At 36.7% G+C, this 462,497-nt stretch overlaps 52 protein-coding genes, 3 long non-coding RNA genes and 1 other non-coding gene across 89 annotated transcripts; 30 read left to right on the top strand and 26 right to left on the bottom strand.

Moving 5' to 3' along the window:
- The first annotated feature begins 32,949 nt into the window (after window positions 1-32,949).
- LOC132197684 (uncharacterized) lies at window positions 32,950-34,460 on the top strand. Its single transcript, XR_009441892.1, has 3 exons — window positions 32,950-34,006; window positions 34,060-34,237; window positions 34,296-34,460. It is a non-coding gene; the product is annotated as an uncharacterized LOC132197684 (long non-coding RNA).
- Window positions 34,461-34,551: 91 nt separating this feature from the next.
- LOC132196688 (structural maintenance of chromosomes protein 5-like) lies at window positions 34,552-41,696 on the bottom strand. Its single transcript, XM_059619499.1, has 19 exons — window positions 39,691-41,696; window positions 39,034-39,357; window positions 38,781-38,973; window positions 38,426-38,724; window positions 38,122-38,348; window positions 37,965-38,073; window positions 37,707-37,905; window positions 37,519-37,653; window positions 37,298-37,461; window positions 37,041-37,246; window positions 36,811-36,974; window positions 36,622-36,754; window positions 36,320-36,566; window positions 36,089-36,265; window positions 35,808-36,032; window positions 35,513-35,740; window positions 35,246-35,428; window positions 35,097-35,192; window positions 34,552-35,040 (listed from the first exon to the last, which is right to left on the bottom strand). The coding sequence occupies exons 2-19, from the start codon at window positions 39,352-39,354 to the stop codon at window positions 34,855-34,857; spliced, it is 3,492 nt and encodes a 1,163-aa protein (XP_059475482.1). The 5' UTR covers window positions 39,355-39,357; window positions 39,691-41,696; the 3' UTR covers window positions 34,552-34,854.
- A 137-nt stretch (window positions 41,697-41,833) lies between these two features.
- LOC132196690 (uncharacterized) lies at window positions 41,834-44,551 on the bottom strand. Its single transcript, XM_059619503.1, has 10 exons — window positions 44,270-44,551; window positions 43,840-44,103; window positions 43,441-43,581; window positions 43,272-43,331; window positions 43,028-43,215; window positions 42,841-42,977; window positions 42,560-42,776; window positions 42,337-42,511; window positions 42,090-42,283; window positions 41,834-42,019 (listed from the first exon to the last, which is right to left on the bottom strand). The coding sequence occupies exons 1-10, from the start codon at window positions 44,277-44,279 to the stop codon at window positions 42,014-42,016; spliced, it is 1,392 nt and encodes a 463-aa protein (XP_059475486.1). The 5' UTR covers window positions 44,280-44,551; the 3' UTR covers window positions 41,834-42,013.
- Window positions 44,552-44,942: 391 nt separating this feature from the next.
- On the bottom strand, window positions 44,943-49,626 carry LOC132196689 (ankyrin-3-like). Of its 3 annotated transcripts, XM_059619500.1 has the most exons (7): window positions 49,490-49,626; window positions 49,199-49,317; window positions 48,384-48,477; window positions 48,114-48,322; window positions 47,864-48,051; window positions 46,747-47,808; window positions 44,944-46,229 (listed from the first exon to the last, which is right to left on the bottom strand). In XM_059619500.1, the coding sequence occupies exons 3-7, from the start codon at window positions 48,431-48,433 to the stop codon at window positions 45,456-45,458; spliced, it is 2,283 nt and encodes a 760-aa protein (XP_059475483.1). In that variant the 5' UTR covers window positions 48,434-48,477; window positions 49,199-49,317; window positions 49,490-49,626; the 3' UTR covers window positions 44,944-45,455. The 3 variants fall into 3 exon arrangements, with proteins under 3 accessions (XP_059475485.1, XP_059475483.1, XP_059475484.1); XM_059619502.1 differs by lacking the exon at window positions 49,490-49,626 and having other exon boundaries at window positions 44,943-46,229; window positions 48,114-48,338; window positions 49,199-49,479; XM_059619501.1 differs by lacking the exon at window positions 49,490-49,626 and having other exon boundaries at window positions 48,384-48,478; window positions 49,203-49,479.
- A 1,014-nt stretch (window positions 49,627-50,640) lies between these two features.
- LOC132196519 (bromodomain adjacent to zinc finger domain protein 2B-like) lies at window positions 50,641-74,963 on the bottom strand. 4 transcript variants are annotated; one of them, XM_059619238.1, is made up of 30 exons: window positions 74,711-74,963; window positions 67,139-67,189; window positions 64,869-64,991; window positions 62,298-62,663; window positions 62,049-62,232; window positions 61,878-61,901; window positions 61,005-61,275; window positions 60,713-60,941; window positions 60,302-60,471; window positions 59,905-60,235; window positions 59,662-59,843; window positions 59,397-59,605; window positions 59,164-59,337; window positions 59,030-59,111; window positions 58,743-58,808; window positions 58,343-58,388; window positions 57,854-57,915; window positions 57,413-57,620; window positions 57,233-57,352; window positions 56,920-57,177; window positions 56,562-56,835; window positions 56,205-56,445; window positions 55,111-56,089; window positions 54,904-55,049; window positions 54,391-54,761; window positions 54,095-54,302; window positions 53,480-53,601; window positions 53,235-53,379; window positions 52,771-53,174; window positions 50,641-51,881 (listed from the first exon to the last, which is right to left on the bottom strand). In XM_059619238.1, the coding sequence occupies exons 3-30, from the start codon at window positions 64,978-64,980 to the stop codon at window positions 51,722-51,724; spliced, it is 6,144 nt and encodes a 2,047-aa protein (XP_059475221.1). In that variant the 5' UTR covers window positions 64,981-64,991; window positions 67,139-67,189; window positions 74,711-74,963; the 3' UTR covers window positions 50,641-51,721. The 4 variants fall into 4 exon arrangements, with proteins under 4 accessions (XP_059475221.1, XP_059475218.1, XP_059475219.1 ...); XM_059619235.1 differs by having other exon boundaries at window positions 54,068-54,302; XM_059619236.1 differs by lacking the exon at window positions 57,854-57,915 and having other exon boundaries at window positions 54,068-54,302; window positions 58,344-58,388.
- A 1,058-nt stretch (window positions 74,964-76,021) lies between these two features.
- Window positions 76,022-77,415, bottom strand: LOC132197553 (large ribosomal subunit protein uL14). Its single transcript, XM_059620901.1, has 4 exons — window positions 77,340-77,415; window positions 76,559-76,642; window positions 76,373-76,501; window positions 76,022-76,258 (listed from the first exon to the last, which is right to left on the bottom strand). The coding sequence occupies exons 1-4, from the start codon at window positions 77,350-77,352 to the stop codon at window positions 76,062-76,064; spliced, it is 423 nt and encodes a 140-aa protein (XP_059476884.1). The 5' UTR covers window positions 77,353-77,415; the 3' UTR covers window positions 76,022-76,061.
- A 297-nt stretch (window positions 77,416-77,712) lies between these two features.
- LOC132197552 (RING finger and CHY zinc finger domain-containing protein 1) lies at window positions 77,713-80,998 on the top strand. Its single transcript, XM_059620900.1, has 7 exons — window positions 77,713-77,856; window positions 78,820-78,981; window positions 79,177-79,332; window positions 79,386-79,568; window positions 79,625-79,720; window positions 79,774-79,861; window positions 79,917-80,998. Exons 1-7 carry the CDS (start codon window positions 77,797-77,799, stop codon window positions 80,033-80,035), a joined length of 864 nt encoding a protein of 287 aa, XP_059476883.1. The 5' UTR covers window positions 77,713-77,796; the 3' UTR covers window positions 80,036-80,998.
- A 261-nt stretch (window positions 80,999-81,259) lies between these two features.
- Window positions 81,260-84,970, top strand: LOC132198322 (prolyl 4-hydroxylase subunit alpha-1). The gene is made up of 11 exons (XM_059622289.1): window positions 81,260-81,498; window positions 82,115-82,285; window positions 82,406-82,557; window positions 82,615-82,785; window positions 82,844-83,008; window positions 83,067-83,230; window positions 83,282-83,563; window positions 83,615-83,839; window positions 83,904-83,969; window positions 84,025-84,190; window positions 84,255-84,970. The coding sequence occupies exons 2-11, from the start codon at window positions 82,116-82,118 to the stop codon at window positions 84,323-84,325; spliced, it is 1,632 nt and encodes a 543-aa protein (XP_059478272.1). The 5' UTR covers window positions 81,260-81,498; window position 82,115; the 3' UTR covers window positions 84,326-84,970.
- Window positions 84,971-85,230: 260 nt separating this feature from the next.
- Window positions 85,231-87,381, top strand: LOC132196852 (N-acetylneuraminate lyase-like). The gene is made up of 7 exons (XM_059619774.1): window positions 85,231-85,509; window positions 85,623-85,699; window positions 85,932-86,074; window positions 86,129-86,297; window positions 86,356-86,519; window positions 86,639-86,810; window positions 86,914-87,381. The coding sequence occupies exons 1-7, from the start codon at window positions 85,448-85,450 to the stop codon at window positions 87,072-87,074; spliced, it is 948 nt and encodes a 315-aa protein (XP_059475757.1). The 5' UTR covers window positions 85,231-85,447; the 3' UTR covers window positions 87,075-87,381.
- Window positions 86,940-89,145, bottom strand: LOC132196853 (twist-related protein-like). The gene is made up of 3 exons (XM_059619775.1): window positions 88,843-89,145; window positions 88,114-88,496; window positions 86,940-87,196 (listed from the first exon to the last, which is right to left on the bottom strand). The coding sequence occupies exons 1-2, from the start codon at window positions 89,134-89,136 to the stop codon at window positions 88,125-88,127; spliced, it is 666 nt and encodes a 221-aa protein (XP_059475758.1). The 5' UTR covers window positions 89,137-89,145; the 3' UTR covers window positions 86,940-87,196; window positions 88,114-88,124.
- Window positions 89,146-91,021: 1,876 nt separating this feature from the next.
- Window positions 91,022-104,810, top strand: LOC132198323 (probable cytochrome P450 6a14). 4 transcript variants are annotated; one of them, XM_059622293.1, is made up of 9 exons: window positions 91,022-91,175; window positions 91,229-91,326; window positions 102,159-102,500; window positions 102,560-102,763; window positions 102,824-102,991; window positions 103,063-103,282; window positions 103,733-103,954; window positions 104,025-104,276; window positions 104,331-104,808. In XM_059622293.1, exons 3-9 carry the CDS (start codon window positions 102,168-102,170, stop codon window positions 104,504-104,506), a joined length of 1,575 nt encoding a protein of 524 aa, XP_059478276.1. In that variant the 5' UTR covers window positions 91,022-91,175; window positions 91,229-91,326; window positions 102,159-102,167; the 3' UTR covers window positions 104,507-104,808. The 4 variants fall into 4 exon arrangements, with proteins under 4 accessions (XP_059478276.1, XP_059478275.1, XP_059478273.1 ...); XM_059622290.1 differs by lacking the exons at window positions 102,159-102,500; window positions 102,560-102,763; window positions 102,824-102,991; ... (2 more) ...; window positions 104,025-104,276; window positions 104,331-104,808 and adding exons at window positions 92,010-92,360; window positions 92,422-92,625; window positions 92,684-92,851; ... (2 more) ...; window positions 93,492-93,743; window positions 93,794-94,062 and having other exon boundaries at window positions 91,127-91,175; XM_059622292.1 differs by having other exon boundaries at window positions 91,023-91,326.
- Window positions 94,204-97,535, top strand: LOC132198324 (retinol dehydrogenase 11-like). Its single transcript, XM_059622295.1, has 6 exons — window positions 94,204-94,777; window positions 96,076-96,208; window positions 96,257-96,448; window positions 96,506-96,664; window positions 96,721-97,033; window positions 97,089-97,535. The coding sequence occupies exons 2-6, from the start codon at window positions 96,088-96,090 to the stop codon at window positions 97,186-97,188; spliced, it is 885 nt and encodes a 294-aa protein (XP_059478278.1). The 5' UTR covers window positions 94,204-94,777; window positions 96,076-96,087; the 3' UTR covers window positions 97,189-97,535.
- LOC132198275 (probable cytochrome P450 6a13) lies at window positions 99,106-101,703 on the top strand. Its single transcript, XM_059622212.1, has 8 exons — window positions 99,106-99,109; window positions 99,510-99,946; window positions 100,003-100,206; window positions 100,262-100,429; window positions 100,484-100,712; window positions 100,778-100,999; window positions 101,048-101,299; window positions 101,356-101,703. The coding sequence occupies exons 1-8, from the start codon at window positions 99,106-99,108 to the stop codon at window positions 101,526-101,528; spliced, it is 1,689 nt and encodes a 562-aa protein (XP_059478195.1). The 3' UTR covers window positions 101,529-101,703.
- Window positions 104,811-106,040: 1,230 nt separating the features above from the next.
- Window positions 106,041-112,443, top strand: LOC132196365 (probable cytochrome P450 303a1). Its single transcript, XM_059618945.1, has 12 exons — window positions 106,041-106,140; window positions 106,542-106,784; window positions 106,838-107,095; window positions 107,148-107,311; window positions 107,808-108,183; window positions 108,254-108,434; window positions 108,486-108,603; window positions 108,662-108,803; window positions 110,517-110,631; window positions 111,115-111,268; window positions 112,080-112,205; window positions 112,435-112,443. Exons 2-12 carry the CDS (start codon window positions 106,700-106,702, stop codon window positions 112,441-112,443), a joined length of 1,728 nt encoding a protein of 575 aa, XP_059474928.1. The 5' UTR covers window positions 106,041-106,140; window positions 106,542-106,699.
- On the bottom strand, window positions 111,848-115,348 carry LOC132197765 (protein distal antenna-like). Its single transcript, XM_059621294.1, has 2 exons — window positions 114,572-115,348; window positions 111,848-113,133 (listed from the first exon to the last, which is right to left on the bottom strand). Exons 1-2 carry the CDS (start codon window positions 115,134-115,136, stop codon window positions 112,763-112,765), a joined length of 936 nt encoding a protein of 311 aa, XP_059477277.1. The 5' UTR covers window positions 115,137-115,348; the 3' UTR covers window positions 111,848-112,762.
- Window positions 115,349-133,821: 18,473 nt separating this feature from the next.
- LOC132196716 (dynein regulatory complex subunit 7) lies at window positions 133,822-136,287 on the top strand. The gene is made up of 9 exons (XM_059619544.1): window positions 133,822-133,856; window positions 134,105-134,275; window positions 134,436-134,757; window positions 134,813-135,070; window positions 135,126-135,322; window positions 135,378-135,566; window positions 135,621-135,743; window positions 135,810-135,920; window positions 135,971-136,287. The coding sequence occupies exons 2-9, from the start codon at window positions 134,225-134,227 to the stop codon at window positions 136,112-136,114; spliced, it is 1,395 nt and encodes a 464-aa protein (XP_059475527.1). The 5' UTR covers window positions 133,822-133,856; window positions 134,105-134,224; the 3' UTR covers window positions 136,115-136,287.
- Window positions 136,288-136,453: 166 nt separating this feature from the next.
- On the top strand, window positions 136,454-140,656 carry LOC132196714 (DNA replication licensing factor Mcm2). The gene is made up of 14 exons (XM_059619542.1): window positions 136,454-136,547; window positions 136,729-136,964; window positions 137,024-137,181; window positions 137,338-137,604; window positions 137,666-137,885; window positions 137,946-138,138; window positions 138,197-138,463; window positions 138,519-138,687; window positions 138,740-138,990; window positions 139,042-139,206; window positions 139,268-139,418; window positions 139,474-139,979; window positions 140,042-140,258; window positions 140,514-140,656. The coding sequence occupies exons 1-13, from the start codon at window positions 136,542-136,544 to the stop codon at window positions 140,159-140,161; spliced, it is 2,709 nt and encodes a 902-aa protein (XP_059475525.1). The 5' UTR covers window positions 136,454-136,541; the 3' UTR covers window positions 140,162-140,258; window positions 140,514-140,656.
- On the bottom strand, window positions 140,523-140,594 carry Trnaa-ugc (transfer RNA alanine (anticodon UGC)). Its single transcript has one exon. It is a non-coding gene; the product is annotated as a tRNA-Ala (tRNA).
- On the top strand, window positions 140,565-141,615 carry LOC132196717 (partner of Y14 and mago). The gene is made up of 4 exons (XM_059619545.1): window positions 140,565-140,743; window positions 140,798-140,894; window positions 140,965-141,116; window positions 141,176-141,615. The coding sequence occupies exons 1-4, from the start codon at window positions 140,710-140,712 to the stop codon at window positions 141,490-141,492; spliced, it is 600 nt and encodes a 199-aa protein (XP_059475528.1). The 5' UTR covers window positions 140,565-140,709; the 3' UTR covers window positions 141,493-141,615.
- On the bottom strand, window positions 141,583-143,453 carry LOC132196715 (26S proteasome regulatory subunit 8). Its single transcript, XM_059619543.1, has 7 exons — window positions 143,292-143,453; window positions 143,022-143,166; window positions 142,505-142,921; window positions 142,322-142,454; window positions 142,117-142,270; window positions 141,852-142,061; window positions 141,583-141,796 (listed from the first exon to the last, which is right to left on the bottom strand). Exons 1-7 carry the CDS (start codon window positions 143,307-143,309, stop codon window positions 141,656-141,658), a joined length of 1,218 nt encoding a protein of 405 aa, XP_059475526.1. The 5' UTR covers window positions 143,310-143,453; the 3' UTR covers window positions 141,583-141,655.
- Window positions 143,454-143,821: 368 nt separating this feature from the next.
- On the top strand, window positions 143,822-171,923 carry LOC132197604 (serine/threonine-protein kinase 17A-like). The gene is made up of 8 exons (XM_059620977.1): window positions 143,822-144,298; window positions 160,407-160,631; window positions 161,056-161,197; window positions 162,930-163,056; window positions 163,125-163,173; window positions 164,719-164,898; window positions 165,383-165,587; window positions 171,374-171,923. Exons 1-7 carry the CDS (start codon window positions 144,153-144,155, stop codon window positions 165,582-165,584), a joined length of 1,071 nt encoding a protein of 356 aa, XP_059476960.1. The 5' UTR covers window positions 143,822-144,152; the 3' UTR covers window positions 165,585-165,587; window positions 171,374-171,923.
- A 52-nt stretch (window positions 171,924-171,975) lies between these two features.
- Window positions 171,976-176,430, bottom strand: LOC132197601 (ralBP1-associated Eps domain-containing protein 1). 2 transcript variants are annotated; one of them, XM_059620973.1, is made up of 11 exons: window positions 176,062-176,430; window positions 175,740-176,003; window positions 175,475-175,679; window positions 175,124-175,379; window positions 174,162-174,724; window positions 173,866-173,932; window positions 173,656-173,792; window positions 173,400-173,452; window positions 173,166-173,340; window positions 173,051-173,108; window positions 171,976-172,956 (listed from the first exon to the last, which is right to left on the bottom strand). In XM_059620973.1, exons 1-11 carry the CDS (start codon window positions 176,209-176,211, stop codon window positions 172,806-172,808), a joined length of 2,079 nt encoding a protein of 692 aa, XP_059476956.1. In that variant the 5' UTR covers window positions 176,212-176,430; the 3' UTR covers window positions 171,976-172,805. The 2 variants fall into 2 exon arrangements, with proteins under 2 accessions (XP_059476956.1, XP_059476957.1); XM_059620974.1 differs by lacking the exons at window positions 173,656-173,792; window positions 173,866-173,932.
- Window positions 176,431-176,775: 345 nt separating this feature from the next.
- On the top strand, window positions 176,776-179,062 carry LOC132197603 (chromatin assembly factor 1 p55 subunit). Of its 2 annotated transcripts, XM_059620976.1 has the most exons (7): window positions 176,777-176,916; window positions 177,109-177,259; window positions 177,315-177,460; window positions 177,518-177,722; window positions 177,927-178,512; window positions 178,570-178,668; window positions 178,754-179,062. In XM_059620976.1, the coding sequence occupies exons 1-7, from the start codon at window positions 176,898-176,900 to the stop codon at window positions 178,832-178,834; spliced, it is 1,287 nt and encodes a 428-aa protein (XP_059476959.1). In that variant the 5' UTR covers window positions 176,777-176,897; the 3' UTR covers window positions 178,835-179,062. The 2 variants fall into 2 exon arrangements, with proteins under 2 accessions (XP_059476958.1, XP_059476959.1); XM_059620975.1 differs by having other exon boundaries at window positions 176,776-176,916; window positions 177,927-178,668.
- Window positions 179,063-179,292: 230 nt separating this feature from the next.
- On the top strand, window positions 179,293-180,344 carry LOC132197122 (signal recognition particle 14 kDa protein). The gene is made up of 4 exons (XM_059620203.1): window positions 179,293-179,417; window positions 179,594-179,666; window positions 179,742-179,854; window positions 179,923-180,344. Exons 1-4 carry the CDS (start codon window positions 179,394-179,396, stop codon window positions 180,037-180,039), a joined length of 327 nt encoding a protein of 108 aa, XP_059476186.1. The 5' UTR covers window positions 179,293-179,393; the 3' UTR covers window positions 180,040-180,344.
- On the bottom strand, window positions 180,318-181,935 carry LOC132197121 (uncharacterized). The gene is made up of 3 exons (XM_059620202.1): window positions 181,859-181,935; window positions 180,650-180,846; window positions 180,318-180,599 (listed from the first exon to the last, which is right to left on the bottom strand). Exons 1-3 carry the CDS (start codon window positions 181,860-181,862, stop codon window positions 180,456-180,458), a joined length of 345 nt encoding a protein of 114 aa, XP_059476185.1. The 5' UTR covers window positions 181,863-181,935; the 3' UTR covers window positions 180,318-180,455.
- A 1,340-nt stretch (window positions 181,936-183,275) lies between these two features.
- On the bottom strand, window positions 183,276-189,658 carry LOC132196462 (putative transmembrane protein INAFM2). 2 transcript variants are annotated; one of them, XM_059619135.1, is made up of 2 exons: window positions 187,353-187,926; window positions 183,276-185,246 (listed from the first exon to the last, which is right to left on the bottom strand). In XM_059619135.1, the coding sequence occupies exons 1-2, from the start codon at window positions 187,714-187,716 to the stop codon at window positions 185,086-185,088; spliced, it is 525 nt and encodes a 174-aa protein (XP_059475118.1). In that variant the 5' UTR covers window positions 187,717-187,926; the 3' UTR covers window positions 183,276-185,085. The 2 variants fall into 2 exon arrangements, 1 of the variants encoding a protein (XP_059475118.1); XR_009441763.1 differs by lacking the exon at window positions 187,353-187,926 and adding an exon at window positions 189,202-189,658 and having other exon boundaries at window positions 185,104-185,246.
- A 1,472-nt stretch (window positions 189,659-191,130) lies between these two features.
- Window positions 191,131-196,174, top strand: LOC132196366 (lactase/phlorizin hydrolase-like). Its single transcript, XM_059618946.1, has 22 exons — window positions 191,131-191,415; window positions 191,478-191,611; window positions 191,698-191,832; window positions 191,959-192,084; window positions 192,144-192,327; window positions 192,387-192,481; window positions 192,563-192,710; window positions 192,760-192,911; window positions 192,966-193,100; window positions 193,155-193,261; window positions 193,318-193,448; window positions 193,884-194,063; window positions 194,119-194,252; window positions 194,412-194,546; window positions 194,627-194,752; window positions 194,812-194,995; window positions 195,044-195,138; window positions 195,205-195,352; window positions 195,405-195,556; window positions 195,611-195,745; window positions 195,799-195,905; window positions 195,964-196,174. Exons 1-22 carry the CDS (start codon window positions 191,262-191,264, stop codon window positions 196,094-196,096), a joined length of 3,030 nt encoding a protein of 1,009 aa, XP_059474929.1. The 5' UTR covers window positions 191,131-191,261; the 3' UTR covers window positions 196,097-196,174.
- LOC132196770 (vacuolar protein sorting-associated protein 51 homolog) lies at window positions 196,101-199,143 on the bottom strand. The gene is made up of 11 exons (XM_059619633.1): window positions 198,963-199,143; window positions 198,718-198,852; window positions 198,561-198,662; window positions 198,235-198,495; window positions 197,729-198,183; window positions 197,424-197,664; window positions 197,165-197,374; window positions 196,787-197,106; window positions 196,573-196,723; window positions 196,407-196,519; window positions 196,101-196,353 (listed from the first exon to the last, which is right to left on the bottom strand). The coding sequence occupies exons 1-11, from the start codon at window positions 199,041-199,043 to the stop codon at window positions 196,245-196,247; spliced, it is 2,178 nt and encodes a 725-aa protein (XP_059475616.1). The 5' UTR covers window positions 199,044-199,143; the 3' UTR covers window positions 196,101-196,244.
- A 206-nt stretch (window positions 199,144-199,349) lies between these two features.
- On the bottom strand, window positions 199,350-202,035 carry LOC132196754 (nucleolar protein 58). The gene is made up of 11 exons (XM_059619606.1): window positions 201,867-202,035; window positions 201,618-201,694; window positions 201,239-201,553; window positions 200,986-201,185; window positions 200,783-200,928; window positions 200,345-200,635; window positions 200,088-200,287; window positions 199,934-200,019; window positions 199,817-199,879; window positions 199,683-199,760; window positions 199,350-199,629 (listed from the first exon to the last, which is right to left on the bottom strand). Exons 1-11 carry the CDS (start codon window positions 201,909-201,911, stop codon window positions 199,463-199,465), a joined length of 1,668 nt encoding a protein of 555 aa, XP_059475589.1. The 5' UTR covers window positions 201,912-202,035; the 3' UTR covers window positions 199,350-199,462.
- A 76-nt stretch (window positions 202,036-202,111) lies between these two features.
- Window positions 202,112-229,100, top strand: LOC132196755 (ubiquitin-conjugating enzyme E2 G2). Of its 2 annotated transcripts, XM_059619607.1 has the most exons (6): window positions 202,112-202,224; window positions 202,461-202,542; window positions 202,600-202,718; window positions 202,942-203,082; window positions 203,146-203,264; window positions 228,650-229,100. In XM_059619607.1, the coding sequence occupies exons 1-5, from the start codon at window positions 202,182-202,184 to the stop codon at window positions 203,262-203,264; spliced, it is 504 nt and encodes a 167-aa protein (XP_059475590.1). In that variant the 5' UTR covers window positions 202,112-202,181; the 3' UTR covers window positions 228,650-229,100. The 2 variants fall into 2 exon arrangements, with proteins under 2 accessions (XP_059475590.1, XP_059475591.1); XM_059619608.1 differs by lacking the exon at window positions 228,650-229,100 and having other exon boundaries at window positions 203,146-203,422.
- LOC132196753 (uncharacterized) lies at window positions 203,065-226,922 on the bottom strand. Its single transcript, XM_059619604.1, has 37 exons — window positions 226,738-226,922; window positions 225,614-225,652; window positions 225,378-225,553; window positions 224,833-225,066; window positions 224,447-224,613; window positions 224,239-224,396; window positions 223,898-224,177; window positions 223,655-223,844; window positions 223,325-223,597; window positions 223,055-223,274; window positions 222,787-222,997; window positions 221,354-222,719; window positions 221,008-221,301; window positions 220,739-220,951; window positions 220,060-220,683; window positions 219,804-220,003; window positions 219,420-219,753; window positions 219,066-219,363; window positions 216,928-218,831; window positions 208,928-216,801; window positions 208,732-208,873; window positions 208,375-208,622; window positions 208,143-208,325; window positions 207,862-208,086; window positions 207,624-207,811; window positions 207,414-207,567; window positions 207,201-207,360; window positions 206,655-207,142; window positions 206,427-206,595; window positions 205,588-205,839; window positions 205,225-205,498; window positions 204,594-204,915; window positions 204,287-204,539; window positions 204,101-204,232; window positions 203,833-203,982; window positions 203,690-203,776; window positions 203,065-203,640 (listed from the first exon to the last, which is right to left on the bottom strand). The coding sequence occupies exons 1-37, from the start codon at window positions 226,793-226,795 to the stop codon at window positions 203,464-203,466; spliced, it is 18,717 nt and encodes a 6,238-aa protein (XP_059475587.1). The 5' UTR covers window positions 226,796-226,922; the 3' UTR covers window positions 203,065-203,463.
- Window positions 229,101-230,367: 1,267 nt separating the features above from the next.
- Window positions 230,368-262,559, top strand: LOC132197605 (Kv channel-interacting protein 1). Its single transcript, XM_059620979.1, has 6 exons — window positions 230,368-230,633; window positions 252,662-252,731; window positions 254,974-255,044; window positions 255,695-255,859; window positions 255,923-256,033; window positions 258,276-262,559. The coding sequence occupies exons 1-6, from the start codon at window positions 230,475-230,477 to the stop codon at window positions 258,324-258,326; spliced, it is 627 nt and encodes a 208-aa protein (XP_059476962.1). The 5' UTR covers window positions 230,368-230,474; the 3' UTR covers window positions 258,327-262,559.
- A 291-nt stretch (window positions 262,560-262,850) lies between these two features.
- Window positions 262,851-264,001, top strand: LOC132197691 (uncharacterized). The gene is made up of 3 exons (XR_009441893.1): window positions 262,851-262,966; window positions 263,150-263,307; window positions 263,645-264,001. It is a non-coding gene; the product is annotated as an uncharacterized LOC132197691 (long non-coding RNA).
- Window positions 263,997-268,386, bottom strand: LOC132197690 (serine-rich adhesin for platelets-like). Of its 2 annotated transcripts, XM_059621150.1 has the most exons (9): window positions 268,230-268,386; window positions 266,278-267,606; window positions 266,019-266,219; window positions 265,928-265,963; window positions 265,658-265,775; window positions 265,470-265,561; window positions 265,395-265,410; window positions 264,900-265,330; window positions 263,997-264,854 (listed from the first exon to the last, which is right to left on the bottom strand). In XM_059621150.1, the coding sequence occupies exons 1-9, from the start codon at window positions 268,266-268,268 to the stop codon at window positions 264,192-264,194; spliced, it is 2,925 nt and encodes a 974-aa protein (XP_059477133.1). In that variant the 5' UTR covers window positions 268,269-268,386; the 3' UTR covers window positions 263,997-264,191. The 2 variants fall into 2 exon arrangements, with proteins under 2 accessions (XP_059477133.1, XP_059477132.1); XM_059621149.1 differs by having other exon boundaries at window positions 263,997-265,330.
- Window positions 268,387-270,906: 2,520 nt separating this feature from the next.
- Window positions 270,907-278,330, bottom strand: LOC132197600 (proteoglycan 4-like). Its single transcript, XM_059620972.1, has 5 exons — window positions 278,232-278,330; window positions 276,760-276,826; window positions 276,032-276,111; window positions 274,044-274,994; window positions 270,907-272,808 (listed from the first exon to the last, which is right to left on the bottom strand). The coding sequence occupies exons 2-5, from the start codon at window positions 276,794-276,796 to the stop codon at window positions 271,504-271,506; spliced, it is 2,373 nt and encodes a 790-aa protein (XP_059476955.1). The 5' UTR covers window positions 276,797-276,826; window positions 278,232-278,330; the 3' UTR covers window positions 270,907-271,503.
- A 3,732-nt stretch (window positions 278,331-282,062) lies between these two features.
- LOC132197098 (TM2 domain-containing protein CG10795) lies at window positions 282,063-284,316 on the bottom strand. The gene is made up of 3 exons (XM_059620167.1): window positions 284,024-284,316; window positions 283,375-283,456; window positions 282,063-282,940 (listed from the first exon to the last, which is right to left on the bottom strand). Exons 1-3 carry the CDS (start codon window positions 284,199-284,201, stop codon window positions 282,661-282,663), a joined length of 540 nt encoding a protein of 179 aa, XP_059476150.1. The 5' UTR covers window positions 284,202-284,316; the 3' UTR covers window positions 282,063-282,660.
- A 560-nt stretch (window positions 284,317-284,876) lies between these two features.
- On the top strand, window positions 284,877-330,200 carry LOC132197097 (protein C-ets-1). Of its 6 annotated transcripts, XM_059620160.1 has the most exons (11): window positions 284,877-285,045; window positions 289,303-289,419; window positions 297,262-297,412; window positions 315,963-316,079; window positions 319,480-319,680; window positions 320,034-320,306; window positions 326,932-327,075; window positions 328,116-328,385; window positions 328,993-329,202; window positions 329,365-329,671; window positions 329,901-330,200. In XM_059620160.1, exons 2-11 carry the CDS (start codon window positions 289,312-289,314, stop codon window positions 329,965-329,967), a joined length of 1,848 nt encoding a protein of 615 aa, XP_059476143.1. In that variant the 5' UTR covers window positions 284,877-285,045; window positions 289,303-289,311; the 3' UTR covers window positions 329,968-330,200. The 6 variants fall into 6 exon arrangements, with proteins under 6 accessions (XP_059476143.1, XP_059476144.1, XP_059476146.1 ...); XM_059620161.1 differs by lacking the exons at window positions 284,877-285,045; window positions 289,303-289,419 and adding an exon at window positions 292,139-292,384; XM_059620163.1 differs by lacking the exons at window positions 284,877-285,045; window positions 289,303-289,419; window positions 297,262-297,412 and adding an exon at window positions 309,104-309,240.
- A 465-nt stretch (window positions 330,201-330,665) lies between these two features.
- Window positions 330,666-334,066, top strand: LOC132196386 (uncharacterized). The gene is made up of 8 exons (XM_059618973.1): window positions 330,666-330,873; window positions 330,944-331,024; window positions 331,626-331,796; window positions 332,147-332,497; window positions 332,846-333,223; window positions 333,325-333,407; window positions 333,474-333,672; window positions 333,721-334,066. Exons 1-8 carry the CDS (start codon window positions 330,798-330,800, stop codon window positions 333,972-333,974), a joined length of 1,593 nt encoding a protein of 530 aa, XP_059474956.1. The 5' UTR covers window positions 330,666-330,797; the 3' UTR covers window positions 333,975-334,066.
- A 127-nt stretch (window positions 334,067-334,193) lies between these two features.
- On the bottom strand, window positions 334,194-338,009 carry LOC132196387 (probable actin-related protein 2/3 complex subunit 2). The gene is made up of 7 exons (XM_059618975.1): window positions 337,822-338,009; window positions 337,318-337,411; window positions 337,152-337,251; window positions 336,906-337,092; window positions 336,322-336,542; window positions 336,066-336,267; window positions 334,194-335,855 (listed from the first exon to the last, which is right to left on the bottom strand). The coding sequence occupies exons 1-7, from the start codon at window positions 337,893-337,895 to the stop codon at window positions 335,828-335,830; spliced, it is 906 nt and encodes a 301-aa protein (XP_059474958.1). The 5' UTR covers window positions 337,896-338,009; the 3' UTR covers window positions 334,194-335,827.
- A 350-nt stretch (window positions 338,010-338,359) lies between these two features.
- LOC132196385 (DNA-directed RNA polymerase, mitochondrial) lies at window positions 338,360-343,999 on the top strand. Its single transcript, XM_059618972.1, has 23 exons — window positions 338,360-338,654; window positions 338,719-338,835; window positions 339,390-339,615; window positions 339,675-339,798; window positions 339,855-339,992; window positions 340,044-340,208; window positions 340,264-340,428; window positions 340,483-340,632; window positions 340,691-340,858; window positions 340,920-341,008; window positions 341,077-341,239; window positions 341,294-341,415; window positions 341,471-341,686; window positions 341,745-341,865; window positions 341,927-342,157; window positions 342,210-342,485; window positions 342,550-342,795; window positions 342,852-343,011; window positions 343,063-343,169; window positions 343,222-343,400; window positions 343,459-343,630; window positions 343,690-343,787; window positions 343,839-343,999. Exons 1-23 carry the CDS (start codon window positions 338,522-338,524, stop codon window positions 343,945-343,947), a joined length of 3,675 nt encoding a protein of 1,224 aa, XP_059474955.1. The 5' UTR covers window positions 338,360-338,521; the 3' UTR covers window positions 343,948-343,999.
- Window positions 343,962-345,054, bottom strand: LOC132196388 (uncharacterized). Of its 2 annotated transcripts, none has more exons than XM_059618976.1 (3): window positions 344,945-345,054; window positions 344,369-344,835; window positions 343,962-344,309 (listed from the first exon to the last, which is right to left on the bottom strand). In XM_059618976.1, the coding sequence occupies exons 2-3, from the start codon at window positions 344,813-344,815 to the stop codon at window positions 344,007-344,009; spliced, it is 750 nt and encodes a 249-aa protein (XP_059474959.1). In that variant the 5' UTR covers window positions 344,816-344,835; window positions 344,945-345,054; the 3' UTR covers window positions 343,962-344,006. The 2 variants fall into 2 exon arrangements, with proteins under 2 accessions (XP_059474959.1, XP_059474960.1); XM_059618977.1 differs by having other exon boundaries at window positions 344,369-344,826; window positions 344,943-344,999.
- Window positions 345,055-345,109: 55 nt separating this feature from the next.
- On the top strand, window positions 345,110-349,497 carry LOC132196349 (uncharacterized). Its single transcript, XM_059618915.1, has 8 exons — window positions 345,110-345,224; window positions 345,452-345,682; window positions 345,741-346,167; window positions 346,234-346,586; window positions 346,911-347,083; window positions 347,143-347,202; window positions 348,472-348,699; window positions 348,882-349,497. Coding segments are annotated over exons 1-8 (1,794 nt in total). The 5' UTR covers window positions 345,110-345,222; the 3' UTR covers window positions 349,202-349,497.
- A 124-nt stretch (window positions 349,498-349,621) lies between these two features.
- On the bottom strand, window positions 349,622-350,419 carry LOC132196350 (ATP synthase subunit d, mitochondrial). The gene is made up of 3 exons (XM_059618916.1): window positions 350,215-350,419; window positions 349,986-350,154; window positions 349,622-349,922 (listed from the first exon to the last, which is right to left on the bottom strand). The coding sequence occupies exons 1-3, from the start codon at window positions 350,334-350,336 to the stop codon at window positions 349,704-349,706; spliced, it is 510 nt and encodes a 169-aa protein (XP_059474899.1). The 5' UTR covers window positions 350,337-350,419; the 3' UTR covers window positions 349,622-349,703.
- A 2,710-nt stretch (window positions 350,420-353,129) lies between these two features.
- On the top strand, window positions 353,130-361,610 carry LOC132196348 (uncharacterized). The gene is made up of 13 exons (XM_059618914.1): window positions 353,130-353,485; window positions 354,578-354,703; window positions 354,782-355,073; window positions 355,594-355,859; window positions 355,918-356,284; window positions 356,610-357,081; window positions 357,135-357,343; window positions 357,810-357,957; window positions 358,011-358,215; window positions 358,265-358,626; window positions 358,856-359,247; window positions 359,308-359,673; window positions 360,135-361,610. The coding sequence occupies exons 1-13, from the start codon at window positions 353,292-353,294 to the stop codon at window positions 360,636-360,638; spliced, it is 3,903 nt and encodes a 1,300-aa protein (XP_059474897.1). The 5' UTR covers window positions 353,130-353,291; the 3' UTR covers window positions 360,639-361,610.
- Window positions 361,611-362,310: 700 nt separating this feature from the next.
- Window positions 362,311-363,445, top strand: LOC132196547 (uncharacterized). The gene is made up of 4 exons (XR_009441783.1): window positions 362,311-362,440; window positions 362,659-362,747; window positions 363,247-363,314; window positions 363,380-363,445. It is a non-coding gene; the product is annotated as an uncharacterized LOC132196547 (long non-coding RNA).
- Window positions 363,446-363,755: 310 nt separating this feature from the next.
- Window positions 363,756-365,067, bottom strand: LOC132196546 (calcineurin B homologous protein 1). Its single transcript, XM_059619285.1, has 4 exons — window positions 364,883-365,067; window positions 364,493-364,756; window positions 364,331-364,424; window positions 363,756-364,209 (listed from the first exon to the last, which is right to left on the bottom strand). Exons 1-4 carry the CDS (start codon window positions 364,947-364,949, stop codon window positions 364,065-364,067), a joined length of 570 nt encoding a protein of 189 aa, XP_059475268.1. The 5' UTR covers window positions 364,950-365,067; the 3' UTR covers window positions 363,756-364,064.
- Window positions 365,068-365,112: 45 nt separating this feature from the next.
- Window positions 365,113-366,657, top strand: LOC132196545 (sugar transporter SWEET1). Its single transcript, XM_059619281.1, has 7 exons — window positions 365,113-365,263; window positions 365,525-365,674; window positions 365,737-365,814; window positions 365,874-365,997; window positions 366,050-366,208; window positions 366,275-366,394; window positions 366,453-366,657. The coding sequence occupies exons 2-7, from the start codon at window positions 365,598-365,600 to the stop codon at window positions 366,555-366,557; spliced, it is 663 nt and encodes a 220-aa protein (XP_059475264.1). The 5' UTR covers window positions 365,113-365,263; window positions 365,525-365,597; the 3' UTR covers window positions 366,558-366,657.
- A 524-nt stretch (window positions 366,658-367,181) lies between these two features.
- Window positions 367,182-370,720, top strand: LOC132196976 (uncharacterized). The gene is made up of 10 exons (XM_059619960.1): window positions 367,182-367,459; window positions 367,615-367,760; window positions 367,832-367,907; window positions 367,977-368,098; window positions 368,162-368,314; window positions 368,372-368,487; window positions 368,542-368,631; window positions 368,692-368,756; window positions 368,816-370,030; window positions 370,081-370,720. The coding sequence occupies exons 1-10, from the start codon at window positions 367,393-367,395 to the stop codon at window positions 370,221-370,223; spliced, it is 2,193 nt and encodes a 730-aa protein (XP_059475943.1). The 5' UTR covers window positions 367,182-367,392; the 3' UTR covers window positions 370,224-370,720.
- LOC132196978 (inactive peptidyl-prolyl cis-trans isomerase FKBP6) lies at window positions 370,244-373,823 on the bottom strand. Of its 3 annotated transcripts, XM_059619965.1 has the most exons (10): window positions 373,506-373,823; window positions 373,151-373,343; window positions 372,190-372,349; window positions 371,793-372,084; window positions 371,466-371,730; window positions 371,222-371,402; window positions 370,961-371,167; window positions 370,792-370,903; window positions 370,605-370,733; window positions 370,244-370,554 (listed from the first exon to the last, which is right to left on the bottom strand). In XM_059619965.1, the coding sequence occupies exons 3-10, from the start codon at window positions 372,342-372,344 to the stop codon at window positions 370,357-370,359; spliced, it is 1,539 nt and encodes a 512-aa protein (XP_059475948.1). In that variant the 5' UTR covers window positions 372,345-372,349; window positions 373,151-373,343; window positions 373,506-373,823; the 3' UTR covers window positions 370,244-370,356. The 3 variants fall into 3 exon arrangements, with proteins under 3 accessions (XP_059475948.1, XP_059475947.1, XP_059475946.1); XM_059619964.1 differs by lacking the exon at window positions 373,151-373,343 and having other exon boundaries at window positions 373,501-373,823; XM_059619963.1 differs by lacking the exon at window positions 373,151-373,343 and having other exon boundaries at window positions 373,506-373,822.
- Window positions 373,824-373,947: 124 nt separating this feature from the next.
- LOC132196984 (N-alpha-acetyltransferase 40) lies at window positions 373,948-375,348 on the top strand. Its single transcript, XM_059619978.1, has 6 exons — window positions 373,948-374,145; window positions 374,312-374,410; window positions 374,469-374,614; window positions 374,679-374,837; window positions 374,903-375,061; window positions 375,130-375,348. The coding sequence occupies exons 1-6, from the start codon at window positions 374,140-374,142 to the stop codon at window positions 375,224-375,226; spliced, it is 666 nt and encodes a 221-aa protein (XP_059475961.1). The 5' UTR covers window positions 373,948-374,139; the 3' UTR covers window positions 375,227-375,348.
- A 371-nt stretch (window positions 375,349-375,719) lies between these two features.
- LOC132196982 (uncharacterized) lies at window positions 375,720-377,152 on the top strand. 3 transcript variants are annotated; one of them, XM_059619976.1, is made up of 4 exons: window positions 375,720-375,865; window positions 376,038-376,420; window positions 376,475-376,753; window positions 376,833-377,150. In XM_059619976.1, the coding sequence occupies exons 2-4, from the start codon at window positions 376,055-376,057 to the stop codon at window positions 376,983-376,985; spliced, it is 798 nt and encodes a 265-aa protein (XP_059475959.1). In that variant the 5' UTR covers window positions 375,720-375,865; window positions 376,038-376,054; the 3' UTR covers window positions 376,986-377,150. The 3 variants fall into 3 exon arrangements, with proteins under 3 accessions (XP_059475959.1, XP_059475958.1, XP_059475960.1); XM_059619975.1 differs by having other exon boundaries at window positions 375,757-375,932; window positions 376,833-377,151; XM_059619977.1 differs by having other exon boundaries at window positions 375,759-375,887; window positions 376,833-377,152.
- A 123-nt stretch (window positions 377,153-377,275) lies between these two features.
- Window positions 377,276-380,550, bottom strand: LOC132196985 (ras-related protein Rab-1A). The gene is made up of 6 exons (XM_059619979.1): window positions 380,393-380,550; window positions 379,571-379,643; window positions 379,461-379,508; window positions 378,786-379,061; window positions 378,405-378,616; window positions 377,276-377,904 (listed from the first exon to the last, which is right to left on the bottom strand). The coding sequence occupies exons 1-5, from the start codon at window positions 380,404-380,406 to the stop codon at window positions 378,419-378,421; spliced, it is 609 nt and encodes a 202-aa protein (XP_059475962.1). The 5' UTR covers window positions 380,407-380,550; the 3' UTR covers window positions 377,276-377,904; window positions 378,405-378,418.
- A 481-nt stretch (window positions 380,551-381,031) lies between these two features.
- Window positions 381,032-382,922, top strand: LOC132196980 (NEDD8-activating enzyme E1 catalytic subunit). 4 transcript variants are annotated; one of them, XM_059619968.1, is made up of 7 exons: window positions 381,032-381,195; window positions 381,258-381,600; window positions 381,662-381,751; window positions 381,800-381,977; window positions 382,033-382,210; window positions 382,268-382,473; window positions 382,532-382,922. In XM_059619968.1, exons 1-7 carry the CDS (start codon window positions 381,165-381,167, stop codon window positions 382,835-382,837), a joined length of 1,332 nt encoding a protein of 443 aa, XP_059475951.1. In that variant the 5' UTR covers window positions 381,032-381,164; the 3' UTR covers window positions 382,838-382,922. The 4 variants fall into 4 exon arrangements, with proteins under 4 accessions (XP_059475951.1, XP_059475949.1, XP_059475953.1 ...); XM_059619966.1 differs by having other exon boundaries at window positions 381,033-381,201; XM_059619970.1 differs by having other exon boundaries at window positions 381,033-381,195; window positions 381,261-381,600.
- On the bottom strand, window positions 382,896-388,769 carry LOC132196975 (serine/threonine-protein kinase D1). Of its 2 annotated transcripts, none has more exons than XM_059619959.1 (16): window positions 388,559-388,769; window positions 388,046-388,165; window positions 387,857-387,976; window positions 387,659-387,797; window positions 387,247-387,524; window positions 386,514-386,769; window positions 386,339-386,460; window positions 386,231-386,286; window positions 386,044-386,170; window positions 385,844-385,976; window positions 385,562-385,747; window positions 385,034-385,419; window positions 384,799-384,982; window positions 384,561-384,743; window positions 384,305-384,390; window positions 382,896-384,196 (listed from the first exon to the last, which is right to left on the bottom strand). In XM_059619959.1, the coding sequence occupies exons 3-16, from the start codon at window positions 387,974-387,976 to the stop codon at window positions 384,068-384,070; spliced, it is 2,385 nt and encodes a 794-aa protein (XP_059475942.1). In that variant the 5' UTR covers window positions 388,046-388,165; window positions 388,559-388,769; the 3' UTR covers window positions 382,896-384,067. The 2 variants fall into 2 exon arrangements, with proteins under 2 accessions (XP_059475942.1, XP_059475941.1); XM_059619958.1 differs by having other exon boundaries at window positions 385,034-385,422.
- Window positions 388,770-389,166: 397 nt separating this feature from the next.
- Window positions 389,167-392,106, top strand: LOC132196977 (eukaryotic translation initiation factor 3 subunit D). Of its 2 annotated transcripts, none has more exons than XM_059619962.1 (12): window positions 389,167-389,423; window positions 389,478-389,523; window positions 389,594-389,813; window positions 389,867-390,061; window positions 390,116-390,248; window positions 390,305-390,452; window positions 390,507-390,646; window positions 390,703-390,915; window positions 390,971-391,113; window positions 391,200-391,392; window positions 391,446-391,521; window positions 391,965-392,106. In XM_059619962.1, the coding sequence occupies exons 1-12, from the start codon at window positions 389,277-389,279 to the stop codon at window positions 391,982-391,984; spliced, it is 1,674 nt and encodes a 557-aa protein (XP_059475945.1). In that variant the 5' UTR covers window positions 389,167-389,276; the 3' UTR covers window positions 391,985-392,106. The 2 variants fall into 2 exon arrangements, with proteins under 2 accessions (XP_059475945.1, XP_059475944.1); XM_059619961.1 differs by lacking the exon at window positions 391,965-392,106 and adding an exon at window positions 391,667-391,846.
- A 15-nt stretch (window positions 392,107-392,121) lies between these two features.
- On the bottom strand, window positions 392,122-453,979 carry LOC132196981 (protein vein). Of its 6 annotated transcripts, none has more exons than XM_059619971.1 (7): window positions 453,092-453,976; window positions 404,364-404,529; window positions 401,565-401,713; window positions 398,077-398,182; window positions 397,416-397,477; window positions 394,076-394,353; window positions 392,122-393,782 (listed from the first exon to the last, which is right to left on the bottom strand). In XM_059619971.1, exons 1-6 carry the CDS (start codon window positions 453,666-453,668, stop codon window positions 394,100-394,102), a joined length of 1,314 nt encoding a protein of 437 aa, XP_059475954.1. In that variant the 5' UTR covers window positions 453,669-453,976; the 3' UTR covers window positions 392,122-393,782; window positions 394,076-394,099. The 6 variants fall into 6 exon arrangements, 4 of the variants coding, with proteins under 4 accessions (XP_059475954.1, XP_059475955.1, XP_059475957.1 ...); XM_059619972.1 differs by lacking the exon at window positions 392,122-393,782 and adding an exon at window positions 396,022-396,194 and having other exon boundaries at window positions 394,215-395,385; window positions 453,092-453,979; XM_059619973.1 differs by lacking the exon at window positions 392,122-393,782 and adding an exon at window positions 396,022-396,194 and having other exon boundaries at window positions 394,226-394,353; window positions 453,092-453,979.
- Between the last annotated feature and the right edge of the window lie 8,518 nt (window positions 453,980-462,497).

The following is a 462,497-nucleotide window of genomic DNA, read 5'->3' on the forward strand; positions in this document are numbered from 1 at the left end:
AGAATTGATTTAAATTTTCAATATTTGCTAGTTTTATTTTTATAGCTAGCGCTAAAATATATTGACACACGAAAATCGGTGTATATTTTTTCCTAAAACTCCTAATTTTTTTCATAAATATTTCTAATCGGGAAGAGACCTAAAATCCAAGGATTAAAGCTGATTTTATTCCTGTTGCTTCATGGAATTGATTACAATTGTCAACCTTCGCTAGTTTTATTTTTATAGCAACCGCTGAAATATATTGACACATGAAAACCGGTGTATACTTTTTCCTTAAACACCTAATTTTTTTCATAAATATTTCTAATCGGGAAGAGACCTATTATCCAAGGATTAAAGCTGATTTTATTCCTGTTGCTTCATGGAATTGATTAAAATTGTCAACTTTCGCTAGTTTTATTTTTATAGCTAGCGCTAAAATATATTGACACACGAAAATCGGTGTATATTTTTTCCTTAAACACCTAATTTTTTTCATAAATATTTCTAATCGGGAAGAGACCTATAATCCAAGGATTAAAGCTGATTTTATTCCTGTTGCTTCATGGAATTGATTAAAATTGTCAACCTTCGCTAGTTTTATTTTTATAGCAACCGCTGAAATATATTGACACATGAAAACCGGTGTATACTTTTTCCTAAAACTCTTAATTTTAATTCATAAATATTTCTAATCGGGAAGAGACCTATTATCCAAGGATTAAAGCTGATTTTATTCCTGTTGCTTCATGGAATTGATTAAAATTGTCAACTTTCGCTAGTTTTATTTTTATAGCAACCGCTAAAATATATTGACACATAAAACCGGTGTATACTTTTTCCTAAAACTCTTAATTTTAATTCATAAATATTTTTAATCGGGAAGAGACCTATAATCCAAGGATTAAAGCTGATTTTATTCCTGTTGCTTCATGGAATTGATTAAAATTGTCAACCTTTGCTTGTTTTATTTTTATAGCAACCGCTAAAATATATTGACACATGAAAACCGGTGTATACTTTTTCCTAAAACTCTTAATTTTAATTCATAAATATTTCTAATCGGGAAGAGACCTATAATCCAAGGATTAAAGCTGATTTTATTCCTGTTGCTTCATGGAATTGATTAAAATTGTCAACCTTTGCTTGTTTTATTTTTATAGCAACCGCTAAAATATATTGACACATGAAAACCGGTGTATACTTTTTCCTAAAACTCTTAATTTTAAATCATAAATTTTTCTAATCGGGAAAAGACCTATAATCCAAGGATTAAAGCTGATTTTATTCCTGTTGCTTCATGGAATCGATTAAAATTTTCAATATTTGCTAGTTTTATTTTTATAGCTAGCGCTAAAATAAATTGACACATGAAAATCGGTGTATATTTTTTCCTAAAACTCAAAATTTTTTTCATAAATATTTCTAATCGGGTAGAGACCTATATTCCAAGGATTAAAGCTGATTTTATTCCTGTTGCTTCTTGGAATTGATTAAAATTTTCAATATTTGCTAGTTTTATTTTTATAACTAGCGCTAAAAAATATTGACACACGAAAATCGGTGTATATTTTTTCCTAAAACTCCTAATTTTTTTCATAAATATTTCTAATCGGGAAGAGACCTATAATCCAAGGATTAAAGCTGATTTTATTCCTGTTGCTTCATGGAATTGATTAAAATTGTCAACCTTCGCTAGTTTTATTTTTATAGCAACCCCTGAAATATATTGACACATGAAAATCGGTGTATATTTTTTCCTAAAACTCTTATTTTTTTCATAAATATTTCTAATCGGGAAGAGACCTATAATCCAAGGATTAAAGCTGATTTTATTCCTGTTGCTTCATGGAATTGATTAAAATTGTCAACCTTTGCTTGTTTTATTTTTATAGCAACCGCTAAAATATATTGACACATGAAAACCGGTGTATACTTTTTCCTAAAACTCTTAATTTTAATTCATAAATATTTCTAATCGGGAAGAGACCTATAATCCAAGGATTAAAGCTGATTTTATTCCTGTTGCTTCATGGAATTGATTAAAATTTTCAATATTTGCTAGTTTTTTTTTATATGTAGCGCTAAAATATATTGACACATGAAAATCGGTGTATATTTTTTCCTAAAACTCTTAATTTTTTTTCATAAATATTTCTAATCGGGAAGAGACCTATAATCCAACGATTAAAACCGATTTTATTCCTGTTGCTTCATGGAATTGATTAAAATTGTCAACCTTCGCTAGTTTTATTTTTATAGCAACCGCTGAAATATATTGACACATGAAAACCGGTGTATACTTTTTCCTAAAACTCTTAATTTTAATTCATAAATATTTCTAATCGGGAAGAGACCTATAATCCAAGGATTAAAGCTGATTTTATTCCTGTTGCTTCATGGAATTGGTTAAAATTGTCAACCTTTGCTTGTTTTATTTTTATAGCAACCGCTAAAATATATTGACACATGAAAACCGGTGTATACTTTTACCTAAAACTCTTAATTTTAATTCATAAATATTTCTAATCGGGAAGAGACCTATAATCCAAGGATTAAAGCTGATTTTATTCCTGTTGCTTCATGGAATTGATTATAATTTTCAATATTTGCTAGTTTTTTTTTATAGGTAGCGCTAAAATATATTGACACATGAAAATCGGTGTATATTTTTTCCTAAAACTCTTAATTTTTCTCATAAATATTTCTAATCGGGAAGAGACCTATAATCCAACGATTAAAACCGATTTTATTCCTGTTGCTTCATGGAATTGATTAAAATTGTCAACCTTCGCTAGTTTTATTTTTATAGCAACCGCTGAAATATATTGACACATGAAAACCGGTTTATACTTTTTCCTAAAACTCTTAATTTTAATTCTTAATTTTTTCTAATCGGGAAGAGACCTATAATCCAAGAATTAAAGCTGATTTTATTCCTGTTGCTTCTTGGAATTGATTAAAATTTTCAATATTTGCTAGTTTTTTTTTATAGGTAGCGCTAAAATATATTGACACATGAAAATCGGTGTATATTTTTTCCTAAAACTCAAAATTTTTTTCATAAATATTTCTAATCGGGTAGAGACCTATATTCCAAGGATTAAAGCTGATTTTATTCCTGTTGCTTCTTGGAATTGATTAAAATTTTCAATATTTGCTAGTTTTATTTTTATAACTAGCGCTAAAAAATATTGACACACGAAAATCGGTGTATATTTTTTCCTAAAACTCCTAATTTTTTTCATAAATATTTCTAATCGGGAAGAGACCTATAATCCAAGGATTAAAGCTGATTTTATTCCTGTTGCTTCATGGAATTGATTAAAATTGTCAACCTTCGCTAGTTTTATTTTTATAGCAACCCCTGAAATATATTGACACATGAAAATCGGTGTATATTTTTTCCTAAAACTCTTATTTTTTTCATAAATATTTCTAATCGGGAAGAGACCTATAATCCAAGGATTAAAGCTGATTTTATTCCTGTTGCTTCATGGAATTGATTAAAATTGTCAACCTTTGCTTGTTTTATTTTTATAGCAACCGCTAAAATATATTGACACATGAAAACCGGTGTATACTTTTTCCTAAAACTCTTAATTTTAATTCATAAATATTTCTAATCGGGAAGAGACCTATAATCCAAGGATTAAAGCTGATTTTATTCCTGTTGCTTCATGGAATTGATTAAAATTTTCAATATTTGCTAGTTTTTTTTTATAGGTAGCGCTAAAATATATTGACACATGAAAATCGGTGTATATTTTTTCCTAAAACTCTTAATTTTTTTTCATAAATATTTCTAATCGGGAAGAGACCTATAATCCAACGATTAAAACCGATTTTATTCCTGTTGCTTCATGGAATTGATTAAAATTGTCAACCTTCGCTAGTTTTATTTTTATAGCAACCGCTGAAATATATTGACACATGAAAACCGGTGTATACTTTTTCCTAAAACTCTTAATTTTAATTCATAAATATTTCTAATCGGGAAGAGACCTATAATCCAAGGATTAAAGCTGATTTTATTCCTGTTGCTTCATGGAATTGATTAAAATTGTCAACCTTTGCTTGTTTTATTTTTATAGCAACCGCTAAAATATATTGACACATGAAAACCGGTGTATACTTTTACCTAAAACTCTTAATTTTAATTCATAAATATTTCTAATCGGGAAGAGACCTATAATCCAAGGATTAAAGCTGATTTTATTCCTGTTGCTTCATGGAATTGATTATAATTTTCAATATTTGCTAGTTTTTTTTTATAGGTAGCGCTAAAATATATTGACACATGAAAATCGGTGTATATTTTTTCCTAAAACTCTTAATTTTTCTCATAAATATTTCTAATCGGGAAGAGACCTATAATCCAACGATTAAAACCGATTTTATTCCTGTTGCTTCATGGAATTGATTAAAATTGTCAACCTTCGCTAGTTTTATTTTTATAGCAACCGCTGAAATATATTGACACATGAAAACCGGTGTATACTTTTTCCTAAAACTCTTAATTTTAATTCTTAATTTTTTCTAATCGGGAAGAGACCTATAATCCAAGAATTAAAGCTGATTTTATTCCTGTTGCTTCTTGGAATTGATTAAAATTTTCAATATTTGCTAGTTTTTTTTTATAGGTAGCGCTAAAATATATTGACACATGAAAATCGGTGTATATTTTTTCCTAAAACTCCTAATTTTTTTCATAAATATTTCTAATCGGGAAAAGACCTATATTCCAAGGATTAAAGCTGATTTTATTCCTGTTGCTTCATAGAATTGATTAAAATTGTCAACCTTCGCTAGTTTTATTTTTATAGCAACCGCTGAAATATATTGACACATGAAAATCGGTGTATATTTTTTCCTAAAACTCTGATTTTTTTCATAAATATTTCTAATCGGGAAGAGACCTATAATCCAAGGATTAAAGCTGATTTTATTCCTGTTGCTTCATGGAATTGATTAAAATTGTCAACCTTTGCTTGTTTTATTTTTATAGCTAGCGCTAAAATATATTGACACATGAAAATCGGTGTATATTTTTTCCTAAAACTCCTAATTTTTTTCATAAATATTTCTTATCGGGATAAGACCTATATTCCAAGGATTAAAGCTGATTTTATTCCTGTTGCTTCATGGAATTGATTAAAATTTTCAATATTTGCTAGTTTTATTTTTATAGCTAGCGCTAAAATAAATTGACACATGAAAATCGGTGTATATTTTTTCCTAAAACTCAAAATTTTTTTCATAAATATTTCTAATCGGGTAGAGACCTATATTCCAAGGATTAAAGCTGATTTTATTCCTGTTGCTTCTTGGAATTGATTAAAATTTTCAATATTTGCTAGTTTTATTTTTATAGCTAGCGCTAAAATATATTGACACACGAAAATCGGTGTATATTTTTTCCTAAAACTCCTAATTTTTTTCATAAATATTTCTAATCGGGAAGAGACCTATAATCCAAGGATTAAAGCTGATTTTATTCCTGTTGCTTCATGGAATTGATTAAAATTGTCAACCTTCGCTAGTTTTATTTTTATAGCAACCGCTGAAATATATTGACACATGAAAATCGGCGTATATTGTTAACTAAAACTCTTAATTTTGATTCAATAATATTTCTTATTTAGAAGAGACCTATAATCCAAGGATTAAAGCTGATTTTATTCCTGTTGCTTCATGGAATTGATTAAAATTGTCAACCTTCGCTAGTTTTATTTTTATAGCAACCGCTGAAATATATTGACACATGAAAACCGGTGTATACTTTTTCCTAAAACTCTTAATTTTAATTCATAAATATTTCTAATCGGGAAGAGACCTATAATCCAAGGATTAAAGCTGATTTTATTCCTGTTGCTTCATGGAATTGGTTAAAATTGTCAACCTTTGCTTGTTTTATTTTTATAGCAACCGCTAAAATATATTGACACATGAAAACCGGTGTATACTTTTACCTAAAACTCTTAATTTTAATTCATAAATATTTCTAATCGGGAAGAGACCTATAATCCAAGGATTAAAGCTGATTTTATTCCTGTTGCTTCATGGAATTGATTATAATTTTCAATATTTGCTAGTTTTTTTTTATAGGTAGCGCTAAAATATATTGACACATGAAAATCGGTGTATATTTTTTCCTAAAACTCTTAATTTTTCTCATAAATATTTCTAATCGGGAAGAGACCTATAATCCAACGATTAAAACCGATTTTATTCCTGTTGCTTCATGGAATTGATTAAAATTGTCAACCTTCGCTAGTTTTATTTTTATAGCAACCACTGAAATATATTGACACATGAAAACCGGTGTATACTTTTTCCTAAAACTCTTAATTTTAATTCTTAAATTTTTCTAATCGGGAAGAGACCTATAATCCAAGGATTAAAGCTGATTTTATTCCTGTTGCTTCATAGAATTGATTAAAATTTTCAATATTTGCTAGTTTTATTTTTATAGCTAGCGCTAAAATATATTGACACACGAAAATCGGTGTATATTTTTTCCTAAAACTCCTAATTTTTTTCATAAATATTTCTAATCGGGAAGAGACCTATAATCCAAGGATTAAAGCTGATTTTATTCCTGTTGCTTCATGGAATTGATTAAAATTGTCAACCTTCGCTAGTTTTATTTTCATAGCAACCGCTGAAATATATTGACACATGAAAACCGGTGTATACTTTTTCCTAAAACTCTTAATTTTAATTCATAAATATTTCTAATCAGGAAGAGACCTATAATCCAAGGATTAAAGCTGATTTTATTCCTGTTGCTTCATGGAATTGATTAAAATTGCCAACCTTTGCTTGTTTTATTTTTATAGCAACCGCTAAAATATATTGACACATGAAAACCGGTGTATACTTTTTCCTAAAACTCTTAATTTTAATTCATAAATATTTTTAATCGGGAAGAGACCTATAATCCAAGGATTAAAGCTGATTTTATTCCTGTTGCTTCATGGAATTGATTAAAATTGTCAACCTTTGCTTGTTTTATTTTTATAGCAACCGCTAAAATATATTGACACATGAAAACCGGTGTATACTTTTTCCTAAAACTCTTAATTTTAAATTATAAATATTTCTAATCGGGAAAAGACCTATAATCCAAGGATTAAAGCTGATTTTATTCCTGTTGCTTCATGGAATTGATTAAAATTTTCAATATTTGCTAGTTTTTTTTTATAGGTAGCGCTAAAATATATTGACACATGAAAATCGGTGTATATTTTTTCCTAAAACTCTTAATTTTTTTTCATAAATATTTCTAATCGGGAAGAGACCTATAATCCAACGATTAAAACCGATTTTATTCCTGTTGCTTCATGGAATTGATTAAAATTGTCAACCTTCGCTAGTTTTATTTTTATAGCAACCACTGAAATATATTGACACATGAAAACCGGTGTATACTTTTTCCTAAAACTCTTAATTTTAATTCTTAAATTTTTCTAATCGGGAAGAGACCTATAATCCAAGGATTAAAGCTGATTTTATTCCTGTTGCTTCATAGAATTGATTAAAATTTTCAATATTTGCTAGTTTTATTTTTATAGCTAGCGCTAAAATATATTGACACCCGAAAATCGGTGTATATTTTTTCCTAAAACTCCTAATTTTTTTCATAAATATTTCTAATCGGGAAGAGACCTATAATCCAAGGATTAAAGCTGATTTTATTCCTGTTGCTTCATGGAATTGATTAAAATTGTCAACCTTCGCTAGTTTTATTTTCATAGCAACCGCTGAAATATATTGACACATGAAAACCGGTGTATACTTTTTCCTAAAACTCTTAATTTTAATTCATAAATATTTCTAATCAGGAAGAGACCTATAATCCAAGGATTAAAGCTGATTTTATTCCTGTTGCTTCATGGAATTGATTAAAATTGCCAACCTTTGCTTGTTTTATTTTTATAGCAACCGCTAAAATATATTGACACATGAAAACCGGTGTATACTTTTTCCTAAAACTCTTAATTTTAATTCATAAATATTTTTAATCGGGAAGAGACCTATAATCCAAGGATTAAAGCTGATTTTATTCCTGTTGCTTCATGGAATTGATTAAAATTGTCAACCTTTGCTTGTTTTATTTTTATAGCAACCGCTAAAATATATTGACACATGAAAACCGGTGTATACTTTTTCCTAAAACTCTTAATTTTAATTCATAAATATTTCTAATCGGGAAAAGACCTATAATCCAAGGATTAAAGCTGATTTTATTCCTGTTGCTTCATGGAATTGATTAAAATTTTCAATATTTGCTAGTTTTATTTTTATAGCTAGCGCTAAAATAAATTGACACATGAAAATCGGTGTAAATTTTTTCCTAAAACTCAAAATTTTTTCATAAATATTTCTAATCGGGTAGAGACCTATATTCCAAGGATTAAAGCTGATTTTATTCCTGTTGCTTCTTGGAATTGATTAAAATTTTCAATATTTGCTAGTTTTATTTTTATAGCTAGCGCTAAAATATATTGACACACGAAAATCGGTGTATATTTTTTCCTAAAACTCCTAATTTTTTTCATAAATATTTCTAATCGGGAAGAGACCTATAATCCAAGGATTAAAGCTTATTTTATTCCTGTTGCTTCATGGAATTGATTAAAATTTTCAATATTTGCTAGTTTTATTTTTATAGCTAGCGCTAAAATAAATTGATACATGAAAATCGGTGTATATTTTTTCCAAAAACTCTTTATTTTTATTCATAAATATTTCTAATCGGGAAGAGACCTATAATCCAAGGATTAAAGCTGATTTTATTCCTGTTGCTTCTTGGAATTGATTAAAATTTTCAATATTTGCTAGTTTTATTTTTATAGCTAGCGCTAAAATATATTGGCACATGAAAATCGGTGTATATTTTTTCCTAAAACTCTAAATTTTTTTCATAAATATTTCTAATTGGGAAGAGACCTATAATCCAAGGATTAAAGCTGATTTTATTCCTGTTGCTTCTTGGAATTGATTAAAATTTTCAATATTTGCTAGTTTTATTTTTATAGCTAGCGCTAAAATAAATTGATACATGAAAATCGGTGTATATTTTTTCCAAAAACTCTTTATTTTTATTCATAAATATTTCTAATCGGGAAGAGACCTATAATCCAAGGATTAAAGCTGATTTTATTCCTGTTGCTTCTTGGAATTGATTAAAATTTTCAATATTTGCTAGTTTTATTTTTATAGCTAGCGCTAAAATAAATTGACACACGAAAATCGGTGTATATTTTTTCCTAAAACTCCTAATTTTTTTCATAAATATTTCTAATCGGGAAGAGACCTATAATCCAAGGATTAAAGCTGATTTTATTCCTGTTGCTTCATGGAATTGATTAAAATTGTCAACCTTCGCTAGTTTTATTTTTATAGCAACCGCTGAAATATATTGACACATGAAAATCGGTGTATATTTTTTCCTAAAACTCTTATTTTTTTTCATAAAAGTGTCTAATCGGGAAGAGACCTATAATCCAAGGATTAAACCTGATTTTATTCCTGTTGCTTCTTGGAATTGATTAAAATTTTCAATATTTGCTAGTTTTATTTTTATAGGTAGCGCTAAAATATATTGAAACATGAAAACCGGTGTATACTTTTTCCTAAAACTCTTAATTTTAATTCATAAATATTTCTAATCGGGAAGAGACCTATAATCCGATTAAAGCTGATTTTATTCCTGTTGCTTCATGGAATTGATTAAAATTGTCAACTTTCGCTAGTTTTATTTTTATAGCAACCGCTAAAATATATTGACACATGAAAGCCGGTGTATACTTTTTCCTAAAACTCTTAATTTTAATTCATAAATATTTTTAATCGGGAAGAGACCTATAATCCAAGGATTAAAGCTGATTTTGTTCCTGTTGCTTCATGGAATTGATTAAAATTGTCAACCTTTGCTTGTTTTATTTTTATAGCTAGCGCTAAAATATATTGACACATGATAATCGGTGTATATTTTTTCCTAAAACTCTTAATTTTTTTCATATATATTTCTAATCGGGAAGAGACCTATAATCCAAGGATTAAACCTGATTTTATTCCTGTTACTTCTTGGAATTGATTAAAATTTTCAATCTTTCCTAGTTTTATTTTTATAGCAAACGCTAAAATATATTGACACATGAAAATCGGCGTATATTATTACCTAAAACTCTTAATTTTAATTCATAAATATTTCTAATGGGGATGAGACCTTTAACCCAAGAATTAAAGATGATTTTATTCCTGTTGTTAAATGGAACTGATTAAAATTTTCAATCATTGCTAGGTTTATTTTTATAGCTAGCGCTAAAATATATTGACACATGAAAATCGGTGTATATTTTTTCCTAAAACTCCTAATTTTTTTCATAAATATTTCTAATCGGGAAGGGACCTATAATCCAAGGATTAAAGCTGATTTTTTTCCTGTTGCTTCATGGAATTGATTAAAATTTTCAATATTTGCTAGTTTTATTTTTATAGCTAGCGCTAAAATAAATTGACGCATGAAAATCGGTGTATATTTTTTCCTAAAACTCAAAATTTTTTTCATAAATATTTCTAATCGGGTAGAGACCTATATTCCAAGGATTAAAGCTGATTTTATTCCTGTTGCTTCTTGGAATTGATTAAAATTTTCAATATTTGCTAGTTTTATTTTTATAGCTAGCGCTAAAATATATTGACACACGAAAATCGGTGTATATTTTTTCCTAAAACTCCTAATTTTTTTCATAAATATTTCTAATCGGGAAGAGACCTATAATCCAAGGATTAAAGCTGATTTTATTCCTGTTGCTTCATGGAATTGATTAAAATTGTCAACCTTCGCTAGTTTTATTTTTATAGCAACCGCTGAAATATATTGACACATGAAAATCGGTGTATATTTTTTCCCAAAACTCTTATTTTTTTCATAAAAGTTTCTAATCGGGAAGAGACCTATATTCCAAGGATTAAACCTGATTTAATTCCTGTTGCTTCTTGGAATTGATTAAAATTTTCAATATTTGCTAGTTTTATTTTTATAGCTAGCGCTAAAATATATTGACACACGAAAATCGGTGTATATTTTTTCCTAAAACTCCTAATTTTTTTCATAAATATTTCTAATCGGGAAAAGACCTATAATCCAAGGATTAAAGCTGTTTTTATTCCTGTTGCTTCTTGGAATTGATTTGAATTTTTAATATTTGCTAGTTTTATTTTTATAGCTAGCGCTAAAATATATTGACACACGAAAATCGGTGTATATTTTTTCCCAAAACTCCTAATTTTTTTCATAAATATTTCTTATCGGGAAGAGACCTATAATCCAAGGATTAAACCTGATTTTATTCCTGTTGCTTCTTAGAATTGATTTAAATTTTCAATATTTGCTAGTTTTATTTTTATAGCTAGCGCTAAAATATATTGACACACGAAAATCGGTGTATATTTTTTCCTAAAACTCCTAATTTTTTTCATAAATATTTCTAATCGGGAAGAGACCTAAAATCCAAGGATTAAAGCTGATTTTATTCCTGTTGCTTCATGGAATTGATTACAATTGTCAACCTTCGCTAGTTTTATTTTTATAGCAACCGCTGAAATATATTGACACATGAAAACCGGTGTATACTTTTTCCTTAAACACCTAATTTTTTTCATAAATATTTCTAATCGGGAAGAGACCTATTATCCAAGGATTAAAGCTGATTTTATTCCTGTTGCTTCATGGAATTGATTAAAATTGTCAACTTTCGCTAGTTTTATTTTTATAGCTAGCGCTAAAATATATTGACACACGAAAATCGGTGTATACTTTTTCCTTAAACACCTAATTTTTTTCATAAATATTTCTAATCGGGAAGAGACCTATAATCCAAGGATTAAAGCTGATTTTATTCCTGTTGCTTCATGGAATTGATTAAAATTGTCAACCTTCGCTAGTTTTATTTTTATAGCAACCGCTGAAATATATTGACACATGAAAACCGGTGTATACTTTTTCCTAAAACTCTTAATTTTAATTCATAAATATTTCTAATCGGGAAGAGACCTATTATCCAAGGATTAAAGCTGATTTTATTCCTGTTGCTTCATGGAATTGATTAAAATTGTCAACTTTCGCTAGTTTTATTTTTATAGCAACCGCTAAAATATATTGACACATAAAACCGGTGTATACTTTTTCCTAAAACTCTTAATTTTAATTCATAAATATTTTTAATCGGGAAGAGACCTATAATCCAAGGATTAAAGCTGATTTTATTCCTGTTGCTTCATGGAATTGATTAAAATTGTCAACCTTTGCTTGTTTTATTTTTATAGCAACCGCTAAAATATATTGACACATGAAAACCGGTGTATACTTTTTCCTAAAACTCTTAATTTTAAATCATAAATTTTTCTAATCGGGAAAAGACCTATAATCCAAGGATTAAAGCTGATTTTATTCCTGTTGCTTCATGGAATCGATTAAAATTTTCAATATTTGCTAGTTTTATTTTTATAGCTAGCGCTAAAATAAATTGACACATGAAAATCGGTGTATATTTTTTCCTAAAACTCAAAATTTTTTTCATAAATATTTCTAATCGGGTAGAGACCTATATTCCAAGGATTAAAGCTGATTTTATTCCTGTTGCTTCTTGGAATTGATTAAAATTTTCAATATTTGCTAGTTTTATTTTTATTACTAGCGCTAAAAAATATTGACACACGAAAATCGGTGTATATTTTTTCCTAAAACTCCTAATTTTTTTCATAAATATTTCTAATCGGGAAGAGACCTATAATCCAAGGATTAAAGCTGATTTTATTTCTGTTGCTTCATGGAATTGATTAAAATTGTCAACCTTCGCTAGTTTTATTTTTATAGCAACCCCTGAAATATATTGACACATGAAAATCGGTGTATATTTTTTCCTAAAACTCTTATTTTTTTCATAAATATTTCTAATCGGGAAGAGACCTATAATCCAAGGATTAAAGCTGATTTTATTCCTGTTGCTTCATGGAATTGATTAAAATTGTCAACCTTTGCTTGTTTTATTTTTATAGCAACCGCTAAAATATATTGACACATGAAAACCGGTGTATACTTTTTCCTAAAACTCTTAATTTTAATTCATAAATATTTCTAATCGGGAAGAGACCTATAATCCAAGGATTAAAGCTGATTTTATTCCTGTTGCTTCATGGAATTGATTAAAATTTTCAATATTTGCTAGTTTTTTTTTATATGTAGCGCTAAAATATATTGACACATGAAAATCGGTGTATATTTTTTCCTAAAACTCTTAATTTTTTTTCATAAATATTTCTAATCGGGAAGAGACCTATAATCCAACGATTAAAACCGATTTTATTCCTGTTGCTTCATGGAATTGATTAAAATTGTCAACCTTCGCTAGTTTTATTTTTATAGCAACCGCTGAAATATATTGACACATGAAAACCGGTGTATACTTTTTCCTAAAACTCTTAATTTTAATTCATAAATATTTCTAATCGGGAAGAGACCTATAATCCAAGGATTAAAGCTGATTTTATTCCTGTTGCTTCATGGAATTGGTTAAAATTGTCAACCTTTGCTTGTTTTATTTTTATAGCAACCGCTAAAATATATTGACACATGAAAACCGGTGTATACTTTTACCTAAAACTCTTAATTTTAATTCATAAATATTTCTAATCGGGAAGAGACCTATAATCCAAGGATTAAAGCTGATTTTATTCCTGTTGCTTCATGGAATTGATTATAATTTTCAATATTTGCTAGTTTTTTTTTATAGGTAGCGCTAAAATATATTGACACATGAAAATCGGTGTATATTTTTTCCTAAAACTCTTAATTTTTCTCATAAATATTTCTAATCGGGAAGAGACCTATAATCCAACGATTAAAACCGATTTTATTCCTGTTGCTTCATGGAATTGATTAAAATTGTCAACCTTCGCTAGTTTTATTTTTATAGCAACCGCTGAAATATATTGACACATGAAAACCGGTTTATACTTTTTCCTAAAACTCTTAATTTTAATTCTTAATTTTTTCTAATCGGGAAGAGACCTATAATCCAAGAATTAAAGCTGATTTTATTCCTGTTGCTTCTTGGAATTGATTAAAATTTTCAATATTTGCTAGTTTTTTTTTATAGGTAGCGCTAAAATATATTGACACATGAAAATCGGTGTATATTTTTTCCTAAAACTCAAAATTTTTTTCATAAATATTTCTAATCGGGTAGAGACCTATATTCCAAGGATTAAAGCTGATTTTATTCCTGTTGCTTCTTGGAATTGATTAAAATTTTCAATATTTGCTAGTTTTATTTTTATAACTAGCGCTAAAAAATATTGACACACGAAAATCGGTGTATATTTTTTCCTAAAACTCCTAATTTTTTTCATAAATATTTCTAATCGGGAAGAGACCTATAATCCAAGGATTAAAGCTGATTTTATTCCTGTTGCTTCATGGAATTGATTAAAATTGTCAACCTTCGCTAGTTTTATTTTTATAGCAACCCCTGAAATATATTGACACATGAAAATCGGTGTATATTTTTTCCTAAAACTCTTATTTTTTTCATAAATATTTCTAATCGGGAAGAGACCTATAATCCAAGGATTAAAGCTGATTTTATTCCTGTTGCTTCATGGAATTGATTAAAATTGTCAACCTTTGCTTGTTTTATTTTTATAGCAACCGCTAAAATATATTGACACATGAAAACCGGTGTATACTTTTTCCTAAAACTCTTAATTTTAATTCATAAATATTTCTAATCGGGAAGAGACCTATAATCCAAGGATTAAAGCTGATTTTATTCCTGTTGCTTCATGGAATTGATTAAAATTTTCAATATTTGCTAGTTTTTTTTTATAGGTAGCGCTAAAATATATTGACACATGAAAATCGGTGTATATTTTTTCCTAAAACTCTTAATTTTTTTTCATAAATATTTCTAATCGGGAAGAGACCTATAATCCAACGATTAAAACCGATTTTATTCCTGTTGCTTCATGGAATTGATTAAAATTGTCAACCTTCGCTAGTTTTATTTTTATAGCAACCGCTGAAATATATTGACACATGAAAACCGGTGTATACTTTTTCCTAAAACTCTTAATTTTAATTCATAAATATTTCTAATCGGGAAGAGACCTATAATCCAAGGATTAAAGCTGATTTTATTCCTGTTGCTTCATGGAATTGATTAAAATTGTCAACCTTTGCTTGTTTTATTTTTATAGCAACCGCTAAAATATATTGACACATGAAAACCGGTGTATACTTTTACCTAAAACTCTTAATTTTAATTCATAAATATTTCTAATCGGGAAGAGACCTATAATCCAAGGATTAAAGCTGATTTTATTCCTGTTGCTTCATGGAATTGATTATAATTTTCAATATTTGCTAGTTTTTTTTTATAGGTAGCGCTAAAATATATTGACACATGAAAATCGGTGTATATTTTTTCCTAAAACTCTTAATTTTTCTCATAAATATTTCTAATCGGGAAGAGACCTATAATCCAACGATTAAAACCGATTTTATTCCTGTTGCTTCATGGAATTGATTAAAATTGTCAACCTTCGCTAGTTTTATTTTTATAGCAACCGCTGAAATATATTGACACATGAAAACCGGTGTATACTTTTTCCTAAAACTCTTAATTTTAATTCTTAATTTTTTCTAATCGGGAAGAGACCTATAATCCAAGAATTAAAGCTGATTTTATTCCTGTTGCTTCTTGGAATTGATTAAAATTTTCAATATTTGCTAGTTTTTTTTTATAGGTAGCGCTAAAATATATTGACACATGAAAATCGGTGTATATTTTTTCCTAAAACTCCTAATTTTTTTCATAAATATTTCTAATCGGGAAAAGACCTATATTCCAAGGATTAAAGCTGATTTTATTCCTGTTGCTTCATAGAATTGATTAAAATTGTCAACCTTCGCTAGTTTTATTTTTATAGCAACCGCTGAAATATATTGACACATGAAAATCGGTGTATATTTTTTCCTAAAACTCTGATTTTTTTCATAAATATTTCTAATCGGGAAGAGACCTATAATCCAAGGATTAAAGCTGATTTTATTCCTGTTGCTTCATGGAATTGATTAAAATTGTCAACCTTTGCTTGTTTTATTTTTATAGCTAGCGCTAAAATATATTGACACATGAAAATCGGTGTATATTTTTTCCTAAAACTCCTAATTTTTTTCATAAATATTTCTTATCGGGATAAGACCTATATTCCAAGGATTAAAGCTGATTTTATTCCTGTTGCTTCATGGAATTGATTAAAATTTTCAATATTTGCTAGTTTTATTTTTATAGCTAGCGCTAAAATAAATTGACACATGAAAATCGGTGTATATTTTTTCCTAAAACTCAAAATTTTTTTCATAAATATTTCTAATCGGGTAGAGACCTATAATCCAAGGATTAAAGCTGATTTTATTCCTGTTGCTTCATGGAATTGATTAAAATTGTCAACCTTCGCTAGTTTTATTTTCATAGCAACCGCTGAAATATATTGACACATGAAAACCGGTGTATACTTTTTCCTAAAACTCTTAATTTTAATTCATAAATATTTCTAATCAGGAAGAGACCTATAATCCAAGGATTAAAGCTGATTTTATTCCTGTTGCTTCATGGAATTGATTAAAATTGCCAACCTTTGCTTGTTTTATTTTTATAGCAACCGCTAAAATATATTGACACATGAAAACCGGTGTATACTTTTTCCTAAAACTCTTAATTTTAATTCATAAATATTTTTAATCGGGAAGAGACCTATAATCCAAGGATTAAAGCTGATTTTATTCCTGTTGCTTCATGGAATTGATTAAAATTGTCAACCTTTGCTTGTTTTATTTTTATAGCAACCGCTAAAATATATTGACACATGAAAACCGGTGTATACTTTTTCCTAAAACTCTTAATTTTAAATTATAAATATTTCTAATCGGGAAAAGACCTATAATCCAAGGATTAAAGCTGATTTTATTCCTGTTGCTTCATGGAATTGATTAAAATTTTCAATATTTGCTAGTTTTTTTTTATAGGTAGCGCTAAAATATATTGACACATGAAAATCGGTGTATATTTTTTCCTAAAACTCTTAATTTTTTTTCATAAATATTTCTAATCGGGAAGAGACCTATAATCCAACGATTAAAACCGATTTTATTCCTGTTGCTTCATGGAATTGATTAAAATTGTCAACCTTCGCTAGTTTTATTTTTATAGCAACCACTGAAATATATTGACACATGAAAACCGGTGTATACTTTTTCCTAAAACTCTTAATTTTAATTCTTAAATTTTTCTAATCGGGAAGAGACCTATAATCCAAGGATTAAAGCTGATTTTATTCCTGTTGCTTCATAGAATTGATTAAAATTTTCAATATTTGCTAGTTTTATTTTTATAGCTAGCGCTAAAATATATTGACACATGAAAATCGGTGTATATTTTTTCCTAAAACTCCTAATTTTTTTCATAAATATTTCTAATCGGGAAGAGACCTATAATCCAAGGATTAAAGCTGATTTTATTCCTGTTGCTTCATGGAATTGATTAAAATTGTCAACCTTCGCTAGTTTTATTTTCATAGCAACCGCTGAAATATATTGACACATGAAAACCGGTGTATACTTTTTCCTAAAACTCTTAATTTTAATTCATAAATATTTCTAATCAGGAAGAGACCTATAATCCAAGGATTAAAGCTGATTTTATTCCTGTTGCTTCATGGAATTGATTAAAATTGCCAACCTTTGCTTGTTTTATTTTTATAGCAACCGCTAAAATATATTGACACATGAAAACCGGTGTATACTTTTTCCTAAAACTCTTAATTTTAATTCATAAATATTTTTAATCGGGAAGAGACCTATAATCCAAGGATTAAAGCTGATTTTATTCCTGTTGCTTCATGGAATTGATTAAAATTGTCAACCTTTGCTTGTTTTATTTTTATAGCAACCGCTAAAATATATTGACACATGAAAACCGGTGTATACTTTTTCCTAAAACTCTTAATTTTAATTCATAAATATTTCTAATCGGGAAAAGACCTATAATCCAAGGATTAAAGCTGATTTTATTCCTGTTGCTTCATGGAATTGATTAAAATTTTCAATATTTGCTAGTTTTATTTTTATAGCTAGCGCTAAAATAAATTGACACATGAAAATCGGTGTAAATTTTTTCCTAAAACTCAAAATTTTTTCATAAATATTTCTAATCGGGTAGAGACCTATATTCCAAGGATTAAAGCTGATTTTATTCCTGTTGCTTCTTGGAATTGATTAAAATTTTCAATATTTGCTAGTTTTATTTTTATAGCTAGCGCTAAAATATATTGACACACGAAAATCGGTGTATATTTTTTCCTAAAACTCCTAATTTTTTTCATAAATATTTCTAATCGGGAAGAGACCTATAATCCAAGGATTAAAGCTTATTTTATTCCTGTTGCTTCATGGAATTGATTAAAATTTTCAATATTTGCTAGTTTTATTTTTATAGCTAGCGCTAAAATAAATTGATACATGAAAATCGGTGTATATTTTTTCCAAAAACTCTTTATTTTTATTCATAAATATTTCTAATCGGGAAGAGACCTATAATCCAAGGATTAAAGCTGATTTTATTCCTGTTGCTTCTTGGAATTGATTAAAATTTTCAATATTTGCTAGTTTTATTTTTATAGCTAGCGCTAAAATATATTGGCACATGAAAATCGGTGTATATTTTTTCCTAAAACTCTAAATTTTTTTCATAAATATTTCTAATTGGGAAGAGACCTATAATCCAAGGATTAAAGCTGATTTTATTCCTGTTGCTTCTTGGAATTGATTAAAATTTTCAATATTTGCTAGTTTTATTTTTATAGCTAGCGCTAAAATAAATTGATACATGAAAATCGGTGTATATTTTTTCCAAAAACTCTTTATTTTTATTCATAAATATTTCTAATCGGGAAGAGACCTATAATCCAAGGATTAAAGCTGATTTTATTCCTGTTGCTTCATGGAATTGATTAAAATTTTCAATATTTGCTAGTTTTATTTTTATAGCTAGCGCTAAAATAAATTGATACATGAAAATCGGTGTATATTTTTTCCAAAAACTCTTTATTTTTATTCATAAATATTTCTAATCGGGAAGAGACCTATAATCCAAGGATTAAAGCTGATTTTATTCCTGTTGCTTCTTGGAATTGATTAAATTTTCAATATTTACTAGTTTTATTTTTATAGCTAGCGCTAAAATATATTGACACACGAAAATCGGTGTATATTTTTTCCTAAAACTCCTAATTTTTTTCATTAATATTTCTAATCGGGAAGAGACCTATAATCCAAGGATTAAAGCTGATTTTATTCCTGTTGCTTCATGGAATTGATTAAAATTGTCAACCTTCGCTAGTTTTATTTTTATAGCAACCGCTGAAATATATTGACACATGAAAATCGGTGTATATTTTTTCCTAAAACTCTTATTTTTTTCTTAAATATTTCTAATCGGGAAGAGACTTATAATCCAAGGATTAAAGCTGATTTTATTCCTGTTGCTTCATGGAATTGATTAAAATTGTCAACCTTTGCTTGTTTTATTTTTATAGCAACCGATAAATTTTTTGACACATGAAAACCGGTGTATATTTTTTCCTAAAACTCTTAATTTTAATTCATAAATATTTCTAATCGGGAAGAGACCTATAATCCGATTAAAGCTGATTTTATTCCTGTTGCTTCATGGAATTGATTAAAATTGTCAACTTTCGCTAGTTTTATTTTTATAGCAACCGCTAAAATATATTGACACATGAAAACCGGTGTATACTTTTTCCCAAAACTCTTAATTTTAATTCATAAATATTTTTAATCGGGAAGAGACCTATAATCCAAGGATTAAAGCTGATTTTATTCCTGTTGCTTCATGGAATTGATTAAAATTGTCAACCTTTGCTTGTTTTATTTATATAGCAACCGCTAAAATATATTGACACATGAAAACCGGTGTATACTTTTTCCTAAAACTCTTAATTTTAATTCATAAATATTTCTAATCGGGAAAAGACCTATAATCCAAGGATTAAAGCTGATTTTATTCCTGTTGCTTCTTGGAATTGATTAAAATTTTCAATATTTGCTAGTTTTATTTTTATAGCTAGCGCTAAAATATATTGACTTACGAAAATCGGTGTATATTTTTTCCTAAAACTCCTAATTTTTTTCATAAATATTTCTAATCGGGAAGAGACCTATAATCCAAGGATTAAAGCTGATTTTATTCCTGTTGCTTCATGGAATTGATTAAAATTGTCAACCTTTGCTTGTTTTATTTTTATAGCAACCGCTAAAATATATTGACACATGAAAACCGGTGTATACTTTTTCCTAAAACTCTTAATTTTAATTCATAAATATTTCTAATCGGTAAGAGACCTATAATCCAAGGATTAAAGCTGATTTTATTCCTGTTGCTTCATGGAATTGATTAAAATTGTCAACCTTTGCTTGTTTTATTTTTATAGCAACCGCTAAAATATATTGACACATGAAAACCGGTGTATACTATTTCCTAAAACTCTTAATTTTAATTCATACATATTTCTAATCGGGAAGAGACCTATAATCCAAGGATTAAAGCTGATTTTATTCCTGTTGCTTCATGGAATTGATTAAAATTGTCAACCTTTGCTTGTTTTATTTTTATAGCAACCGCTAAAATATATTGACACATGAAAACCGGTGTATACTATTTCCTAAAACTCTTAATTTTAATTCATATATATTTATAATCGGGAAGAGACCTATAATCCAAGGATTAAAGCTGATTTTATTCCTGTTGCTTCATGGAATTGATTAAAATTGTCAACCTTTGCTTGTTTTATTTTTATAGCAACCGCTTAAATATATTGACACATGAAAACCGGTGTATACTTTTTCCTAAAACTCTTAATTTTAATTCATAAATATTTCTAATCGGGAAAAGACCTATAATCCAAGGATTAAAGCTGATTTTATTCCTGTTGCTTCATGGAATTGATTAAAATTTTCAATATTTGCTAGTTTTATTTTTATAGCTAGCGCTAAAATAAATTGACACATGAAAATCGGTGTATATTTTGTCCTAAAACTCTTTTTTTTTATTCATAAATATTTCTAATCGGGAAGAGACCTATAATCCAAGGATAAAGCTGATTTTATTCCTGTTGCTTCTTGGAATTGATTATAATTTTCAAAATTTGCTAGTTTTATTTTTATAGCTAGCGCTTAAATATATTGACACAGGAAAATCGGTGTATATTTTTTCCTAAAACTCTTATTTTTTCCATAAATATTTCTAATCGGGAAGAGACCTATAATCCAAGGATTAAAGCTGATTTTATTCCTGTTGCTTCATGGAATTGATTAAAATTGTCAACCTTTGCTTGTTTTATTTTTATAGCAACCGCTAAAATATATTGACACATGAAAACCGGTGTATACTATTTCCCAAAACTCTTAATTTTAATTCATATATATTTATAATCGGGAAGAGACCTATAATCCAAGGATTAAAGCTGATTTTATTCCTGTTGCTTCATGGAATTGATTAAAATTGTCAACCTTTGCTTGTTTTATTTTTATTGCAACCGCTAAAATATATTGACACATGAAAACCGGTGTATACTTTTTCCTAAAACTCTTAATTTTAATTCATAAATATTTCTAATCGGGAAGAGACCTATTATCCAAGGATTAAAGCTGATTTTATTCCTGTTGCTTCATGGAATTGATTAAAATTGTCAACCTTTTCTTGTTTTATTTTTATAGCAACGGCTAAAATATATTGACAAATGAAAACCGGTGTATACTTTTTCCTAAAACTCTTAATTTTAATTCATAAATATTTCTAATCGGGAAAAGACCTATAATCCAAGGATTAAAGCTTATTTTATTCCTGTTGCTTCATTGAATTGATTAAAATTTTCAATATTTGCTAGTTTTATTTTTATAGGTAGCGCTTAAATATATTGACACAGGAAAATCGGTGTATATTTTTTCCTAAAACTCTTAATTTTAATTCATAAATATTTCAAATCGGGAAGAGACCTATAATCCAAGGATTAAAGCTGATTTTATTCCTGTTGCTTCTTGTAATTGATTAAAATTTTCAATATTTGCTAGTTTTATTTTTATAGCTAGCGCTAAAATATATTGACACACGAAAATCGGTGTATATTTTTTCCTAAAACTCCTAATTTTTTTCATAAATATTTCAAATCGGGAAGAGACCTATAATCCAAGGATTAAAGCTGATTTTATTCCTGTTGCTTCATGGAATTGATTAAAATTGTCAACCTTCGCTAGTTTTATTTTTATAGCAACCGCTGAAATATATTGACACATGAAAATCGGTGTATATTTTTTCCTAAAAATCTTAATTTTAATTCATAAATATTTCAAATCGGGAAGAGACCTATAATACAAGGATTAAAGCTGATTTTATTCCTGTTGCTTCATGGAATTGATTAAAATTTTCAATATTTGCTAGTTTTATTTTTATAGGTAGCGCTAAAATATATTGACACATGAAAATCGGTGTATATTTTTTCCTAAAACTCTTAATTTTTTTTCATAAATATTTCTAATCGGGAAGGGACCTATAATCCAACGATTAAAACCGATTTTATTCCTGTTGCTTCATGGAATTGATTAAAATTGTCAACCTTCGCTAGTTTTATTTTTATAGCAACCGCTGAAATATATTGACACATGAAAACCGGTGTATACTTTTTCCTAAAACTCTTAATTTTAATTCATAAATTTTTCTAATCGGGAAGAGACCTATAATCCAAGGATTAAAGCTGATTTTATTCCTGTTGCTTCTTGGAATTGATTTGAATTTTTAATATTTGCTAGTTTTATTTTTATAGCTAGCGCTAAAATATATTGACACACGAAAATCGGTGTATATTTTTTCCTAAAACTCCTAATTTTTTTCATAAATATTTCTTATCGGGAAGAGACCTATATTCCAAGGATTAAAGCTGATTTTATTCCTGTTGCTTCATGGAATTGATTAAAATTGTCAACCTTCGCTAGTTTTATTTTTATAGCAACCGCTGAAATATATTGACACATGAAAACCGGTGTATACTTTTTCCTAAAACTCTTAATTTTAATTCATAAATATTTCTAATCGGGAAGAGGCCTATTATCCAAGGATTAAAGCTGATTTTATTCCTGTTGCTTCATGGAATTGATTAAAATTGTCAACCTTCGCTATTTATATTTTTATAGCAACCGCTAAAAAATATTAACACATGAAAACCGGTGTATATTTTTTCCTAAAACTCTTAATTTTAATTCATAAATATTTCTAATCGGGAAGAGACCTATAATCCAAGGATTAAAGCTGATTTTATTCCTGTTGCTTCATGGAATTGATTAAAATTTCTATATTTGCTAGTTTTAATTTTATAGGTAGCGCTAAAATATATTGACACATGAAAATCGGTGTATATTTTTTCCTAAAACTCTTAATTTTTTTTCATAAATATTTCTAATCGGGAAGAGACCTATAATCCAATGATTAAAACTGATTTCATTCCTGTTGCTTCATGGAATTGATTAAAATTGTCAACCTTCGCTAGTTTTATTTTTATAGCAACGGCTAAAATATATTGACACATGAAAACCGGTGTATACTTTTTCCTAAAACTCTTAATTTTAATTCATAAATATTTCTAATCGGGAAGAGACCTATAATCCAAGGATTAATGCTGATCTTATTCCTGTTGCTTCATGGAATTGATTAAAATTGTCAACCTTCGCTAGTTTTATTTTTATAGCAACCGCTAAAATATATTGACACATGAAAACCGGTGTATACTTATTCCTAAAACTCTTAATTTTAATTCATAAATATTTCTAATCGGGAAGAGTCCTAAAATCCCATGATTAAAGCTGATTTTATTCCTGTTGCTTCATGGAATTGATTAAAATTGTCAACCTTCGCTAGTTTTATTTTTATAGCAACCGCTAAAATATATTGTGACACATGAAAATCGGTGTATATTTTTTCCTAAAACTCTTAATTTTTTTCATAAATATTTCTAATCGGGAAGAGACCTATAATCCAAGGATTAATGCTGATTTTATTCCTGTTGCTTCTTGGAATTGATTAAAATTTTCAATCTTTCCTTGTTTTATTTTTATAGCTAGCGCTAAAATATATTGTGACACATGAAAATCGGTGTATATTTTTTCCTAAAACTCTTAATTTTTTTCATAAATATTTCTAATCGGGAAGAGACCTATAAACCAAGGATTAATGCTGATTTTATTCCTGTTGCTTCTTGGAATTGATTAAAATTTTCAATATTTGCTAGTTTTATTTTTATAGCTAGCGCTAAAATAAATTGACACATTAAAATCGGTGCATATTTTTTCCTAAAACTCTTAATTTTTTTCATAAATATTTCTAATCGGGAAGAGACCTATAAACCAAGGATTAATGCTGATTTTATTCCTGTTACTTCTTGGAATTGATTAAAATTTTCAATCTTTCCTTGTTTTATTTTTATAGCTAGCGCTAAAATATATTGACACATGATAATCGGTGTATATTTTTTCCTAAAACTCTTAATTTTTTTTCATAAATATTTCTAATCGGGAAGGGACCTATAATCCAACGATTAAAACCGATTTTATTCCTGTTGCTTCATGGAATTGATTAAAATTGTCAACCTTTGCTTGTTTTATTTTTATAGCAACCGCTAAAATATATTGACACAGGAAAATCGGTGTATATTTTTTCCTAAAACTCTTAATTTTAATTCATAAATATTTCAAATCGGGAAGAGACCTATAATACAAGGATTAAAGCTGATTTTATTCCTGTTGCTTCATGGAATTGATTAAAATTTTCAATATTTGCTAGTTTCATTTTTATAGGTAGCGCTAAAATATATTGACACATGAAAATCGGTGTATATTTTTTCCTAAAACTCTTAATTTTTTTTCATAAATATTTCTAATCGGGAAGGGACCTATAATCCAACGATTAAAACCGATTTTATTCCTGTTGCTTCATGGAATTGATTAAAATTGTCAACCTTCGCTAGTTTTATTTTTATAGCAACGGCTAAAATATATTGACACATGAAAACCGGTGTATACTTTTTCCTAAAACTCTTAATTTTAATTCATAAATATTTCTAATCGGGAAGAGACCTATAATCCAAGGATTAATGCTGATCTTATCCCTGTTGCTTCATGGAATTGATTAAAATTGTCAACCTTCGCTAGTTTTATTTTTATAGCAACCGCTAAAATATATTGACACATGAAAACCGGTGTATACTTATTCCTAAAACTCTTAATTTTAATTCATAAATATTTCTAATCGGGAAGAGTCCTATAATCCAATGATTAAAGCTGATTTTATTCCTGTTGCTTCATGGAATTGATTAAAATTGTCAACCTTCGCTAGTTTTATTTTTATAGCAACCGCTAAAATATATTGTGACACATGAAAATCGGTGTATATTTTTTCCTAAAACTCTTAATTTTTTTCATAAATATTTCTAATCGGGAAGAGACCTATAAACCAAGGATTAATGCTGATTTTATTCCTGTTGCTTCTTGGAATTGATTAAAATTTTCAATATTTGCTAGTTTTATTTTTATAGCTAGCGCTAAAATAAATTGACACATTAAAATCGGTCCATATTTTTTCCTAAAACCCTTAATTTTTTTCATAAATATTTCTAATCGGGAAGAGACCTATAATCCAAGGATTAAAGCTGATTTTATTCCTGTTGCTTCTTGGAATTGATTAAAATTTTCAATATTTGCTAGTTTTATTTTTATAGCAAGCGCTAAAATATATTGACACATGAAAATCGGTGTATATTTTTTCCTAAAACTCTTAATTTTTTTCATAAATATTTCTAATCGGGAAGAGACCTATAATCCAAGGATTAATCCTGATTTTATTCCTGTTACTTCTTGGAATTGATTAAAATTTTCAATATTTGCTAGTTTTTTTTTTATAGCTAGCGCTAAAATATATTGACACATGAAGATCGGTGTATATTTTTTCCTAAAACTCTTAATTTTCTTCATAAATATTTCTAATCGGGAAGAGACCTATAATCCAAGGATTAAAGATGATTTTATTCCTGTTGCTTCTTGAAATTGATTAAAATTTTCAAAATTTGCTAGTTTTATTTTAATAGCTAGCGCTAAAATATATTGACACATGAAAATCGGTGTATATTTTTTCCTAAAACTCTTATTTTTTTTCATAAATATTTCTGATCGGGTAGTGACCTATAATCCAAGGATTAAAGCTGATTTTATTCCTGTTGCTTCTTGGAATTGATTAAAATGTTCAATATTTGCTAGTTTTATTTTTATAGCTAGCGCTAAAATAAATTGACACATGAAAATCGGTGTATATTTTATCCTAAAACTCTTAATTTTTTTCATAAATATTTCTAATCGGGAAGAAACCTAAAATCCAAGGATTAAACCTGATTATATTCCTGGTGCTTCATGGAATTGATTTAAATTTTCAAGCTTTGCTAGATTTATTTTTATAGCTAGCGCTAAAATATATTGACATATAAAAATCGGTGTGGCATTATTTTTTTTAATGGGACCCACTTTTGGCATGGGGTCGGCGGATCTTGTTGAAAATTGGTAGTTTGGTTGCCCTTAGGGTGTAGACAAATAGTTTAGAAGGATTTTTGAAAATTCTCAAAATTGCCTATTTTACAGGGGCTCAAAGTTGGGTATTTTTAAAAAAGGTGTTTTCGAAAATCAAAAATATCTCAGCTCCTGCTGCAGATAGCGCATGTGTGTATATAAACAAAGTTGTAGGAAATTAGACGCCCTACAACTTTGCCATAGTAACCAAGGTCATAGGTCAAAGTTCAGGGTCAACTTTTTAAGCTTGAATTTTTTGATGCGCCACCAAAGTACCTAGTACATAAAATTTTTGATTCCATTATAGCCAAAAGTTGCTCTAGTTGGTAGTCAACAACATATTAAAAATTGGCGAGACTGTTTTTTTCCGTTTTCGAGATATTTTAGGTCAAAAGCAGAAAAACGTGGTTTTCTGAGCATTTTCCTACACAAATCAACATTTAACCGCCCGTAACTTTTTTCCTGCTAAAGTTACGCAAAAATGTATAATGACAAAAAATGATTGCCTTGACCTGTTCTTTCAAACCATGTATCGCACATAGTGACCAGGTCACAAAAGGTCATTGACCTCGGTGACCTGGGACCTTTCCAAAAATATTTGCTGGAAATGTTTCACCTCAATGAAAAGAAACATTAGAGTATCTGAAATTCAGGTTTTCACTTGCAAGGTCACAGGTCACCGAGGTCAATGACCTTTTTTGACCTGGTCACTATGTGCGATACATTATTTGAAAGAACAGGTCAAGGCAATCATTTTTTGTCATTATACATTTTTGCGTAACTTTAGCAGGAAAAAAGTTACGGGCGGTTAAATGTTGATTTGTGTAGGAAAATGCTCGGAAAACCACGTTTTTCTGCTTTTGACCTAAAATATCTCGAAAACGGAAAAAAACAGTCTCGCCAAATTTTAATATGTTGTTGACTACCAACTAGAGCAACTTTTGGCTATAATGGAATCAAAAATTTTTATGTACTAGGTACTTTGGTGGCGCATCAAAAAATTCAAGCTTAAAAAGTTGACCCTGAACTTTGACCTATGACCTTGGTTACTATAGCAAAGTTGTAGGGCGTCTAATTTCCTACAACTTTGTTTATATACACACATGCGCTATCTGCAGCAGGAGCTGAGATATTTTTGATTTTTGAAAACACCTTTTTTAAAAATACCCAACTTTGAGCCCCTGTAAAATAGGCAATTTTGAGAATTTTCAAAAATCCTTCTAAACTATTTGTCTACACTCTAAGGGCAACCAAACTACCAATTTTCAACAAGATCCGCCGACCCCATGCCAAAAGTGGGTCCCATTAAAAAAAATAATGCCGTGTATATTTTGTCTTAAAACTCTTAATTTTTTTCATAAATATTTCTAATCGGGAAGAGACCTATAATCCAAGGATAAAAGCTGATTTTGTTCCTGTTGCTTCTTGGAATTGATTAAAATTTTCAATCTTTGCTAGTTTTTTTTTATAGCTACTGCTTATATATATTGACACATGAAAATCGGCGTATATTGTTAACTAAAACTCTTAATTTTGATTCAATAATATTTCTTATTTAGAAGAGACCTATTATCCAAGGATTAAAGCTGATTTTATTCCTGTTGCTTCATGGAATTGATTAAAATTTTCAACCTTTGCTAGATTTATTTTTATAGCTAGCGCTAAAATATATTGACACATGAAAATCGGTGTATATTTTTTCCTAAAACTCTTAATTTTTTTCATAAATATTTCTAATCGGGAAGAGACCTATAATCCAAGGAATAAAGATGATTTTATTCCTGTTGCTTCTTGAAATTGATTAAAATTTTCAATATTTGCTAGTTTTATTTTAATAGCTAGCGCTAAAATATATTGACACATGAAAATCGGTGTATATTTTTTCCTAAAACTCTTAATTTTTTTCATAAATATTTCTAATCGGGAAGAGACCTATAATCCAAGGATTAAAGCTGATTTTATTCCTTTTGCTTCTTGGAATTGATTAAAATTTTCAATATTTGCTAGTTTTATTTTTATAGCTAGCGCTAAAATATATTGACACATGAAAATCGGTGTATATTTTTTCCTAAAACTCTTAATTTTCTTCATTAATATTTCTAATCGGGAAGAGACCTATAATCCAAGGATTAAAGCTGATTTTATTCCTGTTGCTTCATGGAATTGATTAAAATTTTCAATATTTGCTAATTTTATTTTTATAGGTAGCGCTAAAATATATTGACACATGAAAATCGGTGTATATTTTTTCCTAAAACTCTTAATTTTTTTTCATAAATATTTCTAATCGGGAAGAGACCTATAATCCAAGGATTAAAGCTGATTTTATTCCTGTTACTTCATGGAATTGATTAAAATTTTCAATCTTTCCTTATTTTATTTTTATAGCTAGCGCTAAAATATATTGACACATGAAAATCGGTGTATATTTTTTCCTAAAACTCTTAATTTTCTTCATAAATATTTCTATTCGGGAAGAGACCTAAAATCCAATGATTAAAGCTGATTTTATTCCTGGTGCTTCATGGAATTGATTAAAATTTTCAAGCTTTGCTAGATTTATTTTTATAGCTAGCGCTAAAATATATTGACACATAAAAATCGGTGTATATTTTGTTTTAAAACACTTAATTTTTTTTCAATAATATTTCTAATCGGGAAGAGACCTATAGCCCAATGATTAATGCTGATTTTATTCCTGTTGCTTCATGGAATTGTTAAAAATTGTCAAACTTTGCTAGTTTTATTTTTATAGCTAGCGCTAAAATATATTGACACATGAAAATCGGCGTATATTATTACCTGAAACTCTTTATTTTTATTCATAAATATTTCTAATCGGGAAGAGACCTATAAACCAAGTATTAAAGCTGATTTTATTCCTGTTGCTTCTTGGAATTGATTAAAATTGTCAAACTTTGCTAGTTTTATTTTTATAGCTAGCGCTTAAATATTTTGACACATGAAAATCAGCGTATATTATTACCTGAAACTCTTAATTTTAATTCAAAAATATTTCAAATCGGGAAGAGACCTATAATCCATGGATTAAAGCTGATTTTATTCCTGTTGCTTCTTGGAATTGATTAAAATATTCAATATTTGCTAGTTTTATTTTTATAGTTAGTGCTAAAAAATATTGACACATGAAAATCGGTGTATATTTTTTCCTAAAACTCTTAATTTTTTTCATAAATATTTCTAATCGGGAAGAGACCTATAATCCAAGGATTAAACCTGATTTTATTCCTTTTACTTCTTGGAATTGATTAAAATTTTCAATCTTTCCTAGTTTTATTTTTATAGCTAGCGCTAAAATATATTGACACATGAAAATCGGTGTATATTTTTTCCTAAAACTCTTAATTTTTTTCATAAATATTTCTATTCGGGAAGAGACCTATAATCCAATGATTAAAGCTGATTTTATTCCTGGTGCTTCATGGAATTGATTAAAATTTTCAAGCTTTGCTAGATTTATTTTTATAGCTAGCGCTAAAATATATTGACACATATAAATCGGTGTTTATTTTGTCTTAAAACTCTTAATTTTTTTTCAATAATATTTCTAATCGGGAAGAGACTCATAGCCCAATGATTAATGCTGATTTTATTCCTGTTGCTTCTTGGAATTGATTAAAATTTTCAAAATTTGCTAGTTTTATTTTTATAGCTAGCGCTAAAATATATTGACACATGAAAATCGGTGTATATTTTTTCCTAAAACTCTTAATTTTAATTCAAAAATATTTCAAATCGGGAAGAGACCTATAATCCATGGATTAAAGCTGATTTTATTCCTGTTGCTTCTTGGAATTGATTAAAATTTTCAATATTTGCTAGTTTTATTTTTATAGCTAGTGCTAAAATATATTGACACATGAAAATCGGTGTATATTTTTTCCTAAAACTCTTATTTTTTTTTCATAAATATTTCTAATCGGGAAGAGACCTATAATCCAAGGATTAAACCTGATTTTATTCCTGTTACTTCTTGGAATTGATTAAAATTTTCAATCTTTCCTAGTTTTATTTTTATAGCAAACGCTAAAATATATTGACACATGAAAATCGGCGTATATTATTACCTAAAACTCTTAATTTTAATTCATAAATATTTCTAATGGGGATGAGACCTTTAACCCAAGAATTAAAGATGATTTTATTCCTGTTGTTAAATGGAACTGATTAAAATTTTCAATCATTGCTAGGTTTATTTTTATAGCTAGCGCTAAAATATATTGACACATGAAAATCGGTGTATATTTTTTCCTAAAACTCTTATTTTTTTTTTCAAAAATAATTCTAATCGGTAAGAGACCTATAGCCCAATGATTAAAGCCGATTTTATTCCTGTTGCTTCATGGAATTGATTAAAATTTCAAGCTTTGCTAGATTTATTTTTATAGCAACCGCTAAAATATATTGACACATGAAAAATGGCGTATATTGTTAACTAAAACTCTTGATTTTTATTCATAAATATTTCTAATCGGGAAGAGCCCTATTACCCAAGGATTAAAGCTGATTTTATTCCGGTTGCTTCGTGGAATTGTTTAAAACTTTCAAACTTTCCTAGTTTTATTTTTATAGCAAGCGCTAAAATATTTTGACACTAGAATATCTTTGAATATTTTTACCTGAAACTAGTAAAGTCCAATTCTTTCTGTTCTCACATACCCCGCCCCAAGTTGAAGATATCAATATGAGATTTACACCACTTGATCATCTTAGTTCCAAGGCAAGTTTCTTAAATTTTTATCAAAAAATTTTCAAAATTGCTTTTTTTATGAGACATTTTGCAAAAATCAAAAAACGCAATTATCTCGGCTTCTAGTGGTCGTAACACAATTTTCCGGGTATGGTAGAGCTCGTCTCAGCAAGTTCTACAGTTATTCTTTTAAAAGCAAAATTGTAGGTCAAAGGTGAAGGTCAATTTTTTGAACGTAAATTTTCAAACTCAAAATTGAAAACCAGCCGACCATTTTAAATTAATTTTGAGATAGCCAAACGATTCCTCGTGAAATTTTACGTAATATATGTCAAAACTGTGATGAGGTTGTTTTTTGTTAAATTTAAAAATAAATAGGAATATTAAAAAACATGGTTTTTTGCAACTCCGAAGGCAGGGTCAACATTATAATCGCATTTAACTTCGTCCCTGATGATTGTAGGTAAAAATTGAAAATGCCCAAAGTTGATCCCCACGTCAAGACCAATCGAATGATGTATAGGTCAATGACCTTTGGTGACCTTCAGGTCAAAGGTCACCCAGGTTGGCGACCTGAGGTCACCTGACCTAGATGTTTAATATGTTTTTGAAAAGGTCTTGTTAAGAAGATAATTTTGGTTACCATATTTTCGTCTGTACTTTGACTACAAACCAAATGATTGTACTTTTGTTTAATTAAATGCACAATTTTATGAGAAGTGTATTTGAAAAGTACAATTATTCGGCTTGTAGTCGATGAACAGACCAAAAATTGGTGACTAAAATTATCTTCTCAACAAGACCTTTTCAATGACATATCATACATCTAGGTCAGGTGACCTCAGGTCGCCGACCTGGGTGACCTTTGACCCGAAGGTCACCAAAGGTCATTGTCATATACATCATTCGATTGTTCTTGACGTGGGGATCAACTTTGGTCCTTATTACTTTTTACCTAAAATCATCAGGGACGAATTTAAATGCGATTATAATGTTGACCCTGCCTTCAGAGTTGCAAAAAACCATGTTTTTTAATATTCTTATTTATTTTTAAATTTAACAAAAAATAACCTCATCGCAGTTTTGACTTATATTACGTAAAATTTCACGAGGAATCGTTTGGCTATCTCAAAATTAATTTAAAATGGTCGGCTGGTTTTCAAATTTGAGTTTTAAAATTTGAAGGTCATTGACCTATACATCATTCGATTGGTCTTGACGTGGGGATCAACTTTGGGCATTATCAATTTTTACCTAAAATCATCAGGGACGAAGTTAAATGCGATTATAATATTGACCCTGCCTTCGGAGTTGCAAAAAATCATGTTTTTTAATATTCTTATTTATTTTTAAATTTAACAAAAAATAACCTCATCGCAGTTTTGACATATATTACGTAAAATTTCACGAGGAATCGTTTGGCTATCTCAAAATTAATTTAAAATGGTCGGCTGGTTTTCAATTTTGAGTTTGAAAATTTACGTTCACAAAAATTGACCTTGACCTTTGACCTACAATTTTGCTTTTAATAGAATAACTGTAGAACTTGCTGAGACGAGCTCAACCATACCCGGAAAATTGTGTTACGACCACTAGAAGCCGAGATAATTGCGTTTTTTGATTTTTTCAAAATGTCCCATAAAACCCGCAATTTTGAAAATTTTTTGATAAAAATTTAGGAAACTTGCCTTGGAACTAAGATGATCAAGTGGTGAAAATCTCATATTGATATCTTCAACTTGGGGCGGGGTATATGAGAACAGAAAGAATTGGACTAAATTTATATTCCTATTTGGGGACAGACCTATAAAAAATCCGGCGTATGGGCGCATGGGATGTCACTCTACTGACTCTACCCCTAGAGGTTGTTTTAAATTTCTTTGCCTAAATTTTGTTTTTATCAAGGCGCTCAATTATTTTTACGACCTGAGGCAAAACAAGTCAGGGTCAATGAAATGTTTATCAATCAAATTATAATTTTCTAGATGCATCTAGAAAGTTCTCAATGTAAATCAAATTGGTGGGTGGGCTTCAAATGACCCTCCCAGGGCTGCAACCCGCACTATAAAAAGCGCTCCGTCCGCTGGCCCAAGCAGAAAGGCTGACAGACCTCAGAGAAATCAGAGGACACCTGGACCTCCTGGACACCCATTGCAGTTTTAGACGCCCGTCTGATCCCTTCGCACCCGTCCGAGCCGTCCCATGGCTCCGACCGCTGTCCTGTCCCGACGCTGTCTCGTCCGAGAACAGCCGGAAGGCCGACCGCGTCCCGAGCCCCTCGAGCGACACACCTGTGTCCCTCGTACTGTCCAGGGTGCGGCTGAGCCGTCCGAAGCCGTTCAGAGCAGCTTTGCCAGCTCCTTATTCCTGTCCGAGGAATCGGGAGCCGACGTGGCACGCCGCCAGCGAGCGTTTGGACGAAGGCGTACGAATATCAGCCGCCAAAGACCAGCACGCCGTGGGCCCCGGCCGCGCCGAGAGCCGCCGCCGACCTGCAGGGAGCCGCCGGGTTCCCAGCAAGTGTTCACGGAGCCTGTGTTAGAATGTATGGACATTAGAAGGTTTGCAAGAAAGTATTGCAAAACATAATGTGACCAAAAAGATTTGTCTTTAGAAATTCAACCAATCAGCAGAAACAACTGATACGAGGATGACTCCAGACAGATGTGGACAGCTTTGTGCCATTGCAATTGCAAATGAGCTGTATGATGGGATGGATATATCCATATGGCATTATTTCCTGTGCTGCCAGTGGTTTACCTCGTTCTATATTTGCCAAACTTGGCTCGATTGTGAGCATATATATGGTAAAAATCAGATCAAATGAAAAACTAACGGAATATTTTTTAGGATATTTGGATTTCTGGGGCCTCGTCGGCTGCAGAAACTGAGAGACTCCAAAGAGACTGTTCCCAGTCCTAACAAGAATAGCACTTTTTCATAAGAAATTCTCATTTCATAATATTTTAATCAATCGCCATTATAATTTTAAGTATCTTGATATTAAGACAAGCAATGAGCCTTTATAGTTAATATTAATTAATTAATAATTTTAATTGGTTTTAAAATATTTGTTCTAAATTTAAAAACTAATAAAATATTTGGTTTCAAATATCGTTGTAGTTTTATTTGTGTTGTATTTGGTACAAAAATATTAAATTATAAACTTTTCCATTTTTTAATTATTTATGGTACTAAATTAGCCCTGCATAAATTAACTAGCTCAAATTTTCTTGTAACATAACTACATGCCAAGTTTTGTAAGAATTTCTTATTGAGAACAGGAGGCAAGGCTTGCGATTTTAAATATCATTGGTGCATTGCATTGCTTTCCTTTAACTAAAAAATTGACGTCAAAGATAAAAAAGGACTGTTCTTATACTTCAGATTAGAAGCTGCCAAGAATTGATTAATTGTCGTCTTCAGTTTCGTCATTGTCCTGTGCACGTCCATTGGTGCGGCTCCTCTTCTCGCCAACTTCCATTTGCTTCTTCAGGATGAACTTTGCCATTGTCCACTTGGTAGTGTCCATGCGCAATGGCTGTTGAACGCAGAGCACTCTGCACGTGTTCACATACACAAGGTTTGCCAAGAGCTGTGGAGAATAAATGATCAGTTAGAAGTAAAAATCATCTCTTACAATTCTTTTACCTTTGGAGAGACCAAAAAGTATTGGCAACTGTCTTCATTTCCAGACATTTTCATCATCAACTCCATGATTCGACGCTCGTTAGTTGCATCCATGCCCTTAAATATAACATAATTAAATTTTTTTTAGATGTCTCTTCAATATTGTGTACCTGGTTGATTTCATCAAGGCAGCGAAAAGGCACCTCTGTCAACTCCTGAAGGGCCAGCAAGTAAATGGCCGTTGAGACTGACCTTTCGCCTCCACTCTGTGTCCCTCCCAACTCCTGAAGGCTCTCACCGGCTCGGAAACTGACTTGGATGCTCAAACCATAATTCTCGTAGTCATCTTGTGTCTTAAAAGAAAAAAAATAATTGAAGGAAAAAATTATTTCAAATAAATCGTGTACTTGAGAGTAATGTAATACTAAAACACATACCTCTGCATTTCCTTTGAGCAGTTTGACTGTTCCTTCACAGCCCATGTAGTTGAACAGCCTTTCAAACTTAACACTGATTCGATCAGCCAATTCTTCAAGGGCAGGCAGCCATGTTTCTTTCAGCCGATCCATCTGGGTCTTTCGACCAGTAACTTGCTCCCTGATAAACGCCAACTGTCTCTCCATCTCGGATACCTTGGCTTTCTGCCTCTCCAGGAGCTCGGCAATCTTTGAGTTAGAGTGGAATGATAAAAATTAGTCGATGAATCAAAAATTAATTTAGCATTAATTTTACATTCTCATCAGCAGCACTGTCCATAAACTCCAGGCGGCTCTCAAGGTCAGTCTTCATATCATCAAGCTCTAGAAGAGTGGCAGGAAGCTTGGCAAAAATTTCCTGCATCTTCTTGAACTTGGGATCTTTTGGAGTGCAACCGATGGTCTTCTCGGCAACAGCTTTCAGCCTTGCAGCTTCAGATTTCAGTCTGTTCCAGGCCTCTACTACATTTTGGTAAGTCCTCTGGAGCAAAAAAGAATATGAGTTGGGTAATTAGAGATGAAGAAACATGTAATTACCAAGAAGTCTTTGTGAGTGCGCTTCTTTTCATCCAGCTTGTTTTGCTTGTTTAGGTGCTTTTTGGAAACAGCTCTCACTTCCATATTAGCAAAGCCACTTTCAACATCATATGAATAGCACTTCTTCAAGTGCTTCTTAAAGTCATCAAGTTTTACCACAGCATCTCTGAGCAGTCTCTAAAATTTGCAATATTTTATTAACATTTATTCATAATTTTTAGCTCATCTCACTTGATTTGCTATCAAAATCTTCTCCTTTTGTTTGTCAAAATCTCCTTGATTCTGCTTTTTGGTTTCCAAGCTGGATTCATTTCTTCTGATTTGGCTTTGAAGCTCATTCATTTGAGATTCCCTATTTCTCAATTCCTTCATCTTATTTCTCAAGGCATCTTGTTTTCTTTGCAATGGGTCAACCTCAGCATTCATTTCCTGCATTTCTCGCTGCAGAGCGTCTCTCTCCTCCACCTTTTTATCCTTCCTTAATTTTTAAATTAATAAGATAAAAATGGCTTTAAAATTTTAATTAATCTTACATAGCCTTTAGTTGAGCAACAGCATTTAGATCGATGGTGATGTCGAAAGGATTTTTCTTGTTTGTGATAGGAATGGTCCTAGAGGATTTCTCGTTTGTGTATTTAGAAGTGGAGATTCTGTACATAGTATCACCTGTTTTAAATATCTCGTTTAAGTTAAACCACCATTTGAGTTAAAAATATTCATACCAATGAAGAACTGGTTGAAAGTTTGAGAAGCATCTTGGCGATTCACTTGGCCATCTTTGAATGCAACTGGAATTTGATGCAGTCTGTAAGTCTTGCAAAGGTAGTTGTAGATTTCAGTAGGGCATGCAATGAGGTTGGATAGGTAGTCATCAAATCCCATTTTCCTGTAAGATTTCAAAATTCAAATATATAAAAACTGCATTTCCAATGAATAAAAATAAAGAATTCACCTCAATGCTTCCATTCCAATGGGCTGGTTTAAATCAATCACCTCTGGTCCCTGAGTGAGCATGTTAAGGCCATTACCAAACTTCTGCTTCAGGTGCATAAAGAGGAAGTTGAAATCTTCACTCTTCTCACACAAGAATGCAATCTTGTCCCTCCTACTGATGACAATGTTCAGATACCTACTGGCTCGTGGGTCTGTGGTGTTGATCTGCAAGCAAATTTATAAACTATTGCAAATATAATGAGAACAATATCTTACCTCAAGAACAATGGAGGAATAAACTTTGCCAGCAAACTGATGATTTTTCCTTAGATCATTATTTAGGTAGACGGTAGCATTGTAAGACAGCCTGTGCAGGCCGCTGAGCTCGGCCAGTCTCCTTTCAGCCAGATTTGACTGCTCTTTGATTTCATACTCAAAGTCTGCATATAAAAATAGGTAGTTAGTTTGTTCCAATATTTCTTAATTAAAATATTTACCCCTGATTTCCTGGATAAAGTCATTCAGCAAGCGTCGCTTTCCACTCTCTTTTTGGCGAATGGATTCAATGTCTTTAACGACCTCCCTAGCTTGTTGGTTTAGATCCTGCAGTCCTTGCTTGATAGCATCAAGATCTGAAAATTACACATTAAGTCACAAAAATCTCAAATAAAACGTAATCAGATACCTGTGGTGGACTCAAGTTCTTGCAGGCGCTCCTTGTTGCTTATGATCTTTTGCTCCAGCAAAGATAGGTCATTTTTGAACTTTTCCTTCTGCTTCTTCTCGTCAATATCACGCAATTCCGCTACATTATTCTGAATCTCCCTATAATGCTTGTCTTCTTCCTCAATGAACTTTTTCATCCCTCCAACTGGACCAGCAGTCTAAAAATAGTGATAAGAGTATAGAGTAAATTTCAAAGATCTTCAATCCTCGCAGCTACCTTTTTCTTTGCCTCTGCTCTTAAAAGTTTCAAGCGTTCAGTCAACTGTTGAACAGATTTTTCCAAAGGTTTCAATTCCTTCTCGTTGAGCCTTTGTTGAACTTGCAACCTAAAAGAAAAAGGCATAATTCAGTTTTACAAACAAAAATAGGCTTACTGGTCCAGACAGGCTCTCTTCTGCCTTGTCAATCCTTCTTCATATGAGTCTTTTAGGTCTTGACCATCTTGCAAGCTGCTATTAGACGAGGTACTGTTTGTTGACCCATTTTGGGAGGAAGAGTTGTTGGTCGAGGTGTCATCACTTTCGAATGAGGAATTTGTGTCCTTCTCAGTATCATCATCATCAGGGTCAAAATTTGATCTTGCATTTTCTTCCTCAGTTTCCTTTTTTGATGGTAAAAAGATATGCGCATGATTAATGAACAAGCAATAAAAATTCAAATGCCTCATTAGTCATTTACCTCCAAAATTGCCTTGTAGTGAATTAAAAACTCCGGATAAACCTGGTCCTTGTGGTAGACGACGTACTCCGGGTACCGAAGAAAATTTTTTAAAGGTGTTCCATACAGAGAGTCAAATCCTTCTGGTGGGGCATGTGGAGACGCTTTAGTTGCCGCAAACATTTTACCCAATGTAACTCGTCCTAAAATTAACGAACGGATGCACTCTTGACACATCCTTTCATTATGTTTTTCGCAAGGCTCCAGCCCATTCAGGGAATACTGGTTTGATTTGGAACTGATGTTCGCGAAATAGATTCCTGTAAAAAATAACTTTGGTAAAAATTATTTCATCAAAAGCAAGTAATTTGCGCACCTTTGCCAAACATGCCTGGTTTCTTTCCAACTAAGAATCCATTCTTCACAATATTCAATGCATTTTCATTACTTGTTCCGTGGAATAGATATTTTTCGTTTACGTCAATGGTCTCAATCAAGTGCGAGATAAGGATTTCCTCTCGTCTCTCGACATACCGGTCCCAAAGGATTTTGTTGTGAATTTTTAGGATCTAAAAAAATAATCAGTTTTTTTAAGCATTATATGGATAAAAAATTGGCTTTCTCCACACCTTCTCGATGCTGTAGTGCGAAATCTTGTCTTGATGGACGTGCTCCCTAATAGTATTATTCATAGCCTCTTGAATACTAAGGAAGTCTGGATCATCCTTATCAAGGGTTTCAGTTACGAAAATATTTTCTTGAGACTGCTCTTTTTCTCGTTCTCGCCGGTCATACGGAGTTGGCTTCTTGTTGAAAGAAGAGCACAAAGAAGCCTTTTCGTCTACATTTTGATCATCCTTGGCGGGCTGCGCACATCGCCGCCGTTTGATGGGTAGATCAAGACCAGATTCAACATCGTCCTCATCAACGCTGTCATACGCGTCTGCCATGTTCTTAAAAAGCCATCCATAAAAATTAAACATTAATTATTTCGGTAATGGTGGCAAAAAGTTTTGTAATAATTTAAAAAATCTCAATTCTTTAGGAAATTAATTTGCAAATAAAAAAAAAATGGAGACTGCCAGAGGGCGGCCAGGAAGCTTTGACACGAGGGGCAATGGGTCGATCGACACATCTCAAAAACAAAGACACAAGACCCTCTCTTAATTATTGAAGAATATCAAAATCGTAGCGATAACAATGTGTCAATTTGCAAATGAACGGCGCGCGGTGGTCGCCTGAGGAAAAGGTGACTCTTGGCAAAAAGGAGACTAGAGATTCCTTACCTTAACTGATACTTTGAGATCTTTGATGACGGACCAGCAGACCGCGAACTCGATGTCCGAAAGTGTCCCACAACCGTTTCGAGCAGTCGGCAGTTTTGTCAACACAGCAGCGCAGAGACGTATGAGACAGACGTTAAGACACTAGAGAGAGAGCATGGCACGGCAGTGTTGATGGCAGTCGTCGCTGCAGCCGGGTGAACGGGAGGGGCGAATTCACGAATTGGAATCGGGAGAAACGTACAGTGTGCAGCTCCAAACAAGTCACAACCGGCCCCAGCATAACATATTCGCCGGTGTTCCTTTCAAAGGGAATAAAAATTTGGTTGGTCACTAAGCAAAGGGAATAATTAAATGCTAAAAATCAAACTTTACAGGAGATGAAAAAAGCGTATCAGCAGATTGAAAAATGAAAATTTTTCACTTCTCTCAAGTGCAGCCCAATCCCATACTCTTCCCATCACTTTAAAAACTTTTTTTATCAGCTCTGCGCTACAATTGAAGACCCCACGCCCCATTTTTAAGAGAAATTGTGGGTCTGCGATTTAGATAGTCATGACCCAGACCGCGTTAGGTTGTCAAAGAACAATGAAAAATTAAGGAAAATGAATCAAATTTTAGAAAAGAAAAGTTTAAGAGTTGCTTGACACGAACCTTTTTTTATCAAAATTATTTAATTTTCCTCGGACACTTGAGATATAGAAGGGTTTGGTAGGAGTAATGCCATTTTAAGAGTGATTTTTTTAGAAACAAAAACCTTGAACCTCATAAGAAAGTTGTAGCCAAAGACATGTTCTTTCTATTTGTAATAGTACACATTATTGTAAAAAAAATTTAATTAGAGAAAAAATTAAAAAAAACCTTTAAATTTAATGTTTTGGACAAGAAAAAAATTTTAAGATTTTTTCTGACATTGCCAATCAGTTCAGCATGTCTTAATTATTCTGTGACGAAATTTTCGTATAAATTTTCTTAGCAGTTAAAAGTTATAGCAAAATGTTCAAATGCACCTTTTTCATCACAAAACTTGGACACGACCTTTTTTAAGGTTTTTGCTTTAACTTTTTAAAAGATACGAAATTATCAGCAAAAATTTAATAATAGACTAATGCAGACATGCTAAATTGATTGGCAATATCAATTTTACTTGAAATCCACCTCAAGTGTTAGCATTCTAGCTGCATTCAATAAAAATAATGTTTTAGAATGTGGTTCCGTTTTTATTCCCTATGCCTTATATGGTGACCAACCATGATTATGTAATAATTTAATTTTCAATTAATTATCTAGATGGCATCCTGTGGCCAAAAATAGTTTATTTTCACTGAGGCCATGCAGATGGGGTTAATAATGCTTAATATGGAAAAAAGTTGATTTTGGTCAGATATGTATTTATTCCCTTTGCCTATAGACCAACCAAATTTTTATTCCCTTTGAAAGGACCATCGGCGATATACGTCAAAATAAGGGCGCCTTATGTATGAGCGCAGAGAAAAAGTGGATAATTATTATGCTAATAAAAATTTAAAAACGATAAATTTGATAAATTTTATGGAACACACGCATTATTATCTTTCCTGGACGTAGGATATAAACGGCAAGTCAAAACATAAATTCGATCACTCATTTGTTGGTCTTGGTCATGATCATGTACGTCAGTGAGGTGAAATAAAATCTGGTGCTACAGGAATATGGAAATATATATATGTGTTTTTAAATAATTTCTCTGGACCAATTTTGGCGACGTTAATTTTTTTTTTTTGTAGACTCCAAGCATGAGTTGGAACATATAATAATTCCAGATTTTCAAGAGTATACTTTTTAAAGCTAAATTTTTTAACTCTTTTTAAGTTTTTTTTTTAAATTTTTTTAAACGTGGCCTGTCTTGTCTCCATAATGGTCAAGAATTGATTTGTTCAAATTTCAGATGTGCAAGATTTTTTAGGCCAAAACAAGGCTGCCATGGTTGTATATTTACGATATATAACTTAGATTTTGTTTTTCTGGTTTTCTCAAATAGAATTAAGTGCAAGGTCTTAATTTTTTCTTTCATTAATTTCTCATTTATTTTTTGTTGCTTTATTTTTCAATTTTCATCTAACTTAATTGGAATTTAAATCTTTTGATATTTATAGTTTGTTTTGCATTCCAGATTGTTTTCAATAAATTTCAAATATGTAACAGATCAGGGCAGGAGCCAAATGATAATATGAAACCAGTGTATTAATTAAGTCAATGAACAAAATTTTGGATACTCTCTCTTTGGATGATGGTGTACAGGGTGGGTGTGTCCGAAATTCTGCTCACCCGTGGCAACTCTTCCTTCTCATTCCTACCGTTCATCATGGTCATTTTTATAAAAATTAATAATTTAATTTCTAAAGCCAAAATAAATAAATTACCTTTCTTCTGTATAAAACCAGCTTGGTATACACTTTCTTATCTAATAAACCTAACTTGTAGTTTTTTTCTTCGACACTCCACTTTTCCAAGTCTTGGCAGTCACAGGTAACATCAAACCGACCGTTTTTTTTAGTTACCAATACGGAGTGGACAATATCTTCGTCTTTGGATTTCTCAATCCATAAGTTCATCACTGAAATAGCAAGGCCTATTGAGAATGTATTACTTAAGAACAGGAAGTCTTACTGGCTGAGCAGAAAAAGAAATCAACACCCCCAATCTGGACTTCTTCTTTGAACATATCCAAAGCATCTTTGAAGGACTTTTTAGGAGGCCTGGGATACTCAATGCTCTTAGGTTCAATAAGCAGGTAGTTGTGGCTTAGTATGAAAAGAAGTTGATGGTTTGTATCCTTTTTGCACTGAAAAAATAATGGAAGTAAATTTAAATATAACTTATATTATCTCACTTTTATGCAGGATGCGCTTTCGAGAAGTGCATCCTCCTTTTGAACAAAACTCCAATCTTGCAAGGTTAAGTTCGGAAAGCAGCTCATCAATTTTGTAGTTGAACACAAACAGCATCGTCCCAGCTTGGCACGGACGCTTTTGTACTGGAACTCCTTGATCCATAGATGTGATTCTTTGATCTTTTCTTCTTTGGCTTGTTTTCTAATTTTTTCTTTACTGAAATTTTGAAGTCATAAAAAAAGTTATAATTTTTCCTTTTCTAAGTAATTAATGTTTTTACCTCTCCACTAAGTGAAGGAATCTTTCGATTTCAGACTCCTCACTGACAAGCCCTCCAGATTTCTTGAGATGACCAAACATCTTGCTTAGATGTTGATTCCGAGCTTCTTTGGTGAGCTCCTTGTAGGCAGCAGGAGTCTGCAAAATTTTAGAGTTTAGTCTTAAAAAATTTATATTCTTTTAATTACCTTTGATTCTCTGAAACTCGAAACCGCCATATGAATTAGGGAGGACGTCAGACAGTTCATCTTCTGAGCAACCGATGTTTCGGCCTCTGCCGGCAGGTTTGCTTTGAGAACAACGCTTTCAGGAATGGTGTTGGGTTCCTTAACCAACTTTACTTGTAGATTTGTGTTTTTGTCAACGAAGCTGAGGTCTGGAAAGGTTAAATGAATTGTTAATTGCAAAAATTAGTTTCAAAACTCTAAAAACCTGTGTACTGTACGTTCGGCAAGTCTTTCCCTTTTTTCTTGTTTTTCGGAACAAACACAACTAAAAAAGAATATGACAAAAATTAGAAACTTTTTGAAGTTTAATAAAACTAGCACTATGTTATCTTTTAAGGAAGTAAATTAAAAAAAAAATGATGAAGTTTTTATACCCTGTTGCTCGACACTGCACTTTTGGCGCTTGGCATTCTTTGAACTGGAGATTCGGGCTGGGTGCCGCTGGTCGAAGAATTCAAGGCGAACATGTCCCTCAATCTCGTCCTCTTCTTTGCTTGCCTGCCTCTTGCTGACGGCTGAAAATATTTTTAAAGTAAATAAGAATTTTCTATTTTCTTTATAATAATTATAATTATTACACAATGCATGTGAAGTTTTAATCAAATGAAATGTATAATTAAATGCATGCATGATTTTTTTTACAAAAGCATCTGGACCAGTAAAATTAATAAAAGGAGCAGAGAGCAGATATTCTGATTTCGAATAACAACTAAAATACTGGTGCAATTATTTGGAGATGCTGGAAATCATAGATTTATTAATATTTTTCTTGCCAGTGCTCGTCATCTTATCAATCAATGCCTTGTGCTTTCTAAACCATTTCTGAATGTTCCGATCATGATTGTCGGACTTGACGCTTTTCTTGTGCTTGATGGACACCCAATTTCCTCGACACTTCTTGAGAAAGGTTTCTACATTTGCACTATTATTTTGAATCCACTCAATGGGATTCTCCGGCGCGTCTTGAACAGCTTGCAGACTCACGGCCAGGGCACTTTCAACCAGAACTTCGTCGTGCTCTCCAAGTTGCAGTTTAGCTGGAAAATTAAAAATGATTATTATGGTATTATAATAGATAATGCAGCATTTACTGCAATTAAATCTCGTCACTACAATTAGCTGTATTTCCAGCTAAAAGAGATTTGTAATAAAAATTATATTGGATATATTAATGTATGTTTAAATCGTAAAACATTCAAGTACCTGGCCACATAGTTGTTTACCGGGTCTCGCTTTTTGACGGTTGCAATAGGAAACAGAGGCTAGTGACCTCAAGACACTGATTATATTTAGCTCTGTCAAATCTGTAGCCGCGCAGTAATTCGATCCAAAAATACGTGTTTGTGCAAAAGTGACTATGCAAAAAGAAAAGATCAATATTATTCCATTATGTTTTTTTTCTGTTTGTTTGTAAGCAGAGCCAAATTGAGCCGGGCCGAGACAGCTGAATGCACCTGCACTCTGCACCTCCTTGGAGTGCACCAACGAAAATTGCACACTGCAGATTGTGCTGCGGTGCTGCCTCCAAACGATCTTGGCGGGAAACCAGTTTGCTTGTTTCTCATTATGTGCTTGTTGTTTTCTTTTTTATTAAACTCATTGCTATGATCGAGATCCAAAATTTTCTTAAGCCTTTTTCAATCATCTTCTAAAAATGAGAAGAATTTTTAATTTAATTTGTTTGTCAAACGACTTTGGTAAATTCCGGTTGATTCTGCTAAATAAAATCATCAACAACGATAATTAATGAATTAATAATATAATATTTGAATAAAAATTAATTTTATTTAATGGCCGCGGTGCACCATTTAAAAAAGTAATAATTATTAATAATTTCACATAAGGTATTTTCACCAAAAATTTAAGAATGACTAAAAAGGCGCAGTTATAAAAACAAGTTTATTTATTATAACACAAAAAGAGGACAAGAATAAAGAATAAATATACAAAAATACACTTGCCCGCTGAATGTGTAAAAGACATGTAGAGAGAATAAAACGCAGATTGCTCAGCGCCTCATAAGTTTATATCGGTTTATGTACATTACATTTTTCATAAATTCCTATCACACATCTGCTGACATTTATTACTCAAGAAAAATTTGTTTAAATAATAAGTAATAATTTAATTATTTCATAAAATATATAAGTTAGAGTTTTTTTATTACTTTTTAATTTTAAGAAGGAAAATTATTTTTATTCCATTAAATTTACTCTTCAAATTTTTTTAAAATTTTTAATTGATCAATTTTTAAAATAAAAACGTCTGTATTTTACAAATCCTAAGGAAAATTGATCACTGACCGACATAATATTTAAATAAAGAAAAATTAGTAAAAAATAAATGACTGCTTAAATTATAAGAATTTTATTTTTCAATTATTTAGGTTTTATAACCTTATTTTTCTTAAGTGGCAATGCATTTTGGTTTGTCTCAAAAGACTTGTTCTTAAGTCTTTTCTATTAGAGCGCTGCAAAATTTGGGGTTGTAGCTTCGTCCCAGCTTTATGGATCGCATCTTCTTCTAAGTCAAAGAAGTGGTCATCAATTTCCAACGCCGCAATTTTATTCTCAATTTGGTGCTCAGAATTTTCTCCAAAAAAGTATTTCCACTCCGACGGATCTTCCTTGGCGGCTGCTGAAACAAGTTCAAACCAATTTTGACCTTTCAAATTTCTCTTTTGCAAATCGAACAAATCCGAATCAAACAAAAATTTGGCCGTGTCAACGTTTTGCGCCGCAAAAGCTGCGATCAGGGCGTCGTTTGCAGATTCGTCCTCGGCAGTCACGTCGGCGCCCGCGTCCAGCAAGACGCGACAAGTGTCCGAGTCGCCACCTCTGGCCGCAGCCAACAACGGAGTCGCATAGGTTTTGTCTCGGCTATTGACGTCGGCACCTTCGTCGATCAGCAGTTTGGCCGCCTCCGCGTGTCCACCAGCCGCTGCTAGAAGGAGAGATGTGCTGCCCGTTGAGTCGCGAATGTCCACGTGAGGAAACAAGGGCATCAGACATCGCACGTTTTCCACTAAACCTCTGGCACTCGCCCAGTGAAGAAGGTTTCGTCCGTCTGAGTCGGTGAGTTGCACATCAGCACCAGGGCAAATAATCAAATATTGCAAATTCTCTAGTGATTTCGATCTAGCAGCCACGTGAAGAACAGTTTCCTAACGAGTAAAAAATTAAATTTGAATTTATTTTTACTGATATTGCTTTAAAAACTCCATGAATTTCTGTTCTATAAAAAAATAATTATAAAATATAATAATTATGATTTGATACCACGCATTTGTGAATTGGAATTATTAGCAATTAATGAAAAAATTTAAATAAATTTAAATTTTTTCAAAATAAGTTTAGAAAACCAACCAAAATCTGGTGCGAATAGGTTTTAAACATTTATTTTACGCCAAAAATATTGAAAATAATTTAAAAATTAAACTTGTCAAAAATTGGAGAACAAATAATTTTTATGAAAATAAAATATGAAAAAAATTATACAATTTTATATATATTTTAAAAATTGATTCAAATTACTGATAAGTGATAACTGCTGATAACTTTCAAATTTTAATTATTATTCTTATTCATTCATACATTTGACTTTTAAAAGATCTTATTTTTTAAACATCATTTTATTTTTGACGGTCAAAAAATTAATGTAATTATATTTGTTGTACATACCTTGTCTATTGTCTTGTGGTGCACAAGTGAGTTAGCACTTTCAACCAAATATTTGACAACGTCAAGTGGACCGTCCCAGCGCACAACGTGGTGCAAGGCAGTCCATCCTTGGCCATCAACGTGTTCAGGGCAGACCCCGTGAGCCAAAAGGAGTTCGATCAAGTGCCAGCGACGTTTCCTGCAGGCCAAAATTAGCGGCGTGTCTCCTGTCGCGCACGCAGCGTTGACATCGAGGACGTTCAGGTCCAGCAGCACTTTCGTCTTCTCAAGGCTCATCCCCATCTCACACGCGACGTGCAGAGCGTGTCTGTCCATTTCGTCGGTTTCACGAGGGTCGGCGCCGTTTTGGAGCAAAAATCTGAAATTGCTGGTTTTGAAATTGGCGGCCTTCTGCATAATTAACTCGACTGGCTTTTCCGATTCATCAATTTTGTGAATGAAAAATTGTAATATGGTGCGAGTTTCCCGTCCAATATTTGACGAGTTAATAAGTTTAGCGCCTTTTTCAATCAAGATTTTTGCAACTCGCACGTTGTCCCTTTTGCCTGCCAATGTCAACGGAGTCTCGCCAATTTTACTTTTGGCATTTACGTCCAATACTCCGAGGCTGAGTAGAAACTTGAGGCCTTCTTCGTTTCCTGACCACGATGCGAAGTGCAGAGCGTTCCAGCCGAGTTTGTTGACCTTTCGGAGGTCAGCGCCGCTTTCAACGAGAAATTCGCAAACGCCGGATCGGTTTTGGGCGGCCAGGTGAAGAGGCGTCGAATCTTTTTTGTCCCCAGCGTCCACGTCGGCGCCCCAGAGGACGAGAAATTTGGCGATTCTCCGATTGCCGCACTCTGCTGCCAGGTGCAAAAGGGTCTTTCCGTTCTTTTGATCAATTTCATGGTTGAACCGATGCAGACTAAATAAGAAACAAACCCTTCCAGGCCGATTGGACGCGATTTTGTCGTCTGGAAGAAAATTGCTAATAGGAAAATTGCAGAATCTCCAGGAATTGTTCAGCGACACGTCCGACTGGTTGTCCAGTCGAATCCAATCAACAATTTCTCCATGGCATGGCTAAATTTTTTTATAATTTATTTTTCTTAAATAACATTTAATTATTTTTTCTTACGGAGAAGAAAACCACTTTGTGACTTGACCGGAAGGCTGTTAATTTGTTCAATGCTTTCGTTACTTGTGCCTTTGTGAATTTCGTACAAATATTTTTCTGCGGGTTTTCTACTTCAATGTGATCTGTATAGAATGTGCCGTTTTTGTTGCCGTGAGACAAAACGTGGAGGACGAACATTGATGATGGATCTAAAAATTATTAAAAAAAAAAATAGCTTATATTATATATATATAAGATTTATATTACTCACGAGATGATTCGAACAATTCAAGAAGTTTTTGGTCGTTTGATATCAAGGAGAGCAAGTTCTCCTTTGAAGGTGAGCGCAGGTCGACAATTCGACATCGTCTCCAATCACTATAGGCCTTTTTTACAAACGGCAGGTCGTCTGTGTAGTCGCAATTTGGGTTTTTGAATGGGAATCTGTAGCTTATGATCAAGACGAATGCGTCGAATGCGCTACATCAAATAATAACTATGGTTAAAATTATTGAAAATGTGTGGATATTATGTGATTTACTATTGATCGTCGTAAACAATTGGTTTTTCAGTTGCGCTATTCAAATCCATTTCTATAAATTTTCTTGACAAATTAGCTTCTGGTTGGCCAGACACTGAAAAAAAATTGAATTTTTTTCCAGCAGGAAGAAGGAAAAAAATTTGCTAACAGGTATAATAATATTCCTATCAAATAGTAATACAAAAATTCCGGCACAAAAATTTGCGACTATAGTTCAATATAAGCAATATAATATAATAGAGGTGCAGGAAAAGTAAATAAAAACAGGTGTGTCGCATATTGTTGTGTCCCTCTTCTTTGTGCAAAATTATTTTTTGGTTTTATTTAAAAAGTCAAGTTTTCAATCTTAAATTTGATCCGAAATTGCTGAAAAATTAAAAAAACAATACTATTTTAAAAATCACCTACCAGAAATACAATTTTATAAGCTACATTTTTTTGCATTTACCTGGAATTTACAAAAAAATCCTGTTTGTTAGTGACCTACGCTAAAAAGGTCAGTTGAAAAGTTGTTCAGAATAAATAAAATAAAAAAAGCGCTGGAAAGTGTAGAACGCTCATAAAAAGTCCTGCTATATAGAAAAATAATTTGCAATTTTGACATTTTCTAAATAACCTGGGAAAACCAAATTAAAAAAAAGTACTCAAGAATTTGAATTCAAATATTGGTCAGACACACCAAAGTAAATTTTAATAGAAGAGTGGCACTAGGTACCAAAAATCAATCATTAGTGAACGCAGCCTCTATTATTATTACGTATAACATTTTAAAATTAAAAGAGGATTAAAGTGCGTGGGTGCGCGCTCTGCCTTACCTTATTTGACGGTGCTCAAATTCGGGACTGATGGATTAGTGAATCTGAATCTGCGTTTGTGTTGCCTATTTATTAGCAAGCGGCTGATTCGCGTCAGCAAGAGATACCGAATGATGTCACTTATTGGCAGCGTTGAGCAATTTCACGAAAGAGAATGAATCAATAATGAACGATAGCACGGTTTCAGGAAATATTTTGATTTAGTTTAAAATTAAAAATTAAAGCCAGGAATTGCAAGTAATTGCAGTACTTTGAAAAAGAAATCTGTAATAAAAATCAACACAAATTTACGGTTGCTCCAACTGCTCCAAGCCCAATACCTCGTTGCAACGTCGTCATGTGAATATGCGCAAATAGTTCTCTTGATTGCAACTTCCAAGCACACAACAACACCTGTTGCTTATATCCAATTTGATCAAACAGTTTTGCACCGGCGACTGACGCGACTGACTCGACTGACGCGACTGACTCGACTGACGCGACTGACGCGACTAACTCGACTGACTCGACTGACGCGACTGACTCGCCTGACGCGACTGACTCGACTGACTCGCCTGACGCGACTGACTCGACTGACGCGACTGACTCGACTGACTCGCCTGACGCGACTGACTCGACTGACGCGACTAACTCGACTGACGCGACTAACTCGACTGACGCGACTGACTCGACTGACGCGACTAACTCGACTGACGCGACTAACTCGACTGACGCGACTGACTCGACTGACGCGACTGACTCGACTGACGCGACTAACTCGACTAACGCGACTGATTCGACTGACTCGCCTGACGCGACTGACGCGACTGACTCGACTGACGCGACTAACTCGACTGACGCGACTGACGCGACTAACTCGACTGACTCGACTGACTCGACTGACGCGACTGACTCGACTGACGCGACTGACTCGACTGACGCGACTGACTCGACTGACTCGACTGACTCGCCTGACGCGACTGACGCGACTAACTCGACTAACTCGACTGACGCGACTAACTCGACTGACTCGACTGACGCGACTAACTCGACTGACTCGACTAACGCGACTGACTCGACTGACTCGCCTGACGCGACTGACTCGCCTGACGCGACTGACGCGACTAACTCGACTGACGCGACTAACTCGACTGACGCGACTGACTCGACTGACGCGACTAACTCGACTGACTCGACTGACTCGCCTGACGCGACTGACGCGACTAGCTCGACTGACGCGACTGAATCTTTTTTCATATGTAAATTTATCACATGAAAATTGGATGGCTTCAATTTTTACAAAGAAAAAAAAACTTGTTAAAAACTCGGTCAACTGGATTCATTTCTTGCAGGGTGTAGCGCACTCGATTGAATTTGTAATCTTCAAAACTGGCATTTTTTTTATTTTTTTTATTCAATATTCTGTGTAGATTTTATTTCCATCGTGAAATGAGACAATTAAATGTGGTAAATTTTGTTCTAGTTTAATAAATAATCATCAACTACAATTATTTTTCTTTATTTAATGGTGCACATAAATCCTTTAAAAAAATAATAGTAATAAATTACAAATAATCCTCGCAATTGCATAATTCCACATACGATCGTTCCCACCAAAAAATTGAAGAATGACTAAAGGCTCAAATATATAAAAACTGCACTTACGTCACTCTTGCGCGCAGAGTTATTAAAATGATATTAATTAAGAACTTGTGTCTAATACAGGCGTGTCTATTAAAACACAATAGAGGACAAGAAAAAATACAAAAATACACTCGCCCACTGAAGGTGTAAAAGACATGTAGAGAGAATAAAGCGCAGATTGCTCGGCGCCTCAAAAGTTAATCTGTTCATGTACATTATATTGTTCATAAATTCCTATCACACATCTGCTGTCACACTTGAAAGAGAGAATTTCCATGCTTTTATTTAAATGAAAGCAAAATTTGTCTGGCAACTGGACCTCCCAAGTTTATTTATTTTACAATCAAGCGCAGCAACGAAGTCGAGGAGCAAAATAATGTGCGTCTAAATTATCAAGTTTTGATTAACCAACAGGGAATTTGTTTTTATGTTAATAACGCACTTGATTTTGCTTTTCATCGAGACATTGCGCGTTTTATATTCACTCTAAAAGTGCAGAGCTGCCAATTTTCTCCTTTTGAAAAATACTTTTGACAGTGCACTCTTTCCACTGTTTCCTTCCGATTAAACAAAAGTTTTCACTTTCCCCACACTGTCCATCTAAGAATTCAGATTACAGCCATAGTACAACACTATTTTAATTATTTTTAACATTATTCTGTCCATGATGCGAAAACAAGTACGGGTGGAATTTACGGAAATGAAGTGCAAAAACACTTTTTACGAGTTCAAAATACTATTAATGCAATAATGTACCAGGAGCGGCAGCAGGGGAAAGTAACAAGAAGCAGTTTAAAAACGAGAGCACTCTGTGTGGCAAAAGGCAAGACCGATCGGTTCTCAACAAGTGCTCCTTTATCACTGCCCCGAGTCATCACTTGACACTCGGGGTCGCTTTCCTCAGAGTAGGTTGCCAGCGCATAATTCATTCCAGCGAGCCTCAAAGAACGAGCGCATGCTGTGTCCAGCTTTGCCCACTGGCGAATCGTCTTCGTTGAACGTCTCACAGTTATTGAAGATCACTCGGACGTCGGCGCAGAATTCTTCTCGCCCCTTGTATCTGCAAAAAATTAAGACGAATAATGTGAGATCGATCTGCTGCTGTTGGATGATCACAAATATAAATTTGTGATGAATTGATGACGTTCAAAAACATTTTATGTTTTCAAAGGGGAAAATTTGATTTCTTTACTTCCGAAGGTAATGCAGAGGTATATAAGAATAGGAAGCAGGACTCCAAGCTTGGTTAAAAGCCTTGCTTCTAGATTAAGCAAACAATAAAGCTCATGTTAAAAAGCGTGTTAAGCATTATTGTTGCGTTATTATTTCTAAAAAAAAGAGATGACTGCTTGATAAATTTTCAGAAAATTTCCAGAACTTTAAACAACATTGTCCTTACAAAATAAAAATTATCCCTTTTAGAATTAAAAATGTTTAGTTTCAAACTTAATGAGCACAATTGTTTCAATTTTTGGACCTTTTAAATTGTACTGCTTGAGCTGTTTATTTTTTATTTATGCAGTCAGGAATGATATTCTTCGGTGTAAAACAAAACCATGCATTGACACAACATGATTAGAATAAGCCAAGTAAAACTCCAGCATTTTTTAAAAAATGTTATGGCAAGTCCTTAAAACTTCTTGCGACTATGCCAATGCCGTCCTTTACTTGATCATAATAAAAATAAGGACCTGGGATTACTACACATCGAGGAAACAAAAATTGGGAAATTAATATTAAATTAAAATTAGGGCCGGGGTTAGGGAATTTCAGCATTTCAAATCACCCTCCTCAGCTTGCAAAAATGGCACAAGACAAGAAAAAAAAATTAAAATTGAATTAAAAAGTAGCACAACTCCGAAATTAAAAGGAAAACTTGACGAGAAAAAAAATTGAGCAGATCTATTCGACTAATAGAAACAACATTGATAAGACGATGCCACACTCACACTCCTTCTGTGAGTCGTTTTCTAATTGTGCTGAGATCCATGGGTGATCGGATTATTTTACGGTACGTTGGGAACTGTTTTGTGTTCACCGGCAAGAGGAAGGGCCATGCCTCATCGTGCGCCTCCAGCTCGTCCAGCAAGTTCTTGCACGACGAAAGCTCGCGGGCTAATTTTTTGTTGCGATCCTTCTTAGCTGGAGTGGAGGCGGAATTGGCGGAGGCAGACGAGGGAGGGCTCAAGGAGGTGGCGGTAGTGGAGGTAGTGGTAGGAGTAACAGTGGAAGCGCCCTCAGAGTCGCCTCCGACTACCGAGGTGCCCTCGGACTCACTCATTTTAGGTCGGCGTCCACGCTTTTTCGGATTCTTTGAGTTGCAGTTGGGGCAGAACCATTTTCCTCGAGGCATCTGCAAAACATTAAATTGTTCTATTGCAGAACTCGGAGAGTAAAAAGTACTGAAAAATACTTTAGCAACAGGGGGTATTAGGCATTCCAAGTGGTAGGCCCTTGGACACGAGTCACACAGAGCAAAGGTTTTGCCGACGCCGCGCTTCCCGCATACAATGCAGTTCCTCTCTCCAGTCGCCTTGTTGCGGCATTCAAAACAGTACCTGTGAAAATTAAATTTTGGAATATATTCCGATATTGTACATAATGAAGTTTATGTACTTTTTATAATAAAATTTAAAAAAAAAAAAATTAAATACTCACCAGTCTCCATCCGGAACGTTTTCAATCTTCGGCTTGAAGCAGTACATGTGGTAGCCTTTATCACACCCATCACACAAAAGCAGTTTGTCTTCGTTGTCTCCAGAGCTACAGAACTGGCAGTTCTGTAACAATAAGTTCATCGGTGCAAAAGTACATAACTAACTTAATAACAATAAAAAAAATTATAACACCGATCCATTAATTTAGTGCATGACAAAAAAAAAGCAGTTAATAATTAAATAATGATCAGCCTTTCTTTTATGTTTAGAAAATAAAGCAGGCGTGCTTTAAAAATCAAAACAGAAAGAGAAGTATTAGTATTGCTTCATTTGAGTCAAAGTATAAAATAAAAAGTAAACCGCATCACCCAAATTAGTTAATTTATTGTTATTCTCCTTAAAAATTTCATCCCCCCAAAAGGTTAAAAATTAAATTAAACGAAACAAGTGCGAAATGCAACTAGTTACTGTAAAAATTAAAAGAACCAAAAGTGAAAATTCCATTTAACAACATTGACTTTGGTATCGCTTTCTGGACATGCGAATCTGGTGTTTTGCAGTGTGCTAGGTTAAAAGCAGCGATACCCACACTCAGAATAGCAGACGAGGCACTCACTGCTTTCATGATACTCTTGTCCCAGGCGATTGAAGCCTCCAGCATGTAGAAGGCCATAGCAAGCTGTGCAGCTGTCTTCGCTTTTACGATGGCATCCCTCCAGGTTATCAGACCCTTGGGAAGAGTGTCTGGTTCACCAGAGGGTGAAGAGGGACTGGGTGCTGATTTGCTATCAGGCGTTTGCATATTGGTCAGCGACAGCTCAGAACTAAGAGAAATTTGATTAATTTTTCCACTTTGAAATTTAGGCTCTAATTAATAAAAAGATGTGCACTTAAAATGACACTGTAAATTACCTAGTGCCCAGGGGTGGCTTCAGATAACGTCTCTCTATGGCGGCTTCGAGGTCAGCCAGCCGCTCCTTTGCGATCAAAACTGGATCTTGCCGCTCATCATCCTCATCCTCTGGAGGCAAGCATGATGCTCGGAAGGAGACGCTGCTGTCGGTGGACACCCTCGGAGGCACCTTCCAGCCTTTGATTTGCATGCTGGCATTAGCGACGCGGTCTTCAAGGGCTTCTACCTGTTCCAGCATGAGCATGTCAACCCTGAGCGCCACTTTTTCGCTCCAGGCATCTGGTTCGTCTTGGGCAGGAGCGCGCTTAGGCTGTGGTTCATCATCATTTGTGCTGAGATCAGTGGAAGCTGTGTCTCCAGGAGCGCATAGCTGAAGAATGGATTTTTTTTAAATATTCCGTTAAATCAAAATAAATGGCAATAAAAAGACCTCAAAAACTAATTTCGAAATAATAAAATTAATGAAAAATCATTTTAAATATTATGCAATAAATGGGAAAAAAACAACTCACTTTACTGCCAGATTCAGCAACATACTCCATGTATCTGCTTACAGTCCGCTTAAGCTCTCGCTCTCGGACTCCTCTGTGGTGGCAACAGCTAATGAGTGACTGCATCTGCTCAGATTCAGATATGCGCCACCAACCACGTCGTTTATCTGTGAAAAAATTGCTTGGTAAATTAAAATTCTTTACATTATTGATTTTAATTGCTCCAACCTAATGGAATTCGCCTTGGAACGGCTTCAACTGTTTTTTCAAGTCGACGGAGTTGCTCTATGTGCATTGCTGTTTCCTCAGAAGAGAATGGTGGTGGAGAGTCACATAGACTGGGTCTGCTCGATGGTGCTGGTGAGGCGGCTGGAAGGGGCGAGGCACATGCCTGCGGACGAGGGAACCACGGAATGCGGATTTCAACCCCACCCTTGTTCAGAGGAACCCCAGCACCTGCATTGCGGCAGGGAGGCTTTGTCAGGGTGTCCTCGTCGCAAGCCTCCTTTGGAATGATGCTGAACCACTGCTTGTCCTGCAAATGGTTGCTAGGAGACGCTGTGCCGCTGAAGGCAGAACTTGCACTGGTGTCTAGTTTCAGATTGAAACTGCCATTGAGATCTTTGGTTCCGTTATACAGGCCTGGAGAACCCCACCTCATCAAGTGATTCAATGGGTTGAATTTCTCCTCATTGTCAAGGTCGTCATCGTCGATCTCTTCCGGTTCCTCCTTCTTGGGTGTTGCTTCCAAAGAGGCAATCGAAACACTCATATCAGCCTCTTCCAACTTGTCAACAATTCGTTCCTCTTTCATTTCGATGTCTTTAGTCTCCTCTTTGACGCCATTGATGTGAATTGGCTCCTGCTTTTCAGACTCGTCTGTCACCTTGCCTTTTACTCCCTCAGCCTCTTCTTGCTCCTCAGCAGGCTTGTCAGAGCTTACTGGTTCTGGCTCTTCTTCCTCCTCCTCTTCAGCTTCTCCGATGGTGCTGAACATGTTTGGCTCGGCTGATTCACTGGCTTCAACATAAATACCACCAGCTCGAGGAAGTGACCAATAACGACGCCAGTATCGATCTTGCCCAAAGCAAATGGCTCGCAACTGCTGGGCCGCGCTGCTAAGATCTTGCATCCACTGCTCACTCTGCTTTGAAACCTTTTCCAGCTTCTTTTGCAGCTCCTCAGCAGTCATTTTCTTGTCCTCATCCTATAAAAAATAGAGTTTTGTTAAGTAAGATTAAACAATTATTTATAGAGTAATTAGATTTTGCTTATCAATGTAGCAAAACCACTCAAAATCTGAGAGTTAAAAGACTAATTACCTCTTCTGGAACTTCAACTTCAGCTGTCGTTCCCTCGCTTTCGTTGCCGCTTTCATCATCATCGTCGTCATCAATGTCCGTCTTCTTTTCCAAATCACTTTTATCCAAATCTTTGGACCCATCTTTGCTTTCACCCCCATCCATGCCTTCTTTTTCAGGTGTCATCAGAGAGTTTTCATGTTGTTTTGTAACTGCGGCAATCTGCTCCATCCGAGACTTACGACTGTGCAAAATTCTGAGCCTATGGAAAAAGAAAAGAATTAATGGAATTAATAAAATTTATTAAGAGCAAGTTACAATCACTCCATGGTAATTTTGCATGAGATCATTCGCATCTCAAGATGCAAAGAGACTTACTTTCTCATTCTGCCATCGATGGCCCATCTGTCCTTTCTGAGCTGGGCAACATTTTCTATGGACGAGTCAATCTGCCGACACACAGCCTTGTTTTGCAAGAGTTCATTGCAAATAAATGCAAGTATGGCTGCTTTGCGTGTGGGACTGAGTGCTAGGAATGGTGTTGTGCGCAGCCACTCGGACATAATACATGTCGGGTTTTCTTTCATCTTTTCCAAAAATGCCTGGTTGCGGTTTGGTTCCTTCTTTTCTCTTTCCCTTTCAAAAGTTACACCTTTACAAAAAGTACATTCATTAATGAATAATATTATTATAATAACAAAGAGTAAAGAACTTGATAAGATAAAAAAAAACTCACCATGGAGAGCTTTCACTTCTCCAGTTGCGTTTGCGTAGAGGTAGATTCGTAGAATTTCTGACAAGTTGGTATGGGTTATGTCTGCTTGTCTCAGAGACTGGCCCAAAAGAGTAGTGTGCCTGGCAGGATTTGGTATTCCTGGATCCTCTATTGCACAGACTAACAAGTGAGTCATCACAGAGAGCAGCTCTTCCTCAGCTTCTTCGTCGTTCAAAAGAGCCATTTGGAGACTGTTCAAACTGGGCAGGCTTTCCATGTCTAATAGATTCACCAATGTTATCAGAAGAAATTTAACATTTTTATAATATTTTACCAAAACCAAGGGTTTCCCCAAAATTGTGCAAGAACTCAAACACCATGAGTGTGTCTGCGAAAGCTTCTCCAGCCAGTTTCAGACCAGTGATGCGGCTTAAAGCAGGGAGATCCTTGTGTTCTGTAATTTTGAAAATTATTTTAGATTTTTTAATTAGTAAGTAAGGCTGTTGATGCTAACCTGGTGTAGCAAACAAGGTCATGTCTTCCACGGGCTTTCGTAGCTCTCGAAGGAGGTCAAGCTCTGCGCGCCTCTGTTCTTCCCTGCGCTCCCTGCTGGCTTGCTTCTCCGCCTTTTGCTCGAGGCGCCTCTTCTCCCGATCTTCATGTCGCCGCCTGGCCTCCAAGGACTTCATCAGCATCATGTGTTGGCGTCTCCGTTCTCGTTCCTGTCAGATTTGCGACACTTAATGCAAAGCACATTTTTGCCACTCGCAAGTCACAAAATTTATTTAAGACTGAATATTTATAATGGCAAATCAGCGTAACGTCTCCAGGTTAGAAGCACGATTATATTACACTAATAACTAAATTAAACTCATTTAATTCGGTTGTACCAAAACTATATAAGGCATCAGACTTTTTAATTTAGTGGTTGAATGCGGCCATACTTAGAACATACCATTTCGACAGAGTAGAGCATCTCCCTTTGCTTAGTGAGCTCCTGCATGTACAGTTGCACAGCATGTGGAAAGAAGGAAGAAACGTGTTCACATCAATTTGATACAAATTACGACTATTTTACAGAGACCTTTACTCATTGCGGTGACTGATCAACATAAAGTATGATTCAAAGAAACAAAATTCTACTAGCTTATCAGCTATGAAGCTTTCAAACTAATAAAACTAGAGAAGTGCAAACTGGAGGAGACAACAAATATACTGGTGCAAATCAATGTAGCACGTCTAAAAAGGGAAGCAAAAATGTAAAGGTTCATGAGCAAGCAGTTCGCAGGCACAAGGCAAAGGGGATGATTGTGATTGATTAACCAACCAAATGTCTGAGCCTGAGTGTTATATTTTTTTAGCTCCTTTTTTATGCTATGTTAGACACTGGACACCTCTCACGGTGAGAGCATACCAGCATAATTCTTAACTTTAAGGACACTTACTTGCTCCTTCAACAAAACAGCCTGCTGTCTCTTAAGCTCCCGTTCCTAAAACAAAAAAACCATGAGCAATGTCTAAGTGCAATGATTTTGCAGGTTAACCTATAACTATTCCCTTTTGTAAATTTAATTTTATTAAATTACATCGAGAGAAGATATTAATGACCAAGAAATTATTTTAGGCACCTAAAACAATTTATTTTTAATTGGAATATACAAATGATAAGAAATTATTGTAAATTAAATTGCACCAGTACTTGATTAATTTTTAATCATTTCAAAGTGTCCAGTCAAAAACATATTTACACAACTATTCGTTAGTCTGTTTTCTTTTTAACTGTTAGTGAATGATGATGAAAGAGGTTGCAGATAACCAAGAGCATTAAAGCAAGCGTGCCATACCTTTGCTTTGCGCTGCTGCTCTTCCTGTCTCTGGTCTTCCAGTTCTTGGTGACGTTTCCGTCGCGCCTTAACCCATAAGACAGAACATGCAATTTTAATGTTAACCAGCCATGCAAACTTTTGTTAAATGTTTTCGCAGGTCAAGCCAAAGAAAATGAAGGAAAAGTTTAGAAAATGTGGTTCTCTGAGAGTTTGGTGCTTGTGAAACACATGCTACCACCAGAATTAGTAAACATCCAGTGACATGAATATGAAAAGTTTTTTTTTTATTCTCGTCCTGATTTTACCTCAAGCATTTGCTGCGCCTTGTATTCCCGTTCTCTCTTCAGTGCCTCCTGTCTTTCGTATTTCTCGTGCTCCTTCATCATCCTAAACAAAAATTTGTGTCACCTGCTTTTTCTATTTTATTTCCAACACAAACCTCAACTGTTCTTTGATTTTTTGCGCTTCCTCCTTAGCAATGCGCTTGGCTTCCCTGGCAGCCATGTGGCTCTTTTCCTTTTCCATTTGTTGTGCCATTTTATGTTCTTGTGCAAGTCTTGCTAAATGCTGAGCCTCTATTTGCCGTCTAAAGTATTCGTCTTCCCTCATTCTCCTGCGAAATCAAAACTTGCATTACATAACAATTCTTGGAAGAATGGAAGCAAATCCTACCTATTTTGTTTCGGCTTGCTAGTGGATGCAGCTTTGAGCAGACGCAGCTGTTCAACCCGCATCACTACTTCCTCCTCAGTAAGTCTAACACAGTCTTCAGGCAACGTTGCGCCCGCCATCAAAGGCTGCAAGAAATCACCCAGTACCAGCTTTGAGCTGAAGTTGAAATTGTCTTTGTTTAAATCTGTGATGCCTTGTGCGTCAAGGAACTAAAAATTTCCATAGTCAGTAAACAAATTTAATATACCAAATAAAAAAAACCAACTTTAAGAATGTCGGTGCAGTTCTTGAACCGCTGGCCACAGGGTGACATGTACGACACCTCTCCCTTCACAGAACCTGACTTTCCTACACCACAAATCAAAGTCTCTCTCTTCCATCCACGCACAAGAGGAATCCGCAGATCCCTCTCCATAGACACACTGCTTCTATGCCGTTTGGCTGAGCCTAACGTTGGCAAGTAAAATGAATATAAAAATGGTTTAAATTAATCAATCCTTTAGCTAACCTGAGCCATCTTCCACATCAGTCCCTTCCCTCTTCCGACCCCTCCTGCTGTCCTCATCTGCACTATCAGAGTCACTGGCCAGCATTCCAGAAGCATCGTCACTCTCACTACTACTAACGTCTGGCACCGAGCTATCATCATCGCTCAGAGCACCTGACTTTTCTCTATCCGAGTGCTTCTGCATGGAGGGTGGTTTGAGGAGAGACACTTGGTGGCGGCTAAGAGAAGCCACTGTTGGCTTGATTCCCAGAGCTCGACTCTGTGCTAAAAGGGAGGCAACCGTGTTCTTCTTTGGTTTGGAAACTCCCCGACCAAGGTTACGTGGGCGATCCTTGATAATAAAAATTACAACCACGAATTGAGGAATTTATAAAAACTCATTTATGATTAAAATTACCTTAGTCTGGGAGTCAGAGTCTTCGTTGCCAGAGTTAGCCGAGCTATATGCAGAACTGCTGGGTCTGGGTCCGTCAATGCTGGCAAATAATTGTGCCAAGGACGGACTGGCAGAGGGTCCAGGAGGATTTTGCAGCACTCGTCGCGGTCGGGGGCCTGGTTTGCGACGCGCTAATTAATTCAGTTTGTAAAATTTTAATAGCCTTTGCTCGAGAACTAACTACAAGAGACTCTAAATCGCTTAGAAAGACGAATTTTCAAAGAAGAAGATGAAAAAAAAGTTAGTTTTAAGTTTTAAATAAGAGCAAGAAAACTTTAAAAGGCTTAAACTATAACAAATATAAAAAAAATTGACTACGAAATTTTGAGCATGCTTTCAAAATAATATAATTAAATCCAAGTTTGAGCTCACTTTGCCGGTCGGAGTTGGTAAAGGGCGCACTCTGTGCTGGTTTCATAGACAGGTTGAGGGGCGCGTCTTCATTGCCTTCGTTGCCACCCCCAAAGGAAGGGATGTTCAGGGTGGCCAGGTGCGACGCATAAGAGCCTGAGCCACCATTAGTGGCCGCAGGCGAGGAGGCGGGTAACTTGATGACCTCTACTTGGTCAAGTGGAGAGCTGGCCCGAGCCGCACTCTCCTTCTGTAATTTCGTCAAAAATTTAAATAGTATTGAGGTACTAATTGTTTAAAAACGGGTTCTTACAGATTGGCGTGCTGATTTTGAGCCGGAAGAGCGGCCTCCCCTGCGGTGGTGGTCGGACATCATGATGCCGGCCGCGGTGGGCCCAGCAGCCTGCGACGGGTGCATCATGTTGGTGGGGAGCACGCTGACGGACGGCGGGTCCAGCGAAATGGTCTTCTTTCTGCCTCTGTTGGTTGTGCCGGGGATTTTAGGACCCACGATGGACGAGGTGTATTTGATGATTTCAGTGTCGGGAGGCAGACGCACCCCACCCAGAATACTGGCCGGATCACTGCCCACCATAACCAATACAAATCAACAACATGCGAGTAAGATGTCCCACAAATAGGCAGGATAATTTAATATAAGAGAAGAAATTATACTAAATTTGATGCAAAAAGTTTTTCTGAGAGCTCGTTAAATAAGGGCATCAGAAAATTATATAATAAGACTTTTTAAATCTAATGTCTACACAAATAAACTGGCAATTATTTCATGATAAGAAAGCAGAAATTTTTCACGCCACTAGCATTAATTTTAAATTTAAAAACTTTAATTTATTTAATAATTTAAATATTACATTATGCTTATTGTGATTTAAAAAAAGCAAGTTCTCTTTGCTAGGTCTAAAACAATTTAGCAAATGAAATAAATAAAATAGATAGATGCAAACTAAACAAAAGCAGGCAAAATTAAATCTGATGTTGCCAGGCTGGTAAAGTTATTGTGAGAGCGATTAAAAAAAACTTTCAGCTAGTCTTCGATAATTGGAGGTCTGGAAAATTTCCATCCTTACTTCCAATGCTATGCTAGTTGAGATTTTTTTAATCCCTCCAAATGCAGACTACTATTACTCTAACTGCTCTATCTACTAAACACTGACTACCAACTTACCCTGCTCCTTCAGAGGGGGCAGGACTGAACAAAAGACAGAGCAAATTTAGAACCCTCCCAAGTTAAATTTTGCTTAGAATAATTTTGGGGTGACACTGAACTCATCAAAAATATCGTTTTATATAAGAAAACTACGAAGTCTAACAGACTAGTTTGCAACGGTGACTCTACCTGATGATGCTGGCCGAGGAGGCCGAAATTCCAGCCGGCAGCGAGCTGGAGGTGGTGACAGAAGGGCTGCTCTTTGCACTTGTCGTCGAGGTCGAGGTGCGGTGACTGGCGGAGGAGTTGGCGTGACTGTTGCTCCGCTTTGAGGAATGTTTGCTACTGGACTTGATCGGCGCCGAAGCAGCTGCTGATCGTTTCAAACCGACACAGATAAAATAATAAATTTGAAAAAAATTAACTGAATTTACTCACCAAGAGCTTGTTGAGCCTGAAGAAGATCAAAGCCGCCGGACATCATACCTTCGCCGGTCAGACCTCCGAAGGGCAGTCCGCCGGCTGAAACAGACAGTCGGGCCAGGTAGTCCTGAGCGGCCAGCTGGGACGCCATGTTCCACCACGCGGCGCTGGCTGGGTTGATTCCGAGGGAGGCTGCTTGGCTGGCAGCCGCGCTCAGGGTGCCCAAACCTCCGTAGGCTCCAGCTTGCGAGCTCGGCGGCATTCCGTAGGCCGAGTTTTGCGCTGATGAAGGTGGCCGACCTAGCATGCTGTAGGCGCCTGGCAGGTGCGCCAGGTGGTCGCCGAAACCTCCGGGCGGAGTAGCACCGAAAAGAGAATGGGCTGCAAAGCACAAATTGCATAAATTAGCCACATTTAAACCATAATTTGAAGCAAATTGCCGTTGAAAAGTGTCAATTAAAAGGTAAATATTGAATATTTTGAATAATTCTATTTTATAACATTGATTAACCTCTGTATAATCGCAGAAGGCAAAAAATTATTACAATAAAAAAAGTTGGCGTGTTCAAAGTTTGACAAATGAAAAAGGTACTGCCTAGAGTAAGACTGACGTATTCACATTAGAAAGCAATTAGCTAAAGTTGGCAAGTCGCGTCTCTGGTTTACGGGGTCAAGAGGATTGAATGAGCGCTTGTGTGACCTCGTGACCCCCACGGAAGCAAACTCCGACCAAACACACACACACTCCTCGCCATGGGGGAGTGGATTGTAAGCACGGGCCTGGTCTCCCCCGACTCCCCCGCAGCGATTATGAATGCGAGTGCGTGGTGTGTGCACTATAAGACGACATTACTACAAAATGCACATTATGCAACTAATAATAATTCTCCTGCACACCCTTAGTAACAAGTTTTCTTAATTGAAAAGCATTCACAGTGCTCTTATGTGCAAACAGAAAAAAAGTTAATTATATTAGTTAAAAATTGGATAAAAAGTGATAAAATTTATAAGTTTTGTTTAAAGATTGGAAGTTATTGGCACAATTGTATGGAATGACTTTTGAATTTTTGCTCAGTTCCGCCTCTCCTGATCCTAAAGTAAGGATCTAACTCAATATCCGCAGTTTTGCTGAGCAAGCGGGATCAAGAGAGAGAAGAAACCCAAATGCGCCCCTGAAGATTTCTTTTATCCTCCCTTCAATTTTATTCGAGGCGAATCAATCAATTGCAGTTACATTCTCGAAACAACATAAAACGGATTTACTGTGAAAACCGCCTTGATGCATTAATTGGACTTGTACGTTGGCAGACAAAGGTTTGCGAATTTGCAGCGTTTAATGGCTTTGGCGAAATAAATGCGCGTCTCAGTCGAATGATACACGAACGGCAATAGTGATTATTTATAATCGGTGGCGGGTGGGCGGGTGAAATGAGGGGTGCCGGTGGTGGAGAGCACCACACAACGAGAGTGCCGCCGCGTGTTGAAAATCAATACAACATCCACTCGCTAAAAGTCCCCCACCTCGCACCACCCGTGAAATGGATTTTGTATTTCTTAGAACAACACACTATACACACTAAAACTGGTTGCCTGTGCCGGCGGTGCTGCGCCCCTTCGTATGCCTCCCGCTCGTCTCCATTTTTTGTGTATACACCCTATCTGTGCCCGGTTCGTTCTCCGCCCGGCCTGGAGAAAGAACTCTCCCGGCGTTGCACCCGCCGCCGCCGCCGCCACCCTCGCAGACGCCGGGCTGATGCAGATTAATCATATTGCCACACTCACGCAATGTAGCGTCCCCTCTTCTGCGCGTTTTAAAATATTGCTCGCCAACGGAGAACGAGCAGGAGATTTGCCAACAATTCGGAAAAGGGGTGCGCGCTTGATAATTAAAACTTCCGTCCAATTCTAAAGCCGCGTCTTTTCCTTTTCACCGCGCGTAGGTGTTGGACGTATGCCTTCGTTAACGACGTTATTTCGAAACCACGCGTGCTTTTGTGTCAACAGAGCCAGCGAGCGCCACGGCAGAATCGTTTTCTTGTACGATCCCTATCTGCATATTGATCGCGACTTGACTGGAGTGCTTTTCGCGAGATTGTGTTTTGCATGTGTTCTCTATCGGTTGAAATTGAATTGAATTTAATAATTATATAGGCGTGACGAATGAATTAATCTGCGACGTTTTTGCAAGTTCAGCAAAGTTTGTAAAGCATGGTATTTAAAAAAAAGCCTGAAAAAATAAACAAAAGCCGTGCTTAAGCAAACTGATATATTCTGAGAGCAAACTTTCTTGAAGTATGCAAATTTCATTGCAACGGAGTTGAAAAGAATAAAGTTTTATTTTAAAAGGACTTATAATGTTTTTTTAACCTCAATAGTGTAACTTTTATCAACAGGAATTGAGATGTATCGAATACTTATTCGAATAAATTTAATATTTTAATAGTTTGTCGGGTGGATATAACGCAACAGTTGATCTTTTTGTAAATAATTTTTTATGTAACTTGTAATATATCGATAAGATACGACGCAAATAATTATCAAACCATTAAAATAAATATTGACTAAGAGGTTATGAAAAGCACTCACCAAATAGGCTGTCAAGAAGATTAGGGGATGCCCCTGGGGGCATGTGAGACATGGATAAATGGTGGTCCTTTGAGGACCCACCTCTGGACTCTTTGCCCCCGTCCTTGTCCATCTCGCCGATCTCTGAAACAAAATAACAGCATTAAATTTAAAATTATCCAACACGCTGCTTTTTGTACGAAGTGTTAAAATCAATTATTGTTAATTAATCATCGGTAATATAAATTACAATTTACGAGCGTTGAAGTTGCGCCATAACTTGCATGTCTTCGGAACAAGTTCCTGAAACATGGGCAGCTCGAACAAAGGGAGAAAGAGGAGACGTTTCGCAACTCTCGCGAGCCACCACAGGCAGGCACGCACGGGTGTGCCGCCGCACGTTGATTATCTCTCGCTAATTGTTGAGGGGGCTTTTGCTGTTTCCCTTGTACCCCGTTTAGCACTTAATCAAATGCGGTTTCAAGCAATTTCGTCTTAATTAGCAAATCATGAAACAATTTTTAGAAAGCGTTAAAATTTTTGCAATTTTTAAACAGTCTCTTATTGATAATTTTGATAATAAACGTTTTATATTTTAAGATATTCAAGAAATAAGCTTCATGCAAAATTGCAGAAACTTGAGAAAATAATCAAAGGTGAAGTTGTTTTAAATATTCATAGGCCGACACCGATTCTGTCTCTCTATCTGCGCGTGTAATCGGCGACAATCAATAAAGCGCGCGGCAGATAGAGTTCGGCGTGGGATAATTGAGCGCAGGGTGTTGTGCCTTTGAGAAGAAGAAGCAGGAAGGGGTTGCCGGCATGCGATATTATGGACGCTTTTTAGTTTTTTAAGAGGAGCTTCCACAGTTGTACGGCAGAGGAGTTGACGCGGACAGGCGAATGGCGGCGGCGGAAAAGGCTTTGCCGCGGCGAGCGAGTGAACTGCGGAGCGAAAGAGGCAGCAAAACTCTAGGTGCGCTGTGTACTGCGACAATTAATCATCGGGAGAAGAGAACAGCGGGCCGCCGCGGTGGGGGGAGGGCTCGCAATCAATACGTAGAAAGCAGCGACTAACCCAGCCAACAACACTGCCAACTGGCGTCCTCCTCGACAAAATAAGAGAGGCCCTCTGATATCGTCCTGCGCTGCTGTGCAATCGTATAATTATGGAAAGATTACGGCGCGTCGCCAAAAAATTCACGCACCCAATCGAGCCTTCAATCCCCTTGGCTCTTCAAAACTTTCTTTCTGTCTTTCATTCATCCCAAAGTAATTCTTAAACCCGGTCTTAGCGGGAGCTGCAGTTGAACAAACACCAGGTCTAATTGATTTTCGCGGACCCTTTGAAGTGGAGCTCACAATACGTACAATAAGAACAAGTGCGACTGTTTAAACCGTTAAATTTCGCAATGTCACTTTAAAATGACATTGAGTACAATAATTGTCATAAAACAATGAGGAACGGAAATTTTATGAATTCAAATCGATCCGAATTTTTTGCTTATATGATAAGGAGGAAATTTCGAAGGCGGAAAAGAGCGCCGTGGAAATAGCTTTCAATGGCTTCTACTGGCCGTGGTTGACCGCACAGAATATTTAGTTCAAAAGGAAAAGAGTACATTTTAAGTCACTTATCACTTTGGACGCACGGGCGAGATTTCTTCAAGCACAGTACGGACCGGTAGTAGATAAATCGCAGGCTCAAATAAGCAAACCACAATCTACAATTTTTAAACTTTATGGAACTGATTGTGAGATTTGGTCGTCATAAAATAAAGAGCACCAAGCTCTGTTTTCCAGTTCGATTTGAAGTTATTCTTATTCATCCTCAATATGATTGTGTCAATTTAAAACTATTAAAATAATTCCGAATCCAAAATATCCAAATACTTTGAGTGTCAACTGAAAAAATATTATCAATTGGAGAATCCGGGAGAACCATTTAAAATTGTACAAAGCCTTTTCCTTTCATAAAAAGATTTGATTATAACAAGAGCAGAACAAGAGGAAAAATAACAAAATTTCAGATATTATAAAAATGTGTTAGCATTAGCACACCTAATGGTAGTAATTCGATCAAATTTTCAAACCTGAAAAATGATAAGATATATTTAAAAAGTTAAACAAAAACTTTGTCTGTATTAATCTTATAATACAATTTTTAATTATTTCAAACTGGTGCGCCCTATATTTTGAACATCCGGAATTGCAACAAGGCAAGAATTGAAAATTAAACCAAAAATATGGAATAAATGACAAAAATCTCATTTTTTAATTTTAATACTTACTAATAAATCACGCCAAGGTCCTCATATTATTTCCGTGCGTCACGGGCAAATCTGCAAACATAATAAAAAATGCAGACGTTAGCAAAACAGCAATGACGTTAATTTGTGTACAGATCTGACTATGAAATTAATTAAGACAAAAGCATCCGCGATAAAGTAACGAGCCCTCGTGCACGGTACTACTTATTGTTAGTCATGTGTGTGCTCATTTAGTTAGATAGCAACAGTTGTCATGCAGCTCGCAGCAGATTCGCGACTAAGCTCCCCAAAATCTCGATAATTAAACGCCCCTCCACGCTAAACGAACCATTCTTCCTGCGACGAAAACGTTAATTTCAAATTCGGGAATCAGTCAGATTGCGATCGAGCCCACTTTCAGCAGCTTAATTATCTGGCCGTTGATATCGTCAAAAGGGCCTGGCAAATGGTTCTTTGATCGCCGCGTGAGTTGTCCGTTTATTTTACTTGTAAATGTTTATCAAAACAACCAAATTAGTCAATACCACAAAACAGGTTTTATCATAATCTTGAATACTAAGCACTATAAAGTTGTTATTTCATTGAGCAGTGCTTAGTAATAATTGAATATAAATAAATTTTTTACATTCAAACATTAAACGATTAAAAAATCCATAGATGAAACCGAACTTTTAAATATATTAGCATAAATTAATAAGTTTATAATCATTACATTAAAATTTTGTGGTAATGTTTTGATAAGTTATTTTTGTATGCATAACTTTAAAAAGAGGCATAATTGAAGAAGCAAATTACTAAAAGAATAAAAAAATAATTTACATTGATAATTAGTAAGTAATTGGCAATAAAACATCTAAAATAATGACAATTTTAAATTTATTTTGTAAATAAAATAAAATTAAACTTCAATAATTTCATCCCCTTTTGTAATGTTATATCAAATATTACAAAAATAAAAAAATTGTAGGATAATATAAATAATTAATAAATAAATTAATTTAAAAATTCAAAATATGGTCGATGGAAGTTAAGGGACGCATCCCCTATCAGAGTTACTACATTTTGCAGATACAAAAAATGTGTGGAACTAGAAATTAATAGTTCATTAATAAAATAGATGAAAGGAAAATAAAAATTATAAATTAGCAAGAAATACTTCACAGTTCACTCAACACATAATTATACCGTATTTAAGTTTTATTAGCGTAGGTGTTGGGAAAAAATGTTATCAAGCCAAGTGATTAATTAATTTGTTTAATTGCCGTCAAAGCTACCTTGTTTGCATTAATCTGGCCGTTTTAGCCCTGCAGCAGTGCAAAAGTGAAGCTGTCGAGGCGAAAGGTGCGTGCCAATTGCGAGTGGCTGCGAATCATAAAATTATGGCCTTGGTATTGCGGAGCAGCAGCATCGCCGCCTTTGTGATTAAAAAAATGTGGCCGCAGCAGTCGCTTCTCGAGACGGTTTTCGAACAGTTGCTGCTGGGCTGGCTGGCACCGGCAGACGTGTGCGAGAGTGACGCGACGGCTCGCGATGCTTATGCGTACCTTTATATACGAAAATCTGCCTCGCTTCCTTTGGCGGGCGCCGAATCATATGCAGCTGTGGGAATAATTTCGAGCCGCCTGATCCCCCCTGCCTACGCTCACTCGGCCTACTGCATTATGACGAGGAAAGGAAAAAAAGAGACGCTCTCTCGCTGTGTTGCATCCCAAAAAATCATACAATCACACGGCGTGTGAGTGAAGGAGGAAAACGGTACATACATAACGCGCGGCGGTGGCAGCGGACGATGCGTGTAGCAACAATAACCAGGGCAAACCTCTTGCTCACTCAACCTTGGTGTCTAAAATTCGACTCGAGTGGAGAGAGAAGAATGTAAAATTTTACACCCAGATTCATTGCTGCAGCGAAATAGCTCAAGAAAATGTATAGAGATTAGATAATGTTGATTACTGAACATTTGAGAATGTAAAAAATAAGTATTTTGCTCCTATTTTTTTTAAAACTTCTCAAGATTCCGACTCATTTGCAGACCAATGTTCAATTTAAGGATGAACGTTATTATTCAAATGAGGAGACATCTGCAAGACCATGAATAATTGGTTTTCAATTCCAAGGCCCTCTAATATGAAATTCTAATTTTATTTTGTTGAAATAATGCCATTTTTAATTTAATTTGGTGTAGCTATAGGAACTTGTAATTTGTTTCAAATGAAATAATTTAATATCAATTTAATTGGAGCAGAACTGTAATAATATATAAGCAGTACTTTTATTTTATTACACAAATTTTTTCAGCCACTATATAAGGAATGTTCTTGCTGTACCTGTTGAGAGCCGGACCTGATTCTAAATACCTCCAATTAAACAATTAATTAATCACGACTACAATTTTTTTATCCAAATGTTAATTTCTATCTTACTGTTTTGAGATTGAAAAATACTCGTTTTTAAAGTATGATACATGTAAAATTTTTCAGCGAAAATTAATTTGTGACAAGTAACAAATCAAATTATGAAATCAAAAAGAAGAAAAAAGAATTTCACCCAAAATAACTCAATATATCAAGTGACTTGTTCTTATCATATTCAAATTCAGGAGTTGTTTGATTGTTACGGATTGTTGGACTCTTGAAGCAAAACAGCTTCTATAATTGGGTATTTTGTGGAGCAAAATATGAAGACTGGGAATAGAGGCTACCAGAATATTCTATAAGATCGATCGATTCTTTTACGCAAATACTCCCAAATTTAAATTATAAGGGCCAATTCAATAAAAATAATGTCAATGATTTCAAAAAAGATTGCGAGTTTTTCTATTCATCTCATAAAATTCATTGGGATTTTATAGGTCAAGCATTATATAATTCAATTATTTTATATTATGAACTGCACTTTTTAGCAAGAAAATTAAATCAACCCCTTAAAAAAAATTTGGACAAGACAATTGTGATTAATATAAATCTAGACTATTCTTTTAATTCCTCAGATTGGATCAATCCATCTACATTCTCTTGACAAAAGATTGGATCAGCTTCAGCTTGTTTCTGCTTCGTCTATTACGATTGCACAGTTTGGAATGTCATTCATGTCGGTCGGGTGCGTGTATAATTGCGAGTGCAGGGCTTGCAATTTGGCGATTGCGCATGGGTCTAATCTTGGCGGATTATGATATTGATGATACGCTGCTGGCTGGCGAGCGGCATCAAATCGAGTTTCAGACATCGCAGCGGCGGCGGCTCGGCAAGAGGAGAAGAGGAAAGAGAATAAAAAAGGAATATCGTCATGGCAACTCTCTTCTCTCTCTCTCGCGAGCGCGCGCTGTGCGTCCTTTCAAATAATACAGAAAAAACATATATTTCTCTCTCTCTCTCTCTCTCTCTGGCGAGCAGCTCGCCCGCCTGCTCTCCACGTCAGCTGCCCCTCCGCCTCCCCCGGCTTCACCTCAAAGTAGTGCTGTTCCATCATCTCGCCAAAAAAGCGCCTATTACTGTGTAGACAACGGCGGCGGCACCACTCGCAGCCCGACCGACCGACACAGAGATGCGGCACAAAAATTTCTATAAATATGAGCGTGGCCGTGCGAGTAATGGCTCTAATGGCGCATCTCGTCTCTCCGCTGCCCGCTGCTCGCGCGCACCATAAATTGATTGCGGAAAATTCATTTGCGTCTTCGTTCGGCGTGCGCACATGGAGTGCACCCAAATTACACCTCGCCACCCTCGCGTTCGACGGAAAAAATGGGAACTATTGCAAACTGATTATCCACCCTGCGCTGCTGCCGAGCCCAGATCACCAATTGATTTTGAATAATTCGCTCCGGAAAAAATAAAACATACGTCGGTCCGTGCCTTTGTTGTTTCCCACCAGCCCACTCGGCGTCCATTCATTCTCGCAAACTCCTCCACATTAGTCTCCCTTCATGCATCTCCTCATTATCAGATTTTTGCTTTGTTTGAATTTCATTATTTTTCCTCCTTTGAAACATCAAATTTATTTATAGGCATTTTCCCTCTTGTAAAGAATTGATTGAAAACAACCAAATAATATTGTTATTGTTTTAATCTGCTGGAAGTTACAATTGTTGTGTGCCCAGAGAAGTTTTCAGAGGGCTGGTGCAATATTTTTAGTGCTCGGATCAAATAAATATAGACCCGGAAAGGTACCAGGAAATTGCTATTTGCAATTTCCCTATATTATTTTTGGGGAATTCCAGAATTCTTTTTTATGAAAAAAGTAACACGAAAAATTAATCACTATTTTTTATGTAAAAGTTATTCAGGACTCAAACTGCCCTTTAACATTAATTGTATGCACATTATACTTTTGTACTTAAAAATAATGAGCATTTTTTTTTTATTTATTTCCTTTCATTCAAAAACAATAATTTGAACCTAACTAGCAAAATGGGAAAAGCTTACAAAGGTCTAGGCTTGCTACCAAATTTTCATAAAACAGCCTAATGATCTTTAACATTTTTTTCTCAAAAAATAAATTGGTTAAAATTTCTTGCTTCAACAAAAAAGAATATTTTGCTTACTACGTAAAAATCAGTCAGTAAGTTAATTTAAAAGTTAAGAATAAAGAATAATTAAGTTGATTTAGGCAATAAACCCAACTCTCCTGACAGCTGCTTTTAGCTCATAAAACTTGCAGCTTTTCAAGCAGACCGGTAATGCAATTCTTCCTCTTCGCTAATTTTGTTAAAAAAAAAAAAAAAAAAAAAAAAAAAAAATTGAATTGCAAATAAAAATCCCTTTCAGCTGTTGTAAGAACACCACCTTTTTGCAGTAATGAATACAATTATAATAAGTTTTGCCCTTTCCAGCATTCAACTTGATTAGTTTGACCATTTAATGAGAATTCAATAACTCAAACATCAGCCGTCACAATTTAATAGCGACTATATCTAAAAGCACCCCTGAGAGCAGCAGCCCGTCTCTCTGCGGCGGCCTATTTATTATTACAACTCGTTTTTCCCAAACTAACAATATAATAAAGTGGCGAGTGAATTCAAAAGGAAGGCCTTAAGATAATTAAATTTGCATGAGTGCGGTCGGTGGAAGGAGGAAAGGAATGAGATACGTCGTCGTTTTTATGAAGAGCCGGCTGAAAAACGCAGGGGAGTGTGAGTCAGTCGAAGGGGCGAACAATACAACATTGATCCCTCAGCGTTATGTATTTAGTATCCACCAGCACAGCAGCAGCAGCCAGCCCAGCAGTTGCACACACACACGCTCTTTGCAACCATTTTAGTTAGCGCGCGGCTACCTCCCGCCCGCCCTCTAATAAATGATAATTTTCTGCCGAAATTATTATTGCGCGCGCCGGCTCGCTCGCTCGCTCTCTCACCCGATCGCCCGCACGGTTTTCCCCTGGCCTGTGCTGCGCCGCCATGTCTCCGCGCGTCGCTTGACTAACAAAGAAAACCAATGTGCAAATAATATTACGAATATTACAATCGTGGTGTTGCAGAAGTGGCTGCAACCGCGATCAATGTTCCGCCGGACACACAGGATGCACTTTCGTCCTTGATTGCTGTGCCATTGCAAAATTTGCATGGTTGCGAATTTAGAAATAAAATCTAGTTCGATTCCTTATATATGCTAAATATAATTGTCGTTTCAACCACTCTGTTTCACCTTTAAATATTGTGGCTTATATTATGGCAATTGCAGCTGGGGCTCAAGGAGAGAATCAAGTTGGAATCGATTTAATTTTTAATCCTGAAATTTCTCAATCAAAGGGGCCACTCAAAACCTATCGAAATTGGACTGATAAGTAAGTAATCATTAAAAAAAATTTGTCAGACCTAATTATCATCTTCACCTATACTTCGCCTGTATTTCCGATCGACTAATCTCCCCCCTCATGATATGAACTCTCTGATGAAAATTTTTTAATTTCTGCTACTGCTCTTGCTTCAAAGGGTTGCCAGCTTTATTATTTATAAATTAATTTTGGTTTTCACCCCATCCCCAAATACGTTATTTAATCAATTATAAATTTCTTATTCGTTTAATTTTGGTAAATGATTTAATTAAAAAATTAGGGCTTGATTAATTAATGCAAACACTTTGTCAGAGTATTTGCTATGTGCACGTTTGAAGCGCTAGAAGTGTGTGAGATTGTGCTGGAGGGTGATGCGCCGTCTTGAGTGTTAGGACACGGATGGCGTCGTAAAATTGCACGTTTTTATGTAGAGAGGTTGTAGGCGAACACCTCAGGGTGCATTTTATGGTCTTGCAAATATTTTCCTCAAATATTAATTATCGGCGGTGACAAATGTGCAAAAAATGCATTCAGCTGCAAATTCCTTGTGGTTCAACATCAAGATCACCCTTCCTATTGGTATAAAGAGAATTATAAATAAATTAAATCAAGTTCTACTGCGTTTTGATGATTTTGCTTGAATTCATTAAATTTAAAAAAGAAAAAATATCCTTTATCAATTATAAGATAAATGCATTAGGCGTTAAGTTGATTTACTTTTTTTAACGGTGTACCTAATTTGTATAAGTGTGTCACCAGGTTATCTAAAAAGGAGCATAATTAGTTTGATAACAGGCAGCATTAACAATTTAGTGTTTATAAATGCAAAAGGAACGATAAACTTAAAATTTAATTTTTATTAAGACTGCAAATTCTAAAATAACCTTTCAATTGAGAAACATGGTTTGAATTATTGATTTTATTAAATTATTGTTAGAAAATCATTCTTTAAATTTTGAATTGACCAATTATATAATATGCAATCAATTAACTAGCGAGACAAAATTAAACCAAATTGTAATAAATCAATTGAATTTAACGATTTCACAGCTGTGAACCAACAACGGCAAGGTCAAGAAAAATTTTAGTCCAGTCTATAACGAACATTAAATTTTAAATACAATTATTTCGAAGAAATAAATAACGATTTAATTGTTTACATGAACAAATTGCATATTTGGGCAAAAATAATAAATCTCTGATTTGACCTGGCAGATTATTTACTCATTAGTTTTCATTATCAGTCTAAGACCGTTCTGACCAAAAACCCAAATTCCGCACTCAATGACGCAAAATGCAATGAACATTGTTTTATTACTCATCCAATTGATTTCGCAACGGCGATTGTCTTTCGCCTCCATCGCAGCGAACCGTGCGTCTGCAATTGTACCTCAACGCGGAAAAACAATATGCCGGGCTAATATTTGAACGCCCTTGAATTGCGGCGTTTCTCAGTCGAAAACAAAGTTACCAAGTTTAAGTCCAAGACTCGAAATAGGGCAAAACTCGCAAATCAGCCGAGACCTGAATCGCACAAGTCGATTACTTTCAATTTAAACACCCCTTGTTTACAAACAAGGCGATTAAAACCCAATCGTTTAAAATCCCGCCGTAAAAAAACATAATCGCGAAAACAAACGCGCAGTTCGAGACGAAACAAATTTAATAATATCATAATAATAATGAAATTCGGTAGCGGAGAGAGCAGCTTAGCATACGCATAGCTTAGCGAGTTACCCACGGGCGGCAGTCACGGAAGAAGGAAAAACGATAGGTCCGTCCGAGGAGAGCATACAAAAATCGAGAGCATCGGTTGCTCACCTTTGAGATCTGCGATCGGCGCCGTCCGGCTCTTCCGGCTCACTCACACACACTGACACACTCCACTCGGACACTCGTACGAGTCGTGGGCACGCGATTCGGGCCCCGGACGCGGGCTGGACAGCTGAAAATTCGATCACTTTGGCACTAAATCAACACCGCGCACAGTTCTTCTCCGGTCCTGCCTGCACTCGTTACTAATGAACGTTGTGAGAGTGAACGAATGGCGTTCCCTGTTACCTCTCCTTCGCCCGCCCGGCGCTCTCTCGCAGCTACAGCAGCAGAGTTGGCAACTTGGCGAGTAGAGAGAGAGGGGCAGGCAAGTCGCTCTTTCTGTGTGTGTCGTGCGTGCACTCTGCAAGATGTCCGTCCGCTCGCCAAGCAGTGGCCGTGCGATTTGGCGCGACACGCGACTCACCCATCTATGCGATACACACCACGCGCACGGGGTTGCTGCCGGTGCCACCCCGCCGGCGTGCACCTCCGCAATAATAATGATAATGCACGCCGATCCACCACCTGTCCCTTTAAATTATGCACGACCATCCGATATGCATAACAGCGACTTGGTCGATTTGTTAAAAAAAACTTAAACATACATTTATAAGCTGGACAAAGTCAATCCATTCTTTTTAAAATAAACATAAATATGAGCTGCCTCAGTTTATTTTTTCTCTTTTAATTATTTTCATTGATAAAAAAAACTACACTAATGAGTCTTTAAAAAGGTTTTTTTTTAAACTGATTATCAATGGATGAAAAATATTTAATTATAAATGGAATAAATATTAAAAAGTTACCCCTACAGTTCTATTGCGATAGATCATTTTTATAAATTGTTTTGTTCAAACCAAACATCATAATATCCCAAATATCGTAACTTTTGATGTTTGCGATTCACAACAAAATATGGTATTTTTGATTTGTTTGTACTATCTGATAAAGTACACACAAGTATAGTTGTGCTCAAACAGAACACTCGCTAAAAATTAAAATTTGCTTATTATTTTTATGAGGGTATAATTATAAAACTCGGCTCCTATGCAAACATCTATACTTGACATAAATTTAAACCTTTTCTGGGCATAATAATTTCCAAGCTTTATTTCTTAAGGAATATCCATTTTTATAAAACATGGCATTCCTCATTGGAATCTCAATCAATAGAAATGACTTAAAAAAATTATCTCTTCAATGCTTAGTTAGATTCATCACTTCTAATTTTTTTAATAATATCAAATTATTTTGATTGTGGCTTAGTTTTTTTTTTCAGTTTCACTTACTGGAACTAGAGATTAATCAAATCCAAGATTTGCAGGTTTTTGTTTAATTTTAAAGGAGACATACAGACTTAAGCAATAGAGTTTGCATTTGAAGCAATACGTGGCCAAAGGTCAGCGCACTCTTTCGCCACAGGTCCAGTGATCGCAGACCCTTTCATCTCCCCTTTGTTATTGACAATTACTCCTGCATTGTCTTCAAAATAGATAAATGAGCCGTCCTTCCTCCTAAACGGCTTCCTTTGCCGGATGACCACGGCAGGCATTACTGTAAAAATAAATTAATTTAAAATTATAGAGCAATGACAGAAATCAAGTAAACCACTATTATTAGTTGGATTTGATTTCAACTTCATTTTACGCAACAGATTTCCAAACCTACCCTTTTTCCTGAGCTCAGGCTTTCCCTTTTTCACTGTGGCAACGATCATGTCACCCACGGCGGCCGAAGGAAGTCTGTTCAGCCTGCCCTTCACTCCCTGAACGGCGATGACGAAAAGGTTCTTGGCCCCTGGAAATTTATGAAATTTGTAACTATTTACGATCATTTTATTGTAAAAAATTTTACCAGTGTTGTCAGCGCAATTGATGACAGCGCCCACTGGCAAGGCCAAGGAAATCCTAAATTTGGCTCCCGCCGATCCTCCTCTTCCTAAAAAAACAAAAGAGTTCACAATTTTGGTCAAATGAGATGTTTATAGTTCCGTGGGTGAATTTTAAGAGAAAATTCGACAAATGGAATCATAAATTAATAAGAAATAAAACTAGAAAAAGCCGCGTGTTTATATGTATAACCCATTGGCATTTCAATCAGAAACTCACAACAGTGAAAATTTTTATTGAGAATTTTATAGAATTAAATGATTGATCTTATAATTATAAACAAAATGATTTTTAAATAAGTCCATTAGTAGGCTTGCTTTTGTCAAATACGATAAAATAGGAATATAAGTTCCAAAAATTATTTGACACCATCAGGTAAACTGTATGTAAACAAAGCAGGTCTTGAGCTGGCATTTAACAAATTTTCATAAAGCAGACGCCAATTGCAATTTTGACAATTTTCAAGCTTGAAGATTTGAAAAGAATCTGAGAAATCCAAAAAAATCGTGGCGCACGGCCGCACGAATTCAAAATAACAACACATCTAATCCATGTGGCACGAGATATTGTGGGCGCCGGGACATTCTCCCTTTTGACCAATTTTACATTTAAATGCGTCCACGGTAAAAATATAAATGTAGGTTAGCAATCTTTTGATATTAAGGTATCCATATCTGTAATTACTTTTAAGATTCCGTTAAGTTTATCACCGATGAACGAAGATTAAAAATTAAATTCCAACTTACCTCTTTTCGACATGTTTGAGGACCTCGAAGTGGTGGTGGTGGTGGGGGGCGTAAAGGCACTTTTAAAAACCGCCAAAGAGGTTTGCTTGTTTCACAACGGGAGGAGAGGTGAGTGAGTCGCCCCACCCCAAAAAGCGATTTCGTGGTATAACAGTTTTTAAAGAGAGTACAATTTTTATTCAAAAATTTAAGATTTAAGCTTTTGAGTTATACTTTAGACAAAAAATTGCAGACGTTGCAAAATTCTATAAAGAAATACGATTCATCAATTCAAGAAACTAATAAAAATTATAGAGATTTTAAACGTGATTTGTGACTGTGACTATAGACACATTATTACAAGGTCATTATTACAAGTTTGCTTTTTCATCAGCGGTGTGACGATTGAACTGCCACCAAGGGAGAACTGAGGAACGAATGCAAATAAGCGAAAAGAGATCCGACGATCCGAGTAGAAATGTCGGACGAGACGGCAGTCGTGGGTTGTCCGCACTACAAAAGGAGATCAAAATTTGTGGTATGAAATTACTTTTTGACTTTTATGCACCCGTAAACCTCAATGTGTAATGTATCCGAATCAGAAGACAATTTTCGTTGCCAGGTCTGCAGGTTCTGAAGTCTCAGACACACGGTGCAACTTATGCTCCCACTATCAGGGTTTCCTTTTTTATTCTTCGGTCGTTGTGCAATGAAAAGGTGCAAATTTTTAATTATTTAATACGTGTTCAGCAAATTTGTCGAGAATGTTAGTTAATCAAACGAGGGTACTTAAGCTTAAAATCTCGAAAAGAAGCGCAAACATGACCTAAACATGCTTTGCTCGTTCTTTTTGTGCACGTCAAAATTGCCATCAAAACAAAATTAAGTGATCTCTCATTTTCCTTACGGGATTTCTAAATTTACATAAGTCTAGATTTTGTGATGAAATCTGCCATGATTTTTTAGGGATCATAGCCGATTGATTATATTTTTGATGGCCAAGCATTGATTTTGGGGTTCCAAATATGACGTGCAAAGTTAATTCATTCACTTTCTACAAGGATGCACGGCCGGGGAATGCCGTAAATGTACAACATGACAAAATAACGCAGCGACTGATAATTGCTGATAATGTAAGGAATGTCCTTGCTGAAGTTTCTGACAAGCTTTTAACTAAAATAAAAAAAATAATAAAAAATACAAAGTCGCAACACAAATATGCACTGATCTGGAAATTTACTGAAAAAATCTAGAAATATTTAGCTTTTCCTTATTTGGAATATTTTTTTTTTACAAAAATAAATTTCATGCGTCATACACATAATATGATGCATCATTTAATTGTCTTTTTTTAATATTAGAATAAAGCTGGTCTAACAAGGTTTTCGACTTGATTGCATTGAAAACTTGAGATGAATTACTTCATTATTACAATCTATTTCCCCCCACAGACATGAAGCAATTCTTTTTTGCTGACCTTCATTATAATGTAACGTTGCAGACGCCTTGCTGCGGCAAAGTTTACACCTGCCGATTTTGTCATGACGAGAACGAAACGCACCCTGTGAATCGGAAGGATGTGACAGAATTAGTTTGCACCAGTTGCAACACTCGTCAGCCAGTTCGAACCGAATGCATCAAGTGCTCGCTCAGGTTTGGCAAGGTGAGAATTTAAGTTTTACTTTTTTAATAAATTAAGATGAGGGTCGATCAAATAAAATTTCCGATAATTAATAACAAAAAAAAACTAAGAAGGAATTAAGTACGAAAGCCTCTTGAGCGACCCCTCAAAAACAAAAGAAAAATCTTTTTTGATTAAAATATGAAAGTAATAATTTATTATTGACTTAAATTTCAGTATACTTGCTTGGAGTGCAAATTGTTTGACGACGAAGACAAAAAGCAATACCACTGTGATGGTTGTGGCATATGTCGAATTGGAGGCAGGGACCAGTTTTTCCACTGCGAGCGCTGCAACATGTGCCTTCCCAACAAGCTTCTGAACAAACACAAGGTATTTATATAAAATTTCAAAGTGAAGAAAATTCTAATTTTTATTTTCAACAGTGCGTAGAGAACGTTTCTCGGGCCAATTGCCCTGTGTGTCTCGAAGACATCCACACTTCTAGGATTCCGTGCCACATTCCGGAGTGTGGACACCTCGTGCACAGAACTTGTTTTAAGGATCTCTTTCAATCGGGTCTCTACGCATGTCCTACGTGTCAGCAGTCAATGGTGGACATGACTGAAGTAAGTTGGATCTTGATAAAAAATCAATGGTAATATTCATTTTAAATTTTTTACAGCTGTGGAAGTATCTAGATCATGAGGTAGAATTGACACCCATGCCTTCAGATTACAACAAATGTTTTGTTGGGATTTTGTGCAAAGATTGTCACAAGGTAAGTTGAATTATGCTCTTTTCACTCATTAATTAACATCAAAATCATCACAGGAGAGTACAGTCAAATTTCACGTCGTTGGACTTAAATGCCAACACTGTGGATCTTACAATACTTGCCGCACACAAGGCACATCAGCTGGTAATTTTTAACTAGAGATTGGTTTGCATTTAATTAAACGAAACAAATTTTTTAGAAAATGCACCGCCCGATAGTAATGAAGTCTTAAATGAGTCGAATGCTCCAGTTCATAACAGAGCAGAGGCCGAGGAAGTCCTGTTAAACGGACAAAATTTGGAGCCGGCAGATGAATAGACAAGTGCCAGCCCATCAAATTGGTGGATATCCGAAGAAATCGCAAAGGATTAACTGCTGATACTCTAAAGTTTTTTTTAATAACTGCTAGACGAGCAGGTACAGAGGAGGGTTAAGAAGTGACATTTTATTATAGCCTGTGTTTGTAAATTTCCAACTATAGTTTGTGATCCAAGGTAACACTCGACAGTGCAAGAGGACCAGCTAATTTTATTCGGTTGCCACTCAACCATGATTTTAAAACAGCCGAGTGGAAATTTGATTTGAATAATGTTACTTTAAGTTGACGATCAAGAGATGATGTGAATCAAAAGAAGAACTGACCAATTCACTCATTTAAATGATATAAATATTTTATTGGTCTAAATATGGTTATATTTCATTAAGCGGTTTCAAAAAGTAAATTAGGATTTTAAATAATCACAAATGTAATGCAAAATTTTAAGAAATTGGGCAGTTTTTCACTCAGTGAATTTAAGTCTTATTGTGATTAATTTTTTAGTTTGATTGTGCTCTTGATTAAATCTTGAGGTACCAAATTGCATGCGCCTCTAATATAAACGTGCAAAACAATATGCTCTGGCACTTTTTAGTTTAAATAAGCTCCAATTTGGATTGTTCTTTTTAAGCGTTGAGGAATTCTGCACATTATAAAGTACATAAATTTCCCCACATATTATTGAAGCAGACACCCGATGAAATGCAGTTTTACCTTCCAAGTTGCAAGATCTGAAATTGTTTGCAGACTCTTTTTTTTGCAAGGAAAACAATTAATGGCTGCATTCAACTCTTGTTTGATCTGATCTTGGAGCAAAATTTCCCAGATAACCATTAAAACTTATTAGCCTTAACTATTAAAAAATGTTATGACGGCCCTGCTTGTAAATTAGTAGGGAAAGAAAATGTAATTGAATGTTTACTATGTTATGGATAATAATTAAAATGTAAAATTACTAAAGTAAATTACTCTTGTCAACGTTTTAATTACAAACCACATCTAATTTTGATTAAACTTCTAGAAAATTTTACTTTTAATGTTAGTACTTTTTTTTTAAATGTGCGCAAACACAGATCAGATGAACAATCTGCTGATGATCTGTCAGCGTGTCAAGACCGGTGTTAGCGTTTGTTTTTTTAATTGTTTTTTTTTCACCACTGCGTTGGGAGCTTCATGGTAAATGGCGTTTGGCGGCGCTAGCAACGCAGAGCAATATTCTCCAATCGCCATTCTCTATTTTCACTCCTTCACGTTGTTTCTCGCTGTACATCTCCTTGGTACATCTCTTGTGTACTTTTTTAAGAAGATTTAAAATTTTACAAATTGCCGGAGGATCACTTAGACGTCTGTCGTCTGAGCAACAACGTCGGGCCTGCAAGTGAAGACACCAAGTGTCCAACGAGCGTCAAAGTTTGAAGGTTGCGGAGAGCCTTGACCGGTTGTGCACCAAACACTTGGCATACGCGTATGTATCAAGAGGGGATGCTTTTATTTTTCTTAAATATATTTTATCTCCAACTCAGCACTTTTTAGTCAATTAAAAATTTGATATTTTCCCGTTGAAAGTTTTCCAAAACTCAAACTTTCTATAATTTTTCAATTTATCAAATAATACAGTTGTTTTTAGTATCTAAAGGTGAAATAAAATATATTGCCTTATATTTATGGCACAGAGTCCAATGAACGTGCCGCCCAAGGTTAAGGTGTGGGATAATCTCCTCATCAAGCATAAAACAGCCAAGCTTGGCTTAGCTTTTTTGCACCAAAACTTTACATATTTCATGATGGGACAGTCTGGAAAATTTCGAGAACTTTGGCAAATTAAAGAGAGCAGCAAAAATTAAAATTAATTTTTACAGTTTGGCGTAAAATAAAATCACTTTTATACGTATAATTTTTCATTAATAGATTTAACAGAATTAATAACTTAGTCAGTATTTAACTTCTGAATTTAACACTAGGAAAAATTATTCGGAAATATTTTTTTTAAAACAAATTTTATTTTGATAAAGATTATAATTATTATAAAACTATAAGTACAAGGATTAAGGATTTATTTATTTATTATTATTTTTTTTCAGAATGAAGCTTTCTGCAAGTATTTTAGTCCTTTCATGCCTGACCGTGGCCCATTGTGAAGTTTTCACCGCTTTGGTGGAGATGGAGGAGCTGTTGGACACTGAGGCCGTTCTGATGCGGACACTCAGTAATTACATCGACGTTCAGGAGAAAAGGGTCGACACACTAAAGAGGTGATTTTTTTAAAGAATTGTACATGATCATTTTGAGTTTGGTGAATTTTTTTTTTTCAAACTATATTCATTTAATAAACTTGTTTATATATATCTAAATTTATGTCTAAAAATCTATAGAAAAGCTGCTGAATATGCAAGAGAGCACGAAGAGGCAAGTGCGGACATCTCAAAATACCTAAACAATCCTATCAACGCTTACTTACTTGTCAAAAGACTTACTTCAGACTGGAGAGATGTAGAAAAGCTCATGGTGGACGACGTTGGCCAAGGTTTGAAATTTATGTCGAAAAAATAATAAAATCTCCAGCCATTTTTCTTCAACGAAGAATTCACAGATAGACTGACAGGATACAGGGAAACTTTAAAGTTCCCATCCGACGAAGATCTGAATGGAGCCGCAGTGGCTCTTATGAGACTGCAGGACACTTATCATCTTAACACAGCCTCTGTTGCTAGGGGCGAACTCAATGGCGTTCAGTACAGTACTGAAATGTCTGGTAAGAGTTGGGGAAAAAAAAGGAAAATTTCAAATATAGCAAAACAATTTTTTTTTAGCCGGCGACTGCTTTGAGCTGGGACGCCAGTCGTACAACAACGGTGACTACTACCACACAACTTTATGGATGAATGAAGCTCTGGACAGACTGTCCGAAGAAACCAACAAGACTACAACAAGAGAGGACATTCTTGAGTACTTGGCATTCTCTACTTACATGGAAGGTAGAGATATAACTACTCATTAGTTATTTGAAAATGGCTAATTAATAATTTTTTAAAGGAAACGTTCGAGCCGCTCTGCGTCTCACAGACGAGCTCTTGGAAATTGTTCCATCTCATCAACGAGCCCAAGGAAACAAGGTCTACTACCAGCAAGCGTTGAGCGCAACGCCTGCAAAGCAAAGAAAAGGAGAAGATGGATCTGATGATGAAAACGTTGATAAAGTGTGTCTTAGAATTAAATTTATTTCTTTAAATCTAAATAATTTTTTTTAGCAATATGCGTTCACTGAAAAGGCGTCGTCGAAACAAAAACGTTCCTCCGATGATGTTTTGCCTGAGCGGGAAATGTACGAAGCTTTGTGCCGAGGAGAAGGTGAAGTCCCTCCAGCAAAGATCGCCAAACTCAAGTGCCGCTACACTACTCGCAACAACCCTTACTTCATTTTGTCCCCCATCAAGGAGGAAGAGGCGTATCACAAGCCCAACATTTGGATTTTGCACGACGTGATGAATGACGCTGAAATTGCCACAATCAAGAAATTGGCCCAGCCTCGGGTAATTAAAATAAAATATCATTTACTTCAAAATTTCATTTTGATGTGTCAGTTCAAAAGAGCCACTGTCCAAAATTATAAAACGGGAGAGCTTGAAACTGCAAACTACCGCATCAGTAAATCTGCCTGGCTGAAGGGCGAGGAGCACCCCCACGTGGAAGCAGTAAATCAAAGGGTAGAAGCGATTACAGGACTGACAGTCACAACTGCGGAAGAGTTGCAAGTGGTTAACTACGGCATCGGGGGCCACTACGAGCCTCACTTTGATTTTGCCAGAGTATGGAAAATTATTGTTTGAATTAAATTATTATTGACGTTTAATATTATTTTTTTCCTTGTAGAAGGAAGAAACAAACGCATTCAAAAGTCTGGGTACTGGAAACAGAATTGCGACAGTCCTCTTCTACGTAAGTTAGACAATTTGCTATTTTTTTAAAAGCTCATGTGTATTTTATGTCATAGATGAGTGACGTTGCCCAAGGCGGAGCCACTGTTTTCCCACATTTAAATGTTGCTCTTTGGCCAACGAAAGGAAGTGCGGCCTTCTGGTACAATCTGCACGCAAATGGGGAAGGTGACTATATGACGAGACACGCAGCTTGCCCAGTTCTTGCAGGATCCAAATGGGGTAAGTGCTAAATTTTATTAATAGTTTGGCAGCAAAATTAAAACTGATGATTTTTCCGTTCCAGTATCAAACAAGTGGATCCATGAAAGAGGTCAGGAGTTCCGGAAACCTTGTGATTTGACATATGATTCATAAGAACACCATAGTTTATAATATATTATTAACTTTTGAAAGAGGCCATATTATGAGACCAGAATAGGAAATGAGGTTAAATAATTAATGCCATATTAACCACTTTGTTTTCAACGCCACAAAAATTTGACTATACTTTTATTCAACAAAAAAATTTTTTTTTTAATTTTGTAAGAGTATTTGTCCTCAAGCTTGCAGGTTAATTTCTATGATTGGCAGCCAAAACTTGGTTTAAGAAAAAAAAAATACAGTTTATAGGTGCCACAATTTAAAACCGAAGAAGCCATATATTATTTTTTAATCCTTTACAAGTCGATTTCAAGTAAACTTGATAGTAAATTTGTCTTGTAAAATGTCACAAAGATAGCTGATATCATTAAATATTTTTGTGTAATATTATTTTGATGGTGCAAAATTTTCCTTTCTTTCTGTGCCATGTTTAAAAAACTATTCCATAATAAATGACTGCATTTATTGTCTGTCGATCTGCTGAGCACTTTATCAGCTCAAAAAGTCAACTAACTTCTATGATGTGTAGCTTTTAGTCTCCAATTTCATGTGAACTCAAAATATATTATAATTTACCAATTTTATATAATGAGATGTAATATTCATGACAATTTTTAACAAGAAAATATATATCACATAATTTAATACCTTTTGTTTTTCATTGATTTTCCGGATTTTTCCTGATTTAAAATTTATCGTTATCAAGAATTAAGATATAAAAATGTTATCCCTAATTAATATAATTAAATTTAAGAAAATAATACTAAAGAATTAATTGAATTGTCTTTGTCAAAAGTTGAGAGCTATAGATAAAGTCTGTATAGCGCCAGTTGTGCCGGCAAGTGAAATGTGAACGCCACCTCTTCGAGCAGAGAAGCATCACTCTGTACCGTATGTTTGCCTCTGATAACCTTCACAGAATCATAACAAACACTGCAGTTTCTCGAGTTGGAAATTTTTTTTCGTTTTATCATTGCTGGCCGCTCGAGGTAATGACAACACAATAGCCCCACTGCACGGGACCTTTCTTTTGACAAATATTCGATTTTGCTAAAAAATAGTGCGCGCGGAGCTGTGAATTTTAAGAAATATTTAAATATTTTCTACTGCTCAATAATGATGGGTTCGAAATTAAACTTTGATGGTTACATGGCTCCGGTTTTCACACCATTTGATGAGTAAGTGCACGAACATAATTTTACTTTAAACATGTTCAATTCTTTCAATAACTATTTTCGAATTTAAAAACAAATAAATACAATGCGTTTATAAAATAATTAAATTTTGACAGTGCACATAAACTGAAGCTGGAAATTGTACCTGGCTACTCGAAATATCTGCATGCGTCAGGAATCAAGGGAATATTGGGTGAGAGTTCACTTTTTTTAGACAATTAACAATAAATATAACTCATGACATGATAGTGTGAATTAATTAATAAAATTTTTTGGCCAATTGAAGTGAAAATTTAGTACATTTTATACATTAATTTCAAATTAAATAAACTCAAAAATCAATATAATTTGGATTTTTTATTATTATTATTTACTTGATAATGATTCATTTTTGAGGCAGACCCAATATAATATCTGATTGTTAGTAAACGGCACCTCGGGCGAAGGATGCGCCCAAAGCCTGGAGGAGCGAAAAGCAGTGGCTGAGGCCTGGGCTAAATGTCGACCAGAGGGTCAAACAATTGTGGTGCAGGTGGGAGGTGGGCCACTTCCAGATGTGATTGCTCTGGTAAAGCAATAAAACAGTCAGTTTTCAAGCGAATAGTTTTACAATGATAAATAGGCGAAGCACGCAGAGGAACTAGGGGTGGACGGCATAATGTGTCTGCACGATTTGTTCTTCCGCCCAGCGGGGGTCGACCAGTTGGTGGACTACCTAGCGTTGGTGGCTGCCGCCGCTCCAAGGACACCGCTTTTTTATTACCACTTGCCAGGATTCACTGGTATCAATGGTAAAAAAAAAATTATTATTATAAAAAAGTAATAAAAATAAATATTTTATATATTTAGTAAGCATGAGCGCCTTACTAGAAAAGTGTGCGTCTGAAAACAAAGTTCCGACCTTTGGCGGCCTCAAATTCACAAGCTCTGATTTGCAAGAATTGGGAAAATGCGTTCAAGTTATCAAGAAATTCAGCAGCAACAACTACCGCGTCTTCCTCGGCTGCGATGACGTAAATAAATAATTATTAATAAAATCCAAATTGAAAAAAATGAACCTCCCTTTACACATTTTCATAATAATTTTAATTGCTCTCAGTCTGTTTTAACTTTAAATAAATTTTTGTTGTAGCTTTTACTACCAGCGTACACCCTGGGCTCAATTTCGGCCATCGGGACCACATTTAACATTTTCCCAGAAGCAGCGCTCAAGCTGGAAAAGCTGCTGCACCAAGGCGATTTTAAAAAAGCAGCCAAAGCGCAGGAAGCTATTTCAAAGGCGGTCAACTTCATCACGGACAATGGTATAAATTCCAGCGAAATTTCAAACTTTTAGAAGCGCGGCTCACATTTCCATAGCGCCTGCAACTTATTAAATGTTTAGGTTAAGTCTGTTTGTTATTTTAGGACTGCGCCCCTGGGTGCCTTCGATGAAGGCTGCCATGAATGCGTGTGCGACTATTGAAATGGGACCCACGCGGAATCCGCAGACCTCGGCGTTCACTCAGGAGCAGAAAAACACTATGGGCATCGAAGTAAAAAACATCCTGTCGGACATTTTTGTGTGAATTGAGAATCGAGATGCGTAAAAAATCGTACAAAATACTTTATTTACAAAATCACATTACTTCATTTTGAAGTGTTGGAAAAAAATCAGAGCACCATCCCTGGATGCTACCGCTTCTTGATCCTGCAAAATTTGATAAAATTAGATTTGTGGTGATGTATGTAATTCGCCCGATGCTTGATGAAATATATTTTAACTATTTCAGAGCGAAATTTTTGTAAATAAATTAATCGTTTTATAACAGAAAATTCTAGGTTTAAATTAATTTGTTTCCCTTCTTATTTTTTAATAAAAAAAATGCAATAATATTGACCTTATTTTTAATAAAAAAGACCATCCGTTCTAAAACGCGAACTTGAATTATATGATCAAAATTTATTTAAATAATTAGCATTATCTGCTAGATTATGCAATTTGATACATTTTGTATGCAAATATTTTAAAACAGTTTGTCTGAAAACAGATTAAAAGAACAATCCGTCTTCACATCCATCAAAATTTACCGCATTAAAAGAGACAATTTATTTCTTAACCAAATTCCGAGAGTAACAATTTAAAACGCAATTTTCGGAATTTCTTAATGTTAATTTTTTCCATCTAATCTTGATTATGCGCTTTTAATCTCATTGATCTGCAAAGTGACAACGCAAGCAGTGTGAGAACGGGCGAATATATTGCCTCTGTGTTTTTTATGATTTGTAAACGGCGATGAACACTTGCAGCTTCTTGACTGCAACTCAAAACATAACGAAATCTTCGTCACCCCCCAGGCCAATGCAGCTGCCGCGCGGCCACATGTGGCATCAAACTAGTCACTATGTGAGAGACAGGCGGATATGATTTTTTTTACTGCCCGCTTTGGCCCAAACAGCCAAAACTTTCCTCATGATGCTCCAATAATCCAATCAATAGTGACGTTTTCTTTTATTTACAAAACTTTCCAACCACAAAAAAATCCTTTTATTATTTTAATTTTTTCAAGGAAAATTTAATAAAACTCCTAAGTGTGTTTTTTTTACGTGTCCAATTGTAAGACTTGCCTGAAAATGTGTCACTGCGGGCTGTCAACTCCGTGGTACTCGGTTTGCATTCGCCACACCCTGAAGCAGTAGCCCAGCTCTTCCCTGATCTTGTACGGACTGGAGGGGCGCGAAATGGGCCCGCGAAAGGGCTGGTTGCACTGAACCACCTGACTCAGGAACTCGATGTACTGCGCTGCGAGCATCAGGATTTGCTTCTTGGACAGTTTGTCCGACGGCAGGCTCGGCACAATCCTGCGCAAATCCTCGAGCACCGTGTTCAGGTACTTGGTGCGTTGGCGCTCCCTGTGGTTGGCAACGGCCCTGCTGCTTTCCAGCTCGGGGCCTGTGCGGATGGCGCTCGATTTTCTGCGCGCTCGTTTTGATTTCAACGATAATGGGTCCTATCAAGGAAAAAATTCTTTGTCTTAAAATTTTTAAGAAAAATAAGTAATTTAAATAAAAATAAACAACTAAACACCTTATCATTTCAAAGTTCATATACATTATTTATTTAAATTTGAAAAATAAATATTAAATTTATGGCTGCATATATTTTGTATTTATCAATTATGGCATTGAATATTAATTTCGATTTATTTTTGTGTTAACATCGAAAAACAGTTTTTAATTATATCTTTTTAAACTTTTTTAACCAAAAATTATTCGTTTTTTTAATGAAGTTATTCTAGTTAATATATGTGCTAATTTTCATTTTTACAAATAAAAAACTTATTATTTCACACTCGCCTTTTGGTCATCCGCATCGCTGACAATGTCCACAGTTTCATCGTAACTCAAAGGTTGATAGTAGTCGGTGTGCGGCGGTGGATATTCGTAGAAGCAGTGCTGCGACTCGGGATGCGTAGCGGCGCCGTAAAAGAAATAGTTGTTGTTGTCCTGCTGCTGCTTTTTGGTGCTCAGGTCCATGAGTTGGGGCGAGTAGTTCTGGTCCTCGTCCTTTTCCTCCTCCCATCGCGGCGCCTCGTCGATGACCAGGGGCGACGTGTCGGGCTCTTGTTTGATTTCTGGGTAAAACTCCATGCTCGCGAGACAGCGATAGACTAATGAGACCCATAAACTCAGGCCAGATGACAAGTGGAAGATGAATCTTCTTTGGGGGTGGTTGCAGCCAATCGCGTGGGACGCTTTTGCATGGGAAGAGCCTCAGCCCCGCCTCGACAAAGCTTTTCCACCGCTCTAATTGCTTTGGTTTTAGCTACTAATATTGACTATTTGTTAGCCAGCAGCTTTCATAAAATTTTTTTAACTTTCATTTGTTTGGGGCAGTTCAGAGAAGGCACTTTGACAGACAAGCTTCAACGAAAAAATTAATGAAAATTATTTAATCAGAAATTTGACTAATTAATGGCTTTGTGAAACTTCAGATAACCAAGGAACAAAAAACAAAAACTTACTAATTTGCTTTATATTTTGCTTTGTAATTTGCTTTATATTTTCAAAAGAAAGCCAAACTTTTCTTTAAAACTTAAAAAACAGGGCAAAAAATTCTATGGAAGTAGATATAAATTTAAAATAATTGGCAGATAAATACGGTATTCGTCTTACAAAATTTTTGCTTACATTAGAAAATTATGAAAAATTTTAATCAGAAAAAAATTGTAAATGGTTTAAAACTTGAAAAATCACGTCTCAAAATCAGCCAGCTTTGTACTTTAATTAACATAATATATCTATTTTCTAATAAAAATAATCATCATCAGACACTTTCGTGTACAACATAAACATACAGTATATCCAGATATAATACAATATAAAATTACATATAATAATTTACTTTTTGTTTTTCTTTGCTATTTCAGACAAACTAAGATTATTTGCGCTACATTCAAATAAATGGTATAATCCCATTTTACATCCCACTTTTCACAATCACAGTCATTATTTATATCAGTATGGAAAGTTTTATTTTTGCAGAGTATAAAGTGGAAACCGTGTACTGCGTATCTCGTTTTTACATGTCTGTTCGCAAAGTGCGCTTGTTTCCAGCTCGGGTTTGTCATTGCGGGAGTATCGTAAAATTGTGGATTAATTTCATTATTTTTGTGGAATTGGTTTTCCATAAATTTTAAATAACTTGCTAATAAAAATAAGCGAACATATTTTTGTTTGGTACTTTGGCAAAACAAAAAGGAAATACTGAAGAGAGGTATTAATGCATGATGGTTGTTAAATTAACGGAGAGATTTTCATGGGACACGTAAATGGAGCACTGAAGCAAAATTTAAATTTAATAAATACCATTTTTTGTAGAAAATAAAAAAAAAATACCAAAATCTATATTATGCCGTTATTTAAAACGCAGACAGCGATTCAATTTGTAAGACATTTCTTATCAAATTCTTAATTTTGGCGGAAAACAATGTAGAGGGCAGGAAACTGCACAATGTAAGCCCGAAGTTGGTGTGAAGCATAAACACAGTTGGCGCCAACATAATGCAGATTTTGGCCACCAGATCCATTAGGCGCCAAGGCCGAGAACGACGTTGACGTAATTTGCAAGTGGCCTCTCGAGCTACACTGGAGAACAAAACTAAAGAAGAGAGCCGACGAATTCGTGAGCCACGGTCAGTGCGACATTATTTTTGGTGCTTCACTGAATAATTTTGCTCTGCGATTGTTTTTGATCCAGGTTGGATCAGGAAGAAACAAAATAAACACTCTCTTCGTTATATAATTATAAAATAATTAAAATATAAAACATTATCAAACCAATCGAGGTCAGTAATTTATTTAAAATAAATTTGATAAATTTAACGTTTGGCTAGAAATAAAAATTTTGCACCGAAACATCAGATAATATTATTTCATATAAAATTACAATTCATAACATTTAAATAAGCAAAAATGAAAGTCAGACTATCCTGCTTGATATGCGAAAAACACCCAACATGATGCAGTTTTTCGCCGCCAGATGCATTAGGCACCAAGGTCGAAAACAGTCGACGTTGGCGTAATTTAGATGTTCTCCATTTGGAGACGCTAGAGATCGCCAAAAAAAGAGAAAGAAGTGTGAATGAAAGATCTGGCAAACTCGCAGTGCAACTTATAGTTTAGGATTGGTGCTGTGGTGAATGAGTCGCGTTTTTGATCGTCTCTAATCTCATAGCTATAGGTGGCCCAACTCACAAGGAACAAACAAGAAAATCAGCGTCCCCTTGAGGACAGCAGTTGCTATTAGTTGAAGCAGCGTATTTTACAGATCAAGTTGAGGTTAGTCACTTGTAATTTGATTTTCAATTAATTAGAGCAATTAATATTTTAATTTAACTTTTGGTAGTAAATATAATTAATAAAATTAAAGAAAAAATTTATATTTGAAAAATATAGAATTTTATTAGCGACCTGCAAATTTTCATGCCGTATATTATATTATAATTGAATATGAAGCGCAAAAAGTTTTTGATAAGGGGGCAAGGTCAAAGTCATTAAACACTAACTATGTTATTTCATTACGTCGTTATTTTCAAAATTACATTAGTACCCAGATGAACCTAGCTGGATACATCAACAAGAAGATAAGATTAAAGAAATGAGTAATAAAATAGGATCATATAAGATTGGTGATCACTCAATAGGTTTGGCAGAAATTTATAAATAACTCTCTGAATCTGCTATATACATTTCTGTTCTTCAGCTTGCATATTAAGAAACGCTATTCCTTTATAGTTATTACAGTACTTAACGTTAATTTTAAAAAGATGGTAAAACAGGTTTTTAATTTGGCTGCTGTCAACAAATGATTATTGAAATCTTCAAGATTAATTATATTTAATTATTGTAGTGTAGTAAACCGTACAAATAGACCAAGGGGACGTGTTGAATCAAATGTATCAATGTCGCAGTAAAAAAATTCTACCGGTAATAATAATGTCGCCTCTCGTTCCTTCTTTCAGAAGATGATTTCTTTTCTGTCTGGCATCCCATTAGGGGTGAAAATCACCCTCAGTCTTATCACACTGTTGACGTACTTGGTCTACAAATTTTTCACAAAGCATTTTGGCTACTGGGAAAAAATGGGCGTGAAATGCGTCAAACCAGTGCCAATTTTTGGATCAGCTTCGTCCATGTTTCTCCTCAAAGAACATGCCATGGACTTTAACAATCGCCTGTACCAAAAGTACGAAGGGGAGCCATTTATTGGACTTTACGTAGGCAGAACTCCTACCCTGCTGGCTTTTGATCCTGAACTGCTCAAGCTGATTTACGTTAAAGACTTTTCCCATTTCGTCGACCACGGATTTAAAGTTATTAATTAATAATTTAATATCCTTTAATTTGTTTAATTACATTTGACTTTGGGATTAGTTTCACGAGGAAGCGGACCCTTTGCAGGCGCTCAGTTTATTTAACCTGACAGGCCAGAGATGGAAGGATATGAGGGCAAAACTTGTGCCCACATTCACATCTGGGAAAATTAAGGGAATGTTCCCTTTAATGCAGGAATGTACCTCACAATTTGAGCTTCATTTGGAAAAACTCGCAACGACTAAGGAAATTTTTGAAGTCAAAGTACAGTTCAAAAATGAGCGGTGCAATAAGAATATAATTAATTTGCAATTTTCATTAGGACCTGATGGGCTGCTTGTTCACAGACATCATTGGAACGTGTATTTTTGGCATCACTTGTAACACTCTAAAAGATCCAAAAAATCAGTTCAGGGTCATGGGAAAAAAATTAATTGAAGTGGATTTTGTGCAGGCGTTCAAAGGAATGCTCACGTTCTTTATGCCTGATGTACGGAATTGAAATTAATATATATACATATTAATTATATGAAATAAAATATGTATGTACAAATAGGTGGCAATGATGCTGAAAATTGCAACCATGCCAAAAGACGCTATGGAATTTTTCAAAAAACTATCCAAAAGTTTGGTTGAACAGAGGAAAACAAGCAAGATGCAGCGCAAAGATTTTTTGCAACTGTTGGTGGAGTTGCAAGAAAAGGGCAGCGTGGCAATTGATGCTGATGACGAAGATCAGCACCAAGCTGAACAGGAAATGCAAAATTCAAGCGCCAGCACATTCAGTGAGAAAAATTTAACTGCACAAAATAAAATTAATAACGATTGCGATCGCACCGAAAATTACAGAAATGTCAGACATTGAATTGGCAGCGCAGGCAACAGTATTTTTCCTCGCTGGTTTTGAGACTTCATCAACAGTGACAACGTTTGTCTTGATTGAACTCGCGGCAAATCCAGACGTACAGCGGAAAGCGCAGTTGGAAATTGATGAAGTACTTGAAAAATATAACGGAAAAGTCACATATGAAGCTTTGAAGGATATGAAATACTTGGAATGCGTTTTGAAAGGTTTTTTCACGGAACCTTTCTCTCAGTCCCATAATGTAAATTCAAAATTTTTCTGGCAGAGTCGATGCGAAAATATCCACCAGTACCATTTTTGAGCCGGGAGTGCACAAAAACGTACACAATTCCAAACACAAATGTGACCATTGACAAGGGGACTATGGTCCAAATTCCAATTTGCTCTCTGCAAAACGACCCCAAATACTTCCCCGACCCTGACAGGTTTGACCCTGAGAGATTCATCGATGACGAAAATTCGCACAAATACCAGTACATTTATTCACCTTTTGGAGAAGGCCCGAGGCAATGCATTGGTACAAGAATATTAATTTTATTATTTTATAAATTTTAATATTTTTCTTAGGTAATCGATTCGCTTTGATCCAGTCAAAGATTGCGCTGCTCACTTTCCTCCGCAATTACACTTTGGTATTTTCACCAAAGACGCAGTACCCCGTCGTTTTCGACAAGTTTCAGTTCATTCCGACAAGCAAGGATGGCGTGTGGCTTCAATTAGAGAAACGCAGCGAAGATTGAATAATTTTTAACTTGTAGCAATAAGTAGTTTGAAAAATCATACTTTCTGTAGATAATTCGTGAAATAAACAGATGTGCGCCATTTTTATTGCTAAATTACAATTAAATAATTCAGCTATAATATTCAGGAATAAATTTTGCTTAACACCCAAATTTCGGGTGAAGTCCAAAAAGGCACTTTCGGCCAAAAGGTGGTGGTCCGGCCACCTTAGAAAATGCCATTTATCAGGTTTGCGAGCCTAGGCAGGCTGAAAAAAGGCCGAAGTATACCTTAACATTGATTTCTTTATTGTAAAAAATAAATTACCGTAAATTACCGACAAAATTATTTTGTTAGACTTTTTTAATTGCTATAGAGCGTGTTTATTTTATTACTTTTACGTCGTTGTTTTTCAGCTTGTCATAATAAAAAGGCAGAAATGTAATAATTTTACGCTTTTTACTGAAATTTAGTCTTGTTTCGATTAAATGCGCATTTTACGCTTATTAATTAAGCAAGGTAGTGGCGTGAAGTTCAACACCAGAACGTCCGGACACCCAACATAATATAGTTTTTCGCCGCTGGATGCATTAGGCGCCAAGGCCGAAAATGACGCCGACGTAACTTGGATGTTCTCCGATTGGAGACGCTGCAGAACGTCAAACAAAACGAAAGAAGTGTGAAGCCTGAGTCAGTTTGACATTACATATTGGATGGTATTGATGCTGCGTTGAATGACTTCTATTTGACAGGTGCCAAGAAAATCGGAGGAAACTTAATTGCTGCCTTAATTGTTGATCTTCAAATTGAATACAGACCAAGCCACTTGAGGTTAGTGTCTTAAATAAGGCTCAAATTTAAATTTTAATACAAAAATATTGCTTGTGTCGCGGCATTATAAGACCGATCACTATAAAACGGCACCTCATAAAACAGCATGCGATTGGCGAGAGGGGCCCCACCTGAGATCAGACGAAATTATCACAACATGAGCGAAAAACAAAAGATAGTTCATAAAATTCTCATAAAGTTATTACTGCATTTCTACAAAAATATAAAATATATGAAAATCGCACTTTTAACTAGAATGTTAATAAAAATTTCAAATTTCAAACACAGTTATGCTCAGTTGCATAAGACAACTATTTAAAAAAATAGTAATAAAATTTAAAAAGAAAAAAACACCTAAAAAATCAATGTGGCGCCGCGCTGACAAAATCTGATAACCAGCGATAATGTTATCATGAATAGTGGCTCGGATAGAGGCTGAAAAGATTTAATTAATAAGGTCTTGGCTTGACTTAATATTTAGCATCAATATGACTTTGAAGAAAATTTATTAGGCAATAATACTTTATCTATATTTTTTTTTTAAATTTGCTTTAAAATTATAAATCCAACATCCAACCTTTTCATTTATGAGCCTTTTTTACCCCTCAATCCTCCTCAATAAGCCACCTGATTGCAGCGCCATAGCAGCGCCTTTGATATAAAAATACTCTCCGGACCCGTTAGTCTGTTTTGGGGAAGCAGATCACCTGCTGCAGGTGTTGGCAAGTGTGAAGAAAGTTTTGATAGTGTCTCTGAGAGCGTCTCGAGAGCTCATCGCATTCAATGGCATCCAGCAAATTATAGTAATATTAAGTTTCTATGGTTCAAAAATGATATATTTTCAATTCGGGTTTTTATCGATTTTTATTGATTTGCTCTAAGAATTATTAATTAATTTAATATGTTACGTAACATTAAAGAAGAAGTTCACGCTTTTTATTAATAGATAGATCAACTTTCTCAGTTATCAATTCACTATGCCCATTTCCCGTTCAATTTAATTAAACAAAACAACTTTTAATTATATAACAAGGCAAAAGTTAATATTTTGTGTTTCACTTCTACTTTGGCCAATGAGGCCTGTATAATCCAACATTCATACGCCCACCGCTGCAGGCACTTTTGTTAGCATTGACCTTCACCATGAGTGCGGCAAAATAATTATATTATTTTTATACGATTTAAATGTTCTCGCGCGTCTCACACTTGGACAAATAAACAATGATACTTTATGTGTTCTAAAATCATCATTAAAAATAATTTAAGCTATAAAAGAGTTATTTTAAATTTTTAAACAGAATTAAAGAGTGATGGGATTATTTGGGAGCGGAAAATGCACCTCAAAAGCCACTCTTGAAGGAAAAACTGTCCTCATAACAGGAGCAAACACAGGCATCGGATATGAGACGGCAAAAGACCTTCTAAAAAGAGGTATGCTTATTATTAAGAAAAAAATAATTTGTACAATTTGTACTACAGGAGCTCGAATAATCATGGCGTGCAGAAACGTTGACCGTGCCAAAAGTGCAGCTCGCGAACTGCAAAAGGAAGTGCTAGGCGGCGAAATTCGCGTTGTTGAACTCAACTTGGCGTCACTTAAATCAGTCAAAGAATGCGCCAATGACATTCTAGCATCCGAGCCGAAAATTCACCTCCTCATTAACAACGCTGGTGCTGAGAGTGGATTTTTCAAAACGAAAAATAAATAAAATTGATATGCTTTTTAAGGCGTCATGGCTTGTCCCTACACTAAAACCGAGGACGGATTGGAAATGCAGTTCCAAACAAATCATTTGGGACACTTTTTGCTCACAAATCTTTTGTTGCCCAAAATCAAAGAAAGTGCCCCAGCCAGAATAATTAATGTTTCTGCTCTTGCACATCGCGGTAAGTTATTGTCTAATTCATCTAACTGGCTGAATTTTGAAAATATTTTATCAAAGCGGGAAGAGTCAACTTTGACGACCTCCAGTCAACGCGTTCGTACAACTCGGTGATCGCATACAGCACGAGCAAACTATGCAACCTGCTGTTCACCCTGGAGTTGCAGGAGCGACTCAAGAACACCGGCGTCGTCACCTACGCCTTGCACCCTGGCGTGGTGGCCACCGAGCTAGGCAGGCACACGCCCTGCGGCTGCGGCTGGCTTTTCCAGAGACTCGGTTGTTTTATCAAAACACCGGTCCAAGGGGCTCAAACGACTCTGCACTGCGCGCTGGACGAGCAACTCGCAGAGCAAAATGAATTTTACTTCAGGTTTGACCTAACTTTTTCGTGTTGGCAAGAAACTGATCTTGCCTAAAAATTTCAGTGACTGCAAACCAGCACACGTCTCTGCAAGAGCGAGTAACAAAGACGATGCAAAAAAATTATGGGAAGTTAGCGAAGAACTTGTCAAAAGCTATCTTTAAAACAACCGCGACTGGCAATTATAAATTTAATTTAATAATAGGTCATACAAATTATGAGATTATCATTATTTTTTTTTTACATAAATGTACTACTTTTATAAAAATCTATTTTGAAACAGAACTTTTTATTTTATTACTTTCTATTTAATTATTTCATAGAACTTATACCTTCTCCAGCACAAGATGCACCTAATAGTTTGAGCTGTATCATAATTTCAACTTCTGAAAAAGTTTGATGCCATATTAATATTTTTACACGATTTAAAATCCCATTATTCAGCCACACATATTGCAGAGTAAAATCATCTTTTGCTATGAAAAAGACTCAATGAATTCATTTACATATTTGGTCTGTGGGCCCAGACAGGCTGAAAAAAGGCTAAAATATCTTTACTCTTTACTGTAAAATAAAAAATAAATGATGGAAGAAAATTAGATTGTTTGAACCCAGTTTAAAACATACTTTAATTATTTAGATGGAGCCCATTTATTCATTATTTTACTTAGGCAGTGCATAAAATTGTTTTCAGCTCATGATTAGAAGGAAGATAATAAGAAATACGTTTAATTAGGAATTTATAATGGGTTGTTGAGCGCATACTATGCTGTATATTTATTTATTTATGCTAAAGAGTATATATCGAATAGCCTGGCATGTAGTTAAACACGTGAACCCAACATAATGTAGTTTTTCGCCGCCAGATGCATTAGGCGCCAAGGCCGACGTTGACGTAATTTGGATGTTCTCCATTTGGAGACGCTGGAGAACGCCAAGCTAAGCGACGAAAGAATAAGTACGGAGCCTAAATCAGTGCGACATTATTGAATGGGATTTGCCTGATTAGATCATTGATGATACTTTGAATGACTCGCGTTTATTATAGTTTCGTATTTAATAGGTGACAGGGGGGACGGACCAAGAAAATAGAAATCACACTCGAGAAGAGTTGCTTAGTGAAGCAGCTCGCGCTGCTGTAATTTTACTGTTGCTCTTTAAATTATAAACCGATCAAGCTGCTTGAGGTTAGTGTCTTGAAGAATCTTGAAGAATTTAAGGCCCAAAATTAAATTATTCCACCAAAACATTCGGCATTATTTACAAAATCCTCAAAAAGTTATCATGACATTAAATTATTCCTGTTTCCGAATTCTTTAAACACTGTGAAATGTAAATACTGCTATTTTTGTTGGCGGTTTTCTTTTCCAGTACCCATACGTACCCGGGATAAAAGATAAGATTAAAAAAGTATTATAAGATTAAACGGCACACTCTCTACAGATGTTTTAGCTTCGGCTAAAATTTATATAAACAACAATTATTGTTTGATAATGTTATTGGCCACTCTGATCCTTTGCGTCGAGTAAAGTAAAATAATATGTAAAAAGGATATTTTGAAGAGAGGAGCAAATCATAGCAAAAATTTAATCATGAGGAGAAGCAATTTAAAATTTAAAGATTTTAAATGACAATTCATAGACCATTTTCACTTTAATTGGCCAGTTTTTGCGCAGATAATTCCATGCAACCCGTACAGCAAAGAAAAAAAACTAGAATGCAGTTTATAAATATTAACCGAGAAGAAGTTTAATTTTTAAACAAAAAAATATGGCACACAAATGTGTAATAAATTCTGAAGCGCAGAATGAGGAAAGCAAGCATCTAAATTTAAATTTCTCCTTAGTTATACAACTTTAATTTTTGTTAATCCTCAAGATTAAATTTTTTATTGAACTAATTAATGACAAATTTTGCAATATAAAAGTTTCTTTGAGGGTTGTCAATTGCACAAATGGGCAAAAAATATATTTAATGGAATTTAGTCTATGGTACAAAAAGCTGTTCATTTATTCTGTCGCCTTTTTCAGGACATGATTTCTTTTCTGATGGGCATCCCACTGGGAGTGAAAATCACATACATGGGTGCGCTCAACAATTTTGCGCTCGCGCTCGCGCTCGCGATCACTGGCAACAGTGCGCTCGCGCTCTGCGCTCGCGATCAAGATTTTGAAAATGTTGCGCTCGCGCTCTGCGCTCGCGCTCAAATTTTTAACAAGTCTTGCGCTCACGCGTTGCGCTCAAAAATATTTTTATCCGAGGAAAAAGTGCGACTTTTTAGACAATTTTTTAATATAACAAAAAATACATCGGCAATTGGAAATGATAAAGTTGAAGTTAAATCACCAAAATTGGGATCAGTTTTAAGTTTTTGGTATAAAAACACTGTTTTTCATTACAATTTTTGATCAAATTCGGGAATTTTTACTCTTGGTTTGAGCGCAAAATGAGCGCAATTGAGCGCTGCGCTCAGCGACCAATGCGCTCGCGCTCTGCGCTCGCGCTCACGATTTTGAAAATCGTGCGATCGCGCTCTGCGCTCGCGCTCATGAGCGCAGAGCGCGAGCGCAGATCGCAGAGCGCAAAGTGCGCTCTGCCCATGTATGGAAAAAAATCACCCTCAGCCTTATCACCCTGTTGACGTACTTGGTCTACAAATTTTTCACAAAGCATTTTGGCTACTGGGAGAAAATGGGCGTGAAATGCGTCAAACCAGTGCCATTTTTTGGATCCGCTACGTCTGTGTTCCTCATCAAAGAACACCCCATGACGTTTAACCAACGCTTGTACCAAAAGTACGAAGGAGAGCAATTTATTGGATTTTACATGGGAAGAACCCCTACCCTCTTGGCGTTTGATCCGGAACTGATAAAGCTGATTTTTGTTAAAGATTTCTCTCATTTTGTTGACCACGGATTTAAAGTAATTTTTTACTATCGTTATTTAATTTATTCAATTATATCCAACTTGATTATCAGTTCCACGAGGAAGCGGACCCCTTACAGGCGCTCAGTTTGTTTAACTTGACTGGTCAAAGATGGAAGGATATGAGAACAAAACTTGTGCCAACATTCACATCTGGGAAAATTAAGGGAATGTTCCCTTTAATGCAAGAATGTACCTCACAATTTGAGCTTCACTTGGAAAAACTCGCAACGACCAAAGAAGTTTTTGAAGTTAAAGTACAGTTCAAAAATGAGTAGGAGCAAATGAAGCTAATTTTAAATTTTATTTTAGGACCTGATGGGGTGCTTGTTCACGGACATGATTGGAACGTGTATTTTTGGTATCACTTGCAACAGTATCAAGGATCCAAAAAATCAGTTCAGGGTCATGGGAAAAAAGTTATTCGAGCTAGATTTTGTGCAGGCGCTCAAAGGAATGATAATATTCTTTATGCCAGATGTACACAATGATTTTTAAATTTAAATTACAAAATTTTATAACTATATCATGTAGATAGCGATGAAGCTGAAAATCGCATCAATGCAGAAAGATGCGATTGAATTTTTCAAGACTTTGTCAAAAACTTTGGTGGAGCAGAGAAAGAAAACCAAGGCTTACAGAAAGGATTTTTTGCAACTGTTAGTGGAGTTGCAAGAAAAAGGCAGCGTGGCAATTGATGCTGACGACGAGGATCAGCACCAAGCTGAACAGGAAATGCAAAATTCAAGTAGCAGCACATTCAGTGAGATAATTTCAACTGTGACAAAATTAAATAAATAGCGATTGCAATCGCACCGAAAATTACAGAAATGTCAGACATTGAATTGGCAGCACAGGCGACAGTATTTTTCTTTGCTGGTTTTGAAACATCCTCTACTTTGACATCGTTTTCCTTACTTGAACTTGCAGCCAATCCAGATGTACAGCAGAAAGCGCAGTTGGAAATTGATGAAGTCTTTGAAAAAAATAACGGAAAATTGACTTACGAAGCTTTGAGGGATATGAAATACTTGGACTGGATTATGAAAGGTTTCTTATTTGATGCACCTTTCAGTTTTAAATTTTTATTTATTACAGAGTCGCTCAGAAAGTATCCACCAATACCTATAATAATTCGAGAGTGCACAAAAACGTACACGATTCCAAACACAAATGTGACCATTGAAAAGGGGACTATGGTCCAAATTCCAATTTGCTCTCTGCAAAACGACCCCAAATACTTCCCTGACCCCGACAGGTTTGACCCTGAGAGATTCATTGATGACGAAAATTCGCACAAATACCAGTACATTTATTCACCTTTTGGAGAAGGTCCGAGGCAGTGCATTGGTACAAGAATATTAATTATATTATTATTATTTTGTTTTATAAATTTTTTGTCTAAGGTAATCGATTTGCTTTGATCCAGTCAAAGATTGCGCTGCTCACTTTCCTCCGCAAATACACATTGGTATTTTCACCAAAGACGCAGTACCCTGTCGTTTTCGACAAGGTTCAGTTCATTCCGACTAGCAAGGATGGAGTGTGGCTTCAGTTAGAGAAACGCAGCGAAGAATAATACTTTTAATTATTATTTTATGAATAGTCTTTAATATGTAACACCGCAATGATGTAAAATATTTTGATGTTCATAAAAATATTATTTCATAAAAGCAAAATTTGTGGAATTTCTTGCATATAATTATAATGAAAGGAATAAATAAACAGATATTATAAAATTATAACAGCTAAAATATTATGTTTCTATTTAAAGACTATGAAATCTTGAATATATTAACAGATTTTTCAATAAAACATCAAAAAATGTAAAAGATAATATCGAATTGCAAACGCCTTATTAAGTTGTAAATACTGTGCCGCCACACAAATGGCCAAAGCAGGCTGCCGCTCCACTTAGGGGTTGAATACAAGAACTTTTAAATCATTCATTAACAGTTCATTTTCTAAAAACTATAAAAAAGAGAGACCAAAAAACTAGTAATAAATAAGAAGTTTAAAAAAAAACATTTTCACTAATAGATTCATCACGAAAGAAATTGAACATGTCAAAACAACTTTATGCCTCGTCATAAATTGTTAGTAAGCTTGTTCAAAAAAGTCTTATCACATCATTTGATAAGAAAAATTTCATCACTTTGGTGTATACTACAAAACCTTATCAAATATAAAAAAAAATCTTTGTTTTCAGATCAGTGCCATGGACGTGCCCTTGGCCCTTCAAGTCACGGTGGCTTTAGCAGCCGTCACGCTTTACCTGATCTATCGCCACTTCACCGAGCACTTTGATTATTGGGAAAAGAAAGGCGTAGTGTTTGTCAAGCCATGGCCTGTTCTGGGATCAATGAAGGAAGTGTTGATGGTCAGGGAGCACCTGGCGGAGTTCTTCGAGCGGCTTTACATAGAAAACAAGCCGCACACCTACTTTGGCTACTTCATGGGCAAGAAGCCGGGACTAGTCATCACCGAGCCTGAGATGATCAAACACGTCTTGATCAAAGATTTCTCTCATTTCGTGGATCACGGATTTGACGTAAATATAAAAATAGAAATATTTTCAAAAATTTGGACTTGAATTTTAATATTTTTTAGATTCACGAGGAAGCAGATCCAATGCAGGCGAAAAACTTGTTCTTTCTTGAGGGCCAAAGATGGAGAAATATGAGGGCAAAACTTGTGCCCACTTTTACTTCCGGAAAAATGAAAGGAATGCTTCCTCTTATGCTGGACGTGGCAAAAGAATTTGAATCAAAACTAGAAGTATTGGCAAAAGAGACGGAAGAATTTGAACTCAGGGTATATTATGCAACTATTTAATTATTCTTAAAATAATTTACAATTTTTTTTTTAATTTAGAGGCTATTTGCTTGCTTTTTCACGGACATAGTTGGCACATGCATTTTCGGCATTCAGTGCAACTCGATAAAAGATCCAGATGTTGAATTTCGGCGAGTATCTCGAAGGCTGATTGAGCTTGACCTTAAAGGTGCAATGAAAGCAATGGTCACGTTTTTCGTACCTGAGGCAAGATATTCTATATATCTCTATTTTTTTTTTCATAGAATAACAATTAATAATTTGCAAAAAATCCATAGTTGGCATTCAAGCTTAAATTGGGCTTGATTGATAAAGAAGCCACAAACTTCTTCCGTAAGCTCGTCAAGGATGTCATGGACATGAGAAAAGCAAGTGGAAGTAGCCGCAAAGATTTCATGCAGCTCTTGATTGAGTTGAAAGAAAAAGGACAGGTCGCAACCGACGAGGCCGACTTGCATGAAATAAAAGGAGAAGTGACCTCATCGGACACAAATATTAGTATGCAAATAGTTTTAAAATGAATTAAATTATAATAATTGATTTTATTTTAAAAATATATAAATGTATATTGCGCTTTTCTAAGAACTAATTTTAAGAGCTCATATTAAACATAAATTTCAGGAGCTTTCAATTTCTTTGAAAAAGTTCCAAAATTGAATGAGTTGTATAGATCATCTCAAAATTAACTTCCAACCATCAATATTCTTAATTAATCTCACTAACAAAAAATATTAATTTTAAATAATTAAATAAAAATATTTTGAATTTGTGCCTATATCGCCAACTGTTTAATTGTTTATTTTTAAATAATGGATGTTTTCTCCTTTACAAAAACCTCAACATTTTGTAACCTAGATATTTAATCATTTAAATCTGACAAGTGTAAATAAATGTTTTATAAGTTTTCATAAACATAAAAATGCTCAATAGTTAATTTTAAATGTCTAGAGCTAACCCACGACGATTTGACTGCGCAAGCCACGGTGTTTTTCCTTGCGGGATTTGACACCTCGTCAAGCGTCTCCAGTTATGCGTGCATGGAACTGGCACTGAACCCTGACGTACAGAAAAAGTTGCAAGACCACATTGACGAGGTACTGGAAAAGCACCAAGGAAAAGTGACATACGAAGCGCTCAAGGAAATGAAATATTTGGAATGCGTTTTAAATGGTAAAAACAGCCAAGAATATCTCATTAAAATAAGTACTATTTTTTTTTAATTGAATAATAATTTTGGCAGAAACCATGCGGATACACCCCGTCGTTGCAAACCACATCCGGAAATGCAACACAAAATACACACTGCCTGGCACTGACCTGGAAATCGACCCTGGAGTGCTAATCAACGTCCCTGTCAGTGCCCTGAACAAAGACCCAAAGTATTTTCCGAATCCTTTGAAATTTGACCCGGATCGATTCTTAGACGAGCAAGTTGTCCAGCAGACGCAGTTCATCTTCACGCCGTTCGGAATCGGCCCCAGACAATGCATAGGTAATTAAATTTTTGAATGGTTATAATTCTTATGTGAAATCGAATAAATTGCAGGAAACAGATTCGCAAAGCTGCAAAGCAAGCTGGGCCTGGTGACCATTCTGAGGAAATTCACATTGAATTTAGGCTCAAAGACCCAACTACCATTGAAGCTTGATAAGCGACAATTTATTGCAGCAGTTCAGGGTGGATGCTGGGTCACGCTGACTCCAAGGAACGTCAATTATTAGTTCTTATTAGTTAAAAATTTAGCATGTAAATTAATGGTTTTTTTAAACACTTTTTTTTTATTTTATTAGATGCTGATATTTAATTTATTGGGGAGATGCTAGGTAGCACCAGAAAATTAATCAGCTAATTTAGGATTGAATATTCCCTGATTTTTAGAATATAAATTCATAAAAATACAAAGAAGTTGAAATGATTTTAATCTTTCTAATTTCAGATGGGTTCTAAATATTTGATTTTAAATGAAAGACTAAATCTTGATATTTAAATAGATAATTACGTAATTTATAATAAAAACATATTTAAGTTGCATAAAATGTCTTTAATTTGCTCCTGACCAGATTAAGACCTGATGAAATACGTAGGATATAGTCGAAAGAGAGCGAGTTCAGTGCGTGATTACAAGGAGGGCTGCTTATATTATGGAGTTATGATGTGTTGTCTACACGGTGCATGCAATTTTTTGAATTTGGTGCAATTTAAGGAGGCAATAAATTATGGCGTTTAACAAATTCACGACGCTGAAATCCCTAACAATGTTTTGTTTGCAATTATAAATTAATTATGCTCTATCTACATCTGATAATTAATTAAGAACTTGATAGTTTTAATTATTATTAACAAGATCACGTCAATCACACTTTAATTAAAAAAAGTGTATTTTTATAGCATAAAAAAAAGAACTTAAAATTTATTTGCACTTTTCAAAGATAGAGAAAGGAAGAGTCGTCGCATACACTCGCCCATTGAAATCTCTCTCCAACATTTGCGTCAACCTCACATTGTGAAGAAAATCCAGGATGAAATCGACAGAGTGGTTGGAAAAGGAAAATTAGTTACATCGGAAAATAAACCAAAGTAATTGAGATAACTAAAGTGGGTTAAAGAAATTTAAATTAAATTTCAAAGCATGCCGTTCACTGTAGCGGCGGTTAACAAATTTCATTATCTGAAACTTTTTAAATACAGATTAAATTATTACTTTTGAAACTAAAAGGCAAAGATTCTCATAAAGAAACAAACCCTGTAAAATTCCTCCGCTGTTATTGTTTTCAAATAATTTTCTTTTGAAATACATTTATCTCTCATTTTGTCCGAACATCATTATATTAAGCGGGTTGCTGGAAATTTGGCGCTTTTGTTGTTAACATTTGGCACGTTGACTTTTTTGACGCTGCTTGTTTGTTATAACCCAGAGCTAAACTATTTTTCTCAGCTTTTATTTTTACTTTTTTTTAATCGATTGAAAATATTATTTTATTCTTAACTGTGCATGCTTGTAAATAGATAATAAAGGGTTCATTTGGCATTTTTAGAGGATTAGATTACTAGATAGGGCAGTCATGATAGTTATAAGCAGCTATAGTTCATTGACTCTAACTTGCGAAGTAAGAAATAAATCATGTTGAGCAATAACCCAATGTGAGGATAATTTATTGATTGTGTGTTCCCGTTATAAGGTGGGGGCCTCAAGTAATTTGCACTGTTACAGGGGTCTGGATGAAAATTTTGCTCTAGAGATACATTATACTAAAATGATTTAAGGTAGTATAGTTTGACGACGTGGTTGGTTTAGTGATACTCTTCACTCTGAATATTATCCACAGGCGCGGTGCAAATAGCAACTTTTCAAAAAGTGAGTGTTGATTTGTTGAATATTTCGTGACCCGCTTGAGGAATTAAAAAATAATAAGCCAATGCAAAGTCGGAAGTCTATAAAAAAAATTGTCTCTTAAAATTTGGCTTTTTTCACCAATTTAATATGAATCTTTAAAAAACGCGGCCAGAAAATTTTCAAAAACATTTCAATTTGTAAACTACAGAATTGTGTGATATTTGATTTTACATCTAGAATTAAATTTTGGCGATAGCTGTAAAAATTACAAAAGTGCCAAAATTATTTGCAAATGATTTACGCCAAGGTGAAAATCCATTTAACTACATGCATGTGGCAATGGTTAGAGGGTTGACATTGTGACAGATTCACCCTTGACCAGATCTTAGGATTTTGGAGCCCCAATTCATTTTTTTTTTCAGCCTAAAACTAAAAATTAAACTGCAACCAAAAATTGATCCTCGAAGCAAAGGGACATCCAAGCATTGAGATTCATTGTAATCCTATACGCGAAAAGTATATAATTATAAGATAAAAAAAAATGTTGCAAAATTTAATTGAAACATAATTTTTTCAGGCCATGTTTCTGGCTCTATTGCTCTTCTTCTTCGTAGTTTGTCTCTACCTGTACCTTGATGCCCAGAAGCCTAAAAACTTCCCACCAGGTACAGTGATTAAACTATTTGACTTCTAAACTTTTCCTACAAAATTATCCAAGGTCCCGCCTGGTGGCCGGTGTTAGGGAGTCTTCCAGAAGTGTTGCGAATGAGAAGAAAATTTGGAAGCTTGAGCATGGCGGCAACCTTTTTGGCAAAGACACACTGCGATGGCAAATTGGTTGGTCTGCGCATCGGCAACGACGTCCAGGTGGTGCTCAACTGCGCCGAGGCAATGAAGGAAATGGCCACCAAACCCGAACTGGGTGGGCGTCCCGAGGGACCCTTCTACCGCTACCGCACCTGGAACCTCCGCAGAGGTTAAATTTCGACTAGAATGTAAATTAGGTGTTTAATTTTTGTTTAAAAAAGGTATTATATTGACGGACGGAGATTTCTGGCGCGAGCAGAGGCGCTTCCTCGTTCACCACCTCAAGAACTTTGGCCTGGGCAAATCTAGTCAGATGCAATCGATCATCATGAGGGAGGTGCACGCGATGACAAGTTACTTTAAAATGGCCATCAACAGTAAAGTTGTAAGTAGAATCAGTATGGGGGTAAAAAATATTTTATAAAATTAAATTTATTATTTTCGCGGACATCCTAATTTAATAAAGAATTAAAAATAGCTTAAATGAGCATTTTACTTATTTTGTGAAAGATAAACAAAATAACATTCTTTTTATTTCAAACTATCAAAATGTTTTTTTTCCTCAGCATAAGTACACCTATTTGAAAAAAAAAATGCGATTCCCATTAATACAACCATGACTAAGTCAAAAATTATTTATAATTTATGTAAAAAAAAATTCACCCATATTGGGATATATGATAAAAAAATCTCCGTAACCATTTAAATCATTTTTATTCCTTTCAATAATTTTTTTTATCAAAAGCAACCTCAAACATAGAACGCATTCATTATTTTAGACTTAAATTATTTATAAAAAATTGCATCTCTGGCCAAAGATAAAAATCTAAAGAAGCATAAATTTTGACTCTTCAAAATTTTAAATTTTTTAAATTTTCAAGGACGGAAAAGCAAATTTACCGCTTCATGACGCTTTTGGCGTTCCCACGTTGAACACAATATGGACAATGCTGGCCGGATCCAGGTATGAACATGACGACGTGGAGTCGCGAAAATTGCAGACAATCCTGGCCGATATGTTTGCCAGCATGGACATGACCGGATGCCTATTTAACCACTTCCCAGTGCTGCGCTACGTTATGCCCGAGGCTTCTGGCTATAATATGTATATGGCATGTCACAAGAAGTTTTGGGCATTTCTGCATGAAGAGATCCTCCGCCACGAGGCCTCTTACGTGGAAGGCTCCCCCAGAGACTTCATGGACGTTTACATCAAGGAGATCAAAAGTAGAGTTGATCAAAACTCCTACTATTCGGGTAAAACTTTTCAAAACATTTTTGTGTACTCGGTATTCTCCCTTTAAATTTTTAACGCTTTGAATTTCAGAGTTACAATTAATGGCAATTTGCATGGATTTGTTCCTGGCTGGTTCGGACACAACAAGCAAATCTCTGAGTTTTGCTTTTCTCCACTTTTTGCGTCAACCTCACGTTGTGAAGAAAATCCAGAATGAAATCGACAGAGTTGTTGGAAAAGGAAAATCAGTTACATTGGAACACAAACCAAAGTATTTGAGATAAATTAAGTGGGTTGAAGTAATTTAAATTATATTTCGAAGCATGCCGTACACTGCAGCGGCGGTTGACGAAGCACTCAGGGTATTCGTCGGACAAGTTATTGGAGTGCCGCACAGGGCAATGGCAGATTCAACATTGTTGGGTTACTTCATTCCGAAAGTAAAAAATTTCAAGGAAAAAATATCGTTTCTAATTATTTCTAAAAAATGTGTCCTAGGACACAATTTTGGTTGGAAATTTCAACGGTTGGTTCATGAACGAGGAATTTTACGAAGATCCATGGACTTTCAACCCTGAGAGATTCCTGAATGAAAAGAACGAGGTGATTGTGCCAGAGCATTTCATCCCATTTGGAGTTGGTATGTATAGCAAATTTTTTATCCCGTTTTGTTTCAATAGTCATTTTTTTTTTACAAACAAGCAATTTTTTTAGGACGTAGGAAGTGCATCGGAGAAACTCTGGCCAAAACAAGCATTTTCCTGTTCATTGCAAATCTCCTTCAGACTTTCAATTTTGAGAACCCCAAAGGACGGCCTCTGCCCGATCCCTTCCCTATCGAAGGAATCATCCCTTGCACTCAACCATACGAGGCACAGATTTCTCTCCGAGCTTAATATTAAAACGGAATTTTTATTTAATTTATTTTAAAAGAATAATGTGCAACCGGCGTGTCTAGCTGAGATTTTAATTAAATTTATACAGAATTTCCAATCTAATTATTTTTATTATTTTATTAATTATGTATTTAAGATCTACATTTTTCAAATGTAAGGATATGTTTGATGTGTCTGCGCTTATAAGCAAAACATATATATGTACATAACTTCGTATTACATCGTCAACTAGTAAATTGGAGCAGAAGTGATCAATTTGCAATTATAATCTTCAGAATTTTCCATTATTCATACCTGCCATAAAATTGAAAGTACCTGAATTTTGAAGAGAAAATAGGATTCGTTTTACGTTTTAATAATACAATCTTTTACTGGAGCTATTTAGTGTTTGGAAAATTAGGCATATAAATAATTTCTCTAGCAAGGAAAATTATTTTATCTCTCTGGATGGTACAGGAACAGTCGCGTGAAGAATAGAGTTTGATACGCGATTTTATCCTACCTTGGCCGGCACGACGGTGGTCAGGTCGTTTCGCAGGGTCCTCGGCAGGTCGTCAAAATCCTCCTTCATCTCGAAATTCAGCGAAATCCGGTCCTCTGATGCACTGCCAGGAGGCATCATTGTTATTGTTACGCACAACACACAAGACCATAATGTACAAACTGACTAACTGAGTAAAATATTTGTGGGCGCATAAATTTTCTCTAGTTACATTTCTCCCCCCCCCCCCTCCGCTGCGTTGCTGGCTCATTTTATGTGCTCGGCGCTTGAACGAGACGGCACAGAACAAGTCTGGACAGAATGAGACGAACATAGAACATAACAGTCTTGAGAGAAGTGACGAAGAAGAAGGAAGAAGAGTGAAAAACATCCGCTCTGTTGTTTAGAGAGGTCTTAATTTTTTACCAAATTTTAATAACGTGCTTGAATTTCATATTTTTTCAGCGTGCGTTGATAACATTATTATCAATAGAATTTTATTTTTTTTTATAAAAAAAAAAGAAATCTTCAGCGAGAAGTATGATTGCTGATTGGTAAATTGGATGCTTAAAAAATAGTTCAAAAAAACTTTTGAAATGCTTTCGATTTGATTTTTTTTCTCTGCTTTCATAATGCCAATCGACGCTGAAGACGTGAAATTTTTTTTAACTCTGGAGGACTCAAAAATTATACTTTCAATTAAAAGAAAGAAATACTCAATATTTAGCTAATTTTTGTGTAAATTGGTTTATACATTTAAGTAAATGGCATTAAAATCAAATAATAAATAAGGTTGCGCTGGTTGCGGTTTTTCAATATATTTTTATATACAGTAAGCGGTGCGGTCACCATGGAAACAAAATCTGTTTTTGCTATTTACTTATATTGAAGGTTGTGTGGTTGCTTTTGTTTAATTAAGTATAGTTTATATCTGCTTAAGGCAAAACACTGCATTGTAATTTTTGTGTGTCAATAGCCATGGAAGACATCGCTCCATCAATAGATGAATTACTTGACAGTGGAAAAGAAGAAACTCAATTTTGCACAGAGGCTAATGACGCTGACATCATCAAAGACGATGTTGACGAAAGGTAACAAAATTTGTGTGCAAAAATATCTCATTTATTTTCCTTATCTTATGAACAAAATTTTGCAAAAAAAATGTATTTTCTCAATACAAGTGCGATAACTCAAAACTTAAAATGGTACGTTATTATCAAAAGTGTTCCAATAACAAAAAAAATTGAACTTGGTTTATTGGAAAACAACATTGTCTAATTTTATTATTTCATATTTGCTCTATCATTCTCATATAATTAAATATTTTTGATGATTTGAAATGTTTTGATTAGATTAGATGAATTATTAATGGCCAAAGTGTGCCAAAGGAATTGTAGATTTATTTTTCGATACTATAATTATGCAACCTCCGCCACACTACTGTAAAGCGGGTTGTATAACTACCTACCATATAAGCAAGGTGGCTGGGAATATAGATGATCTGACATTGTTTGACACACTTTAATAATTTTTCCAAGTTCAAGCATTCATATCTCTGTATTGCAATTTTTCAGTGCGTTGCTTGCAATCCCAGAGTCTTATAGAAGCAACTCTGAAAAAGAAGAACAAGTTCTCATTGACGCAGAAAAATTTCTTTCTCAAATTGAATCTAAATTTCCACAAAGAAAGAAACCAGCCATGGTTGTGTACAACGAGTGCGGTGTTAAGGTGAGATTCAAATTCAAACATCACTTATCTAATAACTTTTGCTTTCTTTATTTTTACGATCATCCTGTACATTTTCATTGTGTACAAATTCAGTTTTCCATAAATGATTTTAACACGGACTATGGACTAAATCCTATTGCAAAACTACATCATTATTATTTATTCGGCTACCTGTGTACAGTATGTGAAAAGGACTGACTGACTAATTTTGTTTTTTGAAATCGTGGGAGAGATCTTCAGGTACAGTTCCAAAAATACGTTTTCATCTTTTCCGAAAAATTTCAAATTTTGTCGGCTTTGTCTTGCGTTACAAGGAAATCAATAGATTGTCGAAGGGTCATTCAAAAACAATAACCAGTGTTTTGAACAAGGAAGACAAAAACATTTGTTTATGTGTGACTGCTCAATATATATTTTTATATATACTTTTTTTTTAAATTTAAACGCTTATTCATCCGTGTAGTTTGCATTTTGGAAACATTAAAATCAGAGTAATTACCCTGTGACAGTGACTATTTTTCGGGTGCTGCCGTACAACTGGATTATCACAGGAGGCGCACCCAATTCGATTTTATTCCCTCTTCACAAATTCTCATCGAAACACAAATCGCAACTTCCCATCTAGATAATTATTTACACTTAAAGTGGCCATTTGAGTTATTTCTTTTTGTACATATTATACTCTCGTTTATATTTTTTTCTTCTTTATTTACACTGTGTGAATAACCGAGTAGGAAATTCGGCAATGAACTGAATCAAGGAACTCTTTTTTCATCACTGAGATCAGTTGGAATTATAAATTTTGTTGCAGAAGCTTCTTTGCACCTTCATTCGGCGCACAGCCCTGGCCTACCCCGAGCTAAGCACCTGGCAGGGAATCGCAAACTTCGTTTCAGACCACGGGGCCTTCCAACCAATGCCAGAACCCACAAAGCAGGTGAGTCTCCCTTCTTTTCACATACACATTGGAATGCAATCAGGAATGAATGGTTAAAAGACGCAGAGATAATTCTCGGATTTGAATACAGCAAGAAAATTACAGCTCGAACGTAAAACTCAAAGCTCATTTGCATAATATAGTTTATAAGTCAGTGAGAGACCGAAAAATCAACTTAACACGAGTATTGTCCAATTATTAAGAAGTATTTATGCTTATTCTAATCTAGGAGCACTAATCGTATGAAAAATATTTTTCTGAATAATTTTGACCGTCATCACACATCAGTAGGAAAAGCAGATATCTCATCTTTTTGTGACCAACTCAAACTTAACCTTCGGGCATTTGATACTTCTTAACCTATTAAAACTTGTTAACATTTGCGATTCCGACTTGGAGGAATGCGTTTGGTGCGCGTGATTGCAAACAAATTAAAAGAGTATAACTTGTTGAATTATAATAATAATAATAACTTCTTGCAGTCCTTTGGCTGTAATTTTCCAAAACTAAACTAAACAAACTGTTGCGTTGAGCAAAGGAAAAGACTGTCTCTCGGTTTACTTGTTGGCCTTCGCCCTGCGGGCTGCGCAGGCCCTGACGTTGTTCAGGAGATACCTGAACTGCAGGATCTGCAAGGCTGTGATGGAGGGGTCTGAGCAGCAGTCCAGCCAGCGCAGGAACTTTTCACCGTGGGCGACGGCGTCGGCCGCCGTCAGCGGTGGTTCGTCGTCTTCGTCGTCCGAGGGCTCATCGACGGTAGCCTCGGGCGTCGGGCTAACGGGGTGGTGTGTGGGGATGGAGCTGGAGGTGTGCGCAGGACCAGGAAGGGTGGCAGGCGTGAACGCGTGCAAGGTGGAGGTGTGCGCCGGGATCGGTGTCCGACTCATGGAACTCACGTGCGTCGCCATCACTGGGGCTGGAGTGGCAGCTGAAAAATATCAATCATTAGTTTTCCTTGTTTATCATGAAATTTGAAAGTAATATTATACTTTTCTAAAAATTATAAGTATGAAGAACAAATGAATTGAAAATTTAATAAAAAAAAAATCTTCCAAAACCTTCTTTATTAAAGAAAAAAGTAAATAAAACTTCAAACGCATCAATATTTTAAATATTTTTCTGAAAATTTATATTAAAAATTTAACCAAAGGAATTATTTTAAATGAACCATTTCAATTATTTTTATTTAAAAAAAAACTTTTTAAATTTTTTGCATTAAAATGCAAATGATTTTAAAATAATACAGTAACGAAAAATCTGCAAAAACTAAATGCATTTCTATCAATTATTTTAAAACAAAATGTGTAATTTGCACATTGTGAAATTTAAGTAAATTACAGTATTCTCGTTCTAATTACTTTTTCAACTTTAAATTTATTTTACTTTTCAAATTTAATTGTCTGATTAAATATAATATTTTATAAGTCGAAATTGATCATTTTCTAGCGTGCCTTATTATTTAATAAATTATTGCTTCTTGTGATATAATATATGTAATACTGTTCCTCCTCTGAACTTATTGCGTAAATGTTCTTTTAATAAGGAAAAAGGTTTAAAAAATTTTTTCCTTATAGCAAAAGCCCTTTTTTTACTATTAAAAAAATTGTCGTTAAACATAAATTATGGTAATTTTTTAATAACAATAATTAAAATGGTTCCTTTAAATTTATTGTCCAATAAAATAATTCCTATATAATTAAATTTTGAATCAAAATTTTCAAAATAATGAAAATATTAATGTGTTTGAAGCTTTTATTTACTTAGTTAACTTCTTCTTAAAGTATTAAATTTTTTCAATATTAAATTACAGAGTTTTGGAATTATTTAGAATTAATTTACTTGCAAAATTAATTACATAATAAATTCAAGAAATTCTATTATAAATTTTCCAATAATCCTTGAAATATTGAAAACAAATTGATGTCAAATGAAGAGTACGTTTTTTGTTGAAAAAAATTACCAAAAATTTGAATAAACTTCAGCCACTTCAAAAAAAAAAAAAAAAAAAAAAAAATAAGCGGTTGAGAAAAGAATGCGGGGAGAGGCGCCGGCCGCGGATAAACATTTCTGGGCACGCAGCATCTACTGCGCGGCGACGGCGGCACACACAGAGCAAAATGCCAAATAGGAAACAATTGCGCGAGCGAGCGCGGCACGTTATTCGCACTCTTCCCTCTCTCGCGATCTCCCCTCGCAGACATAAACTTCGAGTGGCGACAAGTCTGGAGCGAGGAAAAGCACGCGGCGGCCGCGCACAAATAACACATTCAGAGACACTCCGCCTGCAAGCCAGCAAAAATTCTTTCGCGAAAATTTATCCGCGAGACGAAAAGAATATAAAAAAAATAAATAAATAAAAGTCTCACCCAAGGCGTCGGGGATGTTGAGACCGTAGCGCTTGTACCAGCGCCAGAACCAGCCAGTCGTAGGATTCAGATCTGCCATGACCGTAGAGTTGGCGGCCACGGCCGCGGCGGCGGCCGCCGCTATAGCCGTGGAAGTCTTGGCCGCCTGCTGGCCTCCGAGCAGCTGCTCGCTGAGGCCGGTCATGTGCTGCTGTTGCTGGCGCAACCAGAACCACAGCGCCTCACTGTCCACGTCCGACTCCTTGGCCGGCGCCTCGGAGCAGAGTCGCGGCCGCTTGGCCGCCAGGTCGAGCGAGCCGTTGGCCGTGATGTTGTCAGCCAGGGCGGCCAGACTGACTGCCGTCGGGCTGTGGCCGCGGTTCTCGTTGTCGTTCGAGTTGCGCAGCTTCTCCTCGCTCTTGCACCAGCCCCGCAGCGTTGACTCCGGGACACCGATGTCTCGCGCCACCGACGCCTTCGACTCGCCCTCGTTGACGCGCTGGATCGCGTCCAGCTTGTCCTGCACCGAGAACTGCTGCAGCTGGCGCTTGATCGTGACGCGCTTGACCGCGCTCGAGGCCATCATTGTCCTCAGCTCCTCTTGAGAGACACACACGTGTGTGGGCGCACCGTGCTCGCGGTGTTGGTCGCGCCTCTGCCGCAGCTCGACTGATCTGATCGCCCTCCGCCGAGTGCGGAAAACGGCGTGGCGGGTACACTCGCGGCAGCCGGCGGTGGTGGTGGAGAAGATCGCGCTCTCCTCTCGCGACTTGTGCGTGGTCACTCTTCTCGTTCGCGGGCGGCAATGAACGAACGCGAACGGGGGGCCGCGCCTGCCCGCCCGCCGTGGATTATGCGTGTAGAGCGGGCGGCCGACGCCAAGGAAATGCAAACCAGAGCAGAGAGGGGGCTGCTTTTTCAATTACCTGACGCCACTGCGGCGCTATTTCTCGCGCCAGATAAAAATTCGCTCGATTTTCGCCTCTTCCACTTTTTCTTCGGCAAAACTTCAATCTCTGCAAAGATAAATAATTTCAACGTTTCTTTGTATTTCACTTTTAACTTTTATACTTACCAGAAGAAGAAAAAATGAAATTATTTAATTCGTTTCGTTTTGCCGGCGCATGGATCTTTCTGCTCGTCTAAGACTCCATGCGCGTGCTGTTTATGTGAATAAACCGACTGAAATGTTATTGCTGTGCTGCTGCTGCCGCCGCCGCTCTCTGTGTGCGGCATGAAAAACGTAAACAAACTTGCAGCATCAGCTGTCAGATATTGTATAATGCGCGCTTGTGTGTCAGTCGAGCGCTTTTACATTATGTACCGCACCAACTTTCTGCGCGGCTCTCGAAGAAAACTATGGTCTCCTTCTCAACGAAACTTTTGCGCAAAATTATATTATGTACCCACTCTTTATCCTCGTCTTCCGCTGTTTATTCACGGCGTTCTCGAATTAATTCACAAAGCAGTGAACTTGCGAATCGTTTAAATTGCTAACTTTTAACGAGATGTTTATTGCTTTTGATTTTATAAACTTAGCTATTGAATTTCTAACTAGTCTTCAATTCCCTGGATTAAAGTCAATAATAATTCATTTAATATTTTAAATTTATATTGACAAATGTGTACCTCGTTCATATTGTTAGAATTCATGAAATATTTCTAATATTTTATTTTGACGAGTCGTGCTGAGCAGGTTGCATAATCAACTGCTCCGATTTCCATTGAAAGATTCATTATCGGAGCACCACAAGGCCAAAACTTTGAAGGAAAAGAATATTGATTTAACATCAAATACAAAAATTTTAATTTCCTAAATGTAATTTTCATTAAAAATGCAGTAAAATATTTTTTTTCATTGATTTTTCATAAATATGAAATAAATTAAATATTCCTAAATTAAGTTTGGAAATTTTATATTCAATTAAGAATTCATATTGAATTTCCTCAGCTTTGGTTTGCAAATTCCATGATTAAATAAGTGAATTTATGAATTTATGAATCAAAACAATCTCTCTAATTATGATCGCATGAATTTTAAAACCTGCATGGACATTCGCATAACTTTCACTTAGAAATCTTTCTCCCTAGTCAATCAAAAATAAGGTGCTGGATCTTCTTTCAACTGGCTGCGGTAAATTTGTCTCTCGAACTTTATTCGTACCTCCTTTTTTTCGGTCGTCTTTCTCGCACACTCTGCAAAATACGTGCGATCAGAAATCAATCAAAGCAAGCATCAACATTATTTTACTACCTCCAGTAAGCACCGGAATGAATAGTATAAGATAAATTCTTATTGCGTTTTTATATAGAATTCATAATAATATTCCAAATATTTTGTTTTGACGCGTTGTGTTGAGCGGGTTGCATAATCAACTGCGCAAATTTTCTGTTAAAGATTCACAAAGCCAAAACCGAAGGAAAAGAAATTTTGAATTTAATATTAAACACAAACATTTTAGTTTCCTAAGCGTAATTTTCTTAAAATACGGTTAAATGTTATTTTTATTTATACAATTTATATTCCTGTTCAAATAAAATGTTGAAATTTTATATTTAAAATTAAAATTCATATTGATTTTCTTCAGCTCTGTTTTGCCGATGGCATTCACTAAGTTAATTTACTTAAAAATGAATAAATTAGAACGAGCTCTCTAATTATAATAATTTGAAAACCCGGACATTTGCATAATATTCTTATAAAAAATCTTGCTTCTCTTTCAATCAATAACTCCTCAAAAATAAGCTTCTGGATCTTCTTTTAACTTGCTGCGGTAATTTTGTCTCTCGAACTTTATTTGTTCCTCTTTTTTTCCGTCGTCTTTCTCGCACACAGCGCAAAATACGTGCAATCAGAAATCAATCAAAGCAAACGTGCGGCTTCTCTCACTTTAACACAACATTTACTACCGCCAGTAAGCGCCGGAATGAATATTTCTTTCCCGCCGCCGCCACCACACATCCGACGATATAAAATTTATTGCCAATGAAATCAACAAGTTACACACATATTCTTTCAATACATATATGTATGCCGCTCTCTCTACATAGAATCAAGTAGTCAGTCAGCGCCCATCAAAATACAACATAATGAGCAGAGAGTTGGTGGGATTTATACGCGGCGAGCGAACACCCCGAGTGCGCGATGATTTGTATAGCTGGAACAGATAAAGCGCGGCATAAATCACCCCCAGCCACCCCTTTAAGTTTTCGTCCTGATATCTCCCGGTGCCGGCGCGAGTGTGTGTGTGTCCGCCCCGCACACACATACACGTACGTGTGTATGTGTGCGTGTGTGTGTGTGTGTGTTTCTCTCTCTTTGTTAGATCAATAACCCCAGTCCTCCTCCCCCTGCCGTCCCCGTGTGCTTGGGTGGACACTGCCCGCGGCTACGCGATGAAGAGGTGGTGTGGGTGAAGCAGGCAAGGAAAGCAGCGGGCAGGGAGGTCGTGTTGCCACGGTAACGCGCGCGCGAAGAGGGCGACGGGGGGCTAAGAGCGAGGCAGAGAAACGCGCGCGGCGGCGGCGACTGATGGCTATGGTGGGTGGTTTGGGTCGGCTGTGTGATGGGCGGCAGCTGGGGCCTTCGCGTTGCTGCTGAGTAAGCTCCACGAAACTTCTTCTTCCCTTTATAACCGACCAGCCAGCCAACCAACCCTCCTCCCCCACTGTGTCCGTCCGTCACACAAATTCTGCCTAACGACCTCGCCGCCGCCTCCTCGCATGTAATGTGCCGCCGCGCTGCATCCAAAGTGGAAAATGCCGTCGTCGTCGCCGGCGACGTCGTCGAGTGGAGAAAATAGCCGCCGCCGCCGCTTAGCTAGCCAGGCGAGCACGCAAATTAGGCCCCGGCCAGCCACCGCGTCAGCAGCTGCGAGTGACACTGGCCGATGATGGCTCCCGATGGAACCGTTATTATATGCTCGCGATTGCAGACCACTCTCTCTGATTTGCAGTCGCGGTTTCGGCCAGCAGGCTTTCCACTTGCCTGCCGACGCTCTATGGCTTCTCTCTCTCTCGCATATTATTTGCGCAGAATTATTTTATATATCTTGGCCGGCAGCCTGACGCAGATGCTCTTAAATTCCGTGGTCTCTCTTTCTCGCTGCTGGCTATTCTTGAAGCAATTTGCATATGAAATTCTCCGTCCGGCCCAAATTCAAATCACTCCACATACGAAATATATGAAAAACTGGAACTAAATAAAAAGAAATAATTTATGGTCCAGAAAAAAAGAAAATTATTTCCCTGAATGTGCGTCTGGTGGAAGTTGATTATTTCGAAGTAAAGACACCACTTTGTTGAGACTTTATGACACGAGAATGCATCCTGGAAGACTATAATGAAAAAGGCCTGAGTCCACATGTGCGGCAGGCTGTGTAATAAAAGGACAAAAGATCCGTCGCGGGGCACAAGAAGCAGAATTAACAGGAGCCGCGGCGACGCGGTGTCGCGCCTACTGCAGCAAATCGCGCTCAAACACAACAGACACACACACATGCAGCGTGGCTTGTTTATTGGCAGTAGCGTTGAATACTCTTTTCATGCTTATTATTTTTCTAAAGTTAAAAGTTCTTATATTTTATTTAGGTTTATTACGACCAGCAGCAAAATACGCGTTGCATTCTTTTTCCTCTCTTACAAAAATTTATTTCACTAAAAAATATATCAGCTTCAAAGATCTTTATTTAATACAATAACATCAATTTTAATTCATTTTTGTTGATTTAATAAATACAAATAGTGCTATTTGTAATACTGATTTTTTAATAAAAACATAGGCCGCCTCATTGAAAACCATATTTAAGTAACTTTTTGGGTTTTTAATTATATTATTTTTATTTAAACGATTAAAGTCCAAAAAAATTACTAAAAAGATGTTATCTGTGCCTTCTATGATCCTTTTAATTGAATAATTAGATCATATCATAAAAAGTGGCCTATTAACACCCCTCCCCTCTTCAAAAAGAAAAAACAATTTGAAAATACATTAGTGTATATTAAATAATTTTAGTTTTTTTTTTATTTATTCCAGACACATTCTTTGTTCCGCACTGACCGGTCCGCTCCTCATGCTCTTTCCTTTCCCCTTGCTACTCGCCCATTGATAACAACCATACAGAAGAGAGCAGTTCTTTCCTTTTGGATCAACTATACAAAACTCTCTCTCTCTCTCTCACTCGCACAGAGCGCAGGGCAGGGCACTCGTTTTTAAAGCTGCCTGCAGTAATAATACATCAGTTTAATGTGGCGCCCTGCAAGAGTACAGCCACTTTAATATTAAGCCTTGAGTTTTTATTTTATTATGTTATTAGAGCAAAATGCTCTCACTCTAGCTGTTGACAATAGGGAGCGGGGGTGCATTATAATGTGCGCATTGATGCAGGATGATATAGTTGCGCAGCAGTTTATTAAATGACGATGGAATCCACATTATTGTGATCAGTCTAAAATGTTTCCTTCAAACAGATCATCTCGCTTTCTTATCACTGTGATCAATTAGGCTTATTTTGCCATACTCGCAACTCTAAAAATTATAATGACTGATTTGATACGCGCAATACACTTAAATAGGGGGATTCGTGTTTGCTAAATTGAAACTCGCATAAAGATTTTCAAATTTAACTAACGAATTTTACATAAATTTTAATTTTGTTTTTCCAAAATGAATGCGGGATTTAATTTAATTCAAAATAGTGGCGTTGGGAGCTCACAGAAGAGCATAATTACCTAGAAACTTTATATTTAAAATATAATGGTTAGATTACGTTGAAAAATCAAATTTTTTTAATTACTCATAACAGGGAGCGCTTTTTTATTGTACGGAATCTTTTCAAAACAAATAAGAGCACCATCACCATGCAAGAAACAATTAAATAAATAAAAAACACCTTTTTTACTGCAATTATTATATCATTCTCAAAAATTTAAATTTTTTATTTGATGAATGTAGAAATTGTAGAATCAATTAAGCTAAAGCTCAATTAAATACTAAGCACTTAAGTTCCAAGTTAGAAACTAAAATATTTTAGTTATTAACAATTCTATATCAAGTTCACTTTACTTTTTTTAATGAATTATATAGAAATTATAGCTTTTTAATCTCTTTGAATTATTAGAATTTTATTTTAGTTTTAAAATATCATCCATATATAGAATAAAAAACACTGCGGGTTCTTTCGCTAAATGCTCCATTTTTTGCAAACCAATTAATAAATTTGAATTCTTTTCATGACGAGAGCGCACTTCTGTTTGCTTTTTTTCTAAATTTGTCAACCCATTACCATGCCAATAATACAACGGAGTGCAAATAAAAATGCGCGTTTTCACCTCACATTGAATTTAACTTTTAAATCCATTAACCAAAAATACATTTCCGAGCGCATTTCCAAATTTATCGCATACTCAATTAGAATGAGAGGGCGCAGTGAGGACGAAAGCGAGCAAATTAGCAGTTGGCTGACTGACTGCCTCCAATTTGGCTTTGTCGACAACAGTTGTTTATGGAATGATGCTGTTTTAAAAATTGCAAAAACGCCGGCAGTTAGCGGAAAGGGGAGGCCAAAAAGTTGCACGCGAGTCATCAAGTGGAAAAAAAAACGTGCACGCGCGTGTTAAATGTGCAGATGGAAAAGTGCGCTTTGTACGAAAATGAATTGAGAGTTGCTGTGGGTCATCGTCAGCAGCACTGCAAATGATCGCAATAAAAATAGATATGCTGCTATGAAAGTCGTTTCGCTGCGCTTGATGGCATGGTTGGCGAAAGCACCCTCTTTTCACGGTCACACTAAGACTTCAGCAGCTCAGCTGCGAGTGGAGAGCAAATAGTTTTTATTTTATACCTATATGAATCAAAAGAGTTTTGCGAATTGTTTTATATAAAAAAGGAAATAAATATATTACTCAACCTTAAATAAAATCAATAAAAACATTTCATTTCAAAAAACAAACATTATTCGAAAATAAGCTATTACACACACATACACAATTTCAAAATTTATAGTTTATACAAAAATTATTCAAGCTTTTCTGCAAATTTTTTTAATTTAAAGGAAATTGCAGAAAAAATCAAGCTTTTTTATTATGTTAAATATGGTGCGGAAAAAGTGATAAACAGTCGTATTAATAAGGGAACATTTATTCAATAAAAAAAATGTCTTGTTGTTATTGTTTTAGAAGCTCTTTTTTCCATTTTTTTTAGTGAGCACATGTCTGACTATCAGATTTGCAAAGATTTGTCAAACGTTTTTACAAAATTTGAAAATTAAGCAATTAAAATAAATAAATAAATTAAATAAAATGGCAAATGCAATAAATGAGCACATTAAATTTAGTATAAGAAAAGTCAAATTTTTAATATTTCAATGAATTAAATTGAATTTAGTATAAAACTTGAATTAAAAATTTTTATAATAAATTCATTCTTCTTGTGTGTTTTTTTCAACAGGAGAGTCTAAACTTGACAACTTGTGCATTTTCATGTATTATCCAAGTCTTAATTCTATTTTAGATATCCGTCCTGCGGCAGATTGATTATGTAACTTGACGCGCAATAAAATTTTCGTCGCGCAAACCCAAATTGTACACGGAGCGCTTTCAGTCACAATAAGTATAACAGAGAGGCAAAAATGAATTTGATGAAAAGTTGCATTCGCGTCGAACGCATAATACACAAGAGAGCGCCGCTTGTGTATTCAATTGGCTAAACTTTCGTAGGGCCGCGCGCGCGGCACAAAAGAATAAATTATCGCAATAGCGAAAATCAATGGGCCTCTCGCTTTTTTCCGAGAGAGGCGACCTCCGCGACGGCGGCTGTGCCGACGGAGCACCAGGCGGCGTGACGTTTTTGTATTATTGAAAAGGGTTGATTTGCCGCTGCAGATGACTGCAGAGTGTTTTGTTGTACGGCGCGCGCGGTGCGAGCGAGGCATGCCAGCGACGAACGAACGAATGGACCGACGGGCTAAAAAAAAAGAGAGGCAAGCAGCAGAGAGAAAGAAGTTATTTTTTTTCCGCACTCGCCGAGCTAGCTGGGGATTCGTGCCTCTCTCTCGCAGGATGACGGTCGCGGGGTAGGATCGCGAGTTTTCCCATGGCAATAATGCCAACCAGAGAGGATAATGGCGCCGTCGCGTCTTGCCGTGAGCAGCACTCCGCCGCTAAAACTATTGCCTCCCAACACCCTCCCGTTTTGACCCTTCTCGCCGCCGCTCTCTCTCGCTCGCTCGCGTACATATACGTATATACTCTTGGTCGGTACATATACGTACACACACACACGTTCGATATATATATAAACGTATATGGGTCCGCGCACGTACTGTACACAGCAGCAGCGGCGGCGGCGGCAGCAGTCGCGCGAGCGAGCGACCATCGCAGAATTTTATGCACGGCGATGGGTGTTTTTAATGCGCGGCGCCGGACCGTGTGTGCGGTACCACTACTTTTAAATTTATTAAAACGGCGTCGGCGTTGCTTATACGGTGGAAGGAGGGCAGATCGCAGAAAATTTTTACACACAGCGCGGTGGTGCCGCGGTGGCGCGAGCAAGGAGGATAAAAAAAAAATGAATTCGCGGCGCAAAAAGCTGGAGGCCACCTGGGGCTCTGGGGCGATGTCACGTGATTGACCGCCTGCTTTTTCATCATCGCAGCCCCCGCGGGTTCGGCAAAACACATCAGCCTGCTCGCTGGCTGCTTTCTCGCTCGCACTCCCCCCTGCCTCGCGGTCCGCGCCTTAATAATAATGCAAGCACCAAGGAAAAAGCGGGCGGGCAGGCAGGGTGTGTGTGTGTGTGTGCTGGCGGCGAGCAGCGAGCGAGCCGCTCTGGCAATAAAGAAGGGGACAAACGCGCGGCGCGGCGCGGTTTGTTATATACGAGAGGGAGAGCAGAGGAGCCAGCCAGGCTCCTCTGCCGAAACTCCTTTTTGCCCGCAGCGTTAGCCAGCAATGCGTCGCCAATCTCAAGGGGGAAAATATTATCACTTTGCATCAGATGGCTTTAAATATGCATGCCTCCTAGCTAGACTTGTTTCACCTATCCTCTCAATATTTGATAACAGGCGCGCACGCGGCGCCTCTCAATCTTTAATTAGGCCCAGGCCGCAGACCCCTACCGGCCACATCGACGGCTAATCCGAAATTCTCCCTTCGCGAATTACTTCGGCCTGATTTTCTTTTGCATTGATTGTAATTTATTTTTAATTTCGCGTCAGGTCGTTCACCCCGCGGTACACGGCACCGAGCTTCGCCCGCCCGCGCGCACACTCTTTATTGACGGCGCCCAGGAGCAGCGTATTTTTTAATTCAATTAACGCCGCCTTTGTTTTATTAAACGGAGCTCTGTGTCAATAAATTACACACATTGTCTGTGAATGGTCCCGCTGCGCGACGACGACTATCCCACTCTGCTTTATAAATGTATTCTTTTCAAAAGCGCGCATTATAACATTTGACCTGCCTAACAAGTCCATCGTTAGATTTTTCTCCCGCTCCTTTCCATATAATCTCATACCATGATATACCTGCCCAGGTATATATAAACTCGCACAAGTAAAGAAAGACACGCCGCACATAAAAACGGGCATTATTCAAAGAGATTGACACACACACGGGGAACTTGTTCTTTTTGCTGCGCCAGTCAAGCAAGAGAGGCGGCCGATTGAAATGCCACCGGGGAGATATAATCATTCTGTACCGAGAGTGTGGCGCTCGCAGATAATATAATGCCGCGCCAGAAATGACCCTGCGTTTGTTTGCCGTAAAATGTGGCGATAAATTTCATTCCTCCCCCAATTTAAAACACCACAGGCGGAAAAGTGCCGGCAAACGACTTTTAAAATGATTAATCGTTTCGTCCACCTGTTCACCCGATGAGACGCACCGAAGTGGGTCAAATTCTGAAAGGGTCACAATTTTCACATGCATGATTTTCAAAATATTTTCAAAAACGGTCAAGTTTTCTTCGGCTCTGTGTTATTCGCGACCAGGTCCGTGAGCAGAGAAGAGGATAGCGCGCGCGGTGGCAAATAGGGGCGCGAACGTTTGGTACAGCAAAGGCAGTCCCTCGCGACACGAGAGAGAGAGAGAGAGAGAGACCCAAGCCTAGTTAGGGTCGAACAGCCTCGGTAACAGCAGCGGGGGGTGGGCGGGTGAAGAGCGGGTGGCATACAGTGTGGGTCGAAGGGGGAGTGCAAGCAACCAAGCAATACACGCAGGGATAGCCGCGGGTCGCGGCGAAAGGAGGGATCATGGGGGGACTACGACGACGATGAAGCAAGCAAAGCAGGATATCGCGGGCGCCGGGGAGTGGGCGCAGGCACGAAAGGCCTTATGGTCAGGCAATATCGTCCGCGCGCCGCTCGTGTGCAAAAACGAGGTATCTCCCATTCGAGCAGTGTACAAGGAGTTGGCCTGTTTTAGCCGGCGAGCAACCTTTTTGCTAACCTCGCTCTTGCCTCGTTCGCTCTCTTGCGCGTGTATATATATACAAAACCGTGGCTCGGAGCAGAGCAGCGCGGCAAGAAAAGGAATTTGGCCACACACTGGCTGTCGCCGCCGCCTCTGCCGCGCTGCATCGCCGCGGTGACGCCAGTAAACTATCATCAGCGGAATAGATCACATTTCAAAATGCCATGCAGCATCTCCGCAGCAGCTCTTCAGTTTCAAGATAAAATTTCCCCTGGCAGCATGCTGGGCTTATTAGATCGTGTTTCACCTTTGGCCAAGGATAAATACACAAGAACCAGTATATTGAATTTGATTTTGGAACACGCGGCGGACATATTATTCACGCTGCCCTCCTCTCGCTGATTGTTAAAGGGGTTCTTGATAATAAAAAAAATCAGTTCAGCTTTTGTCTCTCGGTAATATGATATTAAGCAAGACCCTGCTAAAGCAGTTTTCACCGAAAAGTTGCTAAATTTCTCTTTATCGCAATTACGTCAATAGCGGTGATTAATTTTAACTCCTTTTGCGTCAAACAAAGTAATAAAATTTATTATATTCTTTTAATCTCTGGAAAAAGAAATTCTGAATTGTTATACTTTTCTTTCTCCAACCACGTGTTTGTGTTATTGCCAGAAATTATAAGCTGCGAATGTCTTTTTATATGATTAAAAGATGCGGCGCGTTTTTACTGTATTGAGTGTCGGATAAGACAGCGGGGGCTGTAAAATAAAAGCACGGACGCAACGTAGCGCGCCGCCGCCACACACACACTGCACGTATATATGTGCGAGGAGCGAGTGCGGCGGTGCTCTACCCGTAATTAGACTTTTTATAGAGGCACCAGGAAAAAGCACGTAAATAAAATAACACATAGAGCCTCAAGTTGCTGCCGGGTTGGCGTGCTGTGTTATTGGGCTGCGAGAGATGACTCGGGTCTTGGGTTGGCTGCTGCGTGTGTGAAACGGCGGCGCTAAGAGAAGGGAAAGGGTCTTGTGCAAAATGATCAGCTCACAGCAGCGCCTGCAGACTCGAACTTTTGGAGTAAAAATTAATTCCGTCCCTCGAGTCAGTGGGGGTGGAAAAATCTGCATTAGCTTGATTTGCAGCATCGTCCGCCTTTTAAATAAACAGAAGAGAGGAGAGAGAGTTTGGTGAAGAAATAATAGTTTCTGAGAGCGCGTGGAGGAGAGCACAACTCAGCAAAGCTCTCTTTTATACTTTTTGCACAATACAAACGTCTCGATGTACACAAAACAACAAGTTCATTACAAGAGGTTTTCGAGAGAGTGGCGTTGTATGTGTATAGTATAATATTTTATATTTTGCTCACACTCAATCGCAAGCAAGGCAAGAGAGTGGGGGGATTACGTAGTCCAAAAGGGACCCTGCAACGTAAATAAAGAAGAAAAGTTAGGAGGAGTAAAAACATCTGAGTCGGCGCAAAATATTTCAGCGAGAGAAATGAATGAATACAAACGAGAATGAATGAATGAGTGGCGCAGAATACGATTGTAATATTATATTGACAAGTGGACTTTACTACGAGCTCTCAACGGCTATTTCCCCCTCTCTAGAACTATTACAATAACAGAGAATATTATTTACTCTCCTTTTCTATCTATTTTGGCTTTAACGAGTTTATAAAAAAGAAAGGGAAAGCTGCATAGCATCAATTTAATAAAACCAATTAATAATTGTTCCTCTGTGCACCTAAATAATAGAGAAGCAGATTAAGAAAAAAACTTCACTCGCTGATTAGGGCTACAACATAAGCGGGAATCATGAAATCCATTTGCGATCATGCTCTATTTTTTCTTCTTCTCTTGTTACATTATGAATTTCATTAATTGAAAAGGTAAAAATTTTATTCATTTAGTTATTTTCGTAATGTGTTGGTCTCAAGGAGACGGCATTCACAAGGTTTCAAACAGAACAATAATAATAGTGATTGGTGATGAACATTACTTGATGATGATAAAAGTTACAATAAAAACAAAATTAAAAAGATAATGTATAAAAACAGTAATAAGAGCTTTGCCTGGTGCAAGCTCATAAGAGTACTGATGCAAACAAGTCACTTTATCTTGAAGTGACATAAAAAAACTTGTTATTTTATTAATAAAGAGAAAAGAGTTTTAAAATTTTCAACAAGGAATATCTATTTTTTTTTTTCAAATACTTTTACATGTTTTTAATTCGGTGTATTGTTTCTAATTTTTTTAATTTGAAGAGGTTTCAATAATTTTTTTTCATGGAGAATTGGAGAAAATCTTTGTAAACCTTCACCTTTGAGAGAAAACTGATCAATTTTGATAATTTAAAAAAAAAGGAATTGTTGGACAAAACGGCACCCCCAATATGTACATACAAGAATTTTGCTAAAATTTCCGAGATAAAAAAGACCCCAACCGCAGCAGTGAGCTTCGTGATTTGTAAAATGGAAAAATAATTTAACTTAAATAACAACGCGAATAAAAATATTTTAAAATAAATAAACAATTCTCCTCAAGATTCACGCGCAAAGAATATTAAGAGCGTATTATATAAAGATAATTGTTCTTATTACGAGATTCAATTTTAGAGATCATGCCGAATTAGTGGGATTAAGTAAATTTTAATAATACAGCAGCACTTATTCAATTAAAAAAAAACACAACTAATTCCAACTAAATATCTTTCTGAATTGTACAATTGAATTAGCCGCGCTAAAGCATATATGAATTTTGAATTTTGCGTGGAGAATTTCATTTTCCCACTGATTTTCCAGTCTATTTAAAGGCAGGTGATTTTTTTTTTTACTTTTAAAATAAGCACAAATACAAAACGTGAATTGATGAGGTCTGATTTAATGTTAAATGTCTTGAAAAACATTTACAGTAAGCTCGGCAGCTATATACTAAAAAATGTATTTCTTTGTAATTTTTAAATTTTGAAATATGATTTTACGGAACGCAATTATCATATTAATAATTGATAAGCAAGCACATATTTAAATATTAAAATGAATCAAAACAATTAATTCAATTTAATAAATTGCAGTGAAAAGTGAATCTTAATTTAAATCAATAGAAATTTCAACGGACGCAGTGCGCAATTTTATTTCAGCTTTGGAAAAAATCTTAATTTGTTAATGTGCAAACCAAACAAGTTAAGAACTTCATAAAATCAAAACAAAATGCTTTTTGAAGCGTGAAATTCTAGAAGGAGCCTCTTTATTTATCGCTGGGCAATTTATTATTCACTTGGCGAGGGGAGGCCGTATTTGACCAAAATCTGGCCTCTTTTCTCTTGCAAGAGTGAGAAAAAGACCGTTGGTGAGCGCATCAAGCAAGTTGGAGAGCGTCGATTTTGACAGCGGTACTGGTCGGTCTAGGCGATATCATTTTTCAGCACCACGTGTTTGTGCGCGTTTTATATGGAAGGCGGCGGCGGCGGGCGTCTGATGCTAGAGAAGAGTAGCGCGACGGCGGCGGCGGCGGCCACCGCGCCGAGGAGAATTTGCAATGCAGCATAGGAGCTGATCAACCAAGGTGGAGCCGCCTTTGCCGTATTCGAAGCCAGTAACTACCGCTGGCTAGCATTAGGAAGAGGGCATGTAATATGGGATGATGGGGCGGGCAGTGCGGAAATTGCCCGGGGGACGCGGCTCCACGTTATAGAGCAGAGTGGTTGGTATAGTGTGACGTGCACACATCTAGGCAAACCAACAGCGAACCCCTAGGGTAGCAATAGACAAGGTCAGCTGGCTGTGCTGGTGCGGATCTACGTGACGGCGACTCTACCTCACCGCGGTCTCTCTCTCTCTCTCTCTCTCTCTCTCTCGCGTAGGCCGTAGAGAGAGAGAGAGAGAACGGCGGCGGCGGCGGGCGAGCTGCTCGCTCGGCACAGAGATAATGCCTTGCCTGTGCTCACCGCGGTATAAAGCAGCAGCAGCAGCAGCTTGGTTATATGGCGATCGTTCAGTTGCTTGCCCATATATACCGCTGCCGCCGCCGCGCTGCCGCTGCCGCCGCCGCCGACCCTTCTCTTTATATATACGGCGTTATAACACTCGCCAGCAAACTAAATGAGATCCCGCCCGCTCCTTCAGCCCCAGAACGTCAATATTGCACGCGAATTTCCTCTCTCCGGCCGCGCCGGGGCAAAAAAAAAAGCAGCGACGAGAGAGAAAAAAGAAAGCCGCCGCCGAGCTCGCCCGCTCCTACACGCCCGCCCGCCGTGGTGTGTGTTAATTAGAGTTTTATGCAACCCGCCGGCCAGCGCGCCCTGCCTGGTTGCATAGTTTCTTTTGTTGCAGGCGCTCTCTCCGGCACGGCCTCTCTCTCGCACGCCACCCGACCCGCCGCCACCCCCGTTCGTTCTGCGAATATTGAATTGTGGACGCACTTACTGAACTAGCGAGGGGCCGACGGACGCCACTCTCCGCCCGCACTTGCTTGGCGACCGGCCCCGTGGCTCAAATATTTATCACTCCAGGAATCCGCTGTAATTACGTTTCATGACCCCGGGAGTAGTGCCGAGAGAAGATTCCAACCGCCTGCGACTGCCGGTCCTTTTCTCAAAAAAAGTCACACGGAATCGTGAATTATAAATGCACGGTTTTGTTAGGAGAATTTATTTTATAAATTCGACTTAATTAACTGTACTTACCCCCGGAAACTTTGATTTGGCTTTGACTTCTCTCTTGATATGAAAACACTTTCGCTCGAGTTCACCGAGGGTATAAAAACTATGACGTTTAACTCTCGGTCTCGGAAAGGATAATGCCGTAGAAAGACTGCTTGCCGGCGTTCATTTACACAAGTGGGTCGGTGCAACAGTTAGGAGATGATAAAAGTTTGAAATTATATAAGCGGCGCAAATCTGTTATGGCAAACGATGTCGCTTTTTGCCATGCAGCGGCGTCCTAAAAGCTCTCCGGCGCGGCTTTGTTTAGTGCGCACGTAAATATAATCCGACCGGCATTGCTATATGTGTGTATCCAACACTACACTGTCGCTTTCACAAAAACACGAGCTTCAATCCTTTGTTGAATTAGATTCAAGTCAATCAACACTTACATGGCTAAAAATTAGTAAAATATTTTAATACTCTCTACTATATGCATATTTTATTTTTATTTCTATTCTATTCTTTTGTATACAATACAATTTTATATTATATTACATGATATTACAAATAAAATGGTCAATTTTGGATTAAATCTTGATTTTCTCTTACTTTAGATAATAATTTTGTCAAATACGGTTTTAAATTTCAATTCAGTAAATCAAAATCAATAAATTATTCTCGTCTGTAATGCGTAATTTATGGAAAGCAATGTGAAAATTTAAATAAAGAAGCGCTCTATCTATTGTAATCGCAGTTCACAGTTTTGTTTATCTATTCACGTTTTAATTTTTAATGCTGGAAATTCAGGGTTGCGTTAAATTATTTAATTAATTTTAAAACTTTCATATAAGCAGAAATTTTCACTTATTTTTATCTTTCCGAAAAAAAATTGACGTGGATTCAGATATTGATTGGAAAAAATGAAAACTGAAAACAAATTAAAATTTAAAATGTCAAAATGTCAACTTTTAATTGGAAATCTTAATTCTTTTCGAAACAGATTAGGATTTTTGTTTCCAAAACATTAATTTCTTCTGGAAAATTAAAATGGAGACTGAAACACAGTTAACAACGCAAACACGGCACAACTCGCATAAAAACCCTGGACACTTATAGCAAATTAACAACATACTTTTTTCTCTTAGCATCAAAACATTCCTTAAAATTGATGCAACAAAAGGCATTTTGTGAAATACTTCTCACCACTCAGTTGTCGATTGAGTGATTGCCCTGTTATAAAGCCGTCAAAAAGAGAGCCAGAGTAGAAAAGGAATATTGGTGCCGTAGAGCAATGTTCATTGCAAGGGGATGCAGTTTTTATGGCATAGGACTCTGTTTTCATCTTTCTAAAATCTTTTGGAGGATAAAATTTTAAAAACTGCGGCGGCGTCAAGCCTGACGATAAAAATTCTCCTTTCATCATAATTTTCAGAGGCAGAGTAAGAGGGCAGCATTAATTTTTATTTTCATTTAAAGCAAAGTCTTTAATATAAAGGAATAAAATTTAATAGATCACAATTATAGGGTCACTTGAAAAATAAAGCTTCATTATTTATTTTTTTACTGCGCAGCTTTCTTTGTATACAGCTACGGTATTTTTTAATTTCTAAGCTTAAAAAATAGATATTTTTTATTCAATATTGCGGTGTTATTTAAATATGAGATTACAATATACGCACAATCAATTGCAATTTTAGCAATCTGGGGAATTTCAACTAATTATTTTAATTAAACTATATCAATGTAAATCAATGTCCGATCAAATCTATTATGCGGATTAGCTGACAGCACTGCAGATGAACGATTTGTCTGTGAGGGACGTAGTATAGTATAGTGCCCGAACCATACAATTTGTCTACGACTATATTATTGCATTGACTTTATTAACAACTTCTGGAGTATGAATTGTGATGAAAAACTCTTTTTTGTGAACTATATTATACTTTCAACACACAAATTTTGAGTTAAAATATTTCCAAAGAATTGAAAAAAACCTGAAAAATCAAATTTTGTTCACAAAAGATTATTTTAATTTCCAAAGGAAAATTTCAATATTTCTGAGTAAAATTAAAAAATAATTTTTGAGTGTATTTCTCGGTCCTGTTAAAAAAGTAATCTTAAACAACGCGGCGAAAAAAATTCCAGCCGCGAGCGGCGATCCGCGCCTGTATAGCATAACACACTTCTGCGAATCTCAAGCGAGGGAATATTATAAGGAAAAAAAATACCCAGGCGAGAGATAGGCGGCCGAAGAACCGAGAGTTTAATTAACCAGTAGCGGCGAGCGAGCGCAGTCGCTGCTGATTATGCATGAACGCGAGTCTGTGTGCCGTGAATTTGCGTGTGTGTTTGTACGTGTGTGTGCTTGTATATAAAGCTGTATATATGTATTTAAAAGTGAGGAGGCGCCTCGCTTCTCTCGCGCTTGTTTTAATTGCAGTTGTCCACGGCGAGATCGGGCCAAGAGGTGCTGCGGCAAGTTGCAGTGGGAGGCGGAGGGCATAGCCTCGAGTTGTGTTGTGTGCTCGCATCATTTCTGCTGGGCGCGGGCTATAACGCCCTCGTGGTGTCAGGCTACGCCGGTCGGCCGCTCTGCCTACACGAACAAACGCGGTGCTGTCCTTATCTGCCGTCGCCGCCGCGGCTCCAGGCAGGTCCCTTCTCTCTCTCTCTCTTTCGCTCACTCGCGCGCGCTAGCCTCTCTCTCTTGCTTTAATCCGTCACGTCATCCGCCAGGCACAAAAACAGCACCGTAGTCCCTCGCGTTTTCATCAGCCGAGGTGCAAAATTGAGCGACCCTCGATCGAACATGTTCCGATGGGGCCCCCCGCCAGAGGACTGAATTTCAGACTGCTTGACCTCTAGCATTTTCCTTTGCCCGTTCCCAAATTCTGTCGGAAAGATTGTTTAAACTGCAAATTAATTTCAATACCTAGAAAGTAATGACTAAAATTAATTAATATACACATAAAATTTTGATTGGATATTTTGAAATTTAGTTAAATCTGCCAGAGCTCTCTTTCAAATCCTTGAAATTGAAACGGTAGGTCAGATTATATGAAAACCGAATTTTGAAATTAAAATGGAAAAATATATAATATAATATGTATATAAAAATATGATAATTGCAGTAAAATGTCAGACCAATTTTGGAAAAATTTTCTGTTGATCAATTCAACGAAAAACCTTAAAATAAATTGAAAATACAACTCAAGAGCACAGCCATAAAAAATTAGAAAACAATTACCAAATAATTTCAACTTCATTGCTCTGTGAATTCTTCAAATTATATAAATATTAGAATAATGTAATCTAATTATTGAGGGCGATCTTAAGGTATAATCTGGGACAGTCTTAAACCGTCATTCAAATTGCAGGAGCCAGTTTGTACGTTTGGATCGAACTCATTATTTTTGAACAAACCCGGGTCAAAATAATTTTGTTATTAGATTAGAAAAACTGAAATCGATGATAGTTTCACACCTTTTATTTTTAATTTTCAAAATTTCCTAATATTAGCATCATATTTTCTTACGTTTTGTGGTGGAAACCTTATTTTATTATACTCATTAGTTTTTAGTCCGTTAAGCAAAGTAAGTCTCTGCTTTGTTAGTGGTTTCTAATTAAAATTTAACCAAACCACTCAACTTGATCACCGTTTTATTTTATAGCGCAAGTTTCTCAACGAAGCCATCAAGAAATAATACAGGCGTATACGCATGTAGAGTCGTTCAGTGGTAGAAAGAAAGTTATACGCACGTGTGGAAAAAAATGCACAAGTTGAATGAAAAACGTTATGGAAGCAATGATATGAGAGACGAGCCTCCCTGACCAGGGGCAAGCCACTTTTTGTAGCCCCAGAGTTATAAATTCATAGAGTAGTTCTCTCTGCTCTTTCTCTCTCTCTCCCATTCAACGATTCAACTTGTTTCTTTCCTTTTTATTATGACTCGAATTGCTATTACTAAATTATTGCTTCATAAACCGGAGTCCTGTTTCGTCGTGCTTTGGGAGGCACGACTCGAACCTCGAGCAGTCTGTTGTTCATGTTAATGCGCGGGCCGTTGTCAGAATGCTTTATTTTACACCTTTGTGTCCCCTGCCTGCGCTTTGAAATCGTACAAAATGCGAAGTTGCACACTCTCACTTTCTTTTGCATCAATGTAGTTGCAATCGCGAGTGTACAGAGGCAGCACTGCCCTCGACCAGCATCGATCCTTTTGTTTGTCTCGCGTCCACTACAGGGGTGAGAAAATTTCCACCCCTTTCCCCTCTGCGTCGCGCGGACCTCAAGGCTGCTTAATTATTAGTGTTTTATTGCACCGCACTGGAGTCTATAAAAGAGCACCTTAAGTAAATGGAATTAATTTCGGCGCCTCCTCGACTTCTTTTTGGGTGGTGCGCACTCACAAACACCTGCACTGCGCTCTGAGATTTTAAAATTAATTAATATTTAAATTTAAATTTGAGTGATCAAATTAAATCTTTCAAAAGGAGGAGGTTGATAACTTAAAAAATGATGCCGGTAATGAAGATGTAAAATACAAAGTGAGGCCAAAGAAGCTGTTTCAAAGCAAGTACATCACGAGTGTCGCAGAGCAGCAACTTAATGAGATGAAAAAGTATGCGACGCTTCAATTAGAGGAAGAAAAGAGGAAAATTGAGGTGATGATATTTAAATGAATAATTAAAATAACTGGAGCAATTTGAATATTTTTTGATCAGATTTTGATTTACTCTAAAGAAAAAAAATATTTGATAAATTAAGCATAATTGTATTATTATTACAAACATTATTTTTTAATTTGAATAAATATATTGAAAGGAAGAAGAAAGGTTACCGGATGACCCATTGGAAGGGCGCAGAGTTCATTACTGGATTGTGATTCTTCCTGGAATCTGCCGGTCGGAAATTTGCAGTCCATTTTTTGTTGATGCGGCCTCTGGAAAGCCGTACTCGCTAGACGATCCTAATTTCTTAGGAATAGAATTTATTTGGAATGATGAAAATCTTTGGTTTTGCCATAATTCCCTCTCTCGAGATTTTGAATTAGAGGATTCGACAAAGTGGGTACCTTTCAAAAACAGAGAGAATAAAATTGAGATTCCTCTCTCTTGGATGGAACGACTGGATATATCCAACAAAGGTGGTTTACCTTAAATAGTTTTTAGAATTTTCTTCAAAAGAATTTGTGCTTTCAGATTATCAACGCAGATTTTACGGGGAGCGAAAAGAAATTTTATATTTGCGATGTAAATTGATAAAGTACTCTGAGTATTCGAGGAGCGATGGATTGGTGATGGAAATAATTGCGTACTCAGATTTAAACTGGCAAGATGTTTTGACAAAGACTCGCAGCTTTAAGCACAGAATGGACTTTCTCTATAAAACTGAATATGACGCGAAAAGTAAAATAACCAAACATTACTACTACAATGGAAGATGTGATTTTGTCAAAGGTAATCATTTTATTATAGTCATTAAAAAACCTAGAGTTAAAAAACTGCGTCGCAGAGCTTATATTCAATTCTGTGGACGAAGATAAGAGGGAAATATTATTTTATGGGAAATGTCATCCACTCAGCCTTCAAAAAATTTTGATTGCAAAGAACGAGATAACTGAACAGTTTCTGGAAAATTCACAGGAGTCTTGCTTGCTCAAACGGAATATGAAATATGTTATTCATAGCAATAGTGAGAAAATTATTCACGTGAGTAAAAAAATCGCAAAATTTTATTTTGTTTACATAGTCTGAATTTGGAAAGTGGACAGAAGAATATTTCAGCGCTGACGGTAAAAAGCCAAAAAGCAAACAAATTGCTCAAAGGAAATTTTTCCATTTGGAAGGCAAAATTTTTTTGACGTTCCATAAAAATTCAGATCAATTAACAGCTGGGTATTTTCACTTTGTAAAACCTGTTCAAGAAAAGGTAGAAACCTATCATCAGTACATGGTAAATTTACTCTACGATTGAAAAATTATAATTTAGTTTTTCTCACTTTTTAAGCCTCACCAAAGTACTGCTTCTAATAACGAACATAATATGGGAAGAGAGGACGAAAAATTGTTTAGTGAGCAGATCAATGACGAAGTAAAAATTATAGCCCACGCGCAGACTGCTTTCGTAGACGTAAATATGTATAATTTATTTTTTAATTTAATTTGTTGACACATTTAATTCCATTTTCAAATGCAGATTGATATTATGCTGAAAAAGCTTTTTAAAGAGCACCAAAATCCCTTGTTGAAGTCGTCAGTGTTTGACGAAGAGCGCAACTTGGACATAGTTGAAGATATGAACACAAAGGTAAAAGAAGTTTTAATGGGTACAGATTAAAAACTGTGGTATTTATACAGGAAAGAAAATTGCGAGAAAAATATCTGAGTGAATTGCTGGATCCTGTTGACGCTCCAGAAGAACTCGCGGAAAGAAAAGTCAAAAGAGCAGGATTGCCAGAGATTGTTAAGAAAGTAAAAATAAATTGTGAACAAGTTTTATAAAGTTGAATAATTATTAAAATGGAAATTAGGAAACTTTACTTAGAATGTATATTTTTAAATTATTTTAAATTAAGTACTTTTTGTTTGTAAAACATATTATTATAGAAAAGATGCAGTTATGCTTGAAGTTTTATTGTAATATTATACCAACCTTCATTGTAACTTCGAGGAAATGTAAAAAATAATGTTTCGCAATTGAGTCAGAAAATTGGGAAATTTATTATTACTTCCCAGCAGGCCGGCAGTAATAATATTAATATTAACCACGTGCCGTCAAATTACCGCCACAGGTCGTTCGATTGTCATTTTTTTAAATGCCGCTTTTTAAAAGGCGGTTCTTCTCTCGCTCCTCCAATGAGCGCCTTTCCCGCAAAAAGTGGCCGCCACAGCATGCAACAAGTAGACCTGCCATATTTTCTGTAAAACAATGTCGGTAAGTACACATTTCTTTCAAATTTTCATATAAATCACTTTCAATTTCACCACGAAACACTCGAAACCTGTTATTGAAACTGCCATTGACAGTAATTTCAATAAAAGTCGGACCCACGATTGTTGTCTCTGGCAATGTGTGGCATTTAAAATGAGCCCTTTAAATCACATTAATTTTGCAGAGCCCTGCTAGAGAAGATGGATCAGAACTGGCCGATTCGGCCAATTCTCCCACCTCCCCAGCCCGAGGCAGACGTCGATCCCTTGGGTCTGAGGCCGTCACATCCCCAGTTCGCGAACTTGATGAGTTTGAGGACGAATCCGACCTTATCGGAGGCAATGATGAAGTCGAGGACCAGGCGCCCGTGGAAGAGGAGGATGAGGAAGGCGAAGAGCTTTTTGGAGAGAACATGGAAGCGTGAGTTGAAAATTGCCATCAAATTTTACTTATGTAATATTAATTAATTTGGCGTGTAGAGATTATCGACCCATGCCCACTCTTGATCGTTACGATCCTAACATGTTGGACGACGAAGAAGACTATGATGCAATGTCACCAGCAACTAGGGCTGCTGTAGAGCAAGAGCTTCGTCGAAGGGACAAAGAGCTTGGAGGTCGAAGAGGATTAGAATATGGTGAATTTTAATTTTCTAATTAATTTTAAATTAAAATTTAATTTTTTAAAAGAGTATATGTTTATTTTTATTATTCAAATATTATACAAAAAATCTATCAGTTTACGTTTTTATTGATCAATATTGAAAATTTCTAATATTGTAATTTTACTTCAGAGGAGAGTGATGAAGAAGGTGATGGAGTTGCCCCTCGACGAAAACGACGTCAGGCTGACAAAGCTGCTGAAGGCGACATCGAGGATTCTGAGATGATTGAATCCATTGAGAATTTAGAGGACACCAAAGGGTACTCTACAAAGGAGTGGGTGTCGATGCTTGGACCAAGCACCGAAATCGCCAACAGGTTCAAGAGCTTCCTGAGAAACTACGTAAATGAGCAAGGACAGTTTGTCTTCCGTGAAAGAATGAGAAAGATGTGTGAAAGTATGTTAATTTGTAATTAATTTTACTGTGTTAATAATGTTTTTGTTTTTTTTTTTTAAAGGCAATATGTCCAGCTTTGTTGTGGAATTCCCTGTGCTTGTTGCTAAAGAGCAAATTCTGGCTTATTTCCTTCCTGAGGCTCCACTTGAAATGCTTCAGATTTTTGACAAAGTTGCCAAGGAGTTGGTTCTCAACATGTTCCCTCAGTATGAAAGAGTTGCCTCCGAGATCCATGTTAGGATTTCAGACCTGCCTCTTGTGGAAGAAATCAGAACCTTTAGGTATAATTGAGTTCGATCTTTAATATCATTATTAAATTAATGTTCATTTTAAAAATTAAGAAAACTGCATCTCAATCAGCTTGTGAGGACCAAGGGTATCGTAACTGCAACCACAGGCGTTTTGCCTCAGTTGTCTGCTATCAAGTTTGACTGTAACAAGTGCGGATTTGTTCTGGGTCCATTTATGCAGAGGCAGAACAACGAGGTTAAGCCTGGAAGCTGTCCAGAGTGTCAGTCCTCCGGACCTTTCATGGTAAATTTCATATGGCTATTTTTTTAATTCTATTATTAAATAATAAATTTATCACTAGGTCAACATGGAACAAACTTTGTACCGAAACTATCAAAAAATCGTGATCCAAGAGTCTCCATCCCGTATTCCACCTGGCCGTGTCCCTCGTTCCAAGGACTGCATCCTGTTAGGTGATTTGTGTGACAGGTGCAAGCCTGGAGACGAAGTTGACGTCACAGCCATCTACTCAAATCAGTATGACGGCTCTCTCAACACTAAGCAAGGCTTTCCAGTTTTCTCTACCATTCTGATTGCAAATTATGTGGCTGTTCAGGATTCTAAAGAAGTATTTTAATTTAAATTAAGACTTTGGGAAACATTTTAAGTTTTAAATCTTCTAGATTGTCCAAGCACTCACGGATGATGACATCACTCAAATCCGTAAGCTCAGCAAGGACAAGAAAATCTTAGACAGGATTGGCAAGTCCATTGCTCCATCAATTTACGGCCACCAGTTTATCAAAAGAGCACTCACTCTCTCCCTCTTTGGTGGAGAGTCCAAGAATCCTGGTAAGTGAATTGTTGCATAAATTAAAAACTTATTTATTGAAAAATCTTATAGGTGACAAGCACAAAGTTAGAGGTGACATCAATGTGCTCATGTGTGGTGACCCTGGTACAGCCAAATCGCAGCTGTTGAAAAGCTTGGAGCATGCTTGTCCAAGGGCAGTGTTTACCACAGGCCAAGGTGCCTCCGCAGTTGGTTTAACGGCCTACGTTCGAAGATCCCCCATGACCAGGGAGTGGACTCTGGAAGCTGGTGCGTTGGTCTTGGCTGATTCTGGAATTTGCCTGATTGACGAGTTTGACAAGGTAAATATTTTGACATAAATCAAGCTTCTTTACCTTAATTTGTACTTCCAGATGAACGACCAAGACAGGACCTCCATTCACGAAGCCATGGAGCAGCAAAGTATTTCCATCTCCAAAGCTGGTATTGTGACATCATTGCAAGCTCGATGCGCTGTTATTGCTGCTGCCAATCCCATCGGCGGACGCTACGATCCCACCCTTACATTCACGGAAAATGTAGGTTTTTTCATTGGAATTTGATTTTTGAGAGGCATACCAATTTTTAATTTTATTCAAGGTGAACTTGAGTGAGCCGATCTTGTCTCGTTTTGATGTCTTGTGTGTTGTGAAAGACGAGGTTGACCCAGTGAGAGATTCTCAACTGGCCAGATTTGTCGTAAACTCACACATTTCGCACCACCCTGCAAGTGCTGACAATGCAGATATTCGTAAGTTTTACTATTTTAATCATTTCATCCGGTTTTAATTTTCTCATCATTTAAGGACTTTTGCCTCAAGAATTTGATGCTGATGATGAACTAGAGGTCATTCCTCTGCATCTGTTGAAGAAGTATGTTGTGTTTTCAAAGCAGAGTGTCCGTCCAAAGTTGATGGGCATCGATCAGGATAGGGTGGCCAAAATGTACAGCAAGCTTCGACAAGAGTCTTTGGCCACTGGCAGCTTGCCGATTACTGTGCGCCATGTGGAGAGTTTGATTCGCTTGGCGGAGGCCAATGCGCGCCTCCACCTCAGAGATCAAGTGCAAGAGGCGGACGTTGATCTCGCCATCTCCATCACCCTTGAGAGCTTCATTAGCACACAGAAGTTCAGCGTCATGCGCTCAATGAGACAGACTTTCCAGAAGTTCCTTGGATTCCAGCAGGAGCGCTCGGAGCTTCTGTACTACATTTTGCGCCAGATGACTTTGGACCAACTGACCTTCCAGAGGTGTGTGCGAGGACAGCAATCTGATGCTGTTGAAATTGCAGAGAAGGACTTCCTTGCCAGGGTAAGCTTTTATTATTTAAATTTTGAAATATTGTATTATTTTTATATCCCTTTTCTCTTCAGGCTAATATGGTAACTCCCGATGAGGTGCAGTCATTCTACAAAAGCAACATCTTTAAGAAAAACCACTTCTCATATGAACCCTCAAGGAAGATGATCATCCAGCTCTTACCAGAAAATTGAACTTCTTGAGAGGCGCAAACTTTTATAATCTTTTAATAAATTATGCCAAATATTTTTCGACGGATCGTAAGACATCAGTTTCAACTGCATGTACCATGTAACTTAATATTATAGTTAATTAGTGAAATGGCATGTACTGGTGGCTTTGAAAACTTTTTCTGTGCACTATATTTTAAGCTTTCAATTCTCTTTCTATGCCTAACGCGGAGCTTGTATTTTTCATTCGCCTGCTCCATAGCCATCAAAATTAGCCTGTCAGAAGTTAGTATGTGCTCTGGAGAGTGCGAATTAAAAATATTTGCAAGCTTCTGTGTTCAGGCATCTTGTATGGACCTTTTGAAATGCATTTTAGACCAAAAAGTGGAGGTGCCGGGGATCGAACCCGGGGCCTTTCACATGCAAAGCGAACGCTCTACCACTGAGCTACACCCCCTGTTGTCAAAGTGCAGAACTAGAGGCCTATTTAATTCACAAGTCAGTGGTCTGTGACGTCATAACCAAGCTGTACACAACTACACACTTCATATACATACATGCCTCGATAAAGCATGGCGACTCGTTCTGATGTTGTTCAAGAAGATGGTTGTTTATTTTGAATTTTTGACCCTTAAAGTTAAATTTCCTTTTATTTTACAGCGGGATCATTTATTCCAGCGAGTCAAAGACCTGACGGGTCATGGAGGAAGCCCAGGCGCGTGAAGGAAGGGTACATACCACAGGAAGAAGTTCCTCTGTAAGTTTTTGTTTTCGAAAGTGCCAAATTTTGTTGATTTTTTTAAATCACATTATTTTTTAAATTTTAGCTATGAGAGCAAAGGCAAGCAGTTTGCAAAAAATAAACCGATTTACCCTGTTGGCATGAGTGCGTCAGTGGCCGAAGCGCTGAAAACTGAAAGAGCAGCAAGAGCTGCAAATAACCCTATCCCCGGCCTTACCATCGACCCTTCGGAAGAAGGTATTTTGGCTTTTTTCTTTTCAATTTTTTTTTTTTATTAATTTTCATTTTCAAAACAGCAAAGAAAAAGAAGAAGAAAAAGAAAGCAAGTACAAATGACGTCTCTGTGATCACGGAATCCTTAAACAAGACTCAAATTAATTGGCCAACGGGTAGCTCTAAAAAGCAAGAGACTCAAAATGAACCATCGGAAGCCGCAACGGATCCAGCAAAAAAATTGAAGAACATGAAGAAAAGGCTTCGTGAAATCGATGCTTTAGAGCAAAAAGTTAAATCTGGAGAAGTAAAACCAGACAAAGATCAGCTCGAAAAGTTGAAGAGGAAAGAAACCTTGCTAGAGCAAATCGCTGAGCTTGAATCGGAACTGGGCACGTGAAAATCGAAATGCTTTTAAATTATAACACTATGTATTTATAAATTAGGGATTTCTTTACAAGGTTAAACCTTTTAAACCAAATAATTAAAATTTTTGATAGAACCGACAAATTTAATTTTATTTTAAAGGAAAGAAAATACTAATTTAGACCACCCAACTTAAATTACTTCCAAAGCTTCTTAATTGACATGTTCTTCTCAGAGTCCTTCTGCATGACCTTGGCCACGGCCATTTCAAAGTCCTCTTGAGTAACATGCACACGGCGTTCCCTAAGAGCATACATTCCAGCCTCGGTACAGACACCCTAAAATGTTTTATAAATTTACCAAAATCCCTTAAATATATTTTCAAAGAAATACCTTGACTTCTGCTCCCGACGCACCGGGCATCAGTTCAGCAATTTTTCTCAGATTAATTCCACGGGTGAGGTTCATTTTTCTAGAGTGAATTTTCAAAATATCCAATCTGGCTTCTTCATTTGGAGGAGGGAACTCAATTTTCCTGTCAATGCGACCAGGCCTGAGCAGTGCAGGGTCAAGGATGTCAATTCTGTTTGTGGCCATGATGACCTATTTACAAAATTGTTTTTAAATCAATGTGCAGGAAAATTAACAAAATACCAACCTTGATGTTCTTGGTGGCCTCAAAACCATCAAGCTGATTCAGCAGCTCCAACATAGTCCTCTGCACTTCTGAATCACCACCACTACCAGACTCAATTCTCGATGAGCCGATGGAATCAATTTCATCCATGAAGATGATAGAGGGAGCATGTTCTCTGGGATCAAATATTAAAATAATTAAAATTTTGAGAGAAATTAGTGCTTACCGAGCCATGACGAAGAGTTCTCGAACCATCCTGGAACCTTCTCCAATGAACTTTTGGACAAGTTCCGAGCCAGAAACACGAATGAATGTGCACTCGGTGTGGTGGGCAACAGCACGAGCCAACAGTGTTTTGCCTTTAAAAACATTTCAAATAATTTTATCCAAGACGAAATTTGAAAATTACCAGTTCCAGGAGGTCCATAGAGAAGTACACCCTTGGGCTGGGCAATGCCAAGGGCATCGAACAACTCGGGATGCTTGACAGGGAGCTCGATGACCTCCTTGATTTCCTTTATTTGCTTGTCCAGTCCTCCAACCATCTCATAAGTGCTGTCTGGAACTTTCTCCACCATCATGAGTGAGACGAGGGGGTCGACTTTGTTGGGGAGGATTTTGTGCAGGGTGTAGCTTTCATTTCGAAGGGCCACTCGGCAGTTGGGCGTCACATCATTGATGTCAATGTTTTTGTCAAGGTCGACTACGAACTTGCCCTCCGGATGAACTTTGACAAGCACCTTTTTCTTGTCCATGGGCTTGACAACCTCGCCAACGTACGATCCCTGCTCTTGAAGCAGCTGGAGCTCTTCTCGCAGCATTCGGACTGGGAAAATGAAATTATTTTAAAATAAGCAAATTATCGCCTTACTTTAAGATAAATAATTAAGCATAATATGAAATTTAAAATAATTTAATGAAATCACCTTTGGCGTTCAATTCATTTCTCTGAGCTTGCAGACGCCGCAAATTTTGGCTCTTCTCAGCCACGATGAGCTGCAGTTCCTCAATTTTGGTGATGTAGTACTGTCGGAAGCCCTCGCCTTTGTGAACCTTTTCGTCCACCTCCATCTGAAACGAAAAATCATTCATTAATTGTAAAAAAGACCGATTTTGAGCGTGGCATCCATAGCGGCACAAGAGAAACTCAAATACATATTTTACAATAAAAAATCATCCCTAAATTCAGAACTTACTTCGTTTCCGTGCGTCATAATTCTAGCAGTTTCGTGAACCAATTTTCGCGTAGATTTTTGCTCAATTTATTTAAAAATTAGGTGAACAAAATTGACAAACACAAGCCACCTCAAATTCACAAATTTTCACGATGAGTTGCTTTTTGGAATGACAGATATTACCAATACAACAAAATACCTTAGTAGATTGTACATATTATGAGCAAACTTTGTGAACAGAAATTAAAAAAAACTTTATAATTAATTTTTGATTTATTATCAAAATTGTTATTTTTTTTATCAAATTGTAAAAATATTATTTAATTAACCTTGGTATCAATTTGGAAATTATTTACTTACGTTGGCTATAAACTTTTGTGTTTCTCTTTCGCTTGTGGTAAAGAAATAATCCGCTAGGTGGCTAAATCCATTCAAATCAGCGGCAAAAGAATGCGACTCAACAATGAATTTGAAGCATTTCGAGCGCCCTCCACAGGTTGTGTGATGGAGATTTGAACTTCATTGTCTACCGTAACGGTTTGGTCCGTCCAGTTGCCGAGAGGAAGGAAAGGAGGAGGAGAAAAGGTTTGTGTTTGGGCCCATAATAAGCAAGACGGTTCACTGAAAACTGAAATCAGTTGACTGGAGTACCATGAGCGACGGTTGAGGAGCGTTGGAATTGCGTGGACAGGGTCAGAGTGTGCTGTCAGTTGTGAGCGAATTTTTTTCTCTGCGAAAACCACTTGTCTTCAGACAGTCTGCATCGTGCCCGAGGAATGTGAGAGCAAAGTTTCGAGTTCCTCGGAAAGAAGTTTTGTTGCGGGTCGGACACGCGCGACCACCGAGTTGTACAGCCGCCTTGGACACGTTTATTGAAGGCGCATGAAAATGTCCAAACTGAACCACGAACTGTGTCTGAACCCCAAACACGAAGGACTGTTGAGTGTGAAGGAGGAGTTCATCGAGACCCTGATCAAAAAAGAGCCCATCACCAGCGTCTACAATGTCGAACACACTCCCTTCGCCAGGTAGACAAATTATTTTTTAATTAATTATTAACATCCCTGTGTAACAATCTGGTGTGAATGTGCATTGTTGAGAATGTTTTTTTCTGTCCCGTAATTCGCTACTGCACGCGATGATCATGAATGTCAAGCCATGACTCGGAAGGTCTGTCGATGGATTGGGTTTCTTTCCGACAATTCATGCGTGTTCGCTTGCAGTAGTACGTGCGAATTTACTTTCCAACAACTAGATATGATTGGCAACTCTGCAATATATATTTATAATAATTAAAAAAATTATACTGCAAAGATCAGTGCAGTCGATTTTATAATAAAATTAAAAAAATTTGCAAATTTTTTTATTGCAAAATAAACAACTTTTTTGATATCCAGATTAAAAAAAAAAAAAAAATTGTACGCAATAAATTATTTTTATTCTTTTTAACGAATTAGGATTTTTTTGCAATAGCTAAATAATTAATTTAATGTTTAAAAAATTTCAAAACATAAAATGAAACATTTTCATTTTCTTTTGGCTCTGCTTTAAACTCTCTTCGTTGATCCAGAAAGCAAACAATTTAATGATATCTAAGGTTAATATTTATTAAGGAGAAAAAGTCTTATTACATTAAAATTTCTTTTGTATTTTATTTGTTTTTTTTCTCAGACTAGGTGAAATTTGTGTTTATTATCGTTTTCCAGCTAATTAGAAATCATCCATAATGAGTCTCACTTCCTTTCTCACGATTCTTATTTTTATTGCTAATTTTACCCTTTTAAGTTTTTTTTTTAAACTACAGACTCTTTGAATAATGTTAATAAATTAAATAATATATATAGAGGAATGAAAACAAAATTAGCAATTTTTCCAGCAATTTCCACCCTTTCCAACTTATCAGTTTTCGCTTCCGCTTTCGTGCTGCAGTCACAGGTGCACGCGTTTTATCGTTTCAAAAAAATTAAAAACCCTGGGTTTCTCACGACCTGCAACACACCTGGTTTTCTCTCACCAGGGTGGAAACAAACACCGCAACTGTTTGGTGCTTGCATGTCTCTCAGTCTGTCTGAGGAATGCTGAGATAATTTTAAATCGTTGGGGGCTTTAATAGGGCAGGAAACGGGGCAGGTTTATACAATTTTACAGGAAAATGTATTCCACTTCCTGCCAAGTGCACGAATTTGTTATGTAAGATTTCCAGCAAGTTCTTAAATTTATTTCTCATAATTTAGTGCAAAATTATTATAGACAAAATGATACTAAAATCTAATGAATTGGCGTTAGGCGAACTAGTTGCCAAATATTTCTAATGGCGTGTCACGGGGGCGATGATGAATTGAGTGGCGGATGACTGGGCCGAGCGGAGACATTCCCTCAGGCCTAATTTCAATAATAACGGAGTGAAAAGAGATCGCAGCCTCCGCCTTTTTTTAAAAGCTACCTCTGCTTAAAGGAGACAAGCCTCGAGAATAATAGTAAAAAAATTAGGCATAGGAATTATCAACTTTTTAATTTAGCAAGAATAAATTTCGGCAAATATTTTAATATTTATTTCCTCCTAAAATTTATTAAGTGCAAAAAGGTTTTCCTCGAAAAATTGTCCTCACTGACTCATTTAAATTTCCTAACCTTGTAAATTTTTCCTACGTTAATTGTTAAATAAATTTTAATCCCAGAAGAAAATCCTAAAAATTAATAATTTAGATTTTAAAATTGAATGTGTCAGTTTTGAAAGCAATGAACTTACAATTAGCAGTAAAAAATTTATAATCTAATCAGTCTGTGCTCCGTCGTTGTGCATTATTTACATTATTATTCAGTGAGAAATCATACAATCAACGACCTTTTGAAAGCATTCTCATTGATTATGCAAGTGAATTTTTTTTCGTTTATGATATGTGCGCACGATTAAATCTCTAGTTGCGCTCGGTGCTTGCGAAGGAAAAATTAAAAGTATGAGAACAAAAGCGCAATTAGGCAGCTCATAATCATTCCTCTGAAATGTAGGTTAACGTATGTTGATGGTCGCTGAGAACTTTATCTCTTGAACGCTTCGACGGATCCTTGAAGGAAATTATCAACATCCTCGACGAGGGAAAAGGGGCATTACGTAGGAATTTTGTTGTGGCTGCCGTGTTTTCCCATTTAACATTCTCCGGCATTCAGAATAATTATAATGTAAATCAAAAGGTTGAATCGATTTTGCCACATTTTTGTCACAGTAATAAATTTTTACGTAATTTTATATTATTTCATATTTTGAGAGAAATTTTAAATTGGGAAATAATTACAGAGCTTGTAAATTATAGCCATTTCATCTAAATTCACACATTTATTGGATAAAGTAGATTATTTATTCTAAATTCCTTCAGTACAAAATATTTAATTACAAACTATAACAAAATCCATATCAAGGTTGAAAAACATTGAACTTCCACAGTAAAATCTCTGCAGTCATTATCAAATGTAAAGACGAGTATTTATTTGATTGTTGCATTTAAAAATATGAAGAAAAAAAATTGCGTTTAATGAAAACTGAATTCTAATTAAGTAGGATCACTTTTTAAAGTCATTTGTGGAGACTTGAACGCCTGAATCGCATTCTCTTAATTCTTAAAAATGGCAAGTCAAAGAAAAGTGAAAAGTTCATGCACCGAACATTTCTGGTTCGCACATGCCGCCACATCCTTTTTATTTGTATGTTTTTAGGGTCGTTATACTCGTCAAACTTTTATCATACAATAAACAGCTCACCACTTCCGCAGCGTGCGATTTTGTAAGCGGCATCTGGTTTTAAATCCAAGCACATGTAAATGTTTTACATCAAAATACTCCTGACAATCCCTTTTTAGTGTCAATGAGCTTTTGAAAGTATATTTTTTCAAAGTAACCCATTTCCTTCACATTCAAATGGACTTTGAAAAAAAAATAAGTGCGTAGTCTTATTTTACGATCTCATTTTACAATGCAGATGATATACGAGGTCATTTTTTACTTGGTGTAATATCTGGACACACTTGGATTAAAATCAACTGATATAATTAATCTGTAAAAAAATTAATTCGCTTGTTTTGAAAGGAATGAGTTAAAATTCTCTAATCTATACCAGAAATCCAAGAAGTGCTTCAGCAGCAGATAAAATCGTCATTTCCCAACTCCTAACTCGACTGATTAAAAAAAAACTTGAGCTGTTTTTTTTTCTTCTAAAACATGCTGACGCAACAGCGGTCATACCGTTTGAATTTTAAGTCATTCTTTCTTCGTCGCGGCCGACCTGCAAATTCATGAAATTGCACGCTCGCTGCTTTCCGGTCTTGCGTTTCAAAAACCCTGCCCATTAACGCTGAAACAGCGGCGATTCGTAATGTTTGCGAAACCGTATCTATAGTTATAGTGTGATGCACCTTTTCTGATAAGAAAGGCTTCATATCAAAGGAAAACAATTATAAAATTGCTTCGTTCTTGGCAAGTAAAAAAATTCAAACGCTTCTAAAACAAAACGCACCTTTTTTCTGTGGAATTTTTACAAATCTTGGCTATGTCATTCTATAAAACACTATGCAAATGAAATACGCAAAGTGATTTTGTTTAAGTTTTTTTTTTTGCACAGTCGTCGACTTTACTTGCAGAAGCACTGCACCTACAGTTGGAGTTTCGCAATAAACGTCAAGTCTCGGTGCCAAATTAGATTACGTCTCGGCGCTCTCTCGCCTTGAGCTTATCATAAATAACGCGGCATTTTGCCATTATGCAAAAGTAACATACTCATTACTGCGGCGGCGAGCACAGACACTATTTGTGCCCTCGTGCAAAACGCTGCCGCCTGTCACACAAACATACGTGAATGCGACTCTATGCAAGCAAATGAAATCAATTTTCTTGTTTGCAACGCGTTTCTCATTACGCCTTTTGAATAATAATGCTGCCGCGTGGGATCTCCATTAAAGCACAATAAATCATTACTGATATCAATTAAGCACTTAAGAACCTGCTCTTGATGGATATTAATGAAAGGGGTTTGACTTTGGGAAAAACACAAGTTTTTATTTCCTCATAAATTACACTTGTTGCGAAAAGAATCTGACCAATTTGTTATAATTATTTGGTGCTCATAGGATTTTGAGTAAAGAAATGCCAGATTCAATTTAAATAAAAATTGCAGGAGCCAAATAATTATAAAATAATAATTTTGTGCAATTTTTTAATTATTTTTCAACTTTCTGTAATGATAATTGGAATTACTTAAAAAGTTTTATTGTCAATTTCTACTCCATAATATAAAAGGTTGCAAAATTTTTAACAGAGCCTTTGTGTTGGTAAAAAAACTGTATTGTAAACGGTGTCAGTTTGATGGCGATTGTGTTGTAGATAATTTGTGCCGCTGAAACTAACGGGCGAAAGTATGAAGAGATTGGACGCCTTTTTATTTTTTAGCGTGGTCAGATTGACGACAGACGGTTGAGTGACACGACCGTGAATCACGTGGGAGATGTGCGTCCAGAACAAAATCTCAATTAATGAAATTGACGCGTCCTTGTGCTGCTCGGCAGCAAAATTACAAATGCGCTTTTTGTTCGCGTGGCGAAACAGCGTCTGCGCCTCCTTATCTTGCCGAGGCAGATAACGAATTATTTGTAATAATTAAATGCATCGAGGCAAAGGTCTCGAGGAGTGTGAGCGAGTGAGAGAGATAATTAAAAGTTTTTCCCTTATCGCTTTTGTGAGCGAGAAGTAGCAAGGCCTTTGCGAAACGGCGCGCGCGAAAAAGGAGCTGCGCCGTAGAAATCGCCTCGCCCTCTCATCAGACGCGCGACCCACACTGCATGCGCTTTGCCCACACGCGTGTCTCTCTTTCTTTCTTTTACCTTGACAACAAAATAAGGACCTGACAAACCCTCCTATCTGGCAGCTAGATTTGTAAATTAACCTTTTACAAATGTTTTCTGACCATTTTTATCAGATGCGGCCTCCACAGGTCCGAGAAAAATAATCGCCCGAGCAGTCACTTGCGGCTGCTGGTTCGTCGCTCGAGAGGGAAGAGCAATTTGTAATGTGACAAAAATAACTGGCCAGGAACCAGACGAGGAACTCCAATATTTCATGCTGCTCTCCGATGGATTCAAGCCGTGAATCACTCAAATTTCTTTGTGCGCAGCATTTTTTAATGAACTTATAAGGATTTAATTAAATATTTAAATTACAAACAATTTTCCATGATACCTTTGACCTATTCAATCAAGTTGATATGAATTTAAAGCTCTCAGTTACAAAATTTAAAAATCTTAATATTTGAAAAGATTATTGCAGAAGACAATAATCTGTAAAAGGTGGTACTTCAGTGCTGCACACTTAAAGTGTCATGAAAGTTAATTGGGCCGGTCCTGTCACCATAATCAAATGAGTCTTTATGCTGATATAACTGGAAATAAAAAGATGTTGAGAAATAATAGCGCAGCTTATAAAATTCGGAACACAATCATTTGTTTTTAGTTCTTATCGTGACACTTCAATGGTCGCAAATCAACTGCAACTTTCAAGTTTAAGCTCTCGAGAATGATAAGACGGTAAGATTAACTCAAAATTAATTGCATTTTACTTATGGATAATTTCAATCTATTTGCGGTTCCAGAGACGCAAGCAAGAATTTTCAAAGCTCAATTTTATTTTAAATCCGAGCTAGAAAAGAATATGAAAAATTGAATCTGTGCAAATCTCGTTGCGCAAATAAAAAGAAATCAAAAAAGAAAAGGACAACTTTGCGAGAAAAAAAACAAGCTTTGAAAATTTGAATACTCTTATTTATATTTCCTAATTTTCCCAAAGTAAATAAAATTATATTTTTATAATTGAAACTCTAAAATTAAGAGGAACAATATTTTCCATTCGATTCTGATCAGACTTAAGAGGACTTTGCTGTTGTTTTATTGTAAATGCTTGCCAATCAATGATCAAATCCAACTGCACCTAGCGTATAAACCTAATATACAATTGTAATTTAGTTTATTATTCACTCGATCTCAATGCGTTGAGCAAAAACGCTTCTGGGCTGATTAGTCATACAGCAAACAACGTAGCGCAGACGAAATGAAAAAAATGAGCACCGTCTGGCTTGATCAATCCGTTCTTTGTTAGCGGCGCAGTCAAGAATTTTCTTATAATGATTTCTGACTTGTTGGTTTATTACTTAACACAATGCGAGCGAGGCTGCTGTGCAGGGAAAATCGATCCACTTTTTGCGAGACGCAGAGAGAGATTGTGTGTATTGACTGCTGACTTTCCATTCCTCGGCTTGTTGCCGCCGCTGAAAAATAATTTCGTCTGCCTCCCCCGTCTGTGACTCACACTCGCAACCCTTTCCGCGCATAATTGTCACAGCACATGCGTGCGCTGCGTGCGTTAAACGTGTCTGTTTGTTTTTGCCGTGATGATCCCCTGTTGACACAGACCTAAACGCATCTCAGTCGTAAAGCAATAAAGAAGCGAACAATGGTGGTGTCGACGAACAATGCTGAATCATCACCTTAGCGCTCTTATCTCCGAATTAGCAGAGCAAAGCGCCTTTGCGAAAATGCACGCCATTGCCAAACAAAGATATAGGAGTAGTTTTGGATCCGGGTTCCTGTTTTGCATTTTTCGTTACAAGCAAACATCAAATTAATAGATAAAAATTGTAATTATTATATATCTAATCTAAAACCAAAATTAATTCTGGTTATTTAGGATTTGGATAAAAACTCCAATTATAAAATTAACACTTGCAATGAATTTTCACCACAAAAAGTTAGAAACTTCAAACTGTGGTCAAATTTTTTAATAATTGAAAGAATGAAAAAAAAATGTTTTCGACAGATTACAATTAAATTGCATTTTTATATAAGAAATATTTGTTTATTTTAATATTTATTTCAAAAAGTCATTGAAATTTTAATTTGTAAAATTGAATCTAACAAAATGAAAATATTAAAATTGTGTGGCAAGAAATTATGATTGAAAAGACCAGATCTATACAAATACCAGTTTTCCATATTCAATTGCCGAGCTCTATTTTCAGTACTTCTCACGTTTTGTTGCAATCCGGTTCAGTTTTTTTACTCGCGCTCCACCCCTTTAATGCCCGCCGCACTTCCTGTGTGCTGCCGTCTTTCAAGTATTTCATTATCTCATTTATTAATTTGGCTGACAGCAACTCTGCTTTATTTTTTCCTCCCCGCAGCAGCAGCGCATTGGAAATGATGGAAATATCAAAGTGGTTGTCACGCCGGCGTGTCGATTGTGTTGGTGCGCCGCTGCAGGGGTACTTCCTGGCCACCAAAACACACAAACTTGGGACATTTAAATTACTCGTCTCAGCACGCATCGTGTCTCGAGGGACGTGCGTTTTATTTATTTTGGAGGAGGCGTTGATCAGTGAGTGAGAGGCTCCCTCTCAGCACCAGCCAGAAATCAAATTTGAATAAATAAACGCACTCCTTGCGGCTCTTCACGTATATTTGTGTGCGCCGATGGTTTCGGAAACACCGTCTCTTCGGTTTTTGGGGCGTCGGGAGAGGAAAGGTGCAAGTTATATAAAATTCGGTCATCTCTCCCGATTAGGATCGCCGCCCTGGGCTCGAGTACAACAACGCGGCGATGAAATTTTCAAACCACTGCTGTAAAGAAAAGTGGAGGTCTATAAAATAATCTGTCCGTTTCCATCTTGGTTTATGTGAGCGTGTGTCGAGTAAAATGCACTTCTTGTATATTATGTGCAGTGCGGCCGCCGCTCCTTTCACTACGCTGCGTGTGAAATTTACGACTTTGGTTGCTATTATATCAGAATCATACACTCATGCCCGCAGCATTTAATTAAATAACTCGCGCGTATGTCCAAGTGAGCGAACCGCCCCTTTGCCAGAGAGAAAATCGACGTCCACTCTATTGACTAGCTGCGGGAAAGATAAGCAAAAAGAAAGAATGGTGCTACCGCCGCGGGACGTGATGGCGCATTGCTGCAGAGAAATGCTCATGTAAATATAGCGAGTGCATGCGGCGCAGATGCATAGCTTTTAATGGAATGTCCTCTGGTGGAAGTCGTAATTTTCCACCAGCATCTCCAATTTATGTCATTCCACTAGAAAAAAAGGAGTTAGTCACGGTTTGCTAATTTATTTTAGTACAAGTACTTCATGGCGAATTTCATTAAATTTGATCAGTTCAAAGAAATCAATTGGATAAAAATGTAGGTATTTTTTTATTTTATTTTAATTCAATAATATTTTATTCCATAATAATTCACAGAGAAAATCTGCAATATATGGATATTTGTTGTGTAAATTCACTTTTCGCATCCGAATTTCTCATTTCCCTATCGAATAAGTAAGGAGTGATTCTATAAATTTTTACGCAGAAATTGGAATTTAAATGATAATGGACTTTAGTAAGAACAAATTTTCAAAGAGTTATTTAATTTAATGAAGACAACAAACATCCCTCAGATCACATTCTATAACTCATTTTGCACCTTATTGTGTTATTTTTTTTCTTGGAAAAAAAAAATCACAATTGAGGTAGGACTCGCGCATGTTAAATTTAAACTATGAGATTTCCATGGAAACTGTACATAAGACTGTAAAAACAGTCACCATGACTATGATTTTTGCATGCATATGCTGCATCTATATGAAATTGAATATTGTTGCTCGACGCTGAAAATAAATAAACTCCATCTTGATAAACAGCAGTGGACAGTTAAATTTTATGTTTTGCAATTCGTGAGCACGAAAACTAAGTAATCACTCTTGATGACACTTCAAGGAAACTGCGGTTGTTCACCCTTGACCCGCGCTGCGATAGCAAAGAAATTGAAGAAAAAAAAATCATTTGCCGGCCGAGCCGGACTTGCAGCATCAAAAGGTTATGCAGAAGAATATCTTCGGAGAATGTACTTGCAGCTTTCCTCACGTGCATGCACATTCCCAGTGCATTACCACAAAGCACACAAGTACAGCTGGCAACACGACTGCCGCAGGGGTCACTGAATGACCCCATTGTGTGCACCCTCTCTGGCATCTTGGGCGACACAATGAATGTTCCCGCAGCCGCACACTGTGCCACATCTTTTAAATCCTCGATCCGCGTTGACTTTCCATAGTCGCTCTCCTCTATTTTTAATGCACGCCGCAGCCAGTTTGCAGCTGATGTCGGCGATAAAAGGCACTAAACATTTCCAGTCAGGGCCGCACGAAGCACATGCGAGAGTGCAAAGTAGTGAGCAAGAGAAAGAAAGAAAGACTCGCTGGATCTGGTTTTTATCAGGTGAACATCGCCAAAGCTCTATAAATTATGCGCCGATGGGAATTTGATACTGCCAGAAAAACGGAAATTTCTCTGGCACCAAAGCAAAATCCTCTGTGAGAAAAAAAATTTATGTTAAATAAAGAGGCAAAATTTATAATTTATAATTCGCAAAGATGGGAAAAAAATCCTATTCAGGAGATTTTTGTTCATAAATTAAAATAATTTTCACACTCCAGACAGATGTTCTTGATTTTTTTTCTTAAGAAATAAGTTTTAAATAGATTTGGAACGGCGAATGACTAATTATTTTCTTTCAATTTTTTTTTGTCAATACTTATTTCAAGCCTCACACATGCCGAACAGTTTTTGCTGCATTGCTCAAAGTGCGTCAGCCAGGCTGAAATTAATCTCGCGCTGACATCAGCAGCACCGAGTGCGCGCACACACAAATTACATTCAATGAATTTTTTATGGTGCCCCAGCAGCATCTCTCAGCAGTTGTCCTTTTTCTTCGCACTCAAGCAGGATATAAATGCAGCCCCTGAAAAGGATATCCTACGACTTTTGAGAGTGTAATTTGTTGAAATAAAGATTTGATTGTTTCATCCTCGGGCAAATATGCATTTCTAAAAATCGAACGGCTCTTTTCTGTAATGGAGAGGAACGGCTTGGGCGTTTTTATGGTAATATTGAGCAAGTTATATTTAGCGCAGAGGACACGCTACAAGCAATATTTTACATTGCTTATTTATTATCTCCGTATATTGCAACCTTGCGAAGTTTGTCGAAAAGGAGTTGTAAAACAACACGTCACAGTAGAGTGAGCTCATAATTGGCTCCGCAGAGACTTTTATGCCGATTTCGCCTCATTGCATACCTTCTTGGGTTTTTAAAAACCAGTAAAAAAATCAGGCATTCCTAAAGACCTTTCAGAACTTTGGATTGTAGGAAGTATTTTAAAAAAATTAACAATTTTCATTCATTTTCTCTCACGAGATGCCTCGGAAGGAAAATCGTGGGCGTGGGTGTGACCCTTGGTGCACGTGGCCTTGCGAGGGAGTCCTGCAAGAGAAGCACCCACATTCCCGCTACATCCATCGGTATCAATGAAAGCGACTTCTTCTCCGGAACGAATTCATCATCCAAGGCCTAAGGCGCCGTTGCCTCAAGGAAAACTCCTGCAATATATTACACTAATTGACTTCAAAAGTGTATTTGAATTAATTATATTTGCAACTGCATTACATTCATAACGTGTGATTCATTCTTTGCTAATTAGCGATAACTAGATTTTTGATTCATTGTTGATTATTTATTCATCACAGTTTAAGGAATTTGCATTTTTAAGTTCATATTCGCACAAAAAAGTATTATTCTATAAATTAATTGTTAAAAGCAAATATATTCACGCAAAAAGTTTTGTTCTCTATGATGTTTATGCAAATAGGAGGCTAAGTACTATCAATTGATCAACATTTTTAAAAAATTTCCCCTCTTTGATCTGAATGTAGGGCGGCAGGCAAATTTAATGGAAAGTAAACAAAAAGTAGGAGATTTTTTTTAACGAAATGTTGCTGGGTAATTTTGCGCTCCGGCACGCTTGATCAATACTGTAGTCAAAAAGCGTGACTCTTGATCCAAAATGCAAAAAGGTCGCACGAGAGTTGTGCTTTCCATTGTTTGAAAGCAGAGGCTGTTTAATAATGCAACATCTCTGGCCAGTTGATATTCAGTCTGGCCAAACAAACAAAGGCCCCTCGAAACACTAATTTAAAAAACACAATTGGCCGTTCGCGCCGAGCACGCCGGCCGGGATCAAGAGAGTCCAAGGCGAGGCTCCATTAATTAAAACAATACGGCCGCAATTTGTTCCTTTCATCTGGAGCAGAACCACTGCTTCTGTCCGTTCCCCCTGCGATCGAGGCGCCGGGAAAAGGATGTAAATTTTCCTACTTTCTAATCAATCGGCGCCAGTTTAGGAACTTGAATGAGCGGATTTGCAAGCTTTTGTGCTTCATTCCACTGCACGTTTAGAAAAAAAGAGCGAGATTTATGTGCGAGCTGATTGTAATTGTTATGCGCTTGGGAGAGAGACTGCCGGAACGCCGCAGCCGCTGCTGCGTTTTCCGCCCATTGTGCTGGTGTCACAATATATTATTCGCGAGATGCGCGGCAACTCCCCGTCGCTGCATCAAAGACCAAGGGTATCGAAGTCACTCACTTTTGGGCTGGAACTTTTTATTTTTTTTTATGGCCCTTGAACAAAATGATACGCCTTCAAATTTAGGAAATAATTTTATGTTTTTATGCATTTACCCCAAAAAAAAAAAAACAACCGCAAATTTGTGAATGCTCAAATTCTTTTGCAAGAGATTTGATGAAATAATGCTTAAATTTTGCAGATTGCTAAATTTGAGTCGGTTTTTTACTTAAGCAGTTTTTGCCAAACTTATAATAAATTTATTTTTATTTTATAATATCTGTGTACGTAATTTTTCGGTTTTTCTTTTATTTAGATACTAAAATTTAGTCTCTAGCGTAATTTGTACTTAATTTAAGATAATATTTACTTGTCCTTGATTCTGAAAAAAGATAAGTTTAATACCAAATAATATAATTATTAAAAAAAAAATTATGTACTTGAAACCTTTTTGAGAAAATTAAAGATCGTCCCATTAAGCCGCAAGATCAAAAAGGAAAATCTGGCCCAATATTGAATTTCTTTGCGACAATAGCTCCAAAATATTTTGATTTTTGCCATAAGAATAAAATCAGTACAAAATTTGTTCAATTATTAATAAAATATTAATAATTAATGCCTTTTACACTTCCCGAAATGCAAAACTTCCTGCCTGAAAATTAGTAAACTAAGAAATAAAAAAATTGAGCAATTCTGTTCCTGTTTATTCTCATTGTTATATTTTTTATTCACTTTTTCAAGAAAAATGCTGTAGTTTGCAATGACGAAACCAAGGTTACAATCCACCTTGAAACTCAATTGCTCGCCTTTATTCACATTTTAATCCGGCAATAAGTAATTGCATTTTTGCTTTCATAACTTCTGAGGTTTAGAGCGCGATAATCGGCCGTTCATGAAAACAACTCCCGTGTTTAAACGAGCCGCGCGCGCAGTGCAGCAATTACTGCCCCGCGCGTCGAGCAATTCCTCTTCCTGGTGTAAAAAAGCGTCTGCGAGCCCAAGCGCACATATATAATCTCGTTTGCCAGCACTTTCTCGTCAGCCTGTTTTGAAAATATTCGCTCGGTTTGAAAACTGAGATTGCTTCTTGCATTGGCAGACGCGTCGGATTCCTCATTTTCCTCCAAAAGCAGAGTTGATTGGCCTCGTCACCTTGCAAGGCCACTCTCGGCTGCTCGCTCAGCTTCTGGTTGTGAGGTCGGTGCCGCTGTTGCTTGCACCGTGCGTGAAGAAGTCCCTCGTGGATATTTGAATTTATAATCAGCGCCTTAGGAGGCTTGCGTGGATGGTTTATTAACACCGACTCTTTTTACATTCACGTCAAATCCAATTTATAACGCAGCCAACTCACCCTGCCCTATTATAGGAAAGTCGTTCACGCCAAATGCTTTGCATGTGTGAAAATTATAGGGATTTTCAATCTGGAATTTTCCTTTACCGAGAACCGTGCGAGTTGTGAGAGTTTGTTTTACTTTACATAAATGATGGTAGGAGATTCATAAGAAATATCCTTCTAGCAGGATGTTACAAGTAGGCTTTTTAAAGCTGCTTTTTATTTACTTAAATTATTCTGGTAAGGGATTCATAAGTGGATCTTATGATGGAAAAGTGAGCTTAAATTCTTCACACTAAACGTTGGCTTTGTAAATAACCCACCACTTTTAATTCATTCAAACGTAGTCAAATATTTTAAATGATAAATCTTTCATTGATCGGAAGAAGAAATAAATCATGCAGAAAAAAAACATGGAATTGACACATTTTTGTCTATAATCTGCATAAAAATATAGCTATGATCCCTTGGTCTTCTAATTAATTAATTATTTTTACATTCATTCATGTGAGGTTTCAGTGAGCCATAAATTTGTATTAATTTTGATAAAACTTATGATTTTTATAGCAGCAGAAATTGTTAAATAATTTAAAATTTAGAGTTTTCTTTGTCATACACAATCCTCCATTTTTATTTTAGTTATGAAAATTTTTAAAAATAAATTTATCTTGCAACGAAGACCGCATAAGTTTTTCTCATTGAATTTACTTACGTCTTTTTCCATAAAAATGATCAACCTCCAATAACAAGAAGCCATAATTTATAATTCTACCAAAATAAACTTAAGTAAATTCGAAGGAAAAGTGATTGCATAAAATGTTCGCTGCCACCGCGAGTTTTGTTATCGAATTAATCGGAATCGAGGAAGCCAATGAATATGCTTAGTTATGTCTCGACCGTCAAAACGACGTCACACACGTTTAACGCAGACACCGGTGACCCTTCCTTACCCAATATAGTCCGAAGGATGTGGGACTCAATTTGGATTTTCCTCGCTCCCCTGCTCGAATTCGCGCGTGCTGGCGGAAATGGATAATTTTGTAGGACAAAGAAAAAACCAAACCGAGAAGGAATTGTAATTTTTTTGGCATTGGCTGGACTTAACGTCTTTTTAAAACAATCGAGTTTTTGTGTGTGAAAATGTTTAAAAGAGCAAGCAGCACGTTTAAGCGACGTTTCCTGAAATAAAACGCCAACAAGTGCCTCTGACGCCAGTAAAAATTCCAAAGGATTCTTTCGGCCTGACCGAGAGAGCTGCAGCAGTCTCAGTCAGTACTTGCCATAAAACGAACCGGGTCGTCTTGTATTTTTATTGTCGTGGGAGACCCACAATAGATTCAAAAAGTCTCAAATGTCATTACGTCTCTCTTGAATTAGCGCCAAAGTGCGACTTTCCTCGCAAGGAAGAAGAAAATTAGCACTTTATATGAATTGAAAGGAGCCAATTCCGTTACGATTCCCAAAAAGTGCTGCACGCTCGAACTTATGGGAGCCGAGAGATTGAATTCCGCCGCGCACTAACCATTAAGAAAGACGTCTCTCGCAAATTGGCAACGTGATTCTGCCACCTGTTACGCTGTTCGGACACAGGAAAGTAATTCCGGGCTTGGAAGCAAAAAGACTTGTGAACCGAAATGTAATTTGATACACAGCACCGAGCGAACCGTTAGTGCGCGGTGCGGAAATACACACGCGGCGCCGCTAATGGAAAAAAAATACTGATACGGCTTATCGCTAATTAGTATGCTTTTTCTGGGATGCGCCTTTCTTGTCGGCCGGTGTTCGCTTAATGGGATTTTGACAAAGCCGCCGCTGACGATCTAGTGTTTCGGAATTAGGAGAACACGACTTTTCAATCGGCGAACACAAGGATTCGAATGTGACTTTTAACACGTTCAACTCTATTCATATCACATTTTCTTCAAATTTTTTGCTAATAGTTTGGGCTTTTGCATTAGTATTAGAGAAAATTCAAATTAAATATCAAATTGGGAAAGAAGCAAAGTAAAAACTAATTGTGAAATAACAATTTTTTTCCTTTAAAAGTTAAAATTGCAAAAATGAGTATATAATTTCTGCTATCTTTGAAACAAAATAATTAAAAATTCCAAATTGTTATAATGATGACTTAATTGGTTTCTGTTATTTATTGACGGGAAATTTCTCCAACATCCAAGTTCGCACTTAAATATTTACTGTTCTAAAAGTGTCCAGTTTATTGCACCATTCAGAGAGGCGTTTATGTTTATTTTTTATAACATTTGCATGTAGTTCTAGTACTCGTGTCTACGTTGTTTTCTAGTGGCATAGTTAAACCCCTTTTTCCACAAAGCCAGTTGCGAGTCCACCATAAAGCGGAGTGAGATAAGGACGAAAGCACAGTTACCACTGGCCAATTAGGTGCCACTTTTGTGGCGACCTTATTTCGTCCCATTGAGTAACAATGATTGTTATTGCAGTTTTCACGCTCAAACAGTTTATTGTTGTCACACCTTGGCGTTCACAAACCAGCGGCGCGCAGCAAATTAAAAATAAAAAACGAATAAAAAGCAAAAAGTGAAATCCGATCGATTCAAGGCTTTCATTGTTTTCTCTGCATGTGTAGAAAATCGGTCGCACTTTTGTCTCTCTTGTATTGCCGACTGAGATATATCTCGAACCGAAAAGGCGAGAGCTGCCGAGGCTGCCCAAATATAGCCATGCTTCATCTGCGATGGTGAAATACTCGAAAGAGTCGCCGAGGAATGTGGAAGCGGGCGGATGCTATTTTGAATCAATCTGTCTGTCGCCCGGCGGCCGCCACCGGAAGGCTTTTGTTTTTTTATGACCAAGAATTATCATTATTATTTACCGTTTATTGCTTTATGCTAGGTTTTTCTTTTTGCTTTAATTGCGCAGAGATGACTCACTCGCGTTTATTCGCGATATCGGCAGGAAATCGCACGGCTGCGGCTCACCGCGCCGTGACGGGAAACAAATAATGCAAATTTGACAGTTCCGACGCAGACAGACGAATTCAGATTAATTTTTGCCGGTGCTTTTTGTTTCCCGTCTTTTTTGCTATTAGAGCAAAATTCCAAATAATTTTAAGCATGCAAAGTGCAAAATTTGTCAATTTCAAAAAAGAAATCAATCAGATTTCGCAGAAATAATAATTGTTTAAAAAATGAGGATGCCAACCAATTTCCTTATTTTTATTGAAATCTATCTTCCTTCACAGTGTGATTGCTTTGTGAATTTACCCTGAATCACTTATTTATACTTCTCGCGTCTCTCATTTTCTCATGAAATAAAAATGACTAATACTCTCCCTTTTTTATTGCAGAGGAAAATTCGCAGCGGTGAGAAAATGCACACACCAGCAAACAGGAGTCGAGTATGCGGCAAAGTTCATCCGTAAAAGGCGAAGGGCCATGGACCAGCGCCAAGAAATTTTACATGAAGTCGCCGTTTTAAGGCTAGCGTCCCAACCTGAGCTCAATGGTGCTCGAATCGTCCGTCTCCATGAAGTTTACGAAACCCCCACGGAAATGGCTCTTGTTTTAGAGATGTAAGGCCATAAAAATACATTCAACGTAATCAGCACGTTAGTCACGAGTTGGTTTGTGTTTGTCGGCCAGCGTGCCTTGAGAATTGGTCCATCACCTCCGTGCTCACCTAGAGCATCGAAAAAGGGCTGCAAGCAAAGGCGCCGCCAATTTCCATCATTCTTTTTCGTAAATTAGACACGCAAATGTGCTCGAGAGAAATTCAAAGCAAACATGCAAAAGAGAATAACTGCGCGCCATCAATTTGAGGAAGTCTCTCGTAAATTAATCGAAAAGGGCACCGCTGCCCAAATATGCCATCTTGATTGACCTTCACTCGGGCAACTGAATCTCTTGAGCATGCAAGGCGAGCGCGGACAAACACACTCAAACTGACTCTTGATCAATCGATTTTAATGATCCACTAATGAAATCGATCTTTTCCAGGGCCGCCGGTGGAGAATTGCAATGGGTGCTGGACACCGATGAGGATGGACTGTCAGAGCACCACGTTGTTAGATTAATGAGACAAATATTAGAAGGTTTATGCTTTTTGCATGACCGAGACATAGCCCACCTTGATCTTAAGGTAAAATACTTTGCCCTTTCGGTTACTTAAAATTATTCCGCAAATCTATTTCCCATTTGGATCAATGAAAATAATTGTATGATAAAATAATGGTGATTGAACCAAGTTTATATAATAATTTTTTTGTGCAAAAACTTTTAAAAAGAAAAAATTATTTTCCCCATCAAACACTTCCTCTTGGAAATACGCAGCAAAAACGGCAACAGCCTCACAGTAGCTGCTGAAGAAGTTAAAGAACTAATTGTAAAGCATTTGTTATTGTGCTTATTTTGAAAAGAAGTATTTCCACATTGACCGATTCCCCTCACTTGCTTTGCATCGTAACAAGAGGAAACAAAGCTGCAGTGACTCAACATCTGGACCGATGTCCTTATTTAGCGGCGAATAATGTATGAGGATCCTTTATAGGCAGGCTGTTTTGTGCCTTCATTAATCATATGAAGCCAGTGATTAAATTAAATACTCAGAGGAGAGGATGCTATTTCTTATGTCATTAGCACCCAGTCATTTTGAAGAATGAGCCTTGTGTCGGTTTGAAATGACGCTGAAACAACGTCAATATCTGAAACTCCTTTCTCAAAAATCAGATAAGCTTCTCTATGCAATTCGCATTATGCAAAACCGAAGTCACACGAACAGGATATGTCAGTGCTGCTATTTTTGTATGTGTTTGCAAAATACGCAAGTGGGCGCCACAAGCCTTTCTTTTTTTTTTATTTCTGTGTGTCGCCCCCTTCATATAAACCGTGCCAGATCTTGTTAAAGTGATTCGTGCTTTCACAAAAAAATTATCAGACAGTGACATTTGCATACAGGCACTTACTTTGAAACACCACCCTGTTCAGCCACTTATCCCACAGGTTAAAATCCAATTAAAATGTTAAATTAACGCAGCCACTTAAATTCATGCATAAAACTTCTCGCTTAAAATGAAATATCTATATCGTCCAGGTTCTTGTTTAAAACAGAATTTCTTTGGCTGCAATTAAAGTCAATTGCCATGCTAATAACCTAATAAGTTTTGCCAATACTGAGATGAGAGATTTAAAAAGAAATTGTGTATATAATTACATAATAAAAGATGCTGACAGAATTCAAAGAATAATTTCAACAGGTTCAATATTTTATCTATAAATTAAAAAAAAAATCAACAGTCACATTTCAGTAAATTTATTTCACAAATTTTTTTAGCTGGAACATATTTTTGAAGATGGAAAAGTAATATCATTTTTACATTTTGCATCACTCGCGCGGAATTACACAAGCAATTTCCAATTTTTTTTATCGCCATTTTTATGTAGTTTTGAAACATAAAGTGACTCCACGCTTTTATAAAAGAAATAAATAAAACTAGAAGATCAGAATTTTCAATTTTCTGTCAAAGGTATGTTTAAAAAAAATGTAGACATTAAAAAATACAAAAAAGTAGTTTAATTGTTTCGAGTGATTAAAAAGTTTTACCCTCTCGACTATTTTTGACGAGCTCAAGAATGCCTGAAAGCAAATTATATAGCTCATTGACCAATATAGCAGCGTCTCAGTGTCTCGTGGACTTTTATGTAAATGTATGTGGGCACACGGCGCAGCCACACCTCTCTCTCGCATCTGTATTATTCATTCAGCAAGAATAAAATATTGCTATTACAGGGTCATTATCGTTATTGATAATCTCGTGCGTGTATGTGACATTTTCCAACTGTGCAATTAATCAATCGTGTTTTGCTGTTTGCAGCCCCAGAATCTGTTGCTGACTGGGAGCTATCCCGAGTGTGACATCAAGCTGTGTGATTTTGGTATCTCCAGGGTGATTCAGTCAGGTGTCGAGGTTAGAGAGATCCTCGGCACACCTGATTACGTAGGTGGGTTGGCCCTTCAGAAGTCGAATCCAATTAGCACTTTGTCTAATTTATTATCTGCTCTTTTTTAGCACCTGAAATTTTGAGTTACGAGCCCATCAGCCTTGCGACTGACATTTGGTAAGCCGACTTTCCTTTGTTTCCTGATTTAAATAATGATGGTTTATGAGATGAATGTGGGGGTTGTTTTAATTTTCAATAATCTCAACACATAATTGAATTAAATTTGTTGAGAATTTACATAATAATAATATCAATAATGGGCATAAACACTTGCTTTTTTCTTAAAAAAAAGGTTTTCTTCCATTTTTACAATAATTTTGGATGTAATTTTATTTGGGTTTGGTTTGACAATGCACTTCTTTTGCAAGTACAATCTTAAATGTTTGCAATAATAATTATTTTGTCAGCAAATTTAAATCTTTTAATCTCTAAATTTGTTCGTAATTTTATTTAAATTTATTAATTTTTGCTAAGAACATAATTATTATGAGTAATAAATTAAATTATTTAATATAATTTTATAGAAATCAGAGGTTAGAGAAAAGCAAGTCAAGTGGAATTTTGCACCGCATAAAGCAAATTCTAAGAATTGTTGAAAAGGATTCTGCGTATTTTATATAAATGATCTGATTAGTAAATTTATGTTCGCCGCCCTCAAATTTATATTTTACTATTGACAAAAGAAAGAGGGATAAAGATATTGAATTATTTTGCAATGAAATATAAATTAGTAATAAATATGATTTAATTGAACTTATTTTTAGTCATCATTATTATTGCATTTAATTTGTGCAAATTAATATATAAATATTGCAATATAATAATTTTTATGATTCATGCAGAATAAACTAGTCAGATTTTTTTTTTAAATGAAATAATATCCATGACTCATGAGCCATGATGCAACATCAATTAAAAATCCAATAATTTATTTCTGCATATTTTGCAACTTATTTAAGTCATGATTGTTTTTCTATGCAAAAAAAAGAGTATCAATGCTACAACAATTAATTTGTATTTTATGTGTCCAATTTATAATTAATTTTATTTTTAAAAATAAAATTTTGCATTTTTCCCCCCTTTTCTCAATATTATTAATACTGCTACAAAGCTCGAGTGTACTACGTGGACTTTCGATGCTCATTATAACCATTATTACCCACTGTCTGCGTTGCTTTTGCTTTTCCGCTCACTTCACCTCACTCCTCTCTAAATACCCCTGCCGGAAACACCCGATCGTTATTTGCTCGCCATTCGTGCAGCTCCGACTCTCCCGACTTTCAATTCTTTGCCAACACTGGTCGGAGACAGACGTAGACGTCCTCAAAATGGTAACATTTCAGCCAATTTTTTGCCCAATCGCGGTGCCAATAGCCTCGAAGGCTGTGCAATTTCAATCTCCCGCAACCCTTAACTGACCCACCCTCGCGAATTCCGCGTTTCCGCGACTTAAAAAAGAGTTAATCGCGTTCAAAGTGAGCTGCCCTACTTTCACAATTCTGTCGCTATGCAGTGGAAGGAGGAGCAGTCGTGGTAGCCATTATGGAACTGCGTCGCAACTTCGAGAACCCCACACCACCCCACCCTTAGCTTTTTAACTTATTACACAACATGCATGCGAAAAATGTACCGAGTATTGATTTGAAAATTGAATGTCCAAAGGTCGGTCGGCGTGCTCGCGTATGTCCTGCTCACGGGATATTCGCCCTTTGCGGGCGAGACCAAACAGGAGACGTTTTGCAACATTTCGCAGAACAACCTGTCGTTCCCGGATGAGCTCTTCGAGAATGTGTCGACTGCCGCCCAGGATTTCATCCGAGCCACGTTGGTTGTGGAACAGACGTACGTATTCCATTTTGATGATCGGCATAAAAAATTCTTTCGTGCAATTACAAAAATACTTTGGAAGCCATTTGAAAACTGCGCCGTTTGCTTTGTTTCAAGGTCTTTGCGGAACTCCATATAAATTCCTTTATTTAATTTACTTTGTCCTTTCGTGTTTTATATTTATTAAAATTGAGCTAAATAAGCCAAAGAAAAAATAAAACGAGATTAATCATTTTACGTTTTTGGAATTCCTTTCAAAAAGTATTTTTATAGTTTTTTAACGATTTTTTCCAAATTATTTTCCGTTTGTGTGGAAAAATCTTGATTCCGGAAGTGGTGTAAGAAATTTAGAAAAAAAATCAATCTTAAATCTGATAACGCAGCAAACCCTCATGTCCGTGTTTAATTTTAAATACATTCCCCTCTGGGACTGATAGGAAAACCATTGCTGATAAGTTGTATTCAACTTTTGTAGTGACGTGTTCTTTTTTGTTTGCAGTGGTCGTCTGACTGCCAGACAGTGCCTGGAGCACCCATGGCTGCATCAGCAGGCCTCGACCCCTGGCACGCCCCGCAAGTCGACCTTTCCGGCCGTAGTGTCGGTGGTCGGGTGCCTCCTGTGCTCGCAGTGCAGCAGTTCGCAGTGCCACTGCGACAAGCTGGGCTCGCCGCTGCTGCTGGAGCGGAGCATCATCTGTTGAAAGGTAGGGGCAGAGTCGAATGAATTCTTCGCAGCTTCGAGCGTGCCGCCCTTGACAGGGAGGGGCGCCGAAGGCCTGCGAAGGACTCACTTCGGCCCTGTTGCTACTAGAGGTTTTCGGAAGTTGTGAGGTGGCGCGTCGCAGGCTCGGCCGTAAAACAAATAACCTTCCAATTCTAAATGTTTTTGTTGTCTCGATCACTGTAAAGCCCTCCACAACATGGAGCCCTCCATTGAACACCATCAGTAAGCTGGCTGTGTATACCAGGCAGTGATGGTGCTGCCGTGCGTAGCACAGCAGTCAGCTTTCACAATAAGTACGTATATATATCTTTTATCTTATATATCTCTATCCTGGATGCTTTCCAGCCGCGAGTGTCGCGCGATACATATACTTTATAAATATATATATTTATATACAGTTTTTATATATATATAATATAAACCACTATATAGTTTTTGTGTGTCGGAAGACTACTGGGACCACCTGCCTCTCTTTATTGAGAAAACACGAGACTGCCGACCTGACTTGACTCAGGTCTCCAATGACTAAAACGAGTGCAAGCTACTCGGAAATCTTTGTTTCAAAAAGTTTCGCGAGCATCTTTTGGTTTGAGCAATAGTAGCCTTTGTGACAGACCTGAAAGAGAAAAGCAAGCCTTTTTCTTGCGCACGGGGCCTATGGCCTTGCCCAAAAGGTGCAATACCGTCGATGCAGCCTGAATTATTTGGACCCTCCTTCTCTCACTATTGGACTATTTTGCTACCTGTAGAGGACGAAGATTACTATATACGTATTTGTTTGAGAATCCGCTACTAATACATAGTCACTTATTAATTAATCACTCTCGAGATATGGTTATGATTTGATTTTAACTTGATTGCTATTTTATATTTATATATTTTAATTATCCCTCCTTCTCTCTCAGTACGCAAAGCAAAATAATTCGCATCCCCTGACCAGGTGGCCCCCGTTACGCCCCTCCGCGAGGCGGCGGCCTTCGGTCCCCACGAGGCCCCCTGCCACTCGGAGGCGCACACCGTCGATAGCATCTTCTACCACGGTGGGTAGTTCGAGGGGCGGGGCCTTCGGGGTCGGACGGGGGGTCTGCGCCGAGCGGAGCGTGGCTATCGCGGCCCAAGGGCTCCCCCTGAGTGTCGAAGCTTGGCAATTAACTGGGTTGGCATCTTCTACTGCAAGTCTCTACTAGCTCACGATGGCCATGCCACTAGGGTATACCAAGCGGCGACGGCCGTTGCATTTCTAATGCGCCCTAAGTGGCGTCATCAGTAGACGTCTGCACCAGACAGAGGCGGCTCAGCAAACAAATCGAAACAGTTCTCTCAACAGGTACTCAAACTCGGAGCGAGCCAGCCCTCCCGGCCTCAGACCCCACTCGGACCTATTAGCCCCCACGGGACGCTCTCTCTCTCACAACTTATCCCTTATTCTCACTGTCTCTCTCTTTTTCTCTGTCACACGTACTACTACTACACAGTTTTTTGAAACTATACTGACTTCAATTATTATCAATAATTATTATTATTATGCTTTTATGACTGATTGATTGAACCACGTACTGCTCCCTTTGCTTTATAGACTGAAATGAGATCCGAAACTCGAGTCTTCACTCTATCTCTCACTCACCGACTTTCGAGGAATATACATATCAGTAATACTACCAATCTGCATTATATAATTTTGCTACTTTGTAATGGTTCCTCTTCGAGTGTGCAGCTTTATACGAATAATATATTTATATATACATATACGTATACAATATTTATTTTGTTCCTTTGCATGTAGTACCATTAAACAGCTCACGTTATTGATGGATTTTATTGTTGCTTTGATATTATTTTTGCCTGGTGGCGGGGCTACTGTTATATATATATACCATTATATACTCTATATATATACATACTTTGTTGTTTTTAAACAAAACAAAAACCACGAGAGTTTAATTCATGCTAAACTTAAGCGCAAAACGAGCATGCAGAGACATGATAATTAATAAAAATAATCAAGTCTTTTTAAATATTTTGACATAATAATCACCACAGCAATATACAAAGTGTTGTTGTTGCAGTTGTTGTACCACTTATGATTAAGAGTCATTAAAAAAGGGCTTGTTTGGTATACCAAGTGGGCGGTGACACCACTGCGTTGTATCGACGCGCCACTCAAGTCCAGTTTTTTATTATTTCACGTGGAGGTTCATTATATTAATCATAAATCAGTACCTATTAAAACAAGTGTGTGAACTTCTCTCTTATTAATAATAATGCTGCCTTTAAATCTCATGTGATTGAGGTAGGAGGAGGATACTCTTTGTAGTTGTAGTAGGGAGAGCACTATACTTTTTTATTTGTTTTATATTAACAAACACTTAAAATTATTTGGAACGATCAGTGAGATATAGGAGGCTGATTTCGGTATACCAGGCAACACACCTTGTCGCGCTGTACTGCGCGCCGTGCAGCCTCTCAATTTATTTTGCACGTTGTCTGCTGCTACTTGCAAAGGGATTTTGATTACGTATTATTTTCACACCCATGCGTACATTTATTATTTTTCTGTTGTTCATGTGTAATTTGCTTGTGACAATACAGAATTACTAATCTTGCATGCTTTGCTCCATATTATATAAATATACATATACGATGGCGTATATATATTTCGCATTTTATGAATAATTATGAAAATCCAAATCGTTGATTCAGTGTGTTGTGATCGCGCGTTTGTATCACATGCGTCGCACAAACGAGACTGAAACTGATCAAGGTTGGTCATACGCCTTTCTGTAAATAAGTCCGTCTCTTTTTATATACGGAGGGAACGTACTATACAATTCTACCCACACGCTCTGACAATCGAAATAATATAATATACTTGCAAAACTACTCACAGATATTATATTATGCCGACTGCCCCCTAAAACGCATCAATCGTTGATATTGAATGACTGTAGACTCGATATTATACATATTTGTCTCTCTGTTTTATTTTACAAACCGCTACCACCACCACCGCTGCTGCTGTGCTGCTACATTAAATTAATATTCAAGCAAACAAGCAATCTATACTGAACGAGTAATGGTTCTTTCCATATTATACATTATATACAGAAGCGTCTTCTCTCTTTCTAATATATGGTTATTTTTCTCATTATTGAATTGCGTTGCTCATCTGCGTAGTATGTACTGATTGGTATACCAGGCTCCGGCCGACATGCGGCCTGGCCGCGTTGACTTAACGCGCCAGTCAGTGGCATAAAAACAGCGCCTAATCTCTCTTGTTGTTATCATTGATTTTTCAGTTGTTGGATTATTAATAATAATGTTGAGCGATAATTACAATTAATCAACGTTATTGTTTTTGCTCACCGCCTTCTCTATTACTACTACCTCTGGAACACGCAAACAGTATTTTATATATATCTCTATACGTTTTCCGTTGCATCACTGTTCTGTATTGATTAATTCATAATTACCCAAGTACGACAGACGACTTGCAGTTACAGTTGAGACGATTCGATTTGTTTATTTTTTACTCCTCTTCATCTTTCCTCTCTTTCTCTCTCTATCTCTCTAATAGTTTTTTTTTAATTCCCGCTTTGACGAACCAGCAACGTGTATTTTATATATATTAATTATTGGTTCTTTATGCATTTTATTGTTACCGTAATTGACCGTGTAGAGTGCAATAATTTTAATAATAACCACACGAGACACGCAAGTTTTGCATTTGCAAGTATTTTGTCGGCTCTTTTGTACTGTTGGTATGAGTTGTATGTGGTCCCACTCCTATCATTATGCGAATGGATGCGACTTACAATCGATTGATTTGTTCATTTTACTTATTTAGTTCTTTTGCTGTGTTATATATTTATATGGTTGGTGATGGAGCCGCCCTAAATCTCACAACACGCAAATACTCTCTTGATTGTGTACAAAGCTGCAAGCTAAATTAACTCTGGTAATTTTGCTCATACAATTAATTGCTCTCAAGTTCTGTTTAGCAAGCAAGCAAGCAAAACCTTTTCTACTCTAATCTCAATTATATTACATAGTCTTACTTACTTTAGTGTGCGAACCTTTTTTAAGTAGTAGGGGTTGCGATGAATGTATGCTCTCTTTCTTAAATGTTGTAATCTGCACCTTTACTACAAATCTTACAAACATATCACTGCTATTATATTATATATTTACCAAATGCGCTTGGCTGTCAATGACACTGTGGACAGGATTCTTGCCGTTTGCTGCATTGTGTGCAGGTCGAGTAGCGAAAAAGTCTCTCCCGAAATCTCTCTTTGCTGTCAATTAAGTGTTTGCTCGGGGTGGCAAGTGCGCCGACAATGACAAGGTAATAACCAAAAATCGTTTCACGAGTGCAGGAGTTCTTTATAAATGTGTTCGTCCAAATCCTCCCCTTTATTTACATATGAGTTTGGCTTTTATTTGTTGGATGGTTGCAATTGACTGTTTATTGCAAGAATGCTGGAAAGAGCGGAGCACAATCTCTCTATAATTAACACGAATGAAAGCAAAGCTAGCTGCTCAATGGTCCAATATTGGTAAACTGAGCGTTCCAAAAGCGTCTGGCTAAGTTTGACAAAAAAAATAATAATACATGGAAAGAGACGAGAAAGTAGTTGCGTGACTCTTGACGAAAACAAATACAAGGGCCCGCAATAAACTGACAAGGACAGCCGAGCTGACCAGGGACACGATCCCTTTGCATTGTGCATGCACTACTGAGCTAGTTTGTGTTGCTGCTTATGCCATGCCTTGCGGAACAAGTACCAAAATTGACCAACCTTTGCTGCCTTTGTACCAGTAACACGGAAGTGGAACAAAATCCTATCCATCATTATGAAAAAAAATCGTTCCCGACTTGCAAGATCGGAACATGCTCAAAAATCCTCCCTTCAAATTTGAACGTGTGAAGAAAATAATTATCATGCGGACAGGTCTGCTATGAAAGTGGACAGGATCCACGCTTAGAAAAACCAATAAAAAAATGAACCTCTTTAAAAAAAATAAAACAAAATAATTTAATAATAATTCACATCTAAACTAAATATGAAACTCTGCTTTTTAGAGGCTCCATGCTGCTTTACCGTTGAATGCAATTTTCAGTTTGTGATTTTATGATTATTATTATATACCTCTAGTCATTAACGCAAATTTATAATTATATATGCTCAAAACAAAGGCGATGAATTAACAATTTGTAAAGGGTCTGGCAGGCTGACTGACTGAGAAGAAAGAAACCAGAGTTATTTTCTTACTCTCGAATTAATTAATTAATTTTTCCTTTTTCTTAAAACCCAAGTTGGTGGCACCGCAACAAAATATACATTTTTTAATTAAAAGAACGAGTTAATAAAAACTGACCCTCCTTTAATCCTGATTCAATCATCGCCCTGCAATCCTGTCTCTCACTCACACACTGATCCTCTTGTAAATATCTTTTTGTAAAGGGCTGTTGTACGCACTGATTGGGAGATACGAGGAGGCGGACCACGCCTGCCGCGAGTAATCGCAACCATCAGTGTCCCTGTTGACGCAAAACAGTGTCTCTCTCACATTATCCACCTCACGTCCTCCCTAGCTCTTTTTTCAGAATGGTCCCGTTCTGTTGATTGCGTCAAACATAAAAATAATATTTATGTACTCATTCCACCACCGAGTCTGCGACGCGCATAACCACTTGCCGGACGCGCCGGACGTTCTGCGTCCGTCGTGTCCGACAGGTCTTCTAAGCCTCTACTCTTTTTTCCACAGGGCGCCTCCTAAGCCAGTGATGACTGTATAGATAGCCAGTGTGAGTGCCAGCGAGCCGAGAGCTGAAAAGATAGATGTCGTCTAGTGATTCCGCTGTCCCGTTTTGTCGCCGTCATCAACCCACTCAAGCTCAACTCAATGACTCTTAATCGAATTAATTATTCTCATCGATCACGGAGGTCACGTCCGCGCATGATGTCACAACTGCAACCCAATTCGACACTGTATTGATTGGCTGATTTTTTTGTTGGTTTTTTATTATTATTATTTACAATCTTCCATCAGTTTGCAAAGTACCAAAGAAAGAATTGCAAAATTTTTACTTCGATTCCATCGGTTTGATTGTAATTTATCATCATCTGCTTCTGCCAGCACCAATACCCTGGTTTTAGGGGCCAATCAAGAGAATCAAACTATGTAACTTTCCAAATGGTGCGCACATTGTGTGTGAAGCTAATATCAGTCTGCTACGATTAAGTTGAATGAATATTTTTATAGCGTAATATTCTGTGTAAAAATAAAGAGATTGACTACAGCTAAATATGAAAAAGACTCGTTTGATATTTCTTTCCGTAAGGTGCAGAAAATGAAATTCATTTTGATCGTATTCAGTATATTCTTTATATACCTTTTCCATAAATTACAAATATCCAGGCAATAGAACTAAAATAAATTCATGAAGCCTATGATGAAGAACAATAAACAATAAAGCTGGAAATTTACTTCTTAGCACCAGCAATGTTCTCACAAAAATATAATATTCATCATTTGATGTACACTAAATATTTACTTATTTTATTTTACAGGCCATGCACTTTAATTTCTGCTTTTTTCGCAAATCAAGGAATGCTAGAATCCGTAGAACGAAGGATATTCCATGGAACAATTATTCATGACTAGACTGAGAAATTACTTTTTTTCAAACCATTCGAGGGGAAAAGATTGCAAGCTCAGTTTGTGCAACATTTCGCATATGAATGTAGAGACGGTTTGTCAAGAGATAAAAAATATGAATAATGGGTTACTCCATTTTGGAAGCGATACAAACTCAAATAATGGTATGATGTACAACAATAAAATTTCGTATGACTTGCCGATATCAAATAATGACAAAATAGTGTAGTAAAAATCGAGTAGTAGCAATGGTAGTTTTAAAGTGGTCAAGATATTTGACATTGCGCTATCTCAACGCCATATTATTTGGTATATTTACAAGCAATAAGTAATTATCTCCATATCACATGCTACAATTTACATTTCACATACGGTATATTTTGCGGGCCGACGACCCTCTTTCCAATTGTATAGAAAATAAGTCAACAAGTAGCTGCTTTAAAATATGATGCTTGTGGCTTTCGAGATTTCAAACTCAACAAATGGCTGCCTGACGAGGGCGGATAAAATCATTCATTCAGGTAAGACACAACTGAGTCTAATCACCAGAGCTGCTGAGAGCTTCTATTTGAAGGCGCAGGCTCAGGTGCTCCTCCTGCAACGAGACCAGCTCACGACCCAATTGGACGCACAGACGTGAGAGGCACATGTTATGTTCTCTCAGCTCACTCGGCTTAACGCTGTAACCCCTGAAATAAAATTGGAAAAAATTAAAAATGATTTTCCTTTTTTAATTGGAACAAAATGAACAGCACAAAAATAAAAAAGGAGCTTTTTTCGCACCTTAACGTTTCTGTTGCTGGTTGTGCTTCGGCTGTTTCTTCTTCTTGCTTGGTTTGTTCTGCAGGAAAAAAATTAAACATATATAAATTCTCAAACTCTTATTTTTTTTTTTTACTTATTGGTTTTCTGTAGACTTCAAAAGCTCCGTGTTTTCTTGGTGCCTCTGCTTCTATTGCTTCTACACTTTCAGCGGCATCTCCAAAATGAGAAAAGTCTGCAAAACCTTGCTTGTTTTTTGGCATGATTACGTCACCCTCGCTTCGCTGGACGACCAACTTTTTGGGAGAAGTCTGAAAACAATGATTTCAAATTTAGTATCAACTTTGGTGGAACAGGCAAGTCAACTCACAGCAATAGGAGATACTCTGGGAGGCACAACTGGTGGAAGCAAATTTCCTTTTCCTGCAAAGAAAATAATTTTGTTTTTAGTTTTAACTTAAATTTTAATTAACTTGCAACGGTTGAAATGCCAGGTATTAGTATCTTTTGTTACTCACAGGTTATTTGAAATGGTCTATGAAAATGACTGACAAATTTGATGCAAACAAATACGATCAAAATACTAATTTCTAGCACACTGACTATTGGCAATAGGATGAAATTACCCAGCGTGTTGAGGTCTAGAGATGAGCTCCTGGTGTGAGTTCTGTACGGCCTAGGGGGCGGTGGAGGGGGCGGCTCTTTTTTAGGGCCCTGAGGGAGTGCAGCCATTGGAGGGAGACTAGTGGGTCCGGATACAGTCCTGCGACCATGACACCAAGAGTGAGCACACAACACTCAGTTTTGACAAAAGAAAATCACACTGCAAGCCTTACCCTTGTGCGTCAAAGTCACTGTTGTGCGGGTGATGAGGTGGAGGGGGTATTGCTCCTCTACCGGGGGCTGGACACAAAACAACATTTAGAATAAATAAGGACTCAAGTCACCTACTGTCAGTTCCGACTGATGTGATAAAAATTTGTTTCAGAAAACACATTCCATAAAAAGCAGAATCGTTTACAAAATGTACGATTTGAAAATAATAAAACGCACAAAGCTCGTTTAGGTTTAATCAGACAAATTTAAATCACATTCCACTACTGTTTTAATGTTTGAATGCTAAACCACTGACCTGCTGGTTTTTTAGGCTGAGGCCTTTGGATGGGTCTGATGTCGCCAGGGTCGAGACTATTCTGGCTGACGATGCCTTTCTTTGGGCTGCCCTGGTCCTCATTTTCGAACCGCCTGGGCGACTTCAGACCGTCCTCTTCTGTGTGCGGCCCCGAGTCGGGCGTGACCCTCAACGGCACAGGGTGCAGAATCTTCGGGTCCTGTTCAACGGCGGCTTTGTGGAAGTCAAAGTTTACTGGTTTGGGACCAGGTGAAGAAACTGAACTAGTGGGCGAGTCAACAAATTTGGTCCATTCTTTGCTGCGCTGTGGAGAGCTCGGTTCACCATTTGGCGGAGACAGACTGGGCGGACTGTCTTCCACCTGTGGTGCAGGAGGCGGCTCTGTCGTCGGGGGGCCCTTGATGGGGGGCGTCGGGGAAGAGAGATTGAGCAGTGGCGGTTGCAGCACTGACGGCAGCACGTCCGGAAGGGGAATGCTATTTCTGCGCAGCACCACTAAATGCATGGCTGTGTTGAACTCGTCCAGCGAAAGGGCGCCGTCCTTTGTCACATCAGAAAGTTGCCTGAAAATAGATTTATAATAATTAACAATACTAATAAAAAAGACATGAAATCTTTATAATTTTTTTAAGGATTTTTGTTAATTAGCTTAATAAATAAATAAATGAAACCATTGATTGTTTAGTATGTTTCTATAAATGTATATCAGTTATCAGATTTTGTATTTTGTAAAATAAATGTTATATTCATGATTTTTATAATTTAAAAAAAATTATCTTTTCCTCTTTTTTTTTAAATAAAAATCAATTATGTTCATATATTGGCAGGATATTTAAAAAAAAAAGATAAACTCTGAAAGCAACCATCAAGAAAAACCCAAATTTAGATTCAAACAACAAAATAAATAAATAAATAAATTTTCAGAGTCTTCGACAAAGTTATGATGTCGACAAAATATTTACCATATTTTCCTAAGTTCAGAAACTGGCAAGCGAGATTTCTCGAAAAACACCCTAGCTGTGTGTCCAGGAACAAGTCCTGAAGGATCGGGTTGCAAAGCGCGGAATTGGTTTGTGTAGTACTCTCTTTGTTCCTCGGTTATGCTCCAAACTTCGTCATCCTCCACCCCCTCTTCGTCGCTGCTGTGCCTGTCTGACGATTCCTCCTCGGTACCCAAGAGCTGTCTTTGTTCCTCGCTCAGTAAACTTGGATCTATATCTGAAATCACAGCAAAAATTTGAATTGCATACATGTAATTTTTTTAACACAAATTTTACATTTGCTCGTCTATAGCACAACAAATTGACTCGTACCTAGGCCTTGCCATGCATTTGCCCAATTTTCCTTCCTCTCCTTGACACTATTGGTAGGAGTGGGCGAATCGCTGGCGTTGCTGGAAACTTCAGGAGAACAAGTTCCATTGTTTGCGTTTCTGTTTAGGGGAATGTGAGAAGGTTCGTTGGACTCGCAATCGGCTTCGGAGTCGCTCGTCAAAATGACTGCACTTGACGTCAGCGTCTGGACCAATAAATTTGAATATTAACAAATTTATTCAAAAACATGAATTTAAACATTTACAAGAGGAATTGGCGTGGCGTCTGTGTCACTGAGCTGAATCAGATCAGGACTTGCTGATATGTGTTGCCGAGTGGGTTTCTGCTTTTCCGGGGTCTCCGTTGTCCATGCCGTAAACCTTGGAAGGGGCACGTCTGACCCAGAGGAGACCAAGTCGGCGTTTAGAGCCATTCCTGCCTGGGCAGCTGCGATCAGTTTCAGAGCTGTGTAAAATTGCCGACGACTGTAGTGGATCGTGCTACTGCCGACTCCGCAAAGCTCGAAAATCTGCAACAGATCGAATGTGTCACACACCGCCGGCGAATTTGCTAAATTGCCAAGTCACCTGCTTAAGACTGTCCGACGGCAAATTGGCGGTTCTGAATAGTTCTGTGGCTTTGCTCGCGGTGACTTTGCCACTGTTGTCAGCGTCGCAGCAGATAAATAAATCGCCGAAATAACGTTGTTCTGTGTCGGACAGCTGGAGACCTTCCATCGTCTGGGAAATAAAAACGCCCCAGTGTTCGGCAATCGAGACGAACTGGCGATCAGACTCGCGATTTTGCTGGCGATGTTAAATAACTGATAAATCTTATACTGCAGTCGAGCATGTCCCTTGGCGAATACTCGTTCCAGGTGACGTTTTAACTGCGGATTCTCCTCGGTGCTAAAGATTGGTGTCTGTAATTGAGACGGCCATGTTGAAAACTAGCCATTGCCATTCAATTTGCGCAGTGTTGCATTTTATGAATGAAATTTTTTTCTGATGTTGCAAAATGTTATTTGAATTTATTTTGCAGGCAAATTATCAAAATTATAATAATTTAAACTCGTGATTTAGCTTTTGGCTGTGATTGCCAAATGGAATTAAAATTTAAAAAATCCGAAAAAATCGAGAATTTTTCAAATATTTAATTGCAACGTTGTCAAGTCATTTTTCACCGCTGGAAATTTTACTTTTTTCTGGGATTAACTTTCGAAATTTTGAAAAAATTTCCATGATAATTTTTGAGATACAAATTAAGCTTAAAAATTTATAAAAATAATCGCCAAATCAAAATTTTTTTAATTTGTCAAAACATTTCAAAAACAATCTGCAGCGCCATTTTCTTCGACTTTGGCGGGAGCTGACGCCGGCATTGTCGATCTCTCGTGAATTTACAAGGATTTTCGATTGAAATTATGGGTGATAAGGACGGAGGCAAGTATTTTTTTATATTTTTCGTTTCTTCAAAGTACCATTTCATCATATTTAATCACAAATCACCGAGAACGGCTGAAATATTTGACTTAAACGCGTTTAAATACCCATGATAAAACGACGCCACGCTCCAAACAAAGTGTCGTCGTACACAAGAATATGTAATTAATAGTTTTTTTTAACCAATTTTAGCTGAAGCATTCGACGATGCCGTAGAGGAGCGCGTCATAAATGAGGAATATAAAATATGGAAGAAAAATACACCCTTCCTGTATGACTTGGTCATGACCCATGCCCTCGAATGGCCTTCGTTGACTGCCCAGTGGCTTCCGGATGTCACCAGGTAATAATAATTATTTTTTTGGAGCTCACTTGGTATTTATTAATTTCAAATTTAGGCCTGAGGGAAAGGATTACTCAATCCACCGGCTCATCCTTGGCACGCACACCTCGGACGAGCAGAACCACCTTTTGATTGCCAGCGTCCAGCTCCCGAACGAGGATGCCCAGTTCGACGCTTCTCATTATGATAATGAAAAAGGAGGTATTTAATCAAAATAAGTTCTGGATTATGAGGTATTAACAATTTATATTTTAACAGAGTTTGGTGGATTTGGTTCCGTTAGTGGAAAGATCGAGATCGAAATTAAGATCAATCACGAGGGAGAGGTGAACAGGGCGAGGTACATGCCTCAAAACCCCTGCGTCATTGCCACGAAAACACCGTCAAGCGACGTGCTTGTTTTTGATTACACCAAACATCCTTCGAAGCCTGACCCCAATGGAGAATGCCACCCAGACCTTAGGTGAGTCAAATTAAAATTATCATCCGATGTAGATTAAATATTTTTAAATTAATTTTAAAGGCTTTTCAATTCAGATTTTAAAACCCTCTGAGCTTAGATTGATTTTCAGGCTTTCACCATTGATTAATTTAATTTTTTTTGTCAATTAATATTCCTCAAATTTCTTCTTGTGTTAAAGTAAAAATTTTTTGTCAAAAATTTCAGATTGCGAGGTCACCAGAAGGAAGGCTATGGACTTTCATGGAACCCCAATTTGAATGGCTATCTGCTCAGTGCTTCGGACGACCACACCATCTGTCTGTGGGACATCAACGCCACCCCCAAGGAAAACCGCATCATTGACGCCAAGACCATTTTCACTGGCCACACGGCCGTCGTCGAGGACGTCGCTTGGCACCTTTTGCACGAGAGCCTTTTCGGCTCTGTGGCTGACGACCAGAAGTTGATGATCTGGGACACGAGGTGCAACAACACAAGCAAACCGTCTCACACTGTTGATGCCCACACAGCCGAGGTCAACTGCCTCTCCTTCAACCCGTATTCCGAGTACATCCTGGCCACTGGCAGTGCAGACAAAACCGTTGCCCTCTGGGATTTGCGAAACCTGAAGCTGAAGTTGCACTCGTTTGAGTCGCACAAGGATGAGATCTTCCAAGTACAGTGGTCTCCCCATAACGAGACCATCCTTGCCTCCAGTGGCACTGACAGACGTCTGCACGTCTGGGACCTGAGCAAAATTGGAGAGGAGCAGTCCAGTGAGGATGCTGAAGACGGCCCTCCTGAACTTCTGGTTTGTCTCTTTTCTAAATTAATTGTGCTGGAAACTCATTTCAATTTTCATATGCAGTTCATCCACGGTGGACACACAGCTAAAATATCCGACTTCTCCTGGAATCCAAATGAACCATGGGTCATTTGCTCTGTCTCTGAAGATAACATAATGCAGGTTGGTTGAATTATACATTATTGTCTCCTATTTTTTTTTTTTTAACAAAAGACAAAACATTTCATAACTTTTCTCATTTTTTAAGGTGTGGCAAATGGCCGAGAACATCTACAATGACGAAGAGCCAGAGGCAGCAGCTTCAGAGATGGACACTGCTGCTTCGTAAATGGGATTGATCACAAATTTTACCACTTTCCACATTTCTAGTGTAGTTATTACATGTGTCTTTTTTGTGGCGTTCTCCACGTTTTAACTGCATCTCACTGAACAGTACATACTCGATAAGTGAAGTAATTTATGTTTCATTTCATGAGGAAATTTAGTCTTAAAAATGGAGTTGTATCATGATGGAGATAATCCTAAGCATTAAACTTGGAGGAAGATAGAAAATTGACTTGCTTTTTTATATTATTAATTTTGATAATTATTAAAATTCACTCAAGCTTTTTTGTGCATTACTATATAAAATAATATAATATGATTTATTTCGTCTCACAATTTTGAAGCATAAATTTATATTGATTATAATGAATTAAGAAATTGAAACTACATAATGCAGCCTTATGATGTTGCTGCTTCTGACAACCTAAATTTTGACTCAGCTCATCTACCACCAGGTGGCAGCTGCGGTCAAGACAACCAGGTCTTCGCCCTCGCCCACAAAACACCACGACGTTGATTTTGGTATTTTACAGCAGCTGCTGACGGAAACAAAAGTCAAAATCATGGTTTTGCTCGACCACGAAGCGGTAAGCATGATCTCATTTTTTAATTAGAAGAACGACGCTTCAGGTCGCACTCAAGAAGGACGCCGATAACTTTCTGCGCGCCTGGAAATTGCAAAATTTAATTTTGTTGACCTGCGTCATTTTTTATAGAAACCCTCCAATTCCACGTTAAATATCTTTTTATTTGCGTTTTTCAGTTCTTTGCCGAGCTACAGAGATTATTCTTCAGCGCTAGAGCCACTGGAACCGTTCGAATGACCATAAAGAGATGTGAGCCACCTACAATTTCCCAAGAACTTTGATTTTCCATGAAGAATTCAACATTTTTAATTTATGCATTTTCAGACGACGGCAGAACCAAGCCAGAGCCCAGGGAAGGCAAAGAACCATTGCCAGCTCCCGTAGAAAATATGTGCCTAGTACGAGCCACTTGTCGAAGCAAGAAAATCAGCACCGTTGTACGTATAATCTTTGTGTGAAATAAATCAAGCGTATTTTGGTACTTACGAATGTGTTTTTTTCTCAGGTGCATGGTCAAGATGTGAAGAAGTTTCACCAGGTCTATGCTTCATTAATGAGAGGCAGCATGGACGCTCTAAAGAAGCAGAAGAAGCCGAAAACCAAGTCAAAAGCGGCGCACTAGAGAACTACCTGCAATTTGCTGAGCATCTAAAAGTGCCTCGCCACACAGACTATATGAAATTTGGCATGTGAGATGCTGTGTTCCAATGGTTCTCAGTGGAATTTATTGTTTTGCCCCTTCGCTTGGTCCAAGAAGACTCCCAAGTAAGTGGGTTCGGATGAATTAATTTCTGTTGCTGCTGCCCCATTTTTTTTACAAAAAAATAATCAGAATATTTTTTATTCTGCCTTTAAAGTGATTTATTAACGTTGAACCAACAGACAAAGGTTTTTATGCTGCGGAATAAAAGAAAAATTCTGAGGAAATCATCTTCTGATTATTGATCCAAACTAAAGAAATTTTATTCCGCTTATAGTGAGCACAGACAGTATAGTTTATTTAGCACACATTTTATTTTGTAAACAAAAACGGTTTGCCTAGCGAGTGTCGACGGGCTGGTAGTCAAAGTAAATTGGCATCAAAAATTGCGGACACGTCTGCAGCCACGCCTTGCCCATCGAAGGAGCCTCGCCAGCCTGGAGGATGCACTCGTTGGCACAGGCAATCAGGGCTTGTGGATGCTGTTAAAACAATTGATTTTAAGTTTTAACCAGAGATACTATTATATTACTTTGTAGCAGTGGTCGCAAGTGAAGAGACATTTGTCGATCGGATCAAGTTGTGGGGGCAGCGGGGGCAGAGCAGGTGGCAGGTTGACATGGTGCAGAGGTGGTGGGATGTTATTCGGCCGTGACGAGTGAAAGGGTGGCCAAGCGGGCACCGACGCAGCCTGTGCTACCAGCATGACTATCCAGGGCAGAACTGAAACTGTTGGGGAATATTCGAAATACATTGATGATTTTAATTGGGATTATAGAAATAATTTACTTTGTAAATAATTTGCATTTAAATTTAATGAAAAATCAAAAGACTCTTAAAGTCGAGAACAAGAATTATAGCACAAATTAATTGCTTTCCATATTTTAAAATAAACTCTTTAATTATTCTTTAATGCAATTTCCATCAATATTTCTATTTTTATTAATATTTATGAAAGTTTAAATATGAAATATAAAATAATGAAGTCAAAAGAATTAAGAAGAAAAGAGCCATTATAAAAAATCCGAAAAAATCTTCAATTTTTTAATAACCCTTTGTTAAAATCTTATAATTTATTAAGTTAATTACACTCATGATTTTAATATTATATTTAGAAAAGTTAAACTTTCACATTTTGAGTACAAATTAAATTAATTTTATTAGATTGTTAAAATTTTAAGGCTGGCAAAATAATTATTTAAACCTAAACGCAGTTTGTTGCATTGAAATTGTGTTAAGAACTGTAAAAATAAGTATGAATCTTTTTCATAATCTCAGTGACTTCTTCATACTACCATTTTTTTCTTTCCCATAAACTCCTGCTTCCTTCCAGTGCAGTGAATCTCCCTCGCATTATTCTATTATACTTCCCTTGGGTATTCTTTGCGGTAGTCAGGAGAGACGAAATGCTTTATGAGCTTTTTGGCAAATATTGTAAAGAACCTTTTAAGAACGCGCATTAGCTCTTTCTGGCTAGCTTGATGGAAGATATTATTAAAAAGAACATAATTTTTTCCATCACAAAGCCAATCTTATCTTGTATGGATTGTGCTTAAAAGTTAATTTCTGCGTTTTTTTTTGTTGTACTGATGTGAGCAGAACATAAATTAAATTATAAATTTTTGCAGGTAAAATAATAAATTAAAATATAAATTATTTATCGAAATTGATTTATAAATAATGTAATTTAAACGCAAGGACAAAAAATTCATTCCAAGAGATTAAAAATTTATATTCTTACCCATTTCGTTTCGGCAGGGGCGGTGTGAACAATTTTGAGAGCAGTCCCTCAGGTATGTGCTGCTGAGGTGGTGTGTGCCTTTTGTCCCCGCACTTCTGCACAAACCCTTTTTATAGCGCAGAGGCGGCGCTTGCGCCTCCAGCCACCCCCGCAACCCAAGCAAGAAGCACCCTTTTGCCTGAATAGAAAAGAGCACACACTTTTTTTGCAGTAGGGAAAACAATTTCTATGAATTTTTTTGATCTCAATTTGTACCAAAGAGAAAATAATATATAAAATATTTAATTCATACATAACGACGGCCAATTAACCTACTTATCTGCCTTTCAAAGTTTGTTTGAAATACAAAAAATCTTTTAATTTTCAATAATATTTCAACCATTAGGAGGATTATAGAGTAATGATGTGGGGGGGGGGGGGGGCTTAAATTCGTCTCTGATTTTGTTTGCATTTACCCAACGTGAAGTGCAACCTGCAATATATATTATTGTTTTATAATTAATTTAGGTTCATAATGTTATTTAAAAAGTTATTTAAACTTATTTTATTTTTTATTTGTTGATTTTAATATTATAAAACTTATTATTTAATTAAAATCATAAATAATCGTTAGTTTTTTTTATTGAAGATTAAAAAATGAACAAAAGCCACAAGAAAAAAATTGAGATACGTTTCTAAAAATTTGCATTAAAAATTATCAAATTTGTAGTCATTCTTTAACAAGATGGGAAAAAAGATTTTGAACTGGTTTTCTTCTACCCTTTTTGTCTATTTTCCTAGCATTGTCAAACTGAGCGAGAGGAGATAAGATCGTCAATCCATACATCAACAGGGTATATATTTCATTCTTAATGGGGTTTCTACCTAGTCCAACACAAACGTCATATCAAAAAATTGGAATCAGTCCTAACAAGGGAGAAAACACGACACGGGACGCGCCATCCATCAAAATTGGCGACCGCCTGTTGGAGGAAACCACGGTCATTGCTTACGGATAACGACGGCCCGCATTTTTTCAAAAGGGTCGAGCCATTAAAAAGTCGGCTTCCTTTTGATGCGCTTTGGAGCGGAGCTAGAGCTGCCGGGATAAAATTTTATCTCTGCAAACATATATATTCGCGTGTTTGCGAATCACCCTCGTTAAATTTGCTAGCGATGAATGAATGGGTCTCGAATTACGCACGAACACGCACAAAATATTGTAAACCGCGTCTGCTCTTTTTCGGAATGAAATCGGGCCCGAGATTATTATTTATTGTCGAGTGGTGTTTGCTCAATTAATATCGTGTGCGTCGGTCGTATATTTTATTGTTTTTATCGTGCGCATCTGCCGCCTCGGAGCAATTTATCACGCGGGCCTGTCAAAATTCGCAGCCCTGTTGTGGTACGTAGGCGGTTGAAATGAAAGACGTGTCACTTTTACGTATTAATTCGTCCATCTAAACAGTTTTATTCGAGGTCCAGCGTATAATTACAGAGCTTTCAACAACACACGTCAGGAAATTTGGTTGAAACAAAATCCGTTTGTATTTCAGTAAAAAAAAAGCAATTTCGCACCGCCGCCTGCTGATCAGATGGAAATATATATATAATTTTTTTCATAAATTGCACAGCTTGACACATTTTTCTGTTAAAATGAAAAACGCAGCAGCTTACACAATTTGTTATTCTGCCTTTTTGGAATTAATATTTGATTAAAACCAAAAATACAAGAGTTTTTTGTTGGTATTTTTATTAATTTGATTCGCATTTTTCTGATTGAAATTTTTCTTATTTCTTAAATATCTTTAAATGACACACATTTAAATATTTTTATTTTTTTATAATTTTTAATGACTTTTTGTGATTTATAAAAGCTTCATTTGGCATTGGAAGAAAATGGCTTGGACAAGAACAATCACTTGGATCTGTTACAACTTTCGCATTTTATTGAAAATTATCCATCCTGCTCAAACCAGTTTTATTTGAATCGTTTTGACAATAATTTCTAAAAATTATACCAACACTAGTGAGACAACACGGTTAAAAGCAGAAGTTAAAAACGATAAAAGTGTGGAGTGTAAAGAGATCAGTTTTTAAAATTAATTAAAAATTCCTTTTCCAGCCATCACGATATACAATAATTACTAAGCCAGAGTACATCAAACAAGCATGTATGTAAGCTAAATTTTGCGTCCCAAAACTTGTTAACATTTCATTGACCAACTCTTCACGTGACAATTTGCTAAATTTGATTTCAAAATTTACTTAAAATCGAAGAGGCTTAGATGAAAATTGACTCTAACTAATACGTGTGTTAAATATTTTATTTTTCATTAATCTTTTAATTATTGGCAATTCATTTCACATATTTTCAACTTGTTTAGGTTTCTCTAGTGAATTTTTTACACATCATATATAGAAACATGCTCTGCTCTGACTGAATATTTTATAATTTAATTTAATAATCATCATAATTTACAATGATATATAAATTACTTACCAGTTACTCTGTCAACAGCCAATTATTTTTCCGTAATAATTATCTCTTTTAAAATTTAAAACACAACAAGATAAATTTCTGTCAATTCAATCGTATTTAATATATATTATGTAATCATGTATCGTTCGTCATCACATTTAATGAGTAGTTTGTGTCTTCCCGCCCAAGCACCTATTACAAATTTTCAAGTAAGTTGCTAAAAAAAATCTGCAAGAAAATTAAAATCCTATTGCTTGTTATGACATCAAGAGGCAGAGAGGAGCCAATGAGTATTTTGCTATGAAAATTAATCTCATTCACTTTCATGCATTTTAAATTACGTTTCAACATTAATCTCAAAATTTCCTACACAAAATTCAAAGCAAACTATTTTCCATGCATTATTATTAGTGGAATAAATTGTTTAAATTCGTTTGGTATTTAGCTCAAATAATATAGTTGTATTTAGCACCATATGAGAATTTCCTTTCATGCATATTTTGGTGCCTCTCCACCTCACTGAGAATTTTTACAGCGTCCTCTTAAGAGTTGCGTTGATATATATTATAATTTTTTTTTGTATTAACTTTTTCTTCCATTCGCACCGCTCGCGGCATGTTATCCAAATTTGGTTTCAAAAAACGCTTCTGCTTTTTCGGTTCGCCTCCAGTCGGCCCAGCCGCAAACAAATTCTTCTTCCTACTGCCTGGTTTACCGGTGCTGATTATGTGGGGGCTGTTTCGTTGCCGGGCCCAGGCGAGGTTTGCTACGCGGAAGAGGGGGTGCTCTCGAGGTCGGGGGCGACGGACGGCACGGGCGGCTCGGGGGTCAAAGCGGCAGCTGAGGTCTTGGGCGGTGCACGGGGCAGAGCTCGAGGTGGCTCCAGAGGTCCATTTTCATCGTCCTCGTCGTCCAGATAGTTGCGTTCTGCAAACACACCGGTTAAATATTTAATTCTTTTGTTATTTAAAAAAAAAATGACTATAAATTCAAGAGTTATTATTCTTTAAAAACGTCATTTTTTATTCAAAATATACTATTATTGTTTGATTTCTTATTATTTCTCAATTAATTTTAAAAACAAAAAAAAAAACGCAGTAGTTAGTGTAAAACATAGGCATTTTTTAATAAAAATTAATTATTTTTTACATTGATTTAATTTTTTTTAATTTTGCTGAATTTTGCTATGTAATGGAATGAAATTGCATCCTTATGGCTAGTATCACATTTTACGTAGGAATTTTAACACATTAATTTTTAGTAATAAAAAGGTAACAGAAAAATAGCCTAAAAGGTAAATAATTTAATTTCTTAAATATCAAATTTAATTTAATAAATACAACAAAGCTATTTTTTTATATTTTATTTTTAAATGATTGATAAATTATTTTGCTCCTTTTATTTACACTATCGTTTCTATTTTATAAAAAAAGGAGAATCTAATGTAGGAGTTTTGCGACCATGATTTCAATTTATATAAAATTGACAGATTTTAATGTTTAAAATTGATTAAAACTTTTGCTTTGTGGAACTTCGGAAAATTAAGCTCTAGAGTCAAGAGGACAACACAGCACTCTCCCGGGCATCAAAACGCTGAGCTCTTATTAAAACCAACATGCACGAGATGGGTTAGCTTGATTAATAAAGCAAAATACCCTCGGGAGGTTGATCTCTTGATGGGATTAAAGAGGCAACTTGGAGCACGAACTATGCCGCGTGGGCGCGCGGCTTTCAGCAACAACGAGATGCCCGTTAATTTCAAACTCTTTTGAGCAAGCAAGTGTGACAAATCTGGTGAAAGCTGATCAGAAAAGTAGCTTTCCTCTGAGTTTGAATTTTTAAGCTAAAGAACAAGGGTCAGGTGCCAAACATCATCACGCAGAGATTCAGGCGTCTGGAGTGGGAAAGACGAAAATAGATTTTCACACTGAGCCCCATGGGTGGTATGGATTAAATTTCATTCTCGAATATTCCTTGAATTTTGACTAATTTGAGCGAGCTGAATCTTAAAATAGAATCAGTGATAAAAAGCTCCACTGGCCGCAAGAGTTCCACCGTCCGCGTTCAACTTATCAAAACCTCCAGTCAATTTTTTTTTTTAAATTAATTATTCTCTTCCTTATTTCTTATTTTTAGCTTCATGAATTACACATTATTATGTCAAACTTACATTGGAAAAGAAATATTTAGCTCTGTAAAAAATTATTAATTCAAAATTATCATCTACTTCTGAATAATTACAATGGTTTAAGTTGAAATAAGGCAAACCTGGGCTTACCCAGGGCGTACCTAATGTATATTAAAAAGAACCAGCCATTGTAATAAAAAATTGTTTTGATAGGAAATTAATAGAAATAGTCAAGAAATAGAAGTATAGTGTTTATATAATCAGTTCCCGCGCTCGCTGAGGTAGGCTTTTTGTTGGACACTCACGCCGTGCGGCACAGCATGCACGCACCAAACAAGGGGCAAGCGTCTGCGCGCTTTGCAAGAGGCGAGCAGCTAAACTGCATGAATGGATTTGTGTGTTTTAGGACACATTGGCTAATTTTGTTTTAGATTTTGATAATTAAATGGAAATTATTTACTTAAATTCACATCATTAACATATCATACTCATTTTAGCATTCAATAACTTTGCAGGCATAAAAAACCGTGGATAGTGAAAACGTCAAAGTCCACTGCTTGCGTGTTTTTAAATTGCATGAGGGTTATTTTTTTAACTCACTACATAATTGTAAGTGCGTGTTTGTGTATTTACATACAGTTTGGTCAACAATGTATGGATATAGATAAAAACTGCATTACTTTTAATTAATTTTAGTAATGAGATTAAATTTAAAAAAAAAAAAAAAATCAATAAATCTTCAGTTGAAATTAAATTTGAGTCCCAATTAGTTCTTAAGTGTCACTTTTTGCATCAACCACGGAGTTGTCAGTGTTTACACGGCCTTGGGGCAAACCAAAACAATAACATCCAGGCTAAAGAGGAGGAGGCGAATTATTTCAGATGGCTTCAATGCGAGTCTATACCTGAAGGGGTGGTGGGCGCCAGGCGGTCACCCTCGAGTCCGGGCGGCAGGGCGGCCCCGAGGTCGGCGATCGTGGGGCACCTGGTGGGTCTCGAGAGGGGCGCCGTCGCCCTCTGGGTGATATTGCGCGTCGAGCTGGGATCCCAGAGGAAGACGTAGTAGAGGGAGAGCATGATGGCGGCCATGGAGACGGAGAGGACGTAGGCGAACACGGTCAGCACCCGCACCACTTTTTTGTGGTGCTTGCTCTCGTACATCCGTTCTTTCGACTCTTCGCCGGCCAGCTTGATGTCGTTGTGCGGCGCCACGGTGGTCTGAGGCTGCGGCCCCTGCGGCTCGCCCATCGCCACCTTCTCGCCGTTCATCCTCTTTTCCTCTCCTCGTCCGCGACCGTTCGGTATCCCTCCGCGTCCGGCCTTGACAACACGGCAGATGCGTTTTATGTTTTCTTTCTCGCCGCGGCTGCACCACTTCCTCTTCGTCTTCTTTTACTTTCTTATGTTTTACGCACTCGCACACACACCGTGCATTTTATGTCCGCCACTTTGGGATACGGTTGGTGCGCAGTCGCCGCCCTGCTTCTTCTTCCAGTCGATATTCCTGCCCTGCTCGGTGCCGCGTATGACGCCTCGGACGATGCACAGGACCGACTCTTGTGCGTGGCCTTGTTTTTTTTTTAATGCTTTTCACCCCCTATGATGACATCTCTCATCTTGATCTTTTATTTTTTTACCTTTTTTTAATTATTTTTTCCCTTGCCAAAGGAAATGATGGTCTTTTGCAAATTCGCTCCTTGTGCCCTAGAATGCTTTTATTGATTTTTGCTCGAGAGGTCCCTCTTGTGTTGCGTATTTATGAATCGGAGCGAAAAGTATAATGGAAACGGAATGCTGCGCAGTTCAAGAGATGCCTCGGAATGCAGCTGCGGAAGGAAATAATGATTTTGCCTTTTTAGCCTTCACCAGCAAAGAGATTTCCAGGAAAATAAAATTTATAATTTTTTACACTCGGTTTTTTTTTAGTAAATAGGTCTGAAAAAAAATTGTTCACCCATATCTAAAACTTAAAAATGAAAATGAATATTTAAAATTAAATAAATCAAATTTTTCACTTATATATTTACTGCAACATGTATCATAATTTAAGTTTTTAATTTAAAATTTTTTTTAAATTTCTCCTCTATTATTTATAAAAAACCAATTTCTTGTTCTTGACTATGGTTGAACCAATTTTTAAATGAACACGAAAATTGCTTAAAATTGTAGGTATTTGCATATTTGCACACAAATTATTATTGTTATATATGATTCTGAGGATGTTAACTTTGGCGTTCACCCTTTTTGTATACCAAGTTATTATAGGCCATGTGCGATGTGCAAAAAGGGACAGCGAGTGGCAGCGCAAACACTTTTATCGGTCGCGCGCGCCTCTGTATATTATTGGATTATTGCGCGAGCACTTCTTGTCTTCAGTCTTTGACGGCGATTGGGTAACAGGCACGTTGATGCAAATTTAGACGCCGTATGGCTGCTTAACGATTTCAGAAGTGGATTGACCTGATATTTTATTTTTGAGATCATTCTGATTAATCGACAGCATATGAAAACGCCAAGAACATTTTCTGGTAATAAATCACAACCGTGTTTCTTTTATAAATTACCCAAATGCAACCTTTTAAGGTGAATTATCTAAAATAAATTTAATTCATTGGCAGCCTCGGTTAGGCTTATGGATTAAAAAGTCACAAAATTGAATTAAATTTAAAATTTCTTGTCGTTTTTTTTTTTTTTAATTAATCCAACAAAGGTCAAAACACAAATATTATAATTTTTCCCAAGATTAATACTCACTTAATGGTTAACAGTTGATTTTAAATTAGAGTCTCTTCTGGTTTTCGATTTTGGGATCCCAGAGGAAAATGTAGTAGAGGGAGAGGAGGAAGGCGCCGGTCGAGACAGAGCACAGGTAGGCCATTACGGTGAGAACTTTGACGATTTTGCTCTCTGCCTCAGCCTCCTTCTGTTGCTGCCTCAGTTCAGGCGTGCTTGGTCGGTTGTCTGCCATGGTCGGTGCTGTGTGCTGGACTGCTCGGTTGGTCAACAAGCGAATACCGGCACGGACCCCACAAACACTTTTGGGGTTTCTTTGCAGGCGGACGGGGAGAGAAACTGGGGCGAAGCACCAATCACGAGCAAAGTTCACAGGGCTCCTTTTGTGCACGAACAATTATTTTAATCGATCTTATTTATTTTTGCATCAGACTGTCCACTGTAATGCTTTAGATTGTGCGATGGAAATTTTTTAAATAAAATTTTTAAACCCATTCTTCCAAAATAAATAAAATAATGCATTTAAATTTGCACATTTCGCACAAATTGGATTACAAATAAAAATTTAGAAGAGGCAATTTTAAAATTTAAATATTCCTTTACAAATAAAATGTATCATTGTGTACTTTGCCCTCTACTGTTTATGGTTCAATGACAAAATTTCCACGTAGTTTTTGGTGAGCTTCACGCACCTCATATAATTAATCCAATCATAGTAACAACAGAACGATACGGTTTCCGTATTCCCAATTCTTTCTTTTTATAAATTAGATCTCATATTGCACGCCGAGTGAGCAAAGGTGGACGCGCACGTGATCGTATCGTACCACTGAGGAAACTAAAATCACTTTTATATCAATGAAAAATAGTTATCATCTCACTTGTGTTATTATTGAATCATTTCTTATCTTTGCCACACTTCTCTTATTATTTAAGGATAACAAAAAATTAAAAAGTCAGCCTGGCATTGCTTCATAGAAAAGTCCATCGCTTAATTAAATTTGAAGATATCCTGACTATCCTGTTGAAATAATGAAAGTCATTGTACGTGATTACCAAAAGTATGCAAAATTAGCATTCGGAAAATCGATCATGCGGAAACTGTCACGGGCAACACGCAACAGCCCAATCGTGCTCAACGGGAATCAAATATTGTGTGTGTATGTTTACCCTCTGCGTGTGGAGCAAATCGCCTTTGCAGAGGCTTCCCATTAAATCTGATTATTCGCTCTGTTGCGCGGTCCGTGAGTCTGCGTTGCTCGCCAAGGACACACAAAGGTGCACTAAAGGTCAAAGTCGCTTAACTTTTAATTTAACAATTTCATAATAAAGAAAATTGAGAAGAAAAAAACATAATAAAATTTGTTGAAAATTTTATGACGGAACTTCAGTCTACAGGTTGAAATAAACTGCAATTGAATAGATGGCAGAAGATAGCAATGCCGTAATAAGAATAAAATTCGAGGATTTAAAAAACTGCTTGATCACACTTTTGCAATTGTAAGGCGTCCTTTTTTTATCCTCCGCATTCCATCAAAAGCATTATTTTCATATATATCGCTGAGAAGGCTCACTTTTATTACAAAACTCCTCGTCAGCCTTTCAGAAAATATGAAACGGCATATACGAGAGAGAAATGTCAGAAAAGCAAATTTAACAGAGCGACTCCCACATGCGCCCGCATCCAGAGATTAAAAAGTTAATAAACCCGTTTAGCAGCAGCTCATAAAAAACGGCCTTGACTTTGAGCACACACATGAATTTAATTCGTCGAATCGTCAATAACAACCGCAGCAGCTCGGCGCTTTTACGCCGCATTAATTCCAACTGGATTTTTGGCAGTTTGCTTCCTTATCGTCATCACCGTAAATTATGCCTGTCAGCCTTGTAATCTGAAGCGTTTTGGACTTGAAACCACGTTCAAACAATCAACTGCGCCGGTGAGTGGCTCGAGTGCTTGTTAAACTCCATAAATATGTCTCAATTTGTTAATCTGGTCATTATCAAAATCTCGAAAGATAACTCGCGTTAATTATATAAGAAAGAGGAAAGTTTCATTTCACGTCTGTTTTCCGTACAAAATGACCTCAGGTAAGCCGCTCCTCTTCGTCTTGGTGAGTCTCCTGGGCCTGGCCATGGCCCAGGACGGCTTCCTCTACGGCACCTTCCCTGATGGTTTCATCTGGGGTGCATCTACGTCCGCCTACCAGATCGAAGGCGGTTGGAACGCAGACGGTACGGATTAATTGGTTTTGTTTTCGATACTTCAATTTATTTTCGATTTGGGGCTCACTCAGGTAAGGGAGAAAACGTCTGGGACGTCATGACGCACGCCTTTGATGGTGGTGTTCAGGACTATTCGACAGGAGATGTTGCCGCTGATTCTTATAACAAATACTTGGAAGATATCGCTGCACTAAAAGAGACTGGGGTATTTCCTTTCAAACTTTAAATTAAAATGATTTATTTTTGAATACTAACAAATAATTAAAAATATCTAATTTTGAACATTTTCAGGTTAATTTCTACCGTTTTTCCATTGCGTGGTCGAGAATTCTACCAACTGGCAAGATTGATCAAATCAACCAGGCCGGAATCGATTACTACAATAGACTAATTGACGCTCTTATTGCAAATGGAATCACTCCTCTGGTAGGTTTTCTTTCTTAATTAAGTGTTAAAAATTTATATGAGCAGAAACAACAATATTTAGTTGCAATATTTATGATTTAACGCCAAAATTGATAACTGATAATTTACCAAGCCTCTTTTATTTAGGTGACCCTTTACCACTGGGACCTGCCTCAACCTCTTCAAGATGAGTTTGGTGGCTGGTTAAGTGAGCAAATAGTGGATTTGTTTGGTGATTATGCCGACCTTGCCTTCAGAAGTTTCGGAGACAGGGTTTGTTCAACAATTTAATATTTTATTTTCAATGTATTATATAAGAAAATATATAACAGGTTAAGTCTTGGATCACCCTGAATGAGCCGTGGGTACAGTCGTGTCTGGGCTACGGTTACGGATCAAACGCACCCCGCATAGTGGGCAGTGGCCAGACGGACTACATTGCGGCGCACAACCAGATCAAGTCGCACGCCCGCGCCTGGCACATTTACAACGATAATTACAGGCCAACCCAAAATGGTATTATTTCAAAATTGTTTCCACATTTATCAAATTTATTATTATTCAAATTTTTCCAGGTGAGATTGGAATCACTTTGGACAGTGGCTGGCTTGAGCCAATTTCACAGAGCGCTGAGGACATTGAAGCAGCAGAGCGCGGTATGCAGTTTAAGGTGCGACTTTTTTTTATAAATATTTCTTTTGGAGGCGAAATTAACAAAGAATAAATTTTAATTGATTTGATGATATCACAGCTTGGATGGTTTGCCCACCCAATTTTTAGCGTTGACGGAGACTACCCTCCAGTTATGAAGGAATTCGTTGCTAGGCACAGTGCAGAGGAAGGCTACCCTGTCTCGAGGCTGCCAGAATTTGGTCAAACTTGGGTGGATTACATTAAAGGTTTCAATCAATATTTGTGAAATTTTCTTAATTTAAAAAGTTACTTAAGGAACTTCCGATTTCTTTGGCCTGAACCACTATACCACCTCGCTTGCCCAGTACGGTGTTTGGGATGGAAACTGGACAAGTTACGACAAGGATCAGGATTTGAACACAAGTCAAGACCCTTCGTGGCCTGCTTCTGCAGCTCCTTGGCTTAAGGTACAATCTTAGTTTTTAAAATCCGCCGAAAGCAAAAATGAATTTTTTTAACAGGTTGTGCCCTGGGGTTTCCGCAGTCTTCTGAACTGGATTAAGAATGAGTTCAACAACCCACGTTTGCTTGTGACTGAAAATGGATATGCAGACTTGGGTGAAATCAACGATGTTGACAGATCCAATTATTACACTGTAAAATTGTCCAGGATAACTAACAATCACCAAAAGTAATAAATGATTTAACAGAATTATATCAACGAGGTTCTGAAAGCTGTAAATCTGGACGGCTGCAATGTTTACGGCTACACTGCCTGGAGCATTCTTGATAACTTTGAGTGGGGAGCTGGCTACACGTTAGTTCAAAAAAATCTTTTCTACTGAGATGATTCTAATGGAGTTGTATTTTCAGGCAAAAGTTTGGACTTTACAGCGTGGATTTCAACGACCCTAACAGGCCCAGGACTCGCAAGTTGTCGGCCGCCACTTATGCTCAGATTATTGCTGACAATGGGTTCCCTGCTCCCCCACCAACTGACAAATAAAAACTTTTCCTGTGACATTCAAAAAGATATAATTTACAAAAGACCACATAAAAATTTTGTGCAACGAATGACATATACTGAGATATAAAAATAAGAAGAAAAAAAATACACCTTTGCCTTTTCAATTTTGATCGAAGAATATGTACCAGGGTTAACAATATCCTTGAAAACCATTATAATCTTGTACGATTCGGCTTTTAACTTTGAAATAGTAGCCTAAATTATAAGCTCTTTTCTCACTAATCGAGTTCAAGTTTAAAAAAAAATCTAGAGTGCAGATATTAATCATTTCTACAAAACAATTAATGGAGCTTTCGGAAAGGTTTTTTTTTTTTATTTTTGAAAGTCACAGAGATTAACACTCTATCTTGGTTTGGGCCACACGACTTATTCATTATCGAACTTTGATATCAGCCGTTAACGATATAAACGAATAAGAAAACTGCACACTTGTCCAAAATGACCTCAGGTAAACCGTTTTTACTTGTAATTGTGAGTCTCCTGGGCATGGCCACGGCCCAGGACGAATTTCTCAACGGCACCTTCCCCGACGGTTTCATCTGGGGTGCAGCCACGTCCGCATACCAAATCGAAGGCGGTTGGAACGCAGATGGTGCGGATTAATTGGCTTTGTTGAGTATTTAATTTATTTTCGATTCGCGACTCAGGCAAAGGAGAAAACATCTGGGACTTTATGACGCACTTCTATGACGGCAGCATTCTTGACAATTCGACTGGAGATGTTGCCGCTGATTCTTATAATAAATACTTGGACGATGTTGCAGCTCTCAAAGAGACAGGAGTAATTAAATACTTGTTAACTAAATTAAAATAAAATTTGATGATATAACAAAAGTTTAAAAAATATTTTGTTTAAAAAAAAGGAAATTTTAACACTTTTTTGTAAATTGAATCTTAATATTTAATTATTGTGCATATTTACTATTTTAAAATTCTACAGGTTAATTTTTACCGTTTCTCTCTTTCGTGGTCAAGAATTCTACCGACTGGAAGGGTGGATCAAATCAACCAGGCTGGAATTGATTACTACAATAATCTGATCGACGCTCTTCTCGCAAATGGAATCGCTCCTCTTGTAAGTCCGTTTTTTCAATTTACTTTGCGGGATGAAATTTCCAAGACGCCATAAAAATTAACGAGTCTTTTTATATCTAGGTGACCCTTTATCACTGGGATCTTCCTCAACCGTTGGAAGTAGAGATCGGTGGCTGGTTAAGTGAGGAAATCGTGGATTTGTTTGGCGATTATGCGGACTTTGCGTACCAAACGTTCGGAGATAGAGTTTGTTCATTTTGTTTTTAAAAATTTTTATTCACTTTTATAAAAAATTATTTATTTAGGTTAAGTCTTGGATTACCCTGAACGAGCCGTGGGTGCAAGCGGCCCAGGGTTACGGTTACGGATCAAACGCGCCCCGTATAGTGGGCAGTGGCAAGACCGACTACATCGCGGCGCACAACCAGCTCAAATCGCACGCCCGCGCCTGGCACATTTACAACGACAACTACAGGCCAATCCAAAATGGTAAACAAAAAATTTTAATGTTTTCCAGATTTTAAAAACTCTGATCAGGCGAGTGTGGAATCACATTGGACAGTGGCTGGCATGAGCCGAAATCGCAGAGTGCAGAGGACATTGAGGCCGCGGAGCGCGCAAGTCAGTTCAAGGTGCAGAAAAAATTTCGAGAAAAATAAATTAATAATAAAATTAATTTGAAAAAAATTTCGTTACAGCTTGGATGGTTTGCCCATCCGATTTTCAGCACTGACGGAGACTACCCTGCAGTTATGAAGGAATTTGTTGCAAGGCACAGTGCAGAGGAAGGCTACCCCGTTTCAAGGCTTCCAGAATTCAATCAAACTTGGTTGGATTATGTTAAAGGCATGCGCGAATCTTCTTAAAATACTTCTTATTTATTTAAAAAAATGTAAAGGTTCTTCCGATTTCTTTGGCTTTAACCACTACACCACCGAGCTTATCGAGTACGGCGTTTGGGACGGAAACTACACAAGCTGGGACAAGGACCAGGATCTGTACAAAAGTCAAGATCCTTCTTGGCCCCCCTCTTCAGTCGGTTGGCTGAGGGTATTTCATATCTCCATCTCCCAGAAAAATTAAAATAAAATATTTTTAATATAGGTTGTGCCCTGGGGCTTCCGAAGAATTCTGAATTGGATCAAGAATGAATACAACAACCCGCGTTTGATTGTGACCGAAAATGGATTTGCAGACTACGGTGAAATAAATGATATCGACAGATCAAATTATTACACTGTATAATTAAAATAAATTATTTTAACTGTTGAAAATAATCGATCACTTGACAGAACTATATCAACGAGCTAATGAAAGCTATTAATCTGGACGGATGCAACATTTACGGCTACACTGCCTGGAGCATTATTGACAACTTTGAGTGGACCGGCGGCTATACGTAAGTATCTCTCGAAAGGATTTTTCAATGATTATAATTTATAATATTATTCTTCTAGTGCCAAGTTTGGTCTTTACGGCATTGATTTTAATGACCCAACCAGGCCCAGGACCCGAAAGTTGTCGGCCGCCACTTATGCTCAGATTATAAGAGATAACGGGTTCCCTGCACCATCACCAACTGATAACTAACAAATTTGTTACAAGACAAATATATTTTTCACATGCTCTTCACAGTTAATGTCATTCTCATGATTGATAAATAACGACGCATACAAAACAACATAATTTGATAACAGTACCTTAAAAGGAATGAACTAGTGATGCTTTTGCTATTTTTCTAACCCCTCTCGCAAATCATCTCAACAACGCTTGGCTCCATCAGCACTGGATCCAGACATCTGTGGACGGTACTGCCCAAAATTTCATCTAGAAGAAAATGGACCAGACTGAAACAAAATAAGTTAGTCACTCTTTCATAAAGACAACGAGAAAATTTTACTTTTCATTTTCAACAAAGCGCCACAAGTACATCTGCAGGTAGTGTGTGTCAACTTGGATTTGTTGCAGACCAAACTTGCTAAACGTTCTAAGTCGGACGCACTCAAGCAGAGTCTGCAGAAAATTAAAGTTTATAATATATTTCAAAAGAAGGAGGAATTTTAAACCTTCAGACTAATTTTGATGATTCCAGTCATGATGGATACAGTGGATAGTTCCACTGATGAAAATATCTCTATTCTTTCAGAAAACAGTTTTTGCAAATTGCTGGCTAGTTTCGAGTCAATCTGGCTTGGAGCATACCAATTAGTTCTTTTCCTGCAAAATAATAAAAAAAAAAAAAAAATAATGAAAAATCAACATTTGTGAAATCTAGCAAACCTTTGCGTTCGTCTACTTGAATCAGAGCTCCTTTCTTGTTGTATGCCTTGTTCGTACAAAGACCCTACCAAAATTTCAATGGCAGCCACATCCTCGACCACCCTCTTCATCACAGCTCGCACCGTCCTGGGCTCTGGGGTGCTCAACCAGTCTCTCGTCTCAACAGACTTTCTCAGCATTTGGGACAAACTCAACCCCTGGGTTCGCACAAAGTAGTCGAGAAGCTTCTGTGCGGAATCGTGCAGCTGCTTGCATAGACTGCTTTTGGTCGTCAGTTTGGCTGCGTCTTCAATGCAGAATTCTTCATCAGTTTGACTCAGCTGGAAATAAAAGTTTAAAAATGCTTTTCAAAATATAGAATATAACCAGTTTATTTACCAAGTAGTTAACAGTGCTTGATTCCATTTCCAGACACATTTTTGAAAGGAGAAGCAGCAGTGTAGGTGGCGTTTGGGGAACACAAAATCCGGAGGCAGTTTCCATTAAGAATTTTATGAAGGCAACCAAGAAGTCTTCTCGCACACTAGAGCAGAATTTTGCTCTGAAAAGTTGTTTCAAGCTGAAGGTCAAGTCAGATTGGAGGAAAAGCTGAAAATTTTTGTTAGAACCACTGCAAATTTTTTAAAATCAAGCTAACTTTTAAATCTTGCAGGCTGATCTTGATCTTTTCCACAGAGCCGGCTACAAGGGTGTTCAACAACTCTGGCAGATTGCTACTGGAGAGGTTCTTTTTTTCTTCCTCTAGCGTCAGAGATAATTTGGGTGCTGCCAGCGTCTGCCGCACATTGCTGAGGAGCTCCTTAAAATGAGCCTGCATGTTTTTCAAATGCATCTGAGACTGTCTGCCTCCAGCTTGAACAACAACCTCCATACCATACCTAATTTCAAGAATCATAAAATAAATTAAAAAAACTTCTACAAAATTAATTCCGCAAACCATACTTTGCATAATTTGGACCGGGCAAAAGAGTGCAGGCTGCTTGAAGTCTGCGATAAAATCGGTCCAGGGCTCTGACGAGAACAGTCGCTTCCGTTCCAGGAGATTGTTCGTCCTCGACCTTCCTCTTGACCAAGTCTAGGTATTTGTCCATGGCATCTTGGATGAAATTTGCAAGCAGAACATTTGGATCTTCGCCTTCCTCAATTTGGCACTTCTTCGCAAAGAGCTCATTGTAAGTGGCAACGTTCAAGCATAAGTCGCTGAGGAAATCGTTGCTGCCGATGTCCAGAAACTCAATGACGTCTTGGTCCCGCAGCCTCAAGTGATCCTCCATCGATTGGAGCTGCTCACTTTGACGCTCACTGGCGTGCTCCAAGAATTTAACACACAAAACCGGCGCTGGCTCACCGAGAGATAAAAGAAGCTCCACGCACTCAGCCAATTCTTTTGGAGTGGCCTAAAGAAGCAAGAAAATAAGACAAAACTAACAAAATATAGTAAAAACTACCTGTTTGCTGGACAGCTGGCCAAAAAGCTGCTCCTTCACACTAAGCATGATTTCGTCACACTCCTTGTGTATGCTGCTGAATGATGGGTTCTGGTGATACATTTTTAGAGTTCCGAGAGCTCTTGAATAGTTTTGAACAGCCTCCGTGAGACTTCCATCTTCCAGGTTCTTTTTCAATGTGTGCGGCAGTCTGAAAAGAAACTGCACTTTCTGGAGGGTAGTGTGAACGGACGACAGTTGTGTAAGTTTCTGTCTTGTATCCTGAAAATAAATGCAAGGATTTCCATTATAAATTTTAATAATTATTTTGCCGAAATTTAAATTACATGCAATGTTGTGCTGATCTGATCTGAAAAGCTTGCAATAGAATTCATGTTGGCCGCCAGCAAATCCATCTCTGACTCCATCTCTTTGAAATCGTTTGTCATCTATTAACAAAATTAAATAAAATGGGAAAATAATTTATATTTAAAAATAAACAACCTTCTTGATGGTGTCACTGGCCGAGATGAATTTATTGTAGTTTTCGTAGACCAATGTCTGCATGTCGGAATGTAGCGTTTGAGTGTCTTTTATGATCGATGCTTCTCTTTCCATCACTTCTCTCAAGGAACATCTCTGAAAAATTAAATTTATTTATATTAAGGTACATGATTTAGGTGATAAAAGACGACAATATTTTGTTGTTGAAGAAAAAAATAAATTATAAGATTCCAAATTAAGGTTACCTTAAATACTGTCTGAATGTACAATTCTGGATTAAAATTAGGCTTATTGATATCGAGAGAAGCTGAATCTGGAGGCTCCATTTTTTTATAAATTTATTTTAGCCCTTCGAAAAAATATTTTTGATCCAAATTCTCCACGTCCTTTCCTTCCTGTGTGTTTGTTTTCATTAAAAGAAAAGGGGCGTGGAATGTGAACACTTTTACAGGGTTGTAGTTCTCCATCTAGAGCAAAGGGGTCGCTGTAATGTAGACTCCACACATCCTTATTTCCTTGTTGGATCTACTATTATTTTTAAAATATACTTTAATAGATTTTAGCGGAATTAATGAAAATTCAATTATAACTCGGAGGAGTAGGGACTTCAAAATAAAAATTACTCCTTTTTTTCTTTTAGTCGTGAACATAAAAATCTTGTCTTATTTATTCTTTTCACAATAGTAACTTGATACTATGTATTTAAAATGTAAGAAAATAGGAAAGATAATAAAAGACAACCCCATTATTCGTCAGCAACATTAGATTTCTTCTTCTTCTTCTTTTTCTTCTCGCTGCTTGGGGTTTCCGGCGCCTGTTCTACCTCCTCAGTTTCCATGGCTTCAGGTGCAACTGAGGATTTCTTCTTTTTCTTCTTCTTCTTTTCACCCTCCTCTGGTTCTGGTGCTTCTTCTACAGGGAAGAAAATAAATAACTACAAATTAGAAATAATTATTCCCAGTTACCTTCTGCCTTCACTGGTTCCTCGGCAGGAACATGGGATTTCTTCTTCTTTTTCTTTTTTTCAGACACTGGTTCAGTAACTGAAATAAAAATGTAAGAATTCACAACTATTAACTAAAAATAAAAAAAAAACTACCTTCTTCTCCATCTTGTGGCTCATCTTTCACTTCAACCTTAACTTTCTTTTTCGTAGGGGAGGCTGGAATAAAAATTTATGAATAAGAATTAAAAGAAAATTTGAAATAATAATTACAAGATTCTCCAACTTCTTCGACCAACTGTCGCTTCTTTTTAACTGGCATCGTGGAATCCATTTCAGGCTGATACTGGACAACCTCACTAAAAAATAGAAATAAAAATTAAGCAAAAATAATAATAATAAAAAAAAGAATGGATAAAAACCAAACCTCTTAAATTGGTATTTCTCCGTCTTCTTGCCAGATCCCTTTCCTCCACCAGAAATTCTCCTCTGATTGCCTTCCTCCAACATGCGAAGACGAGCTGTCAAATTAGCCCTGTGCTCCACACCCAAGTCCACGTTTCCGTCTTCACCAAGAGCATCGACTCTTATGGCCAAAGAAGCTTTAGCAGCAAGCATTCGAGAAATCTGAATTTAAAACATGATTAATACTCAATTTAAAACAAACGGAGAGGATTAATTTACCTTGCCCTTATTCTTGGTACTTGTTTGACCGACCATCTGGGCGTGATAAATAAGACCGTACTTAGGGGTGTCTCTCTTAGTTTTGAGCGCCCTGAAAAGAGCTTTCTCCGCACCAAGGATCTGCACTGTTGATGCAGGATATTTTGCCAAATTGAGGAGAGAACCGGCGTGAGCAATGAGGCGGGCACCAACGAGTTCACCAACAAGGACAGTGAGATTTGGTGCAATCGCCATCATGCGAGCCTTGAGGTAATCGTAGAGAGTGGCTCTGTATGAAGTAATTTCCAGCACCTGTTAACAATTTGCAGATTTTCATTAAAAAATAATGATCGTCTAGAAAAATTTTATTTATAAGCGCCGCATATATTTAAAATTGGAATAATTAGCAGAAATAAAATTAGATTATGAAGACAATCATTTAATTGCACAATTACAAACCTGGTCACAGAGCATCTGGATATTATCAATGTCTTCGTCAGAGATTTCGGTACCCATGGAAATTTCAGCGGCCTCCTTAACCTTGGCCTCAATGTCCTCGGGAATGATCTCCGACATGTCGGACTCAAGCATTTTCTCCCTTGTTCCTACACGAGAAATTTTCGTAAAAAATATTCTAAAAAAAAATTGCCCATCTTTCGTACCAACTTGTTTGACGATTTTCACAAATGCAGTATTGTCCGTAACAATCTTTCCCAGCTCAGGGAAATGCCAGCCGTACCACTCGCGGCATCTCATGACGTAGTTGTTGAGCTCCTTGTCAAGGTCATCGAGCAAGGAAATTGCCTGGACAATCATGGTGTCCACTTTGTCAGGACTGAACTTGAGCTTGTAACGTGACAAGCTGTGTGATAAAAGAGTTAGATTAAAATTTAAGTTTGCAAGGGCTTTGCTTGCCTGTGGGCCAAACCAAGAGCCATGGCCGTCATTTCCTTCTGAGGAAAATCGCCCAAGAGGCCGTCGATCTGCGATCTGATGCATCGCATCAGCTCCTGAACGGAGTTGTTGGTCATGCAGTTGATTTCGAATTTCTCCTTGATGACACCACCAAGTTTGGCATCGGCAACCAGAAGCTGCTCCTGAGCATCCTGGACCACTAACTTTTTTAGTAGCTTTTTTAGGTGTTTCGAAAGTTTTCCCTCAACGGCAGCCGTCGTTGCTGCAAGGGCGTCGGTTGTGTCCAAAAATTTGTGGAAATGCTTCAATTTAACCCTAAAAAAAGGAAAAATGATTATATAAGAAAGGCGCTTGAAAAACATTCTCTAAAATGTCTTACACTTTGCTTGCTTTTCCCGGCGTCTCAAAATCTTTGAATAAGTTGTCAGTCGCTTGAAGTTTCTTTTCGTCTAGGAGCTGCAATTTTTATGTGTATTATTTATTGTTTAAAAAATTAATTATAATTTATGTAGAACAAAAACTTGTGTTTTTGCTGGGTGCTTGTTTATTTTTATGATGGGCATCGGTGGTGTTGGCCCCCCGCACATTCAAAATTGGGCGAAATTTTGACAGCTTCAAAAACACTCACCTTGAAAACAGCATACCCAGCTGGTGTTTCAAAAAGCACCAGCATTTTAGCAGGAATTTAAATCAATTTCACTGATTAATTCCGCAGAAATTAACAAGTTTATTGCGAGTTGAGGATAACCACGCGGTGCAACTCAACAAGAGAGTTGGTGCAACTCGAAAGTCGGCATTGACGATCATCGAGTCATCAATCATCAAGGTCAAAGAAAAACAAACCGAGCCAATCGTTTACGAGATTTCATCGGCGCCATATTTAAAATTTTGCAACTTTGGCACTGCCAGGTGGACTTTGTTGTTGTGATAATTTGTTGTAAACATGGCAGGGTCTGCATTGCGACGATTGATGGCCGAATATAAACGTAAGATTTTAATTACTCTTTGTCTAATAGGAAGAATTTGTGGAGAGATTGGAGCGATATTTTTCTGATTTAACTGTTTTTCTAAAAATCTTCACTTGAAAGCTTCATTGCACTGCTCATAAAAAACAATTCTAATGTGAATCCAGTCAAAGTCAAACTTATGCTCTTGTATGACTTTTAATTTAAATAATTATTTCCAACCCAATAATTGCATATGATTGATCTTTATTTTCCAGAACTCACTTTGAACCCTCCTGAAGGAATCATTGCTGGTCCAATCAACGAAGAGAATTTCTTTGAATGGGAGGCTTTGATCACGTAAATAAATATTAAATTAATGTCTAATTAGAAAATTGAATTAATTAATTTTTTCAGTGGTCCAGAAGGCACCTGTTTTGAAGGCGGCGTTTTTCCAGCAAAATTGATTTTTCCTCCAGACTATCCTCTCAGCCCTCCAAAAATGCAATTCACTTGTGAAATGTTTCATCCCAATAGTAAGTTAATTATAAGTAAAAGTTTTTCAAATTGTTAAATTAAAGTATTATTTAATATTATAGTGCGATATAAATTTTTAAAGAATTCATTCTAGAAGGAATTAAATTTATTATTTCAATTGAAAATTATCATTATAAATGTTTGAAAATTGCCACTTGGTCTTGTAATTTTAGTTTTGTTTTAATTTAAAGATACTTTTACTTATATCAATTCTCTTTTCAGTCTATAGTGATGGCAGGGTTTGCATATCAATCCTCCATGCTCCTGGTGATGACCCTATGGGCTACGAGTCGAGTGCGGAGAGGTGGAGCCCGGTTCAAAGTGTCGAAAAAATATTGCTCTCAGTTGTTAGCATGTTAGCTGGCAAGGCTTCATATTTATTTATTGCTTCCCATTAAATTAAGACATATTTTCTTCTAAAACTAGAACCCAATGATGAAAGTGGTGCCAATGTGGATGCTGCGAAGATGTGGAGAGAGAATCGAGAAGAGTTCAACAAGATCGCCGAGCGACTGGTTCGACGCACTCTGGGCCTGCCACCTTAGGTACAGTGACTCAAATCGAGATTCTTGTTATAACATGTTGAAAATTTGAATTGTATGAATGCATGCGCTGGGTATTTGTGGTGAAAAGTCTCTTCTTGCTATGTCTTTTCCAAAATAAAAACTTCCATTGACTTTACAAACAAGCCTACATATTTCACATCTAATTAAAGTAGTTGTGTAGTTAGTTCTAGAGTAGAAATCACGCCGAGTCGGATCTAAATGCGTGGCCGGGAACTATCGCATCTCTGACCGCGTTGATGGCCTCCCTCTCGGACTCGAGGTCACTCAAAGTGCCCGACGCGTCTGGCATTTCAATCGAATCATAATCTTCGTCTAAATCCTCCTGCATCGCCTCCTCTAACGCGCGTTCCCATTCCTAATTTAAATGATTTAACTTTACATATAATTTCATTTTTTTTACTCACATCAAGGAAAATTTCTATCTCGGGAAGCAAACACGATTGACAGGATAGGCGGGAGCTTCCGTCGGGCAGTGGAATGCAATCGCAGCTCTAAAAACAAAGAATTTTTTTATTATTTCAAAATCAAAATGAAATTTAAAATTTACTTGGCAAGCCGTGGGTTTTGCAGAGCTGGCCACTCTCCTGGACCAAACGTCCAACCACTTTCGCTTGTCGTCGCTTGAACCTTTTCCGAACAGTCGAGAGGCAGAGAAAAGAGTGCCATTTGTTTCTAGTGCAAGCGGAGTGCATAAATCCTTAAAAATAAGATTAAAATTTAAATTAAAACAATTGCTTATCAAAATTTAAAAATTTCATAATTTTTATATTTTTTTTTTAATAAAATAAGTTTTAATTAAGTAATTCTTTTTGTACCTTGGGCAAGGAAAGTTGTCTCATTATAGCTTTACTTCCAAGTGGCCAAGATGTGCCTTTGTGTCTTCTGCCTGTGTAGGCGCCGTGCGTGTCAAAACCCATGACAGGATTCACTTTACCCTGCTTGGTTTTCTGTTGAGCATTTTTTTTAAAGTCCTATCTTGTGAGATTTTATTCAACCTTTACCTTCGTTATGGTCCTCTTAAACATCATCTCGTCTCGCTGGAGAACATGCAGTCGAATGTCAGCCAGCATGAGCACGCCAGAAGCCTCGGAAAACATGTCAACCGTTTGTTCTGATCGGTCGCATGAGGTGCAGGGAGCCAAAATCAAATTTTTCGACGCGCCAGGTCGGAAGTGAAGTTTTGAGGCTGTGGCCAGAAGAGCTTGATACAAATCTTGATTTGTGGCCACTTGCTCTGGTTTCGGAAGTTGCCACCTGAAAAAGGATCAACGCCATTATTATTTTACTTTGTAATATTCAAAGACAGACTTGTTGAGTGCGTTTTGGATTCCACGCCTGCCACTCCAAATGTTGCCGTCAAGGGTGTGGACGGTGAACGGTTTTCCAGCACCGAAGGTGACGAGTGCAAATTTGGTGCTGTTTATGCCCAAAGTTGACCTCAGTACCGAGTCGATTTTCGCGGGCAGGTCGAACAACTGCGGCCCTTGCAGACAATTCTCGTCGTATCCGTTTTCGATCAGAAAAACGAAATCTGCAACTTGGGCTGGCGGCGGAGAACGCGACTTGGGCGAGCTGTCAAAGACCACGATTTCGCCAGCTGGGATAACTTTTCCAGGAAGACGGCAGCGTGCTAATTTAAAAAAAAAAATTAAAATTCAGAGCCGAAAAATTTTAAAATTTGAATTTAAAAAGTTACAAAATAAATTTAAATTAATTTCAGAATTAAAAAATCTGATCTAAATTCAAATTGAATTTAAAAAAATATTTCACAGCAGCGTCTATAAAATTGGGTTAAGAATTTTTATTTTTGTTTTTATTTTATAGTTCACGTTTGAGCAACATTTCGCATTGATCAACGGGCGACCTGGCATGACTTAATTAACATGTATTAATTTTTTCTTAAATTCAATCATAAAAAAAATTTGCATTCAATTCTCACAGCAATATGCGGGCAGGGACATATCCATTCCTACAAATCGGCATTGCTCCACGTAGGCCTCGGCGGCTAAGCAATCCGGTCCTTTATCGCTGACCACTCCGTCTGTCACATCTTGTTCGCACATTATCCTGAAGGGCTCAGGATCGAGTCTCGAGAAACACGGCTGCAGCGCCGAGTAGGTTTTGGTGAAAAGTTGGTCACACGCAGCCTTGCTCGTATCTTTTGGCTTGGCCTTACTTTTCACCGGCATTTCGCACTCACTGGAACCGCTCACCTATTGTAAATTATTATATTTTAATTTAATTGAAAGTCAATCCATTTTTTATCAGCTAAAAATATGATAAAAAATATCAAATATCCCACCTTCCATTCGTCTAGGAATTCAACCACCGATTCACGAACTCGCCCGTCAGGCTGTGCAAAATCGTTTCCTTGTTCTTTGTCAAATGAACCAGCGATTCCCGCCACCTTTCCGTGGTACCACCCGCTGAGGTCCAGTGAGCAGAGGCCACTGACAATGTTGCAGTGCAAGCCGACACCCTTTTCGCTCACGGCAACCACTTTTGGACCCTGTCGAGTAAACTCGAAATCGTCCACCACCAGCGGAAGTTCAACCTAAAAATAAATAATCATACATGGGCAGAGCGCACTTTGCGCTCTGCGATCTGCGCTCGCGCTCTGCGCTCATGAGCGCGAGCGCAGAGCGCGATCGCACGATTTTCAAAATCGTGAGCGCGAGCGCAGAGCGCGAGCGCATTGGTCGCTGAGCGCAGCGCTCAATTGCGCTCATTTTGCGCTCAAACCAAAAGTAAAAATTCCCGAATTTGATCAAAAATTGTAACGAAAAACAGTGTTTTTATACCAAAAACTAAAAAACTGATCCCAATTTTGGTAATTTAACTTCAACTTTATCTTTTCCAATTGCCGATGTATTTTTTGTTATATTAAAAAATTGTCTAAAAAGTCGCACTTTTTCTTCGGATAAAAATATTTTTGAGCGCAACGCGTGAGCGCAAGACTTTTAAAAAATTTGAGCGCGAGCGCAGAGCGCGAGCGCAACATTTTCAAAATCTTGATCGCGAGCGCAGAGCGCGAGCGCACTGTTGCCAGTGATCGCGAGCGCGAGCGCGAGCGCAAAATTGTTGAGCGCACCCATGTATGTAAATAATGCATTTGTTGATCCCCAGTGCATATTTTTATACCTTTGTGCCATTAACATAAATCTTGCTCTGTCCATCGATGTCAGTCCGCGAAGAAGTCGGGGTCACTTCTATAGTGACCTTATTGCCTGTTTGTGTGTAGAGAGTCAAATAGGAAAGGTGACCGGCCAGTTTGCCCTCTTCGTGTCCGTAACTGGCGACAATTGCAAATCTAGAGATGAATACAAATTTATTATAAATTTTCTAGTTATATTTTAAATTTTTATTTACGAGTTTTCGACGTAGTCTGCAGCTAAAATGTAACTTCCGCAGAGCATATTTTTAATTTTATAGTGATTTCCATCAAAGGTGATGACATGTCCATTGACCGTAATCAATGCGTTCGTTCGGAAGGGTGGCATTAGTGTTCTCAGCACCACGTCCTTCCAGTTGAAACCACCGGTCGTGCCCATTTCATAGACTTTGTCCAAGGTTGAGTAGCGGAAATTCTGGAACTTTTCGTTCATGTCCTCGTTAAGGGTTGGCATTTGGTCGAACCGCTTCCAAGTAATAGGTAAAGTGACGCTGCCAGAGACTTCTCCGTTCATTGGGTCGTAATTGAAATTGTACTTTTCTTCATTTATTAAAATATTTTCCCTGTAATCCATTTCTGAGGATTCGGAAATTTTGCGAATGAACGTCACAATTTCGTCACTCATTTTGATTAAAAGCTCTTGAACAAACTGCTCCATGTTCCAGAGCTCCCAAAAATAGTTGGCCTAAAATTTCATTAATAATTTATGGAAGCGTGTTAACATATATTAAGTATTTAATCACCTTTGCATTTACTTTGCTGTAAACAATTTTCAAGTAAATTACAGACGGCATTTGCATAAATTCTTCGTACGAGCCCTGAATTGCGCTTATAGTCTTTGGAATGATAGCAGCGTACTCACCAATGCACCACCGCAAATCTTCCAAGAAATTATTATACCATCTAAAATCACAGATTGTTCATAAAAAGGTTTGCATGATAAATTATCTGCTTACATTTTCAACTCATTTTGAAGCTCATGAACGTAATAGGAGAACCTGAACTCTTCAAACCAAGAGGCATAGCTTTTGTAAATTTTAATTGCCTCCTGAACTTCATCAAGGGACATGAAATACAATTCAATCTGCCTCGGCAAACCGACGAAAAACTCTGTGTTTTTTATTTATTAATTATAATAATATATAAATTTATTAATATTAAATTACCATTTGTCTCCTTAAAAAACTTTTCCAAAGCATTTGCTATCTCAGTCAGTGTCTCTCTGCTCGGCTCAATATATTCATTCATGATCCACTCCTTGGTCTCGTTGGCCCAGTTTTTAGTCGAAGCGATATTATCACCTACATGCTTTGAGATTTTACCAACTCCCTCTTTAATGTATTTGACGGAGCCACTATTTGATAGAGAATATAAAGTGTGGTGAATTTTTTATTAATAATTTACCTTTGGAAATTAGAAAAGCGCAGTTGGATTTCGTTCCAAGTAGACGAGACGTCTCGAACGAATTTTTTCACAGTCGGGGAGAATTTTTGAAAAGCAGATACCAGTGGTTCAACCGAGTTTTTGTATATTGTACCCAAGAGTTTTGGCATAGTATCTGTGAAGAAATTCCATAATGTGTGGCAAACAATTTCCAAACCGTCAGACGCAACCCTTTGACCGTAGGCACTGTTGAAAAAATTTGCGTTTCAATTATTTTGAAACTTAAAGAAATTTCAAATTACAAGGCATTTTTTACAAAATCCGAGATTGTCCGTATAAAGAAATCGTCTCTGTTATAAGCCCGGAAGATAAGTTGTCTAAAACTGGCCCAGTCTTGGCGCAAGCTGTTGAACTCTGAGGTTGTGTGATCAACTATTTTTTGATATGCAGACCTAATTGTACTCGACTGGATGGCTGCCTCAAATCTAGAGATCATTTTTTAATTAAAAAAATTTAGACTTAACTCATTTTTACTTCTCAAAAATTTCTTCTTTGAAAACGTCTTTCATTCCGGCAAGTATTTCATTCGTAACGAGTTTTGCATGGTTGAACGGTGCTATCAGATCGTGAGTAAGATTTTTCCAAATAGACGCTTTGTATTTTGCGACAAATGAAATGGTATCTGTTGTGTTTAGAGTCAGAGCAGCTTGCAGGGCGGGTGTAGTTTCTTCATATTCTTGAGTGGCCAGCAAAGTGGAAATGTGGTACGGTGTGAATTTGGCCTTAAAAAACATAATTTATTTGAAAAGATTATAATTATAATACTTTATATTTACCTACTCGAAAATATCACAAAAAGTAAATTTTATTAAAATTTAATGCAATAGTCACCTCTGCTAAATAAGACCTCTCAGGCGCTACATTTATTTCGGCTGATAGAAGCCAGTGGCTTTTTTCTGGTATCTCCGTTAGCACAATTAGAGTGACCGGTGGCAACAGAATGTCAAATGATGCCGAAGCGTGAACGCCAAATCTTGAAATTGGAAATTTGAATAAGCAAAAATGCAATTTAATTTTTTTATTTTACTTGTTATTTGCGTGGTCCGTTATTAATTGGCCTAAAACTTCTGCAGTCAGTTCATTGTGAATTAGTCCCACTTCAACCCTTTTTGATGCTGTATCGTAGTTAATCATTGCTGAGCTGTAGCCTCGCGATTCTCCACGCAAAAGGGTGACCGTGGCGGCCAATCCGTTCTCATAGTTGATTTGCACTTCCCACTGCTGGTAAATTTCTGATCGCGGATTTTCAATGGTCAAGTGGTACTGACTCGAAGATGACTTTCTGGTCGCATTTATTTTCAACGTCAGTGCAGGTGACATTTTTCCATTCTCTACCTGTCCCATTTTTACAGCAAAAAAGTTGTCGTAGGCGTTGGGCTTTGTCATTTTGCCGTCGATCACGTAGCTGCTGTTAAATGAAGGGTGTGCTAGAACAGTATAATGGTACGCAACTTTCTGTTCGTGGTCAACTTTGACTGTCGTAACGAAAGTAAGCGGGAGTAGACGCATCTTTGAATTCCAATTAAATTGAACGCCAAATTCAAAGTCCATAACCTCTTCTGGTATTTCCATAAGTTTGTAGTGAGTTTTGAAATCTATCGCCCTGTTTGGAATTTCGATTGCAGTTTTCAGGTTTGTTTTGTATTGATCTTTGGTGATGTCAATCGTGTAGCCAACTCGCCGATACAGATTTTCCCAACAAATGTAAAACTGGCTGACGTTATGATTGTCACTTAAGTACTTTTCTAAATTGAAACCTACAGTTCTTTGTGGAGCCACAAATGTTGCGTTAATTTTGTAAGAATCAGGGCTTTCAGGAAAAGTGTCTGAATCATATTGGAATTTGATTGTTTTCGAATCATAAAAGACACTAGCAAGGAGCTCATATGCAGAATTGTGATGGTACTCGCTGAGCATTAATTTTACGTCTGTGGTATTGAGCAACAAGTACTTAGAGCGAACTTTTTCGCTGTTAAGCTCAACAATCAATAGTGGAGATTGGTCTTGGTCGAGCAAAATGTAGAGATTCGCAGGTTCGCTGTATTCAAAAGCGCCAGTGTATTGCTGAGTTTGCGGTGAATTTAAATGGAATTTCACAATGATAAATTCGTTTTCACTGTAGTTGTAGCTGCCTCCAATTTGATACAGATCCTTGTTCCAAGTGAGCTTCAAGTCAATGCCTTTACTTTTTTCTTCATTTACCAATTTTCCGCTGACCTCACTGTCAAAGTCATCGCAATGCACCGTTCCGGACAGCAAAGTAGCTGAATTTTGGTTGATTTTAGTAATTTTGATGATGTCTTTGTTGACTTGAGCAAAAGCAATGTAAAAATCGTCTTTCAAAACGTGTTTGATTTTTGCAATAAATGCTTCTTTCTTTGAGCTCTCGATCATCAATCCAATATCAAAGTCAGTTGTGCTCTCGATAAAATGGTTCAATATCACAGAATAGGACTCCTTTTCACCCAACTTGTAGTCAAGCTCTGTTCCAAATTTAATCTCGGTCTTTTTTGCCCCAACATAGAAAACTGTATCGGGCAATGTTTCGTAGATGGAATTCGTGCTCATCAAAACGTAAAAATCTGTCTGGTTATTGTACATGCCGAATAGTCCAGCTTTGAATAGTTGAACTTGTCCACTGTTAAATGTAACTTCGCTTTCTAATTGATGGCCGGATGATTTAGAATAAATTTTCATGCTGTAGTCGTCATATTTGGTTTTGTAGCCAAAGAAACCTTGATTTGACGTCAAGTACATATTAATGGACAATCCGGTGAATTTCAGCTCGAGATTGGTGTATCCAGGTTTTGATGAGAACATCATTTGACCATCAAAATGAGTACTTCCCCTTAATTCAAGGCTAGCTTGTAGGCTGTATCGTATTTCTGATGGAATGGTCAGTTTGAGAGACAACTTTTCAAAATTTTTAATTACTGATTCAGAGTCAACTTGCAATATGAAACCATTAGATAGATGGTGAAACGATATGTTTGTTTTGAGGGTTTCCGAGTCGTTTGTGAACAAATTAATGTTTATGCTTTTTTTATTTCCAACGTAGCTGTAGTCGGCTTCTAATAGTAGGGATTTCAATTCCTCGAATGACGTTGAAATCTCAACTTTAATGAGATCATTTGTCATTAGACCATCTAGATCAATATTTTCATTATCAAGTGATATGTTAGACAAAATGAAATAAGCATTGCCATCTTTTCCGGTTTTCAGATTCAAGCTAAGGAGCTTAAATGGGAACAAGTAGGGCAAACTCAAAAACAAATCAGCGTCTAATTTTGGGTTCTTATTTTGATCAGGGAGACTGTACTTGAACGCAGCTTTGTAAACTATTTCAAAAAGGGTCATCTCAGCAAGCAATTTGTTTCCATTAGGTACTTGCTCTAAATAAGCTGCGAAGTTTAGTATCTGTGCTTGTGAATTGCCTATCACAATTTTGATTCCCTTAGAGTTGTTTTTGTTAATGACGTCATAATCCAGTTTCAGTGATTCTGATCCAGAGACAAGTTTGATATTAACTCCCTTTAACGCACCAAGGTACGTTGCAGAGAACTTTGCTTTCTTTGACGTCAAAATTGGAGATTCGAGTGTAACTTCAAACGTAGGTGGTTTTGTTAGATCCCATTCGTAGGTTAATGAGTGATCCTGTTTCTTGGAAATTTGGCTTAGTGTGAGAACTAGCTGATTTAGGTTTTTCAGCCCCGTGATTTTTATTTCGTCGTTCATTGAGACGCTCAGAGTCCCTGAGCTCAAAATGAGTTCAAAGTTGTTGGTTCCTTTGAAGAAAGCACTATCCAGCTTGGCATTTAATGTCGTTCTGAAGGAAGTCTGCACCATGATCAATTCTAAACGGTGTTGGGCCATATAACTTGCAAATCCATTAAATTGAAGCCGAGGCTGAATATAGTTTGCAGTAAGTTGTACCTGGAGAGGGTATTTTAGTATTTGAGGCAAATTGAGATACATTATTGTTTCGAGTGTGCTGTTCTGGAACTTGTTTTTCACGAGAGCATTTCCAATGTATTTGCCATATGAGTAATCAATTTTTCCCTCAAAGTGGCTACTACGAACTATATGAAGAGCAAACTCCGTTTTTGGCAATGCAATGACAGACGAAAGGTGAACTTTTAATTTGATTTGTAAATCTTTTTCCAATTTATATTGCAGTCCAAGCAGAGCTTCATTGAAAAAAGTCTCCATTTCCAGGTCATCTAAAGAGTTCATCTCAAATTTACCACCAAAGTTGACGTTAATTGGGTTGTTTTTATTGGATGGCCCCTTCATAAACACGGAGCTGTTAAGTCTTCCATTCAAAACCGTGTAATTGTTTTCAATTTCGTACAGTTTTTCATCTAACTGCAATGTGATCTTGGTTGTTTGCCCATTTTTACCTATCAATTTATTTGAGCGAGCATCAACTACAAAGTACTTCACCTTGCTCACAAATGGGGCATTGATTTGCATAAACAAATACTTTGAATTTTTGCTTGTCAGCTTTGTGTGTATAGAAATGTTTTTGTACGTGGCCGTATCAAATGCAAATTGCATTTCAATAATTTCATCAGCTCGGTTAAAAATGAATTGGAGAATTGGCAATTTTTCAAAAGGTGTTTGTATTTTTCCGCTAATTCCTGTCACTGCATGGCGGTATTTCAGTGCTTCTAAATTGGCTGAGAAAATTGGCAAACCCTTGAAGGGCGTTTTCAGTTCAAAGTTGACAAACTTATTATCAATCACTCCGAAGTTAAGCTTAATTTCATTTGCATTGTCCCAAACTAAACTGCCATCCAAACCGTAATTATTGTGAGACTTTTTAATTACGCCTGTGAGCGAAATTAAATAATCATTCCACTTTGCATCTGCCTTGCTTGCCAACTGATAGTCGTTGTACGTTGAAACTTCTGAATATTTTCCATTGATTTGAATATTTGTAAAATGTATGTATGGCGTCTTTAACATAAGTGATATGTTACCAGGTTTTAAAACTACAGTGACTGCAATTCTTTGCTCTAGAGGCCAAACATAAACAACATGTATTTTGATATCCATTGGATCATAATATGAGACAAGCTCATAATTTTTACCATTAACTTCAAAAGTACCGTTGATTGAGGAAATTTCATTCAATGTGTAAGTCACGCCGGCTTTGTAAGTGTCACTTTGGTTTCTGAGAAATACGTTGACAAAATTGGTGCCAAATGACAAGTAAATTTCGCTATCTTGAACATTTGCTGTGTTGAGCATGCACTTGATTTCCGTGCTTACAGAATTTTTGTAAGAAAATGATATCCTCTCATTTTCGTCACCCCACGTGATAGAAGTGGAAATTTGCAATTTTTCATTTGTTATAGTGACAGTGCCCTCTGTTGTAAACTTGTAGTTGGGTGTAATGCAGTTCACCAAAATTTTCAGAGCCTCGTGATACTCTCCATCAAAGGCAACGTTTAGTTCCATTTTTTCCGTCTCGCCATCAAAAACCTTTATGTTGTATGTATTTTCAATAACTTCACTGGCCTTCATTGAATAAGCATCCTCGTCAATTTGAATTGCTCCTCCTAATTCATTTGTCTTGGAATTTAATATTGCAGAAACTTTTATGTATTTTAACGTGCTCATTTTCATGTGTGCGACCAAAATGTGCAAATTTTCTTGTGTTGTCAAACCTCCATTGAACTCTGCAATTTCTTTATTTTTCTGCATAGCAATTTCAATAGTCTTTTTCTCCTTAGTCCACGTCATTTTGTAATCAAGCTTGTGCACTTCATTCTGTGGTCCTGTAAATCTAATGTAAAGGATTTCTCTTGGCTTGAAATGCGTCTCAAACATCATCACATCTTTAGCGCCTCCCCATTTTACATTTCCTTCAACTTTGTGTGTGTCTTGAGTATATAAGTAGTTTGCAATTATTGACCATCTCATTTCGGGAGTGTTTACAGTGGCTCTGACATTGCGGCCATCAAAATTAATCTCAACGCTTTTCTTTTGATCCTCTCTCACTAATTGCAATTCTGCTCGTTGCGTTTTGCCAATCACTTTGTGGAATCCGCTCAACTCTACGTACGTGTATCCTTCTATGGGTGTTTTCAGTTTGATTGTGATTGATTGGTCATTTCCGGAGGGTATTATTGCACCTTGAAGTGAAACAATATCCACGAGTGAGTAGATAATTTCAAAAGTTTTTTCAATGCCGGAGAAGTCATATTGCGCGTTGAATGTAAAGTTTGAAGAGAAGGGAGATATAAACGAAAGAGATGCAGTTGACGCTAGGTCTCCCATTATCAGAGCTGCGTTGAACAAAGTAAAATCTTTTGGCCTCCACTTAAATTCTGCTTCCACTTCGATCCGATCCTTCGTCTTCAAAGTTAGGCTGAATTTCATATTCTTATGATTTCCCAAAAATGGCGACGTTAATTTTGTCCTTACTATTAAGAACTGATGGTCTGTCAGAAAATCGTGGAGGAAGTCAATCAATGTTTCACTATCCCAAACAATTTTCAATAAAATATTAGGCCAGCCAGTTGCCCTTGTTTGCCCAAATGCAAAAGAATATTCTTTTTCGGATTTTATAAATTTGAATTGAACGCTAGAATCCGTTGCTTCAAAGTTCAAATCCAAAGCGTTTCCTTGCGTGAGATTGAAATTAGTAATTGCGTCAGTAAATTTCCAACCAATTTGTATTGCGTGTTGAATTTTGTCAGAAGATATTTTTAAGTGGCCTATATTGCGCAATTCTGCATCAATAGCAAGATTGAAATCAATATCATTTGTTATGTGTATATCAAGTGATTTTTTTAGCCAACTAAGTGTACCACTTATTTTGTATACCGAATGATCCATAAGCTTCAATGTAGAAACGATTTTTCCTAACGCGTCAAGTTTGAATATCACACCAGCTATCAGCTCATTGTCTAACTGAGTGTTAAGCGAAAATTCAATATTTAACTCTTTAACAAAACGTGATTCAAGAAGGAACACTCTTTCGGGCTTTTTAAAAGTGAACTCATATTTTTTGCCATTGACGATTTCCTCCAATTTTGACACAATCTGTACAAGAGTGATGCCTTCGTGTTCTAGCATGATTTCCATTACACTTCCATTGTTAGAAGCTAAAGCTTGGCCATTCAAGAATGGAGTTCTTGTTTTTAGTTCAACTCTCTTGTTATTCGCTTCATTTAGAAATAGGGCTTTCACATAGAAAATACTTTTTTTCATGTTCTGAAATTGCACCCATAGCTCCTTTTGTGGCCCCTCTAATCTATGCACCGCCACTAAAGCAATATTTTCATACCCTGGCAACTGACTGCTAAATTTAACCACGGTCTCTGTCCAGCTGCTAGTAATGGCGAGTGACATGCTTTCGTAACCTTTGAAAGGGGTTGTCATGTTAGTCACAATATTGTAGATGTTGTAGTGGTCCGTGAAAGTCTTGTAATGAATTGCGAAATTGTTTTCCTCTTCTTCGTCAAACTTGTAACTCATTTTGAATTCTGCGTTTTTGTTTTCAATTTGAATTTGACCCTTTGCTAAAAGCTTTGTGTTAGGAGAAAGCGGGAGAAGAATTTCGGCCCTTCCAGAAGCTGAACTTTCATTGGTGACATTCAGGCTAAAATGCAAAATATCCCTAGAAACATTTCCAGCCTCGTGTTGCTTGAGGACAATGTACACAGGATTATCTACAGAAAACTGAGCATCATACACGAATTGCTGGTCACCTTGATAAATCGTAGCCATTATTCCGGTTCCTCCAATTATATCTCCTTGGTCAATTGGATACATGTGGGCTTTGAAAAGTACATCATTATTTTTGTGTATGATTAAATTTCTGTTCGGCAAGTTAGATCCATATCCAACATAAAGCGTCAAATTGTTATACTTTTCATGAGGCGTCATAATTGTTGTTAGCAGAGTTTCATTGGCCACGACAAATGTAGCATTAAACAATTGTCTGCTGTCACGGTAAAATTCGATTAAATTCACTCCATTTGCTTGACTTGCGTAGTTTAAAACATATACGTTATCATCAGTTGCCAATTTGAAACTGCAACTCTTTCCTTGTTTGTATTCAATTGATAAGATGTAGGTATTTGTTGGTAGTTCCAATTTCAAGACGCCAGAAAATTGATCGCTATTTTTAAACTCGCCTCTTACCTTCATTGTCTCGTAATCAGGAACTGATGATTTTGCGTCCATATTCAAATTAAAAGAGTAGGAACCGTCGACATGAACGTGGGAAATTAAATTGTAAAAGTCTTTTCCGTACTCAAAGTGAATTTCAATTATCCTCTTGTTATTCTCAAAATCATAGCTGACGTTTAATCGAGTTGATTCAAAGTACGGCGTGATCAGAGCAGCGTCAAGTTTTATATTTTCTTCGTTTTGTTGAAAAGTTCCTTCTAGCAAATATTTTATTAGCCTGTGTCTCATACTTAGGTGAAGAGTCCCTGAGCTAGGATCAATGTTGGCCTTGAAGTTTAAAGGTTCACTTTTTTCTGAATCATCTAGATTTTTGTTCAAGTACGCAGACATTTCGACGTTAATTTTGTCTTCAAAATCAAAATCCAACTGAATATCTGACGATACTTTGCTGTTTTTATGTGAAATGCTCATCATTCCGAGCATTGTATTTCCTTTTATCACACATTGCAGAACCTGTTCTTGATATTGCAAGTAGGCGATTGATATATTTTCGCTCTTTTCATATCGAAACTCTGATGTTAAACTTTGAGTTGCGATTTTAAAGCCTTGCTCGTAAGCAATTTCGCTGTCCACTGATGAGTATATTTCCATCTCAAAAACATTTTCCATGAACTCGCTCATGATTGCAAAAGATTTTAGTTGCTCTGTATTGTAAATCCTTGAACGCATTCTCTGTGTAGTTCCGTCTCTCGTTACCTATAAAAATATAATTTATAATTAATTCCTTATTCCAATTTAAATTGTAATTTTATTAAATTATGAATTTAATAACTATGATTTAAACTGTTTCCAATAATTTTTATGACTAGATTTTATTCTTACATTAGCAGTAATGTTGAGGTTTCCTAATTCATATTCCAAAAGTGCTCCTGCCTCTACTCTGTTAGCCTTGTTCAGCTCGATCGTCATGAAAACGTCCGTTGAAGCATCAGTTTCGATTTTTTCCACTACAGCTTCCACTTCAAATCCATTGTTTGCTTTGGCAATCGCAAGCATTTTACTTTTTCCTTTATTCTTGTTGAAGATCAAATCGGCTTCTAATTTGTAGTCGTTTTTTATGTACTCCAGAAACCGCTTTTCAACTGCCGAACGTTCCGCCACTCCAGCTTTTAAACTTAAATATTGATAATCCTCCACAGGCGTGAGAAGTTTTGCCTCAAACAACATTTCTGCGAGCATTATTTCTAGTTCCACTTTTTCATCGTTGAATTTGTACTGGGCCAAAAGGTACTGCTTGTCTAAACTCTGGTGAGCTAAGAGGACTTCATATTTGTTCTCATGGTAATCCTCCTCGTTTCCAGATGTAAAGAGAATTGAGCCATTTAGGTGTTTGTTGAATTCTTCGTAGTTGAGGTGCCCTTTCAAAAGTATTGTAGAATTTCTCCTAGATTTAACTAATATTCTGCCGCCGGTTTGGATCACCTCACTTTTTGGCAACTGCCACTCCGCTTCGATGTTAATTGGGCAAATATTTAAAAAGTCCCCGCTGAAATCAAACATTCCGGTGGCGTAAATCATCATTTCCTCGTCCATTGTGCCCTCTCCATCAATTCTCATTAGAAAGTTATCTGATTGTATATCAAGCCCAACAGCTGCAGATGGCAGTTCGTAATACACAAAAGTTTGCAATTTTATGGACGGTATATTATCCTGGTAGTATGAAAAGTCAATGGTGTTGTTGGCTGAGAGGACGTCAACGTCTAGGACGACCTTATGAATGTCGTAACTCAATGAAACCTTTGTCGTAACGCGCCGCCAAGCGTCGACGTTAACTTGCAACTTTGCGTTATTTCGGTTAGCATCAACATTCACATTTATAATGGCAGATTCAAGTCCGCCGTCATTTTCTTTGTACCTAAGGAAAGTGCTTGTAGCTGCTGTGGCGTAAAGTTTGTGATTGGCAAAGATTTTGGTGGCAGTCTGAATCTCATCCGCATCCGTGATCCGCGTATGGATTTGTAAAATTTTGTCCAGAAAGTTAAGGTGCACGAAACCTTGTTCAGCGTGTGAATTTATATCAATGACTTCCTTGCCCATTATATTGATAAAATGTTTGCAGAACAGCCAGTTGTAATGCTGCATTGAAACCTTAATTACGTCTCTATTGTCAGCAATTCCCTTCAGTTCGAATTTCCAACTCTCGTCATCTTTGTTGTACTCGAATTTATGGTCCAATGTAAACTTGTTTACTTCTAGATAGCTTGTGTGGTTTTGTTTGGTGCCTTCGTGCTTTACTTTCAGCTTCCACCTTGATGCCATGAGGAGATAACTGTAACCAGAAAAGTCCAAGTCGAATTTCACTGAGTCGTTTTGGTGTTCGCGCTGAAAATTGAGCCTAATGTCGTGCAGCAGCCTGTTCTGGTTGAAGAAATTTATTTTTCCGCTCCCTCCACGTTCCTTGATATCAACCAGAACCTCGCTTTTTACGTGTAAAATTTCCGGCACTTGCAGAATGATTTCCGCATCCAATCCTCGGTCAATGGGTATGCGCTTTGCTAATATTTCCAATTCCATCACCAACTTATCTGATGAGAAGATTAAAAGCTTTCCATTATGTTTTTGTGACTCAGCCAGCTGCCGATTTGCAAACTGAAAAGCAAAATTGCCAGTCAGAGGAGTTTCGAGTTGACCCGAACAATCGATTTCTTTTTTGTCCCAACGTAGCGCGGCGGCTAAAAAGTGGCGTTCAAGGGATTCCATTGGTGTTATGACATTAAATTCCAGCTCTGAAAAATAATTCGTAATATTAACTAACGTATTTTTTATTTTCTTTATTAGCATTATTAATTTCTTTTTTTAATAAAATTTATTTCAATTAAATTTAAAAAAAAATTAACATAATCAAGTATGATAAGATAATATAATCTAATCATTATTATTATTTTTTTTAATAAAATTGATTTTAATTAAATTAACATTATTTTAATGTAATTTTCAATCAGTTTTAAAATATTATGTACCGTAATCTCCAGCAAATAATGTTTTATTATTTTTTAAGATGACATTAGCGCTCCAAATACTCTCGGCGTTCTTTAACGTAATCCAATGCTTTAGTGCTCCAGACTTAGAACTATGAGGAATGTTATATTGCAGCTCTAGAGCAGCTGAAGAAATCCTTTCCAAATTGCTCTGAACCTCAAATTTGGCACCGTGGCTTAAATTCCAATCGCAAGCAAAATAAATCCTTTTTTCTCCATAATTAACGCTCACGTTTGCATTCAAATCGCTCCAATTATTAAATGTGCTTTTCACGCTTCCCTAATTGATAAAAAGCAGAGGTAAATTTATAGTTTTAGTAAGTTGTAATTACTTACTGTGATATTTTTTGGATTCCAAACTGTTGAATGCAAAAATACTTCCAATGATAAGTCGTTTCTGCGTTTCTCAATCAAAATTTTGGCCTCCAAATTCTCGAGCCTCTTCTCACCAATTCTCCACGCATGCTGGAAAACCAACTTTCCATTTTTCTCTCGAGGAGGAACGAACTCCACTTCAAAAACTCTGAATTGCGAGCCGACGACAGGAACGTTTTTAACTCCAATTTCAGCCAAAGTCTCGATTCCCAATTCAAAATTTCCTTTCAAATTTCCCGAGAAGAAAATTTCTCTTCCTGGATACCATTTCAGTTTTGCTCCAAGTGCATGACCGCTAAAATTTTCAATTAATTAATAAAATAATTAAAAACATTGTAAAATCACCTTAATTGGGTCGTGTCATCACTTTTGCTGGCTGAGCTGATTTGCCGGAGATGTCCAGAGACGGAGATGTTCTGTCCGGGAACCATTAAATTTGCGGCAAACTCATTCAATCTTGGATACTCAATGAGTAATGTGACATTTTTATTGGTATCGTTTGCTTTGTCCCAGAAAAGAGCTAGTTCGTCATTATCACTGCTCGTCTGAAACACGCATTAAAATAAATACAAGTGAAATTTAACGTTTGTGGTCAAATTACACTAATTTTGAATGAAAGATGTCGGCTCATAACCAAATCAACGGAAAGTGCCATTTCATTAAGCGATTTGTAGTACGAGCCAAATATTTCGTAGTCTTTTTTCGCCAAAGAAGTAGGAAAGACGCTCATTTTTGCTGCCATACTTTTCTTGCCAAGTTTATCCACCTCATAACTCGCTGTAAGTTCGCTCTTCTTTTCGCCACCAACGGCCACGCGGCCCTCAATTTTGGCCAACTGGTTTACAGCCTCGAAATTCCCCTGCACTCCTAATTCCTTGTTCTCCGCAAATCCAAATGCGCCGGTCATGGTGCCGTTCAGAAAGTGGCTTATTTTTTTATGGCTGCTTTTGTCTTTGTAAACTGCTTTAATTATGACGGGCTCACGAGTCTCCGTCCATTGCGTGGTCAAAAACGCGTCGTACTCGCCTGGCAAAACTTGCCGCACCCTGGATTTGAGATTTGGGCCAATGCCAGTGGAAAAGGTGATGCGCGGCCAAAGCAGTGCTGACTCGGCCGAAAAAGTGATTCCGTCACCCTGAATGTACTTGTAGTCCAGATGAAAATTTGCGCTCCTTGTTTGGTCCACATTTAGTTGAGACGTAGTTGAAAATACGTTAGGAATGTACTGAAAATTTTCAAAATTAAAAACAGGAAATTATATTAATTTTTCAAAAGTTTACTTTGTGCCTGTGCTCGAGGAGAAAGTTGATACTTCTTTTAGGGCATTCAATTGTTTGCTTTATCCACACGTCAGCACCTCCCGTTGCTTGGAAGCGCTGAGTGACGTTCCATTCCTCGTTCGTCAATGTTAGTCTCAAGTTTCCTTCATAGTATCCTTTGCTCAGCATCACGTCAGACTGCAGTTGACCACTGTACTGCGGCCATTGAGAAAGCTGTTCAAAATACAAATTAAATTAAATATAAATTAGATATTTTTCTGAATTTATACTTGAGATTTCAAATTTAAAAATCCTCTTTTTAGCGCGCCTTGTTGATTCCAGTTGTATTTAGCCATAATTTCGAGTGAGTGGTGCTCTTCGGATGTCAAATTGTAAACCCCATTCACTCGTAGACCAAGAGTACTTGGAGTAATTTTGGCGTTTGCTTTCACGTCCCACGTTATATACTGCGAATCGACGCTCACCCTGGCATTCACTGCACCTGAAGAGGCGTCCGCGTTGTAATCAATGGCGAACGCAAGAGGCTTTTGAGTCAAACCGGCTACATTAAGGTCAGCCGTGAACTGCAATAATTTTAAATTTAAATTAAACACACAAAAATAATCTTGATTTTACCTTAGATTTTCCTGAATAATTGATGATGCCTTTGAGATAAAACTCGGGAAAGTTTTGAACTTTGAATTTTATTTCTGGTTCAATTTTTCCAAATTGCTCCTTCGTGCCGGGCATAATTTTCTTTTGATGATCCAGTTTGGCCAAAACTTCAACGTAATTTACTCGATCGTAAGAAATTGATACTTCCGCTGCCGAGTAATCCTTTCCGTCCCACAGAACAGAAATTTCCGCTTGCTTTTCGGGAATATCCAGCGCGGCCACCGCCACTCCAGCCTCTCTGTCAAAAACAAGCGTGATTGATCTACGCTTTGCGGGCAATTCCGATCCCACTCGGTCAAAGGAAACGCTGTAGTCGTATTTGCGTCCCGGAATGTGCGCCCAAGACGAAGTAAATTCGTACGCCTTGAATGTGGGGTCAGTTTTTTCAACGGTCACGATGATGTGCGAGTCGCCGTTCAGAGGGTAAGATGGTGTTTTTTCCTCAAGGGTGGAATTAGGGTAGCTCATATCAGAGCAGAACTTGAGTCCCAGGAGGCCGTCGACCCATTCGCCGGTGCAAAAACTCGAGGTTTCTCTCTGCGCCACTAAATCGGGTAATTTTTTAACACGCTCGCCGTTGAAAATGAGCCTTTCAGTTTTCAAATCAATCAACGTTTGCTTTTCCTCAGGGACTTGTGATTTAAAGTTGATCTTGCCCTCATTTGAAATAATTAACTTGTTGTCCAAACTTGTTTGCGTGAATAAAGTGGTTTCAAATTTCACTCCCTGCTCAAAGTCATCCTGTCCGACTGACATTGTTCCCGTCAGAGCAACACTGGCGCTCGGTTTGAAATAGGCGCTTATTTCGAAGCCGGCGTTACTTTTCTCAAAGTGACCTTTGAGCGCAAGGTTGACACTGGACGTCCCGTTGAGTGCCAATTTCAGAGGCAAACCGATAACAGTGGGAAATTCCCTTTTTGTGTTCAAAATTTCCTCCGATCTGGCAAACTCGAACTCCCTACTGCTCAACAGACTCTTTATCAATTCTCTGGGGTGAATGTTGAACTGATAAGCATTTTGAAGGACGTCCTCGAGTTCGAGAAAGCTGACCTCTTGTCCGTTGAATCGAAGGTAGCCGCTCGCCCTCGGTTTGACTCCCTTTTGCATCACAGTGGTGATGTTCATTATGCTGTCGTATTGCTCGTCCTTGCGGGCGTTTTTCAAAAAGTTCTCCAAAGCTTCATTTTCAAAAACGCCTTTCTTGGAAAATAATCTCTCTATCATCGGTTCGAATCCCTGTGCTCTGCCTCCAATTTCAAGCAAATTAATCGACTCTCCAAAAATATCCACCGTCAAATTAAGCATGGCTGAACGTGGCAAGTAAGATCTAAAATATTGTTTTAAATAAATAAATTAACAAATTAATAATTTAATTAAATGATGAATAAACTAACTTTGTTGAGAAAATTATGTTCGAGTCAGCATTTGCACCAAGTCCAAGCGATTCAAAATGGTGCGAGCCTTCGAAGTTGCGAGAAAATTGGCGCACATCAGTTCTAAACTTGTTTTGCAGAAATTCGTTCGCTAATAGACTGCGTAAAACTTGTCTTCCCTTTCCAGTTGACTCCTGACTGTTCGTCAAATGAGTCCAAACGAAAGAACCAACTAAATTTAATTAATAATAATTATATTAAATTTTATGTGTAATATTTTAAGCCTTGCCTTGATTGACAGTTTCTGAGTATAAAGCTTTTTTGATTGCTCGAACAATTGCCGGCGATGGGCACTTGACCGTCGTCAAATATGCGGCTATGCGAATTTCCGTATCCTGATTGGTGTCTGCAAAAATTTCCAGAAACGTAGAAGCGTCTATTTTTGAGCACGGGACTCTCCTAAACGCATCCAGAGCAGCCAGCCGTTCGTCAATGCTCAATAATTCGTTCTATAAAAATTCAAATAATTTTTTGCGTCATTTAAATATAAAATACTTGCCGAAATAATTTCTTGCAAATGCGTTGATCCAGTGATAAAAACCCCGATGTTTCCAAGTCCCTTCATTGCAATTATCCTGATCTTTTCACTTGCATGGAATTCTGGCAGAAGCACCTGCTCGAGCGTTGAAATTATTTCGTAAATTCGCAACTCGCAAGTGGCCATTCCGCCAGTTTGCTCGCAATACGTTCGCGCCAATCCCGTTATTCCCAAAACGATGCTGGAAACGTCCGACTCCGGCGTGTGCCCCATAAACGTGTAAACCAGCAATTTCTGCAATTTAACAATTAACTTGTATTTTCCGTGGAAAAAAATCAGATCAATTTATACGTTGAGATTTCTAATAGAGATGTCATCGACTCTGTGAGAATAGGCCAGCGAGGCGAACCACTTGGCAGCTTTCGATTCGAGCCACAATTTCAATTTGGGAATTTGCTTTTCACGTTCCATGTACAGCGCACTTATTATTGTAATTCCTGCCTGGTTGTTCAGATTCTGCAATGCGTCCATTACGAAATCCCTAAATAATATAATTAAAAAAAAAAAAAATTCTGAGCACAGAGAAAAACAAACCTCTCCACGTTGTTCATTTCTAATTCGGCCACAAGCAACCTCAGGTGATTTTCATCAAGTTTATCCATTACTCTCACGAGCTCTCCAAATAATTTGCTTGATTCCGGCCTAATTTTCACATTTGCCGAATCTCCGGAAAGCTCTCTGATTAGAATCTCTGCCTCAAGTAGAGCCTCTGCTGATCGCTTTTCGTTTTCCAAAATATCCTCGTGATCGCCGTGCTCAAAAAGGAGGGACGAGCGAGTGAATGTTAAAGGGAGGCTTTCAATCGCTGATTCATCTTCAAGAAAAAAATATGCATATTTTAAAATTTTTTGTTTTATAAATATTTCATTTTTCACCTTCAGTAACTTTTTCCAAGACAAGAGTTTGGTGAACAGTTGTGGTCACACCGTCAGTGCCATTGTTGGTTGAAAAGGGTTGAAGAACGTGGGCCTCTTTGCAGTGCGAGAAAAGGAGCCGGCCTCCGGAAACAGTTTTTATGCAGTGTTGTTCTCCCCTTGATAAAAAAAATATAATCGCATGTTGCGAGTTTTAAATTATTAATACCTCAAGAGCTGCGCTGGACTGCTTTTAAAACCTGCCGAAGGCGTTTCCAGGTCGATATTTCCACTTCTTCCAGCACAGTGTGCTAAATTTTTGGTTTTCGTCACCAGCGTTGAATTCTCCGTTTGCAAACTCTGGTATTGCGTTCTACATACTCCTGATACGTCCGTCTACATTAAATCATCCAAAACAAATAACAAAATCACGAGTCGTTAAAATCATCAAATATCCCACAATCAATAAATTCGGTTTCAAATTTTGAGAGCAAAAAATTTTAATAAAAAATAATATGGGAGAAATAATGAAACTAAATTTCCCTTCACTCATCGCTTGTTATTCATAGCGCCTGCATAAATGAGGATATGCAACCTGCGCTGCATGCTTCATACCTCATGAAGGGTCGCGATCTCGGAGGAGTCAAGTGCCCTCAAGGGCAGCTGGAGGGCACTCAGGATGGCTTTTTTCACATTGAGCGCCCATCGATATCCGGCTGTGTCTGTGCCTTGCGGACTGCAGACGGTCTCAACGTTGCCTCCTTGAATCGATGCTCTCACGGTGTCGTGGGTTAAAAGGTCAGCATAAACGGCGCCCTTGCTTTCTCCAGAAAGCTGGACGTCTTTTAGCTAAAGGAAATCGTTCGATGAGGGAAAATTGGAGGTGTTATTATAATTATTTATTATTAAGATCCAAAATTAAATTTTATTGAGAGTAAAAATAAATCAATTTACACTGATTTACGCTAAAGCATTTTTTTTTTGCTGCTTCTAATTTTATTTAATCCTACAACCAGTTTTGGAAAATTATTATATTAAAAATGTTTTTTTTTATCATGATTTTAATTGCATAATTAATTTTTGTAGCATTGGATTTTTAGTAAAATTTCCGCGTTTGTGGCGTTTGCTCTGAATAAATGTCATCACATTCTTGAACTGACCTTAAGCGATATTTCACAAGGCGACACCACCCTAATGACCACGGTCGCGTTGAGCAGCAAACCCGAGGAGGGGTCGTGGTCTTCTTTAAGAGAGCTGTGCGGTCTCAGCGTGGTTTCCGCCCATCCTGAGTAGGAATACTCAAGGGTTGAGCCTTTTTCCAGGCTGAGTGAATTGTCTTCAGTGAAATTATTTGCAAAATTATATTAGCCGAAAATGCGATCAAAATTTTTCTCACCTGTGCAATACGTCGAGCATTGCGTCGGTGTCGTTCGACCTAAAAAAATAAATGATACAAAAAACATTAAAAATTGCAGCGCTCAATAAAAAAATAATATTTATTAACATTCTTTGTAAAAGAGAGCATCAGCAATTTTTTTTATCATTCAATAACGAAAAACAAGTACAGCACATTGACTGCTCGATTGCGACTGTATTTTAGTTTGAAGTGATCACGAGTGCATAATAATAGCGGGCGGCCGAATCGCGGCTCTTGAAAGGGCCCCTGCAGCCTTTTGTGCCTGACCATCCTCTCAAACGCGCGATCATAGCAGACCCATTAAATTGTTTGTTATTTGTTGCAACAGTTGAACGGAAATGACTAAGACAACGCCGTCTCAAAATAAATTTTGCATTCAGATCCAATAAATTTTAATTGATTTGTCAAGTATTTACAGTGAAATTATATAAATTTTAAATTAATTTTTAATTATTTTTATAAAGTTTTAAAATTAAATATATTATAAATTAGTTTTTGTTATTTTTTAAATTATTTTTCAATATTACGTAATTGTACAAAAAATTAAATGTTTTAAAACAGTAATTTTCCAGTTGTGAGAAAAATTATAAGAATTAAAGCTCCATCGCATGAACTAAAATCGTATATATTTTGAAGTAAACGAGGTCATCCTAATGTACAAAAAATTAAATTTCACTCACTGGAGGTTCATCGTTAATCCAGATTTACTTTTAAAATTTATGTTTATTCGTGCTATACATTTTATTTATACTCCCTTATGTAGAAGATTTAGGCCAAGAAAAATTCTTTTAGGTATATAATAAAATAAAAATTGAATCATTACTCGGGCTTTACGAATTTTCTGACGAGAGGAATTATTGCGAACCAAATTAAATAATTTCCACAGCTTGAAATATCATGAATAATTATTTACACATCGCTCAATTAATTGCCGCAATCGAGAATTTGCAGGGGAAAAATTATACAGAATTGCACACATTGCATTTTTATCTTTTTTCCAATAATTTACTATTTTACGATGGAAATAGTTTCATTTAATGAAATATTATTTTCCCCTTTTACATTGGCTTTTTTATAAAGGATTTAAAAAAATCACACCCTACCTGCTGATAGTAAACTGCCGTAGAGAAGCAGCAACAATGTTTTAATCATGTTTGCCATGATTCACGTAGAATTCATTGATCAAACTGTCCGCGTGTCGCAGGTGCCAAAAAATCCCAGTCTCAAATCACCACTAACTTGTCGTATCCAACGTCCGTCGATGGTGAAGCAACCAAACTGTGATAACGAACGAGTGCCGAGCTCTGCTGTCCCCGGCTCTGCAGACTCTCTGCGTCATTGAAATTTTATTTACTAACGATGGTCATCTTGAAATCAATTAATCAAATAAAGTCGCCTCCATTCACATCGCTCCGTGCTCGTTGCAGTCACATGTCTCAATGCCTTTATCCTGATAGAGAATTCAATTATCGTAATAAATCAAATTTTGGAAACATTCAGTAACATTTTTTTTTATTGAAAACTCTTGCTCTGTATGTAATAGACAAATAAAACTTTAATGATCCATAAATTATTTAAAACATTCTAGATCTAGAAAATATTTTCATCAATCATTTGCTTTTTTGAAAGAGAACTTTTCATGACGAGCAATAATTTTTTAAATTTATTGAATTCTATTTTCAATTATTGTTCTTTGTGAATAAATGCGCAGTTGGAATGATCTGGAGTTCACCAAACCATAGTTGTCTGGAAACGTGGCTTTCAACTAGATTAAAAAGCGATTCACTATTCTAGCAACGCAAGTAGTGTCGTTTTGCACTTTACTCTGCGACCTTTAATCGCGGTGAGAGTTTAATCGCCACTGCAAGTTTCCAACTTTACCATAAAAAAGGTTAATAAAAATCAAAATAATAATTTCTTTCCACGTAAACAATATTTGTACTTAATTGGAATAAAATGTTAAAATTAAATCCAAAATCAAAATAATTCAGTAAAAATATTATTTTCATAATGAAAGTTTTTTTTCACAAAACTAAAGGATCTAAGTAAATAAAATTGTATAGTAAAATTATATTTGTATAATTTAAATATCAGGAAAAAAGATTTGTTCTTAAGATGGATATTTACAGTAAATTTAATGAACATTTCAAGGATTATTTTATTTTCAATATAATTTTTCATTTTAAATTGGCATTTTGAAAATATTTGATTCACTAGGCAATATTTCCTTCATCTTTACATGTGAATAGTCTTTGAGAAAGCACATTTTACCGATTTTTGTTTGCTCTCGCTTATTGCAATGAGTCGTGTGATAAGAGTAGCACTTCTATCACAGTGCAAACCGACCTCTGATCTTTGACACTGTCAGTGGCTGACAAAAAGTCAAAAGATCTTGTGAGGCCGGACTGGGTGGTCCAGCATCAACTAACCTAAAATCGCTCGCGTTGATAATTTCCTACAATTTCGAAGATTCCAGATTTTCATGATTCATTGTGTTGCTGTGTCGACATGTCCGGCCAAGACACGTGACTGGAAACAATACTTGTAACATTAAAGTGCATTCGCTCGAATTGATAGTGAAAGGGTTGGGAAACTAGAATTAAGCCGAATTGTGTGAAAGTTTTGTGTTATATAAACGGAGATAATAAGCTTCACTTGTATTAGTCGCTATTAATTAACAGTCGGTGCTTGTCACAAATATAGAGTTACTTTAAAATGAAGCTCCTGCTTGTAAGTTTTGTCTCTTTTTAATTAAGATTTTCACTTTTGAATTTTTTTCAATCAATAATATATTCATTTTCATTTTTTCATACTTCTAAAAAAATATTTTTTTTCATTCCATTGGAAAGATTTTTTTATGGTTGATTTTTTTACATACAAAATATTTAATTTTGCTTTGCCCTCTATTAGGTTTTACACTTAAAAATTGAAAAATATAAAATAAAATTTACATTTTTTTTTTTTTTTAAATTGATTATTTTTATTAAAAAAACAATTATTTTGAAAATTTTGAAGGTTGCTGTTGTGCTGGTGGTGGTGCTGTCAGGGATCCTAGCGCGTCCGCAGGGTTACGAGCCAGACTCTCAAGAAGAAATCCCTGCCGGCCCGTCAAATTTTGAGGGTTCCGAGGACGACGGCAGACAAGGACGCACTTTCGGCCTCGTCAAGAAGGGTTACAAATTTTTCAGAAACAGAATCTTCAATCGGCCGCAGGCACCATACTTCCAACCCTACAGCGGCTACCCTTGCAACGCCGGATACGAACAGCAGCAACACCTCAACACACAGTTACCCCTCACACCGTTCGCATTGTGAAAAGTGGAAAGGCAGGACTTATTAGGAAGTTATTTATAAAATGGACTTTAAAATGCTCAATCAAAAAAACGTTATTAGTTCACTTGTTTGCCTTGTTTATTATGGAATGTTGTTATCAATAAAGTAAACATATAGTTATAAAAATAATCTTTACTCTCCACTATTTTTATCCCTATTGTAGGAAATTTTCTCTTGTTTCAAGCTTGCTTGTAATTAAAAAATTTTGAGAGTAAGATTTCGATTTTAGTGATCTCAAATATAAATATTTTTAATCGAAAAACGATAAATACACTTGTTTGGAGAAAAATAAATTGAATTGAAAACAGTTCAAAGTTTAATGTTAAAAATAATTTCATTATTAAAAATCTCGGGTTATATTAGAATACATTGAAAATAAACCAATAATAAATAAGTAGTATGGGTGAAGAGGTCCCTAAATAAATTAATGGATTGCATAATGAAATTTCACTCGCATGTTACATACAATTATGGCTTTTGCCGCTTCTCCTAGCAACAGCTCTCCACTTCAGAGTTTCAGAGACACCTGCTGGAGCGCGGAACAACTATCTTGTCAGAATTACTATTATCAAGCAAAGGCATAACAAAATAATTTAAATAACTGTGCATTTATTGCAGAAAAGATAAAATAAATAAATCACAATCTTGCAAAAAATTAAATAATAAACCTTATTTAATCCAATAAAAATTAATACTCTAAACTTTGTATAATAAGAAAAATACAATATTGGATTATACATTGTGCAAATATACAGAACGTGTACTGTAAGAATAAATAAAGTCACCTAATACCTTGCTTTATTTATCAAATAAAAAAATTACGTTCCGAGAAAAAAATTGTAAGCATTTTGTTCTTATTCAAAATTTTGAAATTTTAATTTTTTAATAAAATGAGATAAAGACGTTCAAACTTTTCAAGTCTTGTAAAAAAAATTCAAATGTCAAAGATGTTAAAATAAAATTTAATATTCATTTATAAATAATAAACATTCATAAATTAAAAAATAAAATAAAAAATTTTATTACAAGCAAAGAAAATAAAATTAACAAAACAAAATTTTGCATTTCACTAAAGATTAATTAATTTTCAATTTCATTTAATCAAAGTAAAAATGTCTTTGGTAAAAAAGTTTGTATTTACGCAAAACACAAACATGAGAAAATTAGCTGTTCATGAGGGCGTTTGAAGAAGTGGTCAGGGCGGAAATGGGCATAGTGGAGCAACCCTTTGGTCCGCAGCAGGAGGTAGGTGGTGGCTGGTGCGAGCAGGGGCAGGAGAGAGTTTAGCAGGAGCTGGCTGGCTGCTGAATGGGATTGATTGGGCGCGCGCGCACCGCCAGCTCGGTCCTGGCCGCCGTTCGAGCTGCGAGTCCCCAGCAGAGTCAGTGAGTGCGGGTCGAGCGAGCGAGCGAGCCAGCGGGGATAACGAGCGCGACGGAGATGTGGAGGCGCGGCCGCCGCTGACGAGAAGCACCCCCGCGACACACACACACACTCTTGCGAAGCCATGGCCACCCCGCCCGACAGCCCTGTCGACGACGTCGCGTTCGAGCTCGAGCCGGGTCGTCCGGCCGTCAAGCATCGGCCCGTCGCCCTCGAGGACCTCTGCAGGCAGACCAAGTTCACGCGCCAGGAGATCAGGGTCATGTACCGCGGCTTCAAGCAGGTATGCCCGCCCGCCCACCCCCTCCTTCCCCCGGCCCTGCAGCTGATCAAAATCCGAGACGAGTAGCCCGGCCGCCGAATCGCGCGTTCTTGTCCAACAATAATTTCTTTCCAAAGGGTTCACGATGAGCAGTTTGACCTCAGTTCAAAAGGGTTGATAAAGTAAGATATATAATTATATTTTTTCTTCTTTCAATTTTACAAATAAGTAAGGTTAACTTTACAATTTTCTCGTCTCTACTAAAATCGTTTCACTCAAAAAATCTGTTTTTACTGAAGGATTTCTGAAAGCTTCTTAGTTTATTCATGGAAAGTATTTCACGTTTTTACAATGGTATGCAACCTGCTGGACACCCTTGTGAAGAAATTGCATACATTGACAAAAATAATGATTCTTGATAACTCTCCAAATATGCTTGAATCATTCTCTGAAACAATTTTAACTACAAAAAATATTAAAGAAAACGCAGGAATTTTAGTTCTCGGAGTTCGATCTACAAAAAGTTATACTTTAAAATTTATTGTTATCACCCTCATGTTAATTAGAAAAATATAACAATTATTTTGAAATTTTAGTCAAGAATACGCCGTTATTCCAGTTTTGCTCTCTAAGAGGAGTCAAATCAAGCCTTATAAAAATAATTTTATAAGTTCCTTTGGTATTGTCAATAAAGCCTTCATTATGGATTTGATGCATGGAGTGGAAATCTTCAAACAAATTGAAGTTGCATAAATTGATCCAGTTCGCAAACTCTGCAGAGCTCGCAATCGCATGGAGATAGTGGAGCATTGACCTATTTACCTGACATAATTTCCTTTCAAGTGTGTCAATCTTTATAGGAAATCGGGCGCGGTACATTAATTTCATTCTTACATTATTACAAAAGAATAAAAGAAGAATAAAAAAGTATTAATTTTTTTTTAATTCCACCAATTATTTCATACTGTTAATTTTAAGTAACGATCTTAACATTTCTCACCATTTTAGTATTAGAATTTTGACACAGTGACTCAGAAACCTTTTTATTTTGTTTTTTCTTCGGCAAACAAAATTCGAACGCGAGAATTTTTCGGTGCCACCTGTGCGAACGATCGAAAATTTACACGTGTTTTTCTGCGGTATATCTTTTTCCTCTCGGCGTGGCTGATCCGAACAAAACATTTTGGCAAATGTTTGTTAATGAGTATCGAGGCGTGCCAAGAAAAGGGCCGCGATAATGGTGCCAAAAGCATCCCCGCCGCCGTAGCTGCGCCGCGAAGTGATCAGCGGCCGGCAGGGAGAAAGGCCCATTGATAGATGAATGGCCCCGAATCGAATTTACAAGGTGCTGTCTTCCATCGGCACGACGTTAATTTAACCACCGGCGATCCGCGGTCAGAGCCAATTAGATCCGCATCCGAATTAATGGCCCGTGTCGAAGAGCATCAAGGGATAAAATCGCGCCGTTTCACCAAATTTATTCAAATCTAATCTTGAGTTTTAAATAATTTAATTGGGTGGATTTAAATTCCAACATTTTTCACTAATTCCATTCACTATTAAAATGCCAATGAAGTGACATGGAGTAAAATTATATTAAATAAAAATTAAACACTAGAAAAGAAATTAAATTAGGATAATTTTTTAGCGTAGGGCAAAAATAATGGTACAGTCAAACTTTATTTCATTGATCCAATTTTATTGGTTTATTTTTATTGTTATCTATTATCAAAGAAACCTATTAAAATAAAATAAAAATATATTATTTATTTTTACACAGCAATAGCTTCAAATTTCAAATAAACTTAATAATAAAATCTTTCCTTGAACAAAGGAAAATGGCCTGAACTGCGATCAAATGCTAGATTAAACGCAGCCATGAGCCGAATTTAGTGCAAATCTGATTGTACAGGTACCACTGTTAAACTTTATGTTGTTCTAATCCTCGGGTTTATTGTTGATTTGGCCGTATTTGTAAATCGTAACCATAGCAATAGCTGTGCGTTAATAATATCTGATTTAAAATAAACTTCTACGTAGGAGTGCGTTTGAGATTAAATTTTGTTCCCTGAATCAAAGTTGCTAGTAGGCTATTCTACTGTTTCTGCCTTTCTTTCCAGTTTCCACTCCCTTTTTTTGTAAATTGTAACGTCAGGTATTGTAAAAAGTATCATTATTGTCTACTTTTATTTTGTTAAAATATTTATAAGAAATTTTAAGAGGATTTTATTTTTTACCAATTTGAAATTTTCTAGCTCGCAAGTGTAATTTCCTGTAACGATCTGAAACCTATACAAAATTTAATTATTATATCTAGATATATAAAACACGGTCAAACTTAATTAAAACTATTACCATCCAGTTTTAAAAACCATATTTGTTTAAAAACCTTCGCTACAATCTCCGCAAATTAAACAAATTTTAATTTATTATTGCTTCATCACGCAATTTTTAACATTTTGAAATTTGTCATTTAAACTCTTAAATTAGGACGAAATTAATCCATGGAGTTAAAATAGCTTTTCCTCGTGTTTTAAAGCACTCTTAAAATTTGATCCCAATTATTTATATGAAGCTGGAATGTTACTTAGCGCAGTTCAAACAAGAAATTCTTGGCCGCGGTGTGGTTGCAGTTTGGTTTAGCAACGTGCGAACTCGACTCCTTTTCCTCGTGGTGACGCCGTCGGAGCCAAGATGAAGCGGCGCTTGTCAAAAGTGTCCACATGATGGAAGCGCTCTTGATCGGTGACCGGGGCCGACGCGCGTAATTAAGTGTCTCTCTCTCTGTTTCTAAGCCCCGGGCTATTCCTGGCTCCGCGCGCTCATTTCGCGGCGCCGCCGCGGGAAAATGACGATTTGAATAAACGCCGCTGGCGAAATTAGCGGCGGCGCACGTGAAGATGATTCCTCAGAGGCTGCTCGTCGTGCAGCCACATTACATTATACGTACACGACACACGCACGCTGCATAGCATGTACGCGACCGACATTCTCTCTGTGCCGCCGAGCTTTAATGGCGCAATGCATACGCTCATTACGAGCGCGCCAAACAGATTCAATTTCCGACAAATGTGACGCAAAATCCGAGCACGTAATTTTGATTTTTTTTCTTCTAAAACTGGCGAGACGCTTTTACGATGATGTTACCCAACCGTATTGTCAAATGCATCAATTTCAGCTAAAAAATATCAACGTTTCTTTTATAAAAAGGGTTGTGTTTTTTGGTTTTATTTTCAAACAAATTTTCAATGAGGATAAATTTTGGTACAAAAACAGCTTCATTGTTTAAACAAATCAATTTTTCCCTATATTTTGTTTATTTTATTTCTCATTTAAGGGTTTGTTTGATGAATTAGCAAGTGAATTGGATATTTACGGAAAGATTTATTTTATGGTGTGTGCGTATTTTCAGGAAAACCAATTTCCTGATTGGTTTTTCCTGTAATCTAAATAAATATTAAACAAACACAGACGCTTTTCCTCCAACCATCAATTAACGTAACTATGAGTTTTTACCCAGCAATTTCCAATTGATTCGGCAACCTTCTAGCACTAATGTTTGTTTAAAAATTAATTTTATATTCTTTTATATCTTATAAAGCGTTATCGAGATTGATTTTTTTAAGTGCGAATTTCATTTTTAGAATAATTAATTATTTCTTAGCTTAAGTCTTTGGATTATTTTATTTATTTATTCCAAATAAAAAAGTTATTTAAATTTTCCCCCCTTTAATTACACTCTTCAGATAAACATGAAGCTCTGGTTGAGATGAAAATTACAATTTTGAGTTTGCTAGAAATTTATTCCCCTCTCAAGACGTTTCTTTTTAGACTGATGAGATCTGATAAGAGAAAAACCAAAAGCGTTTAGTTGCCCATTAACTTTTTTTTTGAGCGCAACAAATTCTCTTTGCGTGCATATTTCCAGTCATATCTGATCAAACGTTGTTGTTAATCATCCGTCAAACACAGCGAAAGGTGTGACGGACGAAGCCGGAAACGTGCGCGCGTGCACCGCTGACCGCTCTGTGAAAAAAATATTAATTCCCTTTCGAGGAAAAAGTGACCGTAAAACTCAAATAGATGCAGACGGCTTAAAAAAGTTGTGAAACGCTCGCCCAACTAGCGTCGGTCTTCAGGTGCACGATCAGCATTGAACAAAACGACCTGGGGCGCAATTGCAGTCCCCTCGGGAGGTCAGCGTCGAAGCGCCGACCTTGCCTCTATACCGACTTGCGCAGTCTGTTTGGAGACCCGCAGTTAAATTTCTGACGCAGAATGCAGTACTTCCCTGAAATTGGAAAACATGCGTCATTCGCAGGCGTTGAATTTTATAATTATTTAGGTTGGGAAAACATGAAATAGTTCAAAAATTGTTCATTTTCGGATAAAAGGTCAACATTTCTTAAATTTACTTTATTCTTATGTGAAATTGGTTAAAGGTGATTTTTGCACAATTATTTTGGTTAAATTTTCATTTCTCCAAATCAGTGATTTTAATTAATTTTTTTTTATTCTCTCCTGGGTATAGGTGAACAAAATAAATTGACTTGGTTATTTTAATAATGGGAACAATATGTTGCTTTTGGCCAAATAAGTGATTTTATAAAGGTGATTAAAACTTATCAGGTTTAACCTGATCAAGAAAATTGAACCGTCTCGAACTACAGTTTAGTAAAATATTTCATATTTTCATTTTCTTATAATTCTGGTCTGAACAAAAATAACAATAATAATTAAAATATGTAATTTATCTTTATTCATTAATAAAATTTATTATATTGAATTGTAATATTTTGATTGTATGGTAAAAATTTAATTGAAATCTTGTATAAAGAAGTCACAAGCCACAAGTCCAGTTTGTTGTCACTTACTGATTTAAATTTACATAATTATATATATATATAGTTTATTGAAAATACCTCATCAGAGTACAATTCTTCAATATTTAAATTTATACAAGCGAAATTTGATAAAAATTAAAATTTTAATTAATTAAAAAATTAAAATTATTTTTAATTAATTTTTTTTTTTTAACAATTTATAAATTTAAATAACATATTATAAGGTCATGTTTTGTCTTTTCCCATACGGGCGTAGTCGTTGATGGAAAGCACTCGGTTTTCACATTTCTCGAGGTGGTATTGGTCGCAGATTTTGTCACATAATTTGCACACGCATCCTTCTCGGGCCGTATGGAAGGTTTTGTCTTTACAAATGAAGTGGTGAAATCCGTGGACTGCGAACCTCGTGTATACGTGGCGGGTCTTGAAAAGTGGCTGCTTCCAGACCTCTGAGCGCATCGCCTGCGTGTCGAAGAATTTGGGGTCATTAAATTCTCAAGAGCACGAAAATCACACTGCTTTAAATAGGGCCATATCGTTTCAATCCCGTAAGTGGCAATGGGAGCAAATTTTAAAGAAAAAAGAGCTTTAGCGCAATTTAATGAGAGATCTCTTAAATTCCCCCCAAAATGCATGGCTCATATATTTACTCTTTTTTCCAGTTAAATCAAATTCTTAATCCAGTTAATATTTAAGAATTTTAATTTAAATAAAAATAATTTTTCAAACTTGGTAAATCTCAGTAATAGAGATCTTCAATTTATATATCATTTAAGAATACTTTTTTACATTAAATCCCAATTGAAATATAGCAGAACTGCTAATTTTATCCCTCATCAACGTTCTGCGTAAAAAACTGACCCTATGTGTACTAAATTCCTTAAGAAATGTCTCTTACGAATATCTCAAAATGCCGATAGTATTTGAATATTTTTGCTCGATGGAAATGGTGGTCTCAATTGAAACTTCCATTATTAGAAATGGGCAAAACCAATTTGAAGCTCAATTTCTCGGCACTTTTAATTCAAAAGCTGCAACCCTCGTGTTGGCGCGAGCTTCATTTCCTGGTCGCACGGAATGCGCTCCCCGCTCGCACCTTTCTTTGCACAATATGCAGAGGGGTGCGACACAAAAACACCCTCGCGTCGCCCTTAATGACCATGGCCGTATGTGTGTGTGTGGTTCGATCATCGCGCCGCCAGACACAGTTTGTCACTAGGTGGGCGCCGGGCAATCGATGCACTTTTTTTGTCAACTCACGAAGGCCTTTTCGATTTCGTTTTTTCTTTGCTAATCTAAAATCAACCGCGCTTGTTTTGTTCCACTTTGTTTGCTTGCTACGAAAAAGCTCGGCTTGAAATATTAAAGCGGGTCGAATTTCCGAGGGTGCGGATAAAAATCATGATTCAGCGCGTCTCTCTCATCGCCGAAAATTAGCATACGTGTTGCTTATATACTTTCTGGAGAGATGTTTTGCGGACGAGGAAACTTTAGCTCCCTGCCGGAGGGTGTGTTTATTCCCCGGCCAAGGGTTGTAGAAGAGCGAGTGAGAGAGTGAAAAAAAAAACAAGAACAAGAGTAGCGAAAAGCTCCTGCGCAGTCAGTGGAAGTGAAAGACGCAGTTTTTTTAGAACTCGAGTATTTCCATTTACAAGAAAGAAAGGTCTTTCCTCGAATCTGAATTCATGTTTTAAAAGAGGAAATTGTGAAAACTACTCCAGCTTTTTCTGTTGCAATGCTTTCTTGAATTTATATTAAGAAGTTAAATAATTAACAACAATAATAACACGTCATGTTGTTTTCATGGTGATTTGACTTTAAATTCGGCTTTTCCTCGATGGGTTTTTGTGAGTTTTTGTTTAAGGAAAAACATTATCCTGCTCTACATGTTTTGGCTGCAGCTCTGTGAAAACATTTTGACAAGAATTAATAAAAAAATCAATTTTTTAAATATCTTTCTTCCATATTAACACTTTTTCGTGAAATATTTACTTAAAGGTTACATTTTTGGAGCATAAATAAATATCCAAAAAGAATAAAAATAGAAAATAAGCGAAAAAAACATTTTATTTAATTATTTTATTTCTTCTTTATAAAATTCTATAGCCTTTTTATTACCAATTCATTTTTTCCTCCAAACCAGTAATAAAAATAATTTATTCTTTTATATTGATGACTGCGCAACTCCTACAAGTCGCTTTTTTTCACACTTTATTACACCAAGTCAACTTTCTCACAGGAAAAAGACATTAAGTCGCAAATTACGCTGTCGCCGGTGCACGATCGCTTTATATATTTCGCAACGGCGCCAAAGTGGGCCAAACACAAAATTACCTCCGAATGCAAAGGCAGAGGAAAGAAAGAAAGATAAAGCGAGGCGCCTCTCCTCGGGCTCTGCGCTGACTCACCTAGCCGGGCGCTGGATAAAAATCAAATTTATTTGCTCGTGTGCCGCAAAAGTTATCTGTCCGCAGTCCACACGTGCACGTATTCCGATTTCGAACTCTCTTCAAAACTGATTTACAACCAACTAACTCGACGGCTTATTTTATACTCATTAACATGCAACCGGCCGGGGCGCAGGGTGGTGCTCGCCGCCTGTTTGATACAAATTTATTTTTGCTCACCAAAGGTCGATTTGTTTGGACGCGCCTTTAAATCATTTGGTCTCATCTGCACGCACGATTGCCGCACTAGATTGCTAAATGGGAAACTGCAGTACTTAAAGAACTCCACGGAAATTATTAGAGGCAATTTAAATTCATTGCTTTACGTTCTAGAAACAAATTGACTTTTTTTGCAATAAAATTTGAATTTTTGGCGTATTGCGGATTTTGACCTTTTTTTGGTGAAAAATTAAAGGTATTGAGCACTAAATCTTGATTTGCATTTTTTTATTTTGGTAAATTTATGAATTTTTACAAGAAAAATAAATTATGTAAGGTAATAAATTAATTTAAAACTTCAATTTTAGAGAAATAAAAAAATTAAATTTTTATATTGTGCTTCTTATTACATTTTTGCTCATTTCTAGCAAATAGCAACTTACAATTAGTAATAATCAGCTCAATTTACTTCTAATGATCAAATTGTACATTTCTTTATTTGGAACAAATTAATTTTTTTAAATAGAGCTTTACCTGTTTTCCTATCTTGGATGATTTCAGATTTTAATTTAGGCAAGAGTAGAATGAAAATCACATTTTTAATTGTCATTTTCTGATATATATTTTTTGTTAAAAACTGCTAATAAGTTTAATAAGTAAAAAATTATTAAAAGCCACTTTTTGGTAAATTTAATTGTTATTATTTATTTTTTCTTTTGAAGGGACAAAATAATTTTTACCTTTTTTTTTACTTAATTTTTGTGTTTTTCAACTTATTAAAAATAATGTTAAAAAAATGTTAATGTCTCATCCATACAGATTTCACCGTTGCAAAAATCGACCACTCACTCTCATACCACCTACAATATTTTGTTTGGCCTAATTGACGGTGGGCGTTCGACGTGTTCGGCAGGTGCTGCGGATGAAAAATGTGCGCTTGTCGGAGGGTGGAGGAATAATTGACGTGCGCGTTTAATTGACGTGCGGAGGCCAATAAATAAGACGACTCCCACCGCACTTTATCAATATTTGTTTACAAACGCCCATGATAAATGATGAACAAAGAGGCCGCGTCCCTTTTGCGTGTCTGGCCCGGCGCCAAAGGCTGGCGAAAAAGAGTCGCTTTCGCGGAGAATAACAATGCGCGTGTGTGCCAATAAGTGGCCGACGCGGACAACAACATTATCCCTCCCAGCTCCATGTGTGTGTATTTTATTTATTTAAGCGTGCTGGTGATATGCGAATTATGAAAATAGAAATAGGAAGCGACAAGCAGGCGGCGAATGAAAATCTATTCCGCACTTAATATCCTAGAGGAGACGGTTTGTTTTTATCGGAGCATCGTTTCCGTTCGGAACAGGGGCGGAGAAAAGTTTGAACGATTATGCGTTTTCTGGAATTCACTTGGCTCGAGATTGCTACACATAACAAATTCATGAGAGTGATGCGCTGACATATAAAACCAACGTGATAAAATCAGTCACGCGGAAGAGAAAAATATCAACGATTTTTTTTAATTAAATTATTTCTTTTAGGGATTGGAAATTGACGATAGTGACGCAGCAACAAAAATTTATTCTCTATTAATTGCGATTTCTTATATTATTTTAATATATTGTCACTATTTAATTTTCTATTAAAAGACTTATAAGTCCAAATTAGTTTATTCGCTAATTTTATTCATTCTTAGAGTTGGCGTTTCATTTCCACATTTAAAAAATTGGGAATAAATTCATCAGTTATTATAAATCAATTGGATATTTTTCTACAACATTAATAACAATTGTAAATTGAAGCTCTTCTGTGGTAAGGATATTTTCAAGTTTTGCGCAAAAATAAAAAGAAGTTATTGATGAAATCCTATTGAAATTGAGTTTTAATTTTTAAATTAATGTTTCGAGCAAAATAACGAAATGTTTTTTTTTTTCAGGTAAAAACAACAAAGAAAATATAATTTTTATAATTAAAAGCAAATTTAAACGTGAATTTCTATTTCTGTTGAACATTTTGTTTTAAATCCTTTTTAAAGAGAGGTTTCAGTTTCCTTTTTAAAAAAAGAAACCAATTCAATCTTTTTACAGATGTACCTCTTACTTTATTCGTTAGAAACATCTCGCATAACCAGGAACTACCCCATTTATAAATCTACTCCCAAGAAAAAGGAAGGGAAATAAAAAACCCTCTGCGAATGAACAAAATCCATGTAATTTGGGTGAAAAATCTCTCGTGTGCTGTAACGTGACTATCATAATAACAAACGAACCGAGTTTGGGCCGCGATAAGCCTTTTCCCGCAGCATAATGCCTATTTATTTTGAAAAAAAGCACCCACGCTCCGCGATCAACAGATAAGACGGGGCTGTGTAATTTTTGCTCAGCGTTGGCGTGCGCCCGAAGAGGCTATTCGTTTCGGGGCGGCAGTAATGAGCAAGAGGCCTCGAAATAATGCTGCCCAGCATCGCAGCCGGCCGACCGCTCTCCGCCGCTAATTAATTAAGGGGGCCGTGAATAATGAGAGAGAAAGAGCCGCACGTCGTCTTCTTGCGCGACGGGGAAACACGCTCTCCAAGAAGATAAAAAAAAAAATCGGCCGCTCGATCAGATCAACAAGTCGGTCTCGTTTTTGTTGGCGGCTCTAGTGAGCTGGAACGGAAAGTTGAATTAGAACACCCGAGCAATGTAATTTTGACTCTTGCGACTTTTAATGATAGATTTTCATACTAATTAGTTAAGCCCAATTCAACTCTAGCGAAGAATGAGCTTGTTTTAAATAATGAAAAAAAAAAAACAATAAAAGTATTAAAAAGAAACTAAATGAAACTTATATACTAACACGCTATTTTATTTATTAGTATTTCTTTCACTTTTTTAATTCTTTTATTTTAATAATTTATATAACTAATTAATATATTTTTAAAAAAGGTGTTCTTATTGTTAGAAAAATTGGTTTTAATTATCTATAAGTCAAATTGCAAATTATTTTTTAATCATGCATATTTTAAAAAAAATATATTAGACTATGCAACACAATGCATTATTCACATTGTTGAAAAGTAAATAGTCTTGTATGGTAGCAATGTAGGGATCATATACTAATATATGTATGTTTGTATTATAACTGGTCAATTAATAATCTGAGAATTATTACACAAGTTGGACTAAATAAAAATTTGATTGTTGAATGTTGAATACTTAATTAAATATTGAATAAAATAAAAATATAGTGGAATTGTTTTACTTAATTTATTGGTAAAGGTTATAATAAATAATAACTGAATGAGAAAGTCTGAATTTTATTTTTGGGATTGTTAAAACTAAAGTATAATGAAATAACCTAAATAATAACACAGAAATTTTGATTTTTAGTAATAATAAAATTTAATTTCATCAGTTATTAGAAGCACTGGCTTTCAGAGTAGAATAGAATTACACCTTACAAATGACTTTAATTTGGACTGTTTAAACTCTTTTGCTTTTGTTCAACGATACTTTTACTGGCCCGTCTATTTAACGTTTATAATATTTTCATCTTCGTTTTCAATTCGCTTTATAAACGCGAGTCCTAGTCTGCCATATTTCTCACTCATAGCCATTTTTAACTCTAGAGGCTCAATTTATTTTTCGTTCCGCAACGTCTCTTTCATTGTCAGCTGTAAAAAGTTTGTGTTTGCCTCTGTGCGCTCATTATTTAAGCCGTCGGCCGCAATTTGCATAGGGTGCCGTGCCGAACTCGTCTCATGATTTAAAACTGCGACACTTTGTGTTTCACGACGTGTTAGCGCGAGAGCTTCATGTCCCCGCGAGTTCGTGAACGGCCATAAATTTGCCGCATTACGCTCATGAATAAGTAAGCGTCTGAGGCACCGAGTTTCGGCATGTCGGTGCCAAAAATAGCGACCAGCATGAAACAAATAATTTAGAATCGTGCCTCGCAAAAAATTTCCGACTTTATCAGCGACGCTACTCTCGAGCGAATTTATTTCGCGCAAAGTATATCATGTGCATGACGGGGCAGCTAGTCAGGGAGAGAGCTTGGCGTATAAGTAATGCTGGCCAGACTTAATTTATCTCTCTCTTCAAAGTGCCAAAGAAGAAGCGTGAGTTCAAGACACGTGCTTGAATTGTACTGCAAAGGTTTTTACTTCTTGTTCGTTGAATTTTGAAATTATTTTAAGATAAAATGAACAGAAATTCTAAAAATACATAAAAATTATTTTATGTCTGTGTTATTTATTTAATTTAAATTAGCTAGGAGAATATTTTTGAATAATTATTTGGAAGTTAAATTATTTTGGCAACACTGCAAAAGTTTTTTTTTAGTATTGATTTGGTCAAATTTAAATTACTTACAAAGTTTTGGTTTTGGATATTAAAGCTGGTTCATAAATGGAAAAAAATAAGCAGAAGCTTAAAAAATATTCCTAGGATTTATTTTTATTTTAAAATACAAACGGCTCAACCACATTCAGCCATTTGACGAGTAGGAAAAATTGATTTTGTTAAATTTTGCTTATTTTGAATTATTTCTTATGAATTAGAGTTTCTATAGAGCCGTTTATTTCCTACAACCCCTTTCTGTAGCTTAACAGTTTTTACGTTGCCGCAAGTCTCATAATTTATTTCCAGATAAAGAACTCACAAAGTTTGTTGGGCAATCTTGAATCGAGATAATTGGACGATTGCCGTATTTTTAAACCAAGCCATAAATTCACGAAAAGTAAGATGGAAATCAATTTCGGTCTGCTAAACAAGCGCTGGGCGAAAAAACAAATGCTAGCAAGGGATTATAGGGGGAAGAGATTGAATGGGTGGCGTGCGGGTTGCATACCTCCGGTTTGCGTGCGCCTAGCATGATTAATGGCAATTAAGGCGCCAGCGGATTTGAAGCACATGAGTGATCAAAAAGATGGACTGGTTGCCACACGTGAACTGCTTATCGAGAGACGCCTCAGTGGATTCCACACGAACACACACACACGTCTCTCAGAAATGAGGCAGTTTTTTCTAGTGTGAGCACTAATTCTTCAAAATGGCACGTCTGGACACTCACGAGACGATTGATCGTTACGGGAAAAAAGGTCGTCACGATCTCGAGTGGAAAACCGATTTTCCGATATTCACCTCTCGAATGAAACACAAATCACGGTTTATATATAATTTTTTCTTTCATTTCCATTCAAAAGATTCCATTGCACAGAATAATAACTTTCTCCACTGGTCGCGTGCTTTGAATGGCAAATGAACAAAAGGCGAGTGCACTTCTTCTTGCATGCGCTGGTGAACGGATGGAAAAACGACCTTGCTTCCCTCATTCGATAATATTGTGCTGAAATTGGTTTATCGCTTTGCGGCGATTCGTTTATTACTTTAGCACGTAGCGTTCATTTCGTGCTCTGGCATTTTTCTGCAAGTTGCTGCACGTTCTGCACTTCCGACCGACTTGCAGATTGAGTTATGCCGTTTAGCAAAAGACAATAATATTAGGTCAAGGACTTTAAACTAGTTTTGCATTGTGGATCACTTCATTACTTAAAATTTGAATATTAGAAGAGGGAAAATCATACAGAAATAGCATATGAACATTTTTAGTTTTTGTTCTAATTTATATATAATTTTAAACAAATTTTAAAATTCTCCCCACAAAGGTTGTCTCAACTAAAAGAAACTAATTTTTTTTAAAATTGCTCTTAACTCTTTAGTGTGATATTTATTATTGTTCGTTATTCGTGTTCTTTGAGGTGACGAAAAGTTGGTTTTCAAAAATCTTGTGCAATTTTCCTTGGAACAAACAAAATTATTTTGAATCTAACTGTCTTGAAAATTGTACCTGGTCAAAAAAATGAAGAAAAAAAACTGAAAAAAAGCAATTATTATTTGTTTATTTATATTAATCAATCTAAAGACCTAGACAATGACTGCACAAATTACTTTCCATTCAACTCTTTCACGTTTTATATCTAATGAGACACATTATGGCATAAGAAATTATATTGTAAGAACGAACAATTGTGAAGAAGAATTTCCTCTGAGCAAATAATAATGAATTTTAATTAAATGCTTGAAAAGTTCTACTTGGCTAATGAGCTTCATATCAGTCATAGCAACTTTTTCAGTGAAATTAATCGCAACATCCGCAATTTATTTCACTTAAGGGCGATTTTTAAAAAGTAACTCACTTTATTTGATCCCACCGAATCAATTTTTCAACTCACTGATTTAATATTTAATCGATAACGAGAGAGATTTGCCGGCTGGACGAAGTGCATGCATCTCGCGCAAATCTCGTAACGCCCTCTCTCTCACTCTTGGCACGCGTAAAATCAATAAGAATGACGTCACGGCCCAACGGAGCGAGCGAGCGAGCGAGTGAGCGCAGCCCTCTCGCTCTCTCTTCGCTTCTCAGCCTCGCGTTACATCTGCAGCCGAGTTTAATTGTTACTCATTCTGGGACCACACAATGACCATCAGTCGTCGTCGTCTCCTGTCGCCTGCCGAGGCGCGCACTCTATTGCAACAGCGCCTGCCGTCGACCCGGATAGGCAACGTGCTCTGCACGCACGCCCGACAAATTGCAAACCTCCAGAAGCCGCTCGCTTCCCATCGCTCTTCCTTAATTTATCCCCCGCCAGTTGCACACGCGCTGCCCTAGAATTGCTTGTGTGTAATTTAGAAACGAGGCGGGAGTTTGAAGATTAGAAATTGAAAGGATAGAATTTATGAAGTTAATTAAAAAAAAAAAAACATGAAGATCACTTTTACAAGCATAAAATTATAAATTATTATTTAGGTATTTATTTCTTTAAATAACAATATTTTTTGAAATTTTTAATGTAATTCTTAAACTAAAGCAGCAGTTGCAAGTCATTAAAAATATAATCGCTGTAGAAATTTATTAAAGCAGTATTTTCTTGTACTTGTAAAGTTATTAAATACACCAATTTTCTCTTTTAATATTCTAAATTCATTGTAAAGTAGAGAAATTCAAATGAAGACTTGCACCATTAATTCCAGAACATCTCATTATCACGAGGAACATTCATGTGAATTTTATTAATAATTTGATAACGGATAAATTGAATTTTATATACCCAATGCACAAAAAGAAATGACAAATACATCTTCCTAAAGCAAACTTAATTAAAATTAGATGGCCTGAATACAAAGTTTAATTTAAAAAAGTTGCAAATTAAAGCAGTGAATAAAAAAATAGAAAGCAAATATTTAAATAATAGAGTAAATTAATTTAATAAAAGACTCAGTAAATAAACAAATGTGAAAAAAATGTATTCATTAAATAAGAAAATTATGAAAAAATTTTATGATATTAGAAAGAAATTAATAAAATAAATATTAATTTTTTTTTAATTATTAAATTTCTAACTTTATTTAAGAAAAATGAAAATTCCCGGGGGACTTTGTTGTTTTTGGAGCTCCATTGAATGCGAAACTCGCTCGGTGGTGTTATTATCCCCCGAAGACTCTCGTGCGAAATGAGGCCAGAAAGATGATTTATCTGCTGTGCAGTGGGCGCTGCGGAAACAGGCCCGTTTTTTAGCCAAATATTTGCCTGCAGGCAATTTTCCTTCCCTTGCAAAATTCAGGCGATTGTTTTCACTTTTTTTATATAACACGTCCTCGGCGGCGGGCGAAACGCGAACAACACAACATATCCATTCGTTACTTTTTCATTGTTCCATCTCCTGCGCCCTAGCACATGTGTGCATAAACCAGGCGAAAATCACCCGAGGCGCGCTATGATTTATTTTCTGGCAGCAGGCCTACTTTTTCATTAGCGCGCGCGGCCGCCGCTTTTTAATCAACGGGATTATGCATTTATTATAAACTTGCGCTGTTTGGAAAGAGAGCTAGGTGAGTCAAGACGCTACTTTCTGCGCGACACAAGAGATGAGAGAGGCCGACCGAGAGCATCAATTACACGCTCCAAAACCGAGTGCCGGGAAACATTGATTCGCTAAACTGGGGCAGCTGCGAAAAACGATAAAAGTTTCACCCGTCCACAATTAGCCTCTCGAGCAGTAGAAAACTTCCCAGACAAAAAAAAAATGAGATGAAAATCACAAGTTTTATTCATATTAAGCAGATTTTACTTGGCTGTTTCGGCAAACCGCAGCAAAATTAATCCCCCAAACGTGAAAGGGGGTGAAATCGAATCAGCACCTATGTTTGCACGGCAGGAAATTGTGCATTATCAGCAAAAACACAAACAAACTCATTTGAAACGAGGCACTAAGAAAATATTGCAGCGTCTCGTTTTACAAATCAGCTTCATTTGTTTCAGCGGGAGGGGTTGCGTGTAATCGGCCACGGGCAGTGTAAAAAAGCTTCACAAACCGATTTAAAACGCGTAGTCCAAATTATCACCAGTAACAACAGAAATAATTAGAATTAAATCTTTTTTTTATAATAATCTGTGTGGAAGGAATTAAACTAGTATTGTTTCACACAGAGCTTTAAAGTTACCCAAAGTTACAATAACTGATGATATAATAAAATGTGAAATTCTTACCTGGGTCACAAATGTCATTAAAACAAATGTTTTTGCTGAAATTTCCAAAAAACTTCCACAATCAACAATTCTTGCGTATTTGTTAGACGAAAAAAAAAATTTTTTAATTGCTAACGCTGGAGTTTCCACGACTTTTAAGGGGATTAAAGATGAGTTATTTATTTACAGAGCTCAGTTCGAAGAAAAGTGTAGGTATGTTTAAAAAAAAACCTTATAAAACTTAATTTAATATGGAAAATGAATTATTAATATTTAAAAATAAAATTTTTATATTTTATTGATTTTTTTTAAATATAATATTTAAAAGTGCATTATTAGTTAAATTCTTCACTTAAAATGTTTTATTAAAAGTCCATCTTATTGTCAATCCATCATTTACATTGGCTAAATAAATTATCAATTTATGAAATCAAGTTAATTCATGTATATTATTGGCGCACAAAAACTTGGCTAATTTTTTTTCTGAATGGAAACTTACGGATGATTTGATTATTTTATAATATTTACCCTATAGTACATAAAACTAAATAAAAGTTCATTTGATACAAAAATTTTCTCCAAAATATTATAATTCTTTCAAAATAACTTTTTTAAATTGTGAAGCAATAATATTTCTTTCTGAAAATAAAATCTTTTTTTACCCAAAAACTTTGGGAAACTTTTTTTCCAGGTGTGCCTGTTTGTCCTGCGGCACTCAAATTTCGATCACTGCCCCTTTTGTGGCTGCGGCGAAGCCTTCCTTGGGTCGGGCGGTTCTTTCACCGAAATGAATGGCCGCGCCCATTTAATCACGGGCCGCACGTGAGCGAGCGCGCCTCTCATACACATACCGCATTCAGGCGCCTGCACAGCAAAATGTTTACGCGCTCTATTTTTGCGGCCCGCCTGGGACTTTCTTTCTTCCGTTTTCCATATGCGGAGGCACGCACGCGACACTCTCTATATTGATATTCGGTCGCTCTTGGGTCTTGCGTCCTCTCTCAGAAGACGCGCTCGGCGCGCGAATTCAATGGCCCTCGCGCTGAAAAATTCATCTGCCTTTCCGCCATGCAACCCAGATGTGTCACTTTTTCCGAAAGGAGCCACGACACGCTTCCTTCCTCCGCTCTCGCACCCCATTCATTCATCATCACAAGAATTGAAAAAACTTTCCTTCCCCGATGCCTGGCTTACATTCCAGTCCGCCACTACACGCTTTTTAATGTAACGTGGCCTTATACGTTGCCGGTGCAATAATTTGATAATATTTAATATTTTGAACAATGGAAAATTTAATTTCAAGTTTTAATATTACAATTTTTGAATTGGGTTAAACCCGTGTTAATTTTTGATACTCTATAGTTTTGTGCGTAAATTAGGCATGTTTTTAGAGGATGTTTCTAACCTCAAATTGGCAATATTTTTGATTTTAATATTAATATATGCATATTTTTTTTTTTTTTTTTTTTGAAAATTGAAGGCGCTTTTTGACAGAGCTTTGGAAGAGAAGATTTTTTAAATCAGGAGTTTTTGGTTCAATTTTAACTTTTATAAATATTTATTTTTATAAAGAGCATAAGAAGAGAGTTCAGTTTTAGCATTCAATATTTATTCTACTTTTTCTTGACCACAGATATCTCTGAAATTAAATAAATTATTATTTGAAAAGTTTAATATTTACTTCATAGCAATTTATTTCAGTAAGAATAAAAGTAGTTTATTTATTGCACAATTTCTTCCTCTTGAAACACGAAAATGAATATAATGAAAACAAAAACCCACACTAATTTGTGTAAAAAATTTTACACAAATAAAGTGGTTTACTTAGAAAAAAATGTAAATTGAGGTAATGTAGAATTTATAAAGCGATTTCACTTTTCCTCACTGACAAACTTTTTCCAAATGACCACGGTGCACGCCAGCAACTTTTTTGAATATCACACAACACGGTCGAGCTCGGGTCCGCGGACGACATTTTACAGTCGGTCGTTTGGGGTCACGAAAAAAAGAGGCAAACAATAACATTTACACCAGCACAACGCGCGCAATGGAATTGTCAAATCAATACCGACCGACAGCGGCAAAACAGAGAATGATGATGATTACATTCCAGCCGAGAAAAAAAATACAACAGCATTCGTGTTGACTATCAGGGGAAAAACGGCCAAATACAAAAAGCGCGTGTGTAATAATATCACACGAGTCTTGATAATCATTTGGAGGCAAAAAAGAGAGGAGGTCGAGGGCACTCAAAGCAGTCCAATATGTTCCAGGATCTTCGCTTTTAACGACGGGCACTTTGCATTTTGAGCAGCGGCGAGCACACTTGATTAGGCACGCTGCACTAATGGAATTTCAAATGAGAGAATTGTCTTGGGGGTAACTTTTAATTTGGCCTTAAGAGATTATATCGTGTTGTAAAATTTGTATTAAGTTGCCAGCTGTGGGTTGAAGATTAATTTTTTTTATAAACTTGCAAAAAAATTCTGCAAGCGCAGTAAAGTTGACTATTAATTAAAGCAATTAAAGTAGTTATATGTATTGTTGCCTGGAAAGAGGGTAGTATAGTTTTTAGTTGAGAAAAAGAGTAATTATCAAACGTCAAGTTTTGCTCTGTATAATCATTTTTTAAATCAGTGGATTAAATTTTAATTCAAAGTACTACTTGAAGTATACATTTTAAGCGTGTTTTTATTGCAAAATTTTGATGTTTTTCTTACAGATTTATTTTACGGCCTTAATTATTTTCAATTATTCGATTCGTCACCAAATAATACTTGTAAAAATTAAGTGGCAATAAATTTAAAAAAATTGTAATTTTGTCAATTAAGATCCCAATATTACACAGGTTTCAACTTAAAGATTCTTTTCAAGATACATGCAATACATGCTATTTTTTTTTTAATTTTTAATTAGCAGTAAATTAGTTTCTATATTAAACGATATGAAAATATTTTTAAGAAACAATTAAAAATCAGCTATTTATTTGAAAATAAAGCAATATAAATGTTGAAGATTAAATAATTAGTGTTTTCAGTTTCAGTGGAGAGTTAATAAATAGCATGGATTTTGTTTTTTTGAAACAGATGCTCGGGATGAAATTGCAGTATTAAAAGCTACATTTTTCACTTTCTCAATGAAGAAGAATTTCCTGCTTGAAATCGTTTCTTAGTCAGAAGTGACTTGGGAAACAAACTCAATACAAAATAACATTTATTTGACTCGAATGAGGAAAGCCACTTCTTGAACATGCCATCGCTGAGTGAATGAATAAAAAGGCACTTGTCTGATTCCCACTATGAAAATCTCATGAATATTATACAAAAGATGTTCTCTGTTGAATCTAAAAACAGAGCTAGGAATTTGTAGCAAAATTCCAGCTTGACGAGTATCGCTCTCATGACAAATTCCGGACAAAAAACCTTTGGCAGACTGCGTCATTTATATATTTCTTTTTGCCCTCGCGTTTTTGCACGCGCGTTTTATGACGGGACGAAGTGGCGAAAATCTGCGGATCATATTTTGACGAGCGGGTTTTTGGCCGCGCGCCAAACGCTGCGCCGCCGCCACAATTCAATATTCCGCCAAATTATCTCGCGCCGCGTGCAACCCACGCTCTTTTCGAGAAAAAAAGAATGCACATATCGCGAGCAGCCATCTTTTTGTTTCGAGAAAAATGTGCTCCGTGTCGCGGAAAATTTGCCGCCACGTCGCTCACGAAACCGCTCGACCTTAAAAATTGCCCAGAAATGCTCGGTGGATCGTGAAATTTACCCAAGCATTTAACCCTTAACCGTTCTTTTCTTTTCATTTAAATAATTCTGCACTTCGGCAATATTTGTGTAGCCTCGTTAACTGACTTTTAAATGGCGGGACGACCTTTTGCAGCGGAAAAGGTCTTCCAGTGGCATATAATTCGAAGCAAGACTACTTTGCACCTTTCAAATCTCATTCTTAGTCGAAAGAAAGTACATAGTCCGCCTGGGAAATTTGTCTGCAAGGCAGAAATATTTGTGTGAACAGCTTCAATTTGCGGTGAAATTGGTGGAGCGGGAGCAATAAAATTATTATGCTGGCAAGGCAGTCTGGAATTAAATGGTCTCATATCAGCAACTTTGTGGAAATGAAACCTGGCTGAGGAAAATTTTTTTATGAAAACGACTTGATTTAATTTTGTTGGTCAAAAGTCTCTCACAATCAGTCAGATTTTATTAAAATAATATTTTCCTTAAAAAAAAAACTATTATAGGAGCTTGAAAAGCAAGCAGACCGTGACTGAAACTGGAAGAGCCGTTTGTTTTTGAATAAAAACAATTTTTTGCAACGAGGAAAAGCCCGAATCTTCATTTCCATGATCATCTCCTCGAGTGTCAACTTCTTCAAACAAAGATAGGATTTATTATAATTTAAGAATAATTAACTACATTTTATTTTTTGAGTGGAGATTTTTTTAAAGATCTAATAATTGGAAAATTTAGCATATTGTTTTAATTTTATACACTAATTATTTTGTATATCAAATCTAACATATTATTTTAATTACTAACGGATTTTTGACTATTTTCTCAAAGCACCTTTAAGTAAATTATTCATATTTATAAAAATAATATTATTTTAGAAGATCTTTAAAATAATTAAAATTATTTAAACTTTTCCTAACGTGTCCGATGTTCCGTTTGTGTTGCAATTAATGAGTTATTAACTTATTTACGTGTTCTTGTAAAGATCAATCTCGATCAAAGTTGGCCGGGGACGGTGCAAAGTGATAAAGCAATGACGCCTCATCCATCAAGTGGCCGGAAAGCTGCTTTTCGCTGCAACACCGCCGCTCTCGCTTTTGATATTTTAGATGTGTTTTGTCATTTTATTCAGGCCGCCTCTCGAGATTGTTTAATTGGGGGCTCAAGAGTCACTTCACCTCTCTCTTCTTTCTGGTGGCGCGCGCGGCCGCCTGCCTGTTTACCCTGCCGGGGCTGATCGATCTTCGTCTTAAAGCTGCCGGCTCGTTCTCGGATTAAACGCAAATATTGGTTCAGGCGCTGCCTTTTACGCCCAATAAACCCCGGTGCGCCCCGTCGAATAATACGTGCCATTTCACTGAAATGCAGGCTGCGTCACACACCCCGTTATCACTTTCATTCCGACCTTAACCCAGCTAATGTATAACAGCCCAGACTGAATCGCACACAAAGTAGTAAAAAAATAGCTCGACTCCACGCAAATGTTAAATTGGAATGAATTATTTTTAAATGAGAGTTTTGATTTGCAGAGTGGAGCTAATAAAGGTCTTTGCTCAAATATACTTAAATTCAATATTCTTCTCAAAAAAATGCTTTTAAATAAACTTTGATCTGAAGTTGAACAATTGTAAAAAAAAAACACATTTTTTAATATCTATATGGGCTGTTGTTTATTTGTTCAAATGCCAGATATCATTTTTCATAATTTTAGTTTCAAAGATTCAAAGAATTGCTTATTGGGTTTGATGCAGCTTCAATTTTAGCTTCTGCGAAATTAATTTTTATGGGATTTTTTTTATACCTTATTTAGAAATTACATGTGTGGATTAAAAGCGATGAGATTCATTGAATTAATTAGGAGACTAACTGAATTTTCAATTATTAATATTACTCCGTTTATGATTTTTTTCCATAAATCAACGAAATAAAAAGATATTGAATAATTATGCTTTTGGAATTTTATGGGAGGTCATGAAATTTTTCAGTTGTCGAATAAACTGAAAAGATTTTACCAACACAATATTTACAGATTGTAGATTAATTTTAAATTCGGAAGTTGACCAACTTAAAATTTTGAAATGCTCATCAATAATTTGAGCAACACAATCATAGTATTATTTCCACATTAAATTGGCATTTTATTTATTATTTCGCTGAAAATTTTGTTCGTCGGTCGACCTTTAACTCCCGCAATGGCGAAAAAGGCAAAAGTTTGCTGGCGTCGTCCGGCAAGGCGTGTCGGTGGTCAGTGTGACATTTTCGCCACTCACTTTTGTGCTTCTCCGCCTGGCGAGAGTTCTCGTGCGTGCAGTCGTCACTTTTTTCTCATTCGTGTGTTTTTTGGTGTGTTGCAGGAATGCCCCGAGGGATTAGTTCATGAAGACGCCTTCAAGGATATTTACGCCAAGTTCTTCCCGCACGGCAGTGAGTCTTTCTTTCTTTCTTTGCTCGCTCGCTTCTTTGTTTTGTCTCTCCTTTCCGCCCTTGCAGCTAATTAATTACCCTCGCCTCAACCCTTTTTTGCATACCAGCCGACGAAATTGCCCTCGCCTAGCGCGCCACGAAAAGAATAGGGAGGAGTAATGAGAAAAGAAAAGATAATTGCAAAAGTTGCTGGCTTTTAAACGCTTCAAATTGCTAACACATCAATTGTTAAAAATTGCATATTAAATATTATATATAAATAATATGTATTATTAATGTATCGTTTTTCATGGAAATTTTTAACCAGTATCTGATTTAATACTCTTAAAAAATTTGTTTGAAATAAAACCATTTTTCTTTTCAAATGAAAAAATGGCGATTTTAAAAGAAAAGGAAAAGAGAAAATGCAAAATTTAAACGTAAATAATTATCTCGCACCCCATCATTGATTTGATGAAAAACTTAAAACAGGCAATCACACAGTCTAAGCTTTTTGTCAAGAATAATTTAATCAGCACAAAATTATAATAATTAAATTATGCGTGCCGATCCTATATTATTATTTTCATTTTCATATAAGCATACAATAAAATTTATATTAAAATAACACATACAAAAAATGTATATAACATATAACATTTTATTTTGTTTTATCTTTTTCCTGAATTTTATTATATTAAAAATGCCGAAATTTTTAAATTTTTAATTAAAAATTGTACTTAAAAGAAGCAATTATAGTTATTTCCCGTATATAATTCATAAATTTCTAGTCAAAAACGCTTTTTTTTGCAGGTTCAATATGATTGATGTTTCATTTTTCATTTGAATTAAAACATCATTTTTTTATTATTTGTTTAACGCAATGGTATTGCTTCAGACAAATTTAGTACAGAAAAAAAGATAATACTTCAGTCCAGCTTAATTATTAGCAATTTCCGCCCATTGTTTATAATTTATTATTCAAACAATTTTTAATTTCAACGGTTCTCTTGTAAATTTAGGCGTGGAATGAAAGAAAGCGGGCAGTAATTCACGCTGGCCAGAGAGCGACAAGCATTTTTTCGAGCACACATTTTTCATCGCTCCCAGAAATGACCCTTTCTCATTTCTTGGGTGGCGAAATACAGTGAGGGAGTAAAGAGGGATCCCGGTCGGTCGAGGGCTTTTTACGCCGAAGCAAAAGCAGCAGTAGAATGTCTCTTGGCCCTTTTTCCATTTCACCGCATTCATTACGGCTTTCTTGGATGGGGCCGTAAAGATAAAGTTGTATTTTGCGCGTCATTCGCTGCACAAACATTTTATGGGCTCGCTCTCGGCCCGAGAGGAATTTCTCTGTGTGCCTTTCGCTTTTCGGGTCGCGCCGGCCAAATTTATTGGCTTGTCAAGCCCTTCTTTAATTCTAAATTAAGCCGCAGCACTCAATGCAACCGGCTGAAGTTCACATTTTCGCCTTTCAGCGCTTTAAGTAACAGCATTTTTTTGTATATGATAAAGAAAATTAAACTAACAGAAAATCATTTCATTTTTAGAATTTTTAGAAATAATTTTACTAAAAATTACTATATCTATGATGATTCCGGTAGGTTAATTAACTGCTTCTGCTTCAGAAACTTTAAATGTTCATTCCTTTCTGTCAATTTTTGTCCAAAAATAATTCTAAAATAGGTTACAATCGTTACGCAAAGATCTATCAGAAACTCTTATGCATAGAATTTTTTAAAGCTTCCGAACCTCTTAAGTCACAGAATATGCAATAACGCCATAACTCTTCCTTTTTAAGTGCTAAAAGAATTTTAATGAATACATTTGTTCGCATTAAAGCAGTTGGTAATGGAGCAATAAAAGCGCAGGAAAGGCTTAAAAAATTTTACGGTTCTCACCCCAGTCGAGAGCAGGTTGCTGCAGTTTTTCGTCTTTCTCGGTTCTAGGTTGATTTATATATTTGTGGTGCTTTTTCGGAGCCGGCGCGCGGAGAGACTTAAAATAATAGACGCCGCCGCGTTGCTGTTGTTTATTTTATAGGCACGCGAGTCTTTGAATGAATCACCAAATAAACAGACACACAGGCGATCGGCAAGTCGGTTGGTTTTGTGTGTCGCACCAATAAACCCCAAGTTCAATTTTCGTTTCAAACTTCAAACATATTGGGCTGAGCCTCAGCAGATTTGGCTCACTGAGTGAAAAGTCTATGTCCATCGTCATGAATAAGAGGAAATTAATTCATGCGTTTTCTCGTTTGCAGATTCTAGTTTGTACGCGCATTATGTCTTCAAAGCTTTTGACGTCAACAGTAATGGTGCCATCAGTTTTAGGGTAAGTAAAATTATTTAAAAATACTTACAATTAAATAACTTTATTTATTAATGTATCTAGTGTTTTAAAAATATTATTGTTAATAAAAAATGTAAAAGTAAATAAATTCTTAATAATTTAAAACAATGATAAATTTATTTAAATTAAAAGGTTTTATTTTTTATTTCTATTTTTACAATATTTAAATAAATTTTATAAATAAAAGTGTCAAAAACTCTTAAATTTAAAAATTGATGAAAATTACCAACAAACGATTTACTTGGTCATAATATATTTTTGAATATTTATATTTTTTTAATATAGTGTGTCAGATTTAGAATTGCAAACCTCTATTAAAAAAATTACCATTAATTTCATATTCCCTGAATGTGATTGTATATTGAATTTGTTTTATAATTATTAATAAAAATAACTCATTAATTTCAACTTATGTTTTTTTTTCAAAACATTTAAGTTTAAATAAGGATAGCAGATTTTTTTGTCCATTTCGAAGCTCATTTTTAATTTTTATGGCATATCGCATTAACTTTGCATTGTAGCTTCGCGGGTTGCATACTTTTTACAAGTTTGAAGAGAAAAATTTAAACACTTTTTTAGTCTTGTATTAATTAAGTATAATGGTGTTGTTTAATTAAAAAATTTTTTTTCAGGATTTACTAGTGACCTTGAGCACGTTACTGCGAGGCTCAATATACGAGAAGCTGCGATGGACGTTCAAATTGTACGACATCAACGGCGACGGCTGCATCACGCGCTCCGAACTGGCGGACATCGTGGTCGCCATCCACGAGCTCATGGGGCGCAAAGCGCACCAGGTGAACCAAAGCAGTTCAATTTGATGAAAACAAAGAGGCGACTGACCTCATTCGCTTTGGCAGGTGGACGAGGACAGAAAGGCCAGAGAGCAGGTGGACAGGGTGTTCAGGAAGCTGGACATCAACCAGGACGGCGTCATCACGCTCGAGGAGTTCATAGAGTCCTGCCTCAAGGTAAATTTAATAGAAATCTAATCACAACAATAAGGATTTGATTTTTTGATATTATTATCCATGTCCAATTGCTGGCAAAAAGTTATGCCATTAAAAACAAATTAAATTCAATCGGGAAAATAAATTTTTTTTTTTTTTAGAAAAATTTGTGAGTTTAATTCTTTCTTTGAGCAAAAATTTCTGACGAAATATAGGATTTTAGACGTAAAATTAATTTTTAATCCTAATTAGAAAAGAGATTAATTAATATCAAGGTTAAAAGTATTTGATTTTAAATTCAAAGTGATTCCAAAAGCTTAATTAATTTAAATTTGTTTTTAATTCATCCATGTCTAATAAATATTAAATGCTTAAAAATGCCAATCAGTTTATTCAGGTCAATATTAATTTTTATAAATATGACGTTTGGTAATAAATTAAGGAGAAAATGTTTAAAGGAATCCATCAACAAAACAAAATTCAGTATCTTTTCGCTCAGCAAATCGTCTCGCAGCTTATTTTAGCCAACTCTATGAATACATCCTTGAAGGTTTACCCCTTTTTATGTATTTATTATCTCATTCGGCACCCCGAATTTTATGCACCGCGGTGAAATTTGCGGCGGCACGCGTCTCTCTCTCACTTTCCAGGCAGCACATCCGGCAGTGCGTTTTATTATCACCTCGGAAGTTTGCAGCTCGCTGATGCTGAGTGACTCGATTTCGAGTCGCGTGCGCCCCTTTTGATGTGCCAAAACATAAACCTCCGCAGCATTAACATGCTCGAGTTGCTCTCGCGGTTTATTTTTGAGAGAGTGGTGCCGCCGCCGCTTCATCTCCTCTGCTTTCTGTGTGTACGCCGCGTACAAACATACACAAAAGCGCCGAGAGTGCATCAAACACGAATATTTGTAGGGACGTGAGTGTCCTCCACTGTTTTTGCTCTCTTCCCATTTAGCTTGTTTTTGCCAAAACCCAACCATAAATTTAGTGTGACATATTTACACATCCTCATCTGAAACTACGAGTTGAGCAGTTGATAAAAAATGGTTCAAAATATTAATTTCCTTTTGAAATTTAGCTTTATTTCTTTGTTTGGTCCATTTTATAAAAAAAAATCACATGCTAAGTTAGTATAAGCAAGCTGCACAAGCTAACTTCTTAACATAAAAATTCATATCAAATTGTAGGAATTTTTGCTTATAATTTTTATTGTGCTTCAAAATAACAGTCTCTATAAATAAAATGGGAAATTTGATTTTTTTTTTTTTTTAATAATACCAGGTCATTTAAAATTTAAAAGAGACGCGTTTCAATTTGGAAGGGATCACAAATATCAATGTTTTTTCTTCTTTTATTTTGTAAATTTAATGTAGGAGATCAGAGAATGCAGAACTTAAAAATTACAGTTTTTGGTTTAAATATACCTTTTCTTTATCCTTTCACATGTTGTAACATATCAAGCGTATAAATATAAACAAAATTAATATAAATGAAAGATTTTTACGCGTTTTCACCACTTGGAAGTCAACTAGAAGAAACTACCCTTGAAGTTGCGCGACAACTTTCTAGATAACGGTAGTTTATTGAATTTTTTTACTTAATTTGTTACAATTTTTTATTCTTATTATTGCTCATAAATAAAACATCAATGCTTATATTTTATTTACATGTACGAAGTTTGAGTAGCTAATGGAAAATTAACTTCCTCCTACACCCTCCACATGCAGAATCTTGATAATTAAAGTAAACATCGATGCACTATAACCAAATTATACATTTTTCTGAACGTCATCAAATTTGAACAAAAGTAATTTTTCTACATTAAAAAACAACATTGCAACATTGTTACAAATGTAAACATTTATAAATTTATTTTATATTATAAAAGCAGCATAAAACCAATTTTATTTTAAAAATTAAAAAAAAAACATCAAAAAGTTTGTTACTTATTTTATAAAATAAATATTATTAATATTTTATTATCATTTAAATTTAAATTTATTTTAATGGATAAAACGCTATTTTATATGAACAAGAATTTTTTTTCTATAAATTGTGAGTGTTAGTCAAGCGGGTTGCAAACAATTAGCCAAATATTAGGCATCACAACATGTAAAATAATTTTTCCTGGTTTATCGAGTCAAATCATAACAAGATATTTTGAATGCTATTTTCTTCAGTTAAATGTTATTGAACACAAATTGTAAACCAAACTTTCTAGTAAAGCTTAAAATTAATGATTTTCGTTTGCTTGTTTTCAGGACGAGGTGATCCACAAGTCGTTGCAAGCGTTTGACTCGGCGGCGCTATGATGCTCGGCGGCACCGCAGCGTCCCTACTGCCACGCGCGGCTGGCGCCGCCGCTGCTGCTGCGTCAACACCGGCTGCTGGTGGACACGGCGCCGCTGTGCTCGTTGGGCGCGGCGCACCTCGACGCCTTTGATGCCTCAATCGTGGCCGAACTCTTGTCACGCTGCGTGCTCGGTGCCGCATAAATTTCAAGCAAAAACAGAGACAAAAAATAATGGACTCGGATTAGACGAAGGGCTTTGCAGTGCAAAGACGTTCAGTGTCAGTGCGTTTCCCACGCCAGTTCGTTCAAGTGCGCGAACTTGATATAAAAACACAGCAGCACAGCAATAAAACGCATCTAGTCGCGTGCGCTCAATAACAGGCACCACCACCGAATTTGGGTTCAAATGAGATTTTGGTCATTTCTTCAGAGACCTAAGACTATTTTTCATCACGTTTTTATTTTACAGACTCGTTTCTGTGGTGAAAAGTTTTCATTTTTTTAAGATTCTATAAAGAAATTCCCCAAAAACTGTCAAAATTTTGAACTCTCATAAGGTGGAAGTTTTATCAAACCTTGTATCCAATAATATTCATTTACCTGATTCAGTGGTGTTTTTGCAAAACGTTTTGAGCGGACGCGGGTTCAAATTTGGTGCTTTTTGGCGCAAAGAAGTTTAAGAATAGTGTGATATACCTTTTTAAATTGCACACAGCAGTTTTTAGAGATTATTAATTGAATCGATTTCAAAATAAGGAATCATACATGAATTAATATAATTACCATCATAAAAAAGTAGCATGTAAGACACGCTCTGATTTTCTTTCACAAGAGAGTTGATTTTTCAGCAACATTCCATTTTTTTAAAAAAAGAGATGATCTATTGTAGTATGGCGTGTGAATTACCAAAAAATACGAGAGTTTAAAGGGTTAATTTAGAGCAAGGTGTTTCAAATGAAGACTCTCTGATTAGATATTTCTGCGCTTTCCGCATAATTTTTGCAGAAAAAGTCGGTGTTTTGCGAATTAGAGAGAGCTCTCAATAGACACAGATAAATAAATAATTAAAAAAAAAGCAAGGCAGAAGAAGCCAGGGGTCTATTTGATGCACCTGTAGTCGTCTTTCAACAGGTAAAAATAATTAAAAGTATTTGCGATTGTTATTTCACATTGTAAATAAGAGAGAATCGCGCAAGTGGAAAAAGGAGAGCAACAAAAACAATTTTCCTTATTCGCACTCAAAAGTATGTAGAAACATGTCCTAGTATTAATACACACACACTCTCACTCGTTATTAAAAAGTATAAATAAATAAATAAATAAAAACTTACTCTCGGCAATTTAAAAAACAATAAAACAAAATAGAAAAATATACGTTTTTGTCCACGAGCAATTAAATTGAAAAATGAATTTGTTATAAACTGAGAGATTTTTCTGCACAATTTCTAATAATTGTGAAAAACGGCGGTCAGCTTTGAGCAAATTTCGAAGCAATTCGACGGTTTTAACTAAGTAATGTTGATTTTCAGCAGTCAAACTGCTGAAATGTAGTTAAAAGAAGGAAAACTAAGCAAATTTTATAATCTACGTCACGCGCATTATTGAGCACTAGCGTTTTAGCAGGTTACACATTTTATTCTCGATTAAATTAATTAAACTCAGGTCACTTAAACACATGTTTGCATTAGAGAAATTATAAGAGACGCGCGTCGTAATTTTTGAATGTTAATTATATAATTAAAGAGAAAAAATAATGTCAGCCGTATAATGAATTTAAATTTGAAATCTTCAGTCTCGATCAAAGTGTTGCGAAAATATTAATAACCAGATATTCTTCAGCTGTATAAAAAAAATTTAAATTTTGCAAAGCTTTCCTTGTTGATTCGTAGGGAAAAAAACAATGTGTGCAGAGCATTAAAAAATCAAGAGTGAGAAGTTGTAGCTCAATCGGTGGAGTTGAATACTTTAATGAACACCATACAGAACATGTGTGTACGCGCGCTCTTTTACGAAGGCAGAATATTCGAAGAAATTTAGGTCTCAACGCATTCCAAGAAACGACTAGTTGCGTATAGTTGAGCGAGTTAATAAATCGCGTAGTTCAAGAGAGATGTATTTAAATCGCTTGCGAGGACATCAGTTAGAATATAATGACTAAAAATTAGCGCACTCATTTCTATGGCACAAAACACAAAAATCTCTCCATTTAAAAAAATCAAAACTAGCGTTCTCCTTAAAATGCACGGTTAAGTATAATTAAAAAAATAAGCGACAATTTTTCCCGGATCGGTTTTTTACTCTGTATAAAATGAGAGAAAAAGTTGAGAGAATTGACAGAAAAATCGCGCAGAGCCACCAGCTGTGTGAGAGAGATTTGGAGATGAGCCCGTCTTGTCGCTCGTTTGCTCGCTGCAAAGGCGTCCCAATCGATAGGCGGTAATTTTGCCACTTGGCCAGCAGGGCCACGTGCGGCGCCACCGGCGGCGCCATACTTCTCCTGAGCCTCTTGAAAGAAAGCACGCCACCTTTAATCCCGGCCCTCGAACCGTTTGCCCCTCGAGAAGCAACACCACTTCTTCTTCTTTTCCTTGATACATAAATTTCCACACAGTTCTTAAATTATTTTCCTACCAGAGAGTATAATAATGACGGCAAATTGCGAGTGCATAAAAAATCGCTGGCGGCCTGAACGAAAATGGGCTCGTGACAGGAAAGCCGGTCTTAATGTAGCGGTCGCTTCTTTCTTTCTTGGCTCCGCGTTCCGTTTGCCGGGCAAACTTCCAATAACCGAAAAACAAATCTCTTTCATCTCTGGTACGGCTCCACGCGTTTTTACACAAGTTGGTCCTGTTTTTCTCACTGAAAGAATCGAGAGTGCGTGCGTGGATAATTTTTATCACATATAGAACGGAGGTATTTTTTTTTACTACAAGTTTTTTTGAATTGCTTGTTTTCGCAACACGCAACCCGCTCAACACATAAAATTCCATTTTTTTTTTAAATTCCTTTCACACTCCGGTGGAATTTTATTCAACCCTCTGAGATTAAAATAAATTAACAAGTTCAGTATTTGCCAGAGATGGCGCCTTACAAATTTGATTTAGGCAACCTATTTAAAAATTATGAAAGTATACGCAATAAAAATATTTTTTTTTTACAATGTTCAATCAAAACCAAGAAAAAAGTTTAATTATGATTATAAAATTTAATTTTCTTAGTGTTGAGCTGCTTGCATATTACGAATATTGGCATTTTTTTATCGAGTATGAATTTGTGCAATTGCGCGATTTTCAGGCCAACAGAGCTTTGACTGCTGGCGACCGAGCGAATTGTTTCAATACTTCCGTGAAAACTGCTGTGTCCAGACAACAGATTATTCGCAAAAAAATTACGATATTGCTGCTGGACGCACGCAATCTTGGCCGTTTGAATATATTCTAAACCGTTCCGGTTTCGCTAGATGTCTTTCTTGACGTCCATTTTTCTAAATTTAATATACAATATATATATCCGCACCGGTGTGTGCGTCTGCAATTATTTTGTAAACGAGATTCAAGCATTTTTGAATGGATCGAAAAACACTCGTTCGTATCTGTAGTCAATTTTTGAGACGTGGGATTTTTTACACATTTTCTCTTGGATATATTAATTGATTGTTTTCCACTACAACTGCTGCTGTTGCCGACTTTTCTGGTGTGTGTACTCAGTCCGTTGATCTCACGAAATTAAACGCGAGCTATAGAAAAAAAAACGAAAAATTCGTTCAGTTGAACACAATCACTCTGGAAAGGCCTAATTTTGTAACAGAAAAAAATCTGCTTCGGAGAACAAACACACACACACAGTGCACTATTTAAAGTGAAAGAGTATTTGGAGAAACAAAAAACAATGTAACTTTTGAACAAGTGATTGTTGTACGAATTTTTATCACAAAAACTCTTCAGCACTATTTTAGAGAGAAAACGAATGCGTGCGTAATAGAGTCCCTACTTTTATGTAAAAACCGAAATGAGATCTTGTGCGTGTGAGATGAGGTGTGCGTCTCTCATCTGTGAAACCTTGAAATGAGATTTGAGATTTTCCTGCTGCGCAAGTGAGAAAATGCGACGAGAATGAATGCCAAGAGTGAAATTTATGAATTGTTATTTACTTATTAAGTGAAAACTACCATTGATAAAGATTAATTATTAATGAAAAGAAAAGAACGAAATGTGCTTCTAGTCCTATGGAACAATAAAAAAAAAATCATGAATACAAAAAACGGCTGAACGCGTTGATGATTGACACAAACATCCTTGCTTGTCAACGTCCCGACCATTCTGTTGTACTTTCTCTACCAGTGGATTGCATATAATTGGATGCGCGGCTTGTTTTTGAGGCAAATTATATTCAAAATCCTCCACTTATAAATATTCCGTGCAGTAATCAAATCACACGCTCGGCAGAGAGCGGATAATCCTAGCTTGGCGAGGACCAAAAGGAGGAGACGAGCGGAAAGCAGATGCCACATGCACAGCACACACGCCCAGCGCACTTCCAACTCATTATCAAGTGGAGCTGCCTCTGATCAACGAGACGGAGAAAACAACTCCCAGTGATTATTTATATTTAACCAGCTGCGAAAAGATCTGCTCTACGCATTCCTCTCTCCTGAAAAAGGTATGGTAATTGCATAAATTTATTTGACCAATTTCAGTAAATTTTATTATTATAAATATTGTTTTTTTTAATTTAAGTTTTATCCAACTCCAACAAATTTTTTTCCTCGATTTAAAATACGATTAATTTTCTCAATTTTGAAATTCGTGGGCAGCTTGGCTACATGAAATTTGCTGTTCATAGTTGTTGCATTGGAAGTGGGATGGAGCCAAGGTCGACACCCCTAATCGCACCCTTGGTGCTCGTTTTGCTCTTTGCTGCCATCGCCCGGCCGAAGCTGCACTCTGGACAAATTTGCTCGTCGACTGCTGACTGTGGCATAGGATTTTGCTGCTTATTAGGTAAATTGCTTAAATCTGTTTTTGAGTAGTTATATTGTATTAAGGTTGAATGTCCCGAAGCATGAAGGATTGGGAAAATAGGAAAATACCCATATGCGTCAAAATGTTAAAAAGATCAAGTTTTGAAGTTGTTATTAAATTATTATGTATCTTAATAGCCAAATATTTTTATATCAAAGTCTTTGGAATAATAGTCAAATGATAAATTAAAAATATTAATTGAAGCTTAATATTGTATAAGTTTCATTCTAAATTCTTGATTATTTTTTCGACAAACATATATTTCCAAATTTGATTATAAAAAAAAATTATATAAAACTCCCGGTTTTTTCATGAGGGATGGAGCGTTATGGAGTACCGCATTGTGTCCCAAGACCTGACCAAGACAACTTTTGCCGGTCGACCCAATTCAATATGCCTTTGAATTTATCCATGGGCTACCCAGGTGGAGTTCGCATAGAGATGCGAGAGATTTATTTGGGTGTTTGTCCCTGCGCTGAAAAGTTCGTCTGCACTTCAAGAGGGTTTTGCTCCAGGATCGTCGTAACAGATAATGAAATTACTTAATGTACAATGAACAAATTATGTAATTTTCTTTCTTACAAAATAAGTGCATAACAAACAAAAATAATTATACTATATATTTAAAAAAATGTGAAACTCATTTTGAAAATATAGAAAGGCAAAAATATTGTTGATGCAGAAGAATTTTTATTAAGTATAAAAGTTGAAATTTTGATTTCAACTTTTGAGCTACACAATTGAAGAAGGAAGCATGATCTCTCAGTTCGGATATCAAGAAGGGGAGCATTGGATAGTCGCGTATGGTCGTTCATGTTCAATTTGTCAGTCTTTGGTATATTTTAAAATATATCTGACATAATCTATATCTCATTTCTGGGGTCCTCCTGTTTGCCTTTTTTCTTCTTTATCTCATTCTTTTCTTTTCCAATCGAACCATTTTGCGATGGTTCTTTTCTATTATTTTCTTTCTTAGTTTTCTTTTCATCTGCCTTCTTTTCCAATACTGTCTTCTTATTGTTCTTTTTCTTTTCTATGTTTTCCTTGATTTGTTTCACTCCTTTTTCCTGCCCAGCCTTCTCCTTTTTCATCTTTTTTTCTTTGCTGCCTACATTTTGTCCCTTGGCATTTTTCACAGTTTCCTCCTTCCCTTTTTTAATTTTCTTTTCCTTTTTAACTTTTATCAAACCATTTTGCTCGTTCTTCTCTTTTTTTGTATTCTTCACTTTTTGGTCTTTTTTATCTTCTTTCGCTCCATTCTTCACTTTCTTTACCTTCTTCATCTTTTTTGATTTATTTCCATCCTTGCCCTTTTCTTCTTTCAAACCTTGCTTCTTCTGTTTCTTCATATCCTTTTCCACCTTGACCTTTTTCTCCTTTTTTACCTTCTTGACTTTTTTTGATCCAATTTCCTCCTTGCCTTTTTTTTCTTTCAAGCCTTGCTTCTTCTGTTTTTTCTTTTCTTTTTTCTCCTTGATCTCTTTATTCTCCTTTTTTACCTTCTTTTCCTTTTTTGCCTTTTTTACCTTTTTTGCCTTTTTTACCTTCTTTTCCTTTTCTGCCTTTTTTACCTTCTTTTCCTTTTTTACCTTCTTAACCTTTTTTGATCCAATTTCCTCCTTGCCTTTTTGTTCTTTCAAGTCTTGCTTCTTCTGTTTCTTATCTTTTTTCTCCTTTTTTACCTTCTTTTCTTTTTTTACCTTTTTTGGTCCATTATTCTTTTCATTCGTTACCTTCTCTTTTACAATCTGTTTTTTGTTCAGCTTTTCGCTTATATTTGTAGCTTTCGTTTTCTTCTTATCCATTTTTTTCTCTTTCTTGCCACTCTGATTTTTTTCGTTTTGAGTCATTTCCTTGTCCTTTTTGCCATTCTTGACCTTTTTTACTTTTTTTGCTTTCTTGTGCTTGTTTACCCCTATTTGTCTCTTCACGATAGGAGCAAAAACGCTATCACTGCACTTGCTGTAAAGTTCGTATGTTTTGACACATGGAGTTGATGACTCTGAATATATTAATTATTACTAATTAAAGTTATTCTTAAATTTAAAAGTTGTAAACTACAGTACCTTTCGATTGACAATTCTGCAAGATAAATGTACTATTAAGCTAAATTTTAAAGTATCGATGAGAGAAACACAAACCGTAATTAATTCCGATAGTATGCACTGTATAGTAACATATGGTGTACCATCGCAAGCTAACTGTCCAGATAAGAACGAAGGGATGCTCAAGGCTTGAATAGTTTAAAATGAAAATATTAGTTATTGATATAACTGCCGACAAAAGAGATTTTTTTTCATTTTAAAAAATTCAGAAATATCACTATTACTATTGACTAATGACACGCATTTCGGAACTGCATCAGTGATGAAGGTCAGCCAAGGTTCACTTTGCGACGCAGTCAAAAGATCAGTTAATGCTGCAGCATCCAAGCTACTCGCTTTGTACTAGTAATATTACAAATTGATAATTCGATCATCAAAAATGAATTTTTAAATCGAATATAATTATGTTTTATTGTATTGATGAGCAAGAAATCATGTAAAATTGTACAATATGCCCCAGTCATCGCTACATTGTGAAACCAATATATACTCACAACATTCTTATTTTCGAGGACACAATTCACGAAGCACTGAAAATCGAGAGATTTAGTTAAAAAAAGGAGAAATCATGACAGAAATTCTTACAGCAGCTTTGCCAAGAGCTTTCATTACTTTCACGTCATTAAAATTGATCGCATTTACAGGATTGCTAGATGGACTTTGCATTTTGTTAAGTGTGAAAACATTGAAAGCATTCATTTTCAGCATTGAGGACTTGCAGGTGCCACCTGTTTCGAGCGGAAGAAGCCGTGGTACATCGGGAGAACAGCACTTAGATAATGCTTTCTGAAATTAAATGTATTTTAAGAATCTCATAAAGTAGAGATCAGATATTCAAAATTACCCCTGCTATTTGGCGACATTTTGCAACTACGGCGCGTGATGGTTTGGTTCTCGCTGGAGAAGTAACAGGTTCGGTAGTGGCAGGTTCGGTGACAGGTTCGGTAGTGGCAGGTTCGGTGACAGGTTCGGTAGTGGCAGGTTCGGTAGTTGCAGGTACGGTAGTGGCAGGTGGGGTAGAAATAGATGTCGTAGATCCCGTGTTGGTAGTCACAGAGGCTCCGGTAGTAGTTGATACTGTACCAGTAGCTGTCGACGATCCTGTAATTGTGGTGGAGCCTGTGTTAGTGGTTGTTGATCCTCCTGTTGTAGTTGAGCCCGTGTTAGTGGTCATAGACCCCCCTGTTGCTGTGGAACCTGTGTTAGAAGTAGTTGATCCTCCTGTTGTAGTCGAGCTCGTGTTAGTGGTCGTAGAGCCCCCTGTTGTCGTGGAACCTGTGTTAGTGGTCGTAGAACCTCGAGTTGTAGTCGTTCCTGTGTTAGTGATTGTTGACCCTCCTGTTGTAGTCGAGCCCGTGTTAGTGGTCGTAGATCCCCCTGTTGTCGTGGAGCCTGTGTTGGTAGTTGTTGATCCTCCTGTTGTAGTCGAGCCCGTGTTAGTCGTCGTAGAACCTCCTGTTGTCGTGGAGCCTGTGTTGGTAGTTGTTGATCCTCCTGTTGTAGTCGAGCCCGTGTTAGTCGTCGTAGAACCTCCTGTTGTCGTGGAGCCTGTGTTGGTAGTTGTTGATCCTCCTGTTGTAGTCGAGCCCGTGTTAGTGGTCGTAGATCCCCCTGTTGTCGTGGAGCCTGTGTTAGTAGTTGTTGATCCTCCTGTTGTAGTCGAGCCCGTGTTAGTCGTCGTAGAACCTCCTGTTGTCGTGGAGCCTGTGTTGGTAGTTGTTGATCCTCCTGTTGTAGTCGAGCCCGTGTTAGTGGTCGTAGATCCCCCTGTTGTCGTGGAGCCTGTGTTAGTAGTTGTTGATCCTCCTGTTGTAGTCGAGCCCGTGTTAGTCGTCGTAGAACCTCCTGTTGTCGTGGAGCCTGTGTTAGTGATTGTAGAGCCTCCTGTTGTAGTAGGCCCTGTGTTAGTTGTTGTTGCCACAGTTGTTGCCCCTGATGCTGTTGTTGCCCCTGATGCTGTTGTTGCCCCAGCAGCTGTTGTGGCCCCTGCCACTGTTGTTGCACCTGCTACAGTTGTAGCCCCTGCCACAGTTGTTGCCCCAGACGCAGTCGTTGCCCCTGCCACAGTTGTAGCACCTGCCGCTGTGGTTGCTCCTGCAGCGGTCGTTGAACCTGCTGCAGTCGTTGCTCCTGCCGCAGTCGTTGCCGTTTGTCCATGGACAAAAGCTCCCCACTTAAAGAAGAAAATCAATTATGTTAAACGGTATGAACTGTTTCGTTTTGGGGGAGGTTCAATCTTCGTAATAAAAAGCTGCAAGAGATTGATCCCTGGATTTATTAATTAATCCGTGGATAGACCATATATTGCACCAAATGACCTCTCACAGTAAAGTTTCGCATTGTTGCTGCTGGTTATAATTTGGCAGCATCTGGATGATTTACTGTTTTGTCATATCAAAAAATTCAAGAGCTAAGACGAGGGACCATTTTCTTTAATATTTGGAGATTTCTTGCCAATAAAACAATAAGATTTTCATCGAGAAACCAAAAACCTGGACTTCCGCTCGAGAAGGCCTAAAACCCTTTTTCCAGCTTTTGCATTCGGCCGAATTGACACAAAAATGACAAATGTGTGTATTATTTTAAACCTTGATATATCTGCACGAAGATTGTACCTCCCCGAAACTGTTAATTTCCCCTAAAAATTTTACTACTAAAAAACGTGTTTTGAAATAAATTTTTTGATTTTAAAAGCTGCCCGGTGGTAAATTTATAAATTATAAACATGATTTGAAAGTAAAAGTATTGATTTTAAAAATAGCGATTTCAAATATGGAATTTTTTAATATACGTCACCTGGAGGGCAATGAGGAGTAGCCCGAGCGTCTTACGCATCGTGTAGCCAGTCACTGAATTTCTTATGTGAATTAATGAAAGTACCTAGCCTCTTTTATATGCTCCCAAGTTTAATCTTGTGAGGAAATTAGCAAGCGCATGCGTATCACTAATTGATAACCCGAGGACATTAAGCATTTTTTTATGTCTTGGCACCCTAATTATGTGAAAATTGTCGTCTGGATTGTACTGAAGTATTTTTATTCGAACAATATCTGCACATTTCTTTTGTTTCCTTGTTCTTTGCCACTTTGCACGCAGATTTTTAAAATTTAGTGTTATCAAGGAAGTGCGCTAATTAGGCTAATTAGGGAAAAATTGATATCTGCCAAAAAAATGTTATTCAGCTTGCCAATGCCAACTGGAAAAAATTATTATCACAAACTTCATTCTACGTTTTATTACTTCCTTTCATACGTCTTGGGTGTATCGTAAATTTCTTATTCCTCCAATTCAACGATACTGCGTGTGATTTGTTAACAAACAAAAATCAATATGAAAAACTATCTAGAAGATTTTCTTGAGGTTTATCAAAGGTTCATTGCTGTACCGCAAAGTAAAAAAAAAAAATGTTTAATTTGCGTGTTTGAAATGTGTTCAAAAGAGCAGATGATATGTTTCTATATTCTCCTGCTTCAAGCCACATCTTCATGTTTTATCCATATAGTTTATATTATGAACTTGTAAGCAAAAAATTATTCAATTAATAACCAGTATTTAGCTCATAAATTACAGTTTTTGTATAATTATCTTCAATAATTTTTACTCTAAAAGGGTGGGAGTCAATCAATGAATACGCAGCATCACCACTATAGCAGCAATATTTAACGTAAAGACAAAATCATCCCACAGACCAAATCCGGTACCTTTTTTATGTGCCAAAGCTTACTTCATTCATTAGCAGAAATAATTTAAACTATTGCTTTTTTACTGATATTTATGCTGCTGCTCAAATTCTTTCAGCAAATAATGTTTTAATATAATTAAATTATTTTAAGAAAGTGATTTTAACCTTTGTGATAAAAGCTGAGAATCCTATTGAAATAGTTTTTATAAAAAAAATTAATAAAAATTAGATGCAACCCTGATCCATTCAACTATTTCAACTATTCTGGCAGCTGGCTCGGATGAACCGCGAAATTTGGTGCTGGCTGCCTTATTTTCCTGGTGGATGGCTGCCTGTGGCTTATCTTAGAATAATATATATATTGATATATTTTTTTTCATTTTGCAACCGTTTTGTTGAGACCAAAGTGGAATGAAGGATAATATATTTTTAATAGACCGTGTTTGAAAAAGAAATTTTAATAACAAACAGCGATTCCACTAAGAGTTTGTATTTGACAATAAGTTTAACGTTTAATTGTTTGATTTCGATCAAGAAGTAAGTGTTGACGGAACAAAATTGCATATTGACTGCAATATTATATTCGTCGTGACTACATTATTTTGGTCAGCTTGTCCAATGCCCTTCAGTTGTGTTTTGCGGAATTTACGGCCCACAATTTTTTTCCTCAATAACGTGATAATATTTTGGCACTTTCATTGCTTTTCTTTTTTTGCTTCTTTTCCTTGTGCAACTCATATAATTATGTATATCATGTAGATAATTGAAAATTTATGTCAGTACATTATCAGGGTTGCGAGACTCGCGAGCTAATTAGGCGAAAAATGAAAAATTGCTTTCAGTGCCAGTGCCACGGTTTTGCACTGTCACATCTTATCGACACCAGACAGACCTTGCCTTTATCGGACGTGAGACCGTGCTCGAAACCTGTTGAGACCATTGGTATCGGTGGGTCTCGACCGGTCTCGGTGGATCTCGGCCAATCTCAGCGTGGGTCTCGGGTCCAAGCTAATTTTTTTAAATTATGAAATAATTTCGTTTTAAAAATACATTTTAGTTTCAATTTATTATCAAGTCAAGTCAATACACATCTATTTTTTAATTAATAAAAGTTTCAGTTTAGTGATTAATTAATGTGAACTTATTTAATTTTTCTTGCATTCATAAACTTTACTAAAACTTTTTTGATTTTAATTTCCACTTAATTAACATTTGATTAAAAAAATTTAAGTTTAACAGGTCTTGAGCACGGTCTTGATAGGTCTAACGTCCAACAAGGGTGGTTTTCTGTGGTGATGTATTTTGGAAGAGCAAGTTTTTTTTATTCAATTGCACTTGTTTCTTTATTCCAACGGTTCTAGCAATAGATTTAAAAAAAATTCTGTGTCTCCTTACAGCTTATTGCTACATTTTACTCTGAACTTGATTTATAATGTATAATACATGATTAACAATTTAAGCTTGATATTTAATAGTTTAAAATTAGAAAGTCTCATCAAAGATAGATTTTTAGTAGATATTGAATAATTTTAAACCCATCTGGGTGCTCAATTTTAGTGGATAATTGGAGTAAAGTTAACAATAAAAAATTGAAGACTAGTGGAGTATAATTAGCTCCCTGAAAATGTTTTCATTATTGATTGTTTAATTATTTATTCTATAATATTTTTTGACATGACAATAGAACAAAAGCTAGTTGCCCCTACCGATGACTAAATGCTGCTATAGTTGAGCTCTAGTTTGGTTTTCTGTTTCACACACAGGGCACAGGAAGCTTTATGATCTTGGCAATGATTCTTGCCGAGCTCATATATGCCAGCACCCACAATATGGGACGGCTAACAAAGAGACTAATTAGGGAAAACGTTTAGAGTTGTAAGTTGTAGGTCAAGCAGATTGAATTGAAAAACAAAAATGGCTTCGTCGCTAATTAAGAGTGAGCGTTTTTAAGATTAATTAATAAACGTTCGTTTTGCTCAGTTATAAATATTATAAAAAATTTTATTGATTGAATTTGCTGATCGTTGGTATATAATTAATTTTTTGTGGCTGGGCTTGATAATATCAATAGAGTTGCAAATATGTGGAGGATATTTATATGTATATGATAAATTTTAACGTGATTATTATCAATATCAAAGTATTATGTAAAAATGCACATCAGTAAATTATTTAGTTTGATAACGATGATGATTATTGTGTAGTAAATTTTCCTTAAATCTGAAATTTACAAAAAATATGTTTTCTTTATTACTGTCGCTTTATTGAAACTACACACTAACAATAAATATCTTAACGTTACAATAAAATTAGTCCATTTTTACACCTCTTCTCTCTTTTTGCAAAAAAAAAAAACTGTATGTACATTAGCCACGCAGGCACACTTATTTATTCGCCGTGGGGTTTGCCCGGATTTGACGCGAAAGCTGGGAAGAATGCTTCGATTGGCAGAATGGGGTCTTCGGTGGCCATCGTGAAACGCAACTGCGACGAGTGGATTCCGTTGGCGGGCACGGCGCTGAAGAAGCTCAGAGGCTTGTAAGCGGTTGCCGAAGAGGTCAGGTCGGTCACCCTGCGAGCGAAGTCCTCTGGGGTCGTTGACCTTGGAGGCGCAACGGTGGTGAACTCCTCCGTTTCCGTGGTGCTCTCAACTTCGTCTTCGACCTCCTCGTCAACGGGGGTGGTGACGGGCAGCTCCGTGGTGGACCTCAGGGTCTTCAGGGGCGGCCGTCGCTCTCTGTTCATGTTGTACAGGTTAGGGTTGGCCCTCCTGGCAGCCTGGTAGTCAGTCATAGTGGCTACGGCCAGCGACGCTTCAGTGGTACTGCGGAAGCGGCTGTGGAAAATTGGAGGTCTGGTGAAGCGGCCTGAAGGTCTGAAGGTCGACCTTTCGGTCGTCGGCCCTTCGGTCGTTGAGGTCGTCGAGAACCTGAACCTGTTTTGTTTTGGCGCCTCAGTGCTGGTGGACTGCTCGTCCTTCTGCTCGTTTAATGCCTGCTGCCTGAGTCTTTCCTTGATGTTGTTCAGGCTGAAACGTGGCCTGGTGGCATTCAACTTCAACCTGAGGCGGTTGCTGATGGACGAAGTGGTGGTTGGTGGGGGACTAGTGGTGCTAGATGTGGTCGTCGACTCAGTCGTGCTAAAGACGCTTTCCTCAGGGCGTTTCCTCTTGGGAGGAATAGAGTACAGGCCTTCGGTGGAGGAAACCTGGTTTGGTTCCTGGTAGTTCGGCTCCTCTTCGTAGGTCTCAGCACTTGGTGCCACTTCTTCCTCGACGGTTTCCGCAGACGGCGCCTCTTCAGGAATGTGCAACTCCTCCTCTTGCTGGTGGTGTTGAGGAATGACAGGGTAGTTTGCCTCTTCTTCGGGTTCGTGGTGCTCAGGAACAATGGGCTCCTCAACATGAATAGTTTCCTTTGTCGGCCAGTTCTTGATGGGTCGCCTGTAGACGTTCCTGTCCCCTTCTTCGGGCTGCTGTTGTTCCTCCTGTTCAGACTCAACCACCACCGGCGGCTGCGGTCTTGGTTTGGGACGTCTGCGTCGCTGGCCGCCCTCGCCAGGAGGACGCGGTCTGCGTCTCTTCAGGGGCCTCTCTTCTTCCTGTGGCGTCGCGGGACTGACCTCTTCTTCGGGGTCTTCCTGAGCCACTGGTGCGGGCGTGGGACGAGGTCGCCTGGGACGCGGTTTTTCTTCCTGTAAGACAAAATCAGATTAGTTAATATTGAAAATTTAATTTATAATATGTTTTATTTCTGTTATTTATTAAGCAGTGAAAAATTATAGTAATGTTGAGTTTAAAATAAAATTTCTTAACATAACAAAATCCTCACCCTCAAAATAAATCGTTTTTAGGGATACCCATGAAATAATGTATGAAATAGATACTTAACAATTTGTATATGTTTATTTGCAGATAAAAAAAATTATTAAGATAATCCGTTACTAACAATTAGATTGGATAAGATAATAATATTAAATCCCAAATACTTTATTGTGCTGCGCATTATCAAGATGCGAATATATTTACCCTAGATACTTGAATTAATGTCGTAAAGTATAAGTGATTGAAAATGGTAAAATTTATAGATTATCGTCATTATATCCAATTTTTAGGAACTACATTGTCGCGCTTCTGCTGATACACAAATAAAAAAATATTTAAATAATTATAAATTAATACATGGATAAAAATTTATAAAAAAAATAAAAATAAATACACGCACAAAATTTTTTAAAACATAATTGTTTTTAAATATATTTAAACTAAAATTAATTAAATTAAATAATTAAAATTTAAACATTAACTTAAATTTAGAAAAAGCTTTTCTAGAAAAGTAATTAGTTTGATTTAAAATTAATAATATAGCTTCTCCTTGATAGGTTGTTTCAGTCGTAGTTGGATATTCTTTTTTCTACAAAAAAATAAACAAATTACATAATATCTATTTTTAATGAAAACTATTTAGTAAATACAAAATTTTCTTTCCTCTTTCTAAATTTATGTATTTAAATTCTCTAAATAAATCTAAAATAATTATAATGGAAGAAATACAATAAAAAAAATATATTTTCGTCCTTTTCCGCATGTGATAATATTATCACTCTATAATTTTAAAATTATTCCATAATTTTCCCACGCTTTTGTTTCTGTGTGAACACGTGCACGTGCGGTATTGGCAAGGCGGTGGGAATTCCACGTCGTGTCACACTAACATGCATTCTCTAAATTAATAAAAAAGTCGCCTCAACTCTAATTCCCGTTCATATTGATACTGATACACAAATCAATGATTTAAAAAGGTGCATGAATTGAGCCGATTTTTCTAATTGTTGTGATTTTTTAATTTTGATATTTTTACTGCTTAAAAATGGTAGTCGATGCAGTCAAAAAGACCTATATTAAGTTAAATAATTTTAATTTTTGTTACCTCCTGAACTTGCTCTTCAGTTGGGGGCGATACAATGGGCCTTCTGGGCCTCAGGTTGAATACAGGCACTTCCATGTCATCCTCGAGCTGCTCCTGCACGGGTGCAGGTGGCCTGGCGGGCCTTCTCCTCACCGGCTCCTCCTCCTCCTCGGGCCTCTCGACAGGCGGTCTGGGCCTTCTCGGTCGCACCACCACCGCCGGCTGTTCGGTTGCCCAAGCCGGAGCTTCGTGGACTTCGGGGCTTCGGTGCATCTCGGGCTCGATCAGCGGCGTCTCCTCGGTCGGCGGCGGAGGTTTCGGCCTCCTCCTGCGTGGAGGTGGCGGCGACGGCTCGGTTATCTGATACTTGGGCACGTTGTCAACAACCTCATTTTCGTGGATGGACGGCTCGAGGAAGGCGTTGTCCTGCGGCCGGCGAATGGGCTGCTCCAAATTGAAAAGGGCCGGATTGCCGAAGACTTGCTGCGTGCTGATCAACTGGTGCTGCTCATGAGGAGAGATGGACAATTGCAGAGGGCCTTCGTTATAGTGTTGGGGCGTGAAGAAGGACACGGACGGCTCGGTAGGTTCGGGCCAAAAGTTGTCCGGGGCTGGCGGCGAAGGTCGGAATCGCAAATGCTGGGCACTCTCCTGGGCCAGGTAGGGCCTCAGGTGCACTGGACCGGGGCGTTGGCGTTTTCGAGTAGGTCGTCTGGCCTGGTCTCCGGGGAACCGGACGGTGCTGGAACCGGAGGGGGGAGGCAGGGTGTAAGCGGTCGAAGAGCGGATCTCAGAAGCGGAGGGCTTAAGTCCGGGACGCGGCTTTTTGGCGCCGGCATTGTTCCTGCGCGGAGGAGGAACGAGGTCTGCGTCTCCGTCGTAACCAGTCGGAGCGACGGCCACTTGTTCTAGCTGGGGTCGACCACTCTCGACGACTGGTCGCCAGCCACCAGTGTCTAACGTTTCTTGTGGCTGAAAGTTAAACAAATTATTAGAAGATATGTTTAAAAAACTGGATCAATTTTAGTGTTAAAGAGAGAAATGTAGACAATTTTAACAATCAAATGCAAAAAGTTGCCTATAGAAATAAGTTTAAATAGTTTTTAATGCTCGTCTTTTATTTATTGATGTTGTTTAATTTCAAATGTTTTGTATATTTGTAATTTTAATTAATAATAGGAGTTTGTACATGTCTCTTAAAAATTTTAGCCCGCAAATTAAAATTAACTTGTGTGTTTACCTTGGTTACATAATTTGTTTGTTATTAATTTTACAATATTAATTTTTGCAGCTTGTTAAACTTTAACGCTATATAACTGAACGCATTTGAAAATGTTAACTATCTCATAATGTATTAAATTTGCATGAAAATCTAACAGGATTTTAAAAGTGAAATTTAGTTTAAATGAAAAAAAAAATTAAAAAAATTATATTCTCTTTTTATTAAAAAAAATAAAAAAAAATGAAATTAGAAACTTGCACTTTTTTATATTTAATGAAACCATTTATTTCAATTTATTGTGCAAGCTTACCGAGAAAGCAAAAATAAATATTTCAAGTTTGGCCCTAATTGTAAAGAAAAATTATTTAAACGCACATTTTGTTGGAACTGTCTAAAATAATAGTGAAATCGAGATCATACAAGTGCGATTAAAGCTGTGCATCTCTCTTTCGCTCTCGCATCCGAGGAAATAAACGAAAACTCGTCGCGCGAACTCAAGTGTGCATTAAAGTAAAACACGCGGCGCAGGCAGTCATCAAGATAAGAGAGTGCACGACTCTCGCTTGAGATGCATCACCAGTCAAGCACCAGCCACACATAATGAGCGTTCCAATTTCCCGCTTTGAAAAAAGTTAGTCAAATGAGCCATTTGCACGGTTTGTTTCTCGTTTATTTGTTTTTGAAATCCTTGCTTGATCGATTACGAGTTGTCGTGCCGAAATTAAAAATGCGCTTCTGGGTCATTTGGTGAATTTCCGCGCTACTTGCGTTCAATCGAGGCACCTACCGGACCGACGTCATGCCTGTGGGAGATCCTCCTGGCTTGGCTGCAAGTGGCCAGCAGGATGCAGCTCAGGGTCAGCAGACCTGCGGACAAGCAAATTCGCCTTCTTTTATTAGCTATCGAGGGCAAGTGGTGAAAATTTATCTCGAATTAATATATCTCTCCCGTCGCGTTTGCTCTTTTCATTAATAGTTCTTAACAAGGGAAAAAAGTGCGGTCAGACACATATGGCGTGAAACGAAAATGCAATCTTTTAGAAAGTGCAAATCACCGGTCCTGATGGTCGGTTTTCTTGATTAAAAGCGAAAAATATTGCTTTGAATACAGCTGTAAGACTAGGACACAAATAATCGTAAAAGGCCAATTATTGGTCATTATTTTTAACTTCTGAGAATATGAAAGCCGAAATATAATTTCAAGCTTTTCAACTGCTCAGCTTCACTAAAATAAATAATAATTTTAGAAGAAGAACAACTTGATCACTACATGTCAAAAAATAAAATTTTTTCGGTCATTGAAGTCTCCAATGAGGTGAAGAGGTCTGCTTTTACTTTTTCACTCTGGTGTTTCTTTTCACTGATTAATGGCCAAAATGTAAAACTACAAGATATTTAACAAATCACTTTCTATCATCTCAATGGATTAATGGATTATAGAGCGGGAGAAACTGATGAACCGGTTGATGACGGTCTCGTAAAAATAAATATTTGAATAAATTAAAATTTTCATACCCAACAGCGACGACGGCAGGTTTGGCGATTTCCTCATGGCTGTCCCTTTCGCGTGTGCAGACGGCCACTGTGGACATTCGGCAGAGAATTAACTGGGCTGTGTCTTATAATTGTGCATGTACATTATTTAAAAAATCAATTAGTGTATAAAGTGGTGCTGCAGTTTCCGGCGCCACTCTTTCACTTTTTAAAGGCGGCGCGCGCTCGAGCAGAAGAACAAGGCCAAGCTAGGAAGTGGAGTATTTAACCTGCTTTGATATACAATAATCACCATCGTAATAATAATATCGCGCTTCCTCTGCGGCCACATGTAATCTCGATGCGCCGCCGGAGCATCTTCGGCCGACAGCTGGCGCGCGCCTATTACAAGTTTCTCTCATTTGTAGACGCGAAAAGTGCTGATGAACGGAGAGAGAAAGAAAGAGAGAAAATACACAAGAGGAGAAAAGAGACTGCGAGAGCGCGAATCAGACGGGTTTATTATATTTTTTGATGATTATACACAAACACACGAACTTTCCTCGGGGGATAATCGGCCTCATCAGCTGAGAGAAGATTACTCTTTTTATGTACTGGCGTGCTAAGAAAACCACAATCCTCGCTTCTGTGCGGAAGCCAGTGCTAATTTGACTTAAAAAATATTAAGAAGAAATGCCGTTGAATTAGCAAAAGCATTTTTCATAATTATTGGTTATGGCTTTAAAAGGATTTAATTAAATTAATTACCATTTTATAAAAATATTAAAGGAAAGTTTTCTTAGTAAATTCTTGTGATACAAATTCCTGAATAATTGCAATAATTAAGGTTAAGACTTAAAACAAAAACGTGGAGCTCTTATCGTGTCATAAATATAACGCCTGTAATTAATCTTGACTGGCTTACAAACTTGACCCTGTGAGTGCTTTTTAACTTTTATTCATTTTGAGCATAATTCCTCATATAAAATTTTTATCTAAATGTCATAAAAGTAAAAGGCAAAGCTCTTTTCCTACATTGTCATTAAAATTTTTTGTAAATGAACGAGAAGAATAAATGATAATTTTAAATGTTTGTTTCTAAGACAATAGTAACTTTTTTACATGACAAAATTTTAAAACCGTTCTTCACCAGAGCGTATTAAATCTAAAACAGAGTCCCTCGTAAATGAAATAGCATTTTTTTAAAGCTAATTTCTGGAACAAAAAGCGAGGAAAAAAAGTAGTATTCTCTAAATATTGTTTTAATTCTTAGAAAAAGGCCATTGTCAAGAGAACACAAATGTCACCAAGTTCCTTTTTAATTAGTCCTTTGTAAAAATTAAGTGTAGACGCACTCGAGTGTGCGACAATCCTAAAGAGAAATTGCTCCTGTACCTTATGTGATCTGCAGAAAAATCTCACTAAATATTTTTCAATTGTAAAAAATAATTACTAATTATCCCTTTGGTATCTGAAAATTCACTAAATATGAAAAATAAATGAACATTACTGACCTCATGAAGACATGAGCCTGCTTGGGACGTGGAGTGTGGTGGCGGCAAACTCGGTGTGTTTTTTCGCGAGTGTCTGCGACGCGACTGACTGGGTTAGAAGAAGCAGAGTCTTCTTCTTTCTCCGATGCGAAGAAAGTAGCGCAGGAGTAGGGGCCTTGCCCTAACTTGCTCATTTAGATACACATACGTGCAGTGAAGACGATTCAAGAAGCGATTCCTCACTTGTATTGCTCGCAGTCACGTATTTAAAACATATTCCCTTACATAATTGCACCTTTCTCGCTTTGGGGAGCATCTCATGCATGTGTATAATTTTTTCCGCGTGTGTTTTTGCGAAGTAACAACGACTCCTTCTTGTTTCCGCCAGCTCGGGGCGAACGATCTTGAGAGGAGAATTTATTTGATCTGGCGCAAGCGAAAAAAAGCGAGTGCAACTGCGGCGGTGGTCTCTTTTGCTTCCGTTTAATGGACCTGTTCTGGCAGAGAAAGTTGAATTTTTTGCGAATTAGTAGACACCTCTCCAATTAGGAATTGTAAAAAGGCGCTAAGAAATTGGAGTAATTGATTTTTAAATAAAATTGCTTTAAAGCAGGCTGTAAAAATTTGTTTCTCTCTTTCGTCTGAAAGTGAAATTGATAGATTGAAAGAGATTTTTATATCTTACTGCCAAGATGGAACTTATTTTAACAAAATTATGCGAATTATCGAATCAAAAGACTAGTGTTTCAATCATTTTTAATGTTTGAAAAGTGAAAGACGTGGTGTGTGTTTCCAAAAAATACGCCAGGCATAGAATTACTCTTGGGCGATAACGATCTCAACAACTCATACTTTTGGATATAATTACACACGCAGTCAGACGACTTTAAACGTGCACCACGCATCTTTTTTTTTTACTTTCCTCTCGTCGCGAGTGGCAAATTAAACACACAAGCCGCCGGGCAAAGTTGATTTTCGCATAATAAAGTTTTACGAGAATGACCCTGCAGGGCGAACAAAATTATAAAATCCTTCGGAGATAAAAATCGGAAGCTGCTCGTCAACGCACGATTTTAGAAATCTTATTGGACAGTGAAGTTTTCACCTCGTTTGCTCAGACAGATAGCTCAAATTTTTAGCACTCTCACGATCAGAAACTCGCTAAAATTGTACAGGAAAATCGCCGCGAAGAAAAGCGTGCACAAGGAAATCGCCTTTTTCTGGTATAAAGCAGCATTATATGTATTTTTTTTACGTAAATAAAAAGACAATGGCATCAGTGGCTTTCCTGATTTAAATTTGCGTGTTACAAAACATACAAAGCTTTTACTTTTTATAGGTTCATCAGTAGTAAATTAACTAAATTAGGAACATTTTAACACCTGCTACTTGATCTAATAATCCATTTGCATGCGCTGTTGCTCGGCAACAATTAGCAATGCTACGTAAAATACACTTTATTTTTTATTCTTTACTTGGTCGTGTATTTATTATTTTGTCAAATCAGATTTAGATAACATTCATTATAATTTTTATCACCACTGCCATTGAAGAGGTTAATTTAAGGAGGCTTAATTAATTTGCAAAGCAATATCTACACTTTAATATTACATCAAAAACTTCAAAAAAAGCTAAAAGTGTAAAACTAACTGCGAAATTACATTATAATCTGAAGGTAATAAAATTAGGTATTAAATCAATTAAATGTAAAACTTAATTAAATTACTTTTATAAATTTATCACTCATTCAAAAGCTGGCCGAAATCTTGAAAGCTACATTTTTCCACATTAATTTACTGCATAGTATGCATATTATGACCCAATTATTTTAAAAATTAATTTACTTTTTATCTGTAATGAAAATGTGGAAAATTTGAAGTTTTTAGAATTAACTTAATGAGTGATTAAAAACTTTCAGATAGAAAATTTTCAAAATTTTGTTTAGATGAAATGGTTAAATTGGTTTTGATAATTTTTTTCTTTCATTAAAGCTTCAAATACACACAAAATTTCAATAAATCTCATCTACAATAATTATTAAAAACCTTTTAACGTGTTATTTAATTATTTGCTCCTTTATGGAATACAAAGAAATCTATACCATCACTTATTTATGGAGTGGGTCAACACAGAGTGCCTTTGCTCACCTTTGCTACTTAAACACGTGTGCAATTATACTCAGCGCCAAAGCAGGCAAACGATTGATAGGCGACCGTCGTCATAAATAACAAAATTTCTATCCTGTTTTCGACGACTCGTGTCATGAGACTCATGAGACAGTGAAAAGGCCAAAATTCGTGCCAAGCAGCTCACAAACATTATGTAAATGAATTTCTACCCTGGTTCTTATTTTTTATTCGGGCCGAATTCTGCTCACATTCTCGCGCACCTGTTGTTGGCCGCGCGAGCACGTCCCTATGCTAGCTGACCGGCGCGGCATTTCAATGCATGCCGCGCCGCGATAGGGGTCGACAGGTGAAATTCTCTCCGATTACTTTCCAAACGCTTGCCATAAGTGAGATTCACCGTGTTTAATTCGAGCACCAGTTTCCTCCTTACCTCGATGATTAAGGCGTTCGCGAGCGCATTATGAATTCCGCTTCTTCCTTCGTAGACCGTGTTGGTTTTTTACGGTCGCGTTTATTCCTAGCGGTCGGATTGATATTGATTGATTATCATTGTGCGCATATACGTAAATGTGCAATGGGTCAATTTCACTATACATGTCAGAATTGTAATCACAGACAGCACCGAGAAAATAAGGTATTGCCGGTATTACGCCCACAAATTGAGCGTGAAAAGTGGATATATAACCTAAATACGATTAAAGGAAGCAAATGTAATAAATAATTGATAATTATTTGTTTCTCAATTTTCTTTCTTTTGAAATTATACATTTCCTGAAAGATTTATTTGAGATTATATTCGCCTTCAAAGTTTTTAGGGAAAAAATTGTTTAAAATTATGACATTGAAATAAAAAAGCAAAACAATCTACGATTAAATATTAATATGAAAAATTAATATTTATGAAAGAACCAAAAAATTATTATTTATTAAAAAATATTTATTAATGTTTTAAATAAAAAATTATTTGAAATTCTTCAAATAGTTATTATATCATACATATTATTAAATTTTGATTAAATCAAAATTAGTTTGCACGTAATGCCATCAATACCATGCAATGGCATTTTATTTATTCATTCTCCTATCTTTCCTTTCTTCTATAAATATTACATCTTATGTTCAATTTTTGAGTGCTATCTTTAAAAAGAAACACTAAAAGTTTGTAAGGAATTTAAATCCATTTTTTTTTCAGCATCATAATTCAGGAAAAAAATTATTATTTTGATGCTCTTGAAGTGAAATCAAAATAGTTCTAATTAGGATATATGCTCTGTATTTTTTCCTCCTTTGTGATTTTGTATCTGGAACGTGTCACTTAAAAATATGTATATTATATTTTATAAAAAATGAATAATGTCATTTCACACTTTCAGATTTGTCGCCTTTTGTTTCTCTTCAAGGCATTTCCATATTTTTTTCTTTTGACAACTTCCTTTTTGAAGCTCGCTTCCTTGCGGTTCATTCACACCTTCTGGGTTTGCCAGGCCGGCCTTTGAAAGTGTGCGGCGGTTTTTGCAAATTCAGCGCACACTCTCCTAGCGTTGAATCAGAGGCGCACGACGAGGAAGCGGCCAGTCAGTAGATCACACAAACACGCATAATGCAATTGCAAGGTCAATGCCGCTTTCTCTCCACAACTAGACCCACTTATTAGCTCATGATAAGAATGCGATTGTTCTCCTTGGACTGGCCGGCTACTTATAAAAAGAAACACTTTTCTCTCATCTCAACATTGACCAGTTTTCCTTTATTTCACATTATTTTTCATACAAAAGCGATAAAAATATAAAACGCAGCAAAATAATTATTATAGTGCTGCAATGCAGTCAATCATCATACCTGTTAATAATGCTCTTGCCATACAAAAAGGAACAAAGCCTCAATCAGCGCGCGGGACGTCAATTTTTATTTTAACTTCGTTATTATTCGTCAAGAGCTTTTCCGAATTTTGCTCTTAAGGCAGCCTCTAAGTTCTAACCTAAGACTTTCCAGGTCGATATTTTGCGTGAATTTATCATTCTGAGTTTTGTACAGGTAATTTGCTAACTAACACACATGATCGGATACACCAAAGCTTTGACTAACTAAGAAAAATTATTTGCATGTTATGTCCTGACAAAATTTAAAGAAGGAACCAAAAGACAAGCCCACTTTAAAATCGGGTATTCGTGCTTAGTAGCTCTGATACAGAATTGCACATATCTTCAGAAGCGCTTTGCTAGTGAAATTGAATAAAAGTTGATTTATTGTGCTGGACAAGACGACGGCGGCCGCTAATTTCGCACAGAGCAGTTCTCGATACACATGGATTAGCAGCAACTCTAGGGCCAGTCTTCTTGGGGCAATTTGAATGTGCTGTTGTCGACTCGGATTGAGATCACTTTGGGCCCGAAGTAGGGCATAACATACGCAGACCCGTCGGCTGGACCCACGGCCTGCGTGGCGATCAGCAGCACGTCCACCAGCTGGCCGAGGAACAGAAAGCCCAGCGTGCTTAGTTTGAGCAGTCCGAGGGCAGGGTAGCCCAGGTAGAAGCGGTCGGCGCCAAACATTCCCAAAAACACCGATAATAAAAGTGCCGTCTCAAAGGAATAGCCATTTCTGAAAAAGATGCAAACAATTAGAAGAAAAAAATATTTAACACTTGGAAGAAGAATTTTGATTTTATATAATTTTTTTTTTTAAATATAAATTAGTATAATTGTTACTCTGTTGTGTTTACTTTAATTAAATGAAATGTATTTTTAAACTTTTAAGAAAACCAGGCCTAAATATGAAAATTTGTTCCGTAAATTCAAACATCCTATTAAACACCATAATTATTCATAGTTTTCAGTTTAAATTTACATTAGGCTTGTTAGTACAAATAAATTTTTGAGAACAAAATTTTTTCATATTTTTTTATAATTAGTTTAGAATGTTATTAAATGAATCATTTTTATTTTAAGGTGATTCATTTATACGTAATTTTCGCAGTGCCGGTTGCCAAAAAATGAGGCAAGGCAAGGAGGAAAGTCAATATTGTGCAAACTCACGTCCACTCGCAGGGAATGTCCCGCATGAAAGTAGAGCCGTTGGTCTCTTTGCATCTTATACCGGGCGCAGCTCTGCAGGCAACTGAAATTTTAATGAAGGCATCAGACAATGAATAATTTATCTTTGAGTCTGACAGGATTTCGTTTTGGTTAATTTTTTTAAACTTCAAACAGAATACATTATTTTTGCACAAATTTAAATGAGAAGGGAAATTTTGAAAATAAATTAAAAATAATGTCAAATTTCTGAGCCAACTGAATGTTAATTGGAACTTTTAATTGCTTCATATACGTACCATTACCTTTTACTATTTGTTGTGAAATTAAAATATACAACATCAGTCACAATTTGTTGCTTTTATAGATGAAATTTATTAACGAAGAATATTTCAATATCCGAACATGTTAGTCTAATTTGCATTCAAATCCGTCAATAATAACAAGCTGTTGCCTCCCAATCAGAATAAAAACAGGCTGATCGGTGGCTCGTGTGGCACAGGCAAATTTGAAAACCATGAACAATTCAGTTCCTCTGCAGGAACAGCTCATTAATCATTTTGACGCAGTACGAATCGATAAAAATTTTCTCCGAGTCGGACTGCGTGAATAAAGAATTGAATAGAGCGAACTTTCCGCGACTGGCACGTACCGAGGGCCTTATTTTCTTTGGTACAGTTGCGGGGCTGCTGGGTCTGCGGATCGATGTGGTCGATGGACGGATCGGGACAGATGTACTGGCCCATTCGCAGGGTGCCGCAGTCCACCTCGTAGTCCTCGCCCAGGGCCAGGCTCAACCCGAGGCACAACACCAGGGCTGTCCTCCGCATTACCCTGCCTGCACGCTTTTCCGCGGAAAAGACGGAAAGTTTTCAAGTTCTCCTCGAGTTCTTTGACTGCCGCAGCAAAATATTGTTCAATGTTGTGCTAGACTTGAATGGGTGCCAACGTGATGGATTTTACCACCTGCAATTAGAGAAAAAAATGTTAAAATTCAAAATAATTCTTATGAATTAATGTTAAGATAAGTTTAAATTGTTATTGGAGATTTAAATACACTAAATTATTTAAAAATTAAAATTATTTAATTAAAAAGGGAAATATAAAAGTTTGTCAAGTTGGAATTTTAATGAACAGAAGCGTAAGGTTAGGAGCTAAAAGATTTGTCAAAATTACAACACGAAACTAAATTTTAATCGCATTTGATGAGCTTTTTTGTTTGAAGTATAAATTATTTCAATTTTTTTATTAAATTTTAGTTCAGTTACATGAAGATGAAGAGGATGTAAGTGAAAAATTCCTTGCTCCTTTAGGTACACCTCAGGCACGCCATCAAGTGGTGACTTTAAAAAGTTACAAAGCGGGAGACAAGAAACTTGTTGCGACTTCCTCCACTAGATGCACGATTCGTAAGGCTAAAAATTCCTTTTGACAAACCATACCTTTGGCCTCTCCGCGACAGGTGGCGCGTCTCCGCGGTGGTTACCTCAATTTAAAAAATAATAAATCTGTGCAGAGGGGCAGAAGAGGACCGCAGCAAACGAACAGGACACACTGAACACACGCAAGTAATTGGCCGCAATTTAAATATTAAGCAAATTGCGAGCCCAATTCCAGTCGCCGGGTTCACAGGAGGACGCTCTGCGACCGACGACAGGGCAACCGGAGCTAAAGGTGAGTTCGAAACCCTCCAATCCTTCCCCTCCGTCCGGCACCTGTTGCTGCTGTTTTTTTTTTCAGCCGAAAATTTCGTGCGCAAAAAGTTGACTGAAACATATTTGCAAAAGGGCCAACGGCACCGTCGTTGGCCTCGAATCAAATTTGGCACCGTTTCTAATCGTCCTACTCCGACCTATAAATTAAAATAGACCGAGAGAGTTATTATAAATTATTGTGCTTCGATCAAATGCACATACATTTAAATAAATTTATTACAATATGCGACGCGTTTTCATTTCAACACAATTCTCTTATTGCTGATGCATGCAAATTTTACATCGAGTGTCGCGCGCATTCAAATTGAAATTAATTCATTACATCAGCGGACTTTGCTCCTCTCGGTCGTTGCTGGTTTTTCAGCTGCACAGCGAGCAACGGCAACGCCGCCAGCCTTTATGAATGGCTTTTTTATGGTACGAGATCTCTGAGAATGTCCTTGAAAAAGAGCACATGGGGGTGGACCAAAATAATAAAGCGAGAGAGCGAGCGAGGGAGGGGATCGGCTGCTGCACCGAGATGAGATGATGCTCAACCTTAAAATTAAATGAGAAAAAAATACCCTCCAACCCACCACCATATGAAACACTTCAGCGGCAAAAAAGCCCTAGGAGGAAAGTTGAGGCCGTGCGATAATAAATCACGCAGCTCCGCCGTGCAGCAGCCCTCGCCAGCACACGGACGGCTTATTTTTTTAATTAAAATGTTTCCAAATGCACCACCCGGCCGCAAGCAGGCGTTGTTTGCGTTAAATGCGACAACGGCAGACAGATTTTTCCCAGCAGCCCTTCCGAACATTCGCCGAGAGGGTGATTTTTCTCGTTCTCACGCCGACCATTCATCACTTTAAAAGGGCGAATTTCCGTCGCTTTTACTGTAACTAATTCGTCGCAATGAGAACATTTAATTCAATTAGCCTTTGAGGTGTTTAAAGTTCATGCTAATTAAAAATAAAAGCTGTTATTAATCAGACAACAATAATATTGAAATAAACAAAGACATTGTGTCTGAATAATTTGAATAATACAAAAATTGTCACATAATATTTGAACTTCAGCTTGTCAATTGATGGGATTAAAATCAATTAATTTAATTAAATGGTCTTAATAATTACATTTATTGTTAGAGCTCAAAGCTTAATCTTATCTGGCCAAAGAGTGAAAATATTTATTTAAAAACAAAAAAAATTATTTGCTCAAAGATCATCAATAGTTGTTTTGTTATTATATGATTATAAATAGGAATTAATACTTTAATGATTATCAAATTATTAATCATGAGAGTTTTAACATTTGTCCGCATTTATTGTAAACAAAATATTATAACACATAATCAATATATTTTACATTTTTAACTGAAATTACATTTTTTTCAATAATTGTTTAAAAATTTCAAATATCTTGTTTCAATAAATGATTCCTCTTATTTCACTAACAATAAGCTCCATATAGGGAAAGTACATACCACAAATAGTAAATTTTGCAACACAATGAAATTGTATGCAAAATAAAATTGGCCTCTTAGAGATACAAATTTAATTTCTGCATCTTTTAATTTTTACAAATTTCATCTTCCACAATTAATTCCACCTCTTAACTCGCTTCAAAACGAGTTACCTTTCTTTGGTCTCGTTGCTGGTTTAAAAAAAAAACTCTCGAACGAAAAATAGTCTCATACGTCTGCAAAAAAGAAGAAGAATTTAAGAAAATTTAAACTCATAGCATGTTTTTATTTTATATAATAAGTAATTTTGAACTCAATTTATCAAATATTAATCAGTTTGACTTTTACATAGTATTCAAATTATTTTGTTAAATAAAAACTGATATTTTATATTTTGGTCTAATTTAATAAATTATAACACAACATGGCGCATTTTTTTCTTTTTTTATATATGATATATATATGTGGTATATTTGATCTGATTTCCTGCTGATGTATAAAAAAAGCAAAAACAGAAATCGTGGCTTGTGAATTCAAGAGTTGAGTTTAACACTGATTTATGATACACAGGCAAGTTTTGCTTAGAAACAACCAGGGCTTTTAACAAGCTGAGGGCTCTCATTGTATTGGAAACACCAAACGTGCCAAAAATCGGAGCACGCATTTTTTACATATTTTTTTTTGATCCGTCGGCAATCTCGTCACGGGTCGCGTTTTAAATCGCGCGTGTGTTGTGTGTATCAGATGAAGCGAACAAAGGGGCCGATTATGCATTCGGAACAAGTGCAGCTCATTGAGTGCAGCTCGAAAAACCGCGCGACCATATTCGGCGGCGGCTGCTCTCGGAGGTCAATATATCGCTGTTTCCCAGAAGCAGCGGTGGATGCTGCGAAGACTCAAGACAGCTGGCAAACAGAGCAGGCAGGTCGAAGCGACCGACGCACCTGTCGGCAGGCACATCTTCTCCCACCCTTTTTGGGCTGTTGCAGGGTTGCCGATGGGAAAATCTGAACCGTACTGTTTTCGGGGGGGTGAAATCAATTTTGCTTCTTCTCATCTCTCTCGACGAGAGACGTTTGTTTGCGCTCCGATTCTCCCCCAAATGGACCAAATTTTCCCACACTAAAGGTCATTGTATGCGTGCTATATTATATATCGCGGCGATTCAGGAAATTTCAACGAAAGGTGCTATTGAGCGGGTGAAATTGTTCAGGCTCTAAAAATAGACCAATTTTGTACCCTTTGACGGACGTGGGACAAAAAAATGAGTCTTTTATATTTTTTCATTTTTATACACGAAAGTTTCAGAATAATAATCAAACAGAAAATTTTAATTTCCCGCTTTGCTTTTACATTAAAAAATAAGAAATACTCTGCCATTAGCCATTGGCAAAAATGCTTTATAAATTTATATTTTATGCTGGGATTTTTTCACATTGATGAAGAGCAAAAAGGTTAAGTAAATATTATAATTCAATAAATGGTAAAACATATAAATTCTTAATTCTTTAAAATGAAAAAAAAATATACAGTCCATGTCAAATTTATTTAGCCAATGGTTGGACTATAATTAACTTATGTGTACTTGTTCGTATATCACCCTATCATAAATTGCAATGTAAAACGAAATCAAAATCATTGCGTATGTAGAAATTTTTAACAATAACATTTTAGGACTAAATTTTTAAAATAAGAAAGTATTAAATAAGTAATAGGAGCAAAATAATCATTAATTTCAATAATTATAAATTTATAAAAAAAAATGACCAAAAATTTATTTCTCTTTGCGGGGTAGTTGCATTCACACCCTTCTTAATCCAATAGCTTTCCTCTTAACTTCTTACATGGGTTCCAAGTGGGAAAGAAACAGGTCTACGCACGCCTCGCTCAAAATTCCCAGGGATAGGGATGCTGTCGACAAAGGTGACTAATGTCCTGAGAATGGCCCCTTTTAAACTTTATGGCCACTCAATTGTGTGCTACCGAAAAAACTCAGGTGCAATAAAGAGCCCTTCAAAGAGGAAGATGCACGGCCCATTCATTCTTTGCTCTTTTCTTACATCCAACGCGTTCCTTGGGTGCATTTGCGACGGTTGAGGATAGAAAAAAAACGTTTGCATTTTATGACCAGGGGCCAGACAGGAGCCACCATATAACTTGAAAGTAGCAGTATTATTGCTGGGTAGCCAAAAATTTACAAGCACCATAATAGGTGATAATGTGCGCGTGTTTTACAGCTTTTTTGTTGAAGTGCATAACTTTTATGATCCTTTTTAGTGACCATTTTTTATTTATTGATGTTTAATAATATTTATAAATATGGGGTAAAATTTAAACTTTATTTTGAGATAAATTCATATCATGATAAGAATATATTCTCTAAAAAAAAAAGAAATAAAGTAATGATTAATAATACAATTTTATTAATTAAAAAAATTTATTGATGGTAGGCAATTCAAATTGAGAATTCATGGAGTGATGTTAAAAAATACATTTACATATTTTTTTTAACAATATGAGTTACCATTTTTAAATAAAACAAAATTACACATAAAAATATTTTTATACTCCTCAAAAAAACTGCGAAAAACTCTAATTGAAAAGTGCTTGACTATCATCAAAATAAATAAAATTATTAGAACAAAAATAGGGCCAAACTTGCATGGAGCAAAAAGCTGCCAAGTTTTTATATTGACATGCAAAAGGGGGGACTTCACGAATTACCAACAAGCCATCTTTTTTTAATCATTCATTTTTTTCTGTTGATAACAGGTGCTGGAAATGGCCAAAGCAGTGTGTCCAGATATCAACGACGGCTACTTTGTGCCGGACGAGGACGACTTCTACATGGATCGGGGCTTCGCAGATTTCAAGAAGCGCCGTGTGCTGGTGAGTATTCTTTTTATTTTTTAGAAACTTTGTCGAGATGCGTTTTTTTCTTCTGTTTATATCAGATTTGATAATGAATATGAGCAGCAGTAAAGTTCTATATAACCGAGCTGCTGCTGGTTTGGAAACCAGCATTCGGTGGCCCATATAGCCCTGTGGGAACCACCCCGATCTGACACTTGAGATGGGCACACCTGACGACCGCTTCCTCTGAAACATGAGCTCAGGGTGCAGCAAGGGGGAATATATAGATTCGGTTGCGTGGTTGCCAAGCAGAAAAGCGACGAACGCTAACTCGAATTTGTATTCGTCTCTGGTTGGAACGCTGTGAGAAATCCGCTCAAACCGAGTGGAAAAAATTACACATATTAAATCGAGAGCCGAAAGCAAATGGGTGAAAGGTCTCTCTTAATTCTGCACGCCCCGCGCGCGAGAGAGGAAAACCTGTTGCATGAGCGAGTAACTGGACGCGCACTTTTTCTGCTCACTTTTTGATAGCTCTGTTATCAAAAGTAGGCCTTGGTGCTGCCGCTTCATGTCTGCGATGGCTATAATTATGATGAGTGTCATCATTGAAGCCAAACTGGATTTCGACTTTCAAGTGCAATAAAAAATCCAATTTATTTGGAGCACAAATTGAAACGGACAAAAATTTACAGTAATTTAATTAATTTAAGGAAGAAACTTAAAAAAAAATTAAACTTAAATCCAAATTAAAAATAAAAACAAATAATTTGTATTTCAAAGTTAATTGCTAATTGTAAGCGAATTTTAGATTTTTTTTAATTTTCACATCATATTGTTGGATAAAGTATTCGCCACTTTTTCTCTGCGCCTGAATTTTGTGCCAAAAACTTGTTTTTCTCTCTTCGAAATAATTTACGTTTTTAAAGTCTCTCGGCACTTGTCTGCTGCTGCGGCGACAAAAAGCTCTCGTTTGAGTTCAAAAGGCTGCTCTTAAATCTTCCACGTCCCCGGCGCAGAATATATTTTTCACCGCTCGCTCGCACTTATAGATAGAAATAAGGGGGCTGATCCATTCATTTTTAGCCATGCACACAAAAGTCATTAGTTTGTCTCAGCATTCCTAACAGCTTTTAATTTGTACCAAACAACTTTTTACTCGCTAAGTTCTTCCCCGAATCTCCGCGGCTCGCGAGAGAGAGAGAGACTCTCGCTCGAACTCTTCTTTGGTGTATAATTTTTTATGACGCGTCGCGCGGCTCGCGTTTTTTCCCTCGAAGCATCTCTAATTGAGAGCGACTGACTGACTACTAGTGCTGCTGCCGAGAGCTACCGAAATAGCGATTACACTGCTCTGTCATGAAGAGACGCCGCCGCGTTTACGGCCGCGCTCTCTGTATGTGCTTGAAATGGGCGAGTCTGAAGAAAGAAAGAGAGAGAGAAAAGTAGCGGAGCTCGTCTGTATCAATGATTTCGGAGATGAATGAGAGTAGCAAGCAAGCTTAGAGGTCGATGAAAGGTATTGGCACCGGTTTATTTTGCTTGCTGGCTGCCTCGACTGCTCTCGGAGCTTGGAGAGTTGAAAGGTCGAAGGGGGTTTATTTTTGCATTGTGTCAGCAAAAAATAAGACACTGTGTTGCTATGCCTGCGGGAAGGATCGAGTATTGAGAGAGAGCGGTGATTTTTTGAACTGTTATTCTGTATCACAGGGGAGAGGCTAAATTAAATCCAAACTTAATTAAATTCTAAGTAAATTTGTAATTAATAGAAATAAATTTCAATATTTTGATTATTCCTTATTCTTAGACTATACTATTTTAAAAATCATGTTTAAATCTCAAAATAATGGAATTAATTTATTGGGAGAGAATATAGCTATTTTATTGTTGGAAAGAAATAAATACAAACAAATTTCGCTCTAAATTTGGTTTGGATTATCGGAAAATTGAACCCTATACCCACCCCAATATAATATGCTTTGGGCAAAAACATGAGTTAATTTGAGAAATACTTCAAAGATTTAAGTCAATGAATAGAAAATATTTACCCGAATTAAAATTTTAAAATATAATAATGAGCTTTGTTTCTTATAATAAAGACATTAAAATGATAACTTTTTTAATATCCATATTTATAAACCAAATTTCTTTCCTTGTATTTTTTGTTCTAATTTCATCTCTCCATCCAAGTTATATTGACTCCATGCCATAACCCTTCCTTCATTTTATAAGTGTTAAAATTATACCATACTTTTGTACGCTTTGTGTTTTCTTAGTCAACGGATTTCCCTTTCAAAGTCAAATCTTAAAAATAGACCCGAAACAAATTAATTTCGGCGCAGTTCAAAGGAAACAAAGCAACCCCAAAATAGAAAAAAATGAGATTAAAAGAAAAGCATCCCCCGCGAGTTGAACCAAAAAGGCTTGTTCGTTTGCCGCTCCATCTGATTTCGAAATGCCAATTGGAGCTGCTGGTGCTGGTGCTCGTCGTTTGGAGCCATTAGAGCGACGAGTGTACAAAAAAATAATGCAAACGGTTGGTGCAGGGAGTAAAGCAGAGCAGAGGGGATCTGAATAATTGGGATTATTATCATTGCTGCTATGCATGTTGTGTGTGTATTTTGGAGTAGCATCTCACAGCAGCAGCAGCACCGAGTCAGTCAGCAGGAGGGGGTCTTTGTCTGTCATCTGGAGTGGTGTGGGAGGAGGCTTGGCAACAAGGCGGTGCTATTTCCATTCATAAGTCGCTTGCCAGTGTCTGCTGTGTGCCCCGCATACTAACACACGCTCACTCACTCGCGGCGCGGCAGCATCTCCCCCAGACCTGTTGCTCGACCGACCTTTCCTCGATGTCTCAGCCGCGATAGCGTCCCTCTGGGTTAATTAGTATTCGCCCCTGGAACATCGGCCGAGTGTGTTCAGTTTTGCTTCTGGTGGTGAATCTTCTCGCTCTTCCTTGCTCGGCAGCATCATGAACGACAAGAAAAGGAAACGCCGATTGGTAATTATCTTTTGCTCACGGCATGTTTTATAATTCGCGATTGTTTTGATTTACGAAAGTGATATTTATACAACCCTTTTCCTCTTCTAATTATCTTCGTTTGTTGTTTCTGCACGCATATATTCGCTATGCTTCTGTTTTGCTTTGGGTAATTGAGAGCAATCGGTCGTAAAATTATATGTGAATTTGCAGAACAATTGAAAACGAAACAAACGGCCTGCGGCTGAGTGGAGAACTTTTATTGGAGCAATTATTCGTAATGTGCGTGGAGTTGAAAAGTGGCAAGAATGAACGCGTCTTTGCGCGGTCATTTTTATCTGCACAAATAACTCGCTCAAATGGGCTAAGGTCTCTGCTTCTTATCTCATACCGGAGCTTGAATCGGCAATGATGTTAATTGGCATTAATCATTTTGGCATCACAATTGATTGAAGAAAATTGATAAAAGGATTTTTTTATAAAAGTTTAAAATTTGAATAATTCATAAGTTCCAAGTCCTTTTTTTAAATCGCTTGCTACTTATTTTTAAATTTTAAAAGATTCTCAATTATATTATAAATTACAACTAATAAATAAATTATTAATTTGAAACAAAATTAAGTTAATATAAAGAAACGAGGATTTAAAAACCTGGAATTTTCTAGAAAAGTATAAATATTTTTTTGTATTTGAAGTATTAATTTTTTAATCTTTTTATTTTCTTTTAAAATTTCAGAAATTCATAGTCACAGGGAATAAATTTTGAATGCAGCTAGAAGATTTTTTTAAGGATTTTTTTTTAATAATTCCACATCTTTTTCAACTGCCCAAAAATTTTTAACTTCCTGCTAGAGTCCATTTAGTCCATAATGAAATTCTTGACGGCTTTCTAATTTTTTTCATTCACATTTTTTGAATTAAATTATTTACTTTTACATTGAAAAGCCATTGGAAGCTTTTTGTCTCCAAATTGCGGCCCCGCGGGGTGCCGTTTAGGCCCATTAAAATCAATCGGCCGCGCGCTTACTTGCTCTTGAATCAGTTTCGCCCAATTCCACCTACGGCCCGAGGGGGCAGATCAGGGTGCCATTAGCGAGTAATGTGCCCGAAGAGTCCATTTGGGCGCACGGCATGTGTTCGATTGCCGGCCGAGTTGACGAATTCTGTGAAGAAACGCAGATGAGAAGGCCAAGCTGGCTGGTTGTGGAGGCCACATGCGGGGATGGATGAGGCTCTGAAGTTAATTCCTCAGATTCTGCTTGAATGTGCCACGCAGCTGAAAAGTAATTTTAGAGCCGCATATTGAGTTTCAAGTAGAAAAGAGAGACCCACTTGCTCTAGCCTCCTCTCCTCTTTTTCGTCTTCTCTATCGCGCCATTTATTTTTTTATATTTATAAAAAAAACCGTGGCGTCTCCAGCAAATATTAATCATCGGAACCTTTCCTTTGAAAAATATGAGTCCTTTGTCTCTCTCCTAAACGGTCACATACATATATAATTCCCACTTCAAATATTAGACTTATCTATTTAACTCGGCCGGGCAAACAAAATCTTTTCTCGCTCGAATTTGTATTATTTGTCTCAAATAATATTCTATACGAAGAGCGCCTTTATTTTCTTTCTCTGGCATTCAATGTTGCTGCTCCGAGACGAATCATGCGCAGTGCACAAATGCTCTTTTAACGACTTCGCAATTAGCCCATCAAATTCGGGGCTGATTACTCTATTAACGGCCCTCATCTCGTGCACCATCTAAAGGGTCCATGCGCCATACTTAAATTTACAAAACTTTGTATCACTCTCGCGCTGCAGCTGCGTAATGTTTGATGCACTCGTGCGCGGGCGACGACGACATCGTCACGAGGACTTATCTGCTTAATTAGATAATCGCAAGTTCAATTTGATAGACAAATAAGCATCTTTGATTAAACTCTATTGCTTCAAATATAACAACAACGCTCGACCAGTGAATCTACGTTTGAGATAGGTCGTTTATACAATTTTATACATTCGGGACAAAGAAATTTTAATTTATTGTATACACATTGAAGAGCGACTTTTATTTAAATTAAAATCTGAATTCAAAGGTAGAATATTAAATAATCCAAAACTCAAAGTCGCGTATAGTAAAAAAAGCAGTTTTTGGTGAAATCGTTGATAATATAATATTTTAGATAAAAATAAAAAAATTATTTTTTTGCAGTTTGCACTCAATAATCTTAATTCTGACAGTACATAATTTAGAATATTCTGTTCAAATTACATAATGTTTTTCTCAGTTTTTCTTCAAATTTGACAAAATCGTTTGGAGATCTAAGAAATATTCAATTAAATTTTCATAATTTTTAATTTCATGTTCAAAAAGTATTCCTTTTTATATATTCTATTCAATTAATAATTTTCAACCACTATTGATAGTTCAGGATATACTGGAAGGGAAGGAATCTGTGATATCGAATATCTCTCTCTAACGGAAAAAGTTGCCACTTTTAGTATTATTATCTACAACTTCCTTTGGAAATTCTGTGTAAGAAACGATCAAATCCGGAAGAATTGGTAAATGAGATTTTAAATGAAATATTGTATTTATTTATACAAAAAGCATCCCGTCTTACATACAAAATAAGTAAATAACTTTGTAAATAAAATTACAAAAAAATTTATTGAAAATATAAATCGATTTTATTACTTTTATTTATGCGCTGATCCGTTTTGCCTTGCAACTTTGCACAATTATATTCATTAACTTGTAAGGGTGCTAAAAATAGAAACCAAGCGTTTGCTAGAACAATCAGCAGTATATATTTTTCCACTAAACTTTTTTAGCTGGCGTCTGCGTTTGTTCGTTGGATTTTTTCCCTCATGTGTATATAACCAACGGCGGGCGGTGCACACGGTGCCGCGCACGTTTTTCACTTTTCTCTCATCAAGTCCGCGTGTATGTGCAGAGAGGGAAGCGAGTGAGCTCGCCGTTTATTCGATTTTTTTTCTTCTTCATCCAAGTCCGTAATTCTGTTCGCACGAAACCAAATCCAGTCAGTCAGTATATATTCGCGGACGAGTGTATTATTTCACGGTGCGCGGAGCGAAGAATGGGGAGCGCGAAAGAAAAGCAGCGTCTATAGAAACGAGAATGCACAGTGGACAAAAATGAGTAACGCGCGCGTCGCCTGCTTTTCTCCAACTGCCGAATGTGCAATTATTCGCGCCCCCGGGCCGTGAACTGATATGGACAATTAATTGGCGTCTCTTTTCGCCCTCGCCTAGAAATAAAAACAGTCGAGCAGAGGAAAATAATAAAGGTGCTGATAAAAAGCGAGAGCTTCGTGGAAGTGACGCGTGGGGATATTGGTGAGAAGAGCAGACACCGGAATTTTCGTTATTTTCCTCAATCGCGGTCACTGTCAACAACAACCGTGTAGGAGAAAAGACGCTCTTTCGCTTGGTTGAATCGGAAATTATTTTTAGATAAATATGTGACAAAACTCGCTTTGGAAATACACACGTTATGATTTACGTCATTTCATGCGATTAATAGGATCAGAATAGGAAAAAACATTAATGGAAAAAGCAAGAAAAGATCTCAATATAAATTAATTAAATAATTGAAGTTCTATGGTTTAAAGAAAATTTTAGAGTTTATTTTAAATATAACCATTGAAAAATAAATTTTATAAATTTAATCAAAAAGAAGATTTATTATAATTCATAAGTTCAAAGCAGGAAGTGGGTTTTTTCTAAGCAACATGAAACAAAAGCGACTAAAAAAACCTCAAGGGAAGCTAATGTTATAAACATGTTTAATAATTCAATTAATTATTCTTAGGAATTGAACCATGATGTTCCTTTTGGGAATTTTTTTCATTAAAAACAAGGTGCAATTTATTATACTATAGCTGCAGTCATAGACACAAGGTAAATTAATTGAAAACGTAAATTAAAAAAAAAATTAATAGCAGGGAAAATGCTTAATTGAAATTAATATTAAATATGATTTTTTTTTTTAATTCACTGAAGTAAATAAAACTGATTTTAATTTCAAATACATTACACATATATATTCCAAAATTGACCTCATGCTCCAAAAAGTAATTCTCTTTGTGAAGAGAAATATTTTAAAAAGTTATTTAAAATTTGAATTTTTTATTTGGTTATTGTTTCCTAAATTTTTCTATTTGTCAGTTGATTTTTGTTGTTTATTTGCTGAACGGTTACAATCACATTGTGTCAAATAATGCTTAGAGTGGCGTAGAGTAAAATAAAATATTTGTTTCGGAAAATATGAAATTTGAGGCGAAAAACGGGTCAAGAATTTTGCTTAAATATTCAATTTAAAAATGCACGAAAGTAAATAATTTCTTAAGTAAGTTTTTGTCTTCAATGCTTAAATTCAAAACAAATATTATTTACAAATAGAATATAAATCTATAATCCTCTGAAGAAGAAGGTGCCAAAAAATCCAACCGAGCTTCCACGTTCATTCAATTTTCCGGGCCTCTCCCCTATAGCGACGCGCAGATGGAATATCGCACAACACCCATTTATACATTTTTTTTTTATATTCATCGGTTAGGCAAGGCGCGGTCGTCGCCGCACGGAGATTTGGCGAATTCGCCGCGCATGATAAACAAACAAACTGCCGATTGGTAATCCGCGAGCGTTCGATGGGCTGCTCCTCGGATGGCCTGCGCGCTCTGTGTCTGAAAACAATGCACCAGGGACACGCGAGGGCCTGCATGCCAAATTCACATTATGTATTTATACAGACGCATTTGTACCAAAGTTAATACAAAACCAATATAAGTAAATGTATATAAGCGCCAAATCGGCTGCTAATGCTTTTTGTATGCGATTGTCAATCGACGCACGTTTCATTCAAGACTTTTTTTCTGTGCAGCGCTTCCAGTTGCCGCCAGGGCACCGGGGCTCCGAATCGCCGACCCCAAGCATCAAAATGGAGCCGGAGGACGAGGCCTGCGTCCCTGCGGGCAAAAGTATGCAGAAGGTGCCCTCGCTCAGTGACCTCAGCGACCCCGAAAGCTCTCTTGGTGAGTACACAATTTTTATCTTAGTTTTTGGAAAACAGAATGAAAAGTTTGAAGAAGTAGTACAATTTATAAAAAAAAAAAAATCAAATTTGTTTTTAGTGCAAAATTATATCGTTTATTTTTGGTTAATTTGTCAACATTAAGTTATTTCTGTTCGAAAGAAAATGAAATTGTTATGGACAAAACTGCACCACACTAGCAAGAAAGAATTTTGCTAAAACTTTGAATTTGAATCATCGATACTTTGCTTCTTTAAGTTTACCTAGAAAAATTAGGCAGCTGAAATTTCAAGTTGAAATCTATCTTTTTGAAACAAAATTAAAATATTGAAAATTATTAATTAGTATCAATATTTTCTCAAAATATTTTATTTATTATAAAAATGACGAGAAAAACTTGTTATAAAAATTAAAGTTTTTTGACTTTATTTCCCAATGTCAACTTAATAAGGCGCAAACGACCGTTGCCTTTCAAGTCACAAACTCGTCCGTCTCACTAAATCGCTCGGAGACAACTTTGTATCTATTTCTCGTTCCCCTCTCGCTTTGCTGCCGCGTCTTCTTTCCTAATATTTTTTGCCTCGCGACGCGAACCGTCAGCGAGTTCGTCCGTTGTAAATTTAATCTCGATCAAGAAGTGTACATTTCTATATATGTGTATTAATCTTATACAAGCTTTCAATGAATGGGGCCCATTCACGCGAATCGAGTTCTTCGGCGCAACGACGGGGGCGCCTCGGCCGCTGCTCGCGATCCTGCGTTTGCGTCGCTCGCCGTCCGATGGCGGTGGCTGGTCGTGCCAGCCGAAATACAAAATTCACGTTCTCACGCCGCAATTAGCGGGACCGGTCTGGTTTCCTGCCCTTTCTTCGTACGACCAAATTAACTACGATGCCTATAGTATATTATTTCAACAATAATTTTCGATTCATTATTATTGAAATTAGGATTGCGGAGATGAAGAAAAGAAAAGCCCCCGAAAATGGAGTAGTAAAATACAGCCCTCGGCGACCTAAAGAAAGGTGTAATCTGCATAAAGACCGTTGGGTATCAGGAGATGAGTATTTTTTTAAAGGTTCTCCCTCTCTGACGGGCCTTTTAAATTCGTAATCGGTTCATATTGTAACGGTCGGCTGAACTAGTTCTTTATTTAATCCCGCGCATTTAAAAAAGTTGATCCACGTTACTATATTGCGTTGGTGCTACAAATAGTCGACAAAACATTTTACCAAAAATTCATATTATAAAATAATTTTATTTTAACTTTATAATAAACAGTAAATAATTTAATCATTTAAAGTAAATTCATATGTTTATAAAAAAAATAATTAAAAGTTTACCACTTAAATAAATAATTTTTTGTTTTAATTATTTTCTACATTTTTTTCATATTTAACAAATTTTTACATATTATTTAATTTAATTGATTTAATTCACAAAAAAAGCTACTTGAAAATCATAATTATTAAATATACCTCCAAATCTTGTGTATCTAACTTCCATCAGGGCAATTATTGCTGCTCATAAGTTTATATTTTCAATTATTTAAATATATTTTAATTAAAAAAAATTAATTTTTATTGCAAATTTGACCTAATTTACCTGCGTCCCTTTTGCGTTTGTATTTTTTTCCCTAGTTTAATGTCGCCTCTTTTTTAATTTTTCATTTTCCGCTGCCTCTGTTATCAATCCGCGCCAATCTCGGTTCTGCTCTCTCGCATTTTTAACGAGCGCGCGGCGCCTCTTTGTCATTGCGAAAATAATTACAACGCTCGATGAAACGGCGGCATTTTTTTCCGCTCGCCGCACTCATACAGCTCTCCTTCGTGCATTTTTAATTCTCTTTCTCGCCGATTGTTTCTCGGGCGAACGCTTTTAATATCCGCACCTGCTATTGTCGCCGCCGCGGCTTCAAAGCGAGAATGCCAACGAATGCGCACACATCACGCAGGTGAGCGCCGCGCGAGTTAATTACGCGCCGGCGAGTGAGTTATGACGGCTCCCACGGTCACCCTGCTCTCTCGCGACCACCCCCCGACTGGATGCACTAAAAAATCAACCGAAATACACGCAGTCGCTATTTTGGTATTCAAATTAGGTGCCGAAACCAACCGACCAATATTTCTGGACTGTCAAAAAATTGTGGTTTTTAGCCGAGATTAATTCTGGAAACCGCAGAGTTGGAAAGTTGATATTAATTTTAATAGGGTAAACAAACGAAAAGATTCATGTTCATCTAAAATAAACATTATTAAAAAAAAATTAAATAAATAATATTAATCAATTAAAAAAAAAAATCAGATGCTGCTAAAATTAATCTGAAATTATAATTTTATATTGTTTTTGTGCATTTAGCATAAAATAAAACTTAAATATCTGGTTAAATTCAAGTTTAAATTTGAAAATTATTTGCAAATTAATGTTGATTGGGTTCACCCATATTATGGACAACAAAATTACGAGCAATTTTGCCCTGAAATTTTATCAATTTAGTTGATTGTAGGTAGTAAAAGTTAGAGTAAAAGATATTATTTGAATTTAGAAAACAAAAATTATTTTAATCTTTTCCAAGGTCACTTTTATTTGCTATAAGAACAGCTTTTCACAAAAATTTTGTTGATGGTGGGCCCGGGAAAATTATTATTCAGATTTTAAACATTTTGTTTAACCGATTTCTTGAGTGTTTGGGGTAAAATAATTAATTATGTTCAACAAGACAGAAATATTTAAAAATTAAAAATTGGCAAAAATACTAATTCATAATTTGATGGAAATTAACGACAAACAAATCAACAGTCTTTATAAATATACAATCAGCCTGCAGCTCACTATTGAGCAAGAAACTAGGTCGATTTCTGATTGAGAGTTGAAATGAAAAAAGCTTTGAAAAGCCCCTCTGGGGGGAGCTCCGCCCTAATTAAAACTCGAAAGCACTTCTTGCCTCTGTGCAACATTTAACCGCGCCGCTGAATTTCGCAAAAACTTTCAAATTCCATTTCTCGGCGACACAGCAAGACGCCGGGACAGGAGATTGAGTTAGTCAAGATCGGCCGGGGGCGCATAAGTCAATTTCCGTCGGCCAAATCGAATTAATTAGTGCATTTGCGGTACACGAGGCACTCAAACCATCAAACAACAAAAACACCGCGTCGCTGCGGAGAGAAATTCCGAAAAAATAAATAAGACGTGCATAATAATTAGGCTTATCTGCGCGCGGGCGACCACAGGCCACTTCCAGCCAGGGGTGGGGGCGGCCGCCGCCGCGTCCTGTTTGCCGCCAGTCAAGCCAACGAGGCCGTCCAGGGGTGGCCGCCGGTCGGGTCATGCTCAAGGTAAGCAACGGCCGCTTTCTTCTGAATTCACCTGCCGCCCCTTTACTACTTCCGTTTCCACCTGCACCTGTTGCCGCGAGAAATTCCAGCACAAAAAGCTACCCCTCGGCAATTGTGCAGTTTGTCGACTTTCTCACACACACTGCGCCCGCACGCAGCCTGCTCGATGGTAATTACATAAATAATTCATGCGTGGCAAAGCCAAGCAAGACGACGCCATTGTCAGGCAAATTTTTCGCTTTTTAAATAGCAACAGCCATTGTTTGTTCCGATGAAAGGCGTTATTATTTGTGATTCGGCCCGCAGTTTAATCTACGTGGATAAATGTTTCGCTTCGGCCCAGCAATTCGTTTAGGCCTAACTGAAATTTCAAATTTTTCAAATTCTTAATAAGCGCAGAGTCAAAATTAAATAATTAAACACAACAAATCTAAAAGTAGGAATTTCCCTTGGTAAAATTCTGGTGTAATAATATTGGATAAAAAATTGGCATTATTTATATAATTTATTTATAAATCGTTCTCTTAAAGACAAAGTGATTTTTATTATTATATAATAGGTTAAAAGTAACTATATATAAAATTAAATTGTTATCATTTTGTTTTTGTTGAGGTCTTGACAAACAGAAAAATATCATTAATATTAAAAAATTAATTTGTTTACTGTCTGCGGTTTTGCCGTGCTTTGATAAGCTATTTCACACGCAACAGAAAATTTGGTTAAACTCCTCAATTTCCTGCCCTCAAAGTCTTCGTTTAGTTTATTTTTTACCGCAGTGGCCTCACAATCAAAAGAAATGGGGGCTTCCCGCAAACATAGGAAAATGATAATAATATTTTTGCTACCTTGAACTTTTCAAAAATCAAAATATGGTGTTTCTTTATATTTTTTACGAAATAAAAAAAATTAAAATTATTTCTTTTGATTCTTGTGAACGGTGCAGTATAGGCAATTTGCTCGTCTCGCGAGTAGCCGCGAGTTGCCTAACCTACCGCATTCGCTCTCTGTTCTCTTCACACGCGGCTCTCCCACTCACTTAATTCGATCCGGCTCCTCGCCTCTCGGGCGAAATCCGATATACTCTCGGCACTCATTGTCAGTCGCTTAATTCTCTTTCTTTTTGTTTGTTCTCATTTTGTCGCCAGCATTTTGAAACTTAATTACTTTCATTGCCGGTGGTTGAAAGCAACTGGGAAAGAAGAAACAGCCCTACTCTGTCTCTCTGCGGCACTCGCGCTCGAGTTAATTATTCCTCGGAGCAAACAAGCCCCTCGGATGGCAATTTAACTCAATCACCATAGCCAATAAAAGGCCTTCTAACAGGTTGCTCTTATGCGCTGTGTGTTTTGCTCCCCGACGCGCTACTCAAAAGCTGAATATATAAATTCCCCCCTCACTTGCTGTAGTTAAATAAAATACTTCCCAACATTGCGTGTGTTTGAATATACAAGTTTCACCTCGGCGTAATTCAATCACACCAAACGCACAAGTTCCTTTGAACTTTTCAATCTGACTTTTCCATTGTGTTCAAATTTTGGAAAATTGTGAGCCCTCGTGACTTATATTTTGTGAATTGGGCTGCAAAGTTCTATTTCTTATTAAATAGAGAAACAAATTTATAAGAGAAATATTAAAAAATTATTTTTAATAAAAAAAAGTTATTAATTTTGAAAGGAACATATGAACTTAAAAAGAATAATTTTCATAACACAAAAGTGCTTTCTATAACAAATCCAAAGATTTTAGAAAATTGCTATTACTGTTAAAAAATTATCCTATTTTTGCCAGAGTAATGGAAAATTTGGTAGCAACTAATATTGATATTTCTTTTAAAAGTCCTGCAAAGATCTAAAAGTGAATTTTTGGTTTCATCAAAACATTTTGAAAACTTGCAACTCTGGTCCTTCGCAACATCGGCAGAGCAAAATGTCACCTTTGTTTAAAAAAAACGGCATCAGTTTATAAACGTGTCCTATATATAAAGGAGCCCCGCCGGCGCATACAAAGAAAACAAACACACCATGCAGAGAGCAGAGGACAAAATTTTCTCCTCCTACTGTTTTCGTCCGTGATATAAATTAATCGTTCGGCCAACTTTGGCAACTTTTTTGAGAAATTTACTACGCAAAAAGAGACCTGCTTGCTGGGACAATGGCTGGTTGCAGGAGAGAGAGGCGGGTCGAGTGAGCACCGTCCGTCCCTCGGCGGCGGCGGCGGACCTTCCGCCTGGCCGGAAGTGGCTCTGGGCGGGGGCGCGCGTGACGTCAGGCTGAGTCGCTGGAGCGCAGATCCGCCGCTTGTCTCTGCTTTAAATGGCCCCTTTATGGCTGCGGAGCACCTGCAACGAACAATAACCCTCCTCTCTCTGCCACGGAATGCTTCGCCCCCGGACCGGAAATGGCGCGGGGGTCTCTCTGAAGGGTCGGTTCTTCACAGACCTTTCAGCAGCTGCCCTTTTTTAGTCAAATAAAATTTAAAAAGAAAAACTTTAAAGAGAAATAATAATAATCATAATTGTTTTCATTTAATTATTGCTCATTATAAAATTCAAATTTTAATTAATATTTAAATTAAATGACGCATTCAAAATTAATACTGCTTGTCTCGCTCAGATTAAAATAGGTTGCCCCACCCTGCAGTTAAACTTGTGAAATTGTAACAAAATCAAAAGGTCCCACGGTCCGAGAGTGCGAAAAGAGGCACTTAGGATTACGAGCAGCTCATTACCAGGTCAAATTAACCGACTGACAAAACCTGAAAGCATCGCTGTCGGGGTCACTCGTCGTCGCAGCAGCGACATAATAAATTAAAACGAGCGCTGCTGTTCATTTTCGCTCTTGTTGCCATGCATGAGAAAAAGAGATATACGATTTAATCTCTCTCGCGCCCGCCTTTTATATTAATATAAACTTTTCCTCTTTCTTGTGCCGAGTGACTCACATTGTGATGGTTGCATAAATATATAAAAGTTTTAGTCATCAAACAAAAACCGAATGGAAAAGAGGCGGCGTGGTTTTCGCGGAACCTTGAAAGCGCGGCGCAGCCAACGGCCTGCGATGTGTTTCGAGCCATCGTACGTGTGTGTGTGTATATTGCGTTCAAATTATTATTATTATAATATGCATGGGGACGGGCGAAAGAGAAGTCGGCGGGTCGAGGGGGAGGGCGGCCGAAGTGCTGTGCGTGTCACACGGCTGCTGAACCTTGAATTTTTAAACTACCTGGAATGATAAAGACTCCAAAATGCGTAAAACTGTTTGCAAATTTTTTGTTTTAAAAGATAATTTTTTTATATCTATGAAAAAATTAATATTTTTCTCCAAATTTATAAACAAGAATAATGGAAATTTATCTAATTTGCAGGAAGTTATAGTGAGATATAATTATTTTTCTTTCTTTTAAAAAAATTGTGAATTAAATTTGTCACACTTTTTGTGAAAAAAATTGCATTTTAATTGCAATAATTTTTAGAATAATGTAGGAGTTTAATCTGATTATTATACAACATTTCAACATATTTTAAAATAGTCTGATTGAATTAAAATTTTTCTTAAAATATTTTACAATCAAATATTTTCTCGGCACATATATAATTAGATTCAAAATTTCTCAAGGACATTGTAATTAGAATTTGCCACCAGCGCAGACTTTTCAACAAAGGCACAATTGCAGTCAGTGACATCCACAAAAAAGATCTCTCTGCTCTCACAATTATCCAGCACGTTAAAGCACTGCCCCGGGGGCTCGCATAAAAAACCATGCGTTCTGCCGAATTGTACGCTACCTTATTTTATTGCGAAGGGAAAAACGAGACATATAACGAGCTGCGAAAAATCACAATAAAATAAACGATGCGCCTCGAACCCTCTTTTAAAAGCCCGACCATCAAGTATGGCAAATTTTCCAGGATGTTGTAAACATAATTGCTTCCTGACGACTTTTATTGGAAATGAATCGACACATGCTTTTTGTTGTTTGTACGCAACTTCTCGTTTCTTGCGTGTGTGTGAAGAAACGAGCAAGCGCATCGTCTGCTCTCTCATTTCTGCGGCGAACAAGCTTTGACCATTAGAGCAGCGGCTCTATTTTCAGCCGCTTGCTCCCGCATATCATTTAATGCTCGTTGGAGCCGTGATAAATAAATCGTCCAGTGTGCGTGATACGTACGAGTGTAGAGACTGTGAGTGTGTACTTTTCAACTTTTAATTGCCGCTTCATATGATAATCAACAGCTAGCGAATGGAAAACGAGGCGAGCGCAACGGTATCTCGTGATGCATACGCACCCAAAATTGCGATTTTATCGCGTGAGAGTCTTCCAAAAAAAGAGTGGACAATCTAATTTTTCATTTTATTTTGCAACCTAAAAAAAAATAAGTATTCAATTTAATATTTTGTCTTTTGCCGCGCTTTTTTTTGCTCAAAAAAGCAATATTTACTTCAACTGCATAACATATTATTTTGATTTATTTATTTTTATTTTTACTCCAAGTGGTTATGAACTGCAGAGGGCTAAAATGAAAAATGGTCAAATATTAAGAAGCTTAATTAAGTATTGCCCAACGCTAACGTTTTCAGTAGGGGAAAAGTTTTAAAAACAATTGAATATTCTCATTGTTGCTCGTGTGCTTTTTTGTATGGTTCACTCATGATAATGGATTGTGAATAATTATAATTAATTATACTTTCCTTTAGGTTTGTGTTATTAAAATCACCGTAATTATTGAACTTATAAAAAAAATGTAATAATGCGTTCAAAATGAATCATTTCAAATCCATAATAATTTTTATGATATTTAATTAAATTGTAAATCATGATTTTGCAACAAACCTTTTTTTTTAATTTTATCTAGAACAAGATGTCACAGATTTGCTTTTCCTCCTTTTTGTACAAATTCGTGCTGATGCACGCAGGTTCACTGATAGCACAGTCCTAAAAAAGAGAAATAAAAAGCAGAAAATTAGGCCTCGCCTGCGCTTTTATCAGATCGTAAACCTGGTATAGATTCCACTTCCTGTCACCTCCCCACGTGCCCTGATTTCTTTCTCCTCTTTTTTCCCTGAACAAGCCGCTAAAAGCCCTCGCTTTTGTGATGCTCGATTAACTAAGTGCCGTACCTAAAAGTGTCGTTTTTTATTGCGCCGAGTTTAGCTGTTTGTTAGGGAAAAAGATGCGCGTGCGGCCGCGAGGCGAAAACGCGGCGCCGAGGGTGGAGGAGCGGAAGCTCACGCTCTGATTGACCCGCCGACCTCCGCGCCTCACCAAATCCAATCTGATCGCGACTTGGCACGGGGATTACCATACAATAGATAGTGCCGCATCATGCACAGCAATAATATTGCGCCTTTCTGAAATGGAAAAACCTGAGAGCGACGCCGACGGCCCGCCCTCTTCGGCCGCTGACCACTCCAGAGAGGGTTCTTGCCCTTTCTTGTTGCGCAGAGAATGGACCCGTGCTGCATTGTTGATCAGGAAGTTGCGGTCCCATGGAGAAAAGAGCATTGTTAGAAGCCACTATGCCCATTCATCTTATAGTTGGTCCTATTTTTCGGAAGTACATAAGAAGTGGAGCTATCTAATTACCTTTTATCGTTTACAGCAGGCATGAAAACAGCCTATTATAGAAATTGAGAGAGAAATAAATCAAATCCTGGTTGTGGTTCAATGGAATAAAGACGTTTTTGAAAAGTAAAAAGTAAAGTAAGTGCTGAGAATGGGAATACTATAGTATATAGAAATCTGAAAATACTGTGGTTCTCTTTTTTAAACCTAAAATCATTAAAAATAATGAGAAAAAATTTAGAATTTTATTAAATAACAATTTCACATATATTTTTTTAAATGTTTCATAGAAATGTTTATGTCAGGAAAATTACTGTAAAAGCAATTTCTGATGCATTGCAAGTTGGTTTGGTTATTTGATGTATTTACAAGGTTAAAATTTTTATTGCCCTTACATTGCCACAATTTGATGCATTCAGCAGCTTAATTGAATTATTCCTTGGGTTTCAAGTTTAACATAATTATGATTGCATGATGTTTGCGCCTGACAAGAGAGTTGCAGATTCACACGCTCTGTGAGTATGCGAGAGAGATTTTCATCAAGTGACTTTGAATTATTGAGGAAGGTTGTATTCCTGCAGCGCAAAACAAACAGATCGAGTGTCAAGGTCCACATTCCACTTTCGGCAAAATTTTAATTTCTAATTTTAAATTCCGCGACAAATTTAAATATACTATATGTTTCACTTTGTAAATTCACTGGCCTTTGACCTTCCTCGTAAAACCGTATAATTAACTTGTGAGCTTTTGAGAAAATGTTTAAAAAACAAGATCTACTACTTTTTAATCAGGCGATTTGATCGATCATCGCCGGGGCCTTTCTCCCACGTTTTTGCATACAAATCAAATGGCGACTGAAATCTGCTTCTCTTTTTTCCCATCGTCTCGAGATCTGGTCGGTTTTAATTTCGCAGAGACTTTACATATAGTAGCGGTTAGTGAGTGGCCGGCCAGCGCGTCACCTGCGACGATTTGCTGCCCTATTAAGCGGCGAGTGAGTGATAAGAACCTTACGAGAGAGCATCTCTTGGGCCTCCTCCCGAGCAGACCGGTTGCAGCCTCTGCCGCGGGCGCTTCTCACGGCCCGCCGCTCCATTCATAACGAGTTCAAGCAAATAAAAAATACACAGCCTCCAGGAAGCGATCGCTACATACTATCATCGCCAATAAATAATTAAAAGTAGTGCCAAATTAAATTAATTCTCGAATCGTCTTCTTGTTCTTCTTTCGTCGCACCCCTGCTCATTGATGCGATAAGGGTACGTACGATTTCCTCCTGACAGCCACTTCCGCCCCTTGGACGTGTCACCGCGACGATTTTTATGTACACCAGGGGCCTGCTGCAGCGCGTGACGTCACAGGAAGAGGCTGCACTCTCATCTTTTTACTACGCTCTGCTCCATGTGTGAAACCCGAGACTGCTTCTTCTTCTCTCCAACCAGAGCGGTGCTCTCCTTCTTCATTCATTCATTCGTTTCTCACGCGGGGAGAAGAAAATTTAATCTGCGGCTGCTTCTTCTTTCGAATAATTTTGACGGGACGCCAAAAGTTGGCGCAGTGAGCAGGAAATAATTAGCACTTTATTACCACCGCCGTCGCCCTGCGCGCCACCATAAATATTTTTATTTATTTTTTTCTCGCGTGCAGTTTTGCGTTAATTATTTTTTTCTGGTGTATATATGGAAGCGGAGGAAGTTGGTCGTTCGAATGAATGAAATTTTGTAGGAGTCGCGGAAAAACACTATTCTGCACGCACTACAAATAGGTATTGCTCTTTTCGGGCCGTAAAAAGATCGGTTATACTGTTATAAATCAGGAGGGGTCGTTCCTCGAACTACACACAAATTGGACTTTTCCGCTTCTTTCATCTCTCCCGTGGAGTGACAAGATTCAATCATTTATGTGAGAACTTGAGATGTGGATGTATAAAAACTTATTTGAACTCATTCATAATATTTTTCATATTTTTGAGGATTTTAGATAAACTATATTTTTTTTGCCGTAGAGGAAATTTAATGGAGTTGGCATAGCGGTTATTGATGAATGTTTTTTCTTAAATTTAAAGTTTATTTTATTAGTGGGATTTTTTTTAGAAACTTAAGTGCCAATGACAAATCTATTTTTAAATAGATAGATAGAGTAGATAAAATATTTATTGAGCGCAACTTGGTGTACAATTTTAGATTATAACAATTTCAACATCAAAGATTGTTGTATTTCAATCAACAGTTAATAAATAGAATTTTGGCTTTTGTTATGAAAAATAAAAAATAACTAAATTAGACCAACATAAATTAATTTCACTTTTCCTGTCGACTGTTTTTCCTAGAAATATTTTCAATACTGACGTTTATTTCAATTTTCCTTCCCTCATAATTACTGCAACTATGATTCTGTTAAGGTTTGATTAAAATTTCATACATAATCATATGTGTGTGTAGCTTTTGGTTGGTCAAACACACCGTGCAGTTCAATTAATATTAATAAATTCCGTGCGGGCCGAGAAAAAGTAATCTCTCCCACGGGTCCAGTTAGCGAATTATCGCGGCCAGAGCACCGAGTCGCTACTGCATGAGCGCAGTTTTAATTAAACTCTACAGCGGGGTCAAAATCAAAAACGCAACATGGTGTGGTGAGGAGGCTGTTTAGCTTCTTCTTGGGGACTTTATTTACTCTGGTGCGTCCAAAAGGAAAGGGTCTGAGATTTGTTTTGGTCCTGCGGGTCACTGCTCGGTGGTGGGGTTTGCTCTGTGTTCATTCATGGCAGCGTGGAGGGGGCGCGGGTGGCGCGGCGGGTCCTCGCAGCGGCACTCGACAGTCGAGTCCTGTCGGTGCTAGCGAGCTGTTGGTGCGATGAAGAAGTAAGTGATGCTCGTCGACAGCTGGGAGCCCGCTATGGGAATTAAAGTCATGAAGGGCCTGATGCAGAAAAGAGGTGAGTTTTAATACGGAGACCAAAAAGTGTATTTTCACCTTTTAAGAAGAGGTTGGCGCGGGCGCGGTCGGCGCACTACAAAGCGAGGCGCAGCCCTTGTTTGCTCTGTCCGCGCCTTTGCTTTGACACCTGGAGTGACATTTCTCGATTTCTTTCTTCTGGCGCGCGTTCCTTTTGTTTTACTCCGAAAGGGCCACCTCGACGAGGTCACCTACAGTTTTAATTACCGGCGAGCACGAAACTTGCACAGGTTTTATGGCCGCGTGCCCGCGCCAGACCAATTTAATGCCCAATACTTTTAAGAATGGAGTTTTTGTTTGTGCAGATTGCTTTTCAAAGACCAGGCCTAATTAAAACTGTATTGGAGAATTTTTATTTTAATTTTAACATAAATTCAAATTTTCCAGCATTAAATTAAAACTTCAAAACTGAAGCTTATAATTTTACCGTGAAAGCAATTAATCATTTACGGAGTGACAGATTTCAAAAGTTACTTTGCATCCGTTTTGAGTGACATTTGGAAATTGGAAAACCATTTCTGAAAAATATAGTTTTCTGTTTTTTCTCATAGAAATCAGGTGTTGGTAGATTTTTAGTTTCAACTGATGGTTGTACACAGCAAAAAGATAGCGATCACGGCAGAGCTTTAAACTCATTAATTTTGACGCGCACTTTTCCTTTGTCGCGCGCTTATTCATCCACCAAACCACCAAGCGCTGTCGTCACTAAAAACACAAACGTAAATTTTATTTAAAACAGAAGTAAGAAATGATTTTGATTTTTAATCGCATAATACATAAGTGTTGGTAAATTCAAAAATAAATTTTTATTTCCAAGGATATTTTTAAAGTAAAATAAACATTGTGACACATAATTGCGTAAGAGTTATAGGCGTTCTGTAAGATTTACTTTTCCACATTGCAGCATTGTTCCATTTTGTTTAGTAATCTGTGATCAAACATTGCCAAACTGTGAATAAACTTTTGCATTATATTTCCAAATACATTAAAATCCAAAATCTTAAAAATGGCACAATATTTGAGTAAAATTTAAATATTTTTTAGTCAGTCAGTGAATGAAAACGTTGAGCCTAATTAAAAAAATTCAATACTTTCATTGAAATTTCTATACAACTAAATTAATCCTATTCCTTAGCCGATGCATTAATATTCAAATCTATTATAAAAAAGTAAAGCAAGAAAATATTTTTAACACAAATCCTGAGAGAAACGAGATTAATATTTATGATTTTTTAGAGAGGTTGTTATTATGAAAATATATTACTTTTTGAAACATTGTTAAATCGGTTCGGTAAAAAGAATCACTTAAAAGGTGGTCTGGCCGCCGAGGGCACAATTTCACACTTGCGCCCACTTTTTGCTCTCATTGCACTTGCGTGCCGGCGAAGAGGTGTTCGCCGAAACATTTTATATTGCCCCGTCCAGCAGAAAACGAGCTGCAGAATCAACAAGTGGCCGCGCGAACCGTGGCATGTCGGAGGAGTGCGTGGCTCTGTTTAGTCTTCTGTTTGCCCAATGAATGAGGGAAAAGTCGCGAAAGCCGCCTTTTACGGCCTCACGCGTCGCCCAAACAATAAAGCAAATTGCCGGCCGGTCCCCGTGCAAAAATATTTGCTCGCTTGCAAAACGCGCGCACGCAGTCGCCGCCCATATACACAATATGTATATTCCAGCCGCGGTGAATGGAGCACCTAATAAGGGCTAAAATTCGACCGCTAAATTTATAATACATCCATTGACGTTTCCTGCTGAAAGGAAGAAGACGACGACGTGCCGTGCATATCGATGCCAACCCTGAGCGCGCGCAGGTGCTGCCGCCGCTGGCCATCTGACCCCCGAGTCGGTTGAAAATCAGGTGGCCCAACCGTCGCTTTCTCGCCTGCGCTAGAGTGGAAAAACCCGTACTAGTGCACCCCTATTCTCGAGCTAATTAAGCCGCTCTGGGCGTCAGATTAATTGAGATATAGGTGCATAATGCGCCAACGGTCTCTCACAGATCTTTTATTCCGGCACAAAAATGTAAATTTGATGGAAAAATTAAAGTTAAAAATGAAAATTGGAATCGAAACAGTCTATCAAAATGTACATGTATGTAAGTATAGTAAATCCATCTTAATTTCAATAGAGAAACTTTAAAATTTTTTAAATGAAAAATTTTAAAATTTTTTAAGAAAAATAAAGAAATAAATTTTAACATCAAAATTGTAGAAATAAAAAATTAATATATATAATATGATTTTATTTAAAGATATTAAAGATTAAGCTTATTGAAGTAAAAATTTGTGAACGAAACAAAAACGTATTTATTTCAAAAAATTATTTTCAATTTTTTATTTAATTTCTCTTCTCTTTTTTTTGTATACTTAATAAAAATTGTTTGAAAGTGAGCAAATAAAATAATATGATTTCCATATCCGTATTCCATGCAAAAATCTGAGTTATATGCACAAAGTATAAAAAATTAGCGGCACTTTTCGACCTTTCCTGATTTTTCCTGTTTCCTTTTCCTCAACCGTGGTGCATGAATTTGTTACTCTCTATCCGGCGGCAGTGGCGAGTCACCTGTTGTTATATTTTCGCCCTCAACTTCCAGTTCCTCTTCTCTTTAAATTCGCCTCCCTTCCGACCACTTTTTCTTATTTTCCTTTCAGTTTTATTCTTACAGTCAGTCTCGCCACAAATTTTTCCATATATATTTTTTACCAGTCGACACAATCGTTCAGTTAAGACCCGCGGCTTCGTTATCTGCAAGCAACACTCGCTCAGCAGTAGGGATTTCGAGTGGGCGCAAATTAAGTGCCGCAGTGCTAATCGCTCGCGTTGACACCAAATCTCAATTTGTTTCTGTGTAAGGATGGTTTTCGAACAGGAAGGAGGCAGTTCTCGCCTTTAAATACTTATACGTTTTTTTACTTAAAATTTTGTAAGACAAGTGGACAATAAATAATTGAATTTGCATGTCGACCCTGAAGAGTGGATTATCCTGATGTTGCGACGGATTTCCCAATGCCCACCCTGCAGGGATAATTTGTCCTTAAAAAGTGACTCAAATAAACAAAAAAGAGTAAAAAATGAGTTTGTGAAAATTAAAAAAAAAACTTTTAAAACGTATAAAAATTAACAAATTTGAACTTTCTTCGAAAAAAAAAAATATTTTTCAATTGAAATTCCCAGTTTGAAAACAATTATTATGATAAATATATAGCATTAAATTTCAATATTTTCTCTTTGAAGAAATTTGAATTACTTCAAGCTTTGCATACAGTTTATTGTCTATTCAAGGTTTCAACAAGTGGTGAAAGTACATATTTATTTAAAATATCTAACCCTTTGAAGCCTCCGATACCAACACAATCTCCTGCTCTGCATTTGTCTTTTGTTTTATTCCTTATATATTTTTATGCTCTGCTTTTCTGACGTCAATCATTATGACAAACGATTGGGTTTTGTTGAGTATTGCAAGAGCGGCGATATAACTTTGTGCTGCGCATTCAAGAGAGAAAAAGAAAACCGCAAGCACTGGAACCTTATCGCCGCAGCCAAATGTTTCAATTGCGCCGATAACCATGTAGCCGAACGCTCAGTTATATATTCCTGCTGGGTGGCACAAATGGTTTTTTTCGTTATCCTGACAGAAAGCCATAATTCAAAAGCTTTTTTGACGCGATCAATCAAACTCTCATTATCGCCACAAACATTTCGACTGATTTGTATTCACGATACGCATTTTCGAAATGTTTTCCTTGCAGAGTTTTCCCCGTTCGATTTTTCGTTCAAGCTCTCAAGGCAAAGACGTTTTGTTGAGCTTGGTGCAACGCGAGGTCCACCCAAGTGCGCGAGGAAGTTGATAAAGCAGCCGCGGCCGCAGATAAGGCTTCCTGTGGCGAGGCGTGTTTTCTAAGTTCTGCCTCGCTAATCACGCCGCCCCTTTCGGTGCACTCGCGGCTCCGACTCCATTGGCTTGCTTGCATGAGTGCGAGATCAATCATTCGGAAAAAGCAAGCACCGAGTGTATCAATTGAATATATAAAAAGACAGACATCTCGAGCCAATCGAATGAAAGAGACGACCGAGAGAAGGAGAGGTTGATGAGATGCGCACACCTTTGAATGGACCGGGGAGTGAATAGTGAATGCTTGATGTATAGAATGAATATAAAAAACCTCCATGCCAAAGAGAAAAAAATTAAAGAATATATAATTTTTTATTAAATGGCTGAAAAAGATAAGGAAGACACTGAGGAAGGGACTTATTCTGTTAGATAGAGACTTAAATGAACGGGTTTTTGGTGCTCTTTGTTCAATTTTTTATACGGTGATCATGGATATAAAAGGAATTTTTATTTAATAGTAAATTTTCAAACAATTTAAATTAATAAATTTTTTTAAATCAGAAACTAATTTTGGGTTTAAATTAAAATTAAGTTTTAAATTTTATTAAATAATTGCCTGGACTGATTGGCTTCGGTAACTCTCTGAGAGAAATAAAATGAATTACATATTAAATACGTAATTACAAACTTGTATACTTTTTATTCCTTTTCAAACTTGGCAGAGTTCCATTCATTGCAGACGAAAGGTGATTTATCTCCCTTTTTGCAGCAATTTGCGCTAACCAGCAGCAATGAATGACTATACTTCTCTGCGTAATTTGTATGTAATTGAATTTTATGCGCTCACAAAAAAACTCGTTCTCCGCAATCTCTGGCACGCCGACAGAGCAATAATTAAATGACTGACAGAGATGCTGCGCATTTGCTGTAGTAATTATACAATCGTTTTGCCAGTCAAAGCAATTACTCTTTTCATTTATAAATAAAATTTAAAAAAATGTGCATTTTCTCCGCATCAAAAGTATTGTAAAAAAAGAAGATAATTATAAAATACGAAGCGATGCGTGGAACACATACAATAATAATAAAACAGCCCTCACATATATATAAAACTATATCGAGCCGTTAAGTGACGTGTCTCTCATTTCGCCGGCATTCAGTCGGCGAAGTTCGTTAAATAATTACACACACCCAAGTGCAACGCAGGTGCTTTTTATTTTGCTACATTTTTAAAAGCTCAATTTTGCTCCGAGTTTAATATTGAAATTTGAAATTTGCCAAAGCCAATTTCCGTTGAACTTTGGATAATTTTTTTCGCAAATTGGAAAGGTCGGGTCGAGGGCCCAAGTGGGGTCCCGCGGGGCCGGGCCGCGAGGCAGCAGGCAGGCGAGATCGCGCGCCATGTGTGGGGCAGGTGAGCCGAGCCACCTGCGCCTCTCGCGCTCACTGCAGTTTCGCTCGTGCCGCGCTCCCGCTCGTGTCTCTCCAAATAGATGCTCCACCAAAAGGGCCCTCGTGGGCCCCTCTAGTCGGGGCCCAGCTGATTCGGTGACGAAATGCGAGTCGCGGTCTGACACCCACGGAAACGAGGCAAGTTTTGTTCCTTTTTCGGAGAACTGGGCGTTTTTCCGTCAAGTAAAAAGTGTTGTGCAGCTGATTTTGCATCGCGCCGGTTGTTTTATCACGCGGAGGAAAAGAAAACGGTTACCTAACTTTCTTTGCGTTGGAAGGCGACTACTTCCTTTTGCCTATCTAATCACTAGCGTTTTCAAATTGTTGAAGTTCAAAGTCAAAATTAGTTTTCATTCATTGAATTTTTTGGCGACAAAAGTTTCTGCTCTGCATTTACAAAGAAATTACATTGAATCATTGGGACTTAAATAGTCCATTAAATTCAGTGATAAAAAGTAAGGAAGTTGAGTCATGTTACTATTTTTTCTAATATAATAAATATTCCATTGAATTATTAAAACTTTTAAATTCAATACAAAATTAACGTTAAATTTTAACATTAATTTTTCTTTTGAATCGTTTTCTTCAAAATTTGTATCTGCTTGATTTTTAAGCAAAACTGTAAAAATTGATTCGTTATTTGGCATTAATTTTTCTCTTCTGTAACTCATTTAATTTTTTTATTTCCTGCTTTTATAAACTCATGGTTTACATTCTGGATTTCGTCCCAAAGCCTGCGCAGACGTTTCCTCCATGGTCTATATTATTATACACACACTTTTTATGGCATATAATTTAAGAAGGCACGCTTCTGCTACTTTGGGTGCGATGCGATGATGATGCGTCGGTTGCTCCTGTTGAGTTTTGACACCACATGCGGCCCATCTGTGCGCGCGTTCGTACCCTGTCTGCCCCACATTCATATTATGTACCTTTCCCCTATACTGACGGGGCTAATTTGCCAACATGTGTTCAGGATAATTTTCAAACTCAAAGACCTTTCGATACCACACACGTGTCGCCCTCCGAAAATGCGGAAAATTGTGCTCGAACGCTATCGCCTTGCGATAATATTGTAAGAGTTTTTGACCGCCGTTTACTTCATGGTTATCAACATCACGAACTGCAAATTGGAATGCTGGGAAATAATTAAAAAGCCCCAGCTTGAAATTGATAAAAAAAAAAGTATACGTTTAAAAGTCAAGGTTCCCACGAATTGCTTTTTTGACAAACCTTTACCTTCAAAATTTGGCTAAATGTGGCAGCAATTAATTAAAAATAAACTTTTGCAAATACATGATTCAGTCAAAATCCTAATATTTTTTTATGTATTCCAATCGCTTACTTCTTTTCAAACAGCAATGAATTAATTTATTTGGATCCAGCAAAAAATTTACGTTTAATCTTCTTTGTTTCAGACATACCAACTCAGGTGCCCCCGTTGACGCCGGGCACCAACAAGAAGATGACAGAGGCCCTGAAGGCGTCGTTCGCGTCTTGGGAAAAGGAACAAGTCCACTTGATCATCCCAAAAGGTACGGAATTATTTATTCTGAAACCACTTGTTGCCCCTGCACTTTCCAACAGGTTGACGTGCGCGTTCAAAAGATTAAACGACGCAGGGGGTTGAGGGGAGTCAAAAGGGGCACTCGTTAAATTATAAAACTCTATAAAGCACATAGGGGGAGCTGCTGATTAATCGACATACGTCAAGTCAACACTTCAAATGAATAAAAAATTATAATTATATTTTATCCACACGAGTGAGTGACACGCAACAAAGTTTAATTTGAATAATTAAATTGTGATCTTGAAATTTATTTTAATATTTTCGCGTCAAACAATGAACAGCGAAGCCAAATGAGGAAGTTGGAGGAACGGATTAGTCATTTTTGAACGCACTGAAAAAAATGCCATTGTCCGCGACTGTGGTGTGTGTCTGCAGTGTGCGTGTTGTATACGCTCAATATATAATATACGAAATATTACATTTCCTATAATATGTGACATCCATTAATTAATGCAGACCCTGATGTCATGCGGGGGACACGTCTTGCATTTTAATAGGACGAGACCGCGGCCGATCAACGCGGCGACGCGGGGAAGCCAAATAAGAGAAGAAAGAATTGACAATCTTCGGTGCGTGTACAGACAAAATTATTAATTGAAAAAGAAAAATCGTTGCGTCAGACTTGATATTGGAAACCTGCTCTCGCATTCGTTTCCTAACCGGCAAACACTGCTTCATTTCATGTCAATCGTGCGACAATTGATGCGGGTCAAAGTCTCAGAAATTTGCAAAGGAATTTTCTAAAATTCCTGCGCGAATTTTTTTATTCTCTGCTTGTGTCAGTCTTCATGTGAGTGTCATGGAGAATAGTAGCGGACTGCAATGCTGGGATACTGATTTTTATTTTACCAATTTGAGATATCCAAACGTAATTATGAGTCCGATAAGTAAGTTGCGTAAGTTTAATAATTAGTGCTATTTTGAAATTTTGTAAAATTATTTCCTGTGGCTCAAAATTATTACAAAAAATTAAATGTTATATCTAAAAAAAATTTGCACAACCAAAACAAACGAATTTCATGAAATATTTTAAGTCAAAAATTACGATGCAAATGAGAAAATTTTAATTTTTTTTTTGCAGACAATTATATTAAATATTTGAGCAGCTGAATCTTTTTTAAGTAATTTAAATTAGCGTTTCATAACCACATGGAAAATTTTAAAATTCTCATTTAAGAAACAATTATATTTTTGAAGCTTATTATCAGATGTGCAGAAGGTTTATTGCCATCAAATTTATAAATATATTTTGTATGTTTTTCTTTTTAAGATTTTAATCACTGGAATTTATTATCTTAAAATTGTAAAATTCAAGTCATAAAATTGTCTCCTGTCTCATTACTGCAACAAATAGCTCCAATTACAACCAACCAGCAACACATACACAACAAATTCATTGTTCTCCGCGTCATTCTCGGCAACAAATTGCATTGTGCGGGATTATTTCGCAACGATATTTTTCTCGGCTGCAGCGCGAGACGAATTCCCTTTTTGCTCGCGCGGAGACAATACACAGAAATTTTCCTGCGATGGCCGATTGCGGCTGGGTGCGCTGGCTGCGGTCGCGGTGCATTATCATTTGAGCACCAGGCGGCCGTGGACCGCGCGCACGCCGCGCGAAAGGGTTGGGCGGCGCGCGTTCGGAGCCAATGCGCTCAGGCCCCGCCTCCGGCGAGGTCAAGGGTCCAGCCGTGGGAAGACGCGCACCGCCTGACCCCCGATGCTCCTCGGAACAAAAGAGCAGAGCGGCAGAAAAAGTCGGATAAAAAAAATAATAATAAAGAGCGGCCGACTGGCGCGCGATTTATTCATGATGGCAGTTTTAATGTTGGCCGTGCGCCGCCGAGCGGAACCAGTAATGATACTCAGGCAAGGACAAGCGTCCGACAACGCACCGTCGGCGCCGCTCTCTTCTCCACGAAAATAATGTGCTCGCCTAACGATGATAACTCTTGACTTGACATGTGCACCAAAATGTTTGTCCTTCGCTTAATTATATAGTGAAAAAAAAAAAAAAAAATAGAAAGCCTCCACTTTTTTTAATTTCCACAAGCACAGTGATTTAAAATCTTTGAAAAATTTCCATTTTAATATAATTGATTTTTTTTAAACAATTTACAATTTAGTTCAAACGTAAAGAAAAATTAACACAGCTTTTTATTAAAAATATATGAAAAAGAAAAGGCAATCATTATGCTATTTCTAATTCTGAAATTTATATATTTAAATATAGAGGTTTTTAAAGTGATCTAAATCGGATATAAAGAAATCAACCAACATGATGAGGAAATAAAGAAGTTTAATTTTTCCATTTTTCATCCAATATAAGAAAGTATTTAATCACACAATCATACACAATCTATATTTTGATATTAAACAAAAACAAATCTTTTCATAAAAAAATTAAGAGTGACTCAAGGGTTTTTTATTTTCACTTCCTCGTCTGATTGTGAGCTTTTCCAATGATGCAACGTTTACATTTAGTTGAGCCATTAGAACATTCGCAATCAAAAAGTATAAGCATAAAATCGTAAGAGGGAAAAACCAATAAAAAATTGCTTAATTTTTTAAATAAATTTCCTCTAATTTTTCATCAGCATTATAATTTATAGGTTTAAAGCTGAAAAAATGCCAAAATTGTTGATGAATATTTTGCTGCTAACAATCTCTATGAAAAAATATGAAATCTTTTTGATAACTTGATCTCTAACGGAAAGTTTTGCCGATTTAATGGGAACTTAAGAACCAGGCCAATCAAGATGAAAAATCAGCAGACGCTCTTACTCGGACTGAATGGACCTTTTCTTGCCAAACACAAAACGCTCGAAAAAATAACAGACACTTGAACTTTTGCCATGAAAACACATCTCGACGCGATGTTATGTATATGAAAAAAGCAGAGCGCGATTTCAATTCTTTTGCTCCATTTGTGGAGAGCTTGTATGTATAATTCCCGCTCTCTGGCGGGTTGTCTAATGGGGTTCTCTTGAAACTCTCCCCGCGAGACGACCCTTTTGTTGGTTCGGAACACGTGTTTTCGTTCCTACTCTCCTATGATATCTCGATCCTCTTGATGTCGGTGGAAAAAACCGGCATTGAGAGTTGAGAAGGGGCTATTTTGATTGTTGCAACTGCTGAAATGAAAAAAAAGCGAATGAAATAAACGGGGCGGGAGAGCGAGCGAGCGAGCGCCCCATTGAATAAACCTCTTCGCTCTCTCGCATCAAGTACCAGAGCATGCTGTCTCCATTCATACAGAAACCACCAGCATTAATATAAACGTGATGATCTCGTATTGCCTCCATTATTATTATTATTCAAAAATTCCAAAACTTTTTCTTCAATTTGTTTTTGTTCCTTGGCAGATCCGAGACAGTGGAGCGAATCACATGTGGCGCAGTGGCTGCAGTGGGCGACCCGCGAGTTTTCCCTCGAAGGTTTGGCCACGCAGCAATTGAATATGCGCGGCCGGGACATCTGCAGCATGGGCAAAGAGACGTTCCTCAGCAGGGCGCCACCCTACATGGGCGACATCCTGTGGGAACATCTTGAAATCCTGCAGAAAGGTGAGTTGACATTGAATTTATATTTGTTGGTATTTTATTTTTGAAGCCCTCTTGACATCAATGAAACCAACAAATCTCTCTAGTCCTTGATAAATTTAACATTTTGTCAAGATTGAAGGAACCCCTGCTTTCACAAAATTCCTCCACTTAACTCAAATTGCCGGAAAGTGCTCCAAATCCATTCTCTCCCCTCAGAAAGTTAAAATTTATTTCATTTCTCTGACATTATTATTGTCAGGGGCACTCGCTGCTTGTAAACATTAAATTGACCCTCGACTGTAACAAAGGACCCTCGGCGGCACCCACATGCGTTTAATCACATTTTAATTAACGCCGAACGCTGCTGTTCGCAGACGTCGAAAGGGACCGAATCATCTCCTCGGAGACGGCCACTTACGAGCCCGTATGCGTGCCTGATCTCACAGACTTCCTCTCCAACTACCCTCCGATGGGGGAGCCCCACAAGGCCACCCCCGTCATGGGTGGCGCGCCCACAGCGCCTCCGGTCGGAGGCGGCTCGCCGCCGCCCCACCCCACCCCCAACGGCCCCATGAGCGCGGCGTCCTCGTCAGGCTCAGGTCGCGGCCTCCACAGTTCGCCCTCGTCCTACATGCCTTCAGAGACAGGTAAGTCACGAATTTCAATCTATGGAAATAAAAAAAAAATTTAAATTGTTATCATTTGTCCTGCGGGTTGCATACCCAAATTATAAAGGGAGCTTTTAAAATGTTCAGCAAAGTATTGGACAAATTGTAGGAATTATTTTCTATTTTATTTATAAAAATTTAATGAAGTTGAACTTAACAGCAGAGGCCAAGGTTGAAAATTCTGTTCTCCAGATAAGAAATGTGGGAGTTTTCCTGGAGAAACTTTCTTTGTGCGCAGTTGTTGTTTCAATTTTTATACACGTCTCATGTGGTTAAAGTTTGATTTAGTTTTTGAAATTTTCGCTTTGATTTGCATATTTACAAAATAAAAAACTTAAAGGGTCATAGCTCAAAAGTTGCGGATAGCGAGTTGGAATGGACTGACTGAAATCAAGTTTTGAACTTTGCTGTGAATTTATTTATTCGGTTCGGTAACGAGGAAAGCCATTGAATCTGCGCCAGTGAAGCCAGATGGCTGTAAAACAATGCTCGGTTCCTGAAATCGCGGCGACCAACTCGGCCTCCACCTGAATAATCGAGCACAAAATGGCGCTGCGCGGGGGAGGGAGCACCAAGCGTGACGGCCTCGGAACACCAGTGACGCGGCGGTGCTCAGCGCACGGCTAGCCGGCCGTGACCAAAGAGCCTTTCCATTTTGTAATTAAAAAGCAAACTTCTCCGCCTTTCTCAGCTTAAACAAATTTTACACCGTCTTCAATTTTGCAAATTTTAAATGCTGAAGGAATATTGTTCCAAAATTTATCAAGTTTGCTTGCAATTTCAAAACTAAATATTGTTTTGACGTAAAATTTTTATTACTATTTTAAGCGAACATTAGCGGCGTTCTTTTTGCCATTTGTAGTAATCGAGGAGCCGAGACACGCGAATTTTCACGCGAGCTGAATTATGCATGTTATGTGTTTTTCGCGAGAGCTGCGTAGATTTACGGGCGCACTTGAGCGTTTTCTCGCTCCTGGCCGTGATCCTTGGAAGCTGCTGAATATTCATGCCAAAATTTCAATTTGGCACTGGAGTCAAAGTGCTCGTCAGTGTCAATTAATTATGAGAACTCCCATCGGTTGAAAAAGTTGAAAATAATATAAAACGCCACAAAATTAGCAGATGTTCCAAAATCTTGGAATATCTTGAGGAATAACCTATGCTTTAAAATAGAATATTATTTTGCAAAATCCTAATTTAACCTGTTAAAATTTAATGTGCATTGAGAAATTTGTATCATTTTTATAGTTTTTCGCCCTCTATAGAATAATATTGTCTCGCCAAGAGTAATTAAGTTTTCTCAGAACTCGGAAGAGATAAACTTCTCTGCGGCCTGCTTGTCTGTAAGCAAAACTTCAAACAAAGTCTTTCAACAAAATAGTATAAATTTTTATTCTCATTTTTAATTATCGTCTTTTTAGCGACGAAACAATCGACTCTGTTAATTTAGCGCTATCTCGGGAGCAGGAAGTTGGTGCATGTGACACACAAAGATATTATATAAAAAGAGAGTCGTGAAGCGCTTATGAGATTCGCGTGCGCGCACAAACGAAACCAAAAGTATTATATTATATGAATTTTCCTCTCAAAAATGATTATTTCACCGCGGCATGCATACGAAAAAAGACAAAAGACGCGCCGCCGGTTTGTTTATTCAGCACGAGGCTCATTATTCGCGGGTTTTGTTTCAACTCGAGTGTGCAGAGCTATTATACCCGTTCTCTTTATTCTATTAGTGGTGGGATGATACAGGCCCTTTCCAACCCAATTTGCTCTCGCAAAGAATCTCTGGCGGCGGCAGTCGTTTCTCGGTATCGCCGAATTGCGGCCGTAAAACTTCAATTTGCGCGTGCCGCCGACTTTTCGCGCCCGAGAGATGCTGTGGAAAGGTGAGAGACAAATATTATATTTATTCTCCTCGCGTGCAGTGTCTCATTACGATAATTTGATCGGCTATTACTTAGAACGATATTTATTGCTCACGAAACTCGGCGGCAGCGGCTCCTCGGGCAGTGTACTTTTTTTTCGGAGCCTGCGATCGCACAGGAAGCGAGAGACAAAAGCGCGAGAGCTTCCTGACACGTGCGGCGGTGCCACCTGAGGAATGAATGATCGTCACATCCGCCGTGGGGCAGGTCGGTGCGGGGGTTGTTTCGTGCACGTACCACGAGATGTTGAAAGGGAGGCGCGCTTTTGTCTTGTCGTTTTGTCCGCACGCTGAAGAAGAAGAAGTGCGACCGCGCGTTTAAAATATCAAATTCCGAACGAGAAAAGGGCTTTTGTACACAAGCGGCGGAAAAGCTTTGAAATCGGGCAAATTGGTTTATTTTGAGTGGACAAATCGTTGCGGTCTATCACATTATCGAAAACTCAAGAAGGTCAAGAGACGAGTATAAAAGAAACCGAAGCTTTTCTTTGAGAGTTTTATTGATCAATTGATTTCAAGTTCCAACGAACTTTTTTTACTTATTGTCAATGATTGACAAATACCGATATTTGAAATTAAGTTTTTCCTTCTCCCAAATTTAAGTAAATAATTAGAAAATTTATACAAAAATCCCCGCTGGTGTAAAAGTTGTAAAAATTAAAATTTCACAGGTGCTGAAATCCTGAGATAATCTTTTCATTATATCGATTCAAATTGTTTAAAAACTGTTTTAAATTTAAATAATTTCACTAAATTTTGTCTGAATATTGCCATAACAATCTTCACTTCAAAATCTCTTAACATTTCAACGTACTATATTGTGGCGCAGCTTTGAAATTCTGAAAATTAATTTTTTTTTTTTTATTATCATTCATTCAAATATTATTGTTGTAGTATATTTAAAAGTATTTTTCTAAATCTCAGTTTCCTTCCACTTAATTGAGCATTATCTACACCTTCTTGATTTTCTTGAAAACGCAGAATGTTCATGTAGGAAATCGTACTAATTAAATTTAAAAATATTGATCTGCTTGTCTATTTAAAAGTTAAAAAAAATCCTTTTAAAACTTTTTCCGCCTTTGTTAATTTTGCATATGACAAAAAGTTCCAGCTACACCACGATTTCCCTTTTTTTTGTATCTTGATTGGACAAAAGTTGAATCAAAGCCCATGCAGGACTTTCAAAATGCTAAGCGATTTGCATTTCGGTACAGAATGGCTGCTATCGATGCATAAAATAAAACACACTCATTGTTTGCGTATAGACAGTGCTTGCTGCTTCTCTGTTTTTTTTTTATTTATATATTATATCGCGCTCGGCGGTGGCGTGAATATTTATAATGCATTGTCGGGAGCAGAAGTGGAACGTCAGAGCTTCCCGTTCACTTCCCCGATCGAACAATTCGAATATAGAGTAGAGCCTTTCTTTTTTTTTCATTCTTTTCTATAAACGGCAGCGTGACCCTTTCTCGAAGACGCTATTCATTCGTCCGCGTCCAGGTGCGCGTCATGTTTTCTTAGTAATTTTTTTCCATCCGCCCCTATAAAGGGGTGGGGTCGACCCTTGGCAGATGGGGAGGAATTTTTCCACACGGGACACAAAGCGCGCGCCTTGATTCGTTTTGATTGGCACTCGCGAGCTGCAGCCGCGCGTGAATGGTGTACATAAACATGAGATGTACAAAAAGCAAATATTTGCCTCCGGCGTGTTTGCATCATCGGATGCCCGTGATATAAATGGGGGATGATCTGCGCACACAAGTGGCTGCTTCCGATTATTTGAGCTCGGAGAAAGAATACAAAAAAATTGTGAGGGCGTTGAACAAACATTGGTTTTGCTGGAATGTGATGAGATACGATTGACTGAGATTGAAGAGTTTGTTTTGGCATTTTATTGACATGGAGAAGCAATCAAATATATTATATTCTAACGATTTTGTTCATATTTTTTATAATCAACAACCAAACTCCTCAGTTTCCGAATCCAGTATGAAATAAAAAGCTATATTTTCTACTTTTGTTATTATAATTCCTCTAAAAATTACTACTGAATTATGTTTCACTAACAATAAGATAATTATATTCTTTATAATACGGAATGATTCTGTAATTCCATTCTGTCTTCGTTTTAAATTATTTTAATTAAAATCATTGACATCATCATCCCCCAGAATCCAAAGTATGCAACCGTCTGGGCGCCTTTGTCGCGCAGATTGCCTATAGTTGCAATTTTCACACTCCCTTGTTTGATGCAAATCTGTAGAGCTTCTCGCTCGCCAAATTCGCTCGAAACCCTTTTCGCGCACAAAAGTCGAAAATAACTTGAACCAAACTCCCCCAATACTGCGCTCTGTTTGCTGCCGGAGCCAATTTCTCTCTGCGATCGCTCGCGGGGCTTCGGGGTGCGAATAAAAGATCAAAGGATTATCGCACTTAATTAATTTGCGTGCGTCCATTGTTCAACTTTGTCACGCTTTCTCGCGGCGGCGGCGGCGGCGTCTGACGTAACGATTGTGCCTGCCCGCCGGGTGTGTCCCCCCGCCCGGCGGCCGCCGCAGGAAGTGCCGTGCGTGGCAGCTTCCGAGCCACCGCTCTGCAGCCCGCAGTGTCCCATGGACCATGTACATTGACTATCTCGACTATTTCTTGCCCTTTTCCCGGGATGCAGGTAATAAACAAATGCGGGGATCAATCGAGCAAAGAAAGTGTTTGCCAATTACCGCGAGGGGTGCCATCGAGAGGGAAAGGGTAAATAACAGGGTGTTCTTTGATGATTGCCACGTATATCGGTTACACATGATGATGCGCAGTGCCAAATAATTAATCACACAGCAGTGTCTCTTCCTCCAGGAAAAGGGAAACTCTTTTTGCTTTTCCTCGGGAAAAGGAAATGGGGATTTGCGTGTAATGGAAAATGTCCGATTTTGTCACAAATTTGATGTGTTAATGAATTTTTCTGTTAAATTTTTTTTTATAATATTTTATACCTTTTTTATGAAATTTAAAAAATTAAGAAGTCCTGTTGGGAATATTTTTTCCTAATCAATTCGATCATTCAAAATAGATGTTTTGCGAAGTTTCCAATATGCATGTTACCTCTTGTGTGCCCCCCATGGGTCTTTCCAATTGTTCGCATGACTGGCAATTTTGAGTAAGAATTCCCAGAAAAATTATTTGTGTTCTAGATTATTCCTTTCTAGTAGATTTTATTGCCATATTTTTTATATAATTTATCAGTTATCAGTAAATATTTATTTTTATTTTTCAGAAATACCTCTTCATATTATTACTAATAATCCAAATATTTTAATACAAACCTAAAAAATAGCAATTATGCTTTTAATCAATTTATTTATTTTTCGAACTGCAATATTAGCCCCAAACCGAGATATTAAAAAAAAATTATTTTTGCTTCAATTTTACAAAATACAAAGAGAAAAATCATAAATAATTTTAATAAAAATTTCTGATTTTTTTATAAATATTTTTGGTTTTTGAAGAAAAAAATCTACTATTTTAATCAAAAGTCCCTTTCGTTTTTCAGTAAATCTCCGGATTTTTCAAACAGTTTCCTTTCTGCGTCAATTAATAAATGGGAAACGCAAGCCCTCGTAAATAATCGCTCTTCCCCGCGCCCTCGATAGCAAACCGTGCGCGTCATTAAAGAGCGAGTGTCCCGATTTGAAAAATGGATTCGCACGTGTCCTTATGAAATAAAACACCGCAAAATAAAATGATTTTCCGCGGCAGGGTACGTTCAGTATCATGGCGCGGATCGCGCGCTGAGGTGCATGATATTGACCGGAAATAAGAGACAGCAGCCGCGAGAGTTCATTTTCGTGCTTTGTGTGCGCGAGGCGCATCCGGTCTCTCTCTCTAGCTCACAGAAAACTCTCGCACAAACACACACGCATATATGCATACGACGCATAGAACACTCGGCACAAATTAGGGCCGTCACTTTGTTGTTGTTTTGAGAGAAATAAAATCCAACACAGCTGGCGATACGCATCGCGCGATCTCTCGAGCAGAAATTATTTTCCAAAATTAATTGTTTTTTGTGGAACTTGAGTCCGTTGGCTCTTCTTGACAAATAAAAATTCAAATTTTTAAATTCGAACTTAAAACAAAAATACCTCAAGGTAATAAACTACATTTAAACAAATGCAACCTGCACAACGCTGATGACAAGAAGTTGCCTAAAATAATTTATTTTAATCATCAGAACTAAAAAAATTTTATTTTTCTTTACTTACAATGCAGTTACTATGTATAAATGACATTTTCCTTTCAAGTTTGAATCCATCCTTATATCAGCCGAATATTAAAAAAAAAAAAAAAATACATATGCGGAAAAAATAAAGTAAATTTAACAAAATAACTTTTTTTATGTGTTTGCCTGTGGAGGAAAATTCTTCGCATTCCCAGACCGGTCACGAATAAAATATAAATTATTAATTATGCTAATAATCGTGTCTAAACGCAGAACAAAGCAGGCTTATTGAATTTTACAATATTTGATTCAAGCCTTGGGGGATTTCGTCGCCTTTTTTGTCTCGGGCGGCGGCACTCAAATAAACGTTTGCACGCCAATATAATTTTATAATTTCTTTACGCAAACGATCCGCAGCCAGGTGTGATTTATTAATTTACGATTGGTTGGTCTGGTTTTCGCAGGTGGTTACGGCGGCCTTCTTCGGTCCCCGGCGCAGATGCGAGGTGAGCCCGACACGTCGAGTCCGCCGCCTCCGAGTGGGGCGCCGCCGACGTCGCAGCAGCAGTACCTCCACCTCAGGAACACCCTGTACCACATGAAGGAAGGTGAGTCGCACGCGTCACGCAAAATGAAAATTTTAATTTGCTCGCGTGCATCAAACTACAGAGGAGGCCGAAATCAGTGCCTGGCGAGACGCGATTGCCCGTCGTAAATTTCTACTTTTCGGACTATTTTCTTGTGCGTCACTTCTCATTAAAAAGGCAGACTAAACTACAATTGCCTGGGTTGTAGACATTAAACGTAGAGATTAAACTAAATTAAATGGAAATTAAGAATGATTTCAAAGAGATTGAATTTTTATCATTTTTAATCAATAACCAATTAAAATATTTTTTTGTTCTCAGATAACTTGAAAAAAATCTATATTTATTATTGCTGTTGTGCTAGGCGGTGCTAGGGTTATTATTTTCTTAATTGAAATTAAATTTTGGCGTTATTTTTTATTATTTATTGTTGATAGCATTTTTTAGCACGAATTTAATAAGTTTCTGATTGCAAAATATTTTCAAGCCAATTAATGAAGCTCGTGAATTTGAAAATTTCTGGATAATGAATTAAAACTTATTCCTTTTATTTTTTTAATTTTAAGCAATTTTGAGATGGCAACCAGCAACAATTCTACAAAACGTGCTTTACGATAAAAACTCAAGTAGCAGACCCATTGCAAATTATGTGCCACTTTATGGCGCTGAAAGTGAGAATGACTTTTATTGTGCACTTTTCTTGGAAATCCGCAGCACCACGCTCTTTGTTTCCTTCGAATCAGTTTTCGTTTCTTCCCCTCATTATTTTTTTTTAACCAATCTTAATGATACCAAATTCATCAATTAAAACTTGACCAGTAAAATTTTATTTTGAATCCATCATAAATTATCGGCAGCAATTAATCCACTTGACATTTTCGCACGACTTCTAACTTCCGGGGGTCGGCGCGGCTGACATTTGTTTGCGGTCCAACTTCCTTTTGCTTATCTTAAGTTCTGGCCGCAATAGATGATAATTGTTGCTGGGCGAAACTGAACTGTGGATTTTTTTTGTTCAGCACTGACATGAAAAAATAACAGTCTTGCTTTTTTGCCCGCAGAAAACGATCGGGACGGAAGTTACACGAGCTCTCAACTGGAGGCCCTGCCCTCTCCTCAGCACCTGGCCGACCTGGGCCAAGGTCACGAGGAGGGCTACGTGCCGCAGTACCACGAGACGGACACCGATTACCATCCGATGGAGCACCCGGCGCCGCACACCGCCTATCACCACCCGCTCGAAAATTCGCCAGAGTTCTACCCAAGCGCGCCGCCACCAGCGCTGCTCGAACAAAAGTTCCCCCAGCCGTACAAGCCCTACAGCCGCACGAGTAAGTTTCATTGGTTGAAAAAAAAATTAATTATCCATTAAATTTAAAAAAAAAAATTAAATTAAATCAATGGAGACTAAAGGTCTTCGTACAAAAGTTTTTTATTTATATAATTTTGACAGTCCATATTTGATGGAATTTTAAATTTTTAATTTAATTTCATAAATGTTCAATTCTGTGTTTAAATTTTTCTGTTGATCGAATTAAATTATAATAAGCAGCTTATTTTGTAACATAAATTTTATTTATTTATTTATTTTTTACTTCAATATTTGATGATAACATAAAATTAAACCTTAATATTTAGAGACTTTACTTTTCATGCTCCAAAAACCTTCTTTTTTTTTATTTAAAATTAAATAAAACAAATCTTTCAATTTAAAACATCCTGGTACTGAAACCCAAAGGGCTGATTTTTGTAAATTAAAATATTTCAGTTCTGAACTTGACCACCTTTGATCTCAGTTTCGCAGGTAAAGAGTGTGTTCTGTGTGAAAAGATTTGCCCATCACGAATTTACGAATTTTGACTTTTCACTGTTTTTGATTTTTTTACAATATCAATTTTGGCAATTTTATCTAAATTCAATTTCCATGATTTGCCTCAGGCCGATACGGTGCCCCACACGACCCGTACGCCGACGCTTACTCGAGCCAGTACGACGCTGCATCATTCCAGACGGTGCCCAGCAGTGAGCACTGGGCCCCTCAAGAGGCCCACGCGCCCTACCTGATGCACCACGCACCCCCTGGTGGCGCCGAAAACAAGCCGCCGCCGGCCCTCCAAATGATGGCCCAGCACATCTCAGCCACTCCAGGTACAAAAATCTCCACTTTTATTATAATTTAGTCAAATAAATACTATTTACTTTAATTTTAGTTATGTTAAAAAATAAGAAATTGAGAACAGATTCGGGGTTGCAAAAAATTAGTATGATTTTTATTTTCAAAAATTTTCTAATTTAATTTGGAAATTTTAGGTGGTAATGGACCTGGTCCGTGCTTCACCGGATCCGGACCGATCCAACTGTGGCAATTCCTGCTTGAGCTTTTGACGGACAAATCGTGCCAGAATTTCATCTCGTGGACCGGCGACGGCTGGGAATTCAAGTTGACCGACCCGGACGAGGTGGCCAGGCGGTGGGGTGTGCGCAAGAACAAGCCGAAAATGAACTACGAGAAGCTGAGCCGCGGCCTCCGCTACTACTATGACAAAAACATCATCCACAAGACTGCCGGCAAGCGCTACGTCTACCGATTTGTTTGCGATCTCCAGAGCTTGTTGGGGTGCGTTTCACATTTTACACATGCATTTCAAACAAAATATTTATTCTATGTTAGATCAAAATATTATACAGTGTTCTCTAGAGTAAGTCACTAGATTAACATCATTCGAGAAAGTTTTCAAGTCACGAAATTTTTTTATAAAAATAACTCTCCATTTAACTTTCCTATTTTTTGCAAATTTAATATTTTGATTCAAAATTTCTAATGTTGTTTAAATTTGTGATTTTAGGTATACGCCAGAAGAGCTTCACCAGATGGTGGACGTCAAACCGTCTGACAAAGACAAAGATGACTAAATTATGCGGGAAAAGTGTGTGTGTCAGTGCCTTCGTGTAAATAATAATAATTATTTAATGAAGTACATAATAATTATTTGCTGCGTGAATCAAAGCAAGCCCTTTCTGTCTCTCTACAAGATTAAAAACTTTGTGATCAAGGGACAGCTTTTGTTGAGAAATTTTTAAAGAAGCAAACACTTTACATAGTCCTTGTGTAAAAATTTTTATTGTAAAACGCAACAAGTTGTGAACTAAAACAAGAGCAAGCAAGAAGTACGGAAGCTGCGTGTGTGTTTTCCCAGAAACAAAAAATATATATAAATAAATTTCTGTCGAGAACGAGGAATCCGTGAGTGTGCTGCATAATTTTTGTGAATATACAGAAGAAAGTGGAATACAAACAACCTTGTTAATTTTTTTATGTTTTAGCTCGTAACTCTCTCTTGAAAAACTCAAATTTTCTTTGAGTTTGAGAAAAATAAATATTTGAATAAAGTAATGAGACAAAAGAATAAAAAAAAATTGATTTTTACTTTTTCTGTGCACATTATAATTCTTCACGTCTGAACAGACAGAGATAGAGGTGCCATCACCTCGGAAAGTTAATGAGCTTGAACGCAATAAGGCCTCTTCCATGCAACAAGAGGCGATGGTGGAGGAAAATAAAGAGAAGTGATTACGGCGAGCACCGGTCAAGAGTCAGTCGGTCTCCTTGCCCGCCCAAGACTGGTTATTCCTCCTCCAACTCTCGACTGCCCGAGTGCACGTGATGTTGTATAGTCATCTAAATTCTTGAGCCGCAAGAATTAGTGTAAGGCATGCACTGAACAAAGGGACGGTCAAACGAGATGAACACGGCCACTTTGAAAAATGCGGCCCTTTTCTCAACCTTTTTCTTCTTCTTCTCGGCAGGCGTCGAATACGGTTAGAAAAAACACATTTTATTTCACATTTTTATTTTTGTTGTCATTTTTAAATGCTTTATTTTTGGCAGGCGTTTTCCTGCCGAATGCGGTGGAATATTTGCACTCGATCGGCGTCCAACGCGAAGCCGTATTAGGCGTCGTTTTGGCATGTACGTATAAATGTGCGCATGCATATTCGGATATGTATACGCGTGCTGTGAATTCCGGCGCCTCTTGTCCAAATAATAATAAAATTGGCGATATATGGCATTCACGTATCAAGTAGCTGAAAAAATGTGCACACTTCATCTGGATAAAAAGTTAATGAAGTGTAATTTTGCCAATTTACACGATTAAATTCAAAGATATTTTAATCGTTCTTAAAATGAAGTAGAAAAATTGAAATATATTCCAAATTATTAAATAATGATTAAAAAATCACACTTTGTTATCAGATATTCTTATAGTTGAAAGTTAATTTTCATTTTTGTCAATTTTGTAAACGTAAAAATTAAAAAGTATATTGAAACAATTTACTTTTGTAAGTTGTTAAATTATAAGCACTAATTGTAAGCATGAATGAAAATTATAATCTGTTATTGAAAATAATTAAGAAAAATTTTATGGTTTTTTTTTACAAAAAATAATTTGAAATACATTTTTTTTTTTTTTTAATTGTTAGACAACTTATTTAATTCATTTTTATAATAAGTCCGTGTCTAAACTTTCACAAGCAATTAATTCACGCACGATTTCCTTCTTGACACAAAGGTTATTGGTTTGGCTGCTGTGTCTCGACAAAAGTTCTGCTGTGGCTGCTTGACTCAAATTACCAATTGCGGCCGCTGCTTTTCGCCTGTTGTGTTCTCTACCTTGCCAGCGGACTCATGTACTTGTTTGCACCGTCACTATGGGCTATCATCTTCAGCAAGTTCTTCTCAGGTTGGAAATTTGATCAATGAGAGTAATTTTTTTAACAAAACGCTTAAAGATTTTATTATATTATAAAAATTAATACATTAATAAACATTGTCAATTTATTTGTTTTTTGAAAAAATTAATTTCTTTATAAAATATTTTTTTTGTAGCTTTAAATTAGAAATTTTGATTTTAATTTTTTCAATGCATCATAAGTTTCAATACCTGGAAGAAAATAGCAATAATATTTATTTCACTTTCCCAAACTTTCGTTTTTTTTCTCTCTGAAAGTTGTTTGAATTTTGATTTCTTTTTTACTTTCTAAATTTGCCAATAAAAAAATTGTCAAAATTGTATTTTGCAAAATTTTGTAGGTCTCGGCGCGGGCTCGCTGTTTGCCATAAAAAAAGATTTGTCAGGGAGCACTGGCGCCGACGAGTTCGCCGTCCTGCAGAAGTGGCTGCACCTGAGCGTGGCCCTTGGCTGGTTGGTGTCGCCCGTCTTTGGCCTGCTGTCCGATTTGGCCACCCGCTCCACCGCGTCCAGCAACGAAGCGGCTGTGGTCACGTGCGCGCTGTTCGTTCTTTGCGCCGTCCTCACGCTGCTCGGCTTCACGCATCTCGCGCGCAACCTCCGTCTTTGCAGACTCCGAGACACCTTAGCGCTCGCCTACGAGAAGAAGCAGCCGCACAACAATAAAAGCTACGGATCTATCAGACCAAACGGTACACAAAAGAATAAAATTTAAAAAGTAATAAAAAAAATACAGGAAAAATTAACTTCTTTTAAATATTATATTTAATTATTACATTTTATCATAAAATTAGATTTAAATTCTGAAATTATGTACCTGGTCTATATTTAACACAGCTTGATTCTGTTTCCACAAATATAAATAATTAGTAACATATATTTTTCCTTTGAACATTTGAAATTTTTTTAATATTTTTCCTTTAGATAAATACATGATTTTTTAACATTTAATGAAGAATATTACTAAAATTTTAACAAATATTTTTTTTTATGTATTTAACAAATATAAAAGTTCTTTGCTAATTTTGTGAAGTTTGCAGATTCTGGCGACTTGCTGAGTTTTGATGGTGACCAATCGACTGAGAGTTGCTCTATAATTTTTGCCCGAGACGATCTGTCCACGCCAGTGAGCGCCCTCAGGTCTTCCAGCGTCATCAGCTTGCAGCACAAACAAGCGGCCGCCAGTCAGTCGCGGCGGCCGAAACAGACCGACTTGCTAACCGAGTCCGACGAATTGCTGGAAACGGCCGAAGACTTCATGGGCACTGAGTCGCGACTGCCGCTGCGAATTTCGCAAATCACCTTAGCTGACTCCAAGAACAACCTTTGTTCGCCTTCTGTGTCCACGCCGGGCAACCCTCTCAACGAGACTGACTGCGAGACTGCGCCAGACTTTAGCAGAATCGCCAATAAAAAACGTAATTAATCTGATATTTTTTATAATTAAAAAAAAATTAATATGATTTTTACTTAAAAATTATAAAAAAATTGTAGATTAAAATCTTTTGAATTTGTTTAGCTGTGAGCTCATTATGCGCCAAGAATCATACAAACTGGTTGTGCCCCCAACTTCTCACAGCATTTCTCTTCGGAAGTCTACAGGTGATTTGAAATTGTCCATTAAATAATTTTTAACGAAATTAAATAAAAATAAAAACGATTCTGCAGGCAATGTTGACACCCTTGACTGAATACTATTTCCTCTTTGGCACAATGGAAAATTCTGTTGCTCAACTTCTGGTTTCCACTTTTGGCCTGCTGCCCTCCCTGGTCATTCCCAAAAACTCAAACTACTTGAGATTCTTCACAGTTCTTGGTTGCGTTGTTGGTATTTTTGCCACAGCCGGATTGCTCATCATTGGACCAGGTAAGAAATAATGAAGTAATTTAAAAAAATTTTACATTTAATTTTCAGGTACGATGGACAACATTGTAAACTTTGCCAGCTGCATCTTGACCCTGGCCGTTTCATGTGGCATTTTGTTTGCCACTTGCGGCCCAAAAATCAGGCAACAATACCTGCTGACGGAAGAGCAGGAAGGCTGGCTGTGGTGCTTGGGCCTTGTAATTGGTCCCTTGTGGACGGGCAGTACTGTCGGACAGCCAAAAGTCATGCACTGTGGACACTTAATTGTACTCATCCTAGGTCTTGCCAGTTGCTTGTTCTAATAGTCTGAATTAAATTAATAAAGATTTAATTTTCCTGTTTAACTTTCACATGTTGGAATTAAATTTTGATACAATAAAACCAAAGACCAAAATCGTAACCACTACTATAAATCTCATTTAACTCCTTATTAAAATATTAATTAGTTAAAACTACATAAAAATTTTCATATTTAGTTGAATTTCATCTTTTGGGCTGTGATTTGATTAAAAAACTGCGGGTTGTGTTTAATTAAATTTTAATTGTATTATATAAAAAACATAATTTATAGAAATTCCTCCTGTCTTTAATTTTTCTTATATTCCGGCGCGTACGAGGCGCTGCAAATCTTGACCAGAGCCCCCGGGAGACGCCCCCGTATTGTGGACTGACGTTTTCGTCAGCCCGAGGGCTCTGGGCACATTTTTGACCTCGGATCAAGAGCAGGAATCAACAACATTAACAAGCATAATAATTGTAACCGAGAAGCTTCTTTTTAAAATTGGACAGTAGTTATAGCAATAGTAATACAATAGAAATCAGTTAATGTAGCATCCTCTTGCGTGGGGCTCAGTGTTTGTTGTGGGTTATTAAATTACTTTTTAATTCATTAGTAGTTCTCTCGTCTGATTGGAAGAGATCATCAGCATGTTGAATTTACACATTTATACGCAGTTTGGGAATGTGAAGAGAGCGAGCAGCGATAATGAATACAATAATTTTTTCCGTAAAAAAGGGAGAATGGACGACGCTCCAGAGGATCCGAAATGCGGCTGGCTACGCACGAAGACTAGATTGTGACAGAATGTGTATTTATTTTACGTATCAAAACGTTGTAGCACAAGACACAGGAAGCTAAATAAAAATAATCTTTTCTGCCGACGGCAAGAGCAGAATGCCCAAAATAATAATCATTGTAAAATGATTGCTGATGATGCAAGAGACTTCTCGATAATTTGTGCAGTAAATTATTTCACTTATAAAAAAGTTATTTGCTAAAAAATGGGATATTTTTCAAGCTTCTGGAGATTCCATTCTCAACACTGCTGGTTAATTCAAATAGGGAAAATTGCCTCAGTTACACAAAAGCATTCTTTGTTAAAAATCAAACCAATGACTCTTCCTTTGCCGAGTTTACACTTTTTTCTCTCGCTCACACTTGCATACTAAATTCTGTACACAAAACATTCTTTTTGTAAAATGCACTCGTTTTCATCAAAGGTTAATTCCCTAAATCCCTCTATGATTTTCTTTTAATTGAATGGCTTATGACGTCTGTCAAAATCTTGCTATTACGAGTAATGGTGGTTGAAAGCCTTCGTCGTTTAAAAACTCGATTCACTTTGTTTTCTGTGTGATCTACTTGGGGGTCTTCGTTCTTCGGATTGCACTCACTCTTTGTTATTTCTTTCAAGTTCAAACTTTTCTCACGTCCGGAGGTAGTGGCTCAAAAGTGATTTCGCAAAATTCATCCACTACGCAAACGTAATTCAACAAACAACTCACAAGCATATATATTGCGTTTTCTTTTCTCCATCTAGGATTCTACATGATCACAGGGAGATTAATTACAGTATTCACAAAACAATGCTTGAACAACCTGATTGCTAAGCCCTGCCCATTGGAATTCAGGAAATTAATAAAAAATCAACCCCGGCCTGGAGGCAGGCTCTCTTTTTGAAGCGTACTGAAGTTAAAATCCGTATAACCGAGTCAGTTTGTTTCAGTTTTTACCTTGGCTTTGACACAAAGAAGATGTAATTTGGATCCTCCGTACCATAGAGTTCGGTCGTGTGCTTGATTGAGGAGGGGCAAGGGACTCAGGCACTGGAGCTTGAGCCATTATTACACTGCAGTTATTTATTGAACGCATTCATTATTCTCGCCTTATGAAGGTCCGGCCCCTGAAACAAGATATGTTGTGTTCTCATTATTCACCAAAAAAAAAATAGCAGTAAGCATATTAGATTCAACAATTAACTAATAAAGTCCACATTTTAAACAAAAACCTCTACATTATCTGTCAAAGTATCATTATAAAACAATCAAATTATTGAAGTTAATTCAAATTATAGATTTTAACCATACAACTATTTTTAAATAAATAAACTCACGACATAGTTTTCTTTTCAACCGTCTTTGGTTCCGGCCTGGCCCGGTTGAGCACTTTTAGGAAGTCAGACGCCTTGGCCCTCATTCTCGAGTGGATGTACGCTTTTGAGCACTTGATGTGGTAGTGCAGGTAGTCCCTGAACATGTGAATCAAGTTGATGGTGTTTTCTCTGGTTTCTCTATTAGTGTGACGAGGGAAGAGAACTGCAAACAGTCTGAATTTAGCAGAAATTTACCGGATATGATGACTTATATTACCGAAAGTGATGTAGCCTATGTTTTCACCGACCCGAGCGTCGGTGTTCTGCAGTTCTAGTGGAGGCTCTCTATGACTAAAGAGGACTTGGGGCGCAGTGTGGCTAGCTCGACGCCCTTCCTTGAGCTCCTGCATGAAAACTTTGCCAATAATGACATCGTCTTCGTCCTTGAAGATTGTCGAAAAGACGACGGTGACTCGATCCGCTTTTGCTTCAACATACCTAAAAAGTAAAATTGAATGTTATGAGAAAAATCACCCAAAAAAGGCAAGGATGATTAATAATAAATGCTGATGGATAATGGGAAAAGTTCAAATTGTGTGGAAAACAGAAAAATGAAAGTGTATGTATAAACGTTTTCAGTGTCCAGAGGATTGTGTTTATAAAGGGAAAAAAGGACTCAATAAGAATGAACGTTCTCAACGACTTTCAAATAATCATTATTAATGAAAATCTAAGAAAGGGCGCAACAAAAAAGAAAAGAAAAAATATTGGATCACATGCTGGCACTGACAGAACAGCCAGTTGTTGATGAGAAGCAACACGTTTGTGCTGCAGCTGTGTTGATTGGAGGGGTTCACTTACAAGGTTTCGTCATTGCGGTAGTTGATTACTGCTCTCTTGTGGCCTTCCTCGCCTCGCTCTTGGAAGTCAAAATATTTCTCAAATACTGAAGCAAAACAGTGCCTCTTCAGCAGACCGACCTTTTTCGCAACCTCTTCCCAATTGGATGGAACATTTTCTAGGTCAATTAACACTGATACATTAAAGCCTGCGAAAAAAAAGGTCAAATGAATAATCGGGTTGAAAAGTTATTGAACATCAGTTTACCATCCTCTGGGGTGGTCAGTAAAGGTCCATACTCTCTCTTCAATAACTCGTCTGCACCGTGTTGTTGGAGTTCTTTGTAAAACTTGAGGGAAATGCTAACCTGCAAGTGAATATAAAATTAAGTGTAAATTTGGAAGTTTTATTAAAAAATTAAAAAACAGCTTACAATGATTTTCGTTTTGTCATTCTTCTGATTGGAAATGTGAAATAAAACGCCATCAAAGTCCGCAACTGTGATGTCTATTGATTCAGGTTTGTGTCTGGAAAGAAAAACATAGATTAAGAGGATTTAAAGGTGTTATTTTAGGGTTCGGTCTCTACTTCCGTAGTGCGACGTGTTTTTAAAATTGAGTTACGGTTTGAGAAATGGAATCTTATCAGGAAACGGCAGTTCCTTCACAAGATAAGAAACAAAGCTCTCGCTTTTCACGATTGCAAGGCGGCCCAACCCACTTTTAAAGAAAGTATGTCGAATAAATCGGCTTACACGGCACAATGCCGAAAATTTTTAGCGCTACGCGTCAATTTGTAATTGTAATTGCAACGCGAGAATGAGTCACGGGCAAAAAAGGGAGTGTAAATGAGACAGCAGCGGCAGTCGTCTCATATGATGATCCGCCCTGCCTCGCCGGTCGATCCACTTTACGTCGCTACTTCGAGGCAAACTTACCCTGCTAGCGCGTTTTTGAACTTTAACACTAGAGTCTCTTCAACTATCCTGTTGTTTATCTCAAGCAAGATCATTTTCTTGAGACAGAACCGTCCTAATTTCACAAAAACATAAATAAAAACGACACTGTCACTGCCCGATCGCTGTAGGTGGGATGCGGCTGGACCGGAAGTGGAAGTCAAGACTCCAATATGGCGGCAAAGTCATGAAAAAGGTCTTTTATCAAGGATGACGTCACGATTTTGTGCTCTGCCAGAGACCTCTTACGGCGAAATTCAAACTAGATAATTATATCAGTAATATGTCATGTTTTCAATCTGCTGGTTTTTTTTTAAACAGACAATATTTTTTTATATAATTTTTATTGAAAGCTTTGGATCGTACTTCATGTATTTTTTGGCTGTAGTCTAGTGTGATGTGATGTTGGTGCAGTGCACTGTGGAGTGCAACTTTTTTAACTTTTTTGCTATCATCTTAAAATGACGTCATACTTGCGCACAGCAAATTTTTGTGCTCACTGCGCAGGTTGTGAGCTTCAAAAATTCAAAATTCACATGTGTTTCACACCAAAGAGGATCGCAACTCCGCACCTGTGTTGTTTTTGTAATTTGTAAATTAAAACATGGCCATATCCTGTTGAAGAGGGCATGAGTTTTGGCAATTCTTTGTGTTTTTCTCAAGACTATTTCACGTATTCGAAATGTATCGGATCTTGAAATCAAGAAATTTCAGCTACTGCAAAATCAAGACCATAAGTTCATTCGTCAGGGAAGAAACCTTTCAAAAATTGTGCTCTCATTGCAATGCGGCGCTCATGCGGTTGGAAGTTTCTCGTAATTAATTATTACATACTTTTGATCTTAAACTAACTTTTGATTTTTGGTTGATCTTTTACAGGGAAACCTATCCATACCAGCTCATTTGCCTTGCAATCACCAGAGGCTAAATCTGATGATAAAAAGCAAGCAACCAAACAAAATACTGACAGGGCTAATTATGCTGAAATTCTATCAGGTAATTTTGTTATTATATGTATTACGTATGAATGTTAAAATAATAATTTATTTTCAAGGATGGAAAAAATCGCTAAAGTGATCTGCAATCGCGATCTTATCGCGATCGCACCATTTTTGTGTGTGTTAATGTTGATCGCAATCACAAAAGTAAATGAGGTGATCATTTGTGATCTTTTTGCTATCACGCTCAGAAAGAGATTTTACATAAAATGCTTAATCTGAGAGAATTTAATTCTAAATCTGGAAGAAAAACTCAAGTATCTGTCATTTAGAGAAATTTGAAAGTTTTTTAACAAAGACCTCTTATTTACAAAGTACATTTTTGTTAGGACTGAAATCCGAATCTTTTAAAACCGATGATGTGTTTTTTTTTTAAGAAAAAAAAACTTACCGCAAAAGATAGCTACATGTTGAGATAGCGATCTCACATTTTTTCCATTTCAAGATCGCAGATTACAGTGTCAGCGGCCATCCTTGATTATTTTATCAGATATTCAATTCAGACCAATTTAAAAAAGGCACGTTATATTAATTGATCTATGAAATTTACAGTCTATGGAAACAGTAGCAAGGAAACTAGACAACCCGTGGGAAAAATGAAAGTAAACAAGCTATTGAAAAACTTAGAATCCAACACAGAGAAAAAGGGGGAAAGAAATAAAGAAGATGAAGCTTCCATATCCACTCTTGATAACACAAATCAGGATTTAGTCACCAATAACAACAATGCATTCGAAATACATATAAAGTCATTGACTAATTTGGGAACTATTAAAAAGTATAGGGATAAAAAAATTAGTATAAAATTTTCAATACAAAATTATGCGTTTATGGCAGGTCCTCCAAGTCTGCAAAAAAGGCTGATAAGTCTGCTCTCGTAAAAAACCCTCTAGAAGATCAAGAATTTCTGTTGCATACGGAGTCAACATCTGAAAGCCTCTTGTGCTACTTGGACGTCTGCGTAAATTAATGTTGATAGTTTCAATGTTTCATTTCTCAAAGTCTTATTACATCCAGGTTTCTTGTGGATTTTTGAATAAGGCGTTTAGCGTGTTCAACAGCCATGTGTCAAAACATCGCCAAGAGCGTCCTACTATCGGAAAACTCACTAATATCAATTTATACAATACACTACTACGTGGTTATGCTGGAAGGGTAAACAGTCTTTTAATAATTTTCAACTTTCTTTTTTAAAGTTTTACTCAGGGAAACTTCGACAAAGTTTGCGAGTTAATGGACATCATGAAATATGAAAAATTGAATCCTAATGTGCACTCATACATAGCTTGCTTTGAATGTGTTGGAAGAGTTGGAACCAATTTCCGATCTGATCTGCAACTCAGAGAGTGGTTAAGGCAAATGACAAGCCATGTAAAGTTTTAAATTATAAGGCACTAAAAATTAATCTTATTATTCTACATTGCAGGGTATAAACATGCAATCCTTGTTTGATTCAGCAAACTTTCTAAAGGATCAAAGGGAAATGGTCCTCAAATCTTGTCTGCTACTGGATCAAAATTTTGTACCGAAACCGAAGGCTGAAAATATGGGTTACAGCTGCCCATTACTTAAGGATTTGGATCCTCAGAAGGTAGTATTTGTAATCTTGGTTTGTAAAAAAGGGAATTAAATTAGAATATTGCAGCTTGAAAATCCAAAACGATTGAAAAACGTATTAACTGCTGCCGATGTGCAAGAGAAAGCTGCTATTCAATTTAACTTGGAGCGAGAAGGAAGTGTGATGGTGAAAAGTGTAGAGAATAATACCCAGCCTGCTGAAGTGACCAATTTTTATGTATGTTAAATAACTTTATAATAAAATTTTAAGATAAAAACATTTCATTAAATTTTAGAGAGCAACTTTGGCCGAGCAGCTAGGAACTTGGAAAAAAAAAGCGCAGAAAGCTTTTTATAGGGAATTACAATCCCTTCAGCAAACTCACAATCAATCATTAAAGATGACAATCTATCCTTTTTTGAAAATCTTGCCTGCAGACGATTACGTTGACATCATACTAAGGGTAATATTATCTTTTTAGCAGCACATAAAAAAAAAAAAAAAAAAATCAAATTACATTTCAGGAAATTAGAAATCTTGCTGAAGGTTCGGAGTCATACAGCAATTCTATGCATTTGCTTTACAAACAATTGGGCAGTGAAGTAATGGGGAGGTTTGTTTAAGAAATTTATATTCAACACGGGCAATACAGTTTTGTAAACTATTTTCTGTTTGGTACAGGTATCAGGCCCTGTGGAAAACAAATGCAGGCATTACTGAAATGACGGGGAAGATCTATCAAGAGTATTGCAACTGGTTTGCTGAAAACAATTCGGAGACAGTTAGCAACCCCAGAGTGAAATGGATGGAACTTATGCAAGAATTTGCAGAAAATTCCTCGGTGGTATGGTTGTAAGGTGTTTAAAATACATGCAAAACTGTCCTCCTTATATTTCAGCAACTTATGTCAAAGGTGTGGCCCAACTACCTTCAGTTAAGAGTCGGAAAGTTTTTGTACAAAATTATTTTATGTGACATACAAATAGATGTGCATCTTTTAAAACCCAATTTCAGTGAAAAGTATCTTAATGGCTAAAACTTATGTTCCAACTCAATATCTTGTAATATTATTCAGGCACATCCTTCCTGCTTTTTACTCGCTATACCGATGCACTGGGAAGTTCAGTAGGGAAGAAGTCAAGCCTCATCCTGTTGTGTCAAAACTGTTTCGGGGTGCAGCTCCAGAATCGCTACAATTTTCTACGTCTGATGTACCAATGCTGAGCCCGCCAGTTCCATGGACATCAATCCGTTTTGGTGGATACTTAATAAAAAGCACGGAAATCGTGAGGTATGTTGCCTAATTCCTATCTATCAATTTGCTTATTTATAGATTAAATACAAAATAGATTACCACTACATGCTTACCTTCAATGGAATAGAATGGACAAAGCACCAGTTCAGCAAATATATCCTGCCTTTGACTCCTTAAACCAACTTGGATCTATTCCCTGGAAAGTAAACGAACCAGTAAGTTTACTCTTGTAAAATGGTTTGTAAAGAAAATATGATCTTTTTGTATTTATTTTAGATGCTTGACGTTATATTGAAGGTTTTTACTTCTGGTGGTTCATCAAAGCTGGACGTACCAGAACCACCGACAGCATTTACAGGTTTTGATCAAACAACAGCTGAAACAGCTGAATCGGTGGAAAACAAAAAATATGAAGTATATAAGCAACAACTGGCGGTTCGGCGCCACAAGGCCGAAATGTACAGCTTGTGGTGTGATGCACTTTACAAACTGTCTTTGGCAAATCACGTAAGTTTAATTGTAAGCCTACAAACCAATATGTCATTAATTCAAACATTAGTACCGGAAAGATATATTTTGGTTTCCTCACAATATGGACTTTAGAGGAAGAGTTTATCCTTGCTCTCCCCACTTGAACCACTTGGGATCAGATTTGGCTCGGAGCATTCTGTGTTTTGCAAAAGGGGAACCGCTTGGAAAGCATGGATTGGACTGGCTGAAAATTCATGTGATAAATTTGACTGGACTAAAGAAAAAAAACTCAAAAGCAGATCGACTCAAGTACGCTAACGAAATGATGCCTGAAATTCTTGACTCAGCAGATAATCCCGTGGAGGTTTGATTTTAACTAGGAATTTTACAAATTTCCAGCTTTTTACACCTTAATTTCATGTTAACAGGGAAGACAATGGTGGATGGAATCTGATGAGCCATGGCAAACTCTGGCTGCCTGCATGGAAATAAGCAATGCAGTTCGCTCTCCCAATCCAGAGAATTATGTGTCCAGCTTTCCCATTCATCAAGACGGCTCCTGCAATGGTCTTCAGCACTATGCTGCCCTGGGTAGGGACACTGCAGGAGCATTGAGTGTCAATCTGTCACCAGCTGACATCCCGCAAGATGTCTATAGCTGTGTAGTTGCTTTGGTAAATGTTTTGTGTATAGATCCAAATCTTAAAATACAAAAATAAAATCCAAACAGGTTGAACAAGAGCGGGCAGAGGATGCTGCAAAAGGAGTGCAAATTGCACAAGTGCTAAATGGTTTTGTTGAACGCAAAGTGATCAAGCAGACTGTGATGACAACAGTGTACGGAGTAACACGATATGGTGCTCGCCTACAAATAGCTAAACAACTGAAAGGTTCTGAGAACTATTACTCAAAGTCACCCTTATCAATCTTAAATTTTCCAGATTTAGACAATTTTCCAAAGGACATGGTTTGGCAGGCCTCCAGTTACCTTTCATCAAAAACTTTTGCTAGTTTAGGGTCGTTGTTCACATCCGCTAAAGAAATCCAAGTAAACTTACAGGCAAAGTTTGAAAAAAAATTAAACAACACATTTTGATTAGGATTGGCTCACTGACTGTGCGCGACTTATTTCACGGATTAAATCGAAAAACGTTGAATGGGTGACTCCACTTGGACTCCCTGTTGTGCAGCCATACATCAAGGAAACCAAGGCTCCTGAAATGAGCTCGAATTCTAGCACTAAATATATCCAGAGTCTTTTCAACATGGATTCGTTCAGGTATTTTATTTTTTTGCAGTTTTGATCCTTGAAATTTACTCACTTTTATATTTTATAGCCAACCAAATACTGTGAAGCAGAAAAACGCATTCCCTCCCAATTTTATTCACTCTCTGGATTCGAGCCATATGATGCTAACCTCTTTACATTGTGAACAGAAGGGAATAACTTTTGCTTCTGTACATGATTGCTTTTGGACGCATCCAAGTACTGTGGACAAAATGAATGAGGTCAGTTTCTTCAACTCTAAAATTCAAAGCAAAATTAAATAATTTTATATATCAATCAGATTTGCCGGAAACAATTTGTTGCACTTCACAGTCAGCCAATTTTAGAAGATCTTTCCAAATTTTTATTTGACAAATTTGGCAGTAATATGGCACATGGGTATGATTTCCTTTATTATTATTTCTTGTAAATAACTGATGTAATATTTAGGGAGCTGTTAGCAGACACTCAGAAACTAAACGACGTCCTACTTCAAGTGCCACCAAAAGGAGACTTCGATTTATCAAAAGTTTTAAAGTCGATTTATTTCTTCAGTTGAAATATGAATAAATTAAATTCTAGTCATTTTAGCTAAAAAGATATTGTAAGTTTATTCAACTAGGATAGTAACAGTTTGCTTTTTTCTTGCAGTAAATGCTTGGCTTTTAGAACAGATCGTCCGTCATAAAGGTCTATTGGTTGGAAAGATATGGAGATTGGGGAAAATTTTGGCCATACTTTAGTATTGGCTGGTCTTTCTGTCAAATAATGATCTAAGCAAGGTGATGAATCAACCTTTTCCCTTGACTTAACAAACCCTGATCTTGGTCTTCTAATCACTTGGCTTTCGGGAAAGTCGACACTAACCAGGTTACTGAATTGACGTTCCGACGACGGCACATTAAGAGCAACCGCAGCCACCTAGAGTGGTAGATTTTGTATAAAATTTACATAATACTTTAAAAAAATATTGGTTAAACCTTTTGAAGTACTTCTTCCTCTGATATTCGGAACTCCTTTATATGTGTAGCAGCTGTATCAAGTGACATTTCGGATAATTCTTTTATCTTCCTAGCAGTATCCAAGTTGCTTTGCATTACAGGAATAGTGTGTGGAAGTTGCTCCAAAGAAACAGCTACGGCACGAGGAGGTTGTGCGTGCTCATCTTCTTTTGGTGGTTTTATTGTTGGTCTCTCAACAAAGGGTTTTGCAGAGGGTCGATCACAGTTTCTTATTAGCAATTTTCTGGCTTCCTTGCTTGATCTAAATGTTGTTGATTTGCCTCGTGAAGATTCAACTGAGTCACCAGCAAATTGAGTGGTGGATTTTTTCGAGGGTGATTTACTTCTTGCTGTCTTTGATCTGCCGAGACCTGCTGTTTGTCCTCTCTCAGAAAATGTAACTCTTTTGCTTGAAATTTGACTCATTGTTGTGGGAGACGGGAGACCTAATAAAAATACATAATATGATCAAACAATGAAGATGGAACGATAATAAAAGGAAGAATGAAAGCATTTTTTTATAGAGGAAAAAATAAATTAAAAATTGTCTGAAACCTGAGAATTTTTGCGAAATAATTAGAAAGCTACTGATTCGCCAGTTTTTGTTTACAACTTATTCATCCGTCAAATATTATCCGAAATTTTATATTTTTCCCGCGTTTGTGCCTCCACTCAAGAGTGAAGAACTGACGAATCGCAGTGAATGTTTCAAAATGTAAGGTGGGAGGCATTACATTCGACGTCACTTCCTTTACTTTTCCTTCTCGAGACCTCCGGCATCTTGTTTTTCGTCGCGTGATACTGTTCGACTTTAGTTTCGTCAATAATTAGACATGTGAGTAACTTATGAGCTTAAATAGTGTTTAAATATTTTCCTTTCATGCGAAAGTTTCAAGTGAAATTTCAATTTGAGTCTTTAACGTTGAAGCTTTTCAGTTTTTTCATGATCCAGAAATCATGCGCCATTCGCTTGTTAGGCTGACGTCAGAAATGTTGCATTAGCGTTCATTTACTGCTTTGGTGTTGCTAAGTTTCATTATGCATTATTATTATCTTTTTCAGGGCTTTCCGCGACAGAGACAGGGGGAGCAGGGGGAGATTTTCTGGCGGTGGAGGCCGGGATGACCGTCGCGGGGGCGGCGGAGGCGGAGGTGGTTTCGGCCGCAGTTCATTTGGCGGCGGAAACAAGGGCAAGCAGCCTGGAGAACGGCTGAGGAAACCTAGATGGGACATGGAGTCCTTAATGCCCTTCAGGAAAGATTTCTACGTACCACATCCTAAACTTCTTAACAGGTTTTTCATCGCTGCTCTTTTTTTGAACACGTTTTTTTAAAAATATATTTTGTTCTAGAACATCATTTGAAGTGGAACAATACCGCAACGTTAAGGAAGTCACGGTGAAAGGGCGTGCTGTGCCTTTTCCCAACCAGTTTTTTGATGAAGGCAACTTTCCTGACTACGTCATGAATGAAATTCGCAGGCAGGGCTTCACTGAGCCGACTGCAATTCAAGGGCAGGGATGGCCAATTGCCCTGAGTGGCAGAGACATGGTGGGCATTGCACAGACGGGGTCGGGCAAGACCTTGGCCTACATTTTGCCAGCCATTGTCCACATCAACAACCAGCCTCGTTTGAATAGGGGCGATGGGCCTATTGCCCTGGTGCTTGCTCCAACCAGAGAACTTGCACAACAGATCCAGCAGGTAGCCCTTGAGTTCGGATCCTCCTCAAGAGTTAGAAACACGTGCGTTTTTGGTGGAGCGCCAAAGGGACCACAGGTAAAATCTTTAACATATGATTAAATTTTTGCGTTTGCTTAAATTTGGGATTTGACTCTGTTCCAGGCAAGAGACCTGGAACGTGGTGTTGAGATAGTGATTGCTACTCCGGGCCGTTTGATCGATTTCCTTGAGTGTGGAAAAACCAATCTTCGTCGTTGCACCTACCTTGTTCTGGACGAAGCTGACCGCATGCTTGACATGGGCTTTGAGCCCCAGATTCGTAAAATCGTGGAGCAGATCCGACCTGACCGACAGACCTTGATGTGGTCTGCCACGTGGCCAAAGGAAGTTAGGATTTTGGCCGAGGAGTTTCTCAAGGACTACATTCAAGTAAACATTGGATCTCTGCAGCTGTCTGCCAACCACAACATCTTGCAAATTATTGACGTATGCCAGGAATATGAAAAGCAAAGAAAGTGAGTTGTGAATCAAGTTTTCTACTTAATAAGTTATAAAGATTTATTTCTGACTGACACAGACAAATCAAATGCTTAAGCTTCAGTATTATAAAAAAGTTATAGTTTTCCCCAAAACCTATTGTGTCTCTGCATTATTCTACCAGGATACGTTTTGGTTTTTTTGGGGAATATGAAAAAGAGAATTTTGCCTTCGGAGTTCAAGCATTCACAGCTTGACAACCTCCTTATAATTCTCGACACTCAATATTCTATCAATCAATAATTGAATTGATGCATCAGACTCATATTTACAGTGATGTGTATTTATTATTTCTCTATCAGATTGTTGCAGTTGCTCTCTGAAATTGGTGCTGAGAAGGAGAACAAAACCATTGTGTTCGTAGAAACTAAACGTAAGGTGGACGAAATCACTCGTAGCATCCAGCGTGACGGATGGAATGCCAGTGGCATTCATGGAGACAAATCACAAAACGAAAGAGATTGGGTTCTTGCTGGTAATTTCAATAGTAATTTTTTTGTAACTGAAGCATTGAATATGAATTTGTAATTGCAGATTTTAGGACAGGAAAAATAAACATCTTAGTGGCAACAGATGTTGCTGCCCGTGGACTTGGTGAGTTGTGAAAGGGTGGCCTTTGTCTCGAGGGGGAAACGTTTTGGAAATAAATATTTAGGGGTGATCAGCTTGTTGCTGATTGGTCTGCTTGAGTTTGGTCCCAGGCAGGCTGCGTGGTGTCGTCACCAGACTGGATTTAAGGAACCACACAATCGTACCCAATGATGTCGCTAATAATTTATGCATATTCACTCCCCGCTCAAAACCGCAGAGTTAGAAGTTTGTTTTTGTGTTCAGCATGTATTGTATTGGTCCTGTGAAGATCGATTCACTTGGGTTGTTTGAATATACCCCTGGGAGGGATGGAGTGGAACGCATACTATCGATTAATTTTAAGTGTGGTTTAATATTAACTAGCGTATTAATTAACATCGTCTAACCCAGTCTGGTATTTTGTCTTCTCTCTTTCAGAGGCACTAGCGAGCTAAAAAGCAAAGCGACACTGACCCGTCCGGCGAGTGTCACTTTATGAGTCTGTGCCTCTGGCCGAGTGGTGGTGATGATGCCGGGCCTGCCTCGCGCACGGGCCCTTCATCGATTCACCGGCGCTTTGTAGAGAGAAGCTCCACGAGCTATTGATTGGTGCAACTCAGCCAGGGAATTGCTGGCTTCAATTCCTCGGAGGAGATTGCACGCTCTCGGCTGGCCGGCCTCTGCCCGTACGAGGTCAGCTGGATCCAACCACGTAGCCACTGCAGGGCGGTTAATGGGGGTGGGGGTCAATCGCACTCAGCCCTGCAGGCCTGGGGAACGGAATTACCGGAGCGAGCAGCTTTCAGGAGCAACCGACTCTCGCTTACAAGGTCCAAGGAGGTAATTATGAAATCCAACCAATTTGCCTCTAGCAGAAAAACAAAATCGAATGAAACCTTCTTACTTGGCGACCTTGTCCCACAAATTCGAATTCGGGAATAAACAAATAGACTAAACGCAAGTTAAATTATTCATACAGCACACAAACGGTCTCAGCTAAAACGGCTGCTGGACTGATTGTAAGCTGCTGTTATTGGTGCAGTAGAATTTCTGTGTTTTGTGCCCTGTTTCTTCAGTATGTACATAACATTGGCTTTGGCTTTTTCCAAAGTATTTTGTGTTAACTAGCCTGACAATATTTAAAATTCGGAACTTTTTAAAATCTTTCATTAAGTTAATATACTGTTGTGGAAAAAAGCATGAAGATGGAGTTCTACTGTTTTTATTCCTCTTACAGGGAATCATCTTCTGTGAGCTCATTTTAACATACAAGTTTTTTTTGCATGAAAACAGATGTGGAAGATGTCAAATTCGTGATCAACTTTGATTTTCCCAACTGCTCGGAAGACTACATCCACCGAATTGGTCGCACAGGACGCTCGGACAAGACAGGAACAGCATATGCTTTCTTCACACCAAACAACTCCAAACAGGCCAATGATCTGATTTCCGTCCTTAGAGAAGCAAACCAAGTGATCAACCCTAAGCTATACGAGATGGCCAGCATGTCTAAAGGAATGGGTAAGGATTGAATAAAATATGATCTACTCAAGCATTGTTACACATATTTTTCTTGAATGCTACTCAATTTATACAAAGATTAATTTCTTACACATATACAATTATAACTACACAATTTTTCCAAATGTAAATGTTGACTGAAGAAATCAAAATTTCTCACCTCCTATGTGTTTATTTTTTAGGTCGCAACAGGTGGGGCGGTGGTGGAGGCGGCAGAGGAGGAGACCGCGGTTCTGGTAGAGGTGGACGAGGAGGCGGCGGTGGAGGAGGTCGTTGGCGCGACAATTCCCGGGACCGCAATCAGGGCCAGGGCCGCATGGACCGAGGGCGACCAACTGGAGGAAATTCCAACGGTAGTGCCTCGGGCATGAGGAACGGACCTGGAGGACCACAACCGTTGATGAGCAACGGTACCAATGGGTCCACGGGAGGAGGCAGCTACTATGCGGGAACTGCTTATGGCACACGCAGCAATGGAGGAGGGTTCAACGAGGGATATTAAATTAAATTTATTTAATTTATTCGATTTAACATGAAAGAAGGAGTCTTTGTGAAAGTTCAAATGGACAATATTTAGTTTTGATCTATGTTCTCTCTCTATCTATCATTCCCATCTGTGTAAACGTGTGTCGCTGCGAAACTTTGAAGTGCTGTTGTCTCACTGCAAATCATGAATTTTATTATTTTTGAGATTTTGGCTTTTACAACAGGCCAACGGTTTTAGTCTTGTTTCTTTTTATTAGACAGAGCAAGAAACTTGCACAACTATCATTCAATGAAATAAATGTATTCAGTCGATTTAAAATGTTTCATTTTTTAATTTTCCTAGAATTTGGCCATGCAAAACTAAATTTTTAAATAATAAAGCATTAATGCTATTGTGTGAAACGGAGATTATAGTTTTTAAATTAATAAATATAAATTAACGTTGAACCAAATTCGGTTTTATTTCATACACTGGAACTAACAACTTCTCTGTACAATCATTCACTCTATCGATCAAGTTAGTGATGCTCGACATTCTCTGCTGCCTTCTGATCTTCAGGATGGTGAGGCCATGCAGTGGGGTTGGCAGCGGAAATAGCATGCTCAGGATGAGCTTCGTAGAACTCCTCCATGGTCATTTCACTGTAGGGCAGAAGGGCGTTGATCTTGGCCACCTCAGCCTGAGCAGCCTCAATACGGCTGTTGGACTCCTTAACAAAATCCTTGATTTTGGCCGACTAAAAAGAAAAATATAATTTTTTTTTCGAGCTTTTGAATTAGTAAAACTCCTTTCTACTTACTGCTTTCTGGGCCTGATCGTCGACCTGGCTTGAATAGTTATCGGCAGGGTAGGGCACCTTCAGCGCTTCGTACTGTTTCTGGAAAGTGTCCACCATGCTGGGCAAAGCAATGCGGCTCTTGTAGAATGCCCAATCGATCTTAGGAGGGGCCTCAGGGTTGGCAAGAACCCTGAAATTGAAAAATGATTTTTAAATGACTTTCCGACCTGCTGGAAGGGCAAAGTTTTACCGTCGAAGATAATTGTCGGACTTGGACTTGAAAGACGACAACATGATCTTCTGGCTCTCGGGCACCCTTTCGGCCAGGGCGGCCCAGTTCACCGCCGACTGAGCGATCCTCTTCGATGCCATTTTTGCTCAGCCGATCGAATCACCGACTGAAATGACTGAATTTTCGGCAAATCCAATATGGAGGACGGACGAGCAGAGAGGCCGGATGGGAACGAACAGGTATGCCAACTTTATAGATGAAAGCGGCAAAAGCAGATAAATGCAGCAAAAAAATTATATCTGAAAAAATTGTCAATCATATTATATTTATTATCATATAATTATTCAATCATTCATGCATGTCAAACTATTTATTAAATATACAATTAAATTTTCTATTCATTTTTAAAACATGATTTAAATTTTTTCATAAAATTCTAAAGACTTTTTCTCTCAATAATTAAAAAACAAATATTAGAAAAATTAGCAAAATTATGAAAAGTGCATTTTGTTTATGAGCAAAAGGCTACTTAAAAAATAACTTTGTGCTTTTTGCACAAATAAAAATTAGAAAATAAATTTTAATTTTAAAAATGGTTTCAATTTAATAAATGTTCCACACCATTGTAAGCACACACTTAGAAAACACAAAAGATTCAGCATTTCACGCTTTATTTTGAAATATGTCTATATCTCTATTCAGAACAGAAACAGAAGCGTTATTGGAAATAATAAAATGAGCTAGATAGATTTAAAGAAATACCATATGGCCCGATGTGGCCTAAATATAAATTGAGTAAAATTTCAATTTGCGCTCATTTTCTGAAGCTGTCCAATGCCCAAATCTATAATATTTTTCATAAAATATTAAATCTCATAAATTTTCAACGAGTTTTATAAGGACTATTTCATTATTTATTGTTCAGATCAAGGGAATTAACCTATAGAGCGATGTGTATGAACTAGAAATATGTTTGACTGCGAGTTTTGTTTTGGCTCGAGATGCCCATTTATGCTGCTGCATTGCAAATGTTATAAAATGCTGACAAATTCTTTTAGATATGCAACTGAACTTAGGGGACTCGAGTAAATTTAGTGACTAACGTGGGAATAATAAATTGCATTTTACATCTGAATTTGTGAACGAAAGCGTTTGAATGCAACCGAAAGGACCAAGGAGTGTTCAGGAGCATCTCCCTCGTCGCTTCCCGAGACTAAAATCAATGGCTTCGCGCAGTCGCTATATTACTATAATACATTAAGTGCGAGTGCAGTGCTGGTAATGTGGGTGAGATCGATAAAAGAGTGGCTTATTCCGTGTTTTCGTTGAAAGATGCTGAATATGCTAGTAAATATAACCCACGTTCAAATTTTCAAAGCGATAAATTTTTCATGATTGTGCAAATGCTTTCGACGCATTTGAATTTCACCAATATCAAGGAATAAACAGATTTTTTTAATAGAAACAACACAAAAATTCAAATTTTGATATTTCACATTTCTTCTTGTTTAAAAATTTTAATAAAAATTTCCAAAAATACACGGATAAAATAGAACACTTTATAAATCTTTAAAAATTTGATTTATGAATTGACGTTTCATTCAATTGCATTGAACTGGCTGAAATTGGCGAAAAGTGGAAAAACATTCCTCTATAAAATGTCACATTCAATTTTCAGTACGAACTTTCTGGTCCTACTCTATAATAAATAAATAAGATCAACGAATTGCGCAGGTGTGTCTAATCATTTTCCGGCTTTGCTTTGTATTGAGCTATCATCTTCAATACCTGTTGCGATTCTACACAACTGGATTAAAGAGAGCTTCCTGCATGGATGTTTTTAAAGAGAGCTTCAGCTTTCAGCTTATTTAGACGCGCACATCCGCGCGCGAGCGAAAGGATCGAAAGTCGTCGGAAACGGCCAATGCAGCTGGTTTTACGCGGCCGAACGGGCCAAATCAAATAAAAAAAGGAGGCTGCAGCGTTGAAATAATAAGACATTTAAATCATGTAAAAAATAAATATCTTTGGTTTTAATAAATTTTCACCTCTGCGCATAAAAAATATGCGCGTTTGAATAAGAGTGGCTCAAAAGTTATAAATAATGGCTAGCTAAAATTTTCAATTGAAATTTTTGTATTTAATAGAACGAACAAATAACTGTTATTTAGTAATCTCTGGTAATCTCTAACAGAAACGTAAAACCGGAATGAAATATAATATTCAATTGGCAGTTTAATAAAAATAGTTTTGCTTTTGAAAAATATTTGATAATTTTGGATTCTTATAACTCAATTTTATTCTGTAGAGGATTGGAAATTTAAAATAACTATGAAGCATAGTTGAAACTTGTACATAACCATTGTTAAGCTAAATTGATGAATTTAATGTATTTTGCAATATCTTCTTGTCAGTCTACTAAATTTAGTAACCGGCATGATATTTTTAAAAGGAACTATTCATAAGGAGTACAAATTGTGATATTTTATACCATTTTTTTTCTTTAAAAATTCTAAATTTACTATGCAATTAAATGAATTAGGACGATTAGATTGCTAGTCAAAATTATGGAGTAGCTCAGTAAGTCTTAAAGGGGTTGTTTTCGGGAGAGTTGTTAAAGGCGCTCTTTAAAGATAATAGAATATTAAAGCGGCTGAAATGAAATGAGAGAGCGCGTCTCGAGATGTGTACGAATGTGGCTGACGTTGTGGGGTCAGGATCGACTCCCCCTCACCGTCTGCTCAATCGGACGCCGTAAATAGAACGAAGGCGATGATTTTTTTGCGTCTGCCGAGAGACGGCGGCATTTGATTTTTTTACTCCAAATATACATATCAATCGAAAGCGAGGAGAGCGCGCTGTGAGAAGGAACGTGGCCATGTTGTGCGGGAACGGGTCGATGTGCCGGCGTGCGACGACGAGGGCGAGGGAGGGGCGCCGCCCCGAGAGGAGCTTCGGCGCCGTGCCCTGCCTGGCCGAATAAAGACGATAGCGCATTCGAGATGACGACGCGGCTCGGTGCCGACGACCACCAGGCGGCCGGTCTTCAAGGCCTTCAAGAGGAACTGCTGCTTTAGGGTAGCTATGCGTGCAGCATGCCGCGCAAGTCGAGCAGCAGCGACGCCCGGACGGTGTCCGGTGCCGCCGGCGGGAGGCTTGTCAAGAGCATCTACGTCGGTGCCAGCAACGCACTCAGGTGGAGCGACCTTAAGCGGCGCCTCCGCTTCGACAGTGACATTGAGCTTGTGCAGCATTTGCTCGACCTCGCCGAGTCTACACACGACAAAAGGTCAGAGACTATCCACCTTAAAGTTTCCACTGACCTACAATCAAAATTTTTTAATTGTAATTCGTGAGATAGTTTGATTCAAATTTTAATTTTTGATTTCCACTTTTTCACCTTGTTAACGATTTTTAGTATTTTTTAATTAAATCTATAGTAGGAAGCATTTTGATTCTCTAGGATATTTGGAGTTGTTACAGCTTTAAAGGAAATGTACTGAAACAAAATAATACATTAACCCGATTTTCAAGAGCTTAGTTAGATACGATTTTCAGCAATAGAAATTTTCCATAATAATTATGAAGGAATTCGATGACAAATTTAAATTGCTGTGAATGTTAGGTTTATTAGCATTGTATTTCAAATCGATTTAAGTGAAATAATTTTAATGCTAAATGTTGGCTATTAAAAAAATACTTTATAAATTCATTTAGTTTTTAATTTTAGTTTATTACTTTTATTGCAGTATTTGTTTGAATTTCATACATTTTATACTTGTTCCTTTTAATAAGGACCAACAATAAGGAAATTTCCAAAAGTTTCCACGCTTATATAGGGTGACTGAAAGAATTAACCACAAGCTCTAGGTCTCCTTATAATCAAAACTAGAGGGTTGCTAGCGACGTTATATGTGGTTAGAGAAAGAGAGGAAGAGATTCGGATGTGAATCATGCACCCACTTTCGCTCGCCCGCCCGCTTGTTCCATCCCTAGCAACTCGCTCATGCAGACTCTTCCCTCTCATTAAAAAAGCGATCAATAATGGCTTTCGCGCCATATTCCTATATACCCCGTCGGCCTCATGCCGCGCGCTCATTGTGCTCTGCGCTCTACCACCTCACAGGAATAAAAAATAATTAATAATTTCACTTGATTATGTTTGATTATATATTGATTTTTGGTGAGATGGAATGTATTTTGCGCTATGAAAACTGCTTAACGTTGTAAAACAGACTTATAATAAAACTAGTTTACAGTGGAATGTGGTCGTTTTAATTTAAATTGAAAAACGATCAAAACTCATTTAATAAAATTTATCAAACATGAACAATTTAATTAAGCTGTTAACCAAAAGTATCAAACTTGCTTTTGTTAACAGCACGCAGGAGCAAGTTTCAAATGAAAACGAAGAAAATGGGAATTTGGATGAGGACGGTGAGTCTGCGGCTGAGGAAGTTGTAGCCGAGCAACAACCTGCCGCCGATCTAAACAGTCCTGCTTGCGCGTAAGTTGCACAAAACCTCGGATTTCTATTGCGGTCTTGAAACAATCGCGTACTTCTCTTTTTGCTTTCCACACAAAGGGAGAAAAACGACGACGCCCAGCATACGGACGTTGAGAACAAAGGCACGCCGCACTCGACCGAGCACGAAAGCAGGAAGAGCAGCAAATCGCACCCTGGCAAAAAGGCGCACAAGCACCACCGAAAGAGGAAGCACCACCGCAGTAGCGGAGAGAAAGTCTCCAAGGAGCAGCAGCAGCAGGCGGATGACGGTCAAGGCGCCCTCGACAAAGAACCTGCAGACGCGCCGAGCAACCCTCCAGAGCAAGAGTGGAAAGACAATCACAAACATCACCACGACAAAAAGAATAAGGTACGTGACCAGATTTCAAAACTGATTGTTTCTATTTGAGAGGAAGACATTGTGATATTGCATAGAGTCAACTAATTTTTTTTTTGCAAAGTCAACGATTTAGTATATATATATACAACAAAACTAACAAGGTAAAATAAATTGAAAATTATCGATAATTTTTTTAACTTACGTTTATGAACAGTGAGAAGGTAGAAATTAATTTTTTAGTATATTCTTGTAATATTGAACAGTAATTTTAAATTCTCCTGCTCTAAAAACTGAGGATTTGTTTTAAAGAAAATGCAAAACTAACAATAATTGTTTATATTTTTTTTAACAATTTAAAACCCAAAGAAACCACTTAAAATGGGAAATAATTAATTATTCCAATTACTAATTGTAATTTTTTATAACTGTGTTTGTATAGATACAAGATCTTTAAAGTCGCGGTTTTTTTTAATTCATAGATTTCTATCAACAAAAAAATTAGGAACATACTCCACTTATTGATAAATTTTTAACATTTTTTTTTCATCAGAGCTCGAATTCGTCTCGCGGAAAGAAGAAACGCAAACACAGGGACAAAAGCACGGACGAGCGACCCCTTAAGCAACACCACCAACACGCCGCAGCAGAGGCCGAGGCGTCTGTGAAACGAGATACTCATGAAATAGAGACTGCACTTGATCAAAAGTTTTCTTCCCCAAACACAAGTAACGGTTTTGTAGAAATAGAACCTTCTTCTAGTCCAAATGTACCTGAGTCTAAACACAAACGGAAGCACAAAAAGAAATATAAGAAAAGGTGAGAAATTAAGAAAATCGTCAAAACTCGCAAATACTCAGTTTGAGATTTATTGCAGAAGTGAAATTGACAGTCGAAAGGCGCCTGCGGATGGCGTACCTGAACCTCCCAAGGAGGCGACCGTCTCTCCAGATTGTTGCGTGATTGAGGAGGTTCAGCCGGAGGTGGTTGCGCCCTCCACACAACCAGAGCCGGAAATCCAGCGCTTCCCGCCTTTCGTCTCCTCTCCGCTGCCCCCGCTACCCCCACCGGCGGTGCCAATGATTTTGAGCACCGAATTGGTCCCTGAGCTTCCAGGGGTGGTTGCCGCCCCCACCAGTCAAATAATTGAGTCACCCAGGGTGGCGATCAAACTGAAACTGTGCATTGAATGCAGCACAAGACACTTCCAGGACAACTGCCCTCTGCATAATCCAGACGTGGAGGTAATTCAAAAATTAGAACATAGCATTATATTTTTTATTATGAAAGTAATGCCAAAAATATTTTATAATTGAGATTTCCAACTAAATTTAAGTTTTAATATTTATTGTATTCAAATGGTTCGTAAAATAAATTAAGTTAAAATTGCTGAAAATAAATCAGCCCAAAGTTTTTTTTTAAATAGTTCATCATTGTTTTCTTTGAAATTGTGATGGTTTACGTTTTTAATAAAATAATTTAAGTTTCAAATTGATGATAAATTTTTCTCTGGATAAAAAATAATTGATTTGTTATTTTTTTTTTAATATAATTTTTTAAACACTATAGGTGAAAGACGACATAACGCTCTCGGAATGGGTTTCACTGCCAGACAGCACAAGAAAAAGCTTTGCCGAGGAATCTTTGCCTTCTGCGTTGCTTAAGTTGGAGGAGCGTGACGCAACGCACGGGCCAAGTGTCGTGGCCAGGGTGATCCTGAAGCGTCTGACGCAGTTCGGGCCGCTGCTCGCTGAACGCATCCGAGAAATGGACATCGCTGACGACTTCAACATGCGTGACATCTGGGAGGTGTGCACTGAGAACGACAAGTTCTACCTGAGCACCATTGGCAAGGACCACTCCAACTGGCTGCGCTACATTCGACCGGCGCCCAGCAGGGAAAAGAGGAACGTCGCCGCCATCGTCCGCAACGGAAAACTATTTTTCGTCACCCTGAATATCATCCTCCCCGGCACAGAGCTTCTCTTCTGGTTGGAGAGCGCCGCTTCCGGGTGGTCCAAGAAGAAAATGGAGAGGACCAGTGAGTGGAAAATAATTCAACTAAAAATTGAAAATTAAAAAATTTTATTTTAGATTGCGGCGGATGCAACTTGAAGTTCAGCAATTCGCTGTATTACAGAATCCACTGTTCCGTTTTCCACGACCCCAACTTCAGCCTGACGATACGCAAGTATCACTGCAAGGTCTGCGGCCTCTCTGTTCTCGGCAAGGAGAACATAATGAAGCATGCGGCCGAGCAGCATGGAGGAAAAGGAGCCTATCAGTGCCAATTTTGTAAAAAGGTGAGTTAAAAGTAATCAATTATTATTTAGAGGATAATAAAAAAAAATTCAAGACCATGGGTAGAGATAATCTTTGACGTTACGCGCCTGAATTATATGAGGGTATGCAACCTGGTTGGCGGGCATGTTTAGCGTGGTGCATAACTTTTACACCTGCAGGCGCACCTTTTTTCATGACCGTCTGTGGATCTATGTTGAAAAATAAATCATCTTTCTATACAGTAACAGCAGAGATTAGGGGCTGCCAAATTTTTTTTCTCTTTCTATAATATTTAAAATTTCTTCAGAATACAGAAATATTCCATCATAAAAAAAAATCTGGAAGTTTTATAAGCTCTAGTTTATAGAAAAAATTGCAGAACTGAAAGTAAATTGGGTTGATAAAAAAGTAGAAAATTTAAAAAATTCAAATTTATTAAATATTACTGAATTATTTATCATTGAATATCAATTTTTACTTCCGCAGTTCTTCCTGCGCCTCAATTACCTTGAAATGCATCGTACTTATGGCTGTGCGGCGAACCCACAACGAACGAGGCCCCTCTGTGATTTCTGTGGCAGAAAATTCTGCCAACCACAAAAATTGAAAGTGCACATCAAAAGAATGCACAGTGGTATGCAAACAAACTAATTAAAGAAAAATAAAATATAAAATCTCTTTTCTCAGATCTAGCTGAGGTTCTCAAAGAGTTCCAATGCAAAATGTGCCACAAGCTGTTGGGCTCGAGAGCCGCACTGCAAAGACATCTGAAGGAGGTGCACCACAAAGACATGATTGGCGCGTGCACTTGCGACCGCTGCGGAAAGATGTTTCAGAACAAGTCCAACTTGAAAATCCACATGCTCACACATTCCGGTGTCAAACCTTTTCGGTAATTAGATGACTGCATAAAAAAAATTGAAAATAATAAATAATTGCAGGTGCAAGGAGGGCACTTGCATGGCCGCGTTCACCACAAAGCAGTGCCTGCAGTTCCATTACAAGAAGGTCCACGGCTTCACCGACGACAGCATGCCCAAGATCGAGAGGTGCGTGGCGTACACTTTTGATGCGTACGCAGGCGGACAGACGGAGAGTGGCAGCGAATCGCAGCACCAAGAGCCGGACGAGACCATCAGCCCCCCATTCACACCAACGGGCAGTGACGACTCGCCCCCTCCGTCACCCAGTTTACCCTCTCTGGAAGAGGACGAGAACAGCCGCGCTTCCAATTTGGCGATTGTGAATGAGACCAACTCGGTAGTGCTCGAATCAAACCTTGGCAGTGTCCAACCTGATTCAGGTAATTTTTAAACGAACCAAATTAATTTAAGTAACTTTTAGCAATATTAAATTGGCCTTGGTCTTATGCTCTTTTGCGACGATTTTTTTTTATTCCAGTTAAAAAAATAATTAAAAATTGATTATGAAAATGTCAAAATGAGGAAACAATTTTTTGTTGAAATATTTAAAAATATTTTAAATTTTAAATCAAAGATTTATCAATTTAAATTGAAAATTTTTATTTCCAGTTATCTCAAATAGCTCTTCTCCTCCAATAATTGTAAGTCCAACCAACTCGCCAATGATGAGCAGCGACCTTTTGGCGCGACCAGGCACCATCCTGAGCAAGGCCAGCAAAAAGTGGATGGGTGACATCATCGTGTCAACGGCGGCGGCAGTCGCGGCTCCTGTCGAAATGATGCTGCACGAAAAGCGTTGGCATGGAGGAGAAATGCTTCAGCCGGAACAAGTGCAAGTGGTGGTCGAGAACCAAGAAATGTTGATGGACAAGAATAGGTGGGGCGAGGAAGTGAATAATTTGAGGAACGAGATTTCCTCCATCAGAAGAAGTGACCTGTCTGGATACACTCGAATCTTGCGCCCAGGCGACACATCAATCGCGTCAGACCTTCCAGATCCGGTATGATTTCAACACAAATAATCTGTATTATGCAAAAATTTTACAATTCAAATATTTCAGCTGCGGAGAAGTCCAAATTCAATGGGTGCAGATTTTGGCTCCCTCCGACGTCAAGAGACGGACGATTTTGGTCCGCTACGAAGACAAGAACCTAGTGCAAGTCTTCTAGTCGAAGCAGCCCTGGACGCTGCTGAAAGAGATCTCACCGTGAAATTGGCCGAACTGAAAACCATTCCGATGGACCCTTCGAGTCTTTCCACTAATCTACCAGGATCGTCCAACAGCTTCCTTTCCAGACTGAACGGAATGCACTCGAACGAGTTGCCGCAGGAGGTCGACTACGGCAACATCGTCATCAGCAATAAGAGCAATCGCATTCCCGAAACTGGACTGGACATGAGTTACAAGCAGTATGATAATGATATGGTGAGTTTTATTAGTGTCTTTTGAAAATTTCATTAATTTCAAAACTAATAAAAATTTTGTGTTTATCATAAATGTGGTGAGCGCATTGGATCAGGCCCCAAATTGTGTTAATTAATTTGATTAAAATTAAAAGAATGCTAATAAGAGAAGCTGAAGAAAGGATTTTTTATCCCCTATTTATTGGAAAAGGGGACTAAATTTATTAAATTAATAATAATTTTTTTTTTTTTTTTTTTTTTTGCTTTTTTCCACTTTTTTTCAATCAAATGCATGCGACTTCTACTTTTACACCAGTTTAAAAATATTAAAAAATAATAGCAATACAAATTTCTACATCCACGCAAAAGCATAATTTAAAAAAAAAAATCCAAAATCTTGGTTTCACTTACAATTAGACTGTAAAACAATAAAATTGATAAAAAAATTACTTATTAATATAATATTGATAACTTTAAATCCAGGTTGTGCCCCCTGACATTACGACGGACTACCGAGTGATGAGAAGTCCCGAGATGGTGTTTGAGCAGCAAGAGCAGGGTCTGGACATGTCCCGCAACTCAGCCTTTCCCTCGGCAGGGACTTACGCGCGCTTCCCCGAGTTGCTGCCGCCCCACCTGCACCACCACCACCACCGAGCAGCAGTGGCGGCTGCAGGGTTGATGTACGAAGTGGAGCCGGTGAGGTGCCAGTCGCCTCCCCCGCAGGCGCCGTCGCCACCCCCGTACCAGTCGGAGCTTCTGCGCCACCACTGGCACCACCTGCCTCCGACAGCGCACCACACCCTGGACCTGAGCACGGCGCGCGGCGTCCAGGTCTCCCCTGACCAGAGCATTTCGCCGCCGCCACCCCCCAACTACCAAAACTACCCTCCCTCGTCGGCGGCCGCCTACCACGCGTCCACCGCGCAGCCGAGGGCGCCCACCCCAAACTATCACCAACACTCAGGATATTATTACTCGTTCTGATTATATAATACATTAATTGTACCAAAGAGCTGTCAGGTCATGTTTGTTAATTGCAGTATATAAATAATGAAGATTAAATTTAATTGTTAATTTTGACAAACAGTGATTCATAAATTAGACAAGTGCCAAAATGAGATTTTCAGTGAGGAGCAGGTGAGGAGGTGTTTATTTTATAAGGCGTTACTGCTTTGATGAAAAAGTTTCCTAACATTTCCTACCAAAATATTTTTTCTTTAAGTATATTTATATTTCTTTGAAATAATCCATGGAAAATTTACAGATACAAGGAAATAATAATTAATTTATTTCATTGGGACCATGGATTAAAAATTGACACAAAGGGCAAATTAAATTTACGATGCTTGAGAGTAAAGTGGATGCGTTTTTTTTAAACATTATTTATTTATTTCCGTGTCGCATAATTCAACAAAATTTAGAAGATGCAATTGAAAGTGTTTTGGGACCAAACGACACTCACATGAATTTTTAAAAATGACGACGCCTGATATAAATCACTTGATTTTTTTTTTAACACCGACGCGTAAAGTTACAACTTTTTATTTTTTTCACAGGGAAAATAGCTGAAACAGGACGCTTTTTGTTTATGTAGCAATGGATTAAATCTTATTAATTATTACTGTACGCGACAAAAAATCTTAAGCATCATAATATGTAGGATCAGGATCAGGAAAGATTGTCTAGAGAAAATTCCATTTTCCAAGTATTTTTCGATGGTAATTGAATTATCCTGAGCAAGAAATACGCATTTTGGTCTTCAGGCAGCAGTATGAAAGTTGTCTCTTTTCACGAAAAAAAACTCCTCAGTAAAATAAGATTAAATAATTATATTGGCGCCTCTCAGCGAATTACGAGAAAATTGTATGAAAAAGATGGAAAAGTTAAAAATGTTGACGCAGTACTTAAATGTGTGTATACAATACATCTCATGTAAGTCATGTATTTAAAAATAAAAGCAGAATTGAAAACAAATAATATAAACAAATGTATGCATAGTTTCGATAACATTTCAATGATTAATCGTTAAAAACGACCTGATTTACAAAAAAATAGCTTGCGTTATTATATGAAGGATGTATTTGTGTTCCAAGCGTTTAAAAAAAAATATAATTACAAATATTTGGCTCCGATCGCTGCAAAATGCAGCCGATCTGGTCAAGGACCAAAGCTATGCAGGCTCTATCCTGCTGCACACAACGAGCATTGACGATATAAAAGAGGCAAAAATTTGTAAATATTAATGAGATGAGGTATAAAAATGCCCACAGTTCACAGCGCACATAAATGAATATTTATTTTGAGATATTTTAGCAATGACTACGACAAACTAAATTACTAAACATGACGATTTTACCATTAAACACTGCCTCCTCTTCCTCTCCGCTCACCATGGCCCAAGGCCAGAACCAATCTTCGCATATTATTCAGATCAGATCTCTTTGTCAGTCATTCCTCCTACTCCTCTTCCTTCACTGCGCACGAACACTGACGAACACGCACCCTCAATTTCGTGATTATGCGCATTGCTAATCTGAACGACCTGTTCGCTGTTCATGGTTTCATGTGTGTGCCTGTGTGGTGCCGTCTTACCATACCACTCTTACCTTGCCCTGCCTGCCTGCCTATCCCCCCCCCCACCCTATAGGCGAGAAAAGTAAGACTGACTTTTTCTTCTAAAACTTGAGAGGCATTTTTGGCATTTTTCACACTTTGCACCATACACATAATACACGCGGCGATGCGGCTCTCTGGACTTCGCGCGCTACCTCAGCAATTACACCAAGGTAAATTAAAATTATTTAAAAAATTTAAAACTAGTAATTAAATTGGTTCTCTATTTTATTACTTATAATTTATTCCCGATATTTCTTATATTTTAGTTTGAACAAATAATACTTAAAGAGGGTGATTTAATTAAAAGGGATGCTTTTAGCTAGCTAAGCGATCAACATGCCATGACCTTGTAATGTTATTCTTATGATCAAGGCCAAAAATGTTGCAGAGAGGGGAGCAGAACAGAGTGGAATTTGATTGGTCGGCGAAGAAATATTTGAGCTGTTCTAACCCAATAGAAGAGAAATGTAATTTAAAGTTAGTGGCGGCAAGTCTTGGATTCCTTTGCTTGAAGCATGAGTCCGACCAAGAGTCACTTGACTGGCATCTCTGTATAGTCGCAAAAGCTTTCATCATAATTAGATTTATATAGGCAGCAGCGAAAACAGCTACTTTGTGGTTTCCATTGATTTCATACAAAATAATAAGGAACGCTAATCAGGCGGTAAAAGAATTGTTTTGTTCAAAACTGAATACAGCCGTTTGCCGCGTCTCTGGTCATAATTATATTATTGTCGTTTAAATTCAAAGGTTAAAATATTTGATCAGTACTTTAGTTTCTCTCTTCGCTGTATTAAAAATAAGTCTTATTATAAAATGAGTATACAAGCAGACGGTGGACTGATACCAGCGCGATTTCTTACACTCTTAGCTCATTTAGTTGTTTTGACAATCTTGATTTGGAGTAGGGTACGTAAGCATTATATTATTATTAAAATCCAAATTTCTGGAATAAATTATTATTTTTTTTTTAAAGGAAGAAAATGTGCATGCTTGTATGCCACTTGAATATTCTATGGAAGATTTCCAAGTCAAAGATACTAGGTAAAGTATAAAAAATAATAATGCATAATGCATCTAATATATTTCGCAACTTTGCACACTGACAGGCTTTTAATTGGATTATGCACAGCAGTGGCCCTCATTTTTGTGGAACTAATTGGATTTCTTTCTGGACTCTCCATGTTCATAACTTCAGTGTCAGCAATTTGTATCCTTCTCAAACATTTCTCCAATTTAAAATCATAATCATAAAAAATTTTCTTTAACATATTCCCTCAGCGTCATTTTGCCACGGACTTGGCTCAATACTCCTGTCTCTTGCAGTTGTAGACAGTTGGGATTGCAACATGTTTTGGTGGGTCTTTGCAGTAACAAGTATAATGCCTGCGCTAGTCGAACTAGCTGCTACTTGCATGCTGGTGTTATTACATAAATCGTAAATAATAAGGTTGTTTAAGAAAATTAAATAAAATTAATTTCATACAAGATATATAATTCAATTTATATTAATCAATTACAATCTTATCACAAACCTTCAACTTTCTAAATAGCAATAAAGTCTCAATCCACGCAAATTTGACGAACCAGTCATCAGCAAATCTACATTTTTACAATATTTTATCTTTTCTTTGAAAATAAATCACAATTACATAAATATTATAACCAACAGTTGTGCTTTGGAATATAGGTGGACCTAATAGCCAAGAAATAGAGGAACGATTTTGAAAATTAAATAGTTTATAGGTTCAAGCTTTCTAGAAAAAATAGATAAATTTCAGTTGAAAAATGCACCTAGTTGAGGAATCGGATCGACATCTTCTGCTCTACATCAGTGCGCTCCAAGGCGTTGCAGAATTCAGCAAAAGAAATCATCTGATCACCGTCTTGATCAGCTTCAAAAATGGTTCGTTCTGCAATACTTGTCAGTTGCTCTTCACTGGAATAAATATTTATTTTTAATCGATCTATCTTTTCCGTATGTAAGAATATTTATTGGGTTTTAAATGACCAAATTCATGTTATATAAATTAAACAAAAATTGTGGTTTCCATTTTTACCTAATATTTGACCCCACCATCATTTGCAAAATTGCAAGGAGCTCATCTCTGGAGATTTTTCCATCACCGTCAAGGTCATACATTTTGAAGGCAACTAAAAGCGATTATATGTATAAATATTTAGGTTAATTAGTTTTTAAGTGCTTAGATATTTACACTTACACTTCAATTTCTGTTCCCGGGAGTTCAACTTTGTGTCTTTGTTTTTCTTGATTGGTCTGAAGTGAGCCAAAACCTGCATAAATTGCAGAAAGTTGATGGAGTCGCCGGTGCCTTCCTGGAAGAAAGCGTGAACGATCCTGTCACCAAGCGGATTGATGGCCAGTTCTGGGATTCGCAAAAGGTCTTCCCTGCTCAGTGTGCCACAGTTGCCTCGGTCCAGGCTGGTGAATCTGCTGTACAATCGCTCAATTTGATTCGGCGTGACTGTAAAATAAAACAATCAATCAATATTGAATTTTTTCGGGGAAACATGCATAAAATATAAAATGAAAAGGGGTCAACCTTGGGCCTTGGCCCTCTCACTTTGCTTTTTTCGCATTATGTACTCACATCCAGTTTTCTCCTGAATTTGGGCAATTTCATCTTCTCTTAGAAGCAGTGACGACGTGTTGCCCATTTTGATACGAAAAATTGATTTTAAAGAACTAAAAAATCTTTTATCAAAAGGCTTTCTACTGTTGATTCCGCGTATTATCTGTCACTTTTTTCTCAATCAAAACTTGATCAAAACTGCCACTCCCACCTCCCCTTGTTCCCCTACTTCCTGCGCCCCTTCGCGTGGTAATTTTTGAAAAAGAGGGCGGGTCCTGTGAGTTCTGTCCCTGTCACCCTGTCCATTATCATACATATTTGTTGACGTTTTACATTTTACCGGATTTTATACTAGTGGCAAAAATAAATCGCACTTAATTAATACCAACGTTTCTTCTGGTAATTTTTGTTTGGTTTCTTTGCAAAAAGCAGAATTTGAAATAAATCTGTTTTTCAAATTGTGAAGTAAATTATGGTCGTACAGTGTACGCAGTCCAATTTAATTTTAAAAATCTCTAGATAATAACAAACTGAAAGATTTACTTATTTTATTATTTACTTAAAAAAGAAAATTCTCAGACGTGAATATATAATTAATGCTGTTTGTTTTTATGTTTTTATTCCCAGGCTGGAGTTTACAAAGTCATTTTGAAATTTCAGGGGTATTTTGTACGAGCAATGGGATCACGGAGCTGAGAGGATCTGCAAGCGCTGTCACCGTTGTTAAAGAAAAATGAACCTTTTAGACTTCAAGGAACCACTTGCCACCATTGCTGCATTTTGTACGATACTTCAGTTCCTCGCAGGAGTGTAAGTGCTGAATTGCAGGTATAATTTAACTTTGTCATTAATTTTTAACAAAACGTTTTTAGGCTGGTTTGCAAAAAGTTTTACAAGACTGGCACTGTTGGTGATACTTCGGCTTTCCCTTTCATAGCAGGATTTCTTTCGTATGGAAGCCTATTTTGTTGTAAAGAATCATTATTTCTAAGATAAAAAACTATTTTAGATGCAGTTTGTGGCTTAGATATGGTCATCTCCTGAATGACAACTCTGTGATTATCACAAATATTGTTGGAGCGTTCCTCCAATTTTCCTATGTGATCTGCTATACCATTTACACTACCAGAAAGGTATGAAACTGTTAATTTTTTTTTTTTACTATTAATTTCTATACATTTTCAGATCTCAGTTTTGAGACAGTTCTTAGCCGTTTGCTTTGCACTTTTACTTATCATCACTTACATGCAGTACATGCCTGACAATACTACTGCCAAAGCACATTTGGGATTCATTTGCTGTTGTGTGACCATAGTGTTTTTTGCCGCACCTTTTGCCACATTGGTTTGTTAATTAAATAATTAAACTTTGCAATGTTTTTAATCATTTCAAACAAATCATTTCTCTCAGGCTCATGTAATCAAGGTCAAAAGTACCGAAAGTCTTCCCTTTTCGATGATCGTTGCCAATACGATTGTCTCGGCAGAGTGGATGACGTATGGATTTATAATTGACGATGCTTATGTTGAGGTCCGTTGAATTTTAAAATTTAATTTTCAGAAATTAATATTTTACTCTCTCTTTTCAGATCACAAATTCTCTTGGTTGTATTATATCAGGTATCCAGTTGTCTCTATTTTTAAAATACCCATCAACCCCATCAAAAGGTGGGAAAAATATTGGTATGATATAGCCTGTAAAGTAATTTTTGAATGTTGATTCTGTTTTCTTGAAAAAAAAAGCATTGATATGAAATAAACAATCAAGCATACATTCTTGAAGAAAATGATATATATATATTGTAAAAATTACTTACTTCATTATTTTGATTGATCTCTCCTTGCTCCTTACAAATAAAATTAAAAAGAATCATTTTTTAAACTAAAAATGTTAAAGAAATATATTAATATTATTAAAAAAAAAACATCTTCAATTGTTATCTTTTAGCATTTTATATATGTAATTATGTTGAAAGAAGAGTAATGAAAATTACCATTAATTTTACACATATTGGGTAAAAAAAAGTTTAAAAACTTTGCTCTTGATTAAATGTTTTAAGCATTTTCCATTTTTTCGCACTCATGAGCCTCGACTCACTCGAATGTGTCTTTCCGTTAGTTATGTCTTTCAATGTCTTTTAGTATTAACACTTTAAAACATGACATTATTTGTGCGTTGATGCGTGACTTCTTGGATGCGTGTACTGAACGCTGCTGCTCAAATTATTATTTTGAGACTCCTTGACGCAAGACTTTTAAAAATGGATCAGCCAATGAGCGTAAAGTGCAGAGGGCGCTGAAAAAGCTGCCACTTGCCACTCCCACTAACGTTTGTTTACGGAGTATACGGAGACAAAAGAGCAAGAGGACCACTAAAATTAAAAAAATTATCGCTTCAAAACTCGTAGGTTATTTGAAAAATTACGGGACTGAGATTCCTGCGCCCATGGCACCTTGCAGAAAGTTTGTCCTTTGACTAAAAAATCTTTTAAAGTCCTGGCGTTTCTGCAAGTTCAACAAGTCAGCAAAATGCCTCTTGGGCAACCAAACGTTGACAAGATTGCTAAGGCTTGCAGTAGTATCAATTTGACTAAAGGTATAACCCTTTTATTATTTAATTTAATTAACTACACAAATTATTAAATGATGTAAAATTATTATTCCAAATCGTTCCTCATACTTGAGCATTATTATTTCCTTTGATTAATAAAGAATTATGTATGTTCATCATTCTTCTTTTATTTTCAACAGCCGCAAAATACCATATGAAACCACTTAATGGTCTGGATATTCTTGTATGTGGAAACTGTTTGGAAGTTTTCCATCTTTTAGTTGATATCCAAAAGCACAAGCAACGAGGAAACTGTGTTCCGCCTGAGACGGATCCATCAAAATTTGTAAGAATATTACATACTTGAGCAGCTTTATTATTTGTAACTTTACTCTGAACGTGGTTATTTTATTACAGAATCCCACAGCCGATGTCTGGGCTTTCATGCTGTGGAAAAATTCACCTGAGTGCAAAAAGATGAAATTTAGGAATGGTATTTAATATTGTTCCACTCAAAAGAGGATGAGATATATGATATGTTACTAATAAAAGAATTTTCTAGCTGGAGAAAATTCTGTTTTGTGGAAAAAATGGCAAGAACTTCCAGGAAGTATTAAAGAAGCTTGGAAAATTGCAGGGAACATTCTCTTTGACATGAACTGGATCCACAAGTCTAAAGATGAGGCACGAATTCCATGAGAAAGAAATATTACATGCAATTTTATTTGATACTTTCATCATTATCAGGGACCATCAGCAGATCATTTTGAGGAACTCTTTACCCAGCAGTTAGGTAGCGCAGCTGAAACTGATCCACTTGCAAATGTATCCACCGAAAATCCATTACTTGCCGTAGAAAGGATTCAGACTTCAAGGCGTGGGCGCAAAAAGCAGTTAGAGGTGAAATATTTTTATCTTAACAAGGCCAATATTGGAAAATTAACCGCACATGCCTAGAGTATTAACTCTCCACCAGAGAGCATCAGTCGGACACCTCAAAAAGTCGTGAACAAGAAAATTGACAAAAAAAGCAAATCGCTTGTATATCTTGTCAACTGGGTAGGATTACCAGAGTAAGCTATAATTTTTAAGGAAGTAGTTAGCCTAATTTTTTTTAAAAAATTTAGAGCACAGTCGTCTTGGGAGTCTGAAGAAAGTCTAGAAGGCTACAAACATTTGATCCAGCAATTTGAGGAGAATTTGGCATCCCCGTCTAGGTTGATTATAAATTGCAATTTTATTCATTCAGTAACTTACTAAATTAATCTTTTTGACAGGCCTTGCCGTTCAAGCAAACAGAAGGCACTGAACAAAGTAAAGGAATGGACTTTAAAGAAAACTGGTATTATATAAGAAAAGAAACATAATTTGTTATTGAATGCTTGTAATTTTGTCCTTTAGATGCTCAGATTGACGAAGAATTTCTGAAAGCTGAATTGGGAGAGGAAGATGAGGAAGACAGTGGCGATGCGTCTGATGATGAATTTAGGCCTGATGATGTCGGTGGCTCTCCTGAAGGGGGATCAACAAGTTCATCCTCAGAGGAGATAGGAGATGAATCGGACTCGCTAGAGGAGAAACCCCGTGTCTTTGGGAAAAAGAGGAAATCCTCCATGAAGCCCAGTTTTCTGAAAAAGCAAAGAAAGGTTTTACAGCAAGGGACTCCTTCTGATGACAGAATTCTCCATGTCAGCAACTGTTATCGCTCCATTCGAGTGAATGCTAATGCCCTCACCAAAGTAAAGCCCGGAATCCACGAAATCAAAGAAAGCTCATCCCTTCTGTTACTGGCCCCAATGCTATGCAAGAACAAGCCAAAAGAAGAGCAGCCAGGCCTTGTCATCATTACTAACAATATTTTGAGGAACAGGCCGGGAATCCGGAAGAGGCAAGGTCTCAAGCTGTTCGAGGATGCTCCACAAAAACATTTCTGCCAAGAGCTGCCCGAAAAAACAGAAATCAAGTTGAAACCAAAACCTGTGACAAGCGTCATCAAAATATTGAGTGCAAAAACATCCCCTGCTCCAATTTCCAAGGTTTTTGTTCCTGCTAAAATTAATGTGGGGAAAACACCAAATAAGATTCACTCCACAATACTGCCTCATGTATCTGCTGAATCTCCTGTGTTGACCAAAAGTCCACTTCCTAAACTGTTGCAAAAAAAAATTGCACCGACTCCGACAGCTCAGCCTTCTCAACAGCCTTCTCAAACCCCAAAAGTTGTCAGGAAAGCTGTACAGAAAAGACCAAGGGTCCTCATTGCATCAGAGCTACCTAAAGGCAGCAAAACTCCAACAGATGTAAAAAAATTGCCAAAAAAGCAGCCCATATCTTCTGCTGAATTAGCTCAACATAAATCGGATCAGTCTAGTGGACCCCAGCACGTGGAGATTCCTAAAGGTGTCGACCCAGGTGCATTAGAGGTGCCTGCGGGAATGCAGTTGATGGTTTCAGACAATGGCGAGTACTATCTTCTGCCTCAGCAACCCGAAGGGAGCACTGTAGCTTTGGCACACGACCCCGAATCCGGTGCTGTGCAAGTCGTTGCCATTCCTGAGCAAGCAACCAGCGTCAACATTCAAGCAAGTCATGAGAACACAGCAATAGCTCCACAAGGTAAATTTTCTAAAAAAGCATAGTTTCTTTAAATAAGAGATAAATTTCAGGAACTGTTGAAGTCCCAATAAATTCTACAGAGCAAGGAAAATTTCTGATTGTTATGACCAAAGAAGGAGAATTTGTTTTGGTTCAGACTGACCAGAACACAGCAGAAGATAGTGGCAATAGTGACAAACTGGTGTGTCTTTAGTGATGCAAAAGCGAGACAAGTTATGTGAAAATGTGCAGTTTCAAAGTTTTATTTTAATGATTATGACAGTGTGTTTTAAAATTAAAATTTATAAGTCACATATATGAGAAACGTGGGTTTACAATCAAGGGGCCTAGTCAGATTTTGAAATTACATAGTGGTTGCACCCTCTAGTTGAAAAGCTCAGATGCTTCTCGTGAGCCAACTCCTGCAGTGTTACATATTCTTTTTCACTTAACACAATTGGCAATTCCAACTGCTTCTGGTTTTTGTTGGAAATAAATCTCTCAATCCTCTTTCTCATCTGCACTTTAAATTGCTCATGGTCATTCTGCAAAAAATTTCATCAGCTAATATTAGAGCATAACAACCAAAACTTACTTCTTTGAGAGAGTGTCCATCAGCTGAAATATCTTTATTTCCTGCTCTCTGATTTGGTGAGGCAGTTTGAAACATGTTCTGAGCCATCTCTTTCTCTTTAGTGGCAGATCTGATTTTCTTGTCATGAACCTATTGCAAGTGTAAATTTTTATTAAATATGCACTATGATATTTTTGGATATAATCACTTTTGCAAGTTCCAAATTGATTGTCTCGTCATAAGGGTTTATGTCCTTGGCTCTCAGAAGCTTTCTCTGAGCCCCATCATAGTCTCCAAGGGAAGCAAGTGCCTTCCCGTAACTACAAAGAATAAGGTTATTGGAAAAAATTAAATTTTGCTATGGACTATTAGTTAACTGGAAATTGGCCTTGCAATTTTTGGGATCTATTTTCAGTGCTTCTTGACACATAACACAAGCTTTCTCAGGCTCGTTCACAGGTGGGCTATTGTGGCAAACAGCCAAGTTCACAAAAATCTTCAGCAGATTTTTCATCTGCTCCTTTGACTCGTCCTCATTCTTAATTTTCTCACATTTCTCAAGGCGTCGTAGAGCACTCCTGAAGCTGAAGTAATGAAAATTTGACAAAATAATTATGGGATAATATATATAACAAAACCTTATAATAGCTGATCTGTACGACTGGTTTTTGAAATACTCGACTCCTTCAGCATGTTCCTTCAGCACCACCTTAAGAACAGTAGGGAAGTCTGCATTTGCGTTGTTCCGAGTCTGCATCAAGTCGGCAACTTTCCCTTCCATGATGTCATCGACAGTGATTTCATACATCAAATATGCATCTAATGAAATTTAAAATGTCTCTTTAACACAGTTTATAACTATTTTATATGTTGGTGTTATACTTCCTGGGATTCTAGGTGGGCAGCCATTGGCACCAAAGGCCAAGTCAGGATGCAACAAGAACTGGGCCTTCTCGTTCTTCTCCATGGTCATGATGGCCTCTTCCAAACCCTGAAAAAGCGTTCCCTCGCCCATGCGACTTTTCATAGGTGTTTGTCTCAGTTTGCTTGAGTCAAATGGTTCATCACTCTTGTCTAGATAAGCATCAATACTGAATTTCACTAAGGCATCATCAACCACCTTCTCTCCATTGCCCTCATTCATAACCTATATAATATATAGGATGAAAATTTATAAATAATATACAATTTCTATTAAACATGACCTACCCTTTTCATAAGTTTCTTATCATCACGGACAGGAAACATTTTTGTCACAAGTTCATCAAAAGAAGGGATGAATTCTCTTTTTTCCTCTTTGTTCTTAATCTCTCCAAGAATTATCTCAGATTGAGAAACCTTAGTGTTTGTCAAATGTTCCTCAGAGTCAACTTTCCTTGTGTTATCTTCCTCCTCCTCATCAAGTGAAGCATTGCCTTCGTCAGATTCTTCACCAATGAAGTCTGTGACTTTTGTCTTGAAAACAACTCCATTTGATCCAGTGGCTTCACGCTCGAGATTGCTTAAAATATTTTAGAAGTATTATTATCTTAAATTTTATTTCTAATATTTTGAATAATAAATTATTTTAAATTTTAAAACAAAATCTCAGAAAGCACATAAATACCTAAGTTTAAAGCCATTTTCAGCCAAATTGGAGTGGAAGAAATCATGCAGTTCCTGTGGGTCGACTTGCGAATTCAGGTCTTCAAATGAGTCAAAGGAAATGAGATTTCCTTGATGAGCATCTGTTTTAGCATTTTTACTACTTATCAAATCCATTTTGCCTGAAAAATAATAAAACATTATTTTGTCGTGTATATGAATAACAATAATAAAATATCTAAAAATTCTGACAAAATAGTGGAGCTATGACTTAACATTTGGACTGGAATAGTTCGATTAAAATGTTGGCCTTTCCTTCATTTTATACTCGTTTAATGAGAGTAATAGGAAAATAAAAATAGCATTTTGCGAGGAACTCGAACACAATCCATATTAACAATTAACTTAACAGCTGTATGAAATTTTTCTACAAAATTAAATTTTAGAGTTACAACATTTGATTATTATTTTAAAATACCTTCAGGCGACAGACCAAAAAAAATACATTTTTTTCAGTTAATTACATTTCTAAATTTTGAATAAACTCTAAAAACTCAATTTGCAAAAATTAAAAAAAGCAGGTTTTGTTTTATCTTTTGAATGTATAAAAAGAACAAAAAGTGAAATTTTGACGCCTCTTGTAGTAAGCGGTAAAAAGTCTATTACGATTATGCTGTTTCAGCATTTTCATTACATAAAATAATAAATTTCGTAATTATTCGACTTTCTCAGAAATACGTGGTTGTTTGATGCGAGTATTATTATACTTAGACAAGCTTATTAATCTAATTCAATTAAAATAAGTAAGAGTCGCGTAACGTTGCGCTACAGAGGATTTTTTGACGATTTAGAAAATTTTAGATGCTGGAGAAAATTACAGAAACAGAGAAACATACACCCAACGGTCATAATGAAAAACCGAAATCATAATTACATATTCATATTCACGGAGGCGAGAAGAAAATTTAGCACGTATTACATACTAATTACACGTAATTTTCTTGAGTTTATGGAGAATAATTTGGACTGCTAGGAGATGCGACAAAAAGGGAAATGTCGCGAGATAGAAATGAAATTTTTCCGTGCCGCGGCTCCTTTTGATTGGCGATATGGCGAAAGTGGGCAATTCAACTATGTATAATACTGTGTTTTCCGTCGATTTTTACTGTTCCTGTCCTGAAATGAATTGTATAAAGTACGGGGTACATCTTCGCATACCAATTTCTGAAAGTAAAAACATGAATCTGAACGACACCAAGAACAAAGATGAAATTGAATTTCATATCTTCGTTCTTGGTGGTTTCATGTTTCGTATGAACATATAAATTCGTACCGCACCTCTAGTGTCCGCAACACACCGATGGGCACGATCCTCTCTTCCAGATTCCCTGCTGTCCTCTTGGTGATCTTGGTCCCTTGAGGTCCCTCCTTGCGCTTTATATGGCTGCTGATGCTGTGCTGAACTGCGTTCAAGCGTAAGGAGAGCAAAAGAGTAAAATATTTTACTCTCCCCTTATTCAAGCAGAGATCTCTGCTCAGCTTACTTTAGTGAGTTTAAGTTTAGTCATTTTAATGCTTGCTTTGCAGTCTTTGCACTCTTTTCAGTCTGCGTCAGTGCGAGTGCGTCTGCACGCGGCCCGCGCCTGTCAGCAAAAGTTGCGATTGGAGTTGTTGTGATTGGTTCGGAGCTCCACTTTCATGAAAGGGTGGGGTTGAAATTGAAATGAAGCAAAAAAATTGCAGGAGACGCTGGAAATCATGTTACAGCGCAGCGCAGCCAGCGCAGCAAAGAGCGAAAACTGGCGGGACACAGCTGTGATTGTGAGAAGAGAGTGAGCCGTGAAGAGTTGACGTTTTTAATATTAAATTAAAGCCGGCGGCCACAATTTAATTCATTAAACCTCACCATCACTGCGTAACTAATTCCACGTTTTTCTCACATCATCAGTGAATATATTCTTCCACGATCAGCATGGGGGTACGTTATTACAATTATTCAAGATGTTTTTAAAAATTGGAAGCAGTTTATCAACTTCATTGATAAATTGTGAACGCAGGGCCAATTAATTTTTTTTTAATTTTTATGATTTTTTTGTACGGTCGCAATTTTGAATGTTATTTTCCTCATTCAATTAATTATCTAGAAAAGCAGCAAGAAGTGCAAAGAAAATCGTCAACAGCGAAAGGAGGAAATTGCTAAGATTGCCAAAACCCAAGGCATTTTAAACGCAGCTAAAAAACAAGTTTGTGTTGAACACATATTGCTGTAACTTAATACTTATTTTTCTATTAATTTTTCAGGATGACCCCATGGCAAATTTGCAGCCCTTCAGCAAATTCAGTAAGGATGGTCTGGACGTGACCATTTCTTTCTCTAAAGTCGACGATCTTGATGAAATCGCAAAGGAGAAGGTTTTAGATTTAATGAGAACTAACATGAAAGAAACGTAAGAAAATAAATTTAATTTTTATGTGGAAGAAAATTAATATGAACTTGTATTTCTTCATCAGTTACGAGTCATGTGATTGGGGATGGAACGAAAAGGAAAAGTACGATGAACTTTTTGATGAGGATGCTAGGTACATTTTGGCCAAAGGTGATGATGGATCGCTTGTTGCTTTTTCTCACTTCAGATTTGATTTTGACGAGGGAAGACCAGTGCTTTATTGGTAACAATTATATCGCTAGCATTTAAAATTGAGGCGCAGGAATAAAAATTGTATGTACTTTATAGTTACGAGCTGCAGCTGAGTGAGACTGCTCGACGCAAAGGCCTTGGTCGACGTATGATGCAAATTTTGGAAATGTTTGCTTGGCAAGCCAATATGGAACGAGTTGTGCTGACCATTCTGAAAAACAACCCTGGCGCCAAGTCATTCTTTTTGTCTATGAAGTATGGAAAAAATTTTATTGAAAATTTCACAAATTTACAAATTACTAATATAAATTCAAAATCAATAGGTATGAGCTGGACGAGACAAATCCTGAAGATGATGACGAAGAAACATTTTGCTACGAGATTCTAAGCAAGCAAAGGAAAATTAAAACCGTTGAATAGCACTGAAATGGGCCAGAATTAAAAATCTCCCCACAGACTCCCAAGACTCAATAGGTTTAAGGTGAATTTTGTTGTTCAAAAATGTTCTCAGAGGTGAATTAAAAATAATTCTCATAATAAAAACATCGACAACATCGTTATATTTATTTTCTCACAAACCGAACATCTCAAGATTTTTTTTGCATTTATTAAAACATTTTTTAGTAACAAAAAATTTAGTCAAATTATAACAGGATTGTTCCAATTATCATTAAATACAGGGAACTTGGCTTTATTATTTCTTTATTTAACAAAAATAAATTAATATAGAAAGTTAATTAATATAAAAATAACATTTCAATCAGCCAAACATTTTGAACAAAAGCCTATAACACCACCAAAACATCAAAGTCAATGTTAATGGCAAGAAGTATAAAATTGATACTTTACTTCTTTGGTTAATGGTAAATAACGCTCCTTTGCGATCTTGGACTACACAACGCCATCTATCAGATGATATTTAAATCATAAACCTAAACAAACTGCTGCTTGTCCCTTCTCTTTTCTATTACATTTCATGTGTTTTGTTTTGGCAAATGAGTTTTTCAGCAAATTGTGTTGTAGATTGAAAGTTGCAGTTTTCAAGAACTTCATTAATCGGTTAAAATTACTATAACATTTTGTGTGTGTACAATTTGCACTCTAAAGAAAAACGCTGAATTAAAATGTACATAATTATATATTTTTTCCTTATTTTATTATGTAGTTAGTTAATTTTTATTTTTATAGCTATGTATTAATAAAAAATATTCTATGCTTTCAAATTTTAAAGACGTCAACGCACATAACATGACTGCTACTGGAGATCAGCAAAACGACTGGGAGTGTTGGACAGAGAATTTGCGCGTGACCAAAAATTTCCTTGTAAAGGGACCATGGGCCGACTGTCCGATGCCTCAAGGTGCCGAGTGCCAACTGGAAATCTCTGATGTGCAAGGATTTTTCAGCGAAGGTCGACTGACAATAATAACGGGCGAGGCAGACTGCCAGGAGCACAGAGTTTTGGACAGGGTTTTGATAACTATGGTGCCGGGTGAGAAAAGTGAAGTGAAAATTTTCAAAGACGGAGTGGAGCAAGGAAAAGCGACAATTGAGCTTTTAGATATGAAAAATGCAGAGCCCATTTATGCTTGGCAAGAGGAACAAATTCAAGAGGTTTGCTATTTTTTTGAACCATGGAAATTTAAATTTAAAATTTTTGTGTTGCAGGTCGTAAGAAAATTAAAAGACAATGCAGTAACGCTGTTCAAGGTAAAAAGAACTGAAGACGCATTCCACATTTTTTCCAAAGCGCATTCTCTGTTGGTCATTGGAGAGGTGAAAGACAGCACCGACTTAAAAGCTACCCTGTGCTCAAACATGGCAGCTTGCCAGCTTCAGCAGAAAAATTTCTCGCATGCGAAAAACCTCTCTTTAATGGCACTCGAGCTCTCTCCAGATATGCCAAAAGCGCTCTACAGGCTGGCATGTTCCTCAGTGGAACTGAAGGTAATAGTTTATTTTATAAACCCCGCTTTCTTCTATTTATTATTTGCTCCTTGTAAAAAGTACTAATAATTTTTTTAAGGAATACAACACAGCAGAAAGCAGCCTAAAAGTCCTGCTTAAAGATGATCCAAACAACAAAGATGCTATCAAATTATTATGTAGACTTAAAGAACTGACCCAAGATTCTGACACCAATTATAAAAATATGGTGCAGAGAATGTTTTCGTTATAAAAAGGTTGTAAGGTCTGTGTCAATAGCCTAATTTTAAATAATTGTTTCAAATAAAAGAATTTTTATTTACTTTGCATAATGTTTCTTTGCCTACATACAAATTTTCAGTAAGCAACACAATATCACTATATATTGAAAGTGTCTTATAATTTTTTTTAAGTGAAGCTCAACAATTAATTCAACTTGAAAACATTAAAAAAGCTTTGATACAAAAGTTGTCTCATTTATACACATTCTTGCTAAGTTACAAACCCAATAGTTGAAAGTAACACAATAATAATAAAATAATGTCAGCTGCTCCATTTTATGTGAACATTTATTGCGGAGTAACAAACTACAAAATATGCATGATAACCATAATAAATTTCTTAAATATGAATGGAATGACGGGTGGTAGCTAAAAAACAAGTCCGAATGAGGAGAGTAATTAGCACCTTATGAAAGCGTGCGGAAAATTTATTTTTTTTCTTCAAATAATAGAAATTTGAATGGACAACAGAAAGGAGGAGAGAAATTCTTTTAAATTATTAATAATGCGCCTTACTATGTCGTATTACTAATCAGTGACATATTATTCATAAATTTATACACACATTGCAATTTTAAAGGGGGGTGTCGTAAAAAGATCCAATGCGACAAATTTTCCAATTTACTGTTTCCTGAAGAGTCCCAACAAGCGATACACTAAACGGACAGACGCCCCAAACAGGCAGCCCCGTGGAGATAACGGGGGTGGCTGGAAGGGGCTCGAGTGGAGGTGGTTGTGGTGGTAAGTTGGAGGTTGTTTGAATGTGACGGTCGGTCGGAGGCAGACACGAATAACAGTTCTATAATCACAGTCCCACTCGGCCACTTTTTGCAATACAGGAGAAGCAACAGCAGCTAATTTGGTCTGGCATCGCTTGCAGTAGCCTCCTTCCTGGAATTAAAATCATTACGAATTTATAATAATGGTCACATGGGCACTACGAATCTTGAATTATGCGACTTTTATGAAAGTTGTGTAACTGTTTAATATTGTTCTCACTTCAAGCCAGCTCAATTACATCAAAACGATTGACGTAAAAAAATTAGCTGTTTTTATATGGAAACAATAATGAAAACTGCAATTATTGTAGCTGAAAATTCTTCACAAATAAACCAAATAAGAAAGGAAATTACAAAATGTGAAGAAACGGTGACACCTCTGGCAAACAGGTTGCTAAAACGCTGGGCCTCAAGAGAGGTGCGCGCAGAGATGGGCTGCATCTTCTTATTATTATTTTTATTATAGGTTTCTCGCAAAAAGATAAGAATTCAAAGCTTTGCCATTAAATAATTTAGTTTTGAATTTTTTCTTTTAATTTTAGCAACATTATATAATTTTGGTTGCATAATAGATGGAAAAAATTTTTGTACAAACAATTTAAAAATGCTTACCCTCTTTATGGACTTCAGCAGCAGCCAGATTTGCTGCTCTCAATAGGCCTGCCCTGGTCGATTTTAACCTTGTTCGCTGTGTCTGCTGCAGAAGAGGGAGGCCCGACTCGGTTTTTGATTTCAGCAGCCATCGTCATGAAAGCCTGCTCCACGTTGGTTGCGTTCTTTGCCGATGTTTCCAAAAACGGAATGCCTAGTTGATCTGCATACTCCTTAAAGACCATAAAACATGTTTAGACAATTCATTGATGAAAGATTTTGTTAAATAAAAATAATTTAAATTTTGGAACTGAGGCTTAAATAAAATGATGGTGAATTAAATACTAGAAATGAAATTTATCAACATTGCAGTAAGAAAATTTAATTGAGTGGAAAAATTACCTTGGCTGTGGTGTAGTCGACCACTTTCTTGGTCGTCAGGTCAAATTTGTTGCCCACGAGCAGTTTGTTGACATTATCGCAAGCATAACGATCAATTTCTTCAAGCCACTGCTTGACATTGTTGAAAGACTCCTGGTCAGTGCAGTCGTAGACAACAATGATTCCATGTGCGCCACGGTAATAACTTGACGTAATGGTGCGGAAACGTTCTTGGCCGGCCGTGTCCCAGATCTGCAGTTTGATGGACTTGCCGTCCAACTCTATGGTTCTTATTTTCTGCAAAGAGATAGTGCCGTTAATTGTAGAAATGGCAGTCAATACATTAAAATACATAAAATTCAAAAACAAATTATTTTATTTTAACAAGGAAAATATAGAATAAAATCTACTTGGCCCGTTTCCGGTTGTAGCCCATTTATCACAAATTAATTATAATACTTCTTATCAATAAAGTCTGTTATCATTCGAATGCTATTTCCAGGTGAAAATTTAGATATATTTTCATAAAAAAAGTTAATATATAAAAATATTTTTTATGCATCACTTAAGACCTTTTGGACAATCCTAATCTTTCAAATATTTTTTAATGATCTATTTATAATTTCCCATAACTAATGAGTAAAACAACACTTGGATTAATCATTAAAATCAAAATTTCAAAACTTTTCAACTTACAAAGTCAACTCCAATTGTGCTTATGTAAGACTCGGTGTAGGAATCGTCCTGTTGAGGTTGAAGAATTTATTAATCACCAGGAAACCCTTTATTGACAAGATAACACTTACGGCAAACCTAAGTAGGAGACACGACTTCCCAACACCACTGTCGCCAATGAGCAGGAGTTTAAACAAATAGTCACTGAAACACAATGAAACGTATTTTCACTCCATGTCAACACAGATTGATATATAAGGAGAAAGAAAAATACACTAAACGATGGCTATGTCGCAAACATAGTGACTCACCAATAGTGGTACGCAATTAAATTGTGGTCATAGTTATGATTTTTCACGAAAGGCATAAAAAAAGGACAAATGTTAAGTCATCTCATTTTTTTTCTGGAGAGCAATTTTACGTTTCTTTTAATGCGATCTAAAGCAGGTTGGAAAAGAAACTGTAAAATTCCGCCCATTGCTTTCACTTCTCCAGCAGCCCCTCTGGCAAACGTCACCGTCAGCTGACTGGCATGTTCCGTCCTGAGACACCCCATGCTTGTCCCTCACTCCCTCCGAAGGTTCACAAGTTAGAACCTTGGAATCTCAGGAGTCAAAAGAATGGACAAGTTCATGCCAGTAGCTGACCTGGAGAATTCCATGAGTCACGCGCCCACGGCCCAGTGACCAGCCAAAAAGAGCATAATACGAATGCCCCCAGGAGCGGTCAAGGTGCCCACTGGCCTAAGTTCAGGGTCATTGTACTGAAAGGGGCCGATTGCAACTTGAGGGTGGCGTGCGAATTTTTAGTTGATGTGCGCAATTGGGACAGTGGCTTTAAATTGCTGGCACTCTCGGGTGTTATGACGGAAGAGTGCGGAAATTTGCGCACAGAAACGGACAACGGAAGGTGCTTTGGCGTGGGCATCGGCGACCTCCGATGGGCATACTTACTATTCTGGATTCATTGCTGACTAAACGAGAACTGTTTGCGGGGTGAGATTAGGTGCACGAACCGATTGGGGCGAGATTTTGTTAATTCTAAGTGAAAAATGGCTGCTTCGCTGCTGTTATCGGAGTCGCCTCAGTCAACCGTATTGACGTCACCGAGGGTGACACCACAACACTGTTGCCGTTTTGCATGAAATCTCGTGATTGTCGGGTAACGCCCACATAGTTATTTCGACTGAATTTGTTCTATATTTCCAAATCGCGAATAAACTTTGACATCTGTATAATTGTGGTGAAATTTTATAAAAGCAATAGATATTAAAATGTTTTTTATATTAATAAGATACTGTTGTAAAATATTAAGCAACTTGAAAGCTGGCACCATGTAAAAAATTCTTGGCGGTAGTTTTTTAAATTAGTTTTGACAGCTTATAATAGTGATGTGAAAATAAAGGAGATAAGCTATATAAATAATACCTTTGCTGTATACTGACTTTCTTTTGATTATAAAGTCTAAGGATTTATTATAAACATATTAAATTTAATTAACATAAAAATAAGAAGTGCCTTGAAGAGTTTCCAAAAGAAATCGTGATGTTAAGAAAATTAAGCTAGAAAACTCCTTTGTAAAAACCCTATATATGTTTTCAGTTGTGGATTTTGTGTTGATTGTTGTTTTCTTTTTTTCATCTCATCCAGACCCAGACTGATTAGTTGGTCATTTTTAATTTTATGCTTGTTAAGCACCGGCAGCGTACAATAATAAAATTGCATAATGTCAGGCAGTACAGATATGGAAGTTCAATGTAATGGTAAGACGATTATTTGCATGTTGACTCTAAATTTTCAACAAAATACTTTGCTCCAGCAGATTCGCCGCAACCGGCAGCTCCTAAAGCCTGGATGAGGAACATCCTTGAGAGAAGCGGCCCCTTTTGCCTTCCAGATTTTGACCACACACCTGGCCTCTTGCACGGTCTCCTGGGTCAATGTCGCGTCCTTGTCGTGGGCGCCGGAGGTCTTGGATGCGAGCTGCTCAAAGATTTGGCACTAATGGGTTTCACTCAGCTGGACGTCATCGACATGGACACAATTGAACTGTCCAATCTCAACAGGCAGTTTCTCTTCAGAAGAAAGGACATTGGCAGTCCTAAGGCAGAAGTGGCTGCAAATTACATTAACAGTCGCATCCCTGGTGTCTCCGTTACACCGTAAAATATTTTGAGAAAAGTTTTAATAAATATCTGTAACAATTTTTTATTATTTCATCAGGCATTTTTGCAAAATTCAAGACAAAGACGAGGACTTCTACAGGCAATTTCACGTTGTTGTGTGTGGTCTTGATTCTGTGCCAGCTAGAAGGTACAGAAATTTTGTTTAAATAATTTTGATTTTGTAATGTTAATTTAGATGGATTAATGGAATGCTCTTTTCCTTGCTGGAGTATGACGATGATGACAACACAAATTTGAACACAATGATTCCATTAGTTGATGGTGGTACTGAAGGTCTTAAAGGGAACGCTCGTGTGATAATGCCCGGAATGACTGCCTGCATTGAGTGCACTTTGGGGCTTTACCCTCCTCAGGTTTGTGCTGCAAATTCATTAGCGAGCTAGTTTCCATGAGGTTAATTTTGAACAGGTCACGTACCCACTGTGTACCATTGCCAACACTCCCCGCCTTCCAGAGCACTGCATTGAGTATGTCAAGATTATTCAATGGCCCAAGGAAAATCCATTTCAAGGTGAAATCGATGGAGATGACCCAGCGCATCTCTGCTGGATTCACGAAAAATCTGTTGAAAGAGCATCTCATTTTGGTAATCAATTCTTGTGCTTTGATTATAGTGAGGAACTCTAAGATATTTTCATTTCAGGTATCAGTGGGGTTGATTACAAGTTGGTCCAAGGCGTGGTGAAGAATATTATTCCGGCCGTTGCCTCCACCAACGCATCGATTGCTGCAGTGTGTGCCAGCGAGGTTTTCAAACTGGCCACAAGTGTGTGCAAACCTCTGAACGACTACGTTGGTCTCAACCAGTCTGACGGTGTTTACACATTTGCTTACTCAAACATGAAAAATGTTAGGAATTTCCCTTTTTTTACAGAGTTTAAATAATTATAACTATTTTAATCATTAGGAGGACTGTTTGGTTTGCGCCAGAAAAGTCAACGTCTTGAAAATCAAAGGTGAAGCTAAACTGGAGGAGCTTTTGAGCACCCTATGCCAAGACAATGGCGCTAGAATGAAAAACCCTGCCCTTACTGCAAACATCAACGGTAAACAAACTACGCTCTATTTGTCTACTGTTCCAAGCATTGAGAAGAGTACCAGACCTAATCTGAAAAAGTCACTCATTGAATTGGGTTTAATCAATGGAAATGAAATAATTGTAGCAGACGAAACCACTCCATTGCCTGTGACCTTTAAGCTACAATTAAATTAATTTGAATTTTCAGGCTGTCAGAAATTGAAATAAAATATGGTTTAAAAAAAATCTGTAGTTGTAAGAATCTCAACAATAATTTAGTGTTTTATTTTGTATATAAGAACTACATTTGTTACAACCAATTCCAGAACAAAATTGCATCATGAGTATTTTACACAGATTAAACTGAGCAGAAGGCTTAGGCCGAGGAATTTTGTTTGGAAGACTCACATAGTGTGCGCTTACTTAACAAAATGCGTTAATAAGAACCAAAGGCCCAGCAGTCAGAATGCTGCAACCAATATTTGAAGCTAACAACATTCAATTTTTCACAGACGAAGTACCACAGAAATATTTTTAAGATAATTAGTCCAAGAATATTTTATGCTTGAAAAATTCGTTGGTGAATTAGCTACACTTGTTTTTCCACATGCCATCTAAATTTACTTCATCCGTCCTTATAATCATTAGAATAATTTTTTGCTTGAAAAAAATTGAGTACTTGCTTAACTTTCTCTAAATGTAAGTGTAATAGTTTTATCCTTATACCTAGGCAATTTAGAATGCCGGAATGAGAAATAATTTGCATAACCACTTAAATATTATTTTAACAATGAGTCACAATATATAAATGCTTCATTAATTATCAACATATTTTTAAAATAAAAAATTCCAAGCCAACTATATTAACTTGTAAAGCTAGATGAATACATAATGATGCCAACTGTTTCGAGCCTAATAAAATGAAAAATAGCAACTGCAAAGAAATCTCACATTGAATAAAAAATGCATCTTAAATTTTCAGTGGCTTCTAAATCCTCAGACGCTAAAAATACCTTTTACACTGAATCATATCAGGCATATCACATAACATGAAGATTTCCCTCCCTTGCATAATTATTATTTTTCTCGCAATCAAAAGAATAAGGCGTAATCAAGTTACAATGTTATTGAGCAATATATAATTAGAATTGGCTGTTAAAAATAAAATAAAATGTAGATTACTCTCATTCTTAAAGACTCTGTTATATGACAATGCATTTATGGTGATACGGTCAACTAATTTTGGTTTAAATTTAAAGTACTGAATAAATATGTGCACAAATGTAGCTTACAAAATTAAAATCGTAGAAGTTTTAAGGCACTTGATTTTCACTGCTTGAGATAGGATGAGAGCTGCAGGCAGGCGTTATTCCTTGTGCTGTTCTTGCTACCTTTCACCCACCGCAACCATCCCCATGATGAGTGTCAAAGGACATCTCGACTGGCTACCTCTCGGCGGTAGCACTCCCAGCGAGCATCATCGCTTTCATGGGTAAGGTATCTAGTTCCAAGCTGTCCTTCTAGTTTTCGCAAGTCACACCAGGTCTGGTAGTCCTATAATTATAAAGTGTTTAAAAAGTTTTCACCTTTTTCCCTTGAAAAAATTGTATGCCCCTTAATTGTAATCTGAAATGTTTTATTTTTAGAAATTTTATTTCTCACCTGCAGCCAAATGTGAGATAAAGATTTATCCACAGTCAGTCTCTTGCGCTGTTTTACTTGCAAAAGGTTGTTAATCAGATCGATGGCTGGTGTGATAATTAGCATAAATTAATTGATTGCTTTTTAATTAAAGTATATCGTCACTGTGGTGGAAAACTATCCAATCTCCAGGTACGGGGCATTGTTTCTTATGGGAAAGTGGAAGGGGAAGATCGGACAATGTTCCGCGACAGTGACGGTATAAATTTTTAAGTACCATCAGAGGATATTTCCTTCCAAGGGTTGGGTGGGTACATAAATGCTGCATTTTGGATTTGATCATTGATGTCCTCCTCTTCATTAAATGGAAAAGTTCCACTGAGACTCACATACACAATCACACCAACGCTCCACATATCCAATGATCGGTTGTAGCACTTATTCCGCAACACTTCCGGAGCTAAAATTGATTTTAAATTAATTCTGCTAGCCTTAATGAGCAAAACTTAACTAACCTAGGTATGCTGGAGTGCCGACTACTGATTTTCTGAATGACTTTTCTCCAATGATTTTGGCATAGCCAAAGTCACAGAGCTTCACTTGTGGGTAGTCTACATTGGTGGAGAGCAAAACGTTTTCAGGTTTAAGGTCGCAGTGGACAACATTTTTGCTGTGCAGGTGTTTTAGGGCTATGAGAATCTAAAAAAATCAATCTCACTATAGCTATACAAACGGGGATGATAAATCTACCTGCGTGATCAGAAATTTGGTGATTCTTTCTGAGAGGCGGCCCTTTTCACTTGACAAAATCATCTCCAGCATGTCACCTCGAAGTTTCTCCATAACAACAAAAATTCTCTCTGGGCTTTCAAACATCCTCTCTAGATTAACGATTCCAAGATGTGCAATATCTTGCAGGATTTCAACTTCATTTTTCAGTTCAGCCTCTTGTTTTGTGGGAAACCGTAGTTTATCAATAACCTTGATGGCACAAGGCCTGTTCGTTTTCCTATGTACACCACCATAGACAATCCCAAATTGACCAGATCCAAGTACTTCGTCGGGGAAAATCTGGTAAATCTGATGGATGTCTGTGATTCGTTCCTCTTTCTCGCTGCCACTGCTGCTCTCGCTTACTGCTGAGATATAAATTTTGATTATTTTGAATATTATAATCAGTTTAAAACAACCTACATAATTTTATATTTCATTAAATAAATTGATTGGACACCGACTTTTGTCGACACCAGATTTAAGTAACAAGAAACAAATAATTACGGTTGCTAGCTTGTGATGTAACAGGCATGAGTGCTTGTCTGATACTTGTTTCCCAGCTCCTTGCTACATGAGAGCCTATTCCACTATCCGCAGGAGGCATCGATGTGCCTGGAGCAGTGAAAAGCGGGTCTTCACCCACGTAGTAGTCCACATTGGCTGTGCGTAACTCAAAGCAGTGCATGAACTCTGTATATTAGATCAAGTTGTTATAAAAATTACAAACTATGATTTACAACGAATAGACACAAAAATCAGTTTGAAAAAAGGAAAAATAAAATATACCTCCGTGCATAATTTTAGCCGTCTCGATAGCCAAGATTTCAGAAAGGGGCATCTCTTTATAATACTTGCTGCTCGTGTCATTTTGGAACAGTGTAATGGTCTTAGTGTCAAGGCGCCAGTAATGCCTCTTGCGCTGCAATAATTACAAAATTAACAAGTGATTACCATGTCGATGCATATTTTAAGCATCTTTTTCTTACAGTCTTATCTTTGTTAGTGCAATGCACCATCCAGCCTTCTTTTAGGACTTTGGAGCCACCTCTTTTTTTGGTATGTTTCACTGACTGCACAATTCTCATGAGCGGAATGTTGTTGCTTGGAGTTGAGCTGAAGTTTGATTAGTCGGTCAGTATAATCGTATGATTTCTACTTTATTGGAAAATTTACCTCATTGGTCTGTTGACTGTTTCGTCTGATCCGTTATTCTCAGAAGGCATGATTTCCTATAAAATGTAACCAACCAATATAAAAACATAAGTTAAAAATAAAACTCACATAATAATTGCCATTAGAACAATGACTAGGTCCCGGGGAGCCTTGTGATCTTCTATTCCCAGTGGGAGATTCGCCACCGTCGCTCTCCTCATCATTTCTGTTCTCTTTCTCGGCTGCACTCTCTGCAGAAAGAATACATTAACGATTCTGAAAGTGCTGTGCTAAACTGGGTCACCATAAAGCTCGCGAACTGATTCCTCGCCAGTGCAGTCTTTCGGCACATGCTCGAGACATTTCTTGTGAGTGTTGTAGTGGCAGTCCTTGCACTGGAGGCCTTGCTTGAACAGTCCCTTGAGCAGCTTCTTGCACACCCGGCACACAGTGGGCCTTGTGTAGCTGTGCACTACAAACGTGTGCGGAATCTTGATGGCCACTCGGCCCCCCAAAGAGGGAGAACGGGGCTTTGGGGGCGAGGTCACGGGCACAGACAACTACGGCAACAATCCAACCTCAAAATCTATGTTTTAAATTCTCAAGAGCACCAGATTTACAAGCCAAAAATTTGGCAAAATGCTCTGGGTTGCAATATTCAAACGCCAATCTCTTGCACCATTTTTTTTTCAATTAACAACATTTTTAAAGTAAGCAGGTGTAAATTGAAAATGGTGTAAAATAAAAATGTATAATAGCAGTGCACTTTTGAAAAAAAAAAATATATGTAATGATTTTTTAGCCACAGTAAAATTTCAATGCAAAAACACAATCCAACCCCACACATCACACAGAAAAAAAAAACAAAACAACAAACTTAAGCTTGAAATAATATTTTGCGAAATACATACGTCCAATAAAATAATGTAAGATAATTAGGTGTAAAAAGTGAACAATCAAAGAAACTGACAAAAAGAGGCTACAGGTAGTCAAGTCCACTATTTAAATTTCCACATGGGGAATTTGAATTGACTTGCCAGGTTGCTGTCGTCCGAGACTAACGAAGTCTGTGACCCAGAAGGACTTGGGGCCGTAGTGTGAGAAGATGATATGCGGCGCGCCTTGTTGCTGCAGTTGTTCGGCACCTTGACCACGCATCGCTTGTGGTAGTTTAGGCCGCAGCCCTCGCATTTAAGGCCTTGACGCACCAGCCCAAACAGCATCTCACCACAGTAGTCACAAAACGTTGGTGCTTTGTAGGAGTGCACGGCCAAGGCATGAGGACAAACCCGAGCCTCCTCCTTTGGTTGCTGACCTGCAGAGTTTATATGTGTCACATATTTATCATGTAGTAATTTTAATGTTAAAAATTAAAAAAAAAAACTATCTAAAAATTAGAGAAAAATATCAATTGGTAAACATTTTAATAATTCATCAATTAATTTTTACCAGAGAGAACTATTTCAATCAGTGAACCTTCGGGAACCTCAGTGTTAGGGTTAACTCTCTGCAGAATATTGTCAGAGTTATAGTCGTGCAGGAATAATAGAATCCTGTCAGGTGGTATAGTGAGGCCATGATCAGGGAACTAAAAAAATGGGAAATTAATTTAAGATTTACAAAGCTTGTTCAATATCATTATATTACTTTGTTGTTCAAGAAATCTGCAGCCAATTCCTTCAGAACAGGCAATGTGGGATTAGAGCAGGTCACAGCATCCCTGGTCAGACCCATTTGCATCAGAAAGGTTTGCTCAGGATTCTCCATCTGCGCAAATCAATTAGTAAATAACAAATTCATATTGATAAGCATTGGGATAATCATGAAAGAGCTTACATTTTTGTTGTTTGCTGTAAATTAATGCTGTTAGATCTTTAAAGAAGAATGACTCCTCTTGAATGCATCAGTGAATGAGAGCTCCAGCAGCTGCTTTTATTTCGGATCATCGATTTTTAACTGCCATTAAACAAAAAATTCATAATTAAATTCAGAATGTGCAAACAATTTTTAAGAAATTTTTAGAACATCAAATTACTTGAGGAATTAAATTAAACAATATTTTTAGCTATAGAAATGTCAAAAACCTGATCTATGTGTTTTGCATTTTGTTTTTTCAAAAGATCCTAAAAGTCAACATTTGTTTATAAAAGCTGATGATAAGGGCTACGCAGCCTTAAAAAAATGCATTTTTTCAGAAGCCCCCGGAATTTGCTCCAATAATGTGACGCAAACACAGACAAGTTTGTTCTGCGTATTCTCCAAGTAACGGTACCACTCCCACGTCAAAACAGAAAACAGAGCGGCCAAGATTTTACATTTTCCTGAAAATTCAGGTGCCTCAAAACTTACTTGAACGAGTTTTCTGAAGGCGTTACGCAGGAATTACAAGGCTCGGCCGACGACCTGGAATCTACGGCGGCACGATTTCAGGTCACGACGGCCGCAGGAAGGGGAGGCGGTGCGACAAATTGTCAGCGAGATCTTCGGCTCCACTAGTTTGTGGTTCGCCTCGCTCTTTATACTTTGCGAAGCTTGCTTTGGGATTGGAGAACGGAAAGGATTTTCAGCACTGCGCACAGGTGTCACTTTAGAAGAAGTGAGCACCGGTTTTTACAAAAAATTATTAGCAGTACCGGTTATTTGAAAAAAAAAAACTACAAAATAAAGCAGAAAGAAAGATGTTTTTATCACGACACTAATGATTTAAAATGATAAAAAAATTTCCGCTGATAAATTGTTTCTTTATTGTTTCAATCTCTATTGATATAATCCATGTCTGAAGAATTATTAAATTCCTTCAAATAATTAAAACCGATTTAAATGCATTATTAATCGGAGAACTCAATTGCAGTATTTGATTGGCCAATTCCCGAACCGGAGAAAACATCACGATTCGTATTGGTTAATATGCAAAATCATTTAGTGCATTTTACTCACGTTTGAGCATACGGCAGCACTGTCCAATGAGCCGCAATTCAGCCATTTCCGGCTTGTTGTGAAAACGTGTTCTTACTTCAAGAGCCGACAAGTTTTCCGATTTTCTACACAAGTATATAAGAAGGCCGCAATGGCAGCCGAAGGTGCCGAAGAGGTGCCGAAATTTAACGCGCCCGTCATCCAAGACAACCCGACTGGATGGGGTCCTTGCGAAATGCCGGACCAGTTCAGGAACATGCCCTACCAGCCTTTCTCCAAGGGCGATAGATTGGGAAAGGTATGTTTACAAAACATCCCTTGCAGACGGTCTATATCACTTTAAAAATTTTAGATTTCCGACTGGACCGGTGCAGCATTCCAGGATAAGAAGTACACCAGTAAGAATTATCATTAAAATCAATGAAGTTTAGGTTAATTGGAATCTTAATTATTTCCCTTTTATTTTAGACAAGTACGCTTCACAGTTTGGTGCAGGCAGCCAGTACGCATACTACCACGATGAAGACGAGAGCACCTTCCACTTAGTGGACACCGCCAGGGTGCAGAAGCCACCCTACCAGAGAGGTCGTTTCCGTCAGATGAGAGGTATGCGTGGCCGAGCACAGCAGCAACGCCACCAGCAGTCTCAGATGCAGTCTCTGCGTGGAGGCGCCAAATTGAGGGACAGGTATGTGGTCCTTAGGTCAGTTTACAATTTTTCTTTCAATTTTGTTTATGCAGAGAACGCCAGAGGCAGACCAACAAGAACAAAGGCTGGCAGAGGCACATGGGCATGCGGAACATGAAGAACATGCCTCCAGTGAAGAACAGGGACGCTTCGGTCACTGTCAAGCCAGACTGGGTTACCATCGAGGAGATGGACTTCCCTCGATTGGCCAAGCTGTCTCTGCCCAATGTCGAGGAGGGAGAGGACATGTAGGATATTAAAGTGATTAAGACGTGGATGATATGATATTAAATTCATTCTAGTGTCTGCTGTGGTCAGCTGGAGTTCTACGACAAGGCGTATGACCGTGTTAATTGCAAAAACGAGAAGCCCCTGCAGCGGGTGAACCGTATTTTCCATACGGTCACCACCACCGATGACCCTGTCATCAGAAAGGTTTGTTCTCTTTGCTAACAATTTAATTTGAAATAGTAAAAAATATATCCTTTTAGTTGTCCAAGACTGAGGGCAATGTGTATGCTACCGACGCCATTCTCGCAACCTTGATGTGCTGCACTCGCTCCAACTATTCATGGGACATTGTAATTGATAAGATCGGTGACAAACTGTTCTTGGACAAACGAGACAACACCGAATTTGGTTAGTTATAATTAACCCGACCTTGAAAATTTAAACTAACTGCTATATTTGTAGATTTGCTCACGGTGAACGAGACTTCTGTCGAGCCCCCAGTTGAGGATAGCAGTGTGGCAAACTCGCCCAACTCTCCGAGGAATCTCGCTCTCGAGGCAACCATGATCAACCACAACTTCTCGCAGCAAGTCCTGAAACCTGTAGGAATTTCTTCTTTTTTGCCGAGTATTTTTTAGCATCTACTTGTATTCTGCAGGGGGAAGCTCCCTTCAAGTTTGACGAACCTAATCCATTTGTGTCTGACGAGGAAGCAGGCCAAGTGGCCTCTGTGGCCTATAGGTACCGCAAATGGGATCTGGACAATGGAGTCGTTTTGGTCTGTCGTTGCGAGCATGATGCTGTTGTGACAGGACCAAATGGAGAGAACCAGTTCCTCTCCATCAAGGCCCTTAATGAGTGGGATTCGAAGGTAAAAATTATAGTTACTTAGGAAACAACGGTAGTAAAATTATTCTTTCTTGTAGCTTTCCGGTAATGTGGAGTGGCGCCAGAAGCTGGATATTCAGCGTGGTGCTGTCCTTGCCAACGAATTGCGAAACAATTCTTGCAAATTGGCCAAGTGGACCGTCCAGGCTCTGCTGGCAGGCTCTGACCAAATTAAGTTTGGGTGAGTTGAAATTAAAAAAATTTCCATCTAAAATTTGTATTTATCGTAATTTTCTTCTTCTAAACTCTGCTTAATTTTTGTTATAGCTATGTGTCCAGAGCTCATGTCCGGGATGCTTCAAAGCATGTGATCCTCGGCACACAACAGTATAAGCCGACTGAATTTGCAACCCAAATTACGCTGAACATGGACAATGCATGGGGCATTCTCCGATGCATTATTGATATCTGCAAGTCTCAGCCAGACGGCAAATATCTCATCATGAAGGACCCCAACAAAGTAAATTTACAAATAATAATATATAATGGGTCATACGATCTCCTTGTTTACAGCCCATGATCCGCCTGTACAGCGTGCCCGACAATGCATTTGAGTCTGAGAACGACGATTTGGATGAGGATGACGGAGGTAATTAGAAATGCTTTTATATTTTCTAACAAATACCAGCAAAAATAAAGATATTAACATACGTTAACTGCTTCACTTTCCATTGTTATCTGTGTGTAGTTTTGATGAATAGAATCACACAGAATTTTATGTCTTTGGTCCACAGTTTTGAGAGAAAGTGAAGCTTTTCAGCCCCTTTAACAACTTGAGAGTAAAAATTTTGTAAGTTAGCTTAACAAACTATGGAATGCTAAAATTATGTAGAACCTTAGTGCACACCATTATTGCACTTGAATTTATCATTTACGTAGTCGTCGGCTTATTTATTTTAAAACATATTGGGGCAAAATGGCATGTCTGTAATAGTTATCTGTACTTATTAGTACTGTGGAATAATTTCATATTTTACTATAAATTAAAATAATCTATCTGGACAGATAGTTTGAAAGCCTTTTTACTTTCAGATGATGAAGAAGAGCAGTAGAGGCAAACTTGGATTTTTTGTTTACTTGCATGCATCCCATGGTGGAAATAAAGTAATCGATACCACTGAAAACTCTTATTTTATTCATGATCATAACGGACCTAACAAAATTGGGTTGTTAAAAAAAATACAAAAAATTTAATGTTACAAGCTATTATAATTTATTTCTTTTTTCTATTTGCATATTTACATCAAACATTTAACAATAGACATTAAACATGTCTAAATGTAGCAGCTAAGATTCAAAAGCTTTGACAATTGTAAGAAAAAACATGAGACATCTCATTGTGCAATTTTCAAATATAGTTGGGATCAAAAGACAAGGAACTTTTCACATGAAAAAATAAAAGTGAAACAAAAGTACAAATCAATCACGAATAGAATTTTTTGATTGGTTCAAAATCAGTTGTCATGCTTTCTTGCTGACACATTTTGTCGTGTTTCCATTATATTTTGATAAATGCAAAATAATCAATATTGTGAACAGTGTGTTGCGTGGTTGTTTCATCAAGTAGCTACGTGGTCTGATGGAGCAACAAGAAAAGACTTGGTATTTAGATACTTTAAAGCTTGCCTAGTTTTTGTTGAAGCACACAAAAAGCAGCCATTTATAGAAGTTTCACAAGAATAGGAACAGACTGCTGGCGATAATTTTATTTTTTCCTTTCAAGGCAACTTTGTGATTGACTCTTGATTACAACATTTTTTTTTTTCCTTTCAATGAAGTAAAAGACTGGTTCAAATTCAGCCAATATTCCCCACAGTCCGCTCCTCACAAAGAAATATATTATATTTTATTACATAATTGTGTTAACAGCAACTTTCTTTGAGAATGTTTGGAATTATTAATGGTCTAAACAGACATCATAATTAATTGCTATTTACTAACAGATTGACTGCAACAGTGTTTTAATCCGCTACAACTTCTTTTGCTAATCAACAGCTTGTAGACCTATTAATCGGAACTAGTCTCTGATGACAACAGTTAAATATATTTGGTCTTGAAGTTTGAAAGAAAAACAAACGCTACGTAGAGCAATGAAATTTACACATTCATTGTAACATTGTCAGTATAATTTTAAGCGCCAGTTCAAGGATCACACAAGACAGCAAAAAGGAAACTAGCGCACGCTGTATTAACTTGCCGCAGAACTTTTTATTAAAGATGTTTTCTCAGCTTGTAGACTTGCAACATTTTTTATTTCTTTAAAGTTTTTTTTTTAACAATTGATAAAGAGTCAATTCATTGTTTTCCATCAGGTCTCTTTCTCTTTAAATATTTCCTACTTTGTCATTACTTCGTATATCACTTTGACTTCTCTCACTGCAATTTCACTTTTCCACAAGTATTACTATAATGTATTTTTACTTCATTATATTTATTGTACACAAATACCATCATCTCATTTTTTTTAAAGTATCACTCGTCATGGCACATTCGAATACATGTCATAGTTATAACAACTCATCCTTCAATAATGTCCACATTCTATGCACATAATTTATATTACACACATAAAAGTCTTTGGTATGCTTACAGATTTCCCACTGAATTCATTCACTTCAACGAAAAAAAATTTGATTCTCCATTCCGCCTCACTTAATTGCTGCTAAAATTCTCATCTCATTGTCAGGGGCTTCGTTGCAAAACAATCCATCGTTTTTGGTGGCACTCGGTTTTCATAAGTTTCAAACTATAAAGAGCCTATGCAGTGTGTTCTTCAAATATATACTTTTTCTAATGCGCGCAATTCTGTTTTCAAAATTGGATTTTCGCCCGGCTGCTACTTTGAACGTCCTGAAAGCAAAATTTTTAGTTGCTGATTATTTTTTTAAATTGATATTTTATTTAGATATCGTGAATTGAAAAATTAATTTCCATTGCATCGTAAAAATTAAATTTTATTATGATAAGTTGCACCAACAACTTCTTTTTCTTTTTCACAGCATAACTTAAATTATATAAATTTGGGATAATTCGAAGAATGTTGCGCTTAATAAGAATCAAAAAATTGATTTACTTTAAATTTAAAAATTAAATGGAGATACAGGAAAGAAATTCAAATAATGTAACTAGTCAAAATGACTTGCCTATATAATTCAGATTGCGCCGGGCTACTTTAATTTGGGCTGAGAAAAGCGTGGATTGGGCTTGTCGCCCTGCATGAAGGTTCTCTCCTTAGGGGTGAGGGGCAGAGTGAAGAGCGTCAAGTCCCTGAGGCGCCTCCTGCGCATAGAGACGGCGCAGTTTGAGGAAGCGAGACACTCGGACATTCTTCGGCGCAGAAGGGCGGCAGCGCCTAGGGCGGCCGACTGCTGGGACTGCTGCTGGCCGTCGTCGCCTCCGCAACAAGAAGTCCTTCTTCTTTCTGTCGAGTCATCAAGGGCGTTCATTCGACTGGGGTAGAGTGAGAGTAGTGGAATAGGGGGATGAAGAAAAAGAGAGGTGGGTTTTTTGCTTTTAAAATTAATTTTTTTTTCCAAACGTTATTTTTAAAAAGAGAGATTCTTTATTGAAGTGACTGCGTAAAAAAGAAAAGAGTTAATCATTATTAATCTCGCTCGGAAATCAACTTCAACAACCCTTTCACGGTGAATTGAGAAAAATGAGAAACAATTAAAATGCAAGTTATTATTTTCCAAGTAATAGTTAATATATGAAAAAAATGCCTGCAGCCCATAATTAATTCAACCAGAGCAGATGTAGTGTGACGTAAAATATTATATAACGAAAATCATAATAAATTAAACCAAAAAGGTGTGTGATGTTCTCCGTCAGTGTAAGGAGGGAGGGCTCTCGAAAGCAGCAGCAGTAGCTCCCAAACCAGTCAGAAGCTCGGTATGAATAATTGTGTTTTCCAAAATTATTTACTCATTCTCCACCCAAAAGATTTCTATAGGTAAGACAGTTTTCCAGCACCATTTTCCATTATTTTTTCCGATACACAATATATATATCGTGTGTGTGAGAGAGAAAACATTTCCAAAAAGGTTAGTTTAAGGGCAGAGAAAACCTTTTACTCCACAAGAGACACAGAAAAGTAGTGAGTGTGAGCTAAGAGAGAGCTAACACAGAGAGACACGACGAGTTAATAGTTTTTAACACACTACATATTAATTCGCTAGTTCACTAAATGTGCGCTTAAACAGGGAAAAAATCCCGCTTACAGATTAGACATTAACGTGAGAGACAAAGACAAAGATAGAGAGGCTCTATTTTTTTTTTGTTATTAGCAATTTTAGCTCAAGGAATGTAGCAGGGATGGTGGGTTTTGGGGTTGAGATCATCAAAGAGAGTCGATGGATAGGTGGATGGTGTGTTTGGCGGGGGTAGTTGTTTAGTGGTTGCTTTCCGTGGTTATCGCATTGGGACATGGATTAGATGGCTTGCCACGAGTTAACTGCAAAAAGGACAAGAGAGAAAAACACAGTTAGTTCAGCTCAAGGAATTTTTTCACTAACAAAAATTTCAAAAAAAGAATCTTGAGTGTGTGCGTGTCTATTTTTCTAAAATGCGGGAGCAAAAAATTGACTACGATGAGGGTGGTTAGTAAGTTGAAATCATGCAGTATATATAATACAAGTGCATGGTTGCAAAAAAATCTGAGCGATGCGCTTTTGAGGGGTGAAATTGTATAAATGGGACATAATTAACGTGCGCTATATTCTCACCAAAAGAGGTGCACCTAATTTCACTTGATACAATGAACAATTTTGTGTCCAAATTATAAGAATTTAAAAAATATTATCTTATTAACCTGATATAAAAAATGCAGTAAAATACAATTTGCCAAATAAACAAAAATAAAAAAATTAAGTTATTTTAATAACTAAAAATTGCATTTAAATGATTTAATAAATTCGACAAAAAGTAATTTTTAATTCGTAATTTAAAATCACTTAAATTAAATAGCCAAACACTTTGAAAATTTATAAATGACTAGAGAATCAAATTTGCAGCCCTTGGAGTGAAAAGGCACGCGTGACTTTTTTCTTTTTTAATTGGCAAGAAATGGCAAGAAAAAGGGGTGACCTACGAGCAAATAAAGGCTGCGCGTCTAAACAACGGCACCATCCCACACGGAAGCGCGATTTAGGGAAGATAGGGTGGCCACCCCCAAGCCGTGCAGCACGCCACCGGAGGCCCGCCCCGCCAACCTGCTGGCGCTACGTTCGCGGGCCCCGCGCAGCAAGGGTCCCTTACCTCGACCTGAACAGAGGGGGGCGCGAGATCAGCAAAAGGGGTTGTGAGTTCGTGCACGTAATTAAGCCATTTCATTTAATGAGACCGACTGTAAAATTGCTTCCGGAATTTCTTAGAAAATAATTTGGGGTCAAAGTACTTTGAGTTGTTGGGGAAATTGAGACGTGTATAAAAATGGTGATGGAAAAACGTTTGTTCGGGTTAATCGTGGTTCACGAACGCACACTCACAAAACGAAACACATGCATATAGTATTTGGAGGGATTTGTATTTTGAAATTCCATAGCCAGAAGCGGATTTAAAATTTCTGATACCAAAAGGAAATAAATTATATATCCGCTCGTGTCTATAAAATGTGATAAAACTACAGGAATACAAGTCTTGTGCACGGAAATGACGCTCAATTGAAATTTTGATTTGCTACTGAAGACGTCATTTTGGTGCTCAAATCAGTCAAAAGCACGATGCAAAAGATTCAAGAACGAAAATACTGTCATGAGTCAATCATACAAAGAGCAGGAGAAACGGATTCAAAAGAGTCAAGATAGTCGGTGAGTAACAAACAATAAGAATTTTCTTGCACGTGGAAAGGTTTGCCAATTTCAACACACTTGGTTCTGAGTATCGCCCAGGATCTGATCTATACTGTTATAATTTTTTCCCAAATTTTGAAAACACGCTGTCTGCTTCCAACTCGCCTCCCTCCTTTTTGTGGAAAACATCATACTCGCTTCTCGGGAAGGTGTGCGTACCTCGTCAGATTCGTGTCTCTTCCCAGCGCTCCTCAGGGCAGGGGAATATTTTTAGGCTTTGCTCGTGGGGTGGTTGACTAGTGAAGCAAGCGGCTTATCGGGAACAACAATTTATGAAATGAAGGCGCGAGTAACAAGGTTCCAACTCGGTCTCTTCCCGATGATGTTTCCAAAAAAGGAGGTGGGTGACTTGAAAATTGATGTGAACGATGACAAAGGCGAAAAAGTGTATGCGACTCTCCGTCTGAGAGAATCGAAGGAAAAAAAGGATAAGTAATTCCATCCCTCTTTTGGTCTGTTGCGTTTTTGATAAATTATCGTAAAAAAAGTAGTCCTGAGTCATTTCTTTTAAAATGAGAGAGCGAGAGTGGCAAAAAATCGGCTTGTCGCGCGCTCATCCTCCCCGTCTAGCAGTAAAATGATGAGGAATAGCCTAGTTTGCAGCTGAAAGGCCGCAGCGTTTTCTGATACGTACTGCTACCCTTGTTGTAAACATCCTTGTTTTCGCAACGCTTTCCTTTGAACCCTTCAGCACACCTGAAAAAAATACACACGTCAATTCATTAAAAATTTGAAATTTCACAACGAATATTATAAAGCAATAAATATTGAGCATAATTCTCACTTTTTTCTAAAGAATATAGGCAACCTGTTTTGAAGGTATGTGTTGAGATTGCCTAACTCCAAACATACATAAAAACTTGCACCGTCTTTTTTTTATTCTCCAAATTGTGGTTAGTGTGCTAATTAGTGTAATGTCTTTTTGTATTTTATTTCAAATAAATTCACCCATTTTATGGTGGTAAAAAAGATGAACAATTTTTCATTTTGACTCATTAATTAAACAATTAGCAGGCGAAAGAAAGTTCGCCTCCGCTCTTTTTTGTGAATGAAAAACCATCGATTTGAGTTTTCGGCTCGTCTTTTTATGAATGACCCTGCACGGTCTGACGCAAGAGACGACAAAATGCGCGTTGGTTGGTTTCGCGTTCGCAAACGCAGGTGCCTGTGCAAAAGCCACCTCCGGGTCTGACGTTAAAATTGTAAACACACGGACATTCTTGCGGCGTGAAAATAACCAGACTGGCGCCTCCGATTTTCATCCATTCCATGAGCCACGTATGTGATATACTTACTCGCACACTAGCTCTCCCACAGCTTCGTAATAGAGACACGTTCCTCCATTTAAACAGTATGAGTTGATTGGACACAGCGTGTTCACCAACGGCCACAGCGTTGTGCCTGGAATTAGAAGAGAGGAGAAAATGTTGTCAAAATGTTTCTTTAGTGGATAAAACTTCTAATGTTAGAATTTAATTTGCATCAAAAATTCAAATTAAATTTTAAGAAATAAATTTTAATCTTTAATCATTAAACATGAAAGGGAGAAATTTATTGAAACTGGGAATTATAATAGGCATTTGATGAAATTTTTTTAGATTTCTCAATTTAAACCTTCATCCAAATTTTGCTATAAAGAATGGCATCTCAAAATTGTTTCTGCAAATAATTGAACATGAATTTTGCTACAAATAATTGAAAATAAAGTAATGCTCCAAAATTTTAGGTTCCGGATGAAAATTTAGTGTAAATTAAATAATATTAATGACAAAAACCATAACAGAAGCAATTTTGCTAAGGTTTGAAATGAAAGTTTTTTTATATTTTGCAACTCAAAACTGCCTTGCGCGCATCATCTTTGGCTTTCATCTGTGGAGCAAATCATTCGTAACGCTCGTCTGAGCGTTTTGCGTTTATTTTCGAGCGCAGACGTTTCATTTTGTAGGCTGCTCAAAATTGGCCGATCTCCACGAAAACGCAGTGAAAAGGAGCCTCGAGCCAAGAAAGAAATAAAGAAAAAGCGCGTGTGTGTCGCAGGCAGCCGGGTGGACAGGCGTGCGCCGCCGGTTGCATAACTCCGTCTGCAGGCAGGGGTTTTCTGTCGGGCCGTGCTAACTTGTTCGGCCTGTCTCGATGATGAATTTCGTGTATTCAAATGCGGGGAGAGAGAGAAAGAGAAAGACGAGAGGCGGCCCCGCTCTGTCACGCTTCGAGTGTTGTATAATAGCTCATTAAGGCGCTGAAGAGTCGGTTTATTAATAGCAAGTCGAAAGGAGAGACTTTGCTCCTTCTTCTTCTTCATAAAGGCGAGCGGGCATAAATCGTGCAAACGGACCGTAATGACGACGACGTGCGGGACGTGCGGCTAATTGCGACGCGAGGGTGCTCGTCTTTTCTCTCTTTTTCGGCGACCCTGACCCTCTGCCTCGGTTTGCCCGCCGCCGTCGTCGCGGCACTTTATGGCGCACTTTGCGTCACGCGGCGTCAAAGTAAATATAAACCGCCGCACGCACGTCCACAAAAAGCAGGGCTCAAAAGAAAGCGCTTCCTTCATGTCTCGGCCCTTTGAGATGAATTAAAAATCGGCCCGCTCGTTAACGAGACGAGCGACACGTAGAAAAAAGTAAAGGGGCCCTCTCGAGGTAAATAAGCTCCAACGGCAAAAGTAACTTTTCATAATAAGTTCAATTGTTGTAAAAGTTTCAAAAATTCAAACGCACTACTTTTTTTGGTTAAAAACATTTTGTTTATAAACTCTAACAAGTGTACAAAATCTAACATAAAAGGAAATGTTTTTTTTTTACTTAATTAAAATTAGTTTGATCCCTCTGTTAATTAAAAACAAAATAGTTAACATTGAAGGTTAAACCAAGAAAATTTAAAATAAAAACTAAATAATTTTTAATGTTTTTAAGATAATAATTTAATATTTTAATAATAAAAAATTTTATAAATTACAACTTTTGTCCTCTTGACTTTCGTATTTTAATTTTTAACTATTTTTTAGTCATGGTGATTTGAATCAATTCGAATTTAAAGTCTGTTTTTTGTCTATGGGTTTTGGGAGTTGTTAATTGTTTTCGAAAAAAAATATTCAAATGTCAAATTAAGCATTAAAAATTGTTCTGATTTAATTTTAAATTTTGTTCGCCGTTCAATGCGCAGAGGAGTGCCCAATGCTGAGAAAATTGTGATTTTATAAACTTAAACCCTTAATTGTGAGAAGAGACCCTTTGCTACAACGCAATACAAAAAAGTCCCCCTGCAAAGCCGAGTAGCCGAAAAAGCAGCCGTTTCCGCCGGGCACACAGACAGACACATTTAAAAGCAGTAAATCGAAAGGAGGGCAACTCTAGGTGACTAATTAGTGTCAAGATCAGAATTAGCAGGCAGTGAGTGAGTCTCTGGTCGTCATGAATCACTGCATCGGTCCGGAATTAGCCGCAATGAATCAATTGCAGCCCTGCCAAAGTTCAGAGCAGAAGGTGCAGAGAGGCCCTCTGCCGGGCGGAGATTTTGAGCGATTTTAGCAGCCGGCCACGAACACATCAGAGCTAGCCAAACTTTTCTCGGAATAATCAAGTGAATCACGCGGAGCAAAGAATTTATTGGATTCATGTGTTGCAAATGTAACTCTCTGTACGCCGGCGAAGTAGAGTCGCGCAGGCTGCGGTCGCCGCGAGCATTTTTCACCCGGAGGAAAATAAATTTTATGAAGTCGACTGCTCGAGAAAAAGAACAAGTTGACTAACTCTGGATTTTTTTCGCACCGGACTTGATATTTACATCTCCGTCGAATTAAGAGGATTTTAGCGGCGCGGCCCTTTATCTGGCAGCAGTCGGCTTTTCCCACTTCGCGGTGATTCATAATCGCGAATGTGCTGCGTTAAAAAGTAGCAGCACCACCTGCTCGGGCCATTTCGGAGCAATAAAAATGTAACATGTCATTAAGTCACAACAATCATTTTTCATGGCTATTTTTTGCCGTGCGAGTGCCACATGAAACACAAGAAGCAGTGCCACTTTATGAGGCTGTTGCGGACGCACTTTGCACTATGTATAAATCGTCAACTTATAACATTGAGATTAAATTGTTTACATCTTTTCAATCAACTCTTGTTAAAGAAAAGATATTTGTTAAATAATTCATATTATTACCAAATGATTATACATTCTTTTTTAATAAAAAAATATAAAAAAAAATTTTGAATTAAATTAAAATTGATCATATAATGTATAAAATTAATTACTTAAGTACAGTCAAATATAAAATAAACATTGAATAACTTAATTTAAGCATTAACGCAAATTAATTAGATAAAAAATTTAAAATAATTAATTTATATTATAAGCAGAAAGATATCCTTTGCTTTGAAAATATTAAATTAAAAAAAAATCCATCGGAGCACACTTTAATTACAGTAAAATTGTTTCAAATAGAGTTATATGTAATAGAAATTTTTCATTAAAAGTTGAATGTTGAGATATTTAAGTGTAGTCGCTTGGCTAATTTATTTCAGTGTGCCAGTCGAATTCGATTTGTGAGTCACACCCTGCCATATGAACTACTACTTGAGTGATGGCGGCACGCATTCTGCTCCTCAAGATGCTTTGGCTGTGAATTGCAGACGCTTTCGCCAAAACACCTGACCGCGCGCTCACTCGCCAAAAGGGATTGCTCATTGAAGAGGCACGACCGAGCGCAAATATAACAAAAGAAAGAAACAGAGCAGAGGGAAGAATCGAAAAAGAAGAGAGAAAGAAAGACGCGTGTGGTACTCACTGTTATCTGGTCGACTTGGCGTTTGCTCATTAGTGACTGTAACATGAGCGGACGCACTCACTTTCTCGTCAGTAACCGACACCGCTCTGCACTCGTACTTGCCAGCGTCGCTCTTGGACACTCGCGCGATCGTCAGCACCGACCGCCGCCTGCGAAAACAAAGAGACACAAAATCATTAAAAACAATAAAATCAATTCAATTATGTTACTTTCCTGTTTGACAAGAGAGCAAGTTATTTAAAAAAATTTGTAATGAAATTTTTTAATAAATTAATTATTGCTGTCTTTTTAAATTAAGTAGAAACAATTTATGACTCAACAAACTTCCATTGACAACTACAAATGTGTATATTTTTTAAATTGAAATGATATTACTGATATTAAATAAATAAGTTTCTGCTGAATTGTATCTTTTCTTTTTAACTTAAAATGCCATTTTTTATTTGTATGTGTGTGCAGCTCGTTATATTTTAATTGAATTCATATAAAAAATACAAAAAAAGCTTCTGCTTCACAAGTTTTCAAACGTCGGTTTGGGCGCTTCGCACAGACCTGTCTCTCACGTCGACGTGGGCACAGCACTTTTGTCAAAGTTGGCACTCGGCTGGCGATTAATTAATTAAAGGTTGGAGCTGTGCTGGCTCTCAGCTCCCGAGTGAATCACCCGCAGCAGTGCCAAACGGACGTATTTATCCAGCCTGCCGGCCGGCCGGTCTCTTTCTCGACATCGCGCACCCTTGAGGATTCACGCGAGCAAGAAAGATGAGACGGCCGGGCGGCCCAGGTGCTAGACATCAAGTCAGACATCTCGCACACACCGACAGCTTATTTCCAGCCTTTAGAAAGAGAGCACTGTGCCAGGCATTTCATGCTCTCGTTGCTTCCATTTTTTCTTTCACTTTTACAATTTTTCTCAAAATTTATTAAATTTTGGATTTTAATTGAAATGTGTATTTTAAAATTAGATTTAATTTTGAAAAATAGACAGGCAATCATATGACAAACTAAACAGCCTAAAAATGTAAAATTTTCTAATTTTCAGATGAATGATGTCATTAACTAATATTTTTCCACATCGGAAAGAAGAGGTCGAGCTTTTACTCGTTGCGAAAATGTTTTTGTTCAAAAACAAATGTTGTGTTTTTCATTTTTGCTGACTTTTCGTATTTTTCTTGATCATGAAATAGGGTCGCAGAAACTGGTAGCGCCATTTGTTTTTTAATAAAAACAATTTTCCCAATGAGGAAAAGCCCGATCTTTTCATTCCCATGATCATCTCCTTGAGTATCAATTTCTCCAAACAAATTTTTCCACCTAGATAAATATAACCTGTTTTAACGTTTTCCACAGATATAAAAGTTTCCTGAAAATCTGCTCGAAAGAAAAATGTTCCCAAAGCTTATTACTCATTTCCTTAACATATTCAACTAAAATTTCATTATATATTCAATACTTTTAAGATCATCTGAGAGTTAAAGTAATATGAAGAAGGATAGAAAAAATGAATATGATTTTCACCAAGAAGTTATCAACATAGAAAAAAATCCAATTTGGTTATATTTGAAAGTACAAATGGGTATTTGAAGGCAAAGTGCTCTCCAGACAAATATTCGAGCCTGCCAGCGGATCAATTTATCCATCCAAGTATCCAAAATCCATCCATGATTGATTTACATTTGCTATATACTGGAGGAAGGGAAGGAAGGGTTCTTTGGTGAGAGAAAGCATTTCTTTTCGTTATTCTTCTCTTTTCTGCAGTGGCGGCGGCGGCGGCAGTTGAGCTGGCTGACGACCGAGAAGAGGAAAAAACGCACGCGTTGGCTCTCTCGCATCTTCGCTGTGGTTTATTTCTGGGCCAGACTGGGAGGGGGTTCCTCAAGGGTTGCCACCATCACCCGCGAGATCGCTCTCGTCATTACCGCTATCACACCGCCCAAGCACAACAATAACAAAATAAAGCGCCGCCGCCGCCGAGAACCACCCCTTGCTCATGATCCGCCCCCGCAACAGCTTGACAGTGACAAATTCCAACCGGATTTGTAAAAAATTTACTGTCCATAATTTAGTTTCTTATAGAGGCTTCGCAGACTTCAACGGGTTTTTGTGGAAATTTTAAATTCGCTTGAAAAATGTCTTTTCCATCATAATTGTTTGGAGCTTTGAGAATAATATTTTACTTTAGAAATTAGTAAAATAACAAACATAATCTGTGTTGGTAGTTTGAAACCACAACATATATAAAAAGTCAAAATTTGAAATCCTAAAAATAGTTTTGAATAACTTAATGAAAAGAATGTATGTAACAATGAACGTATCTTATAGATGAAGGGATAATGCTACTAGTACATTGAGATGTAATTTTTTAATTCATTTTCTTAAAAAATTTATAATTTTTTGAATAATATTGCATTGCAATAGCTTTTAAAAAAATTAATGAAAAACACGGCTATAGGGATTTGTGTGGGTGTTTTTTTTAAATAATAAATAAAATAATTTTAAGATAAATAGTAAAATTACAAAACTGATAAATTAAACGGGAATTATAAATCAAATAGTTTTTTTATAATAAATATATGTATTATTTTTATTAAAAATTTTCCAGGAAAGTTGCAACTGAGCTCCATTGTCATCAATTACTTTTATTTCAAACAACTTCAAGATATTTAATTTAACAGTTAAAATTTATAATTTTTAAAAACTTGCATAAATACTTATTAGTAATGTTATTCAGATTCATGTGTATTTTCCAATGGAAATCAAAATTTAACACATACAATGGAAATTAAAGAAATCACTTACTTTTTATTTACAATTTTGGTCCTTTTCGAGGGCTCAATCCGCCTCCCCCGCTTGTACCACTCGATGAGCGGTGGTGGGCTGCCGTCGTACTGGCAGGTAAGCTTCAGCTTTAGCCTGGCCCTGACTGTGACGTTCTGCAGGCCGGTGACCGACGGAGGCCGCATTTCTGCAACATACATTACACACATTTAAAATAATTATTTTTCCCTCGACATAAGAAAGATTTTTGTTCCCGTCGCGCACAGTGGTCTAGCACGTGCCTGCCTTCCTTGTGCAGCCAACACAAATATTTATCTGACACACACCATCAGCGTGAGCGCGAGAAAGAAAGAAAGAAGGCGGCTAAGCTAGTCCAGGCTTAGCGTACGTAATAAAGAAAGATTCGTTGCCCGCGAGAGAGCAGCCGATGATCGTGCACATCTCACGCGAGCACAATTGAAAAATCAGCCACGCCGAATCTCTCTCTCGAAAGTGTCGAGCCGGTGATTGCTCTATTGAGCGGCGTCTGCCTATTAATAACACACACACACCAACATTTGTGTTTAAGTCCTTTTTCATCGCATTTGTCCTGCTTGAATGATAACTAAAGGCGTCGGGCGACATGAAAAAGCATGCGAGGTGTTGTGAATTTGGCTGAGAAGAAACATTAGCCATTGTGAGTTATCAGTTAAAATGTTTAAGATAGAGTATTTGAATTTATTTCCTGCTCATCTGAAAAATGAATAAAATATTCTGAATATAAGTGTCCAATTTTAATATTATTATTTGTAGATCAAAATATCCATTTAAAAGACAACTTTCTTTCAATTAATGGTTTTGTCTAAAAGTGCCTAAAATGAATAAAATTATAATCCAACTAACTTTAATTTAATTATGTAGCTGTCATCTAAGATAACAGTTTATTTTGTATCAACAATAAAATAAAAAGATTTAAAATTTAATCCTGTTATAAAGCGTAAAATATTAAATTTAATAAAAAATCTAAATTTTAAAGACATTTTTGTAAAAGTTGGTTACAAACTAGAGAGGCCCGATCGTTATGAAAATCAAAGTTTGAACACAAATTTTGGGCAACCATAGTGTATTGACACGATTTAACAGTTTTTGGAATAATTTTTCAGTAAAATAGATTAGATTAATATTTTTAATTATCTTAAGAGCAAATTATTTTGGTGATTCCGGGTGATTCAATTTTTGTTTCATTAGAATTATTTGGTTCAAAATTTTATCTTTTTCACATAATTTTTTTTCTTATTTAACCAGCAAAGTTTCCCCTAACAAGATTTGAAAAATCTTTTTAATTATTTACTGGAGGTAATATATTTTATCGACCATTCGTAACTCTTACTTATCCTCAAACACCCTTCGCATGTCATAAAATCCCAATAAAATGAGCATTTAAAAGTATATTATATAGATTTATTCAACGTTCGCATGGACCTAATTATTTTCAAGCTCTCTCAAACACTTGTTAAATTTCTTTTGAACTCTATTAGAAGCCATTTTGGCACACATTTGCACATACAGAGGGTGGCTAAGTATTACATTGTGTGCGAAAGTTTATGAAGCTCTGGCCGTGTCTGTCTTCGGCACAGTAAATTAGCGGCGATTGTCTGGAGTGGCTGCTGAAGAAGTAAGAGCGCATAAAAGCTTCTCGCCACTTGACAGACCGTCGTTTTAAAGAGGGAAATAACTGCTCGCGGTATGCGTGCTGCGTGCATTTATTTCGAGAGATGGTCGTGTTTCGAAGCAAGCGTGTGTGTGTCCTTGTCTTGTAAGATATGGGGATGTCTTCGCTCACTTGCTTCTCTCTTAAATCTCGCGCTGCTTAAACACTCGTCGCGCTTTCTTTTTATTCTCTCTGCTTTTTTATCTGGCACTAGCACCACCGGCACAGCTTCTTCTTGTCTCTCGCACCCCGAGTGATAGATCAGTGCGAGGTTTAAAAATAAAAATCAATTTTCGTTCGTTCGTTCGTTCAGCCGCCCGCCTGCCAGTTTGAGATGTTTACTCATTAAACCGTGCGCGCAGTATAAAGGGCGTAATTGGGCTTTTAGGTGACACCGCTCGAGCCGTCAGCAGAAATAGGCTCAATTTTCTGGAAAGGGTCGCTGCCCGCCAGCGTCTATATTTGGCACCAAGAAACGAGCACGCTCCAATTCTCGCGTGGATGTATAAATATTAAAAAATTAATTTTGAACCTTAAATTACTAATAATTATAAATTGTTATTTCAAAATCAGTTTTAAGAATATTCATGAAGACATCAACACTACAAATTTCACCATTCAAATAGAGCTTTATATTTTAATGAAGCATAAAAAAAAATATTCTACGTTTATAAAACAGGCTGATTGTTACTAATTTCTGAAAAATCTTAATTTTGACCAACTTTTAACGAAATCATAGCGAGTAGATCGGTAACTTTTTTTAGGGAACAGTTCAAATTTTTCTAATAACATTTTTAGACTAAAACGAAAGGATGGTTCATGAGGATGACGTTTTTTCCCAAAAAATATTATAAACTTAAATTTTCTATTTTCTATATTCTATAATATCAATTCCCTGAATTTTGTCTTATATACTGTTTTAAAGTTTGCAAATAAATAGAAACGGGCGAATTTTTTTGCAGCATTCAATTTCTGCTTTTCAAAAGCTTTCAAAAATTTCTATAATCTAAATAATTTATTTGAATTTTATTGGGATTATAATTTTTGTATATGGTTGGAAAAATAGATGGATTTGAAGTTTATAAGACTCTAGTTTTTTATGTTGAATATGAATGCAATAATATTTTCGCTTTTTTTCAATAATTGACCCAGCTCTGGTCAGTTGATAATCGGCACACTTGGAACAATCAAGAAAATTGCCTCGGTTAAAAAATTAAAACATGGCCAAAAGGCGCGCAACTCGGTTAGAAAGCAAAGCGCACCGCGGGCTGATTATGCAGAAAGAAATTTAATTACAGAGCATAGAGTACCGCTCTCTGTGTAAATAATATTATGGTAATTTGACCTGATTATTTTAAGCGTGCAAAGAGCAGAGCGCGCGAGCGGGAGAGAGAGAGAGGGCTCGAGGCCAGAGAGAGAAAAAAGGCCGTCGCGAGGAGAGTAGCCATGCAGTCTAGCCGATGGGAAACAACCGACCGACCGAGAGCAGAGACCATCGGCCGGAGGATGGCGTGACCGACACATCCATATACAATTTTTTTTTTTCATAATTCTCACCGCCGTCGGTCGGTCCGCCCCTCCGCCGTCGCTTGTTTTGCAATCTCTTGCCAAAATAATTTTCGCGACAGGCGATCTGGAGTTGTTTTTGTTGACACCGGTCTGCTCTGCAACAACCAACAATCGCCGCCGCCGCCCGCCAGGCCTGCCTGCCTGTGCCACCTGTTAGACCGAGAGCCACCGCCGAGGCCCCGAGCGCTTGAGAAAATTTACCGGCCGCCGCCACCGCTGGCTGATATTATTATTTTTCGCGTTTTTGCATACTTAGGGTGGTGGATTGTGAATGATCAACAAAATTTATACAACGGAAAAGTTAATAATACTAACAATAAGAAAAAATCTGCAAAAATATCAAAAATTTAACTTTATTTAATATTGACGAATCAATTAATCTTCGTGAAATATATTATGCTTCCGTGGGACCATATTTGAAATTCAAGAGCCACTTTTTTAGTTTAACGATAGCATTTTGAAAAAAAAATGAGACTGTATATCTTCAAATTCTAACTTCAAATTTTGCGTTACACAAATTTCCTACTTACTAAATTTTATGGCATTAGAATGTTCCTGTCAATGATCAAATTTTAAATTTTGATGTTAGAAAATTCACACGGTTAACTAAAAAGTGGTGAATTTAAAGAAAAAACATTGATAAATATAATAAGCTTTGTAACATTCCCTCAATTACTTTTTGAAGATTTCGTCTGCATCTCCACCATGCTCATCAACCCCATTTCATCCCCGGCCTGATACCAAATTTCAAGAGATGTGGAAAGTTTATAAAAGTGTAAGATTGCATAGCTCAAAGATTTTAAAAACGGTAATGGTTTGAAAAATGTAATGCCTCTTCCCAATAGAAATTAAAATATATTTCATTCATTCTACATTGTATGAAGCCAAAATAATTAATTTATTTACTTTTATTAAAATTGTCAAGGTAATAAGATAGTTTCCAATTTATTAATAAAATTTATACATTAATTTAATAACTTTTACTAATTGTTTTATAAAATTTTTATTTAAAAAAAAAATATAAAAAAACCCTGCAATAAGTAAAGAAAAATTATAAAGTTTATTAAATTTAAAGTTTTATAAAAATAATCAGTTTCCTAAAAAATACAAAAAATAAAACATTTTTTCCCTTGATACGAAAATTGGATTCTAATTTTTTTTTTAAATTTAAAAACCAACAACAATTCAACGTATTTTTACATATTTAAACATATTGTTATAGACGCTTTCATTACTTTTATAAATTCTGGGGAATATCTGGGCTGTACTTGTGATTGGAGTTTCCGTCGGTTCATCTACCTCTGAGTAAAAATTGTAATTATTCAAGACTAGAATCGAGTGCCCGCGCCGTTTCCAGCGAAAATATCAAAGTGCGGTCGTCTGCTCTGTTTGCTCTGGGTCGGCCGGCAGCTAGTGGGAGGTCCAAAAATCCCTTCTGCAGGCGGCTTTTGCGCGGATTTTTTCCTGGCGCGCCGGCAGGACCACCTCTATATAGAAGAAAGGCAGACGTGATATTTATATTAAAAGCGCGAAGCCGCCTTTTTTCTGCCGTGCGTACCGAGAGCAGCAATAATGAGTTATGCTAATTCCATCATTTGGAGAGGAGAAGAAGCTCTTCTTCTTTCAAGCCGCGAAATTAGCGAATTTTCATTCCGCGCGGCTTTTGGCTCATTTTTAGGGCGCGCGCATTAGCATTATTCGCTGGGTGGCATTCTCGTTATTACGCCGCGAAAAATGATGCAAAGCAGCCGCGAGACTCCTTCTTCATGCACTCGTGCACGCGGACACTCGATTCCATTTTTGGTACACGTCTCAAAGATTTGAAGTCTGACCGCACATTTGGAGTTTCTCAACCTTAGATAACCTTATAAAGGTTACATGCGCGGCAAATTTGATTTATTTCTGAAAATTTACTTCTAATAAGCTAAAATTTAAGGACATTTTTTAGAATCAATTTTACACATCTCATATATTTATTTATTTTAATATTATCAATTTTTTTAAAATGAATTTACATAATAATTAGAATTCTACCTTGATTTGTATTTTATATAGCACCAGATTCACCTGATCCATGGACACTTAAAGTAATCATCAATCAAATGAACCTTGAGTTAAAGTCTCTGGGTACATTAAAGGGATGTTGCTTCATTTTGACTCATTAAATTTAAATTTCATTGCCACAGCTATAACAATATGGTTGAGTTAAAAAATTTCTACATCTTCCAACGGAATATAAGGAATATTATAAGCTATCGCTCAATAGATAATGAAGAGCAACTAGTGTAGTTTTCCAGAAATTAACTTCTTTTTATTTTATCGCAATATTAAAAACTCATTTAAATAATTTTGGCGTTTTTATGTTGAATAGATCTCATAGCATTCTATTAATTTGGTCAAATAGAACGTCAGTATCCGTAAAAATATTTGACCAATACAATTTCAAATTTGACTTTGAATTTAGATGTACATTATTTTAAGGCAATTCTAAATCATCAGCATTTTTGTAATTTCATTTTGAAATGTTGTTCCCAATTCGGAAATCGCAGGTGTTGCGAAAATCAATCAAAAAGTTAATTAAACGATCGTGCAGTGAAGAAAAATGCGTGCCGCTTTTCAAAGCAACGCGGTGTGGGCTGCGGCTCGACGAAGTAAAGATATCACGCGGCGATAAAGCGGGCCGGACATTTAATAAATGTTGATTGCAACCGCTGCTGAATATAAAGTTGCTAATTTGTGTGTACGCGCCGCGGCACGCAGAGGCGAATGAAGACATTACGCGTCGAGATTCGAACTAGATAAAATCCTTTTAAAGCAGATAAATCGCGCACCACATAAAATATAATGGGACGCGCCGAGCGGGAAAATCGAGTTCTGATTAACGAGAGAAATAAGAACGTGAAGACGGCAGGAGGCGCTAAAAAGATTTGTCTGCGCCAAAAGTAGACATTTATTAAATAACAAGACCAAGACCAAAGCAGAATGTAAAGAATAAATTTAAATTTTTAATTAATTTTTTTATAATAAGTTAATATTTTTATTAATTTTTAAATTTATTATTATTATTTATTTTTAACATTTAAGAAAAGTATTTTATGATAAATTATTTATCTTTTGAATTTTGTTGATTGAAATTAGTCGAATTGTATGTTTTAGTCCTGTTCAAAAATATTTAAATTGCACGTTTACGACAAGTTTTAAATAAATAACTGAAACAAATAAGTTTAATAAGCTCGTTTCATCTCAGGTTAGATTATTTTATATTTATATTTCATAATCCTTAATTACGGTGGAATTATAATGAATGAAAAAAGCTTTTTAATTGCTTAATTATATATGATAATTTTGTTCATAAAATATTTTCTGTTTTGCTGGTGCCTCCCACACAAATGTATATTTTATTTTGCTTTATTTTAAATATATCCCAATTTTGGAGGCAAAAAAAATTGAAATTTGAGAATTATTAATCGCATGACGTCTATTTGGTGGTCGCAGTTCGCTTACCTTTAGCGCGAGGAGAGCGATTGAGATCATTTGAATATAAATCTGGCGTGCACACGCGGCGCTGGAAGGAATTCCAAGCGGCTAAAAAGAAGCGGCACATAACAGTGAGCAGCCGAGTGGTATTTTATAATCCGCGCGCTATAGCTGCCTTATCATTATTTAGCACCAACACTCACTCGCTCTCTAACAAGAAGAAGCAGAAGTGAGGCAAAAAGCAGTCAAGCATATCGAATAACTGACCTGGCGCAATGTCTACGTACATAACATACTGCACACATACACAACAACGGCAGCAAGAATAGAGCCGCCGCCGCCGCTGGGAACAATGAGCATTTACTGACCACCATTTGGTCGCTGCTCGGTTAACTCTCTCAAGCGAGCTGCAGCAAACATTTCTCTCGCACTCCTTGTTTTGACAAGCTGCCTTCGTTAAGCGAACTTTTGCATCTGGATTCCGTGAATTTCAGATGCCGCGAGTGTGAATAGAATATAGCGAAAGGGTTGAATAAAAATGCGGCGTTTCGAAGGCACAAAAGAATTTCGCGGAGGCAAAATCTTAAATATAGTAAAATTCTCAATTTCAACCGTAGAAATGGGCAAATTAATGAAATTATTAAATATCCATGAAGTTTTTTCATTCAAAGTCAGCTTATTTAGCCCTGATAAATGAAACAGAAAAATTCAATTTTCCAGCATGTTTATATTGAAATGATTAGTATGATTTAAAATGTTAAAGCTTTTCTTGAGAATTAATGAAAAGGTTGCTCAAAACGGCACAACCACTAGCAAGAATTTTGCTGAAAATTATGTGATGAGATCAAAGTTATTATTTAAAAATGGTAATACCAGTGGTATTTTTGGATATTTTAAATCTATAAATAATATCTGTTTAAAATAGATTTTAATCGGTATTTATGGTGGAATAAATTAAAAACCTATATTATTCTGGAATATTTTTGCAGTACATAACAGAGTCTGTAATTAATTTCGGATCTTATAAATGGATTTTGGGGTGAATTATTTGCTATATTTCTCATGACACATCTCAGCTCTTAAGTTAGAAACAAAAGATCAAGAAAAGTTATAGAAACGAACTTTCAATTTTACCCCGTAAATAAATGTAAACAAACCATATTTCCAACTTTACGGCACATCCGAATAAAAGTAAACTAGGTTGATTGACCCGAAAAACTACGCAACACGCTTGATTTCGTGTGGCGTTTAGGGACACGTACGCCACAGGTCCCTGCGGAATTTCACCAGATATTTCAAGAAAATAAAGTCCAGCGTGGCCCAGGGCATGCGATAGACGGCGTATATGATGTGAATAAATAAAAAAGCGCGCCGAGCCACGCGATCCGTTTCCTCGAAATCAATTACCAATTTCCATATGGTCTCGCGAGCGGACAGAATCGAAGAGTCGAGAGAGTGTGTGTAAAAAAGCGCGGCGGCATTCGCCATTGGGTGTCATGAAAATTAAGTAACAAGGTGGTTCTTTTTTCCTCTCTCGGCGCATCATCATCGTATGTGGAACAGAGACTCGTTCGTTCGTTCGTTCGTCCGTCGCGTGGTGGGGAAGATAAATATTTGAGTATAAAAAGATCAAAGCAACACGTGCAGCAAAAAACATAAATATGTGATGATGGTCTTAGAGCGCAGCGTATATAGGGAGGAGGACGTCTTAATTTTTTTGTGCCGACGCCGGCACCAACTGCTCCTTTTTGCGCCGCCAAGGCTAAATATTTTGCATGCTACGAGAATAATTAGTTTTGTGCTTGCCGATCGAGAGACGATGGATGACTTCATTGATTGGGCCGACGGGCGAATTCATTTGCAAAGCACAACATGACTAATTTGGCCAAAATTAAAGCCTTAATTGTTACTACCAAGTGAAAGGAACACCAATATTTTTAAATATATTTTCCTCAACAGCTAAGTTTGTTATTTTCATGAATAAATATGACATAAATTATTAAATTAAAATTTGTAATTTATATTTTAACTATTAATTTATTTATGATTTGACTTGCAATAATGTGGATGTTTAATTTTAAAATAATTTATTGTTTTTTCAATTATATCGATGATTATCAATAACAAATGTGATTTAAAATTAAATTTTTTTATTTTGATTTAAAATTGTGTCAAAATATATTATTTAATAATTTTCTTAAGGTATTAAATTTTAACCTGAAACAGGGTGAATGTATTACATGTGCAGTGCAACCCCAAAAATCATTAAGTAAATTGCTCAGAGATCCTCCGTTTCACATGGCCGCCAAAGGCCGATATATTGCAAATAATTATATATTTGAATTAATATGTAGTAAAAATAAGATAATTATCAGCGTTTTAATTGTTTATCTTTTTCCTAATTTCTCATTACAAAGTTAAAATATGTATTTGTTTCATGTCACTTCAATTCAAATTTTATTGTATCCTAAAATTTGAATTTAGGAGATTCAAGAACTTAGATAAGCCTGAACTTGTCTGAACAAATGCAATGGTATAAGAATATTAATATTTATTATTAATTTTTCTTCTGCTCCTTTTAAATTAGTGTATATTTTTTTTTTAATTCTTGGATGATGTGTTACTGGGTAGAGAATGCCCGGTATTATATCAATAACAATATATAAAAATAAAATTATTGAAACCAAATTACTACATCTGATCAATAAAATAATTAATTAATTTGATAAACAACTTCGACTTTGACCTTAGGGGCCTTTGCGAGAGGCTAAATTGAAATGCAGAGAGAATCTCTTTCTCTCCATAAAGCGACGCAATAAATAAGCTAAGTGAACACTGTGTGTAATAACATGCGGTATGCGTGTATTGTTTTAAAGAGAAGTGGCACACACACTCGCACAATATATACGCCTCGTATAAAAATCTTGTTGAACAGGAATAAAAATAAAGAGCGCTGCCCGCGCGCGAGTATTTAGAAAAAAAGTTTTTACGGCAACTGAACGCTCAGGAGGTCTAATATTTCGTCAACTTGTCTGAATAATATTCCTGGAATCCAGCGACTCGCTGAACTTTTAAATTCAATTTAACGCGACCGACCGCCTTATTTCATTTCAGCAGACGGCGGCTAAGCGAAATTTTTGCTCTTTTTTGGCCCGCGCCGAGAGCAAGGTGGTCCTGCCGCTGAAGTAATCGGTTAGACGCCTTAAATTGAGCAATTACTTTAATTTGTTGCATTGTTCACACACATTACTCAAAATTTGATGTAAAAAATTTATTATTATTTTTCTCTCTTTTATCATAACATTTTTTATGCTCGCAATCTTCAAAATTTATTAAAATAATTATTAACTTTTAATTTAAAATTTAATTGATTTTTTTGATTTCCAGTGCCAAAATTTGATTCTTCTAAAGTTATATAAACAACTTAAAATAAATCACAATCAATCACAATGCGGATAAAAAGATCAAAAAGTACATTCGAACGCACTATTTAATTGTATTAAAATATAAAATATCCAAATAATTTATTATTAAAAAAGCCAACTATACTGGGCTAAAATAATTTTAATTATTTGGCAAATGACGGAATTGCTTTATTCTTCTCTTCTTATTTATTGCATTATTTCATTTAAAAATATTTCTAGCAATATAAATTTCCATCTCTTCATTGTTGTCTGTTATAATTCTGCGCCTCTCATATTCCAGCCGTCACATTAATCAAAGGTCACGCGACGGACCCGCCGTTAATTAAAATTTACTGCGCGATCTCACCCAGACGAATTGCACTTCGCAGTTCAGAGGCGCAGATTGAACTGGAAATTGCCTCGTTTATTGACAGCTGAGAGAGTCGCCGGCGTGCACTTGACCTCGAAAGGTCACGCATCCAGATGGCCACTGTTGCTGGAGCGAATTAAAATTTATTAGTCGGCAGAGAGAAAGATGCAATCAGGCTTTTATATTCTTTCCCAGGCGAGTGAGCGAACGAGCGAGCAAGAGAGACGCGCGCGTCATTAAGGCGCGACTTTTTGCGTTTTCGCCGAGAGTTTAGAAGAGTCTGGTGGCCGCGGTCGGCCAGTCTGAGCGCGCCGGACGACACCGTCTAGATGGCACCGAGCCAGCCGTCAACCCCCTTTTGTCCTCCGCCCGCAAGACCGTCGCAAAACTGACTCATGCCAGCTCGTCTAGCACCTGCTAAGCCCAATTCATCTGCCCCGAGCTGTTCAATGATCCAACCTGCTTTTGCACAGATTTTTTTTTGTCCAAGCAAGGTCACATTTTCAACCGTCCGACATAATTAATCACTCAAGAAATCGGCCGCGGGCTCCGATTTTGACCCACGTCAAAATTATTTTATTTGAACGTCGGTCAAGAAGGATGATTTGAAAATTAGAACTCTCAGAGGGAGCCTAATTCATTGAAAGTCATGATATTCTTTTGATTTTGAGTTTTGAACATATTTGAAAAAGGATTTCTTCAACTTCAATTCCAATACATACTTGATCAAACGGATGTAAATAAATGTTTGATTTCATTTTTTTATACTATACGATTATTTCCGCGTGAATATTATACTATTAGTTATAATTTTTTATTAGTTTTTATCTGTAATTAATTTTTAAAAAAATTTCTCAATATCATTTATAAACAATTTTTTAATATGAATATATTTTAAATTTATATTTATTTATTTTTATGCATTTGTTTTTTTTATTGCATCACAGAATTTTAGTTTTAGGAACTTTGTTGTCAATAATTTTGTTGAAGAATAAAAAATTTATTTTATATTTAGCCCTCTTCAATTAATTCAATTATATTCTCAAATGAAAATCTAACAGCTGCAACTATACGAAGGGGCCATGCCATAATATGAAATTGAAAAATGTTTATTTTTTTATCATTAATGGATATTCTCAGATTATTTTTAGAATCATATTTAAATGGTTTATTAAACAATTGAAAACTATATTAATAGATGCATCAAATTTTTTGAATAGTTAATTAGTTGCAAATTAATGTATATTAGGTTCAAATAATTGTGGAGTGCACAATTGAGAGGATTCAATGGAGCATTTTAATTGCAAGTGCGTTTAACTTTATATCCTGCTCAGTTTACAGCTATTTAGTTCACTAAAAAATAAAACACTTATTGCAAGTGACGCACTTTTATTATAATTATAGATAGACTTCATTGAATGCTTTTACATTTTTCCGGATGCTAGAAAATAAAATTAAAATAAATATTTTTACGTTTGAAAATACTATTATTTTAGACGCAAAGACGGATGATTTGTTTGCAACTTTTGATATATCGTTAGCGTAGCCCCTAATGGAACTCGTATTGATCGCTCGAGTATACGTTCAAATCGACATTAAACCCCGTGGTATTAGTAAACACGTTCATTTAAACGCGTTAAGCGCGTAAAAATAGACGAGTTTCACGATGAAATCTATTTTAACAACATATAGACAGGAGCAGCGAGCGACGGTGGTGCGCGGCGCCGCCATAGCCGGCTGCTAGGGGTAAAGTTTTAAGTTGGTCGGACGCGCGAGAGAGCTTCACACACATGACTGTATTTTGAAAATCAACAGCGTGCATTATTTGTGAGTGGCGCGTTCGTTTCTCGGAAAGTTCGTATAGTTTAAAAGTGGAGCATTTTTGTCTACGACAGCTAGAGTGAGAGCAGAGAGCGAAGAGGCATTCGAATGTTGACGAGAAAAGCGAATTACGAGGTGCTTATTTCTGCTCCCAGCAGCAGGCAGGCGGGCGCCGCGCTGCGAATCTTTTGCCGACGATTTTCCTCATTCTTGAAATTTTACGACGACCAAAAATTAAATAATCATCACTTTGGCACCCACATAATTCTGAGCAAGTGTGAAAGACGCAAAACAGCATCAAAGAAAACGGGCTGATCGCTGATGAAATTCAATAAAAACAAAAAAACGCTACTTCTCAGTTTTCATAAATAACAAAAATTGGAAATTTTAATCAAATACATTAAAAGGCAATTTTTAAGTTAAAAAACTAAATTTTCATTTGAATTTTAAACTATTTTTCTTCGATATTTAAAGATTTGTGCACAATTCCTGAAAATAAACTTTGCAGTTTTTATGTCGCACTTATAATTATAGTTAAAATTAATTTTGCATTAGGCATTGAAATAAAAAAGTATTGCTTTTAAACTTTCTCAGCTGATGCAAACGCACGATCGGCTGCTTTAAGAATTACTTGGAAACGCCAACATATATTATATAACAACCAATTAATAGAGACCGTTAAGGTCTCCATTTGTCCACTTGAACAATTACGCATTGCATTGTGTCAATCGATAAATCTTCTCTCTAGTTAGTGAAGTCTTTTTATTATTATATTATCCCAGTGCACTTTTGCTTTCTAGAAAAAAAAAAAATAATAACGAATTATGCAACAAAAGAGAGCCACGTCCAATTCGAAGCGGCATAAATTAATCCTGGCAGCGAACAGCGCGCGCGCCAAACAGTGGAGGTAGGTTGGAGTTTTTGTATATCTCTTGTGCATGAATGTATACGTGTGTTGGATAATTGCATTCTCATAAAATATATTACGTTGAACTGCACAAACGTAAACAAACCCACGCGCCCATTTAACAGAGCCATTCGTCATTCTAGGGAGCAGAAATAACAAATGCGCTTGACTATTAAGTCCGGCGAGCTTTGATGCATTGCTCGGCTCGGTACAGCCATATCGGACGCTGCATCTCTCTCTCTCTCTCCGCTCCAGCTCGAAAATGAAGGATTTTGCGTGGATCACCGTTCTTGGAAATACCTTTATCCTTTTATTTATCATCTTCTTCAAGTTCTCTCTGTACATTGCATTCTTTTCTAGCTGAGATCGTGTTTCAAGTTCATATTAATGAGCTATTATTTAGAATTTGAAATTCAAACCTCAGTTCATCTCTTCACAGTTCACAGAGCCAAGATAAATCAACAGAGGATCAGGAGTAGTTTTTAATTCAAATGGTTCAAATATCAAATCAAACATCAGATAAATTGTCAAATAATCATTAGACATATTATTTATATTTTCTTAAACTGGAATTATTTAATTTTACTAGATATTAGAATAAACTAACTATTCACTAAAAAATAAAACATGAATATTAAAAATACGAAAATATTTTAATCCAACGGATTTCGTTATATGGATGAATTAAAAACTGAGATAAAAAATTGGGTAGAATAAGTGAAAAAAGTTTTATTTTAACTGCAAAAATGTAATTATTGCTTGTTTTAAATAGAGTTTCTATGTTAAAAAGAAAATGACCGATTTAAAACCTCCACATCGAGATGCATTGCGTCTGTTCTGTAACTTCTGCAATGGCGCCGAATTGAATCTTGCGAAAGGCTCTTGAGCTCTGGAGTGCAAGAAGTGTGCCAATGAGTAAATATTAAAGTTGCAAAATGCGCGATTCGCCTCCTCCAAGAATATTCATATTGGCGGAGTGTGCTTGTATGCACATGAAGAATAATCATATGTTCCCTCTCGTGTGCAATGTGGCTCTTTCTGGCTGCAGTTCAGCGGCGCAGAGCGAGTCAGTGGCATCTCGGCACTTGGCATGCGATAATGCACCGCGCGCACTAGAAGCTGCTGCTGTACTCGCTAGCTATATATAGAAAGGTTACAAGACCAGAAGCTTACTTAAATAAACCACTCAACGTGAGTAAGAGAGAGAGAGAGAGAGAGACCCAGCTAGCTCTCTCGGATATCTCTCCCTCGGCTTATTCCACACGCATCACTAATTAAAACCTTTCCATTTTGCGGTTTCGCGCGGCCCACACTCGCGTGATGAGGAAATTAATCGATTATGTCCGCAACTACCGACCTTTCTCCCCACGACCTTTAAACCCTCGCCAAACGGCACTTTTCACTATAATTGAAAAATAAATAAAACATTCTTTCCCACATAGATCGATTTTCAATTTTAACCTTGGATCAACCTGAATTACCTGATTTTTGACTTTTTTTCAAATGAAGCAGTAAAATTAGCATTTTCTGATCGTTAAAACGGAGGAACTTGTTACTTGAGTAATTTTCATAATGAGCTCTTTAATTTTTATTTTTGATAATATTCCTGCAGGTCAAGAAGAAGAAGAAAAAGAAGAAACGAGAAGATCAAGATCAGAGAGCGCGATCTTAAGTGTCACGCGTGTGTTCGCGTCCAAGATGCATTATTTTCAACCAAATAGGAAGTAGATCGACATAAGGATGGATGGATGGATGGATGTCATGAGAAGAGAGAAAGAAAGGTTTATATTGTGTATATGCGGTATATATAAAATAATGTGTGATGCTGGCTCGCAACTCCTTGGATCGGGTCAGTGTCCTGCAAGTACAGAAAGGATAGCCACAACAAAACGCGTCTGAAAAGTATGCAAAAGCTAAAATGAACTAAGAAAAAAAATGGAAACATAAAAAAACCCTTACCAAAAATGATAACATGTTTGCTTGTTTCTATACAGCTTTTATTTAAATTTAAGAAGCAATTTTTTGGTTATCCAGAACAAAATTTGTGTGAAAACACAATTTTATCATTTTTACAAAATTGAGCTTGTTTGAACTTGATTAAAAATTGAGAAATTTAACGCATTTGTAAGCAAAAAATTAAGGCGTATTATTTAAGAAAATAATCTATAGTTGCAAATCAAACAATTATGTGTGAAGAATTATTCGTTTCCTCTCACAATTGATTGGGTTTTGATACTTAAAGAAAATCAAAATTCTGTCTTATTGTTAGCATTGATCTTATAGGTAAACCAATGGGAATTTTTGGAATAAATAAACCATCAGTTCTTGGGCCCAAAAAATTACAAAAAAATCTTTAGATCATCACGTAAAGACTTTTTATGATTTTTTTTTTATTTTCTGGAAGTTAAATAAAAAGTCTTAAATTTAGTAACAAAAATTGCATTCGCACCAATTCATATTAAGCAAATCTTACTTAAACTAAATGAACGCAATTGATCGACCGGTTATTTCGGCACCTTCCAGGAAGTCCGGCCATTCCTCCGAATCAGTTTGCATGCGACCGACTCGAATCTCGGAAGCATTTTCACAACTACTCGCACGTTTGTGTGCCCCAAAGAATTCCGTGAAATGGAAAGTAATTCTGAGTTCGATCGGCCGCGCCGCTTTTCATGCAAATCGCCAATAAAAGAAGTGGCTCTGCTATTGAACGTGCACGCCACTGCCGGGCCGGGAGCATCTCTCGTTTCTCATCTCGTTTGGCGGCGACTGAAACGGAGACCGACCGACGACGGGCCCATCATCAATCACGTTTGAGCCGCTGAATTATGCATTTATCGCGAGGTATTCACGGGCGCTGCTTTCAATTTAAATACGCGGTATTGTTTGGTCCTGCCTCCCACTCTGACGCACAGTCGGCTCTAAAGTTGGACCACGGTCGAAGAAGGAAATCTACTCCATCATAAATCAAATTCAAACCAACAGTTACTATAAAATAAAAGTGAAAAAAAAACACAGGAATTTTTACAGATGAAGTAAAAATATGGAGAATGTTCATTAAAAGTACTAAATTATAGATTACGATTGAAACGTAAAGTTAAAAACCTTTCCGAGGCAAAATTTTATTTTTTTATATTTCATCTTAAGTTTGGTGGTTTAAAAATTGTATTGGTACGTATATCATTGTTGCTGAACACATCAGTGTCAATTATTTGATACAATTTTAATTGTTTAAATAATTATATTAAATTTAAAATTTCTGATATTTTTGCTAAAAAGTATTTTTTTAATAAAAAAATTATTAAAATAAATAACAATTAAAATATGAGAATTGTTGGAGTTTAATTTAATATTTAAATAAAGTACCTTTTTTAATGCACAATAAACATAATATTTAATTTGCAGCACGAAATTTCCTGATATTTGCAACACATAGCTGCGATTCTTCTCGCAAGTTCTTTCACGTCAGACGTATCCGCCCGGGTGCATTAGCTTTTTGCGACATCCACTCCATTTCGCCCGCGAAAATGGCTGATGCAGCAGGGCGCGGCGAAGGAAAAAGCCAAATGGGAAAGCTTTCTCGAGCAGCGTGCCAAACAATTTTGGCGGAAAATTCGCAACACACAAAATAAAAAAAGCGTGTAAAAATATTTGCGCCCGGCCCGCGCGTGCCAAGTCTGGTTTTTTACTCCTTTCCGATCGAATATTGGCGAATGTACTTTCCAGAAGCTAATGGGTCCGACTTTCTTTGCATACAAACTCTCTCGCGTACTACGCGCCGTACACACACTACACGCACTTGGGTAAATAAATATATCGAGAGAAAGATTCGGAGAGAGAGATATATAAATGCCCGTGTTTACCAAACAGCGGCCGCTTTTTCTCCACCCGCCAGCCGCCCCATAAAAGCGAGCAACGCTTCGTCGTGTGCAAATCATAACAAAGACGGAACAACCAAGTATACAAAAAAAAGAACTCGCATAGTACGAGCGTACAATCTTGCGTACGCAGGCGAAAATGTTGCTGCCATCAGCCGAATTTCTTTCTTTCTTTCTTTTGGGCAAGGTTGTGCGCAAAACTGCTTGGGCAAAAAAATAACGAAAGGGCTTCTTATCTGCACCCCGTCGCCGTATTATATATTGCCGCCGGGATGAAAGTTATCAAAGTTAATGGCGAACGGGTATTTTTCATTCTTTTTTCGCCATGTTTGTTGACCGGCAGCTCCGTGTTATTGCCGTGCGCGTCGGCGACCATTACCCCCGTCTGATGGCCTCCCTTGCGTTTTCGCCTCTGGAGGGGCGCATTAGCCCGTCGCCATCCAGTCTGGCATCCGGAATAAGTCACGATTATCTCTTTTGACAGATATTTTAACTTGCAAATGAGTGTGTGTTTGAAACATATTAATGTCATCGACGGCTTTTGATGAGGCCAAAACAATTTGAAACATTAAAATTTGTTGAATGTATTTATTTAATAAGCTTTAAATTTTTTATATTTAATTTTTTTCAAGCTTTTATATAAATGGTTCTCAAAAAGGTATTCAGTCAGTTTAGCACTAATTAGATTAGATTGGAAATTTGTTGAATGTAAAACAGTATCAAATAAAAAATCCTCCTCTACTCCTGCAAATATTTGGCAGGAGCAGTAAAAGCTTCCCATTAGTTTTAATTGAAAGCGAAACGATTTATACTTAAAGAAAAAAATGGTTGGTTCTAAGCCAAATGTCAGTCCATTCAATTAAATTGTTATTATTACTAATGCCTGTCGTGGCGTTTTGTTGTTGCTTTTACTTTAAATCTGCTTTAAATCATTAAATGATAGGGATTTTCAATACAAATTTTTGTGAGATATACAAGTTTTTAATTTTTTCATGAACATTAAATGTTGGAAAAGTTGATTATATTATTGGCGCAAAAAAAATATGAAGGAAAAAACGTAAATGGAGCGATTCTTTTAAATACAAAATAAAATAAATATCACTTTTTCATCTATCGAACATATTGAAAATTCAGATCTCAAAATGGAACTCTTTGATCGTAAATTGAATTCATGGAGCGTTTTGCAAACCTTTAGCCTTTCCACGTGGGGCCTCATCTGTTTGCGATTCTCGCGGGCGCGCGTTCTTTACGTTTTGACGAAAGTTTGAGCGGCGCCCTGAGAGTTGATAAATAACGCGCGCGCGAGAGGCTCTCGCGCGCGAAGAGAGTCCAATAAATATTTGTGGCAATAAATTATTGCGGGCCGGAAAACAAATAAATGCGCGACTGAGCTGGGTGGTCGCGGCGGCGGCGGCGGCGGCTTCTGAAGCAAGTGGGCGCGCGGAAAGGCGATTTAATTTAATGGATCGGGCTGCTCCTCTAATATGGCACGCACGAAAAAAGAGAAGGATTTGGTTTTTTTAATAAGGCCGCTCTCTCACACACAAACACGTTACAATATGAGTACATAGTAAGTGGTCGAGTTAGTTAGTAGTGAGTGTGATTCCGAGAAATAAAGACTGTCATTACTAACAAGGAGCGCAAAGTGGGGGAAGGCCATCTCGACTGGAGGCCGCGGATCATGTTGATCTCTTCAGACGTTCCGAGAAAGTCCAGCAGCGGCAAGACGGACGGCGAGGTATGCGGCCCAGGCGGCTACTGACCACTCGACACTGACCGAGAGGTGGTTCACATCGCGGCTCCATACCTTCGCACGTCGCGCAGATCCACTCTGATAACCCCAATCAACATTTTTAATTTGTAAAAAAATATGTAAAAATTGTTATTTTTGAAATTTTTTGTATATATCGATATTTACAATTAAAGAAGTTTTGTTGATTTTTTCAGGCTTTCAATTCTCAAGCCTTCCATCGATGTATTCACAGAATATTGATTTAAAAATATCGAATAGCAAATTTTATATAAAGTATAATTAATTGATCACACAGAAAGTTTCGGTACATAAACTTGATTTACGGCACTTTTCCAATCTCTCTGTACCGCATTGAAAATTTTAAGATCGCGGTTGACAAAATCACCGTTTACGTTTGTGTAAATTTTATAACAACAGCTTTTTTATCATTTTCAGAATTTAAAAGCCGAGAATTATTAATTTAAAAAGAATGAACTATTAAATCTAACTAGATAAATCCACTCCGAGTTGTTCAAAAGCGGTTTCTCAGAAAAAAATTATGGAGTATCTGGATCAAGTTTCATATTTACTAACTAAGTCATAGCCAAGTGAGAAAGACCTGTCAAACTATTAGCATACGACCGAGGGGCGGCGGCATTATGCAAATCGCTCACTTTAAAATCGAGATGTAATTGAGAGGGAAATTTCAATGCTTGCACATACAAACACAAGTGCCGCCGCTGCGGGAAATAATGCAAATTAGCGGCAATAAAATACAGTGCGGCTGCCAGCAGCGAGTAGCTGTTTACAAATAAGAACTTTCTACTCGTCTACATATTTGGTTGAGAGTATAGTGGAGCATTTCTGCAGGAGCTCTACTAAATTACATACTCGTGCTTGTTTTGTCAACTTAAGCATGTTGCAGTTGCGTTTGAAAAATTTAACAACTTAACGATTGAGTTCTCAAGTTTTCTATCATTTTTTTTGCAAAGGTGTAAATTTTTTAAATTTAATTTTTGGAGAATTCAAAATTGTGGCTTGAGAAAATGTGCGAGGCTGATTTAAGTTCCAATTTTTTTTTAAAAAAAGTCGCTTAAATTTTCAAATTTTTAATTAACATTGTTTAATTTCTTTGAGTCAATTGGGCTGTAAATTTTTTTCAAGAATGGCAATTAAAATACTTTTAAAATAAAAATTAAATTTAGTTTATGCAAAATGGAAATAATGATACACCTTTTAAATATTAAAAAAACTATTTTCAACAGGCACAGCAGGAGAATGAAAGATATTGATTTGATATTACGACAAAAGTTTTGAGCGTCACAGACCGAGTACGCTTTTGTTGTTTACGGAATTATCATTTTGTTTGCAGAAAAAGCGATATGTGTCGGAAAAGTTTTGTAGTACGCGTGCACTCTCAGCTGAGTGGATACGTCGGTTCGGCGCGCGAGTGTACGCGGAGAGAAAGATTTTTGGCTGCCGGCAAAAACGATGATTGTTTACAAACAATAACGCACTGGCTGCTCTTTTCTCTCTCTCGGCAGTCAGTGTGACGCTGATTGCGTCTGAGGCGGGCTGGTGCCGCGACGCCACGCGCAGACTTTTCCGACATCAATCTTTGTGATATGCTCTTTTCTCCTCCGCTCGTTATTCTTTTCTCTTCTTCGACGAGATAACACACCGACAGCAAAAAACTGATGGAGAATAATCGACGTTGTCGGTCGGAACAGCACTTTTTAAAAGCACTGCACGGCGCGCAGACAAACTTTCCGCTCGCAAAAACACACGCAGACACCAGAATGATCTTTTCATTGGCAACGCATAAAACTCTGCCACTCTTTATAGAATTTTTGCAACTGTTACCATCGTAAAACATTTTTTCATAAAAGTTACTTTTAAGTTTGTTAATGCTTATTCTTCTCAAGGCACATCAAAATTTGACAAATTGGAAGAAAAAAATTCGTATCAATAAAATTAAATCTTACAAATTTATTTGGAAACTTTTTAACAGAAGTTATATTAAATTTCAGTTTTCGAGTGAAAGACTGTCTCCGAATACAATTTTTATTTGAAATGAATCAAATTGAATTATGCTCAAATGAAATGTTTACTCAAATACATGCATTTCAAACCTGATATGATTTTATTTTTCATAAAAAAATTCGGAAAAACTAATTTTTTCAATTATTTTTAATAAGTGAATAATAATAAGTAATTTGTATAAGTTCCAAATTGACATTCTTCCTGAATTTTTCCCTCGCATTTCATACAAAAGCGTGAAATCTCTCTATAATTTTTCATTTACAAAATTGGAGCAACTTCGTCAAAGTTATTTAAGCACATCTTGCGGTTATTTTTCGAATTACGCCATTTAATTACAAAGTTAAATAAATTACGCAACCGCGAGTTTCAAGCGCATTACTCCGACGGTCGGCTGCGCATTTCAGAAAATAATTTCTGTGATTTATTGCCACTGAAAATAAAGCTCCCGCACGTTCCCTTTGGCTCTACGCAGCGCCGGGTACAAAGTTGTAAATAAACACACCGCGGCCGAGCGTTGATGAGACGAAGCGTACTTATTAATAAAGTCCCCTTTGGATTCATCGACCGGGTAAATTTGTACATAATTGTGTGCTCCAGCAGCAGCACCACACTTTTTGTTAGTGTGATGGTGAAACAACGTGCATGTTGTTTACTATGTATATTATTTACCTGCTGCCTTTGTTTTGTTGCCAGCAGATCAAAGGCAGGCACCAGTCTGATGCTGGCGCCGTCCAACCCATAACGCCCCCAATCTGTCCAGCCCGGCCCAGAAATCGGTCTACTTCCAAAATAAGTATACAAAAGGTTTTCAACGGCGTTTTGGGGTTTAATTTTCTTAAAGAAAAAGTTTAATTGAAATTGGCCAAAGGAGAAAATTAAAATTAACGTTGAAGTTTATTACAAAATTGCATATATTTACCTTTAAAAATTTACAATTTAAGAAGAGATGTGAATAAATATAAAGCAATTACTTTCCCATCAAAACTTGTAAAATTTTAAACAATTATAAATAGAGTAAATATTTTTATATTATTATTATTATTATATATTAAAATTGAATGTTTTCTATTCCAGTTTAAACTACGAGGAAATTATTCAACAAAAGTTTTTTGTAGCTTTCCTCAGACTTTTTGGAAATGTTGACGAAAATAAACTAGTTAATTAACTTAAATGAAAATGTTCATCATAACTCAAATTATTCAGAGACACTCGTCGTTTGTCGTGTCCGTGAGTTTTAAATTTGCAATAGACCACCCCTAAGTAAGAATTACTTAACGTATTTAAAGTTGGCACACGATCAATTACTCGCAAGCCATTTTCGGCGAAACCCTTAATTAAATCCAGTCCATTCCAAGCAGATCCATTCTTAATTGACGTCACCGCGCATTAAAACAAGAGCGAGCTCTCGGCGAATGTTATTATCTGCGGGCAGGAAAAGCTCGGAGCGCGTTTTGTTATTATTTTATATGAGAAGAAGAAGAAGTATAAAATTTTCTCTGCGGGGCCTGCGATGGCGGCCACTGCGGCGGTCCACTGTGTGTGTGTTATTTGCTCCTTATTACGTTGCGCTGCACGCAGAACGGCTTGCTAAAGTAAGGTTGAACTGCTGCTCGAACATTAGCATTTTATATATACCGTACGTTTAACCACTTTTTTGCCGGGGAAAAATGCCTCGTGCAATAAAAGACATCAGCGGCGGCAATTTCGTGATCTATACACACACAGCGAGCGCATTCTCATTTCATTCTCGCTCGTAATTTATGTGCCACTTTATTTTCATGAGTTAATAAAGACGTACGTACCCCCCGACGACCATTAGCTTTCAGCACATTGTTCTTTCTCTTTCTCTCTCTCTGCGTTGCCCGGAATCGAGTGTGGAAAAAAATAAATAATATGACGGCAGAAAAAAATGCCGTCGCCGCAGGCAGTGACCGCGATTTTGGCGCAGTTTCCAAGGACGCACGATTTGGGAAAGGCCGAATACGAAAAGGGGGGAAGATTCTTCTCAGCTGGAAACACAAAAATTTAGCTTCGATCCAAGGTTCAAAGACCTCCGAAGGACTCGTGTTAATTTTCTGTGGTTGAAAGTTTCGATCGCGCCCTGGAAAATGCGTGCTTATGCAACGTGCACGACGCCTCTACAATGCAGGCTGCCGACGTTAGATCTGGTTAGTTCACCCCCTCCCCTGCAATATTTGGCATTTTGATGTTTTAATAAGTTTATTTGTTCAAATAATTAACGATTTTCCGAGCATATAAAAAATTAAAATTATAAACTGTAACATTTATTGTCTAAAATTAATTACATGTTAACACTTTAGAAGTTATTTTGATGGTCAAAATCGTAATCTTTCGCTTTACTCTTAACCTATTTTCGAATTTTAATATTCTAAAAGTTTTGTCGTTTTTGTGTTAAAAGGTAAAGCTTTATTCAGGGCAATTCAGGGTAGCACATTGCCTCCTCAACTGGAACTGTACATTTGATGTTACAGATTCAGTTTTTTTAAATCAATACTGCATCAAAAATAAATGTTTCAAATGCTACTAAGAAGGGTAATGCAATTTTTTTGAAGATTAAGTAAAGATCTACTTACAAAATATTTTTTTATTTAAAGCAGCTGCTAAATGCTGATTTCCATTTTAGTTTGAAAATATCTTGAAATTTAAACATTAAATTAAGATTATTTTACTCTTATTTCTTAGATTGATTTTCTTTTGCTGTGAATGAATAATCAAATTGATTTTACAGCATTTTTCTCTTCTTTTATTTACTATTTCTTATTTCTTTTCAGTTTTTCCCAACATTGGATAGATTTTTTGCTGTCGCCAAGTGAATGTAAAACAGAACAAACGCACGCAATGAAATGATAATTGCATCAAGAGAGGCGTTAATCAGCTTCTTGGGTGGTACGACAACTCGAGTACATAACAGCATCGTTTGACGAGATGCACTCTCTGCATCTCTCTCTCTCTCTCTCTCTCTCTCTCTCTCTCTCTCTCTCTCTCTCTCTCTCTCTCTCTCTCTCTCTCTCTCTCTCTCTCTCTCTCTCTCTCTCTCTCTCTCTCTCTGTGGCGGCGCGCAGATGGATTGGATTGCCGCTACTCAAGTTTCCACGCGATCCGTTGCTTAGGTTTGTAATTACGGCTCGCGAGCCGGCGCATTTAATCCGCTTCTATGGTTGTGCAGAAAGAAGAGGAGTTTAGTGTTTGTACACGTATCTTTTGTATTGATGACCTCCCGCACCGTTACCATTAGCAACTCGCAGATCAACTACAAGGGGATTTCTTTTCGAGAGCTTTTTATTCTTCTTATTAAATTAGAGACCTCGAAAGCAACTGTGTCATCCACTGCTACCCGCTCAAATCATCCTCATTCCTTTGTTTCATTTCAACCCAAGTACGTGAGTAATTTGATCAATCGCACCAGAAGACTGCTAATGTGCGGTAAAAAATTAAAACAAACAAACTGGCGACCTGCATAGAAAACCGTCTAAATCCGTAAGTGAGATTTGGAATTTATTAGGGTCAATCTTAGACGATTGAAAAAAGATAATTGCTCAAAACGTTTTTAAATAAAAAAAAAAAAATTTGCTAAAATGGTTCAGATTAATATTAATAATAGAGCCTCTCCTTTTCTAGCTTTGCACATACCTGATGATTTAAATGGAATTCGCTCATTCTCTCTGGCGCGTGCATATTATTTGTGATGTCATAATTCTGGGGAGTGTATTTATAAAGTGCCTTCATAAGCGACACACCGAAACCATTAAACAGCACCCGCCGCTGCACTCTGCGAAGCCGAGACCTTGGGCTACATTTGACACATAAAGCTGCTTTGCATTTAGACTAATTTTCGAGAGGCTGCAAAATTTTCGGTTGCACTAAAAACACTAAATAGTAATATAAGAAATAAAGATAAATACAAGATTAGAATTATAGATTTACATACTTCTAATTGAAAAAAATTACTGGTTGTTTGTGAGAAAAAATGTTTGACTAAATATAATGTTTATTTTATTTAATTTTGCCTAACTAAAAATATAAAAAAACATTAAAAAATGCCAGTTTAATGTTATAAATAATTAATAATTCCCTCTGTGAATTATTCTAACAGTACAATACATAATTATATTATATTTGTATTGGCGATATACAAACTTTTTTACTTTCAATCTTTTAAATACATGTACTTCTTTGATTTATTTGAGAATTTTTATATTTAGGACAGTGATTAAAATTATTGATTAAATTGATGTACAATTTAACACACTTTCGAGAGGACTTACTTAGAATACTAACTTTTTAAACCAAATTTATTCTTAATTTAAACCTTCTTTAAACTACTAAGAAGGAAAATCGCCATTTTGCAAACAGTCGAGTAATCACCAAAATTGCAATCGGAACAAAAGGCTCGTGCAGGCGATAAAACAAAAGTGCGATGGGTAGATGGGAAATCATCTCGCCAGATACATCGGCCTTCGAGGCTAGACAAATGGGTCTGACTGCTTCTAGTCGGGCTGTTTTTACGACCGCAGCATGTTCTCCTGTTCTCCGACCCCCGGCTGGAGAGAGGGAAGAAGGCAACGACCTCGCGACGTGAAATCAACCCTCGACCGACAGAGAGAGAAAGAGAAAGAGAGAGAGGAGAGAGATGGGGGTAAAAGCAGCTCTTATCTCGCGCTTTATTCTTATTTTCCCTCGCACAAAGATATATACGAATGTATATAAACTTGCGATTTTTGTGCCCGCCGCGCTCCGCACAGCCAGAAGTGGCTGCTGGAGACGATTTATTGATTCCGTCTGTCGGCGGATTTATTTATTGCCCGCTCGGCCAGCAGCTCGCCTTTTAGTATTTATTATGTGCCCTCTTGCATAAGCGCCATTTAGCTGTCGTCGGCGGCCTTTTTGGTGCACAATTTTAATTTATTGCCGCCGATTTCTATTTTATTGCGCCCCGTAGCTGCCACAAATTTAATTACCCGCAATTTCATTGTTACTTTTTCATTTTGAACGTGCGATTAATTTATTTGTGCGGTAGGAAATTTATATATCATTCAAAATTTAGCCATTTTTCTTGATTCTTAAACTCACTTGATAAATTTTAGAAATAAACCCAAATTTACTAAAAAATTTCTTTTATTAATGTATAAATTTTTAACTTTTAACCCTTTACATTGTACCAAAATAATAAATTTATAATAATAAAATTCAATGGTTGTGGAAAATAATTATATAAAAAATGGGGTTAGATACAGAGTCGTAAATTTAAGAAGTTGTTTGAAACCAATTTTATCCAGTTTTAAGTATGAATGTATCAAAAATTCCATATTGTGAATTATTTTGGTTAATTTTACTTGGGAAATTTCAATATTAAACTGAAATTATTTCTAATATTCATCATTGTTTCATTGCTATATTTTTTTTTTATTCTGGATCCCTTTGAGGAGCCCCAAATTAATTTTCCTCGTGGGTCCCATTTGGTCGTCGCGACTCATAAGGAAAATCCGTGGTAATTTGTGACCGACTGTGTCGACTAATGAAAAGGGGTTGATGACGCCAGAGAGCGGGCGGGCGGACATCAGTCATCTTCACTTTCGCAGAGAGACGTGCGCGCTTTTCGCAGCGGCGCCTTTTTGCGCGGAAAGTGCGCCTCGTCTCGCCTCTTGTTTGTTTTTGGCCCAAGAGAAACAAATCAGCGCCTTTCAGTCCAAACACAACCCATATTCCTGGTAACGGAAAGGCTGCTTTTTCGCAATTAGACAACGCAACCTTTGAAATAATATATATAAAATTTATTCGTTTCAAAGGATTTTAACTCATTTTTTAATCTTTGTGTTTTCCAATCCAAACAAACATATTCATTATCAGTTTTGATGTTTAAAATTAAAGAATTTGTAATTAAAAAGTGCGATGAAAACGTTTATTTTCAGAAAAAGCTGAAACCTAAACACGGTATTTGAAATAAGAATTTTCTTTAGTAATTTTCTTTGCCTCTGGTTTCTCAATAAATGTCTCAGAAAGTGTATAATATTTGATTAAATGTAGAATTATTCAAATTCAGTTAGAATAAGGATTTTTATAAATTTGAATATTAATTATATTTTTATGTAGGGTTCAAAAAAGAACAGAAAATCCTCATCAACTTGGTCTACTTAATTTAAGACAATTTTTCTAATCGAAGATGATTTTTTTTCACTTTGGCTCAAACTCCATCTTTGGCGATTTATACCTTTATTAAAATTTAATTATGTTTGATTGAGTTTTGGATTTCTTGCTGTGAAATCTGTAAAAAAAAAATGGCACTAAAGTATATCAAATGCTGATCGGGGGCAGCAAAAAACGCATCCATCTCGTTTGCGTTCGGAGCAATTTGAGCCGCGCAGACACGACAGGCCGCGGTGAAAAAGCGGCAAAAAGCAGGCCGAGTATTCCCTGGTCGAACGGCGGCTCCTTAGCACTTATTAGCATTCCTCTCCGATGCTTTCGCTACACCACTTTTTATGCCATACACCGCGGCAGAGACAATAAAAGTCGTCGCTGGCCGGGCGCAAAAAGTGCGCGCCGGCAAAATATTTCGGAAATGCGAATCATTCCGCGAGGCACGCGGGACCCACGGCGAAGACGGCGCGGAGCCAGTTTGGACCCACGGCAAAAAGCTGCCGTGCTTTGCCCCCCGCGACTCGCAGGCACATTTTTTCGCCTCATTACCAAGGGTGTAAAACACATATAGTGACTCAATTTTCGAATTCTTATTCGCACTTTTTGCCACCAGTCGCCGATCTCGCATGGAGCAGGCAAACCTGAGCGACTGTTGAAATATCTCCACAGACTCTAAGAATTGATTTAGATATATAAAACTTTAATCTTGAAAAGCAAAATCTATTAGTGATAAATTAGTAGAAGTTGCAATACAATAATTTAATTATAAAAACAAAAATCTGAAATTATGATTGAATTTATCATTTAATTTATCCACAAAACAGATCAGTTCAAAAAAATAAAATAAATAAATAAATTGACAAGAGAGGTAATTTTTTTAAATAAGATTTAAAATATAAATTGCATTACCATGGAACATTTCCAATGAAAATGGAAAATAATTTTCTGTAATTTGAATTGTTTATTACTTTAAATTTGTTGGTTACAATGGAATTAATTTAATACAAACAATATATGTCAAAAATGAGATTTCGAGCGTATTATTTTAAAGTTATTACATTTGTTTGAAATTTATCAAGAACTGTTATTTATAATGAAATTTTTTTAAATCAATTGAAGTTTTTTTAAATACATTTTATTAATTGATTTTTAAAGATTGAAACCAAAATCTGCCAAAATTATTTAAATAACTTTTAAAAATAAACAAAAATAAATCATTTTATTTTTACTTAATTAAAATAACAAATGTCAATTTAAAATCAAACGTACAATGACAATGTTTCACTATTTGCAGGGTGTCCAAAGACGTTCAATTATCATTAAAATTGATGATGATTCGATTTTGAAAAAAATTAAGATATTCATCAGATATGCAGTCTATAATATTTAAGGAAGCATTGAGGAAAAATGGTGAAATTTAGCATGTTTCCACAGCAATTGAGTGAAAAAGCAGGTTTCTTTTCATTGTGCCGACAAAATTAAGGTAATTTTGGTGGCGGCAAAGTTTAAAGAAGCCGTTTTTTTGTTATGCAAATTTTCGATCGGCAGCTCCTTCTGCTCGGGTAATTTCGGTGTGCGTACGCTTGGAATAGGTCAGTCGATGCACCATTTGGCTGCAGGTGTCGACCGCCGCCGTCGCCGCCGCCGCCGCGTGTATTTTGAATGTCAATCGGCGCGGCGAGCGAGCGAGCGAGTCTGGCAGGTCGAGATCAAGCCGACTTTATTAAAAGGCGGCTGATTACGTGGGGAGGAGGTACGGAGCTGAAATTTTCCCACGATTCGCAAAAGTGGTACACAACAGTTTGTGCTCTGTGCGTCGTCGTCGTATTTGGTTACTTCCATATAAAATGTGTAGCGCATAAAATAAGCGGCCGGAGAAAAATCTCGCGACAACGGCAGCAGCGGCTTTTTATTCGACAACAGCATCAGAATACGAGAAAGACGCCGGGGAGGATAAAATAAAGAGAAAAATAATATGTGTGTGTGTGTGCAAGAAAAAGCCGGGCTGGACGAACGGAGATGTGTATCTTTCTCATCCCAGAGAGTGAGTGGCAAGACCCCCTGAAATGCGGGCCATGCACGATCAAGAAATTTATTATTCTTGCAAAAAAATAATTCGTTATTATTTGATGGAAAATTTGATATTATTTGAGATTTCTATTGGTAAGATACAGAATTATGGAACAACTTTATTCATGTTAGACATATAATTTTTCTTAACACTTGATCAAAATTGTGAGAAAATTCTATTTTTCTGTTACCAACGAGATTTAAAATGTTTGATAGAATCTAAATAGTTTAAAATTGTTAGTTTTTTTAAGAAGAAAATGGCAGTTCAAAAATGATTTATTTCTTCAAAAATAAAGTGATTTTTGCATAATCAACTTACTCGATTGAAAATAAAGTATTCGGTTTGAAACTTATTAGAGTGGAGTAAAAAAAATCAAGAGGTAAAAATTCAAGAGATGTAGATTTATGACTAAAATTCTAATTTTGAAATACAAGTAGTGAGCAGGAAGAAAAATCATATGTTAATTTCTGCTCTTTATTGACGAAAATAATAATTACATAAGTAGATCATAAATTGCAAAAACTTTTCTCACTGTTATGGATAATCTAGCCAGAGAAAGACCACAAAAGGTACACTAGCGTCTGCTGGTGATAATTTGCCCAAAGAATTTGCTTCCAGCTTGAAACTACTTACATTTGTTCACTTAAAACAAACAATTATGGCAAAGGTTGTAAAAAAAAACTGCGGTCTTTCTTATTATGAGGAATAAAAGAAGTAATCTATGAATTTACTCTTGAAGCAAATGACTTTGATTAAAATTAATTAAAATGTGGAGTATTTTTTAATAGCTAAATTCCTAACTTGCCAAAGGTAAAATTTGGTCGAACGAAAGAAAAAAAGTCGTTGTAAAGATTTGAGCAGGCCTGCATGTCGCAGGGGGCCTCGGTGTCCACTGCTAAATATTATGAGCGGCGTGCCGCGATTTTGTACAATGAAAATATGGCACAGGTCATTGGCCGAGAGATTTTCTTTCTCGAGAAAACTGACCGAGGCCACCTCGAAGTCGCGAAGAAATTTCATTTAGACGGGGGCTTGTGTAAGCGAGCGGCTGCCGCTCTTTTTCGGCACCGATTTGTATGCGACTCGTGTCGCTTAATTTATGAGGAGACGACCACGACTCCCATCAGCAGTTCGTTTTATCAAATTATTAATTAGCGGCTCTCTTCTAAAGTACGTTTAAAACCCTCACAGCTCTCCTGAGAGAGAGAAAAAAATTGCGCCATTTCTCGTTGCCCCGCTTTTCCCTTTGGCCGGGAAAACACGCCGCGTGTTGTTTGGCACGTCGGCCCGCGAACTTTCAATTAGAAGAACTGCTTTCGAGCGAGACGACACTTTAAATGCAAATCCTCGCTGTTTTTAGGAAACGCTTACGAATTTATTTGGACGTGGAAAGGCGGCCGCCGATTCGCTTTGTGTCAACAATGTGCGATTTGCAATTCTATTGCGAAAAAAAGAACGCAATTAGTCTTGCCAAATAAAGTCATTTGCCAAAGGTGTTTGCGAGACTGGATTGAAAAAATTTTTATGAGAAGACAACAAAAAAATACTTAACTCTTTATTTTATTTTGAAATGTATTTAATTTTTTAAAATTAGAACGATTTAATATGATATTAAACATTTTAAACAAGTTTATTAAATTTTAGTTTTGAATGATATAATTTGGCGAACTTATTTATTAAAATTGGCAAACAATTTTGCCCAAGGATGCTTCTACATTTAAAATTTATATTTAATCAGCATAAAATTATATATAATTCCAAGTAGTTACTGATTACTTATTTAACATTACAATGTATTAGTAAATTGTGCAAGTGGGAAAATTAGGCGTTAATTTCATAGAATGATCTTGAGTTAGGAACAAGAATTTATAAAAAATTCAAAATAAAAGCATAGTATATTCTATTGGGTGAAAACTACCACTCAAGTCATGCAGCTCATTTTAAATTTAATGAAGTTCAAAATATCAATGCATAACTTGTAGGCACAAACGTCTTGTTGAAATATTCAATTTTTTGCATAAATGAAAATTTTGTATTCAAAATAATCATTATTTTATTCTAACAACAGGAAAGTCTGCTCTTGATCACAATTTGAATTTTTTAAATTTCCAATATGATTATTTCCCTTGCTTCTATCTACCTCTTCATTTTATTCGCCTTTTGAATCTACTCTTATTTGAGAGAAAAATAGATTCGAATAAAATTTCAGCAAACCTTGTGTCTTTAGCTGGTTAATTTTGGCTTTTGAAGAATTTTTGCATTCAAGTTTTGTGAAATAATTAACTTTCCTTTTTAGATGTAAAATGAAAAATTATAAAGCTTCAGAATTAAGAAACTGATGCTGATTATAACAAAAAGATGGACCGGGTTGATATGTAAATAAATGACATTATTTTTTATCATATTTTTCTAATTGACATTGAAAATTGCAAGTGATGTATCAGTTTGGCGTGTCTGCGGAGAGCCGAGCCGCCCACAGCGCGGTGCTTTCTTTCTTTTTTCTTTGCTCGTTTTTGCGGCGGCGGGTTGCAGGCTTCCAGCTCCACAATAGGTGTGTGATGTGTGTGCAGATGCGAAATCGGATTCAGCTGCTTGAGGACGTGTACATAATAAGCGGGTATTGTTTAGTCGTGAGAGAGCCTCGCCATTTCAAATTGAGGTAGTGTGTGTACATACGGCGTGTAGCAGCGCGGCAGTGGGCTTGTTACGCCTCGTTATAGAGCATTATAACTTTGTTACGGTGATGAGTTGCCTCTCTTTTGCACCTCCGCTATAAACCTCTCGCCCAAACCCACGCAGCTCAACCCGTTCACTTCATCGCTGTGCAAATTGATTCCCAGAGGCGCATTCTTAATTCGCTTAAATCTCGTGCCTCGGAGCCTTTTGCAAATTTTTGCAATTTATATTTATATATGAAGTTTTTAGTAAAATTCAGAGAGGAAATTTATTTTGGAGGAACTTAAAAATATGCGATTTGTGGGTCAATTTTAAAATATTACATGTAATTATTCGGTCTTTGACTTAACAATTAAACTGAATCGAGTAAAATTTCCTGCAGAGAGCATAATAGTTGAAATAAAAATTAGTTTAAATTTAATTTAATATTTTTATTTTCAATCATTTTTATCTAATTTTTACAAATTAAGCGCTTGTACTAGATTTATAGAGATAAATATTTGGATATAGAATTGTATCTAATTTTTTTTCCAATGTTTAATATTTTAAAAGAATTTTTTTAGTAAGTTAAAAAATGTTAAAATAATACGAAAACCAACACAATATATTATAATAGCTTTAAAAATAAGCAATCATTTTGCAATAACCAACAACAATTACTCTCGAATCTGGATCATTGATTGTATCTGCATGGAGTTCGCTGAGGCTTTCTTAAAATATAATAAAATTAATGAAATAATTTGTATTAAAAAAATAGTACATATTACGCTCCTAGAGTTTTAAATTATTTGTAATTAAGGAGCCTTTGAAGAGCAAATGATAGTAGCAAATAAATTGATGTCATAATATTGCAATTTTAAATTCATCGAATGTGACATGCTCAAAAAACTTAAATTTCTGTGTATTTCAAGGTGCAACTCCACAACGTTGACATTGAAAATAATTAAATTTCGCCAAGTCTATTTTCAACGCGACCTTTTTGGTATTCCGATCGGCAGTTTGATCGGAATATGGCGCGAGCATTTGCGTCAATGAGTGCGAATTTCGCTGGAAATCCACCGACGTCCGTGATTAAAATTCACGTCTCATATTCTAATGTGCAGCAAGGAACGGGACGCGACCAAAATCGCGCTTCTTGGCTCCGAAACACACTCACACATATTATGCACGCGCTTTCTTCGCGATCTATATAATATGAAAGAGCGAGCCTTCATCTCTTTTTCGCTTTCAGAGCGTGTGTGTGTGTCGTTTTACATAATTACGCGCGCCGCCTCGTCGCTCGAAATTAGAGAGAGGAATGCAAATAATAATAATAATAATGCGGTCATCAAGAAACGCGTTTCTTTCTTTTCCAGGGCGGTGCTTTTTGAATGCCAGCCCGCTCGGAATGACAAACTGCCGCGACCAGGATAATGAACTTTGCAATCGAGATCACTATGGGCGCATTTTATATGTGTTCCTTCCCAATGGTATGCTGCGTGTACCTCTCAACTCTTTTGCGACGTGGATTTTAGTAAGTTCTAGAGGCCCGACTTTGTCTCCACGAAGAATGAAGGAAGGAAAAAAAGCAGAAATTAAATTTTCACAAAACCTGTATCTTTTAATATTAATTGGAGTTCAGGAAAAATTAGAATACAAACTACCTAAATCAATTTGCAGATAAAAATTAGGGTGAAAAACTTGTTAAAAAATAAAATATTCAGGTGTGATTTACTGCCATAACACTAATAATTTTTCCTCTCCACAATTGACTTTTTCCTCAAACTTGCACTAGAATTGGTAAAAAATCTGCAAGAGGGAGACAGAAGGTCATCCTGCAAAGCTTTGCAAAAAGGGGTTTAAACAACTCATCATTTATGAAACAGGAATAACAATACAAATAAGGTAGGGTCTTTTTTTAGTTTTAAGGAAAGATGGCTAAAGACAAAGACTTAACAGCTTTTTTGATTATTTTTTTCAATTTTCTTCTTGATGTATTTAAGGTAGCGACTAAACAGAAAAAAATGTTTAAAATGTGCCTTTTTTTGTGATTTTTCTTCTTGCAAATTATAATATTTGCAGGCCAAATGCTAATTTATATAATTTTATTATTATAGCTATAATATAAAGGATAATAAAGGTTAAAGAAATAGATTTCACATTGATCCACAAGAAGCTGATTTTCTAAGCTATTTTTTTTTGTAATGTTCTAAAAGCTTACTTATACTTTCCTTGTTCAATTTAAAAATTTAATAAAAATCCTCGTTATTGTCTTAAAAACACATTAAGCATTTTATACATTTCTACATATACAAAATTAAAAATAAATTAAGTAAAAGGTTTCGTTTGCCATATTATTAAAAATTACAGAAATATGAATAATTTCTGTCTTTTAAGTTGCCGTAATTACAAGCCATCCTTTCACTATGCAAAAAAATATCGATCGACATTTCACGCACAAATGCATTTAATGATTTAGTTGCAATTAAGCTTTATTTATATCCAAGTTCCATTTAATAAAGTGATATATCTCACTTGAAAACGTCTGAGAAAAAAAACTGAAAGTCTTAAAAAGCTTCATTATTTCAGTTGATTGCATTTAACCGTCTGTCGTTTACACCCACGTTGGGAAGTGGCTTGAAAATCTCGCCACTTTGGCCCAACTTGCTACATTGTTGAAATTTATATAAATCGGAGGCCATTACGCCAAAATCAGCGTGACCGCGTGCAGTGTCAGACAGGGTTCCGCTATTATTGCTGCGCGCCCGATATTAATGCAGGTGTCGCGAATTTTGGACCGAAACCATTTAGAATCCCACACAGAGAACGAAAGAAACTGAAAGACTGAAGCAGACGCGACAAATAAAGAGAGCAGGCGGGCTCTCTGTGCAATACTTTGTACACGCCAGCCTGGCCGGTTACTCAACTTTGTGGCTACAAAGTGCCACTTGCATTAAATGAGGCGTTCTTATTATTACATTACATTCGTTATTCCTCATGTGAATATTGGGGGCTATTTATCTGCAATGAACGCCGCCTCCGCGCACATGACTCGCCGCTCCGTGTGCTTTAATGCGACTTGAATAAATTATTGTCGTCGGGGGTCGCACTCGCATCTCTTCGCCAATTTAATATTATTCAAAAGCACGTCTCATTTACATACTGATGGTAAAATATAAATGAAAATTTGTAATCTGTATTAATTTTTTAAAAATAAAGGTAAAACTAATATTACGATAACTTCAAGTTCTCAACAAATAATTTTGATTAATTGTTAAAGTTTTATGAACAACCACCTCTACTAGTAGAACCTATTCTACCTAGTAGAATAAATTTCACAAGAACAATATAATATGTATTTTTTTATTTCAAAGATTTATAAAATTAATTTAGTTAAATTAATGAATAATAAAATCAAATCATAATTATAAGAAAATTATTTTTTAAATTGTGTCAACTACTTTAAATTGCGTTTAAATAAATTTAAAAGCAAGAGTTACAAATTTTTTTCTAATTGTTTTCTGTTTGTCTTGATTTGTAGTCGCGCGTTGAGCATTAAAAAATAATTGAAAATTATTTAATAAGTTATTTTAAAGTAATTTAATAGCGATTTTGTCTAACGCAGGGCAATATCTTTCATATTCATTTTTCATAGCAACTTAATTAATTTTATTTTAATTTATAAAACGTTTTCTTTATTTTTGTGCACAGCTTCAATTTATAATTATTGAGCTGAAAATGACATTGCACCGCCCTTGATAAGTATTTATATCACTCCACTTAGGATTCAGAGCCACAAGGAAAGTTTCGCAAGTGTGTAATAGATTCGAAGAGACGAATATGATACAGTTAAGCCCATTTTCGTGCAACAACCAGCACTTGGACTGCGTCCAGTTTGGGCGAGGTGGGCCAATCCGCAGGCACACGTGTCCTTTCGTGTGTCTCACCTTTCGCAATTGCAAAAGAGCAGAAGCAAAAAGTCCGATTATTCGAGAGCCAATAAAATCGAATGGCAGGAGCAGAGATCCATACGTGAAAAGTGTAAGAACGGGATGATGTCATTTTTATGTACATAAGCAGGTCGCGACCTGCATGCGAGAGAGCAAATTGTCTCGTCGCGCATTCTTGGTGAAGCTCAACTGTCAGCAAATTCAAAAATAAAAATTAAATATATGGTTATTTAGAATTCAAGATAGGGATGAGTTTTATTTTTTTCATTTCAATTTTGCAAATTTTTTAAGTTTTTTCAAATTTCGGCTCCAATTTAACGAGTGTTCTCAAGAAGATCTAAATTTTAAGTTTCTATTTTCTGAAAATTAATAAAAAAAAATATTAATTTATTTTAATGATCTACGAATTTTATGAAAGTGGAAAAGAGAATTTGCTTGTAATTCTTAATAAACGCCATTTTTTTATAGTTTTAATCAGATAATTATAATTCATAAATATTATTTTGAATTTTTTAGCATGATGAGGTGCATCTCGTTTGTTATTGTCGGTGGGGCTAGTTTCTTAGTGGAAACACCCGCACGAGAGGCGCAGACGGGGGACGCTCGGCTTCGAAAATAGACTTCAAATTTTCGGCGGCGCAGCAGAAACGAGACATTTGGCCGCTTGTCGGATCATTGAAAGAGTTTTCAATTTAAAAAGCGGCCAGCGCCGACCGATTCAAATTGCTCATAAAAGCCGTTCGACCAAGTGCCAAAAGAAACACGGCCCGATTTTGCTGCTGCTGCGCGCATTGTGTGTAATTGCTTGTTTTGCCACCGGCTTATGTTCTGTTTGCTCATCTAATTAGAGCGTGAATTATTCACAACTGAATTTTATTTTTTGGCGCCGTTTTCAGACACTTTGCAAGATTACGAGGATGATTCATCAACCCCTGGCATTCACATACAATGTAAGAAACTTCAAAAGCAGGAAATTTATATAAAATTGTACAGGTGTGTTTTGTATGTAAAAGTGGATAAGGATAAAAATCTATTCACTATTAAGTGGATATAAGGGAAACTTGTGCATTGTTTAAAGTTTCTTTATAAAACTACAGTGAAAATCTTTAAATTGAAAAAAAAAATAGATATTTTTTCCATAATCATAAATCATAATTCGAGATAAATCTTATGAAACGGCACTGAACGGGAGAGTTCCAGAACACAATTGATTTGCAAGCAAATATTATGGGCTAAATGGGCTTAAAATTTGTGACATAAACATTATCTGAAACTAAAATAGTTTCCTAACCCTTTTTTAATGTTTATAAGTCACTTTTGCTTTAATCAAATTCAGGTTTGCAACTCAAAAATTAGTCAAATTTCGTTTTGCAAGATAAATTTTAGTCTTTCCTTTCATTATGCTAACTATTAAAAAACAAGAAATCCATGGATGCAAGATTTTCGAGAGAATTTTAAAAAAAAAAAATAATAATAATTTCCGCTAAAAAAATCATAATTGAAAATTTTGAAATAATATTTAAAACAGCAGCTAAAAATTTATCAAAATTTAATTAAAACGTTGCTTGCGACAAAACATAAAACCTTTGAAAACATATCAGATGAAAAAGTAGTGAATATATTTACGTTTCTTAAGCTAATATGATTTCTTAATTAGTTTATTAATGACTAGGGGGCCCAGCTTACGCATCGGCACCTCGGTCAATGAGCGGGGACGGCAGTTATCAAAAGGCTAAAGGGGTGTCTCTTCAGCAGAGTCGCTTTTTACTGCTCTCTGTCGTGTTGCCAACATCTTTGGCCGACGGAGCAGAGCCAGAGAACGCCGCTGGCTGATTCAACTGCAGAGGAAGAAAGAGAGTCTGCTGCTTTATGCGAACTCGCCATTAGCGACCTCGTCGTCGTAATGCAATTACCCGAAAATCCCTACTACGGGGGCGACAACTTTACGATTGTTTACCGCCAGAGAAAGAGATGCAACCCACTCTCGGATTTATTTCCAAAGATTTGTTCCAAATTTCATCTTTTTGCTCGCGAGCATATAAATGCAGACGCTTTCAAAAGTGCACCCGCGACCTGCTCATCTCTCGTCGTCGTTTCTTGGCACGAGAACCGAAGCGAGTCGCGGCGGTGCAACAACTCGTGGCCGGAAAGTGGCGCAAGAGGGGTGCATTCATCCAATTTCCTAACATCATTGCTCGTTATGTAAAAACCAACGGCGACGGGCGCGGAGGTGGCCATTTTTTGCGTCGTCTGGACGCGTTGCCAGATAAAAATAAATGTCTAGCTGCTCTCGAGACCGAGAGGGCGAAAAAGCAGCGGACTGGCACGGAAAGAGTCGCCGGTCCAATCTGCACCTTGATCTGCTCGCAAAAATCCGGTGCAACAACTCAATGTGCCATTTTTTTTAGGTGAAAATCATTTGAAATTTAAAACAATATTTCTCATTTTTCAAATAATGATATATTTGGCAAATTTTAATGTGTAAAATAAATAAGGAAGAGTGGTTTAAAAAATAAATAATATAAATTTTTAAAATTTTGTAGAATAAACTTTTTATTGCTTGATTCAATTTTAAAATAATTTTATAATAATTAATAATTTTCATCCAAATGTTTTTATAAGATTTTTATTTTGAAAATTAATTCACTGGACTATTTATGTACTTTTATGTTATTGAACATTTTAATTCAATAATTTTATTAAAGACTAATCAACAACATTACTATATTATCATTTTGAAAGTAAAATTCCACTTCTCTCGGGTTATACCTTATTTTTGCGCTAACTGCTTTCAATTTAATGCTTATATTTTTACTCATATTATTAACGTTGTGATGATTGTGTGATCATATAATATTTTCTGTGAAAAATTATCAAACCTGAAGATTTATTGAATGAGCTGCTGACGAAGCAGAGCAAAAAGTGCGAACGGGAAAAGAAGGATGCTGTCGGGAAAAATCTGAGCCAAGAGCGGCCGGCGGCGGCATCTCCGACAGCACTGGAAATAGATTAACCGATGATGGAAAACCAGTGACAAAAAGACAAAAAGCATTGATGACGGGCGTAGGGGCGTCATAGTGACGCCAGAGTTGCTCTGGAAATCACAGCCACGGAGCCTGGTGGTGCTACTTTAAACAAATCTCGGCCGCGGCTGTCGCCAGCAAACTCTGTTTGTTGCTTTTCACGCAGAGGAGCAACTGGTTTGAAAATAATTCATTCGAACGAGAAATTAAACCTAATTGCCCTTTGCTTAATGATTTTTTATTTATGCATTACAACCTCTCTGGTAAATGATGTTTACTCATTTATATATTCCTTCTTTTCTTACTCGTTGGCCTTTCTTTGCCGCCGCAAGAATTGTGATATACCGCACCAGACTGAAGGCTTGACTAATCAAGTGTGCATTTGGGGGATTTTGTGTGCGCTTTTTTGCCCTGTGCGAAAAGCAGCTGAGAAATAATATGAATATGTATGTGTGTGCGCAAACTGTTAAATTCATTCACGTGACCGCAGGTGCAGTCTGGCTCAAGCAAAAAGTAACCACAACGTGTGAGATTTATACTTTGATATTATGTTTTTGGTTCCTTAGTTTTAACAGCAAGAATGAGTGGTACGTTTGAAATTAACTAAAAACTTTGCGGTTGACATTTTTACTTAGCAGCTCTAACCAGGAAGTATGTTGTGGGTTATGATATGAGATATTTGGTTAAAAAAAGGTTTAATATTTAATGTAAAAACCAGTTTAAAACATATTTGAACTTCTTATTTGTCAATCTCTCACCTGATTAAAGAGAAATATAGTAATGAAAACTTTTTCCAAGGGATAAAAATGTGAATCCAAAGTAAAAAGAGAATTTAAATATTGCAACTATATCTTTTAACAACAACAAAAAACTGTAAACTTATAAGCACAAAAAATAATTTGTGCTAAAAGTTTCTTGTCTGACTTACATGGAAAAAGTAAATTTTTCACAATCAATTTTCTTTGGTTCTTAATCTTGTTACCTTTTAATTTTCCATAAATTATGAACATTTTCTTAAATAAATATATATTTAATTTTTTGAAAGTTTCCGGGTCCTTATAGGATTATTGATTTCCTGTTTTTCAAAGACTGATTGAGACATCTAAGATTTTGTCAAAAAAGGTAATCAATTTGACGCTCTTTTTAGTCTTTTTCCCACCGCGTTCTATATTTATATGCTCGTATTCACGGACAATTGTTAATGGACGCGGCCAAACATTAATTGTATCGCACGCTGCGATTGGCTCGGTGTCCATTACAATGCACACAAGAATATGCACGCAGGGAATGAATATAGCCATACATCTCGGCTTTATTATCTGCTCGGACGTCGTGTCGAGAGCAATAAAAAGAAAGAGCGTTGCATTTATTAAGTGAAACTGCATTATAGCAATAATTTATCACACATTTACGCTCGTAATACCCAATTGGCTCGGTTGTTAATATTTATTTTATTCATCATCGGCGCGAGAGACGTCGAGTGTAAACGACTTTTAGTGGTTGTTCGACACGACGCCGGGGCACTTCTTATTTTCCAGCAGCTTATCTTTTTATAAATATATTTTCTCGCGACTTTCCTCTCTCTCGCTCTGTTGTTTCTTTATTCAGCAGCCATTATTTTATGTGCACGCCGCGTGGAATAATTACTGGAGCGATTGACATTCGCCGCGTGTTAGATAAACTTGACCTCGATCCATTGATTTATTCGCTCTGGCTCGCTCGGCGCTCATTTCTGCTCAATTCAAACACCTACTCATGTCAGTCGCGCGAACTGCGCACAAATTGTTTATTCCCTCGCGCTGGCGTTTCAACCGAGCGCCGCTTCTTCCACCAGCCCCCGGTTCGAACCGAAAAAGTAATTCCTTGCAAAATTCTATATTGAAATTCCGGATTCGGGATGAGCTTTGAAGCGAAAACGCAACAGCAATTTCAAATCGAACGAGTATTTATTTATCTTTCTCATTGGAAAGCTGGAGGCGAAACAATGCAGTGTTGTTTGATGCGGACACGCCGATAAATATACTTGATGCACCGAGAGACAATGTTGTATTCGAGAGAAGAAGAAGAAGAAGTGCATTCGAGCACTTATTGTCTCATTATTGTTTATGCTCTGCGTGGTTATGGTAATTCATCACATCATGTCTGCGCTAAAAAGGTGAATAAATTTCTTGATAAAGCTGTCGTCGAGAGTCGTTCATCTTATCGCTGGGTTGTTTATTAAATGACGGAATACGTTTTGGTTTTTCAATTGAAAAGGTGGAAATAAGAAATTCAAATAATATTTGAAACATGTAAGATTCTTATACTTTTGCCTCAATTCTCGTTTTCAAGATGGGAAGGCGAAATCAGATTTTTATGAATTTGTATGTAACGCATCTTGATTTACTCTTGATTAAAATTTGTGCATAATTATACACTGATTAGTCCTTGAATTGACACTGGGAACATACTTACGAGCCAACAAAAGTATGAAAATTGAAATTACTGGCAGGAGAAGAAACATTTTATAGATGAATTCAAGTTAGATTTATAAAACAAAATATTTATTAATATTAGAATAATAAAAGTTAATACACTTAAAATTTTATGTATAATTTTATTTAACTTTAAATAAAATAATTTAATTGGTTACTTATTAGATATTTTTTAATATTTTTATAAAAATGTTACACTTTTGGCATATTTAAAATAATTTTAGAAGTTTAATTTATTCTTCTTATATACCTTCATATTTAAATTGATAATGTATTATATTTGAATTTTTATAAATATTCATTCAGGTATTCTTGTCACTAATGTAATGAATCCAATGTTAGGACCATTATCACTTGGGCTTTTTTTGTTGTTACAGCTTGAATTTTGTTCTTATGATAATCTTTAGGTCACACAGAATAAAATAAAAAATATAAAACAAATTCAAATTCGCTCACAGTATTGTTAGATTCTATACTTTCAGGACAGGCCGATGGGGCTAACTAAGTGAAGTTCCCATCGAAATAGGCCACGTGCAGCTCCATACTGTGCAAACTGACGGTCAAGGAACTCGTGCTGGAGGTGTAAAACTGAGGGAAAATCACGAGAGACGCCGCTAATGATTGTGACTTAATCTTCACCCGCTTTTCTCGCCGGCAACAGAGCAAGCGGTGGCGTGAATCCATTTATTATTCAGCAGCTCTCAGGTGTGATTATTATTTCTCAGCCGCGCGTCGTGCCATATTGAAAACGTTGCTGCTGCATGAATCTCTTTAATTGACTCACCTCTCACCTTTTATGGCTCCTTTGCGGTAATGTGGAGAAAGAGCAAAAATAAAATAAAAACTCCGGCAATTTCCACCTTTGACCTGCACGCTTTTGTGTGCATTTTTGCATCGGCGAGCGAGCGAGAGAGAAAATCGCTTCTTTTCTAAACTTGACCAACGCCTGGGTTTTTCATAATTAATAGTCTGTGTTTTACTGTGTTGGCACGAAACGATATCAGCTCTGTAATTGCGGAAATAATATATTTTTACGCTGTCAAAAATGAAAATATTATGCGGCTTTTTTCTAAGAATTTGTGAGTTTTTTTGTGAAGAAATTCACCGGACACGATAAAACCTCAAATGAAATGAAGAAATCATTGTATTTCCTCTTTAGAAGAATAAAAAATTTTGGAAATATCATTTTTAGAATAATCTTTATGGACATTTTGGCTCGTTTTTAAAACAATTTAAATCGTTCCTACTGGAGGGTTCATGTTTATAATTTTTAAAGATTAAGATTCATAAATAAGATACACATTTACTACTTTGTCAATAAGATTCGCTATATAAATGTATTCTACAGTTTAATATCAGTAACTCACCACATCCAAGTTATATTAAATTCAAAGTTTGCATGTGATATATAAAAAACTCTGGCAAAAGCCAAAATGAACTATTCAATCGTAATCAATGCTAAACAAATTATATTAAAACTTAACATGTAAAAATTATTTTATTATTTATAAACAAAAAAAAATTGTTTAATATACATAAAATAATATATTTATTTTGAGTTAAAAGTTAATATTATTATATGTATTTTGAATATTGTCATATTTTGTCATCTTAGCTGGTCTCAAAAAAATTATATTATTTGTAATATCTCCATAACGTCTTTTCCTGATCTAGTTACTTCCTTTTGTTTTTCTCCCGCTCTGCTCCAGCTTTTTTCCAGTTGCCCGAATGTATTTCAAATAATTATTAATACAGAGATGAATTATTTTTACCCTCATATCGTGTCATAAATATTGTCAACCCTTTCGTGCTTGGGCACGAGTGTTTTGCCAGCATTGGAATCACATGATTTTTTTTCAACACACGCTGTTTTGCACGCCGAGCACGCGAGTTCCTTGACCCTGTTGATTGAAAAATACCCTGTGCATGCACGTCTGTGACGCAACCTGCGCGACTTATGCCTATTTTTCCGCCGGCTGGCCAAGAAGTAAGTGCATTCATTGTCTCGGTGCCGCCGTTTATAATACTCTCGCTCCGTGTGCATATTGCACTAAAAAGAATGAAAGAAAGAGAAACGGAGAGAGAACACGACAATATAAATATAAAAACATCAATAAAATATCCCCGTAGCTCGTCGTGTGTGTGTGTAAATAAATGATCATAAAAGTGCATGCGTTTGAAGCCCTTTCAGCTCTGACGTCGTCGGATGAAAATTACAACCACGAGTGGATGCATTTGACTGCTGCGCTGTCCCAATATTAAGTGCTTCGTAAAACATTTCAGAAAGAAAGGGTAATGAGAGGCGAGTTCATTATATTTTAATATGTAATAATTGCAAGCATTTTAACTCGCATTCTCAGGACAACGACCTGAAACAAGCTTACAACAAGAGCCTTTTAACTTGAGAGCGAGATAACGCTGAGAGAAGGTCGTTTTCATTATGATGGGCTACGCCTTATCAATTACGAATTAATATTGGTCTTTAAATTCAAACCAGATTGAGGCAAAAAAAAAAAAATAAAAGAGCAAAGAATTGAAATTAAAAATTAAATCACTTTTTAATGAATTTGTCACAACCTATTCAGAGATTATAGGTAAAAAAATCACTTAAATGAAGGCAGCCTATTTTTATATGGTCAAATATAAAATTCTTTAAAAAAATGTCACCGTTTTTATATGCAAAAATTCTTAAGAAAGATTTTAGCCTTGTCTCACCTATATTTTTTGTCGTACGCAAAAGAATTCGCTTACAATCTTAATTTTTATCAAACAAATAAGTGGAAAAAAATCCATTAAAAATAGGCAATTTTGTTAATTTCACATACAGATTATTGATCAACTTTAAAATGTTAATTTTTCTATAAAACTCTTTTTTTTAAAGTTAATTTTCTTAGGATCTACAGATATATTTTTTCAATTAATCGTCCTTAATTATGGTCAGTGAACAACCAGAACGATTTGCGTGGACTTTCAACCTTATTTTGCACAAACACAGCTGCTCGCTAAAGAGGAGTGTTGCTCTCTGTGAGGAGTGCAGGCGTCAAATTATTTTTCCAGCAGCAACTCTCACCCAGTCACTCATTCGCTCGCCGGGCAACTTGTTTGCCAAAATAATGGAGGCAATCTGCTGCCGCGAGAGAAGTATTTTGATGACGTTTCGCGATAAGGTGCGAAGCTAGTTAGTTATCAACGCCGCCGCGAAGAATAGAGACGCCAGACTCAATCAAAAATGCTGTTTATAAGTGGGTGGATTAATTTTACTCGCGCGGCTTTATTACGCACAGCGCGCCAGACCAGAGTGTGAAGCATCAAAAACGAGCGGCACGGAAGGTCGCGGCTGACAAGGCTCGCTTTTCAATGTGCTCGAGCGAGGGCTATTCAAAAGCTTGTTGCGAAAGGGAAGCGCAATATTTTACACAACGGCGGCGGCACAAAAATAAAATAATGTAGGGTGATTCAGTAATGGTGGAAAACTGCGGAGAATGCATAATATGTATACATTTTTGTATTTATTTTATTTCTACCTTGTATATTTACTAGATCGGAAACTAGTAGATCATGGACTTTAAATGAAGGAAATAATGTTGGAAAAAATTTAGCAAAAACTTGGTAAATTAATGCATTATGTGTTTTAAAATATATTTTGTTTTATAAAGAGAGAAGGAAGAAGGATTTTTATTGATTTTTTACTATATATTTATATTAAATATTTTGATTTACTACACTTTTTTTATTTCATATCTAACTTCTTTAATGAACTTGTAAATATAGAATTGGTGCAATCTTATATTTTAACTTTCTATACAAAACAAACAAAAAAAATTAATAATATTAGTCAAATTGATGTAAAGGTAGGATAATAGCTGGTGTTTCTTATGAAAATAGTTTATGCATTTCGTGTTTTGGATAAATTAAAAAGTAATTAAAATTATTAATGAATACACAACTGAATTTCAGTAAATTTTAGGATTGTGTCTGGATAACGTTATGTTGATCTGATTATCTCTGCACACGTATATAGATTTGAAATTTGCATTCTCTATGTCAAGTTGCTTCCTGTTGGAATTCGCGAAAATGGTGCGCGGCGCCGGGCGACCCAGTTTTTATGTTGCGGTGTCAAAACGGTCGCGATCGCCCGACAAAGGTAAACATAACAATAGCGATGATCAGAGAAAGGTGGGATCAATCAGGAAGTGAGATTGGGCGTCGCTCTCGATCGTTTTATTGAAGCGCCGGCCGCGATCGACTCTATGCTCTGAAACTACATCGCTGGCCGTGAATGCAATTAAATGAGAAAGATGATCGCGACTCCCCTTGCATGCAACACAGTCATAAAATAACACTCATAACAAAAGCATTGGCTGAATCGATTTCAAGCCAGTTAAGTCTGCACAATTTGTCAGTTGCGAGCACAGAAATTAAAAAAAAAATACTTAAAAGTTTAAAATTAAATTAGATAAAATTAAATAAAATTTGAAATTTCAGGAAAGTTTAATAACTGAATTAATAGCCAAAAAATTGCTCACATGTTTTCTCAATTAAAATTCAAAACATAATAAATCTTACAACATTTCTTAAACGTTACTTTTCTCACGTGTGCAGTATTTTGGAAATTTTCGCAATTTGTACAGTAAGTCGGTGCGAGCGAGAGCAGTACCACTTTTTCATTAATTAGCAAGTATCCTTTTTGGGATAAAAGGAAGTACTGCTCTCTGTGCGCGCTCATTGCATTCCGCAAATTATTATAATTCTTATCTAGTTGCCTTGCTTTGAAGCGATCGCGCGCCGCAGCTCGAGATATTTTTTTCCAAACCGACTTTTTCCTGGAAACTGGAGGCGAAGAGAATTTTATGGCTCGTAAAATCTCGAAAGCCGAAAATGCAACAATCAACATTCCCGCGGTGCCCAAATTAATTTGATTCGCGTCATGCATATTCAGCGCGTGTGTGTGTGCAAAAGACTTCTTGTCTCACGCGGCGATATACGCGCGCATTTATATGCATAAGTGAGTAATTCGCGGGCGCACATAAAAAAGTCGTAAAACGATGATTAAGATGTAGAAATTAATCCTTTTATCGTACAAATAGTATAGCAGCCGCAGAGAGAGAGCGAGAGATGAATAAAACAGGTGAGTGACGAGATGGAGGGGCAATTTAAAGGGACCCAGACAAATACATTTAAAAACGCTCGCTTGTACTCCATCCTCAATATGAGAACCCACAAATCAGCAAAATTCCTCCTTAAAAAAATTACTATTATTTAATTAACTATCAAATGTGTAGGAGTTTGATAAAAATTTAATTATTTAAGCTTGTTGTCTTTTTTAAGTCAGTATCGAACATTTATTGATAAATAAGTTTTTATATTAAAATTGAATACAAGACTGATTTAAAGTTTACGTAGCAAAGTTTTAAACTAGAGATGGAGGAAAATATACTTTTTCGACCAATTTTTTTCAAAATTTTGCCTTAATTAATAATACTAATTCATTTTTAGAGAAGACTTAATTTGCAAATAAATTGTTTCTTTGATAATTAAATCTCAACCGATCAATATTATATTGCTGCACTAGAGCAATAAAAAATTATCTTTCACTCGAGATGGTGCATGATGATGATGAGCAGCCGTAGAAGGTGAAATTATCATTATACACTAACTTTAATACCACACACGTTGTGCTCCGGCGAGAAAAGGGTCCGTGCTCTGCTCTTGCTCTTTCGCATACACGCTGTGTGTCTTATTATGATTGCATACGGACAGCTTTATGATCATTTGTCATACCAGGGTGTGGTGTCATTTCCACCTTCGCAATTTATAATCCGCTCTTTTTCAGGCCTCGCTTTCATACAATACACATACGCGCGAAATTGATTTAAAATATATCGCGCTGACTGAATAAGTGGCTTATTAAGTCATACTTTAAAAATAAAAAAGTCCCCTGGCGAACGTGCTCTCGAGCTGCATTCTTCTGCCTCTCTTCTGCAGCTCGTCTCACATAGTTGCTAATTTATAAACCGAATGAGTGTATTTACGAGGGAGAGAGACGATTTTCGCTCTCTGCAATAATTATAATTGCCCTTTCCACTTACGCCTGCCGATTGATTTGCGACGAAAAGCGCTTAGGATTTTTGCCCGCCTGCGCGTAATAATTAAATGCGGACACAAAATTGTTCCCTCCAGTGCCGCGGTGCGCGGTTTTTGCGCTTTGCAGTTTTCGTTTATTGCCTCGTCACGTCTTTGAAAAGCAAATCCATTTGTGTACCGACAGTTATACATTTGCGGAAAAGGTTACAGTTCTTTTTTTTTTTAATATTATCAGAATTCACTTTAAGGGAAACAAGTTTATAGATCGATTGGGTTTAAAATGTGTCATGTGTACAAAAGTTGGCGCTTTATATTTTTTATTTTCTTGTTAATGACGGCGCAATAAAAGTGGCGCGACGCCGGCTCTTCCATTTTCCGAGTAATTAAGTGTTTAGCGCCAATTAACACCTTGTTTAAGAAGCAAAGCGGCGCGGCAATTAAGAAAATAGTAATTAAAAAAGCGCAGCGCCGCTCCACCGCCGAAACGAGTTTGGACCTTAATAAGGTGGAATGCCAGGTATTGGGGGAAAAGTTTATTAAATCATTATCGAGCAGAAGGCGCTAATGATAATAAGCTGTCGTGATAAAACGCACGTGTCGTATTGTTTCCAGAAGACGTACGTTATTATTTGCAAATCAATAGTGCAATTGAAATTAGTATTGAGATAATAATTCTAATCGATTAAAGTAAGTGCAAAAATTGTTATAGGCAATACAAATAAAACGGGGATCGAAATGAAAAGTACATAAATGTTGATCGGCAAATTTGGTCACGATTTTAACCTTGTGATAAAGAATTGATGATGGAGAGATATAAGATTGAGAAGTAAATTAAATTCCTTTTGAATTGGACTTTAGCCAGCTACATCAAATTTAATTCGTGGAATTGTGATCAAAGTTTCATCTGAAAGCATCATCGCTTGAGTGCCCCGGGTTTTAATATAACTTTGTCAGTTCCTCACAATTCCCTTTTAGAATTTGCTTAAAAATTTGTTTTAAAAGGAAAAAATTAAATACAACCTCATCGATAAAACCCCGAAACTTATTAGTCACACAATCTCCGTAAATTTTTTCAATTAAGATAAACAAAAGAGCACATCTGGGAAGTGCATAATCGGGCCTTGGATGCAATTAAGTCAGAACAGTCTGTCCGCTGAAATTCCACGCGGTGTGCTCTTAACATCTTTGATGAACAACAAGATTAGGAACGGCGCCGATGATAACACGGACCGACACAACAATTGAACTATTTTTCCAATTGTGTGTTTGCTGCACGAGGAATGCATTAATAAGGTAAACTTGCAATTTTGGGCCAGTGTCTTAATTTTTTTTTCAGTTAGCACGGTTGTTTGGAGGTTCGGATGAATTTTGAGCAAGGATTTGGGCCGCAGGTTAAAATAAAAAATGATTTAAAACTAAAATATAAACTTTCAGAGATTACTCACCACAGGTGCGACAGAGGACCCTGTCGACGGCATCCTCGTGACGTTTGGTGGCGGGCAGCGGCGGCGCCAACGGGCGGAATTGGTGCTGCGACGCGCGGTCGGCGAACACGAGGTACGTGGAGTTGACGTCGACGAGGGCGGCAACAGCACCGTGTCTGCAGGCGGCGCCGGCGTTGGGCGCCGCGAGCTGGAGGCGCCGCCGCCGCTTCTTGGGCGTGGGGTGCGCGAAGCCCTTCAAGGGCTGCACGATGAGGAAGGAGGCCTCGTAGAGACCGCGGGCGTCAACCGGCGTTCGGCTCTTGACGAGGCCCTTGAAGACGACCGGCGACAGGAAGGCCTTGGCGCCGGCGTCTTCGAACTGCAGCACGCGGCTCTGCTTGGCCGAACACGCGAAGAGCAGCGGCGTCGTCGCCGTTGCCGCGTCAACGCCAACCGTCACCAGCATCAACACCACTAACAACAACCTGCACCACCACACTTTCTCCGTCCTGCCGGCCGCCTCACCGGGCGACGGCTTCATCTCTGCTGCTGCGACTTGTCTTATCACCGCTCGCGGGCCGCTCACCAGCTTCGCCATCCGACCGGCGACGACCCGAGTCTTGGACCAGCACGCAGGACGACGTTCACCGGCTGCTGCTTCCCAGCTGCATCGACGTCGCTCGGGGTCATGCTTGAGAATGCGCCCTTTTTCCGTTTTTCTCGTTCCTGTCTATGATAATTTTTTTATGTAAAAAATGTTGACTCCAGTTATGTATATGAGGATGAAGAGTTGATGTTGGTGTAGTTCGGTATTGGCTCCGCCGCGCGCACGCTACGATCACGCCGGAGTTTCAGCTACTACTAATACTACAAAACTCACACACACACTCTCATCCACTCCTCTAGCAGCCAGCAGGCGGCCCCTCTTTCTTTTTCACGCAGAGGGCTCGCTGCTCTACCACTCTCTCGCGGCGGCCGCGCGCGCTCGGTGGTGCCGATGGTGGTGGTAGTAGCTCCCGGCCGGCGCGCAGAGAAATAAACCATCCATAACACACACTACTCACGGTCTAGACTGACACGCGGACTCGCTTTTCGTTTTAGGTTCTTCTCTATTCCCCAGCAGCACGACGACAGTGGACCAGAAAAAATAAAAATATGTTTCGAAAACGAGTTTCGTTTTCCGGCGCCAAAGTGCTGCGAATTCGTAAATTTGTTCGCTGCCGCATTTGCTCCCCCTTGCTTGGAATTTAATGGACTTTTTAGAAATTATTGATACACTTGAAAAAAATTATTTGTCCTTTTAATTACATTCTCGTGTTATTCTTATCGAAAGTCCAACTAACAATAAGGTTCATTTCCCTTGTTAATGCTCAAATATTTCAGCATGCAGATAAAGAAAAATACACAACTGACTTTGCATTGAACTTGATTTGCTTATTTACAAAAATACGCACAGCAAAATGCTTGTAATGCGACTGAGGAATATATTATTAATAACTTCATTAATGGTAAAAATTTTCATAACATAATATTTAGAAAGGAGAATTACTGACATTAATTAAATAATTAACAAACAAAAAACTTTGGACAATTGAGTTACACACAAACTTTTTCTGTGTCGCTTTAGTTATTTTTTTAATAAATTTTTAGTGATTAGTTGGAAATAAGATAATATTGTACATATATCATTCATTTTTTTATTTTTTATTATTCTCTCATATCTCTTCCTCTTTTTTTTTAAATCAAATTTTGCTGCGGAATATTCTATCACACAGACATTAGGTAATATTATCATAATTCAAATATTCTGTACCTTTCAAGTGAATCTGATCATAAAATTTGTTTTACTGACTTTTGAGGAAATAATATTATTTGTATTTTTGCCCTTAAATAAGCAGGTTAAAAATAATAAATGGCTGTGCTTTTTTCAAGCATACTTAAGTTTTGAGATATATCCAAAATCAACTCGAATTGTACAGATTTTTTTTAAAGTGCAAATTGAGGAACGAATAACAGAAAATTGAAAGAAAAATGCTTTTAATTTTAAATTGAAGAATCTTTTATCTTCCTAAATAGTAGAAAATCGGAGTGTGTTCAAGTGGGTTTGGGGAAAATATTTTACTATAACAATAAATTAATCAAAAACATCACCCTTCAATATTTAATTAAGGTTATAGAAAATCGGTTGATCATATTTATACGATTCCCTTTTCTTAATCATGGTTTCATTATACTTTTTGGATAGCAAATTCAAAACCATACAAACACAAATGAAGATGCACATTATCTGGACATGATTTTGACAAATTTCTGCAGAGCTTTACATTCTTGCCAACAGCTTTTCCTAATCGCTGAACAGGTTGCCTACCTGCACCCTGAAATGACAGAAATATTTTTTTGTTGGAACGAATATTATTCTGACCAGGACAAAAGGCAAGAGTGACAGAAACTGTAACTCATATCAGCGAGTGAGTCTCGCGGTTCAACGCACGCAGGGGGATTTTGGACCGGGAAAGAAAACAATCGGAATGACAGCATTTTTGTTTCGCATGTGCAGTACTGTTATTATATAAATATTCCAGCGCGCCAGAGAGGAGATGATGGGCGACACATTTTTAATCCTGTTTTAATGACACATTGTTTCGCCGGCGAAAGAGGTCGAAAATAATAGCAGCCCGCACAACAATGCCCGCGCGTCCGAAAATCCATGGGCGTGTTGTGGAAAATATTCAAATTGAGAGTGAGAGAAAGAGACGCACAAAATATTTCCAGCATCATTACTCTCTGCGCTGCACGGTGAATATTATTATATATAGCAGCACCGCAACCATGGGGAGCGATGCAAATATTGACGAGTTATCCGATGACGCTTCAGCAAACAATAAAATATTCGACCCGTGGCGCCTGATATCTCGCTCGGCTTATCAAAACGCCACTCTTGCTGCGAAAATTGTACACATAATTGATTCTCAGAAGTAAAGCCGAGTGCGGCTTTGCTTAAGAGATAATCTACGACCTGTCATGCAGAAATTAGTGCACTTTAATTTAAATCATTCTTTTGACAATGTCCTGATTGCCGATTACTTTGATTATTCCTACGCCAAGCAATTAATTAAAAAATTGCAAAATTTAAAACGATTTGTAGTTTATCAGCTGAAGATTACACCATAAAATGAACAATATAAAATGGAAATTAATTTTTATAAACTTTATATTTGCCAAAATTCAAATACTTAGAATGTATATTAAGAAAATCAATGTGTGCAAGAGCTAAAGAGCCTATAAGATGGCTAATAAAAGTTGCTCAAAACTAAATGCATTTATTTCTTTAATGAGTTGTCGATTGTTATGATAATTTTAAAGTTTTTGAGCCACTTTAAGTCACGTATTAATAGAAAAATATTATTATGATTACCTCAAACGCCTTCCTTTACTTAAAAAGCAACGCGATCTTCAACATTTTTCATCATATCACCTGAAATTAAAAATAAATAAAATTTTCACCATCAATTATATCCAATAAGAGAGGAAAAGCATGATCTACATGATAATAAGCAAGAAATAACATTGTTATAATCAACTCTGGAGCAGCTGTGGAGAAATAAATTTTGATTGAAACGGCAAATTACACTAAAAAGTATTTTTAAATTTTAAATACAGACAAATAAAAATTATTTTCCTACTTTATTTTATAAGAAACTATTACAATATAAAAATTATATAGAATTTTGCTGTACATATTTTTTTTTCTTTTTGTTATACGACATTTTTTTTAAACAGTTTTTTAAGTTTGCTTAATATAATTCTTTTGTATTCAATTTTATAAAACAATTTTTATAACATATTTTTCAATAGTATTAATATTGTATCGATCATGGCTTTAATATCTCTTAAAGTAATGTACTTAATAGATTGGGACTCGTGTCAGCGGAAACATTGTCTGTTTAATATAACTTAACAATAATGTCTAAATCACATTAAAATAACTTAAAATAAATTTGAATAATTAGTAATTAAAATTTTCCAATCCCACACATATTTATTATTGATTGAATACGCAATAGAAAAATAAATATACAAGTTTTTTCGCGACATTTTCACGCTTGAACGTTAGGAAAGGTTTTGCAAAGTACAGAATAATTTTTGCAGGCTGCTCCGAGAGCATCTCATTTGCAAAGGTCATTGCATCCGGCCGCGCCAAGTGTAGCCAAACACGCGCGAAAATAAATAAGCGCGCAGAGATCAAGCTAGTGCGGAGAACAAGTCTGATGCAAAGTTTGGCCTGTCAGAGCACATAAATTCAATAACAATGGCACAAGGAGAGATTTTTGAAGCGGGCAGATTCGCTGCGTGTAGGTGCTCTCTTTATGTAGGTGACGATGCATGCGAGCCAAATGAATAATATCATCATCCGTCGCGCGCATTCATCTACGCCCATGGACGAGCGGATGGATGGATGCTGCGAGAGAGCCTCGCGCACCGACACATTCAGTCGTACTAACACAATGAGCGTGTGTGTGTGTTGCCATTATAAACCAATGTTGATGACCTCGAATTGTCATGATTAGACCTATTATTATAATATGTGGAACTATTTGCCCTTTACAGAAAGAAAGAAAGAAAAGTGCGTCATCGCTCTCCGAGAATTGAGAGAGAAAATCTTTGCCTATGTTTGGTCAATTATCTTTTTCTTCACACTTTTTTCATCTGCATTTTTTGTAATTTTTAAATTATTTAAAGAATACATAATGCAAATTTGATTTTAAACTATGTTAAATCATGTTTGTTTTTTATGAAATATTTAATATATTTATGAATTTTGGATTTTTAAATGACTTTTCTATATTAATGTTAATTTAATTGATTTAATGACAAATTTGTCGCAGCTTTCAAATATGATTGGATTTAAAAAAAAAAATAGTCAGCTGAAGTTATTAGCCAAGTTCTGCTTATTCAAACGTGTGCAGGACCAATTCAAATTAAAGGGAGATAATATTATAATTGGAATTATCATTATTTCTAGCAATTATGTTTCTTAAAATCAATGATTATTATCTAAAATATTCTGCTGAGGTGAATTCAATCGGTTTTAACACACTTTTTAATAATCACCTTATAATCATTAAATTGCAATTGCATTGTGGGAGTTTTTATTTTACGCTATTTTTTATTTGAAAAATATAAAATATCCGGATCAAAATGTGCGAAAATGGCTATTTTTACTACTGTTAATTTTTATCAATATTAACTTCAACAAATTTGTCATTTAATTTAATTTATTTACATAAAAGTATAAAACTATTACAAGCAAACGTCGATGTAAACGGTTTGTTGCATGAAAAACAAAGCGATGCGAAATTGGCAATGCTTCTTATTTATTTACTTTAATTTCCTTTATCGGAATGCCGACGCTAATTCCTCGGTAATTGTTTTTACATCATGAAATTGATACTCCATATAAAATGTACTTTGTACAACATAAAATATACACACCGCCGTGCAGTCGTTTCAAATGAGAGAAGGCAAAGGCTCGCAAGGAATGCTGGAATTCTCGCACATTTACATACAAACGTGTACGCATTATGTATAGAGAGAGAGAGAATAAAGAGAAGGCAAAAAACGACGACCACAAGCGACAGAGAGTTGCCACGGTTTAATGTAACAAATAAACTTGGCGCACGCATTCGATGTGCGAGCTGAGCAACAATTATACAGTGAGAAAGAGAAAAATATTGGCCGCATATGCACAAGTTGGCCAATAATGCCGTACATGAAAAATTTTATCCAGGAAGCAGTCATTTTAGTTTAACGGTTATAGAGGGAATATTTCGCTCAGTTCACTTCTGTTAAAAGGGTGCAATTAACAATTTTAGTTTCCGTAGTTAACCTAAAATTAAAATTATGACATGTATTATTTAAGTTTAAGTATTAATTAAAAAAAAATGATTTTTTTTAAATTTACTAGATTTAAAAATGACATAAAAGATATTTTTTTATAATTTTAATAATGAAAAATTTATTTTATTCATAAATTTATTATAAATCAATAAAAATTGTTTTTTCTTAAAAAAAATATGTACAATAAAATTTATGTATTATTTAGTTTCAAGAATAGCAGTTTATTGGTTTTGAATTAGGGCATTAATTTATATAGTTAGATTGTAACTGTCATAAATTTAATATTTATAAACTCCAAAATTGGAACTTATTTTGAATTTTATATTTTCAAAGAATAAAATACCAAAGAAATATTATCATATTGAGGTATATTTATGTTTAAAATATTCCAGCATTTTTATTTTTATTTTTTTTTATAAATTAAAGAATTTTATATTTTAGTACTTCTTGAACTTGACGCTGCTGCAGTTACGGAGAAAACTCGTCAATATCCGTGAAGGAGTGCAAAACTAATTGAAATGGGTGCGCGAGCGCGGCAGATAATATTTATCTGTGCGAGCTGGAATTTGGAGGCGATGCCAAAACGCTGCGGCGTAGCTTCATTGCGAATGCACCTCGCAGTTCGGACAGAAGAAGCGGCCTTTTCACCGCGTCGGACACCTGCTGCTGAAAAACCATAAAAACCGAACGCGCGGTGAGAGATGCGCATGCATTATTTATATAATACGTGCACAGGTGCATTATTACAGAGAGCAGGGCCTCTGGTTCTGTTGACTTTCGGGGTGAAAATATATAAATTCCTCGAAGCTGCGCACGAATTTTCAATCAGCAACACAATGGGCTGGCACGCACTTGCTGGTAATTATTTACGACGAGCACACGCCACGCACTCTTTTTTGCTCACGGAAATAAATTCGAGAGCGACGACGTGCACCTGCTGCAGCCAGATAGGAATGCCACTTGTCTCGCTTTTTACGAGGCTGGCGTGAATTATTTTCCAGCAATTTTATGATTAAATGATCATGATCGCATTTTTCAATCTCGACCTGCAAGATGAGTTTTAACTACGGCTTTTCTTCAATTTTGGAAATTATTCTTTAAAATATAATCCAGAGGTTTCGAGTTTAAATGAATTCCTTCAAAGATTTTTGACGTTTTTGTTTTCTGCGATTTTCACATCATGATAATTCGTTTTATTTATTTTTTTTTTTTAAAGCGTTTGACACAGGTTTGACAGAGACATTTATTTGTATTATATAAAAAATAGATGATGTTTCTGTCCCAAAATTTTAATTCATGGACAATTTTGCTGCTGACACCGCAGATTTCTTGTAGGTCACTGTTTTATGCGGTTTTATGATGACCTGCAAAATAGAAGATAATTGATAATTAAAGCAACCCTATAGTTTTTTCATGTCCTGCAAGTTTTACATCATTTTTTTTTTGCATCTCATCGAATTTTTTTTACTTTTTTTTTATCACATAAGTGATATAACCGAATAATAGTTCAATTTGAAAGAAAATGAATAAAATCTGATGAATTTATGTAAGAATTTTAGATTTTATTAACACTGATTGAGTGAGTTCGGAGCTAATTGAGTGGAAGAAAAGGTGTGAAGCCATATAATTGAAAGCACCTCGTACCTTTTTACTCACGAGCACAGGTGAAATAACATTCTTTTTGTCCGCACCCAGGTATTTTGTGCAGGAATTTATTTCGCTCTATGGCAGCAAAGATGATCCTATATTCTATTGATTGAGCTGCACAAGGAGAACGCGCTTTCTAAAAAGTGGAAAATTAGTTGGCGGTCCTAATCTCCAAACAGCGTGCGTGGACAGGAATAGGGTTTTGTGAAGCTCGCCGCCCGCGCTCCTTGGACGGACCGTTTGTCCTGCTCGGCCGCGCACAAATAATAATCCGACCTTAACAGTTTCACACGCAGCATCCAATAAAGCTGAAGTATATTTCACACATTGCGGTGACAAAAGGCATCTTTCGATTTCTGCTACACTGGATTACAAAGGGCGGTGGATTAGAAATCCAGAAAATAAGAAAAATATTTTATTTATTATCACATCAAATTTTATAATAAGATTCGCCATAAAAAGATTTCAAATATAAATCGCAAATTTGACTTTAAATAAGAATTTGTGGTTCTTAGATTAATCTAGATTAATCTAACAGAGTTATTAATATTAAAGGATATTTTTTTTCAAATCCAGTTGATTTTTACTTTAAAACATTTAAAACTTTTTGTTGTTAAACTTTTTATTTTCATCTTTATTTTGTCAATAATTAAAAAGTCAAAATCGAGTAAATGGAGCCATCAAAGACTAGAATCCGCGATCCCTATTTCGGCCGGGGCCACCTAACTAGTTGAGTCTAGAGGCCAAGCATGTATTTAGTAAAGGAGTCCCTATCCAACTCCATCATCGTCATCGTTTTGCTCTCCGTCTTCGTTTAGAACTAGTTGTATGTGTATAATTCTCTATTCAAAGGAGATTTCGCTGCGTGAAAGACGATACGCGCCGGCCGGAATATTTTATAAAGTGCTGACCATCCTAGCTGCCCTTGTTGTTGTTGAATAAGTTCGCCGTTCTGGGGGGCTCCCTTTGATGCTGGTGCGTTTTTGAACCTGAGCCGGCAACGGCAGGCAGGCGTGGGAAAGACGATTTGACCAAATGGCACAAACCACCTCTGCCGTTTGACACTTTGGTGAATTCTATTAGGATTGCATATGAGATTAATGATTTTACAAAGTGATTTTTATTAACTTTTAAATCAAATAATTTTGCACCTAATCTACCTTGAAAATATAATGCAAAAGTCATTTTATTTTTTATTTCTTTCTTTTTACCTCTCTTTGCATTTCCAAAATACCCAATAATAGTATTCTTGTTACAATCTTTTGCCAGATTTCCGTCGGTGCCAAGGATTAAATATCAAATAATTTTTCTTTTTCCTAACAATGCAAGTTTTTTTGACACCTTGTGAACCAAATTACAAAATAATAGAACGTTTATTTGAATATTAATTTTATAATTTTTATTTATTTGTGGAAAAGAATAAAAAAAAAAAAAGGAGAATATAACATAAAACACTAGGCTTCATTATAGAAAAAATAGTTGAACTTGAATAGTTTCTATTACAGTTTACTATTTACTACAAATATTAATCTTTTTAAGGAGTTCACTTTTTCTTCTGAAACAGAACAGTACAGTTTTTAATTTATTAAAAAAACCTTTTTAAAACTATTAGATTGTCCCAGAAGTTTCATCAACGTTATTATTATTAATTTTTTTTTTAGAAAATCGTGCAAAAAGCACCTCTCACGATATTGAGTGCTTCAATTTGCATTTTTACGTATAAGTTGAACTTGAGAGAGTGCGCGGTTATGAGAAACAAACTATACCTTTATTCGAGTCCGGAGCAGCGTGGAGGTTGCGGAGAATGCGCCGGCGGTCCAGACGACGACAATAAAATGCGCGCGTGTGCTTTTTTATTTTCCTCGGTTCGCGATCGCGCAAT

The sequence above is a fragment of the Neocloeon triangulifer genome, unplaced genomic scaffold (genome assembly GCF_031216515.1).
Source record: "Neocloeon triangulifer isolate White Clay Creek 2 clone unplaced genomic scaffold, ASM3121651v1 ptg000012l, whole genome shotgun sequence".
Lineage (NCBI taxonomy): Eukaryota > Metazoa > Arthropoda > Insecta > Ephemeroptera > Baetidae > Neocloeon > Neocloeon triangulifer.

Bases quoted from the DNA above. Each gene is read 5' to 3' on its own strand.
- LOC132198324 (XM_059622295.1), top strand. From the start codon at position 96,088: ATGGGATTATTTGGGAGCGGAAAATGCACCTCAAAAGCCACTCTTGAA. The intron at 96,209-96,256 runs GTATGCTTATTA...TTTGTACTACAG, and splicing joins AAAAGACCTTCTAAAAAGAG to GAGCTCGAATAATCATGGCG. The intron at 97,034-97,088 runs GTTTGACCTAAC...TAAAAATTTCAG, and splicing joins CAAAATGAATTTTACTTCAG to TGACTGCAAACCAGCACACG.
- LOC132196348 (XM_059618914.1), top strand. From the start codon at position 353,292: ATGCCGCGCAAGTCGAGCAGCAGCGACGCCCGGACGGTGTCCGGTGCC. The intron at 355,074-355,593 runs GTACGTGACCAG...TTTTTTCATCAG, and splicing joins ACCACGACAAAAAGAATAAG to AGCTCGAATTCGTCTCGCGG. The intron at 355,860-355,917 runs GTGAGAAATTAA...GATTTATTGCAG, and splicing joins AAAAAGAAATATAAGAAAAG to AAGTGAAATTGACAGTCGAA.
- LOC132196753 (XM_059619604.1), bottom strand. From the start codon at position 226,795: ATGGCAAACATGATTAAAACATTGTTGCTGCTTCTCTACGGCAGTTTA. The intron at 225,653-226,737 runs GTAGGGTGTGAT...TTATTTTTTTAG, and splicing joins CGGCAGTTTACTATCAGCAG to GTCGAACGACACCGACGCAA. The intron at 221,302-221,353 runs GTAAAATCAAGA...AAATTATTGCAG, and splicing joins ATTATTCAGGAAAATCTAAG to TTCACGGCTGACCTTAATGT.
- LOC132196985 (XM_059619979.1), bottom strand. The intron at 379,509-379,570 runs GTAAGTGTTATC...CAACCTCAACAG, and splicing joins GTCTCCTACTTAGGTTTGCC to GACGATTCCTACACCGAGTC. The intron at 378,617-378,785 runs GTAATTTTTCCA...ATGGTCTTTAAG, and splicing joins TCGACTACACCACAGCCAAG to GAGTATGCAGATCAACTAGG.
- LOC132197765 (XM_059621294.1), bottom strand. From the start codon at position 115,136: ATGATGGCCTCGAGCGCGGTCAAGCGCGTCACGATCAAGCGCCAGCTG. The intron at 113,134-114,571 runs GTGAGACTTTTA...GATATTTTTCAG, and splicing joins CAACATCCCCGACGCCTTGG to CTGCCACTCCAGCCCCAGTG.
- LOC132196982 (XM_059619976.1), top strand. From the start codon at position 376,055: ATGACTGCTACTGGAGATCAGCAAAACGACTGGGAGTGTTGGACAGAG. The intron at 376,421-376,474 runs GTTTGCTATTTT...TTTGTGTTGCAG, and splicing joins AAGAGGAACAAATTCAAGAG to GTCGTAAGAAAATTAAAAGA. The intron at 376,754-376,832 runs GTAATAGTTTAT...AATTTTTTTAAG, and splicing joins GTTCCTCAGTGGAACTGAAG to GAATACAACACAGCAGAAAG.
- LOC132196546 (XM_059619285.1), bottom strand. From the start codon at position 364,949: ATGGGCAACACGTCGTCACTGCTTCTAAGAGAAGATGAAATTGCCCAA. The intron at 364,757-364,882 runs GTGAGTACATAA...TTTATTTTACAG, and splicing joins AATTCAGGAGAAAACTGGAT to TCACGCCGAATCAAATTGAG. The intron at 364,210-364,330 runs GTAAAAATGGAA...TATTTATTCCAG, and splicing joins ATGGTGGGGTCAAATATTAG to TGAAGAGCAACTGACAAGTA.
- LOC132196519 (XM_059619235.1), bottom strand. From the start codon at position 64,980: ATGGACAAGGACGGGGGCAAAGAGTCCAGAGGTGGGTCCTCAAAGGAC. The intron at 62,233-62,297 runs GTGAGTAAATTC...TGAAACGATCAG, and splicing joins TCAGGCTCAACAAGCTCTTG to CAGCTGCTTCGGCGCCGATC. The intron at 58,809-59,029 runs GTAAAATCAGGA...TTATGGGTTAAG, and splicing joins AGGCGCAGCAAATGCTTGAG to GCGCGACGGAAACGTCACCA.
- LOC132196853 (XM_059619775.1), bottom strand. From the start codon at position 89,136: ATGGAGTTTTACCCAGAAATCAAACAAGAGCCCGACACGTCGCCCCTG. The intron at 88,497-88,842 runs GCGAGTGTGAAA...TTTCCTTGATAG, and splicing joins GCGATGCGGATGACCAAAAG to GACCCATTATCGTTGAAATC.
- LOC132197605 (XM_059620979.1), top strand. From the start codon at position 230,475: ATGGCCACCCCGCCCGACAGCCCTGTCGACGACGTCGCGTTCGAGCTC. The intron at 230,634-252,661 runs GTATGCCCGCCC...GGTGTGTTGCAG, and splicing joins TGTACCGCGGCTTCAAGCAG to GAATGCCCCGAGGGATTAGT. The intron at 252,732-254,973 runs GTGAGTCTTTCT...TCTCGTTTGCAG, and splicing joins CAAGTTCTTCCCGCACGGCA to ATTCTAGTTTGTACGCGCAT.
- LOC132196977 (XM_059619961.1), top strand. From the start codon at position 389,277: ATGGCAGCCGAAGGTGCCGAAGAGGTGCCGAAATTTAACGCGCCCGTC. The intron at 390,062-390,115 runs GTAGGATATTAA...AATTCATTCTAG, and splicing joins GTCGAGGAGGGAGAGGACAT to TGTCTGCTGTGGTCAGCTGG. The intron at 391,522-391,666 runs GTAATTAGAAAT...TTTGGTCCACAG, and splicing joins TTTGGATGAGGATGACGGAG to TTTTGAGAGAAAGTGAAGCT.
- LOC132196981 (XM_059619971.1), bottom strand. From the start codon at position 453,668: ATGGCGAAGCTGGTGAGCGGCCCGCGAGCGGTGATAAGACAAGTCGCA. The intron at 404,530-453,091 runs GTGAGTAATCTC...TGTATGTTGCAG, and splicing joins GGTCCTCTGTCGCACCTGTG to AAATGCGGCCTCCGTCGGTC. The intron at 401,714-404,363 runs GTAAGTGATTTC...TTGTTTTCGCAG, and splicing joins ACCAAAATTGTAAATAAAAA to GCGGCGGTCGGTGCTGACGA.
- LOC132198322 (XM_059622289.1), top strand. From the start codon at position 82,116: ATGAAGCTTTCTGCAAGTATTTTAGTCCTTTCATGCCTGACCGTGGCC. The intron at 82,786-82,843 runs GTAAGAGTTGGG...ATTTTTTTTTAG, and splicing joins GTACAGTACTGAAATGTCTG to CCGGCGACTGCTTTGAGCTG. The intron at 83,009-83,066 runs GTAGAGATATAA...AATTTTTTAAAG, and splicing joins ATTCTCTACTTACATGGAAG to GAAACGTTCGAGCCGCTCTG.
- LOC132197122 (XM_059620203.1), top strand. From the start codon at position 179,394: ATGGTTTTGCTCGACCACGAAGCG. The intron at 179,667-179,741 runs GTGAGCCACCTA...ATGCATTTTCAG, and splicing joins TCGAATGACCATAAAGAGAT to ACGACGGCAGAACCAAGCCA. The intron at 179,855-179,922 runs GTACGTATAATC...TTTTTTTCTCAG, and splicing joins GCAAGAAAATCAGCACCGTT to GTGCATGGTCAAGATGTGAA.
- LOC132196716 (XM_059619544.1), top strand. From the start codon at position 134,225: ATGAAAAAGTATGCGACGCTTCAATTAGAGGAAGAAAAGAGGAAAATT. The intron at 135,567-135,620 runs GTAAATTTACTC...TCACTTTTTAAG, and splicing joins AAACCTATCATCAGTACATG to CCTCACCAAAGTACTGCTTC. The intron at 135,744-135,809 runs GTAAATATGTAT...TTTCAAATGCAG, and splicing joins CGCAGACTGCTTTCGTAGAC to ATTGATATTATGCTGAAAAA.
- LOC132196717 (XM_059619545.1), top strand. From the start codon at position 140,710: ATGGCGACTCGTTCTGATGTTGTTCAAGAAGATG. The intron at 140,744-140,797 runs GTTGTTTATTTT...TTTATTTTACAG, and splicing joins TGATGTTGTTCAAGAAGATG to CGGGATCATTTATTCCAGCG. The intron at 140,895-140,964 runs GTAAGTTTTTGT...TTTAAATTTTAG, and splicing joins CCACAGGAAGAAGTTCCTCT to CTATGAGAGCAAAGGCAAGC.
- LOC132196690 (XM_059619503.1), bottom strand. The intron at 42,978-43,027 runs GTAATTAAAAGA...AAAATTTTGCAG, and splicing joins CGAGTTTCAGAGAATCAAAG to ACTCCTGCTGCCTACAAGGA. The intron at 42,512-42,559 runs GTGAGATAATAT...TTATTTTTTCAG, and splicing joins AAAGCGCATCCTGCATAAAA to TGCAAAAAGGATACAAACCA.
- LOC132197690 (XM_059621149.1), bottom strand. From the start codon at position 268,268: ATGCGTAAGACGCTCGGGCTACTCCTCATTGCCCTCCAG. The intron at 266,220-266,277 runs GTAATTTTGAAT...ATTTAATTTCAG, and splicing joins AATGTCGCCAAATAGCAGGG to AAAGCATTATCTAAGTGCTG. The intron at 265,964-266,018 runs GTAAGAATTTCT...CTCGATTTTCAG, and splicing joins AAGCTCTTGGCAAAGCTGCT to TGCTTCGTGAATTGTGTCCT.
- LOC132196388 (XM_059618976.1), bottom strand. From the start codon at position 344,815: ATGAGTCAAATTTCAAGCAAAAGAGTTACATTTTCTGAGAGAGGACAA. The intron at 344,310-344,368 runs GTTTAACCAATA...CTACCACTCTAG, and splicing joins AGGAAGAAGTACTTCAAAAG to GTGGCTGCGGTTGCTCTTAA.
- LOC132198323 (XM_059622290.1), top strand. From the start codon at position 92,013: ATGATTTCTTTTCTGTCTGGCATCCCATTAGGGGTGAAAATCACCCTC. The intron at 92,626-92,683 runs GTACAGTTCAAA...AATTTTCATTAG, and splicing joins AGGAAATTTTTGAAGTCAAA to GACCTGATGGGCTGCTTGTT. The intron at 93,147-93,210 runs GTGAGAAAAATT...CGAAAATTACAG, and splicing joins TTCAAGCGCCAGCACATTCA to AAATGTCAGACATTGAATTG.
- LOC132198275 (XM_059622212.1), top strand. The intron at 100,207-100,261 runs GTACAGTTCAAA...ATTTTATTTTAG, and splicing joins AAGAAGTTTTTGAAGTTAAA to GACCTGATGGGGTGCTTGTT. The intron at 101,300-101,355 runs GTACAAGAATAT...TTTTTGTCTAAG, and splicing joins AGGTCCGAGGCAGTGCATTG to GTAATCGATTTGCTTTGATC.
- LOC132197552 (XM_059620900.1), top strand. From the start codon at position 77,797: ATGTCGGACGAGACGGCAGTCGTGGGTTGTCCGCACTACAAAAGGAGA. The intron at 77,857-78,819 runs GTATGAAATTAC...GTAACGTTGCAG, and splicing joins AAAGGAGATCAAAATTTGTG to ACGCCTTGCTGCGGCAAAGT. The intron at 79,721-79,773 runs GTAAGTTGAATT...AAATCATCACAG, and splicing joins TGTGCAAAGATTGTCACAAG to GAGAGTACAGTCAAATTTCA.
- LOC132197121 (XM_059620202.1), bottom strand. The intron at 180,600-180,649 runs GTAATATAATAG...TTGTTTTAACAG, and splicing joins CTTGCGACCACTGCTACAAA to CATCCACAAGCCCTGATTGC.
- LOC132196715 (XM_059619543.1), bottom strand. The intron at 142,455-142,504 runs GTAATTTTCAAA...ATGTTTTTAAAG, and splicing joins CTATGGACCTCCTGGAACTG to GCAAAACACTGTTGGCTCGT. The intron at 142,062-142,116 runs GTTGGTATTTTG...TTTTGTAAATAG, and splicing joins AGGCCACCAAGAACATCAAG to GTCATCATGGCCACAAACAG.
- LOC132196349 (XM_059618915.1), top strand. The intron at 346,587-346,910 runs GTGAGTTGTGAA...TTTCTCTATCAG, and splicing joins GAATATGAAAAGCAAAGAAA to ATTGTTGCAGTTGCTCTCTG. The intron at 347,203-348,471 runs GTGAGTTGTGAA...GCATGAAAACAG, and splicing joins TGTTGCTGCCCGTGGACTTG to ATGTGGAAGATGTCAAATTC.
- LOC132196545 (XM_059619281.1), top strand. From the start codon at position 365,598: ATGAACCTTTTAGACTTCAAGGAACCACTTGCCACCATTGCTGCATTT. The intron at 365,998-366,049 runs GTATGAAACTGT...ATACATTTTCAG, and splicing joins CCATTTACACTACCAGAAAG to ATCTCAGTTTTGAGACAGTT. The intron at 366,209-366,274 runs GTTTGTTAATTA...CATTTCTCTCAG, and splicing joins CCGCACCTTTTGCCACATTG to GCTCATGTAATCAAGGTCAA.
- LOC132196978 (XM_059619965.1), bottom strand. From the start codon at position 372,344: ATGGATTTGATAAGTAGTAAAAATGCTAAAACAGATGCTCATCAAGGA. The intron at 372,085-372,189 runs GTATTTATGTGC...AAATATTTTAAG, and splicing joins GAAAATGGCTTTAAACTTAG to CAATCTCGAGCGTGAAGCCA. The intron at 370,555-370,604 runs GTAAGTTTTGGT...AATTTTTTGCAG, and splicing joins ATGGACACTCTCTCAAAGAA to AATGACCATGAGCAATTTAA.
- LOC132197098 (XM_059620167.1), bottom strand. From the start codon at position 284,201: ATGCGGAGGACAGCCCTGGTGTTGTGCCTCGGGTTGAGCCTGGCCCTG. The intron at 283,457-284,023 runs GTACGTGCCAGT...TTAAAATTTCAG, and splicing joins CAAAGAAAATAAGGCCCTCG to TTGCCTGCAGAGCTGCGCCC. The intron at 282,941-283,374 runs GTGAGTTTGCAC...CATCTTTTTCAG, and splicing joins GACATTCCCTGCGAGTGGAC to AAATGGCTATTCCTTTGAGA.
- LOC132197603 (XM_059620975.1), top strand. The intron at 177,461-177,517 runs GTATTTAATCAA...ATATTTTAACAG, and splicing joins TTATGATAATGAAAAAGGAG to AGTTTGGTGGATTTGGTTCC. The intron at 178,669-178,753 runs GTTGGTTGAATT...TCATTTTTTAAG, and splicing joins CTGAAGATAACATAATGCAG to GTGTGGCAAATGGCCGAGAA.
- LOC132196365 (XM_059618945.1), top strand. From the start codon at position 106,700: ATGTTTCTGGCTCTATTGCTCTTCTTCTTCGTAGTTTGTCTCTACCTG. The intron at 107,096-107,147 runs GTTAAATTTCGA...TGTTTAAAAAAG, and splicing joins CACCTGGAACCTCCGCAGAG to GTATTATATTGACGGACGGA. The intron at 110,632-111,114 runs GTAACAAAATTT...GCAATTTTTCAG, and splicing joins AAAGACGATGTTGACGAAAG to TGCGTTGCTTGCAATCCCAG.
- LOC132196387 (XM_059618975.1), bottom strand. From the start codon at position 337,895: ATGATCTTGCTTGAGATAAACAACAGGATAGTTGAAGAGACTCTAGTG. The intron at 337,252-337,317 runs GTAAGCTGTTTT...ATTCACTTGCAG, and splicing joins ATGACAAAACGAAAATCATT to GTTAGCATTTCCCTCAAGTT. The intron at 337,093-337,151 runs GTAAACTGATGT...TTTTTTTCGCAG, and splicing joins ACTGACCACCCCAGAGGATG to GCTTTAATGTATCAGTGTTA.
- LOC132196462 (XM_059619135.1), bottom strand. From the start codon at position 187,716: ATGAACGGCGAGAAGGTGGCGATGGGCGAGCCGCAGGGGCCGCAGCCT. The intron at 185,247-187,352 runs GTATAGACTCGC...GTGTGTTTGCAG, and splicing joins GGCGCCCACCACCCCTTCAG to AACGCAACTATCTGGACGAC.
- LOC132196386 (XM_059618973.1), top strand. From the start codon at position 330,798: ATGAACACGGCCACTTTGAAAAATGCGGCCCTTTTCTCAACCTTTTTC. The intron at 331,797-332,146 runs GTTGGAAATTTG...AAAATTTTGTAG, and splicing joins CTTCAGCAAGTTCTTCTCAG to GTCTCGGCGCGGGCTCGCTG. The intron at 333,408-333,473 runs GTGATTTGAAAT...ACGATTCTGCAG, and splicing joins TTCTCTTCGGAAGTCTACAG to GCAATGTTGACACCCTTGAC.
- LOC132196852 (XM_059619774.1), top strand. From the start codon at position 85,448: ATGATGGGTTCGAAATTAAACTTTGATGGTTACATGGCTCCGGTTTTC. The intron at 86,075-86,128 runs GTAAAGCAATAA...AATGATAAATAG, and splicing joins TTCCAGATGTGATTGCTCTG to GCGAAGCACGCAGAGGAACT. The intron at 86,298-86,355 runs GTAAAAAAAAAA...TTATATATTTAG, and splicing joins AGGATTCACTGGTATCAATG to TAAGCATGAGCGCCTTACTA.
- LOC132197601 (XM_059620973.1), bottom strand. From the start codon at position 176,211: ATGGAAGGTCTCCAGCTGTCCGACACAGAACAACGTTATTTCGGCGAT. The intron at 173,341-173,399 runs GTGAGTTGACTT...CATTGTTTTCAG, and splicing joins CCAGAGTATCTCCTATTGCT to ACTTCTCCCAAAAAGTTGGT. The intron at 172,957-173,050 runs GTGCGAAAAAAG...ATTTTATTTCAG, and splicing joins CCAGCAACAGAAACGTTAAG to GGGTTACAGCGTTAAGCCGA.
- LOC132197604 (XM_059620977.1), top strand. From the start codon at position 144,153: ATGAAAATGTCCAAACTGAACCACGAACTGTGTCTGAACCCCAAACAC. The intron at 160,632-161,055 runs GTAAGGCCATAA...GATCTTTTCCAG, and splicing joins ATGGCTCTTGTTTTAGAGAT to GGCCGCCGGTGGAGAATTGC. The intron at 164,899-165,382 runs GTACGTATTCCA...TTTTGTTTGCAG, and splicing joins ACGTTGGTTGTGGAACAGAC to TGGTCGTCTGACTGCCAGAC.
- LOC132196755 (XM_059619607.1), top strand. From the start codon at position 202,182: ATGGCAGGGTCTGCATTGCGACGATTGATGGCCGAATATAAAC. The intron at 202,225-202,460 runs GTAAGATTTTAA...TTTATTTTCCAG, and splicing joins ATTGATGGCCGAATATAAAC to AACTCACTTTGAACCCTCCT. The intron at 203,083-203,145 runs GCAAGGCTTCAT...TTCTAAAACTAG, and splicing joins AGTTGTTAGCATGTTAGCTG to AACCCAATGATGAAAGTGGT.
- LOC132196688 (XM_059619499.1), bottom strand. From the start codon at position 39,354: ATGGCAGACGCGTATGACAGCGTTGATGAGGACGATGTTGAATCTGGT. The intron at 37,462-37,518 runs GTAAATATTTTA...TTTTATATGCAG, and splicing joins CTTTATCCAGGAAATCAGGG to ACTTTGAGTATGAAATCAAA. The intron at 35,041-35,096 runs GTAAAAGAATTG...TATTCTCCACAG, and splicing joins ACTTTTTGGTCTCTCCAAAG to CTCTTGGCAAACCTTGTGTA.
- LOC132196976 (XM_059619960.1), top strand. From the start codon at position 367,393: ATGCCTCTTGGGCAACCAAACGTTGACAAGATTGCTAAGGCTTGCAGT. The intron at 368,315-368,371 runs GTGAAATATTTT...GCACATGCCTAG, and splicing joins GGCGCAAAAAGCAGTTAGAG to AGTATTAACTCTCCACCAGA. The intron at 370,031-370,080 runs GTAAATTTTCTA...GATAAATTTCAG, and splicing joins CACAGCAATAGCTCCACAAG to GAACTGTTGAAGTCCCAATA.
- LOC132196350 (XM_059618916.1), bottom strand. From the start codon at position 350,336: ATGGCATCGAAGAGGATCGCTCAGTCGGCGGTGAACTGGGCCGCCCTG. The intron at 350,155-350,214 runs GTAAAACTTTGC...TTTCAATTTCAG, and splicing joins TCCGACAATTATCTTCGACG to GGTTCTTGCCAACCCTGAGG. The intron at 349,923-349,985 runs GTAAGTAGAAAG...TTTTCTTTTTAG, and splicing joins ACGATCAGGCCCAGAAAGCA to TCGGCCAAAATCAAGGATTT.
- LOC132196385 (XM_059618972.1), top strand. From the start codon at position 338,522: ATGTATCGGATCTTGAAATCAAGAAATTTCAGCTACTGCAAAATCAAG. The intron at 338,836-339,389 runs GTAATTTTGTTA...TGAAATTTACAG, and splicing joins TTATGCTGAAATTCTATCAG to TCTATGGAAACAGTAGCAAG. The intron at 340,209-340,263 runs GTAAAGTTTTAA...TCTACATTGCAG, and splicing joins TAAGGCAAATGACAAGCCAT to GGTATAAACATGCAATCCTT.
- LOC132197600 (XM_059620972.1), bottom strand. From the start codon at position 276,796: ATGAGGAAATCGCCAAACCTGCCGTCGTCGCTGTTGG. The intron at 274,995-276,031 runs GTAGGTGCCTCG...TTTAACTTTCAG, and splicing joins ACAGGCATGACGTCGGTCCG to CCACAAGAAACGTTAGACAC. The intron at 272,809-274,043 runs GTAACAAAAATT...TTTGTCTTACAG, and splicing joins CTGAAGAGCAAGTTCAGGAG to GAAGAAAAACCGCGTCCCAG.
- LOC132196975 (XM_059619958.1), bottom strand. From the start codon at position 387,976: ATGGAGAATCCTGAGCAAACCTTTCTGATGCAAATGGGTCTGACCAGG. The intron at 386,461-386,513 runs GTGACCCAGTTT...TTCTTTCTGCAG, and splicing joins ATCAGTTCGCGAGCTTTATG to AGAGTGCAGCCGAGAAAGAG. The intron at 386,287-386,338 runs GTGAGTTTTATT...TACATTTTATAG, and splicing joins GTTCTAATGGCAATTATTAT to GAAATCATGCCTTCTGAGAA.
- LOC132196984 (XM_059619978.1), top strand. The intron at 374,615-374,678 runs GTAAGAAAATAA...TTTCTTCATCAG, and splicing joins AGAACTAACATGAAAGAAAC to TTACGAGTCATGTGATTGGG. The intron at 374,838-374,902 runs GTAACAATTATA...TGTACTTTATAG, and splicing joins GGAAGACCAGTGCTTTATTG to TTACGAGCTGCAGCTGAGTG.
- LOC132196770 (XM_059619633.1), bottom strand. From the start codon at position 199,043: ATGGAGCCTCCAGATTCAGCTTCTCTCGATATCAATAAGCCTAATTTT. The intron at 198,663-198,717 runs GTTGTTTATTTT...TTTTGTTAATAG, and splicing joins CCAGTGACACCATCAAGAAG to ATGACAAACGATTTCAAAGA. The intron at 198,496-198,560 runs GTAATTTAAATT...ATTTATTTTCAG, and splicing joins AGATCAGCACAACATTGCAT to GATACAAGACAGAAACTTAC.
- LOC132196366 (XM_059618946.1), top strand. From the start codon at position 191,262: ATGACCTCAGGTAAGCCGCTCCTCTTCGTCTTGGTGAGTCTCCTGGGC. The intron at 194,064-194,118 runs GTGCGGATTAAT...TTCGCGACTCAG, and splicing joins AGGCGGTTGGAACGCAGATG to GCAAAGGAGAAAACATCTGG. The intron at 195,746-195,798 runs GTATAATTAAAA...ATCACTTGACAG, and splicing joins ACAGATCAAATTATTACACT to AACTATATCAACGAGCTAAT.
- LOC132196980 (XM_059619966.1), top strand. From the start codon at position 381,165: ATGTCAGGCAGTACAGATATGGAAGTTCAATGTAATG. The intron at 381,202-381,257 runs GTAAGACGATTA...ACTTTGCTCCAG, and splicing joins TATGGAAGTTCAATGTAATG to CAGATTCGCCGCAACCGGCA. The intron at 381,752-381,799 runs GTACAGAAATTT...ATGTTAATTTAG, and splicing joins GATTCTGTGCCAGCTAGAAG to ATGGATTAATGGAATGCTCT.
- LOC132196754 (XM_059619606.1), bottom strand. From the start codon at position 201,911: ATGCTGGTGCTTTTTGAAACACCAGCTGGGTATGCTGTTTTCAAG. The intron at 201,554-201,617 runs GTAAGACATTTT...TCCTTTTTTTAG, and splicing joins CCGGGAAAAGCAAGCAAAGT to GGTTAAATTGAAGCATTTCC. The intron at 200,020-200,087 runs GTTTGGTTTTTA...TCTATTTTTTAG, and splicing joins GAGAAATACCAATTTAAGAG to TGAGGTTGTCCAGTATCAGC.
- LOC132196689 (XM_059619500.1), bottom strand. From the start codon at position 48,433: ATGGATTTGAATAGCGCAACTGAAAAACCAATTGTTTACGACGATCAA. The intron at 48,323-48,383 runs GTAAATCACATA...TATTTGATGTAG, and splicing joins ATTGTTTACGACGATCAATA to CGCATTCGACGCATTCGTCT. The intron at 46,230-46,746 runs GTATGTACAACA...TTTACTCGTTAG, and splicing joins ACCACAAGACAATAGACAAG to GAAACTGTTCTTCACGTGGC.
- LOC132197553 (XM_059620901.1), bottom strand. The intron at 76,502-76,558 runs GTAAAATTTTTT...ATAAATTTCCAG, and splicing joins CAATTGCGCTGACAACACTG to GGGCCAAGAACCTTTTCGTC. The intron at 76,259-76,372 runs GTAGGTTTGGAA...TTATTTTTACAG, and splicing joins GCCTGAGCTCAGGAAAAAGG to TAATGCCTGCCGTGGTCATC.
- LOC132197097 (XM_059620160.1), top strand. From the start codon at position 289,312: ATGGCCAAAGCAGTGTGTCCAGATATCAACGACGGCTACTTTGTGCCG. The intron at 316,080-319,479 runs GTACGGAATTAT...GTTCCTTGGCAG, and splicing joins CCACTTGATCATCCCAAAAG to ATCCGAGACAGTGGAGCGAA. The intron at 319,681-320,033 runs GTGAGTTGACAT...TGCTGTTCGCAG, and splicing joins TCTTGAAATCCTGCAGAAAG to ACGTCGAAAGGGACCGAATC.
- LOC132196714 (XM_059619542.1), top strand. The intron at 139,207-139,267 runs GTAGGTTTTTTC...ATTTTATTCAAG, and splicing joins CCCTTACATTCACGGAAAAT to GTGAACTTGAGTGAGCCGAT. The intron at 139,980-140,041 runs GTAAGCTTTTAT...TTTTCTCTTCAG, and splicing joins AGAAGGACTTCCTTGCCAGG to GCTAATATGGTAACTCCCGA.